The 576,716-nt window shown below is 45.2% G+C and overlaps 3 protein-coding genes across 7 annotated transcripts; all 3 read right to left on the bottom strand.

Annotated features, from left to right (window-relative positions):
* Nucleotides 1-16,667: 16,667 nt before the first annotated feature.
* PLVAP (plasmalemma vesicle associated protein) lies at nt 16,668-48,141 on the bottom strand. Of its 5 annotated transcripts, none has more exons than XR_008843558.1 (6): nt 47,519-48,141; nt 37,061-37,127; nt 32,150-32,733; nt 23,508-23,555; nt 21,133-21,234; nt 16,668-16,685 (listed from the first exon to the last, which is right to left on the bottom strand). XR_008843558.1 is itself a non-coding variant. In XM_056518220.1 (5 exons), the coding sequence occupies exons 1-4, from the start codon at nt 47,888-47,890 to the stop codon at nt 23,514-23,516; spliced, it is 1,065 nt and encodes a 354-aa protein (XP_056374195.1). In that variant the 5' UTR covers nt 47,891-48,141; the 3' UTR covers nt 20,925-21,234; nt 23,508-23,513. The 5 variants fall into 5 exon arrangements, 1 of the variants encoding a protein (XP_056374195.1); XR_008843557.1 differs by lacking the exon at nt 16,668-16,685 and adding an exon at nt 16,933-17,064; XR_008843555.1 differs by lacking the exon at nt 16,668-16,685 and adding an exon at nt 16,936-17,064 and having other exon boundaries at nt 21,122-21,234.
* A 140,422-nt stretch (nt 48,142-188,563) lies between these two features.
* CILP2 (cartilage intermediate layer protein 2) lies at nt 188,564-213,856 on the bottom strand. Its single transcript, XM_056518219.1, has 8 exons — nt 212,893-213,856; nt 205,726-205,995; nt 204,731-204,916; nt 201,273-201,425; nt 193,686-193,958; nt 192,511-192,619; nt 191,107-191,264; nt 188,564-191,013 (listed from the first exon to the last, which is right to left on the bottom strand). Exons 1-8 carry the CDS (start codon nt 212,951-212,953, stop codon nt 188,624-188,626), a joined length of 3,600 nt encoding a protein of 1,199 aa, XP_056374194.1. The 5' UTR covers nt 212,954-213,856; the 3' UTR covers nt 188,564-188,623.
* Nucleotides 213,857-214,883: 1,027 nt separating this feature from the next.
* Nucleotides 214,884-573,357, bottom strand: YJEFN3 (YjeF N-terminal domain containing 3). Its single transcript, XM_056518218.1, has 6 exons — nt 573,201-573,357; nt 468,502-468,610; nt 447,583-447,693; nt 283,293-283,406; nt 278,736-278,886; nt 214,884-218,321 (listed from the first exon to the last, which is right to left on the bottom strand). Exons 1-6 carry the CDS (start codon nt 573,254-573,256, stop codon nt 218,122-218,124), a joined length of 741 nt encoding a protein of 246 aa, XP_056374193.1. The 5' UTR covers nt 573,257-573,357; the 3' UTR covers nt 214,884-218,121.
* Nucleotides 573,358-576,716: the final 3,359 nt, after the last annotated feature.

The raw sequence follows: 576,716 nt of genomic DNA, 5'->3' as shown, positions 1-576,716 counted from the left end.
AATGGATAGGAGTGAGGTGGCAGGGTGCCACCCCTCCTATCCCTGCTATTGGTCATATAGATGCTACGACCAATAGCAGATCGGGGACGGGGGGGGTTAACTTTCGCTGCCCACCCACAATAGGCGGGGCAGAACGGCAAAACCGAAGGGGGACCGGCGACTAAGTCCACTTACCCATCTGTGGCAGCGGAGCGACGATCGGGGACGGAGATCAGTGACAGAAGAGGAATGTGATGCGGCTCCCTGAATCCTACGGAAGCCGGTGAGTTGCCTTGCAACATCTGGAGGGCTACAGTCTGAGACCACTATACAGTGGTCTCTAAACTGTAGACATCCAGATGTTGCAAAACTGCAACTCCCAGAATGCTCAGACAGCTGTTTGGGCATGCTGGGACCTGTAGTTTTGCAACAGCTGGAGAGCTACAGTTTGAAACCACTGCACAGTGATCTCCCAACTGTGGCCCTCCAGATCTTGCAAAACTACAACTCCTAGCATGCCCACACAGCTTTTTGCTGTCTGGGCATGCTGGGTTTTGTAGTTTTGCAACATCTGGAGAGCCACAGTTTGGAGATCACTGTGCAGTGGTCTATAAACTGTAGCTCTCCAGATGTTACAAAACTGCAAATCCTAGCATGCCCAGACAGCAAACAGCTGTCTCGGCATGCTGGGAGTTGTAGTTGTGTATCTCCAGCTGTTGCATAACTACATCTCCCAGCATGGCCTTCGACGGTAAGTACATGCTGGGAGTTGTAGTTTTGTAACAGCTGGAGGCACACTGGTTGGAAAACCTTCAGTTAGGTTCTGTTACCTAGCTCAGTATTTTCCAAACTGAAGGTTTTCCAACCAGTGTGCCTTCAGACCGTGCATGCTGGGAGTTGTATTTTTGAAACAGCTGGAGGTTTGCCCCCATGTGAATTGTACAGGGTACATTCACACGGGCGAGTTTACAGTGAGTTTCTTGAAGTTTGAGCTGTAGCAAATGTTTCACCGAAGCGCAAACTCCTAGCGGGAAACTCACTGTAACCTGCCAGTGCGAATGTACCCTAAAAACACTACACTACACTAACACATAATAAAGGGTAAAACACTACATATACACCCCTTACACTGTCCCCCCCCCCCCCAATAAAAATGAAAAACGTACTGCAGTGTTTCCAAAACGGAGCCTCCAGCTGTTGCAAAACAACAACTCCCAGCATTTCCGGACAGCCACTGACTGTCCCGGCATGCTGGGAGTTTAGCAACAGCTGGAGGCACCCTGTTTGGAATCACTGGTATAGAATACCCCTATGTCCACCCCTATGCAATCCCTAATTTAGTCCTCAAATGCGCATGGCGCTCTCACTTCAGAGCCCTGTCGTATTTCAAGGAAACAGTTTAGGGCCACATATGGGGTATTTACTTACTCGGGAGAAATTGCACTACAAATTTTCTCCTTTTACCCCTTATGAAAAGGAAAAGTTGGGAGCTACACCAGCCTGTTAGTGTAAAAAAAAACAAAAAAATGTACACTAACATGCTGGTGTTGCCCCATATTTTTTCTTTTCACAAGCAGTAAAAGGAAAAAAAAAGACCCCCAAAATTTGTAACGCAATTTCTCCTGAGTACGGAAATACCCCAATGTCTGTGTAAAATGCTCTGCGGGCGCACAACAAGGCTCAGGAGTGAGAGCGTACTATGTACATATGAGGCCTAAATTTGTGATTTGCACAGGGGTGGCTGATTTTACAGCGGCTCTGACATAAACACTAAAAAATACACACATATGACCCCATTTTGGAAACTACACCCCTCACGGAACGAAACAAGGGGTATAGTGAGCCTTAACACCCCACAGGTGTTTGACGAATTTTCGTTAAAGTTGGATGGGAAAATGAAAAAAAAAATTTCACTAAAATGCTGGTGCTACCCTAAATTTTTCATTTTCACAAGGGAAAATAGGAAAAAAGCCCCCCAAAATTTGTAACCTCATTTCTTCTGAGTAAGAAAATACCCCATATGTGGATGTAAAGTTCTTTGCTGGCGCACTACAATGCTCAGAAGAGAAGGAGCGCCATTGGGATTTTGAAGAGAAAATGTATCCGGAGTTGAAGGCCACATGTGTTTACAAAGCCCCCATAGTGCCAGAACAATGGACCACATGTGATCCCTTTTTGGAAACTACACCCCTCATGTAATGTAATAAGTAGTGTTGAGCGGCATAGGCCATATTCGAATTCGCGAATATATGGACGAATATTCGTCATATATTCGCGAATATTCGCATAGTCGTTATATTCTCGTTTTATTTTCGCATATGCGAATATTCGTGTATGCGGAAATTAACATATGTGAAATTAGCATATACAAAATTAACATACGCGAAAATTCGCATATGCGAAAATTAGCATATGCTAATTTTCGCATATGAGAATTTTTGCACGCCAGTCTCACACAGTAGTATTACAGTCTTCTTTACACCACACAAGCTGGAAGCAGAGAGGGGTGATCACTGTGATGTGTACTGTGAAGAAAAAAAAACAAAAACGAAGATTCGCAATTACAAATATATGGCGCTATATTCGCGAATTCGCGAATATGCGATATTCGCGAATAATATTCGAATTGCGAATATTCGCGAGCAACACTAGTAATAAGGGGTACAGTGAGCATTTACACCCCACAGGTGTCTGAAAGATTTTTGGAACAGTGGTCGGTGAAAATGAAAAATTTAATTTTTCTTTTGCACAGCCCACTGTTCCAAAGATCTGTCAAACACCAGTGGGGTGTAAATACTCACTGCACCCCTTATTAAATTCTGTGAGGGGTGTAGTTTCCAACATGGGGTTACATGTGGGGGGTCCACTGTCCTGGCACCACGGGGAGCTTTGTAAACGCACATGGCCCCTGACCAAACAAATTCACTCTTCAAAACCTCATTGGCGCTCCTTCTCTTCTGAGCATTTTAGTGCGCCAGCAGAGCACTTGACGTCCACACATGGGGTATTTCCATACTCATAAGAAATGGGGTTACAAAGTTTGGGGGTCACTTTCTCCTATTACCCCTTGTAAAAATGTAAAATTTGGGGGAAAAACTGCATTTTAGTGAAAACACTTTTTTGTTTCATTTACACATCCAACTTTAACAAAAAGTCGTAAAACACCTGTGAGGTGTTAAGGCTCACTGTACTGGGCTTCCAAAATGCGACATGCCCCCCAAAAACCATTTCAGCAAAATTTACTCTCTAAAATACCATTGTCGCTCCTTACCTTCTGAGCCCTGTACTGCGCCCACCGAACACTTGACATACACATATGAGGTATTTCCTTTCTTGAGAGAAATTGGGTTACACATTTTGTGGGGCTTTTTCTCCTATTACCTCTTGCAAAAATTCAAAAACTGGGTCTACAAGAACATACCAGTGTAAAAAATGAAGATTTTGAATTTTCTCCTTCAATTTGCTGCTATTCCTGTGAAACACCTAAAGGGTTAACGAATCTTTTGAATGTCATTTTGAATACTTTGAGGGGTGCAGTTTTTATAATGGGGTCATTTATGGGGTATTTCTAATAAGAAGGCCCTTCAAATCCACTTCAAAACTGAACTGGTCCCTGAAAAATTTAGATTTTGAAAATTTTGTGAAAAATTGGAAAATTGCTGCTATACTTTGAAGCCCTCTGATTTCTTCCAAAAGTAAAAACATGTCAACTTTATTATGCAAACCTAAAGTAGACATATTTTATATGTGAATCAAAATATAATTTATTTGGAGTATCCATTTTTCCTCTAAGCAGAGAGGTTCAAAGTTTTAAAAAAAATCCAACATTTTCAATTTTTTCATAAAATTTTGGAATTTTTCACCAAGAAATTATGCAAGTATCGACAAAATGTTACCACTAATATAAAGTAGAATATGTCAGGAAAAACAATCTCTGAATCATAATGAAAGATATAAGCATCCCAGAGTTATTAATGTTTAAAGTGACAGTGGTCAGATGTGCAAAAAATGGATGGGTCCTAAAGTGAAAATTGGCTGGGTCCCTAAGGGGTTAAGCACTGGGATGCAAGGGAGTTCAAGTTTTTCAATTTTTTTTACCTTTTAATTTTATTTATTTTTTTACCTTTAAAATGAAACAAAAATTACTCAAGTTGGTATTATTGAAATTGTACTGACCAAAAGAATAAAGAGAGATGTTATATTTACCATATTGTGAACCCTGAAAAAATGATTGCCACACAAAATTGCGCAATTCCATATTTTTTCACTTTTGCCTTACATATATTTTTTATGGCTCTTTAATATATTATATGATAAAGTGTGTCAATGAAATGTAAAACTTGTCTTGCAAGTAAGAAGCCCTAATACAACTTTTTCAGTGATAAAATAAAAAAGTTATGGATCTTCGAATGAGAGGAGCAAAAAAACGTGAGCAAAAAAAAATCGCTGGGTCATGAAAGGGTAAAATCATCCTATCCTTTTTAAATTATGTTTTGTCTACTCTGCATTGTTGCCTCTGACTTGTCTCCTGACTGTTCTCAAGTATTTCCTTGACATTCTTTTGCTTACCTACTACTCCATTACAGGATAGCAGAATTGCAAAATTACAGAAATTTACTATGTTGCATTATGTTTAATGGCAAGTCACAAACATCATACTTACTGACACTAATAATCAAGTTTTAGTTTATGCCTTGCATTACATGTACAAACTTTATTTAAAAAAAAACAGCAGTAATATACTGTGTATTCACCATTCACATTACTTCTGATAATAGAGGTAATGTGAATGTACAATCTGCTAAATCCCTTGTAAGGAGGGTAAAACAATGTAAACAATGGACTATTCTAGGACCCCTTGGCACTGATAAACAGAGGTGTAACTAGGCTTTCCTCCGGATAGGGCAAAAATTATATTTGTGCTGATTATGTGTATTACTTTGGTCATATTAACTGTTCTTGCTTTTCAAGATGCGATAAAAAACTACTAAATAATACAAAACTATTGAAGATATAACCATAAGGACAGACATTTATCAAGGGGTTTAGTCAGGTTTTCTTTACTATAATTGTCGCAAAATTGTTGCAACTGCGACTACGTGTGTTTTCGTGCGACAATTTGCGTGAAGAACAAGAAAAGCAAGAAAATTCAAACTTGCTTACGTAGTTAATTTTTCAAAATGGATTTGCTTTAGTCAGGTATTTATTTACTGCGACAGTCGCAGCTGCGCAATAAAATGTCGCAACGGCTGTAAAAATTTACTAAATTTACTCCAGCTCCAACATGGAGCAGGAAAAGCTACTGCTGTCCGGGCTCTGACATACTTTCTCCCTACTACCCTCACTTCGCTACAGGGACACTGCAGTGATTTACATCCCTCCCCTCTCACCTGCCAGCGCCACACAACTCCCATCTGTCTGCTAACTGTTGCAAGACTACAAGTCCCAGCATGCCCTTACAGTGAGGACACGCTGGGAGTTGTAGTCTTGTAGCAGCGGGAGCTGAGCGGCGCGGGCGGGAGACAAGGGGGGGATGTATATCAGTGTCCCCATCATTATTATGTGAGGGTAGCGGGGAGGCAGTATGAGGAGCCCAGGCGGCTGCACTGTAATGTCAGCCCGGGCTCCTTATAACATATACCGGCGCCGCAGACTCCAAAATCCCCTGCTGTCATTTCACATTTCCCGCTGGGTCCTGTGATTGGCCAGGACCAGCAGCCAATCACAGGACCCGACTGGAACATTGACATAACATTAGGGGATATAGGAGTCTGTCGGGGGGGGGGTCCGTCAGCACCCCCCCACCCCACCCCCCCCACCACGGCGTTCACCTGCGCTGTGCCCGTCCTTAACCCCCCCCCGGCCTTCACCTGCACAGTTCCCGGCCTCCACCCCCACCAGCACCCCTCTACTCCCCCAGCCCCCCGGCCTTCACCTGCACTGTGCCCGGCCTCCGCTCCCACGTCTTCGGTTGCGCCGGCCTCTGCTCCCACGTCTTTGGTTGCCCCGGCCTGACGTCCCTCCGTCAGTGACGTCACTCGCAGGGCGCCCGGAGAGAAGGATCGCTGCGCTGGATGGGTGTGTGTCTGTCTCTCTGTCTGTCTCTATCTCTGTCTGTGTGTCTCTGTCTGTTTGTGACTGAGTTTGTGTGTGTGTGACTGTCTGTGCGTGACTCTGTGTGTGTGTGTGTGTGTGTGACTCTCTGTGTGTGTGTGCCCAGGCTCCCTTTGCAGGACTACAACTCCCAGCATGCCCTTATTGTAAGGACATGCTCTGAGTTGTAGTTGTGCAGTGCAGACGAATGACAAGCTTGTCCCCTGCCCCCAGCTGCAGGACTACAACTCCCAGCATGTCCTTACTGTAAGGGCATGCTGGGAGTTGTAGTCCTGCAGCTGGGGGCAGGGGACAAGCTTGTCACTTGCCCACACATCTCCTGCACCACACAACTACAACTCCCAGCATGTCCTTACGGCGGGAGATGTGCGAGCAGGTGATAATAAATGTAGTAACCCATTTTTTTTTCTTCTCATTTCAGATCCGTGTATCATGTGGACTCCTTCGGATTCGATGGACTACTTCAATGACCAGCGTTTTTCTTTGTTTGATTTTAATAAAATGGTTAACGAGGGCTGTGGGGGAGTGTTTTTTGTAATAAAATGTTTTATGAACCTGTTGTGTTTTTTCCTTACTTTACTTGACAGGCTTAGTAGTGGAAGCTGTCTTATAGACGGAGTCCATTACTAAGTTGGGTTTAGCATTAGCCACAAAAACAGCTAGCGCTAACCCCCAATTATTACCCCGGTACCCAACGCCACAGGGGTGTCGGGAAGAGCCGGTACCAACAGGCCCGGAGCGACAAAAATGGCGCTCCTGGGTCTAAGCGGTAACAGGCTGGCGTTATTTAGGCTGGGGAGGGCCAGTAACAATGGTCCTCACCCACCCTGGTAACGTCAGGCTGTTACTGTTTGGTTGGTATTTGGCTGAGAATAAAAATAAAAAAAACACATAGGGTCCCCCCTATTTTTAGTCTCAGCCAAATACCAACCAAACAGTAACAGCCTGACGTTACCAGGGTGGGCGAGGACCATTGTTACTGGCCCTCCCCAGCCTAAATAACTCCAGCTTGTTACCGCCTAGGCCCAGGAGCGCCATTTTTAACGCTCCGTAGCTGTTGGTGCCGGCTCTTCCCGACACCCCTGTGGTGTTGGGTACCGGGGTAATAATTGGGGGTTAGCGCTAGCTGTTTTTGTGGCTAACACTAAGCCCGGCTTAGTAATGGACTCCGTCTGTAAGACAGCTTCCACTACTAAGCCTGTCTAGTAAGTAAAAAAAAAAAAAAAAAAAACACAACAGGTTTAAAAAAAAATGTATTACAAAAAAACATTCCCCCACAGCCCTCGTTAACCATTTTATTAACATCAAGCAAAGAAAAATGCTGGTCGTCGAAGTAGTCCACCGAATCCGAAGGAGTCCACAGGTTACACGGATCTGTAGAAGTAACAAAAAAAAAAAAGATGAGTACATTTGAGGAGAAAAAACTGTGTTAAAAAAATGTAATAAACACGCACACACATTATATATATATATATATATATATATATGCATACACATTTTTTTTTCAAAGCTGCATAGTGGTGTTCTGTAGTCATTATTTGTTTTTTTGCTTATGTGTGCTAAAAAATGGTATTTAAAAGTGATTTCTTGGTTTTTGCTCATGTAAGCCAAATTTATCAACCCCCTGTGATAGTATGATAAATATGTCATACATAAGCAACAAAATAGCAAGAAAAAAATGACTACAGAACTTGCTTACCAAAGCAACGATGATAAATGTCCCCCAAGGTGATTTTAGTACGTACCTGGCAGGCAGTAATGGACATGCTTAGGAAGGATCTGCACTTGTCTTGGGGCTAAATGGCTATGTTGTGAGATTTCCATAACACTGTGGCTAGCTTTTTGTGAACTGGTATTTCCTGTTTGGCTTTTCTTTTTTTGACTACAAATCCCACAATTCTATTTTCCGCCATCCCACACATCAGCCACCCGATCCATTGAAACATAAATGAGCTGCATCCATCAAAAGACCTGTGGTTTTCAATCAGGGTGCCCACAGCTGTTGCATTAGCTGAAGATTGATCTCTCTCCCACCAAGCGATTTTTCCACCCATTGAAGCAGATAGGCTCCCTGTCATTAGCTGACTAGTGAGTCAGGTCTAGTCCGCATTGAAAGCTGGGAAAATCTGAGACAACAGTCATTTTGTATGCTGATAAAAATAAATATTGGAGTGAAAATCACAGAATTGTGAGAAAACTGTCACACACAGGTACAGACACTATATTATGAACTACACTAAGTTTACAGCCCCTGTAGCATAGTAAAAAAAAAAACAAATCCTGGAATACCCCTTTAAAGAGGCAGCTGTATATAAATGTGGCCATAGCTGATGGACATATTCTGGAAATGTTCCTCATCTGGTTAAACAAAGGAGGATAAGAAACCTTCAAGACCAGGCTGATTTTGGCCTTAGATGTCCAAGACCGATTTCACAAATCTGCCTTGTCATTTTATGTGCAAATCAAATAACTTTGGGGTAGTTTTACTTAGCCAAGTGATTCAGAGATTTTACTTTGTTAGTGGTAAATGTTGGTCAATACATTTAGGCCCAGATTTAACTGTGTGAGAGAAAAAATAAAGACATTTTCCCACAGCAGCCAATCACAGCTCAGCTTTCACTTTACCAGAGCTCATTAGCTGAGCTGTGATTGGTTGCTGGGGGAGGGGGGAATCACTCTATTTTTTTCTCTCACACAGTTTGATACATCTGGGACACAGAGTGTATGGAAGAAGAAAAAAACACAGAATTTGCATTATCTTCAAGAAGGAAACTCATGTCACAATATTCTATTTAAGGGTCTTAGTGGGTTTAGAAGTTTAGCATCAGCTTTTCAATTTTTCAAGAAAAGTTTTTTTATTAAAAAAAAAAAATGTAAATTAGGAAATTTCACGGAAATTAAAAATATAATGGAAGTGAAATTTAAGATAAGTACAGCTCGCTATTTATTCCCCAAATTCTGAAGAGTTTAGAAATATCCTATAGGTGGCCCTAGAGAGCTACCAGACTTACACACAGGCCTCAGACATGGAACCTAGTGAATTTTGGGGCTACCTATTATGTCGGATATTTTTCTGGCACCATTTCATGATTGCAGAGATTATAGGGGCCATTCATACTACAGATTTGAACTTAGTTTAGTATTCGGCAGTCTGTTGGGATTTGAAAAATTATATTGTTATGTATATACATGATGATGTTACTAACGCCTGCTCCCAGTCTAGTTGGAAAGCATTTAAAACACATACCAAAACTTCTGGTTACGTTTTGAAGCTTCAACGGCCACTTCAGAAACTTAAGAGCTGGTATGAGTATGGTAAAAGCATTAAGATGTCTTTAAGTATTTACAGTTCCATGCACTGGCACTACTAATAGTATGGCAAGTAAACCTTAAAGGGGTATTCCAGGATTTTTTATCTGACTATGCTACAGGGGCTGTAAAGTTAGTGTAGTTAATAGTATTGTGTCTGTGCCTATGTTTCATGGTGTTTTTTTAAACAGTGTACAAAATGACGCCTAAGGTATTCCCAGGTTGCACTGCGGCTTGAGACATTGAAATACTAGTCAGGTGATCAGCAGGACCCTATCTTTGCTTCAATGGGAGATCATTCTGTTTTTCAACTGCTGGAGGCACCCTGGTAAGAAAATACTGGTATATTGCATTGACAAGATCACAGTTGTGTTTCAATGGGTTAAGTGGCTGATGTGTGGGAGGGAGAAAAATGACCTCACACTTACAAACAATGAATGATGGGATTTGTGGTTTAAAGGGGTACTCCGGTGGAAAACTATTGTTTTCAAATCAGCTGGTACCATAAAGTTAAACAGATTTGTAAAATACTAATCTTAATCCTTCCAGTACTTCTCAGCTGCTGTATGCTCCACAAGAAGTTCTTTTCTTTTTGAATTTTCTGTCTGACCACAGTGTTCTCTGCTGACACCTCTGTCCATGTCAGGAACTGTCCAGAGCAGAAGCAAATCCCCATAGCAAACCTATCCTGCTCTGGAAAGTTCCTGACATGGACAGAGGTGTCAGCAGAGAGCACTGTGGTCAGAGAGAGAAGAAATTCAAAAAGAAAAGAACTTCCTCTGTAGTATATAGCAGCTGAGAAGTACTGGAAGGATTAAGATTTTTTAACAGAAGTAATTTACAAATCTGTCTAATTTCATGGCACCAGTTGATTTAAAAAATTTTTTTTCCATCAGAGTACCCTTTTAAGGGAACAAACTCCAACAGGAAATAGCCAGTTCACAAAAAGATAGCCTCAGCTTTATGGTAATCTTACAACATAGCCATTTAGCCCAAGACAAGCGCAGATCCTTCCTAAGCATGGCTATTACTGTCTGGCAGGTACATACTAAAATAACCTTATGGTGGATAACTCCTTTAACCCCTTAAGGACCAGGCCATTTTACACCTTAGGACCAGAGCGTTTTTTGCACATCTGACCACTGTCACTTTAAACATTAATAACTCTGGAATGCTTTTAGTTATCATTCTGATTCCGAGATAGTTTTTTCGTGACATATTCTACTTTAACATAATGGTAAAATTTTATGGTAACTTGCATCCTTTCTTGGTGAAAAATCCCCAAATTTGATGAAAAATTTTAAAATTTTGCATTTTTCTAACTTTGAAGGAAAAAGCTTGTAAGGAAAATGGATATTCCAAATAAAAAAATTTTTTGATTCACATATACAATATGTCTACTTTATGTTTGCATCATAAATGCACATTTTTCACAAAATTTTCAAACTCACTATTTTTCAGGGACCAGTTCAGGTTTGAAGTGGATTTGAAGGGTCTTCATCTTAGAAATACCCCACAAATGACCCCATTATAAAAACTGCACCCCCCAAAGTATTCAAAATGACATTCAGTCAGCGTTTTAACCCTTTTGGTGTTTCACAGGAATAGCAGCAAAGTGAAGGAGAAAATTCACAATCTTAATTTTTTACACTCGCATGTTCTTGTAGACCCAATTTTTTTATTTTTACAAGGGGTAAAATGAGAAAATTTATACTTATATTTGTAGCCCAATTTCTCTCGAGTAAGCACATACCTCATATGTCTATGTAAATTGTTCGGCGGGCACAGTAGAGGGCTCAGAAGCGAAGGAGCGACAAGGGGATTTTGGAGAGTATGTTTTTCTGAAATGGTTTTTGGGGGGCATGTTGCATTTAGGAAGCCCCTATGGTGCCAGAACAGCAAAAAAAAACACATGCCATACCATTTTGGAAACTAGGCCCCTTGAGGAACGTAACAAGGAATTAAGTGAGCCTTAATACCCCACAGGTGTTTCACGACTTTTGCATATGTAAAAAAAAATTTTTTTTCACTAAAATGTGTGTTTCCCCCCAAATTTCACATTTTTGCAAGGGTTAATAGCAGAAAAGACCCCCCCAAAATTTGTAACCCCATCTCTTCTGAGTGTGGAAATATGCCATGTGTGGACGTAAAGTGCTCTGCTAGCGCACTACAATGCTCAGAAGAGAAGGAGCGCCATTGAACTTTTGGGAAAAAATTTTTTGGAATGGAAGTCAGGGGCCATGTGCGTTTACAAAGCCCCCCCGTGGTGCCAGAACAGTGGACCCCCCCACATGTGACCCTATTTTGGAAACTACACCCCTCACAGAATTTAATAAGTGGTGCAGTGAGTATTTACACCCCACTGGCGTTTGATAGATCTTTGGAACAGTGGGCTGTGCAAATGAAAAATAAAATTTTTCATTTTCACGGACCACTGTTCCAAAAAATCTGTCAGACACCTGTGGGGCGTAAATGCTCACTGTACCCCTTATTACATTACGTGAGGGGTGTAGTTTCCAAAATGGGATCACATGTGGGTATTTATTTTTTTTGCGTTTATGTCAGAACCGCTGTAAAATCAGTCACCAATTCACAAATCACCAATTTAGACCTCAAATGTACATGGTGCGCTCTCACTCCTGAGCCTTGTTGTGCGCCCGCAGAGCATTTTACGCCCACATACGGGGTATCTCTGTACTCAGGAGAAATTGCGTTACAAATTTTGGGGGTCTTTTTTTCTTTTTAACGCTTGTGAAAATAAAAAGTAAAGGGCAACACCAGCATGTTAATGTACATTTTTTTTTATTTTTTTACACTAACAAGCTGGTGTAGCCCCAACTTTTCCTTTTCATAAGGGGTAAAAAGAGAAAAAGCCCCCCAAAATTTGTAGTGCAATTTCTCCCGAGTACAGAGATACCCCATATGTGGCCCTAAACTGTTTCCTTGAAATACGACAGGGCTCCGAAGTGAGAGAGCGCCATGCGCATTTGAGGACTAAATTAGGAATTGCACAGGGGTGGACATAGGGGTATTCTATGCCAGTGATTCCCAAACAGGGGGCCTCCAGCTGTTGCTAAATTCCCAGCATGCCTGGACAGTCAGTGACTGTCCGGAAATGCTGGGAGTTGTTGTTTTGCAACAGCTGGAGGCTCCGTTTTGGAAACACTGCCATACAATACGTTTTTCATTTTTATTGGGGGGGGGGGCAGTGTAAGGGGGTGTATATGTAGTGTTTTACTCTTTATTATGTGTTAGTGTAGTGTTTTTAGGGTACATTCACACTGACGGGTTACGGTGAGTTTCTCGCTAGAAGTTTGAGCTGCGGCGAAAAATTTGCCGCAGCCCAAACTTGAAGCAGGAAACTTACTGTAAGCCTGCCCGTGTGAATGTACCCTGTACGTTCACATGGGTGGGCAAACCTCCAGCTGTTTCAAAACTACAACTCCCAGCATGTACTGACAGACCGTGCATGCTGGGAGTTGTACTTTTGCAACAGCTGGAAACACACTGGTTGGAAAACCTTCAGTTAGGTTCTGTTACCTAACAGTATTTTCCAACCAGTGTGCCTCCAGCTGTTGCAAAACTACAAATCCCAGCATGTACTGATCGCCGAAGGGCATGCTGGGAGATGTAGTTATGCAATAGCTGGATGTACGCAACAACAACTCCCAGCATGCCGAGACAGCTGATTGCTGTTTGGACATGCTTCGATTTGCAGTTTTGCAACATCTGGAGGGCTACAGTTTTAGAGAACACTGCAAAGTGATCTCCAAACTGTGGTCCTCCAGCTGTTGCAAAACTACAATTCCCAGCATGCCCTGACAGCAAACAGTTGTTTGAGCATGCTAGGAGTTGTAGTTTTGCAAGATCTGGAGGGCTACAGTTTAGGGACCACTATATAGTGGTCTCAAACTGTAGCCCTCCAGCTGTTGCAAAACTACATATTCCAGCATGCCCAAACAGCTGTCTGGGCATGCTGGGAGTTGTAGTTTTGCAACATCTGGAGGGCTACAGTTAGAGACCACTGTATAATGGTCTCAAACTGTACCCTCCAGATGTTGCTAGGCAACTCACCGGCTTCCGTCGGATCCAGCCGCACGTCATCGCCGCCCGCCGATCTGTCGTCCGCAGCCTCCGTCGCCCACCTGGATCGGTAAGTGGATCTTCGGCGCCGGTCCCCGTCGTTTCCCTGTCCTGCCCCACCTATTGTGGGAGGGCAGGACGGGGAAAACGAAAGTAACCCCCCCGCCCCGATCTGCTATTGGTGGTCGCGTCTAGACCACCAATAGCAGGGATAGGAGGGGTGGCAACCCTGCCACCTCACTCCTATGGATTCAGCGGGATGCATGGTGTCTTAGACACCCACGATCCCCCTTCTATTCCGGGTCACTATAGACCCGTAATGACCTGGAATCGCGCAAATCGCAAGTGTGAATTCACTTTCGATTTGCCGCGATCGCCGACATGGGGGGCCTAATGACCCCCGTGGGCATTTGCACGGGATGCCTGCTGAATGATTTCAGCAGGCATCCCGCTCCGATCCCCGCACGGCGGGGACTAGAACTGCCCATGACGTAAATGTACGTCCCTGGTCCTTAAGACCCAGGGTGTCGGGGCGTACCGTTACATCATGGGTCCTGTAGGGGTTAAGTAGGCTGCGGTGCTCACACAAGCCCTGTAGCTTTTTCAAAGAGCTGATCAGCAGGGATGGCAGGAGTCGTACCCTCACTCATCTAAAAGTAGTAATTTTTATTTAACCCTTAAGTGACTTATTATTAGGCTTTAACAACTTGTCAACCACCACTTAAATGTAAAGGTCCGTGTGGTTGGCAATTTTCTCTGCAAAAACATTTCTAATTATCTTTGCACAGTTTTGCAGTAGCATGGAAATTGTGTCAGTGCAAGAGTATAGAGCTGGCTGTCAGTCACAGCTGTGCTTTCTGAAGACATGTCAGGGATGGTTTATTACCATCCCTGCCTTCACGGGCTATGTACACACAGTACTCAATGAGCTTAGTTATATGGGGACCTGCTTTTCAGTCTGGTGTTAAAGGGGTACTCCGGTGCTTAAACATCTTATGCCCTATCCAAAGGATAGGGGATAAGATGCCTGATCGCGGGAGTCCCGCAGCTGGGGACCCCCGGGATCATGCACGCGGCACCCCGTTTGTAATCAGTGCCCGGAGCGTGTTCGCTCCGGGTCTGATTATGGTTGACCGCAGGGCGGGCGGCGTGTGACGTCACGCTCCGCCCCTCAATGCAAGCCTACGGGAGGGGGTGTGATAGCTATAACGTCCCCTCCCGTCGTCTTGCATTGAGGGGCGGAGCGTGACGTCACACGGGGCGGAGGCGTGACTTCACACACCGCCGGCCCTGCAGTCACCGGTAATCAGTCCAGGAGCGAACACTCTCCGGGGACTGATTACAAACGGGGTGCCGCGTGCATGATCCCCATGATCCCGCGATCAGGCATCTTATCCCCTATCCTTTGGATAGGGGATAAGATGTTTAAGCACCGGAGTACCCCTTTAATGTGATTGCTGGGTTTCTGCAATGAACTGCTAGGTCTTAGCAGACCCAGAATAGCTCTGCAGGGATTTGTAACTTGTCCCCTCCCACGTTATGGGCAAAATCATAAAAAATTTATTAGTTGTCAGGAAGGGGGATAATGTGGCCAGTCTGAAAGCTGTTAATGACAAAGCAGTGTTCTCAGTTAGTTCATATTTGTATGCCAGGAGCCATAAAACGTATTTTTTCCAATGTCATAGCTAAATGAAGTCATATTTTTAAGGGATTTTTATTTTTATTTTTAGCATCACTGTTTCTTAGAACGTGTATTGTATTTTGATTTTTTATTTTCTTTTTATTAAAATGGAAGAGAAATAGCTATCCTTTTTTGTTTACAATGTGTAAAATTCTCCACCATATTTTATTTTACTTGTGCATTTTAATCAGTAATCGTCACTGTTGGGGCCACTATTTTTGCAGATTCTGAACAAAAATGCATACATAAAATAAAATACACCTGGATATTTTGCGCAGTGTGAACTTTTCCTTTACCGTATGGATTAAATACTTTTGCATTATAAAATAACTTTAAGAAAAAAAAACTGTTATTCTTTCCCCCCACCCATAACATTATTTTTTCTTCATTGTCTGAGGTGTATGAGGGCATGTTCTTCATTAAGCTTGTTCTTCATTGGTGTAATTTTGTAAGTGTGGTTTACTAGGGAAACCATTTTGAAGTTCATAGACATTTTTTTAACGCTTTTTATTTGTCCCACAAGGAGATCTTGACATGTGGTTGCCTACATAATACACTGCTTAGCTCATGTAGTGCTGTTTATTAGGCCTTTCAGAGTAAAAGTGCTAAAATCAAAGAACAACCAAGTCAGGTGTCAGAACCCATAGGTTTCATCTGTACTAGAGTCTTTTGTTTATCTGGTTTCTGTGCCTACTTCTAGCTTCTGGGCGGGTAAGTTCACCTGTGTAGCTGGCTATATAAACCTGCAGTCTGCTTTCGGGCCTTGCCTGTGAAAGTGCTTGCTCAAGTAACTAGCGTTTATTATCTGTATTCCTGATCTTCTGGTATTTCTGACTTTGGCTTGGCATTCTGACCTTTTTCCTGTTTTTGCGAATTGACACTTGTGATAAATCCTGGTATTGACTCGGCTATTGTGTGTGTTTGTTTAGATATTATTTCTGTTAGTCTGTGTGCTCCCTTACTGAAATCTGACCTGTGTCTGTATTGTAGTTTATTTTGTTGACAGTGACTTCCTTCACTTATTTAGGAAGGGACTGTCACTGTGGTTGCCGATCCACTGTTTAGGGCGGATAGGCAAGTAGGCATGGTCAGAGGGAGTGGGTGAGAAGAGGGCTGCACTCCTTCCCTGGCCAGACGTGACATCAGGGCTTAATAAGAGTACAAATATAGCTGACCTAAGTTTTTTTTTTTCTAATAAGCTTCACCAAGGATATTGGGTTGGGTAGAGTGACAGAATGATTTGCCTCCCTTTGAAACCACATAGAGAACTTGAACGGTAACATTTGTGAAATCCAAGGGTTAGAATGGCCAGGATAACAGGAGACCAGTCTTGTTCCTCTTGTTACTTAGTCAAGTCAGTGGAATCACCTCTGCTTCTAGTTGAGCAGACTGTGTCAGAATGCTTATGCACTAGGAAATTCTAGTAATCTCAAAAATGTCATAAACCAAAATGCTGTGTGATATAGATTTTTATATTTTTCAATAGACTTTTAACTAATATCTAGCTGCAGTGTTCAGCCTGAAAAAAAAAAGAAAACAAGAAAAAAATCAACACAAAAAAAGTTTTTACATTCTATGTGTGAAGCTGACCTTAAATAAATGAGTGTCTTGCTAACATTTTTGTGTATGGAATTTACTTCTGTAGTTTGGTATATTGTCCACAGCTTTCACAGTACATAATCACCTTTTCTCGTGTGACTTTGTACCCACCCTTTTTGGCTGCCTCTACAGGCCTTTCCCAAGACATTAATTCATGACAGCAATAACTTGAACACTTGAACATTTATTCTCCATATCCGCAAAAGCAAAGAAATATTTACAAAAGAACAATGGACGTGTGTTGGTGTCGCCTGTTAAGAAAACAGCAGTAGCACACGAAGGCCAACATCAGGGGTTTCCTGTAAAAAGGAGTGTATTAATCACAGCACAAAGTTTCTAAGAAATATCTAGGAACATTCTTGGCAGCTGAGAGGGAAAGCAATGTCACAGAAAGCAGTAATCTTAAATAGATGTTTTAATATGCTCCGTCAAGCAGCTTTCTTCACAGTAGGCTAATACTTTTCCAGTAAAATATCATATGTTAAAACTGCCATCAGTTAATCTGTTTCTGCATTTTTCAAAACTTCTCACGTCAATTACTGGCTGCTATTTCCTATATAGTAGGGAATGTTTCCATGGGATTTCCATGATTCCTCACTGGCAATTCTGCTTAGTTGTTCAACAAAATTGATGAAGTATTGGTGGAATGGGTCTGTATCACTTTTCATAGCAGCACTTGTGAAAAGACATGAAGAATTTTATGACATGCAGGATATAAATACAGTTAGTCTCTATATTCCATACAGGTGTAAAAGTTCTTTATTTAATTTAAAGAAAATCAGGGTCAGGAGCATTGTAGGTTACATCTTTATGTCTATGTGTATATTTGTATATGGGATCAAAAGTATATTTTTCATAGTTTAAAGTAAGCATTTCCTAGTTTGTCTCCTGTTGTTGCACAGTATGGCATTGGGGATTTACCATCCCTTGGTACCATGCTGCTGGGTTCTTTGTGGCAGGGTCTAAGTTAGAGACCCAGCATTAAAAGGGTTGTCCCACAATCAAAGCTTACCCACCCCCACCTCATCCATAGTATAAATCATAGCTAGCTGAGTGGTAGGGGCCCTACTGCTAAAAAACCCCATCAATCACAAGAATGGAGGTGAAATGTCCCCTAGAATGAATGGAGCACATTGTGCATGCACAGGCAGCACCCTGTATATTCTCAATGGACTTTTCTAAGTGCTGTGGATAGATACATTTCATTTTAGGATAACCTTTTAAGCAAAGGTAGGAGGAGCTAACACATTCCCATTTGCTATGGAGAGGAGGTATTTTGTGATTAAACAGACAAGTATACCACCCAGTTGTTGCTGTAAGGGCCAACTAGACAGAGTGGCTTTGTGCAGGTTTTCTACTGCTGAGGCTTTTAACGTAAAATGGGCGTCACTTGCCTGCAGGCGAGAGAGAGGAATGGAGCCTATGAGCCGCCATAGTTGTGAGAGAGGCTACATGTATAAATAACAATCAGCTCATCGTTCATGTGACTGACAGTTATCTCTTCTGACCTCTCCATGCATGTGAACATTTGACATGGCCAAACACTCCTATATGGGGACGGGAGGGATAAGCTACATCCAGACAGCTATAAGGTTGGCTTATCTCTTCCAGAAGTTGGGCAGTGAAAATACAACTTAACTAAACCTTCTCTCCACTGATATTTTATCTGTTGGTGTCGAGAGGCCACCATACACCTTAAACAGTCGGCCAAACCCACCAGGCAAATCTAATTTGTCAATATTTTAGATGGAGATCCTCCATAATAAAATCTATACATAATCTAGTATTTTATTTTCCTCAGGCTGAATCGCATCATCTTATAACAATACAATAAGACATCAGATTATGTTTCTACATCTTCCAGCAAAAAAAGAGCATTGCTACTGATGCACTTAGAACTTTATTATCAATACAATACCATCAACATACAGGAAACATCAAGACATTAAAAACACAATTATTGGCAATACTATGTGGTGTCTCACAATAGTATTACATTAAACAGTCAAAGAAATGGTAGTAATAAATGGTGTTTTGGAGTTTTGTTCTATGCCCAATATTGCACTCTTAAAATGGTGGAGTATAAGGCACTATATATAAGGGACCAACGTCCTCCCTAAATCACCTACTCCATTAACAGTATGGCCCAGTTAGTATTACTCCAGCAAGTAAAGTCACTCACCTAGTCTCCACCCATTTCAACGTACGATTCGTAAGAATTACTTTATCAAGGAACATGATAATGTGGCTACCCTCTCTTCCTTATATGTGCCACTAACTATCAACATTGGCGTCACCTATAGCAGGGCCTGCGCATAGCGGCGCATGCGCCGGGTCCAGGTACAGAAACACGCATCAGCCTCCGCTTCACGGATCCACGCTTCACCCAGGACACTGATACAGGGCAGCCACATTATCATGTTCCTTGATAAAGTCATTCTGACGAAACGTACGTTGGAACGGGTGGAGACTAGGTGCAAAATGGGTAAGTGACACGTTTACTATGCTGGGCCAATACTAACTGGGCCATACTGTTAATGGAGTAGGTGATTTACAGAGGACGTTGCTCCCTTATATAGAGTGCAATATTGGGCTAGAACAAAACTCCCCCCACTGTTTTTACCACTTATTACTACCATTTCTTTGACTGTTTAATGTAATACTATTGTGAGACACCACATAGTCTTGCCAATAATTGTGTTTGTGTTTAATGTCTTGATGTTTTGTGTATATTGATGGTATTGTATTGATAATAAAATTCTAAGTGCATCAGTAGCAATGTTCTTTTTAGCTGGAAGTGTTAAATAGTTGTATCTGAGCTATACCGAGTGGTAGATAATTTTGAGATCCTAGGCATTAATTATAATGATGGAATTTTTGGAGTAATAATGGAAATGATGTTCCGTATGGGTTTTTATGTTTGTTTCTACATCTACAGCACTAAGGTCATAGTGTAATACAGACAAGTCATCTTATTATGTTAATACTATATACAACATAATATGCACAATACAATCATCTTCTAAAATGAATAAGGAAAGTATATTTGGTATAAATGTTTTCAGAACATTTTATAATTAGACAATAAAAAAAAAATGAAATAATAAAGGGGATAAATCAAATGAAATCCCAGGGGAGGTGCATATAATACTTAACTTTTAATTTTACAAAGTTAAAATCGTCACCAAAAGAATGCATAAGGTTTCTCCGTAGTAATGTTCCTTAAATATATATTCATGGATAGTTTTAGGCTACATACTCACCCTCGATTCCGCTAGTGCCACTTTAATTTGCTTCAATCATCTAGCTATTATGAATATACCAGGATATAAGAGTGTTTACCATAGCCGTAATCACATGACTCTTTTGTTTTCATTGCAGCCGTCACCTGACCGCGCGCTGCACGATAATCGCCGGCCCCTATGACGTCAATCAGGGGTGCGGTGGAAGTGACGCGCGGCTCGGCCAGCGCATAAGACGTCACACGCCGTGATCCCAGGTACGGAAGCGCATTAGCAGCCGGCATCTATTGCAAGGCTCCCCGCCATTGCGGGTTATAGCGCACCGTCCTGGGATCACGGATATCGGCAGACTGTAACTGTGAGTAGCCGCATACTGCGGAAGAGTGTTTCTTCTTTACAGGTACCAGCTGGACAGTTACTGATAGGGGCTTTTCTTTATGTGCTTTCCTCTTTAGGTTTTCTGGAAAATATCCACGGCACAGTGAGTCCATGCTCCGCATGAATTGTTCATGTACTTTATTATGCTTGGAGCGTATAAATGATACCGGTACCTTTCTGTTGTGCTTTCTTTGCAGGTGGCCTGATACAGACAGTCCTTGCCATGATCTCTTAGTCACATTGGTTTATTTATAGGGTGCTCTTAGTACCACAATTTTATTAAGGTATTTCAAGATTTGTCCTTTGTCTCTCCTGATGACGCCATATCATTATTGGCAGAAACGCGTTGAGAGCGACACCTTGTATGCTTGATATTGTCTCTGGAGTAAGATCCATATCATAACCAGAACATTTATATTTATTCGTTTGGGTTATTTGAGCACTATTCTTTTGGTGACGATTTTAACTTTGTAAAATTAAAAGTTAAGTATTATATGCACCTCCCCTGGGATTTCATTTGATTTATCCCCTTTATTATTTCATATTTAGCTGGGAGTCCATTCTTGCCCCTTGCAGGCATTGCATTCTAATAGCAAGCTCTATGGTAATTATAATTAGACAATAAACATAATCATGAAAAGATATTTCTTATGTTGTTTTAATCTAAACACATGGCAACGCAGCTTTAGTTTATATAAGTGATTTAATCAATTATATGATAAATGATTAAGATTACTCTGTGATTACTGGTGTATGAAGCTGGATTAGCGCGCGTATTCTGCGATTTCAAAAACTTCTAGCTTGGGTTGCAAGCATCTTCATTTTTTTCAAGTAACCTCATGCCAAAATCTGCAGAAAAAAAACAGGCAACTATGATATGTTAGTTGATTTATCTACGATTGCTAAACATAAAATAATTTCCATATTGGATTTATATGTATTAAGAGATATCTTCTAAAGAAACCAATTGCTGTATTAGGTATTGAGATACATTCATGGCCGTAAATGTTGGCACCCCTAAATTTTTTAAAGAAAATTAAGTATTTCTCACAATTGCAGTAACACATGTTTTGCTTTACACATGTTTATTCCCTTTGTGCGTATTGGAACTAAACCAAAAAAAGGGAGGAAAAAAAAGCAAATTGGACATAATGTCACACCAAACTCAAAAATGGTCTGGACAAAATTATTGGCACCCTTTTAAAATGGTGGAAAACTAAGATTGTTTCAAGCATGTGATGTTCCTTTCAACTCACCTGGGGCAAGTAACAGGTGTGAGCAATATAAAAATCACACCTGAAAGCAGATAAAAAGGAGAGAAGTTCACTTAGTGTGGCACACACTGACACACAATGTGAAGACTAAGCATGGACAACAGAAAGAGGAGAAGAGAAGTGTCTGAGGACTTGAGAACCAAAATTGTGGAAAAATATCAACAATCTCAAGGTTACAAGTCCATCTCCAGTGAAATATGGTGGAGGTTTAATGATGTTTTGGGGTTGTTATGCTGCCTCTGGCACTGGGTGCCTTGAATGTGTGCAAGGCATCATGAAATCTGAGGATTACCAACGGATTTTGGGTTGCACTGTACAGCCCAGTGTCAGAAAGCTGGGTTTGTGTCCGAAATCTTGGGTCTTCCAGCAGGATAGTCAATGACCCCAAACATACGTAAAAAAGCCCCAGAAATTGGATGGCAACAAAGAGTTCTGAAGTGGCCAGCAATGAGTCCAGATCTAAATCCCATTAAACATCGTTGGAGAGAACTTAAAATTGCTGTTGGGAAAAGGCGCCCTTCCAATAAGAGAGACCTGGAGCAGTTTGCAAAGGAAGAGTGGTCCAACATTCTGGCTGAGAGGTGTAAGAAGCTTGTTGATTGTTATAGGAAGCCACTGATTTTAGTTTTTCCATAGGGTGTGCAACCAAATATAAGGGTGCCAATAATTTTATCCAGCCCATTTTTGGAGTTTGGTGTGACATTATGTCCAATTTGCTTTTTTCCTCCCTTTTTGGTTTAGTTCCAATACACACAAAGGGAATAAACATGTGTATAGCAAAACATGTATTACTGCAATCCTTTCATTGAAAAATTTCAGGGGTGCCAACATTTACGGCCATGACTGTATATGCTGGGTCCTGGAGGCCCAACTTTGTTAAAAGAGCACCATACACACACTCACTGTGTTTTACCCAAAAAATACCATGCAATAGGGGGCCAGATGTGAGTTGGGAGTTAGTAGTGAAAATGAAATGCTACATACATGGCGATTTTGGCTGTGGTGTATTTCTCCCTTTAGTGTTGTTGTTTTGATTTTCAGCATGCTCTGACTTTAGAGTATGGTGTTTTTTCAACCAGTTTATGGCTTTTTTCCTCCCATAGAAATTATGGAACATAGAACTATAGGATGGAAAAAAAAAAACGCATGTGTAAATGTGTGTGGGCACTTTGTCATTTTTCCCCCCTTATGTTTTTCAATAGAAATCAGATAAAAAAAGAATCACATGACTTATAAAAAAAAATAAAAAAAGGAAGACACCACACAAAAAATAACACATATACTAATACACACCATTCAGGATATAATGGCATAAAAATGCATGGAGAATAGGCAGTTTTTGTGGCATGTCTGAAGGGAGCCTTAACCAAGCTTTTGTCTGGCATGTGAACAGTTCAAGTGTCCCCACTGAATTCAAAAACTAATTCTGGCCCTTAAAGGGGCATTCCGTGCAAAAACATTTTATCCCCTCATTCATGTCTATGGGAGGGGGCATGGGGGGGCCTGCCCTCCTTTGGATAGGTGATAAAATGTTTTTGCCCGGAATACCCCTTTAAATATTTTTAGAATATAATACATTTAGATTTGTTCTCCTATTTATTTCCAATTTCTTTTGGTTATTTAAAAAAATATATATTTCTTTAAAAAAAACACTTAACGATAGGAAGCTGATTTAGCAAAACTGTCTCAGAAATAGAATAAGATTATATTCACATTGCTGAAAAAATTTGGACATACACACATTTTTCTTTTAAGCAAACTGTGATTTGTCTACTCTTTTAATACACAGAAAAAGCATTACCCACTAAATAGTTCCTCTTCGATCATGTGATTTTTACATTTTCTTACCTGTTTTTAAATCCGTGGAAATGCCCCACCAGACATGCGTCCCCCAGTCTAAACAAAAGTAAAGAAGTAAAAAAAATGTTGTTATTCGGCAATGACATGTTCATTAGGGTGTCAGAACCTATAGGGTTAAAAGGTTCTGACAGCTTCTTTGTTGTTTTTTGTTGCTGGGTTACGCCCAGCTGTCTGGACTGGTCAGCTGACCTTCATTGCAGCACCTGTTCTGGCTACCTGTCTTCTGAATTTGTTATATCTGGCTTTTTGTCCCTTTGGCGCCTCTCTCTTACTATTCTCTCTGGTATTAGCGACATTGTACTGTGACATCTTCTGGCTTCAGACGTGTATAGTTGACATTTAACTTATTGGGGGAGATTCATCAAAACCTGTGCAGAGGAAAAATTGCCCAGTTGCCCATAGCAACCAATCAGATTGCTTCTTTCATTTTGCACAGGCCTTGTTAAAAATGAAAGAAGCAATCTGATTGGTTGCTATGGGCAACTGGGCAACTTTTCCTCTGCACAGGTTTAGATAAATCTCCCCCATTGTGTGTGTTTAGTCTTCCTTTGTTAGTCTGTCTGTTACTACTGTCCCCAGAGCAAGTCTGTGTCATTGTAGTTTATTATTTTGACAATTACGCCCCTCACGTATATAGGAAGGGACTGTCTTCGTGGTTACGTACCTGTCGTTTAGGGCAGGCACGTAAGTAGGCAGGGACAGGAGAGCGGGCAAGAATAGAGTGCACTCCTTCCCTGCCCATTCCTGACATAGGGGATGTGAACTTGGACATATTATAACCATTTGTTCCAGGTTTGTTTGGGCAGAAATATTAAAGGGCAAATAATGTGCAAATAACCCTATTCGTGGAAGCAAGATGCTTCTTATTTGCAACAAGGTTACATGCCCAAAGCAATATTACTGATCAGAGTTGTAAGGATTCACAATACAATATGAGTTTTTTTTCATACAGATTTGATATGACATATAATGTAGAGAACTGGAGCTCATGGAAGTTAAACTAGTAAATACAGAGTTTTTTCAATGACCAATCCTTTTTATTAAAACTGTTCCTTAAATAAGCTCTTCCTGAAGAAAAGTTTGAAATGCATAGAAACATTTTATCAGTTTGGACATTTCCAAAGTGGTAAAACCAGTTATATTGGGGGTGTTATTAGAAATGGGGAATGATTGACACACAGGTCCCCAGCGCAAGCGACCCAATGTTCATTATGTGCGGGGCTTGACTCCACTGAGCTCTTACATAATGTGCACCATGATATACAGTGCCAGTTCTCCTCTTCTTTCTTCTCCTGGTGCCAGAGATCCGTTGCTTCTGCTTTCACTAGAGGCAGAGAGCTTGCTTGCGCCCAGCCTCTTGCACTGAAGAAGCGCACTGCACTGGTGGCAGACAACTGGAGTGAGGACTTTCTCTCTGTCAGAGAGAAAACGCTCACTCCCGTCTCTGCCAGAGAGAAAACGCTCACTCCCGTCTCTGCCAGAGACAAAACGCTCACTCCCGTCTCTGCCAGAGACAAAACGCTCACTCCCGTCTCTGGCAGAGAGAAAACGCTCACTCCCGTCTCTGGCAGAGAGAAAGCACTCACTCCCATCTCTGGCAGAGAGAAAGCGCTCACTACCATCTCTGGCAGAGAGAAAGCGCTCACTCCCGTCTCTGGCAGAGAGAAAGCGCTCACTCCCGTCTCTGGCAGAGAGAAAGCGCTCACTCCCGTCTCTGGCAGAGAGAAAGCTCTCACTCCCGTCTCTGGCAGAGAGAAAGCGCTCACTCCCGTCTCTGGCAGGTAGAAAGCGCTCACTCCCGTCTCTGGCAGGGAGAAAGCGCTCACTCCCGTCTCTGGCAGGGAGAAAGCGCTCACTCCCGTCTCTGGCAGGTAGAAAGCGCTCACTCCCGTCTCTGGCAGGGAGAAAGCGCTCACTCCCGTCTCTGGCAGGGAGAAAGCGCTCACTCCCGTCTCTGGCAGAGAGAAAGCGCTCACTCCCGTTGTCTGCCACCAGCGCCGTGCACCTGTGCAGTGCAAGAGGCAGGGAGCGAGCAAGCTCTCTGCCTCTAGTGAAAGCAGAAGCAGCATGTCTCCGGCACCAGGAGAAGAAAGAATAGGAGAACTGGATATCATAAAGGTGCACATAATATGTAAGGGCTTAGTGGAGTCACGGCCCACACATCAAAAACATCGGGTGCTTACGCAGGGGACCTGTCAATCACACATCGGTTGTAGCGCTCACTTACAGGCGGATAGGCTGGTGGAGGTGGGGCACTGCGAACCCAGGCCACGCCTCTCAGACTGTTGCTGACGCACGATAAAACTATTTTCTGGCTGATAAAGTGTGATAAAGAGCAGCCAAAGGTATAGCTGCATTACAAGTTTTATTATCTATACTATCATGGTATTAGTTTGGGGGGTATAAATATCCATGACAGTTGCGCTTTAACCCTTTAAGGACTCAAGGTTTTTCCATTTTTGCACTTTAGTTTTTTCCTCCTCACCTTTTAAAAATCCTAACCCTTTCAATTTTGCACCCACAGACCCATATGATGCCTGTTTTTTGCACCACCAAAAAATATACGATGAAACAAAAAAAATTATATTTGTGGGACAAAATTGAGAAAAAAAAACCGCCATTTTGTAACACTTGGGAGCTTCCGTTTTTTCCGTGAAAATGAAACCTGATATTTATTCTGTAGGTCCATATGATTAAAATGATACCAGACTTATATAGGTTTAGTTTTGTGTTACTTCTGGTGAAAATTATAACTGTTCGCAAAAAAATTAGTATGTTTTAAAAATGTCTCCTTCTGACCCCTATAGCTTTTTTTTATTTTTCTGCATACAGGGCATTGTGAGGTTCATTTTTTTGTGCTGTAATCTGAAGTTTTTATTGGTACCATTTTTGTTTTGATTGGACTCTTTGATCGCTTTTTATAAAAAAAAAATTTATAGTATATAAAGTGACCAAAAATACGCAATTCTGGAATTTTTTTTACGAGTATGCCATTGACCGTGTGGTTTAAATAGCATTATATTTTTATAGTTTTGACATTTAGGTACGCGGCGATACCACATATGTCTGTTTATTTTTATGGGAAAATGGGGTTGATTCAAACTTTTATTAGGGAAGGGGTTAAATCACTTTTATTAACTTTTTTTCCCCACACATTTACAGCCCCCAGATGGGAATATAACATGCAATCTTCTGATTGCAGACACTTATCAATGCTATGCCATAGCATAGCATTGATCAGTGTTGTTGGCGCTCCATTGCTCCAGCCTGGATCTCAGGCATGGAGCAATGGATCGCCGATCAGACAATGAGGAGGAAGGCAGGGACCCTCCTTGTGTCCTCTCAGCTGATCGGGACACCGCGGTTTAACCGCAGTGATCCTGATCAGCCAGACTGAGCTGCCGGGAAGAATTTTCTTAGATTGTAGACACGGCGATTAACTTTGATCGTCACGTCTAAGGGGTTAATACCGGGCATCACTGCGATCGGTGATGTCCGGTATTAGCCACAGATTCCGGCCGTTGCTAGGTGCTGGGACTGACCTGATATGGTGTGGGGTCAGCATGTGACCCCGCGCTATAGCATGGGAGCGGGCACAGGGTATACAGGTACGCCCTGCATCCCCAAGAGGTTAAAGTAAATGGGGATAAATAAAAATGAGAAACGTCTGGTACGGCATGGTTTCTAAAACGGAGCCTCCAGCTGTTGCAAAACAACAACTTCCAGTGTTGCCGGACAGCCCTTGACTGTCCAGGCATGCTGGGAGTTTTGCAACAGCTGGAGGCACCCTGTTTGGGAAACACTGCCGTATTGTAATTTTGGTATCAAAGACAAGTCTAATTCTTGTATCCGGGTCTGTCCCTATGAAAATCCAAAATTTAGGCCTCAAATGCGCATGGTGCTCTCTCTCTTCGGAGCCTTGTCATATTTCAAGGCAACAGTTTAAGGCCACATATGGGGTATTTCCGTACTCGGGAGAAATAGCCTAACAAAGTTTGGGGGGCTTTTTCTCCTGTTACCCTTTATGAAAAGGTAAAGTTAAGGGCCAACATCAGCATGTTATTGTAAAAATTTTAAATTTTTTTACACTAACATGCTGGTGTTGCCCTATACTTTTCATTTTCACAAGAAGTAAAAGGAAAAAAAGCCCCCCAAAATTTGTAACACAATTTCTTCTGAGTACGGAAATACCCCATATGTGGAAATACCCCATATGTGGACGTAAAATGCTCTGCGGGCGCACAAGGCTCAAGAGTGAGAGAGCGCCATGTACTCTTGAGGTGATTTGCACAGGGGTGGCTGATCGTTTCAGCGGTTCTGACATAAACGCAAGAAAAAAAACACCCACATGTGACCCCATTTTGGAAACTACACCCCTCATGGAACATAACAAGGGGTATAGTGAGCCTTAATACCCCACAGGTGTTTGAAGAAATTTTTGTTAAAGTTTGATATGAAAATGAAATTTTTTTATTATGAAATTTGTTATCCCAAATTTTTCGTTTTCAAAAGGGGTAATAGGAAAAAAGCCTCCCTAAATTTGTAAGTGGATGTAAAGTGCTCTGCGGGCGAACTACGATGCTCAGAAGAGAAGGAGCGCCATTGGGCTTATGGAGAGAGAATGTGTCTGGAATTGAAGGCCACGTGTGTTTACAAAGCCCCTCGTGGTGCCAGAACAGTGGACCCCCCCCCCCACATGTGACCCCATTTTGGAAACAACACCCCTCACGGAATGACATAAGGGGTGCAGTGAGCATTTACATCCCACAGGTGTCTGACAGATTTTTGGAACAATTGTATTTTTCATTTGCACAGCCCACTGTTCCAAAGATATGTCAAATGCCAGTGGGATGTAAATGCTCACTGCACCCCTTATTAAATTCTGTAATGGGTGTAGTGTCCAAAATGGTGTCACATGTGGGGGGTTTCTGCAGTTCTGGCACTATGGCAGGTTTTTAAATGCACGAGGCCAATTTAATCAAAATTCTCTCTACAAAAGACCAATCGTGCTCCTTCTGTTCTGAGACCTATAGTGCGCCAAAAGAGGACTTAAATTCCACATATGGGGCATTTTCTTAATGGGGAGAAATTGGGCTTCAAATTTTGTGGTCCATTTTCACCTATTAACCCTTGTCAAAAGGAAAAATTGGGGTAACACCATCATTTTAGTGTTAAAAATTACATTTTCCATTTTCACATCCAACTTCAACGCAAAGTCGTCAAACACCTCTGAGGTGTAAGGCTCACTGGACCCCTTGTTACGTTCCTTGAGGGGCGTAGTTTCCAAAATAGTATGCCATGTGGTTTTTTTTTTTTTTATTTATTTTTTTTTTTGCTGTTCTGGCACCCTGGGGACTTTCTAAATGCAACATGGCCCCTAAAAACCATTTCAGCAAAATTCTCTTTCAAAAAGCCAAATTTTACTCCTTCTATTCTGAGCATTGTAGTGCACCAGCAGAACAATTCATGTCCACATATGGGGCGTTTTCTTTATCGTGAGAAATTGGGCTTCAAATTTTGGGGTCAATTTTCACCTATTACCCCTTGTGAAAAAGAAAAATTTGGGGTAACACCATCATTTTAGTGTTAAAAATCTAATTTTCCATTTTCAAGTCCAACTTCAATGCACAGTTGTCAAACACCTGTGAGGTGTTAAGGTTGTTATGTTCCTTGAGGGATGAAGTTTCCAAAATAGTATGCCATGTGGGGGTTATTATGCTGTTCTGGCACCATGTGGGCTTCCTAAATGCAACATGGCCCCTAAAAACCATGACAGCAAAATTTGATTTAAAAAGAATCCCACAGTTTCTCTTTCCCTCTTGAGACATGTTGTGAGCCCACAGAGCACTTTATGTCAACATATTTTTCCCCTAATACCACTTTTAAAAATGAAAAAAAATGGGGCTAAAAGAACAGGTTAGTGTAAAAAATGCTGATTTTGATTTTTCTCTTCCACTTTGCTGCTATTCTTGTGAAACACCTAAAGGGTTAACAAACTTTCTGAATGTCATTCTGAATACTTTGAGGGTTGTAGTTTCTATAATGGGGTCATTTATGGGGTATTTCTCACAGAAAGGCCCCTCAAATCCACTTCAAACTTAACTGGTCCCTGAAAAATTCAGATTTTGAAATTTTCATGAAAATTCAGAAAATTGCTGCTATACTTTGAAGCCCTCTAATGTCTTCAAAAAGTTAAAACATGTCAACTTTATGATGTCAACATAAAGTAGACATATTGTATTTGTGAATCAATATATAATTTATTTGGAATGTCCATTTTCCTTACAAACAGAGAGCTTCAAAGTTAGAAAATGCTAAATTTTCATGAAATATGGGGATTTTTCACCAACAAAGGATGCAAGTAACGACAAAAATTTACCACTATGTTAAAGTAGAATATGTCATGAAAAAACATTCTCGGAATCAGAATAATCGGTAAAAGCATCTCAGAGTTATTAATGCATAAAGTGACAGTGGTCAGAATTGCAAAAAAGGTCTCAGTCCTTAAGGGGTTAAAGGGGTACTCCGGTGGAAAACCTTTTTTTTTTTTTTTTAAATCAACTGATGCCAGAAAGTTAAACAGATTTGTAAATTACTTCTATAAAAAAAATTCTTAATCCTTCCAGTAATTATTAGCGGCTGTATACTACAGAGGAAATTCTTTTCTTTTGGGATTTCTTTTCTGTCATGACCACAGTGCTCTTTGCTGACACCTCTGTCCATTTTAGGAACTCTTCAGAGCAGCATATGTTTGCTATGGGGATTTTCTTCTGCTCTAGACAGTTCCTGACATGGACAGAGGTGTCAGTAGATGTGACACCTGTGGTCGTGACAGAAAAGAAATCCAAAAAGAAAAGAATTTCCTCTGTAGTATACAGCTGCTAATAAATACTGGAAGGATTAAGAGTTTTAATAGAAGTCATTTACAAATCTGTTTAACTTTCTGGCATCAGTTGATTTAAAAAAACAAACAAAAAACTTTTCCACCGGAGTACCCCTTTAACCTCTTAAGGACCAGGCCCATTTTGGACTTAAGGACTAGACCCAATTTTATTTTAGCATTTCCGTTTTTTTCCTCCTTGCCTTCTAAACATCATAACTCTTTTATATTTCCATCCACAGACCCATATGAGAGCTTGTTTTTTGCTGCACCAATTGTACTTTGTAATTACATCACTTATTTTACCATAAAATGTATGGCGCAACCAAACAAATATTATTTATGTGGGAAAATTGAAAAGAAAACCGCAATTTAGGAAATTTTGGAAGGTTTTCTTTTCACGCTGTACACTTTCCATGAAAATGACATGTTTTCTTTATTCTGTGGGCTTTTCTATAATTGTACTGCTTAAAAAAAATCTCAAACCATTTTAACAAAATTAGTATGTTTGAACTTGCCCTATTTTAACCACCTATAACTTTCTAATTTTTGCGTATATGGGGCGGTATGAGGGCTCATTTTTTGCGCCATCTTCTGTACCACATTTGCTTAGGTTTTACTTTTTATAAATTTTTTATAAAATTTTTTTGAAATAAAATGTGACAAAAAAGCAGCAATTTTGGACTTAAAAAAAAAATATTACGTTTGCGCCGTTCACCGTACAGAATAAGTTTCAATATATTTTAATAGTTCAGACTTTTATGCATGCGGCAATACCAAATATGTGTATACATTTATTTTTTTTGGGGGGGGGGGTAAAATGGGAAAACTGACGTTTTACCTTTTTATTGGGGGAGGGGATTTTTCAAATGTTTTTATTTTTTTATTTAAAATTTTTTTACTTTTTTTTTTTTTTTTTTTACACTTTAATAGTCCCCATAGGGAACTATTTATAGCAATCATTTGATTGCTAATACTGTTCAGTGCTATGCATAGGAAATAGCACTGATCAGTACTATCGGTGATCTTCTGGTCTGGTCTGCTCAATCTCAGACCAGAGCAGGAGACCCCGGGAGACAGCCGGAACAAGGTGAGGGGACCTCCGGCCACCATGCTGTATGATCAGATCCCCGTGTCAGCGCAGCGGGCGATCCGATCATCCATTTAAAGTACCGCACTGCCGCAGATGCCGTGATCTGTATTGATCACGGCATCTGAGGGGTTAATGGCGGACATCCGCACGATCGCGAATGTCCACCTTTACCGGCAGGTCCCTGGCTGCTGATAGCATCCGGGACCTGCAGCACATGACTCGAGCACCGTTCCGGTGCTCGCGGTCATGGCGGAGCGTAAATGTACGTCATGGTGCGTTAAGTACCACGGCACCATGACGTACATTTACGTCCATTGTCGTTAAGGGGTTAATGATAAATCTCCCCATCATGTATCTGCTTATCTTATTAGAATATTTATTGCCAACATGTGCCTTTTCTACTAGCTTCAATGCTGGTACTATTCTGTTCCATAAACTATACACTGGTACATATATGTATATGTATATATATATATATGTATATATATATATATATATATATATATATATATATATATATATACACACACACACACAAAAAGGAAGATAGAGATGTAAGTTTCAGCACCAGTGACATACTGGAGATAAATACTACTACTGCAACAGTTGCAGGCAAAAAGTAACAACTACCACCACTAGTTATTAAGCGCCACCCACCTGCATCTTTCGACAATTCTCCAGTTCTTCTTCCTTTTTCATATACTTTGAGAAAGACTTGGCAATTTCTTCCTTTTTTTCAGACAACTGTTTTTCCAGTCCTAGCTTCTCTATGGACAGATTAGTCTTCTCTGAAATAATATCCTTCTTTTCTTGGTTGCATTTCTGAAAATCATTATTCACTCGACCATTTTCTGTCTTCATCTGGCTGTTCTCATACATGACATTGTTCACATCTTGTTTCAACCTATTTATTGCTTGGTCTATGTTTCTTTTAATTTCATTACTTATGGGCCAGCAATTTGAATAACGGTGATGGTCACCGCTGCCCACAAGGCTGTCAAAGTTTCTTTTCATCACGTCCAACTCTGCGTCAAACCTCTTGTTGATATCATTACAAACAGTCTGTAAATTGTTAATATGAGCTTCCAAGTCTTCTTTCTCCCTCCGAAGCTTTGCTATTTCAGAAACTGTTTGGTTGCCTTTGGTAGTAAGAGCCAAAATGTTCTGGTCACAGCTCTCTTTATACCTGTCATGATTGCTCTGATGAAGTAATAGTGCATGCTTTAACTGAAGTATGTCAACTGCCCACAAACAAAACAAAAAAAAGACAGTTAGATAAGATCACATGATTATTAGTGTTGCTCGCGAATATTCGCAATTCGAATATTATTCGCGAATATCGCATATTCGCGAATTCGCGAATTTCGCGAATATAGCGCTATATATTCGTAATTACGAATATTCGTTTTTTTTTGTTTGTTTTTTTTCTTCACAGTACACATCACAGTGATCATCCCTCTCTGCTTCCAGCTTGTGTGGTGTAAAGAAGGCTGTAATACTACTGTGTGAGACTGGCGTGCGAAAATTCGCATATGCGAAAATTAGCATATGCTAATTTTAATTTACGCGCGCGTTAACTTTGTATATGTCAATATTCATTTATGTTAATTTTCGCATACGCGAATATTCGCATATGCGAAAATAAAACGAGAATATAACGAATATGCGAATATTCGCGAATATATGACGAATATTCGTCCATATATTCGCGAATATTCGTCCATATATTCGCGAATATTCGCGAATTCGAATATGGCCTATGCCGCTCAACACTAATGATTATATGTGACTGTAACAAATAATATGCAAACAAATAAACATAATACTATTACTATACTATTCATACTGTGTGCCAGGTTTAATATGCTCTATTAGTATTTTTTTTTAATAAGTTTCTGATGTAACAACTTAATGTAATGTAACAAAAGGCGTGTTCCAGACAAAACTTTTTATCAACTGACTCCAGAAGGTTAAACAGATTTGCAAATTACTTCTATTAATTAAAAAATCTTAATCCTTCCAATAATCAGCTGCTGAAGTTGAGTTGTTATTTTCTGTCTGGCAACAGTGCTCTCTGCTGACACCTCTGCTTGTCTCGGGAACTGCAGTGTAGAAGAGGTTTGCTATGGGGATTTGCTTCTACTCTGGACAGTCATCAGAAAGCACTTAGATAGAAAAAAACAATTCAACTTCAGCAGCTCATAAGTACTGAAAGGATTAAGATTTTTTTTAATAGAAGTAATACTCTGGCGCTGAGACATCTTATCCACTATCCAAACGATAGCGGATAAGATGCCTGATCGCAGGGGTCCCGCAGCTGGAGACCCCTGTGATCTTGCACGCAGCACCCTTATTAGAATCAGTCCCTGGATCGTGTTCGCTCCAGGTCTGATTACTGGCGATCACAGGGACGGAGCTGTGTGACATCACGGCTCCGCCCCCGTGTGACTTCACACTCTGCCCCCTCAATGCAAGCCTATGGGAGGGAGTGTGACAGCTGTCACGCTCCCTCCCATAGGCTTGCATTGAGGGGGCGTGACGTGAAACCTCTGTACTGATATTTTAACATTCTTGCCTCTAAGACAACTAGTGAACATTTTTTTCAACAAAAATATAATAATTTTGCTGATGAGGATAATAGCTCTTAATTTCCCAATCTCCTCATATGTTGCAGCTAGGCTGCTAGATAATACAACCACAAGCTCAACAGTGTCCCAACATCATTACATCAACAGGTATCACTCCGGTTCACCCCATATGCATGATTGTTTGGCTTGAAAGAGAAGCCACTGTCAGAAAAAAAAGGGGTAGCTGAAATCCATCTTGCCCATCCCTATTCTTCCTTGACTTCATCTGCTGGGGGAGAGTCGGGAGGCTCTTATCTGGTCCCTGGATGGGTTGGTCAACTTTTCATGAAGGTGTGTGGGGACCGTTAGCCCTTTGCAATGTTTTATTTTATTCTGTATTAGATCCAGATTGATTTTTAAAATGCTAATGAGGACTACCCATAGGGGTGCATTGTTTAATAAATATAGTAACTGTGCATTAAAAGGGTTATCTAGGAAAAGAAAAACAACTTTCTTCCAAAAACAGCACCAACAACTCAGGTTGTGTGGGGTATCACAATTTGGCTCCATTCACTTTAATGGAACTGAGTTGCAAAACCACACACAACCCGAGGACTGGTGTGGTTGGAGAAGTGATGTGGAGTGGCAACCTAATTTTTCACTTTAAAATATATTATTTACTCATAGTAAGGTCGTATAGTTATGTAAGTGTTAGCGATACTGGCCCAGCACATGGTGCTTTGCCCAGCAAGGCCTTACAGTAAAGCAGCCATCTATACAGATCTCTGCTTTACTGTATGTTGTTGCTGGGCTGGAGATATACATTGTATACATCCTGCCCAGCTAGAGCTGCTCAGTCCCAATAGCGGCAGGGACAGTATACATCAGTGCGCTATGTGAAGTAGTCTGTATTGTGTTCCCTATATTATCTGCTATTTATACTTGTACTTTGTTCACACTATGTGTATATATCCTTCCATTTTTCTGGGGTGATTACTTTGGGGACGTATTTCTTTTTCCCTTTACCCGTAGGACTTTTAGTTACATAGACTACTAACAGTGTCTACATGTATACTTACCACGTAGCTGTGGGGGGTGCAGAGGTAGCAGTCGCAACGGGGCCCTGGTGCCTAAGGGGGCCCCAAAGCACATCTGTCCCATTAAAGACCTGTGATATAATTGGCATATGGGATTTCACAGATTTTGCATCTGGGCCCTGAAGCTACAACCTACGCCTCTGCCTATACTACAAAGACCACACCATTCATTTCTATTATATATCATCATTTCTTACCCTCATTATTTGTAATATTTTATGTATATGTTTTATCATTTTTGAAATGTAAAAAATCATGCTTGATATGCTATTTTGTATGTGTGATTACATTTTTGGTATTATAAATTTAAGTAAATTGTGGTTATATACCGATTTTAATAGATAGTTAATAGGTTATTTAGATTTCATGGATGTCTATTGTGGTACAAAATTCCTTCTGCTATAGAAAGGACATCGTTGGTCAGAAATTTCTGTTAACTGGTCAGGCATGTAGCACAGCTTCAGTATGTATGTAAGTATGATCTTTAAGAAGCTTGCCCCAGTCTCTGTTTGATATCCTAGTGTTTGGGATATGTTCATAGAATGGAATTTCTGTGCGGAATTCCACATTAGAGATTTTGCAGCAGTCCCATTGATTTAACTGCAGATGATTACGGAGTCCGTCTGGAAATGCATTGCCATCTATTAGACAGCACATTTCCGAGTGGTCCCTCCGCTGTCAGGACAATGTCCACACGGATATTTTCCATGCAGACAATGCCCATGTGAACATAGCCTCACTATCATAGCAAGAAGTAGAAAAATAAAAATTACTATTACAGGTAATAGCATTTCCTTTCAACCTGCATGATGGTAAATGTTTCCAATATATTTGAATATGGATTACCCATCTCTCATGCTAAACACTTTTACTCCTATCAAGGCAAAAAAGTGAAAATAATTTTGAGTTGAAGTTGAATAAAATCTACAGATCTGGAGGAATTTTTAAAAACAGCACCTCATCTGTCCTCAGGTTGTGTGTAGTATTACAACTTGACTCCATTCGCTTTAAAGGAACTGAGATTTAATACTACACACAACCTGAGGACAGGTGTGGTGCGGTTTTTGGAAGTAATTAGCTCTGATTTTTCAATCCGGGATAACCCCTTTAGGGTGCATTCCCACTTGGCTTATATGCAGCGTATTTCACGCTGCGCAAAATTAGCGACAGCAGCGGGAAATACGCTGCGTATCCCTCGTTCACCATACACACAAGGCTTTCCGGCGGCAGCCCTATGTGTGCAGTGAGTTTTGGAGGCGGGGCCGTGTGCCAGCGTGACTGTGACGCGCGGCTCCGCCTCCAAAACTCACTGCACACATAGGGCTGCTGCCGGAAAGCCCTGTATGTATAGTGAGCGAGAAATATGCAGCGTATTTCCAGCTGCTGCCGCAAATTTTGCACAGCGTCAAATACGCTGCGTATACGCCAGGTGGGAACGCATCCTTAAACTGATAGGAAAGAGACACAATGGCCCTCATTTACTATTGCAAACCTGACCTGTTTTGTCGGGTTGTGCACCAAAATAAGGCACAGTTCGCCACAAATTGTGTCTGTGGCACTGTGCCACATTTTTTGGTGCATAATAAACCTACAAACCCAAAAAAGGGGGGTGGCCACCCGTAAGAGGGCATGGTCGGTCGTAAAAGGGGTGTGGTTTCACAACCTGACTGAATTACTATTGAATTCACAGAAAATCCTGTGATAAAGTGGCTGGAAATTTCCACCAAGAAAAAGCTGCTCAGAAAACGTTTCCCGAATTGTAAATCTGTAAATCCCATAGTAAATGAGTCTAAAAACTGTGAAATAAAACATATTAAATTTCCAGGTATTAAAAAATGTCTCCTTAATCTAAATGAATACTTATTTAAAAATATATAAAGTGTGTTAAGTGTCACGATACTTACTTATATAGGTCGTGTTAAGACGATCTAGAGCAAATTGGTACGGTTTACATATTTCAAGAGGTGGGGGCTAAAAAAGAAAACATGCAGGAAACATTAATTTTTATGGATAAACATTACTAAATGTTTGTTCTAAAAAAACAAAACAGAAGGCTAGTCGCAATAGACAACCATATATTTAAACGCTGCTCAAAAAAAAAATGAAGGGAACACTTGAAGGGTTACACTGCTCCCCAGCGTCCGGAACATTGTGTTCCGAACGCTGGGTGCGGTCTTCCGTGTTCACGCCCGCCCCCTCAATGCAAGTCTATGGGAGGGGGCGTGACATCACGAGAGGACAGGCATGAACACAGAAGCCCGCACCCAGCACCCAGCTTTCGGAACTCAATGTTCCGGATGCTGGGGAGCGAAGTAACCCTTTAAACAACACAATGTAACTTCAATCACACTTTTGTGAAATCACACTGTCCACTCAGGAAGCAACACTGATTGACAATCAATTTCACATGCTGTTGTGCAAATGGAACAGACAACAGGTGGAAATTATAGGCAAATAGCAAGACGCCCCCAAATAAAGGAGTCGTTCTGCAGGTGGTGACCACATACCACTTTTCAGTTCCTATGCTTCCTGGCTGATGTTTTGGTCACTTTTGAATGCTGGCAATGCTTTCACTCTAGTGGTAGTATGAGACTGAGTCTACAAACCCACACAAATGGCTCAGGTAGTGCAGCTCATCCAGGATGGCACATCAATGCGAGCTGTGGTAAGAAGGTTTGCTGTGTATGTCAGCATAGTGTCCAGAGCATGGAGGCGCTACCAGGAGACTGGCCAGTACATCAGGAGACTTGGAGGAGGCCATAGGAGGGCAACAACCCAGCAGCAGGACCACTAACACTGCCTTTGGGCAAGGAGGAGCACTGCCAGAGCCCTGCAAAATGACCTCCAGCAGGCCACAAATGTGCATGTGTCCACTCAAACGATCAGAAACAGACTCCATGAGGGTGGTATGAGGGCCCAACATCCACAGGTGGGGGTTAGGCTTACAGCCCAACACCGTGCAGGACGTTTGGCATTTGCCAGAGAACACCAAGATTGGCAAATTCGCCACTGGAGCCCTGTACTCTTAACAGATGAAAGCAGGTTCACACTGAGCACATGTGACAGACGTGAAAGAGTGTGGAGACGCCGTGGAGAAAATTCTGCTGCCTGAAACATCCTCCAGCATGACCGGTTTGCCAGTGGGTCAGTAATGGTGTGGGGTGGCATTTCTTAGGGGGGCCGCACAGCCCTCCATGTGCTTGCCAAAGGTAGCCTGACTGCCATTAGGTACTGAGATAAGAGACCATATGCTGGTGCGGTTGGCCCTTGGTGCTTCCTAATGAAAGACAATGATAGACCTCATGTGGCTGGAGTGTGTCAGCAGTTCCTGCAAGAGGAAGGCATTGATGCTATGGACTGGCACGTCCGTTCCCCAGACCTGAATCCGATTGAGCACATCTGGGACATCATGTCTCGTTCCATCCACCAATGCCACGTTGCACCACAGACAGTCCAGGAGTTGGCGGATGCTTCAGTCCAGGTCTGGGAGGACAACCCTCAGGAGACAATCTGCCACCTCATCAGGAGCATGCCCAGGCATTGTAGGGAGGTCATACGGGCACGTGGAGGCCACACACACTACTGAGCCTCATTTTGACTTGTTTTAAGGACATTACATCAAAGTTTGATCAGCCTGTAGTGTGGTTTTCCACTTTGATTTTGAGTGTGACTCCATATCAAGACCTCCATGAGTTGATAAATTTGATTTCCATTGATAATTTTTGTGTGATTTTGTTGTCAGCACATTCAACTATATAAAGACGAAAGTATTTCATACGATTAGTTAATTCATTCAGATCTAGGATGTGTTATCTTAGTGTTCCCTTTATTTTTTTGAGCAGTGTATATTGGCGTATTGCAAAATTATGTACCTGTTATCACAATGATTTAAATTACAAACATAAGCAATTCCAAAACGGATCAGAGCCTATGCTATGTATTTGGTTTCAAAAGATGATGGTTAGAAAAGAACTGTCAGCTAAACAATGCTCACAATTGCCATACAAACATGCACATTTAACAGTTTTTATTGGAACAGAACAAGATATCTGTGGTGCCGCTGCTTATCTGGGGGATAGTTAAACAAAGCGTTAATTTTTAACGTAAATTTGTTTTCCCTTAGTCCTAACAGCAGCACAAGTGGGGGGTGTTCTGCCCCTGTGAAGCTGGCAGGACGGTGGAATTTTTAATTCCGCCCAAGCAATTTAAATTAATTAGCCCCCCCATAAAAGGCCTCCTCCCCTAGGCCATCTCGCTTAATAACAAGTAACAAAAAAGTTTAGGGCGGGAAATTTGTGTGCTGCTGTTAGGACTAAGGGAAAACAAATTTACGTTAAAAATTAACGCTTCCCTTACGTCCTAACCAGCAGCACAAGTGGGGACTTAGCGAGTAACAACACAAATAGGGAGGGACTACGGCAGAGTGGCACTTAGGATTGACTGCCCAAAGGCCAACTCTTCCGATCGTTTGGCATTAACCCTGTAATGACTCAAAAAAGTATTGTGGGTGCTCCAAGAAGCAGCAGCACAAATCTGTTCCAGAGGAACAGACCTTTTCTCAGCAAAGGAAGTAGAGACTGCCCTAGTGGAATGGGCAGTGACAAAGGCAGGAGGAGTTAGCTCCTGGACTATGAAGGTCTCTCGGATTGCCTCCTTAATCCACCTACTTAGGGTAGGTTTAGAGGCTTTCAAGCCCTTGTTCTTTCCAGAAAAAGAGACAAGGAGGTGTTCCGACTTCCTGAATTCTCCAGTTCTTGAGATATAGACTCTGAGAGCTCTAGAGATGTCCAGAGTGTGGTCAACCGCTTCTTCAGGAGAGGATGGATTAGGCAGTAGAACTGGAAGAGAAATGACCTGGTTGGTATTGGAGAAAGTCGGAACCTTAGGAAGGAAGGTAGGTAAAAACCTCAACAGGACTCTGTCCTGTAGAAAAACAGTGTAAGGCTCGAAAGCCGAAAGGGCCTGAAGCTCACCCACTCTCTTGGCTGAGGTTATGGCCAATAAAAAAGTGACTTTAAGGGATAAATACCTAAAGTCTACTTCTTCCAGAGGTTCAAAGGGGGGAGCGCATAACCCCCTGAGAACAGTGGTTAAATCCCAACTGGGAATAGGTCTGAGAACTGTAGGTTTAAGTCTTTCAGCCCCTTTGAGGAATCTTCTAACCAGGGATTCTTGTGATAGAGACCTGCCTAGGAAGGCAGAGAGTGCTGCGACCTGAACCTTTAAGGTGGATGGGCTAAGACCCTTGTCAAGGCCATCCTGGAGAAAACGCAGTACTGCAGAAAGAGGAGGATCTGAGGTAACTACCTCTTTCGTTGCACACCATTGAAGGAAAATCTTCTTTATCCTGGAGTAAACCTTGTTTGTAGACTCTGCTCTCGAGTGTGCAATAGTTCTCAAGACCTCCGCAGGAAGCCCACTCCTTAGTAGGGTCCTGTCAATCTCCAGGCTGTCAGATTGAGTCTCCTCAGATCTAGGCAGGATCCTGTGTTGTGAGACACAAGGTTCTGCACGTGGGGAAGCCTCCAATAACACCCCTGACTCATCCTCATGAGTTGGGTGAACCAAGACCTCTTCGGCCAGAATGGGATGATGGCAATCACTGAGGTCTGGTCTTGCCTGACTTTCATCAATACCCTGGGTATCATGGAAAGTGGAGGGAATATGTAGGCCAGCCTGAACCTCCATGCGATGGACAGAGCGTCTATCGCCACCGGATTGTCCTCCTTGTAAAGGGAACAAAACTTGCTCACTTTGGCATTCAGCCGGGTTGCCATGAGGTCTATTTCTGGTGTACCCCACTTCAGGGTTATCCTCCTGAAGATCTTCTCGTTGAGAGACCATTCTCCCTGGACTGCAAGCCCGCGACTTAGACGATCTGCCACTACGTTGAGATCCCCCTTGATGTGGACTGCAACAAGGTGGGATAGGTTGAGCTCTGCCCATGATAGAATAAGTCCGGTCTCCCTGAGGAGCACTTGGGACTTTGTGCCACCCTGTCTGTTGATATAAGCCACTACAGTGGTGTTGTCTGACCGGACTCTTATTGCTTTCCCTAAGATATGGGGAGCAAAGTGGAGGAGCGCAAGACGAACTGCTCTCAGTTCTCTCATGTTGGATGAGAGTAACCTTTCCTGAGGGGTCCAGGTACCCTGGACCGGATGGTCGTCCAGATGGGCTCCCCACCCTAGAAGGGAGGCGTCCGTGGTCAGAGTGATCCACAGAGGTTGAATCAAGGACTTCCCATCTGTCAGGTTCGTCCACCACCTGAGAGAGGCACGGACTTCGGACGACAGGGTGCATTTTTTGTCCAACCCACTGGGGTTGCGATTCCAGGCAGTCAAGACCTGATCTTGGAGAGGTCGGAGGTGCCACAGGGCCCAGGGGACTGCTTCTGCAGACGCTGACATGTGGCCCAACATCTTCATTAGAGTTCTGATGGGCACTCTGCGTGGTACCGACAAAAACTCTGCGGCTCTTATGACGCGCTCTCTCCTTTCTGGGGTGAGAGACAGCGTCATCCGAGAGGAGTCTAGGACAAACCCCAGAAACCTTCTTGAGGTAGATGGGATGATCTCGGATTTTTCCCAATTTATGAGCCACCCTAGGTGTTGAAGAAAATCCAGGGTCAGTTGAAGATGAGCTTGAAGAATGTCTAGAGTCGCGGCTTTTAAAAACCAGTCGTCTAGATAAGGAACAATCTCTAGGCCTTTTAGTCTTAGAGCAGAGACAACTGGAGCCACCACCTTTGTGAAGGTGTGGGGAGCGGAGGTAATGCCGAACGGTAGAACAGCAAATTGGAAATGCCTTACCATACCTTTTATGGTGACGGCGATTCTTAAGAACTTCCTGTGGGCAGGAAATATAGGGACATGAAGGTATGCATCCTTCAAGTCTATAGTGACCATGAGATCTTGTGGGTTCAGGATACTGACCACCGAGCGAATGGTTTCCATTCTGAACCGCCTTTTCCTTATAAATCGGTTTAGGTAGCGCAGGTCTATTATCATGCGCCAGTCGCCATTTGGTTTGGGAACCAAAAATATCGGGGAGTAGACGCCAGATCCTCTTTGATCTGGGGGAACTTCTTCCAAAGCTTGCTTTCCCAAGTATTGGAGAACTGAGGTTTCTATGACAGCCTGTTTTGGCTGAGGAAGTAACTTTGTTAAGACAAACTTCCTTGGGGGAGGGGAGGTAAATTCTATCCTGTACCCCGACTGAATAACCTTCAGAACCCAGGGATCCTGGATTTCTTGCATCCAGGTTGTAAGGAATAAACTTAAACGTCCTCCTACTGGAGGAGGATGGGCAGATAGATTCTCTGCAACAAACACTTGAGGGGAAGGGAGAGGGAAAACGTTGGTGGATGTCAGTGGAGAGTCATAGCTCGGCCTTCCGGTCTTTACCGCGGCCGCGACCTCCACCACGTTTTTGAAAGGACTGACGTCTCTGGGATCTAGGAGGGCCCTGGGACTTCCCCCCTCTTGCTCTACCTTTACCCCGAAAGGCCTGAACAGGAAGGCACCTGCCTTTCTTGTCAGCATAACCTTCCATTATGCGATCCAGCTCAGAACCAAATAGCCAAGTAGGCTCGAAAGGCATCCCACACAAGTTAAACTTGGAGGTGTTGTCCGCTACCCAAGGGCGTAACCACAAGGGACGTCTGCTAGCAGAAGCGAGTGCCATGGACTTGGCAGCTAGCTTAAGGTGTTGCTGGGAGGCCTCGCAGAGGAAGTCTATACCAAGGAGGAGTGTCTTGAAGCTGTCCAAGATGTCTTCCCTGGGGACATTGTTGTCAATCTCAGTCTGTATGCGCTCCACACGCTCCTTCACGAAGTCAGACACTTCTCCCGAGGCAATAGCCACAGAGGCAGACGCTGATGCTGCTGAATATGTGCGTCTGAGAAGGGAATCCACCTTCCTATCAAGCGGGTCCTGGAGGTTGCTTCCATCATCCGCGGGAACCAAGACTCTCTTGGACAGTTTATTTACTGCCATATCAACCTTAGGAGGTGGCATCCAGGAATCAGATTCCGCGTCCGAGAGAGGGTACATCAATTTGAAGGTACGAGTGACAAGCGCAGGTTTATCTGGGTGCTTCCACTCAGCCTTCATCATCTTTTTGCGTGCATCATTCACCTTGAAAACCCAAGGTTCTCTAGAGGTGGATGCAGAGGCTTCCCCTTGGTCAACATCCTGGTCCCTTGACCGGATGGACCTAAGTAATCTCTGCGTCTTTTCCGCAGGGAAAAGAGGCGGACACATCTTCACCTCAACAGGCTGTTCAGACTGTACAGATGACCTCTGGTCCAATACATCGATCGACATAACGGATTCTTCCGCCACAGAAGGAGGAGTGGATTCAGTTCTAGCTCTTTTGGGAACAAGAGCACTCTTAATTTCAGATATGGAATTTCCCATAAATTCCTTCATCCAGATGAACATGTCCTGTACAGTAGGTTCAGCTGGATTAGGGGGTGGACGGCAACCGGGACACCTGTTATATTCGTAAGCGTCCGGAAGCGGAGTGCCGCAATTGGCGCAAGCTAGATGGCGTTTTTTGGCGCTAGCCTTACGACCACCAGAGTGTGGGTCACTAGAGGAAGGAGTAGACATGACTCTGGAAAGAAAGAAAATAAGTTAGGGATAATAAACAAAATTATTATCGCCCTAACGCCAAATAGAGAGGGAGAGATACCTATAATGCAGATAGGAGCTCTAACCACTAATGCTAGGCTTGTAAATAGGACTAGCTATGATGGCAGCAGAGACTGAATGAAGGTCTCAGCTGTCTTTATATGGGAAGGGGCCCGGAAGCCCCGCCCCCTTCAGAAAAGACCAGCCTGCAATAGGCTGAAACACCCGGAGGGAAATTTTAATAAAAATTATCCACTGAGCCCTTCCCTAACTAGGAAAGGGCTCACGCCTAAATTTTCACCTAAGTATAAACTTAAAAGGCAGCGCAAAGCGCTGAAGAAAGTGAGGCCGGGACCGGAAGTCGTCAGATGACGTACTTCCGGTCCACGGCTCGCACAGTGTAATGGAGGCGAGCGTGCGCCGGGACACGTGGGACGCCAGGCGGGTAAGAAAAAAACCCGCAGCGGCATCCCTAATGCTATGAGGGATCACCGGATCCTTGAGCAAATAAAATAGTCAAAAACAAATAGTTTTAAGATAAACCAGGCCGGAGGCCCAGCTAATATAAAGAGAAAAAAACAGGGGGCAGTTGAAAAAGGTACTGCGCCCCAAAAATATCTCCCCAATACAGGGGAGACATCCAGGCAGGCTCCAAAGGAGCCTGCACCGTCCTGCTGTCCTTACACAGGACAGAAAAAAAGCGAGATGGCCTAGGGGAGGAGGCCTTTTATGGGGGGGCTAATTAATTTAAATTGCTTGGGCGGAATTAAAAATTCCACCGTCCTGCCAGCTTCACAGGGGCAGAACACCCCCCACTTGTGCTGCTGGTTAGGACGTAAGGGAATACACATTTTAACCTACTAAAGTGACAACATTCTAATGTCTCTGGACAGCAATTCTATGAGATGCAGTTTTACACATCTCTCCTGCTTGTTACATCTGACAGGAAGAGATTTATCCGGGGAGACTGGCGTAGCCTACATCCTTTAGAATACATTGACACTTTGCAGTGTGATTTATCTGAAAGAAGCAAAGCAAGAATAAGAAATACACCAAATATGGCGCACACCTATATGTTGATAAATCCATTACCACTGCATTTGTTACTACAAATCAGTGTGTATCTACCCACTTTGATTTCTTGTGTAAATAAAAAGTTGCAAATGTTACACTGCGACAAATTCTGCAACAATTATATAAAAAAAAACAGGTAAATCCAATGATAAATTCCTGCCAGTATCTCTTGCTTGGATAGCAGCTAATGTGTCATCCTCATGCTCCTCTTTGACACATTCTTCACCTCCTTTACTCTCCTTGTTAGTTGGTTCTGAGCTGGTGGTGGGTTAGTATATTTGGGTCAGATATTCTCAGACTCTGCTACCTTTTACTATATTTACTATATTACTTACAGACATCTGTTCTCTTGATATATTTCTACTATATTTCGAGACTTACTGATGTGGCTTGGTGAAACCCTTGATCCATATAGTTATTGCATTCTAGTGTATCTAAGCCATTTGATAATGCTACAATCAAGTGGAGCATATACATGTCTGGATTAGGGGATTGGGACTGGAAAAAAGTGGTGGGTTCTTTTAGTTCTACTGTAGTGAGTTCAAGGGACATTCCTACACATTACAGTTTTCTCCACAGGGTCTATTATACTGTACTCTTCTTAGCCTCTATCATTGCTCAGTCAGATATTTGCTTTCAATGTGGTATTTCTATGAGACTTTTCTATATGAATGATGGTCTTGTCTCAGACTGACCCTTTTCTGGTCCAAAAAGTTATAATTTTGTCTTTGCATACGCCTTTTTAATTTCCACTCCCTTTTAAATATGTCTCACAGGAAATATATAGAGCTGTACAGGGGGCATATAAGAAATTATTCTTTTATACTAGAAAAAAAAATATGGCATGCAAATCCACTACTTTACCTTCATTATGTCACTAGACTGGGCTGGAAAAAACATATTTTATTTTTTGTATAAAATACCCTGTGTGTCCAGAATATGGCCACATAAATCTGAAAAATATGGTCCATTAGATAACTCAGAAACCTCCGTTTATTAAAGGGGTTGTCCAAGATTAGAAATGTGCTGCTTCCTTTTTTTTTTTTATTTTTATTTTTTTTTTTTGCAAAAACAGCACCACTCCTGTGTACTGCAGCTCAGTACCATTCACTTCAGTGGAGCTGAGCTACAATATCAGACACAACCTGTGGACAGAAGTGATGCTGTTTTTGCAAAAAAAAGCAGTGTTTTTCTAATCCTGTACAACCCCTTTAAGTGGTTAGTTATTCCTATTTGTCCAGTGGCTGTTGCATTTTATTTCTGAGTTGAACCGATGATGAATAGGGAATGTGACACACATTTTCTTTGTCTGCATGTTGTATGGGGACATGCAATGAGTTCCCTAAGGATTGTGTTAAGAGGCTATGTACAGATATCCTTAACCTCTGACAATCTGATGTTATACGGTACATATGTACTCCTACTGCTTTGTTAGTTTATTCTTCATTTAGTTAAAAGCAACACCTGCATTAGCATTGCAGTGCAGTTGACCATATACCGTAAAACATTTTGGTGCTTGGTTTTCAACTTTCCATTATGTCAATCAGAACAGAGGGATGGGATGGGATAAAGAGTGGAATCTGGCTATATATGCAGACTGAACTTTAAAAATACTAGTTCTATGGAAATACGGGTTTTCATGCATTTTGTATATTGTCCCTTTTACTTAAAACCGACGAAGAAAATTCAGTACAATTTACAATTATGGGTAAACATGAAAGGAAGGCATTGTACATTTTTGTCTTTTTAATTTATACATTAGACTCTGTTCATACTACCATCATTCTCCATATGGTTTGCTTTTGTTTTTTCAGTGCCAAGAACAATGTAGTTTGCAGATAAAAAAAAAAAAAAAAAAATAGAAAGTAGCATATGTTTATAACCCTACAAACAGTAATTTGTCCAATTTTGTAAATTATATAGTAAAACAGTTATAATGCAAATGGTCATGTCAACAAGGCTGCATTTTTACTTCACTTTGAAGCTGCTGTCAGTAGTACCAATGCATAAAACCAGACCTACTACCAACTGTACATCCAATAAAGTCATAGACTTTTCTAAAGTCTATTATAACTTTAGAAAAAGTGATAACATTTTTGCATGAAAAGATGCTACAGGCAGGGCCGGCCTGATGCAGGACTGGCCGTACCATAGGTCCCGGTGGGAGTCGTGGGACCCGTTTTTTCCCCCTTATTATTATATGGTAATACAAAAAAAATCTCGGGCAGCAAAGTGCCGCCCCTGAAAAGTGCTGCCTGGGACCAATGGTCCCACGTGTCAATGGTAGGGCCGGACCCGGCGACAAAACATAGTTATCTCCGAGACCATTCCTATGTGTTTGTGAATCTGCAGAAGCACTCCAGCTTCTGTAAAATCCTGGACATCTGGACACCACCTACAGTATAGACAGCATTGTATGCAGCATTTGTGAATTTACATATAGATTTATTATATAAAAAGTGCATTAGTGATTACAATGCTTGCCAGGGTACAGCAGGCATGCCTGGTCATCTGTTACACTCCTCTAATATTTCATTCATTCCTGAAAACAATTGTTAAACACGACAGATATGTAACTAGCTTTATGGCTAAAATGCTGGTTCTTATCATATATAAATCAGCTCAAACAGATATAAAGTTTTGGTACTCACCAGCATTATAGGTGGTTTCGCTGTTCTGTTTCCCAGTTGTTTTATGGCTGAATCTAATATTTTTGTGCAGTTTTGATTCTCCTTTTCTACGCTGGAAAGCTTACTTTTCAACAGAGAATAATTGCCATTGAGCCAGGTGTAATCGAGTGTCAGGTTCTTGTAGCGATTCTCGACACTCATCAGCCGAAGTTCTGTGTTTACATGGGCATTTCCATATAACATGAACAGAACCAGACCGAGGATAATGAGGAACTGGATTATAGATAAGAAAAAGAAGAAATATTTGGTATAATACCAACAGCCTCTGTGCTTAGTTTTGAGAATATTCTTGGACTCCAATCCAAACTTTGCCATTGCATAGTTTGGGTCCATGGCTGGTTCTCAGCTAACGTCTCTGGCCCCTGATAGCAATCTGTAAACTGCAATCCTTCCTCACTGGAGACTTGTTACATGTGGCAGTACATTCTATCTAGAGAAAGGTTGTAGGACAGGGCGGGGTCAGTCACATAAAGTGTTCGGACTTACTGTTTATATTATTTTTTATTTTTTTAGTTCCAATGTCTGGCTCCTTCCTGCTGCCCAGGATGCTTTCAACTTCCTCAAATTTGTCATAACAGTCAGGCCTGTGAAAAAACAAATATTTAAGTGTAATGGAACAAATATTTTACTAAAGAGTTATTAAATATTCTGTAAACTTTCAAATGAGTTTATACTTTTCTATGAGTATCTGATACTCCAAAAAATCAAATAACTTGGCACCTGCTGATGCTATTTCATGCATTTTATTCTTTGGACAATATCCCATTCCTGATATAAATTCGACATATCATGACATAGTTATAAAACATAAACAACAACTGTGTATTAATCTAGTGTATTACTATAGTGTAATAAAGTATATTTTTAAGTGGTTTGTGTAATTTGTCGGCTTGTTAAGATTATACTTAGGATAACAAATAAAGATATAAAGGATCCATTATACCTAATCAATTTAATATATTTTTTAACAGATCTGTAATGTTTTGCTCTTAGTAAATTGTCTTTTCCTGTCTTTTTATTGAGCTACAATGAATGTATTAGAAAACGAAGCATCATCTATATGCACCAAAGAATGTGTCCAAAGTTGTCATAATTCTGCTTTGAAGTAAGTCAAATCAAAGTTGGTATGAACTTAAATCAGATCAATGTGAGACACTTTGATAAATATAACACATTTGAAGTCAGGTTTGCACTATGAAAAAGAATGAAATAGTTTTAGTAAATCTGGGCCTATACGTTTCAAAGTTTCTACACTGTATGGTGCTGTATATAATAAACCAACAAAAACTGTTTCCTAACATATAGACCAGTGGTCTCCAAAATGAGGCCCTCCAGCTATTGCTAAACTACAACAGCCAAAGGATGTCTGGGCATGCTGGAAGTTGTAGTTTTGCAGCAGCTGGAGGGCCACAGTTTGGAGACCACTGCCATAGACCATTAAAACAACATAAAGACAAACCTCCAAATCCTACATTAGGCTGGGTTCACATCACTATTTGACAGTATGTTGGTGTGCTATTTTTCTGTAAAATACATATATACATATGGGAAATAGTCTGACTCTAGTCTAGTTGACTATGTTAAGGCCATTAAGGTTATACGGCTCAAGCTAGGACATGGATGTTTATGTTGGCATCCTGACATATGTGTGCAACGTATTGCAGAATTGTAATGTGAACCCAGCAATATACAGTGGGGCAAAAAGTATTTAGTCAGCCCCCACTTAAAAAGATGAGAGAGGCCTGTAATTTTCATCATAGGCCTACCTCAACTATGAGAGACGTAGGGGGAGATTTATCAAAACCTGTCCAGAGGAAAAGTTGCCCCGTTGCCCATAGCAACCAATCAGATTGCTTCTTTCATTTTTAACCACATAAGGACCAAGGATGTACGCATATGTCCTAGCTCCCTGGTACTTAAGGACCAAGGACGTACGCGTACGTCATGGGGAATTTCGGTCCCTGCCCCGCGCCGGGCGGGGACCGGACCGGGGTGACTGCAGATATCGATCAGCAGGCACCCGGCGCAAATGCCCAGGGGGTCATCAGACACCCCCCATGTCGGCGATCGGCGCAAATCGCAGGTGAATTCACACTTGTGATTTGCGCCGATTCCGGGTCATACGGGTCTATGGTGACCCGATGACCCAGAATATAAGGGGGATCACGGTTGTCTAAGACAGTACTCCCAAACCTTTTTATCGCCGCGGACCGGTAAACGTTTGATCATTTTTCCATGGCCCGCTTGTTAATTAAGTAGGTCTCCTTTGTTAAATAGTTAAACATGTCACCTCATTAGCTAAATAGGGCCCCTAAAAAGTAAGTTCCCATATTAAGTCGGTAGCCCCCCACTTCAGGAAGGTATGTCCCTTTATCAGGTAGGCAGGTAGGGTTCCCCTAGTAAATAATGTCCCAGATAGATATGTGCCCCCAGTTAATAGAAAGGGTTGGCTCCCCCAGTAGTCGGACAAAGCCCCAGATAGATATGACCCCCATAAGGTAGGGCTCCCCCATATGAAGACAGGCCCCCAGATAGATATGACCCCCATCAGGTAGGGCTCCCCATATGAGGACAGGCCCCCAGATAGATATGACCCCCATCGGGTAGGGCTCCCCAGTAGGTAAACATGCCCCCAGATAAATATGATCCCCATCACTGATGTCTACCTAATGGGGAGCCCTACCTGATGATCAGGTAGCGTTTCCCAATAGGTTTATACAGGCCCTCAGATAGATATTACCCCCGGTATTTAAACAATTATGCCCCCTAAGAATATAGTTTTGCCCCTGGTGATCGGGCAGGTCCTCATATTAGGCAAGTTTATCTCACTCACTCAGAATTCACACAGGTCCGCTCACACTGTTACTGTACTTACATCTACCTGCAGCAGTCTATAATGAGACTTCCTTGCTGGGATGCGCGTGATAGGTGATGTCATCACAGGCGCCGCACGGGACGTCAGCGTCCCAACGTCCTGAGCTGCGTATGCGATGATGTCACGAATCGCGTGCATCCCCACAAGGAAGTCTCGTTATAGACTGCTGCAGGTAGATGTAAGTACAGTAACAGTGTGAGCGGACCTGTGTGAATTCTTCAGGCACTTAGCGCTGCACTTCAGGCACTTAGGTTTGCCTTTCGGCCAATCAGGAAGCGGGAGGACCCACTCCCTGATTGGCCAGGAGGAGGATCAGTGTAACAATAGTGAATTTTCATTCGCTATTGTCACACAAATGGGCGGGCTCGGCAGGGCGAAATGCTCTGCTCCTCGGCCGCCACAGTAAAATTATTCAAAGTTCCTCGGGCGGCCCGGTAGCATTTGATCCACGGACTGGTACCGGTTCACGGCCCGGGGGTTGGGGAACACTGGTCTAAGACACCCACGATCCACCCCTCCTACGCCCTGCTATTGGTCGTCAAGACGCAATGACCAATAGCAGATCGGGGGCGGGGGGGGGGGGGTTAACTTTTGGTTTCCCTGTCCTGCCCACCCACAATAGGCGGGGCAGAACAGGGAAACCGAAGGAGACCGGGGACGAAGTGATCGGCTGTGGCAGCAGGTGGCAGAAGAGGACGGCTATGCGGCTCCCTGGATCCTACGAAAGCCGGTGAGTTGCCTAGCAACATCTAGTGGGCTAAAGTCTGAGACCACTATACAGTGGTCTCTAAACTGTAGCCCTCCCGATGTTGCAACATTACTTTTTATTTCCACAAGCGGTAAAAGCAAAAAAAAGACTCCCAAAATTTGTACGGAAATACCCAATATGTGGGCGTAAAATGCTCTGCGGACACACAACAAGGCTCAGGAGTGAGAGCGCACCAGGTACAGGCCTAAATTGGTGATTTGCACAGGTGTGGCTGATTTTACAGCAGTTCTGACATAAACGCAAAAAATTAAATACCCACATGTGACCCCATTTTGGAAACTACACCCCTCACGGAGTGTAACAAGGGGTATAGTGAGCCTGAACACCCCACAGGTGTTTAAAGAATTTTCGTTAAAGTTGGATGGGAAAATGAAAAAAAAAAATTTTTCACTAAAATGCTGGTGTTACCTTTAATTTTTCATTTTCACAAAGGAAAATAGGAAAAAAGCCCCCCAAAATTTGTAACCGAAATGTGTCCGAAGTTGAAGGCCATGTGTGTTTACAAAGCCCCCATAGTGCCAGAACAATGGACCCCCCCCCCCACATGTGACCCCATTTTGGAAACTAAACCCCTCACGTAATGTAATAAGGGGTACAGTGAGCATTTACGCCCCACAGGTGTCTGACAGATTTTTGGAACATTCGTCCGTGAAAATGAAAAATAAAATTTTCGTTAAATTTTCATTTGCACAGCCAGTTTCCAAAAGGGAGTCACATGTGGGGGGGGGGGGGGGGGGGGGTCCACTGTTCTGGCACCACGGGGGGGGGGGGGGCTTTGTAAATGCACATGGCCCTTGACTTCCATTCCAAACAAATTCACTCTCCGAAGGCTCAATGGCACTCCTTCTCTTCTGAGCATTGTAGTGCGCCAGCAGAGCACTTGATGTCCACACATGGGGTATTTCCATACTCAGAATAAATGGGGTTACAAATTTTGAGGGTCATTTTCTCCTATTACCCCTTGTAAAAATGTAAAAGCAGCATTTTAGTGAACAAAAAAAATAAAATTATAATTTACACATCCAAATTTTACGAAAAGTCGTCAAACACCTGTGGGGTGTTAAGGCTCACTGTACCCCTTGTTACATTCCTTGAGGGGTGCAGTTTCCAAAATAGTATGCCATGTGAGTTTTTTTTTGCTGACCTGGCACCATAGGGGCTTCTTAAATGGGACATGGCCCCCAAAAACCATTTCAGCAAAATTTGCTTTCCAAAAGCCAAATGTGACTCCTTCTCTTCTGAGCATTGCAGTGCGCCTGCAGTGCACTTGACGTTCACACATGGGGTATTTCTATACTCAGAAGAGATGGGGTTACAAATTTTGGGGGGCATTTTCTACTATTACCCCTTGTAAAAATGTAAAATTTGGGGGAAAAGCAGCATTTTAGTGAAAAAAAAATTCATTTACACATCCAACTTTAACGAAAAGTCGTCAAACACCTGTGGCGTGTAATTGTTACGTTCCTTGAGGGGTGTAATTTCCAAAATAGTATGCCATGTGTTTTTTTTTCTATTTTGTTTTTTTTTGCTGTCCTGGCACCATAGGGGCTTCCTAAATGTAACATGCCTCCCAAAAACCATTTCAGAAAAACTCACTCTCCAAAATCCTAGTGTCATTCCTTCCCTTCTGAGCCCTCTACTGCACCCGCCGAACACTTTACATACACATATGAGGTATTTCCTTACTCGAGAGAAATTGGGTTACAAATTTTAGGAAGATTTCTCTCCTGGGTTTACAAGAACATGCGAGTGTAAAAAATGAAGATTTTGAATTTTCTCCTTCACTTTGCTGCTATTCCTGTGAAACACCTAAAGGGTTAACACACTTACTGAATGCCATTTTGAATACTTTGAGGGGTGCAGTTTTTATAATGGGGTAATTTATTGGGTATTTCTAATATGAAGGCCCTTCAACCCCACTTCAAAACTGAACTGGTCCCTGAAAAATTCTGTTTTTGAAAATTTTGTGAAAATTTGGAAAATTGCTGCTGTACTTCGAAGCCCTCTGATGTCTTCCAAAAGTGAAAACATGTCAACTTTATGATATAATCATAAAGTAGGCATATTGTAGATGTGAATCTATAGATAATTTATTTGGAATGTTTATTTTCCTAATAAGCAGAGAGCTTCAAAATAATAAAAATGCAACATTTTACATTTTTTCATCAAATTTTGGAATTTTTCACCAAGAAATGATGCAAGTATCGATTAAATTTTACCACTAACATAAAGTAGAATATGTCACGAAAAAACAATCTCGGAATCAGAATGAAAGGTAAAAGCATCCCAGAGTTATTAATACTTAAAGTGACAATGGTCAGATGTCCTTTAGGCCAAAATGGGCCTGGTCCTTAAGGGGTTAACAAGGCCCCTGCAAAATGAAAGAAGCAATCTGATTGGTTACTATGAGCAGCTGGGCAACTTTTTCTCTGGACAGGTTTTGATAAGTCTCCCCCTATATAGGCTCAGATTTATCAAGCTGTGTGGGAGAAAAAATTGAGTGACTTTCCCATAGCAACCAATCACAGTTCAGTTAACCCCTTCCCGACCTATGACGTACCTGTACGTCATGGGTGGCAAGGTGTTCCCGACCCATGACATACAGGTACGTCATGAACATTACTGCCGCTACTCGCGGCACCCCGCAGCGCCCGGAAAGATGGTGGCTATCACTGATAGCCAGCCATCTTACCGTGCGACCACGGGGGGTTTCATCCCCCACCCCCCCAGCGATCGCTGCTATCAGCTGGTCAAATCTGACTAGCTGATAGCAGCGTTTCGCTATGAAAATACTTAGCAGCGCGGTGTGTGAGTCCCGATCACGGGGATCGGGACACACACCGCTCTATAAGTGTCCCTGACCCGTCCCCCGGCATCACTTACCCGTCCGAGCGGTGTCCCGAGCGGTCCCGAGCGGTCCCGGCGTCCTCCATGCGGTCCTGGAGGTGAGTTTCGGCAGCAGGGCGGCATCTTCATTGGCAGTAGTGAGATCGTCGTAAAGCGATCTCACTGCTTCCTCTGAGAGGTTCAAAACTGCAACTCCCAGCATGCCCAGACAGCCTTTGGCTTTCTGGGCATGCTGGGAGTTGTAGTTTTGCAACATCTGGAGGTCCACAGTTTGGAGACCACTGTATAATGGTCTCCAATCTGTGCTCTTCCAGATGTTGCAAAACTACAAATCTCAGCATGCTCAGTCTGTCCAGGCATGCTGGGAGTTGTAGTTCTCTAACATCTGGAAGAGCACAGATTGGAGACCATTATACAGTGGTCTCCAAACTGTGGACCTCCAGATGTTGCAAAACTACAACTCCCAGCATGCCCAGACTGCCCAAGCATGCTGGAAGTTGTAGTTCGGCAACATCTGATCCTTCAGATATTGCCGAACTACAACTTCCAGCATGCCTGGGCAGTCTGGGCATGCTGGGAGTTGTAGTTTTGCAACAACTGGAGGCACACTAGTTGGGAAACATTGTCCGTTTCCTACCTCAGTGCCTCCAGCTGTTGCAATTGTTGCAAAACTATAACTCCCAGCATGCACTGACAGACCATGCATGCTGGGAGTTGTAGTTTTGCAACAGCTGGAGGCACACTGGTTTGGAAAAACTAAGTTTGGTTGCAAAACACTTGAAAGTTTATTACTTAACTTAGTGTTTCCAAACCAGCGTTCCTCCAGCTGTTGCAAAACTACAACTCCCAGCATGCACGGACAGCCAAAGGGCATGCTCGGAGTTTGCAACAGCTGGATGTTTGCCCCCCAATGTGAATGTACAGGGTACACTCACATGGGCGGAGGTTTACAGTGAGTGCTGCAAGTTTGAGATGGCGCAAATTTTGCGCTGCAGCTCAAACTTCCAGCGGCAAACTTGCTGTGAACCTCTGCCCATGTGACTGTACCCTAAAAACACTACACTACACTAACACTAACCTAAAATAAAAAGTGAAAAACACTACATATACACATACCCCTACACAGCCTCCCTCCCCCCAAAAAATGAAAAACGTCTGGTACGCTACTGTTTCCAAAATGGAGCCTCCAGCTGTTGCAAAATAATAACTCCCAGTATTGCCAGACAGCCATTGACTGTCCAGGCATGCTGGGAGTTTTGCAACAGCTGGAGGCACCCTGTTTGGGAATCATTGGCATAGAATACCCCTATGCAAATCCCTAATTCAGGCCTCAAATGCGCATGGCGCTCTCTCACTTTGGAGCCCTGTCGTATTTCAGGGCAACAGTTTTGGGACACATATGGGGTATCGCCGTACTCGAGAGAAATTGCCTTACAAATTTTGGGGGGCTTTTTCTTCTTTAACCCCTTATGAAAAGGTGAATTTGGGGTCTACACCAGCATGTTAGTGTAAAAAAATAAATTTTTTACACTGACATGCTGGTGTTGCCCTATACTTTTCATTTTCACAAGAGGTAAAAGGGAAAAAAGACCCCCAAAATTTGTAACGCAATTTCTCCCGACTACGGAGATACCCCATATGTGGGCGCAAAGTGCTCTGGGGGCGCACAACAAGGCCCAGAAGGGAGAGTGCGCCATGTACATTTGAGGCGATTTGCACAGGGGTGGCTGATTGTTACAGCAGTTCTGACAAACGCAAAACAATAAATATCCATATGTGACCCCATTTTGGAAACTAAACCCCTCACGGAATTTAATAAGGGGTGCAGTGAGCATTTACACCCCACTGGTGTATAACAGATTTTTGGAACAGTGGTCTGTATAAATGAAAAATAAAATTTTTGATTTGCACAGTCCACTGTTTCAAATATCTGTCAATGCTCACTGCACCCCTTATTAAATTCCATGAGGGGTATAGTTTCCAAAATGGGGTCACATGTGGGGGGGGTCCACTGTTCTGGCACCATAGGGGCTTCCTAAATGGGACATGCCCCCCAAAAACCCTTTCAGAAAAACTCACTCTCCAAAATCCCATTGTCGCTCCTTCCCTTCTGAGCCCTCTACTGCGCCCGCCGAACACTTTACATACGCATATGAGGTATTTCCTTACTCGAGAGAAATTGGGTTACAAATTTTAGGGTGATTTCTCTCCTTTTACCCCTTGTAAAAATTCAAAAATTGGGTCTACAAGAAAATGCGAGTGTAAAAAATGAAGATTTAGAATTTTCTCCTTCACTTTGCTGCTATTCCTGTGAAACACCTAAAGGGTTAAAACACTTACTGAATGTCATTTTGAATACTTTGGGGGGTGCAGTTTTTATAATGGGGTCATTTATGGGGTATTTCTAATATGAAGACCCTTAAAATCCACTTCCAACCTGAACTGGGCCCTGAAAAATTACGATTTTGAAAATCTTGAGAAAAATTGGAAAATTGCTGCGGAACTTTGAAGCCCTCTGGTGTCTTCCAAAAGTAAAAACTTGTCAATTTTTTAATGCAAACACAAAGTAGACATATTGTATATGTGAATCAATATGTAATTTATTTGGAATATCCATTTTCCTTTCAAGCAGAGACTTTCAAAGTTAGAAAAATGCTCAATTTTCAAAATTTTCATGAAATTTTTAGATTTTTTACCAAGAAAGGATACAAATATCAGTGAAATTTTACCAATAACATAAAGTAGAATATGTCACGAAAAAACAATCTCGGAATCAGAATGATAAGTAAAAGCATTCCAAAGTTATTAATGTTTAAAGTGACAGTGGTCAGATTTTCAAAAAATGCCCAGGTCATGAAGGTGAAAATGGGCTGGGTCATGAAGGGGTTAACAAGCTCTGGTAAAGTGAAAGCTGAGCTGTGATTGGTTGCTTTTTGAAAATCACTCAATTTTTTCTCTCACACAGTTTGATAAATCTGGACCATAATGAGAGAAAAAAAATCCATAAAATCACATTTGTCTGATTTTTAAAGAATTTATTTACAAATTATGGTGAACTTTTGTTATTGACCAAATACTTATTTTCCATCTCAATACTTTGTTACATACCCTTTGTTGGCAATGACAGAGGTCAAATGTTTTCTGTAAGTCTTCACAAGGTTTTCACACATTGTTGTTGGATTTTGTTTTGGGGCTGTCGCTGGGCAACACAGACTTTCAACTCCCTTAAAGGTTTTCTATGGGGTTGAGATCTGGAGACTGGCTAGGCTACTCCAGGGTCTTGAAATGCTTCTTACGAAGCCACTCCTTCGTTGCCTGGGTGGTGTGTTTGGGATCATTGTCATGCTGAAAGACCCAGCCATGTTTCATCTTCAATGCCCTTGCTGATGGAAGATGGTTTTCACTCAAAATCTCAATATACATGACCCCATTCATTATTTCCTTTACACGGATCACTCGTCCTGGTCCCTTAGCAGAAAAACAGCCCCAAAGCATGATGTTTCCATCCCCATGCTTCACAGTAGGTATGGTGTTCTTTAGATGCATTTCAGCATTCTTTCTCCTCCAAACATTTCTAGTTCTACTTTGGTTTCATGTGACCATATAACATTCTCCCAATCCGCTTCTGGATCATCCCAATGCTCTCTAGGAAACTTCAGATGGGCCCAGACATGTACTGGCTTAAACGGGCACTGTCAGATACAAAAACTTCTGATATGTTGTAAAGCATGCAAAACCAATAGGTTTTGCAATAGCTTTCATTAGAAAATTTTCAGTGTTTCATACTGAAAAAGCCAGTCAAACAACTGCCCCCTGCCTGCTTGGACACATACTAGTCCTACTGTGTCCACGCATCATCACCTTCGTCATGGACCCACTTCCTTGATTGACAGCTGTGAGTGCAGGGCTCACAGCTGGAGGAAAAATCCTCCCACTGTCAGCTTGTGTCCCGCTACTGTCAGTGAGGACAAGCTGGGAGTTGTAGTTTTGCTTATACTAGGGGAGATGTGAGCAGACAGCATACTGAGGGAGGGGGTGGAGACCTGCACAGTGAGGCCACGTCCTCTCCCTTTGAGAGGAATTCAGACTAGTGAGCTAAATTAAAAGTATAATAAAAAAAATAAATAAAAGTGCTAGACACATAAAAATTAGATGTACATGGTCAGCATTAGGTACTGAGGGATATATAAACAAAATGTTCTTTTGTTGGATCTGACGGGTATGTTTTAATCTGGCACTGCATAATTTGAGTCCCTGGCGGCGTAGTGTGTTACTACTGATGGTAGCCTTTGTTACTTTGGTCCCAGCTCTCTGCAGGATATTCACTAGTGAGATATTGCATGGAGCCCCGGATTGAGGGAGATTATCAGTGGTCTTGTATGTATTCTCACAGTTGATCTCTTCACACCAAGCTGCTGTTTGCTGGAGGATAAAAGGAAACCAGGGGTAGACAGACAGGCTAAGGGAGTCTACAGTGCCATAAGGTAGTCAAAAAAGGGTCCTGAAAACCCCATGGTCTGGGGCACCCTCCACAGCCCGCTCCATCGGACATTATTGAAGGCTTTTTCTGCATCGACCGATAAGATGGCTGGGGAGGGATGCAAAGACGGCCTAAGCTGGATCTCATCCAGCACCGTGATCTGCCAAAATCTTGGAGACCAATATAAGGTCTAAATGAATCAGTGATATGGGATGATATCCATCCAGACTAAGGAGATCCTTCCCGGGTTTAGGCAGAACCTTGATGTAAGCCATATTCATGGATGCCAGAATGGGGCTCCCCTTCAGGTAGGAATTGATTAGGCCCAGCAAGGTCAGGGAAATCACTTTCCACAAGATCTTATAAAAAACCCCAAAACACCATCCAGCCCCGGCACCTTATTGGCTGCCAACCCTTAGAACACCCTGTCGAGCTCCATTCCAGTAACTGGGGCATTCAAAGCTGTCCTCTCATCCTCAGTGAGAGAGGGAAGGTTAGCCGACGCCAACCAGTCCCTGGACAGGGAGCCCACCACGGGTGTATTCGAGTAAAGGGACTGAAGATAAGACTTTAAGACATCATTTATCTTCTTAGGGTCCCTATGCAACGTACTGGAGCTATCTCTAAGCACTGGAATGTGCGCCGGAGGAGTAAAGCCTCGTGCTAAAAGGCGAACTGGTTTGCCGCCATGATGGAACAGAGTAGCCCCAAACTGAGAGGAACTGAGATTATCCTTCCTTTCCATGCAGGATTCATAATCTGCTTTAGCTACAGAACAGGCCTCCTTAATGACCTCCGTTGGAGAGACTTGAAAGGTAGTGTAGGCTTGACGTAAAGCCTGACCTAGAGAGAGGCCAATTGTAAGGTCAACTTCCTCTTTTGCAAGAGAATTTCACATGAAAAAATGAAATCTTGATTCCGGCACTTCCCCTCGGTGTATGAAAGATGGAGTACAAGTTCTTGAGAACAGGGTTTCTTTAATGCAACATTCAGTTTCGAGTCCAAGCCGGACTCTTCATCAGGCATAAAACATGAATAAAACAACAGGCTTAAAAAGCCTGGGGAGGACAATACCACCGGGTCAAGGGGTCACCTGAGTGACGTAAAAAGCATAATAGCATAACTAACTAAAAGCATGTAAAAATCACAAGATATAACAATAAATATAGCAAAAAAAAGGAGGTGAAGAAGACCAATGTGTTCCGAAAAGATGACAAATGCCGGATACCTAAAAACAAACATAATGGCCCTCATTTACTATTATCAACCCGACTTGTTTTGTCGGGTTTTCTGCACCTGTCGCAATGTGTCTGCGACCTGTCACAGACACATTGCGACCGTGTGCGCCTGTTATTTCCGATCTACCCGAGTCAGCTTTTCAAAAACCCGAAAAAGGGGCGTTACCCAACAGAAACGCCTTTTTTCCAAGGTATTTCTGAAGAATCCTAACCGATTTGTCGGGTTTTGGGCTAGATACTTACCGACACCTCCTAGCAGTAGGGAAATTTGTGTAGTATGTGATCTGAAGCTGCCCTTACCCCCCCCCCCCTTTTTTTTTTTTTTTACTTCATACAATAGTTTGGCCTTAATTTTGACGTGTTCTGTTTCATTTTGTTTTTGGTTTGTTTATGTAGTATTACTGTGTATGTATTGTTTAAAATTGGGTTTTATTGAAATTATTTATATGTTATGTTGTCGTGTTATGTTTGACAACTTATTTATTTTTTTCATTTTTTTTATAATTTTTTTTAACTTGATTAGCATCCTTTGATTCTTTGCACTTGTTTTTTTTTATTTTACATAAATTGTGGATATCTAAGCATGAACAATCTTTAATTAACCATTCTTACGAAACCTTGTTGAAGTCAATACATTTTAAAACCAATAAGTCATCCAACATTACCACAACCATGCCAAAATCAATAAGTAATGGGACACTTTTCCTTTACCACACAAATTTATTGCACAGGAAGAGCGCAAAAAACACTAGAAGTGTTTCGAGAAAGGGAGGAACACTCTGCTATCTCATCATCCTCCTGAGGGAAATTCTCGTTTATAAACGCGCGGAAAGCCTCCGAAAGCTCCTCTTTGTTGCGAGCCTTCCGTGCAGCCTGACGACCACTCATTCTCCACTGCCGTCACTTTCCGCGCTTTAACAATGTAAAGAACATTGATGGAGTGAACTGACAAAACTTGTCGCAACACGAAACCCGCGTGCGACAAACAAAAAACCCGTGCAACACAAGTGTGCGCCACAATAGTAACTATGTTGGGGGAAAAAAAAAACGACAGGAAAAACCACAAAACCAACAGGGAAATCATAGTAAATGAGGGCCCATAAGTGTTAGTATTATTTAATGTAAGATGAAAAAAGGAAAAATGAAAAAAGGAATAAAAATGGTTAGATAATAAAGACAGTGTAAAAACAATTAAATGAATACTGCATAAAAAAAGCGTATAAAAAATAATGGTATATAAGACAAATAATAGAATTGTGTACATACGTAGTGGAAAAAAGAATGGAAATATATAGATAACATATAAGTGGGGACAAAAAGGATGTAGTAGGGTCAAGAATAGTGTGAAGTGTGGGGAAAATATATATATATATTAAAAATATATAAAACTAGGGGAAGGGAAATAGGTGTCTAAAAAGACATATCTAGAAAGACGAAGTGTGTGGGGTATGTTGTGAAAGAGGTGTAAAATAAAACCAGAAACTGGTGCAAGAGGGTGATGATGAGCCGAGGCAATAAGCATGAATGACATGGGAAGAAGATAGAGAAAAAAAAGGTATAGAATGAATGAGGATGTAAAAGTAACAAGTAGAACCATGTAGTATCAGAATATGTAAACATATATATAAATATGCATTATAATATCAGTAGAGAGCATGTGTCAAAGAAAAGGGAGGACATTTGCCAATGAGTGGCAAAAAAAATGTGCATATATATATATATATGACAAAAAAGAGGTATTATACTATGTAAAAATGGACTGAAGAGCAAAAATGTATGGAATGAAAATAGTTTAAAACAATATATGTAAGAAATATATGTATAAAAGATATATATGTATAGAATTGGACTAAAAATAATAAATTCTCACAGGAAAGGCACAAAACTGTTAACTTCATTTTGTTCCAAGGACTTAGATCCACCTGCTCTCTTTCTGTGCTAGGAGTTTCTTCCAATTCCCACCATGAGTGCCAATGTATACACGATCGATTCCCCTGACCTGTAAAAGTTATGAGTCACAATTGTGGTACTCTCTGAAGTTCCCAGCCAGGGTTTTTTGGCTAGATAACTCAGTGCCCTGTTGTGCAGATTTAATGTCAAAAACATGTTCGCGAACCCGTCTCCGTAATTCACGTGTCGTGAGCCCCACGTATATTTTTTTTACATGGGCATTTAGCATAGTATACCTCCCCTTTTGTAGTTCAATCAATGTGGTGTGTAATTTTATATGTCTTAGTACCGCCAGCATTGTCAAATGTACTTTTTTCAATATTTACACAAGCCACACATTGACCGCATTTAAAAGTACCCCATTGAGGTCCTTTCGAACTAAAGGAGTGGGCTGGATTGGGGCCACAGTGATAACTATGTACCAGAGTGTCCCTCAGATTTTTTGATCTGCGATAGGTAACTGAAGGTTTTCTTGGTAGGCATTTCGGGAGTACCCTGTCAGTTGTTAGCTGCGGCCAGTACTTCTCCATCGCTTTCGTCATTTCTTGGGTTCTCGAGTGGAAATTTGGGATATATCTGACAGTAGTGTCCTTATTGTTGATTTTCCTTCTCTCCTGTAAAAGATTGGTACGATCACTTTCTTTGGCCCTCTTATATGCCTTATCAATTGATCTACTATTGTCATAAACTCTTTCTTGGAAACATACCTTGAGGTCCTTTGCTTGTTTCTCAAAATTGGTGTTTTCGGAGCAAATGCGTCTAGCTTTCAAGTACTGGCCCGTGGGGATATTGTTGATAAGGTGGCGTGGATGTCTGGATTTTGCATGTAAAATAGTGTTCGCTGACGCCCTTTTCCGAAAGAAATCTGTGGATAAAAAGCCATTATCATTCTTAGTGATCCTGATGTCCAGAAAGTACGTAGTGGGTCCTCCTATTGTACTGGTAAGTCTTATATTTCTATTGTTCTTATTGAGTTTGTATATCAGTTCCTCCAGTTCTTTTTCTGGTCCCTGCCAAATAGGAAGAATATCGTCCATATATCTGCCCCAGTAATTGAGCTTTTCAATGCCAGGGACCGGGTCTGACAGAAAAATGTCTCTCTCCCAAAGCCCCAGGAATAGGTTGGCGTACGAGGGCGCACCGGCCACCCCCATCACCGTTCCCTGGAGCTGAAGGTAGAGACAATCTTTGAATATGAAGTAGTTGTAAGAGAGGACAAATTCTAATGCCTCTATTAAAAAATTACACAATGCAGGGTCTAGGGAACTAGAGGATAAGAAATACCTTACCGCTTGCAGACCATCACAGTGTTGAATTGAGGTATACAGAGCTTCTACATCGCATGTTGCTATTATCATGTCATCTTCTAGCTGTAAATGATTCAGTTTTCTCAAAATGTCATTTGTGTCCTTTAGGTATGAGGGTAGTATCTCTATGAGAGAAGAAAGGTGATGGTCAATGAATCGACATAGTGGTTCACATATATTACCACAACCGGACACTATCGGCCCTCCAGGGGGGCAGCACGCGTTTTTATGTACTTTTGGCAATATATAGATGGAAGATACAGTGGGATCCGTCGGCAATAATGTCTCCATTTGTTAAGTTGTTAAAATGCCTTGCTCAGTGGCCGTATATAAGATTTTTTCGAGTTCTATTCTGAATATATTAGTCGGGTTAAATGTTAGTTTTTTGTAACATCCCCCTGTTTTAATTGCCAGTACATTTCTTTCTCATATAATTTAGTAGGCCAGAGTACGACGTTTCCTCCCTTATCGGCAGGGCTGGATCATCATTGGCGCTCATAGAGCACCTGCTCCGGGACCCGTGCCCGTAGGGGGCCCCGTCACATTCGGGACATCCCTGCGGGCTGCTCAGTAGTGGATCGGGGCCCCCCGATAGCTCGGCCGCGGCCACTTTAAAACAGTGACCAGCGGCGGGTCCTGTGGGCTCGCCCCGGACTCCTACTGCTTTTCCTATATTTCATATTTCCTTACCTGGCCGCGCTCGGCAGGCTCAGGTGATGCGTCGGGTCATGTGGGCTGTGACGAGTGACGTCTCCTGCGGCTCCTCTGCACAGCGTCAGTCACTCATCATTTCCTGCAGGGCACAGTTTTCTTCATTACACCCCAGCGCTGCAGGAAATGCTGAGTGATGTCCCTGACGCTGTGCAGAGGAGCCGCAGGAGACGTCACTCTCACAGCCCACAAGACCCGACGCATCACCTGAGCCTGCCGAGCACGGCCTGGTAAGGAAATATGAAAAATAGAAAAAGGATTAAGAGGGGGGAGCAATGATGGGGGGAATGATTGGCAGGGGGGAATGATGAGCGGGGGGGGGGGGTTGGAGGGGGGAATGATGAGCAGGGGGGGTTAATGGTGAGCAGGGGGGGTTAATGATGAGCAGGGGGGGTTAATGATGTGCAGGGGGGTTAATGATGAGCAGGGGGGTTAATGATGAGCAGGGGTGGTTAATGATGAGCAGGGGGGGTTAATGATGAGCAGGGGGGTAATAATGAGCAGGGGGGGGAATAATGAGCAGGGGGGAATGATGAGCGGGGGGGGGGGAGCAGGGGGGGGAATGATGAGCAGGGGGGTTATGATGAGCGGGGGGTAATAATGAGCAGGGGGGAATGATGAGCAGGGGGTTAATGATGTGCAGAAAAGTGGAATAGTGGAGAAGGACCAGGAGTGTTGAAGGGGGGGGGGGGGACTTAAAGGGGTACTCCACCCCTAGACATCTTATCCCCTATCCTTTGGATAGGGGATAAGATGTCTAGGGGTGGAGTACCCCTTTAAGAACCAGGGGAGGACTAAGGCTAAGTTTCCAGAGAAGGCAAAAGCACAAGAAAAAAAATTCCAGAAAATGACCATAACACAGGAAAAAGCAGTTTTTCTGTTTTTTTGCAGGTAAAAAAAAGGGGAAAACCTAGCCTTAGGGGTCTCTGTGAGCAGGAGTCTGGAGGAGGACAGTGTGTGCTAATATTATTTTTAGAGGGCATGATGTATGGCAGTATTATATACAGAGTACACAGGGTTTGGCAGTATTATATTTAGGAAGAAATCCCGCACTCACTAGATATGCTGAATCATAATGGTTTATTTATCCATATGCAAGATAATGTAGATTATGTCTCCTTATTTTTTAGAGACCACATTGATATTCCTTCTTCTTGTCACTCATCACTGCAAGCATAGAGCACGGTCAGAATGATTCCAAATGAATCTCTATATAGTCTAAGAACAGATATTTAGCTTTTTCTTGATGACTACTGTATATAATGAAATTCATGCTGCTCCCTTACTATTATTGGTATATATTTTTCTTTTTATATTTTCCTTTTTGTATATTTTCCCTTTGCCTATGTATTTATTTTTTGTAAGATGCAGTCTCCTCCCGACTCAGCCGTCAGGTGTTTACACCTATGAGCCGGAAGGGGAGGGCTTCCTCTCCCTATATATGTACACCTGTGATCTCTATTTGGTAGATCAGTTGACAAAGGCCACCTGGCCGAAACGCGTCCTGCGAGACGCTACATTATCTTGCATATGGATAAATAAACCATTATGATTCAGCATATCTAGTGAGTGCCGGGATTTCTTCTACCTACTATTTGTACCTTTGGTCCACGCGCACCACCACCTATACGAGTGCCGACTCTCTACTACTTCTGTTTATATTTAGGAAGCACTGTCTCTTGAAGGGTCATTATGAGTGTTGTCTTTATACAGAGGATGAGGATCGGCTGGCAAAGTGAGGAACCAATGATGTCCAGGCGTTGAACTTTACAGAGGAAGATGGAGCTGGAAGAAGACCTGCCGTCTGGACAAGATGAAGAAGAAAAGGAAAGACAACAGAGAAGACGTCTCCTGTGAGTCATTTTATGTTTATGTATTCTCCTGACTGTCCCATTAGATCTCTCCTCACTTCTAAGTTTTGCAGTAATAATGGATGAAACTGTACCCCAATTTGAGGCTCCAGATGTTACAAAACTACAACTCCTATAACGCCTGAAGCTCTCCAGACAAAATGGGTGTTGTAGCTTTGCAACAGCTGGAAAAAGTGACTTGAACTGAAGAGATTTTAGACCATGCAGCCATTTTATTTTAACGGGGGCCTGACTCCTGTGGCACCCACCAAAAAAAAAAAGGGGACATAGTCTAATATATCCAGGCCTATTTTTGGTCTCAGTCTGTTCCTTACTTGACAGGCCCGCAACAGGTCTCAGTGGAAAGGAGGGGGGACTATCGGGGGGGGGGGGGGGGGGGCCATCATAATGAATTGCACCGTCTTCCAGGAAGTCTTAATCTGGCCCTGCTTATCGGAAGGTTTAACAACCACATCCTTTAAGGACTGTACTTCTTGTAGGGCTTTACGTTGACTTGTCATTCGGTTGTCCCTTTGTCTTGTCTCAGGAATGTTGTTAAATTCCTAGGACACCAACCTAACGAACAAGTCAATCTCCGGGAGCTGGGATAATTGGGGAAAATTTTTTGATTTGGGGAGGAGAGATTTAGGGAACTTACATAAGTCTTGGGATTGTTGGTTGTGGTTCTTGTTCTTCCAGTAGTTCCACCAGTGAATTAACAGCATTTTGTTCAGTCCGGGTGGGAAAGTAGTTTTTTTAGGTATCCGGCATCTTTTTGGAACGCATCGGTTTTCTTCCCTTCTTTCCCCCGCCCCCTCCCCCACTTTCTGCTACTTTTGTAGGGAGGTCATACAGGCACGTGGAGGCCACATTTTGACTTGATTTAAGGACATTACATCAAAGTTGTATCAGCCTGTAGTGTGGTTTTCCACTTTGATTTTGAGTGTGACTCCATATCCAGACCTCCATGGGTTGATAAATTTGATTTCCATTGATCATTTTTGAGTGATTTTGTTGTCGGCACATTCAACTATGTAAAGATGAAAGTATTTCATACCATTAGTTCATTCAGATCTAGGATGTGTTATCTTAGTGTTCCCTTTTTTTTTGAGCAGTATATATATATATATATATATATATATATATATATACATATATATCTAAACAAAGAAGAGAGGAAGATACATAAAACTATGGTATAGTTACATGGTGTCATGGATAGAGTATCTATCCATGACGCACAGCAGCACCTGGGACGGTCTCTCAGGGCCTTCATCTTGGCATGCTCCCCCCCCCTTGGGGCAGGTGGAGAGGTCTTACTACCTCATGAAATCGTCTGGTGTCCTCTGTTCCCATCAACCACCCTTACTTCCTGTCCCCAGGTGCTTTTATTGTCTCTTGCTGTCAATCAAGTAGACCCCGTGGTACAGACTTCTTAACCAAATGGGAATAAATGGCCTCCCCAGGACAGAGGAAGACCTCCCCTTGACAGCACTGTGCAAATTCCCCTGCAAATGGTGCTATGCAGTACCCATCTACAGGAAAATTACCAGTGACCACACAGATATAATGAGACATGTGACCTCCACCAGTATGTCAGCAACAGTCATATATTTTGGCTTTGTTAGACGATAGCGGACACCTGGTCTCATTTACCGTGAGATTTGGCTGTAACCTTTAGATTGTTTTGGAACTTTCTTATTATCAGCCTTTTGTTATTGTAGAATTGGGAACATGTATTTTAAAGCTGATCTTTGAATGAAGCAGTTTACACTTCACACAAAGATGGCTTGTTGGAGGTAAAATGGAGCCTTACATGCTGGATTTAGCCAAATATGTCTGACAGAGCGGAGATCGTGGTGTGACTTAAGATAAAGGATCATTATTATTTCGGGACACACATAGTATGGAATGTAACATATAAATTGAGAACTTTGCGCATGTTTGAACAGCAAGGTTGCATATGATTATATAAGCAATAATATGTATAGGTATATAAATAAAAGAGCAATAATATTTGCGACTATTGAATTGAGCATTAAAATGGCATGTACGGTGTCATAGCGACATGCAGTGCCTATAGTAAGGATGTATATAAATATATATATATAAGCACCAAATTATTAGTGTATGTAAACAATGTAATATTGCATGGGATATAGTATAAAAACCATATAATATTGCATGGAATAATTGGGTACATCAAATTGTGCAATTAAATCAAATTATGCAGTAAAATGGTAAAGGAGCATAAAATTAAATACATTTTGGTAATTATGTATAAAAGGGATAAAATGTACAATTAATTCTGCATGAAAAAAAATGTGTGTAAAAAAATTATGTAATAAAATGAGAATAATAGGAACTTTTTAGGAGAGAGCCCTACATGTATGCTATTTATGATGATGGAATAATAGGAAGTCTTTAGTACAGAGCCATACAAGTATGTTATTTTAAAGATGGAAAATACTGAATATGATATGTAACAAGGTGATCTATCATATGGTTTCAACAATCTCATTCAGGCCTTTCGGGGAGATGGTTGATAACTTATACATCCAAAACACTTCCTTTGGATTGTACATTTTATCCCTTTTATACACAATTACCAAACTGTATTTAATTTTATGCTCCTTTACCATTTTACTGCATAATTTGATGTAATTGCACGATTTTATGTGCCCAATTATTCCATGAAATATTATATGGCTTATAAACTCTATCCCATGCAATATTATATTATTTACATACACTAATAATTTTGGGGCTTATATACATATATTTATATACATCCTTACTATAGGCACTGCATGTTGCTATGACACCGCACATGCCATTTTAATTCTCAATTCAATAGTCGCAAATATTATTGCTCATTTATTTACATACCTATACATATTTTTTGCTTATATAATCATATGCAACCTTGCTGTCCAAACATGCACAAAGTTCTCAATTTATATCTTACATTCCATACTATCTGTGTCCCGAAATAACAATGATCCTTTATCTTAAGTCACACCACGATCTCCGCTCCTCTCCACCCAATACATGGAATATGCAGTTCACCCCAATACATACTCACCTCCTCATCCTTTTGGCAAATAATAAGTCCCGTGATGGGTTCGGGGGCTTCAGTTCGGGCTACTCCAGCAATAGCAACTGACATAGAAATACGTCAGGACAGCTGCCTCCGCTCAACACATCCCGGTGAGAACATATGACACAGAAACACGTAAGCACGTTCACTCCCCACAATGATATAGGAATGCTACTGTTTACCTGCCTCATTCTCATTTCATTCATTCAAAGCCGCACTGTAAGGTCTGGCAATAGCGCTTCACTGTATCATACTTGAATTGTTAAACGAACATGTCTTTTTCCTCACCTGTGTTTACAGAACTGCTCTATTTATTGTTATATCTTGTGATTTTTACATGCTTTTAGTTAGTTATGCTATTATGCTTTTACGTCACTCAGGTGACCCCTTGGCCCGGTGGTATTGTCCTTCCTGGGCTTTTTAAACCTGTTGTTTTATTCATGTTTTATGCCTGATGAAGAGTCCGGCACAGACTCGAAACTGAATGTTGCATTACAGAAACCCCATTCTAAAGAACTTGGACTCCATCTATCATTTACACCAAGGGGAAGCGCCGGAATCAAGGTTCCATTTTTTCACGTGAAATTCTCTTGCGTAATCATCTGAGCGATCTCGGGTCTCCCAGAAGGAACCTGTACCCCCTGGACCTCTTAAAAACCTGTTGAATGTGTAGCCCAACAGAATTGTATCAAACAGGGACTCAGTAACACGTCGCAGGGCTACACCGTAGGAAGTCCTGCAACATATTGAGAGGACAGAATCCTCAGAATAAGTGCATAAAATCCCCTCTCAGAGGCATTGCTGAAAAGGGCACAAAAAGTCACCCATTTCTCCAATTCTTGGGTGGAGAATGCCACGGTTCTGCTTCAGGGGGCTGCTGTGAGGATACAGGGTACTCCTGTCCCTGAGAAGAAGCCTATGCTGGCAGATGACCCCTGCCATCATCCCGTGGCGCCGGTTTCGTATCAAGAAAGACCGGAGTTCCTCAGAAGCCACATAAGAAGACGGGTAATTAGCGATTGATCTGTCAGGATAGAAGACACATAGGTTCCCTGGATACATAAGGGCAAAGCATATTCCTTGTTTATGAAGCGTTGTATAGAGTAGCTCAAAAAGCTTCCTCTTGCGGGTCCCCTCCGCCGGAAAATCACCAAACAGCAGCCTGTTGTCCTCAAAAAGCCTGTTGCCGAAATGCACAAAGTTCTGCCACTTTGTCGGTAAAGTCAAGGTACTTTACGATGACTTGACGATGCCTATTGCGATGTTCGAGGCCTGGGGGCACACCTTTGTCCACAGTGGATTGCAGATCAAGGCCTAATCTGTGCACCCGCTCTACTTTACAGTAGTGGGGGAGACCCAGCTCTTTGGGAAGCAGGACCTCACAGACATGGGGAAGATCCCTGCCCGGGACCGACTCAGTTAAGCCCATGATCCGTAAATTACTACGTCAGGGCCTATTTTATGGGTCCTCGACTTTGTCCCATAAACGGCGGCATTCAGCTTCCAAGGAGGTCACTCTTGGGGCCGTGCCATCCACCCTCTCCTCCGTAGTGCAGACTCTATCCTCTACCTCAGGCAGTGGGGTACCATGCAGGGCCGCGGTCTGTTGTAACTGGTTCAGGGTCTCTTGTATCGTGGTTATCACCACCTTTTGCACCCTATGAACAATATATTTTTCGCCACTTTAGCCGCCAAATGCACATAATCAATGCCGGCAGAATCGTGAAACTCCGAGCCCGTCGCCGAGCCATGATCTGACAGCGCCGGAGAGGTAGCTCTACTTGAAGTCGGGGACTCATGATGGATTTGGTGCCCTGGTGGATCGAGGTTTGTCCTGCTTTCCTCCAACTAGATTTCCGGCCCATACAAAGAAGGTACCGGCCCATACAGGTTTTTCCCTCCACTCCGGCAGTTTGGGGCCCTATAGACCAGATAATGCGGGTAAAATTCAACCGGTATGCGCTAACAGGCAGGGAGCTCAGCCTTCACGCATCTCTACAGAATGGCGCCGGAACGGGAAGTCTGATATAGCTTTTGATTTCAGTAAATATGCTGCAAACACAACAAATAACAATTTTAGTTCTTTACAACCTATGAAGTGTTTTGAAACTTACTGTGCGTAATAATTTGGAACATTGTACGTTTTTTATGTTTTAAAAAAAATACTGTTATCATTAGGAGGTTTGTTCAGTAAAATTTGAATTGTACTCTTAATAGTTGATAACATGAGAATTCTGCTGACTGTTATTTACATTAATTATTTAGGTAAATGAGAAAAATATAATTTGCATAATAATTTGGAACAGGGTGTAGTTCTGATACCAACCTCTATTACTACATTATTGACTGTTTCCTCATCATATTCTCTTTGAACCAACTTATTAACCAGTTTGTCAGCATTTATTGAATATGCCTCAATATTACTACAAAGCTTCTTTTCCTCTGAAACTGACTTTTGGAAATGCCCCTAAATGTCTGTGGTGCATGATGACTAGTGTGCAAAAGTTAACTATTATGGTTAGTTTCCTTGTAGAATAAAGTAGTAACTACTTCCCAATTTTCCCCAAATATAATCTTGACATCCATTAAAGTACACAATATACTCACATAGTTGTTTTTCTTCATCTCCCCACAACATGAAAACATTATCCACAAACCTTAAAGGGATTATCCACCATAAGGTGATTTTAGTATGTACCTACCAGACAGTAATAGCCATGCTTAGTAAGGATCCCTGCATGTCTTGTGGCTAAATGGTCATGTTGTGAGATTACAATAAAGCTGAGGCTATCTTTTTGTGAACTGGCTATTTCCTGTTCGAGTTTGTTCCCTTAAACTACAAATTCCATCATTCCTTGTTTGTAAGTGTGAGGTCACATTTCTCCCTCCCACACATCAGCTACCCCACCCATTAAAACACACCTGTGATCCCTTGAATGCAATAGATCAGTGTTTTCTGACCAGGGTGCCTGCAGCTGTTGCAAAAACAGAATGATCTTCCTTCCATCTAGTGGTTGCTCCACCCGCTGAAGCAAAAACAGGCTCCCTCTGATCACCTGACTAGTGATGTAATGTCTCCTTGGACATTGCAACCTGGGACAACCTGAGACGACATTTTGCATGCTGTTAAAAATAAACCTTGGCGCAAAAATCACAGAAGAATTGCGAGACCACCATTAAGCATAGTTACAGACACTATATTATGAACTACACTAACTTTACAGCCCCTGCAGCATAGTCAAATAGAAAAAATCCCAGAATACCCCTTTAACCAGCAAATGATGTTCTCACTTAAATGGACACTGTCAGATCCAAAATCTTTTAATAAGTTTTTATTAGTGAAAAAGAAAAAAACGTTGTAATATAGTTGTTTAAAATGTTTTAAATATTTAATAAAGAAAAAGGCCCCTGAAAATCCCTCCACCAGGGGTCCCCATACCTACTGGGATGCAAACCAGTCCTGCAGCAGCATCAGGCTTGTCCATGGGTCATGGACAAGAGATGACTCATGGACAAGGCTGCATGAGCAGACCCACCAATCTCCTCCCACCACCACAAGGGAGGGACACGCCACCTCCTCCTGAGAGGAATTCTAACACTGTGAGCTAATGAAGAGAGGGATTTTTATAATAAATATAGGTGATAGGGGCATGAAAATGATTATGGTCAGGATTAGGTACTGAGTAACATATTAATTTATTTATTTTGTGGGATGCAACAGGTACACTTTAAAGGATGTTCCTATTTAAAACTTTTCTCATAAAATGTTGTAAAATATTGACCACACTTTGAGCTACTGGAAATGCCATGGACATTCCTTGTAATTGTAAAAAGAAATCTTCACCCAGTTTAAAATAATTTCTAATTAGAATTACCTCCTACAAAGACATTACAAAATGTACCATGGCTTTACTCATGGTAGGATCCTCACATAACCTAATTGCCTCAATGCTCTGTGTAGGGATATTGGTGTAAAAACTTTTAATTAGTGTTGAGTGCCAATATTCGAGTGCCAATATTTTATTCACGAATACTGGCACTTCGCGATTTCGCGAATATTTAGAATATCGCGAATTATATTCGTTATGAAGAATAATCTCTTTTTTTGTTAGTTTTTTTCTCTTTTTTTTCACAGAACACATCACATTGATGTGTACTGTGTAAATAAAAAGTGATCACCCCTCCCTTCTTTCAGCTTGGTCCAAAGAAGGCGAATATGCGAGTGTGAATTTTATGCAAACATTATGCAAATATTGGCGTTTCCAGAGGACACTGATCCCTCCCTTCTTTTAGCTTGTGGGCCCATGAGAAGGATGCAAATACAGTTGTCATAGCTTAGCAATATCCCTAGCAACCAATAAGAAAGTAGTTGGTTGACAGATATAATCGCGCATGCACATTTTGTGAATTTTATTACAAATTTCGCATGGAAAAAAAAGTGAACAAATATGCGAAATTTGCGAATATAGGATGAATATTCATCCAAATATTCACTAAATATCGCAAAATTCGAATATGGCCTATGCCACTCATCACTACTTTTAATATCCAACTTGCACAGTAATTTGACTTTTGTCCAGTCAATGCTATATATATATTCTCTGTAAAAAATCCACTGGCATGTCCTTCATACAACTAGGGTGCCTCTTGACTACTTTCTGCAAGAATTAGTCCACAAGTGAGGCAAATGGAAGGAAAATGGGCTTAACCCCCAAAATAATAGGAAGTGCCATTTTCAGTCTCATAGCATGACAAACGTATAAAAATCCACTGCAAAATCAAAATTTTGAAATATCCTGGGTTGGAACAAAACTCAGTCCTTTATTTCTCCAACCTTCTAGAGGGGATATGGATCACTACCTCTCTCTCTTTTTTGATCTCTTGTTCTTCTTTTTCTGGCACATGCTGAAGAATTAGTTTCCTCCTTTAATTCTCTGGGATTCTGGTCTCCTTATAAAGAAGAGATGGCAAAGTAATCTGCTTTGTATCTTTTTTATGTTCAACAACATTAGATAAAGAACCTTACGTGCTGGAGATATTTTAAAAGTCGTTCTTCCTACGTTGGGCTTCTTTTCTCTCCTTTGCGCATGTGTAAACCCTATCAGACAGATAAGCTTGGGTTGACAAATTTTTACTTGGTTTTTGGGCTACAGAAAAAAACTATAGCCCAAAAAATGTGTGTATAAAGAGCAGTTTTTTACAGTTGAGTTACACACATTATTTTTTGGCTAATCTTTGAGCCATAAAATGCTGAAAAAAACCTACCAAAAATGAAAAAAAAAAAAAGAAAAGAAAATGAACTGTGTGAGAATATAGCCTCGTGCAAAAAAAATAAAATATGGTAAGATTAGGGCTGAAAATATGAACCAAACATGGCATAAACAAAGGTAGAGCCATCAAGATGACAAAAGTAAAGAAGTAAAATAGTATATTCAAATGGACACAATGATATGTGTGTGTCCTGTCATCCTAAATGTTACATTTGATAAGTTAAGTGTTATATTGCTATAAATGTTATCCCATGATTCACTGGATAATTCTCTTACATAGAAAATACAACAAATACTCAGATGACATTACACTGATTTCAAATGCTAAATATGGTAAATTGCCTGAAATGGGAATTCACACAACACTAATTCGGTTGCTAGAACCCAGTAGTAATGTGATACTTCCACCTAGTGAAACATTCTGTAACTACATGTTCAGCTGTCGCTAATGTGGACCTGGTATGATTTTTAAATGCAGTTAATACAATCTTCCAGCATAAAAACAGGCAATATTTTTTTTTATTCTTATTTTGTTATCAAAGAAACTTTATCGAGAAAAAAAGCAGGCATGAGTGGCCAGAACAAAGTTTGTGTTAGAGCCTAAGGCTGGGGTTACATATGTCTGGCTTAGCCTAAACTCGCTGCAACTGTTGCCATAACTGATGACTAAAGTCAATTTTTTGGAGTTTGAAGACCGTAATTTTGACCGGTAATGACGGGTTCCGATGGACCCCATTATAGTCAATGGGGTCCGTCGGGCGCCGCTATTTTCAGAGAGAGAATAGTGGAAGAAAAAGCCTTACTTGTGAATTTTACAATACTTTTTTTCAGGGCAGCCAAGTGTGGAATGGTTAATTTTCTGGGGGTACGAAGTTTGGTACTGTGTTTTTTTTAAGGGTACTGTATCACATGATATATGGGAGCATTGTGTAGCACTGGTATATCTTAGAGGAATGTGTTCCGTTCTTGTGTAGCAGTGTAATTTTCAAGGGGCTCAATGTATGGCAGTATTATTTTCAGGGGGCACAATGTGTAGCAGTATTATTTTCAGGAGGCACAATGTGTAGCAGTGTTATTTTAAGGGGCACAATGTTTGGCATTGCTATTTTCAGAGTGCACAGAGTAGTGCATTGTTATTTTCAGGTGGCACAGAGTGTGGCACTTTTATTTGTAGAGGGTCAGTTTGTAAAATCATTATATTCAGGGGCATAGAGGGACATTTTTCATTGTGTGTCTTCAGAAAGTGTTTTTTGAAGTCATTTGGTTTTGCCTACATGTGCCATATTTATCATACTATCGCACAGGGGTTGATTAATTTGGTGCACGTAAGCAAGAAACAATAACTTACTTCAGAACTCCACTCTATAATTCCTACTCCGCGACTTTTCTGCAACTTTTAACCTGGTTGCACGAAAACATTTACAGCGGTTTTTAAAATGCTGTCCACAGCTAGTTTTTTAAGCCAGGTCTGGGATGGTGGAGATTTGCATTGTTTTTGAGGGGTTTGCCACATTTCATGCAACATTCGCATTTCATAAATCTGTTACCACTGCAAAGCAAAAGAACATGAGTAATTTTGTTTGAACAATATTGCACCGGGTGGATCACAGACCAAACGTCGCTTGAAAAAATCACCTAGGCACAAATGTGACAAAAAAAAGGACAAAAGTAAGCACAAAAAAGCTCTAAATACAATGACAAATCTCCCTTCTATGTTTAGAACTATTATAGAAACATGGAAACTAGAAAGTGTTACAATATTCAAATAGCACTTGTATGATCTGCAGCAATGATCTACTTTGTGGAACAATTCTCAACATACCATTGCTATTTTGGTTATGCTGGGAGCTGTAGTTTGCCCTGGTAGAAACTTATAAGGTAGAAGTTAACCTGACTTTGCAATTGATCTTTGTACTGATCTTGATGCCATATATGAAGAGAAAACTCTGGATTAATAAAGGGGTGGGGGTTTAAATGTTTCTGCAATGATGATGTGTCATTTCATGGACACATAACATCTGCAGCAATGAAAATAAAACCGAGCAATGGAGGAGTCAGCCAGACAGGTCTTGCATTACCTTATGACTCCAAGAACTAAAGGGCAGGGAAAATCAAGCACAATTGACTTCCTCAGGCGTGCTAAGGAAGTCACACCCCTGAGGAAGTCACTAGAGATGAGCGAATCGAACGGACAAATCCGAGTTCGTTACGAATTTCCTCAAAAATTTGATTCGTAACGAATCCGAAAATTGCTGCGATTCGATAAAATGAATCGCTTTATTAAACTCCATTTAGTGCGGTCCGGGGGATCTAAAATGTTGGCTACACGTGTGAGGACATGGGGCAAGGAATCTGGGAAGGCGGGTAGGAAGGATCACCCATAATCACAAGCGGCATGCAGCCTATCAGCAGCCAGCAAGCCTTATGATGTCACTGCCCTATATATTCGGCAGTCATTGCTGAAGACAGAGAGCAGACACTGTGTGTTTCAATACAGAACAGATCTTTACAGCGAATCCATTCACCTGAAGCCCACATCATGGCAGGCAGATAAACTGGGACAGTAGAGGGAGAAAGAGAGTACACTTTATGTTGCAACTGTACTGGGATGTATTACTCTAAAGCTAATAGGGGCCAGTTGGTGTGAGCACTAAAAGACCTAGTCACCTGTTTTCAATGCCTAATTCAGGTGTAACAGTACTGGGGCGTATTTTCCTATCATAAGTGTAATATATACGCACTCAGCGCTTTTACGCTTTTTCCTGTTAAACTCATAGGGGCCAGTTATTGTTAAAGGCCAGAACTACCTACACAACTGCTTTTAAGGCCTAATTCAGGTTTAACCGTACTGGGGCATATTTTCCTATCATAAGTGTAATTTATACGCACTCAGCACTTTTACGTTTTTTCCTGTTAAACTCATAGGGGCCAGTTATTGTTGAAGGCCAGAAATACCAACACACCTGCTTTTAACGCCTAATTCAGGTGTTGACAAATTGATTAAAATGATTCTGACTGCTGATCAATAATTAATACTTATATGCCATTGCTAATGCTGCAAAAAGATATTTGTTACCACACTTAACCTATAAATCAGCTTGCTATCTGCTCGTGACTAAGATGGAGACCTTGGGATGACGCCAGAAGGACCAACATGAGAAGTCAAAAGGCAAAATATTTGAGGAAGATATAGACTGTTTAGAAGGGCAGAGAAGTCTGGAGAGGGCAGCATAAGTGAACTTTGGCCAAGAGAGAGATGTCGATGTTAAAATATGCTAATATATACACAGACACAAAACTCAAATAACCAATCAAAATATAACATGATGCTTTTGATGTGATAACTAACCTCCCCTTCTTGTCAAATGTAAAAACCAATGTACTTCCGTGTAATAAACAGAATTCTCTGAGAACTCTTGGGAACAGTTTCTGGGTTTCTTGCTGAGAAAGAGTTTTATACCAACTTTTTTGTCTGGTGTGTATTTCTTGGGTTGACACTCAGCAGTATACAGCAGCAGTCACGCACATTTTAAGGCCTCATCCGCACCCATTCTTGACAGTTGGTGTCAGAAGTGGGATTCTGTTCCCTGGACCACACTCGAGGGAAGAGCCAAATCTGGTGGACCGACACCTTCGTGGCAGTTCAGGGCGACCCAAAGCTGTCCAAACTAGGAGTCTAATATCCACAAGAACACGGTAAGTCTGCTGATTTCTTTATGAAAGTGTAGCTTATCTGTGTCCTTTGGGCAGTGCTGGGAGCCTGAGAGATGGCTTTTGTCAACCCTCTAGAACTAGCCCGAGCGACAGGTAATATCCCCCTTGTGTGGTCTCAATTTTATAGAGGAGTTCTAGTCACAGGTGACTGACTGCTGCTTCTTAAATCTAAGTCTGCAGTTTAGCAAATCGGGAGAAGTTGTGAGAGAACCAGTAAAATGTTCTTTTAAACAACCGAAATGCACTGCTTAACCCCTTAAGGACATAGGGCGTATGGATATGCCCTGGCTCCCTGGTACTTAAGGACCCAGGATGTATCCATTCGCCCGTGGGAATTTCGGTCCCCCCCGTGCGCCGGGTGGGGACCGGACCAGGGTGACTGCTGATATCGATCAGCAGGCACCCTGCACAAATGCCCAGGGGGGTCATCAGAACCCCCACCCCCCCCGTGTCGGCGATCAGCGCAAATCGCCGGTGAATTCACACCGGCGATTTGCACCGATTCCGGGTCATACCGGTCTATGGTGACCCAGAATATAAGGGGGACCGAGGTTGTCCAAGACACCCACGATCCCCCTGAAGGGATAGGAGTGAGGTGACAGGAGTGCCACTCCTCCTATCCCTGCTATTGATCGTCTAGAGCGACGACCAATAGCAGATCGGGGGCAGAAGGGGGTTAACTTTCGGTTTCCCCATTCTGCCCACCCACAATAGGCGGAGCAGATCGGGGTAACCGACAGATGACTGGCGCCGAATATCCACTTACCCATCCGGTGGCAGTGGGCAACGGTGATTGTCGGGCGGCAGGCTTCCTGGATCCTAGGGAAACCGGTGAGTTGCCTAGCAACATCTGGAGGGCTACAGTCTTAGACCACTGTAGAACACTGCACAGTGATCTCAAAACTGCAGCCCTCCAGATGTTGCAAACATGTTTGCTGTTTGGGCATGCTGGGATTTGTAGATTTGCAACAGCATGAGGGCTGCAGTTTGGAGATCAATTTGCAGTGATCTCTAAACTGTGGCACTCTAGATCTTGCAAAACTACAACTCCTAGCATGCCCACACAGCAGTTTGCTGTCTGGGCATGCTGGGATTTGCAGTTTTGCAACATCTGGAGGGCCAAAGTTTGGAGATCACTGTGCAGTGATCACTGTGCAGTCTCGGCATGCCGGGAGTTGTAGTTGCGTATCTCCAGCTGTTGCATAACTACATCTCCCAGCATGCCGTTCAGCGATCAGTACATGCTGGGAGTTGTAGTTTTTCAACAGCTGGAGACACACTGGTTGGAAAATACTGAGTTAGGTAACAGAACCTAACTGAAGGTTTTCCAACCAGTGTTCCTCCAGCTGTTGCAAAAGTACAACTCCCAGCATACACGGTCTGTCAGTACATGCTGAGAGTTGTAGTTTTGAAACAGCTGGAGGTTTGCCCCCCATGTGAATGTACAGGGTACATTCACACAGGCAGGTTTACAGTAAGTTTCCTGCTTCAAGTTTGGGCTGCGGCGAATTTTTCGCCGTAGCGCAAACTCCTAGCGGGAAACTCAGTGTAAACCACCAGTGCGAATGTACCCTAAAAACACTACACTACACTACACATAATAAATAGTAAAACACGACATATACAACTCCTTACATTGTCCCCCCCCCCCCAATAAAAATGAAAAAGGGTATTGTACGGCAGTGTTTCCAAAACGGAGCCTCCAGCTGCTGCAAAACAACAACTCCCAGCATTTCCAGACAGCCACTGACTTTCCAGGCATGCTGGGAGTTTAGCAACAGCTGGAGGCACCCTGTTTGGGAATCACTGGCGTAGAATACCCCTATGTCCACCCCTATACAATCCCTAATTTAGTCCTCAAATGCTCATGGCGCTCTCTCACTTTGGAGCCCTGTCGTATTTCAAGGAAACAGTTTAGGGCCACATATGGGGTATTTCCGTACTCGGGAGAAATTGCACAAAGAATTTTGGGGGTCTTTTTCTCCTTTTACCCCTTATGAAAAGAAAAAGTTGGGGGCTACACCAGCCTGTTAGTGTAAAAATTTTTAATTTTTACATTAACATGCTGGTGTCGCCCCATACTTTTTATTTTCACAAGCAGTAAAAGCAAAAAAAGACCCTTAAAATTTGTCCTGAGTACAGAAATACCCCATATGTGGGCATAAAATGCTCTGCTGACGCACAACAAGGCTCAGGAGTGAGAGCGCACCATGTACATTTGAGGCCTAAATTGGTGCACAGGGGTGGCTGATTTTACAGCTGTTTTGACATAAATGCAAAAAAAAATACCCACATGTGACCCCATTTTGGAAACTACACCCCTCACGGAATGTGACAAGGGGTATAGTGAGCCTTAACACCCCACAGGTGTTTAATGAATTTTCATAAAATTTGGATGGGAAAAGGAAAAAATAAAAATGTCACTAAAATGCTGGTGTTACCCTAAAATTTTCATTTTCACAAGGGAAAATAGGAAAAAGCCCCCCAAAATTTGTAACCCTATTTCTTCTGAGTAAGAAAATATTCCATATGTGGATGTAAAGTGCTCTGCGGGTGCATTACAATGCTCAGAAGAGAAGGAGCGCCATTGGGATTTTGAAGAGAAAATTTGGCCGGAATTGAAGGCCACGTGTGTTTACAAAGCCCCCATAGTGCCAGAACAATGGACGCCCACCACATGTGACCCCATTTTGGAAACTAAACCCCTCACGTAAATTTGGGAAAACAACTGCACTTTAGTGAAATTTTTTTTTTCATTTACACATCCGACTTTAACGAAAAGTCATCAAACACCTGTGGGGTGTTAAGGCTCACTGGACCCCTTGTTATGTGCCTTGAGGGGGAAAGTTTCCAAAATGGTATGCCATGTGGGGTTTTCTGCTGTTCTGGCACCATAGGGGCTTCCTAAATGTGATATGCCCCCCAAAAACCATTTCAGCAAAATTCGCTCTCCAAAATCCCATTGTTGCTCCTTCCCTTCTGAGCCCTCTACTGCGCCTTCTGGACACTTGACATACACATGAGGTATTTCCTTACTCGAGAGAAATTGGGTTACAAATTTTGGGGGGCTTTTTCTCCTATTACCACTTGTAAAAATTCAAAAACTGGGTCTACAAGAACATGCAAGTGTAAAAAATGAAGATTTTGAATTTTCTTCTTAACTTTGCTGCTATTCCAGTGAAACACCTAAACGGTTAACACACATACTGAATGTCATTTTGGATACTTTGAGGGGTGCAGTTTTTATAATGGGGTCATTTGTGGGGTATTTATAATATGAAGGCCCTTCAAATCCACTTCAAAACTGAACTGGTCCCTGAAAAATTCTGATTTAGAAAATTTTGTTAAAATTGGAAAATTGCTGCTGAACTTTGAAGCCCTCTGATATCTTCCAAAAGTAAAAACATGTCAACTTTATGATGAAAACATTAAGTAGACATATTGTATATGTGAATCAAAATATAATTTATTTGCAATATCCATTTTCCTTAAAAGCAGAAAGCTTCAAAGTTTAAAAAATGCTAAATTTTTTATTTTTTTATCAAATTTTGGAATTTGTCACCAAGAAATTATGCAAGTATCGACAAAAACTTACCACTGACATAATGTAGAATATGTCACAAAAAAGCCGTATCGGAATCAGAATGAAAAGTAAAAGCATGCCAGAGTTATTAATGTTTAAAGTGACAGTTGTCAGATGTTCAAAAAATGGTCGAGGCCTTAAAAGGGTACTCCGGTGAAAAACTTTTTTTTTTTTTTTTTAAATCAACTGGTGCCAGAAAGTAAAACAGATTTGTAGATTACTTCTATTAAACAATCTTAATCCATCCTGTACTTATTAGCTGCTGAAGACTACAGTGGAAATTCTTTTCTGTTTGAAACACAGAGCTGTCTGCTGACATCATGAGCACAGTGCTCCCTGCTGACATCTCTGTCCATTTTTAGGAACTGTCCAGGGTAAAAGGAAATCCCCATAGCAAACATATGCTGTTCTAGATAGTTCATAAAATGGACAGAGGTGTCAGTAGAGAGCACTGTGCTCGTGATGTCAGCAGACAGTTCTGTGTTTCAAAAAGAAAAGAATTTCCGCTGTAGTATTCAGCAGCAAATAAGTACAGGAAGGATTAAGATTTTTTTAATAGAAGTAATTTACAAATCATGGCCTGAGGAAGTGCTGTGAGCACGCAACGGTCTGTTGCCACCCCCCCACTTGTTTGCTAACCCGCTCTCCCGCTGTACCTGCTAGCGTGTTTTATCTTTGATGAATAAAGAATAAAGAAGACACTACTGTTGGAAACTTGGTGAGTGCAGCGTATTTTCTCTTTATGATTCAGTGTGGATATTCTCTTTTGATCGCTTGACTCTTGCACCGCGAGTACTGAAAGCCGCAGGAACACACCTGATCACTCCCCATCAATAACGCTCTCACAAAGCAGACCTCTGAATAAGCTTTTGGTGCCGGTACTCATTTCTTCTATGCAAGAAGTATAATTTACAAATCTGTTTAACTTTCTGGCACCAGTTGATTTAAAAAAAAAAAAAAAGGTTTTCACCGGAGTACCCCTTTAAGGTATAAATGGGCTGGGTCCTTAAGGGGTTAATAAGATTTTTTTTTCTTTTTGGGGGATTTTTGAGCTTTAGGAAATCTAACAGATATTTTAGATTTGAAGAATAATTTGCTTGGATTATGATTTTTTTTTATATTTCTAGATCTACTCAGTGGATACGTTCAAGGGAATTAAAAGTGCCGTAGATTTTTTTTTTTTTTTTTAAATATCTGGTAAATATGAAATATCTGATATGTTTTTTGTTATGTACTTCTGATATATTTTTGTATTGTATCAGTCAAGTAACTTTTGTGTAATGTACTTCTGATATTTTTGTATTGTATCAGTCAACTAAATTTTGTGTGAAAACATACTGCTGAGGTGTGATTCCAGTTCAGTACATGTATCAAGTGATACATTTTGTGTATTGTACTGCTGAGGTGTGATTCCAGTCCAGTATATTTTTACTGTATCCTTGATAAATTTTTAGTGTACTGCTGATATCTATCTATATATATATATATATATTTATTTTTGTGTATCAGTCAGTATCTTTTTGTACCAGAAGATTAGTATCAGGAGACAAATTTTGGTTGTACCTATACGCACCCTTTTTTGATTGTGCTGAGTACCAATCTTTGTACGGCCAATCTATCCTCTGAGAGATCTTGTTGAATAGGGTAATTATACAGTCCTCCCTACTCCCCCTATTGATAGATGTGAACAGTCTGCAGCCAGACTTAGATGAAAAGGTAGAACTGTATTTAAATGTGTCCGTTAATTGAGCCCTAATGTTTTATCTGAAGAAATGATTGTCTGAGCTGTGCTAAGGGAAGGATGTATGAATGTGCAGAGTGTGCAAAGAAGTTTCAAAACTGTGTCTGTGTTGTAAATTAAGTTGTTAAGTAGGATTGGTTGTCTCATTATCTCCTAAAAGAATGTTCCTTGGTTGCTTTGGATATGGTATTTTGAGGGGACAAATGGAAGTGTGCATTGTGATGGTGATTTTGGTCTGGGAGTTGATGGTGTGTGCAAGTGGTGAGGCAGGTGAGGTAGGAGCGGATTGTTGTAAGTAGCTTGATAGGATTAGAGAGAGAAACAAAATAGAGACTCAACGTTTTGATGGAAAAGCATGTGATAAGTGAAGGAAAATCATGTGGAGAAGGAAAAGCATGTGGATATTAAAGGGGTTATCCAGGAAAAAACTTTTTGTTATATATCAACTGGCTGCAGAAAGTTACAGATTTGTAAATTACTTCTATTAAAAAATCTTAATCCTTTCAGTACTTATGAGCTTCTGAAGTTAAGGTTGTTCTTTTCTGTGTAAGTGCTCTCTGATGACACGTGTCTCAGGAAACACCCAGTTTTGAAGCAAATCCCCATAGCAAACCTCTTCTAAACTGGGCGTTTCCCGAGACACGTGTCATCAGAGAGCACTGAGACAGAAAAGAACAACCTTAACTTCAGAAGCTCATAAGTACTGAAAGGATTAAGATTTTTTAATAGAAGTAATTTACAAATCTCTTTCCTTTCACTTGCCTATTTTACTAATTTACAAATCTGTTTAACTTTCTGGAGCCAGTTGATATATAAAAAAAACTTTTTTCCTGGATAACCCCTTTAAGGCAGTTGAAAGTTTGGAACATACTGATGGTTAATGGACAGAGGTATTCATATACAGCAGTGTTAAAGGTGTCAGTTAAGAGGATGGGAAACAGTATGTTGCAGAAGGCATAGAGGGAGGTAGGATTAGAAAAGGTGATTTGGTTTATGTAAGTGATATTATGGTACAAGAATGTAGAAGAGTCCAAAAAAGTCTTGTTGAAACTGTAAAAAAGTTTTAATACTTTGTTCAGGAGTGTACTGAAGGTGTGTGTGTGTGTGTGTGTGGGGGGGGGGGGGGGGTCAGGGGTCCCCTGGATCAATGAATGGAGATGAATGAATGGAGTGTTTTTTTCCCAATGGTAGAGGTAAAGTGAAGATGATGATGATGAGAAGTGTTTGGTGCTATGGAATGCAGATGGCGTGCTAGGTCTATGGGAAAGCTGTGTATATGTAATCATGTGATGATGTTCATAGGATGGTTCTTATGATATAAAGTATGTTGTGTATGTGTGATGTGTATTAATGAATCAGGAATATATGGAATATAACCAGTGAATGTTTTCTCTGTGAAGCTGTTGTAATCCATGTGGTATTAATTGAACCTTTTTGATGATATTTCATAAATTTCCTAATAAATTTTGTTTTCACAGAATGGATGCTTAAAAAAAATGAAGTGTATGCGATTAATTGTCTGATTATATTACAGGAGTAACAAGAGAAGTTTGGCCAAGAAAAATAAAATAAGATATATATAAAGAGTAATCACTATTTAGTTTATAAATATTATCTAAGTAGTTAAAATCGACTGATGGTTTATAGAATTATAAACTATGCACATTGAAGGTGATTTTTCCCAATTTTTTTCCCTTTTCTTTCGTTTTTTTGAAAGAGCTCTATATATTTTTATTCTTTTACATTTTTTGTGAGAATGTTGGCCCTGTGTGTTGTATGTTTGGAATTTATAAATGTCAGTATTGTTTAATTTTACATTTGTCTTATGTTACATGTCTCTTGTATGTCACTTGATGTAAAGTAACACAGAAACTCAGTCAGATACTAGACGTTCAAGTGGTGTTGAAGACTGACCAAACCTGAGCAAGGACAAAATGCCAGAGTCAAAGGGGCGGTGACTGGTGACAGAGAGGAGTGGGAGGAGAAAGGTGTGGCTTATAGGGAGAATGACAGCCTCCTCTCCTGAAACACAAAATTAGACTTGAAGGAAATATACATATATACATAATTACTGCTTAAAATTAAGTATGTTTATGGTACCTGCATAAACAATGTGATATACCTACACGCGCTCCCTTTGTAACAAATAAAAGAACTGTGGGTCCCTCCACCACACCTAGGTGATATTACTCACCCGTTAGTGCAATTCTCTGTGGAGGATGGTTGGGTAAAGGTATTAGGAAGCTGCTGCACTCAGACCGGGACTGGATTCTTAGCAAGAAGAGCCAGTTTAACGATACGGATAACTCAAATAGAGGCAAAAAATGGTTTAATGAGCCGCTGCTTAGGTGGTCACAAAACGGAGAGACTCAAACCAGAACAGGACAAGTGATTTTTATTTACAAAAGGGACAGACCACGCCAGCGCCGCATCACACAGGAATCCCTAGAAGCATCTCTTGCACCCACCAGCATTTGAAGAGTGCTGTTGTACGTTTGGACCTGAGGAAGGCACTTTGTATGTGCCGAAACGCATTGTCCTTTTTGCAAATAAAAATCACTTGTCCTGTGCTGAGTCTCTCCGTTTTGTGACCTCCTAAGCAGCGCCTCATTAGACCGTTTTTTGCCTCTATTTGAGTTATCCGTAATGATAAAATATCAGAGAATCCATGGTTAATTCTGAGTTATAAATGAAAGCTTGTTCCAAATGACGCAAAGATGTAATACATAAGACAGGATATATGGTGACCACATGCAGAATGAAGTTCTATTTCAATAAACCACTCGATCTGAGCTGGTGGTTAAGAAAGTAGAGTTGAAGGTATTCACTGAGATGTGCAAAATATCTGAAAGTATGACACAATGAGTATGGGTACACTTTTATTACCGCCCACAAGTATGGGCCTATTGGCATAAAGGTTTTCTTGAATCCTTGGGCAAACTAAACTGTAGTTTGTAACTCGGGTGTTCAAATTGCTAGAGCTGCCAGAGAAGATGGCCATCATGAAGATCAAACCAACATGAAGGAAACAGCCCCAAGGGGACTGAATGGTTAAGGAGGCTGCCAAGGCTGCAGTGCTCCTGTCCCCCCAAAATTATAGTGCAAAGTGTAAAGGTGGATGGGGAGTGTGGATTTTTCTGGTCAAGTCTCTTACAGGAACAGGCAATGCATGCTGAGAGAGACCAATGGAAGAAGAGAGAGGTGGTACAGGGCAAAGACGTAATCTGACGAGTTGGTAAGAAACTGTGTGTGCCAGCAGTCTTGTACCCCATGGTAACATACGTTGCCTCATACGCTAAACAGTAGGGAGCTATGTGTGTAGTAATGTCCGTATATTGGGTGGCCTCAAGATTCACAAATAAAAAAAGAGGATTTGTGCATACTTCATTATTAGAGATGAGCGAACTTTTCAAAAATTCGATTCGGCCGATTCGCCGAATTTTCCCGAAAAGTTCGTTTCGATCCGAATTTATTTGCGGTGAATCAATGTTAAAAAAGGCTATTTCTAGCCTACATACAGCTTCTATAGGGGTTAGAACACTTTGCTGTGTCGTAAAACGCATATGGAGTGTGCTGGGGTAGTGAAATAATACTGTTATTCAGAATAGCATGCAGATTACCGGCATCGCTCTTAGAATCACTGCCGCACAGCAGCACAATGACAGAGCCTGGTGGTGGCATCAGTGTCAGGAGACCATATAGTGACTGAATGACATAGCGTGGACATAGCGTGGCAAGAGGAGACCATTTAGTGGCTGAATAGCACAGCGTGGAGTTGGCTGATGCACTAGTATACTACACACCAGGGCTTCACAATCCCCCCCCCAAAAAAAAACCAACACAATATATGACATTTTTGACAAAGATTTCTCATTGGTAGCACCCGCTATCCAAAAGTTAGAAATTTCCAGACCCAGGCCCCACCTCTGCAGCATCAGTAACCCATATATTGCCTGTAGGACACAGACTGGAGTTGGCTGATGCACCAGTACACACCAGGGCTTCACAATCCCCCCTCCAAAATTAACACAATGAGAAATTTTTGTCAAAGATTTCTCATTGGTAGCACCCGCTATCCAAAAAATTGAAATTTCCAGAACCAGGCCCCACCCCTGTGGCATCAGTAACCCATATATTGCCTGCATGACACAGCCTGGAGTTGGCTGATGCAAGAGCACACACCAGGGCTTCACAATCCCCCCCCCAAAAAAACAACACAATATATGACATTTTTGTCAAAGATTTCTCATTGGTAGCACCCGCTATCCCAAAATTTTGAAATTTCCAGAACCAGGCCCCAACCCTGCAGCATCAGTAACCCATATATTACCTGCATGACACAGCCTGGAGTTGGCTGATGCAAGAGCACACACCAGGGCTTCACAATACCCCCCCAAAAACCAACACAATATATGACATTTTTGTCAAAGATTTCTCATTGGTAGCACCAGCTATCCAAAAATTTGAAATTTCAAGACCCAGGCCCCACCTCTGCGGCATCAGGAACCCATATATTGCCTGTAGGACACAGACTGGAGTTGGCTGATGCACCAGTACACACCAGGGCTTCACAATCCCCCCTCCAAAATCAACACAATGAGAAATTTTTGTCAAAGATTTCTCATTGGTAGCACCCGCTATCCAAAAATTTGAAATTTCCAGAACCAGGCCCCACCCCTGTGGCATCAGTAACCCATATATATTGCATGCATGACACAGCCTGGAGTTGGCTGATGCAAGAGTACACACCAGGGCTTCACAATCCCCCCCAAAAACCAACACAATATATGACATTTTTGTCAAAGATTTCTCATTGGTAGCACCCGCTATCCAAAAATTTGAAATTTCAAGACCCAGGCCCCACCTCTGCGGCATCAGGAACCCATATATTGACTGAAGGACACAGCCTGGAGTTGGCTGATGCACCAGTACACACCCGGGCTTCACAATCCCCTCCAAAAAACAACAACATTTTAGAATTTTTTTTAAGAAATACCTTTGTGTAAGAACAAGCACATATCCAACAGTTCACAAGACTCTATAATGCAGGACGGTGGACCACCCAAAGACATTCTTCTCAAAAATAATAAACCACACAATGTTTGAATTTTTTTTACAAAAACTAATTCAATATGTGTGTAAGCGCATCTGTCTCCAAAAGATCAGATCACCAAAGGACTTTTTTTGCCCAAATTGATGAAGCAGAGTTAATCCCTGTCCGTATTTATTTATTTATTTTTTCATTAAAAAAATCACACGCAACAAGCGTTCCGTTGTGTAACGATTAGCATTCTGGAAAATTCAATTTTATTACTGATAAAATTATCAGTAAATAAAAAAAAAAAAAACACTACCCAAGAGTGTTTAATTACCCCATACATTGCACCAGGAGCAGTCAAGAGTAGGCCTCAGCAGTACCCAAGAGGCTTTAATAACCCCCTACCTTTGCACGATCAATTGCGAGATCAAGCAATACCAGGTGTGTTATGCCCTCTGATTTCCGGGGCCGCAGGCACGCTCCACTGAACGGATTAGCGTGTCTCTATCTTTCATCGACCGGTGCTGGTAACCCGCTAACTCCCGGAAAGGTAAGCTGCCGCGAAGCAGGTGGTCTCCCCTGGGCATGTTTGGCTCCAGAATTTCCACTACTGCCACACCACGCTGACTGCCAACCGTGCTACCACCTTGCTGACTCAAGGGCAACCTGTAACTCTCTTCTCCCGATGATGAACCCCCTTCTGCTGAGATCGAGCAATAACAGGTGTGTTATGCCCTCAGATGTCCGGGGCCGCAGGCGCGCTCCACTGAACGGATTAGGGTGTGTCCATCTTTTTTTGTAGCATCCACAATCCAAAAATTTTAAATTCCCAGACCCAGGCCCCACCTCTGCGGCATCAGGAACCCATTTATTGCCTGAAGGACAAAGCCTGGAGTTGGCTGATGCACCAGTACACACAGGGCTTCACAATCCGCCCCAAAATCAACAAAATTGTATAATTTTTTTTTTTAATTTACAACTTTGTGTAAGCACAAGTGCATATCCAACATTTCAGAAGACTCTATAAGGCAGGACGGTGGACCACCCAAAGACTTTCTTCTCAAAAATAATGAACCACATAATTGTTGAATTTTTTTTTTTAAAATTGAAATTCCTAGACCCAGGCCCCACCTCAGCTGCATCAGTAACCCATAGATTGCCTGAAAGACACAGCCTGGAGTTGGCTGATGCACGAGTACACACCCGGGCTTCACAATCCACCCCAAAAAAACGCAAATTGTTTTGAAATTGTCTGACAAAATACCTTTTTGTTAAAACAAGCGCATATACAGCAGTTCAGAAGACTCTATAATGCAGGACGGTGGACCACCCAAAGACATTCTTCTACAATATAATAAACCACACAATATGTTCAATTTTTTTAAATAATTGAAATTCCAAGACCAAGGCCCCACCTCTGCTGCATCAGTAAGCCACATATTGCCTAACGGACACAGACTGGAGTTGACTGATGCACGAGTACACACTACACACCCGTCACCCGGGCTTCACAATCCACCCCAAAAAAACGCAAAATTTTATCGAAATTGTCTGACAAAATACTTTTTTTTTGAAAAAACAAGCGCATATACAGCAGTTCAGAAGACTCTATAATGCAGGACAGTGGATCACCCAAAGACATTCTTCTATAATATAATAAACCACACAATATGTTAAATGTTTTTAAATAATTGAAATTCCAAGACCAAGGCCCCACCTCTGCTGCATCAGTAACCCATATATTGCCTAACGGACACAGACTGGAGTTGACTGATGCACGAATACACACTACACACCCGTCACCCGGGCTTCACAATCCACCCCAAAAAAACGGAAAGTTTTATCGAAATTGTCGGACAAAATACCTTTTTTTTTTTTTTTTTAAAACAAGCGCATATACAGCAGTTCAGAAGACTCTATAATGCAGGATGGTGGACCACCCAAAGACATTGTTCTCAAAAGTAATAAACCACAATGTTTGAAATTTGGTTAAAAAAATTATTACATGTGTGTAAGTGCATCTGTCTCCAAAAAATCAGATGGCAAAAGGATTCTATTCGCCAAAAATGATTAAGCAGAGTTAATCCCTCTCTATCAATTTTTTTTAAATTAAAAAATCACACGCAAGGCGCCTTCTTCTAGGCCGCACTGGAAGGACCCTGGAGCTGTCTGCGCCGCGCCTGCCGCGCGCACGCCCCGGACCACGCCGCTTCAGTCCACCGAAGGCGGCGAAGAGACCGTGGCCGCACCATCAGCTGCCGGACAGGTGAGACAGTGCCCCACTCCCCCAACTGACCCCGGGGACCCCCTGTCCGGCCACCAAACAGCTGAATCCCTGCTGGTGACTGCCGGTTATCAGCTCCCCCCTGCGGTCTCTCCTCCCCTGCAGCAAACTCCTGTCCCGTCAGGGTCTCCATCTTGGGCACAGCAGCCCCCTGCCTCATTGGTGGTGGGCCCTCCTGCACCCTCAGTGGGGGGACTGATTTTGGGACCACCCCACCTGCCAACAGACTGGCCTCCACACCCTGGCTCCTGCTCCTCTCCCTTGGTGGCCTTCTATGCGGTGCCTCAGTCGGGCCCCTCTTCCCTACCAGGGTCCACCTCCTCATCACCACAGTGGTCCTCGGGATCTTCCTGGGGTCTCCCGGCTCACCGCTCCCCAGCCACCATCCGTGAGACTGATATGACACTCCTCTGTGGCCAGCCACTGTCTGTAGGGACTGCACCTATGGCCTCCATGCTTCCCGCTGACCTATCCCTGAGCCTACGGGGTACGCCACCTGAGTTCCGGACCCCCTCCCTGGGTCCCACGGATCTGCCACCTGTCCTGGAACTGTCTGATTCCTGTGTCCCCCCCACTCCAGCCTCGGAGACTGACCGACCACTGACACTGGCCGACCTGCACTCTCTGATTTCTTCCTTACCTACCAGGGAAGATTTTTCCTCTATGGCTAAACAAATGGTGGCGGAATGCAAGCAGGAGTTTGCACAACTCCGTTCTACAGTTACCACTTTATTGGCCAGAATGGACACTATCTCCTCTGCTCAGGACTCCTCTTCGGCCGCCATTCAATCTCTCAAGGTGACGGTCCAACAGCGATCAACTTTTCCATTTGCAGCAGCACCTGGACGACGTTGAAAACCGCAACAGGCGGAATAACATTCGCATACGGGGCTTGCCTGAGGCGGTCGGCCCTGATGAATTGCATTCTACTCTGCTCACAATTTTCAATGACCTACTAGGCCGGCCCGCGGACACCCATATTGAGCTCAACAGAGCCCATAGGGCCCTGCGGCCCCCCCTCACCGGATGATCATCGTCCCAGAGACGTTATTTGTCGGGTACATTTCTATAACATCAAAGAGGACATCATGAAGCAATCACGCTCCCGCCGCCGGATCTACTATAAAGATGTGGAGATTCAATTGTTTCCCGATTTATCCCGCCACACTCTGGCGCAACGTGCTACACTTCGTCCCCTGCTGGAGGAGCTCCGAGGAAGGGGCCTGTTATACCGTTGGGGCTTCCCCTTTGCCCTCACGGTTCGTAAAGATGGCAAGGCCTACACCCTACGTTCCCCGGCTGATCTCCCGAGTTTTCTTAAGGACTTGGACGTTCCCCCCCTCTCCTTGGCTGACTGGCCCACACTAGCTCCTCAGGCCCCCAAGCGCCCCATCCACAGGTCACCACAGTCATCTTCCAAACTGGCCCGGCCGGGTCTCCCGCCTCGGGACTCCAGATGTCAACGCCTGGTCACCAGATGGGAATCTGTCCATGCCTCCTCCCGAGCGGGCCCAGCCCCCTTCCCCACCACCTGAGGCTTATTTCCCGAGGGGTTGACTCCACCCCCCACCCCCCCCCTTTTTTTTTTTTTTTTTGGTTGCTCTGCCTTTGGGCCTTGATCACAAAATGCTTGTATGCCTTTCCGGATAGTTTTTGATGTTGTTAACGTGATGTTTTCTCATTCCATAGGACCGTGCCATTTGCAGCCTCTTCCTTCTACTGTCCCCCCTGCTGTTAACTGTGTCTTTGTTTTGGTACTCTCTCCCTACGCTATCATTTGTGTGTACTGTTTCCCCATTCTCCATCTGCCCTGGATCATAGTCCCTACTCTTTGATAGAGGTTTTCTTGTCATTTTGTACTCATTATGTGCGTCTAGGGGGGTGCCGGCTCCGGCCTCCTCTCCTGTCTGTTTGCATTCCACGCTACCCCAGTAGGTTGAAACTGTCAGGGGATATCTCCCCGACGTAGGTTTCCTTGGTCTGGGACCGTCTTCTCTGTAGACTCTGCTGCAGCGGATTATATTCTGCTGCTACGTGCCTTTTTAGTGTTCCTCTCTGACTTCCCCCCCCTCACTTTCTCCCTCTCTGTCTCTCAGTTCGTCCCCTACTCTTGCTCATCTCTGTGTTTCTCTCTTGTCTTTTTGGAGGAAGGAGCCAGCGGGTGAGCGCCCCCCCATCCTTCGTGCCTACCCATGGCGGATCTCAATCTAGCTTCTTTCAACGCGAAGGGTCTCAACACGCCGGCGAAACGCACGCAGATCCTACATCATCTTCATAAACGTAAGGTACATATCGCTTGCTTTCAGGAAACCCATTTTAAGACGGCCCACGCTCCCACATTTAAAAACAGGCATTTCCCGCTATGGATCTGCGCCAACAACCCGGAGGCCCGTACTAAAGGGGTCGCGATTGCCATCCATCGATCCCTTGCCCATCAGGTCCTTAACGTTGTGCTTGATCCGCATGCCAGGTATCTCATCCAGACCCTATCGGTTGGGGGCGCCCTGTCAATGTGTACGCCCCTAACCAGGGCTAGGTCGGTTTCTTGGTGGAGCTTATTGACCGGCTGTTGCCTATGGTCTCGGGGACTGTGGTCCTGTGCGGGGACCTGAACATGACTCTGGATCCCACTCTGGATAATTCCCTGGGACGCTCTAGCCTGTCTTATAGCGCCATTAAGCGTGTGAAGCGTGCTTTTGGTCTCTTACAACTGCATGATATCTGGCGTTTGCACCATCCTACTGACAGGGATTATAGTTTTTTCTCCTCCCCGCACGGGTCCTATAGTCGCATTGACCATATCCTAGTTCCGCATAGCGCACTGCCCTGGGCGAGCTCCTCCTCCATTGGAAGCATATTGTGGTCGGATCATGCTCCAGTGTTTTGCTCCTTACGCTTGCCCACCCTGACCCGGTCCACCTGGTCCTGGAAATTGAATGAGTCTCTATAAAAAATCACACGCAACAAGCGTTCCGTAAATTTAACAATAACACTACCCAAGAGTGTTTAATTACCCCATACATTGCACCAGGAGCAGTCAGGAGTAGGCCTCAGCAGTACCCAAGAGGCTTTAATAACCCCTTACCTTGCCTGATCAATTGCGAGATCGAGCAATAACAGGTGTGTTATGGCCTCAGATGTCCTGGGCCGCACTAGCGCTCCACTGAACGGATTAGCATCTCTCTATCTTTCAAGGACAGGTGCGTGTTTCACGCTGAAACCAGTTCGTGATAGGGATCTGTGATTGCAATTATTTAATCTTAAAACGAGGAATTACCAGTAAGTGAGGGTCATAAGCTGGCGTTTATTAAGTCCCTGCCCTTTGTACACACCGCCCGTCGCTATAAGCGATTGGATTAGTTAGTGAGTTGGTTAGTGAGGTCCTCGGATCGGCCCAGGCGGGGTAGGAGAAGGCCCTGGCAGAGCGCCGAGAATTTAACGATCATTGTTGAAATTTGCATTAACATTAACATTTTAGCTACTGCTAAACATCCAAAAATTTAAGGCCCAAGGCCAGAGGCACCAGGGAGGCAAGTAGTTCCTGAAAGACACAGAATGAGTCTGGAGCATGCATTTGCAGTACCCAAGAGGTTTTCATAACCCCTTACATTTAAAGATCAATGTTTACATTTGCATTAAGCATGTATTTAGCAACTGCTAAACTTCAAAAAATTTTAGGCCCAGGGCCTGAGGCACCAGGGAGACAAGCAGTTTGTGAAAGACACAGAATGAGTCTGGAGCAGTCATTCACAGTACCCAAGAGGGTTTCATAACCCCTAACATTTAAAGATCAATGTTGACATTTGCATTAAGCATGTATTTAGCTACTGCTAAACTTCAAAAAATTATAGGCCCAAAGCCAGAAGCTTCAGTTTTTCCCATATTAGGAGCATAGTTGTCCCCCAGATTAGACAGCATAGATGTCCCCCAGATTAGGACCATAGTTGTCCCCCAGATTAGGCAGCATAGATGTCACCCAGATTAGGAGCATACTTGTCCCTCAGATTAGGCAGCATAGATGTCCCCAAGATTAGGCAGCATAGTTTTCCCCCAATCAGCGCGGGCCGGTCAGAGCCAATCAAAGGGCCGTATGTGTCAAGCGGGCCGTACAATCCCCAGGTCTGCCCCAGAGGGTTTCATAACCAACCACAATAGAGAAAATGTTGTTGTAGGAGCATGGTCAATCTACTCAGACCCATCTGTCATTGGTGGCTGGAAATCCTGGCTGATCCATCCCTGATTCATCTTGACAAACGTTAGTCTCTCCACATTTTTAGTGGACAGACGAGTTCGCCTTGGGGTGACTATGGCCCCGGCCGCACTAAACACCCGCTCTGATGGCACACTACTGGCCGGGCAGGACAGCTTTTCCAGGGCAAACTCCGCTAGTTGCGGCCATAAATCGAGTTTGGCTGCCCAGAAGTCCAGCGGATCTTCAACGGTTTCATGTCGAGGTAAGCCATCACCTGCTGGTTCAGTTCCTGCTCCATGTCCACCTGCTGCTGATGAGTAGCTTCACTATGCGGCTGAAGGAAGCTACTCATCAGCGACTGTAGACTCAGGCTGCTGCTGATTGAGCCAGTACTGCTCCTGCCACCCCTCCCCTCCCCAGCAGGTCTGACTCGGGGGGAGTCAGACCTGCGAGTGGATGGACCATGTGGCCGAAAGGCATAGGCCAACCGACTACGTATAAGCTCCCTGAAGTAGGTCAGTTTGTCCTCCCTCTCAGTGGGTGTAAAAAAGGCCCCCATTCTGGGCCGGTAGCGAGGGTCTAATAAGGTGGAGATCCAGAAGTCATCGCGCTGACAAATTTTGACAATTCGGGGGTCACTACGCAAGCAACTCAGCATGCATCGTGGCATTTGTGACAGTGACTCACTGGGACTACCTGCCTCCATCTCCACTGCATACTGTCATGGTGTGTCTGGGTCCTCTGTCTCGCCTCCCTCGTAATAACCCTCCAGCTCCTCTGGCTGCTCCTGCTCCTCCCCTCCTGTCCAATGACCAGAAACACCGGCCATCTCATCCACCGTAAACTGTGCTCCGCTCTGCCCCTCATCATCCTCCTCCAGTTCATCCCTCACAGGACTCATGTAGCCTTCTGATGTAGGCGCAACATCTCCATTGCCGTGACTAGCCATGTTTTCAATCATTTTTTGGAGTAAATGTAGGAGTGGAAATCTGACGCTGCAGCTCAAGCAAAGTGTGCTTGGCGGTGTACGAGTGGCTGAAGTGCATGCACAGTTTCCTTGCCATTGTCAGGACGTCTTGCAAATGGAGTGAAGACTTGATGAACTTCTTGACAACCAGATTCACCACGTGTGCCATGCATGGCGAATGGTTGACACTTCCTTGTTGCAGCGCGGCCACAATGTTCTTCCCAATGTCGGTCACCATGGTTCCCATTTCCAGATTTCGTGGAGTAAGCCATACTCGGATTTCTACCCTAATGAACTTCAGCAGTTCCTCCCCTGTGTGACTCCGTTCGCCAAGGCAAACCATGTGAAGGACGGCTTGACACCGCTGTGCCCTACACACGTGGTACGATGAAGGGCCACCGAGATTTGGATGTGCAGTGGAGGCCGAGGACACGGGGGAGGAGGAGGAGGCGCACACTGTAAAAGGACCAACTGCCTGGGAGCGAGAGCGTGGAGGAGGAAGCGGTGTTACCTGTCCAAGTTGCTGCTGTCGCTGTGCAGGAACAACATTTACCCAGTGGGCCGTAAAAGACATGTATTGTCCCTGCCCGTAGTTACAGCTCCACACATCGGCGCTGCCGTGCACTTTTGAACACACCGACAGGCTCAAGGACTGGCTCACCTTCTCTTGTACAAACTTATGCAGGGCTGGTACTGCCTTCTTCGCAAAGAAATGACGGCTTGGGACTCTCCACCTCGGCTCGGCACAAGCCATCAATTCCCTGAAAGCTGCAGAGTCCACCAGTTGGAAAGGGAGGGACTGCAACACCAGCAACTTGGACAGGAGCACATTCAACTTCTGCGCCGTTGGATGAGTGGGCGCATACTGTTGTCTCTTGGACATGGCTTCACCGATCGATTGTTGGCGGAATGGCTGACTACGAGCGGAGGAAGCAGGAGCGCAAGAAGGATGGTTTGACACAATGCTCCCTTCGGCTGAGGTGGTGGAGCCTTGGCTGGATGACGGAGGGAGCGGATGGCCACTGGGTGATGCGGCAGGATGGACCACTACCTCGGAGCCAAGGTTATCCCAGGCCGCTTTATGGTGGCGAATCATGTGTTGATGCAGGGCCGTGGTGCCGAGATTGGGACCCTGGCCACACTTTCTGCCCACAGATTTTGCATGTGACTATGCTAAGGTCCTCCGGATTCTTTAAGAAGAACAACCACACCGCAGAGTAACTGATTTTCCCACCCGTAGTTCGCACTATTTCACCGCTATTGGAGCCGTCTAAAGGAACCCCTGTTCCCCTACCTCCCTGAATGGTAGCTTGCTGCGAAGCAGGTGGTCTCTCCCTTGCACGTTTGGCTCCTGAATTTCCACTACTGCCACCACCACGCTGATTGCCAACCGTGCTACTGCCTTGCTGCCTCATAGACAAAGAGCAAATCTCTTCTCCTGATGATGATGAAGCCCCGGCTTCTGCACCCGGCTCCCAATTGCGATCGGCTTCATCATCATCAAAAGAAGTGTGCACGTCACTGATGTCCTCCTCGTGTTCCACAACAGTGTCTGCCTCAGGACCCTGAGCAATTGAAACACCGCCTCCCACGTCACTCTGCGTATCACTACTTGGCCGCCTTGGGGAGCAAGGGACGCATGTCTCCTCACATTCTTGGCTGCCCATTAGATGTTGACTGTCCTCTATTACATTGTCCTCGCTAAATAGTGGAGCTGAACCCAAAGCATGCGATACTTCTTTGGGAGAGGGAACAGCATAGGACAAAGGCAATGGGATTACAGGGACTGCTCCCAGGCCATGCCAACTGAGGGTTGTGTCTGAGGAACCCACCGACTCTTGACTGGGGTTGTCAGATGTCGCTTGTGATGATGGGGATGAGTGTGCAAACCAATTGACGAGGAGAGATGGGTCGACGACACGACCGCTGGGTGTTAACAGGAGCTCAGGCCTATTGCTGCGACTCCTGCTGCCACTCGCCCCAAGTCTGCTGCCAACTCTGCCTGACATATGTAGGCCTCTGCCCCTTCTCTGTGCACGTCCTGGCACTTCCCTGCCTGACATACTTAGTGCGTTTATGAGGGTATAGAACAGCAGCAGGCGATTACTTACTTACGTCCTTTCAAAGTATATAGGCCCTAGACAGAATAACAGTTACTAAATAGTACACTCCTTTGTTGTATGTATGCCCTTTGCAATGATGAGCGCACTGTTAAGCGTATTTATACGCAGAAAATTTTTTTTTTGTTGTATACACCAGCCAGTGTATACTAATGTGTGTAATAGCACTGAATTTAGCACCGAGACAGAAATGCAGGTACTAAATAGTACACTACTTAGTTGTATGTATGCCCTTTGCAATGATGAGCGCACTGTTACGCCTATTTGTACGTAGGAAAAACTTTTTTTTTCTTTAATACACCGGCAGGTGTATAACGTGTGGTTTAACACTTAATTTAGCACAGAGACAGAAAAAAAGGTGGTATATGGTACACTATTTGCTTGAATTTAGGCCCTTTGCAATGATAATGCCACCGAAAAAGCGTATTTGTACTCAGGAAAAATGTTTTTTTCCTTAATACACCAGCAGGTGTATAACGTGTGGTATAACACTTAATTTAGCACAGAGACAGAAAAAAAGGTAGTATATGGTACACTATTTGCTTGTATGTAGGCCCTTTGCAATGATAAGGCCACTGTTAAGCGTGTTTTTACTCAGGAAAAAAACATTTTCTTTAATACACCGGCAGGTGTATAACGTGTGGTATAACACTGAATTTTGCACAGAGACAGAAAAAAAGGTGGTATATGGTACGCTATTTGCTTGTATGTAGGCCCTTTGCAATGATAATGCCACAGAAAAAGCGTATTTGTACTCAGGAAAAATGTTTTTTTCTTTAATACAGCGGCAGGTGTATAACGTGCGGTGTAACACTGAATTTAGCACAGAGACAGAAAAAAAGGTAGTATATGGTACGCTATTTGCTTGTATTTAGGCCCTTTGCAATGATAAGGCCACTGTTAAGCGTATTTGTACTCAGGAAAAAAATTATTTTCTTTAATACATTGGCAGGTGTATAACGTGTGGTATAACACTGAATTTAGCACAGAGACAGAGTAACAGGTGAAAAATGGTAAAAAGGCACTAAAGTCCACACTAATATGACTTATTTCTGAACAGCAGCAGGACCCAACAGTGCAGCACCACCAAAAAAAAAACGCAGGGATTAAACCCTAAATTGCACTCTGTCACACAATTCTGAGCAGCAGAACATTTGTGGAGAAAAAAAAAACTCAATAGAGCTGAAAAATTAGGAGATGAGATGCTTCAGAAAGTTCAGGCAGCTTGGAGATCTGTATGAGGCAGCTGACAGCTATCTGCCCTCTCTGCTGCAATGCTCAATAATGTGAATAGGAGGTTTATCAATCAATGATCCTTCTCAGAGTAACAGCACAGCACTCTGCACTCCTGCCTTTCCCTAATGCTGATGTGACTAGCAGTTGCAGTGTAACACTGTGGTATGAGCTATTCACACACACACACACACACACACACAAAGTCCCGTCCTCTCCATCAAAGTGCATAGATGAAATGAAGTGAGGCAAGATGGCCGACCGATTATATAGGGGCTGTGACATCACAGGGGTCAGTGAACACTGATAGGCTGCATCTCACGTGGTTCTGGGTCAGCCCGCCTACCTTCATTCCCGCCGCTGTTTCCCGCCCTCCCATAATCCCCTGCCCCATGTACTCACATGTGGATCCGCCATCTTAGCTCTACAATAGCCTGGAACGCTGAAAAAAGGAGTTTAATGAAGCGATTTGTGCGATAGAATCGCGGCGATATTCATATTCGTTGCAAATCAAATTTTTCATGAAATTCGTAACGAATTCGGGTTCGTCAAGTTCGATTCGCTCATCTCTATTCATTATCTGCATCTGTTATGATGTTGATAAAACAATAAAGGTAACTGACTAACACACACTAGAATCATCTTACCTGTTTCAGAGACTGAGTAGACTTCATCTAACTGCCTAAGGTGGGCCAATATAAGTATGTCCTTGTCTAACTGTACTGATTCCGTGACCATAGATACAATGAAAATGAGAGTGTGAGGCAAAAATAGAGGTACATTTCAATATATATATATTCTTTCTAAATAATTCCTGTTAGAGAAAAAAAATCTCCAAAAGTGGCATAGCTTTATTCTTTAACACTTGACAGCCCTCTATAATCTAAGTAGCAGAGGAGGAGGGGGGCATAGCAAAGGGAGAACTTGCCTGCCACATATTTGCAGCTTTTCTTTTTCAGCTCACTGTGAACGTCTCTATTCAGCATCACATAGCAGTTTGTACCAAATCAAGGACAAATGTAATTCTTAATAATAATAATAATAATAATAATAACTGAATTGTAACTAAAGTGAAAAATAGAAGCTTAGTACATTACACCTGAGGTGTCAGGTGCCGGACTAGCAACCGAGAGCCTTCACAGACACACATTTCTTAAAAATCAATAATCGAGACATTTTTCCTACCGTGATTACCTAAATAATTGTTACTATCTTTAGTACACATATTCACCAATGGTCTACAAATAATAACCACATTAATGCACTGAAAGTGAAGTTGCATAATTATATTTGCACAATGGGTATGTTTCATAAAAGTACACACAATTTGTGGTCCATTTATTTTAAATTAAATTAGCATGTGATAATGGGGAACACTTTACCTTTCCTTCATTTCAGTTGAGTCAATTTCTTGTTGACTCACGGAAACGAGGGGGGGGGGGGGGGTAAATATGTTGTGTATTTTGATTTGATCAGAATGAAGTGGAGAGACATAAGTCTCCATTTTGATCCTGGCAGCCATGTTTAAGCAGATGCATTCAAAACTTAACCCTAAGTACCAAAATGATAAATGTTGTTAGATTGAATATGAAATGGTGCATTACATAAGCATATATTTTATATTTACAGGCTGTATATAAGCTGTACACTGTATCACCCATAACACATGTGATTCTAACATTCCCATAGTTTATTCTATCGTTCATAAATATTCCACTTTTTCAGGCCTAACATGGCATGTTCTTAAGTTATCATAATAGACCTGCGATATTGCACACATTAACCTCTGTTCTCATGGACATTTCTTCACAACAACAGAATGTTCTCAAACACCATTATCAGCTTTGTTTGGGTTATCTCTTAAAGGGGTATTCCGCCCCTGGCAATTTATCCCCTATCCAAAGGATAGGGGATAAGGTGTTAGATCGTGGCGGTCCCGCTGCTGGGGACCCCGGGGATCGCTGCTGCGGCACCCCGCCATCATTACTGCACAGAGCGAGTTCGCTCTGTGCACAATGACGGGCGATACAGGGGCCGGAGCAGCGTGACGTCATGGATCCGCCCCTCATGACATCACGGCCTGTCCCCTTAATGCTAGTCTATGGCAGGGGGCGCCACGCCCCTTCCCATAGACTTGTATTGACGGGGGCGGGCCGTGACGTCACGAGGGGCGGAGCCGTGACGTAACGATGCTCCGGCCCCTGTATCGCCCGTCATTACGTGCAGAGCGATCTCGCTCTGCGCAGTAATGATAGCGGGGCACCGCAGCGGCGATCCCCGGGGTCCCCAGCAGCGGGACCCCGGCGATCTGACATCTTATCCCCTATCCTTTGGATAGAGGATAAGATGTCTAGGGGCGGAATACCCCTTTAAGGTCCTAGCTACAATGTCCTTCATAGTCAGATGTTAGCTATAAACAATATGGTGTTGTAAGCTGTTACAAGGTCAAATTATCCTTTTATTTTTCTTTATATTTTGCTAAAACAAAATGTAATCACTTGATGTCCATGTTGGTTGGTAGTCTTCACATATATCACATTCATCTTTTTCCCATTACTTAAAGTAAGAGGCCTCACATATATCTGGTAATGTGCTAATTCTTAATCGATTGTGATCATTTTACAATGTGGATGAAAATTATGTCAATTAGTACATATGGTGAAAGATCCTTTCTAAAACACTTAATAGAAATAAAAAATCATTGGGCATACCACCCCAGTCAGCAGGGTTTGCATGTTACACCCACATCGGTGAAGCTGGAAGAAAAATCAACATGGACACTTGCCTGCACTGCAGGAGGTTTCGCACGCCATGTTCCTGATGAATATCCTTTTTTAAATAAATCAAGAAAGTGACAAAATATATAATTTCATGGTAATCAAAATTTGCAGTAATATATTCAGTAAATGTAAAAAATTGCTGGATTAATGGAAATTCTGGAGTACGTAAACCTGCTTATGTTATTTTCAAGGATATGTAACAGGGGGGGGGAGAATAGCAGCCCACATACACAGCTGCAGCACTGAACTCTTTATTTTTCTTCTGTTTGTTTTTTTTCTTTCTTCTCTTTCCTCAGTATAGCTTATCTCTTTGAGTCACAAATACTGTTAAGTCACTTTCCTGTTTTGGATAATTTTGCTATAACTACTTTTCAGGTCCGGTAGAACATACTTTACTGTTTAGTTTTTTTCAGTTTAGATGTGCTGTTTTTAAACCATTGTTGTCTCATTGGGTTAAAAATAAATTGCATTCACTGACATATAGTAGTGTTGGTGCTTATTAGTAGCTCCAGTAGAGTAGGGCTAATATATGAGTCCCAGGTGAAGGATCAGTCTGGGTACAATAGGGGGTGGTTCATAAGGGGCCACTCGTCTCAAACCAGTGAAGCATCCTAAACCCATTTTTTTCTTTATCCCCCCTGAACCTGAGACTGTTATGCGAGTATATTGTAGGAAAAGATGTCGTGTACGTTTAACAAATATCTTTTTAGGGGGGAATTGACAAATTGATAAAAATTATTCTGACTGCTGATCAATAATTAATACTTATATGCAATTGTTAATGCTGCAAAAAGATATTTGTTACCCACCCTTAACCTATAAATCAGCTTGCTATCTGCTTTTGACTAAGATGGAAACCTTGGGATGACACCAGAAGGACCAAGATAAGAAGTCAAAAGACTAAATATTTGAGGAAGATATAGATTGTATAGAAGGGCAGAGAAATCTGGAATTTTCCAGTATGAGAGTGAGAGGGCAGCATAAGTGAACTTTGCCCAAGAGAGAGATGTGGATGTTTAAATATGCTAATATATACACAGACACAATACTCAAATAACCAATCAAAATATAACATGATGATTTTGACATGATAACTAACCTCCCCTTTTTGTTAAGTGTAAAAACCAATGTACTTCCATGTAATAAACATAATTCTCTAAGAACTCTTGGGAACAGTTCCTGGGTTTCTTGCTGAGAAAGAGTTTTATACCAACTTTTTTGTCTAGTGTGTATTTCTTGTGTCAACACTCAGCAGTATAAAGCAGCAGTCATGCACATTTTAAGGCCTTATCCGCACCCATTCTTGACAGTGTAACTGTAGTTTACGTATATATTTTCCTATCATAAGTGATATATATATACGCACTCAGCTATTGTACAAGTATGGCAGGCAGAGAAGTGCCAGGACATGCACAGATGAGTGGGCAGAGGCCTAAATTTATCAGGCGCTGGCAGAGGTCGCAGCAGAGTAGGGGCGCATGGCAGCAGGAGTTGCAACGAGAGGTCTGAGCTCCCGGTGTCAGCTAGCGGTCGTGTTTTGACCAGCAACCCAGCAGCCATGATTGATTGGTTCACTCGGTCCATCCACTTCATCCCAAGTGACATCCAACACCACAAGTCAACAGTCGGTGGGTTCCTCAGACTCAACCCTCAGTTGGCATGGCCCTCATGCTGCTGCTGCAACCTTCAGGCTCTCATTGTGCCACCATAAGGTCTCCTCATGCTGATGCTGCCACCTCCAGGCTCTGTCATTATGCCGCCATATGGTCTCCTCATGCTGATGCTGCTAACTCCAGGCTCTGTCATTGTGCCACCATATGGTCTCCTCATGCTGATGCTGCTACCTCCAGGCTCTGTCATTGTGCCGCTCTGCAACCTAGATAAGCTTCTGCCACCTCCAGGCTGTGTAATTCTGCCGCCATGTGATCTCCTCATGCTACTGGCACATTAAACTTATCCAATTGGTCAATCTCTAAAAAGGAATTCAATTGGGCTATCACTTGAATACGGTGGAATACATTTTTTTTAAACGTCTTTTTAAGTCAACTGGTGCCAGAAAGTTAAACAGATTTGTAAATTACTTCTATTAAAAAATCTTAATCCTTCCAGTACTTATCAGCTGCTGTGTACTACAGAGGAAATTATTTTCTTTTTGGATTTCTTTTCAGACTGTCCACACTGCTCTCTGCTGACACCTCTGTCCATGTCAGGAACTGTCCAGAGCAGGAGAAAATCCCCATAGCAAACCTATGTTGCTCTGGACAGTTATTGACAAGGACACAGGTGTCAGCAGAGATCACTGTGGACAGACAGAAAAAAAATAAAAAATAAAAATAAAAATTTCTTCTGTTGTACACAGCTTCTAATAATTACTGGAAGGATTAAAGGGGTACTCCACTTGACCCCAAGCCCATGTTTCATACATGGGAGCGGTGGACTGGAGTTTCTGACATCACAAACATAATTCTATGTGGGTGGACAGCTGTGCGAAAGAATGTTATCAATGAGAGTCGGAGGGAGACTTATTTCAAGGTAGCCCATGCAGCCTTATATGGCTTTAACATCTTGCCCTCTCCTTTCTTCTAGGATAGGATCGTCCAATGCCCCAAATGCAAGGCACCGCTTACTAATATGTGTCATGGAGTCTGGGGATGCCCCTACACAGCCGAATACTGGCGCCTCATACAGTCGTAAATACGGGACCATTGGAGAGTGCGAGCCCTGTTTACAAAACAATCATTATTATTTCACCAGTTATGCCCACAGGAGATAGGAGGGGAGGGGTAGGAGAGAATCCTGCTGTTTCTTCATGTAATGCTTTTAGTAGCACTACATTTCCTTTTGGCCAAATGGTTGGACCCTGTCACTCCAGATTTCCCACTGCTGATAGCCCAATTGAAATTCTTTTTAGAGATTGACTGATTGGATGCTTAGAGACACACTGACTCAGGCACAAAAGTTTTTTTTCCAGAAATGGAAATCCTTTATTGTTACTCACTTTGACTCTCAGGGGATCGCTGCGATTGTACGACCATTTATATACACTTCTTGGTATGGAGTGGAATTTCTGAGAGGTTCCCTAGGGGCTTTGAGGTTACCGGATATTTAATATAGTCTACGTATTCTCACTTGAATACTATTGTTTTTCCTTTAGATCCCCTGGGAGCCAGAGGAGCAGTTGCTGAGGCTGACTGCGGCTACCTATGTGAGGAGCTGTGATCGGTACTAACTAGTATAGTTTGCGACCCAGGAGGCAATCTTATTATGTTTCCTTCTCTTCCTGAGATGTACTTACTTTTTTCCGAATTATCGCACTGTGGCGATCGAGGACGTTTACTTCTAGGAACACAGTCTGGTTCTTCAGGAGCGATAAGTGATTACTTCCTTTTTGAGGGGGGATTTTATTTTATGTTATGGTATTGAGTTCCTTGACTCCTATGGATAGAGATGCCTCTTGCACTTTATACATTGCCGTAGTTTGTACTTGTGTCCTTACGGATATTGCACTTTTCTATTTTTCTATTTTCTGTTTATTGAAAAATGTTTAATAAAACTATTGTTACGCCGAGCGCTCCGGGTCCCCGCTCCTCCCCGGAGCGCTCGCTTCACTCTCCCCGCGGCAGCGCTCCGGTCACGTCCTCTGACCCGGGGCGCTGCGATTCCGCTGCCAGCCGGGATGCGATTCGCGATGCGGGTAGCGCCCGCTCGCGATGCGCACCCCGGCTCCCCTACCTGACTCGCTCTCCGTCTGTTCTGTCCCGGCGCGCGCGGCCCCGCTCCCTAGGGCGCGCGCGCGCCGGGTCTCTGCGATTTAAAGGGCCACTGCGCCGCTGATTGGCGCAGTGGTTCCAATTAGTGTGTTCACCTGTGCACTTCCCTATATCACCTCACTTCCCCTGCACTCCCTTGCCGGATCTTGTTGCCTTAGTGCCAGTGAAAGCGTTCCTTGTGTGTTCCTTGCCTGTGTTTCCAGACCTTCTGCCGTTGCCCCTGACTACGATCCTTGCTGCCTGCCCCGACCTTCTGCTACGTCCGACCTTGCTTTTGCCTACTCCCTTGTACCGCGCCTATCTTCAGCAGCCAGAGAGGTGAGCCGTTGCTAGTGGATACGACCTGGTCACTACCGCCGCAGCAAGACCATCCCGCTTTGCGGCGGGCTCTGGTGAAAACCAGTAGTGGCTTAGAACCGGTCCACTAGCACGGTCCACGCCAATCCCTCTCTGGCACAGAGGATCCACTACCTGCCAGCCGGCATCGTGACAGTAGATCCGGCCATGGATCCCGCTGAAGTTCCTCTGCCAGTTGTCGCTGACCTCACCACGGTGGTCGCCCAGCAGTCACAACAGATAGCGCAACAAGGCCAACAGCTGTCTCAACTGACCGTTATGCTACAACAGTTACTACCACAGCTTCAGCAGTCATCTCCTCCGCCAGCTCCTGCACCTCCTCCGCAGCGAGTGGCCGCTCCTGGGATACGCTTATCCTTGCCGGATAAATTTGATGGGGACTCTAAGTTTTGCCGTGGCTTTCTTTCCCAATGTTCCCTGCATCTGGAGATGATGTCGGACCTGTTTCCCACTGAAAGGTCTAAGGTGGCTTTCGTAGTCAGCCTTCTGTCCGGAAAAGCCCTGTCATGGGCCACACCGCTCTGGGACCGCAATGACCCCGTCACTGCCTCTGTACACTCCTTCTTCTCGGAAATCCGAAGTGTCTTTGAGGAACCTGCCCGAGCCTCTTCTGCTGAGACTGCCCTGTTGAACCTGGTCCAGGGTAATTCTTCCGTTGGCGAGTATGCCGTACAATTCCGTACTCTTGCTTCAGAATTGTCCTGGAATAATGAGGCCCTCTGCGCGACCTTCAAAAAAGGCCTATCCAGCAACATTAAAGATGTTCTGGCCGCACGAGAAATTCCTGCTAATCTACATGAACTTATTCACCTAGCCACTCGCATTGACATGCGTTTTTCCGAAAGGCGTCAGGAACTCCGCCAAGATATGGACTCTGTTCGCACGAGGCGTTTCTTCTCCTCGGCTCCTCTCTCCTCTGGTCCCCTGCAATCTGTTCCTGTGCCTCCCGCCGTGGAGGCTATGCAGGTCGACCGGTCTCGCCTGACACCTCAAGAGAGGACACGACGCCGTATGGAGAACCTCTGCCTGTACTGTGCTAGTACCGAACACTTCCTGAGAGATTGTCCTATCCGTCCTCCCCGCCTGGAAAGACGTACGCTGACTCCGCACAAAGGTGAGACAGTCCTTGATGTCTACTCTGCTTCTCCACGTCTTACTGTGCCTGTGCGGATGTCTGCCTCTGCCTTCTCCTTCTCTACAGTGGCCTTCTTGGACTCTGGATCTGCAGGAAATTTTATTTTGGCCTCTCTCGTCAACAGGTTCAACATCCCGGTGACCAGTCTCGCCAGACCCCTCTACATCAATTGTGTAAATAATGAAAGATTGGACTGTACCATACGTTTCCGCACGGAGCCCCTTCTTATGAGCATCGGATCTCATCATGAGAGGATTGAACTTTTGGTCCTCCCCAATTGCACCTCGGAAATTCTCCTTGGACTTCCCTGGCTTCAACTTCATTCCCCTACCCTGGATTGGTCCACTGGGGAGATCAAGAGTTGGGGGTCCTCTTGTTCCAAGAACTGTCTAAAACCGGTTCCCAGTAACCCTTGCCGTAACTCTGTGGTTCCTCCAGTAACCGGTCTCCCTAAGGCCTATATGGACTTCGCGGATGTTTTCTGCAAAAAACAAGCTGAGACTCTACCTCCTCACAGGCCTTATGATTGCCCTATCGACCTCCTCCCGGGCACTACTCCACCCCGGGGCAGAATTTATCCTCTCTCTGCCCCAGAGACTCTTGCCATGTCCGAATACGTCCAGGAGAATCTAAAAAAGGGCTTTATCCGTAAATCCTCCTCTCCTGCCGGAGCCGGATTTTTCTTTGTGTCCAAAAAAGATGGCTCCCTACGTCCTTGCATTGACTACCGCGGTCTTAATAAAATCACGGTTAAGAACCGCTACCCCTTACCCCTCATCTCTGAACTCTTTGATCGCCTCCAAGGTGCCCACATCTTCACTAAATTGGACTTAAGAGGCGCCTATAACCTCATCCGCATCAGAGAGGGGGACGAGTGGAAAACGGCATTTAACACCAGAGATGGACACTTTGAGTATCTGGTCATGCCCTTTGGACTGTGCAACGCCCCTGCCGTCTTCCAAGACTTTGTCAATGAAATTTTTCGTGATCTGTTATACTCCTGTGTTGTTGTATATCTGGACGATATCCTAATTTTTTCTGCCAATCTAGAAGAACACCGCCAGCATGTCCGTATGGTTCTTCAGAGACTTCGTAACAACCAACTCTATGCCAAAATTGAGAAATGTCTGTTTGAATGCCAATCTCTTCCTTTTCTAGGATATTTGGTCTCTGGCCAGGGACTACAGATGGATCCAGACAAACTCTCTGCCGTCTTAGATTGGCCACGCCCCTCCGGACTCCGTGCTATCCAACGCTTTTTGGGGTTCGCCAATTATTACAGGCAATTTATTCCACATTTTTCTACCATTGTGGCTCCTATCGTGGCTTTAACCAAAAAAAATGCTGATCCCAAGTCCTGGCCTCCTCAAGCAGAAGACGCCTTTAAACGACTCAAGTCTGCCTTTTCTTCGGCTCCCGTCCTCTCCAGACCTGACCCTTCCAAACCCTTCCTATTGGAGGTTGATGCCTCCTCAGTGGGAGCTGGAGCTGTTCTTCTACAAAAAAATTCTTCCGGGCATGCTGTCACTTGTGGTTTTTTCTCTAGGACCTTCTCTCCAGCGGAGAGGAACTACTCCATCGGGGATCGAGAGCTTCTAGCCATTAAATTAGCACTTGAGGAATGGAGGCATCTGCTGGAGGGATCAAGTTCTCCTGTTATTATCTACACCGACCACAAGAACCTCTCCTACCTCCAGTCTGCCCAACGGCTGAATCCTCGCCAGGCCCGGTGGTCTCTGTTCTTTGCCCGATTTAATTTTGAGATTCACTTTCGTCCTGCCGATAAGAACATTAGGGCCGATGCTCTCTCTCGTTCCTCGGATGCCTCAGAAGTTGAACTCTCTCCGCAACACATCATTCCACCTGACTGCCTGATCTCCACTTCTCCTGCCTCCATCAGGCAGACTCCTCCAGGAAAGACCTTTGTTTCTCCTCGCCAACGCCTCGGAATCCTCAAATGGGGTCACTCCTCCCATCTCGCAGGTCATGCGGGTATCAAGAAATCTGTGCAACTCATCTCCCGCTTCTATTGGTGGCCGACTCTGGAGACGGATGTTGTGGACTTTGTGCGAGCCTGCACTATCTGTGCCCGGGATAAGACTCCTCGCCAGAAGCCCGCTGGTTTTCTTCATCCTCTGCCTGTCCCCGAACAGCCTTGGTCTCTGATTGGTATGGATTTTATTACTGATTTACCCCCTTCCCGTGGCAACACTGTTATTTGGGTGGTCGTTGATCGATTCTCCAAAATGGCACATTTCATCCCTCTTCCTGGTCTTCCTTCTGCGCCTCAGTTGGCTAAACAATTTTTTGTACACATTTTTCGTCTTCACGGGTTGCCTACGCAGATTGTCTCGGATAGAGGCGTCCAATTCGTGTCTAAATTCTGGAGGGCTCTCTGTAAACAACTCAAGATTAAATTAAATTTTTCTTCTGCATATCATCCCCAGTCCAATGGACAAGTAGAAAGGATTAACCAGATCTTGGGTGATTATTTGCGACATTTTGTTTCCTCCCGCCAGGATGACTGGGCAGATCTCCTCCCATGGGCCGAATTCTCGTATAACTTCAGGGTCTCTGAGTCTTCCTCCAAATCCCCATTTTTCGTGGTGTACGGCCGTCACCCTCTTCCCCCCCTCCCTACTCCCTTGCCCTCTGGTCTGCCCGCTGTGGATGAAATTTCTCGTGACCTTTCCATCATATGGAGAGAGACCCAAAATTCTCTCTTACAGGCTTCATCACGCATGAAGAAGTTCGCGGATAAGAAAAGAAGAGCTCCCCCCGTTTTTTCCCCTGGAGACAAGGTATGGCTCTCCGCTAAATATGTCCGCTTCCGTGTCCCTAGCTACAAGTTGGGACCACGCTATCTTGGTCCTTTCAAAATTTTGTGTCAAATTAATCCTGTCTCTTATAAACTTCTTCTTCCTCCCTCTCTTCGTATCCCTAATGCCTTTCACGTCTCTCTTCTCAAACCACTCATCCTCAACCGTTTTTCTCCCAAATCTGTTCCTCCCACTCCTGTTTCCGGCTCCTCGGACATCTTCTCGGTCAAAGAAATTTTAGCTGCCAAAAAGGTCAGAGGGAAAAATTTTTTTTTAGTGGACTGGGAGGGTTGTGGTCCTGAAGAGAGATCCTGGGAACCTGAGGACAACATCCTAGACAAAAGTCTGCTCCTCAGGTTCTCAGGCTCTAAGAAGAGGGGGAGACCCAAGGGGGGGGTACTGTTACGCCGAGCGCTCCGGGTCCCCGCTCCTCCCCGGAGCGCTCGCTTCACTCTCCCCGCGGCAGCGCTCCGGTCACGTCCTCTGACCCGGGGCGCTGCGATTCCGCTGCCAGCCGGGATGCGATTCGCGATGCGGGTAGCGCCCGCTCGCGATGCGCACCCCGGCTCCCCTACCTGACTCGCTCTCCGTCTGTTCTGTCCCGGCGCGCGCGGCCCCGCTCCCTAGGGCGCGCGCGCGCCGGGTCTCTGCGATTTAAAGGGCCACTGCGCCGCTGATTGGCGCAGTGGTTCCAATTAGTGTGTTCACCTGTGCACTTCCCTATATCACCTCACTTCCCCTGCACTCCCTTGCCGGATCTTGTTGCCTTAGTGCCAGTGAAAGCGTTCCTTGTGTGTTCCTTGCCTGTGTTTCCAGACCTTCTGCCGTTGCCCCTGACTACGATCCTTGCTGCCTGCCCCGACCTTCTGCTACGTCCGACCTTGCTTTTGCCTACTCCCTTGTACCGCGCCTATCTTCAGCAGCCAGAGAGGTGAGCCGTTGCTAGTGGATACGACCTGGTCACTACCGCCGCAGCAAGACCATCCCGCTTTGCGGCGGGCTCTGGTGAAAACCAGTAGTGGCTTTTATATTTTGTATATTTTTATATTATAATGATATATAATGATTTATAATGATATATTTTTATATTTTGTATATTTTTATATTATAATGATATATAATGATTTATAATGATATATTTTTATATTTTGGACATTTACACATGTGGCGATACCATTTAATTTAATTTTATTGCCATTTTTTTTTTATGGGAAAATGGGGGTGATTCAAACTTTTATTAAGGGAGGGGTGAAATCACATTTATGAACAGTTTTTTACACTTTTTTTATGCAATGTTATAGCCCCATAGGAGGTTATAACCTTCAGTGCATTGATTGCCAGCACTGTTCAATGCTATGCCATAGCATTGCATTGATCAGTGTTATCGGTGGTCGATTGCTCAAGCCTGGATCTCAGGCTTGGAGCAATCAATCGCTGATCGGATGCGCTGGAGGCAGGTAAGGGACCCTCCGAATTTTTCAAAAATACGCTCAGCTCTAGAAGTCACCAACTGGGTGACGGAATGCAAGGGGCTTCTGAGTGTGTACCCACAAATGATGAGTATTCTATTGTGATTTTTGTCCTTCCATCTGTGTCCGGCCTGTCTCTTGGTATTTTTGGTAGCCTTTACATAGTGACTTTTTTTGTTTGGTAACTTATTTAGTATTTTTTCCTATTTTCACCTGAGATAGGAATTGTGCATTGTACCTGATCCTTGGAAGGGATCATCTGCTGTTTCTCATATTACTGTTGTTTATTATATCATTGTGACATCATATCAGGTATTTATATCAGAGACACTGCACATTTTAACCTTGGAATTGGACCAGTGGGAGTGTTACATTATATACATTCATATATATCTGGCATAGGGTCGGTGTCTGCTGGAGGGTGTGTCGTCCCGGTCCCCTCCATTTGTCTTGGGTTACCCACTATGACTGGGTTTTTAAGTGTTTTTATTTATATGTCCGCACTATTTTGTGATGTTTAATATATCTAATACAAATGAATGTATTTTTGTGAACAGGAAATTTCTTCATTACTTTGGCGTGCTGTTAATCAGAGGCGTGTTTTCTCCTTCTCTTTTTGTGGTTTATTAGGCATTTCTTACACCTCCAGCACCCACATATCTTACATGTATATATATTTATTGTAGTTAAGCCCCTTGGTTTTTCTAATTGTATCATTCAGCTGACTTTAGTTAAAAGTGTGGGCACCTTTAAAGAGAACCTGTCAGCATTTTTTATCCCCTGTAACCACCAGCAACCTGTATTACAGCCCAAGATTATGGGCAATTAGCCAGAACATGAACATATGCTAGGAACCATAATCTTTGAGTGTGGGTTGCCAGTGATTACAGGGGATAAAAATACTGACTGGTTTCCTTTAAGGTGCAATGTTTGGGCAATTCTATTTTGACTTACTGTTTGTGACAGGAATTTTCCACCTCATTAACGTCCTACCGTAGACAGCCAGGGAATGCTATTACATATCCTAGAAGCTAATCCTTTGGCAAATGTGCTGTATGTCCAGGACAAGTAATTAACCTCTTTGTCCAAAAATAAGTATCAAAGAAACTTTGTTTTTATGTGATGCTCACCTTGAAGGTAAAATAGTATTGCGTGTTGTGTGCATATACTAACCTTATATTTAGACATGACATAGGGAACCTTCATTTATTCCAAGGTTTCTGAAATGCCTAATGGAGGATCTGCCTTCTTCATTAATATAAACATCCATATGGAGTAGACATATGGACCATTCATCTGTCTACACTGTAAAATATATAAAACAATAGGGACTTTATTAAAGAAATTTGGCACTGACCATGCCAACCTTTGAATCCGACATTGTTCCCATGTCAATGCCACATGTTTTGTGTTATATAAAAATCTGAAATTTCTAGTACTAAATTAAGTTTTATTACAGTGGAGATATTTAAACAATCTGTTAAGAATCAACTACCACATCAAAACTAAATTAACTTAAGTTCTATTCATTGCTCTTCCTTTAAATAGTGCAGCTGGTGGAATAATAATATTTTATTGAGGGTTAATTTGTTTTTGTAAATATAAATAAAGCATGTGTCGCCTAGATATTTTTCACTTCTCAGAGTGAAGTTCCTTTTTCCTAATCTGTTTTATTTTCTGATTGAATTTTTTTTGTTTTGTTTTCTTTTTCGTTTTTACATTATTATTTGGGCAGCCTTTTTGCTTTATTTTTCTGCACTGCAATTTAAGATATACCTAAATTACAGCCCATTGACATAGGAAACAATTGACTGAAGATGACCCACTAAATGACATTTTTCGTGGCATGCTCTGTGACCTGTACAGAGGTCAATGTTCCAAGAGAGTGGAATCACCAGTTGTACATAGCCTGATCCCCTCTGTTCTGTGTCTCCAGTCAAAGCATTGAAAGTGTGATCTCTGGAACTTAAAGTTGTGAAGAAATAGCAGTAAACTCCATTAGTTGAATTGGCTGACATGACTCGATCCAAAAGATACCTTGTAGATTGTGATTAGTGTTGAGCGTGAATATTCGAAATGCGAATTTTTACCATGAATATCGGCACTTCACAATTTCGTGAATATTTAGAATATAGCGATATATATCCATAATGCCAAATATTTTTTTTTTTGCAAATATGCGAATATGCGTATATATATGCGAATATTGGCACTTCCAGCCAGAGGACACTGATCCCTCCCTTCTTTTAGGTGAAAGATATAATCGCGCATATGCACTATGCGAATTTCATTACAAATTTTCGCATGAAAAAAAAAGAGAACAAACATAGCGGATATGCGAATTTCATGAACATAGGATGAATATTCGTCCATATACTCGCAAAATATAGCAAATTTGAATATGGCCCCTGCCGCTCATCACTAATTGTGATGAGGTTTATTCCAAATTGTGCAGATCATACACCGATGAACAAATGGATAGATCAAAAGATCATGCTGTAAGCAGTTAACAGGCACATGTGGATGAGATGAAGGATGAAGCAAAAAGACAAGAGAGAAGAGAGGGGAGGAGTCAATACTGAGAACAGAATGAAGGGCAGAGAGAAGGGACAAACTGGATAAAAAGGCAAACCATGCATGTGTAACATGACACACCCTTTCAAAATCTATGATTTCTGATAACAATAAGAAACTTTAATAAAGTCCATTTATAATAGGTGTTTCTTCTTCTGTAACATCTCTCTTTGCATCAGGTCGGTTTGAGGGGTTCATCTTCCTGTTTAGGCAGAAGCAGTACCATCAGTCTAGCAGAACCTTTCATTACTTTAACTTCTACTTTCTGCACCTTGCCGTCATTACTTGGAATAGTCTTTGTAATAAGACCCATAGGCCAATTGTTACAATGAGCATCCCTTTCTTTCAGGAGAACTATGTCCCCGGCTTGCAGGTCGGGTTTGCTGACTTGCCATTTTCTTCGACTTTGAAGATTGCAAAGGTACTCCATCTTCCAACGGCTCCAAAACGCATGAGCAAGATGTTGGACCCGTTTCCATTGGTATTTGTAAACATTTGGACCATCAAAGTCCTGAGGAGGAATAGTGGGTACTCCGATTTTTGAGTTAGAAGAGTGGCTGGAGTTACTGGAGACTTTGGGTCTGAGGAAACAGGAACAAGTGGTCTCACATTGATTATTGCTCACACCTCTGCAAGGAAGGTGACCAAGACTTCATGTGTGAGCTGGGAAGACTTGTGGTCCAGCAGCATAGAATCCAGGATTATCTAGAAATCCCAATCATGCATTCCCAAGAGCCTCTCATATGTAAGGAATGTGGCGGGTTGAATTCCCATTTACACTTGTTGTCATTGAAGAAGTATCTTCTCTGCTCCTGTAAAATTTGTCCCGCAGTCGGATCTAAGGAACTTTACAGGTCCAAGTATGGAGACAAATCTTCTGAAGACGTTAATGAAGCAAGAAGAGTACATTGATTCTATAACTTTGATATGCACTGCACGAATGCTTAAACAAGTAAATAGCACGGCCCAACGCTTGTTGTTGATGACTCCGCCATGAGTCTTATGTGTAACAATGGTCCAGAGGATATACATCTCTTCATCCTGATTATCCAGAAACCTGCCGACCTTACTGCTCCCTCTGTGAAGTAACGGCCTTGGTGTTGCACTTTCTCATGATAATGTCTGACTAGCAGAGCAGTAATGTGGTGACGTCGTGAAATGATGAGGGGATTTTGCTCATCACTCATCACATTGGACATGGAGTATTGGACATTGTACAGTTTGTTCTGCTCAATTATTGGATTCAACTGGTATAGAGAACTATCTTTAGATGGGTTGAGTCCCTTTGACATGTTGTTAATCGTTTGTGAATATACTTCACGTTGGACACATTGGATGATGAGTCTTTTGGCTTTAGCAACCTCTGCAATTGTGGGGGGCCCTTTACAGGTGTGCCACTTACAACACTCTTGATCATTGTCACCGCTGTTTGCAAAGTGATGAGCAACGTGAACAAGACAGGCAATGGCTCGTATGGCAGAAGACCACTTGGAAAAACATTCAAAATGGTGAGATTGTAATTTTACCTTTGCCTCTACGGAGGTATAAAGTGTAACTGCAGCAATCTTGATTTCGTTATCGGACTCCAGATAGATAAGTTCGAAGGTAGATTTTACTGTGCTTGAGAAGAATTTCTCATTCAAGATTACTGGTGGAGATATCCACAATGTATTCAGAAAAGCGGCAGCAGGTACTGCACGACTGCCTAGGTCAGCAGGGTTAAGATCAATGGGCACATAGTGCCATTGCGCTGTAATGGTGAATTTCCTAATGCGTTCCACTCGATTGCTGACATACACATGGAACTGTCTTGTTTGATTGTGTATGTATCCTAACACAATTTGGCTGTCTGTGTAAAAGTCAAAGGAGTCAATATGGAAGTCTATTTTGTGCTTTATAAGTTCAGCAATTTCAACAGCTAACGTGGCTGCACAGACCCGAACTCTTGTTCGCCTTCTTGGGCTGTTTTCCTCAGTCCATAAATGGCAACAGCAGGGGAGGTAATATTACCAAAAATGTGTACTTTCATCTGATAGTGTACAACCTCGTCATTGACATTATTATTGTGGTGCCATCGGAACCTGAGGAAGTTTCTATTTTCTTCACGGACGATGAAACAATGAAAAATTTGTTGGATGTCGTCCATAATGCCAATTGGTTCGTGTCTAAAGCAGAGTAAGATTCCTAGGAGGTTGTTGTTCAGGTTAGGCCCAATGAGAAGATTGTCATTGAGAGAAATGCCTTCGTATCGAGCACTTGAGTCAAAGAACACCCTAATCTGGTCAGGCTTGTGAGGATGGTAGAAACCAAAACCCGGTAGGTACCAGCATTCCTCTCCTTGTGTAAGAGGGGGTGCAGGCTTGGCATGATCTCTCTCAAATATCTTCTGCATAAAGTCGACAAAATGCTTCTTCATCTCCGGTTTCTGGTTCAGGTTGCGCTCTAAAGAGATAAACCGTGAATCTGCATATTGTCTATTGTTTGGAATCCTCTTCCTTGGGGTGCGAAACAGTAGCGGTGCCACACACCTATTGGAATCATCTTGGTAGAACTCTCTGCTCATGGTTCTCAAGAATTCCTTGTCTTCCATCGTGGCTGCTAACTCATTTCTATTGTGGTCACTTCAAACACTGTGTTACCAATGTTGTCATCCCGGAAGACAAATGCTTTCTTATCATCTAGTATGATGCGCTCTTGCGTACCTTTGTCACACAGCTTTTCTTTCACACTCTAGTGATGTTGTCATTGCGGGAAACAAGTAATATGTCCATTTGGCAGAACGTGTGTTTTATAGGAAGAAACTGAGAACGGTTTCCTGACTTTGCTAAGGCAGACATTGCCTATGATGACCCAGTCTAGATCCAGACACTGGGCGTAAGATGCATCATGTGGGCCGTTGATTTGATGGCGAACCTTGTGCACTCTTAGAATGTCTCTCCCGAGTAACAGCAGAATATCAGCATTTTCATCAAAGGCTGGTATTTGGTTAGCTATGTCCTTTAAGTGAGAATGGTGCAGGGCAGCTTCAGGAGTTGGGATCTCATCCTTGTTAGTTGGGGTCTGATTACACTCGATGATAGTGGGCAAGGATATTTCTATGTTGCTATTGAGAGGAGCAACTATGAGGCCACTGGCTCATCTATCCAAGACTTCTGTAATGCCTGCACAAGTACCCAGGGTATAAGGTAGAGCATATCCTGCTATGCCGAACAGATCAAAGAACCTTGTGCTTGCAAGAGATCGGTTACTCTGACAGTTGAGAATGGTATACAGTCTTGTGGCCCTTTCAGGTTGGCCCTTTGAGTATACACGAACCAAGCATACATTTGCACAGGATTTCTCACAAAGTCCTTCCCCTCAGACTTCAGTGCATGTAGAGAATACTAGGGTGGAGGCAGCTGTTCGTTCAGTGTGCTCCCCACCATGCTTTGCCTCGGGAGGGATGTCTGTGGATGGAGTAGAACTGTGTTGGTACAGATGAAGGACTTGTACGTGGTTGTCACTACCACATTCCATGCAGTTAATGATGGCCTTACAGTCTTTTTTAAAATGTTCTGTGGAGGCACAGCATCTGAAACAAATTCCAAATTCCTTTAAAAGTTCCTTACGTTCTTGTAGAGGTTTCTTTCTGAAGCCGATGCATTTCTTGAGTGGATGTGGCTTGTTATGTATGGGACATTGGTGATTTGGATCCTCAAGTTTCTTGTTTTGCCTGGTCTTTTGAAGAACTGTAGCAGGTGTGGGTTGAACATCAGTCCTCTTGTGCGTCTCTGTGCATTATATGTGTGTTCGCAAGTCCTGGAGAAGGTGGACAAAGAGGGTTACAGTCGCCGTAGAAGAAACTTGGGTCATTCTTAGAGTCCACAATTTCCCTCAGGAAGTGATAGAAATAGGAAAAGGGAGGAAAGGCAACTCTGCATATTTTCTTGTAAGTTCATCCCCCATTTTTCTTGAATGCCAAATGGTAGCTTAAGGACAATAGAATTAATGCCACAAGGGGTGTCGAGGTAACTGAGCCCCGGTAGGTGGGTATCAGCTTTAGCAAGTTGAAGTTCTAGTAGAAGATCACTGAGTTCTTGAAGCTTTAGATTGTCTTTGGCGGTAATCTTTGGGAAGCCTTGCAAACTTTTGAATAAGGCATCTTCGATGGCCTCAGCGCTGCCGAAGCTATGTTCAAGTCTACCCCAAGCAGCGTCGAGATCGGCAGCAGGATTGGAAGTGTAAACAGTTTTCAGTCTTTTGATGCATTCAGCAGACTGGGGAGCTAGCCACCTGATGAGTAGATCCAGTTCTTCTGCAGCAGTGATGTCTAGCTCGCTAATGGTGGCTTTAAAGGTGAATTTCCAGCCTCAGTAATTTTCAGGTTTGTCATCAAACTTGGTGAGACCCGTCCTAGTGAGTTCTCTGCAAAGCATATATTTAGCAAAGTGGTCTGTGTTTTCAGACTTTGGGTATATGGTTACAGGTGGGACAGAGTTAGTTGCAGTGGCCGGTACACTGATGTTGAGTAGTGTTGAGCGGCATAGGCCATATTCGAATTCGCGAATATTCGCGAATATATGGACGAATATTCGTCATATATTCGCGAATATTCGCATATTCGTTATATTCTCGTTTTATTTTCGCATATGCGAATATTCGCGTATGCGAAAATTAGCATAAGTGAATATTGGCATATACAAAATTAACACGCGCGTAAATTCGCATATGCGAAAATTAGCATATGCTAATGTTCGCATATGCGAATTTACGTATATGCGAATTTTCGCACGCCAGTCTCACACAGTAGTATTACAGCCTTCTTTACACCACACAAGCTGGAAGCAGAGAGGGATGATCACTGTGATGTGTACTGTGAAGAAAAAAAAAAAAAAAAAAAAAACGAATATTCGTAATTACGAATATATAGCGCTATATTCGCGAAATTCGCGAATATGCGATATTCGCGAATAATATTCGAATTGCGAATATTCGCGAGCAACACTAATGTTGAGTGACTTGGGAACATAAGATGGTGCTAAGACGTTCAACACTAGATCTGGCGTACAGTCCAAGGGTGTGTTGGTTTGTGCTGTATAGTAGTGGGTTTGTTAGGAGGTAACTGCCAGGGATGGCTCGAGATGAGGATTTCAAATGTGATCGAATGTGCTGCTATATACTGCTAAGTGTCGACATAAGAAAATATACACCAGACAGGTTATTGGTATGAACTCTCTCTTAGCCGGAAATTCAGCTGTTCCCCCAGGAAGTTCTCCGAGCAGTAACTTTAATACAGGAAGTACATTTGGTTTTTACATCTGACAGAAAAAGGAGGGTAGTTATGATGTCAAAATCAGCATTTTACATTTTGATTGGATGTTTGATTATTGCGTCCATATATATTAGCATATCTACCGTCCATTAATTTCTTGGCAGAAGTTCCTCTACTGGGAAAGTTCTCTGTTCATCAGATATTTAGTCTTTTACTCCTTATCTCGGTTGTATTGGCGTCATGGCAAGGCCTCCATCGTAGTCACCAGCATGTTGCAAGCTGACGTCACGAGGGGGCGGGCGAGACGTCACGAAGGGGCCGGGCGTGACGTCACGCCCGGCATCCGCGAACAAGGAAGCCCGCACACAGCGTTCGGAGTAATGAACTTCCGGACGCTGTGAGCGGAGCTCCGAACTGTAGGGCAGCGCACAACCCCTTTAAGGGGTAGGTAACAGATATATTTTTCCAGCAGCAATGGCATATTAGTATTAATATATTGATCATTCATTAGAAACATAAGGGTCATCCCTATCTGCTACAGGTGGGACAGAGTCAGTTGCAGTGGCCGGTACACTGATGTTGAGTGATTTGGGAAAATAAGATGGTGCTAAGGCGTTCAACACTAGATCTGGCGTACAATCCAAGGGTGTGTTGATTTGTAGCTGTATAGTAGTGGGTTTGTTAAGAGGTAACTGGTTAGTGCCATAGTAAGGTAGAAAGACTTTTCTGTCCATAACAGTTTCCGCTGCTTGTGAAAGTGTAGTAGGTGCAGAGAAAACGCCTTGGTTGAGTTCTTTGGCTGTTATGACAAAGTGATGGAGTTCTGATGTGTAAAATATAACAGAGTGACTGCTACTGATTTCATTGTCACTAGCGGTCTGCTCTAAGACTCTTAGTCTTGCCATGTCTTTGGCATGCTGACATTGTTTCTCCAAAACTTCCATCAGTGCTTTCTTCTGTCCAGCTTCCATCGCTGCTTTCTCTTGGGGCGAAGGATGCCTAGATTTTAGACGCTTCTGCATCAGCGCAGGCTTTCATGAGTTGTTCGCAGAGTGTAGAAGATGTTGATCATAAGGATCTGGAAGATCTTGTGGAGCGCCTAGAAATTGTGGACCCATGGGATCTGGATTCATGGAGATGTGCGATTTTTACTTCTATTTTTGCCTTTGTTTGTATTACTAAATCGTCTCTTGCAAGATTGAGCTCATTCCATTCCTTTTATTTTTGTATGGAATCTTCTGTGTTGGACCGCTTTAAGAAATCTGCTTATTTGGTAGACAGTCTTTGATAGTTCTCATAAGTAGCATTCAATTGCTTAACAGCGCCCCCTCTAGGTGCAGTACCTCATGAGCTGGTTGAGACAGAGCTGACATGCATTCAATAGTCTTAGACCATAAGTGGTTGATGATACTCAGCAGTTCCTCTTTGTCAGCTTCATAGTTCTTTTGAACTTTCCAAGTTGGTTTTGCTAAACGTTTTTGTTTTATGGGGCTCATAGGATTTGACTGCTCTGAAAGAAGTTTAGGTTCTTCAGATTGTATATTGCCTTGCTGGTGCATTGTGATGATTAGCAGAGGGTTAAATCACAAGGTATTGGCCCTTATTTACTAAGAGTGTTGTGTAGGCTTCTTTGAGGGTTTTATTTCCCTACAATTTATTATCCATGGTATTTACTAAGCTTTCCCTACAGTTTCCACTTTCCTTACACTTTGCTTCTTTTACACATGTTCTGATCTGTAGGGTTTTCCTCAGCTGAAATCCACCACATTTTCTGTAGAAACTTTAGTAAATATGTTGGTATTTTGTGAAAATGTCGGGAATACGCCCCTTTTCTGTGACCACACCCCCTTCCCCCAACTGTCATGCCCCTTTTTCGGGTTTTCTTAGCAAAATGGAGAGTTAGTTGGGGGTTTTTCAATTCAGGCGCAATTTCAGGCCCAAAATTCAGGCGCAGAGAGAATTTCACGCGCAATGCGCCCGAAACTGGCGCACAGGCCGCCAAAACATGTCGGGTTTGCAATAGTAAATGAGGGCCATTGTGTTTGCATTGAAATGTATCAATGTTTTGGCCAGGTGATCAGGTTTCCTAGGCAACCAGTGAGAAGAGGAGCAAGAGAGGTTCACACACAGAGCTTAGATTCACTTGCAGGTAGAAATGCATGTGGTAATACACAGACTGTGTAGAAGCTGATTAAATAACTGTTGTATAAACAGTTCTTTTCAATCAATCTGTGCTGAAACTGATGAATCTTATGCATTGTGTGTGTTTGCTGCTATATTCCTGTGTCCATATACAATGTGGGCCATTTATATGGATACACCTTAATAAAATGGGAATGGTTGGTGATATTAACTTCCTGTTTGTGGCACATTAGTATATGTGAGGGGGAAAACTTTTCAAGATGGGTGGTGACCATGGTGGACATTTTGAAGTTGGACATTTTGAATCCAACTTTTGTTTTTTCAATAGGAAGAGGGTCATGTGACACATCAAACTTATTGGGAATTTCACAAGAAAAACAATGATGTGCTTGGTTTTAACGTAACTTTATTCTTTCATGAGTTATTTACAAGTTTCTGACCCCTTCAAAATGTGCTCAATGTGCTGCCCATTGTGTTGGATTGTCAATGCAACCCTCTTCTCCCACTCTTCACACACTGATAAGCAACACCACAGGAGAAATGCTAGCACAGGCTTCTAGTATCCGTAGTTTCAGGTGCTGCACATCTCGTATCTTCACAGCATAGACAATTGGCTTCAGATAACCCCAAAGAGAAAAGTCTAAGGGGGTCAGATCGGGAGACTTTGGGGCCATTCAACTGGCCCACAATGACCAATACCCTTTCCAGGAAACTTTTCATCTAGGAATGCTCGGACCTGACACCCATTATGTGGTGGTGCACCATCTTGCTGGCAAAACTCAGGGAGCGTGCCAGCTTCAGTGCATAAAGAGGGAAACACATCATCATGTAGCAATTTTGCATATCCAGTGGCCTTGAGGTTTCCATTGATGAAGAAAGGCCCCACTATCTTTGTACCCCATATACCACACCATACCATACCATAAATTTTTGTTTTCCAACAGTCTAGGAGGGATCTATCCAATGTGGGTTAGTGTCAGACCAATAGCAGTGGTTTTGTTTGTTAACTTCACCATTCACATAAAAGTTTCCTCATCACTGAACAAAATATTCTGCGTAAACTGAGGGTCCTGTTCCAATTTTTGTTTTGCCCATTCTGCAAATTCAGTGCGCCGATCTGGGTCATCCTCGTTGAGATGCTGCAGTAGCTGGAGTTTGTAAGGGTGCCATTTGTGAGTAGCTAATATCCGCCGAAGGGATGTTCGACTAATGCCCCTCTCCAGTGACATGCGGCGAGTGCTAAGCTGTGGGCTCTTATTGAATGAAACTTAGCAAGCAGTTTGTTAAATGTAGCATGGGAGATGGGTGGTCTCGTAGGGTGTCTTTGCATTGAAATCTGCTGCAATGACCCGATTACTGCGTTCACCAGACAACAACACAATATTTATCCGCTCCTCACGTGTTAACCTCGACGACTAGTCAATGACTGTAAACAAAGAGAAACTTGTAAATAACTCATGAAAGAATAAATTTACGTTAAAACCAAGCACACCAGTGTTTTTCTTGTGAAATTCACAATAAGTTTGATGTGTCACATGACCCTCTTCCTATTGAAAAAACTAAAGTTGGATTCAAAACGGCCAACTTCAAAATGGCCGCCATGGTCACCACCCATCTTGAAAAGTTTCCCCCCTCACATATACTAATGTGCCACAAACAGGAAGTTAATATCACCAACCATTCCCATTTTATTAAGGTGTATCCATATAAATGGCCAACCCTGTACATATCGCTCGCTATACATACATAGCTAGCAAGGATCCTTTGAAATATATTTGGCGGATCTTCTAAGATCCCTTCACTGATCTTTTGACTGTTCTGACTCTCCAGTCTAAGCATTGGAAGTGTGATCTCTGGAACTTACAGTTGTGAAGAGATAGCAGTAACCTCCAATCTTAGTTGAATTGGCTGACAGTGACTCGATCCAAAAGACACCTTGTAGATTGTGATGAAGTTTATTCCAAACTGTGCAGATCATACACCAATGAACAAATGGATAGGCCAAAAGATCATGCTGTGAGCAGCTAACGGGTACATGTGGATGAAATGAAGGATGAAGCAAAAAGACAAGAGAGAAGGGAGGGGAGGAGTCAATACTGAGAACAAAATGAAGGGGAGAGAGAAGGGACATACAGGATAAAAAGGCAAACCATGCATTTGTAACATGACACCCTCTTACACTATATACTCTGTATACTGGTATGACCTTTCACTGTAATCCTGCCTATGATGATAGGTCTATGAGTAGGCAAGACTGAAAATTGCAAGGTTGCAGGATTAGTTTAAAATATAGATAGTAAAATTAAATTGAAAAACAAATTTAACATAAATACTTGATCCAAAGGGAACCTCTCATCAGTTCTATGCTGCTCTTTCAAATCACGGGCAGCATAAAATTGGTGCAGACAGCAGTATGCTGGGACACTATAAATTACTCTGAAAGGCTTTAGAGTTTCAGACTAATTGTAGTTTAAAAATGCTGACTGGACCTGGTTAACTAGTCATGGAGAGTGGGTCCTGGAGGCCTGTGATTTGAGAAGCATAAAACGGCTGACATTATTTTTGAAGGCCATCGCACAATCTACAGTTGATATGCCTAGTTATTTCATTCAGTGGGGCTTGGAATAGAACATACAGTACCTTGCAAAAGTATTCATTCCCCTTGGACTTTTTGCCCATTTTGCTACTGTTACAAGCTGGAATCCAAATAGATCAACACAACATGCATAGTGACACAAACAATAATGAGATAAAATAAGTTGATATCGGTAAGTGTTCACACCATTCCTGTTTGGCTGAGAACTTTGTGGCATAGCACATGGAACTGAAAACAATTATGGTAGGCAATGGGGTGGCGTGTTTAGTGTATTAACAGGGTGTTGTAACTAAAATAGAGTTTGTGATGCAAGCGTTGTGTTAACCTCCGCACTGCAAGAATAGCAGCTTCCTGGGCCAAGTACTGGGGCAATAAATACCACAGATGCAGGGTTACTACTTTTATTGAAAAGGTCTTGCAGACAGATGTTACAGTTCATGCAGTCTAACAAAAAACTTTTGGTAGTGCAATTATTTGGGTAAAGTATCATATGATATCACTTTACATCACTGTCCATTCTGGGATATATAGTTATGGTGCAGCTGTGACGACTTGACTTGGCTTAGCTAAACTTTAGACTTACTTTTGAGACTACTAGCACAGACTCTAGGGTACTCCACGGCACATCCATGAAATTGCTTACCGCCCGGGATGAACTTTTGGACCAGAGCTCCCGGAGGCTCTTGTACTCTTGTCCCTTAACTTGCGCTAGGGGTCCTTTCTCCCTGCAACTTTGATTGACTTGACCTGGATGGCGGGACACTAGCGGTAGCTAGTGTAGTTGCTCAGCCCTTAGCTTTTCCACAGACTTCTCTGACTTGTATGCTTCACTGTAAAGAAAAGGAAAGAAAGAGGCGCGCTCCTAGTGTAATACTGTTGATAATTATGATGAGCAAGTGCTGGTTAGTGCACCTTACCGTGTCCTGTTGTGCTGAGGGCACAACACCTCGATGTGCGTGCAGGCTCACATGGAACCATACTCCGAGCGGTGTCACTGGTGCTGGTAGGTAAGTGGCTGCCTCTGCATCCTTGACCGTGACTGGCAGGTCCGGTAAAACGTGAATGAACTTTGAAGAAAATTTGGACGAGATACGGCGCCTTCTTGGAGTGGATGGGTGGAAATAAAGGATGAAAACTAGCCCAGGTGTATACCAAAGAGGCTACTTTTATTCAGGGTGCAACTTAAAAGTTTCAAACCCGGGCCGGGTTCTTCGTCAGGCAAGTGGATTACAAACAGAGGTGGCGGCAAATTAAAATACCCAGTCCAGCTGACTGCTACCGGCTCAAAGGGTCATGGTCAGCTGGAGGTTACAACTTAAAATTAGCATGCAACAATTAAAATTGGCATAAAGTAACAATAATCGCAGTGGTAAAAAAGAACAAAACATTAAAGCTAGAAATATTAAGTTTTAAGTTTTTAAGTGCAGTGTTGATCTCTGGTTCACTGTTTGATGCTGTTGGGTCGGGTGGGTATCGCAAGCAGTTCCAGGTGTGTATATTTGGAACGTTAGTTAGTTTAATTAAGGGATGCAGTTTTGTTACCTAGTACATGTGTAGCTTGTTGGAATCGCATGATTGCACATTGGGAGATATAGATCGCATGGTTATACAATTATGCGCACTTCTGATTGTATATTTTTTCTCTGATATGGTTAGGCTTTTCTTTGGTTTGTGGTTGAAAAGTAATTTATAGTTCGTGGGTGGCTTGATAATTTCTTGGCAACGCTGGAGATACATGGGTTCATAAACATCCATAGCACAGGTAACCCATAGCATGGGGTAGCTTGTTCATTTTTGGCAGCGCTGGAGACACATAGATTCTGTCCCGCTAGTACAAGCTACACATGTACTAGGTAACAAAACTGCATCCCTTAATTAAACTAACTAACGTTCCAAGTATACACACCTGGAACTGCTTGCGATACCCACCTGACCCAACAGCATCAAACAGTGAACCCGAGATCAACACTGCACTTAAAAACTCAAAACTTAATATTTCTAGCTTTAATGTTTTGTTCGTTTTTACCACCGCGATTATTGCTATTTTATGACAATTTTAATTGTTGTATGCTAATTTTAAGTTGTAACCTCCAGCTGACCGTGACCCCTTGACCCGGTAGCAGTCAGCTAGACTGGATATTTTAATTTGCCGCCACCTCTGTTTGTAATCCACTTGCCTGACGAAGAACCCGGCCCGGATTCGAAACTTTTAAGTTGCACCCTACATAAACGTAGCCGCTTTGGTATACACCTGGGCTAGTTTTCATCCTTTATTTCTACCCATCCACTCCAAGAAGGCACCGTATCTCGTCCAAATTTTCTTGTATGCTTCACTGACTTTCCTCGGACTTGAACACATAACTGACTTTCTCCTCCTTGCCCAGGACAGTCTTTGTTTCCTCTCCTCCTCACATGCCACTTCTCTGAACATGTCCCCTGTTAGAGGTATGGGGCAGGTATGCTGCAGGGATGCTTACATTGTCCTGACTGAACTCACACTAACTGACTCCACCCCCGTCTAGTCAGACCAAGGGGATTAGGGCTGGACTCTGGCCACATTGATCACATGACTCCTATGCAACATTTCCCTTAAAGGCGCAGTACACTTTATACAGGGAAAAAAAACATAAATTGGTATAAAAAACTGAATAATGAAGACAAAATTACATGACAAGTTCCCTGGAGCTGTGGGCCGAAACAAACACCTGAGGCTACATCTACCTGAGAGGACAGGCAGAATAACATTTTCTGTACTGGGTTACCACACAATGGCCACATGAAAATTAGGTTTTCAAATATTTCTGCCCAATTTTGCAGGTGAGGGTGCATTTGCAGAGCAATTGTGCCATCCTGTTGTATATGTTGGGGTACCAACATATACTAACACAGACAGGCATGTGCTCGATAGATAAAAACTAAGCTACTTACTACGTCCGGGTCATTTCTTGAACAAATATGTGTTCTTGGACTCTATATTGCAGTAGACCACACTTTAGGGGCCAAGTCAAAACAGGAGTACATTCCAAAAAGGACCTGTATGTAGTCACTAACTGATTACACCTGGGTGATTACAGTCTATGGGGCCCTAGCCTATCCATGCTGATATACTTTGGCAGGAAGTGGACATTTACATGCTATGGATGGCACAATTGCTGTGTGAAGGCACCCTCACCTGTAAAATTGTGCAGTAATAATCAGCCTCATGGTATTTAAACTCCACAAACAGCAGTTTTACCTATAAAATCACACCGCTAGTTTCAATAGATTGCCTGAAGAAAACAATTACATTTCCCCACCTAATATGAGGTCACATGTCAGGTAAAGGATTAGGGATGATAGCAATTATTAGCTTAACTGTCATAGCATTTTGTCACAGAGCATAGTGGATTGATGCTATTAAAGAAAGGCACATTAAGCCAATTACTTGTTTTGTGCCCCATCTGTGATTTGTGTCACTGCTATATGGTGAAAAATAACGGGCAAACATCAGCCACGTAGAGCAGGGAATAGTGCTGTCCTGAGCTTACCCAGAACCACTTTCCCTGCCTACTTTAATATCCTACTTTACTGCTACTTTGCTTTCCATTTAAGCCAATACAAGCATTTTTCCACAATGACATTTACTATTTTCCATCAAATCATTTGGTATCAGAGAAGTAAACACACAGAGAACCACAAAGCAATGAAGTGTGAAGTATTTCCGTGGCAAAGCTTCTAGTGTTAGCCAGTTAACTCTTCTAAAACATTTGTACAAATTGAGTGATTTGACAGAGCACAAAGGAATACAATCCTGCTTTCTTCTGTATACCTAATCAAATGACAAAAACATATGGAAAAATATAAATATATTACAGGAGTTATCCAATATATATATATATATATATATATATATATATATATATTTTATATATATATATATTTTATATATATATATATATATTAAAAAGTACAACCTGCTAACCTGCTAGGGTTAACAATAAAATATAGCATACTCATCTGTCTTTTAGCAACTTCACACTGGTTCCCACAGCTGCCATATGTCGATATAAATAAAAACATATCACAGCCTTTCTAGGGAGGTATAATAATAATATACACTGTACTTACCTTTCCAAGTCCAGCAACAGTGCTCCAGTGTGCCCGATGCCTCTGTTGTTTACATCTCTTTATGGCACATTCTCTCTGATTTTCTGATGATGTCCCCAGAGTATCCTGCCGGCAATCACTGGCCTCTACGGTACTTAGTACAAGACCAGTGACTGGCTGCAGTGTTTTCAGGATGTTATTGCTGTGGGAAAATAAACAGAAGCAATAAGACCGGAGTAACATCACTGGACTTGACAAGCAGAAAACAGGTGAACATGGTGTTTTCTAACCCTAGAAGGCTAGACTTTTTATTTATATCTTGGCAAACCCTTTATATTAAAGGAGTATTCCAATTTTCATATTCAGTTATTTAATTGTGTGGTACCCCGGTACAGGACCTTGTCCTGTCCCTGTCTAAAGTCCCCTCAGCTAGAGTATCTCCATTTCCACAGGGCTCTCCTGCAGGGCTTGCCCCTTGGTCGCCTCATAGAAATGTATTTATGTATAGTGTGTAAATGTATAGGACCTACCTAGGTCACGTGATTTTATAATAATTGTACAGATATTTAGGACCTTGGGTCATGTGGTAATGTCATGTGATGTAACCACCTCTGGGTTCAGGACCTACAGGCTTTGCCCCAATGGGCTTTAGTCCAGCCCCCTATTATATCAAGGGCTGCAGTCTGTAAATTCTCTCTCTTAGTTCCGGACACTAAAGAAGCATAATCAGCATGTCTTCATTCATCTCAACTAGGCCGAAGCCTAAAGGACCAGCAGCCACTAAAACCGTGAGCTATAAAGCTCAACTTACAAATCCTGTGTGACTACTATTCCACTCAAATCTTATAATTAGTAGCACAGTGGCCTGCTTAAAGCTAAAGACCATGAGTCCCAGCAAAGCCTGTGAGGAACCTGCATCCCGGTTACCTCAAGAGAAACTTTTCAATTGTAAAGACCGTTGCATAAAACTTCAAGTAAAAGTTTCCAGTTATCTCATAAAATCTGCTGTGGAAATTCAGTTTATTATTCCTGCCGGCAGGACCTCCAATACTAAGAAAACTGCACCCTGTCGTCACGACAAGTAAGGGTAATACCACCAGACCCTGCATCACCATCGCAACACCCCAGACATCACAATTGTATGGCATGTAAATATATATAATTTTGAAACTTGCCTCCTTTTCATGTCACAGCTGCTTTTCTCTGTCCCTTGTTTACTGCTCATTGTGTAGGTTACAGACAGGGCTGCAGTCAGGGGGGGTACAGCAAGTACCCCAGTAACGGTCCCAGGCATCTGCTCCATCCCCATGCGGCAGCCCCAGCACAGAAGCAGAGGACTGCTGTTTAAAGAGCATTCTCCTGCTTCTGTGCATACAATACGCAAATAGTGTTCTTAATGTACATACAGGCTACAGCAGTCTCCTGTTCCTGTACGCACATTACACAAATAGCGTACGCAATGTACATAACGGAACATAGATTGCGCTGGAGGGCACTACCTACATGGGGGGCACTACATACTGGGGGCACTACCTACATGGGGACACTATCTACTGGGGGCACAACCTACCAGGGGATCACTACCTACCTAAGGGACGCTACCTACCTTGGGGCATGACCTATCAGGGGCAACTACCTACTGAGGGCACTACCTACCTGGGAGACACTACCTACTAGGGGCATTACCTTCCTGGGGGCACTATGTACTCGGGGCATTACCTATCTGGGGCGCTATCTACTGGGGGAACTACCTACCTGAAGGGCATTACCTTCCTTGGGCCACAACCTACCAGGGGCCACTACCTACTTGGGGTGTAACTACCTACTGGGGGCACTACCTACCTGGGAGACACAACCTACTAGGGGCATTACCTTCCTGGGTGCACTATGTACTCGGGACATTACCTATTATCTACCTCCTGTAGGCATGACCTTGTACCTACCGGTGACATTACCTACTGCTTACCTACTGGGAGCATTACCTACTACCTAACTATTGTAAGCATTACTGACCTAATGGGGGCCTCTACCATATAGAGGCATCCCTCCCTACTGGAGGCTTTACCTAATAGGGAAGGGGAAATTACCTCCCCACCACCACCCAATCCCCTATCCTTTGTCCCCACCACACCTACTCCTTCATACGATGCAGGGCATCAGGAGGGCATTATTTGGGGCACTGAGGGTAGGGAACAGGTGAGGAATGTGGAGCTTAGATGTTTGTTGTCTGGCAGATTCTGTGGAGATGGTTGAAAGAAGTCTTCATGAGGGTTTGAGCATAACAGAGAAGAAAAGGAAAGAGAACGACTCCAGGATTTGGTCAGTAGCACTATGGATATTTTTTTCAAAGACAATGAGGAAGATAGTGGGCGGGCACTGGGTCCATAATTGAGATGTGAAGGGGCCCCAAAACTTCTGATGGCAGCCCTAGTTACAGACTACCCCTTTACTCTGGAAGTAGTGTACACATTGCTGCTGAAGTACTCTCTCTCTGAACATAACAAACATAGCAGAGGAGGGTCAGGATCCTACACATATACCCTGACTACCATGCTGGGAACCCTATCCTTATTTTTATGTAAGCATAATCAGTGACACGTCTGTGTGACGCAAGCTCTGTGTGCAAGCTGTACTGTCAGTAAGACGTGCACTGACAGTGGCTTGTCGACCTGAAAAAAGAGAGATGAGAAAATCCCTTTCATGGAAGTTATAGAACCATTTTTCTAGTATCAGCTAAAGAAAAAAAATGCGTAACTGTTTGGGGCCTGTGTAGCCACTGACAGGTAAAGTGAATATAGTGACAATGGCACTTGTCAAGGTTTGAAATATATAATAAGGCAAGTGAACAATCAGTTCTTGAAGTCAGCATGTTGGAAGAAGGAAAAATTAGCAAGTGTAAGGCTGCATTCACTTCACGATTGCAGCATACGGCTGCTGGATCCAGCTGGGGGACAGGAAAACTGGGCGCTCTCGTACCCCAGCCGGACCCGGCCCCCTTCTCATTCATTTGAATGAGCCGACCGGAGTCAAACATTGACTCCGGTCGGCTCATTTTTGCCCCTTATCCGGTTTTGTGACCAGACCTAAAACCGTAGTATACTACGGTTTTAGGTCTGGTCATAAAACCAGATACGGGCAAAAATCTGCCGACTGGAGTCACTGTTTGACTCCTGTTGGCTCATTAAAGTGGATGGGTTTCAGCTGGATCCGGCAGCCGTAGGCTGCAATCATGTTGTGAATGCAGCCTAAGGATCTCAGCGACTAGAGGACTTAGAGGAACTCCAAAATAAAACGTCTTGTTAGATGTTCCTTGTTTGCGGTGTTTAGTATCTACCAAGTGTGGTCCAAGGAAGAACAAACACTGAACTGGCTACAGGGTCCCAGACACCAAAGATTTATTGCTATATATAGAAAGAAAATAGTAGCTGATTTGGGTTCACAAGGGAGATACTGTAGTTAAAAAAGTTAATGCTGACTACAGATGTTAGAACACAGAGTGTATTGCAGCTTGCTACAAATGGGGCTTTGTAGCTGAAGACCAGTCAGAGTCCACTTGCTGACCCCTGTTCACTGCCAAAGCACCTACAAAAGCTGCACTATGGAAAGAAGACAAAGCACCTACAAAGGCCTTTGGAAATACATGTAGCCATAGACATGAATGGATGGGACGTGGCATGACGTCAGAAAGGGGTGTGGTGTGACGTCACGACTCACGACCATGGCCTCCCAAACCCAGCGTTCTGAACATAATGTTCCCCTATGGACAGAGGATAATATGTCTAGCAAGGAGTACCCCTTTAAGGCTTACTGTGATGTAATTCACCCAAATTTGATCTACCAGAAGCTTAGTGATGCCCTGATTTGTGTTAGAAGTTGTTGTAGAAGATCCTTTCACACACTACCCATCATCTTATTAGGAACATGCCCAGAGGTTTTCTTGAGTACAAACAGGCAAATAGGGTCAAGAGAGTTACGTTAAGGCTTACTGTGATGACATTCACACAAACCTACCAGTGATCTACCAGTGACTTCATTTTTTACTTTGATTTTCTGGAATCCAATTCTCAATGAATAAATAACTTTATTACTACTGATTGTTGATTTGCCATTTTGCTCTCCACAAAGAACACAATTTATATGAGTAATGATTTCTTAACTAGAATCAATCGTTCATCAAGACACATGTGTGAGTTAAGCGTACCCTTAAATTTTCGAGAAGTGCATATTAAAACCACCAAGTCTACTAATAGGCTAACACTTCCTGTTGTGTAGAGATCACGTCTCAGTACTCATCTCATCATCATCATCATCAAAGGCAGAATTATTAAGAAAGGTAACATCTATATATAAAAAATACAATCGTCTCCTGACAAGTCTTCATAATTATGCACAGAAAATATAATAAAAAGAAAACTAAAAGAAATTGTATTACTATCTGGTTTTGTTTAGTAATAAATAAATAAACAAACAAATCAATCAATAAGTAAATATGTTTCCTTTGAGACAGATTTGAACAGTTTCTAGCACCCAGACAGGAATTTCTCAGTTCTTAGTAGTTGACAGATATATTCGGGTGTGTGGGGCAGACTCTGTATGGTCTGTCACATAAAAGTAGAAGGTAATAAACTGCAGTATTGTCGATCTGGTACACTCATCTAACTTTTATTGTGTATCCTCTTCACCATCCCCTCAAAAAAAAAACTGATGAACACATCTCACATCTCACCTGTAATTGCTCTCTCTTCCCTCCGGCCTTGCTGCGGTCACGTGGCTCCCAACATAACACGCCGGGGGTCACGTGATCGCACCGCTGAGCCCGGGAAGATGTCGGGGTTGAAGCGCGAGTTGCTGCAGGATCAACCAGGTACACAGCTGCTTTCATTATATGTATAGATGGGATTGGTTGACTATTTTCATAAATATCTACCCTCATTATGAGAGAGCCACTCCTGGAAGAAGGACTTTTTCCAAAACGGTCATAGGGGTGGACGTCTCCTGGCTGCATACATGCTCTGGACATGTGGGTATTTTTCAGCTTGCACTATTGTACTTTGGTAGGGTCTATACAGCCTGCGGTTACTTATTCATGTACTCGTTTTACTTGCACCTTAGTGTGCCGGTGTATAGCCACTTTACATGCCTTGTTCAGAAGCTACTGCAACAAGCAGAGTCATGACCCTGGACACAAACTCATTGTGTAACTTGATCAAAGAAGAGGAATGTCCAGCTCTCAACAAAAATAGTGGCAGCTAAAACTTCACTTTTAAAGGGGTATTCCAGGAAAAAAAACTTTATATATATATATATATATATATATATATATATATATATATATATATCAACTAGCTCCAGAAAGTTAAACAGATTTGTAAATTACTTCTATTAAAAAATCTTAATCCTTTCAGTACTTATGACCTTCTGAAGTTAAGGTTGCTCTTTTCTGTCTAAGTCCTCTCTGATGACACCTGTCTCGGGAAACGCCCAGTTTAAAAGAGGTTTTCTATGGGGATTTGCTTCTAAACTGGGCATTTCCCGAGACAGGTGTCATCAGAGAGGACTTAGACAGAAAAGAACAACTTTGACTTCAGAAGGTCATAAGTACTGAAAGGATTAAGATTTTTTAATAGAAGTAATTTACAAATCTCTATTAATATATATTCTTTTTAATAAATTAAATTCATCACTATATAATATTGCATCCTACAATACATTTTGTACTTACATTCATTCTATATCTCTATTTATATCTTACCTATATAGGTATTTATATACACTCACAAATTCATACATTGTTCATTTTCACCCTCTTTTCTCTCTTTATTTCTCTTTTATTTTTTCCTTTCACTTACTCTATTGGATCCATCTCTGATTTTACATCCAACCTGAACTAGTCAGGCTCCATGTTTTAGTAGCCACCCTCATTTAACATGACATCATTAATTGTAGACCTTATAAATACAGACCCTACCACTGGGCCTACATACCTTACTGTCACTGAAGAAAAGGCCCGCAGGCCTTGAAACGCGTCTGACTTGCAAAAGCACCTTATACCACTTCTAAAGAGACTATATCCACACATTTTGGCTAGCAACTGCTGGATGATCACAGAACTGGGACCACTGCAACACACGCGCAGCTAGCGCATCATTCAGACACGCAGCTGCTCCCAGATCTCCATTCACAGCCCCGGACGGCAGAGTTCCTGGACACGTTCTCCCTAGGCCGTACGCCTCCCCGTGCCAGCCCAGGATACTTACAGCCTACCGGAGAACCACTCACCTAGGCTACGATCCAGACCGGCAATACAAACAGCTTTTATCACCTACAGGACATCGCGGTCTGCCGAAATCGCTACCTGTGAACATCATTGCTTGCCGGGATCGCTAACAGCCGAGAAGAAGGGTGAGTGGTGCTGTGCACCGATACTCTACAAACTACTGCCATAATTGCTACAACGGTTGCTATTATCGCCACTATTGCTATATTTGGCTACAGTATCATAGGAGTTGATTACTGAACTGTGACTCTTTTAATTGGATATGCTTGGACTTAACTGTGACCAAGAGTGACTACTAACCAAAAGAGACACGTTGCTAACCACCGTAGTGGACATTGGTGCATTTCTGCTATATTATTTTTATCTGCATTTTTATCTGCATTTTCATTTGCATTTTTATTTATATATTGATTATTTACCAATTCATTCCTGCAAGGGCCCTGCAGAGTGATTGGTGATTTATTTGCATTTACTTACTTATATACATATATTAATAAATCTTTATTAGATCCACTATTTTCTTTCCTCTTTATTCTACACATCCCCAGTGTTCTTGAGGACTGGTATATACATATAATTTACAAATCTGTTTAACTTTCTGGAGCCAGTTGATATACAAAAAAAAGTTTTTTTCCTGGAATACCCCTTTAATACACATCGATTAAAAATATGGACCCTAGCTCTTAGTCATGGCATGTCATTTAATGTAGTTGATAAGACTCCCTTTGGGCAAGGTGCTTGCTAATCTTTTCATTAAGTATGCAGTTCAACACCATGGTATTCCTGTAAACATCTGATGGGGGGTACAATTTGTCTCAAGAGTTTGGCAGGCTTTCTGCACATGCTTGTGGGTCCTTCTGTCTTTCTGCTTTGGTTCTCCACAGCATTGAGGTTGGAGGACAAAACAAGTGTAAAGTACACTCATGGTGGAACAGGACTACAGTAAGTTAATCTTCTAACATTCTAAAGTATTCTGTAGAATTCACCAGAACTTTCCAGAAAAAGATGATTTTATTATAATTATGCTATAATTATATGACTCTAGCTTTTCTAGGTCACATTTACTCCAGATTGACTTAAAGAGAATCTGTCATCAGTTTTAACAACCGTGAGCAGCATAAAATTGATTTGCACATCATGATTCTGGCACATGATGAATTACTTGCTGTGGTGTATCAAAGTAATCATGGTTAGAAAATACCACGTCCTGGTGGCTGTTCCCTGCCCCATCGGCTTGAGTGGGCCATTTTTCCCTGTACACTGCTAGGGGGAGATACGTAACCAATCCCGGTCTGGCTGTGAGTAGCCACTGGGACCCAGCCCGAAGACAAGTCACACAGGTACTGGCAGAATTTTTAAGATATGATTACACTTTAATGCCTGAGTGTATCAGAGTAATTTGTAGTGTGCCAGAATGGCAGTGCATGCACCAGTTTTATGCTTCCCATGGTTTGGGCAGGTGACAGACTTGGTCTGTAAATAGAGTTTTACAAGTTGGGGTTAGAGCAAAGTTACTATTGCTGACCAGTGTGCCTTTGGACCATAGCATTAGGTCCCTGTGCCAGAGAAGCAGTGATCGGAGCACCAAAGGGGATGTGCTGGTTGCTTACCATCCCAGGTCAGGCTGCGCGTACTCCTGCTCGGCTGCTCTGCTCCTCTAGACTGGGTGCACAGCATCTCAGTCATGTGCCTGTACAAGGTACTTCTCTGCAGCCTCTGCGTATTTAAAGTTGCTGTGGGAAAATTTGGGCCAGTGGTCCCAAAAACAGGACGATCCCCCTAAAACTGGGATGACTCGTCACCCTGCCTTTATGGGAACACATTAGTGAGCCATCCTTTCTATCCTCCACCCCCACCCTACCTTCATTTTGTGCCAAAATGAACTGTGTTTTCCTCTCTAATCCACATTCAATCTACCCAAACTAGTGACAAGTCACTTTTGGTTGATGACACATTTAAAATCATCAATGCATAACAAAAAGTACCCTATGTACGTTATCTGTATAAAATGTGTTTCTTTGTGTAAGATAAATATGTTCAGATGTAAATAATGTGAACATATGTAATTGTGTGTGAAATGTGTAAATGTATGTGAAAATGTACATGTATGTTTGCAAAATATTTATGCATGCATATGCATGTGCATATTTTATATATGCGTATGTTTATATGTGTAGCAAAATTATATTTGTGTGTGGGATATGTATATGCATGAAGGGAGTGGCGGTCCAAGCAGACACAATTCTTGCACAGTAGTTCTTTGCTGTTAAATCTCTGCTATGAATTTATGGTTATGCTTTATATTCATGGGGGACATTATATATATACACACACAAACCATTTATTAGAATATCATTCTTTTAGGATTGCAAAAACTGTTAAAATGGCAAGCCACAGGAGAGATCTTAAATGTCTGCTTGGCTCTTGTATTCTGTTGGGAGGTAATGTTTCATAGCTCGGCCTTTAAATACATCCAAACTGATTTTCTGATGTCTATTGCAGACAAGTAAAAGACTGTTGTCATTTATCTCAGAGGAAATGTGTTACTACAGCCAGATGACTTAGCAGGGGAGATTACACAAGTGAAAAGAATGTCTGTAGGTGTAGTGACTGCAAGACCAGTGCTCATCGTGTTGTATAAATGGAAACATAATATTCTCATGTGAATATATCCATATTTATACTTCAGTTTCACCTTATGCTCTTTTCACATTTTTGGGGCAAATTTATAAAGATTTTTGTTTCATAATAACTAACTTTTATTCTTTAAAGCTTTACTGTCTTTAAAAACGTGGCTCAGATACGCTAATAGTTGTTGATCCAATCAGTTTTCACTCCTGAGACCCTCTGTGATCATGAGTTATTAGCCAGGGAAGTGGGCAGCATTGTGCTCCATTCCCTGGCCAGCCAAGAGATATAACCTTTTCTCTGCATAGACTTCTATTCACAAAAAAGGATGGATCTCTCTGCCAGCTGGGGAGCGAAGTGCAAAGCTACCCCGGCTAATAACTGACGATCACAGAGGGTCAGAGCGATATGTGAAAATCTATTTTTCATGACAGTAACGCTTCAAAGATAAATAAACCATTCCACTCAAAGACATTTCTAGGAAATTTAGCTAACAGCTTGATTACAGTTGTTGTTTAATTCAGGAGATTCCCTTAGTCCAGCATCAGGTTCTTATAGTATTCAGGCTGCTAAGGTTTGAAACATGTCAGGAGGTTTCAGTTTTTAAATAAACTACTTTTGTACAAATTGAACTCTTTTAAAGGATTGAATACAATATATATGTTTTAATCCACTCACTGGTTGGTGGGCTAAAGGAATCTTTTTAGCTTCATAAATATACCAAGAGTTAGCAGTTTTGCATATCCATCCATCAGATTTCACACCTACCGTAATCCGATGGAGGGATAAGGGTAAGATGATCTTTAAAGTGGTGTTTTTTGCACAATATTTAGGAGTACAGTTCCTTTGTGCAGGGATCCATACCTACTTTTTATTAAAATAGAAGTACAGAAGGTTATCTACAATACATGCTGTTCTAGGAAAATGGAAAGTTGAGGCTTCTTTTCAGCTAATGGCTGCTTCCAAGTTGGTCAGGTTAGACCAGTGCCCCTCTTCCCTCCCCTCCCCCCCCCCCAAGTTACATAACATAATTAGTAAGGTTGAAAAAAAGACAATCCCCATCTGTGATGATGGTGAAAACTTCTTTTCTCTAGAGGATGTCCCCTTGTCATGGTTATCGGGCTAGGTATACAAAAATCACTAGAAAGATCTCTGTATTGTCCATTTATATATTTGTACATTGTACATCAGATCACCCCTAAGACGTCTTTTCTCTAAACTAAATAATAGAGATCGATGAATTGAAGTTGACGAAGTAGAATTCGTACCGAATTTCATGACAAATTCGATTCGGAACAAGTTAGAATTTCCTCACGTTTCGTGGTAACGGATGGCTTCATTTACTACATTTTGTGCGGGCCGGGGGGGCTAAAGTGGTGGCCACACGAGGGAGGACATGGGGCAAGGAACTCTGGGAAGGTGGTAGGCGGGATCACCCTGAATAACATTGAAACATGCCTGTGATGTAACAACCCTATATATTAGGCAGCCACAGCAGGCACTGTGTAATCAGCGTTACTGTTACAAACAATACAGAGAGATCAGCACAGGGGAAATCCATTGACCTTAAGTCCGTAAAGCCTAGTAAAGCACTAAAAGACTTCTGCACTAGATTGTTACGCTTATTTCTGGTGCAACCGTACTAGGGCGGAAAAAAGGGAAATATATACGCACACCACTGTTCTACAAGTATGTCAGGCCAAGTGCCAGGATGAGCACAGTGGAGTGGCAGAGGCCTAAATTCCTCAGGCACAGGCTGAGGTCGCAGCAGAGTAGGGCCAAGTGGCAGCAGGAGTTGCAGCGAGAAGTCTGAGCTACTGGTATCAGCTAGCGATTGTGTCTCGACCAGTAACCTAGCAGCCGTAATTGATTAGTTAACCCGGTCATCCACTTCATCCCAAGTGACATCCGACACCCCCAGTCAACAGTCGGTGGGTTCCTCAGACTCAACCCTCAGTTGACATGGCCCTCATGCTGCTGCCACCTCTAGGCTCTCTCATTGTACTGCAATATGGTCTCCTCATGCTGATGCTGCCACCTCCAGGCTCTCTCATTGTGCTGCAATATGGTCTCCTTATGCTAATGCTGCCACCTCCAGGCTCTCTCATTGTGCTGCCATATGGTCTCCTCATCTTAATGCTACCACCTCCACGCTCTGTCATTGTTCCACCATATGGTCTCCTCATGCTGATGCTGCCACCTCCAGGCTCTGTCATTGTGCCGCCATATGGTCTCCTCATCCTGATGCTGCCACCACCAGGCTCTGTCATTGTGTCGCCATATAGTCTCCTCATGCTGATTCTGCCACCTACATGCTCTCTTATTGTTCTGCCATATGGTCTCCTCATGCTGATGCTGCCACCTCCAGGCTCTGTCATTGTGCCACCATGTGGTCTCCTCATGCTGCTGCCACCTCCAGGATCTGCCATTGTGCTGCTCTGCGGCCTACATAGTCTGCCGCCACCTCCAGGCTGTGTCATTGTGCCGCCATGTGATATCCTCATGCTGCTGGCATTTTTTTTAGGTATTTTTAAGTCAACTGGTGCCAGAAAGTTAAACAGATTTGTAAATTACTTCTATTAAAAAATCTTAATCCTTCCAGTACTTATCAGCTGCATAATACTACAGAGGAAATTCTTTTCTTTTTGGGTTTATTTTCTGTCTGTCCACAGTGCTCTCTGCTGACAACTCTGTCCATGTCAGGAACTGTCCAGAGCATCAGAAAATCCCCATAGCAAACCCAAGTTTCTCTGGACAGTTCCTGACATGGACAGAGGTTTCAGCAGAAAGCACTGTGGACAGACAGAAAATAAATGTAAAAATAAAACATAGGTAAAGCACAAATTGGCTTATCAAAATATAAACATAAAATTTTGCACTGCCCGGCTACTACTCAAACCATCCAAACTTGGAGAAAACACAACAAAAAAAAACAAAACAGAAACATTACAAGCACACCATTAATATATACATATCTACACATACACACATGCATGTATTATTTTTTTTTAAATAATCATAATAGTAACATAATCATAATAATAACATACAACATCACACACACATCAAAAGTACCAACGAAAACATAACAGATACTCCTCTACCTCTTACCAAAAGTTTTTTTTTTAAACAAACACACATCATAAACATCACACATGCAAACATCATACCTACAAACAAGACCAAATAAACTAAAACCTCATCCAGGAATAAAAATAATTGTGACACCGCACACACACACATATCGACATAACTTCTGGCCCAACTGCCTTATCTCCTATAATAATGTATGACATACGAAACATAATATACATATAAAACACAATATATATACTAAATAACATAAATATAATATAAATGTAAATATAAATATGATATAATATGTACTGCAGAAACACCTACAAAACAATAGAAAACCATAGAAAAACTCCACACTAAAACCGTCCCCTCACCCACACTTCCCCTCCTGTACATGGGTCAGAGTCCATACCGTCCATACAGTTCACAAAGTCCAGTCCTTAACTGACCCATGTCAGGTCCCCCAAAGAAGCAAAACACCACCACCCACAAATACACCCTCCCCACCTAGCACTCTTCCCAACCAACTTATACACAAACTTATACACACAAAAACTCAACCTGTAAGCCTGTAAGCCCTTCATACCATATTGCCTGTAAGCCCTTCATAACATATCAACCTAAAACAAAACAAAAAGCTGGCGTGTGCATGCATTAGCCCACTACCAGGAAGAACGATGGCGGACTTGATAAATCAAATTTAAACTCTTCCCCTAAACTCTTCGCCCTACAATTATCCCAAATTCTAGCCCTAAATTGAAACTGACACTGCTCTCACCCTATAACACTGTCTCTAACAAAAATAAAGGTACTCTACCCAAAAGGTCTAGTACCTAAGGAACATCAAAAGAAAATCCTCTCCATTAGAGTATGGCAGTCTTGGTACCAGTAGGGCATCTCACCTAAGACCTGATCTTCCCAAGGTCACCAGTGATGTTCCTACATACCTCAACCTCGTAGAGGACTTTCTACTGAGTAGACACTAGACAACGTGCATTCCACGTGTAGTACCTAACCACTAAACTGACAAAAAGAAAAAAGTGCCCCGATCTCGGCAAGCCAGGTTATTGAATGCCCCATAAGCCCACTTGGAATAAACTAGGCCGGCAAGTTGACTCCAGACGATGGAAACACCCACCCATTTGTAAACCCCTATATTAAAGGGACAATGAAGCAGAAAGTGTTCCATGCTCTCCAGCGTGTCCCCACACTCTTCTCGTGGACATCCCCGGTCATCAGAGTTCCTGTACTTCAAGTTGTCCCTCACATATAGTTTCCTCTGAAAACAGCGCCAGGCCAAGTCCCAAAACTTCTGGGGGATCGTTTTCATGTTTAAAAGATACAACTCCACCTCTAGATCTTGACCTGAGTGCCAGAGGCTTCTGGAAGTGGGTCAACAGAACCTGTTTGTCAAGGAACTGCCTTGACTGGGGCCTGACCTCCCACACTCCCAGACCCCACTGACGTAGGCATACAGAGGTCCTTCACTCGCCCTCCTGTCTCCCATTCCTGGAAAAAAGGCCAAAACCATTCCCTGCAGGAGAGTACCCATGGAGGAGCCCTCTCTTTCCAGAGGTTTGTGATGTTAACTTTCAAGAAGGTGTTTGTTAAGAACACCACAGGGTTCACCATAGATAAACACCCTAGTCTCCTTGTGCCGTACGTAACCTCCCTCTTGACTAGGCTCAACCTGTTCCCCCATGACAGTTGGAAAAACAGGCTGTAGATCCTTGTGTAGTAAGCCACTGGCAAAATACATACGCTGCCCAGATAGATAAACAAAGGGAGCAGGTACGATTTGATCAGGTGTATCCTTTCCCTGAGGGTCAAAGACCAGCCCTTCCACTAGTCCACCCACTGAGCGGTTTTCTTAAGCATACCATCCCAGTTTTTGGTGGGATAATCATCCTGGCCGAATTTGATGCCCAGAATTTTTGCTGAGTCCTGGGGCACTGGAAGGGTGTCCGGGAAATCAAACGTGGGATCTCCCCCTCCCAGCCAGAGACTTTCATACTTATTCCGCTTGATCTTAGACCCAGAAGCCTCCGAGTAGCGCTCCTGCCAACGGACTCGGACATCACGACTCCTGCCAACGGACCGCGATCTACCCTCCGGACGACGAAGGGATCAATCGCGAACACGTATAAAAGCGGGCTCAAAGGACAATTCTGATGAACTTTGGACCCCACCTCAAAAAAGCGGCCAGACAACCCGTTCACAAGCGGGAAACTCTCTGCCCCTGCATAGAAAGTTACAAGCCAATTCACAAAGGTACCCGGTAGGCCATATCTCAGAAGGACGGACCAGAGGTAGTTGTGGTTCACCTGATCAAATGTTTTGCCTGATCCAAGGACAGCATGTACCCCTTCCAAAGGCCCGCCCTACCCTGCTCCAATGCCTCCCGAACACCGAGAACAACACTTAAGGGGCTACGGCCTGGAATGGAGCAGTGCTGAGCCCCAGAAAGGAGCCGGGGTGCAAACTTCACCAACTGATTAAACAGTATTTTGGCCAGAAGCTTCCTATCCGTATTGAGAAGAGCTATGGGCCTCCAGTTCTCAATCCAGCTAGGATCCTTACCCTTTGACAGAAGAATCAGGGCTGACCTCCTCATTGACTCTGGCAAAGTTCCCGAGGAAAGATACTCATTAAAGACCTCAGTCAAGAGGGGAGCTAAAGACTCCTGGACCAAGCCCATTTTCACCTTAAGGACCAGGCCTATTTAATTTTTGCGTTTTCGTTTTTCCTCCTCGCCTTCTAAAATCCATAACTCTTTTATATTTCCCTCTACAGACCCATATAAGGGCTTGTTTTTTGCGTGACCAATTGTACTTTGTAATGAAACCTCTCATTTTACCCTAAAATGTACGGCGCTTCCAAAAAATATTTTTTTAGGGAGGAAATTTACATGAAAACCACAATTTTGCACATTTTGGAGTGGTTCGTTTTCACACTGTACAATTTATGGTAAAAACGACATGTGTTCTTTATTCTGTGGGTCAATACAATTAAAATGATACCTATGGCTAGATACTTTTATATTTTTGTAACGCTTAAAAAATTAAAAATTTTTGTACAAATTCAGTAATCTAAAATCGCTCTATTTTGACCACCTATAACTTTTTCATTTTTCAGTTTATAGAGCGGTATGAGGGCTCATTTTTTGTGCCGTTATCTTTACTTTTTATCCATTCCACAATTCTACATTTGCATTTATAAAACTTTTATAGAATTTTTTTATAAACTTTTTTTTGAATAAAATGTGACAAAAAAGCAGCATTTTTGGACTGGTTTTTTTTTTACGTTAACGCCGTTCACTGTACGGGATCATTAACATTATATTTTGATAGTTCGGACATTTACACTCGTGGCGATACCAATAATTTTCATTTTTATTGGGGGGGAGGGGATTTTTCCCTTTTTTTTAATTCTCAACTTTTTTTTTTAACCCTTTTTATGTCTCTATAGGGGACTATCTATAGCAATCATTTGATTGCTAATACTGTTCAGTGCTATGCATAGGACATAGCACTGATCAGTATTATCGGCTATCTCCTGCTCTGGTCTGCTCGATCTCAGACCAGAGCAGGAGATGCCGGGAGACGGATGGAGGCAGGTGAGGGGACCTCCGTTCACCATTACAGATGATTGGATCGCCACGGCAGCGCTGCGGGTGATCCGATCATCCGTGTACTGATCACGGCATCTGAGGGGTTAATGGCGGACATCCGCGCAATCACAGATGTTGGCCATTACCGGTGGGTCCCCGGCTGCTGATAGCAGCTGGAACCTGCCATGTATGACGCGAGCACTGCTCCGATGCTCGCGGTCATACACAGGACATATATGTACGTCCTGGTGCACGAAGTACCGCCAAACGTACATTTTCATCCATGATCGTTAAAGGATTAAAGGTCCTGTACCAATCAGATGTTAAGCCATCCTTACCATGCGACTTCTTAGGGGCGAGCCCCCTCGATCGCCAGTCTCACTTCCTCTTCTCTGATTTCCTCGGCCAAAACATCAGGAGAGGGATCTACCCCTGGCTCAGGAACAGTTTCAGCCAGGTAAGCCGACATCCTGTTTCGATCTAGATCCTTCCTTCCCAAGAGGTGTGAGTAGAAGGATCTGACGACCTCCAAGATCCCTGATCTGGACCAATTCATGGATCCCGTACTCTCAACCAGTCCCAGAATGAACTTACTACTCACTGACATCTTGCAGTTTCTGTAAGGGTCGGGCAAGCGGAACCTCCCAAAGTCCCTCTCAAAAACCAAATATGTGTGCCTGTTGTACTGACACTTCATCAGCAAGGATTTCACTCTGGAGATATCCTCTTGGCTACCTCCAGTCAAGACAAGGAGCTCGAGTTTACTCCTCAGACCCCAATACAGGCGGTACCTGTTCAGGGACCTGAGGCTGGAGAGCTGGTGGAAGAACCCTGCAACCCGCGTCTTGAACATGTCCCACCACTCCAGCTTATTACTACAAATGCCCAGCAAAGGTACCTGACTCTGAAGAAAATCCTCAAAGGACTGTCTAATCTCCACTTCCTCCAAGAGAGACGAATTAAGCTTCCAGTAACCTTTGCCAATCTGTGGAGTTTCTGAAACACTCAAAGAAAAATATATCAAACACTGGTCGGAGAACTCTACCTCAACAGCGAACACTGCAGAAGAGATAGCTTCCTCCTTTTAATAAAACCTGTCTAGTCTAGACCTACAGCTACCTCAATGATAGGTGAAACCCGCGTGGCCTGAGGGACTCCGGATGTTGGTATCCTCTAGGCGAGCTTCCCTAACTATGCTATTGAGGGCTATGCTATCATAAGCCAACCAATCATTGGAGCCTCTCCTATCTTGGGATCTCATGACATTATTGAAATCCCGTCACCTGCCGGCTTATAAAAAGGAAGGTCTTAATCCTCATAAAGAGATCCTTTCGCCCCCACTTTGTCTGTGGGGCGTAGATGTTAATGAGCTGAAGCTCTTGTCCCTTCATGAGGATATCCAAGATCAGGCACCTTCCCATTTCTAACTCAATAACCCGTCGGCATTCAACCGCTGCAGAAAAAAAACGCCACCCCACTATACGGCTCATCCGCAAGAGACCAGTGGGAGGGCCTGCGTCTCCACTGTCTCCTAATCCAAAAAGAGATGTACAGCACAAGCCGGAGACTCCAATAACAAAGGAAAGTGACTTTTATTGGTTGCTACCCAGATGCAACGTTTCGGCAAACAAACTGCCTTTTTCAAGCATAACAAAGTGACTAAGTGCATATTTATAGGAGAGCAAGAAGCATACAGATTGGTTAACACACAAGTGTAACATATCATACATTAATTAGTGATACAGCACCCCTTGGTCAAATCATGTTGTCATGGTAACTGTTATATATGCAAAGCTGTTACACAGTGAAATCATATTTCCAATGTGTTGTATATAAAACCATACAGAAGATGGGCCTCCTTATATTTCACTTACATTTCTCCATGCTTCCGATCCAGGCCATCCTGTACCGATTGTACATAATTCTAATATTAACTTGCGCCGTCCGGTTTGTAAACAAACCTACTGCGCATGTCTCAATCACACGTCACTTCCGCTGGGAATAACCAATCAGCGGTAAGCCCATAACCAGTATAGCTAAGATGGTGTGCGCGAGCGCTGGCAACCGACGCCTACGCAGTACCCGCGCGTCAAAAAGTTGGCGCACGCGCACTGACGCCTCAAAGCGCCCAAAGCCGGCGCACGCGCACTTATATCAAGAATACCATTCAGCGCTCCCGCGGTCCGGCCAACGGGCAAATACATGCCCAATGTCAGGACAGCACATGCGCAGATGTATAATCTCATGAGTCTATATGAGACTTCTATATGAAATACAAAAACAAACTGGTATGGACTTATATGCAAACAAAGTGGGAATTTTATTATGTAATAATGACAATCAAAAACAAAACTTTTTAAGAATGAAACAGAGGCCTAGATACATAGATGGACTCATGTATTACAATACTCCATAGGGATATGATACAAGTACATATTTCTTTGTGTGAAGTTCGGCCCATCTTCTGTTCCAACCCAGGATAATTCATAGAAAGTGATGTGCCATTTAATATAAAGTGCCTAAAAGGATAAAAACAATATTTAAAATCACATATAAAATATGATGTATCCGATTTTGCCTACTATTGCAAACCTAGACTAAGCGTGTATCATAACATTGACCAAGAAAGAAAAAAAGAGAGAATAAAAAGATAATAATTAAAGAAAAAAAGAAAAAATTGAAAAAAATGATAAAAATAAAGATAAGAAAATAAATAAAGAAAAAAAGAAAAATGATTATGAAAAATATATATATTTTTGATATAGGGCTACAAAAACATGTAAGTGTAAAAAATTTAGATTTTGACTTTTCTCCTCCATTTTGCTGCTATTCCTGTGAAACGCCTAAAGGGTTAACAAACTTTTTTAATGTAATTTTGAATACTTTTAGGGGTGCAGTTTTCATAATGGGGTCCATTATAGGGGATTTCAAACATAATGACCCATATTCACTTCAAAACTTAACTGGTCCCTGAAAAATTCTGACTTTGACATTTTGGTGAAAAATTGGAAAATTGCTGCTATACTTTGAAGCCCTCTGAAAACATGTCAACTTAATGATGCCAACATAAAGTAGACATATTGTATATGTGAATCAATATCGTCCCTTTTCCTTACAAGCAGTGTGCTTCAAAGTTAGAAAAATACAAAATGTTCAAATTTTTCCTGAAATTTTGGAATTTTTCACCAAAGTGAAATATGTAGAATATGTCACGAAAAAAAGAATCAAATTTATAAGTAAAAGCATCCAACAGTTATTAATGCATAAAGTGATAGAGGTCAGATTTGAAAAAAATGCTCCCGTCCTTAGGGTCATAATAGGATCTGTCCCCCAAGGGATTAAAGGGGTATTCCAGGAAAAAACTTTATTTTTACATATATATATATATATATATATATATATATATATAAACCTGGCTTGCAGGTGCAGGCTGCTGGGCTAAATATACAGCAACAGGAGAATACAGCAGCACACTGCTAGCACAAAGATATAGATGAAACATGAGTATATAGATAAAACATGAGTATATAGATAGAACATGTAAAGCTATACAGCTGTAATGCAATAAATGAAGATATGAAACTATGAAATTATGAGGTACTTAGCTTGCAAATTTGGTGCCAAATAGCGTGGACCGTCCCACCACGGTAAGGTGACCTCATTCTGGGACGGACCCTACACTATGAATATGCCTCTGTGTGAACAGTACAGCAGGCATTGCAAGGTCTGAAACATCCAAGGCACCAAATTTACACCTAATAGAGGTGGGTGGGGTGCAGGAGCCAACATGGAGGTAGCCACTCCCCCATATGTGTAATACAACCAAAGAATAAGTTGGTCAGCACAATTAATTCCAAACTATTGTAAAAACCTGGCTTGCAGGTGCAGGCTGCTGGGCTAAATATACAGCAACAGGAGAATACAGCAGCACACTGCTAGCACAAAGATATAGATGAAACATGAGTATATAGATAAAACATGAGTATATAGATAGAACATGAAAAGCTATACAGCTGTATAGCTGTATAACAATAGTTTGGAATTAATAGTGCTGGCCAATTTATTCTTTGGTTGTATTACACATACAATTTGCAAGCTAAATACCTCATAATTTCATAGTTTCATATATTCATTTATTGCATTACAGCTGCATAGCTTTTCATGTTCTATCTATATACTCATGTTTCATCTATATCTTTGTGCTAGCAGTGTGCTGCTGTATTCTCCTGTTGATGTATATTTAGCCCAGCAGCCTGCACCTGCAAGCCTGGTTTTTACAATAGTTTGGAATTCATAGTGCTGGCCAACTTATTCTTTGGTTGTATTACACATACGGGGGATTGGCTACCTCCATGTTGGCTCCTGCACCCCACCCATCTCTATTAGGTATATATAAGGTGCCTTGGATGTTTCAGACCTTGCAATGCCTGCTGTACTGTTCACACAGAGGCATATTCATAGTGTAGGGTCCATCCCAGAATGAGGTCACCTTACCGTGGTGGGACGGTCCACGCTATTTTGCGCCAAATTTGCAAGCTAAGTATCTCATAATTTCATAGTTTCATATCTTCATTTATTGCATTACAGCTGTATAGCTTTACATGTTCTATCTATATACTCATGTTTTATCTATATACTCATGTTTCATCTATATACTCATGTTTCATCTATATCTTTGTACTAGCAGTGTGCTGCTGTATTCTCCTGTTGCTATATATATATATATATATCAACTGGCTCCAGAAAGTTAAACGGATTTGTAAATTAGAAAAAAGAAGAAAAATGTGTGCAGCTCACAACCAAGTCACCGAGGCTTAATGCGATTAAAGGATCGATCCCCACCGATCGAAAATTTAATAACTAATAAATACAAATTAACCGCACCTCAAGGATATTGCCCTACTGGGCACACAATGAAAAATAAATGGAGACAGTTGGTATGAAAAAATGTAAAACATTAATAAAAAAAATGTAATAAAAAATTACCTGAAATGAACATTAGTTATAACATAGTTAGAGCGAATAATTTAAATGACATTACAATTCTTGTGCCATTGGGCCCTAATGGCAAGGAAATGTATAAATAGAGGGTGCAATTCCATTTGGTGCAAGAAGCCAATAATCCGGAGGAAGCTGATAATCCGGCAATTTGAATGTTAAATGCAGGATTTGCCAACATCGGCCCGTCGCAGAACGGGACCAGCTGCTCTGGATACGGTGAGCAATCCATTCATTCACATAAAGACTATTGTCAGCATATTTTACCCTCTGCAGAGACTTAAAAACATTTAACATTCAAATTGCCGGATTATCAGCTTCCTCCGGATTATCGGCTTCTTGCACCAAATAGAATTGCAGACTTTTATATTTTCGGCAGTACTACACCCACTATTTATACATTTCCTTGCCATTAGGGTCCAATGGCACAAGAATTGTAATGTACGGTAATTTATGTTATTCGCTCTAACTATGTTATAACTAATGTTCATTTCAGGTAATTTTTAATTACATTTTTGTTTTAATAAATGTTTCACATTTTTTCATACGAACTGTCTCCATTTATTTTTCATTGTGGGGCCAATAGGGCAGTATCCTTGAGGTGCGGTTAATTTGTATTTATTAGATTTGTAAATTACTTCTATTAAAAAAATTTAATCCTTCCAGTACTTATCAGCTGCTGATGTTGAGTTGTTCTTTTCTGTCTAACTGCTCTCTGATTACACCTGTCTCAGGAGCTGTGCAGAGAAGAAGCGAATCCCCATAGCAAACCTCTTATGCTCCTGACAGTTCCTGTGTTACAGAGGTGTCAGCAGAGAGCACTGTTGTCAGACAGAAAAGAACAACTCAACTTCAGCAGCTGATGACTATTGGAAGGATTGAGATTTTTTCAATAGAAGAGATTTACAAATCCGTTTAACTTTCTGGAGCCAGTTGATCTAAAAAAAAGTTTCTTCCTGGAATACCCCTTTAAACTTTTTAATCTCTTCAAAATCTTCAATTGACATTTAAAAATCTCTTTAACCCCTTAAGGACGCAGCCCATTTGGGCAGACAATTAAATTTTTACGTTTTCATTTTTTCCTCCTCGCCTTAAAAAATCATAACTTTTTTATATTTTCATCCACAGACTAGTATGAGGGCTTGTTTTTTGCGTGACCAGTTGTCCATTGTAATGCCGTCACTCACTTTACCATAAAATATATGGCGCAACCGAAAAAATACTATTTGTTTGGGGAAATGAAAAAGAAAACCGCAATTTTGCAAATTTTTGAAGGTTTTGTTTTCACGCCGTACAATTTACGGTAAAAATGACATGTGTTCTTTATTCTTTGGGTCAATACAATTAAAATGATACCCATGATAACATACTTTTCTATTACTGTTGTGCTTAAAAAAAAATCGCAAACCTTTTAACCAAATTAGTACGTTTAAAATCCCCCTATTTTGAACACCTATAACTTTTTCATTTTTCCATATAAGCGGCAGTATGAGGGCTCATTTTTTGCGCCATGATCTGTACTTTTTATTGATACAATATTTGCTTATATAGAACTTTTAATCAATTTTTTATAAATTTTTTGGGGAATAAAATTTTATAAAAAAGCATCTATTTTGGAATTTTTTTTATTTTTACATTCACCCCGTTCACCGTACGGTATCATTAACATTTTATTTTAATATTTCAGATATTTATGCACGCGGCGATACCAAATATGTATATAAAATATATTTTTTTAACACTGTTTGGGAGTGAAATAGGGAAAATGGGACAATTTACGTTTTTATTGGGAGAGGGGGTTTTTCAAATTTTTTTTACTTAAATTTTTTTTACTTTTTTTACTTTTATTTTTACACTTTAATAGTCCCCATAGGGACTATTTATAGCACTCAATCGATTACTAATAATGTTTAGTGCTATATATAGGACACAGCACTGATCAGCATTATCGGTCATCTTCTGCTCTGGTCTGCGGGAAGGCAGCGGAGGCAGGTGAGGGGACCTCCGTCTGCTGTGCTGGATGATCGGATCGCCGCGGCAGCGCTGCGGTCGATCCGATTATCCACTTTAGTGACCGCGATGCTGCAGATGCCGTGTTCTGTATTGATCACGGCATCTGAGGGGTTAATGGCGGACATCCGCGGGATCGCGGATGTCCATAATTATGGGTGGGTCCCTGGCTGTGATGCTCGTGGTTATACTTAGGACGTAAATGTACGTAATGGTGCGTTAAGTACCACCTCACCAGGACGTTTATTTACGTCCTGCGTCATTAAGGGGTTAATCTCTTCAATTGTGATGCCATATCGTCTACGGACCCTGCTGCCACTTCCATGCTCTGTCATTGTGCCGCTCTGCGGCAGTGATTCTAATAGCGACGCCTGTAATCTGCATGTCATACTGAATAACAGTATTATTTCACTACCCCAGCAAACTCCCTACGGCAAGGCAAAGTGTTCTACAGCCCTACTGAGGCTCTCTGTAGCCCAGAAATAGCCATTTTTAATAAATATTCACTGCAAATAAATTTGGATTGAACCAAATTTTTCCGGAAAATTTGGCGAATCGGCCAAATTGAGTTTTTGAAAAATGTGCCTATCTCTACTAAATAACCCCAAGCTTGTTAACCTGTCTTGGTCCTGTAATCCTCCCATACCATTAATTATCTTTGTCACTCTCCTCTGCGCCCTCTCCAGTTCAGCCATGTCCTTTTTATATACAGGTCCCCATATGTGGTCTGACTAATGATTTCTACAGAGGCAAAACTATGTCCCTGTCATGAGCCTTTATCCCTTTCTTGATACATCCCATGTGTTCTGCCGAGCGCTCCGGGTCCCCGCTCCTCCCCGGAGCGCTCGCTACACTCTCCTCACTGCAGCGCTCCGGTCGGTTCCACGGACCCGGGGCGCTGCGATACCGCCTCCGGCCGGGATGCGATTCGCGATGCGGGTAGCGCCCGCTCGCGATGCGCACCCCGGCTCCCGTACCTGACTCGCTCTCCGTCAGTTCTGTCCCGGCGCGCGCGGCCCCGCTCCCTAGGGCGCGCGCGCGCCGGGTCTTTGCGATTTAAAGGGCCACTGCGCCGCTGATTGGCGCAGTGGTTCCAATTAGTGTTTACACCTGTGCACTTCCCTATATCACCTCACTTCCCCTTCACTCCCTCGCCGGATCTTGTTGCCATCGTGCCAGTGAAAGCGTTTCCTTGTGTGTTCCTAGCCTGTGTTCCAGACCTCCTGCCGTTGCCCCTGACTACGATCCTTGCTGCCTGCCCCGACCTTCTGCTACGTCCGACCTTGCTTCTGTCTACTCCCTTGTACCGCGCCTATCTTCAGCAGCCAGAGAGGTTGAGCCGTTGCTAGGGGATACGACCTGGTCACTACCGCCGCAGCAAGACCATCCCGCTTTGCGGCGGGCTCTGGTGAAAACCAGTAGTGACTTAGAACCGATCCTCTAGCACGGTCCACGCCAATCCCTCTCTGGCACAGAGGATCCACTACCTGCCAGCCGGCATCGTGACAGTAGATCCGGCCATGGATCCCGCTGAAGTTCCTCTGCCAGTTGTCGCTGACCTCACCACGGTGGTCGCCCAGCAGTCACAGCAGATAGCGCAACAAGGCCAACAGCTGTCTCAACTGACTGTTATGCTACAACAGTTACTACCACAGCTCCAGCAATCATCTCCTCCGCCAGCTCCTGCACCTCCTCCGCAGCGAGTGGCCGCTTCTGGACTACGACTATCCTTGCCGGATAAATTTGATGGGGACTCAAAGTTTTGCCGTGGCTTTCTTTCCCAATGTTCTTTACACTTGGAGATGATGTCGGACCAGTTCCCCACTGAAAGGTCTAAGGTGGCTTTCGTAGTCAGCCTGCTGTCTGGAAAAGCCCTGGCTTGGGCCACACCGCTCTGGGACCGCAATGACCCCGTCACTGCCTCTGTACACTCCTTCTTCTCGGAAATTCGAAGTGTCTTTGAGGAACCTGCCCGAGCCTCTTCTGCTGAGACTGCCCTGTTGAACCTGGTCCAGGGTAATTCTTCCGTTGGCGAGTATGCCGTACAATTCCGTACTCTTGCTTCTGAATTATCCTGGAATAATGAGGCACTCTGCGCGACCTTTAAAAAAGGCCTATCCAGCAACATTAAAGATGTTCTGGCCGCACGAGAAATCCCTGCTAATCTACATGAACTCATTCACCTTGCCACTCGCATTGACATGCGTTTTTCCGAAAGGCGTCAGGAGCTCCGCCAGGATATGGACTCTGTTCGCACGAGGCGTTTCTTCTCCCCGGCTCCTCTCTCCTCTGGTCCCCTGCAATCTGTTCCTGTGCCTCCCGCCGTGGAGGCTATGCAGGTCGACCGGTCTCGCCTGACACCTCAAGAGAGGACACGACGCCGCATGGAGAATCTCTGCCTGTACTGTGCTAGTACCGAACACTTCCTGAAGGATTGTCCTATCCGTCCTCCCCGCCTGGAAAGACGTACGCTGACTCCGCACAAAGGTGAGACAGTCCTTGATGTCTACTCTGCTTCTCCACGTCTTACTGTGCCTGTGCGGATGTCTGCCTCTGCCTTCTCCTTCTCTGCTGTGGCCTTCTTGGACTCTGGATCTGCAGGAAATTTTATTTTGGCCTCTCTCGTCAACAGGTTCAACATCCCGGTGACCAGTCTCGCCAGACCCCTCTACATCAATTGTGTAAACAATGAAAGATTGGACTGTACTATACGTTTCCGCACGGAGCCCCTTCTAATGTGCATCGGATCTCATCACGAGAGGATTGAACTTTTGGTCCTCCCCAATTGCACTTCTGAAATTCTCCTTGGACTTCCCTGGCTTCAACTCCATTCCCCAACCCTGGATTGGTCCACTGGGGAGATCAAGAGTTGGGGGCCCTCTTGTTCCAAGGACTGCCTAAAACCGGTTCCCAGTAACCCTTGCCGTGACTCTGTAGTTCCTCCTGTAACCGGTCTCCCTAAGGCCTATATGGACTTTGCGGACGTTTTTTGCAAAAAACAAGCTGAGACTCTACCTCCTCACAGGCCTTATGATTGTCCCATTGACCTCCTCCCGGGCACTGCTCCACCCCGGGGCAGAATCTATCCTCTGTCCGTCCCAGAGACTCTTGCCATGTCTGAATACGTCCAGGAAAATTTAAAAAAGGGCTTTATCCGTAAATCCTCCTCTCCTGCCGGAGCCGGATTTTTCTTTGTGTCCAAAAAAGATGGCTCTCTACGTCCTTGCATTGACTACCGCGGTCTTAATAAAATCACGGTTAAGAACCGCTACCCCCTACCCCTCATCTCTGAACTCTTTGATCGTCTCCAAGGTGCCCATATTTTTACCAAACTGGACTTAAGAGGTGCTTATAATCTCATCCGCATCAGAGAGGGGGATGAATGGAAAACGGCATTTAACACCAGAGATGGACACTTTGAGTATCTGGTCATGCCCTTTGGCCTGTGCAACGCCCCTGCCGTCTTCCAAGACTTTGTTAATGAAATTTTTCGTGATCTCCTATACTCCTGTGTTGTTGTATATCTGGACGATATCCTGATTTTTTCTGCCAATCTAGAAGAACACCGCCAGCATGTCCGTATGGTTCTTCAGAGACTTCGTGACAATCAACTCTATGCCAAAATAGAGAAATGTCTGTTTGAATGCCAATCTCTTCCTTTTCTAGGATACTTGGTCTCTGGCCAGGGACTACAAATGGACCCAGATAAACTCTCTGCCGTCTTAGATTGGCCACGCCCCTCCGGACTCCGTGCCATCCAACGTTTTTTGGGATTCGCCAATTATTACAGGCAGTTTATTCCACATTTTTCTACCATTGTGGCTCCTATTGTGGCTTTAACCAAAAAAAATGCCGATCCCAAGTCTTGGCCTCCTCAAGCGGAAGACGCCTTTAAACGACTCAAGTCTGCCTTTTCTTCGGCTCCCGTGCTCTCCAGACCTGACCCATCTAAACCCTTCCTATTGGAGGTTGATGCCTCCTCAGTGGGAGCTGGAGCTGTCCTTCTACAAAAAAACTCTTCCGGGCATGCTGTTACTTGTGGTTTTTTTTCTAGGACCTTCTCTCCGGCGGAGAGGAACTACTCCATCGGGGATCGAGAGCTTCTAGCCATTAAATTAGCACTTGAGGAATGGAGGCATCTGCTGGAGGGATCAAGATTTCCAGTTATTATTTACACCGATCACAAGAACCTCTCCTACCTCCAGTCTGCCCAACGGCTGAATCCTCGTCAGGCCAGGTGGTCTCTGTTCTTTGCCCGATTTAATTTTGAAATTCACTTTCGGCCTGCTGATAAGAACATTAGGGCCGATGCTCTCTCTCGTTCCTCAGATGCTTCTGAAATTGAACCCTCTCCTCAACACATCATTCCTCCTGACTGCCTGATGTCCACTTCTCCAGCCTCCATCAGGCAAACTCCTCCGGGAAAGACCTTTGTTTCTCCACGCCAACGCCTTGGAATCCTCAAATGGGGACACTCCTCCCATCTCGCAGGTCATGCGGGCATCAAGAAATCTGTGCAACTCATCTCTCGCTTCTATTGGTGGCCGACTCTAGAGACTGATGTGGTGGACTTTGTGCGAGCCTGCACTATCTGTGCCCGGGATAAGACTCCTCGCCAGAAGCCCGCTGGTTTTCTTCATCCTCTACCTGTCCCCGAACAACCTTGGTCTCTGATTGGTATGGATTTTATTACTGACTTACCCCCATCCCATGGCAACACTGTTATTTGGGTGGTCGTTGATCGATTCTCCAAAATGGCACATTTCATCCCTCTTCCTGGTCTTCCTTCAGCGCCTCAGTTGGCTAAACAATTTTTTGTACACATTTTTCGTCTTCACGGGTTGCCTACACAGATCGTCTCGGATAGAGGCGTCCAATTTGTGTCTAAATTCTGGAGGGCTCTCTGTAAACAACTCAAGATTAAATTAAATTTTTCTTCTGCATACCATCCTCAATCCAATGGACAAGTAGAGAGAATTAACCAGATCTTGGGTGACTATTTACGACATTTTGTTTCCTCCCGCCAGGATGACTGGGCAGATCTTCTACCTTGGGCCGAATTCTCGTATAATTTCAGAATCTCTGAATCTTCCTCCAAATCTCCGTTTTTCGTGGTGTACGGCCGTCACCCTCTTCCCCCCCTCCCTACCCCCTTGCCCTCTGGTCTGCCCGCTGTGGATGAAATTTCTCGTGATCTTTCCATCATATGGAGAGAGACCCAAAATTCTCTCTTACAGGCTTCTTCACGCATGAAGAGATTCGCGGATAAGAAAAGAAGAGCTCCTCCCATTTTTTCCCCTGGAGACAAGGTATGGCTCTCCGCTAAATATGTCCGCTTCCGTGTCCCTAGCTATAAGTTGGGACCACGCTATCTTGGTCCTTTCAAGATTTTGCGCCAGATTAATCCTGTCTCTTACAAACTTCTTCTTCCTCCTTCTCTTCGTATTCCTAATGCCTTTCACGTTTCTCTTCTTAAACCACTTATTATTAACCGTTTCTCTCCCAAATCTGTTCCCCCCACTCCTGTCTCCGGCTCCTCGGACATCTTCTCCGTCAAAGAGGTTTTGGCTTCTAAGAAGGTCAGAGGGAAAACTTTCTTTTTGGTGGATTGGGAGGGTTGTGGTCCAGAAGAGAGGTCCTGGGAACCTGAGGACAATATCCTGGACAAAAGTCTGATCCTCAGGTTCTCAGGCCCCAAGAAGAGGGGGAGACCCAAGGGGGGGGGTACTGTTACGCCGAGCGCTCCGGGTCCCCGCTCCTCCCCGGAGCGCTCGCTACACTCTCCTCACTGCAGCGCTCCGGTCGGTTCCACGGACCCGGGGCGCTGCGATACCGCCTCCGGCCGGGATGCGATTCGCGATGCGGGTAGCGCCCGCTCGCGATGCGCACCCCGGCTCCCGTACCTGACTCGCTCTCCGTCAGTTCTGTCCCGGCGCGCGCGGCCCCGCTCCCTAGGGCGCGCGCGCGCCGGGTCTTTGCGATTTAAAGGGCCACTGCGCCGCTGATTGGCGCAGTGGTTCCAATTAGTGTTTACACCTGTGCACTTCCCTATATCACCTCACTTCCCCTTCACTCCCTCGCCGGATCTTGTTGCCATCGTGCCAGTGAAAGCGTTTCCTTGTGTGTTCCTAGCCTGTGTTCCAGACCTCCTGCCGTTGCCCCTGACTACGATCCTTGCTGCCTGCCCCGACCTTCTGCTACGTCCGACCTTGCTTCTGTCTACTCCCTTGTACCGCGCCTATCTTCAGCAGCCAGAGAGGTTGAGCCGTTGCTAGGGGATACGACCTGGTCACTACCGCCGCAGCAAGACCATCCCGCTTTGCGGCGGGCTCTGGTGAAAACCAGTAGTGACTTAGAACCGATCCTCTAGCACGGTCCACGCCAATCCCTCTCTGGCACAGAGGATCCACTACCTGCCAGCCGGCATCGTGACACCATGACTTTGTTAGCTTTGGCAGCCGCTGCCTGGCATTAATCACTAAAGTTGAGTTTACTCTCCACCAGTGCCCCAAAGTCTTTTTCAGTATAAGTTTTTCCTAATGTTTTATTATTTAGCACATTATTGTACATTTAGTTTTTATGGCCCAAGAATAGAGATGATTGAACTTTTGAAAAATTGATTTGACTGATTTGACTAATTATCCCCCAAAATTTGGTTCGGTACGAATTTATTTGCGGCGAATCTGTATTAAAAATGGCTATATCTGGCCTACAGAGAGCCTCAATAGGGGTGTAGAACACTTTGATTTGTTCTAAAACGCATAGGGAGTGTGCTGTGTTAGTGAAATAATACTGTTATTCAGTATGACATGCAGATTACAGGCATCGCTATTAGAATCACTGCCGCAGAGAGTCTGGATGTGGCAGATTTTTTAATGCAATTTTTATTTAATTTAGTTAGAATTTATTGAAATTTTTTGATTACCCATTCTGGTGAGCATCGAGCTGGCGGTCCGCCCCGAGGCGAGCTACCATCGGTTCGAGCCCCTGCCTCTCAGCACAACCCCGTACTCTGAGTGTCCACTTGAAAAGGGAGGGACTGCAGTACCAGCAACTTGGATCGGAGCACATTCAGCTTCAGTGCCATTGGATAAGTGGGCGCATAAAGCTAGAAGTGGCTGCAGTGAAAAAACTCTTACTTGCATCTTAAAATCAAGCTGTCGGTCCTCCGCCAGGTGAGATACTGCCTGTTCCAGCCCCTGCCTCAGCGCCTCCTGACTGTGAAAGTGCAAATGTTTCATTTAATCAGTTATGGTTCATTGTTATCGCTCCAAGCTGTTTCATTGGATTCTTGTGATAATTCCACAGGTAATATGACGTTGATGACCATAGGGCCTCAGTCTTGAAAAGATTACATAATTTTTTTTTTATTTAAATTTCAGATTTATATTAGATTCCCAAGTTTAATGTCCTGGTGATCTTTGAACTAACACTGTATGACCAAAAAACCCAATCTAACAAGGAGTCACATGGCGGCACAATGACAGAGCCTAGAGGGGGCAGCAGCATGATGAGACCATAATCTGGCAGAATGACACAGCCTGGAATTGGCGGCAGCAAGAGGAGAACATAGGACCTCACAATAGCTAAGATCAATAGATGAATTTAAAAAAATTAATTGAAGATTTATGGTAGCTAGTGCTTCCATTACATTTTTTAGGTAATGTCCCAGGCCCAGCAGCATAAGGAAACCATGTAGTACATAAATGGCACAGCATGGAGCTGGCGGCAGCATGAGAAGACAATAGGGCTTCACAAACCCTAAGATTAAAAGATGAATTTCAAAATTTAAATCAAAGATTTATGTTAACTAGTGCTACCATAACATTTTTTAGGTAATGTCCCAGGACCAGCAGCATCAGTAAACCATATATTGGCTGAATGACACAGCCTGGAGGTGGCAGAAGCATGAGAAGACAATAGGGCTTCACAATCCCTAAGATTAAAAGATTAATTTTAAAATTTAAATTGAAGATTTATGGTAGCTAGTGCTACCATACAATATTTTTAGGTAATGTGCCAGGCCCAGCAGCATCACTAAACCCTATAGTGGCTGAATGACACAGCCTGCAGCTGGCAGCAGAAAGAGTAGACAGTAGGGCTTCACAATGCCTGAGATTAAAAGATGAATTTAAAAATGTTAATTGAAGATTCATGGTAGCTAGTACTACTATAAAATATTTTAAGGTAATGGCCCAGGCCCTGCAACATCATTAAACAATATATTGTCTGAATGACACAGCCTGGAGGTGACTGAAGCATGATGAGACCATATAGTGGCTGAATGGCACAGCCTGGAGTTGGCTGAAGTATGAGGAGATCATACAGTTGCTGAATGGCACAGCCTGGAGTTGGCTGAAGCATGAGGAAACCATATAGTGGTTGAATGGCAAAGCCTGGGGTTGGTTGAAGCATGAGGACACCATATAGTGGCTGAATGGCACAGCCCAGAGTTGGCTGAATGGCACAGCCTGGAGGTGGCAGCAGCATGAGTAGACAATAGGGCTTCACAATCCCTATGATTAAAAGGTGAATTTTAAAATTTTAATTGAAGATGTATGGTAGCTAGTGCTACCATAAAATATTTTTAGGTAATGGCCCAGGCCCAGCAGCATCAGTAAACCACATAGTGGCTGAATTGCACAGCCTGGAAGTGGTGAAGCATGAAGAGACCATATGGAGGCTGAATTGCACAGCCTGGAGTTGGCGGCAGCATGGGGAGACAATAGGGCTTCACAAACCCTAAGATTAAAAGATGAATTTCAAAATTTAAATCCAAGATTTATGTTAGCTAGTGCTACCATAAATGTTTTTAGGAAATTTCCCAGGACCGGCTGCATCAGTAAACCATATAGTGGCTGAATGGCACAGCCTGAAGTTGGCTGAAGCATGAGGAGACCATATAGTGGCTGAGCAGCAAAGCCTGGAGTTGGCTGAAGTACGAAGAGACCATATAGTGGCTGAATGGCACAGCCTGGAGTGGGCCGAAGCATGAGGAGACCATATAGTGGCTGAATGGCACAGCCTGGAGTATGCTAAAGCATGAGGAGACCATATAGTGGCTGAACGGCAAAGCCTGGAGCTAGTGGCAGTATGAGTAGACAATAGGGCTTCACAATGCCTAAGATTAAAAGATGCATTTTGAAATTTAAATTGAAGATTTATGGTAGCTAGTGCTACCATTAAATATTTTTAAGTAATGGCCCAGGCCCTTTAGCATCAGTAAACCATATATTGTCTGAATAACACAGCCTGGAGGTGGCTGAAACATGAGGAGACCATATAGTGGCTGAATGGCACAGCCTGGAGTTGGTTGAAGCATGAGGAGACCATATAGTGGCTGAATAGAACAGCCTTGAGTTGGTTGAAGCATAAGGAGACCATAGAGTGGCTGATTGGCACAGCCTGGAGCTGGCGGTAGTATGAGTAGACAATAGGGCTTCACAATCTCTAAGATTAAAAGGTGAATTTAAAAATTTAAGATTGATGGTAGCTAGTGCTCCCATTAAATATTTTTAAGTAATAGCCCAGGCCCTGTAGCATCAGTAAACCCTATATTGTCTGAATGAAACAGCCTGGAGGTGGCTGAAACATGAGGAGACCATATAGTGGCTGAATGGCACAACCTTGAGGTGGCTGAAGCATCAGTACACCATATAGTGGCTGAATGGCACAGCCTGGAGGTGGTGAAGCATGAGGAGACCATATAGTGGCTGAATGGCAAAGCCTGGAGGTGGCTGAATCATGAGGCGACCATATAGTGGCTTAATGGCACAGCCTGGAGGAGGCAGAAGCATGAGAAGACAATATAGTGGCTGAATGAGACAGCCTGGAGGTGGCAGCAGCAGCATCAGAAGTCCTGAAAGTGACCCGGTGACAGTGTGGTGTGGTGGGGGGCAATACCAGTACCCAGTGACGAAGGTGGCTGAAAAAAGGTCTGATGCGGAGGAATGTTTGTAACTGGGGAGCAGCACCTTTAATTTGTTTGGCACTATCCATATTTGTTAAGTGTTGGTGTGGCCCCATGGTCAATCTACTCTGACGCATCAGGCATTGGTGGGTGGAAATCCTGGCTGATCCATGCCTGATTCATCTTCACAAAGGTCAGTCTCTTTACATTTTTTGTAGACAGACGAGTTCTTCTTGGGGTGACTATGGCCTCTGCCGCACTAAACAACCGCTCTGATGGCTCACTACTGACCAGGCAGGACAGCTTTTCCAGGGCAAACTCTGCTAGTTGCGACCACAAATCAAGTTTGGCTGCCCAGAAGTCCAGCGGATCTTCAAGGTGTGTTGGCATGGTCATGTCAAGGAATGCCACATCCCGGCTGGTTCAGGTCCTCTTCCAGGTCTACCTGTTGCTGATGAGTTGCTTCACTATGCGGATGAAGAAAGGTAATCATCAGTGACTGTAGACTCAGGGTGCTGCTTATGGAGCTGTTACTGCTCCTGTCACCCGACCCCTCCCCAGCAGCCATGGCAGTGAAAGGTGAGCGCAGAGGGCTCCCCCGAGTCAGACCTGCGAGAGGATGGACTATTATACCGATAGGCATCGGCCAACTGACTATGTAGGATGTCTCTGTAGTAGGTCGGTTTGTCCTCCCTCTCAGTAGGTGTTAAAAAGGCCCCATTTTGTGGCGATAGTGAGGGTCCAATAAGGTGGAGAGCCAGAAGTCATCCCACTGCCGAATGGTGACAATTAGGTGGTCACTACGCAAGCAAGTGAGCATGCATCGTGCAATTTGTGCAAGTGACTCGTAGGGACTTCCTGCCTCCATCTCCACTGCATACTGCCACGGGGTGTCTGGGTCCTCTGTCTCGCATTCCTCATAAACCCTCTAGCTCCTCTGGCTGCTCCTGCTCCTCCTCTCCTGTCATATGACTAGAAAAACTGTCCATTTGGCAAAACCCAAACTGTGCTCCACTGTGCTCCTCTACCTCCTCCTCCAGTTCAGTCCCCACAGGGCTCAAGTGGCCGTGAGGTGTAGGCGCCACGTTTCCATTGCCCTGACCAGCCATCGTTTCCAACACGTGTTCTAGGAAATGAAGCAGTGGAATGACATTGTTCATCCCGTAAACCTGGCAACTTACTAATAATGTGGCTTGATCAAAGGGCCTGAGCAAATGGCTGGTGTCACGTTTGAGCTGCCACTGGTTGACATTAAAGTTATACAGGGGAGTACCCCTATCCGCTTGGATCATCAAGAAATCGGTGATGGCTTTTCTTTGTTCATATAGTCGGTATAACATATGCAGGGTGGAATTCCAACGTGTGGCAGTCGTAAATCAGACTGTGTTGGGGGATACCTTTCTGACGCGGCAGCTAATGGAGGGTGTGCTTTGCGGTGTACGAGTGGCTGAAATGCATGCAAAGTTTCCTTCCCATTGTTAGGATGTCTTGCAAATGGGGGGAACACTTCAGGAACCGCTTGACAACCAGATTGAACACGTGTGCTATGCAGGGTGCATGGCTCAGCCTTCCCTGTCGCAACGCAGTCAAGATGTTTTTCCCGTTGTCAGTCACCATGGTTCCCATTACCAGTTTTTGTGGAGTAAGCCTTGCTATGACTTCTTTATGAATGACTTTTAGCAGTTCCTCCTGTGTGACTCCGTTCGCCAAGGCAAACCATGTGAAGAACAGCATGACACCACCGTGCCCTGCACACATGGTATACTGAAGGGCCACTGAGACTTGTCTGTGCAGTGGAGGCTGAGGACACGGTGGAGGATGAGGAGGTGGAGTAGCACACTGTCACAGGACCAACGGCCTGAGAGCATGGAAGAGGAAGCGGCGTGACCTGTCCAAGTTGGTGTTGTGGCTGTGCAGGAACCACATTCGCCCAGTGAGCTGTAAAAGACATGTATTGTCCCTGACCAAAGTTACAGCTCCCGACGTCGGTGCTGCTGGGCACTTTGGTACACACCGAAAGGCTCAAGGACTGGCCCATCTTCTCTTCCACAAAATTGTGCAGGGCTGATACTACCTTCTTTGCAAAGAAATGACGGCTTGGTACTCTCCACCATGGCTCGGCACAAGCCATCAGTTCTCTGAAAGGTGCAGAGTCCGTGCAGAGTCCACCACTTGAAAAGGGAGGGACTGCAGCACCAGCAACTTGGAAAGGAGCACATTCAGCTTCTGTGCCATTGGATGAGTGGGCACATACTGTTGTCTCTTGGACATGGCTTTGCTGATGCATTGTTGACGAAATGAATGACTAAAAGTAGGAGGAGCAGGAGCATCTGGAGCAACAGAAGGAGGGTGTGAACCCCAGCTCCCTTCGGCTGAGGTTGTGGAGCCTTGGCTAGCTGAACGAGGGAGCGGCATGCCACTGGGTGATGCAGCAGGCTGAACCACTACATTGGAGCCAAGGATCTCCCAGGCCGCTTTATGGTGGCACAGCATATGTTGATGCAGGGCCGTGGTGCCAACATTGGGACCCTGGCCACGCTTCACCTTCTGCCAACACATCTTGGATGTGGCTATGTTAACCTCCTCTGGATGCTTGATGAGAAACTGCCACACTGCCGAGTAGCTGATTTTCCAACCAACAGACTGCACTAATTGACTGCTACTGCCGCTGTCTCCAGGAAGGTGGTGCAGGTGGTCTCCCTCAGGCACGTTTGGCTCCAGAATTTCCACTTTTGCCACCATGCTGACTGCCAACCATGCTACCACCTTGCTGGCTCAGCTGGTGCCTCACGGGCAACCTGCAACCCTCTTCTCCTGATGATGATGATGATGATGAAGCCCCTTTTGCACCCGGTTCCCAATTGCGATCGGCTTCATCATCATCAACAAGTGTCTGCACGTCACTGATGTCCTCGTCAGGTTCCTGAACAGTGTATGCTTCAGGACCATGAATGCTGGCAACACCGCCTCCCATCGTCCTCAGTGAATAGGGGAACTGAACCCACAGCATAAGATACTTCTGTAGGGGAGGGAACAGCATAGGACAGAGGCAATGGGAGGACAGGGACTGCTCCCGAGCCAGGCCAACTGAGTGTTGTGTCTGGGAACCCACCGACTGTTGACTGGGGGTATCAGATGTCACTTGTGATGAAGTTTTAACCAATCGATGACGGCAGGTCAAGGTTGCTGGTCGAGACACGACCGCTAGCTGATACCGGGAGCTCAGGCCTCTTGCTGCGACTCCTGCTGCAACTCGCCCCTAGTCTGCTGCGACCTCTGCCTGCACCTGATGAATTTAGGCCTCTGCCACTCCTCCTGAGGGGAGTACAATATGCTTAACTACGCTTAAAACAGCATTTGTCTAGAACAGCAGCAGGAGTTAACTTTTGGCTGTCCTTTCACAGTGTCTAGGCCCTTGACAGATTAACAGGTACAAAATAGTACACTACTTAGATGTAGGTATGTGGTATGCACTTATGAGGGCAGAAAAATTCTCTACAATACACTTAAAAAGTATTTCAGTACAACACCAGCCAGTGAGTACTTTTGCCTGGACTTTCACAGTATCTTGGCCCTTGACAGATTAACAGGTACAAAGTAGTACACTACTTAGATGCAGGTATGTACTTTTGAGGGCAGAAAAATGCGCCACAGTACGCTTAAAAAACATATTTTTGCACAACACCAGCAGTACACAATTGGGCTGCCGCACACAGTCACTGTGTACTAAACCCAAAATTGCACTCTCTTACGGACTATTAGGAATGGACTGCTGCGTGTGTATTGTACCATCTACAAACTAGAATAATCAGCAGACCATTTGTTGCTGAACAAAGAGGGCAGAAAAATGCACTAGAGTACGCTTAAAAAAACATATTGGAGTAAAACACCAGCCAGTGATTACTTTTGCCTGGACTTTCACAGTATCTAGGCCCTTGACAGATTAACAGGTACAAAATAGTACACTACTTAGATGTACATATGTGGTATGCACCTATGAGGGCAGAAAAATGCGCTGCAGTACTCTTACAAAAACGTATTGGAGTATACAAAAAAAGATTGTAGCAGCACACATGGTCAAAAAATGGAGGCTCTTTGCACACTTTTTGATCAAAACGTGTCCCCACATCCATCATGTGGAGGTGGCCTTATTTAGGATGGGACCCTAACACAAATTCTGAGCCTACCACTCATAACCACTCACCTCTGTTGGGCATATAGCCTCTGACTGGGTGACATGCAGGATCCATTATCAATTTAAAACACCTCCTGTGAAAAAGGGGGATGGGTGCACAGCTAAAGAGGGTGCCATTACCCCCTAAGTTGTGTCAAAACGGATGTTGGAGTGTGGGTGCCCCCCGCTGTTTTCCTATTGTAGGTAACCTGTATTGATTGGTGTGCCACATCATGTTGCCAAACTGTCCTATTATGGACATATACTGTATAATGTAGGCTTTATGGTGACACTTTGCTCTGTTACTAGTACTATACATGTAATATAATAATTATTTACTGCTATTAGCTACTAGGCACCATCATATATGTTACCAGTATTACCAATACTATATGTGCAATATGTAGACAGAGAGAAAGCTTCAGCTCACCTAGCCCGGACACTCGGAGCAGCAGATCCACGACACCGGACTGTGTCGGCCACAAGCGAATATGAAAAAGAAGAGATGATCTGGCTCTGCAGGTAAAAACTCGAATTTATTGGCACCCACCACAGGAAAACATGGATAAAAGTAACGCGTTTCAAGCACCAAACACTGCGCTCTTAGTCATACCATGTATGACTATGACGGTATGACTAAGAGCGCAGTGTTTGGCGCTTGAAACGCGTTACTTTTATCCATGTTTTCCTGTGGTGGGTGCCAATAAATTTGAGTTTTTACCTGCAGAGCCGGATCACCTCTTCTTTTTCATTTATGTGCAATATGCTTTTGCTGCTATCATTGATTATATACCATTACAATTGCTTTCAGGGGCTTAACCTACCTGTTTATCTTGCTACTAGATTCCTCTATGTACATAATTTACCTTCATTTTAGTCTATCTAGACATGTGATTTTCTAAAAGTATAATTTTTAATTTTCTGTAAATGACTCCAGTGGTTCTTATTTTTCATGATATTTATTGGGAGATCATTTAAGTGCATGTATTACCAATGGGATTACAGTTTGTTATACTCACTGTGGTAGTACCATAGGTTACCTACATATATCCCTATTTTTGCTTGTGGTTTTGTTTTTAACTCCACATGTCCTTGTGCAGAATTGGCCTAAGACAGGATTTTATGTATAAGCAAACACCTCCCCCTTTCTTACTTGCACGGTGATTCCTGAACAGAATGTAGCCCTGTACATTAACTGCCCAGTCATAGCTCGCATCCAGCTATGTCATACTTTTCCCCACTATATCATAGTCTTCCTCCAACATTAATAGTTCCAGTGCCTCCATCTTATTATTCTAACATCAGTATACATGCACTTAATGTTTTGTTTCCCATTTCCTTTTATCTTATCACTTATGACTGCTCTAACCCCTCTGTCCGCTCCACCCCCAGTTTTATTACCTATCCCAGATCTCTATCTACACTATCTTCCCCCTCTATGTTGTAGATTCCCTCTGTGGTGACTGGGGTGTTGCAAAGGTGTTGCAGGGTCTGGTGGTATTAACCCTGTGGGGTAAGGTGTTATTAACCCCTGATGTGTCGTGACGCCAGGATGTGGTTGTTTTCTGTAGAAGGCCCTGCCGACAACCAACCCAAAAACGACAGGCAATAAAGGACTGTCCACAGCAAGAATTGTGCAAGTAACTGGAACTTTTACTTAAACTTCTTATGAAACAGTCTTTACAGTTATGCAGTTTCTCTTAGAGGCAATCGGGATGCAGGATACCTCACATGCTTGCTGGGACTTGTAGTATTGAGATTTATGCAGGCCACTGTGCTATTAATTGTATACTTGAGTTGACTAGTAGTCACTAGAATTGTAGATAGAGCTTGATAACTTGATAACGTTTTGAAGTGGCTGCAGGTTCCTTAGACTTTGGCCTAGAAGAGATGAATTTAGTATATGCTGAGATTGTTCTTGCTTTGTAGCCAGGAACTAAGAGAGGGAATTCAGAGACTACAGCCCCTTATATACTAGGGGGGCTGGACTAAAGCCCATTGGTTGCAAAGCCTGTAGGTCCTGTACCCAGGGAACTCTGGGTACATTACATGACAGTGGATCACATAGGTCCTGTACATTTTATACATTTGTACAACCTTTATATACAATGAACAATATGCACAATACATTTACAATGCATTAATAGGAAGCAGTAACTGATGAGCAAGGGGGAAAGCCCTGCAGGAGAGCCCTATGGACAGCAGGGACTCTACCTGAGGGGATTTAGGAAGGGTACAGTACCATGTCCTGTACCGGGACACCACAAACCCCCTTACTTAAGAAGAGTCATCCTCAACGTATGTCCCCTTAGGGAGAGGAATGAAATGGCCAGAGTGCCGGATGCAGTCCTGAAGCAGTAATCCAAATGTCCCATTTCAGGCTGATGATAACAAAAATGATGAGAACAATATAAAGAGTCTCTGTGCATTTAAATAATGTCCATACATGCTCTGGAACTTATTCATGAACAGGATGGCTGGCACTTATTCGCAAACAGGATGGGATAAATATTTTTTTTTTCTTTTTAGAACTCACCAAATAATGCTAGCAATAACACCAATAACGTGAATAACACCAATACCATGACAATCATGTTATAGTACATTTGCATACCTTTGGTATCTCCATTTTACCTTAGTTTATTAGATTATGCATCTCTAATGACTATGCATGAGATATAATTAGTTATATCCTAGCTATAACATCCGTCTATAGCTGAAAACTTTATCAACACATGACATTGGATATTCGATTTACATCTGACATTTGACATTTGACTGACATGTAGATATTTGATTATGAAATCTCTGACTGACACTTGACATGAAGTATGTATAATAACTGTAATGCTTCTACATACTGAAATAAATCTCACTTTTACCTTTCTATTGACATGTATTTGATATAATACCACATATTATTTCTATTAGTTATGCACTGGTTGCGGATTGGGTTGCCTGAGGCTTTCTGCCCAATGCCTTAGCTATAGGGTCTATCAGTACTACACACTTACCCCTAGAACTCTGGATCTAGATAACAATTAAGCATACTGTTACCTTACTGGATACGTGTATTTTTGAGTTAGCTACAGGAATACCTTCTGGCCAGTAAAAGCATCCTGACACGTATGACATACATAAGAAAGAACATATTAGTGCATGACATTTGTGCCTAATAGTGTTATTAACTGATAGTGTTGCTCACGAATATTCGCAATTCGAATATTATTCGCGAATATCGCATATTCGCGAATTCGCGAATTTCGCGCTATATATTCGTAATTACGAATATTCATTTATTTTTATTTTTTTTCACAGTACACATCACAGTGATCACCCCTCTCTGCTTCCAGCTTGTGTGGTGTAAAGAAGGCTGTAATACTACTGTGTGAGACTGGCGTGCGAAAATTCGCATATGCGAAAATTAAACGAGAATATAACGAATATGCGAATATTCGCGAATATATGACGAATATTCGTCCATATATTCGTGAATATTCACGAATTCGAATATGGCCTATGCCGCTCAACACTATTAACTGATAATAAACAGGTTACAGTCCCTAAGACTCATTCTTTTGTTTGTTTGTGAGATATATTCATATACCTATCTTTTCTTATGAGTATATGTTAAAAGTTATGTGTACTGTACTTTGTGAATGTACACTACTAAAGTTTATGTACTGAATTATGTGTACATTGAATTTTATGAATATATGTGAAGTCAGTCTTGATATCTGATGGGTATCTGTCCCTGTGTCCACCTTTGAGACCGACGCAACACCACCTCTTGGGTTTCAGGAGTGCCTTCTTCTTCTGGAAATCTTGTTGCTTCAGTCGCCGAGGGACCAGCTTGAGGGCTGGAGTCAGGAGCTGCACTTGGTCCTGGACTGAGGGGATCCATGGGGATCAGTGAGGTCAGATCTTGGCTCACAGAAGTTGCCACGGGAGACTGGTTTACAGCAGGAAACCAGAGACGGCTGTGCTGAAGCTGGATAGGGCATTGCACAGAACACTGAAGGCTGATTGGATGAGAACATCGGTATGTCCATTGATGGATGGATCCCTTCTCCTGGATAGTGTTGCTCGCGAATATTTGCAATTCGAATATTATTCGCGAATATCGCATATTCGCGAATTCGCGAATTTCGCGAATATAGCGCTATATATTCGTAATTACGAATATTGGTTTTTTTTTTTTTTTTTTTTTTTTTTTTTTTCACAGTACACATCACAGTGATCATCCCTCTCTGCTTCCAGCTTGTGTGGTGTAAAGAAGGCTGTAATACTACCGTGTGAGACTGGCGTGCGGAAATTCGCATATACGAAAATTAGCATATGCTAATGTTCGCATATGCGAATATATGCATGTGCTAATTTTGCATAGGTCAATATTCACATCTGTTAATTTTCGTATATGCGAATATATGCATGTGCTAATTTTGCATATGTCAATATTCACATCTGTTAATTTTCGCATATGCGAATATATGCATGTGTTAATTTTGCATATGTCAATATTCACATCTGTTAATTTTCGCATATGCGAATATTCGCATATGCGAAAATAAAACGAGACTATAACGAATATGCGAATATTCGCGAATATATGACGAATATTCGTCCATATATTCGCGAATATTCGCGAATTCGAATATGGCCTATGCCGCTCAACACTACTCCTGGAACATATTCCTTCATGGGTCTAGCAGCTGTGGGAGCAGGAGGTGGTTCAGGTAGGTCCTCTCAGAGGCACCGATTGATTCTGTTTCGATGAACCACCTGGGGTTCAAATCCAGTCTTCTGGAAACTGGAATCATCTGAGTCCGGGTATGGCATGGCAGTTATAGTATAAGGTTCCAGATGGAATCCAATTCATGCATTCTGGGGAACTTCCTTAGCAAGACCCTGTCTCCCAGTTGTAACGGCTTAGCAGATGCGTGGCGGTTGTAATCTCTCTGCTGATGTTCTTGAGTCTTGCCCATTTTCTTCCCAACAATCTCCTTAGCTTCCTGAATTCTCCTTTGATGATCAGAGACCCAATCTTGCGAGGCTTGTGGAGAGTTGTTGAAGGGTGCTTGTAACCCAAACGCTCGATCCTTAGGAAATTGCCCATGCCGTCCCATCATCAAGAAGAAGAGAGTGTACCCTGTGGAGCATTGGATGGTATTGTTGTATATCTCTAACAGTTCAGGCAATAGCCGGGGCCACTCGTCTAGCTTGGATACTGCTCGCAGCATGTGTATGAAGACCTGATTGATGCGTTCACACTATCCATTCCCCTGGGGGCGGTAGGCTGTAGTCTGGAGCTTCTTGCAGTCATGAAACTGGCACAATTCTTGGAACAGTTGGGCTTCAAAGGCTGTTCCCTGGTCTGTGAGGACCGACTCCAGGCATCCCAGGGTCTTGACCCAGTTGGAATAGAACATCTGGGCAGCAGTCTTCACCGTGAGGTCCTTGACAGGCACTACCACTACCCACTTGGAGTAGTGGTCTACCATGGTAAGAGTGTAGGTGTATCCAGACCGAGTAGAGTACAACTTCACATGATCCAAGGAGACCAGCTGGTTGGGCCTTTCAGTTTGGATAGGATGAAGGGGTGTTCTCGCATCCTTGCGGAGATTCTTGGTGACGTTGCAGACAGTACATTCACCGCACCACTTTTCAATGTCTCCTCGCATCCCTATCCAATAGAACCTCTGTCTGATGGTGGCTTTGGTTTTTTGGATTCCAAAGTGTCCCGACTGATCATGATTTAGGACCATTGCAGCATCCCTTCTGGGAATCAGGATCTGATGAAGTTGTTCACCAGAGACTGGATCCAACGAGTTCCTGTACAGCAGTCCTTTATTGATAAACAGTTGATACCTTCTTAATGAGTAGGTAGTCCAACAGATCCCCCATGATTCGACTTTCATCCTGTAGAGTCTTCCATGTATAGAGGTCCTCGGGAACATTTGTAGATCCAGGTTCACCGTCTTCCTGTGTAATCAGGACATTCTGACTCACGAACCTCTGATAGAATGGGGGCATCTCCACGTCTTCCCACTTGTCCTCGACAGGTGGTTCTTCGCCAGGGGCCATACGGGATAGCACATCAGCGTTCACATTAGACTTGCCACTTCAGTATTTAATGTTTAAGTCGTAGTTGGCCAGTCTGGAGGCCCAATGCTGCTCAATGGCTCCCAATTTAGCTGTGTTCATATGTGCCAGTGGGTTATTGTCAGTGTACACGGTGAAAGGGGTGGCAGCTAGATAGTCCTTAAACTTTTCGGTCACTGCCCAGACCAAGGCGCGGAGCTCTAGCTTGAAGGAACTGTAATTGGAGTCGTTCTTCTCCGCTCCTCGCAGATGTCTGCTGGCACCTGGGATAGAACAGCACCCAGGCCTTCGAAGCTGGCATCTGTGTTCAACCTGAAGGGTTGACCATAATCAGGATACACCAGAATAGGCGGCTTGGTGGGCAGGTACTTCAAAGCCTGGAACGCTGTTTCTTTTTTCTAGGCCCACTGGATCGGGAGTCTTCTGTTATAGTTTTCCTTCGTGGTACCCCGGAGAAGAGCTGTAAAGGGTCCAGCAAGCTGTGTGAAGTAAGGGATGAAGCGGCAGTAGTAGCCAGCGAATCCCAGGAATCTCCTGATGTCCTTCACCATGCGTGAGGTAGGCCAGTCCTTGACAACACTCACTATTCCTGGGTCAGGCTGGACGCCCTCGGCGCTGACAACATGGTCGAGATAATGGATCAGTAGATGACACTTAGAGGGTTTAATCTTCAGTCCATGTTGGATCAGGACTTGAAACACCTCCTTCAAGGGATCCAGATGCTCTTGATGATTCTTGGAGTAGACAATGACATCATGAAAGTTGAGATGTCCTAGGCATCGCTCCAATAGGCATTGAAAGGTGGCAGGGGCGTTGCATAGCCCATAGGGCATACTTTAAAATTCGTAAAGCCCCATCACTGTCACAAACGCCGTCTTCTCTTGTTTTTCTTCTGCCATTGGCACTTGCCCATTTCAACTGGTCAAGTCTAGAGTAGAGAAGTAGGCAGCTGATCCCAGGGCAGTCAGGGATTCTTCAATACGAGGTAACGGGTAGGCACCTTTGTTAGTGATGTTATTCAGCTTCCGGTAATCCACGCAGAAGCGTATGGTCCCATCTTTTTTCTTGACAAGGACCAAAAGAGCAGCCCTTTGGCTCTCTCGGATGATGTCAGCCTCCTTAATCTCAGTCAGAAATTTTTTCACTGTCTGGAAGATACCAGGGGCCACTGGGCGATGCCTTTCCTTGATTGGAGGACTATCACCTGTTAGGATCCGATGCTGGATCATCATGGTCCAGCCAAAATTGGTGAGGTGCTTGCTGAAGGCCTCCTGATATTGTTTGGCCACTTGGATGACTCTGCCCACCTGATATCTGGGGGTATTCTCATCCCCTATCTGCAGCTGAGTCCACCATGGTTCTGGATAGCTGTTGTCGGCTCCGTGGGTAGTCTGGGCGGTCCACTGTTGGACTACTTGTTAGTTAGTCAATACGTCCTTGGGCCCAAGAAGGTATAGCTGAGCGACAGGAGTATACTTTGGTAGCCTGGTGGCGACATCAGACAAGTTGACTACTCGGACCGGGACCCTTCCTTTAGACGCAGTAACTAGGCTCCTCGCTGCATGGACCAAGGGGTAGTCTTCTAGCTGTATAAGCTCCAGCAAGGCCTGATAATCCTGGTTCTACACCCCTGGTCGGGCACGGCACCAGATTATCATCTCTGTCTGTGGCTTTAGGGTCACAGACCATATATCATGAATCCTCACTCAGCAGATCTCCAATTGGCGTTTGACAAATTTCTGTTCAACTTGCAGAGTCTTCAGATGGTGTTGCGCAGCTCGCTGGCCTGAGGGTGACATGTGAGGGAGAGATGCATGCAAGGACCCTACTATCTCCTCAAAACAATGCCTCATAATGTTCATTCCTAGGATGAACTCTGCTGCCCCTTTATCAATCACATTGGTTACAATGACACATTGGTTACTCCCCCATTGAACTGGTTTCCCATTCCCTGCCATCACTTTAAAGTCCACATCATCCGGTTCACACAATAATTTGGGGCCCCAATATCTATAAAAACATCTTTAGGAATAGTCGACACTTGGGAACCTGTATCAATGAGGGCCTCTAACTGCACCCCCTCCACAATAATCTTCACATAAGGGCATTGTCACGATTCGGCTGGCTGGAGGTGGATCCTCTGTGCCAGAGAGGGATTGGCGTGGACCGTGTTGGTGGACCGGTTCTAAGTTGCTACTGGTATTCACCAGAGCCCGCCGCAAAGCGGGATGGTCTTGCAGCGGCGGTAGCAACCAGGTCGTATCCACCAGCAACGGCTCAACCTCTCTGACTGCTGAAGAGAAGCGCGGTACAAGGGAGTAGACAAGAGCAAGGTCGGACGTAGCAGAAGGTCAGGGCAGGCAGCAAGGATCGTAGTCAGGGGCAACGGCAGGAGGTCTGGAACACAGGCTAGGAACACACAAGGGAACGCTTTCACTGGCACAATGGCAACAAGATCCGGCGAGGGAGTGCAGGGGAAGTGAGGTATAAGTAGGGAGTGCACAGGTGATAACACAGATTAGGCCTGCTGCGCCAATCAGTGGCGCAGTGGCCCTTTAAATTGCAGAGATCCGGCGCACGCGCGCCCTAAGGAGCGGGGCCGCACACGCCGGGACAAGACAGACGGGGAACGGGTCAGGTACGGGAGCCGGGATGCGCATCGCGAGCGGGCGCCTCCCGCGTCGCGAATCGCATCCCGGCTGGGAGTGATATTGCAGCGCACCCGGTCAGCAGGTCTGACCGGGGCGCTGCGAATGAGAGGATGCTGCGAGCACTCCGGGGAGGAGCGGGGACCCGGAGCGCTCGGCGTAACAGGCATGGGGCAACATAAAGGGAAAGTCCTGACTTGGTGCATGTTGCACCTGGACCTAGTGACGATGCCCCTGAGGGGCGGTGCTCGACCTCAGGGCATTCCCGTTTAAAGCCCAACACTGACTTTTCCAATGCCCAGCTTTATTGCAATGGTTACAGAAGGGTCTCTGAGTCCCTGTTGGCCCACCGGGGGGGGGGGGGGGGTGGTTAGAAAGGCAGGGAAAATGTTGCCCTCAGTTACAACGCTACAGCATAGGCCCGAAGGGTCTCTCCTGGTTTCTGCCATCTTTCGTACAGGCGTAGACTTACCTCAGATGGGGAGTGAGACTCGAACACTTGGTATAGGCCCTCAAAAATCTGCTCCACTGTGGCCTTGTCGGAGGCTGGCCAAGTGCGGACCTCTTCCAATACTGATCCCTGTAGCTGCCCCGTAAGTAACTTCACCTGCTGGTTAGGGGGAAAAGAATATAAAAACAAAGAGACTCTGTATCTTCTCCTTGAAGTCTCGCAGGGTGAAAGGATCCCCATTATAGGTAGGGAGCATGGTAATCCCCAAGAAGACAAGTGTGGCTACAGGAGCTCCCATGCTGTAACATTGAGCTGGAGGTGAAGAGGGCAACATTCTCTTTGCAGACTGTGGTGACCCCTCTGGCGGGGTCACAGGAGCACCTCCATCTTGTGGGTCAGGTGGTGGTGGTGGAATAGGTGCTGACATCTTGTCGACTTGATTGGTTGCGCTGGCCCTTTAAGAGAAGCTTAAGTGCGCTGACCTGTAGTCTTGATTGGGTGCACTGGCCCTTTAAGAGAAGCTTGGGTGTGCTGACCTGTAGACTTGATAGTGTGCGCTGTCGCTGCTGGGAAATCAGGGTATGCTGGCCCTTTAAAATGAGTTGCGGCGATCTGTGTGGCCTGCTTCTGAGGCTTCTGCTGACCTGCTGTGCTGTCCAGACCCTTGTCCCGATGTCTGCAGAGTCTATGCAGCGGAGGTGCACTATAGTAATTCGGGCACCGGAGCTTTTGATTTTTGTTGCGCCCGTAGGACTTCCGGTTTGGTCCAGGCAAGAAATCTTTCCCCTCGGCAACACAGGGGGGAACTTTTCGTTCCTTCCGGCTGGCACTGGAGGCGTGACTGCGGAGGATCAGCAGGGAGGAGCTGCAGCTGTTCGCGCGTATGGGAAGGCCCGGCACTAACTTTAACTATTTCAGGTATGGCAGCAATCACACAGAATTCTTCACCTCCCCCTTACTTTTTTTCTAGCGCCCCGGCAAAGCACAATTTCAGCAACAATGTCCTTTACAATTTTGGGCACAATTTCAGTCGCGGCATGCGACAATCCTGCACAGTTTTGGATACACAGTTCTGAATAGGGGGAGGACTATGGCACTTGCAGTGTACACACATTTTTTTGTTGCGGGTGGTCAGGGTACCAAAGTTATTAAAGGTACACACCCGTATCCTGTTCATAGGACGCCAAAAGCTATGTGGTGACTGGGGTGTTGCAACGGTGTAGCAGGGTCTGGTGGTATTAACCCTGTGGAGTAAGGTGTTATTAACCCCTGATGTGTCTTGACGCAAGGATGTGGTTGTTTTCTGCAGAAGGCCCTGCCGACAACCAACCCAAAAACGACAGGCAATAAAGGAATGTCCACAGCAGGAATTGTGCAAGTAACTGGAATTTCTACTTAAACTTCTCATGGAACAGTCTTTACAGTTATGCAGTTTCTATGGAGGCAACCAGGATGCAGGATACCTCACAGGCTTTGCTGGGATTTGTAGTATTGAGATGAATGCAGGCCACTGTGCTACTATTTGTATACTTGAGTTGAGTAGTAGTCACTAGAATTGTAGATAGAGCTTGATAACTCACGTTTTGATGTGGCTGAGGGTTCCTTAGGCTTTGGCCTAGATGAGATGCATTTGGCATATGCTGAGATTGTGCTTGCTTTGTAGCCAGGGACTAAAAGAGTGAATTTAGAGGCTACAGACCCTTATATACTAGGGGGGCTGGACTAAAGCCCGTTGGTTGCAAAGCCTGTAGGTCCTATACCCGGGGAACTCTGAGTATATCACATGACAGCCCAGGAAGGTCCTGTACATTTTATAAATTTGTAGAACCTTTATATACAATGAACAATATGCACAATACATTTACAATGCATTTATAGGAAGCAGCAACTGATGAGCAAGGGGGAAAGCCCGGCAGGAGAGCCCTATGGACTGCAGGGACTCTTCCTGAGGGGACTTAGGAAGGGTACAGGACCATGTCCTGTACCGGGACATCACAGCTCCCTCCCCCAGGCCCTAGTTTAAACACTCCTCCACCCTTCTGGCCATCTTCTCCACAAGCACAACTGCACCCTCCCCATTAAGGTGCCGCTCGTCCCTACAGTAGAGTCTGCATCCAACAGCAAAGTCGGCCCAATTCTCCCTGAACCCAAACCCCTCCTTCCTACACCAGCTTCTGAGCTACTTGTTTACCTCCCTAATCTTCCGCTGCCTCTCTGGTGTGGCACATAATATAAATAATATTTCAGAAAATACTACCTTGGAGGTCCTTGCCTTGAGCCTGTTGCCTAAATCCCTGAAATCATTTTTAAGGGCACTCCATGTACCTCTTACCTTGTCATTGGTGCCAATGTGTACCTTGACTGCTGGGTCATCTCCAGCCCAACCCAGTAAACTATCCACCCGAGCCGCAATGTGCCGAACTCAAGCGCCAGGAAGACAACACACTGTTCGGCGATTCCGGACTTTGTGACAAATCGTCTTGTCTGTCCCCTTAGTAATAGAGTCCCCCACTACAGTACCTGTGTGGCCTGCCCTGCACTACTCCTTCCTGCCTTACAGGAGCAGACACCCCGCAGGCTGTCAGAGGCAGTGACTTGCTGCAGTATCGAACTAACATCCCTCTTATCTTTCAACTGGGCAAACTTGTTGGGGTGTGCTAGATCAGGACTAGCCTAGTTGGTGGTGCGAATAAATATATAAGAAAGTATTATATGCTGATCTATCCTGCAGTAAAGTTCTTTTCTTTGCTTTAACAATAACTATATCAGTTACTGGCTCCTTTTGTATTTATTTCAATGACAAGAGGGAAAAATACTGTACAAATTAAGCACTGTTTGTAATTTTGTTACAGACTAACCATTTTGCTAGGCCCATGTATCATCATGCTCTTGCTTGTAGTAAATAGGTTAATGTTAATATTAATAGCTATATAGTATATAAAGAAGAGAAACATTTATGAATATTAATAATGAGACAAAAACTTAAATTATGATAACACTTGAATTAGCGAGACAAACTTTTGCAAATGCAAAAAGATGCAAACAATTTTGATTTGAATGATGCTAACTTTTTCTCTACTATTTTCTACTGACTTCTGTAGGACGTTTCCGTTGCTACACTCTTGTATCTTGATGCAGTCCATTGCCATTTTGCATATACATTAATGTTCTTATTCACTTCGGAGAAGTAGGTGTCCAGTTCCAGTCTAAAACTTGTCCACATCTAGATGTCTGTCATTTTTAGTGGACACATTAAAACTCAACTGAGTTTTTTTTAACCTCTTCAGCCCTGCATTCCGAGTCCTTAAGGATGCAGGGCGTATCCATACGCCCGTGGGAATTCCGGTCCCCACCGCTAGCCGGTTGGGGACCGGAGCCGGATGCCTGCTGAAATCGTTCAGCAGACCTCCCGGCATATCGCCCAGGGGGGTCATTATGCCCCCCCATGTCGGCGATGGCCGCAGATTGCTGGACAATTCAGTCCAGCGATCTGTGGCGATTCCGGGTCAATCGGTTCTCCAGTGACCCGGAATTACTGGCTGATCGGGGCCGTCTCTGACGGCCCCGAACAGCCAGAGCCAGCAGGGGTGAGGTGGCACTGGTGCCACCTCACGATCGCCCTGATTCGTCGGCCGGTTTACCGGTTGACCAATCAGGGCACCTGCTGCGGGTGTCACTCCCGCAACCCGCTCCGCCCTCTTCCGGAGGACGTGAGCGGGTGCGGGAAGAAGACCCCGGGTGCTGGGGACCCCGATCCCCGGCAACCCTGTTGGGATCGGGGCCCCAGGAGCGATGGCCGCGAAGAGGGACTGACCTGCAGCAGAGCAGCAGCAGGAGGTGAGTGACAGCCTCCTGCTGTTGCTTAGCAACAGCTCCCAGCATGCAAAAAGGGCATGCTGGGAGCTGTAGTTATGCAACAGCAGGAGGCAGACCACCACAACTCCCAGCATGCCCTTATGGGCATGCTGGGACTTATAGTTTTGCAACAGCTGGAGGCACATTTTTTCTATGGAAAAGTGTACCTTCAGCTGTCGTATAACTACAACTCCCAGCTTGCACAAACAGCTAAAGTGCATGCTGGGAGTTGTAGTGGTGCATCTGCTGGTTGCATAACTACAACTCCCAGCATGCCCATTGGCTGTCGGTGACTGCTGAGAGTTGTAGTTTTGCAACAGCTGAAGGCACACTGGTTGTGAAACTCAGAGTTTTTTTTTTACCTAACTCAGTGTTTCACGACCGGTGTGCCTTCAGCTGTTGCAAACTACAACTCCCAGCATGCACCGTATATGATGGGAGTTGTAGTTTTGCAACAGCTGGAGGCACACTGGTTGTGAAACACTGAGTAAGGTCACAAACTCAGTGATACATAACCAGTGTGCCTACAGCTGTTGCAAAACTAAAACTCTCAGCATGTACAGTCTGTCAGCGCATGCTGGGAATTGTAGTTTTGCAACAGCTGGATGTCCCCCCGCCCCAATGTGAACGTACAGGGTACACTCACATGGGCGGAGGTTTACAGTAAGTATCCGGCTGCAAGTTTAAGCTGTGGCAAATTTTCTGCCGCAGCTCAAACTGCCAGCGAGAAACTACTGTGAACCCCAGCCCGTGCGACTGTACCCTAAAAACACTACACTACACTAACACAAAATAAAATAAAAAGTAAAAATCACTACATATACACATACGTCTGGTACGCCACTGTTTCCAAAACGGAGCCTCCAGCTGTTGCAAAACAACTACTCCCAATATTGCCGGACAGCCGTTGACTGTCCAAGCATGCTGGGAGTTTTACAACAGCTGGAGGCACCCTGTTTGGGAATCACTGGCATAGAATACCCCTATGTCCACCCCTATGCAATCCCTAATTTAGGCCTGGCGCTCTCACTTTGGAGCCCTGTCGTATTTCAAGGCAACAGTTTAGGGTCACATATGGGGTATCGCCGTACTCGGGAGAAATTGTGTTACAAATTTTGGGGGGTATTTTCTGCTTTTACCCTTTTTAAAAAATGTAATTTTTGGGGGAAAACAAGCATTTTAGGTAAAAAATAATACATTTTTTTTTTACATATGCAAAAGTCGTGAAACACCTGTGGGGTATAAAGGATCACTTAACCCCTTGTTACCTTCACCGAGGGGTCTAGTTTCCAAAATGGTATGCCATGTGTTTTTTTTTTTGCTGTCCTGGAACCATAGGGGCTTCCTAAATGCGACATGCCCCCCGAGCAAAATTTGGTCTCAAAAGGCCAAATATGACTCCTTCTTTTCTGAGCATTGTAGTTCGCCCTTGGTGCACTTCAAGCAAACTTATGGGGTACCTCCATAGTCAGAAGAGATGGGGTTACAGATTTTGGGGGGTATTTTCTGCTATTAACCCTTACAAAAATGTGAAATTTGGGGGGAAACACATTTTTGTGAAATTTTTTTATTAATTTTTTTACGTATGCAAAAGTCGTGAAACACCTGTGGGGTATTAAGGCTCACTTTATTCCTTGTTACGTTCCTCAAGGGGTCTAGTTTCCAAAATGGTATGCCATGTGGGATTTCTTGCTGTTCTGGCACCATAGGGGCTTCCTAAATGCAACATGCCCCCCAAAAACCATTTCAGAAAAACGTACTCTCCAAAATCCCCTTGTCGCTCCTTCGCTTCTGAGCCCTCTACTGCGCCCGCCGAACACTTTACATAGACATATGAGGTATGTCCTTACTCGAGAGAAATTGGGCTACAAATATAAGTATACATTTTCTCCTTTTACCCCTTGTAAAAATTAAAAAATTGGGTCTACAAGAACATGCGAGTGTAAAAAATGAAGATTGTGAATTTTCTCCTTTACTTTTCTGCTATTCCTGTGAAACACCTAAAGGGTTAAAACGCTGACTGAATGTCATTTTGAATACTTTGGGGGGTGTAGTTTTTATAATGGGGTAATTTGTGGGGTATTTCTAATATGAAGACCCTTCAAATCCACTTCAAACCTGAACTGGTCCCTGAAAAAAAGCGAGTTTCAAAATTTTGTGAAAAATTGGAAAATTGCTGCTGAACTTTGAAGCCCTCTGGTGTCTTCCAAAAGTAAAAAAACGTCAATTTTATTATGCAAACATAAAGAAGACATATTGGAAATGTGAATAAAAAAAATATTTGGAATATCCATTTTCCTTACAAGCAGAGAGCTTCAAAGTTAGAAAAATGCTAAATTTTCAAATTTTTCATAAAATTTTGGGATTTTTCACCAAGAAAGGATGCAAGTTACCATAAAATGTTACCACTATGTTAAAGTAGAATATGTCACGAAAATTAATCTTGGAATCAGAATGATAACTAAAAGCATTCCAGGGTTATTAATGTTTAAAGTGACAGTGGTCAGAATTGCAAAAAACGTCCGAGTCCTTAAGGTGAAAAAGGGCTAAGTCCTTAAGGGGTTAAGTAATATTATCATCTTCTTAGAAGCACGCCATTTAGCTGCATAAATGGAAAAATGGTTTCTAACAAATTTCAGTAGGGCAGCATGCTGGAGTAACAACTCTAATACATGTGAATTTGCCATAAACATCAATAGGTTATAATTTTTTCAGTCTTTATTCACTGTTTTCTATCATACATATAACAGAAAATGTACTTGTTAACATATGTATATGTACTGCAATTGAAACAAATAACTTCACATTTTATCATCGTGATTTTTTCATAGCTTATCTGTCTATTTTGTTTTTGCAGTCTTTATTTATAGACACTGAAAGATCAGGGGTTACTGGGATATTTAAACTCAAATGCTGGCAAAAATTTAAAAACACCTGTGACTTGTAATTTACTAGTGTATATCCTGGTCATTTAACCCCTTAAGGCAATGGACATAAATGTATGTCATAGTGCCGTGGTACTTAACGCACCATGACATACATTTACTCTCCACCATGACCCCGAGCACCAGCATCAGCAGCCAGGGACCCGCCGATAATGGTGGACATCCGCGATCGCATAGCACTGAACAGTATTAGCAATCAAATGATTGCTATAAATAGTGCCCTATGGAGACTATTAAAGTGTAAAAAAAAAAAAAAAAAAGTGAATAAAAAAAAAAGTAAAAAAATTAGAAAAATCCCCTCCCCCAATAAAAACGTAAATCATCCGTTTTTCCCATTTTACCCCCAAAAAAGCATTAAAAAATAATTAATAAAATAAACATATTTGGTATTGTCGCATTCGTAAAAGTCTGCACTTTCAAATTATATTGTTAATTATCCCGTACGGTGAATGGTGTAAATGTAAAAAAAATAAAAAATATAAAAAATTGCAGCATTTTTGCACATTTCATCCCCCCCCCAAAAAAAAATAATAAAACATTTCTAAAAAGTAAAACTTAAGCAAAAGTGGTACCAAAATTTGTCCACATACCACCCCATATACAGAAAAATTAGAAAGTTATAGGTGGTCAAAATAGGGCAATTTCAAACATACAAATTTTGTGAAAAGAGTTTGACATTTCTTTTCAAGCGGTACAATTATAGAAAAGCATATAACATGGGCACCATTTTAATAGTATTAACCCACAGAATAAAGAAAACATGTCATTTTTACCATAAAGTGTACACCGTGAAAACAAAACCTCCCAAAATTTGCTAAATTGCGGTTTTCTTTTTTCCCACATAAATAATATTTTTTGGGTTGCGCCGCACCATTTTATGGTAAAATAAGTGGTCAGTGCAAATTATGTGACGCAAAAATTAAGCCATCATATGGGTCTGTGGATGGAAATATAAAAGAGTTAGGATTTTTAGAAGGCGAGGAGGAAAAAAACGAAAATGCAAAAATAAAATTGGCCTGGTCCTTAAGGGGTTAACCTGCTAGATGCCATGATCAATAGCAAGTACATGTCAGACCATGGCATCTAAGTGGTCAGACATAAGAAAATGGCCTTCCTCTATCACTCCATCTATGCCCACATTCACAGGGAGCCGCTGGAATTCCATAGCGGCCAGGGGCCTTATAAAGGCTCCCAACCCTGCCGCGCCCATATAATACTCAGGCGAGGAAAAAAAAAGTATTACTTAATAAATTGCATGTCAGATTATTATTGTTGATAATTCTGTGATATTCTGGGTATACCAAAGCATTATAAGGCAGATCAGAAGTTCACATTTTAGAGTCCCTTAGTTGCAATAAACGTTATAAATAAAGTTTAATAAATCTATTAAAAGTACTGACAGGTTGAGTGAATTAAATGTATTATCTTCCTAAATAGCCACCTGTTAAAATATAGGATATATTAGGCAGTAAGTGAAAAGTCAGTTCCAAAAGATGATGTGTTTGAAACAGGAAAAAATATGGGTAAGGATATGAGTGACAAAGGCCAGTAGTGCAGACCTATGTAATCCATACAGATAAGTTTACAGAACTTTCTTTTTTTTTTTTTAAATACAGTGGCACAGCAATCTTAACCCCTTAAGGATGCAGGGTTTTTCCGTTTTTGCATTTTCATATATTCCTCATCACCTTCTAAAAATCATAACGCTTTTTGCACATAAAATTCCATATGATGGCTTATTTTTTGCGCCACCAATTCTACTTTGCAGTGACATTAGTCATTTTACCCAAAAATCCACGGCAAAACGGAAAAAAATTCATTGTGCGACAAAAATAATTTTTGGTAAAAATAACACCTTATCTTTATTCTGTAGGTCCATATGGTTAAAATGATACCCTACTTATATAGGTTGGATATTGTCGTACTTCGGAAAAAAATCAGAACCACATGCAGGAAAATTTATATGTAAAAAATTCTCATCTTCCAACCCCTATAACTTTTTAATTTTTCCGTGTACGGACCAGTATGAGAACTAATTTTTTGCGCCATGTTCTGAAGTTTTTATCGGTACCATTTTGTATTGATCAGACTTTTTGATCGCTTTATATTTATTTTTTCATGATATAAAAAGTGACCAAAAATATGCTACTTTGGACGTTGGAATTTTTCTGCACGTACGCCATTGACCGTGCAATTTAATTAACGATATATTTGTATAGTTTGGACATTTCCACACACGGCAATACCATATATGTTTATTTTTATTTACACAGTTTTTTTTTTATGGGAAAAGGGGGGTGATTCAAACTTTTATTAGGGAAGGGGTTAAATGACCTTTGTTAACTTTTTTTTTCACTTTTTTTTTTGCAGTGCTTTAGCTCCCATAGGGGGCTATAGCACTGCACACACTGATCTCTCATGCTGATCCCTGCAAAGCCATAGCTTTGCATGGATCAGTGAGATAGGGGCTCGATTGCTCAAGCCTGTAGCTCAGGTTTGGAGCAATCAAACCCAGATCGGACGTGATGGAGCAAGGTAAGGGGGTCTCCGCTCATGTCCTAGCTGATCGGAACCTTGCGATTTTATCGCGATGTCCCGATCAGCCCGACTGAGCTGCCGGGAAGCGTTTACTTTCACTTTCAGACTCGGCGGTCAACTTTGATCGCCGCGTCTGAAGGGTTAAAAGCGCGCGGCACAACGATCGGTTTTAAACACCGGGACTGGGCGTAGGCCGTACAGGTACACCCTATGTCCATAACAGGTTAAAGGGGTTTTCCAGTTAAAAACATTTTTTTTTCATATCAACTGGCTCCAAAAAGTTAAACAGATTTGTAAATGACTTCTATCAAAAAAATCTTAATCCTTCCAGTACTTATCAGCTGCTGAAGTTGAGTTGTTTTTTCTGTTTGACAACAGTGCTCTCTGCTGACACGTCTGTCTCAGGAACTTTCCAGAGTAGGAGCAAATCCTCAGCAAACCTCTCCTGCTCTGGACAGTTCCTGAGACAGGCAGAGGTGTCAGCAGGGAGCACAGAAAAGAAACACTCAACTTCAGCAGCTGAAGCCAGTTGATATAGTGGATGCATGTAATAGCCTTCCTGCAAAAGTGGTAGCTGCCAATACAGTGAAGGAGCTTGAGCATGCATGGGATAGGCATAAGGCTATCCTTCATATAAGGTAGAAAGGTATAAGGCTATCCTTCATATAAGATAGAGCCAGGGACTATTGATAGAATTCAGTTTATTGGGCAGACTAGATGGGCCAAATGACCAAATCTGCCGACACATTCTATGTTTCTATATGAATTTTTTTTTTCTGGAATACCCCTTTAAAAGTTTTATATTTCAAATGAGGCACAAAAGTTAAGTGGTAATGTGGTAGCTTGAGGGGTGTAGGGTATGGGGAGTGTAGCCGTGCAGGAAATAAAGGGTGCTCATTAACCCTTGCTATTCGTGACGCCAGGGTGCGGGCTCCTCAATAAAGTTTTTCCTACCACCGCCCTTCCCAGGAATGATAGGGAGGTAGATGATACTGAGTTTAAGTGGTGTGTAATAATGGATTGTCCACAACCGGAAAGCTTGTGTAAACAGCGTTAAATTTACTGAAGATTTTCTGTACACTTCAACAACATAACAGTCTCTCATCAATACAACTTCCTTTTGGAGATTGACAATGGTTGGGACTTTAGCTTTAAGAGTCTCTAGACTATTGCGCTGCTCCACTGGATTTGGAGAATTAGTTGTGGTCCAGTAGTCAGGCTAGTATTAGCAGGAATTAGTATAAGACTCACTGTTAGTCCGGCATCCACGAGAGCGGCAACCCAAGAGAGCGATAATTGGACGCAGCTCCCTTATATGGGCAGGGGCTGGACTAAAGCTAATTGGTCCATACGGATGTCAATCACCATTACAGAGAATGCTGGGTAACACGTGACCCAAGGACCTCCTAAGGGCCTGCAACATACCATAGAGGTTACTAACTAGGTCACATGACCGAAGGTCCTGCGACGCTGAACACGGTAAGTACTATACATTCCTATATAATATAGATAGAATTACTAATATATACATTTATTACTATACAAGTTAAACTTAAGGAGAGGCGACTAGGGGCTGTCCCTCCTGAGGAACCCTACCTGAACGTAGTTATTCTGAATTTGGGGACCTCTGCACTAGGTACTGGATGCAATATTGTACCGGGACACCACAGTAACATTCACGCTATTGGCACTTACATAATTCTGGTAAGGCAACATTAGCAAACATTTAACAATATTCAACAGTTCAAAATTAAAAAGGGTTACTCAGGGTTTATTAACTTTTGTGCCTGTGATGCCAAGGTATGTATTAAGTGCTTCACTTGCCTTACATGTGGGGGGGGGGGGGGGGGTGGATCGACCCCTTTTTTGTGATTTTCCCCCAGGTAAAGCCTTTCCCAAAATCCTGTTTGGCTCAAAACAACAGGGGGCTTGGCTTCTTCTTCTTGCCTTCCCTGACGAGCCAGCCCTGAAGATGTGTGTGGTCCAGCTGTACATGCCGAAGAAATACTGAACCTATGGGGGACCATGAAATCACAAAAAAGGCATTGATCCACCCCACACAGGTAAGGCAAGTAAAGCACTTAAGACATAACTTGGCATCACAAACACAATAGTGAAAAGTTAATAAAACCTGGATAACCCCCTTAACTCAGATTCCCATTATTACATATTTATTTCATAGGTGTTTCTCACTAGTCTGTGATACTTCACATATGCTCACACCCATTTCATAGTTTTCATCTATCCAGTGTCTACTTGGCTTTATCATGTCCTTTTTCACAAAACCATTTCCCAGTAAATTATTGCCCATTGTTACCTCCTTCTAGCGTTCTCTAAGACCTGCCCGCAGTATTCCTCACAACACTATTTGGAGATAGTATTGTGTATATACTGACCCCTCCTTCAAGGACACCACTGTACCACCAATTTTAGTATCTACTGGTCCCAGCCCACAGCTTTCATGACTGTCCCATCACTCTACAGCTTGTTTTTGTAGACCACCCTTAGTTTACTGACTTTATACTAGCCAGAAAGCACCTGTCCCTATGCTATGCTAGGAACCAAAACTGATGGCCACTTTATTTTAAGTAGCTGAGTCTGTGGTTCTGATAAAATGCAAATAGATAAATGTAAACAACACACAAGGTATAGTCTCAAATGTTCATGTTTTAATAGGAGTCTTTTTTTAACAGACCATACATATAAAAAAATAAATAACAAGTTCTGAAAACCAATATTATCGTCCCTTTATACAATCATCCACTTGTCTTCATAGTTATAGTAAAAGCACCAGGAAACATTATAAAGTGCTCTAAAGATCAAAAAAAAATTTGTGTTACGTCAAAAAAAAAAAAAGACACATTTTATCATACGTTCTGACAGTGCTTTTGCTATCGACTTTACAGTTTTACAGTTTATTCTTATATTTAGTTATTTACATTTATGAAAATCCCACAGATAAGGAGACTTGGGCTGTGTTCACACTGTGCCAGAACTTTACACTTGGCATACTTAGCAAAGTGTTCTCCATATTCTGTAGATGCCAACATGTCTATAGACTTAGTATTTAATTCATTTCTGAATCATGCAAAAAATGTATACTGTGTGGTATTTCTTATAAATACCAGAAATGTTAAAAAAAAAATATGGTTAAAGGGTACCTCTCATCAAATAAACTTTTGATATATTTTAGATTAATGAATGTTGAATAACTTTCCAATAACATGTTAATGAAAAATATGCTTCTTTCTATTGTATTTTTCCCGATCAGTCCTAGTGGTCATTTCTTCAAAGTGGAAAATTAATTAGAAAGAAGCATATTTTTTAATAACATGCTATTGGAAAGTTATTCTGCATACATTAATCTATAATATATCAAAAGTTTATTTGATGAGAGGTACCCTTTAAAGGCCATGAACACCTTTAAAATGTGTATTGCATTGCATGTATGTCTGGAAATAAATCAGATTTGCAGTAGGTTAGTATTTTGCTGCAGGTTTCTACCAATCCCCCCCCCCCCCCCCAATTTAAACTTTGACATGTCCTTATGACATTGAAGAGAAACCAGAGTGTACAGTTAGTACACTCATGTCTTTATGACATGTCAAGCGTTTTCCAAATTGACAGTTACACTTTAAACAGTAAGAACTTAATTTAAATAATATGTCATTTTCTAACCAATGATTTCCTTTAAATATTCACTAGCCAGCTCTGCAGTATATCTCCTACATCTTTGCCAGTGGTTCTCAACCTTTTCAGCGACCGTACCCCCAAGGCCTGAAAGTATGTCCATGGGTACCCCCTCATGCGGAACTTGTGTGCGAGGGGTACCCACGGACAAAAGGCGTGTTCTTACCTTTGTACTAATCCTCCCTCCATCTTAATCCCCTTGTGCTATTATTCCCCCCTTCATCTTAATCCCCTTGTGCCATTATTCCCCCTCCGTCTTAATCCCCCTGTCCCACTATTCTCCCCTCCCTCTGATCCCCTTTTGCCATTATTCCCCCTCCATCTTAACCCCTTGTGCCATTATTATGCCATTATTATGGCAAAAGGGGATTAAATTGGAGGGGGAATAATGGCACAAGGGGATTAAAATGGAGGAGGAATAATAGCACAAGGGGATTAAGATGGAGGGGGGGGGGGATAATCAACCCCCCTCCCTTCATCTTAATCTCTTGTGCCATATTCCTCCCTCCCTCTGATCCTCTTGTGCCATTTTCCCACCTCCATCTTAATCCCCTTGTGCCATTATTCCCCCTCCATTTTACGGTAATCCCCTTGCACCATCCCCCTTCCTCTGATAACCCTTTTGCCTTATCTGATAATAATGGCACAAGGGGGTTAAGATGGAGGGGGGGAAAATGGCAAAAGGGAATCAGAGGGAGGGAGGAAAAATCACACAAGGGGATTAATATGGAGGAGGGGGGAATAATGACACAAGGGGATTAATATGGAGGGGGGTTGATAATTTCCCCCTCCCTCTGATCCCCTTTTGCCATTATTCTTGCCATTATTCCCCCCTCCATCTTAATCCCCTTGTGCCATTATTCCCCCTTTTGCCATATCGGATAATTATAGCACAAGGGAATTAAGTTGGAGGGGGGAAAAATGGCAAAAGGGGATCAGAGGTAGGGGGGAATAATAGCACAAGGGGATTACGATGGAGGGGGACCAGCGACCATGAATATTCAAATTCAGTCAGTGGGCTTTCCTCCAGCGCACAATTCAGTGAAGATAGAAGCTGATCTTTAGAGGGACCAGGCACCGGACTGAAGGTATGTAAATTAGTCAGAGACCCCGCATTGGTCTCTTGTTCACCCGCACTATAACCCAGTGTATTGGGTTTAGTGTGGGTGAACAGGATGACCGTTTTCCTTTAAGTATTGCCCTTGTATTTTTATTAACAGGTATTAGTTGTTATCAAAATAACTGGTATTATAGGTATTATTAGACTATTAAGAAAAGTTATTTTTGATGTAGTCTTCTCTTTTTTATTCATTTTTTTCTATGAGCTGTTGGTAATTTGGAATATGAACTTACATCTACCTTTATATTATTAGAGAAATTAATTGTCAAATTTAAACAAATAGAGGTGATTTTATAATTTGCTATTTAGGGCTCACGCGCAGGAGCAATACAGATACAAGGAGCCTAACAGGCTAAGTTTGGATATATTTAACCCTGTTGTGTGTGTCAAAATAATCTTCCCTAGAAGCAAGAACTATACATATGGAGTCCAATCTAGAAGTCTGTAACAGTTTTTTTTTCTGTCAAATTCATATGGGATTAGACAGAAAACAATCTCCTTGAGATTTTATATAAAACTAGAGGCATTCTATGTAAGACTTTAGGGCTTATTTATCCTTTAGGCAGTTGTATTGTGGCTGTGTGCAAAACAGATCCATAATATGGTATTGTGTGTGAGTGCCGTAATCAGGGTACATTTGTTGAATTTTTTTGCAGCAACAAACCAGTATGTGCAAACTATCCCTACGCATAAATAATTTGTCTTATTTCTTAGTTTAGAAGCCAGCAATGAATCAGATTTTGCCTTTGGTGAATAAATCAGCCATTCCTCCACATTGAATTTGTCATTGTTTCTGTGGCTGACGAGATTGTCTTTGGTTGCCATAAGGTTGCCCACTACGTCTAGAAGATAAAGAACTAGATGCTGGATAAGGTACAATACGTGAAGGTCTCTCTCTTTGTTCATTTTCCTGCATGCTACGTCTAATCTCACTGAGAGTTTCACCTGGGTTATTAAGTAGACGTTGGAAGAAGTTTTCTCTTGTAACTGGTTTCTCTTGGCAACGGAATGTCAATGCAACACCCACGTGGGATTTCATTTCTCTAGAAAACCCATCAGAAGTACCATCAAAACATCTACCAATAGCTATTTCTTTTGCTACCTTTGGATTTTGGTCAGTGACTGTGTAAATTCCATAGTTATGTCCAAGGGGATCAACTGGAGCCAACATATTAAATGCTCCAGTATCATTTCCAAAAGCCAGTGGTGGATGGCGTTTGAGGTAGTCTTCCAAAAGCCTGTTTACCTCAACAACACGACAACTACCTTGAGGAATCACTGTCACTAAAGTGCGATCTAGTAAATCTTGGTCATAAAGCTTTCCACTACACTTGAATTCTACGCAGGCTGCAGAATTGCCTTCCACTGACATATCCCTAACACTTCGGATGTCCCTCAGTCCATAGAGCTGACCTATAGTGTTTATATGCATTCCTCCGATATTTCGTGACCGGACCATATAATCCTGTTGACCCTGTATCCGAACCTTTAAATAGCAGGCTCGAAACTCTTGTGGATTCGGCCACCATGACAGATAACCACCAATCCATGAGGTCAAGTCTGTTTCAACAAAAGGGACAACATTGTACTCATACTTGTCTTCCTCTACCCTAAAAAATCGAAAATGATTGTCAGAGAATGGTGCTTCTTCACAGGCTTGCACGTTTCTGTAAGCATATATTGGGCCGCTTGTCTCTTCAAAATTATTTGGATTTGGCTTGGCAATATTGAACCTGAAAGCTGTCTTTTTGCCAGAAGAGTCTTCATGGTCAGTTCGTTGATAGTTAAGCTTTGATAAATAAGGCTGGGACACTCCTATTACATTCGGGTTTAATTTAGGGTAAGAAGGAACAGCTTCCAGCTCTTCACCTCCCATTGTGGCAGTGACATATGCAGTGTAGGCATCTGGCTGCTGAGCATCACAAAAAGCAGGAAGGCAAGCTCCATTCCTTCCAGTTATTACACTATCAAATCTACCCCATGCTCTAGGGTTAGAGGAGAATCCTGGCATAGGTTCTAGATTTATAAGAGTCACCACAACTCCTTCTACCTGTTCACTTGGTAAAAACTTCTCGCTCATGTAGGCACGGACCTTAACAAAACATCTCCTAAACTCTGGCACATCTAAGTTAAAAAGTCTTCTCTCTCTTATTTCTAACTGTCCTATTAGAAATGATCTTTCCTCTCTCTTTCTCCTCTTACCTTCTCCTGCCATATGGAACATACTTTCTTCCTCCCATAGTCCAGTGTGTGGGTTTAAAGACCAGAGTTTAATTTCCTTCAGATGCTGTGGAATCTTTATTTGTTCTGTATCCAGCCGCACCTCCACTTTTCCGGTTTGAAGCACTGAATTAGTATCTTTCTCCCGGAAGTCCACAGCAAACATTCCATAAGTCCGAAGTGGAGAGAGATCTCCATTTCTGTTGACAAAATTAAGATCACTAGATGCAGCAGATGCTGTGCTGATGTTTCTAGGGTCCAAAAAAGTTAAACTGGCCTTGACCGTACCACTATATGATTCTCCAGTGATCCTGGTGAAAGAGTTTGGTGGTATTACTAACTCTCCAACTGGATCTTCACCAAGCACTTCTCCAAGAGGAATTATATTTGTCACCGAAGGTTCAAGATTAACTGGATCTTTCTTTCTCATAATTTTTATATCCTGAAAAATGGTGTTTCCTTTTGGATCAAATGGAATGATTTTTATAGCATCCACAAATTTCTCTTGAGGATCTACAAATGTAACTACCAACCTCTTTGTTCCAACTGGCACTTCCAAAGTAAACTCACCTTTGTAACCTGTGAAGCCCATTTTTTCTCCATTCATAAAAATCTGGCCGAATGGAAGAGGTTCCCCAGTGTCATATGCAGTCACCCGTCCACGCACCAAAACCTTATGCTGTCTGCACTGGGCACATCCACACTCTACAACAACCATAACTGGAAGAGCATACCCTGGACACTTAATTTCTTTTAGTTTCATTCGCTTTACTCCACAGCAGTAATCTATTTTATCTTTGCACTGAAGGTCAGAGCTTAGAGGGCCAGCACATTGGGAATTTGGACACTTGCCTACATTGTAGGAATTAGAGTTAGTTGTAGATTGGAAACAGTCAGTTGGTAGCTTGATTAAATGTTCACGAGGAGACTTGTCACAGTAAGATTCACCTTTCCCTTAAATAAAAACAGATAAAAAAATGTTTTTTAAAGTAAAAAAATAATAATAATTAAAAGAAAAACAAAGATCTTATAGTACTGGTTTATTACCTATGACTGTTATATAGGCTATGGAAGACTTGATTACCCCAAGTCCATTACTTGCTTTGCATTGGTATGTACCAGCCTGTCTTTTTTTAATATTTTGCAAAATTAGGCTTTTGCCATATTTATTTTTGGTTTTGTCCACTAATGTACCGTTGTGATACCTGTAAAATTACATAAATCAAGTCAAATAAGACACATTTGCAGTACAGAAAATAGACACAATTTTAAGCAGTATAAGTAGACAATAGAGGGGAGATTTATCAAAATATGTGCAGAGAAAAAGTTGACCAGTTGCCCACAGCAACCAATCAGATTGGTTCTATAATTTTATAGAATACATTTAAATAAATATAAGCAGCAATCTGATTGGTTGCTATTTGCAATTAGTTAAGTTTTCATCTGCACAGGTTTTGATTAAATCTCCACCTAGTTCACTTAATCGTTCAATATGCCTTATCCATACCCACTTAGCCCACCAGTATGTGTCTTCCCAAATCTGCAAACCCACCTTACTAAGGGTGCGTCTTCCTACAGTTCAGCTTACTATGTGCTACTGTATATGCAGATGCACCCTCTTCATATTTTTACAAAATGGTTTCTGTTTGGTTATGTTATGTAATACTTTTTGCTAAGGCTGCTTTCACACTATAAAATTCATCCGTTTTAAAGATCTGTTTGATGTTCCGTTATGAAAACCCAGAAAATCGGCCATTAAACGTCCGTTAGAAAATCCCATTATAGTCTATGGGATTTTTACATTATCCGTTTTAATCCGTTATAGTCCGTTATTAATAATGGACGCTATTTTGTGATGGAAGATAGCAACGGGAGAAATAGTGCATGCACTATTTCTTCCATTCATTCTCCCATCACAAAATAATGTCCGTTATTAATAACGGACTATAACGGATTAAAACGTATAATGTAAAAATCCCATAGACTATAATGGGATTTTGTAACGGATGTACGGGATTTTCTAACGGACGTTTAATGGCCGTTTTTCAGGGTTTCATAACGGAACATCAAACAGATCTTTAAAACGGATGAATTTTATAGTGTGAAAGCAGCCTAACATGTATGGCATTTATTCTTGCTGTTCATTTTTGTTTGAGTGTTTTACATTATATTAGCTCTTCATTCACTATAATGGACAAAACTTAGTCTACTAGTAAATATGTTTGGTCTATTAACTGAATGTACACTTTTAGACTGTGAGACTCAAAAGTATCATCTACTGTACTTTTGGGACATGCAAAATACAGTAACTTAGGAGTTACAAATAGCTAGGAAATCGTGCAGGGCTTTTACTGCACATAACATAAAAATTACAAACTTAGCATTGGTTTGATTAACAGTTACAGTCAGTATTATATGTGTCTTATTTGTGCGATTCCCAACATAACTTACCAGTAATATTTAGAGGGTACTGGATTTCCAATAGCTTCACAGCATAATGTCATCTTGTGTCCTTCTCTACGAATTTTGGAGTATGGATGTACTACAATATATGGTTTTTCTGAAAATGTATTAAAAAAAAGTGTATAGCAAAAGAAGCATCAGATTTTGCCTAGCTATAAATGCTCTCAGTTTTTACCCATGAATCACTGCATAAAAAGGTAAAGCAACAGACTCATGGTAGATGCATTATGAAACAGGAGTAAGGCCTTGTTGTATTATAATTCTCAGAAAGGATTTTGGTGTGAAATATTTATGATCATATTACTTGCTTTCAAAGAAGAAAGAAAACATGACAACTATATGAAAATGCACACCCAAAAATCATGTCGAAAAATAATGATAATAATTTAATTGGACATACACAAGTACAACAACATTTAGAACATGCAAAAACAAAATGGAGGAATGTAATCCTTCTTACACTTAACCCTATGCTGTGACGTGAGTTGCCAAATGGGAGGGTTCCATGCAAATATGACAAAAGGCAACAGCTACATACTGTATAGAAAACAACTAATGCCTCCAATATACAAAGAAATACACATATATACCAATGTCTGTTATATTTGTAGCACCATGGCCATAACAAAGTTATTGTTTTTAACCCGGGGGGGAAGGAGCGGGGTAGCGCAGCGGCCATGGCCATAACAAAGTTATTGTTCTCAACACAGGGTGCCTCCAGTTGTTTCACCACTACAACTCCCAGCATGACCTGACAGCCAACAGATGTCAGGGCAAGCTGGGAGTTGTAGTCGTGAAACAGCTGGAGGTACCCTGTATAGATGAGCTAAGGGCGGAAGTCAGCCCCCCCAGCAGGCATCAGTGACGTCGCACCTGCTGGGGAAGTTGCCTGGTGAGTGAGCACTCTACCAGGCAGACAAAAAGCCATTTCTCAGATAGTTTAAAAAAAATTAAAGGCAGGGAGGGAGTTAGGTATAGATGGGCAATAGGCAGGGACAGAAACAGAAAAAAAAAAGGATGGAGATACTCTTTTAAGGCCAATTTCAGTTTCAGTTTCATGACTATAAATATACTTGTAGCCCAGTTTGCTATTGCATAAACAGTGTTATAGCCCACCATAGTATTTAAAAACAAAACATAATCCACCTTCATCCATATCTTACCTAATCTTTTTAAAACAGCCTTATAATAAGACATATTAGGCTTAATCTTCCAGCTTTGTAAAGTTCCAGTAGAGAATCCATCCATTATCACTGTGATATTTCTGTATACATCTTTGCAGACACCTTTTAATGTGAACCAGCCATGCTGATCAGTTGTACCCCGGATCGTGCCATTAATAAAAACACTGGCATTGCGCTGGACAGTCCCATGTGTACTTTGGACTTTACCCACCAAAGTGTAATTGGCACAAATGCATTCATGGCATGATGATTCTGTGTTTTAAAAAGAGGCAAAAATCATCAGTTTCCATTTTTATAGAATTCATATTTGTAATGCAGCCACATTACAACATTATAAAACACTACATAGAATGTCTATGTCTCCATGATATATGTCATCATTCTAGGGCACAATGTGAAAACTCACTGGCATCTTTTACGTGGCTGTCAGGGCCTCTAAAGCTCCCAATGTAAAGGGGTATTCCAGGCCAAAACTTTTTTATATATATCAACTGGCTCTGGAAAGTTAAACAGATTTGTAAATTACTTCTATCAAAAAATCTTAATCCTTCCAATAGTTATTAGCTTCTGAAGTTGAGTTGTTGTTTTCTGTCTAACTGCTCTCTGATGACTCACGTCCCGGGAGCTGTGCAGTTCCTATGGGGATATTCTCCCATCATGCACAGCTCCCGGGACGTGACATCATCATTGAGCAGTTAGACAGAAAACTTCAGAAGCTAATAACTATTGGAAGGATTAAGATTTTTTAATAGAAGTAATTTACAAATCTGTTTAACTTTCCGGAGCCAGTTGAGATATATATATATATATATATATATATATATATATATATATATATATATATAAAAAGGTTTTGCCTGGAATACCCCTTTAATGATGCCATGTTGCCTATGAAATAGTTAAAGGGGTACTCTGGTGGAAAACAATTTTTTTCAAATCAACTGGTGCCAGAAAGTTAAACAGATTTGTAAATTACTTCTATTAAAAAATCTTAGCTTGTCAGCTGCTGTGTGCTCCACAGGAAGTTTAGTTGTTCTTTTCTGTCTGACCACAGTGCTCTCTGCTGACACCTCTGTCCGTGTCAAGAACTGTCCAGAGCAGGATAGGTTTGTTATGGGGATTTGCTCCTGCTCTGGACAGTTCCTGTACAGACAGAGGTGTCAGCAGAGAGCACTGAGGTCAGATTGTAAGAGTACCCCTTTAAATTTGATTCATGGGACATTTCATAAAGATCACTTGCTATCTAGTAACCAATGACTGAAATGGAATGCATTACAGACGTTAATTGCTTATTCAGGACTTTGAGATCTATTTGTGGGCACTGGAACCCCTGTTGTCTGATGATTGTACCTCCATGGCACGGTAAATGAGATCCTAATAAGGCTGACATCAGTGAAGCAGGCAGTGTGTGCCAATTATGCAATTATTAATATTTTATTTAATGAAAGGATGATTATTTAATTAAAGGGCCTTATACTCTTGTATGGCACTCTAGAGTAGCAGTCACATGAAAAGAAAGATTGGGTACCATATCTGCCTTCCCTATTGCACCATACACAGTGCTCATATGAGGCTGCCTCATTGGTCCTAGGGGTGACTGCTCACATAAGTAGGCTGCTTATTCTTACAGCACATCTCTGACAGTAACAGTTGTCACATGTTTTCTGGGGCTGCTCCACTAATAGGGAAATATGGAAAACAAATTATTTATTTTTTAAATAACTGTTTATTTATGTAAAGAAGTTTTCTAAACAAAGTAACCAAAGTACAGCGGGTATGATCATTACAATATTATTCTTCTGTAGTATAAACATATATTTTTAAAATAAATATACATAAATATACCCCTGTCAGTCATACATAAAGCCCTGCCCCTACTTACCTATTCTAGGACATATATCATATGGAACATATATCTAGTGCCATATGTAAAGTAAATAATTTTTTGGTCAGTAAATATGGGCATACATGTATAAGAATTAGAATAAATATGGGCATACATGTATAAGAATTAGAATAAATATGGGCATACATGTATAAGAATTAGAATAAATATGGGCATACATGTATAAGAATAAATATGGGCATACATGTATAAGAATAAATATGGGCATACATGTATAAGAATAAATATGGGCATACATGTATAAGAATAAATATGGGCATACATGTATAAGAATAAATATGGGCATACATGTATAAGAATAAATATGGGCGTACATGTATAAGAATAAATATGGGCATACATGTATAAGAATAAGAATAAATATGGGCATACATGTATAAGAATAAATATGGGCATACATGTAGAAGAATAAATATGGGCATACATGTATAAGAATAAATATGGGCATACATGTAGAAGAATAAATATGGGCATACATGTAGAAGAATAAATATGGGCATACATGTATAAGAATAAATATGGGCATACATGTATAAGAATTAGAATAAATATGGGCATACATGAATAAGAATAAATATGGGCATACATGTATAAGAATAAATATGGGCATACATGTATAAGAATAAATATGGGCATACATGTATAAGAATAAATATGGGCATACATGTATAAGAATAAATATGGGCATACATGTATAAGAATAAGAATAAATATGGGCATACATGTATAAGAATAAATATGGGCATACATGTATAAGAATTAGAATAAATATGGGCATACATGTATAAGAATTAGAATAAATATGGGCATACATGAATAAGAATAAATATGGGCATACATGTATAAGAATAAATATGGGCATACATGTATAAGAATAAATATGGGCATACATGTATAAGAATAAATATGGGCATACATGTATAAGAATAAATATGGGCATACATGTATAAGAATAAATATGGGCGTACATGTATAAGAATGAATATGGGCATACATGTATAAGAATAAGAATAAATATGGGCATACAGGTATAAGAATAAATATGGGCATACATGTAGAAGAATAAATATGGGCATACATGTATAAGAATAAATATGGGCATACATGTAGAAGAATAAATATGGGCATACATGTAGAAGAATAAATATGGGCATACATGTATAAGAATAAATATGGGCATACATGTATAAGAATAAATATGGGCATACATGTATAAGAATTAGAATAAATATGGGCATACATGAATAAGAATAAATATGGGCATACATGTATAAGAATAAATATGGGCATACATGTATAAGAATAAATATGGGAATACATGTATAAGAATAAATATGGGCATACATGTATAAGAATAAATATGGGCATACATGTATAAGAATAAATATGGGCGTACATGTATAAGAATAAATATGGGCATACATGTATAAGAATTAGAATAAATATGGGCATACATGTATAAGAATAAATATGGGCATACATGTATAAGAATAAATATGGGCATACATGTATAAGAATAAATATGGGCATACATGTATAAGAATAAATATGGGCATACATGTATAAGAATAAATATGGGCATACATGTATAAGAATAAATATGGGCATACATGTATAAGAATAAATATGGGCATACATGTAGAAGAATAAATATGGGCATACATGTATAAGAATAAATATGGGCATACATGTAGAAGAATAAATATGGGCATACATGTAGAAGAATAAATATGGGCATACATGTAGAAGAATAAATATGGGCATACATGTATAAGAATTAGAATAAATATGGGCATACATGAATAAGAATAAATATGGGCATACATGTATAAGAATAAATATAGGCATACATGTATAAGAATAAATATGGGCGTACATGTATAAGAATAAATATGGGCATACATGTATAAGAATAAATATAGGCATACATGTATAAGAATAAATATGGGCATACATGTATAAGAATAAATATAGGCATACATGTATAAGAATAAATATGGGCATACATGTATAAGAATTAGAATAAATATGGGAATACATGAATAAGAATAAATATGGGCATACATGAATAAGAATAAATATGGGCATACATGTAGAAGAATAAATATGGGAATACATGTATAAGAATAAATATGGGCATACATGTATAAGAATAAATATGGGCATACATGTATAAGAATAAATATGGGCGTACATGTATAAGAATAAATATGGGCATACATGTATAAGAATTAGAATAAATATGGGCATACATGTATAAGAATTAGAATAAATATGGGCATACATGAATAAGAATAAATATGGGCATACATGTATAAGAATAAATATGGGCATACATGTAGAAGAATAAATATGGGCATACATGTATAAGAATAAATATGGGCATACATGAATAAGAATAAATATGGGCATACATGTATAAGAATAAATATGGGCATACATGTAGAAGAATAAATATGGGCATACATGTATAAGAATAAATATGGGCATACATGTAGAAGAATAAATATGGGCATACATGTAGAAGAATAAATATGGGCATACATGTAGAAGAATAAATATGGGCATACATGTATACGAATTAGAATAAATATGGGCATACATGTATACGAATTAGAATAAATATGGGCATACATGTATAAGAATAAATATGGGCATACATGTATAAGAATAAATATGGGCATACATGAATAAGAATAAATATGGGCATACATGAATAAGAATAAATATGGGCATACATGAATAAGAATAAATATGGGCATACATGTATAAGAATAAATATGGGCATACATGTATAAGAATAAATATGGGCATACATGTATAAGAATAAATATGGGCATACATGTATAAGAATAAGAATAAATATGGGCATACATGTATAAGAATAAGAATAAATATGGGCATACATGAATAAGAATAAATATGGGCATACATGTATAAGAATAAGAATAAATATGGGCATACATGAATAAGAATAAATATGGGCATACATGAATAAGAATAAATATGGGCATACATGTATAAGAATAAATATGGGCATACATGTATAAGAATAAATATGGGCATACATGAATAAGAATAAATATGGGCATACATGTATAAGAATAAATATGGGCATACATGTATAAGAATAAATATGGGCATACATGAATAAGAATAAATATGGGCATACATGTATAAGAATAAATATGGGCATACATGTAGAAGAATAAATATGGGCATACATGTAGAAGAATAAATATGGGCATACATGTAGAAGAATAAATATGGGCATACATGTATACGAATTAGAATAAATATGGGCATACATGTATACGAATTAGAATAAATATGGGCATACATGTATAAGAATAAATATGGGCATACATGTATAAGAATAAATATGGGCATACATGAATAAGAATAAATATGGGCATACATGAATAAGAATAAATATGGGCATACATGAATAAGAATAAATATGGGCATACATGTATAAGAATAAATATGGGCATACATGTATAAGAATAAATATGGGCATACATGTATAAGAATAAATATGGGCATACATGTATAAGAATAAGAATAAATATGGGCATACATGTATAAGAATAAGAATAAATATGGGCATACATGAATAAGAATAAATATGGGCATACATGTATAAGAATAAGAATAAATATGGGCATACATGAATAAGAATAAATATGGGCATACATGAATAAGAATAAATATGGGCATACATGTATAAGAATAAATATGGGCATACATGTATAAGAATAAATATGGGCATACATGAATAAGAATAAATATGGGCATACATGTATAAGAATAAATATGGGCATACATGTATAAGAATAAATATGGGCATACATGAATAAGAATAAATATGGGCATACATGTATAAGAATAAGAATAAATATGGGCATACATGAATAAGAATAAATATGGGCATACATGTATAAGAATAAGAATAAATATGGGCATACATGTATAAGAATAAGAATAAATATGGGCATACATGAATAAGAATAAATATGGGCATACATGTATAAGAATAAGAATAAATATGGGCATACATGTATAAGAATACTAGAGATGAGCGAACTTACAGTAAATTCGATTCGTCACGAACTTCTCGGCTCGGCAGTTGATGACTTATCCTGCAGAAATTAGTTCAGCTTTCAGGTGCTCCGGTGGGCTGGAAAAGGTGGATACAGTCCTAGGAAAGAGTCTCCTAGGACTGTATCCACCTTTTCCAGCCCACGGGAGCACCGGAAAGCTGAACTCATTTATGCAGGATAAGCCATCAACTGCCGAGCCGAGAAGTTTGTGACGAATCAAATTTACTGTAAGTTCGCTCATCTCTAAAGAATACATATGGGCATACATGTATAAGAATAAGAATACATATGGGCATACATGTATAAGAATAAGAATACATATGGGCATACATGAATCATACATGGGATAGCATAAGAAACAGGTTATTGTTTTAAAGGGAACCTGTCATGACTTTCATGGCGGCTTCTTTATCCCTCACCAGCCTTAATTGATTGTTCTTTCCCTAAACCCGAACCTATTTTGTGACTTGTCTCGTGGATGTCTACAGTGGATTTTATAGATGATTTTAAATAAAAATGTGCTGGATCACAATTTTATTTCAAAAAATGTTTTTATCTTGACAGTCAGCAAGGTTTTGCCTGTAATGTTTGTTATGGAAGAATACTGTGCTTATTTTGCTTACAGTAGATATCTACACATAACAAACATTAAGGCAAAGAGACATGCAGCTCAAATAAAACAGACTTATGAGCAAAAGGTACTGAGGTTAGCTGAGGGCACTATGCACAAAGGGCCCAATAAGTAAACAAATAGAACTTAAAGGGGAACTCCGGTGGAAAACAAGTGGAAAACAAATGTTTTTAAACCAACGTCTGAAAGTTAAACAGATAAGTAAATTACTTCTATGTAAAAATCTTCATCCTTCCATCCTTCAGCTGCTGTATACTAAAGAGGAAGTTGTACAGTTCTTCTCTGTCTGACCACAGTGCTCTCTGCTGACACCTCTGTCCGTGTCAGGAACTGTTCAGAGTAGAAGCAAATGCCCATAGTAAACCTATCCTGCTCTGGGCAGTTCCTGGCATGGACAGAGGTGTCAGCAGAAATCACTGTGGTCAGAATGAAAAAAGCTACACAACTTCCTCTGGAGCATACAGCAGCTGATAAGTACTGGAAGGCTTAAGATTTTTAAATAGAAGTAATTTATGAATCTGTTTGACTTTCTGGCACCAGTTAAGTCTCGGTGGGATATGTCTGGAAGGAGTGAAGATAGGAACAGAGAGATTAAAAGAGAGGAGGGGGGGTGAGAAGAAGACAAGGAAAGTGGAGAAATGAGTGGTTAATTAGATCATTTAGATAACCAAGCATATTTATTAATGAATTGATATTAAAACAGTTCTAAAAAATGGTTGTAAAATAAATTAGACTCTATGTTGAATGGTGACCACTCATTTCCCCACTTTCCTTGTCTTCTTCCTTTTCCCCCTCTTTTGATCCTTCTGTTCCCATCTTCACTCTTTCAAGACACATGATAAACATAATTTCTTTTACTTACTTATAGTTGTTGTGGATCCTCCAGTATTCTTGTTTTTTTTTTAAATATGAAATATATTAAATACCTCTACATGGAGATGTCCCGCACTTCTGGATATGGAAAGAACGTCCAGAGCATGGTGGAATTGCCTTACTGGGACATGTCCGACGTCGGACACTATTCCCTCCCCCACAGGTTTTTGTGCAGGGTGTCCAAGTGCTCCAAGGAGACCATTTTCCTGTAAAACATATTGAGCAGTGAAATAATCTTCATTTAGTAACCTATTAGAAATTCTGAACAACATGCTCATTAGTACAGTAGCTGAAGTATTACATATCATAAACATCTCAGAGTTAGACTAGGTTCACACATTGTAAAATCAAGACAAAAAAACGGCAGTTATAGTATAAAAAGCGGAAGTATTTTTAATACTTTAGTGTGTTAAAGGGGTATTCCAGGATCTTTTTTAATTTGACTATGCTACCGGGCTGTATAGTTAGTGTAGTTCATAATATAGTGTCTTCTTTACCTGTGTGTGACGGTTTTCTCACAATTTTTCTGTGATTATCACCCCAATATTTATTTTTAACAGCATACAAAAGTATTCATGTCTCGGGATTTCCCAGGTTGCGGTGCATTGAGACCTGACATCACAAGTCAGGTGATCAGAGGGAGTCTGTCCTGCTTCAATGGGTGTTCTTTTTTGCTTCAATGGGAGTTCATTTTGCAACAGCTGTAGGCACCCTGATCAGGAAACACTGATGTATTGCATTGAAGGGATCACAGGTGTGTTTCAATGGGTGGGATGGCTGATGTGTGGGAGGGAGGAAAGTGAACTCATACTTTCATGCATGGAACTATGGGATGTGTAGTTTAGAGAACGAAATTCAACAGGAAATACCCAGTTCTGGCAGGTACGTACTATTAAAATCACCTTAAGGTGGATAACCCCTTTAAAGCCTATGATATAGGGGCATTGGAATTACTGCCATATTTTAAAAGGATGTGTGCACTGATGGACGTTTCCCCATAAACTTTCTTAGATTACACTATTAGATAAAACAAAGACTGTCACTTTTATATACCTATTTTAATGCAGTTTTTTGTTTTCTTTTTACACTGTGTAAACCCAGTTTAGACCTAAACTATACAATGTCATGGCAGATCAAGTCACAAATAAATCAAGACATGAGTCAAGAGATGAATGTGAAAGCAAGAACTTTGCAAGGGGCAAATCATAAAAACAATAGAAAGGAAAAAAGGGGGAGAAGAGAAAAAAAAGGCAAGATAGAGAAAAGAATCCCAACAATGTATCAACAGATCGTACAACATAATTCAGCCAAGGCCACCAAACTTTATTGAACAGTTCCTCCTTGTCCATGACCATACCATGAATCCAGGCATTGACAATGACCCAATACAGTTTGGATGTAACCAGCTCCAATGGAATAGAAGATTTCTTCCTCAAGTCACAATGGCTATTTTCGCAGCCAGCAGCAAGAAGTAAATAAGTATATTTACATACCCCAAGGGACATTAATTCTACAGAGTCTGAGAGGGGGCAATTGTCAATTAACCTGTGTAATAGAATACAGCATATTAAAGATCCTCCTCCAAAACCTCCTCATATTGGCACAACCTCACCATATATAAATGGGGGGGGGGGGGGGGGGGGGGTGAATTTACCGCAGTTACGAACATAGAAAGGTAAGAAAGAGGGGAAAATCTTAATTAACTGGGAAAAGACTGTATACCAGCTTAAGAAGACTTTTTAGTGTATTTTTAAAGATCTTTACTATATGGACCACCATATATTGCCATTTCCATTTAAAAAATGATATTAGACACACCAAATTTCTCATATACAAGAATTTGGTTTGAGAAGAAACCAGATTGGCGTAGATCTGAGAAATAACATGTCCGCCCTTGGGAGAATGTAAGCAAAGCCCTTCAAAAAGAAGCAGATCATAACATTTGGGGAAGGGGGTCTTCAGAATAAGGCATTTTATGAATATTACAGAAAAAATGCTGTTTGTGAAAGTCCAAACAATAGGAAGAGTATCCTATCCTATGTAAGCCTGTCCACTATTTAAATGCTAAAGACCAGGGACAAAATAAGGATTATGATTTATTTTTTTAACTGTTAGAATTGTTTGTTAACATTTTCAGCAAGTCTTTATATCTGTTACATAACTACAAATGATCTGCATATAAAGGGAATGTGTCATCAGAAAATGCCTTGATTAAATTAGGTTAACTATACTTTTTAAGAATGTTGATGCAATTTTTTCTAATTATCCATATTTCCATCTAATTGCTATAATAATCAGGAAATCTTGCAGTTTCTATTCTGGCCACTAGCCCTAAAACTAAGATGAAACGTCTTGTTCTGTCCAGATAATTTCCCGATAATACCTTTCTTCACAGCATGGACAAGGAATACAATTAAAGGTTACATGAGTAGAGAGATAACAGTGGATCTGCCACCATTCACAGCAGTGCTCAGCATCCTCCTCTCTGTAGAATGACCTTTAAAAAGGTCACAGAGAATGCCCAGTAATGTCTGCAATTCATCTGAATGAGACAGGTCCTGTCCATTGTCATCTGTGTCCATGGGTCCTGTCATAAAACATATCACTAAATTCTGTTAAAACAGCTCAGGCACGGTGGCAGCCCTCATTATTGGCCATGATTAAGCGCATGTGAGCAAGAAACGGCCCGTCAGCCAGTGTTTGTATCTGTGACCTGAGGAATAAATTTCAAGTAACTGCAAGCCTCCTCTACTTCTTCTCCAAGTGGGACAGCCCTCATAATAATGCACAAAAAATAAAAACATTACAATCAGAAAATAGGAACATATACACTCGGAAAATTTGCAGTTTGATACACTCTGAAAATTACCCGAACATAGTCCCTGACCAACTACGATTGGGTCTGTGTGGGTCATAGGAGTGAATGGCATCAGTGCCTGTCTGTGCATGGAAACGATTGCAGACTATTTGAGCTTTAGAAATCATATCTGTGCCACGGAGGCACAAATCATGATGTGAATTGGGCCTAAGCTTTGTTAAAGGGGTTGTTTCACTAAAATAGTTGCTGTGCATATTGCAGCTGTTCCCACATCACAGTTAAAGCATTACTGTCATAAAAACAACTTTTTGCCATGTCACTCTTCAATGACTTCTATGCAGAGAAAAGATCAGGTCTGCTGGCTGGCCAGGAAGTTGGGCACAATGCGGCCCACTTCCCCGGCTTATGTCTCGTGATCACATAGCAGTTAAGGCGTGAGACCTGGTGTGATCAACAACTTTCGACATGTCTGTACTATCATGATAAACAACATGTCAAAAGTTGTTTATCATGATAGTAACGCTTTAAAAAGCTGAATTTGCCAAGTAAAACTTGCTTTGGCTAGACATATTCCCTGCTTTGGCACATACACAGCCGCTATATGTTTTAACTCATAGATAAGAATGCCAGGGGCTTCTGTACAGGGGTTGTCTTCTATCTTCTACTTCTTTAACCCCATTGCTTCCTGATTACCTGGAATGCATAACCGATTGATGCACACTCTTCGCTCGGTGGCTTTTCCTTTACACTTTTCTAGGCTTAGTGACATTGCAGGCTGCACATTGATGCAGGTACGTTGTCTGATCTGGATGCCTTTTGCTCCACATGCTGTCTGAGAGCAGGCACTCCATGGAGACCAATGGGACCAAAAGAGGGAATCTGCAAGAGTAAAAAGTCATATAAAGCTGATTATATTTACTAAGTATAAGTTATAACACTGGTTTTGATATTACAGAAGCTTCATTTGCATTTTCATTTAGATGTCTAAAACATTTGTTAAAGATTAAACTTGAATCACATATCAGAACCCCTTAACAATTGATTCAAGTTAAAACTCTATACTAAAATGAATTGTGTATTTTGTTAAGAACAAAATGACGTATTAATAGTTAAAAATAAAGTCCCAGTCTTTCTTTAATATGTGTCCTGTTCCTGGTTTTGTATTAAAAAATTGCAAAACCTGAACATATAAACGCACCCTTAATGTCAGTGAGTAAGAGTGTGTATTGACTCTGGGCATTCTCCTATTGAGATAGCAGATGGTGACCTGGGAGATCTCATCCTAAACTTTGATCAGGGCATCAATGAGCTCAGTGACACTATTTGACCCTTAAACATCATGCCCCAGAGGTTCACACTAGGATTCAGGTCTGGGGAACGTGAGGGCCATACAATGATATCAATGCCTTCATCACCCATTAAAGTGCAATTGTCAGGAAGGATAGACTTGTAAAGCTGCACAAACAGTGCCTTAGGGCTTATCAAATGTTCATGAAAAGGGCTTTTATATCCCAGCTAGGACTTGTCCTAACAGTCAGAGAGGCGTTCCTGGGGTATGCTATGCTCTGTGGCTGCACTGCTTCTCTCTGCTTACGTCAGGCTAATGATATGCCATCACTTACTATAGTAACAAAAAACAAAAAAAAAAACTTTAACAATTTATTTCACTCCTTACTCTCTTTACTCACCAAGTGGACACTGAAACCTAACATGGTAGTTGGAACAATTATGTCCTCTTTGCTGCTCCTTGTTAATGCACCAGAAGCCCTTCTCTGGATTGGAATGCACAACTTCCATTGTGTCCTTTGGACTGGCCCATTCTGTGGTTCTAGCTTCAAGAGCAATAGGTCGAAAGCATAAACGCTGTGGATAATAAAAGCGAATGGCCTCTACGGTTTCATAATCTCCATCACCTTCTGGGTGATCTACATTAAACCAAGATGTCCACTCTGTAGCACCTGATAAAAGAAGATATCAGAATTATGGGACATTATGTGAAAATCAGAGTAAGGTAATGCTCAATACTGTGTGTCTATATGTGTATATATATATATATATATATATATATATATATGTGTGTGTGTGTGTGTACTTACATATACCGTAAATGTTATTTAAACCAATGCATGTCAGGAAAGTAGTTCTGCCCAGCCGAAGTGGTGAGTGGATAGATCAGAGAGGATTGAGTCAGGGTTATGCCTACAATTTGGGGCACTGTAACTGGTAATTTGTTAGTACCAGTGCTGAGGGCACTATGGCTGGCCTTTCATTTTAGGCTGCTATATTTCTGAGCAGTATGAGAACTGGGTACTGTGATTGACAAAATATGATTCGTATATCTTGATACTAATTGCAGTCCTACCATCTACTAGATTGCATGTAAAAGAATGTGCTGATGATTCTCTTGGATCAGGAGTTCTGATGGACATGAGGAAACAGGTAGTGTCATGTGATGCATTTCAGGTGTTGTGCACACCCTTAATTGTACACCCTTGTCACATGACACTACTTGTTTCCTCATGTCAATTTTTATACAATGAAATTTTAGAATCACACTTTCTGCATTGGACATTTCTATCCTTTGTGCATTGCTACGGGTGTTGTCTTACACCATCTGAGGCGCAACAGGGAGAATAGGGTGAGACGGATTGTGTGTTTTTTTTGTGGGTTGTGACAGATGTTCTTTGAAATCAAAACAAGCGAAAGGGAAAGTTCTTATAGGTATATCTATTCTAAACCTGATTGTTAGCAGGTACATTGTTCTATAATTGGTAAAGAATAGGGTATGATGGCTAGAGATATAGGGTATGTTCACACTACGGATAATGAACGGAATCTCCGCTCACAGAATTCAGCGAGCGGAGATTCCATTCTGGTGGCTGCCGCAACACTTCGGCGGTAGAACTGCGCGGCACTGCGCCGTCACCATTGACGGCTATGCAGTGTTCGCAGACTTCCGCGCAAAGTTTGAACATGTTCTTTCTTTGCGCTGAACAATTTCAGCGGCGGAATTATCCACAGTGTGAACAGGTCTTGTGGAAACCCATTCACACTGATGTTTATGTTCACAACGCGGAATTACGTAGTGTGAACATACCCATATAGGGAAATGGTGAATGCCCAATAAAAATGAATGAATGTACAATAAAATCTCTCTTAGTGGACACCTCCCAGTAGGGGATACCTCCCAATAGCGGACAGTTTTTTAATTCCCCGGCAGAGTCCCATAAGACTTAATGTATTTCACTCCCTGAATCGGGGACACTCCCAATAAGACACAGGACACTCCCAATAGGGGGCAAAACACTCCCAATAGGGGACAACCAGGCCCTACCATGTACACAGGGCTACCATCAGGGGCTGATTACAGCCAATATCCCAGTAAGGGGCCTGGGCTCCCAGGGGGTGATTAAACAGTGGTCTCCTGCGTCTGTATGTCCGCCTGCCACATCATTCGCCCCTTCTGATCCCTGTGCCACTTTATTCCCCCTGTGCCAAATCCCCTCCCCCTTCATTACCTCCTGTGCCACATAATTTCCCTTTAACCCCCCCTGTGCCATTTCATTCTCCTTTTATTGCCCTCTTTGCAAATTTATCAACCCCTCTTTACCACCCCCTGTGCTGTTTCTTTCCCTCCTTTATCCCACCTGTGCCATTTCATTCCCCACTGTGCAATTTCATTACCACTTAATCCCCCAGAGTCACTTTATTCCCCCTGTGCCAAATCTTACCCATTGTGCCACATCACTTTCCCCCTTCCCTCCTCCTGTTGTTCTTCTTACCTGGCCAGCAGCTCATGTGCAGGGGCTCTCGTGACATCAGGAGCATCACTTGTCACTGCTAGCAGCTGCCTCTGGTCACAGCCTTTCAGTGATTGCAGCACAAAGGACGTCAGGAAAATTTCAAACCTACTAAGAGCCCCTGCACATGTGTCTGTTGGCCAGGTAAGAAGAACAACAGGGGGAGGAGGGAAGGCAAAAAGGGGATATGGCACAAGGGATAAGGGGGGATTATTTGACTCAGGGCACAGGGGGAATAAAGTATAACAGCAGGATAAAGGGGGAATATAATGGCACAGGGAGGAAGAAATTGCACAGGAGATAAAGTGGGGGAATGAATTTGCACTGGAGAGATCGAGAGGAAATTATGTGGCACAGGGGGTTAGGGGGGAGGATTTGGCACAGGGGCAATAAAGTGGCACAGGGTGTTTAAGGGGGGAGGAATGAAGTGGCATTGGAGGAATCAAGAGGGGGAATAAAATGGCAGGAAAGGGAATGAAATGGCACAGGGGGTAACAGCCACATTTGTAATGTTGATACATACTGGTACAGTACAATAATACTATATTGCTTTTTATCATGTTTATAGGTTATTTCACTCTGGAGCGAGTACAGTACAGTATTCGATCATTTTGAAAGATTTGTAAGCTTTTTTTCCCAACAGGGGACATCTCCTAATAGTGGACACTTTTTTTCTACATAGGAGTCATTTGCATTTTCTGCACCATATTAAAAGTTTTATTTTGGGTGTTTATAAGCTCACAGCTCATTGCCTGAGCCCCTCTCTCCACCCGTGGCCCACCCCAGAGCCCGCCCCAAGGGCCTGCAAACCATCTTTTTCATCGTAAAAAAAAAAAAGATTTTAAAAACACAGGACAAGAAAAACAAGAGCCATTTAGTTCAATGAGGAAGAAAGGAGAAAATATTACCACCATACATACACTGCTCAAAAAAATTAAGGGAACACTTAAATAACACAATGTAACTCCAAGTCAATCACACTTCTGTGAAATCACACTGTCCACTCAGGAAGCAACACTGATTGACAATTTCCTATGCTGTTGTGCAAATGGAACAGACAACAGGTGGAAATTATAGGCAATTAGCAAGACACCCCCAATCAAGGAGTGGTTCTGCAGGTGGTGACCACAGACCACTTCTTAGTTCCTATGCTTCCTGGCTGATGTTTTGGTCACTTTTGAATGCAGGCAGTGCTTTAACTCTAGTGGTAGCATGAGACAGAGTTTACAACCCACACAAGTGGCTCAGGTAGTGCTGCTCATCCAGGATGGCAAATCAATGCGAGCTGGGGCAAGAAGGTTTGCTGTGTCTGTCAGCGTAGTGTCCAGAGCATGGAGGCGTTACCAGGAGACAGGCCAGTACATCAGGAAAAGTAGAGGAGGCCGTAGGAGGGCAACAAGCCAGCAGCAGGATCGCTACCTCTGCCTTTGTGCAAGGAGGAGCAGAAGGAGCACTGCCAGAGCCCTGCAAAATGATCTCCAGCAGGCCACAAATGTGCATGTGTCCACTCAAACGGTCAGAAACAGACTCTATGAGGGCCTGACGTCCACAGGTGGGGGTTGTGCTTACAGCCCAACACCGTGCAGGACATTTGGCATTTGTCAGAGAAAACCAAGATTGGCAAATTTGCCACTGGCGCCCTGTGCTCTTCACAGATTAAAGCAGGTTCACACTGAGCACATGTGACAGACATGACAGAGTCTAGAGACGCAATAGAGAACGTTCTGCTGCCTGCAACATCCTCCAGCATGACTGGTTTGGCGGTGGGTCAGTAATGGTGTGGGGTGGCATTTCTTTGGGGGGGCCGCACAGCCCTTCATGTGCTTGCCAGAGGTAGCCTGACTGCCATTAGGTACCAAGATGAGATCCTCAGACCTCTTGTGAGACCATATGCTGGTGCGGTTGGCCCTGGGTTCCTCCTAATGCAACACAGTGCTAGACCTCATGTGGCTGGAGTGTGTCAGCAGTTCCTGCAAGAGGAAGGCATTGATGCTATGGACTGGCCTGCCCGTTCCCCAAACCTGAATCTGATTGAGCACATCTGGGACATTATGTCTCGCTCCATCCACCAACGCCACATTGCACCACAGACTGTCCAGGATGCTTTAGTCCAGGTCTGGGAGCACATTCCTCAGGAGACCATCCACCACCTCATCATGATCATGCTCAGACATTGTTGGGAGGTAATTTGGGCACGTGGAGTTCACACACACTACTGAGCCTCATTTTGACTTGTTTTAAGGACATTCCATCAAAGTTGGATCAGCCTGTAGTGTGGTTTTCCACTTTGATTTTGAGTGTGACTCCATATCCAGACCTCCATGGGTTGATAAATTTGATTTCCATTGATAATTTTTGTGTTATTTTGTTGTCAGCACATTCATCTATGTAAAGGCTGAAAGTATTTCATACGATTAGTTCATTCATTCAGATCTAGGATGTGTTATCTTAGTGTTTCCTTAATTTTTTTGACCAGTGTATTACCATCATACTGTAACTGACAAAATCCTGTATACTGATACCAAATATGCAAATTGTATACAAGGAGAAATATTATCACCATACAAACTACCATAATACTGCTATTGACCAAAGCCTATATACTGAGACTAATATTACCAATAATAATACCTCTACACAAGGAACGATAATACCACCACATCATCACCACTACCATTACCACAACATCATGACTATATAAAAAAAACACTTAACATAGACCAAAATCCCCCCATACAAAGCTCATATAGTGGTGACCCCAGGTAGGTAGTAGGTAATGCCCCCAGTAGGTAGGTGATGCCGCAAAGTATGTCGTAGGTAATGCCCCCAGTAGGTAGTGCTCCCAGTTGGTTGATAGAAAGTAAATCCCCCAGTAGATAGTGCCCTCTGTACGCAGGTAGTGCTCCAGTAGGTAGGTAATATGTAATGCCCCAAGATAGGTAATACCCCCAGAATGGTCCTTTAAAAAATAAAATAAAAAAATCCCAGGATCCTACGGAGCGGTGTGGGACTTCTCTGGCAAACCGCATGATGAAATCCCATCATCAAGCAGCCTGCAGCGTAAGGTTTAAGATCCAAACATGAAAGTTAGAAGTGTTAAGATTAAAAGATGAAATATAGAATAATAATAATAATAATAACAGAAAGAAAGAATACAAGAAAATTGTATGATTTCAGTAAACTTTGTATATTTGTAAATGCATTATGCAAAGATTCATTTTTTCTCTTTGTTGTCCTCACTATGAGACATTGGAGCTCACTGAGGATATCAGAGGTTAAATGCAGAACATGCAATGAATGGATTCCCTCATGCCACTTATGTGGCACCTCTAACATCCTCAGTGTGCTCCAACTGTCTGTTAAGCCGCAGGTATAAAGCAGTCTATGGCATATGACAGTGGCTCTCTGCCTTGCTGTAGCTTTCAACTGTATCTGAAATCAGAAGTCTTCCTGGGCCACTGGGCAAAATATCTGGGTGTGTGCCAGGGGTGACCTGTAGGGTTCGAGTTTTCCTGAGGCCACAGGCCCTGTAGCAACCACTATAGGTGCTCTGGTGGTAGTTACATCTCCGTTTCATTGCCAGCTGATCCTTAATAAATAAATACTGCTTCATAATTTTTTATTTTTTTTTGCAATAATTACACCATTCCTGTCTACAGGTGTGCAGTACTGCAATGTAGTCCCATTCACTTCAATCGAGCTAACCTGCAATACCAGACACAACCTGTGGACAGGAGTGGTGCTGTTTTTGAAAAAAAGAAATAAATAAAAAGCAGTGTTTTTCTAATACTTGACAACCCCTTTAAGTGAATCACTTTAATCAAGTAAGTGTATTGCTTCTGTTATTCATTGCTTAGTAAATCTACTAGTCCCACAATAATGAAATATGAGGAATCCATGTGTCAATTTTATAAGGCTCAGTGTTACAGGATTATGTAAGCACTATATAAGTGTGGAAATACTGACAAGGACTTCATTTTTTGTAATTCATTTTTCCACATGCAACCAAATTATTTTCTTTTCAAGTTCTAAAAATACACACAATGCCAACTTACTAAAAGGTCAAAAAATATTGTTCCAGAATCTTTTCTCCTCCTGGTGTGCAGGCTGCCGACAGTAATGGAAAAAGGAAAATGTCCTGACAAAATGAGTGGGTTTGGAATATGTTTTATTCTTAACATATCCACATTCCATTTTATTACTATTATTATACAATCCAACTCCCCTGTCTCTGTGCATGTGTGTGTATTATTGTCTACTCCTGAGGAAGTATTAGTCTTCAAGACCTTTATCTATTTACTTACAAGGCAGATTGCTAACATGAAATAACAATTTTAGTTATTGTCTACATTTTGCATGGAAAAACAAGGAGACACATCAAATTATTAGAGTTAAATAGAAGACCATAGACATAAGCAATAGACATAAGACATAAGGTATGTTCACAAATTATCGCAACCTTCTTCATCTGACAACATCAAGTAGGTATATGTGAATGTGCATAGGTTTGTGCCAGTCCTATTCAGATGAATGGGCAGTTGCAGTCATTTCTTCAATAAATCTGTCACATGTGAATACACACGAGTGCCTTACTGCCTTACCACAGATACAAGTGCAAAAAGTTATGTAGCAAGCACCTATACTGAATACTTGATGATCAGGTCCTGTGTAAGCATAATAGTTCTTTGCTGTTGATTCATTTAAATATTAAAAAACCCCTTCCCTTTCAGACAGTATTCCCTGGTATACAAGGTCCTCTGTGTAACCTGTAGTTTATGTTTATTGTACTTGTTTTTGTCTTAAACCCTTTTCACATGTACAGTGCTTGAAATCATTGATGCTTAAAATAAATAAATAAATAATAATAATAATCTTATTTATTATATTTGACATTAATACCTGTCCCTTTACTTGTCAAATCTGTAGAGCAAGGCAACCCTAAAGCATGTGATATATAGCAGATGTTTCAGAGGCTGAGGTGGTGTGAGAATAGTAAAAAAAAAAAAAAAAAAAAAAAAAGAATTGGGTAAAAATAAAATGTTTTAGTTTACTTACCAAAAGTGACATAGATCTTCATAAGTACAAGGAGTAGCAGGGCAGGGTGGCAGGCTGGCATGTCTGCCCCTGATAAAACACATGGACCTAGATCTACTTCTCTCTGGTGCAGAACAGGTAGTGATCTCAGAGCATGCTGAATATATAAAGCCCCTTCCAGTCCCAAGAAGAGGGCTCTACTTGCGAAATAAGAACCCAACTAGGGAATGAGAGGAACTGGAGGATACTTAAAATGTAAAACAACACTAACAGTTTATGTGTGTGACCTTTTTTTTTTTTTCTTGCTGTCCACAGTTTTTCTTTTTTTTAAGACTTTTTATGCTTTTGCTTCTCTGCCACGTTTTGTGTGCCATTCTAGTTTTCTTATTCCTGTATGAGAGCTCTTAGTTTACATCTGTGCTACTAACTTTTTTGTACACAAATTCCCCATTCTTTTTAATGTAATCCATTTTATATGAATTTATATATTTTATAGGTAGGTTCCCAACCCATAGGTATCACTGAATAACTTAAAGGCTATGGGCATCTTCAAAAGCCTTTTTATTTTTGCATTGTACTTATTTTGCTGCAAATAAAAATATTTTTTTTTCTCTATTTTTGTTTGCTCAGTGTGAAAGCCATTAGAGAAGCTGTCTTATGGTTTGGTCTCCAGCTCCTCTATTTCCCCTTCTGAATGAACTTGCAGCTTACATATGATGAAATAAAAATTCAGCTTTGATTTAGTCATAGATCAGCTTAGAAGATGTTTGGAAAAGGTAAGATAAGGACTGGAGACTAAAGCTATGTTCACACAGTGTTTTTTCAGGCATAGTTCATTTGTAAAAATTCTGCAAAATCAAGTCACCATTTTTAACATTGTGCTTTATGTAAGCCTATATGAAAGTGGTTGTACATATTTTTATAGCCCCGTAAATAAGTGACATGCGCCTGTACATATGTAATTTCATAGTGCATATTTATGTGGTAGAGGGTAGATTCCTAGGGGCAGATGGCATTAACGCCTTGTATTCGTGATGCCAGGGTGTGGTTTATCCTCAATACCACCCGATGGTATACAGCTGGATCCTGAGCTAGGCAGGGGGGCAATAATGACTCCGACGCAAAGTTATGGACAATGGTAGCTTTACTGAGTGACTGATGGAACAGTCTATACAGCTTAGCCAGGCCCACGGAACTGACCAGTGACTTCAGGGACCTCAGGGCTTGCTGGGATTCGTAGTGGACTGGGACAATATTGATGCAGGCCATGCTAACTGAAGACAGATGATTTTGACTTGACTGACTTGAATGGGACTGACTATACCCAATTGTAGCTTACTTGAAGACTTGTGGCTGCTGGAAAGGCTTGAGGTCTCCTATGGACTCCAGACACACTCTTGGACTTGACCTTGCTGCAACTCCGCATAAGCAGGAAGAGAGCGAGCAGTGGCTCCACTCAGGGCTTATATGGGGGAGACTCTGAGGAGTCCCATAGGTCACCCTAAGGTCACATGGTCACTGACACCTTACTGGGTTACACTCACATGACAACTGGTAATCACATGTTAACAATTCTTAAAGCTATAACACCTTTTATAAACATTATACAATATAATACAGGCAATAGATTTATACACAAGGGGACAGGTGTAGAGGGGGCTTAGGGGTTACTGTAGGAAGGCTGCCGGACAGGGCAGCAGGGGTTCGGGGGTACAACTCCCATACTGGGCCACCACATTTATGTTAAAAATGCAGACACAATATGTCCGCGACTTTGCAGCTGCATTTTTACAAATGAAATATGCTTGAATAAACACTGTGTGAACCTAGCCTTAGCAGTAAGACAAGTTTATTGTTTCTGTTGTTTAAAGCAAAAAAGGAAAATGTAATATTTTAAAATGTGCATTCAAAGGTGCCAACAGTGTTTTGCACATTACACTTGCCAACAATGGCCTGGTTCCGAGATAACCATAAGGTCATGTTATTTTACATGCACGGTGAACAGTGTAGAAAAAAGTCAGCATTGCTGTTCTTTTGTCTCATTGCCTCCCCAAAAAATGGAATTAGAAGTAATAAAAAATTCACATCTACCTTTATAAAGTTCAGCTTATTCCACAAAAAAACAGTCATACAAATCTATAGATGCAAAAGTAATAAAGTGATAGGCGCCAGATTGTGGTAATACGTTTTTTATTTTTTAAAAGTAGTTAACCATAACAAAAACTATATACATTTTATATCACTGTAATTGTATTGACAAGTAGAATAAAGTTAAGATGTCATTTATACAGCATAATGAAACCCAAATAATGGTGACAGACAATTTCATCCACCCCAGGAAAGAGCTTAAAATATGTCAGTAAATTTAATACGGTCATATTTTTTTTTGTGTGTGAACATACTCTCATTTTCCAAAGAAGTCTGTGGTCAGAATGGTTAAATAGGACTTCCCCAATATAGTGTAATAATTGGAAACACTTTTGCTTACCTGCAGGACATTTTCTTCCCATACAGGAAATATGCACGTCTGCTTGTATAAGATATACATACCATATCAGCACTAAAATGGGGATTGTTCTCACTCAAACTTTTTGCACTGTTGTCATGTATCAATATACACACCATGGGCGAGATTTATCAAAACCTGTGCAGAGGAAACCTTGACCATTTGCCCATAGCAACCAACCAGATCGCTACTTTCATTTCTGAAAAGGCCTCTGCAAAATGAAAGAAGCGATCTGATTGGTTGCTTTGGACAACTGGTCAAGTTTTCCTCTGCACAGGATTTGATAAGTCTCCTCTTAAGAGTAATAGTGGGTGATTTCCATTTGTCCTCATCAGGTTATATCAATAGGGTCTTGTTGCTATCAATTGCTTGCATATATTTGGGCTGCAAATTAGCAAACACTAGTCCAAAGGACTCTAATGAATAATTACAATGGAAACACCTTTTTTTGTCGAGTTGTTCTTCAATGTGGTCGCCCAGTATGGGAAGTAAGCCACAGTCACAGTCTTGTCAGTCACAAGTCAGTCAAGAGAAAGACATCTGTCTTGTCAATGTGGCCTGCACTAAATTGTCCACCTCTACTACAAGTCCCAGAAAGCCCTTAAGGTCTCTGAAGTCACTGGTCACTTCCATGGGCCTGGCTGAACTGTATAGACTTTTCCACCAGTCTAACCTCAGGAAGGCTATTGTGTCCGTAACTTGGCATCAGAGTCATTATTGCCCCCGTGGATCCATCGGTATACCTTCTGGTGGTATTGAGGATAAATCATGCCCTGGTGTCAGGAAAACAAGGGGCTAATGCCATCTGCCCCTAGGGTAATTCCATCTGACCTTTGCATCACACCCTCTACCACATTAATATCAAAATATACAGTAGAAACATTTATCACTATATTTGGTAATGATTTAGAAAGGCTAACTGAGTTTAGAGATATGGTGGTCAACCAGATTGGAGGCCTAACAAAGTATCTACATCCTTCCAATTTTTTTAATAGACTTTCTACCTTAAAAAGTACCTGTCACCAAATAAGCTGTTCTCAATTACCTCAGGCTATGTTCCCTAACTACTCCTAACACCCCTCCTGCCCTTAAAAACAATTTCACAGCTTTAAAAAGCTTGCTCTAATAGTGCAATTCCACAGCAGGAGAAAGTGGGAGTTTCCCAGTAGGCATAACATCACTGAAGCCTGCTGGGGGATCACTTCCACCATCACATAATTGCAGTGCTGTGATGAATAGTAGACCTCAGGCTCTGTGTATGTTTCAGTCTGTGTTGCTATCGGTGAGGCTGTCCAGCAGCTTTTAGTCTGTGCAGCTTTCTGTGAGAATCTGTGAAGCTTTTACTTTCTGTTCAGCTGTCAATAAAGCTCAGTGCAGAGAAGCATTTCCTGAGTTTGGACTCCTGCCAGGCTGAAAGGAGACCGAACTCACTGTATTAATTGTGTCAGGGAACAGAACAGAGCCACCTAGTGGCTGTTTTTTTATTTAACATTTTAAACATATTAATGTTGATCATTTTAAAAGCAAGTGAATGGGAATGTGTCTGCTTATTACACAAGGAACACTATATTAAAAATGTTATTTGGTGACAGGTACTCTTTAAGGGATCATTCCATGATAATGTTTGTGTATATTTCCACAATGGTAAGAAAATAAGCATGAAGCTTCTTGCCTCAGTGACATAACATTGAATTTGGGCCCAGGTTCTGGGAGTGACTGAAGGTTCTGCAGATAAAGACACTTACATACTTAAGTTTTGGTGTGTGTTTTAGTCCTGAACCTGATCTCACAGCTGTGTGAGCACTGCTAGAGAACAGCAGAGAGGAGTTTCTCTGAAACGGATCAGCTTGTCTGTGGTATGTTGGATATTGATGAACTACACCAAAAAGACTGACTTTGGGACTGAATGTGCCCAGTTTGGGGTATGAAACTCATAAGTTTATGTTTATGTTAAGAACCTGATGTCAGGGACGTTTAAGTTTCTTTTATACTGCAAGCATGATTTATTGCTGTATGGGAATTGTTGCAATAAACCCAAGACTACTGAACTTTGCCTGTTTGGGTCTGTTTGCTTGCTGACAATACTGTTTGAAGGGTCCCCTTCTACAAGGCTTATAGATAAAGCACAAATAATAAGGATGAATTGGTGGGCCAGTGGAGAAAAAAATGCAGGGAAATAAGTTTACATAGTTCGATGTATTAGTGAGATCTTGAAGCTGTGTGTAAGTGAATACTTTTATACAGGTCAGTTGAGGAAGGCAGCAGTTACCAAGGCATTGCAATGTACTCCTGGGAAGTACAGCTGCTTCCTTGTCACAGGATCACACTAGTGCCTGCCCACAGAACGTGAAGAAATCAGAGCTGCAGAGGGGTAAAGAAACATACAAAAAATTTTTAAATGACACCAGCTATAATTGAACACTTGAATTTCTGACATTTTGTACTGTAGTTGTATTTTCCTATTTCTCTAGCTGTTTATACTGTTATTTCATTGTTAAGGCTCATGACCACTTGTAAGGGACAGGATGGCGCTGTGTGACCCATGGACAGCAGGTTGGTCATTTATTAGCTGTGACCTAGTGACATTTAAACTTGCATTTCTCTGCACATTTCCTTGTAATTGTATATATTCCAGCAAAAAGCCTAATGTCTCCTTTCTATTAAAAACACACATATACAGAAAAATACACACATTTGTATTACATTTATTCCCAGGTCAAAGTTTTGAAAGCTGGTAGTTTGTTCTAAAGCTCCATCACACATTCTGTCCCTGGAAACTTTGGTAGGTTCAAATCAAATTTCTTCTGTATATCGTAAGGTAAAAATCTCCCAGCAATAAAGTGGTGTTTTCCAGCAAAATGAATGGCACATGTTTTGGGAGCAGAAAATGAAATGAGCACTTCAGGAATAATGCCTTCAGAATTTCCAGCCTCTACATCCCAGCCTGCCAAGTAGACAGATAAGTGTTAGTAATCAAATAGTGTATAGCACAAATGAGATATAGCATATGAACAAATTGGTATGAATATAAATACAAACATACATGTACAGTGGTTTGCATAAATATTAACCCATTTTTTAACAATTTTGCTACTGTTACACACTGGAATTCAAGAAGACTTAAGAGAGACCTCCGGGATAGAACAATCATTGTTATTTCTCTCCCTATCACAAAGTTAGATAACATTGCAATGCACTTACGTTGTCCCTATTGTAGCACTCGTCTGTTCTCCTGCAGCTTTTCATCTCACCAAATGTTTAGTAGCTCTTTTTTAACTCTCACTTTTTAGCACCGTTATTTCCTATGGTGGAGGCCATCTTGTGGTTGAGCTTACCTGGCTTGCTCCGGGACTTTTCTCTCCCTGACTTTTCTCTCCCTGACGTCAGGAACTCCAACCTCTTACATATTCATTAGGGATCAGCCGTGATTGGTTGAACACACCATCTAAGGGTGCATTCACACCACGTTTTTGCAATACAGTTCCCACGTATGGAACCGTATTGGAAAACGTATGCATTGACTCTCCATTGAAAACCGTATGCCAAAAGATGCATCAGGTTGTGTCCGTTTTGCATCCTGTACGGTTTTGTCAGTTTTTTTTCCTGTACCCAAAACCGTAGTCTACCACGGTTTTAGGTCCGGTGGAAAAACTGTATTAAACCGTATACGTTTTTTTTTTTTACATGGGAGTCAATGGGAACCGTACAGAACTGTATGTGCATACAGTTCCATCCGGTTTTCACCATACGGTTTTTGACTTTGCACAGTTTTTTTTTACTTGGAATTTCAATCAAACAAGTAAAACTTTATTCAAAATGGAGTAAAAAGTTAAAAACGTATACGTTTTTTTCTTAAAAAACGGATGCACCGGATGTCATTTTTCAAACCGTATACGGTAACTTTATACGGGTTTAAATTTGTACACGCGTTTTGATACAGTTAAGTCAGGTTTTCAGGAATCCGTTTTTCCTCAAAAACCTGATACGGGAACTGTATTGCAAAAATGTGGTGTGAACCCAGCCTAACATGCAATTAAGCAGTATTCTTGTCACTCGCCAATAATGCTTAATCGATAGGGTTTATTTATACATATGTATGTACAGGTAATGGTACAGGACATGCTTTGACATGTCTGCCTTCCTTAGCTGTCTAGATATACAGCTGAGAAAGGCAAACATGATGCAAGATGTATAAATAAATTCTAATGATCAAGAATTATTGGTGAATTCCAGAAATGTTCTGTCTGTTTTATTATGTGGTGGTGGGGTGTGAGATGTAGGGCAGATGTTGTTACCCTAGGGGCAGATGGCCTTAACCCCTTGTATTCGTGACGCCAGGGCGTGGTTTAGCCTATAACTACCCAAAGGTATGCCGCTGGATCCTGGACTAGGCAGGGGGGGGGGCAATAAAGACTCAGACGCCAAGTTACGGACAGCAGTAGCCTTCCTGAGGGTAGACAGTTGGTAAAGTCTATATAGTTCAGCCAGGCCCAAGGAGGGGACCAGTGACTTCAGAGACCTTAAGGGCTTGCTGGGACTTGTAGTAGGACTGGACAATAGAATGCAGACCACGCTGACTTGACAGATGACAGGGACTGAATTGACTTGACTCATAAAGTTGTGACTTTAGCTTACTTGACTTGATGGTGGCTGCAGGACTTGACTTTGAGGTCTCCAACACTCTGGACACACACACTAGGCACAACTGCACTGGACCTCAGCTTAGCAGAAGAGCAGAGGTCAAAGAGAGCGAAGCTAGCTCCACCCAGGGCTTATATGGGGGAGACTAGCAGGGAGCCCATAGGTCACTCTTGGGATAACCTGGTCACTGGTACCTCCTGGGTAACAATCACATGACATATCACATGGTATAACTCTTAAAGTTATATATTAACTGGCTCCAGACAGTTAAACAAATTTGCAAATTACTTCTGTTATAAAATCTTAATCCTTTCAGTACTTATGAGCTTCTGAAGTTAAGGTTGTTCTTTTCTGTCTAAGTGCTCTCTGATGACACATGTCTCGGGAACCGCCCAGTTTAGAAGCAAATCCCCATAGCAAACCTCCTCTAAACTGGGCGGGTCCCAAGGCACGTGTCATCAGAGAGCACTTAGACAGAAAAGAGCAACCTTAACTTCAGAAGCTCATAAGTATTGAAAGGATTAAGATTTTTTAATAGGAGTAATTTACAAATCTGTTTAACTTACTGGAGCCAGTTGATATATATATGAAAAAAAAGGTTTTACCTGGATATTTACAATGGGGAAACAAGTGCAGGGGACCTTGGGGACACAGAAGGAGGCTGCCTGACAGGACAGCAGGAGCACAGGGTAACACCTCCCATGCTGGGCCACCACAAACTCCCCCTCTTAATTAAAGTCGTCCTCGATGCCCAGTCCTGGAGGGTGGAGGACTGAAGTGGCCACTGAGGCCTAGTGACAGTTCCTGGGGCATTTATACACAATGTCCTTCTCAAGTCTGGATTACAAAACAAGATAAGAATGAATCCATGTGGCATGGTGAATGTCCATACATGCTCTTTAAAAATAAGGGGATCTTTTGATTTTGTAAGTGCTTTCTGATGACACTCAAGACAACAATATACATATCAATATACATAGATTCACGGATCTATCCAATACCATGGCTGCTGGGACCCCTCGGTTCTCAACTCCCCAGAACTCAATATATGTTGTTACACTATACAAATGTGTTACCTTTACATTTATCAATTCTGTCGCTTTACGTGCATTATCTAGATATCAGGTGAACCCTCTGGCCAGTAGAGTACCCTGTACACGTGGACAGGAGAGAAAACATTAGACACATAACTGTATGTATTTAGAACTTGTGGACTGGGACGACAAATAATGTTACAGTCCTATCTTAACTATTTGCATATGTGTGGACTACTTTTACCATATGTGAACTGACTAGGTGTGGTACGTAACTTTACATTATGAGTCAATCTTTGTACCTGGCAGGAATTTGTCCTGGTGTCAACCGTTGGGACCTACGCAACACCACTTTGGGGGAACTGGAACTCTTGCGTCTTCGGGAGCCCTTGAGCCCTTCCTCAACGAATTCAAGAGCGGGCATTGGTCCAGGGCTGGCAGGACCCAGAGTTGCTGGCATCTGCACTGGAGAGGCTGGAGACTGAGTTGGTACTCTAGAGACAGGCATATAGGCTGGAGCCAATGGTGACAAGACTGGGACTGGTGTGGAGACTAGTGTTGGTTAAACCGGCCCCGGGGTTAGTGATACACAGAAGATTTCAGGCTGAGTTGGAGAAAACATGGGGAAATCCATGGAGGGGTGGATTCCCTCACCTGGGACATATTCTTTCACAGGTCTGACATCTGGAGGAGGTGGTGCTGGGAGCACTGGTAGATCTTCTTTCAGACACAACTTGATTCAGTTTCTGTGAACAACTTGTGGCTCATACCCAGACTTTTGTACTTCATATGCATCAGAGTCTGGATAGGGTATGGCAGTCACCGTGTACGGTTCTGTCTCCCAGATAGAGTCTAACTTGTAGATCCTTGGAAACTTCCGCATCCAGACTTTATCGCCCAACTGAAGTGGTTTGGCAGAAGCATTAAGGTTATAACCCTCCTGTTGTCTCTGCTGGGCCTCACCCTTCTTCTTGCTGACAATTTCTTTGGCCTCTTGGATTCTTCTCTGGTGGTAAAAGACCCACTCCAGGGAGGCTTGCAGAGAGTTGTTGAACGGGCCTTGGAGCCCAAATGCTCGGTCTTTGGGCAGCTGTCCATGGGGCCATATCATCAAGTAGAAAGGGGTGTACCCCGTAGAACAGTGGACTGTGTTATTATAGATCTCCAATAGTTCGGGCAGCAGTCGGGGCCACTCTTCTTGTCTTGACATAGAGGCGGCTCACAACATGTGGATAAAGACTTGGTTGATGCGCTCACTGAGCCCGTTCCCCTGGGGATGATAAGCAGTAGTCCGGAGTTTCCTGCAGGCATGGAATTGATACAGCTCTTGGAAGAGTTGGGCCTCAAAGGCCGTTCCCCTGTCTCTTAGGACAGACTCTTGACACCTAAGGGTTTGCACCCAATTGGAGTAGAACATCTGGGCCGCTGTCTTGGCTGTAAGATCTTTGATGGGGGCAACGATAACCCATTTAGAGTAGTGATCCATGGTGAGAGCATACGTGTATCCGGATCGGGTAGGAGACAACTTGACATGGTCTAGCACGACCAACTGGTTAGGCCTTTCACTTTTGTTGGTACCTTTTTCGCCAGAAGGTAGTCCAACAGATCCCCCATGACTCGACCTTCATCTTTAAGAGTCTTCCAGGTGTACAGGTCTTCTTTAACCTTTTTGGACCTGGGTTCACCCTCCATCAGGGCGGTCACAACATTCTGGTTTACAAACTGTTGATAAAATGGGGGCATCTCCACGTCCTCCCACACATCTTCGACAGGTGGTTCTTCGCCGGGGATCATCCGAGACAGTACATCGGCATTGACATTCGGCTTTTCGCTTGTGTACTTGATGGTGAAACTGTAATTGGCTAATCTTGAAGCCCAATGTTGCTCAATGGCACCCAACTTGGCTGTGTTCAGGTGGGCCAACATGTTATCATCTGTGTAGACAGTAAATGGGGTGGCAGCCAAGTAGTCTTTTAACTTTTCGGTCACGGCCCATACCAGGGCAAGCAGTTCTACGTTAAATGAGCTGTAGTTTGCATCGTTCTTCTCTGCTCCTCGCAGGTTACGACTGGCATAGGCAAATACTTGCTCTTGCCCTTCCTGGACTTGGGACAGGACGGCTCCCAGACCTTCGAAACTGGCATCGGTATATAACCGGAACAGCTGACTGTAGTCTGGGTACACCAGGATGGGTAGTACTGTCAGCAGACGTTTAAGAGCTTGGAACGCTGTCTCTTGCTATTCAGCCCATTCAACAGGTATTCCCATTGTAGTTCTCCTTCGCCGTACCCCGTAAGAAAGCTGTCAGGGTTTCTGCAATCCGGGTGAAGTGGGGAATGAAGCGGCAGTAGTAGCAGGCAAATCCCAGAAAGCTTCTGACATCTTTCACCGTGCGCAGGGTAGGCCAGTTCTTGACAACTTCCACTTTTTCAGGATTGGGCTGGACTCCCTCGGCTCTGACAACATGACCCAGGTAGTGTACCTGAGGTTTGAGCAAGTGACACTTTGACGGCATGATCATCAGCCCATGCTTGACCAGGTGTTCCTGGTAGGACTTGGAATACACAATGACATTGTCCAGGTTCAATAGGACACTTTGAAAATTTAGATGGCCCAGGCACCTTTCCATCAAACGCTGAAATGTAGCAGGGGCATTACATAGCCCAAATGCCATACTTTTTAACTCGAACAGTCCCATGGGTGTCACGAAGGCTGTCTTCTCCCGGTCTTCCACAGCCATGGGCACTTGCCAATATCCGCTGGTTAAGTCCAGGGTGGAGAAGTAAGCAGCAGACCCAAGGGCTGTAAGTGACTCCTCGATCCTTAGCAGAGGATAAGCGTCCTTATGTGTGACATTGTTCAGTTTCCTGAACAGAAGCGGATGGTTCCGTCTTTTTTCTTGACCAGGACAAGTGGCGCCGCCCAGGGACTCTGACTCTCTTGGATGACGTCTGCCTCTTTCATGTCAGCCAGCATCTTCTTGACAGTCTGATACATGCCTGGGGAGACAGGGCAGTGTCTTTCCTTGATAGGTGGGTTGTGGTCTGTGAGGATTTGGTGTTGGATCATGGACGTATGCCCAAAATCTGTGGGGTGTTTGCTAAAAGCTTCATGGTACCTTTTGGTGACATTGAGGACTCTCTTGACTTGGTCCCTTGGGGTAGTGTCGTCTCCAACTTGGAGTTGTGCCCACCAGGGCTCGGGTGGACTCGGACTGGATCCTTCAGCCACTTGGGCTGCACGCTGTCTGGCCACCATATGTTCTGTTAAGATGTCCTTTAACTCTATGAGATACAACTGGGCTACTGAGGTATATTAGGGTGAAACAGTAGCAGCATCAGACAGGTTGACTAACTGGACTGGAACTCTCCCGTTGGTAATGGTACAAGGCTTCTTGCAGCTTGGACAAGAGGGTGGTCTTCGAGTTGCAGAGGCTCCAGCAGGGCTTGATAGTCTCTATTCTTGACTCCGGGACCAGATGATAGTCTCTGTGTTGGGTTACACAGACCAAATGTCTTGTACTCGAATTCTGCAGATTTCACCTTGTTGTTGGCAAACTCCGCTTGTAGAACTTTCAAGTGGTTCTGAGCAGTCCGCTGGCCTGAAGGGGACATATGGGGAAGAGAGGCATGCAAGGCATCTACTATTTCAACAAAACAGTTTTTCATAATGTTCATCCCCATTATAAATTTAGCAGACCCTTATCTGTCACATTAGTTACAATCACTCCCTGCCCGCTAAGTACCATGCTCTCCTAACTGAACGGTTGGCTCCCAGTATCCATGTCTGGGGACTGGTTGCCCATTACCCGCAACTACTCTGAAGTTAACATCCTCCAGTTCACACAATAAACTAGCATCCCAATACTTATAGAATATTTTTAGGTATAGTAGACACTTGTGACCCTATATCTATCAACGCCTCCAACGGTACACCTTCTACAATAATTTTTACATAGGGGCAGGAGGTGACATAAAGTGAGAGTCCTGACTGAGGTCGTTCAGGCATTGGACCTGAGGACTGTTTTCCCGGTCCACGACCTCAGGGGTAATCCATTTAAAACCCAACACTGCATTTTCCAATGTCCTGGTTTATTACAATAGATACAAAAGGGTCTTTGAGTCCCTAAGGGTCTATTAGGCGGAGGGTTGTGGGGGTTGAAATTGGGGGGAGCAGGAACAGGGGAAGGTTTTCTGGGTAGGGGCAGTTCACGGTCAGCTGGGGCAGACCGGGTGGCAAGCTCCTTCACATCCTTAGTCAGTTGCTCAATGTCCTGCCTAACACTCTGTAAATCTGAGACTGCAGTGACTGGCAAAGCAGGTGACACTGGGGTGGGGGCTGGTGATGGTGGCGGTATAGGTCTGGCTACTGCCCCTAATGGCTCTTGGACAGGTGGACAAGCTTCCTCTAACTCAGTCCCAGACTCTCTTGGATAGCAAGTCTCTTGAAAGTGGGGAATGACAAGTTGGGGTTTTGGACCGCTAACATTCGCAGCTGGGCTTTGTCCCACTTATTATGAGCCCCGTCAATAAATCTGTCCATTAACACCTTGTTGCCCTACTCGGGAGTTATATCATTTAATTTTTTAACAGTCTATAGGGTATTCTGTAGGGCTACAGCATATGCTCTCAAGGTCTCCCCTGACTTCTGTCGCCTTTCATATAGCTAGAGCCGTACCTCTGATGGAGAATGGGACTCAAATACCTGGTAAAGTCCTTCAAAGATCTGCTCTACAGTTGCCTTCTTGGAGGCGGGCAAGGTGTGGACTTCCTCTAACGCTGGTCCCTGTAGTTGTCCTGTGAGAAATTGCACCTGTTGATTAGGAGGGAAAGAGTAAAAGACAAACAAACTCTGGATCCTTTCTTTGAAATCCCTTAGGGTGAAGGGGTCTCCATTGTAGGTAAGGAGGACAGGGTTCCCCATGAATACCGGTGCAGACGCTGGAACACTAGGGTTGTTGATGTGGACTGCAGGAAAGACTGGCAACATTCCGGCCGCTGGGGCAGGTGATGATGCCGTTACTGGAGATGGAGGGGCACTGTCACCTGGTTGATCTGGAGAGCCGGGTTCTGACATCTTGTTGAATTTTGAGTGTGCTGTCGCTTTAAGAAGAATAAGGTGCTTTCCCCTTTAAGATAATTGCAGAAGTGCTGCAGCGGCTTAGACTCAGCTAGTGGGAGTACTATTATGAATGCTCCCCCTCTATTTTGCAGGTACCCAGTAGATATTTTGTCTTACGACCAGACTTGCGGACACTAGTGGGTTAATGCTCATAGTTAATGGCACCGGAGACTTGATACTGGTAATTGTTGGCGTTTACAGAGTCTGCGCTGCAGCAGGTGCTTGATAGAAGACAGCGTAGCCGGACGCAGCTGCCGGAGCTTCCAATATGGCTGCGTCCAGGGAACTTCCTGTTTTTGTCTGGTCGGCAAAGTCTTCCCCTGTGCAACACAGGGCAGCTCTTTGGTTCCTCCTCACTGTGCTGGAAAAGCGTCCCCGCTGGGGACGGATGGGGCGGAGCTGTGACTGCACTGGAAACACCGGACCCAATTAACCCTTTCTGGTACCGACTCTCTACAATCCATGAGGGCAAATAACGGTCCTTTCTTCACCTCTCCCATGAGTAAAACACTTTTCACTTGCAAAATCACACACACTTTTTGGTGCAGACTTAAACTGCATCGGCATGCAGTTTTTATAGACAATATTGGACACAGTTCAGACTAGGGGGAATGACTTTTGGCATAAGGCACACACCCGTATCCTGTTTGTGAAGCTAAAAGTTGTGGTGGCGGGGTGTGTGGTGCAGGGCAGATGGCCTTAACCCCTTGTATTCGTGATGCCAGGGTGTGGTTTAGCCTATAACCACCCGAAGGCATACCGCTGGATCCTGGGCTAGGCACAGGGGCAATAAAGACTTCGATGCCAAGTTAGCTTTACTGAGGGTAGACAGTTGGTGAAGTCTATACAGTTCAGCCAGGGTCCAAGGAGGTGACCAGTGATGCAGAGACCTTAAGAGCTTGCTGGGACCTGTAGTAGGACTGGACAATTGAATGCAGACCACGCTGATTTGACAGAGGACAGGGACTGACTTGACTTGACTCATAAAGCTGTGACTTTAGCTTACTTTACTTGATGGTGGCTGCAGGACTTGACTTTGAGGTCTCCAACACTGTGGACACACAAACTAGGCACGACTGCACTGGACCTCAGCTTAGCAGAAGAGCAGAGGTCAAAGAGAGAGAGAGGCTAGCTCAGCCCAGGGCTTATATGGGGGAGACTAGCAGGGAGCCCATAGGTCACTCTTGGGATCACCTGGTCACCGGTACCTCCTGGGTAACAATCACATGACATATCACATGGTATAATTCTTAAATCAACATTAAATTTGATAACACTTTACAAGGTAAACATATTTACAATGGGGAAACAAGTGCAGGTGGCCTTGGGGACACTAAAGGAGGCTGCCTGACAGGACAGCAGGAGCACGGGTAACAGCTCCTGTACTGGGCCACCACAATTACATGTTGGATTGCCTCCACCATGTGCTCCACTGCCCACCAACTATTAACTTGCTTAAACAGCACCAGAAACTTGCGGCAGAAATTTGGTGTATATTAATAATAAAAGTTTTGCAAACTCCCTTCAGATAAACAGGTTGACACAGTGTAGGTTGCAGAGGTTGGGCAGCAATAGAATTGGACAAGGATTTGGGTTAGGTCCAATTCTGAGTTAGGCTCAGAGTTCTGATTTCATGAGTGTTTCAGAATACTGTATGGGTTAGCATTTTTCATTTTGGTTGTTTTATGCTTGGAAAGGAATGGAGTTGGCAAATGTCAGAGATGGCAGAAAGTAAATTGTTATAGTACACAGCTCAGAGGTAAACTAATCACCAATCTTAGGGACTGTTCACATCAGTTTGATGTAAATGCTGGGAAAAGCTCCCAATTTATACTTTTACTAGAATTCTCTTTTGTAACACGTTACATAGGTATACAGTGTGATACATTGGTCATAGGCTCCTATTAAATTACATTGGGGGGTATTTATCAAAGGATTTATGTGTTTTTTTCACGTAACTTTGGCGCAATGCTTTGGCACAGTGTCTTTTTGCGCCAAAGTTTGGCGCATTCTCTCCATTGTCATTTTTACAACTTTCTTAAAATCACACGGTCGTGTCTGTGATTTTAACTTTAGTCAGTAATTCATCATTTGCGCCAATCGATCTTTGGCGCAATTTTGCGCCTTTAGGATTTTTTTGGTGCAATTCACCGCCAAGAAATTTTACACATGGAAAAAACACTCAGCAATGTCAGAAAATGTAAACAAAGGCAAATTCCAATTTTTAAACAGGGATCAATTTATGTGGGCGGGTAAAGCACTAAAAATGTAGCCGACAATAATAAAAATGTAGTGTGTGTGTTTTTCACTTTTTTAAAAACATTTTTTAGGTAGTACTACTACTCCCAGCATGGAACACACTGTTCCATGATGGGAATAATAGTACCTGTACTGATAGACAGATCACCCGCTGCTATCTTTCTGTATAATGTATAGATGCGGCTGGCGCTCTTCTATGATCCCCTGCCCTGACGTATATATACACATATTCATATTTCCCGCAGAGCTTTGATTGGCCAGATGGTTCCAGCTAATCACAACTCTCTTTGGGAAATAGGAATATGTGTATATATACGGCCGTGCATGGGACCATAGGAGAGCGGCCGCTGCATCTATACATTATACAGGAGGATCACAGCGGGTGTCAGGAGTGATACCCGCTGTGATCTTTCCATAACTGCAGGTAATACTACTCCCAACATGGAGCACACTCTGCCTCATGCTGGGAGCTGTAGTACCTGCATTAATAGACAGATCGCAGCAGGTGTTAGAAGTTACACTCGCTGCGATCTGTCTATGAATGCAGATACTACAGCTCCCAGCATGGAGCAGAGTGTGCTCCATGTTGGGAGTAGTAGTGCCTGAAGTTAAGGACACATCACTGTGGATGTCACTACTGACACCCGCTGTGATCGTCCTGTCTATAGCAGAGATGGAGCGACTGTATACATCGCTCACATCCCTGCTCTGCACTATACTCCGGGCCGGCCGCTCATTCATTGATAATTTCCTCAGAGCTGTGATTGGCTGCAACCATCCGGCCAATCACAGCTCTGGGTAGGAAATATGAATGAATTATGTTCTATTCACATCACTGGCCGGAGTATAGTGCAGAGATGTGAGCGTTGTATACAGCGCCATCTGTGCTATACAATGGACGATCGCATCGGGTGTCAGGACTGAGACCCGGGGCGGTCTGTCTATTACTACAGGTACTACTACTCCCAGCATGGAACAGTCTGTTCCATGCTGGGAGTAGTAGTACTACCTAAAAAATTTAAAAAATAGAGAAAAAAGTGAAACACACACACTTTATTAAAAAATACTTAAAAGTTGGTTATAAAATATATACATTTCGTTTAATAAAATGTTTTCCATCACTGCAGCATCCTTTTTTTTTTTTTTTTTTTGGTACCCAACAAATTTTGGGTACCAAAAAAAAACGCCAAAAGGTGACAAAAATGCAATTTCCACACAAATGGAAAAAAAAAAACGCCAGAAAAAACGCCAGATGCAGGACATTGCACTGGCGATTTTTCAGGCATTTTTTTCATGCGTTTTTTTAATCCCTAGAAACACAGGACAAAAAACCAAGTGGAAACTTAGCCAAAGGCAAATTCCACACAAAGGTAAAAATGCAAGAAAAAACTCCAGAAAAAACGCCAAAATGCAGGGAAACTGTGGCAGTTTTTCTGGCGTTTTTTCTGGCATTTTTATGCCCCAAAAATCACAGGGCAAAAATCTCAGTGGAGCCCTAACCTCAAGTTGAAAATAAAATCCATTTCACATGGTGGCTATAAACCCCACAAAATAAAATAACATCATGTCGCTTGCTGATATACTGCTGGAGGGACTCCGAAATGGCTGCTCTACAGGGTAAAATACGCGTCCTCTGTGGTGGTAAGTTCTGTGTAAAAGGCGATGTGAACAGATGATTTCAACATTTGCGCCAAAATTACTAACAACTTGCACAAAATGATAAATTTGGTGCATGTCCACAAAAACCAAAGTGAAAAAAAGGGTAAAAAGAAACTGTCAACAGGCAAAATTTATAAATACCCCCATTGTCCATAAGCTCCTATTAAAAAGCAACATCAAATACTGCACACTATCTGATAGCATAGACTTTCTTGGCCTTTGTCATAATAAATCTAGCAGGAAAATAAACCATTTTTAAAATGTATCATTATAATTGATAATAATATTACTAATAACTGAGAAGAAAAAAACTAAACACCAACTAAAAGCTGTCATACAGCTTGTACAGTTAATCGAGCAAGAGGATATCACCCAGTACAGTGAGAAGGACCTACCACTCCCCTCCCCAATACATACAAACCACCCAATTCCCTTCCACAAGGATGAACCTATAGCTGCCACTACATGAGCATCATCCCAGGTTCTCAATAATAGAAGCAGATAAACTTTCTGAACTTTTACAACAATTATTTCATTCCTTTGTATCTATTTATGCAATGGGGATGCACAGATACATACTTCTTTATGGGATGTAGCATGAAAGTGTTTGTCAGCTGGTACAATATAGACCGGTACAAAAGATATTAAACATCTTCTTTTTCCCTGAGATTCTGAGGACCCATCCTCTCAATTCACCCTTTCTTCCTGCTATTAAATGGATTTCCAGATGCAGCCTGGCAGACAGTTAATGTTTTCGCATGACATCATGTCTGCTGCCTCTCGACTCCGCAGAGTGCCATGAAAGCCATGAGAAGGATAGATCCCATGCTACGACCTGTGCTCTCCTAAATCAGTAAACTTGTGAACAACATTTTTTACTAGTTATGTCATACAATAAACCATTTAGCTAAGATACAGAGGAAGACATATTGGACCTTACATACATCTTTCACCAACTGAACTGTCAGTATATGGATAGTTGCTACTGCCCCAATTGTTTCCCTAAAACTGAGCCTACATAAACAACAGACTAAGGCTAGCTTTCCACATGGTGTTTTCTGGAAATCTGCCACAGCAGTTTTTGAGCCAAAGCCAGAGGTGGAACCAACAGGAAGAAGTGTAAGTCCTTCCTTTATATTTCCCATTCCTTTTAAATACACTTCTGACTTTAGCTCAGAAACTGCAGTGGCAGACTTAAAAAATAAATAAATAAAGAGGAAAAAAACCTGTGTGGAAACCTAGCCTTAGACTCATCCCACTTATCGGCCCTGATTTGCTATTATAAATTCGACATGTTTTGTCGGGTTGTGCACCAGATTCTGTTGCATTGCACCAGAAATTCTGTGTGTGCCAGAATTTGCACCAGAATTGAAAAAACCCGACCAACTCTCCAAAAGGGGCGTGGTCATCAGGAAAAAGTGGGTCGCCGAAATGGAGGCGTGTCCCTGACATTTTCACAAAAACTCAACAGATTTACTAAGGTTTCCACAGAAAATTTAGTGGATTTGAGCTGAGGAAAACCTGACAAACGTGTAAAAAAGCAAAATGTAGAGAAAAGTGAAAAATGTAGGGAAACCTTAGCGAATACCATGGAAAAAAATTTGTAGGGAATTAAAACCCTCAAAGAAACCTACACAACATTAAAATTATAACCAATCTTTCCCAGAGTCTTCATCCCTTACCTCCTCAAATCACCCCAAATCTCCTTATTCTTCTTGTGTGCACCTTAGGGTCTATTTACATGGCAGAATTTCCACATATCCGCACCAATTCCGCTTCCACATTCATTTGGGGGTTTCAGGCTTGTGCGGAATTGGTGCGGAATTGATGCAAAATCTGTGCTGAATCCATAAGCGGAAATTCAGAAGTGTGAATGGGAGTGGGAAATTCCATAGAAGTCTATTGGGCTCTAATTTGAGGTGGAATCCGCATGTGGAAATTCTGATGTGTGAATAGACCCTTACTGTGATTCTAGGAGTTTCTCCAGCCTCCTGCTATCAGACTGCTGCTGCAGCCTATAACATCTCAGGATGCCGACTACATTGTGGTCACTGGAGATTAGTAAAGAACCATGGTTTTGAAAGGGCACTGCTGACCTTGGTTGGAGTGGGGCTCATACCCAATATATGTGCTCAACAGGATCATTCATCTGAACTTTCCAACAGCAGCCCCAAAAAGGATCAGTTACAAACTGTTGGGCAGCAGGACTCCTCTGAATTATACTTACCGACTACACTCCTGTTCTTAGTGGGAATTCCCAGTTCATGTGCTCAACCAAATCATCCATCTAAACCAGTGTTTCCCAGGCGCAGTCTTCAAGTACCCTAAACAAGTCATGATTTGAGGATATCCTATACAGACAACACTTGTGGTGATTCCTGATTAGTGTTGAGCGGCATAGGCCATATTCGAATTCGCGAATATTCGCGAATATATGTACGAATGTTCGTCATATTCGCGAATATTCGCATATTCGTAATATTCTCGTTTTATTTTCGCATATGCGAATATTCGCGTGTGCGAAAATTACCATATCCGAAAATTTGCATATGCAGAAATTAGCATATGCAAATTTTCGTATATGCGAAAATTCGCACACCGGTCTCACACAGTAGTATTAGAGCCTTCTTACACCACATAAGCTGGAAGCAGAGAGGGATGATCACTGTGATGTGTACTGTGAAAAAAAATAAAATAAAAAAAAACAAAAAAACGAATATTCGTAATTACGAATATATAGCGCTATATTCACGAATATTCGCGAATTCGCGAATATGCGATATTCGCAAATAAAATTCGAATTGCGAATATTCGCGAGCAACACTATTCCTGATGCACTGTCCATAATTATATCACCAGGGAAAGACTAAGGAAATCCTGAAAACATGGCCTGTTGGGATATATATGAGGACTGGCTTACTGAAGCAGACACTGTATTGAACATCACACACTATTGGTCCTTTAAAGGGGTACTCCGGTGGAAAACTTTTATTTTTTATTTTTTTTACATCAACTGATGCCAGAAAGTAAAACAGATTTTTAAACTACTTCTCTTAAAAAATCTTAATCCTTTCAGGACTTATTAGCGGCTGTATACTACAAAGGAAATTCTTTTCTTTTTGGATTTCTTTTCTGTCACAACCACAGTGCTCTCTGCTGACACCTCTGTCCATGTCAGGAACTGTCCAGAGCAGGAGAAAATGCCCATAGAAAACCTCTCCTGCTCTGGACAGTTCCTAAAATGGACAGAGGTGTCAGCAGAGAGCACTGTGGTCATGACGGAAAAGAAATCCCAAAAGAAAATAATTTCCTTTGTAGTATACAGCCGCTAATAAGTACTGGAAGGATTAAGAATTTTTAATAGAAGTAATTTACAAATCTGTTTAACTTTCTGGCACCAGTTTTCCACCGGAGTACCCCTTTAAGCAAAGCTGACATACTGTGGGCCCAAGCAGATGACAGCTGCTCTGCACTGTAGTGCATTCTACCATCAAGTGCTTATACCTACTCATACTCCTGGGCTTAATCACTGGCTGCAGCACTATTTTTTTTTAGCCTTTTATCCCATGATTCCAAGTTATATTACTGTATAATGTTCTTCTATTACCTCTGTGTGCCACTGTGTCCCGTTTTTATTCATAGGACTCACACCTGTAAGTGCTGTGGTGCAAGTCTTTTTATTTCAAAGTTATCTCTGACCTTTCCAAGCATTCCATCTGGCCAGAGAGAATGGGGGGAATTCATCAAGCTGTGCTTACGTACACGACTTACATACACTGTTTTCCATGGTGTAAGCATTTCTTACGTGTGACACATTTATCATACTATCACAAGGGGGGTTGATAAATTTGGCTCACATAAGCAAAAACACTTTTTTACCATACATAAGCAAAATCCAAGAAATGACTTCAGAATACCACTTTGTAACACCACCTCTTCTCATCTGTGACTTTTTCTGTTCTAAAGCCGCATTTGTGACAAAAATGTGCGATATATATGTATTTATGTCATTTTTTAACACTCTTTTCTCCTAAATGTACTAACCTATTTTTGTATGTTTTTATTCTTCTCATTTCAGCTCTGTGTATGCATAGGACTACTTTGGACTACAGTGACCAGCATTTTTTTTTTTTGTTTAATATTAATAAAATGGTTAAGGAGGCCTTGTGGGGGAGTGTTTTTTGGAATACATTTTTTTTTAAATGTGTTTTTTTTCTCTTAGTATTCTTAACAGGATAAGTAGGGGAAGCTGTCTAAAAGATTAAATCCATTACTAAGCTGGGCTTAGCCACAAAAACAGCTAGCGCTAACCCCCAATTATTACCCCGATACCCACTGCCACAGGGTTGCAGGGAAGAGCCTGTACCAACAGGCCCAGAGCATCAAAAATGGTGCTCTGGGCCTAGGCTTTAACAGGCTGGCGTTATTTAGGCTGGGGAGGGCAAATAACAATGGTCCTAGCCCAGCCTGGTAACATCAGGCTGTTGCTGCTTGGTTTGTATTGTGCTGAGAATGAAAATACAGGGAACCACACAATGCATAGGGTTCCCTGTGTTTTTATTCCCAGCACAATACAAACCAAGCAACAACAGCCTGATGTTACAAAAAAAAAAAAAAAACACCACGTTTAAAAAAAATTTATTACAAAAAACATTCCCCCACAAGCCCTCATTAACCATTTTATTAATATTAAACAAAAAAAAAAAACGTTGATCATCGTTGTAATCCACCCAATCCGTAGAAGTCCTCTGCATATACCAATCTGAAATGAGAAGAAAAAAAAACACGCAAAATATGTTAATACATTTATGGTGCCTCCAGCAGTTGCTAAACTACAACCCCCATCCCATGACGGAAGTTGTAATTTAGCAACAGCAAGCCTTCACTTTAGCAACAGCTGGAGGCACCCTGTTCCTAAACTGCAGCTCCCATAAGCCAGGGAAACCCACTTATTTACCACCGCCTGCGCTGCATGACTACAGCTCCCAGAATGTCCTCACTGTAAAGGCATGCTGGGAGTTGTATTTGTGAGGTGCGGGCAGGTGACAAACGCTCCGCTCCGCTCCCTGGCCAGGAACCATGAATATAATACCTCGGCACTGTAATTTCATATTCCCCTCCCGGAGCTGTGATTGGCCTAGGGGTCTCAGCCAATCACAGCTTCAGGAGGGAAATATGAAATTACAGTGCCGTAGTTTCATATTCTTGGGAGCCAGCTGGGGAGTGGAGTGGAGCGCTTGTCACATGCCCACACCGCACAAATACAACTCCCATCATGTCCTGACTCCTTAATGTAAGGTCATGCTGGGATTTGTAGTCATGTGGCGCAGGTGACAAGCGCTCCGCTCCCCGGCCGGCTACCATGAATATGAAACTACAGCACTGCAGTTTCAAATTTCACTCCTGGAGCTGTGATTGGCTGAGACCCCTCGGCCAATCACAGCTCCAGCCAGGGAATATTAAATGGCAATGCTGTAGTATTATATTCAAGATTCCAGGCCAGCCGGCTCCACTTCCCACCACCCGCCCGCATCTAACACCCGCTGCCCGCCGCATCTATCACCCACTGCCCCCCACCGCCTGCAGTATGTCACCACGTCACCCCCCCCCCCCATATACCACCATCTGCCAGGCTGCACTTAACACCCGCCAGCTAGCTACTGTAAGACTACAACTCCCGGCATGTCCTCACTGTAAGGGGATGCTGGGAGTTGTATTCTTACAACAGCGGGTAGTACATGTGGGCAGCCAGTGATAGATGTGGGCGGTGGGTGATAGATGCGGGCGGCCAGCGGGTGTAAGGACTTTATGCTATAATGTCCCAGTACAGGACATGGTCCTGTCAGGTTGAGGCCCTCAGTAACCTGGGGGCTCCCCTGCAAGGTCTCCCCCTGTTTCCAGAATGTTGTGTATATCACTTTATTGCCTAGACAATATCCTTATGTATAGGTAGTACAAAGGACCTGTGGAAGTCTGTCACATGTTATGTTATGCAGTCACATGATTTGTTGTCTCAAATATCTCCCAGAGAGCACCAGATTAGCCTATGACCCGCAGCTTGAACAATTGGCTTTAGTCCAGCCCCCCACTATATAAAGGGGCTGCCATTACAATTCATGCTCTTCTCTTAGCTCTTATGCTACCTTACTGAGCACAGCAAACACCAGAGATCTCAGTGCAAGTGATCAGTGTCTGGAAGATCCCAAAAGCTACAGTCATTCCAGTAAGTCTCAAGTCTACCAGTCCAACATAGAAAGCACTCGTACAACACTTATGTTCCAAGACTTTAACACTTTACTTCCAATGCTTCTTCATACAAGAATACTTTTCATACAGGAATAGTGTACTTGAACATAATGCAAAATCACCCAGTGCATACTCGCCAGTATGCACTGGGTGATTTTGCATTATGTTCAAGTACCACTTTTTTTAACTTTGAAACTCTCTGCTTGTAAGGAAAATGGATATTCCAAATAAATTATATATTAATTCACATATAAAATATGTCTAATTTATATTTGCATCATGAAGTTGACATGTTTATACTTTTGGAAGACATCAGAGGGCTTCAAAGTTCAGCTGCAATTTTCAAATTTTTCACAAAATTCTCAAAATCTGAATTTTTCAGGGACCAGTTCAGTTTTGAAGTGGATTTGAGGGGTGTTCATATTAGAAATGCCCCATAAATGACCCCATTATAAAAACTGCACCCCCCCCAAAGTATTCAAAATTACATTCAGAAAGTGTGTTAACCCTTTAGGTGTTTCACAGGAATAGCAGAAAAGTGAAGGAGAAAATTCAAAATCTTCATTTTGTACACTTGCATGTTCTTGTAGACCCAGTTTTTGAAAATTTTCAAGGGGTAAAAGGAGAAAAAGCCCCCCAAAATCTGTGGGTGCACTACAAGGCTCAGAAGGGAAGGAGCGCCAATGAGATTTTGGAGAGTGAGTTTTTCTGAAATGGCTTTTGGGGGGGCATGTCAAATTTAGGAAGCCCTTATGGTGCCAGAACAGCAAAAAAAAAAAAAACAACAACATGGCTTACTATTTTGGAAACTACACCCCTTAAGGAACGTAACAAGGGGTCCACTGAGCCTTAGCACCCCACAGGTGTTTGACAACTTTTCGTTAAAGTCAGATGTGTAAATGGATTTTTTCCCTCTAAAATGCTGGTTTTCCCCCAAATTTAACATTTTTACAAGTTTTTTTTACAAGGGGTTATAAGAGAAAATGCCCCCCAAAATTTTTAGCCCCATCTCTTCTGAGTATGGAAATACTCCATATGTGGACATCAAGTGCACTGCGGGAGCACTACAATGCTCAGAAGAGAAGAAGTCACATTTGGCCATTGGAAAACAAATTTTGCTGAAATGGTTTTTGGGGGACAGGTTGCATTTAGGAAGCCCCTATGGTGCCAGAGCAGCAATAAAACAAACAAAAAAACACATGACATACCATTCTGGAAACTACACCCCTCATGGAACGTAACAAGGGGTATAGTGAGCCTAAACACCCCACAGGTGCTTGACAAATTTCTGCTAAAGTTGGACATAAAAATGAAAAATTAGATTTTTTTACAAAAATGCCAGAGCTGCCCCAAATTTTTCATTTTCACAAGGGGTAATTGGAGAAAAAGCCTCCCAAAATTTGTAACCCCATTTTTTCTGAGTTTGGAAATACCCCATATGTGGATGTAAAGTGCTCTGTGGGCAAACTACAATGCTCACAAGTGAAAGAGCGCCATTGAGCTTTTGGTGAGAAAATTTGGTTGGAATAGAAGGGGGAGACCATGTGTGTTTACAAATCCCCCCGTGATGCCAGAACAGTGGACCCCCCACATGTGCCCCCATTTTGGAAACTACACCCCTCACAGAATTTAATAAAGGGTGCAGTGAACATTTACACCCCACTGGCGTTTGACAGATCTTTGGAACAGTGTGTTGTGCAAATGAAAAACTAAATTTTTTATTTTCACGTACCACTGTTCCAAAAATCTGTCAGACACCTGTGGGGTGTAAATGCTCACTGTACCCCTTATTACATTACGTGAGGTGTTTAGTTTCCAAAATGGGATCACATGTGGGGGGGTCCATTGTTCTGGCACTATGGGGGCTTTGTAAACACACATGGCCTTCAATATCGGACACTTTCTCTTGCCAAAAGTCCAGTGGCGTTCCTTCTCTTTAGAGCATTGTAGTTCACCCGCAGAGCACTTAACATCCACATAAGGGGTATGTTCTTACTAATTTTGGGGGGCTCTTTTCCTATTCTCCCTTATGAAAACACTAACACACTAACATGTGTCACGAACCGGCAGGACGGGTAGTGGATCCTCTGGACCAGAGAGGCAATGACGCGGTTTGTACTGGAGGACCAGTTCTAAGCAGTTACTGGTCTTCACCAGAGCCCGCCGCAAAGCGGGATGGATTTGCTGCGGCGGTAACTACCAGGTCGTATCCCCCAGTAACAACTTGACCTCTCTGGCAGCTGATATGGTGTGGTACACAGGGAATAGGCAGGAGCGTAGTCGGACATAGCAAAGGTCAGGGCAGGCAGCAAAGGTTCGAGGGCGAGTAGTGGGTAGCAACGGGTTCGGCAACAGGCGAGGCAATGTAACACTGTAGGGGATGCTTTCTCAGAGTCACAAGGGCACAAAGATCCGGCAAGGGCAGGAAGGGGCAGGTAACATTTATTAGGAAGTGGCCAGAGGTCAGGGACCAGCGCACCAATAAAAGGCAGCACGCGCATGCGCCCTAGAGAGCGGGGCCGCGCTCGCCGGGAGACAGGGACAGACGGCGCAGGGAGCCAGGTAGGACAGACAGGGACACGGCGCGTGAGCGGGGTCCAGCCGCCACGGCAGCCGCGTCCCCGACACAAGGGAACCCGTGCCCCCGGTCAGCGCGTCTGGGATCCTGAACAGGGAGGTCGGGGAAGCGGGTGCTCCGGTCCGGGAGAGGGGACTGGAGCGCACGCTGTGACAACATGCTGGTGTAGACCCCAACTTTACCTTTTCATATTTGTGATAGGAGGTCATAGAGAGCAGTATATATGTGACAGGAGTTCATAGAGAGCAGTATATATGTGATAGGGGGTCATAGGGAGCAGTATATATGTGATAGGAGGTCATAGGGAGCAGTATATATGTGATAGAAGGTGTTACGCTGAGCGCTGCGGGTCCCTGCTCCTCCCCGGAGCGCTCACATCGTTCTCTTATTCGCAGCGCCCCGGTCAGACCTGCCGACCGGGTGCGCTGCGATAATGCTCCCAGCCGGGATGCGATTCGCGATGCGGGACGCGCCCGCTCGCGAAGCGCATCCCGACTCGCTTACCAGACCGTTCCCCGTCTGTGCTGACCCGGCGCGCGCGGCATCGCACCTTAGGGCGCGCGCGCGCCGGGTCCTTGCGATTTAAAGGGCCAGTGCGCCACTGATTGGCGCATGAGGTTTTAATCAGTACTTTCACCTGTGCACTTCCCTACTTATACCTCACTTCCCCTGCACTCCCTCGCCGGATCTTGTTGCCATTGTGCCAGTGAAAGCGTTTCCTTGTGTGTTCCTAGCCTGTGTTCCAGACCTCCTGCCGTTGCCCCTGACCTTCTGCTACGTCCGACCTTGCTCTTGTCTACTCCCTTGTACCGCGCTTATCTCAGCAGTCAGAGAGGTTGATCCTTGCTGCCTGCCCTGACCTTCTGCTACGTCCGACCTTGCTCTTGTCTACTCCCTTGTACCGCGCTTATCTCAGCAGTCAGAGAGGTTGAGCCGTTGCCGGTGGATACGACCTGGTTGCTACCGCCGCTGCAAGACCATCCCGCTTTGCGGCGGGCTCTGGTGAATACCAGTAGCAACTTAGCACCAGTCCACCGACACGGTCCACGCCAATCCCTCTCTGGCACAGAGGATCCACTTCCAGCCAGCCGAATCGTGACAGTAGATCCGGCCATGGATCCCGCTGAGGTCCCGCTGCCAGTTGTCGCTGACCTCACCACGGTGGTCGCCCAGCAGTCGCAACAGATAGCGCAACAAGGCCACCAGCTGTCTCAATTGACCGTGATGCTACAGCAGCTACTACCACAGCTTCAACAATAATCTCCTCCGCCAGCTCCTGCACCTCCTCCGCAGCGAATGGCCGCATCCAGCCTCCGATTGTCTTTGCCGGACAAATTTGATGGGGACTCTAAATTTTGACGTGGTTTTCTTTCACAATGTTCCCTGCATTTGGAGATGATGTCGGACCAGTTTCGAACTGAAAGGTCAAAGGTGGCTTTCGTAGTCAGCCTTCTGTCTGGGAAAGCCCTGTCATGGGCCACACCGCTCTGGGACCGCAATGATCTTGTCACTGCCTCTGTACACTCTTTCTTCACGGAGATTCGAAGTGTCTTCGAGGAACCTGCCCGAGCCTCTTCTGCCGAGACTGCCCTGCTGAACCTGGTCCAGGGTAATTCTTCTGTCGGCGAGTATGCCATCCAATTCCGTACTCTCGCCTCCAAATTGTCCTGGAATAACGAGGCCCTCTGCGCGACTTTTAAAAAAGGCCTATCCAGTAACATCAAAGATGTGCTGGCCGCACGAGAAATCCCTACTAACCTGCATGAACTTATTCATCTTGCCACCCGCATTGACATGCGTTTTTACGAAAGGCATCAGGAGCTCCGCCAGGATATGGACTTTGTTCGCACGAGGCAGTTTCTCTCCCCGGCTCCTCTCTCCACTGGTCCACTGCAATCCGTTCCTGTGCCTTCCGCCGTGGAGGCTATGCAAGTTGACCGGTCTCGCTTGACATCTCAAGAGAGGACACGACGCCGCATGGAGAACCTTTGCCTGTACTGTGCCAGTACCGAACATTTCTTGAAGGATTGTCCTATCCGACCTCCACGCCAGGAAAGACGCACGCTGACTCCGCACAAAGGTGAGACAGCTCTTGATGTGAACTCTGCTTCTCCACGTCTTACTGTGCCTGTGCGGATTTCTTCTGCTACCTTCTCCTTCTCAGCTATGGCCTTCTTGGATTCCGGATCTGCAGGAAATTTTATTTTGGCCTCTTTCATCAACAGGTTCAACATCCCGGTGACCAGTCTCGCCAGACCCCTCTACATCGCCTCTGTTAATAATGAAAGTTTGGACTGTACTGTGCGTTACCGCACGGAACCCCTCTTAATGTGCATCGGACCCCATCACGAAAAAATTGAATTTCTGGTCCTCTCTAACTGCACTTCGGAAATTCTTCTTGGATTACCGTGTCTTCAACGCCATTCCCCAACCCTCGATTGGACCACCGGGGAGATCAAGAACTGGGGTACTTCTTGCCACAAGGACTGTCTTAAGCCTGCTTCCTGTACTGTCAGTCAAGACCCTGTGGTTCCTCCGTTATCTGGTCTCCCCAAGGCCTATCTGGATTATGCTGATGTTTTTTGCAAAAAAACAAGCAGAGACTTTGCCTCCTCACAGGCTTTATGACTGTCCTATTGACCTCCTCCCTGGTACTTCTCCACCCCAGGGCAGAATCTATCCTCTGTCTGCTCCGGAAACACAAGCCATGTCGGAGTACATCCAAGAGAATTTAAAAAAGGGGTTTATCCGCAAATCTTCCTCCCCTGCCGGAGCTGGATTTTTTTTTGTTTCCAAAAAGACGTCTCCCTACGCCCTTGCATTGATTACCGCGGACTTAATAAAATCACTGTAAAAAAATGCTATCCCCTACCTCTTATCTCGGAATTCTTTGACCGCCTACGAGGCGCCCACATCTTTACCAAGCTGGACTTAAGAGGTGCATATAATCTCATCCGCATCAGGGAGGGGGACGAGTGGAAGACAGCATTTAACACCAGAGATGGACACTTTGAATATCTGGTTATGCCCTTTGGGCTTTGCAACGCCCCTGCCGTCTTCCAAGACTTTGTAAATGAAATTTTTCGGGATCTTCTATATACCTGTGTTGTGGTTTACCTAGACGATATTCAGATTTTTTCTGCTAACCTAGAAGAACATCGCCAGCATGTCCGCATGGTTCTTCAGAGACTTCAGGACAATCAATTATATGCCAAAGTGGAAAAATGTCTCTTTGAATGTCAATCTCTTCCCTTACTAGGATACTTAGTCTCTGGCCAAGGACTACAAATGGACCCAGAAAAACTATCAGCCGTATTGGATCGGCCACGCCCCTCCGGACTCCGTGCTATCCAACGTTTTTTGGGGTTTGCCAATTATTACAGACAATTTATTCCGCACTTTTCCACTATTGTGGCACCTATCGTGGCCCTAACCAAGAAAAACGCCAACCCTAAGTCCTGGCCTCCTGAAGCGGAAGACGCATTCAATCATCTCAAGACTGCCTTTTCTTCTGCTCCCGTACTCTCCAGACCTGATCCATCTAAGCCCTTCTCGCTGGAGGTAGACGCCTCCTCGGTGGGAGCTGGAGCAGTACTCCTACAAAAAAATTCTTCCGGACATGCTGTTACTTGTGGTTTCTTTTCTAGGACCTTCTCTCCGGCGGAGAAAAACTACTCCATTGGTGATCGAGAACTACTGGCCATAAAATTGTCGCTTGAGGAATGGAGGCACCTGCTGGAAGGATCCAAATATCCAGTTATTATATACACTGATCACAAAAATCTCTCTTATTTTCAGTCTGCCCAATGGCTGAACCCTCGCCAGGCTAGGTGGTCGTTGTTCTTTGCCCGATTTAACTTTGAAATTCATTTTCGCCCTGCTGACAAGAACATTAGGGCTGATGCCCTCTCTCGTTCATCGGATGCCTCTGAAGTGGAAGCTTCCCCGCAACACATTATTCCTCCGGACTGTCTGATCTCCACTTCTCCAGCTTCCATCAGACAAACTCCTCCAGGGAAGACCTTCGTCTCTCCACGCCATCGCCTCAGGATTCTCAAGTGGGGACACTCCTCACACCTCGCAGGCCATACTGGCATCAAAAAATCCATCCAACTCATCTCTCGATTTTATTGGTGGCCTACCCTGGAGGCTGATGTTGTTGATTTCGTGCGGGCTTGCACAGTCTGTGCCCGGGACAAGACCCCTCGCCAGAAACCTGCTGGTCTCCTCCACCCTCTGCCTTTTCCTGAACGACCATGGTCTCAGATTTGTATGGACTTTATTACTGACTTACCTTTATCCCATGGCAACACAGTTATTTGGGTGGTTGTTGATCGATTCTCCAAGATGGCACACTTTATCCCTCTTCCAGGTCTTCCTTTTGCTCCTCAGTTGGCGAAACAATTTTTTATACACATTTTTCGCCTTCACGGGCTGCCCACGCATATCGTCTCGGATAGAGGCGTTCAATTTGTGTCTAAATTCTGGAGGGCCCTCTGTAATCAGCTCAAAATCAAATTAAATTTCTCATCTTCTTATCATCCCCAATCCAATTGGCAAGTAGAAAGAATTAATCAGGTTCTGGGTGATTATTTGCGACATTTTGTTTCCTCCCGCCAGGATGACTGGGCAGATCTTCTACCATGGGCCGAATACTCGTACAATTTCAGAGTCTCCGAATCTTCTGCTAAATTCCCATTCTTCGTGGCGTACGGCCGTTACCCTCTTCCCCCCCCTTCCCACTCCCATGCCCTCTGGTCTGCCCGTTATTGATGAGGTGACTCGGGACCTCTCCACCATATGGAAAGAGACTCAAAATTCTCTCTTACAGGCTTCATCCCGGATGAAAAAACATGCCGATAGCAAAAGAAGAATTCCCCCCATTTTTTCTCCCGGAGACAAAGTATGGCTCTCCGCCAAGTATGTCCTCTTTCGTGTCCCCAGTTATAAACTGGGACCACGTTATCTTGGTCCTTTCAAAATCAAGTGCCAGATCAACCCTGTCTCTTACAAACTCCTTCTTCCTCCTTCTCTCCGTATTCCCAATGCTTTCCATAACTCTCTCCTTAAACCACTCATCCTTAACCGTTTCTCCCACTCCAGTTTCCGGGTCCTCTGATGTTTTTTCAGTGAAAGAAATCCTGTCATCCAAGACGGTCAGAGGTAAAAAAAATTTTGGGTGGATTGGGAGAATTGCGGCCCAGAGGAGAGATCATGGGAACCTGAGGACAACATCCTGGACAAAAATCTTATCCTCAAATTCTCAGGTTCCAAAAAGAGGGGGAGACCCAAGGGGGGGGGGTACTGTTACGCTGAGCGCTCCGGGTCCCTGCTCCTCCCCGGAGCGCTCACAGCGTTCTCTTATTCACAGCGCCCCGGTCAGACCTGCCGACCGGGTGCACTGCGATAATGCTCCCAGCCGGGATGCGATTCGCGATGCGGGACGCGCCCGCTCGCGATGCGCATCCCGACTCGCTTACCAGACCCGTTCCCCATCTGTGCTGACCCGGCGCGCGCGGCCCCGCTCCTTAGGGCGCGCGCGCGTCAGGTCCTTGCGATTTAAAGGGCCGGTGCGCCACTGATTAGCGCATGAGGTTTTAATCAGTATTTTCACCTGTGCACTTCCCTACTTATACCTCACTTCCCCTGCACTCCCTCGCCGGATCTTGTTGCCATTGTGCCAGTGAAAGCGTTTCCTTGTGTGTTCCTAGCCTGTGTTCCAGACCTCCTGCCGTTGCCCCTGACTACGATCCTTGCTGCCTGCCCTGACCTTCTGCTACGTCCGACCTTGCTCTTGTCTACTTCCCTGTACCGCGCTTATCTCAGCAGTCAGAGAGGTTGAGCCGTTGCCGGTGGATACGACCTGGTTGCTACCGCCGCTGCAAGACCATTCCGCTTTGCGGCGGGCTCTGGGGAATACCAGTAGCAACTTAGAACTGGTCCACCGACACGGTCCACGCCAATCCCTCTCTGGCACAGAGGATCCACTTCCAGCCAGCCGAATCGTGACAATAGGGAGCAGTATATATGCGATAGAAGGTCATAGGGAGCAGTATATATGTAATAGGTTGTCATAGAGAGCAGTATATATGTGAAAGGAGGTCATAGGGAGCAGTATATACATGATGAAAGGTCATATGGAGCAGTATTTGTGTAGTAACAAAGACTGACATGATGCATAAAAAAAAAATTATTGGGTGGGTATTGTGCTGCCTCGGGACTCGAGTAAAGTAGAATTACGGTAAGTAAAATACCCACTTTCCTCATCGTCCCTCTGGCAGCACAGAAGGGATCTAACAAAGACCACAAAGGGGGGGGGTTATTCTTTACCGACTGCACACAACACTCCGGTACTGAAGGCAGGGTTTGAGGTCTGAATCTGCAGCCTGTAATGCCTGGCAATAGTGGAGGACGACGTCCAGGAGGCCAAATTGCAGATATAGATTAATTAGACCTGTTCTCTTTCTGCCTATGAAGTAAAAGTGGATCTGGTGGAATGCGCTTTTAATGGTGTTGGTGGCTCTTTACCTTCACTAGTGTAGGCTTCCACAATAGTAGAGCGGATCCACCTCGCTAACGTATCTTTAGAGGCTTTTCTCCCTCTGTTAAATCCAGCTGGTAAGACCAAAAGATTTTCATCTTGGCAAAATTCTTGTACCATGTTCAGGTAACAGCATAAGGAGAGTTTTACATCCAACTGATGAAACCTTCTTTGCTCTTCATCGGTGGGATTTGGAAAGAAAACTGGTAAAAACATCTCCTTGTTGATATTAACAGTGGAAGGAACTTTGGGACGGAAAGTAGGCATAGTTCTCAGCTTCACACCCTCCGGTAAGATGTTCAGATATGGTTCCCTGGAAGAAAGAGCCTGCAATTCCACGACTCTTTTGGCTGAGGTGATGGCAATCAGGAACAGAAGCTTCATGGATAGCCACTTCAGCTCTATCTCTTCAATAGGCTGGAAGGGGGTTTAGTAAGAGCGTTTAGCACAAGAGCCAAGTCCCAAGTAATAACTGGAGGACGCACCGGAGTCCCTTAAAAAACCTTGCAATTACAGGGTCATTTGATGGCTGTCATGTGAACTTTTATGGTATTGGGTTTTAACCCTTTGTCATAGCCATCTTGGAGAAATTGCAGAATAGATGTTACTGACATCTGAAGATGAGTCTGGCTTAACCAACCCAGAAATCTCTTCCAGAGTCCAAAATATACGAAATTAGTAGAAGATCTTCTGGAGGACATAAGTGTGTTTACCACCTCGGCAGAAAACCCCTGCTAGATAAGTCTGTCCCTTTCAGTAACCAGCCCGTCAAGTGCAACTTCTCCAGATGCGGATGTAGAAACCCCTTCTGGAGCAACAAATCTGGAACAATTGAAAATTTGAAGATTTCTCCCACTGGCAACTGGAGCAGGACAGGAAACCAGGCTCTGCGAGGCCAAAACAGAGTCACCAGGATCATTGTTGGACAGTCTCTCAGAATCTTGCTGATCACCCTGGGTAGGACTGGGATGGGAGGAAACATGTAAAAAAAAACTTCCCTTTCCAGTTTCCGGTTTTCCCGAGTCGCCAACAGGCGACAGGATTCTGAAGTAATCTGGTTTCAGAGCACACTCTGTTGGAAGTAGTGATTCCCGGCTCAGGAGATCCACCTGTTGATTGAGCACACCTTTGATGTGGATTGCTCTGAGGTTCGTTACTAGTGTTGCTCGCGAATATTCGCAATTCGAATTTTATTCGCGAATATCGCATATTCGCGAATTCGCGAATATAGCACTATATATTCGTAATTACGAATATTTATTATTTTTTTTTTCCACAGTACACATCACAGTGATCATCCCTCTCTGCTTCCAGCTTATGTGGTGTAAGAAGGCTCTAATACTACTGTGTGAGACTGGTGTGCGAATGTTCGCATATGCGAAAATTTGCATATGATAATTTTCGCATGGCTTTTAACTCCCGGTAGTTGGAGGATTCCAATCTCATTGCTGCCGACCAGGTACCTTGTACCCACTTGTCCTCTAAATGGTCACCCCACCCTGTGGCAGCGGCATCTTGTTTATATGGTTACCTGGGGGTTGTTGAGAAATCCTTTCCCCTGTAATAGATTTGGCCGAGTGGTCCACCACAGTAGGTCTATCCGAACCTTCGGGGACAGGGATATGAGAGAATGCAATGCAGTCCATTTCTTGTTCCAGCCTCAGAGAATTTTGTATTGAAATTCCCTGAAATGAGCTTTCGCCCATGGTACTGCCTCTATGGTGGATGTTAGCATACCCAATACGCTCATAGCCTTCTTGACCGTTATCTATGGGGAAAGGCAAATTTTTAGCACTTCCCTCTTTATCAGCAGAACCTTCTCTGGCATAAAAATCTTTTGTTGGAGATCCACAATGAGCCCTAAAAATTGAATGCGTGAGGTAGGAACAAGTTGACTTTTGGAAATTCACCAGAAACCCAACATATGCCAACATATAGTAATTGAAGACAAGAAAGAACATGATGCCGTAAGATTTCTGAATTGTTGGCGATGATCAGCCAATCGTCGAGATACGGTACTCGGAGCTGGCGATTGTCCAAAGAGCTCGGAATTGGAAGTGTAGGGTCTTTTGATGGACACTAACCGCAATCCGTAAATACTTCCTGTCCTCCTTCCGAATGGGCACATGCGGGTACGCATCCTTCAGGTCGAGGCATACCATCACTTCTCCCCTTTGCACGATACCATAGAGGGATCTTATGGTGTCCATCTTGAATCTTTCTTTTGTTAGGTGCTTGTTCAAGAAATGCAGGTCTATTATTAATCACCACTTGCCATCTGGTTTGGGGACAGGGAACACGCAAGAATAAACTCCTAGAAATTCTTCTTCTGGGGGAACCGTTTCCAGAGCCCCCTCGTCCAGAAACTCTTTCAGAAGAGAGAGGACTCTGAGATCTTGGTCGTGGTTCAGAAGAAATCTGTTCCTTGGTGCATGTAGAAACTCCAAGGCATAACCCTGGCGGATGATATGAAGAACCCTAGGATCTGAAGTCACCAATTCCCATTCTCTGAAAAACATTAGAAGTCTTACCCCAACCAAACTTATGGCTCTGGCGTCAGAACTCTGACTTGCCGGATGCACCTCCGGACTGTTTTTTCTTACTCTTGTCCTGAAATCTATTCTGGAATTTTCTTCCCCTGTTTTGGTATTGCCTTTTCCGGAAACCAGATTTGGAACCTTGTCCTTGGAATTTCCTAAAAGGTTTACGAAAGGACTGAGGCAATGCTAGTTCTTTGTCCTTTTTATTCTGCTTTAGGACTTTGTCCAATTGCCTTCCAATAAATCTTCCCAGTTCGAAAGGGAGAGAGCAAAAATGTGACTTGGAAGTTATGTCACCAGACCACGGTTTTAGTCAGATGGCTCTTCGAGTGGAATTAGCAACCGCCATGGTTTTTGACACAATTTTTAACACATCAAGTGAAAAATCACCAAGATATTCCGCCGCAGACTTCAGGAACGAGAGTTGTTGACCTAACTCATGTCTGGGTACACCTGACTGGATGTCTTGCCATAACTGACTCAACCATAACCTCAATGCTCTGGATATGGGTACTGAAGAGAGCGCCGCCTTATTAAGAGAGGCTAGGTTGATATGAGATCTCTTCAGCAAGGTGTCAGCTTTCCTATCCATTGCATCTTTAAACTGTATCGATTCATCTGCTGGAAAGAAAGCTTTTTTTAGATACTTTTGCAATAGCGGGATCCACCCCACCAGGTTGATCCCAGTCTTCTGACACCACAGGATCCAATCGGTACACCATCTTGAATCTGGAACCGAGGTCAAGACGTTTATCCAGTTTCCTCCATTCTTTACTCATAATGCTTTCTAACACTTGGTGACCTGGAAGCACTGTGGCTTTCTATTTAGGGAAGTAAAATAATGCTTTCTTGTCCTGACTTGAATTCTCATGCCGCCCTGTTTCAATACAGTGCTTTACTTTTTTAATCAGCCCTTCAGCATTCTCTTTTCTAAACAGGTAAAAATCTTCAGCAATTGGTTCAGAATCTTCAGAAGATGATGTTGAAGAATCAGATATAGACGAGGAAGAAGAAGAGGTTTCACTTTTCTGATTAAATCTTTTTCTCTTCCTAGAAGGACCCGCCACCGACGCACAGTCAGAGGAAGAGCTTGCATACTTCTTATGACCTCTCTTCCTTTTCCCCTTACTCCTGTGAGCAGAACGATTCCTCAAAGATGCTGAGGATGAAGAAGTGGTGGAGGGTTCTTTCTATACTGTTTCCGCTTTATAGAACACTTGTCACATAAATTAGATGGACAGTTTTCATGTAATGGTTGTAGACAACTGATACATCTCTTTACTTTAGAAACGGCAGATAGTTTTAACTTGGAAGCACAACCTCCGCAATCCTCATGGGGACAATCATCCGGAAGGGGTGGTTCACAAGAAAGACACAGTCTGTGCTTAGACTTGGATTTCCTCTTCTTAGATTCCACCTCAGAAGGCATCTGAGGAAGAAACAAGAAGATACTAAGCCCCAACACTTATCCCAGAGGATGAACTGCTATAAACTGTAAAATAGCATATAAATACCTTGTCGGACCAAGAACCCGGCTGCCCAGCTAAGAGAGACTGGGCACGCCAAGTTCCTGGTCTGATATAGCCTACTCACTGGCTCCCTGCAGTGAGGGGACCGCTGCTGACATCACCAGTGCGCGCCCAGCCTGCACACAAAGGAAAACAGCTGGAGTCGCGCTCACAGGCAGAGGACCAGAGGATGTGCACGGAGCAAGCAGAAGACGGCCCAGAACAGATTAACCTATGCCAGGGGAACTTTATCCCCTGCACCGAAAAGCAGAGAGGCAGAACAAACAGTCAACTTGCTCGGGACCCCGCTCCGGCAACTCACAGTATCTGCGTGCAGCACCGCACTATGCTGCGCTCTACAGAACTGTTCTGGCTGACAAGGTAAGAAAATTCACCCTGGGCCTGCGCTCCGGATTATACCACAAGAAGGGGTAATATACTTAGCAGCAGGTATAATATAGAGGTAATATAGGCCCTCGGGACCCCACTCCGACATGAGCCAAATCCAGCACTTCGGGACACCGCTCCAGAAGGGGGAATACATATAGCAGGAGTTTTTGAATAACGCCGGGACCCGCACTGGCCTAGTAATATAGCATACAAACAAACACAATAGCAGGTAATGCAAGTACAAGGACCCTGCATCGGTCTAAATATATAGTATATACATAAGCATATACCGCCTGTAATGACAGTACCGGGACCCCGCACCGGTCTAATATATATACAGATACATAAGTATATCTGGAGGTAACTTAATACAATACCGGGACCCCACACCGGTGAGAACTGCACAGTACCTGATACTTTTGATTATCCACTGGGACCCCGCACCAGTGGAAAAACCAGGCCCAAGACCCCGCACAGGCCAACGATGCAGTCAAGACCCCGCAGGACTGATCACTTGTCAAGGATGATCCACACCTGGTAAGGACTGAAAAAAACACAGTGTTCTTGGGTACTGGGACCCTTTTATGGAGCCTCTGGCCCATCCCAGTCGTAGGATGTAGGATGTAGGATGGTTCTGATTTGGCATAAGGAACTGGTATATTCCTTCTGTGCTGCCAGAGGGACAATGAGGAAATATGTGATAGGGTCTCATAGAGCAGTATATATGTGATAGGAAGTCATAGGGAGCAGTATATATGTGATAGGGAGTCATATGGAGCAGTATATATGTGATAGGGGTTCATAGAGAGCAGTATATATGTGATAGGGGGTCATAGGGAGCAGTATATATGTGATAGGGGGTCATAGGGAGCAGCATATGTGATAGGAGGTCAGAGGGAGCAGTATATATGTGATAGGAGGTCATAGGGAGCAGTATATATGTGAAATACGGGGTCATACAGAACAGTATATGTGAGATAGGGGGACATACGGAGCAATATATGTGAGATATGGGGTCATACAGAAAAGTATATATGAGAGTGGGCCATGGGGAGAAATGTGGGGAGGTTCTTTTGGTCCAGTCTGGGGTCTGTACACCAAAGGTCATCCCCAACACTCAGAATATCTGATCGATGAGACCTGACCCCTAGGACCACCACCGATCATGAGAAGAGAGGTCCCTTGTCCCCCAAATGAATGGAGCAGCAGAACATGATCATTTGCAGCTGCATTTGTTCTCTATGGGACTTATAAACATTGCTGATCGCTGCACTCACATGTACGGAGACCCCATATAGAATGAATGGAGTGACATGGAATCATGTGCTGTTGCTCCAATCCTGTATTGCTATGACTGCTTCTGATCAGGTGAGAGCTGCTCTAACATGGCCACAATACAGGAGTGTTTTAGGGTCTGATTTATTTTAATGGTTAAAGCGCAACTGTCGCATAAAAATAAGTCAATAACCATCAGCACAGCCTAAGAGCTGAGCTGATCATTGGTATACTGCAGCCTACGAGCTGATCACTGGTATACTGCAGCCTACGAGCTGATCACTGGTATACTGCAGCCTACGAGCTGATCACTGGTATACTGCGGCCTACGAGCTGATCACTGGTATACTGCAGCCTACGAGCTGATCACTGGTGTACTGCGGCCTACCAGCTGATCACTGGTATACTGCAGCCTACGAGCTGATCACTGAAATGCTGCAGCCTACTGGCTGATCATCGATATACTGCAGCCTACGAGCTGATCACTGGTATACTGCGGCCTACGAGCTGATCACTGGTATATGGCAGCCTACGAGCTGATCACTGGTATACTGTGGCCTACCAGCTGATCACTGGTATACTGCAGCCTACGAGCTGATCACTGATATGCTGCAGCCTACTAGCTGATCATCGATATACTGCAGCCTACGAGCTGATCACTGGTATACTGCAGCGTACGAGCTGATCACTGCTATACTGCAACCTACGAGCTAATCACTGGTATACTGCGGCCTACGAGCTGATCACTGGTATACTGCGGCCTACTAGCTGATCACTGGTATCCTGCGGCCTACGAGCTGATCACTGGTATACTGCAGCCTACGAGCTGATCACTGGTATGCTGCAGCCTACGAGCTGATCACTGGTATACTGCAGCCTACGAGCTGATCACTGATATACGGCAGCCTAGGAGCTGATCACTGGTATACGGCAGCCTACGAGCTGATCACTGGTATACTGCAGCCTACGAGCTGATCACTGGTGTGCTGCAGCCTACAAGCTGATCACTGGTATGCTGAAGCCTACGAGCTGATCACTGGTATACTGCGGCCTATGAGCTTATCACTGGTATACTGTGGCCTACGAGCTGATCACTGGTATACTGCAGCTTACGAGCTGATCACTGGTATACTGCGGCTTATGTGCTGATCATTGGTATACTGAAGCCTACGAGCTGATCACTCATATACTGCAGCCTACGAGCTGATCACTGGTATACTGCAGCCATCTCTCTGTTTTGGTACTTTGTGCTGTAAAAATTACTTTTACCCACAGTTGCCAAAAGTCAGAGAGGAGTGGCCAGGGATCTACAATGCCCCGGGGCTGTCAAGCCTCTCTTCTCTGGCATCACAGCACTGCCTCAGTCTGACTGGAACGCAGCTCTGTTTCTTTCTCAGTCAGTGAGCGGTGTCGGGGCGATGCTGTGATGTCAGAAAAGAGATTGTAGATCCATGACTACGCCTCTCTGACTTTTGGCAACTGTAGATAAAAGTCATTTTTACAGCATAGAAGACAAGGAGTGCCAAAACAAATGTATGGCTTCAGTATACCAGTGATTGGCTTGTGCTGTGCTGACAGGTTACTTACCTATTTTTATGTGACAGTTGCGCTTTAAACTAAAAGTATTCACTATGGGAGAGATTTACGAAAGCCTATGTAGAGGATGCTTTTTTTTTTTTTAAAAAGGCCTCTGATCGGTTGCTAAGGGCAACTGCACCAATGATCCTCTGCACAGGTTTTCATAAATCTCCCCCTATATAACTTAGATTTGGACCCTATAATGCATTTGTGTTATGGTCCTCAGCTTAGATGCAGCACAATTCAACATGGTGATCTTTGGTCATGTGACCCATGGGCCCCATTTTTATTTTTTCCCAGGGCCATACTTTGTCTAAAACCGTCCCTGATGGTACCTAGTGCTACCATAAACATATATATTTAATGTCCCAGGCCCAGCAGCATCACTAAACCAGTGGCGGATCCAGGTCGGGGGGCAACGGGGCAATTGCCCCCCCCCCCCCCCCCGAGATTGCTGCCCTCCGCCCCCTAGAATGGTGGAGCCGAAGCTGTAAGCTTCCGCTTCACCATTCACTAACCCTGGCTGTCACACGCTGTGAGTACACAGCGTGTGAGCTGCGGGGACGCGATCCTCTGCAGGCCGGCGCGATGACGTCAGATCCTGGAAATCCCGTCCCCGCGGCCAGCATACTGTAAGTACTCAGGGCCCAGGGGATTTGGGGGACCGAATATGTGCCACTGTTAAGGGCACTGTATTGGAGGGGGAGGGGGATTTAAAAACTTAGGAGGGGGGGAAGAGAAAAAGGAATTCTTAATGTGAGGTGCTGTAGGGCAAAGCACTGGGGGCACTATATGTTAAGAGCACATGACAGGGGGGCCCCCTGTGCTGTGCCCCTCACATATAATGCCCCCTGTGCTGTGCCCACACATATAAATTATATGTGTGGGGCACAGGACAGGGGGCATTATATGTGTGGGGCACAGCACAGGGGGAATTATGTGTGGGGCACAGCACAGGGGGCATTATATCATATAATGCCCCCTGTGCGGTGCCCCACACATAATTCCCCTTGTGCTGTGCCCCACACATATAATGCCCCCTGTGCTGTGCCCCACACATATAATGCCCCCTGTGCTGTGCCCCACACATATAATGCCCCCTGTGCTGTGCCCACACATATAAATTATATGTGTGGGGGGCACAGCACAGGGGATATTATATGTGTGGGGCACAGCACAGGGGGTATTATATGTGTGGGGCACAGCACAGGGGGCATTATATGATATAATGCCCCCTGTGCCCCACACATAATTCCCCCTGTGCTGTGCCCCACACATATAATGCCCCCTGTGCTGTGCCCCACACATATAATGCCCCCTGTGCTGTGCCCACACATATAAATTATATGTGTGGGGGGCACAACACAGGGGGTATTATATGTGTGGGGCACAGCACAGGGGGTATTATATGTGTGGGGCACAGCACAGGGGGCATTATATGATATAATGCCCCCTGTGCTGTGCCCCACACATAATTCCCCCTGTGCTGTGCCCCACACATATAATACCCCCTGTGCTGTGCCCCACACATATAATGCCCCCTGTGCTGTGCCCCACACATAATGTCCGCTGTGCTGTTCCCCTCACATATAATGCCCTTGTTCTGTGCCCCACACATATAATGCCCCTTGTTCTGTGCCCATCACATATAATGCCCCCTGTGCTGTGCCCCACACATATAATGCCCCCTGTGCTCCTCACAAATAATGCCCCCATCATGCGCCCCTCATATATAATTCCCCCATCCTGTACCCCTCATATATAATGCGCCATCATGCGCCCCTCACATATAATGCTCCTGTCATGTGCCCCAAACATATAATGCCCCCTGTCCTGTGCCCCTCACATATAATTCCCCCTGACTGGACAGGACAGGGGGCATTATATGTGAGGGGCGCATGATGGGGGCATTATATGTGAGGGGCAAAGAACGGGGACATTATATGTGAGGGGCACAGCACGGGGCATTATATGTGAGGGGTGCATGATGGGGGCATTATATGTGAGGGGCAAAGAACGGGGGCATTATATGTGAAGGGCACAGCACAGGGGGCATTATATGTGTGGGGCATATGACAGGAGCATCATATGTGAGGGGCACAGCATGGGGGGCATTATATGTGAGGGGCACAGCACAGGGGGCATTATATGTGAGGGTAACAGCACAGGGGACATTATATGTGAGGGGCACAGCACGGGGGGCATTATATGTGAGGGACGCATGATGGGGGCATTATATGTGAGGGGCAAAGAACGGGGAATTATATGTGAAGGGCACAGCACAGGGGGCAATATATGTTAGGGGCACAGGGCATTATTATGTGGGGGGAACAGGACGGGTCATAATTATTACATGTAGGGGCACAAGATGGGGCATTATGACTATATGTGAAGGCACAGAGTGTTCTGCATTTCAGAAGTATATTGTAGATTATGAGGAATTTCTGGGGTGGTACGTTTTTTTTATGGGCCACAATACATTTGGGTATTTTATTCAGAGGGTGCACTGCACAGCAAGTTATATTCAGAGAGTGCAGTGTGTGGTAGTATTAAATTTAGAGGGTACAGTGTGTGGTAGTATTATATTCAGAGAGTGCAGTGTGTGGTAGTATTATATACAGAGGGTACAGTGTGTGGTAGTATTCTATTCAGAGAGTGCAGTGTGTGGTAGTATTAAATTTAGAGGGCACAGCGTGTGGTAGTATTATATTCAGAGAGTGCAGTGTGTGGTAGTATTATATTCAGAGAGTGCAGTGTTTGGTAGTATTATATACAGAGGGTACAGTGTGTGGTAGTATTCTATTCAGAGAGTGCAGTGTGTGGTAGTATTACATTTAGAGGGCACAGTGTGTGGTAGTATTATATTCAGAGAGTGCAGTGTTTGGTAGTATTATATACAGAGGGTACAGTGTGTGGTAGTATTCTATTCAGAGAGTGCAGTGTGTGGTAGTATTAAATTTAGAGGGCACAGTGTGTGGTAGTATTATATTCAGAGAGTGCAGTGTGTGGTAGTATTCTATTCAGAGAGTGCAGTGTGTGGTAGTATTAAATTTAGAGGGCACAGTGTGGTAGTATTATATTTAGAGAGTGCAGCGTGTGGTAGTATTATATTCAGAGAGTGCAGTGTGTGGTAGTATTATATTCAGAGAGTGCAGTGTTTGGTAGTATTATATACAGAGGGTACAGTGTGTGGTAGTATTCTATTCAGAGAGTGCAGTGTGTGGTAGTATTACATTTAGAGGGCACAGTGTGTGGTAGTATTATATTCAGAGAGTGCAGTGTGTGGTAGTATTATATTCAGAGAGTGCAGTGTTTGGTAGTATTATATACAGAGGGTACAGTGTGTGGTAGTATTCTATTCAGAGAGTGCAGTGTGTGGTAGTATTAAATTTAGAGGGCACAGTTTATGGTAGTGTTATATTCAGAGGGCACAGTGTGTGGTAGTATTATATTTAGATGGCGCAGTGTGTGGTAGTATTATATTCAGAGGGTACGGTGTGTGATAGTATTATATTCAGAGGGTACGGTGTGTGGCGGTATTATATTCAGAGGGTACAGTGTGTTGTATATTCAGGAGGTACAGTGTGTCAGAATTATATTCAGAAGGTATGTGCCAGTATTATATTCGAAGAATACAGTGTTTGGCAGTATTATAATAATTATTGTTTTCATGTAGAGGATCAGAATCCGCTGACATAGTGAGGAGACGTCTGGGCATCAAGTTCTGCAGAGAGAGCATTTAGCTGGAACAAGTCCCGTGGTAAGTACATCTGAATTAGATAAGGAAAGACTATAGAGAAGACATCACCTGAAGTCACTGATATCATTCTGTATCCTCCTGTGTGTGTCTCATCAGAGCAGTAGTCACTGAAGAAGTTCTGCAGTAATGATGGGTGAAACAACAACTCCCAGCATCCCCTTACCACTACTTAGGTCATACTGGGAGCTGTAGTTTTAAATGGTAAAAACTTCTTTAGCACTTTCCCATTCTGTGGCAATTGGTATATTTGATAATTATTCTGACATGTGAACATGGCCTAAGAGTCTTAAACAAGGTTAGGACTGTATGATACATTTAATAATATTGTAGGTTCCGTAAGCAACACCTTGTTTTCTGTCCGCCAACACAAAATACTCTAATAGTGCCCCTCCCGAGACTGGACTCTGGATCCGCCCCTGCACTAAACCATGTAGTTGCTGAATGACACAGACTGGAGCGCACAGCCTGGAGGTGGCTGAAGCATCAGTAAAACATATATTGGATGAATGGCACATCCTGGAGGTGGCTGAAGCATCTGCAAACCATATAATGGATGAATGGCACAGCCTGGAGGTGGCTGAAGCATCTGTAATCCATATATTGGATGCATGGCACAGCCTGGAGGTGGCTGAAGCATCAGTAAATCAAATATTGGATGAATGGCACAGCCTGGAGGTGTCTGAAGCATCTGTAAACCATATATTGGAGGAATGGGACAGCCTGGAGGTGGCTGAAGCATCAGTATATGATATATTGGAGGAATGACATAGCCTGGAGGTGTTGGCAGCATGAGGAGACCATATAGTTGTTGAATGACACAGCCTGGAGCTGGCAACAGCATGAGCAGACACTAGGGCTTCATAATCCCTAAGATTAAAAGACGATTTTTTTTAATTTAAATTGAAGATTTATGGTAGCTAGTGCTACCATAAAAATATTTAGGCCAAGGCCCAGCAGCATCATTAAACCATATAGTGGCTGAATGACACAGCCTGGAGTTGGCTGAAGCATGAGGAGACCATATAGTGGCTGAATGAGACAGCCTGGAGGTGGCAGCAGCAGCATCAGGAGTCCTGAAAGTGACCCGTTGACAGAGTGGTGCGGTGGGTGGCAATACCAGTACCCGGTGACGAAGGTGGGAGAAAAAAGATCTAATGCGGAGGAATGTTTCTAACTGGTGAGAAGCGCCTTAAATCTGTTTGGCGCTATCCATATTTGTGAAGTGTTGGTCTGGCAACATGGGCAATCTACTCTGATGCATTAGGCATTGGTGGTTGGAAATCCTGGCTGATCCATGCCTGATTCATCTTCATAAAGGTCAGTCTCTCCACATTTTTCGTGGACACACGAGTTCTCTTTGGGGTGACTATGGCCCCCGCCGCACTTAACACCCGCTCTGATGGCACACTACTGGCTGGGAAGGACAGCTTTTGCAGGGCAAACTCTGCTAGTTGCGACCACAAATCAAGTTTGACTGCCCAGATGTCCAGCGGATCTTCAAGGTGTGTTGGCATGGGCATGTCAAGGTATGCCACGACCTGCTGGTTCAGGCCCTGCTCCAGGTGTACCTGCTGCTGATTACTTTGCTATGCGGGTGAAGAAAGGTACTCATCAGCGACTTTAGACTCAGGCTGCTGCTGATGGAGCTGGTACTGCTCCTGACACCCCACCCCTCCCCAGCAGCCATGGCAGTGGAAGGTGAGCACAGGGGGCCCCCCGATTCAGACCTGCAAAAGGATGGACGATGGTGCCGATCGGCCAATTGGCATCGGCCAATTGACTACATAGGATGCCTCTGTAGTGGGTCACTTTGTCCTCCTCTAACTGGGTGTAAAAAAGGCCCCTATCTTGTGGCGGTAGAGAGGGTCCAATAAGGTGGCGATCCAGAAGTCATCCCGCTGCCAAATGGTGACAATTTGGCTGTCACTACGCAAGGAAGTGAGCATGCATTGTGCCATTTGTGCATGGGACTTGGAGGGACTCCCTGCCTTCATCTCCACTACATACTGCCACGGGGTGTCTGGGTCCTCTGTCACGCCTTCCTCATAACCCTCTAGCTCCTCTGGCTGCTCCTGCTCCTCCTCTCCTGTCAGATTAATAGAAAAACTGGCCATTTGGTGAAACAAACTGTGCTCCACTCTGCTCCTCCTCCTTCAGTTCAGCCCCCACAGGGCTCATGTGGCCGTGAGATGTAGGTGCCACGTCTCCAGCCATCGTTTCCATCACATGTTGTAAGAAATTCAGCAGTGGAATTATGTCGTTCATCCCATAATCCTGGCAACTTACTAATAATGTGGCTTCCTCAAAGGGCCTGAGCAAACGGCAGGTGTCACGTATGAGCTTCCACTGGTTCCCATTGAAGTTACACAGGGGAGTACCCCAATCCGCTTGGATCATCAAGAAATCGATGATGGCTTTTCTCTGTTCGTATAGTCGGTCCAACATAAAGAGGGTGGAATTCCAACATGTGGCAACGTCACAAATCAGACTATGTTGGGGGATACCGTTCTGACGCTGCAGCTCAAGGAGGGTGTGCTTTGTGGTGTACAAGTGGCTGAAGTGCATGCAAAGTTTCCTTCCCATTCTTAGGATGTCTAGCAAATGGGGGGAACAGGAACTGCTTCACAACCAAATTTATGTGCCATGCAGGGCGCATGGATCAGCCTTCCCAGTCGCAACGGATGCAAGATGTTCTTCCCGTTGTCAGTCACCATGGTTCCCATTTCCAGATTTCGTGGATTAAGCCATGCTCTGATTTCTTTACGAATTACTTCTAGCAATCCCTCCCTTGTGTGACTCTTTTTGCCAAGGCAAATCATGTGAAGAATACTGTGACACCGCCATGCCCTGCACACATGGTATGCTAAAGGGCCACAGAGATGTGTCTGGGCAGTGGAGGCTGAGGACATGGTGGAGGATGAGGAGGCGGAGTCGCACACTGCCACAGGACCTATGGCCTGAGAGCGTGGAGGAGGAAGTGATGTGACCTGTCCAAGTTGGTGTTGTGGCTGTGCAGGAACCACATTCACCCAGTGAGCCGTAAGGGACATGTATAGTCCCTGACCGTAGTTACAGCTCCAGACGTCAGCGCTGCCGTGCACTTTGGTACACAGGCTCAAGGACTGGACTACCTTCTCTTCCACAAAATTGTGCAGGGCTGGTACTGCCTTCTTCGCAAAGAAATGACAACTTGGCACTCTCCACCTCGGCTCGGCACAAGCCATCAGTTCTCTGAAAGGTGCAGAGTCCACAACTTGAAAAGGGAGGAGCACATTCAGCTTCTGTGCTATTGGATGAGTGGGCGCATACTGTTGTTTCTTGAACATGGCTTAGCCGAGGGATTGTTGGCGGAATGGCTGACTAAAAGTAGGAGGAGCAGGAGCATCTGGGGCGACAGAAGGAGGGTATGACACACAGCTCCCTTCGCTGATGTGGTGAAGCCTTGGCTGGCTGAAAGAGGGAGCGGCGTGCCACTAGGTGATACAGCAGGCTGGACCACTTCAATGTAGCCACGGTTCTCCCAGGCTGCTTTATGGTGGTGAAGCATATGTTGACACAGAGCCATGGTGCCAACATTGGGACCCTGGCCACGCTTCACCTTCTGCCGACATATCTTGCATGTGGCTATGTGATGTTTGAACAAAAACTGCCACACCGCCGAGTAGCTGATTTTCCCACCAACAGTCCACACTGATTGACTGCTACTGCCGCCGCCTCCAGGAACCCCTGTTCCACTACCTCCCGGGAAGGAAGGCTGCCACAAAGCAGGTGGTCTCCCCCTGGCACGTTTGGCTCCGGAATTTCCACTTCTGCCACCATGCTGACTCTCAACCATGCTACCACCTTGCTGGCTCAGCTGCTGCCTCACGGGCAACCTGCAACTCTCTTCTCCTGATGATGATGAAGCCCTTCTGCACCCGGCTCCCAATTGCTATCGGCTTCATCGTCATCAACAAGTGTCTGCACGTCACTGATGTTCTCTTCAGGTTCCTCAACAGTGTCTGCTTCGGGACCCTGAACCCTGGCAACACCGCCTCCCACGCCACTCTCCTCATCACTACTTGCCCGCCTAGCGAAGAATGTCTCCTTCACTTCTTGGCTGGGCAGTAGCTGCTGACTGAACCCACAGCATAAGATACTTCTGTTGGGGAGGGAACAGCATAGGACACAGGCAATGGGAGGACAGGGACTGCTCCCAGGTCATGCCAACTGAGGGTTGTGTCAGAGGAACCCACCGACTGTTGACTGGGGGTATCAGATGTCACTTGTGGTGAAGTGGATGACTGTATTAACCAATCGATGACGGCAGATGGGTTGCAGGTGGAGACATGACCGCTAGCTGATACCGGGAAATCAGGCCTCTTGCTGCGACTCCTTCTGCCACTCGCCCCTAGTCTGCTGCGACCTCTGCCTGATGAATTTAGGCCTTTAGGCCTCTGCCACTCCTCTGTGCATGTCCTAGCACTTCTCTGCCTGACATACTCAGTGCGTATATGAGGGGAGTACAATACGCTTCACTATGCTTAAAACAGTATTTGTCTAGAAAAGTAGCAGGTGTGTATTTTTGACTGTCCTTTCACACTATCTAGGCCCTTGACAGATTAACAGGTACAAAATAGTACACTACTTAGATGTAGGTATGTGGTGTTCACTTATGAGGGTAGAAAAATGCAGTACAGTACGCTTACAAAAACGTATTTTAGTAAAACACCAGCCGGTGGTTACTTTTGCCTCGACTTTCACAGTGTCTAGGCCCTTGGCAGATTAACAGGTTCAAAATAGTACACTACTTAAATGTACGTATGTGGTATGCAGTTATGCACTTATGAGGGCAGAAAAATGTGATACAGTACGTTTAAAAAAACTTATTTTTGCACCACACCAGCAGTACACAACAGTGCTGCAGCACAAAAAGCTGTGTACTAAACACAAAATTGCACTCTGTCAAAGACTATTAGGAATGGACAGCTGTGTATAGACCGTCTACAGACTAGTATAACCAGCAGATGATTTGTTGTGAAACAAAGACACAGAATTGCACTGAAAAATTATTCCTGCCTTCTCTGCTAAGGTTTGTGATGTTGAGGCAGCTTGTGGAAATGTTTGAGGCAATACACAGCTATCTGCCCCTCTCTGTAATACAATGCTGTAGAAAGTGATTGGGAGGTTAATGGCTGCAGTAAAAATCCTTTTCAATGAAACACTGATGTGACTAGGATGAGCTGGAATGAACTTTTCTGTGTAACACACACACAGTTATGTTCGTCCTATCTATATGCAGTGTAACGTGTGATATAACGAGCCCCAAAATGGCTGCCGAATATATAGGGCTGTGACATCACAGGGATGACTGGCTGCTGATAGGCTGCATCCTGCATGTGATTCAGGGTCATCTCGCCTACTTCCCTTCCCGCCTTGCCTTCCCAGCTTTCCTTGCTCCATGAACTGACATGTGGATCCACCATTTTAGATGCCCTGGAGCCTGCACCGCAGTAAATGGAGTTTAATGAAGAGATTTGCGTGATAGAATAGTGGCGATATTAGCATTTGTTGGGAATCGAATATTTCATCAAATTTGTAATGAATTCGGGTTCCTCAGCCTCGATTCGCTCATCTCTAGTATTTGGCACCATTCATTTGATGTTTACAAAAAAGGAGGGGGAAAGGTTTGGGCCCTATTCACATAATGTTTTTGTCTACTATCAGAGGCACACATCAGATACACCCCAGTAATACCTGTAATAACGGGCTGCAGTGTATCCTAATGCAAAGAATGCAGTAGGATATGCCACCTTCTCCTAGCCAGAGCAGAAGGTACTGGGGAAGCTCTGAAGATCAAATTATATATATTCTTTGAAATTACAAATCTTGACAGCATTTTATTAGAAGTGCTGGATCAGTTTTTTTTAAAGTTTTTTTTTTATATCTGTTAACTGTTCATATATGTAATAACATACTTTGCTATGCTGAGCTATACATTCTTTTTTGCACTGAAATTACATCAGTGAAACCCTATGGATGTGTATAGCATGTATTTAAGATGTTACTGTAATTAATTAATTCATGTTTGACATACGGATATGTCAAAACTTTATGTTGGTCAAGGTCTCAATGCAGAGACACCCTCCAGTCATTAGATATTGCCGGGTGAAGAGCCCAGCTGCGTGCTTCACTCTCCTGCTTGGCACTCAGTCTTTCTCATTGCATGACATGAGCTAAATAGACTTATAGTGGAGACCATCTGCTGCAGTCAGTTGGACTGAGCATTTAGCCATGGTGTGAAGCACACAGGGCCTGGAGTGAAGCACACAGGGGCCTATAGTGCACTTTTAATGGGGCGAACTTCCATGAGGTTTTTTACAGTGTGTCACCCCAGTAGTAATGTAATTACATGAGGAGGAGGTTTGTTACAATGTGTCATCCCATTAGTAATGAGATTACATGAGGAGGAGATTTGTTACAATGAGTCACCCCAGTAGTAAGAAGATTACATGAGGAGGAGGTTTGCTACAGTGTGTCATCCCAGTAGTTAAGTGATTGAATTAGGAGGTGATTACAGTGTGTCACCCCAGTAGTAAAGAGATTAGATGAGGAGTGGGTTTGTTACAGTGTGTCATCCCATTAGTAATGAGACTACATGAGGAGGAGGTTTGTTACAGTGTGTCACCCCAGTGGTAAGGAGATTATATGAGGAGATTTGTTACAGTGTGTCATCCCAGTAGTAATGAGATTACATGGGGAGGAGGTTCGTTACAATGTGTCACCCCATTAGTAAGGCAATTACATGAGGAGGTTTGTTACAGTGTGTCACCCTAGTAGTAAGAAGATTACATGAGGAGGAGGTTTGTTACATTGTGTCACCCAAGTAGTAAGGTAATTACATGAGGAGAAGGTTTTTCGCGTGTCACCCCAGTAGTAAGGTAATTACACGAGGAGGTTTGTTACAGTGTGTCATCCAAATAGTAAGGTGATTACATGAGGAGGAGGTTTGTTACAATGTGTCACCCCAGTAGTAAGGCGATTATATGAGGAGGTTTGTTACAGTGTGTCACCCCAGTAGTCAAGAGATTACATGAGGAGGTTTTTTACTGTGTGTCACCTCAGTAGTAACAAGATTACATGAGAAGAAGGTTTGTTACAGTGTGTCACCCCAGTAGTAAGGAGATTACACAAGGAGGGGGTTTGCTACAATGTGTTATCCCAGTAGTAATGAGATAATATGAGGAGGAGGTTTGTTACAATGCGTCACCCCAGTAGTAAGGCGATTGCATGAGGAGGTTTGTTACAGTGTGTCACCCAAGTAGTAAGGAGATTACATGAGGAGGAGGTTTGTTACAGTGTGTCACCCCAGTAGTAAGAAGATTACATGAGGAGGAGGTTTTCTACAGTGTGTCACCCCTGTAGTAATGAGATTACATGAGGAGGAGGTTTGTTACAGTGTGTCATCCCAGTAGTAAAGAGGTTACTTGAGGAAGAGCCCGGTTTGTTACAGTGTGTCACCCCAGTAGTAAGAAGATTACATGAGGAGGAGGTTTGCTACATTGTGTCACCCCAGTAGTAATTAGATTACATGAGAAGGAGGTTTGTCACAGCGTGTCACCCCAGTAGTAATGAGATTACATGAGGAGTGAGTTTGTTACAGTGTGTCACCCCAGTAAAAAGGAGATTACATGAGGAGGAGGTTTGTTACAGTGTGTCACCCCAGTAGTAAGAAGATTACATGAGGAGGAAATTTGTTACAGAGTGTCACCCTGTAAAAAGGAGATTACATGAGGATGAGGTTTGTTACAGTGTGTCACCTCAGTAGTAATGTAATTACATGAGGAGGAGGTTTGTTACAGTGTGTCACCCCAGTAGTAAGGAGATTTCATGAAGAGTAGGTTTGTTACAGTGTGTCATCCCAGTAGTAAGGTGTGGCATGTCAAAGGGTGGAGCCAATGGGCAGCGTCAAGGGCGGCAAATTAGCTTTTGCCTAGGGTGGCAAAAATCCTTGTACCAGCCCTGGAAGCACACTGGTGCTCACTTTACCTATCTGTATCTAGAGGTCTAGAGACCCCAACTGGTCTAAACTTTGTACATGTCTGTTCAACATGTCAAAAGTTTATACACTGCTCAAAAAAATAAAGAACAACACAATGTAACTCCAAGTCAATCACACTTCTGTGAAATTACACTGTCCACTCAGAAACCAACACTGACTATCAATTTCACATGTTGTTGTGCAAATGGAACAGACAACAGGTGGAAATTATAGGCAATTAGCAAAACACCCCCAATAAAGGAGTGGTTCTGCTGGTGGTGACCACAGATCACTTCTCAGTTCCTATGCTTCCTGACTGATGTTTTGTCACTTTTGAATGCTGGCGGTGCTTTCACTCTAGTGGTAGCATGAAACGGAGTTTACAACCCACATAAGTGGCTCAGGTAGTGCAGCTCATCCAGGATAGCACATCAATGCGAGCTGTGGCAAGGTTTGCTGTGTCTGTCTGCATAGTGACCAGAGCATGGAGGTGCTACCAGGAGACAGGCCAGTACATCAGGAGTCGTGGAGGAGGCCGTAGGAGGGCAAAAACCCAGCAGGACTGCTAACTCCACCTTTGTGCAAGGAGGAGCACTGCTAGAGCCCTGCAAAATGACCTTCAGCAGGCCAAAAATGTGCATGTATCCACTCAAACGGTCAGAAACAGGCTCCATGAGGGTGGTATGAGGGCCCGATGTCCACAGGTGGCATTTGCCAGAGAACACCAAAATTGGCAAATTCGCAACTGGTTCCCTGTGCTCTTCACAGAAGAAAGCAGGTTCACACTGAGCATATGTGACAGACGTGACAGAGTCTGGAGAACGTTCTGCTGCCTGCAACATCCTCCAGCATGACCGGTTTGGTGGTGGGTCAGTAATGGTGTGGGATTGCATTTCTTTGGGGGCCACACAGCCCTCCCTGTGCTTTCCAGAGGTAGCGTGACTGCCATTAGGTACCGAGATGAGATCCTCAGACCCCTTGTGAGACCATATGCTGGTGTGGTTGGCCCTGGGTTCCTTCTAATGTAATAATCAACCTTTAAGGGGTTGCCCCCTCTCGGGGATAAGCCCTTACTAGATACCCTCCCCTAAAAATCAACTTTTATTGAATTTGTATAAAATCTCATAACCCCTTCACACGTTTTAAAATTATCAGCAATGCAGTGCTGTACTTCAAGGGGGTATTGTTTTGACCCCCTACTGTGTCCGGTATCACTGGAGCTATGGTACTTGATTATTGTATATGATTGGTGTGCTGTAGTGTCTGCATCACCTAACCATGAACTACCAGTCCTCTTATAATTCCACCTGCCGCTGGTTAAAACTCATTCAGAACCTCCCCGACGTTTCGCGGAAGAATCCGCTTTGTCAAGGGTTGCGAGGCTACTAATGTAAGACAATGTAATGACAATGCTAGACCTCATGTGGCTGGAGTGTGTTAGCAGTTCCTGCAAGAGAAAAGCATTAATGCTATGGACTGGCCCGCCCTTTCCCCAGACCTAAATACGATTGAGCACATCTGGGACATCATGTGTCGCTCCATCCACCAACTCCACGTTGCACCACAGACTGTCCAGGAGTTGACCTCATCAGGAGCATGCCCAGGCATTGTAGGGAGATCATACGGGCACGCGGAGGCCACACACTACTGAGAATCATTTTTGCTTGTTTTAAGGACATTACAAAAAAGTTGGATCAGCCTGTAGTGTGGTCTTCCACTTTGATTTTGAGTCTGACTCCATATCCAGACCTCCATGGGTTGATAAATTTGATTTCCATTGATAATTTTTGTGTGATTTTGTTGTCAGCTCATTCAACTATGTAAAGACAAAAGTATTTCATAAGATTAGTTCATTCATTCAGATCTAGGATGTGTTATCTTAGTGGCCTCTTTATTTTTTTGAGCAGTGTATATTTATATTAACCCCTTAAGGACCACGGACGTATGAGTACGTCCCTGTGCCCTGGGTCTTAAGTACCAGGGACGTACTCATAGGTCCCAGAGAATTTTGCATCCCGCCGCGCCGGGCGGGTTGCGAAAATGGACGCCTGCTGAAATCATTCAGCAGGCGTCCCAGGCAAACGCCGAAGGGGGTCCCGGGACCCCCACATGTCGACGATCGCCGTAGATCGTCCACGAAATCGCACGGGCGATCTTTGGTGATTCCGGTCATTCGGGTCAGTGATGACCCGATGACCTGGAAATAAATGGTGATCGGCGGTATACAATACACTGCCAATCACCTACCGTTGCTGGGGAGCGGTCACAATATTGTCACCGCCCCAGCAACGCTGCTATTGGCCGGCGATCGTCCAGCCAATAGCAGAGCGGCAGAGGAGGGGTTAACGGCTCCTTCCCGCTGCTGTACCCGCTCTCTGCATTCAGTCAGCGGGTGCAGCAGTGAGGAGAAGACCGTGGATCCCCCCATCGGAGCCGGAGCCCCTCAGGAGCCGTTACAATAGGGAGAGCAGTGTATAGGGACATGTAGGACTAATAAAGTGAAAAAAGTGAAAAAAAAAGTTGGAAAAAAAAGTACCCCTCCCCCGACCCCCTAATAGGTCCCCAAGGGTCCTATTAGGGTCTGATCCCTGACCCCGGGTCCTATTAGGGAATCAGGGAGCTGGGTGCGCCATCCTTTTTTTTTTTTTGGCCGCAACGTTTCCCCCCCCAATTATAACACACCGATATATATAAAGTAGTACACCACATACACACTTCCCTGCCCCCCGCCTGCACACACACCATCAGCCCCTGCCGCCCCCCCCCCCCCCCCCCGCCAACGTAGAAAAAAGGCGATGGCCCGCCGGGCATTTTCGGTAGCCAGTGAGGACGATGAAGATCCTACATTTTTGTGTTCTTCATCGTCCTCCTCCTCATCTAGCAGTGATGATGAGTCCCCCGTACAGCGGCAGAGACGCCGCCAGGCGAGGCCACCCACCCCCCATGAGAGTGACCCAGTGGCCGACACTAGTACGAGTGGCAATGCCGCTCATGATAGGAGTCCGGCCCCCCAGACAAGTGCACCGGAGCCCCCTTCCGATGACCCTGTCTGGAGCCCCCCAGAGGATTATCAGCCACGGATTCCTGAGTTTGTTGGCGGCTCAGGAATCCGGATTAACACGAACGGCTTCACTGATCTGGACTTTTTAAAGTTTTTTTTCAGTGACAGCCTGGTCAATCTAATGGTGGAGCAAACGAACTTGTACGCCCATTAGTTCATTGCCCACCATCCAGATTCCTTTTTGGCCAGGTCCAATGAATGGCGCGCCATTGATGCAGCGGAAATGAGGACATTTTGGGGCCTCTCGCTGCTTATGGGCCTGGACAAAAAAATAAGTGCTCGTCATTACTGGAGCGGGGACGTCCTCTACCAGACCCCGCTTTACAGTATGGCGATGACACGGAGGCGGTTCAAGGCTATTCAGAAATGCCTGCATTATGCAGATAATGCGGCATGTCCGCCCCGAGGTGATCCCGCCTATGACCGGCTTTACAAAGTGAGGCCGGTCATCGATCACTTTGGGGCCAAATTTTTGAAGGCCTACATACCGCTCAGGGACCTCTTGGTAGATGAGTCTCTCATCAGTTTTAAGGGGAGACTCATCTTCCGCCAGTATATTCCCTTGAAGCGGGCGCGGTATGGCGTGAAGCTTTATAAACTCTGCGAGAGTACCTCCGGGTACACTTGCAGGTTTAGAGTATATGAGGGACGAGATTCCCGTATTGAACCCCCAGATTGTTCCCCCACTCTGGGTGTTAGCGGGAAAATCGTTTGGGACCTTATGCACCCATTTCTGGATAAGGGTTGATCCCGCCTATGACCGGCTTTACAAAGTGAGGCCGGTCATCGATCACTTTGGGGCCAAATTTTTGGAGACCTACGTACCGCTCAGGGACCTCTCGGTAGATGAGTCTCTCATCAGTTTTAAGGGGAGACTCCTCTTCCGCCAGTATATTCCCTCGAAGCGGGCACGGTATGGCGTGAAGCTCTATAAACTCTGCGAGAGTACCTCCGGGTACACGCAGGTTTAGAGTATATGAGGGACGAGATTCCCGTATTGAACCCCCAGATTGTTCCCCCACTCTGGGTGTTAGCGGGAAAATCGTTTGGTACCTTATGCACCCATTGCTGGATAAGGGTTACCACGTGTACGTGGACAACTTTTATAGCAGCATCCCTCTCTTCACATCCCTTGCCGCCAGATCCACATCCGCTTGTGGGACCATGCGGAAAAACCAGAGAGGCCTCCCTCTAAATTTGGTCAAGACGCCTATTCCCAAGGGTGAGTCCCGTACCCTGACCCATGATAACCTGTTGTTGGTGAAGTATAAGGATAAGAGGGATGTCCTTATGCTCACCACTATTCATGGGAATGGCAGAACCCCTGTCCCTGTGCGAGGTACCGTGGGAGTGGTCCTCAAGCCCGATTGTATTCTGGACTACAATCGGTATATGGGGGGAGTTGATCTCTCAGATCAAGTCCTCAAGCCATACAACGCCATGCGAAAAACACGGGCATGGTACAAAAAAGTTGCGGTCTACTTGGTACAGGTTGCCATGTACAACGCTTTTGTACTATCCTAGTATGCTGGCAACACAGGGACATTCCTCCAGTACCAAGAAGAAGTCCTAAGGTTCCTGATCTTTGGCGAACGGGAAAGATCAGGCCGGACTTCCCAAGAGTCTGGAGTTATAGGCGCCAGGATCGCCCTGGCCAGCACTTTCCAGGTGTGATCCCCCCACTGGAAAGAAGGGATGAACCCAGAAAAAATGCAGAGTGTGTTTCAGGAAGGGGATGCGCAAGGACACCACATATCAATATCAATGCGACACTTGCCCAGATTATTCGGGCCTCTGCATAGGCTGCTTCAGGGAGTATCACACTTTTCATGGAGCCCTAAATTTTCCCTTTTCATTTGAATTTTCCATAATTTGACCAATGTACCAAGTCCAGAGTACATTCCAAAATTTAATCCCCATAAATCACTAAATTGCCCAAAAAAAAACAGAAAAAAAATCCAAAACCTGATAAGACCTCTGGGGATGTTTTTTCAAAAATGGGTCATAGGTCACTGAGTCACTATCATCGGGGACTTTTCATGTTGCCTCAAATGCGCAGCAGTCTCTCTCCACCTGAGCGGGTGCGCATTTGAGGCAACAGGTTAGGGACGGCCACACACATCACATTCCCAGAATGATGAATCAGAGCACAGGGTTTGGGGCGGGCATATTTTTTTTAGTTTTGGGTATGCTCTGGGTCATCATTCTGGGAACATATCCTGTTTTATTATGTTTTATAATTTTCTGGCCCACTGTACCCCATATTACGGGCTTCTGTACCCCACTTGTCTACCCCAGTTACGGCCCGTTGTCCCCCATAGTGTTCCCCTATTTTAGGGCTCAGTGCTCTCCCCATTAGCGCTCCTTGAGGGGGGGTCCCATATCCTGGCTCCATATCAAGCTAAAGGTCCCTGACTGCGCTCCCACTAAAGCAAGACCTGCTGTGCACCCGCCAAGCCTAAATCATCAAAAAATGAGGTATGTCCTTACTCCAATGAAATGCATTTACAAATTGTGGGGTGTCTTTTCTGCTATTAACCCTTGTAAATATGTAAAATTTTGGGGGAAACACACATTTTAGTGAAATTTTTTTTTTTTACATATGCAAAAGTGGTGAAACCCCTGTGGGGTATTAAGGCTTACTTTACCCCTTGTTACATTCCTCAAGGGGTCTAGTTTCCAAAATGGTATGACATATGGGGGGTATTTTGCTGTCCTGGCACCATAGGGGCTTCCTAAATGTGACATGTCCCCCCCATTTCAGCAAAGTTTGCAAATGTGACTCCTTCTCTTCTGAGCATTGTAGTTCGTCCGTAGTGCACTTGACGTCCACTTATGGGGTACCTCCATACTCAGAAGAGATGGGGTTACAAATTTTGGGTGGTCTTTTCTACTATTAACCCTTGCAACAATGTGAAATTTGTGGGGGAAACCCCATTTTAGTGAAAAAAATAATATTTTTTTTTTACATATGCAAAAGTTGTGAAATCCCTGTGGGGTATTAAGGTTCAATTTACCCCTTGTTACGTTCCCCAAGGGGTCTAGTTTCCAAAATATAATGCCATGTGTGGTTTTTTTTTTTGCTGTCCTGGCACCATAGGGGCTTCCTAAATGCGGCATGCCCCCAGAGCAAAATTTGCTTCCAAAAAGCCAAATGTGACTACTCCTCTTCTGAGACCTATAGTACGCCAGCAGAACACTTTTCACCCACATATGGAGTGTTTTCTGAATCGGGAGAAATTGGGCTTCAAATTTTGGGGGGTATTTTCTACTTTAACCCTTTGTAAAAATGTAACATTTTTGGGAAACCAAGCATTTTCAGTAAAATTTTGTATTTTTTTTTTACATATGCAAAAGTTGTGAAACCCCTGTGGGGTATTACGGTTCACTTTACCCCTTGTTACATTCCCCAAGGGGTCTAGTTTCCAAAATATAATGCCATGTGTTTTTTTTTTGCTGTCCTGGCACCATAGGGGCTTCCTAAATGCGGCATGCCCCCAGAGCAAAATTTGCTTCCAAAAAGCCAAATGTGACTACTCCTCTTCTGAGACCTGTAGTGTGCCAGCAGAGCACTTTTCGTTTTCTGAATCGGGAGAAATTTGGCTTCAAATTTTGGGGGGTATTTTCTGCTTTAACCCTTTGTAAAAATGTAAAATTTTTGGGAAAACAAGCATTTTATGTAAACATTTTTTTTTTTTTTTTTTACATTTGCTAAAGTCATGAAACACCTGTGGGGTATTAAGGCTCACTTTATTCCTTGTTATGTTCCCCGAGGGGTCTAGTTTCCAAAATGGTATGCCATGCGTTTTTTTTGTTGTTTTTTTTTTGCTGTTTTGGCACCCTAGGGGCTTCCTAAGGGTGACATGCCCCCCAAAAACCATTTCAGAAAAATGTTCTCTCCAAAATCCCCTTGTCGCTCCTTCCCTTCTGAGCCCTCTACTGCACCCACTGAACACTTTACATAGACATATGAGGTATGTGCTTACTCGAGAGAAATTGGGCTACAAATACAAGTAAAAATTTTCTCCTTTTACCCCTTGCAAAAATTATAAAATTGGGTCTACAAGAACATGCGAGTGTAAAAAATGAAGATTTGGAATTTTCTCCTTCACTTTGCTGCTATTCCTGTGAAACACCTAAAGGGTTAAAATACTTACAGAATGTCATTTTGAATACTTTGGGGGGTGCAGTTTTTATAATGGGGTCATTTATGGGGTATTTCTAATATGAAGACCCTTCAAATCCACTTCAAAACTGAACTGGTCACTGAAAAATAGTGAGTTTGAAAATTTTGTGAAAAATTTGAAAATTGCTGCTGAACTTTGAAGCCCTCTGGTGTCTTCCAAATGTAAAAACACGTAAATTTTATGATGCAAACATAAAGTAGACATATGGTATATGTGATCCAAATTTTTTTTATTGGGAATATCCATTTTCCTTACAAGCAGAGAGCTTCAAAGTTAGAAAAATGCAAAATTTTCATTTTTTTCATTAAATTTGGGGATTTTTCACCATGAAAGGATGCAAGTTGCCACAACATTTTACCACTGTGTTAAAGTAGAATATGTCACGAAAAAACAATCTCGGAATCAGAAAGATAACTAAAAGCATTCCAGAGTTATTAATGTTTGAAGTGACAGTGGTCAGATGTGCAAAAAACGCTCTGGTCCTAAGGTGTAAAATGGCCTGTTCCTTAAGGGGTTAAATTACACTAACACTTTTTACAAAAGTAAGGGAAAAACACAATATGAATAGGGCCTTTAAAACAATTGTAGGAATGCAATTAGTTTGCTATTAGGAAGCTACACTTTTTTTTCCTGACACAAACAGAAAATGTCATCAGGAAAAGTGTCAGCAAGGAGTCATAAAATTGGCTTAAAACATTTTTTCTCAATGAAGTGACGCAATTGCATTGATAAATTTCCTCAAATGGATTAAGGCAATTACACAAACATTGTTTGGATTTACATGAAAGGATGGTGAGACATTGACCATTGTTTATAGCTTGGAAAGTCCCTATCATTTTATTACTTTGCTGTTATTCTGCAAAACAGGAAACCAGGACAAAAAACTCATGGATATGATTCATTATAGGCAGTCTGAAGATGTATGATAGAAATAATCTCTATATTACAGAAGGTACATGTACGGAAAAATAAGACATTTACCCTTCGGTGACACCTGACATACAGTTAAGACAAGTGCGCTCTTGGGGACTATGAAGTGAGCTCAGGGGCTAAGCTCACTTCCTAAATGGTGAGTTCCAGCTGTCTTCAGCACCTGACACTCATTGTTAATAACTGACATCAGTGATCACACTGATGTTAGTTATTTAACCCCTTAAATGCTGAAATCAATAGCAATTGCAGCAAATGAATGGCTAAATAACAGTTATTTTGCCTCTCACATGTCTGATCAGCACCCCTGCAGCAGCATTGCATTAATCAATGTAAGCAATTTAAAAGGACATTTGCACTTAAATCTCTTATATGGTCTGTTGTAGTAATGATTGCGGTTGCTGTCAGTCTGTAGAGAGCCTGTCTGTAGAGAGCCTCTTAAACTCAGGTGACAGGCTGACAACATAATTGCTGTTAAAGAGGTATTCCTGTAATTTAAAATGATCCCCCTAGGGGATAACTAGGTGATCAGTGGAGGTCTGGCCGTTGGGAATCCCGCTGATCTTCAGAATGGAGGAGAAATGTCCCTCAAAATAAAGGGAGTGGACCAATGCTCCATTTATTCTCTATAGAGAGGCACTGCTCCATAAGCAATAAATGAAGTGTTGGCCGCACATGTGCGATGTGTTATGGAAAACAGTAGAAGAATATTAAATATGTGAATGAGGCTGGGTGTGCTTGGGTGTGGCTGAGTGTCTAGTAAGGGTCATGAATAGGGTATGGTTAGCAGTGTGGCTAGAAATCTTGGGTTAGTTTCCACACTTTTTCCCCCAGAACTTGACCCCTGCATGGAACTAAACTTTACATTTCGCAAGGTAGGAAATGACAAAGCCAGACAACAAAGGTATAAAGTGACTGGTGGGATGAATCTAGGTAGCTGTAGATAAAAGACTGAGGAAAATGTGAGTAAAGGTACCAAAAAAATGACCAGAGATCAGGGCGGGTGCAAGAATTTTTGCCAATTTAGGCAAAAGCTAATTTTGCTGCCCCCTTTACTCAGCCCATTGCCTTCACCCTTTGACACGCCCCACCTTACTACTGGGGTGACACACTGTAACAAACCTCCTCCTCAGGTAATTACCTTACTACTGGGGTAGCATACTGTAACAAACCTCCTCCTTATGTAATCACCTTACTACTGGGGTGTACCAGGAGCACCATCACTGACAGTAGTAGATTGTGGGTGCGCTCGCTATCAGGAAGCAGGATCTGATTGATCGCCCCTGTATCTGTTGTCGAGGAGTGCTGCACTCCTCTACCAGGCTGGGGGAGGAAACTAAGTTTGCTAGTTTCCGGGGAAGGGGGTTGCGGGGGCTGGTCAATAAGTGGTTGCTGTCAGGACCTTGAGTGTTCAATACGTTTTTTGGGGTGACGCCGCTATCAAGAGGGTGCCCTAGGCGGTTGCCTATTTTGCCTATAGGTGGAGCCGGCCCTGCCCAAGAGGTTAAATGTGGGGAAAGAAGTATGTCTGTGTGTGTAACTATAACCACAGCAGCCTTAGCAGGTAAGAAATGGAAATTAGAAGAAGATAAATTTGAATTTAGCAGTACATAAAGATGGACCAGTCCAGGACCGCGGAGAGCTTAGCCGGTTCCATCTGTAAGCCCTGGGCGGAGATGATGTACCCTAGGAAGGGCAGACTGGACTGCTCGAAGAGGCACTTCTCGATCTTAGCGTAGAGGTGTTTGTTTCTGAGGCGAGACAGAACTTGGCGTACATGTACCCGGTGTAGATCAAGGTTTGGGGAGAAAATTAGAATGTCGTCAAGGTCTACGACCACGCTAGTGTAAAGCAAATCTCTAAAAATGTAATTGACGAATTCTTGAAATACGGCAGGTGCATTGTAGGGACCGAAGGGCATCACCAGATATTCGAAATGGCCATCCCTTGTGTTGAAGGCGGTCTTCCACTCGTCACCCTCTCTAATTCGGATCAAGTTGTAGGCTCCTCTCAGATCCGATTTGGTGAAAATCTTGGCACCTCGAAGTCGATCGAAGAGCTCAGAAATGAGTGGAAGAGGATACCGGTTCTTAACGGTGATCTTGTTTAGGCCTCTGTAATCGATGCTCGGACGGAGCGAACCATCCTTTTTAGCCACAAAGAAAAAACCGGCTCCAGCGGGAGAGGAGGATTTCCTAATGAATCCTCTCTGCAAGTTTTCATGAATGTAGTCTGACATGGCAAGAGTCTCTGGTTGAGAGTGTGGGTAGATTCTACCCCTTGGGGGTGTAGTACCCAGCAACAAGTCGATTGGGCAATCATAGGGTCTATGGGGTAGAAGAACATCGGCTTGTTTCTTGCAAAAGATGTCCGCGTAGCTGTGGTAGGACTCAGGAAGACCAGGTGGCGGAGGGTCATGCTTAACAGGAGCAGACCGGAGACAGCGGCCAGAGCAAGAGGGACCCCAACTCTGGATCTTTCCGGAGGACCAATCCAGGATGGGACAATGGCGTTGTAGCCAGGGCAGACCCAGGAGGAGTTCAGAGAAGCAAAAAGGAAGGACCAGGAACTCCACTCTCTCGGTATGCAGGATACCAATGTCCATCTGTAAAGGTGAAATGCGGTACTACACTGTAGTGGTAAGTCTCTCACCATTAACTGTAGAGATGAAGAAAGGCTTGGGCAGACGGTGAACAGGAATCTGATACTTGTCAACCAGAGAGAAGTGGATGAAATTGCCGGCAGATCCTGAATCCAAGAAGGCGGTAGCAGTGAAGGTAGACTTGGGAGGCACGGTGAGCTGTACTGATAATGTAAGACGTGGAGAGGAGGAATCCACACCTAGCAACGTCTCTCCCACGTTCACTAGGTGCGTGCGTTTCCCGAACGCGGAGGACGGAGAGGACAGTCTCTAAGGAAGTGCTCGGTACTGGCGCAGTACAGACACAGATTCTCCTTTCTACGACGACTCTGTTCTTGAGTGGTCAAGCTAGACCGATCTACCTGCATGGCCTCCACGGCGGGAGGCCCAGAGAAGGGTTGCGGTGGACACTGAAAAACCGGAGCCAGCTGAGGATAGCGTCTTGGACGAGCTTTCTCCTTTTCTTGCTGCAGTTCCTCTTTTCTCTCCAGGAAATGTTTGTCAATACTAGTGGCCAGCAGTATAAGCTCACTAAGTGTAGATGGCATCTCATGTGCCACCAGGACGTCCTTGATTTCACTGCATAGTCCCTTCTTAAACGTGGCACAAAGAGCATCATCATTCCAATTCAACTTGGAGGCAAGAGTGCGGAATTGGATGGCGTAATCACTCACGGTAGAACCTCCTTGGGTCAGGTTCAGCAAAGCAGTCTCTGCAGAGGACACCCGGGCAGGTTCCTCAAATACACTGCGGAACTCTTGGCAAAAATTCTGGACGGAGGTAGTGGCTGGATCAGAGCGGTCCCACAAAGGTGTAGCCCAGGCCAGGGCCTTCCCAGTTAACAGACTGAGAATGAAGGCCACCATGGCACGTTCAGACGGAAACTGGTCGGCCATTAATTTAAGGTGGAGTGAGCACTGCGACAGGAACCCCGCCATACTTGTCAGGCAAGGAAGAGGAGACGGCTGCTGGCTGAGGCGGAGCAGTCGGCATAGGTGGAGGAGACGGCTGTTGCTGGACAGGCAGGAGCTGCTGCACCATGGCGGTCAACTGGGCCAACTGTTGACTTTGCTGGGCGATCTGCTGCGTCTGCTGAGCCACTACGGTAGTGAGATCCGCAAGGCTAGGAAGAGGTACCTCAGCGGGATCCATGGCCGGATCTTACGGTAACGGTCTGGACAGGTGACTGGAGGTGGATCCACGGGATCAGAGGAGTGATGGCGTGGGCCGTACCCAGGGAACGGAATCTAAGGAGCTACTGGTCTGCACCAGAGCCCGCCACAAAGCGGGATGGTCTTGCTGCGGCAGGTAGCCCCCAGGTCGTTCCACCAGATAGCAACTCAACCCCTTTGGTTGCTGAGATAGGCGCGGTACAGGAGGAACAGACAGAAGTGTAGTCAGATGTAGCAAAGGTCAGGAGAGGCGGCACAGGATCAGAAGCGGTAGTCACTAGCAACAGGTCTAGGCAGGCAGCACGGGTTCAGAGGCGGTGGTCACGGGCAAGGGTCGGCAACAGGCAGGGAACACTTTAATAATATGGAACACTTTCTCTTGGCACGAGGCACAAAGATTCGGCAAGGACAGGAAGGGGCAGGAAACATTTATAGGAGACTTTGGGCCAGGCACCAATTAATGGTGCGCTGGCTCTTTAAATTTCATGAAGGCGGTGCGCGCGCGCACCCTAGAGAGCGGGGCCGCACACGCCGGGACACAGAGGACCGACGTGGACCCGCAGAAGGTAGGGGACAGTGTCGGGATGCGGCGCGGGAACCTCCCACCACGCTAACCGCATCCCAGTCGGGGATAACTCTGCGTTACCGGTCAGCATGTCTGACTGGGATGTGCAGGGACGCTGCGTACAGGGACATGGCCAGTGAGCGCTCCGGTCCAGGAGTGGGGACTGGAGCGCACACTGTAACACTTGTATGCCATCGACCGTGCAATTTGATTAACATTATTTTTTAATAGTTCAGACATTTACGCATGCAGCGATACCATATCATAATTTTTTTTTACACTATCTTGGTTAAAAAACGGGAAAGACGGGAGATTCAAGCTTTTATTAGGGAAGGGGTTAATGGGAAGGGGTAATTTTTTTTTTCTTTGTTATAGTTCCCATAGGGAGCTCCCATTGGGTATGTACAGACTGCAGAGCATTGCACCCTAGGGTCTGTAGAAGACACTAGGGTGCAATGTTCTACAGTCTGCACATACCCCCCATGTGTATAGCAGTTTGTGTGTGCATATGTTCATTCCTATACAGGTGGGGGTATGTGCAGACTGCAGAGCATTGCACCCTAAGGTCTGTAGAAGACACTAGAGTGCAATGCTCTGTCAGCAGTCTGCACATACCCCCCTACCCCCCATTTGTATAGCAGTGATGCAGAGCAGTGAGTTTGTGTTGTAACATTGGACTCATTCTGACCTACCGTACCGGGTCCGGGCCGCCTGGCGGCGGCAGAAGAAGGTGATTGGTTCCTCCAGGGCAGGCTGAGCGGGAATCCAAATACATAAAATGGCAGCCCGGCGGGGGGGGGCGGGGGGATGGGGGGGAGTAGACAAGTTGGGAGGAGCAGCAGCCCCACCCTGCTGCACTGCTGGTGAGTCTGGACCTAAGGCTTAGCTGGTGACTGTAAGCAGAGGGTGGGGCTGAGTCACTGAGGCTGAGGACTTTGCGGGACACACAGGCACAGCGCCTGACCACCCGCAGCAGCCTCCTAACCGCCCGCACGTTTTGGGTTGGGCCCGGCTGCAGGCCTCTAATCACAATGCAGGCCTCTAATAGGGGGGCTGAAAGCAGACAAAATGGGAGTTGCAGTGGGACCTGCGGGGGACTGGGGGTAGGTAAGTATTTTTTTTTTCCTTTTCTCTACAGCCCCAGCAATATAGCAATTTTAAAAAGCTGATATACTGTTTTAATAAAAATCTAATGCATTTAAATTCTGGATATAAGGATAGGATAAATAATAGTAAGGTTGTTGGCACCAGTGGCGTAGCTAGGAGGCAGGTTGATCTAGCAGACCTTGTGCCCAGTGTGCTCGGGCATGGAATGTGCCAACCAGCCAATCTGCCTTCACAAGGGTATTTAAAAACAATTCTAGAGTCACACGAAGCAAAAGCCCTAAAGGAAAACTTAGGCAAGTCATTATATTATCTCTGTGCAAGAGGGGAATGATACAAATCCTACAGGTTATTATCATATAATGTTAATGGGGTCTTCTTTACTTCAATGTCATGTACATGCCCCTGACCTACTGTATGATAAATGCTTACAGATAGCATGCAGCTGCTGTAGCCATAACTAAAAGAACCTACATGAGAGACCAACCTACCCCAAAATAGCAACAACCGCAAGGGTAAGTCGAGCATGGGAAATTTCAGCTTCTCACCTGATGGAATGTCCAAGCTAATGATTGGGATCTTTATCTGCTTAATTGTTGTCAGAATTGTTGTCCATGGTTCTTTTAATTCCACAGTGTCTTCTTCAACACCCAGTACTGCATCTACCACTAAATTGTATGCATCATTGATTAGCTGCACCTGGAATATAGAATATAAGTGCCTTTACTACACCAGAACCACGAGGGTGGTGGTGCATGTAGATCACAGTGATGCTCTTATTTTTATAAATAAGGTTTAATAAAATAAACAGGACGATATCTATTATTTATAAAGCAAACAGTAAACTAGATCACATCACCCTCTATATCTCTTTTTCTGCATATACAGTGTCTGATTGTTTTTGGCAAGCTCAACCCTATTCAATGAAATCTATGTCTTGTAGCATTTGACTTATTTCTTTTAGTCTTACAGTCTAATTTTTAAGGCAGCCATTTTAAGAGAGAAGGTTCTGACAGGCTGAATTTCGATATTTCTTTGTTCTCCAAGGAAATAAGCCACTTCCAATGATGTCTTGCAGTTGCTTATTTCTCTTTTTTATTTAATTAAGCATGTGCTGTCAGCCAAGTTGATGGCACATGTTTATGGTTTGGTAAGCAGTGGCGTAGTCAGCGTAGAGGAGGGCCAGACAGGCCAGTGGCACATTTGCTCCAAGCCCCTGAGGTGTCCCTGTCTCCGGCAATGCTACATTCATCCCGGGACCCTGGCAGTTCATAGAAGCAGCATCCTCCGCAGCCTCACAGAAAACCAGCGATCTCCACTGCCACCAACACTCGGCTGATAAGCGGCAATGATCTCCTGTGGATGTGGAGACCAAGGGGAGGGTGGGGGGATGTGGTGTGTGTCTGATATATAGAGATATATGTATACACAATATATATGTGTGTGTGGTATGTATGATAGATGTGTATGTATGATAGATGTGTGTATGATTGATTTGTGCAGGATAGATGCTGGAATGTATGATAAATCATACATCTATCATATGCACATACATCTATTATATGCACACACATCTATCATACATACACACATCTATCATACATAAGCATATATATATATCATATGCACATCTATCATACGCACATCTATCATACATACACACATGTATCATACATACACACATCTATAAAACATACACACATCTATCATACATACACACATCTATCCTACATAAGCACATCTATCATACGCACAGCTATCATACATACACACATCTATTCTACACACTTTTATCATACATACACACATCTTGTGTACTATTTATGAATGGTCATAGCTATAAGTGGACTGTAGATCGGATGCAATGAATACAAAAAACAAGACAATACATAAAGAAAAAAAGCAAGCAGTCATGGAATATCGCACACCAACTAGATTACAAAAATAAATAAAAACTAGAGATGTATGAGCCTCCACTCCGTACATTATATTTTAAATGTCAGTGCTTTTCCTGTGCAAAATAATGATTTTTAATTTTTTTATAACTTAGTTGCTGTGCGATATTCCATGACTATTTGCTTTTTTTCTTTAAGTACATACACATATCTATCATACATACACATATCATACACACACATCTATCATACATATAGTCATGACTGTAAATGTTGGCACCCCTGAAATTTTTCTAGAAAATGAAGCATTTCTCTCATAAAAGGATTGCAGTAACACATGTTTTGCTATACACATGTTTATTCCATTTGTGTGTATTGGAACTAAACCAAAAAAGGGAGGAAAAAAAGCAAATTGGACATAATGTCAGACCCAACTCCAAAAATGGTCTGGGCACATTTATTGGCCCCCTTTCAAAATTGTGGAAAAATAAGATTGTTTCAAGCATGTGATGCTCCTTTAAACTTGCCTGGGGCAAGTAACAGGTGTGGGCAATATGAAAATCACACCTGAAAGCAGATAAAAAGGAGAGAAGTTCACTTAGTTTTTGCATTGTGTGTCTATGTGTGCCACACTAAGCATGGACAACAGAAATATGAGAAGAGAACTGTCTGAGGACTTGAGAACCAAAATTGTGGAAAAATATCAACATTCTCCAGAGAGCTAGATTTGCCTTTGTCCACAGAGCGCAACATTATCAAGAAGTTTGCAACCCATGGTACTGTAGCTAATCTCGCTGGGCATGGACGAAAGAGAAAAATTGATGAAAGGTTTGTCTGGATGGTGGATAAGCAGCCCAAAACAAGTTACAAAGATATTCAAGCTATCCTGCAGGCTCAGGGAGCATCAGTGTCCATCGACATTTAAATAAAATGAAACACTATGGCAGGAGACCCACTGCTGACACAGAGACATAAAAAAGCAAGACTACATTTTTTCAAAATGAGCTTGAGTCAGCCAAAATCTTTCTGGAAAATGTCTTGTGGACAGACAAGAACAAGATATAGCTTTTTTGTAAAGCACATCATTCTACTGTTTACTGAAAAAGGAATGAGGCCTACAAAGAAAAGAACACAGTACCTACAGTCAAATATGGTGGAGGTTCAATGATGTTTTGGGGTTGTTTTTCTGCCTCTGGCACTGGGTGCCTTGAATGTGTGCAAGGCATCATGAAATCTGAGGATTACCAACGGATTTTAGGTCACACTGTACAGCCCAGTGTCAGAAAGCTGGGTTTGTGTCCGAGATCTTGGGCCTTCCAGCAATACAATGACCCAAACATACATCAAAAAGCATCCAGAAATGGATGGCAACAAAGTGCTGGAGAGTTCTGAAGTGGCCAGCAATGAGTTCAGATCTAAATCCCATTGAACACCTGTGGAGAGATCCTAAAATTGCTGTTGGGAAAAGGTGCCCTTCCAATAAGAGAGACCTGGAGCAGTTTGCAAAGGAAGAGTGGTCCAACATTCCGGCTGTGAGGTGTAAGAAGCTGATTGATGCTTATAGGAAGCGACTAGTTTCAGTTTTTCCAAAGGGTGTGCAATTAAATATAACATTTTGTCCAGACCATTTTTGGAGTTTGGTGTTACATTATGTCCAATCTGCTTTTTTCTCCCCCTTTTTTTTTTTGTTTAGTTCCAATACACTCAAAGGGAATAAACATGTAAAGCAAAACATATGTTACTGCAATCCCTTTTTGTGAGAAATACTTCATTTTCTATGAAAATTTCAGGGGTGCCAACATTTACGGACATGGCTGTACATACATCTTTCATATGTACACGTCTATTATACATACATTCATACAAACATACATCTATCATACATACACACATCTATCATACAAACACTTATCATACATACAAGCACACATCTTTCATATATACATCTATCATACATACACACGTCTATCATACACACATATATCATATCAGGGGAGCCTGGAAAGGACTTAGGGGTCCGGGGAAGTGGGCAGAAGAGCATGGAGAGGACTTAGGGGTGGGGGGGGTGGAACAGAGGGGCTGAGAGGAAGATTTAGGAGTCTGGTGGGGATAGAGGAGCCTGTAAAAGTAGGGCAGAAGGGTCTGGAGGAGGACAGTGCAGGAGTTGGATGGGTGTGTAGCAGTATTATATCCAAACGGTAGAGTGTGTGGCAAGGTTATTTTCAGCGACACATTGTGTGGGAGGGTTATATTTGGAGGTGGGGCACAGTGTGTGGCAGGGTTATAATGATTATTGTCTTCATACAGAGAATGGGTATCTACTGACAAAGTGAGGAACCAATGATGTGCAGGCATCAGACTTTGCAGAGAAAGATGAAGCTGGCTCTCCAGCTGTTACAAAACTACAACTCCCATAATGCCTGAGGCTCTCAAGACATGATGGTAGTTGTAGATTTGCAACAGCTAAAGGGCCATTTGTAACGCGATGATCATTGGGGATCCCAGCAGTGCTCGACCGAAAAAATTTGCAATTTTTTGTCCCAGTCTGGCCCCGATGCAGGAGGGCCCAGAGCAATTGTTTGCACCAGGCCCTGTGGTTTCTAGCTACTCCTATTTGAATGATCCGACAGGAGTCAGATAGTGACACCGGTCGGCTCATTTTTGCCCTGTATCCGGTTTGTGGCCGGACTGAAAACTGTATCATATTGCGGTTTCAATCCAGCCACAAAAAATATGGGGCAAAAATTTGCTGACCGGAGTCAATATCTGATGACAGCTTCAATGTTGTAAACACTTCTCATATTAAGATAATTTCTTAAGTGCACCTAAACTTTTTTTTAAACTTCTCTCTTGTCATTATGACATGTCAGAAACTTTGATCATTGGGGGTCTGGCTGCTGAGACTTTAATGAAGTCTGTAAAACTGTACAGTTGGTTTTGTAAGAAGAGATGAGCAGAAAAAAAAGGGTACAGTGCACTATGATATAACAGAAGTTTTTGAAAAGTTTAGATACACTTTAAAGACAACATGACAACTCAAAAACAATGACTGAAAATTTTTTTATTTAATGAAATTGAAAAAAAAAGATGTAAGTTGAATTAGACTTGAAAAAAGATTTTTAATTATTTAATATTCTGATTATTATTATTTACTATAAATAAATAAATGAATTAATTATATTAGTAGTAGTATTTTATCTAATTTCTTACTTCTGTTGGAAGGTAAGACAAGAAAGGAATATCCATCTTCTCACACTGAATTGTCAAGTCCTTATAGATATTGTCTAGAGATCTCTTAGGGTAAAATATTGTTGGTTCATAGTCCTAGAAAAAAAGATCTTTAGATGTTTACTACAGGTAAAACCTAATAAGAAAAAAAAAACACACAGCATACATTTTATTGTACCCGCACATCCTTCTCATAGTATTGCCTGTACAAAGAGTTTCCATCTCTGCTTGTGTCCAATTACAAAATATAATTCTTCAATTAGATTAATAAAAGACAAAAATAGTTCTATGCAAATATAGAGCCATGTTATCTGCCTGAAAGGGGTTCTTCGGTGCTTACACATCTTATCCCCTATTCAAAGGATAGGGGATAAGATGCCTGGTAGTGGGAGTCCCGCCGCTGGGGACCCCCATGATAATGCACGCGGCACTCCGTTTGTAATCAGTCCCCGGAGCGTGTTTGCTCCGGGTCTGATTACGGGCGACCACCGGGCCGGCGGCGTGTGACGTCACGCCTCCGCCCCCGTGTGACGTCATGCCCCCTCCCGTAGGCTTGCATTGAGGGACGGAGCGTGATGTCACACGGGTCGGAGGCGTGACCAGTGGAGATGTAAAATGCATCCAGAAAGTCTTCAAACCCTTTTACTTTTCCACATGTTGTAATGTTGAATCCTTGTGGTAAAATGTAATAAACGTTTTTTTTCCCCATTAATCTGTGCATTTCTGGTCAGGGTATAACATAGGGGGAAGCATAAGGCTTTGTTCACACTATAAAAAGTCTGCACAAAGAATCTCTGTGCGGACATTCCGCAAACTGCACTAGGACCACACAGGAATGCGCCGTCTCATAGACTGCTATGCATTCCGTGCGGTGTCCACAGAAAGAATGAATGTGTTCACTCTTTCAGTGAACACTAGTGTTGAGCGGCATAGGCCATATTCGAATTCGCGAATATATGGACGAATATTCGTCATATATTCGCTAAATTCGCATATTCGTAATATTCTCATTTTATTTTCGCATATGCGAAAAGTTTGCGTATGCAAAAATTTACATATGCGAAAATTAGCATAACACCTTGATATGTAGAACTCAGAGACAGGATTGTGTAAAGTCACAGATATTGAGAAGGGTACAAAGAATTTCTGCTGCACTGAAAGTTACCAAGAGCATAGTGGCATGCATAATTCTTAAAAAGGGAAAAAGTCTGGAACAACACGGACTCTTCCTAGAGCTGACAATGCCAGCAAACTATTCAGGAGAGAAAAGCCTTAGAGAGATGACTAAGAACCCAATGGTCACTCTGGCTAAACTCTAAATATCCTGTGTGCAGATGAGAAGGTCAACCATCACAGCAGCACTCCACCAATCTGAGCTTTGTGGCAGATTGTCCCGAAAGAAGACTCTTCTCAGTAATAGACACATAAAAGTTCACCATATGAAAAAAAAAGCATCTAAAGAACTCTTGCTGTGAGAAAAAGGATTCTCTCTCCTGATGAAACCAATATTGAATTCTAAGCACCATGGGGGGCATTTACTAAGGGGTTTAGTCATTTTTTTCTGACTATTTTTGGCGCAAAATTGTCGCAATTGCACCTACCCTATAAATTGTGCGACTTTCCCTAGCAAGAGCTAGAAAGTCAAAAAAAAAATTCCCGCTTAATTTACGCAAGTTTTCAGTTTTTACTTGCAGTGGTCAGGAATTTATTAACTGAGACAGTCGCAGTTGCGCAATAAACTGTCGCAACGGCCATAAAAATTGACTAAATTTACTCCAGCTCCAACATGGAGCAGGAAAAGCTACTGCCGCCCGGGCTCCGACATACTTTCTCCCCGCTACCCTCACTGCGCTACCGGGACACTGCAGTGATTTATATCCCCCCCTCTCACCTGCCAGCGCCACACAACTCCCATCTGTCTGCTGTTGCAAGACTACAAGTCCCAGCATGGCCTTACAGTGAGGACACGCTGGGAGTTGTAGTCTTGTAGCAGCGGGAGCTGAGCGGCGCGGGCGGGAGACAAGGGGGGGGGGGTAGCGGGGAGGCCGTATGAGGAGCCCGGGCGGGAGACAAGGGGGGTAGCGGGGAGACCGTATGAGGAGCCCGGGCGGGAGACAAGGGGGGGGGGGGGGTGTAGCGGGGAGACCGTATGAGGAGCCCGGGCGGCTGCACTGTAATGTCAGCCCGGGCTCCTGCCCTGAGAGCCATAGGCTTTGGCTGTCAGGGCTTGCTGGGTGTTGTAGTTTTGCAACAGCTGGAGGGCCACAGTTTGCAGACCACTGGTGTGTGGTCTGTAAACCGTAGTCCTCCAGCTGTTGCAAAACTAAACAGCTGAAGGGGACCGGCGAAGAAGTTCACTTACCCTTCCGAGGCTCCAGCGACGATCGCTGACGGAGATCGTCGCGCGGCACTGTCGCGCGGCAGTGTCGCGCGGCAGTGTCGTGCAGCGCTGGATCCTACGGAAGCCGGTAAGTTGCGCAAGCTTCCCAACCAGGGTGCCTCCAAATGTTGCAAGACTACAACTCCCAGCATACCCTTTGGCTGTCCGGGCATGCTGGGAGTTGTAGTTTTGCAACAGCTGGAGGCACCCTTGCTGGGAAACACTGGCCTAAAACAGTGTTTCCCAACCAGGGTGCCTCCAGATGTTGCAAGACTACAACTCCCAGCATGCCTGGACAGCCATTGGCTGTCCGGGCATGCTGGGAGTTGTAGTTTTGCAACAGCTGGAGGCACCCTTGTTGGGAAACACTGGCCTAAAACAGTGTTTCCCAACCAGGGTGCCTCCAGGTGTTGCAAGACTACAACTCCCAGCATGCCTGGACAGCCATTGGCTGTCCGGGCATGCTGGGAGTTGTAGTTTTGCAACAGCTGGAGGCACCCTTGTTGGGAAACACTGGCCTAAAACAGTGTTTCCCAACCAGGGTGCCTCCAGATGTTGCAAGACTACAACTCCCAGCATGCCTGGACAGCCATTGGCTGTCCAGGCATGCTGGGAGTTGTAGTTTTGCAACAGCTGGAGGGCCACAGTTTGCAGACCCCTGGTTTGTGGTCTGTAAACTGTAGTCCTCCAGCTGTTGCAAAACTAAACAGCTGAAGGGGACCGGCGAAGAGGTTCACTTACCCTTCCGAGGCTCCAGCGACGATCGCTGTCGGAGATCGTCGCGCGGCAGTGTCGCGCGGCAGTGTCGTGCAGCGCTGGATCCTACGGAAGCCGGTAAGTTGCGCAGGCTTCCCAACCAGGGTGCCTCCAGTTGTTGCAAGACTACAACTCCCAGCATGCCTGGACAGCCTTTGACTGTCCAGGCATGCTGGGGCTTGTAGTTTTGCAACATCTGGAGGCACCCTGGTTGGGAAACACTGTTTTAGGCCAGTGTTTCCCAGCCAGGTTGCCTCCAGATGTTGCAAAACTACAACTCCCAGCATGCCTAGACAGCCTTTGACTGTCCAGGCATGCTGGGACTTGTAGTTTTGCAACATCTGGAGGCACCTTGGTTGGGAAACACTGTTTTATTCCAGTGTTTCCCAGCCAGGTTGCCTCCAGATGTTGCAAAACTACAACTCCCAGCATGCCTAGACAGCCTTTGAATGTCCAGGCATGCTGGGACTTGTAGTTTTGCAACATCTGGAGGCACCCTGGTTGGGAAACACTGTTTTAGGCCAGTGTTTCCCAGCCAGGTTGCCTCCAGATGTTGCAAAACTACAACTCCCAGCATGCCTAGACAGCCTTTGACTGTCCAGGCATGCTGGGGCTTGTAGTTTTGCAACATCTGGAGGCACCCTGGTTGGGAAACACTGGCCTAAAACAGTGTTTCCCAACCAGGGTGCCTCCAGATGTTGGGAAACACTGGCCTAAAACAGTCACCCTGGTTGGGAAACACTGTTTTAGGCCAGTGTTTCCCAGCCAGGGTGCCTCCAGATGTTGCAAGACTACAACTCCCAGCATGCCTGGACAGCCTTTGACTGTCCAGGCATGCTGGGGCTTGTAGTTTTGCAACATCTGGAGGCACCCTGGTTGGGAAACACTGTTTTAGGCCAGTGTTTCCCAGCCAGGTTGCCTCCAGATGTTGCAAAACTACAACTCCCAGCATGCCTAGACAGCCTTTGACTGTCCAGGCATGCTGGGGCTTGTAGTTTTGCAACATCTGGAGGCACCCTGGTTGGGAAACACTGGCCTAAAACAGTGTTTCCCAACCAGGGTGCCTCCAGATGTTGCAAAACTACAAGTCCCAGGTTGGGAAACACTGTGCCTGGCCTCCGCCCCACCTTACTGTAAGGGCATGCTGGGAGTTGTAGTCCTGCAGCTGGGGGCAGGGGACAAGCTTGTCACATTTATTATCACCTGCTCACACATCTCCTGCACCACACAACTACAACTCCCAGCATGTCCTTACTGTAAGGGCATGCTGGCAGTTGTAGTCGTGCGGGGCGGGAGATGTGTGAGCAGGTGATAATAAATGTACTAACCCATTTTTTTGTTTTCTTCTCATTTCAGATCCGTTTATCCTGTGGACTCCTTCGGATTCGGTGGACTACTTCGATGACCAGCGTTTTTCTTTGTTTGATTTTAATAAAATGGTTAACGAGGGCTTGTGGGGGAGTGTTTTTTGTAATAAAAATTTTTTAAAACCTGTTGTGTTTTTTTCTTACTTTACTAGACAGGCTTAGTAGTGGAAGCTGTCTTATAGACAGAGTCCATTACTAACCTGGGCTTAGCGCTAGCCACAAAAACAGCTAGTGCTAACCCCCTATTATTACCCCGGTACCCAACGCCACAGGGGTGCCGGGAAGAGCCGGTACCAACAGGCCTGGAGGGTCAAAAATGGCGCTCCTGGGCCTAGGCGGTAACAGGCTGGTGTTATTTAGGCTGGGGAGGGCCAGTAACAATGGTCCTCGCCCACCCTGGGAACGTCAGGCTGTTACTGTTTGGTTGGTATTTGGCTGAGAATGAAAATAGGGGGGACCCTATGCGTTTTTTGTTTTTTTTAAATAAATAATTAAATATATTAAAAAAACGCATAGGGTCCCCCTATTTTTATTCTCAACCAAATACCAACCAAACAGTAACAGCCTGACGTTACCAGGGTGGGCGAGGACCATTGTTACTGGCCCTCCCCAACCTAAATAACGCCAGCCTGTTACCGCCTAGGCCCAGGAGCGCCATTTTTGACGCTCCGGGCCTGTTGGTACCGGCTCTTCCCGGCACCCCTGTGGTGTTGGGTACCGGGGTAATAATTGGGGGTTAGCGCTAGCTGTTTTTGTGGCTAACGCTAAGCCCGGCTTAGTAATGGACTCAGTCTATAAGACAGCTTCCACTACTAAGCCTGTCTAGTAAAGTAAAATAAAAATAACACAACAGGTTTTAAAAAAAATTTATTACAAAAAACACTCCCCCACAAGCCCTCGTTAACCATTTTATTAATATCAAGCAAAGAAAAACGCTGGTCATCGAAGTAGTCCACCGAATCCCAAGGAGTCCACAGGATACACAGATCTGTAGAAGAAGTAACCAAAAAAAAAAAAGTGTAAGTACATTTAGGGAGAAAAAAACTGTGTTAAAAAAATGTAATAAACACACACACACACTAAACGCCGTTTACCACTTCTGAGCCATGACTACAATTTACAGTGATCCCTCAACTTACAATGGCCTCAACATACAATAGTTTCAACATACAATGGTCTTTTCTGGACCATCGTAAGTTGAAACCAGACTCAACATACAATGCTACAGACAGTCCAGATCTGTAAAACGTGTCAATGGCTGGAAGAACCAACCAATCAAAATGGGCATTCACTGGTAAAACCCCTGTATTACTGAAGTGTATGCACTGACTGGTATTACATGTTCTGTACACTTTACCTGTATCAGGGTTAGCTGCTCTTTTGGACACCAGGTGAGGGCAACTCCATTACTTGTTTTGGACATTGCCTGTACTGTACAGGACCCCTGAAGAAGCTCCTGTCCTCTACATAGACCAGTGTTTGCCAAGCAGGGTGGCCCCATTTTTTGCAAAACTACAACTCCCAGCATGCCCGGACAGCCTTTGGCTGTCCAGGCATGCTGGGAGTTATAGTTTTGCAACAGCTGGAGGCTCCCTGCTTGGGAAACACTGACATAGACAGTGATTACAGCTCCCAGCAGGGTGTGTGCGGGTGTGTCTCCTGAGACTTCCAGCAGAGCAGAAGCAAGCAGAGATTTCCAACAAGCCTTCCCCAGGTTTGTGGCAGATTCCTGGGGAAGAAGCTCCTGCAATGGAGCCTCGTGGCTCCACTCCCCGTTCCAGGCTGGCGGGAAGTGGAGTGAAAACTTCGACAGCCATTGTTCCGGCCGGGAGAAGATCGGGCAGAGTCTGCAGCAATGCAGGCTCTGCTACCCAGGCTACGGGTGCCAGCCAGAGATCCACTGGTGGAAGAAGGGCACGGAAGGGCAGTGTGGAGATGTGGTCGGAGAGTGGGCCCGGCGAGTCCAGTTCCACGTACTGCTCCCGCATGGCCGCAAGGTTTGCAGAGTACGAGCAGCGCGGCAAGGAGCTGAGGATGGCCAGAGAGGATCTGCGTGCGACCCAGAGTCTGATGAGTACAGGATCCAGAAAGAGCAGGCCAGAACTGAAGAAGAGGATAGCATCGCTGAAGGGCGAGATTGTGAAGCTGGAGGCGAGGAGAGCGGAGATACTGGAGGGGAGCGGTCTCTTCAAGGAGAAGCTGATCAACAGCGATCGGTTTGCCGCCACGAAATCCCCAGGTAAGGTGGAGGTGGATGATGGGGAGAGTAGTGGCGGTGAAGATAGTGAGGATGGTGGTGAAGAGGAGAAGATGGAGGAAAGTGTGGGAGTTGTAGCTACTCCAGGTGACACCCAGACCCAGGACAGCTACATTGAGGCTGGACAGGTGGCACTTCCGCCAAGCGAGAGTGAGGAGGATGACGTGGAGGGTGAGGCTGGGGGTCTGCTGAGGGCAATTGTGATGCAGGAGTCCCCAGCCCACCTCCAGAATTTCACCTTTGGGGACGAGGAGTGTGAAGATGTGGTGGTAAAGCAGAGGTCCAAGAAAAGGAAGACAAAGGAGACGGTACAATATGTATTTGTCCCCTTCCAGCAGTCTGGGCCAGCTGCAAAGCTGGTTCAGGCTGCGGGCTCCCCCAAACTGCCAGACCCCGTTCCTGAGGTGGAGCGGGGCCAGCACGGGGAGTACAGTAAGGCGTCAGCAACGGCTAAGGGCGCAATAGTTGTGAAGCCCACCCATCCTGTCGGTAGGGAAGGGCAGGATGGGCTCATGCCGGGCAGCTCTGGCACTGCAGGACCGCCCCAGGGTGGCAGGGGGCGTGTCCAAGTGCCAGAGGCAAGTTATGCTGCCGTGTGCTCGGGGGGCGGTTCCCCGAGTACTGTGGGCACTACTGGCGCCGCGGGGCACTCCCCTGTGAGGGGGGGGAGTGTCCGGGCGCCAGAGAGCGTTGTGTCTGTGTGCTCGGGGGGCGGTCCCCCGAGTACAGTGTGTTCTGCGGGCACTGCAGGGCACTCCCCTGTGAGGGGGGGGAGTGTCCCGGTGTCGGGATCAGTGTCCGGCAATGGCGCCGTGGGAGGAGCTGGGGTGCGCTCGGTGGGGCAGCCCCAGACTCAGGAGGCACCATTGATCATTCAGAAGGAGGAGCCATCATCATCATCAGCAGCAGCAGCAGCCAAGCCGGAATTTAAGCCAGCGGTACTACAAATCCCAGCCAGCCCAGAATCAGTTAGGCAGGGTATGAGTGAGAATGCTGAGTGTAGTAGTGTTGTGGATGAGAGGAGTGTCAGTGGAGTGAATGTTGGTGGGAGTAGTGGTATGAATGGGAAAAAGGATGATGTGAGTGGTGGTGTGAGTGGTGGTGTGAATGGTGGTTCTGGGTCTGGGTCTGGCCCGGCTGCCCCCCCGGCGGTGACTGCTCTTAGGAGCTATGCTAATGTCGCTGCCGGGGGTCCAGGGGGGTCCCCGTCTCCGTCCGTCCCCGGGGGTTACTTGCAACAGCGCCTCCTGGAGGCTCTGCGTAGGGGAGACAGGTCGATCCAGGTAGAGGGAAGGGGTGAGGTCGACCTGTCTTTCTGGATAGAGAGGCACGGTTTGGGGGCTTTCCGAGAGCAGAATGGGGAGGTGGTCTGGTCCCTCCCGACAACCGGGCAGGACAATAACCGCAGGAATGTGGTCCGTCTGATTTGGAGGGGTGAGGATGCATGCCCACCTCGCGCTAAAGTGGTTGAGCTCCTCCTCCAGATGGAATTCAGGGCGAGTGACATCTTTGCCCTGATCCACCCCTACGGTACGTCCGAGTTTGACGTCAGCTTCGTTCGGCCAGAGGGTCTCGAACTCTTCTGGTCAAACTACGAGGTGGCGAAGAACGAGCCCGGCTGGCGGGATTTTGCCGTAAAGGCAATTTCCCGTCAGAACTCGGTCAAGAAGGTGACCGTTTTGACCCGTAACGAGTCACTTTCTTGTTACGACATCATGACCTGGCTCGGTCGGTATGGGGATGTGACGGACATGCCCAAGAAAAACATTGATGAGCACGGGATCTGGTCCGGGGCCTGGACGTTTTCCGTCAAACTCAGGCGTTCAGGGAGTACGGTTGCCCACATTCCGTCAGCCGCCTTCCTTGGACGTGACAGGATCCAGGTCTTCTACCAGGGGCAGCCTAAGGTCTGTCACAGGTGCGGTAGCCCCACCCATTTTAGCGCAGCCTGTACTGTACAGGTCTGTGCTTTGTGTGGTGGGGTGGGTCATCTGGCCGCATCCTGTAGGCAGATCCGCTGCCATCTGTGTGGTGTCCTCGGGCACCCTTTCAGCCGTTGTCCTAGCGCCTTCGCCCGTGCGGCGGCCGCTCCGGCTGGGGAGAGCTGTGAGGTTGCCTCGGCTGGAGAGGGTACGAGCAGGGATGGGGGCGCACCAGGGCTAGTGAGGAAGAAGGGCCCCGCCAAACTAAGGCGGGAGGAAAATCGGAGGAGGAGTAGGGAGCAGGAGAGTGCCCAAGTGACGGGGGTAGCTCCGGCCCCTGCTCCTGAAGCTGGCCCTGAAATGACTGAAGCCCTGGAGGAGGATGTGCTGGATGAGGAGGTCAGGAGACTGGGCGAAGAGGAAGGCAATATGGCCGACTCTTCCGATTCCTCCCACTATGAAAGTGTGGATGAGGAGAGTGTAGAGAAGGCCAAAAAGAAAGACAAGGGCAAAAGGAAAGGGAGAAAGAAGAGGTCCAAGCCCTCTCTCCCTCGTACTGCGGGCCGGGTCCAAAGCGGAAGCCTGACTGCCCCCCCTCTGGTTGACCTGTCAAACCGGTACCTCGTCCTTGATAACATCTCCTCCCCCTCCTTGGAGGGGGAGGGTGAGGGCGGGGTGCCTAGGGAGAGAGAGCCTCTGGGGGGAACTGGGCCCTGTCCTGTTGAGGCACCTTCCTCGGAGGGCAGGGCTAGACCGGGGTCGGACGGAGACGGGGACCATATGGATCAGAGCGAATCCAAAAAAAGGGTTAAAAGTGGTCCTGCCCTTTCTTCTTCTTCTGGGGATGAGGGCACGAAGAAGAAGGGGAAGAAGAAATAAAGGTGAGGCCGTCTAACTTAATCACCCATGATGGCGGCACTCACCCCATTGACGCTGGCATCCATTAACTGTGCCAGCATAAAGTCGGATACGGCTAGATTCGCAGCCTTTGATTTTCTCGGCCGTGTTGAAGCCGACATTTTGTATCTGCAAGAGACCAGGTTGTCAGATCTAGCCTCCCTGGTAAAAGCCAGAAGAGAGTGGAAGCGCGGGCCCTCCCACTGGTCTCTTGCGGCTGAGCCGTATAGTGGGGTGGCGGTCCTTTTTACCGCTCCGGTTGAATGCCGACGGGTTATTGAGTTAGAAATGGGGAGGTGCCTGATCTTAGATGTCCTCATGAAGGGGCAAGAGCTCCGGCTCATTAACATCTACGCCCCACAAACCAAGTGGGGCCGCAAAGATCTCTTTATGAGGATTAAGCCCTTCCTTTTTACTAGCCGGCAAGTGATTTTTGGAGGGGACTTCAATAATGTCACGAGGTCCCAAGATAGGAGAGGTTCCAATGGTCCGCTGGCTTACGATAGCGTGGCCCTCAATAATATAGTTAGGGAAGCTCGCCTAGAGGATGCCCACATCCGGAGCCCCTCAGGCCACGTGGGTTTCACCTATCATCGAGGTAGCTGCAGGTCTAGGATAGACAGGTTTTATTTAAAGGAGGAAGCCGTCTCTTCCGCAGTGTCCGTAGTTGAGGTGGAGTTCTCCGATCACTGTATGATTTTGTTTTCCTTGAATGTTTCAGAGACCCCCCGGATGGGTAAAGGTTATTGGAAGCTGAATTCGTCCCTCCTGGAGGAAGCGGAGATAAGACAGTCCTTTGAGGACTTTCTTCAGAGTCAGGTACCTTTACTGGACTTTTGTAGTAGTAAGTCAGAGTGGTGGGAGATATTCAAGAAGCGGGTTGCGGGGTTCTTCCGCCAGCTCTCGAGCCTCAGGTCCCTGAATAGGTACCGCCTGTATCGGGGTCTGAGGAGGAAACTCGAGCTCCTTGTCTCGACTGGAGGTAGCCGGGAGGATATCTCCAGAGTGAAATCCTTGCTGATGAGGTGTCAGTACGATAGGCACGCATCTTTGGTTTTTGAGAGGGATTACGGGAGGTACCGCTCGCCCGACCCTTACAAGAACTGTAAGATGTCAGTGAGTAGTAAAGTGGTCTCAGGACTGATTGATAGTACGGGATCTCTGAATCGGTCCAGATCAGGGATCCTGGAGGTCGTCAGATCCTTCTACTCGCACCTCTTGGGAAGGAAGGATCTAAATCGAGACGGGATGTCGGCTTTCCTGGCTGAAACTATTCCTGAGCCAGGGGTAGACCCCTCTCTTGATGTTTTGGCAGAAGAAATCAGGGAAGAGGAAGTGAGACTGGCGATCGAGGGGCTCGCCCCCAAGAAGTCGCCAGGCCCGGATGGCTTAACATCCGAGTGGTACAGGACCTTTAAGGAGTCTTTAGCTCCCCTCTTGACTGAGGTATTCAATGAGTGTCTCTCCTCGGGCACTCTACAAAAGTCAATGAGGAGGTCAGCCCTGATTCTTCTGTCAAAGGGTAAAGATCCTAGCCGGATTGAGAATTGGAGGCCCATAGCTCTTCTCAATACGGACAGGAAGCTTCTGGCCAAGATACTGTTTAATCGGTTGGTGAAGTTTGCACCCCGGCTCCTTTCGGGGGCCCAGCACTGCTCTGTTCCGGGCCGAAGCACCTTAAGTGCTGTCCTCAGTGTCAGGGAGGCAGTGGAGCGGAGTAGTGCGGGTCTCTGGAAGGGGTACATGCTGTCCTTGGATCAGGCCAAAGCATTTGATCGGGTGAACCACGAGTACCTCTGGTCCGTCCTCCTGAGATATGGCTTACCGAGTACTTTTGTGAATTGGCTTGTCACCTTATATGCAGGGGCAGAGAGTTTCCCGCTGGTGAACGGTTGGTCTGGCCGCTCTTTTGAGGTGGGGTCCGGAGTCCGTCAGGGTTGTCCTTTGAGCCCGCTGTTATACGTGTTCGCAATCGATCCCTTCGTCCGGAGGGTAGATTGTGGGCCGTTGGCGGGAGTCGGGATGACTCTGGCGGAGCCGGATGTCGCCCAGAGAGTGGTGGCGTACGCTGATGATGTCACTATTTTCGTCTCCTCACGGGAGGAGGTCGATGTGGTGATGTCAGAGGTGGACCGCTACTCGGAGGCATCCGGGTCCAAGATCAACCGGGATAAGTGTGAAAGTCTCTGGCTGGGAGGGGGAGATCCCACGTTTGATCTCCCTGACACCCTTCCAGGGCTCCAAGAGTCAGCAAAAATTCTGGGCATCACATTCGGCCAGGATGATTATCCCACCAAAAACTGGGATGGTAAGCTCCAGGATGCCACTCAGAGGGTGAACCAGTGGAAGGGTTGGTCTATGACCCTCAGGGAAAGGGTACACCTGATCAAATCGTACCTGCTCCCCTTGTTTATCTATCTGGGCAGTGTATGTATCTTACCAGAGGCTTACTACACTAGGGTCTACAGCCTGTTTTTCCAACTGTTATGGGGGAACAGGTTGAACCTAGTCAAGAGGGAGGTTACGTACCGCACGAGGAGACTAGGGGGTTTATCTATGGTAAACCCCGTGGTGTTCTTAACGAACACCTTCTTGAAAGCCAACATTGCAAACCTCTGGAAAGAGAGGGCTCCTCCGTGGGTACTCTCCTGCAAGGAGTGGTTTCGGCCTTTCTTCCAGGAATGGGAGACAGGAGGGCAAGTGAAGGACCTCCGTACACCACATGGATATCTTCCGGCTTACGCTACCCCGACTCTGAAGGCGATACGTCGGTGGGGTCTGGGAGTGTGGGAGATCAGGACCCAGTCAAGGCAGTTCCTTGACAAACGGGTTCTGTTGACCCACTTCCAGAAGCCTCTGGCGCTCAGGGACTGCCCAGGTCGGGATCTGAGGGTGGGGTTGTATCTTTTAAACATGAAAAGGATCCCCCAGAAGTTTTGGGACTTGGCCTGGCGCTGCTTTCAGGGGAAGCTATGTGTAAAGGACAACCTGAAGTACAGGAACTCTGATGACCGGGGATGTCCCCGAGAAGAGTGCGGGGACACGCTGGAAAGCATGGACCACTTCCTGCTTCATTGTCCCTTTAACATAGGGGTCTATAACAGGGTGGGCGCTTCCATCGGCTGGAGTCAACTTGCCGGCCTTGCCTATCCGGAGTGGGCTTATGGGGCATTCAGGAACCTGGGTGGCCGAGATCGGGGCACTTTATTCTTAGTCAGTTTAGTGGTTAGGTACTACACGTGGAACGCACGGTGCTTAGTGTCGACCCAACAGAAAATCCTCTCCGAGGTGGAGGTATGTAGGAACATCACTGGTGACCTCGGGAAGATCAGGTCTTTGGAGTATGGCAGTCTTGGTACCAGTAGGGCTTCTCTCCTGTGGAGAGGTTTCTCATTTCATGTGCCCTAGGTACTAAACCTTTTGGGTAGAGTACCTTTTATTTTTGGTTAGGGGTTGTTATAGGGGTAGAGATAGGGTGAGGGCAGGGTCAGATTTCTTGTAGGGATAGAATTAGGGAGAATTGTAGGGGGAGTTAGGGAAAGAGTATAAAATGATTTATGTATCAGGTCTGCCATCCTTCTCCCTGGTGGTGGGCTGATGCATGTACACATTAGCTTTTTGTTTTGTGTTTAGTAGACATGGTATGAAGGGCTTACAGGCAACCAAACTTGGGCCTAAAAGGGGTTGTGGTTAAGAGTGTATAAGTTTGTATATAAGTTGGTTGGGAGGAGTGTTAGGTGGGGAGGGTGTATTTGTGGGTGGTGGTTTTGTGGTGTTTTGGGGTCCTGACATGGGTCAGTGAAGGACTGGACTTTGAGAACGGTATGGACGGTATGGACTCTGACCCATGTACAGGAGGGGTGGTGTGGGTGAGGGGACAGTTTTAGTGTAGGTGCTTTCCGTTATTTTCTGTAGTATATTTTTGTGTATTTTCAGTGATTTTTGTATATATTGTGTTTTGTATTTATATTGTTTTATATTATTTTATATTATATAGTGTATAGTGGCAGTCGGGTCAGTAGTTAAGTGGTGTCATATGTGTTTATGTGTATATATATGTGTGCGTTTATGTGTATATACATGTGTATGTATATATATATATATATATATATATATATGTGTGTATGTGTATGCTTGCGTATATGCATGTTAAATACATGTTTGTGTATAAAATTTTATATTTAATTTTTTCCTCCTTGGGGGGGCTGCTCCCCTCTGGTGTCTCTGCTCTCCTCGCCTCCGGCTTCGCGGTCTCGCTTTTCGGCGGTGTTGTCCTCTTCTTTGCTTCTGGCTTGCTCTTTTTGGGTCCGGCGCTCGCCGGTTTCTGGGCCGTGCGCGGGTCCTCTCTGGCCGTCCTCGGCTTCTTGCCGTGCTGGGCGTGCTTCGCGGGCCTTGCGGCCGTGCGGGGGCGGTGCGTGGGGCTGGGCTCTTTGGGCCCTCTCTCCGGCCGCGTCTCCGCGCTGTTTTTCCCTGCCCTTCTTTCACCGGTGGATCTCTGGCTGGGAGGCAGAGTGTTATTTAGTAGCAAGTTGTGCCGAAATATTATAAAATAATTTTTTTTTTTTTTTTTTTTTTTCCCTGGGTAAGGGTAATTTTTGAGTTACAGCCAAGTTGTGCTACTTTTATGTTCCTTTTCTTTTGTTTTATAGCCAAGTCGTGCTTTATTTTATGTTTTATAAAAAAAAAAATTTTAAGCCAAGTTGGGCTATTTTTATGTTCTTTTTTTTTTTGGAATGAGTGTTTGTGTGTGTTTTTTGTCTTTTGGTATGAGGAAAAAAGTAAAAGTATATTTTAGTAAATTTGGGCTGGCCGGTTAGGCAGATTTTGTTTTTGTAATTTTATTTATGTTATGTTTGTTATAGCTGGTTGAGCTTGTTTTTGTTTTATGTTTTGTATCAGATTTGTTTTTCATTTTTATAATAAAAAGAGTTACAGCTCCCAGCAGGGTGTGTGCGGGTGTGTCTCCTGAGACTTCCAGCAGAGCAGAAGCAAGCAGAGATTTCCAACAAGCCTTCCCCAGGTTTGTGGCAGATTCCTGGGGAAGAAGCTCCTGCAATGGAGCCTCGTGGCTCCACTCCCCGTTCCAGGCTGGCGGGAAGTGGAGTGAAAACTTCGACAGCCATTATTCCGGCCGGGAGAAGATCGGGCAGAGTCTGCAGCAATGCAGGCTCTGCTACCCAGGCTACGGGTGCCAGCCAGAGATCCACTGGTGGAAGAAAGGCACGGAAAAGCAGTGTGGAGATGTGGTCGGAGAGTGGGCCCGGCGAGTCCAGTTCCACGTACTGCTCCCGCATGGCCGCAAGGTTAGCGGAGTACGAGCAGCGCGGCAGGGAGCTGAGGATGGCCAGAGAGGATCTGCGTGCGACCCAGAGTCTGATGAGTACCGGATCCAGAAAGAGCAAGCCAGAACTGAAGAAGAGGATAACATCGCTGAGGGGCGAGATTGTGAAGCTGGAGGCGAGGAGAGCGGAGATAGTGGAGGGGAGCGGTCTCTTCAAGGAGAAGCTGATCAACAGCGATCGGTTTGCCGCCACGAAATCCCCAGGTAAGGTGGAGGTGGATGATGGGGAGAGTAGTGGCGGCGAAGATAGTGAGGATGGTGGTGAAGAGGAGAAGATGGAGGAAAGTGTGGGAGTTGTAGCTACTCCAGGTGACACCCAGACCCAGGACAGCTACATTGAGGCTGGACAGGTGGCACTTCCGCCAAGCGAGAGTGAGGAGGATGACGTGGAGGGTGAGGCTGGGGGTCTGCTGAGGGCAATTGTGATGCAGGAGTCCCCAGCCCACCTCCAAAATTTCACCTTTGGGGACGAGGAGTGTGAAGATGTGGTGGTCAAGCAGAGGTCCAAGAAAAGGAAGACAAAGGAGACGGTACAATATGTATTTGTCCCCTTCCAGCAGTCTGGGCCAGCTGCAAAGCTGGTTCAGGCTGCGGGCTCCCCCAAACTGCCAGACCCCGTTCCTGTGGTGGAGCGGGGCCAGCACGGGGAGTACAGTAAGGCGTCAGCAACGGCTAAGGGCGCAATAGTTGTGAAGCCCACCCATCCTGTCGGTAGGGAAGGGCAGGATGGGCTCATGCCGGGCAGCTCTGGCACTGCAGGACCGCCCCAGGGTGGCAGGGGGCGTGTCCAAGTGCCAGAGGCAAGTTATGCTGCCGTGTGCTCGGGGAGCGGTTCCCCGAGTACTGTGGGCACTACTGGCGCCGCGGGGCACTCCCCTGTGAGGGGGGGGAGTGTCCGGGCGCCAGAGAGCGTTGTGTCTGTGTGCTCGGGGGGCGGTCCCCCGAGTACAGTGTGTTCTGCGGGCACTGCAGGGCACTCCCCTGTGAGGGGGGGGAGTGTCCCGGTGTCGGGATCAGTGTCCGGCAATGGCACCGTGGGAGGAGTTGGGGTGCGCTCGGTGGGGCAGCCCCAGACTCAGGAGGCACCATTGATCATTCAGAAGGAGGAGCCATCATCATCAGCAGCAGCAGCCAAGCCGGAAAAAAAGACTGCAATTAAGCCAGCGGTACTACAAATCCCAGCCAGCCCAGAATCAGTTAGGCAGGGTATGAGTGAGAATGCTGAGTGTAGTAGTGTTGTGGATGAGAGGAGTGTCAGTGGAGTGAATGTTGGTGGGAGTAGTGGTATGAATGGAAAAAAGGATGATGTGAGTGGTGGTGTGAGTGGTGGTGTGAATGGTGGTTCTGGGTCTGGGTCTGGCCCGGCTGCCCCCCCGGCAGTGACTGCTCCTAGGAGCTATGCTAATGTCGCTGCCGGGGGTCCAGGGGGGTCCCCGTCTCCGTCCGTCCCCGGGGGTTACTTGCAACAGCGCCTCCTGGAGGCTCTGCGTAGGGGAGACAGGTCGATCCAGGTAGAGGGAAGGGGTGAGGTCGACCTGTCTTTCTGGATAGAGAGGCACGGTTTGGGGGCTTTCCGAGAGCAGAATGGGGAGGTGGTCTGGTCCCTCCCGACAACCGGGCAGGACAATAACCGCAGGAATGTGGTCCGTCTGATTTGGAGGGGTGAGGATGCGTGCCCACCTCGCGCTAAAGTGGTTGAGCTCCTCCTCCAGATGGAATTCAGGGCGAGTGACATCTTTGCCCTGATCCACCCCTACGGTACGTCCGAGTTTGACGTCAGTTTCGTTCGGCCAGAGGGTCTCGAACTCTTCTGGTCAAACTACGAGGTGGCGAAGAACGAGCCCGGCTGGCGGGATTTTGCCGTAAAGGCAATTTCCCGTCAGAACTCGGTCAAGAAGGTGACCGTTTTGACCCGTAACGAGTCACTTTCTTGTTACGACATCATGACCTGGCTCGGTCGGTATGGGGATGTGACGGACATGCCCAAGAAAAACATTGATGAGCACGGGATCTGGTCCGGGGCCTGGACGTTTTCCGTCAAACTCAGGCGTTCAGGGAGTACGGTTGCCCACATTCCGTCAGCCGCCTTCCTTGGACGTGACAGGATCCAGGTCTTCTACCAGGGGCAGCCTAAGGTCTGTCACAGGTGCGGTAGCCCCACCCATTTTAGCGCAGCCTGTACTGTACAGGTCTGTGCTTTGTGTGGTGGGGTGGGTCATCTGGCCGCATCCTGTAGGCAGATCCGCTGCCATCTGTGTGGTGTCCTCGGGCACCCTTTCAGCCGTTGTCCTAGCGCCTTCGCCCGTGCGGCGGCCGCTCCGGCTGGGGAGAGCTGTGAGGTTGCCTCGGCTGGAGAGGGTACGAGCAGGGATGGGGGCGCACCAGGGCTAGTGAGGAAGAAGGGCCCCGCCAAACTAAGGCGGGAGGAAAATCGGAGGAGGAGTAGGGAGCAGGAGAGTGCCCAAGTGACGGGGGTAGCTCCGGCCCCTGCTCCTGAAGCTGGCCCTGAAATGACTGAAGCCCTGGAGGAGGACGTGCTGGATGAGGAGGTCAGGAGACTGGGCGAAGAGGAAGGCAATATGGCCGACTCTTCCGATTCCTCCCACTATGAAAGTGTGGATGAGGAGAGTGTAGAGAAGGCCAAAAAGAAAGACAAGGGCAAAAGGAAAGGGAGAAAGAAGAGGTCCAAGCCCTCTCTCCCTCGTACTGCGGGCCGGGTCCAAAGCGGAAGCCTGACTGCCCCCCCTCTGGTTGACCTGTCAAACCGGTACCTCGTCCTTGATAACATCTCCTCCCCCTCCTTGGAGGGGGAAGGTGAGGGCGAGGTGCCTAGGGAGAGAGAGCCTCTGGGGGGAACTGGGCCCTGTCCTGTTGAGGCACCTTCCTCGGAGGGCAGGGCTAGACCGGGGTCGGACGGAGACGGGGACCATATGGATCAGAGCGAATCCAAAAAAAGGGTTAAAAGTGGTCCTGCCCTTTCTTCTTCTTCTGGGGATGAGGGCACGAAGAAGAAGGGGAAGAAGAAATAGAGGTGAGGCCGTCTAACTTAATCACCCATGATGGCGGCACTCACCCCATTGACGCTGGCATCCATTAACTGTGCCAGCATAAAGTCGGATACGGCTAGATTCGCAGCCTTTGATTTTCTCGGCCGTGTTGAAGCCGACATTTTGTATCTGCAAGAGACCAGGTTGTCAGATCTAGCCTCCCTGGTAAAAGCCAGAAGAGAGTGGAGGCGCGGGCCCTCCCACTGGTCTCTTGCGGCTGAGCCGTATAGTGGGGTGGCGGTCCTTTTTACCGCTCCGGTTGAATGCCGACGGGTTATTGAGTTAGAAATGGGGAGGTGCCTGATCTTAGATGTCCTCATGAAGGGGCAAGAGCTCCGGCTCATTAACATCTACGCCCCACAAACCAAGTGGGGCCGCAAAGATCTCTTTATGAGGATTAAGCCCTTCCTTTTTACTAGCCGGCAAGTGATTTTTGGAGGGGACTTCAATAATGTCACGAGGTCCCAAGATAGGAGAGGTTCCAATGGTCCGCTGGCTTACGATAGCGTGGCCCTCAATAATATAGTTAGGGAAGCTCGCCTAGAGGACGCCCACATCCGGAGTCCCTCAGGCCACGTGGGTTTCACCTATCATCGAGGTAGCTGCAGGTCTAGGATAGACAGGTTTTATTTAAAGGAGGAAGCCGTCTCTTCCGCAGTGTCCGTGGTTGAGGTGGAATTCTCCGATCACTGTATGATTTTGTTTTCCTTGAATGTTTCAGAGACCCCCCGGATGGGTAAAGGTTATTGGAAGCTGAATTCGTCCCTCCTGGAGGAAGCGGAGATAAGACAGTCCTTTGAGGACTTTCTTCAGAGTCAGGTACCTTTACTGGACTTTTGTAGTAGTAAGTCAGAGTGGTGGGAGATATTCAAGAAGCGGGTTGCGGGGTTCTTCCGCCAGCTCTCGAGCCTCAGGTCCCTGAATAGGTACCGCCTGTATCGGGGTCTGAGGAGGAAACTCGAGCTCCTTGTCTCGACTGGAGGTAGCCGGGAGGATATCTCCAGAGTGAAATCCTTGCTGATGAGGTGTCAGTACGATAGGCACGCATCTTTGGTTTTTGAGAGGGATTACGGGAGGTACCGCTCACCCGACCCTTACAAGAACTGTAAGATGTCAGTGAGTAGTAAAGTGGTCTCAGGACTGATTGATAGTACGGGATCTCTGAATCGGTCCAGATCAGGGATCCTGGAGGTCGTCAGATCCTTCTACTCGCACCTCTTGGGAAGGAAGGATCTAAATCGAGACGGGATGTCGGCTTTCCTGGCTGAAACTATTCCTGAGCCAGGGGTGGACCCCTCTCTTGATGTTTTGGCAGAAGAAATCAGGGAAGAGGAAGTGAGACTGGCGATCGAGGGGCTCGCCCCCAAGAAGTCGCCAGGCCCGGATGGCTTAACATCCGAGTGGTACAGGACCTTTAAGGAGTCTTTAGCTCCCCTCTTGACTGAGGTATTCAATGAGTGTCTCTCCTCGGGCACTCTACCAAAGTCAATGAGGAGGTCAGCCCTGATTCTTCTGTCAAAGGGTAAAGATCCTAGCCGGATTGAGAATTGGAGGCCCATAGCTCTTCTCAATACGGACAGGAAGCTTCTGGCCAAGATACTGTTTAATCGGTTGGTGAAGTTTGCACCCCGGCTCCTTTCGGGGGCCCAGCACTGCTCTGTTCCAGGCCGAAGCACCTTAAGTGCTGTCCTCAGTGTCAGGGAGGCAGTGGAGCGGAGTAGTGCGGGTCTCTGGAAGGGGTACATGCTGTCCTTGGATCAGGCCAAAGCATTTGATCGGGTGAACCACGAGTACCTCTGGTCCGTCCTCCTGAGATATGGCTTACCGAGTACTTTTGTGAATTGGCTTGTCACCTTATATGCAGGGGCAGAGAGTTTCCCGCTGGTGAACGGTTGGTCTGGCTGCTCTTTTGAGGTGGGGTCCGGAGTCCGTCAGGGTTGTCCTTTGAGCCCGCTGTTATACGTGTTCGCAATCGATCCCTTCGTCCGGAGGGTAGATTGTGGGCCGTTGGCGGGAGTCGGGATGACTCTGGCGGAGCCGGATGTCGCCCAGAGAGTGGTGGCGTACGCTGATGATGTCACTATTTTCGTCTCCTCACGGGAGGAGGTCGATGTGGTGATGTCAGAGGTGGACCGCTACTCGGAGGCATCCGGGTCCAAGATCAACCGGGATAAGTGTGAAAGTCTCTGGCTGGGAGGGGGAGATCCCACGTTTGATCTCCCGGACACCCTTCCAGGGCTCCAAGATTCAGCAAAAATTCTGGGCATCACATTCGGCCAGGATGATTATCCCACCAAAAACTGGGACGGTAAGCTCCAGGATGCCACTCAGAGGGTGAACCAGTGGAAGGGTTGGTCTATGACCCTCAGGGAAAGGGTGCACCTGATCAAATCGTACCTGCTCCCCTTGTTTATCTATCTGGGCAGTGTATGTATCTTACCAGAGGCTTACTACACTAGGGTCTACAGCCTGTTTTTCCAACTGTTATGGGGGAGCAGGTTGAACCTAGTCAAGAGGGAGGTTACGTACCGCACGAGGAGACTAGGGGGCTTATCTATGGTAAACCCCGTGGTGTTCTTAACGAACACCTTCTTGAAAGCCAACATTGCAAACCTCTGGAAAGAGAGGGCTCCTCCGTGGGTACTCTCCTGCAGGGAGTGGTTTCGGCCTTTCTTCCAGGAATGGGAGACAGGAGGGCAAGTGAAGGACCTCCGTACGCCCCATGGATATCTTCCGGCTTACGCTACCCCGACTCTGAAGGCGATACGTCGGTGGGGTCTGGGAGTGTGGGAGATCAGGACCCAGTCAAGGCAGTTCCTTGACAAACGGGTTCTGTTGACCCGCTTCCAGAAGCCTCTGGCGCTCAGGGACTGCCCAGGTCGGGATCTGAGGGTGGGGTTGTATCTTTTAAACATGAAAAGGATCCCCCAGAAGTTTTGGGACTTGGCCTGGCGCTGCTTTCAGGGGAAGCTATATGTAAGGGACAACCTGAAGTGCAGGAACTCTGATGACCGGGGATGTCCCCGAGAAGAGTGCGGGGACACGCTGGAAAGCATGGACCACTTCCTGCTTCATTGTCCCTTTAATATAGGGGTCTACAACAGGGTGGGCGCTTCCATCGGCTGGAGTCAACTTGCCGGCCTTGCCTATCCGGAGTGGGCTTATGGGGCATTCAGGAACCTGGGTGGCCGAGATCGGGGCACTTTATTCTTAGTCAGTTTAGTGGTTAGGTACTACACGTGGAACGCACGGTGCTTAGTGTCGACCCAACAGAAAATCCTCTCCGAGGTGGAGGTCTGTAGGAACATCACCGGTGACCTCGGGAAGATCAGGTCTTTGGAGTATGGCAGTCTTGGTACCAGTAGGGCATCTCTCCTGTGGAGAGGTTTCTCATTTCATGTGCCCTAGGTACTAAACCTTTTGGGTAGAGTACCTTTTATTTTTGGTTAGGGGCAGTGTTATAGGGGTAGAGATAGGGTGAGGGCAGGGTCAGATTTATTGTAGGGATAGAATTAGGGAGAATTGTAGGGGGAGTTAGGGAAAGAGTATAAAATGTTTTATGTATCAGGTCTGCCATCCTTCTCCCTGGTGGTGGGCTGATGCATGTGCACATTAGCTTTTTGTTTTGTTTTTAGTAGACATGGTATGAAGGGCTTACAGGCAACCAAACTTGGGCCTAAAAGGGGTTGTGGTTAAGAGTGTATAAGTTTGCATACAAGTTGGTTGGGAGGAGTGTTAGGTGGGGAGGGTGTATTTGTGGGTGGTGGTTTTGTGGTGTTTTGGGGACCTGACATGGGTCAGTTAAGGACTGGACTTTGAGAACTGCATGGACGGTATGGACTCTGACCCATGTACAGGAGGGGTGGTGTGGGTGAGGGGACAGTTTTAGTGTAGGTGTTTTTCTGTTGGTTTTTGTAGTGTATTTACTATATTTTTGTACATTTTCTGTGATTTTGTATATATTGTGTTTTGTATATATTGTGTTTTGTATTTATATTGTTTTATATTATATAGTGTATAGTGGCAGTCGGGCCAGTAAAAAGGAAAAAAAAAGCGGTGTCATATGTGTATGTATATATATATGTATATATATGTATATATATATGTGTGTGTGTTTGATTGTGTATATGCATGTACACATGTTTGTGTATTTTTATTTTTTTTCCCTCCTTCGGGGAGCTGCTCCCCTCCGGTGTCTCTGCTCTCCTCGCCTCCGGCGTCGCGGTTTTGCTTTTCGGCGGTGTTGTCCTTTTCTTCAGTTCTGGCTTGCTCTTTTTGGGTCCGGCGCTCGCCGGTTTCTGGGTTGCGCGCGGATCCTCTCTGGCCGTCCTCGGCTCTTTGCCGTGCTGGGCGTGCTTTGCGGGCCTTGCGGCTGTGCGGGGGCAGTGCGTGGGACTGGGCTCTTTGGGCCCTCTCTCCGGCCGCGTCTCCCTGCTGCTTTTCCTTGCCCTTCTTTCACCGGTGGATCTCTGGCTGGGAGGCAGAGCGTAGTTTTTTTTTTTTTTTTTTTTTTTTTTTTTTTTCACAAGTTGTGCTGAGCAATTTATTTATATATAATTTTTTTTTTTTTTTTTTTTTTTTTTTTTTTTTTTTTTTTTTTTCCCCCCCGTGGTAAGGGTAATTTTTATGTTATAGCCAAGTTGTGCTACTTTTATGTTCCTTTTCATTTGGTTTGTTTTTATAGCCAAGTTGTGCTGAATTTTATGTTTATATATATATATATATATTTTTTTTTTTTTTTTTTTTTTTTTTTTTTATAAGCCAAGTTGAGCTCTTTTTTTTGCATGTTTTTTTATGAATGCGTGTTTGTGTGTGTTATTTTGGTATGGGGGAAAAGTAAAAGTGTATTTTAGTAAATTTGGGCTGGCCGGTTAGGCAGAATTTGTTTTTGCAATTTTATTTATGTTATGTTTGTTATAGCTGGTTAAGCTTGTTTTTGTTTAATGTTTTGTATCAGATTTGTTTTGCATTTTTATAATAAAAAGAGTTACAGCTCCCAGCAGGGTGTGTGCGGGTGTGTCTCCTGAGACTTCCAGCAGAGCAGAAGCAAGCAGAGATTTCCAACAAGCCTTCCCCAGGTTTGTGGCAGATTCCTGGGGAAGAAGCTCCTGCAATGGAGCCTCGTGGCTCCACTCCCCGTTCCAGGCTGGCGGGAAGTGGAGTGAAAACTTCGACAGCCATTGTTCCGGCCGGGAGAAGATCGGGCAGAGTCTGCAGCAATGCAGGCTCTGCTACCCAGGCTACGGGTGCCAGCCAGAGATCCACTGGTGGAAGAAAGGCACGGAAAAGCAGTGTGGAGATGTGGTCGGAGAGTGGGCCCGGCGAGTCCAGTTCCACATACTGCTCCCGCATGGCCGCAAGGTTTGCGGAGTACGAGCAGCGCGGCAAGGAGCTGAGGATGGCCAGAGAGGATCTGCGTGCGACCCAGAGTCTGATGAGTACCGGATCCAGAAAGAGCAAGCCAGAACTGAAGAAGAGGATAACATCGCTGAGGGGCGAGATTGTGAAGCTGGAGGCGAGGAGAGCGGAGATACTGGAGGGGAGCGGTCTCTTCAAGGAGAAGCTGATCAACAGCAATCGGTTTGCCGCCACGAAATCCCCAGGTAAGGTGGAGGTGGATGATGGGGAGAGTAGTGGCGGCGAAGATAGTGAGGATGGTGGTGAAGAGGAGAAGATGGAGGAGAGTGTGGGAGTTGTAGCTACTCCAGGTGACACCCAGACCCAGGACAGCTACATTGAGGCTGGACAGGTGGCACTTCCGCCAAGCGAGAGTGAGGAGGATGACGTGGAGGGTGAGGCTGGGGGTCTGCTGAGGGCAATTGTGATGCAGGAGTCCCCAGCCCACCTCCAGAATTTCACCTTTGGGGACGAGGAGTGTGAAGATGTGGTGGTCAAGCAGAGGTCCAAGAAAAGGAAGACAAAGGAGACGGTACAATATGTATTTGTCCCCTTCCAGCAGTCTGGGCCAGCTGCAAAGCTGGTTCAGGCTGCGGGCTCCCCCAAACTGCCAGACCCCGTTCCTGTGGTGGAGCGGGGCCAGCACGGGGAGTACAGTAAGGCGTCAGCAACGGCTAAGGGCGCAATAGTTGTGAAGCCCACCCATCCTGTCGGTAGGGAAGGGCAGGATGGGCACATGCCGGGCAGCTCTGGCACTGCAGGACCGCCCCAGGGTGGCAGGGGGCGTGTCCAAGTGCCAGAGGCAAGTTATGCTGCCGTGTGCTCGGGGGGCGGTTCCCCGAGTACAGTGGGCACTACTGGCGCCGCGGGGCACTCCCCTGTGAGGGGGGGGAGTGTCCGGGCGCCAGAGAGCGTTGTGTCTGTGTGCTCGGGGGGCGGTCCCCCGAGTACAGTGTGTTCTGTGGGCACTGCAGGGCACTCCCCTGTGAGGGGGGGGAGTGTCCCGGTGTCGGGATCAGTGTCCGGCAATGGTGCCGTGGGAGGAGCTGGGGTGCGCTCGGTGGGGCAGCCCCAGACTCAGGAGGCACCATTGATCATTCAGAAGGAGGAGCCATCATCATCAGCAGCAGCAGCCAAGCCGGAAATTAAGCCAGCGGTACTACAAATCCCAGCCAGCCCAGAATCAGTTAGGCAGGGTATGAGTGAGAATGCTGAGTGTAGTAGTGTTGTGGATGAGAGGAGTGTCAGTGGAGTGAATGTTGGTGGGAGTAGTGGTATGAATGGGAAAAAGGATGATGTGAGTGGTGGTGTGAGTGGTGGTGTGAATGGTGGTTCTGGGTCTGGGTCTGGGTCTGGCCCGGCTGCCCCCCCGGCAGTGACTGCTCCTAGGAGCTATGCTAATGTCGCTGCCGGGGGTCCAGGGGGGTCCCCGTCTCCGTCCGTCCCCGGGGGTTACTTGCAACAGCGCCTCCTGGAGGCTCTGCGTAGGGGAGACAGGTCGATCCAGGTAGAGGGAAGGGGTGAGGTCGACCTGTCTTTCTGGATAGAGAGGCACGGTTTGGGGGCTTTCCGAGAGCAGAATGGGGAGGTGGTCTGGTCCCTCCCGACAACCGGGCAGGACAATAACCGCAGGAATGTGGTCCGTCTGATTTGGAGGGGTGAGGATGCGTGCCCACCTCGCGCTAAAGTGGTTGAGCTCCTCCTCCAGATGGAATTCAGGGCGAGTGACATCTTTGCCCTGATCCACCCCTACGGTACGTCCGAGTTTGACGTCAGTTTCGTTCGGCCAGAGGGTCTCGAACTCTTCTGGTCAAACTACGAGGTGGCGAAGAACGAGCCCGGATGGCGGGATTTTGCCGTAAAGGCAATTTCCCGTCAGAACTCGGTCAAGAAGGTGACCGTTTTGACCCGTAACGAGTCACTTTCTTGTTACGACATCATGACCTGGCTCGGTCGGTATGGGGATGTGACGGACATGCCCAAGAAAAACATTGATGAGCACGGGATCTGGTCCGGGGCCTGGACGTTTTCCGTCAAACTCAGGCGTTCAGGGAGTACGGTTGCCCACATTCCGTCAGCCGCCTTCCTTGGACGTGACAGGATCCAGGTCTTCTACCAGGGGCAGCCTAAGGTCTGTCACAGGTGCGGTAGCCCCACCCATTTTAGCGCAGCCTGTACTGTACAGGTCTGTGCTTTGTGTGGTGGGGTGGGTCATCTGGCCGCATCCTGTAGGCAGATCCGCTGCCATCTGTGTGGTGTCCTCGGGCACCCTTTCAGCCGTTGTCCTAGCGCCTTCGCCCGTGCGGCGGCCGCTCCGGCTGGGGAGAGCTGTGAGGTTGCCTCGGCTGGAGAGGGTACGAGCAGGGATGGGGGCGCACCAGGGCTAGTGAGGAAGAAGGGCCCCGCCAAACTAAGGCGGGAGGAAAATCGGAGGAGGAGTAGGGAGCAGGAGAGTGCCCAAGTGACGGGGGTAGCTCCGGCCCCTGCTCCTGAAGCTGGCCCTGAAATGACTGAAGCCCTGGAGGAGGACGTGCTGGATGAGGAGGTCAGGAGACTGGGCGAAGAGGAAGGCAATATGGCCGACTCTTCCGATTCCTCCCACTATGAAAGTGTGGATGAGGAGAGTGTAGAGAAGGCCAAAAAGAAAGACAAGGGCAAAAGGAAAGGGAGAAAGAAGAGGTCCAAGCCCTCTCTCCCTCGTACTGCGGGCCGGGTCCAAAGCGGAAGCCTGACTGCCCCCCCTCTGGTTGACCTGTCAAACCGGTACCTCGTCCTTGATAACATCTCCTCCCCCTCCTTGGAGGGGGAGGGTGAGGGCGAGGTGCCTAGGGAGAGAGAGCCTCTGGGGGGAACTGGGCCCTGTCCTGTTGAGGCACCTTCCTCAGAGGGCAGGGCTAGACCGGGGTCGGACGGAGACGGGGACCATATGGACCAGAGTGAGTCCAAAAAAAGGGGTAAAAGCGGTCCTGCCCTTTCTTCTTCTTCTGGGGATGAGGGCACGAAGAAGAAGGGGAAGAAGAAATAAAGGTGAGGCCATCTAACTTAATCACCCATGATGGCGGCACTCACCCCATTGACGCTGGCATCCATTAACTGTGCCAGCATAAAGTCTGATACGGCTAGATTCGCAGCCTTTGATTTTCTCGGCCGTGTTGAAGCCGACATTTTGTATCTGCAAGAGACCAGGTTGTCAGATCTAGCCTCCCTGGTAAAAGCCAGAAGAGAGTGGAGGCGCGGGCCCTCCCACTGGTCTCTTGCGGCTGAGCCGTATTGTGGGGTGGCGGTCCTTTTTACCGCTCCGGTTGAATGCCGACGGGTTATTGAGTTAGAAATGGGGAGGTGCCTGATCTTAGATGTCCTCATGAAGGGGCAAGAGCTCCGGCTCGTTAACATCTACGCCCCACAAACCAAGTGGGGCCGCAAAGATCTCTTTATGAGGATTAAGCCCTTCCTTTTTACTAGCCGGCAAGTGATTTTTGGAGGGGACTTCAATAATGTCACGAGGTCCCAAGATAGGAGAGGTTCCAATGGTCCGCTGGCTTACGATAGCGTGGCCCTCAATAATATAGTTAGGGAAGCTCGCCTAGAGGACGCCCACATCCGGAGCCCCTCAGGCCACGTGGGTTTCACCTATCATCGAGGTAGCTGCAGGTCTAGGATAGACAGGTTTTATTTAAAGGAGGAAGCCGTCTCTTCCGCAGTGTCCGTGGTTGAGGTGGAGTTCTCCGATCACTGTATGATTTTGTTTTCCTTGAATGTTTCAGAAACCCCTCGGATGGGTAAAGGTTATTGGAAGCTGAATTCGTCCCTCCTGGAGGAAGCGGAGATAAGACAGTCCTTTGAGGATTTTCTTCAGAGTCAGGTACCTTTACTGGGCCTTTGTAGTAGTAAGTCAGAGTGGTGGGAGATATTCAAGAAGCGGGTTGCGGGGTTCTTCCGCCAGCTCTCGAGCCTCAGGTCCCTGAATAGGTACCGCCTGTATCAGGGTCTGAGGAGGAAACTCGAGCTCCTTGTCTCGACTGGAGGTAGCCGGGAGGATATCTCCAGAGTGAAATCCTTGCTGATGGGGTGTCAGTACGATAGGCACGCATCTTTGGTTTTTGAGAGGGATTACGGGAGGTACCGCTCGCCCGACCCTTACAAGAACTGTAAGATGTCAGTGAGTAGTAAAGTGGTCTCAGGACTGATTGATAGTACGGGATCTCTGAATCGGTCCAGATCAGGGATCCTGGAGGTCGTCAGATCCTTCTACTCGCACCTCTTGGGAAGGAAGGATCTAGATCGAGACGGGATGTCGGCTTTCCTGGCTGAAACTATTCCTGAGCCAGGGGTAGACCCCTCTCTTGATGTTTTGGCAGAAGAAATCAGGGAAGAGGAAGTGAGACTGGCGATCGAGGGGCTCGCCCCCAAGAAGTCGCCAGGTCCGGATGGCTTAACATCCGAGTGGTACAGGACCTTTAAGGAGTTTTTAGCTCCCCTCTTGACTGAGGTATTCAATGAGTGTCTCTCCTCGGGCACTCTGCCGAAGTCAATGAGGAGGTCAGCCCTGATTCTTCTGTCAAAGGGTAAAGATCCTAGCCGGATTGAGAATTGGAGGCCCATAGCTCTTCTCAATACGGACAGGAAGCTTCTGGCCAAGATACTGTTTAATCGGTTGGTGAAGTTTGCACCCCGGCTCCTTTCGGGGGCCCAGCACTGCTCTGTTCCGGGCCGAAGCACCTTAAGTGCTGTCCTCAGTGTCAGGGAGGCAGTGGAGCGGAGTAGTGCAGGTCTCTGGAAGGGGTACATGCTGTCCTTGGATCAGGCCAAAGCATTTGATCGGGTGAACCACGAGTACCTCTGGTCCGTCCTCCTGAGATATGGCTTACCGAGTACTTTTGTGAATTGGCTTGTCACCTTATATGCAGGGGCAGAGAGTTTCCCGCTGGTGAACGGTTGGTCTGGCCGCTCTTTTGAGGTGGGGTCCGGAGTCCGTCAGGGTTGTCCTTTGAGCCCGCTGTTATACGTGTTCGCAATCGATCCCTTCGTCCGGAGGGTAGATTGTGGGCCGTTGGCGGGAGTCGGGATGACTCTGGCGGAGCCGGATGTCGCCCAGAGAGTGGTGGCGTACGCTGATGATGTCACTATTTTCGTCTCCTCACGGGAGGAGGTCGATGTGGTGATGTCAGAGGTGGACCGCTACTCGGAGGCATCCGGGTCCAAGATCAACCGGGATAAGTGTGAAAGTCTCTGGCTGGGAGGGGGAGATCCCACGTTTGATCTCCCGGACACCCTTCCAGGGCTCCAAGATTCAGCAAAAATTCTGGGCATCACATTCGGCCAGGATGATTATCCCACCAAAAACTGGGACGGTAAGCTCCAGGATGCCACTCAGAGGGTGAACCAGTGGAAGGGTTGGTCTATGACCCTCAGGGAAAGGGTACACCTGACCAAATCGTACCTGCTCCCCTTGTTTATCTATCTGGGCAGTGTATGTATCTTACCAGAGGCTTACTACACTAGGGTCTACAGCCTGTTTTTCCAACTGTTATGGGGGAACAGGTTGAACCTAGTCAAGAGGGAGGTTACGTACCGCACGAGGAGACTAGGGGGTTTATCTATGGTAAACCCCGTGGTGTTCTTAACGAACACCTTCTTGAAAGCCAACATTGCAAACCTCTGGAAAGAGAGGGCTCCTCCGTGGGTACTCTCCTGCAAGGAGTGGTTTCGGCCTTTCTTCCAGGAATGGGAGACAGGAGGGCAAGTGAAGGACCTCCGTACGCCCCATGGATATCTTCCGGCTTACGCTACCCCGACTCTGAAGGCGATACGTCGGTGGGGTCTGGGAGTGTGGGAGATCAGGACCCAGTCAAGGCAGTTCCTTGACAAACGGGTTCTGTTGACCCACTTCCAGAAGCCTCTGGCGCTCAGGGACTGCCCAGGTCGGGATCTGAGGGAGGGGTTGTATCTTTTAAACATGAAAAGGATCCCCCAGAAGTTTTGGGACTTGGCCTGGCGCTGCTTTCAGGGGAAGCTATGTGTAAAGGACAACCTGAAGTACAGGAACTCTGATGACCGGGGATGTCCCCGAGAAGAGTGCGGGGACACGCTGGAAAGCATGGACCACTTCCTGCTTCATTGTCCCTTTAACATAGGGGTCTACAACAGGGTGGGCGCTTCCATAGGCTGGAGTCAACTTGCCGGCCTTGCCTATCCGGAGTGGGCTTATGGGGCATTCAGGAACCTGGGTGGCCGAGATCGGGGCACTTTATTTTTAGTCAGTTTAGTGGTTAGGTACTACACGTGGAACGCACGGTGCTTAGTGTCGACCCAACAGAAAATCCTCTCCGAGGTGGAGGTCTGTAGGAACATCACTGGTGACCTCGGGAAGATCAGGTCTTTGGAGAATGGCAGTCTTGGTACCAGTAGGGCTTCTCTCCTGTGGAGAGGTTTCTCATTTCATGTGCCCTAGGTACTAAACCTTTTGGGTAGAGTACCTTTTATTTTTGGTTAGGGGCAGTGTTATAGGGGTAGAGATAGGGTGAGGGTAGGGTCAGATTTATTGTAGGGATAGAATTAGGGAGAATTGTAGGGGGAGTTAGGGAAAGAGTATAAAATGATTTATGTATCAGGTCTGCCATCCTTCTCCCTGGTGGTGGGCTGATGCATGTGCACATTAGCTTTTTGTTTTGTTTTCAATTTACATGGTATGAAGGGCTTACAGGCAACCAAACTTGGGCCTAAAGGGGGTGGTGGTTCAGAATGTATAAGTTTGTATATAAGTTGGTTGGGAGGAGTGTTAGGTGGGGAGGGTGTATTTGTGGGTGGTGGTTTTGTGGTGTTTTGGGGTCCTAACATGGGTCAGTTAAGGACTGGACTTTGAGAACTGTATGGACGGTATGGACTCTGACCCATGTACAGGAGTGGTGGTGTGGGTGAGGGGACAGTTTTAGTGTAGGTGTTTTCCGTTGTTTTCTGTAGTATATTTTTGTGTATTTTCAGTAAGTTTTGTATATATTGTGTTTTGTATATATTGGGTTTTGTATTTATATTGTTTTATATTATATAGTGTATAGTGCAGTCGGGCCAGTAGTTAAGTAGTGTCATATGTGTTTATGTGTATGTATATGTGTGCGTTTATGTGTATATACATGTGTATGTATATATATATATATATGTGTATGTATATGTATGTGTATGCTTGCGTGTATGCATGTATACATGTTTGTGTATAAAATTTTATATTTTATATTTTATTTTTCCCTCCTTGGGGGGGCCGCTCCCCTCCGGTGTCTCTGTTCTCCTCGCCTCCGGCTTCGCGGTCTCGCTTTTCGGCGGTGTTGTCCTTTTCTTCGGTTGTGGCTTGATCTTTTTGGGTCCGGCTCTCGCCGGTTTCTGGGCCGCGCGCAGATCCTCTCTGGCCGTCCTCGGCTCCTTGCCGTGCTGGGCGTGCTTCGCGGGCCTTGCGGCCGTGCGGGGCCGGTGCGTGGGGCTGGGCTCTTTGGGCCCTCTCTCCGGCCGCGTCTCCGCGCTGCTTTTCCCTGCCCTTCTTTCACCGGTGGATCTCTGGCTGTGAGGCAGAGTGTTATTTATTAGCAAGTTGTGCTGAAATATTTTTTTTACTTTTTTTTTTTTTTTTTTTTTTTCCCCTGGGTAAGGGTCATTTTTGAGTTACAGCCAAGTTGTGCTACCTTTATGTTCCTTTTCTTTTGTTTTATAGCCAAGTCGTGCTTATTTTATGTTTTATATATTTTTATAAGCCAAGTTGGGCTATTTTTATGTTCTTTTTGGAATGCGTGTTTGAGTGTGATATTTAGTTTTTTGGTATGTAAAAAAAGTAAAAGTATATTTTAGTAAATTTGGGCTGGCCGGTTAGGCAGATTTTGTTTTTGTAATTTTATTTATGTTATGTTTGTTATAGCTGGTTAAGCTTGTTTTTGTTTTATGTTTAGTATCAGATTTGTTTTTCATTTTTATAATAAAAAGAGTTACAGCTCCCAGCAGGGTGTGTGCGGGTGTGTCTCCTGAGACTTCCAGCAGAGCAGAAGCAAGCAGAGATTTCCAACAAGCCTTCCCCAGGTTTGTGGCAGATTCCTGGGGAAGAAGCTCCTGCAATGGAGCCTCGTGGCTCCACTCCCCGTTCCAGGCTGGCGGGAAGTGGAGTGAAAACTTCGACAGCCATTGTTCCGGCCGGGAGAAGATCGGGCAGAGTCTGCAGCAATGCAGGCTCTGCTACCCAGGCTATGGATGCCAGCCAGAGATCCACTGGTGGAAGAAAGGCAAGGAAAGGCAGTGTGGAGATGTGGTCGGAGAGTGGGCCCGGCGAGTCCAGTTCCACGTACTGCTCCCACATGGCCGCAAGGTTTGCGGAGTACGAGCAGCGCGGCAAGGAGCTGAGGATGGCCAGAGAGGATCTGCGTGCGACCCAGAGTCTGATGAGTACCGGATCCAGAAAGAGCAAGCCAGAACTGAAGAAGAGGATAACATCGCTGAAAGGCGAGATTGTGAAGCTGGAGGCGAGGAGAGCGGAGATACTGGAGGGGAGCGGACTCTTCAAGGAGAAGCTGATCAACAGCGATCGGTTTGCCGCCACGAAATCCCCAGGTAAGGTGGAGGTGGATGATGGGGAGAGTAGTGGCGGCGAAGATAGTGAGGATGGTGGTGAAGAGGAGAAGATGGAGGAAAGTGTGGGAGTTGTAGCTACTCCAGGTGACACCCAGACCCAGGACAGCTACATTGAGGCTGGACAGGTGGCACTTCCGCCAAGCGAGAGTGAGGAGGATGACGTGGAGGGTGAGGCTGGGGGTCTGCTGAGGGCAATTGTGATGCAGGAGTCCCCAGCCCACCTCCAGAATTTCACCTTTGGGGACGAGGAGTGTGAAGATGTGGTGGTCAAGCAGAGGTCCAAGAAAAGGAAGACAAAGGAGACGGTACAATATGTATTTGTCCCCTTCCAGCAGTCTGGGCCAGCTGCAAAGCTGGTTCAGGCTGCGGGCTCCCCCAAACTGCCAGACCCCGTTCCTGTGGTGGAGCGGGGCCAGCACGGGGAGTACAGTAAGGCGTCAGCAACGGCTAAGGGCGCAATAGTTGTGAAGCCCACCCATCCTGTCGGTAGGGAAGGGCAGGATGGGCTCATGCCGGGCAGCTCTGGCACTGCAGGACCGCCCCAGGGTGGCAGGGGGCGTGTCCAAGTGCCAGAGACAAGTTACGCTGCCGTGTGCTCGGGGGGCGGTTCCCCGAGTACTGTGGGCACTACTGGCGTCGCGGGGCACTCCCCTGTGAGGGGGGGGAGTGTCCGGGCGCCAGAGAGCGTTGAGTCCGTGTGCTCGGGGGGCGGTCCCCCGAGTTCAGTTTGTTCTGCGGGCACTGCGGGGAACTCCCCTGTGAGGGGGGGGAGTGTCCCGGTGCCGGGATCATTGCCCAGTCAGGAGAAGCCATCGTCAGCAGCAGCAGCAGCCAAGCCGGAAAAAAAGACTGTAATTAAGCCAGCGGTACTACAAATCCCAGCCAGCCCAGAATCAGTTAGGCAGGGTATGAGTGAGAATGCTGAGTGTAGTAGTGTTGTGGATGAGAGGAGTGTCAGTGGAGTGAATGTTGGTGGGAGTAGTGGTATGAATGGGAAAAAGGATGATGTGAGTGGTGGTGTGAGTGGTGGTGTGAATGGTGGTTCTGGGTCTGGGTCTGGGTCTGGCCCGGCTGCCCCCCCGGCAGTGACTGCTCCTAGGAGCTATGCTAATGTCGCTGCCGGGGGTCCAGGGGGGTCCCCGTCTCCGTCCGTCCCCGGGGGTTACTTGCAACAGCGCCTCCTGGAGGCTCTGCGTAGGGGAGACAGGTCGATCCAGGTAGAGGGAAGGGGTGAGGTCGACCTGTCTTTCTGGATAGAGAGGCACGGTTTGGGGGCTTTCCGAGAGCAGAATGGGGAGGTGGTCTGGTCCCTCCCGACAACCGGGCAGGACAATAACCGCAGGAATGTGGTCCGTCTGATTTGGAGGGGTGAGGATGCGTGCCCACCTCGCGCTAAAGTGGTTGAGCTCCTCCTCCAGATGGAATTCAGGGCGAGTGACATCTTTGCCCTGATCCACCCCTACGGTACGTCCGAGTTTGACGTCAGTTTCGTTCGGCCAGAGGGTCTCGAACTCTTCTGGTCAAACTACGAGGTGGCGAAGAACGAGCCCGGCTGGCGGGATTTTGCCGTAAAGGCAATTTCCCGTCAGAACTCGGTCAAGAAGGTGACCGTTTTGACCCGTAACGAGTCACTTTCTTGTTACGACATCATGACCTGGCTCGGTCGGTATGGGGATGTGACGGACATGCCCAAGAAAAACATTGATGAGCACGGGATCTGGTCCGGGGCCTGGACGTTTTCCGTCAAACTCAGGCGTTCAGGGAGTACGGTTGCCCACATTCCGTCAGCCGCCTTCCTTGGACGTGACAGGATCCAGGTCTTCTACCAGGGGCAGCCTAAGGTCTGTCACAGGTGCGGTAGCCCCACCCATTTTAGCGCAGCTTGTACTGTACAGGTCTGTGCTTTGTGTGGTGGGGTGGGTCATCTGGCCGCATCCTGTAGGCAGATCCGCTGCCATCTGTGTGGTGTCCTCGGGCACCCTTTCAGCCGTTGTCCTAGCGCCTTCGCCCGTGCGGCGGCTGCTCCGGCTGGGGAGAGCTGTGAAGTTGCCTCGGCTGGAGAGGGTACGAGCAGGGATGGGGGCGCACCAGGGCTAGTGAGGAAGAAGGGCCCCGCCAAACTAAGGCGGGAGGAAAATCGGAGGAGGAGTAGGGAGCAGGAGAGTGCCCAAGTGACGGGGGTAGCTCCTGCCCCTGCTCCTGAAGCTGGCCCTGAAATGACTGAAGCCCTGGAGGAGGACGTGCTGGATGAGGAGGTCAGGAGACTGGGCGAAGAGGAAGGCAATATGGCCGACTCTTCCGATTCCTCCCACTATGAAAGTGTGGATGAGGAGAGTGTAGAGAAGGCCAAAAAGAAAGACAAGGGCAAAAGGAAAGGGAGAAAGAAGAGGTCCAAGCCCTCTCTCCCTCGTACTGCGGGCCGGGTCCAAAGCGGAAGCCTGACTGCCCCCCCTCTGGTTGACCTGTCAAACCGGTACCTCGTCCTTGATAACATCTCCTCCCCCTCCTTGGAGGGGGAAGGTGAGGGTGAGGTGCCTAGGGAGAGAGAGCCTCTGGGGGGAACTGGGCCCTGTCCTGTTGAGGCACCTTCCTCGGAGGGCAAGGCTAGACCGGGGTCGGACGGAGACGGGGACCATATGGACCAGAGTGAGTCCAAAAAAAGGGGTAAAAGTGGTCCTGCCCTTTTTTCTTCTTCTGGGGATGAGGGCACGAAGAAGAAGGGGAAGAAGAAATAAAGGTGAGGCCATCTAACTTAATCACCCATGATGGCGGCACTCACCCCATTGACGCTGGCATCCATTAACTGTGCCAGCATAAAGTCTGATACGGCTAGATTCGCAGCCTTTGATTTTCTCGGCCGTGTTGAAGCCGACATTTTGTATCTGCAAGAGACCAGGTTGTCAGATCTAGCCTCCCTGGTAAAAGCCAGAAGAGAGTGGAGGCGCGGGCCCTCCCACTGGTCTCTTGCGGCTGAGCCGTATAGTGGGGTGGCGGTCCTTTTTACCGCTCCGGTTGAATGCCGACGGGTTATTGAGTTAGAAATGGGGAGGTGCCTGATCTTAGATGTCCTCATGAAGGGGCAAGAGCTCCGGCTCATTAACATCTACGCCCCACAAACCAAGTGGGGCCGCAAAGATCTCTTTATGAGGATTAAGCCCTTCCTTTTTACTAGCCGGCAAGTGATTTTTGGAGGGGACTTCAATAATGTCACGAGGTCCCAAGATAGGAGAGGTTCCAATGGTCCGCTGGCTTACGATAGCGTGGCCCTCAATAATATAGTTAGGGAAGCTCGCCTAGAGGACGCCCACATCCGGAGCCCCTCAGGCCACGTGGGTTTCACCTATCATCGAGGTAGCTGCAGGTCTAGGATAGACAGGTTTTATTTAAAGGAGGAAGCCGTCTCTTCCGCAGTGTCCGTGGTTGAGGTGGAATTCTCCGATCACTGTATGATTTTGTTTTCCTTGAATGTTTCAGAGACCCCCCGGATGGGTAAAGGTTATTGGAAGCTGAATTCGTCCCTCCTGGAGGAAGCGGAGATAAGACAGTCCTTTGAGGATTTTCTTCAGAGTCAGGTACCTTTACTGGACTTTTGTAGTAGTAAGTCAGAGTGGTGGGAGATATTCAAGAAGCGGGTTGCGGGGTTCTTCCGCCAGCTCTCGAGCCTCAGGTCCCTGAATAGGTACCGCCTGTATCAGGGTCTGAGGAGGAAACTCGAGCTCCTTGTCTCGACTGGAGGTAGCCGGGAGGATATCTCCAGGGTGAAATCCTTGCTGATTGGGTGTCAGTACGATAGGCACGCATCTTTGGTTTTTGAGAGGGATTACGGGAGGTACCGCTCGCCCGACCCTTACAAGAACTGTAAGATGTCAGTGAGTAGTAAAGTGGTCTCAGGACTGATTGATAGTACGGGATCTCTGAATCGGTCCAGATCAGGGATCCTGGAGGTCGTCAGATCCTTCTACTCGCACCTCTTGGGAAGGAAGGATCTAGATCGAGACGGGATGTCGGCTTTCCTGGCTGAAACTATTCCTGAGCCAGGGGTAGACCCCTCTCTTGATGTTTTGGCAGAAGAAATCAGGGAAGAGGAAGTGAGACTGGCGATCGAGGGGCTCGCCCCCAAGAAGTCGCCAGGTCCGGATGGCTTAACATCCGAGTGGTACAGGACCTTTAAGGAGTCTTTAGCTCCCCTCTTGACTGAGGTATTCAATGAGTGTCTCTCCTCGGGCACTCTACCAAAGTCAATGAGGAGGTCAGCCCTGATTCTTCTGTCAAAGGGTAAAGATCCTAGCCGGATTGAGAATTGGAGGCCCATAGCTCTTCTCAATACGGACAGGAAGCTTCTGGCCAAGATACTGTTTAATCGGTTGGTGAAATTTGCACCCCGGCTCCTTTCGGGGGCCCAGCACTGCTCTGTTCCGGGCCGAAGCACCTTAAGTGCTGTCCTCAGTGTCAGGGAGGCAGTGGAGCGGAGTAGTGCGGGTCTCTGGAAGGGGTACATGCTGTCCTTGGATCAGGCCAAAGCATTTGATCGGGTGAACCACGAGTACCTCTGGTCCGTCCTCCTGAGATATGGCTTACCGAGTACTTTTGTGAATTGGCTTGTCACCTTATATGCAGGGGCAGAGAGTTTCCCGCTGGTGAACGGTTGGTCTGGCCGCTCTTTTGAGGTGGGGTCCGGGGTCCGTCAGGGTTGTCCTTTGAGCCCGCTGTTATACGTGTTCGCAATCGATCCCTTCGTCCGGAGGGTAGATTGTGGGCCGTTGGCGGGAGTCGGGATGACTCTGGCGGAGCCGGATGTCGCCCAGAGAGTGGTGGCGTACGCTGATGATGTCACTATTTTCGTCTCCTCACGGGAGGAGGTCGATGTGGTGATGTCAGAGGTGGACCGCTACTCGGAGGCATCCGGGTCCAAGATCAACCGGGATAAGTGTGAAAGTCTCTGGCTGGGAGGGGGAGATCCCACGTTTGATCTCCCGGACACCCTTCCAGAGCTCCAAGAGTCAGCAAAAATTCTGGGCATCACATTCGGCCAGGATGATTATCCCACCAAAAACTGGGACGGTAAGCTCCAGGATGCCACTCAGAGGGTGAACCAGTGGAAGGGTTGGTCTATGACCCTCAGGGAAAGGGTACACCTGACCAAATCGTACCTGCTCCCCTTGTTTATCTATCTGGGCAGTGTATGTATCTTACCAGAGGCTTACTACACTAGGGTCTACAGCCTGTTTTTCCAACTGTTATGGGGGAACAGGTTGAACCTAGTCAAGAGGGAGGTTACGTACCGCACGAGGAGACTAGGGGGTTTATCTATGGTAAACCCTGTGGTGTTCTTAACGAACACCTTCTTGAAAGCTAACATCTCGAACCTCTGGTCAGAGAGGGCTCCTCCGTGGGTACTCTCCTGCAGGGAGTGGTTTCGGCCTTTCTTCCAGGAATGGGAGACAGGAGGGCAAGTGAAGGACCTCCGTACGCCCCATGGATATCTTCCGGCTTACGCTACCCCGACTCTGAAGGCGATACGTCGGTGGGGTCTGGGAGTGTGGGAGATCAGGACCCAGTCAAGGCAGTTCCTTGACAAACGGGTTCTGTTGACCCACTTCCAGAAGCCTCTGGCGCTCAGGGACTGCCCAGGTCGGGATCTGAGGGTGGGGTTGTATCTTTTAAACATGAAAAGGATCCCCCAGAAGTTTTGGGACTTGGCCTGGCGCTGCTTTCAGGGGAAGCTATGTGTAAAGGACAACCTGAAGTACAGGAACTCTGATGACCGGGGATGTCCCCGAGAAGAGTGCGGGGACACGCTGGAAAGCATGGACCACTTTCTGCTTCATTGTCCCTTTAACATAGGGGTCTATAACAGGGTGGGCGCTTCCATCGGCTGGAATCAACTTGCCGGCCTTGCCTATCCGGAGTGGGCTTATGGGGCATTCAGGAACCTGGGTGGCCGAGATCGGGGCACTTTATTTTTAGTCAGTTTAGTGGTTAGGTACTACACGTGGAACGCACGGTGCTTAGTGTCGACCCAACAGAAAATCCTCTCCGAGGTGGAGGTCTGTAGGAACATCACCGGTGACCTCGGGAAGATCAGGTCTTTGGAGTATGGCAGTCTTGGTACCAGTAGGGCATCTCTCCTGTGGAGAGGTTTCTCATTTCATGTGCCCTAGGTACTAAACCTTTTGGGTAGAGTACCTTTTATTTTTGGTTAGGGGCAGTGTTATAGGGGTAGAGATAGGGTGAGGGCAGGGTCAGATTTATTGTAGGGATAGAATTAGGGAGAATTGTAGGGGGAGTTAGGGAAAGAGTATAAAATGATTTATGTATCAGGTCTGCCATCCTTCTCCCTGGTGGTGGGCTGATGCATGTACACATTAGCTTTTTGTTTTGTTTTTAGTGGACATGGTATGAAGGGCTTACAGGCAACCAAACTTGGGCCAAAAAGGGGTTGTGGTTAAGAGTGTATAAGTTTGTATATAAGTTGGTTGGGAGGAGTGTTAGGTGGGGAGGGTGTATTTGTGGGTGGTGGTTTTATGGTGTTTTGGGGACCTGACATGGGTCAGTTAAGGACTGGACTTTGAGAACTGTATGGACGGTATGGACTCTGACCCACGTACAGGAGGGGTGGTGTGGGTGAGGGGACAGTTTTAGTGTAGGTGTTTTTCTGTTTTTTTTTTTTTTTTTTTGTAGTGTATTTACTATATTTTTGTACATTTTCTGTGATTTTGTATATATTGTGTTTTGTATTTATATTGTTTTATATTATATAGTGGCAGTCGGGCCAGTAAAAAGGGAAAAAAGCAGTGTCATGTGTATGTATATGTATATGTATATATATATATATATATATATATATATATCTATGTGTGTGTGTTTGATTGTGTATATGCATGTACACATGTTTGTGTATTTTTATTTTTTTTTCCCTCCTTCGGGGAGCTGCTCCCCTCCGGTGTCTCTGCTCTCCTCGCCTCTGGCGTCGCGGTTTCGCTTTTCGGCGGTGTTGTCCTTTTCTTCAGTTCTGGCTTGCTCTTTTTGGGTCCGGCGCTCGCCGGTTTCTGGGTTGCGCGCGGATCCTCTCTGGCCGTCCTCGGCTCTGTGCCGTGCTGGGCGTGCTTTGCGGGCCTTGCGGCTGTGCGGGGGCAGTGCGTGGGACTGGGCTCTTTGGGCCCTCTCTCCGGCCGCGTCTCCGTGCTGCTTTTCCTTGCCCTTCTTTCACCGGTGGATCTCTGGCTGGGAGGCAGAGCGTAGTTTTTTGCGCAAGTTGTGCTGAGCTATTTATTTATATATTAAATTTTTTTTTTTTTTTCTTTTCTTCCCCCCCGTGGTAAGGGTAATTTTTATGTTATAGCCAAGTTGTGCTACTTTTATGTTCCTTTTCATTTGGTTTGTTTTTATAGCCAAGTTGTGCTGAATTTTATGTTTATATATATATATATTTTTTTTTTTTTTTTTTTTATAAGCCAAGTTGGGCTCTTTTTTTTTTTTGAATGCTTTTTTTTTTTTTGAATGCGTGTTTGTGTGTGTTATTTTGGTATGGGGGAAAAGTAAAAGTGTATTTTAGTAAATTTGGGCTGGCCGGTTAGGCAGAATTTGTTTTTGCAATTTTATTTATGTTATGTTTGTTATAGCTGGTTAAGCTTGTTTTTGTTTAATGTTTTGTATCAGTTTTGTTTTGCATTTTTATAATAAAAAGAGTTACAGCTCCCAGCAGGGTGTGTGCGGGTGTGTCTCCTGAGACTTCCAGCAGAGCAGAAGCAAGCAGAGATTTCCAACAAGCCTTCCCCAGGTTTGTGGCAGATTCCTGGGGAAGAAGCTCCTGCAATGGAGCCTCGTGGCTCCACTCCCCGTTCCAGGCTGGCGGGAAGTGGAGTGAAAACTTCGACAGCCATTGTTCCGGCCGGGAGAAGATCGGGCAGAGTCTGCAGCAATGCAGGCTCTGCTACCCAGGCTATGGATGCCAGCCAGAGATCCACTGGTGGAAGAAAGGCAAGGAAAGGCAGTGTGGAGATGTGGTCGGAGAGTGGGCCCGGCGAGTCCAGTTCCACGTACTGCTCCCGCATGGCCGCAAGGTTTGCGGAGTACGAGCAGCGCGGCAAGGAGCTGAGGATGGCCAGAGAGGATCTGCGTGCGACCCAGAGTCTGATGAGTACCGGATCCAGAAAGAGCAAGCCAGAACTGAAGAAGAGGATAACATCGCTGAAAGGCGAGATTGTGAAGCTGGAGGCGAGGAGAGCGGAGATACTGGAGGGGAGCGGACTCTTCAAGGAGAAGCTGATCAACAGCGATCGGTTTGCCGCCACGAAATCCCCAGGTAAGGTGGAGGTGGATGATGGGGAGAGTAGTGGCGGCGAAGATAGTGAGGATGGTGGTGAAGAGGAGAAGATGGAGGAAAGTGTGGGAGTTGTAGCTACTCCAGGTGACACCCAGACCCAGGACAGCTACATTGAGGCTGGACAGGTGGCACTTCCGCCAAGCGAGAGTGAGGAGGATGACGTGGAGGGTGAGGCTGGGGGTCTGCTGAGGGCAATTGTGATGCAGGAGTCCCCAGCCCACCTCCAGAATTTCACCTTTGGGGACGAGGAGTGTGAAGATGTGGTGGTCAAGCAGAGGTCCAAGAAAAGGAAGACAAAGGAGACGGTACAATATGTATTTGTCCCCTTCCAGCAGTCTGGGCCAGCTGCAAAGCTGGTTCAGGCTGCGGGCTCCCCCAAACTGCCAGACCCCGTTCCTGTGGTGGAGCGGGGCCAGCACGGGGAGTACAGTAAGGCGTCAGCAACGGCTAAGGGCGCAATAGTTGTGAAGCCCACCCATCCTGTCGGTAGGGAAGGGCAGGATGGGCTCATGCCGGGCAGCTCTGGCACTGCAGGACCGCCCCAGGGTGGCAGGGGGCGTGTCCAAGTGCCAGAGACAAGTTACGCTGCCGTGTGCTCGGGGGGCGGTTCCCCGAGTACTGTGGGCACTACTGGCGTCGCGGGGCACTCCCCTGTGAGGGGGGGGAGTGTCCGGGCGCCAGAGAGCGTTGAGTCCGTGTGCTCGGGGGGCGGTCCCCCGAGTTCAGTTTGTTCTGCGGGCACTGCGGGGAACTCCCCTGTGAGGGGGGGGAGTGTCCCGGTGCCGGGATCATTGCCCAGTCAGGAGAAGCCATCGTCAGCAGCAGCAGCAGCCAAGCCGGAAAAAAAGACTGTAATTAAGCCAGCGGTACTACAAATCCCAGCCAGCCCAGAATCAGTTAGGCAGGGTATGAGTGAGAATGCTGAGTGTAGTAGTGTTGTGGATGAGAGGAGTGTCAGTGGAGTGAATGTTGGTGGGAGTAGTGGTATGAATGGGAAAAAGGATGATGTGAGTGGTGGTGTGAGTGGTGGTGTGAATGGTGGTTCTGGGTCTGGGTCTGGGTCTGGCCCGGCTGCCCCCCCGGCAGTGACTGCTCCTAGGAGCTATGCTAATGTCGCTGCCGGGGGTCCAGGGGGGTCCCCGTCTCCGTCCGTCCCCGGGGGTTACTTGCAACAGCGCCTCCTGGAGGCTCTGCGTAGGGGAGACAGGTCGATCCAGGTAGAGGGAAGGGGTGAGGTCGACCTGTCTTTCTGGATAGAGAGGCACGGTTTGGGGGCTTTCCGAGAGCAGAATGGGGAGGTGGTCTGGTCCCTCCCGACAACCGGGCAGGACAATAACCGCAGGAATGTGGTCCGTCTGATTTGGAGGGGTGAGGATGCGTGCCCACCTCGCGCTAAAGTGGTTGAGCTCCTCCTCCAGATGGAATTCAGGGCGAGTGACATCTTTGCCCTGATCCACCCCTACGGTACGTCCGAGTTTGACGTCAGTTTCGTTCGGCCAGAGGGTCTCGAACTCTTCTGGTCAAACTACGAGGTGGCGAAGAACGAGCCCGGCTGGCGGGATTTTGCCGTAAAGGCAATTTCCCGTCAGAACTCGGTCAAGAAGGTGACCGTTTTGACCCGTAACGAGTCACTTTCTTGTTACGACATCATGACCTGGCTCGGTCGGTATGGGGATGTGACGGACATGCCCAAGAAAAACATTGATGAGCACGGGATCTGGTCCGGGGCCTGGACGTTTTCCGTCAAACTCAGGCGTTCAGGGAGTACGGTTGCCCACATTCCGTCAGCCGCCTTCCTTGGACGTGACAGGATCCAGGTCTTCTACCAGGGGCAGCCTAAGGTCTGTCACAGGTGCGGTAGCCCCACCCATTTTAGCGCAGCTTGTACTGTACAGGTCTGTGCTTTGTGTGGTGGGGTGGGTCATCTGGCCGCATCCTGTAGGCAGATCCGCTGCCATCTGTGTGGTGTCCTCGGGCACCCTTTCAGCCGTTGTCCTAGCGCCTTCGCCCGTGCGGCGGCTGCTCCGGCTGGGGAGAGCTGTGAAGTTGCCTCGGCTGGAGAGGGTACGAGCAGGGATGGGGGCGCACCAGGGCTAGTGAGGAAGAAGGGCCCCGCCAAACTAAGGCGGGAGGAAAATCGGAGGAGGAGTAGGGAGCAGGAGAGTGCCCAAGTGACGGGGGTAGCTCCTGCCCCTGCTCCTGAAGCTGGCCCTGAAATGACTGAAGCCCTGGAGGAGGACGTGCTGGATGAGGAGGTCAGGAGACTGGGCGAAGAGGAAGGCAATATGGCCGACTCTTCCGATTCCTCCCACTATGAAAGTGTGGATGAGGAGAGTGTAGAGAAGGCCAAAAAGAAAGACAAGGGCAAAAGGAAAGGGAGAAAGAAGAGGTCCAAGCCCTCTCTCCCTCGTACTGCGGGCCGGGTCCAAAGCGGAAGCCTGACTGCCCCCCCTCTGGTTGACCTGTCAAACCGGTACCTCGTCCTTGATAACATCTCCTCCCCCTCCTTGGAGGGGGAAGGTGAGGGTGAGGTGCCTAGGGAGAGAGAGCCTCTGGGGGGAACTGGGCCCTGTCCTGTTGAGGCACCTTCCTCAGAGGGCAGGGCTAGACCGGGGTCGGACGGAGACGGGGACCATATGGACCAGAGTGAGTCCAAAAAAAGGGGTAAAAGCGGTCCTGCCCTTTCTTCTTCTTCTGGGGATGAGGGCACGAAGAAGAAGGGGAAGAAGAAATAAAGGTGAGGCCATCTAACTTAATCACCCATGATGGCGGCACTCACCCCATTGACGCTGGCATCCATTAACTGTGCCAGCATAAAGTCTGATACGGCTAGATTCGCAGCCTTTGATTTTCTCGGCCGTGTTGAAGCCGACATTTTGTATCTGCAAGAGACCAGGTTGTCAGATCTAGCCTCCCTGGTAAAAGCCAGAAGAGAGTGGAGGCGCGGTCCCTCCCACTGGTCTCTTGCGGCTGAGCCGTATAGTGGGGTGGCGGTCCTTTTTACCGCTCCGGTTGAATGCCGACGGGTTATTGAGTTAGAAATGGGGAGGTGCCTGATCTTAGATGTCCTCATGAAGGGGCAAGAGCTCCGGCTCATTAACATCTACGCCCCACAAACCAAGTGGGGCCGCAAAGATCTCTTTATGAGGATTAAGCCTTTCCTTTTTACTAGCCGGCAAGTGATTTTTGGAGGGGACTTCAATAATGTCACGAGGTCCCAAGATAGGAGAGGTTCCAATGGTCCGCTGGCTTACGATAGCGTGGCCCTCAATAATATAGTTAGGGAAGCTCGCCTAGAGGACGCCCACATCCGGAGCCCCTCAGGCCACGTGGGTTTCACCTATCATCGAGGTAGCTGCAGGTCTAGGATAGACAGGTTTTATTTAAAGGAGGAAGCCGTCTCTTCCGCAGTGTCCGTGGTTGAGGTGGAATTCTCCGATCACTGTATGATTTTGTTTTCCTTGAATGTTTCAGAGACCCCCCGGATGGGTAAAGGTTATTGGAAGCTGAATTCGTCCCTCCTGGAGGAAGCGGAAATAAGACAGTCCTTTGAGGACTTTCTTCAGAGTCAGGTACCTTTACTGGACTTTTGTAGTAGTAAGTCAGAGTGGTGGGAGATATTCAAGAAGCGGGTTGCGGGGTTCTTCCGCCAGCTCTCGAGCCTCAGGTCCCTGAATAGGTACCGCCTGTATCGGGGTCTGAGGAGGAAACTCGAGCTCCTTGTCTCGACTGGAGGTAGCCGGGAGGATATCTCCAGAGTGAAATCCTTGCTGATGGGGTGTCAGTACGATAGGCACGCATCTTTGGTTTTTGAGAGGGATTACGGGAGGTACCGCTCGCCCGACCCTTACAAGAACTGTAAGATGTCAGTGAGTAGTAAAGTGGTCTCAGGACTGATTGATAGTACGGGATCTCTGAATCGGTCCAGATCAGGGATCCTGGAGGTCGTCAGATCCTTCTACTCGCACCTCTTGGGAAGGAAGGATCTAAATCGAGACGGGATGTCGGCTTTCCTGGCTGAAACTATTCCTGAGCCAGGGGTAGACCCCTCTCTTGATGTTTTGGCAGAAGAAATCAGGGAAGAGGAAGTGAGACTGGCGATCGAGGGGCTCGCCCCCAAGAAGTCGCCAGGCCCGGATGGCTTAACATCCGAGTGGTACAGGACCTTTAAGGAGTCTTTAGCTCCCCTCTTGACTGAGGTATTCAATGAGTGTCTCTCCTCGGGCACTCTACCAAAGTCAATGAGGAGGTCAGCCCTGATTCTTCTGTCAAAGGGTAAAGATCCTAGCCGGATTGAGAATTGGAGGCCCATAGCTCTTCTCAATACGGACAGGAAGCTTCTGGCCAAGATACTGTTTAATCGGTTGGTGAAGTTTGCACCCCGGCTCCTTTCGGGGGCCCAGCACTGCTCTGTTCCGGGCCGAAGCACCTTAAGTGCGGTCCTCAGTGTCAGGGAGGCAGTGGAGCGGAGTAGTGCGGGTCTCTGGAAGGGGTACATGCTGTCCTTGGATCAGGCCAAAGCATTTGATCGGGTGAACCACGAGTACCTCTGGTCCGTCCTCCTGAGATATGGCTTACCGAGTACTTTTGTGAATTGGCTTGTCACCTTATATGCAGGGGCAGAGAGTTTCCCGCTGGTGAACGGTTGGTCTGGCCGCTCTTTTGAGGTGGGGTCCGGAGTCCGTCAGGGTTGTCCTTTGAGCCCGCTGTTATACGTGTTCGCAATCGATCCCTTCGTCCGGAGGGTAGATTGTGGGCCGTTGGCGGGAGTCGGGATGACTCTGGCGGAGCCGGATGTCGCCCAGAGAGTGGTGGCGTACGCTGATGATGTCACTATTTTCGTCTCCTCACGGGAGGAGGTCGATGTGGTGATGTCAGAGGTGGACCGCTACTCGGAGGCATCCGGGTCCAAGATCAACCGGGATAAGTGTGAAAGTCTCTGGCTGGGAGGGGGAGATCCCACGTTTGATCTCCCGGACACCCTTCCAGGGCTCCAAGATTCAGCAAAAATTCTGGGCATCACATTCGGCCAGGATGATTATCCCACCAAAAACTGGGACGGTAAGCTCCAGGATGCCACTCAGAGGGTGAACCAGTGGAAGGGTTGGTCTATGACCCTCAGGGAAAGGGTACACCTGACCAAATCGTACCTGCTCCCCTTGTTTATCTATCTAGGCAGTGTATGTATCTTACCAGAGGCTTACTACACTAGGGTCTACAGCCTGTTTTTCCAACTGTTATGGGGGAACAGGTTGAACCTAGTCAAGAGGGAGGTTACGTACCGCACGAGGAGACTAGGGGGTTTATCTATGGTAAACCCTGTGGTGTTCTTAACCAACACCTTCTTGAAAGCTAACATCTCGAACCTCTGGTCAGAGAGGGCTCCTCCGTGGGTACTCTCCTGCAGGGAGTGGTTTCGGCCTTTCTTCCAGGAATGGGAGACAGGAGGGCAAGTGAAGGACCTCCGTACGCCCCATGGATATCTTCCGGCTTACGCTACCCCGACTCTGAAGGCGATACGTCGGTGGGGTCTGGGAGTGTGGGAGATCAGGACCCAGTCAAGGCAGTTCCTTGACAAACGGGTTCTGTTGACCCACTTCCAGAAGCCTCTGGCGCTCAGGGACTGCCCAGGTCGGGATCTGAGGGTGGGGTTGTATCTTTTAAACATGAAAAGGATCCCCCAGAAGTTTTGGGACTTGGCCTGGCGCTGCTTTCAGGGGAAGCTATGTGTAAAGGACAACCTGAAGTACAGGAACTCTGATGACCGGGGATGTCCCCGAGAAGAGTGCGGGGACACGCTGGAAAGCATGGACCACTTTCTGCTTCATTGTCCCTTTAACATAGGGGTCTATAACAGGGTGGGCGCTTCCATCGGCTGGAGTCAACTTGCCGGCCTTGCCTATCCGGAGTGGGCTTATGGGGCATTCAGGAACCTGGGTGGCCGAGATCGGGGCACTTTATTTTTAGTCAGTTTAGTGGTGAGGTACTACACGTGGAACGCACGGTGCTTAGTGTCGACCCAACAGAAAATCCTCTCCGAGGTGGAGGTCTGTAGGAACATCACCGGTGACCTCGGGAAGATCAGGTCTTTGGAGTATGGCAGTCTTGGTACCAGTAGGGCATCTCTCCTGTGGAGAGGTTTCTCATTTCATGTGCCCTAGGTACTAAACCTTTTGGGTAGAGTACCTTTTATTTTTGGTTAGGGGCAGTGTTATAGGGGTAGAGATAGGGTGAGGGCAGGGTCAGATTTATTGTAGGGATAGAATTAGGGAGAATTGTAGGGGGAGTTAGGGAAAGAGTATAAAATGATTTATGTATCAGGTCTGCCATCCTTCTCCCTGGTGGTGGGCTGATGCATGTACACATTAGCTTTTTGTTTTGTGTTTAGTAGACATGGTATGAAGGGCTTACAGGCAACCAAACTTGGGCCTAAAGGGGGTGGTGGTTCAGAATGTATAAGTTTGTATATAAGTTGGTTGGGAGGAGTGTTAGGTGGGGAGGGTGTATTTGTGGGTGGTGGTTTTGTGGTGTTTTGGGGTCCTGACATGGGTCAGTTAAGGACTGGACTTTGTGAACTGTATGGACGGTAGTGGACTCTGACCCATGTACAGGAGGGGTGGTGTGGGTGAGGGGACAGTTTTAGTGTAGGTGTTTTCCGTTGTTTTCTGTAGTATATTTTTGTGTATTTTCAGTAAGTTTTGTATTGTGTTTTGTATATATTGGGTTTTGTATTTATATTGTTTTATATTATATAGTGTATAGTGCAGTCGGGCCAGTAGTTAAGTAGTGTCATATGTGTTTATGTGTATGTATATGTGTGCGTTTATGTGTATATACATGTGTATGTATATATATATATATGTATGTATGTGTATGCTTGCGTATATGCATGTATACATGTTTGTGTATAAAATTTTATATTTTATTTTTTCCTCCTTGGGGGGGCTGCTCCCCTCCGGTGTCTCTGTTCTCCTCGCCTCCGGCTTCGCGGTCTCGCTTTTCGGCGGTGTTGTCCTTTTCTTCGGTTGTGGCTTGCTCTTTTTGGGTCCGGCTCTCGCCGGTTTCTGGGCCGCGCGCAGATCCTCTCTGGCCGTCCTCGGCTCCTTGCCGTGCTGGGCGTGCTTCGCGGGCCTTGCGGCCGTGCGGGGGCGGTGCGTGGGGCTGGGCTCTTTGGGCCCTCTCTCCGGCCGCGTCTCCGCGCTGCTTTTCCCTGCCCTTCTTTCACCGGTAGATCTCTGGCTGTGAGGCAGAGTGTTATTTATTAGCAAGTTGTGCTCTTATATTTTTTTTTTTTTTTTTTTTTTTTTTTTTTCCCCTGGGTAAGGGTCATTTTTGAGTTACAGCCAAGTTGTGCTACCTTTATGTTCCTTTTCTTTTGTTTTATAGCCAAGTCGTGCTTATTTTATGTTTTATATATTTTTATAAGCCAAGTTGGGCTATTTTTATGTTCTTTTTGGAATGCGTGTTTGAGTGTGATATTTAGTTTTTTGGTATGTGAAAAAAGTAAAAGTGTATTTTAGTAAATTTGGGCTGGCCGGTTAGGCAGAATTTGTTTTTGCAATTTTATTTATGTTATGTTTGTTATAGCTGGTTAAGCTTGTTTTTGTTTAATGTTTTGTATCTGATTTGTTTTGCATTTTTATAATAAAAGAGTTACAGCTCCCAGCAGGGTGTGTGCGGGTGTGTCTCCTGAGACTTCCAGCAGAGCAGAAGCAAGCAGAGATTTCCAACAAGCCTTCCCCAGGTTTGTGGCAGATTCCTGGGGAAGAAGCTCCTGCAATGGAGCCTCGTGGCTCCACTCCCCGTTCCAGGCTGGCGGGAAGTGGAGTGAAAACTTCGACAGCCATTGTTCCGGCCGGGAGAAGATCGGGCAGAGTCTGCAGCAATGCAGGCTCTGCTACCCAGGCTATGGATGCCAGCCAGAGATCCACTGGTGGAAGAAAGGCAAGGAAAGGCAGTGTGGAGATGTGGTCGGAGAGTGGGCCCGGCGAGTCCAGTTCCACGTACTGCTCCCGCATGGCCGCAAGGTTTGCGGAGTACGAGCAGCGCGGCAAGGAGCTGAGGATGGCCAGAGAGGATCTGCGTGCGACCCAGAGTCTGATGAGTACCGGATCCAGAAAGAGCAAGCCAGAACTGAAGAAGAGGATAACATCGCTGAAAGGCGAGATTGTGAAGCTGGAGGCGAGGAGAGCGGAGATACTGGAGGGGAGCGGACTCTTCAAGGAGAAGCTGATCAACAGCAATCGGTTTGCCGCCACGAAATCCCCAGGTAAGGTGGAGGTGGATGATGGGGAGAGTAGTGGCGGCGAAGATAGTGAGGATGGTGGTGAAGAGGAGAAGATGGAGGAAAGTGTGGGAGTTGTAGCTACTCCAGGTGACACCCAGACCCAGGACAGCTACATTGAGGCTGGACAGGTGGCACTTCCGCCAAGCGAGAGTGAGGAGGATGACGTGGAGGGTGAGGCTGGGGGTCTGCTGAGGGCAATTGTGATGCAGGAGTCCCCAGCCCACCTCCAGAATTTCACCTTTGGGGACGAGGAGTGTGAAGATGTGGTGGTCAAGCAGAGGTCCAAAAAAAGGAAGACCAAGGAGACAGTACAATATGTATTTGTCCCTTTCCAGCAGTCTGGGCCAGCTGCAAAGCTGGTTCAGGCTGCGGGCTCCCCCAAACTGCCAGACCCCGTTCCTGTGGTGGAGCGGGGCCAGCACGGGGAGTACAGTAAGGCGTCAGGAAAGGTTAAGGGCGCAATAGTTGTGAAGCCCACCCATCCTGTCGGTAGGGAAGGGCAGGATGGGCTCATGCCGGGCAGCTCTGGCACTGCAGGACCGCCCCAGGGTGGCAGGGGGCGTGTCCAAGTGCCAGAGGCAAGTTATGCTGCCGTGTGCTCGGGGGGCGGTTCCCCGAGTACTGTGGGCACTACTGGCGCCGCGGGGCACTCCCCTGTGAGGGGGGGGAGTGTCCGGGCGCCAGAGAGCGTTGTGTCTGTGTGCTCGGGGGGCGGTCCCCCGAGTACAGTGTGTTCTGCGGGCACTGCAGGGCACTCCCCTGTGAGGGGGGGGAGTGTCCCGGTGTTGGGATCAGTGTCCGGCAATGGCGCCGTGGGAGGAGCTGGGGTGCGCTCGGTGGGGCAGCCCCAGACTCAGGAGGCACCATTGATCATTCAGAAGGAGGAGCCATCATCATCATCAGCAGCAGCAGCAGCCAAGCCGGAAATTAAGCCAGCGGTACTACAAATCCCAGCCAGCCCAGAATCAGTTAGGCAGGGTATGAGTGAGAATGCTGAGTGTAGTAGTGTTGTGGATGAGAGGAGTGTCAGTGGAGTGAATGTTGGTGGGAGTAGTGGTATGAATGGGAAAAAGGATGATGTGAGTGGTGGTGTGAGTGGTGGTGTGAATGGTGGTTCTGGGTCTGGGTCTGGGTCTGGCCCGGCTGCCCCCCCGGCAGTGACTGCTCCTAGGAGCTATGCTAATGTCGCTGCCGGGGGTCCAGGGGGGTCCCCGTCTCCGTCCGTCCCCGGGGGTTACTTGCAACAGCGCCTCCTGGAGGCTCTGCGTAGGGGAGACAGGTCGATCCAGGTAGAGGGAAGGGGTGAGGTCGACCTGTCTTTCTGGATAGAGAGGCACGGTTTGGGGGCTTTCCGAGAGCAGAATGGGGAGGTGGTCTGGTCCCTCCCGACAACCGGGCAGGACAATAACCGCAGGAATGTGGTCCGTCTGATTTGGAGGGGTGAGGATGCGTGCCCACCTCGCGCTAAAGTGGTTGAGCTCCTCCTCCAGATGGAATTCAGGGCGAGTGACATCTTTGCCCTGATCCACCCCTACGGTACGTCCGAGTTTGACGTCAGTTTCGTTCGGCCAGAGGGTCTCGAACTCTTCTGGTCAAACTACGAGGTGGCGAAGAACGAGCCCGGCTGGCGGGATTTTGCCGTAAAGGCAATTTCCCGTCAGAACTCGGTCAAGAAGGTGACCGTTTTGACCCGTAACGAGTCACTTTCTTGTTACGACATCATGACCTGGCTCGGTCGGTATGGGGATGTGACGGACATGCCCAAGAAAAACATTGATGAGCACGGGATCTGGTCCGGGGCCTGGACGTTTTCCGTCAAACTCAGGCATTCAGGGAGTACGGTTGCCCACATTCCGTCAGCCGCCTTCCTTGGACGTGACAGGATCCAGGTCTTCTACCAGGGGCAGCCTAAGGTCTGTCACAGGTGCGGTAGCCCCACCCATTTTAGCGCAGCTTGTACTGTACAGGTCTGTGCTTTGTGTGGTGGGGTGGGTCATCTGGCAGCATCCTGTAGGCAGATCCGCTGCCATCTGTGTGGTGTCCTCGGGCACCCTTTCAGCCGTTGTCCTAGCGCCTTCGCCCGTGCGGCGGCCGCTCCGGCTGGGGAGAGCTGTGAAGTTGCCTCGGCTGGAGAGGGTACGAGCAGGGATGGGGGCGCACCAGGGCTAGTGAGGAAGAAGGGCCCCGCCAAACTAAGGCGGGAGGAAAATCGGAGGAGGAGTAGGGAGCAGGAGAGTGCCCAAGTGACGGGGGTAGCTCCTGCCCCTGCTCCTGAAGCTGGCCCTGAAATGACTGAAGCCCTGGAGGAGGACGTGCTGGATGAGGAGGTCAGGAGACTGGGCGAAGAGGAAGGCAATATGGCCGACTCTTCCGATTCCTCCCACTATGAAAGTGTGGATGAGGAGAGTGTAGAGAAGGCCAAAAAGAAAGACAAGGGCAAAAGGAAAGGGAGAAAGAAGAGGTCCAAGCCCTCTCTCCCTCGTACTGCGGGCCGGGTCCAAAGCGGAAGCCTGACTGCCCCCCCTCTGGTTGACCTGTCAAACCGGTACCTCGTCCTTGATAACATCTCCTCCCCCTCCTTGGAGGGGGAAGGTGAGGGCGAGGTGCCTAGGGAGAGAGAGCCTCTGGGGGGAACTGGGCCCTGTCCTGTTGAGGCACCTTCCTCAGAGGGCAGGGCTAGACCGGGGTCGGACGGAGACGGGGACCATATGGACCAGAGTGAGTCCAAAAAAAGGGGTAAAAGCGGTCCTGCCCTTTCTTCTTCTTCTGGGGATGAGGGCACGAAGAAGAAGGGGAAGAAGAAATAAAGGTGAGGCCATCTAACTTAATCACCCATGATGGCGGCACTCACCCCATTGACGCTGGCATCCATTAACTGTGCCAGCATAAAGTCTGATACGGCTAGATTCGCAGCCTTTGATTTTCTCGGCCGTGTTGAAGCCGACATTTTGTATCTGCAAGAGACCAGGTTGTCAGATCTAGCCTCCCTGGTAAAAGCCAGAAGAGAGTGGAGGCGCGGTCCCTCCCACTGGTCTCTTGCGGCTGAGCCGTATAGTGGGGTGGCGGTCCTTTTTACCGCTCCGGTTGAATGCCGACGGGTTATTGAGTTAGAAATGGGGAGGTGCCTGATCTTAGATGTCCTCATGAAGGGGCAAGAGCTCCGGCTCATTAACATCTACGCCCCACAAACCAAGTGGGGCCGCAAAGATCTCTTTATGAGGATTAAGCCCTTCCTTTTTACTAGCCGGCAAGTGATTTTTGGAGGGGACTTCAATAATGTCACGAGGTCCCAAGATAGGAGAGGTTCCAATGGTCCGCTGGCTTACGATAGCGTGGCCCTCAATAATATAGTTAGGGAAGCTCGCCTAGAGGACGCCCACATCCGGAGCCCCTCAGGCCACGTGGGTTTCACCTATCATCGAGGTAGCTGCAGGTCTAGGATAGACAGGTTTTATTTAAAGGAGGAAGCCGTCTCTTCCGCAGTGTCCGTGGTTGAGGTGGAATTCTCCGATCACTGTATGATTTTGTTTTCCTTGAATGTTTCAGAGACCCCCCGGATGGGTAAAGGTTATTGGAAGCTGAATTCGTCCCTCCTGGAGGAAGCGGAAATAAGACAGTCCTTTGAGGACTTTCTTCAGAGTCAGGTACCTTTACTGGACTTTTGTAGTAGTAAGTCAGAGTGGTGGGAGATATTCAAGAAGCGGGTTGCGGGGTTCTTCCGCCAGCTCTCGAGCCTCAGGTCCCTGAATAGGTACCGCCTGTATCGGGGTCTGAGGAGGAAACTCGAACTCCTTGTCTCGACTGGAGGTAGCCGGGAGGATATCTCCAGAGTGAAATCCTTGTTGATGGGGTGTCAGTACGATAGGCACGCATCTTTGGTTTTTGAGAGGGATTACGGGAGGTACCGCTCGCCCGACCCTTACAAGAACTGTAAGATGTCAGTGAGTAGTAAAGTGGTCTCAGGACTGATTGATAGTACGGGATCTCTGAATCGGTCCAGATCAGGGATCCTGGAGGTCGTCAGATCCTTCTACTCGCACCTCTTGGGAAGGAAGGATCTAAATCGAGACGGGATGTCGGCTTTCCTGGCTGAAACTATTCCTGAGCCAGGGGTAGACCCCTCTCTTGATGTTTTGGCAGAAGAAATCAGGGAAGAGGAAGTGAGACTGGCGATCGAGGGGCTCGCCCCCAAGAAGTCGCCAGGCCCGGATGGCTTAACATCCGAGTGGTACAGGACCTTTAAGGAGTCTTTAGCTCCCCTCTTGACTGAGGTATTCAATGAGTGTCTCTCCTCGGGCACTCTACCAAAGTCAATGAGGAGGTCAGCCCTGATTCTTCTGTCAAAGGGTAAAGATCCTAGCCGGATTGAGAATTGGAGGCCCATAGCTCTTCTCAATACGGACAGGAAGCTTCTGGCCAAGATACTGTTTAATCGGTTGGTGAAGTTTGCACCCCGGCTCCTTTCGGGGGCCCAGCACTGCTCTGTTCCGGGCCGAAGCACCTTAAGTGCGGTCCTCAGTGTCAGGGAGGCAGTGGAGCGGAGTAGTGCGGGTCTCTGGAAGGGGTACATGCTGTCCTTGGATCAGGCCAAAGCATTTGATCGGGTGAACCACGAGTACCTCTGGTCCGTCCTCCTGAGATATGGCTTACCGAGTACTTTTGTGAATTGGCTTGTCACCTTATATGCAGGGGCAGAGAGTTTCCCGCTGGTGAACGGTTGGTCTGGCCGCTCTTTTGAGGTGGGGTCCGGAGTCCGTCAGGGTTGTCCTTTGAGCCCGCTGTTATACGTGTTCGCAATCGATCCCTTCGTCCGGAGGGTAGATTGTGGGCCGTTGGCGGGAGTCGGGATGACTCTGGCGGAGCCGGATGTCGCCCAGAGAGTGGTGGCGTACGCTGATGATGTCACTATTTTCGTCTCCTCACGGGAGGAGGTCGATGTGGTGATGTCAGAGGTGGACCGCTACTCGGAGGCATCCGGGTCCAAGATCAACCGGGATAAGTGTGAAAGTCTCTGGCTGGGAGGGGGAGATCCCACGTTTGATCTCCCGGACACCCTTCCAGGGCTCCAAGATTCAGCAAAAATTCTGGGCATCACATTCGGCCAGGATGATTATCCCACCAAAAACTGGGACGGTAAGCTCCAGGATGCCACTCAGAGGGTGAACCAGTGGAAGGGTTGGTCTATGACCCTCAGGGAAAGGGTACACCTGACCAAATCGTACCTGCTCCCCTTGTTTATCTATCTAGGCAGTGTATGTATCTTACCAGAGGCTTACTACACTAGGGTCTACAGCCTGTTTTTTCAACTGTTATGGGGGAACAGGTTGAACCTAGTCAAGAGGGAGGTTACGTACCGCACGAGGAGACTAGGGGGTTTATCTATGGTAAACCCTGTGGTGTTCTTAACGAACACCTTCTTGAAAGCTAACATCTCGAACCTCTGGTCAGAGAGGGCTCCTCCGTGGGTACTCTCCTGCAGGGAGTGGTTTCGGCCTTTCTTCCAGGAATGGGAGACAGGAGGGCAAGTGAAGGACCTCCGTACGCCCCATGGATATCTTCCGGCTTACGCTACCCCGACTCTGAAGGCGATACGTCGGTGGGGTCTGGGAGTGTGGGAGATCAGGACCCAGTCAAGGCAGTTCCTTGACAAACGGGTTCTGTTGACCCACTTCCAGAAGCCTCTGGCGCTCAGGGACTGCCCAGGTCGGGATCTGACGGTGGGGTTGTACCTTTTAAACATGAAAAGGATCCCCCAGAAGTTTTGGGACTTGGCCTGGCGCTGCTTTCAGGGGAAGCTATGTGTAAAGGACAACCTGAAGTACAGGAACTCTGATGACCGGGGATGTCCCCGAGAAGAGTGCGGGGACACGCTGGAAAGCATGGACCACTTTCTGCTTCATTGTCCCTTTAACATAGGGGTCTATAACAGGGTGGGCGCTTCCATCGGCTGGAGTCAACTTGCCGGCCTTGCCTATCCGGAGTGGGCTTATGGGGCATTCAGGAACCTGGGTGGCCGAGATCGGGGCACTTTATTTTTAGTCAGTTTAGTGGTGAGGTACTACACGTGGAACGCACGGTGCTTAGTGTCGACCCAACAGAAAATCCTCTCCGAGGTGGAGGTCTGTAGGAACATCACCGGTGACCTCGGGAAGATCAGGTCTTTGGAGTATGGCAGTCTTGGTACCAGTAGGGCATCTCTCCTGTGGAGAGGTTTCTCATTTCATGTGCCCTAGGTACTAAACCTTTTGGGTAGAGTACCTTTTATTTTTGGTTAGGGGCAGTGTTATAGGGGTAGAGATAGGGTGAGGGCAGGGTCAGATTTATTGTAGGGATAGAATTAGGGAGAATTGTAGGGGGAGTTAGGGAAAGAGTATAAAATGATTTATGTATCAGGTCTGCCATCCTTCTCCCTGGTGGTGGGCTGATGCATGTACACATTAGCTTTTTGTTTTGTGTTTAGTAGACATGGTATGAAGGGCTTACAGGCAACCAAACTTGGGCCTAAAGGGGGTGGTGGTTCAGAATGTATAAGTTTGTATATAAGTTGGTTGGGAGGAGTGTTAGGTGGGGAGGGTGTATTTGTGGGTGGTGGTTTTGTGGTGTTTTGGGGTCCTGACATGGGTCAGTTAAGGACTGGACTTTGTGAACTGTATGGACGGTAGTGGACTCTGACCCATGTACAGGAGGGGTGGTGTGGGTGAGGGGACAGTTTTAGTGTAGGTGTTTTTCTGTTTTTTTTTTTTTTTTTTTTTTTTTTTGTAGTGTATTTACTATATTTTTGTACATTTTCTGTGATTTTGTATATATTGTGTTTTGTATATATTGTGTTTTGTATTTATATTGTTTTATATTATATAGTGGCAGTCGGGCCAGTAAAAAGGGAAAAAAAGCGGTGTCATGTGTATGTATATGTATATGTATATATATATATATATATATATGTGTGTGTGTGTTTGATTGTGTATATGCATGTACACATGTTTTTAATTTTCCCTCCTTCGGGGAGCTGCTCCCCTCCGGTGTCTCTGCTCTCCTCGCCTCTGGCGTCGCGGTTTCGCTTTTCGGCGGTGTTGTCCTTTTCTTCAGTTCTGGCTTGCTCTTTTTGGGTCCGGCGCTCGCCGGTTTCTGGGTTGCGCGCGGATCCTCTCTGGCCGTCCTCGGCTCCGTGCCGTGCTGGGCGTGCTTTGCGGGCCTTGCGGCTGTGCGGGGGCAGTGCGTGGGACTGGGCTCTTTGGGCCCTCTCTCCGGCCGCGTCTCCGTGCTGCTTTTCCTTGCCCTTCTTTCACCGGTGGATCTCTGGCTGGGAGGCAGAGCGTAGTTTTTATTTATTTATTTATTTTTTTTTTTTTTTTTTTTTTTTTTGCGCAAGTTGTGCTGAGCAATTTTTTATTTATATATTAATTTTTTTTTTTTTTTTTTTTTCTTTCCCCCCGTGGTAAGGGTAATTTTTATGTTATAGCCAAGTTGTGCTACTTTTATGTTCCTTTTCATTTGGTTTGTTTTTATAGCAAAGTTGTGCTGAATTTTATGTTTATATATATATATATTTTTTTATTTTAATTTTTATAAGCCAAGTTGGGCTCTTTTTTTTTTTTTTTGAATGTTTTTTTTGAATGCGTGTTTGTGTGTGTTATTCTGGTATGGGGGAAAAGTAAAAGTGTATTTTAGTAAATTTGGGCTGGCCGGTTAGGCAGAATTTGTTTTTGCAATTTTATTTATGTTATGTTTGTTATAGCTGGTTAAGCTTGTTTTTGTTTAATGTTTTGTATCAGATTTGTTTTGCATTTTTATAATAAAAAGAGTTACAGCTCCCAGCAGGGTGTGTGCGGGTGTGTCTCCTGAGACTTCCAGCAGAGCAGAAGCAAGCAGAGATTTCCAACAAGCCTTCCCCAGGTTTGTGGCAGATTCCTGGGGAAGAAGCTCCTGCAATGGAGCCTCGTGGCTCCACTCCCCGTTCCAGGCTGGCGGGAAGTGGAGTGAAAACTTCGACAGCCATTGTTCCGGCCGGGAGAAGATCGGGCAGAGTCTGCAGCAATGCAGGCTCTGCTACCCAGGCTATGGATGCCAGCCAGAGATCCACTGGTGGAAGAAAGGCAAGGAAAGGCAGTGTGGAGATGTGGTCGGAGAGTGGGCCCGGCGAGTCCAGTTCCACGTACTGCTCCCGCATGGCCGCAAGGTTTGCGGAGTACGAGCAGCGCGGCAAGGAGCTGAGGATGGCCAGAGAGGATCTGCGTGCGACCCAGAGTCTGATGAGTACCGGATCCAGAAAGAGCAAGCCAGAACTGAAGAAGAGGATAACATCGCTGAAAGGCGAGATTGTGAAGCTGGAGGCGAGGAGAGCGGAGATACTGGAGGGGAGCGGACTCTTCAAGGAGAAGCTGATCAACAGCAATCGGTTTGCCGCCACGAAATCCCCAGGTAAGGTGGAGGTGGATGATGGGGAGAGTAGTGGCGGCGAAGATAGTGAGGATGGTGGTGAAGAGGAGAAGATGGAGGAAAGTGTGGGAGTTGTAGCTACTCCAGGTGACACCCAGACCCAGGACAGCTACATTGAGGCTGGACAGGTGGCACTTCCGCCAAGCGAGAGTGAGGAGGATGACGTGGAGGGTGAGGCTGGGGGTCTGCTGAGGGCAATTGTGATGCAGGAGTCCCCAGCCCACCTCCAGAATTTCACCTTTGGGGACGAGGAGTGTGAAGATGTGGTGGTCAAGCAGAGGTCCAAAAAAAGGAAGACCAAGGAGACAGTACAATATGTATTTGTCCCTTTCCAGCAGTCTGGGCCAGCTGCAAAGCTGGTTCAGGCTGCGGGCTCCCCCAAACTGCCAGACCCCGTTCCTGTGGTGGAGCGGGGCCAGCACGGGGAGTACAGTAAGGCGTCAGGAAAGGTTAAGGGCGCAATAGTTGTGAAGCCCACCCATCCTGTCGGTAGGGAAGGGCAGGATGGGCTCATGCCGGGCAGCTCTGGCACTGCAGGACCGCCCCAGGGTGGCAGGGGGCGTGTCCAAGTGCCAGAGGCAAGTTATGCTGCCGTGTGCTCGGGGGGCGGTTCCCCGAGTACTGTGGGCACTACTGGCGCCGCGGGGCACTCCCCTGTGAGGGGGGGGAGTGTCCGGGCGCCAGAGAGCGTTGTGTCTGTGTGCTCGGGGGGCGGTCCCCCGAGTACAGTGTGTTCTGCGGGCACTGCAGGGCACTCCCCTGTGAGGGGGGGGAGTGTCCCGGTGTCGGGATCAGTGTCCGGCAATGGCGCCGTGGGAGGAGCTGGGGTGCGCTCGGTGGGGCAGCCCCAGACTCAGGAGGCACCATTGATCATTCAGAAGGAGGAGCCATCATCATCATCAGCAGCAGCAGCAGCAGCCAAGCCGGAAATTAAGCCAGCGGTACTACAAATCCCAGCCAGCCCAGAATCAGTTAGGCAGGGTATGAGTGAGAATGCTGAGTGTAGTAGTGTTGTGGATGAGAGGAGTGTCAGTGGAGTGAATGTTGGTGGGAGTAGTGGTATGAATGGGAAAAAGGATGATGTGAGTGGTGGTGTGAGTGGTGGTGTGAATGGTGGTTCTGGGTCTGGGTCTGGGTCTGGCCCGGCTGCCCCCCCGGCAGTGACTGCTCCTAGGAGCTATGCTAATGTCGCTGCCGGGGGTCCAGGGGGGTCCCCGTCTCCGTCCGTCCCCGGGGGTTACTTGCAACAGCGCCTCCTGGAGGCTCTGCGTAGGGGAGACAGGTCGATCCAGGTAGAGGGAAGGGGTGAGGTCGACCTGTCTTTCTGGATAGAGAGGCACGGTTTGGGGGCTTTCCGAGAGCAGAATGGGGAGGTGGTCTGGTCCCTCCCGACAACCGGGCAGGACAATAACCGCAGGAATGTGGTCCGTCTGATTTGGAGGGGTGAGGATGCGTGCCCACCTCGCGCTAAAGTGGTTGAGCTCCTCCTCCAGATGGAATTCAGGGCGAGTGACATCTTTGCCCTGATCCACCCCTACGGTACGTCCGAGTTTGACGTCAGTTTCGTTCGGCCAGAGGGTCTCGAACTCTTCTGGTCAAACTACGAGGTGGCGAAGAACGAGCCCGGCTGGCGGGATTTTGCCGTAAAGGCAATTTCCCGTCAGAACTCGGTCAAGAAGGTGACCGTTTTGACCCGTAACGAGTCACTTTCTTGTTACGACATCATGACCTGGCTCGGTCGGTATGGGGATGTGACGGACATGCCCAAGAAAAACATTGATGAGCACGGGATCTGGTCCGGGGCCTGGACGTTTTCCGTCAAACTCAGGCGTTCAGGGAGTACGGTTGCCCACATTCCGTCAGCCGCCTTCCTTGGACGTGACAGGATCCAGGTCTTCTACCAGGGGCAGCCTAAGGTCTGTCACAGGTGCGGTAGCCCCACCCATTTTAGCGCAGCTTGTACTGTACAGGTCTGTGCTTTGTGTGGTGGGGTGGGTCATCTGGCCGCATCCTGTAGGCAGATCCGCTGCCATCTGTGTGGTGTCCTCGGGCACCCTTTCAGCCGTTGTCCTAGCGCCTTCGCCCGTGCGGCGGCCGCTCCGGCTGGGGAGAGCTGTGAAGTTGCCTCGGCTGGAGAGGGTACGAGCAGGGATGGGGGCGCACCAGGGCTAGTGAGGAAGAAGGGCCCCGCCAAACTAAGGCGGGAGGAAAATCGGAGGAGGAGTAGGGAGCAGGAGAGTGCCCAAGTGACGGGGGTAAATCCTGCCCCTGCTCCTGAAGCTGGCCCTGAAATGACTGAAGCCCTGGAGGAGGACGTGCTGGATGAGGAGGTCAGGAGACTGGGCGAAGAGGAAGGCAATATGGCCGACTCTTCCGATTCCTCCCACTATGAAAGTGTGGATGAGGAGAGTGTAGAGAAGGCCAAAAAGAAAGACAAGGGCAAAAGGAAAGGGAGAAAGAAGAGGTCCAAGCCCTCTCTCCCTCGTACTGCGGGCCGGGTCCAAAGCGGAAGCCTGACTGCCCCCCCTCTGGTTGACCTGTCAAACCGGTACCTCGTCCTTGATAACATCTCCTCCCCCTCCTTGGAGGGGGAAGGTGAGGGCGAGGTGCCTAGGGAGAGAGAGCCTCTGGGGGGAACTGGGCCCTGTCCTGTTGAGGCACCTTCCTCAGAGGGCAGGGCTAGACCGGGGTCGGACGGAGACGGGGACCATATGGACCAGAGTGAGTCCAAAAAAAGGGGTAAAAGCGGTCCTGCCCTTTCTTCTTCTTCTGGGGATGAGGGCACGAAGAAGAAGGGGAAGAAGAAATAAAGGTGAGGCCATCTAACTTAATCACCCATGATGGCGGCACTCACCCCATTGACGCTGGCATCCATTAACTGTGCCAGCATAAAGTCTGATACGGCTAGATTCGCAGCCTTTGATTTTCTCGGCCGTGTTGAAGCCGACATTTTGTATCTGCAAGAGACCAGGTTGTCAGATCTAGCCTCCCTGGTAAAAGCCAGAAGAGAGTGGAGGTGCGGTCCCTCCCACTGGTCTCTTGCGGCTGAGCCGTATAGTGGGGTGGCGGTCCTTTTTACCGCTCCGGTTGAATGCCGACGGGTTATTGAGTTAGAAATGGGGAGGTGCCTGATCTTAGATGTCCTCATGAAGGGGCAAGAGCTCCGGCTCATTAACATCTACGCCCCACAAACCAAGTGGGGCCGCAAAGATCTCTTTATGAGGATTAAGCCCTTCCTTTTTACTAGCCGGCAAGTGATTTTTGGAGGGGACTTCAATAATGTCACGAGGTCCCAAGATAGGAGAGGTTCCAATGGTCCGCTGGCTTACGATAGCGTGGCCCTCAATAATATAGTTAGGGAAGCTCGCCTAGAGGACGCCCACATCCGGAGCCCCTCAGGCCACGTGGGTTTCACCTATCATCGAGGTAGCTGCAGGTCTAGGATAGACAGGTTTTATTTAAAGGAGGAAGCCGTCTCTTCCGCAGTGTCCGTGGTTGAGGTGGAATTCTCCGATCACTGTATGATTTTGTTTTCCTTGAATGTTTCAGAGACCCCCCGGATGGGTAAAGGTTATTGGAAGCTGAATTCGTCCCTCCTGGAGGAAGCGGAGATAAGACAGTCCTTTGAGGACTTTCTTCAGAGTCAGGTACCTTTACTGGACTTTTGTAGTAGTAAGTCAGAGTGGTGGGAGATATTCAAGAAGCGGGTTGCGGGGTTCTTCCGCCAGCTCTCGAGCCTCAGGTCCCTGAATAGGTACCGCCTGTATCGGGGTCTGAGGAGGAAACTCGAGCTCCTTGTCTCGACTGGAGGTAGCCGGGAGGATATCTCCAGAGTGAAATCCTTGCTGATGAGGTGTCAGTACGATAGGCACGCATCTTTGGTTTTTGAGAGGGATTACGGGAGGTACCGCTCGCCCGACCCTTACAAGAACTGTAAGATGTCAGTGAGTAGTAAAGTGGTCTCAGGACTGATTGATAGTACGGGATCTCTGAATCGGTCCAGATCAGGGATCCTGGAGGTCGTCAGATCCTTCTACTCGCACCTCTTGGGAAGGAAGGATCTAAATCGAGACGGGATGTCGGCTTTCCTGGCTGAAACTATTCCTGAGCCAGGGGTAGACCCCTCTCTTGATGTTTTGGCAGAAGAAATCAGGGAAGAGGAAGTGAGACTGGCGATCGAGGGGCTCGCCCCCAAGAAGTCGCCAGGCCCGGATGGCTTAACATCCGAGTGGTACAGGACCTTTAAGGAGTCTTTAGCTCCCCTCTTGACTGAGGTATTCAATGAGTGTCTCTCCTCGGGCACTCTACCAAAGTCAATGAGGAGGTCAGCCCTGATTCTTCTGTCAAAGGGTAAAGATCCTAGCCGGATTGAGAATTGGAGGCCCATAGCTCTTCTCAATACGGACAGGAAGCTTCTGGCCAAGATACTGTTTAATCGGTTGGTGAAGTTTGCACCCCGGCTCCTTTCGGGGGCCCAGCACTGCTCTGTTCCAGGCCGAAGCACCTTAAGTGCTGTCCTCAGTGTCAGGGAGGCAGTGGAGCGGAGTAGTGCGGGTCTCTGGAAGGGGTACATGCTGTCCTTGGATCAGGCCAAAGCATTTGATCGGGTGAACCACGAGTACCTCTGGTCCGTCCTCCTGAGATATGGCTTACCGAGTACTTTTGTGAATTGGCTTGTCACCTTATATGCAGGGGCAGAGAGTTTCCCGCTGGTGAACGGTTGGTCTGGCCGCTCTTTTGAGGTGGGGTCCGGAGTCCGTCAGGGTTGTCCTTTGAGCCCGCTGTTATACGTGTTCGCAATCGATCCCTTCGTCCGGAGGGTAGATTGTGGGCCGTTGGCGGGAGTCGGGATGACTCTGGCGGAGCCGGATGTCGCCCAGAGAGTGGTGGCGTACGCTGATGATGTCACTATTTTCGTCTCCTCACGGGAGGAGGTCGATGTGGTGATGTCAGAGGTGGACCGCTACTCGGAGGCATCCGGGTCCAAGATCAACCGGGATAAGTGTGAAAGTCTCTGGCTGGGAGGGGGAGATCCCACGTTTGATCTCCCGGACACCCTTCCAGGGCTCCAAGATTCAGCAAAAATTCTGGGCATCACATTCGGCCAGGATGATTATCCCACCAAAAACTGGGACGGTAAGCTCCAGGATGCCACTCAGAGGGTGAACCAGTGGAAGGGTTGGTCTATGACCCTCAGGGAAAGGGTACACCTGATCAAATCGTACCTGCTCCCCTTGTTTATCTATCTGGGCAGTGTATGTATCTTACCAGAGGCTTACTACACTAGGGTCTACAGCCTGTTTTTCCAACTGTTATGGGGGAGCAGGTTGAACCTAGTCAAGAGGGAGGTTACGTACCGCACGAGGAGACTAGGGGGCTTATCTATGGTAAACCCCGTGGTGTTCTTAACGAACACCTTCTTGAAAGCCAACATTGCAAACCTCTGGAAGGAGAGGGCTCCTCCGTGGGTACTCTCCTGCAGGGAGTGGTTTCGGCCTTTCTTCCAGGAATGGGAGACAGGAGGGCAAGTGAAGGACCTCCGTACGCCCCATGGATATCTTCCGGCTTACGCTACCCCGACTCTGAAGGCGATACGTCGGTGGGGTCTGGGAGTGTGGGAGATCAGGACCCAGTCAAGGCAGTTCCTTGACAAACGGGTTCTGTTGACCCGCTTCCAGAAGCCTCTGGCGCTCAGGGACTGCCCAGGTCGGGATCTGAGGGTGGGGTTGTATCTTTTAAACATGAAAAGGATCCCCCAGAAGTTTTGGGACTTGGCCTGGCGCTGCTTTCAGGGGAAGCTATATGTAAGGGACAACCTGAAGTGCAGGAACTCTGATGACCGGGGATGTCCCCGAGAAGAGTGCGGGGACACGCTGGAAAGCATGGACCACTTCCTGCTTCATTGTCCCTTTAATATAGGGGTCTACAACAGGGTGGGCGCTTCCATCGGCTGGAGTCAACTTGCCGGCCTTGCCTATCCGGAGTGGGCTTATGGGGCATTCAGGAACCTGGGTGGCCGAGATCGGGGCACTTTATTCTTAGTCAGTTTAGTGGTTAGGTACTACACGTGGAACGCACGGTGCTTAGTGTCGACCCAACAGAAAATCCTCTCCGAGGTGGAGGTCTGTAGGAACATCACCGGTGACCTCGGGAAGATCAGGTCTTTGGAGTATGGCAGTCTTGGTACCAGTAGGGCATCTCTCCTGTGGAGAGGTTTCTCATTTCATGTGCCCTAGGTACTAAACCTTTTGGGTAGAGTACCTTTTATTTTTGGTTAGGGGCAGTGTTATAGGGGTAGAGATAGGGTGAGGGCAGGGTCAGATTTATTGTAGGGATAGAATTAGGGAGAATTGTAGGGGGAGTTAGGGAAAGAGTATAAAATGATTTATGTATCAGGTCTGCCATCCTTCTCCCTGGTGGTGGGCTGATGCATGTGCACATTAGCTTTTTGTTTTGTTTTTAGTAGACATGGTATGAAGGGCTTACAGGCAACCAAACTTGGGCCTAAAAGGGGTTGTGGTTAAGAGTGTATAAGTTTGCATTTAAGTTGGTTGGGAGGAGTGTTAGGTGGGGAGGGTGTATTTGTGGGTGGTGGTTTTGTGGTGTTTTGGGGACCTGATATGGGTCAGTTAAGGACTGGACTTTGAGAACTGTATGGACGGTATGGACTCTGACCCATGTACAGGAGGGGTGGTGTGGGTGAGGGGACAGTTTTAGTGTAGGTGTTTTTCTGTTGTTTTTTTGTAGTGTATTTACTATATTTTTGTACATTTTCTGTGATTTTGTATATATTGTGTTTTGTATATATTGTGTTTTGTATTTATATTGTTTTATATTATATAGTGTATAGTGGCAGTCGGGCCAGTAAAAAGGAAAAAAAAAAGCGGTGTCATATGTGTATGTATATATATATGTATATATATGTATATATATATGTGTGTGTGTTTGATTGTGTATATGCATGTACACGTTTGTGTATTTTTATTTTTTTTCCCTCCTTCGGGGAGCTGCTCCCCTCCGGTGTCTCTGCTTTCCTCGCCTCCGGCGTCGCGGTTTTGCTTTTCGGCGGTGTTGTCCTTTTCTTCAGTTCTGGCTTGCTCTTTTTGGGTCCGGCGCTCGCCGGTTTCTGGGTTGCGCGCGGATCCTCTCTGGCCGTCCTCGGCTCCTTGCCGTGTTGGGCGTGCTTTGCGGGCCTTGCGGCTGTGCGGGGGCAGTGCGTGGGACTGGGCTCTTTGGGCCCTCTCTCCGGCCACGTCTCCCTGCTGCTTTTCCTTGCCCTTTTTTCACCGGTGGATCTCTGGCTGGGAGGCAGAGCGTAGTTTTTTCACAAGTTGTGCTGAGCAATTTATTTATATATAAAATGTTTTTTTTTTTTTTTTTTTTTTTTTTTTTTTTTTTTTTTTTTTTTTTCTTCTCCCCCGTGGTAAGGGTAATTTTTATGTTATAGCCAAGTTGTGCTACTTTTATGTTCCTTTTCATTTGGTTTGTTTTTATAGCCAAGTTGTGCTGAATTTTATGTTTATATATATATTTTATTTTTTTTTTTTTTTTTATAAGCCAAGTTGGGCTCTTTTTTTTGCATGTTTTTTATGAATGCGTGTTTGTGTGTGTTATTTTGGTATGGGGGAAAAGTAAAAGTGTATTTTAGTAAATTTGGGCTGGCCGGTTAGGCAGAATTTGTTTTTGCAATTTTATTTATGTTATGTTTGTTATAGCTGGTTAAGCTTGTTTTTGTTTAATGTTTTGTATCAGATTTGTTTTGCATTTTTATAATAAAAAGAGTTACAGCTCCCAGCAGGGTGTGTGCGGGTGTGTCTCCTGAGACTTCCAGCAGAGCAGAAGCAAGCAGAGATTTCCAACAAGCCTTCCCCAGGTTTGTGGCAGATTCCTGGGGAAGAAGCTCCTGCAATGGAGCCTCGTGGCTCCACTCCCCGTTCCAGGCTGGCGGGAAGTGGAGTGAAAACTTCGACAGCCATTGTTCCGGCCGGGAGAAGATCGGGCAGAGTCTGCAGCAATGCAGGCTCTGCTACCCAGGCTATGGATGCCAGCCAGAGATCCACTGGTGGAAGAAAGGCAAGGAAAGGCAGTGTGGAGATGTGGTCGGAGAGTGGGCCCGGCGAGTCCAGTTCCACGTACTGCTCCCGCATGGCCGCAAGGTTTGCGGAGTACGAGCAGCGCGGCAAGGAGCTGAGGATGGCCAGAGAGGATCTGCGTGCGACCCAGAGTCTGATGAGTACCGGATCCAGAAAGAGCAAGCCAGAACTGAAGAAGAGGATAACATCGCTGAAAGGCGAGATTGTGAAGCTGGAGGCGAGGAGAGCGGAGATACTGGAGGGGAGCGGACTCTTCAAGGAGAAGCTGATCAACAGCAATCGGTTTGCCGCCACGAAATCCCCAGGTAAGGTGGAGGTGGATGATGGGGAGAGTAGTGGCGGCGAAGATAGTGAGGATGGTGGTGAAGAGGAGAAGATGGAGGAAAGTGTGGGAGTTGTAGCTACTCCAGGTGACACCCAGACCCAGGACAGCTACATTGAGGCTGGACAGGTGGCACTTCCGCCAAGCGAGAGTGAGGAGGATGACGTGGAGGGTGAGGCTGGGGGTCTGCTGAGGGCAATTGTGATGCAGGAGTCCCCAGCCCACCTCCAGAATTTCACCTTTGGGGACGAGGAGTGTGAAGATGTGGTGGTCAAGCAGAGGTCCAAAAAAAGGAAGACCAAGGAGACAGTACAATATGTATTTGTCCCTTTCCAGCAGTCTGGGCCAGCTGCAAAGCTGGTTCAGGCTGCGGGCTCCCCCAAACTGCCAGACCCCGTTCCTGTGGTGGAGCGGGGCCAGCACGGGGAGTACAGTAAGGCGTCAGGAAAGGTTAAGGGCGCAATAGTTGTGAAGCCCACCCATCCTGTCGGTAGGGAAGGGCAGGATGGGCTCATGCCGGGCAGCTCTGGCACTGCAGGACCGCCCCAGGGTGGCAGGGGGCGTGTCCAAGTGCCAGAGGCAAGTTATGCTGCCGTGTGCTCGGGGGGCGGTTCCCCGAGTACTGTGGGCACTACTGGCGCCGCGGGGCACTCCCCTGTGAGGGGGGGGAGTGTCCGGGCGCCAGAGAGCGTTGTGTCTGTGTGCTCGGGGGGCGGTCCCCCGAGTACAGTGTGTTCTGCGGGCACTGCAGGGCACTCCCCTGTGAGGGGGGGGAGTGTCCCGGTGTCGGGATCAGTGTCCGGCAATGGCGCCGTGGGAGGAGCTGGGGTGCGCTCGGTGGGGCAGCCCCAGACTCAGGAGGCACCATTGATCATTCAGAAGGAGGAGCCATCATCATCATCAGCAGCAGCAGCAGCAGCCAAGCCGGAAATTAAGCCAGCGGTACTACAAATCCCAGCCAGCCCAGAATCAGTTAGGCAGGGTATGAGTGAGAATGCTGAGTGTAGTAGTGTTGTGGATGAGAGGAGTGTCAGTGGAGTGAATGTTGGTGGGAGTAGTGGTATGAATGGGAAAAAGGATGATGTGAGTGGTGGTGTGAGTGGTGGTGTGAATGGTGGTTCTGGGTCTGGGTCTGGGTCTGGCCCGGCTGCCCCCCCGGCAGTGACTGCTCCTAGGAGCTATGCTAATGTCGCTGCCGGGGGTCCAGGGGGGTCCCCGTCTCCGTCCGTCCCCGGGGGTTACTTGCAACAGCGCCTCCTGGAGGCTCTGCGTAGGGGAGACAGGTCGATCCAGGTAGAGGGAAGGGGTGAGGTCGACCTGTCTTTCTGGATAGAGAGGCACGGTTTGGGGGCTTTCCGAGAGCAGAATGGGGAGGTGGTCTGGTCCCTCCCGACAACCGGGCAGGACAATAACCGCAGGAATGTGGTCCGTCTGATTTGGAGGGGTGAGGATGCGTGCCCACCTCGCGCTAAAGTGGTTGAGCTCCTCCTCCAGATGGAATTCAGGGCGAGTGACATCTTTGCCCTGATCCACCCCTACGGTACGTCCGAGTTTGACGTCAGTTTCGTTCGGCCAGAGGGTCTCGAACTCTTCTGGTCAAACTACGAGGTGGCGAAGAACGAGCCCGGCTGGCGGGATTTTGCCGTAAAGGCAATTTCCCGTCAGAACTCGGTCAAGAAGGTGACCGTTTTGACCCGTAACGAGTCACTTTCTTGTTACGACATCATGACCTGGCTCGGTCGGTATGGGGATGTGACGGACATGCCCAAGAAAAACATTGATGAGCACGGGATCTGGTCCGGGGCCTGGACGTTTTCCGTCAAACTCAGGCGTTCAGGGAGTACGGTTGCCCACATTCCGTCAGCCGCCTTCCTTGGACGTGACAGGATCCAGGTCTTCTACCAGGGGCAGCCTAAGGTCTGTCACAGGTGCGGTAGCCCCACCCATTTTAGCGCAGCTTGTACTGTACAGGTCTGTGCTTTGTGTGGTGGGGTGGGTCATCTGGCCGCATCCTGTAGGCAGATCCGCTGCCATCTGTGTGGTGTCCTCGGGCACCCTTTCAGCCGTTGTCCTAGCGCCTTCGCCCGTGCGGCGGCCGCTCCGGCTGGGGAGAGCTGTGAAGTTGCCTCGGCTGGAGAGGGTACGAGCAGGGATGGGGGCGCACCAGGGCTAGTGAGGAAGAAGGGCCCCGCCAAACTAAGGCGGGAGGAAAATCGGAGGAGGAGTAGGGAGCAGGAGAGTGCCCAAGTGACGGGGGTAGCTCCTGCCCCTGCTCCTGAAGCTGGCCCTGAAATGACTGAAGCCCTGGAGGAGGACGTGCTGGATGAGGAGGTCAGGAGACTGGGCGAAGAGGAAGGCAATATGGCCGACTCTTCCGATTCCTCCCACTATGAAAGTGTGGATGAGGAGAGTGTAGAGAAGGCCAAAAAGAAAGACAAGGGCAAAAGGAAAGGGAGAAAGAAGAGGTCCAAGCCCTCTCTCCCTCGTACTGCGGGCCGGGTCCAAAGCGGAAGCCTGACTGCCCCCCCTCTGGTTGACCTGTCAAACCGGTACCTCGTCCTTGATAACATCTCCTCCCCCTCCTTGGAGGGGGAAGGTGAGGGCGAGGTGCCTAGGGAGAGAGAGCCTCTGGGGGGAACTGGGCCCTGTCCTGTTGAGGCACCTTCCTCAGAGGGCAGGGCTAGACCGGGGTCGGACGGAGACGGGGACCATATGGACCAGAGTGAGTCCAAAAAAAGGGGTAAAAGCGGTCCTGCCCTTTCTTCTTCTTCTGGGGATGAGGGCACGAAGAAGAAGGGGAAGAAGAAATAAAGGTGAGGCCATCTAACTTAATCACCCATGATGGCGGCACTCACCCCATTGACGCTGGCATCCATTAACTGTGCCAGCATAAAGTCTGATACGGCTAGATTCGCAGCCTTTGATTTTCTCGGCCGTGTTGAAGCCGACATTTTGTATCTGCAAGAGACCAGGTTGTCAGATCTAGCCTCCCTGGTAAAAGCCAGAAGAGAGTGGAGGTGCGGTCCCTCCCACTGGTCTCTTGCGGCTGAGCCGTATAGTGGGGTGGCGGTCCTTTTTACCGCTCCGGTTGAATGCCGACGGGTTATTGAGTTAGAAATGGGGAGGTGCCTGATCTTAGATGTCCTCATGAAGGGGCAAGAGCTCCGGCTCATTAACATCTACGCCCCACAAACCAAGTGGGGCCGCAAAGATCTCTTTATGAGGATTAAGCCCTTCCTTTTTACTAGCCGGCAAGTGATTTTTGGAGGGGACTTCAATAATGTCACGAGGTCCCAAGATAGGAGAGGTTCCAATGGTCCGCTGGCTTACGATAGCGTGGCCCTCAATAATATAGTTAGGGAAGCTCGCCTAGAGGACGCCCACATCCGGAGCCCCTCAGGCCACGTGGGTTTCACCTATCATCGAGGTAGCTGCAGGTCTAGGATAGACAGGTTTTATTTAAAGGAGGAAGCCGTCTCTTCCGCAGTGTCCGTGGTTGAGGTGGAATTCTCCGATCACTGTATGATTTTGTTTTCCTTGAATGTTTCAGAGACCCCCCGGATGGGTAAAGGTTATTGGAAGCTGAATTCGTCCCTCCTGGAGGAAGCGGAGATAAGACAGTCCTTTGAGGACTTTCTTCAGAGTCAGGTACCTTTACTGGACTTTTGTAGTAGTAAGTCAGAGTGGTGGGAGATATTCAAGAAGCGGGTTGCGGGGTTCTTCCGCCAGCTCTCGAGCCTCAGGTCCCTGAATAGGTACCGCCTGTATCGGGGTCTGAGGAGGAAACTCGAGCTCCTTGTCTCGACTGGAGGTAGCCGGGAGGATATCTCCAGAGTGAAATCCTTGCTGATGGGGTGTCAGTACGATAGGCACGCATCTTTGGTTTTTGAGAGGGATTACGGGAGGTACCGCTCGCCCGACCCTTACAAGAACTGTAAGATGTCAGTGAGTAGTAAAGTGGTCTCAGGACTGATTGATAGTACGGGATCTCTGAATCGGTCCAGATCAGGGATCCTGGAGGTCGTCAGATCCTTCTACTCGCACCTCTTGGGAAGGAAGGATCTAAATCGAGACGGGATGTCGGCTTTCCTGGCTGAAACTATTCCTGAGCCAGGGGTAGACCCCTCTCTTGATGTTTTGGCAGAAGAAATCAGGGAAGAGGAAGTGAGACTGGCGATCGAGGGGCTCGCCCCCAAGAAGTCGCCAGGCCCGGATGGCTTAACATCCGAGTGGTACAGGACCTTTAAGGAGTCTTTAGCTCCCCTCTTGACTGAGGTATTCAATGAGTGTCTCTCCTCGGGCACTCTACCAAAGTCAATGAGGAGGTCAGCCCTGATTCTTCTGTCAAAGGGTAAAGATCCTAGCCGGATTGAGAATTGGAGGCCCATAGCTCTTCTCAATACGGACAGGAAGCTTCTGGCCAAGATACTGTTTAATCGGTTGGTGAAGTTTGCACCCCGGCTCCTTTCGGGGGCCCAGCACTGCTCTGTTCCGGGCCGAAGCACCTTAAGTGCTGTCCTCAGTGTCAGGGAGGCAGTGGAGCGGAGTAGTGCGGGTCTCTGGAAGGGGTACATGCTGTCCTTGGATCAGGCCAAAGCATTTGATCGGGTGAACCACGAATACCTCTGGTCCGTCCTCCTGAGATATGGCTTACCGAGTACTTTTGTGAATTGGCTTGTCACCTTATATGCAGGGGCAGAGAGTTTCCCGCTGGTGAACGGTTGGTCTGGCCGCTCTTTTGAGGTGGGGTCCGGAGTCCGTCAGGGTTGTCCTTTGAGCCCGCTGTTATACGTGTTCGCAATCGATCCCTTCGTCCGGAGGGTAGATTGTGGGCCGTTGGCGGGAGTCGGGATGACTCTGGCGGAGCCGGATGTCGCCCAGAGAGTGGTGGCGTACGCTGATGATGTCACTATTTTCGTCTCCTCACGGGAGGAGGTCGATGTGGTGATGTCAGAGGTGGACCGCTACTCGGAGGCATCCGGGTCCAAGATCAACCGGGATAAGTGTGAAAGTCTCTGGCTGGGAGGGGGAGATCCCACGTTTGATCTCCCTGACACCCTTCCAGGGCTCCAAGAGTCAGCAAAAATTCTGGGCATCACATTCGGCCAGGATGATTATCCCACCAAAAACTGGGATGGTAAGCTCCAGGATGCCACTCAGAGGGTGAACCAGTGGAAGGGTTGGTCTATGACCCTCAGGGAAAGGGTACACCTGATCAAATCGTACCTGCTCCCCTTGTTTATCTATCTGGGCAGTGTATGTATCTTACCAGAGGCTTACTACACTAGGGTCTACAGCCTGTTTTTCCAACTGTTATGGGGGAACAGGTTGAACCTAGTCAAGAGGGAGGTTACGTACCGCACGAGGAGACTAGGGGGTTTATCTATGGTAAACCCCGTGGTGTTCTTAACGAACACCTTCTTGAAAGCCAACATTGCAAACCTCTGGAAAGAGAGGGCTCCTCCGTGGGTACTCTCCTGCAAGGAGTGGTTTCGGCCTTTCTTCCAGGAATGGGAGACAGGAGGGCAAGTGAAGGACCTCCGTACACCACATGGATATCTTCCGGCTTACGCTACCCCGACTCTGAAGGCGATACGTCGGTGGGGTCTGGGAGTGTGGGAGATCAGGACCCAGTCAAGGCAGTTCCTTGACAAACGGGTTCTGTTGACCCACTTCCAGAAGCCTCTGGCGCTCAGGGACTGCCCAGGTCGGGATCTGAGGGTGGGGTTGTATCTTTTAAACATGAAAAGGATCCCCCAGAAGTTTTGGGACTTGGCCTGGCGCTGCTTTCAGGGGAAGCTATGTGTAAAGGACAACCTGAAGTACAGGAACTCTGATGACCGGGGATGTCCCCGAGAAGAGTGCGGGGACACGCTGGAAAGCATGGACCACTTCCTGCTTCATTGTCCCTTTAACATAGGGGTCTATAACAGGGTGGGCGCTTCCATCGGCTGGAGTCAACTTGCCGGCCTTGCCTATCCGGAGTGGGCTTATGGGGCATTCAGGAACCTGGGTGGCCGAGATCGGGGCACTTTATTCTTAGTCAGTTTAGTGGTTAGGTACTACACGTGGAACGCACGGTGCTTAGTGTCGACCCAACAGAAAATCCTCTCCGAGGTGGAGGTATGTAGGAACATCACTGGTGACCTCGGGAAGATCAGGTCTTTGGAGTATGGCAGTCTTGGTACCAGTAGGGCTTCTCTCCTGTGGAGAGGTTTCTCATTTCATGTGCCCTAGGTACTAAACCTTTTGGGTAGAGTACCTTTTATTTTTGGTTAGGGGTTGTTATAGGGGTAGAGATAGGGTGAGGGCAGGGTCAGATTTCTTGTAGGGATAGAATTAGGGAGAATTGTAGGGGGAGTTAGGGAAAGAGTATAAAATGATTTATGTATCAGGTCTGCCATCCTTCTCCCTGGTGGTGGGCTGATGCATGTACACATTAGCTTTTTGTTTTGTGTTTAGTAGACATGGTATGAAGGGCTTACAGGCAACCAAACTTGGGCCTAAAAGGGGTTGTGGTTAAGAGTGTATAAGTTTGTATATAAGTTGGTTGGGAGGAGTGTTAGGTGGGGAGGGTGTATTTGTGGGTGGTGGTTTTGTGGTGTTTTGGGGTCCTGACATGGGTCAGTGAAGGACTGGACTTTGAGAACGGTATGGACGGTATGGACTCTGACCCATGTACAGGAGGGGTGGTGTGGGTGAGGGGACAGTTTTAGTGTAGGTGCTTTCCGTTATTTTCTGTAGTATATTTTTGTGTATTTTCAGTGATTTTTGTATATATTGTGTTTTGTATTTATATTGTTTTATATTATTTTATATTATATAGTGTATAGTGGCAGTCGGGTCAGTAGTTAAGTGGTGTCATATGTGTTTATGTGTATATATATGTGTGCGTTTATGTGTATATACATGTGTATGTATATATATATATATATATGTGTGTATGTGTATGCTTGCGTATATGCATGTTAAATACATGTTTGTGTATAAAATTTTATATTTAATTTTTTCCTCCTTGGGGGGGCTGCTCCCCTCTGGTGTCTCTGCTCTCCTCGCCTCCGGCTTCGCGGTCTCGCTTTTCGGCGGTGTTGTCCTCTTCTTTGCTTCTGGCTTGCTCTTTTTGGGTCCGGCGCTCGCCGGTTTCTGGGCCGTGCGCGGGTCCTCTCTGGCCGTCCTCGGCTTCTTGCCGTGCTGGGCGTGCTTCGCGGGCCTTGCGGCCGTGCGGGGGCGGTGCGTGGGGCTGGGCTCTTTGGGCCCTCTCTCCGGCCGCGTCTCCGCGCTGTTTTTCCCTGCCCTTCTTTCACCGGTGGATCTCTGGCTGGGAGGCAGAGTGTTATTTAGTAGCAAGTTGTGCCGAAATATTATAAAATAATTTTTTTTTTTTTTTTTTTTTTTCCCCTGGGTAAGGGTAATTTTTGAGTTACAGCCAAGTTGTGCTACTTTTATGTTCCTTTTCTTTTGTTTTATAGCCAAGTCGTGCTTTATTTTATGTTTTATAAAAAAAAAAAATTTTTAAGCCAAGTTGGGCTATTTTTATGTTCTTTTTTTTTTTTTGGAATGAGTGTTTGTGTGTGTTTTTTGTCTTTTGGTATGAGGAAAAAAGTAAAAGTATATTTTAGTAAATTTGGGCTGGCCGGTTAGGCAGATTTTGTTTTTGTAATTTTATTTATGTTATGTTTGTTATAGCTGGTTGAGCTTGTTTTTGTTTTATGTTTTGTATCAGATTTGTTTTTCATTTTTATAATAAAAAGAGTTACAGCTCCCAGCAGGGTGTGTGCGGGTGTGTCTCCTGAGACTTCCAGCAGAGCAGAAGCAAGCAGAGATTTCCAACAAGCCTTCCCCAGGTTTGTGGCAGATTCCTGGGGAAGAAGCTCCTGCAATGGAGCCTCGTGGCTCCACTCCCCGTTCCAGGCTGGCGGGAAGTGGAGTGAAAACTTCGACAGCCATTGTTCCGGCCGGGAGAAGATCGGGCAGAGTCTGCAGCAATGCAGGCTCTGCTACCCAGGCTATGGATGCCAGCCAGAGATCCACTGGTGGAAGAAAGGCAAGGAAAGGCAGTGTGGAGATGTGGTCGGAGAGTGGGCCCGGCGAGTCCAGTTCCACGTACTGCTCCCGCATGGCCGCAAGGTTTGCGGAGTACGAGCAGCGCGGCAAGGAGCTGAGGATGGCCAGAGAGGATCTGCGTGCGACCCAGAGTCTGATGAGTACCGGATCCAGAAAGAGCAAGCCAGAACTGAAGAAGAGGATAACATCGCTGAAAGGCGAGATTGTGAAGCTGGAGGCGAGGAGAGCGGAGATACTGGAGGGGAGCGGACTCTTCAAGGAGAAGCTGATCAACAGCAATCGGTTTGCCGCCACGAAATCCCCAGGTAAGGTGGAGGTGGATGATGGGGAGAGTAGTGGCGGCGAAGATAGTGAGGATGGTGGTGAAGAGGAGAAGATGGAGGAAAGTGTGGGAGTTGTAGCTACTCCAGGTGACACCCAGACCCAGGACAGCTACATTGAGGCTGGACAGGTGGCACTTCCGCCAAGCGAGAGTGAGGAGGATGACGTGGAGGGTGAGGCTGGGGGTCTGCTGAGGGCAATTGTGATGCAGGAGTCCCCAGCCCACCTCCAGAATTTCACCTTTGGGGACGAGGAGTGTGAAGATGTGGTGGTCAAGCAGAGGTCCAAAAAAAGGAAGACCAAGGAGACAGTACAATATGTATTTGTCCCTTTCCAGCAGTCTGGGCCAGCTGCAAAGCTGGTTCAGGCTGCGGGCTCCCCCAAACTGCCAGACCCCGTTCCTGTGGTGGAGCGGGGCCAGCACGGGGAGTACAGTAAGGCGTCAGGAAAGGTTAAGGGCGCAATAGTTGTGAAGCCCACCCATCCTGTCGGTAGGGAAGGGCAGGATGGGCTCATGCCGGGCAGCTCTGGCACTGCAGGACCGCCCCAGGGTGGCAGGGGGCGTGTCCAAGTGCCAGAGGCAAGTTATGCTGCCGTGTGCTCGGGGGGCGGTTCCCCGAGTACTGTGGGCACTACTGGCGCCGCGGGGCACTCCCCTGTGAGGGGGGGGAGTGTCCGGGCGCCAGAGAGCGTTGTGTCTGTGTGCTCGGGGGGCGGTCCCCCGAGTACAGTGTGTTCTGCGGGCACTGCAGGGCACTCCCCTGTGAGGGGGGGAGTGTCCCGGTGTCGGGATCAGTGTCCGGCAATGGCGCCGTGGGAGGAGCTGGGGTGCGCTCGGTGGGGCAGCCCCAGACTCAGGAGGCACCATTGATCATTCAGAAGGAGGAGCCATCATCATCATCAGCAGCAGCAGCAGCAGCCAAGCCGGAAATTAAGCCAGCGGTACTACAAATCCCAGCCAGCCCAGAATCAGTTAGGCAGGGTATGAGTGAGAATGCTGAGTGTAGTAGTGTTGTGGATGAGAGGAGTGTCAGTGGAGTGAATGTTGGTGGGAGTAGTGGTATGAATGGGAAAAAGGATGATGTGAGTGGTGGTGTGAGTGGTGGTGTGAATGGTGGTTCTGGGTCTGGGTCTGGGTCTGGCCCGGCTGCCCCCCCGGCAGTGACTGCTCCTAGGAGCTATGCTAATGTCGCTGCCGGGGGTCCAGGGGGGTCCCCGTCTCCGTCCGTCCCCGGGGGTTACTTGCAACAGCGCCTCCTGGAGGCTCTGCGTAGGGGAGACAGGTCGATCCAGGTAGAGGGAAGGGGTGAGGTCGACCTGTCTTTCTGGATAGAGAGGCACGGTTTGGGGGCTTTCCGAGAGCAGAATGGGGAGGTGGTCTGGTCCCTCCCGACAACCGGGCAGGACAATAACCGCAGGAATGTGGTCCGTCTGATTTGGAGGGGTGAGGATGCGTGCCCACCTCGCGCTAAAGTGGTTGAGCTCCTCCTCCAGATGGAATTCAGGGCGAGTGACATCTTTGCCCTGATCCACCCCTACGGTACGTCCGAGTTTGACGTCAGTTTCGTTCGGCCAGAGGGTCTCGAACTCTTCTGGTCAAACTACGAGGTGGCGAAGAACGAGCCCGGCTGGCGGGATTTTGCCGTAAAGGCAATTTCCCGTCAGAACTCGGTCAAGAAGGTGACCGTTTTGACCCGTAACGAGTCACTTTCTTGTTACGACATCATGACCTGGCTCGGTCGGTATGGGGATGTGACGGACATGCCCAAGAAAAACATTGATGAGCACGGGATCTGGTCCGGGGCCTGGACGTTTTCCGTCAAACTCAGGCGTTCAGGGAGTACGGTTGCCCACATTCCGTCAGCCGCCTTCCTTGGACGTGACAGGATCCAGGTCTTCTACCAGGGGCAGCCTAAGGTCTGTCACAGGTGCGGTAGCCCCACCCATTTTAGCGCAGCTTGTACTGTACAGGTCTGTGCTTTGTGTGGTGGGGTGGGTCATCTGGCCGCATCCTGTAGGCAGATCCGCTGCCATCTGTGTGGTGTCCTCGGGCACCCTTTCAGCCGTTGTCCTAGCGCCTTCGCCCGTGCGGCGGCCGCTCCGGCTGGGGAGAGCTGTGAAGTTGCCTCGGCTGGAGAGGGTACGAGCAGGGATGGGGGCGCACCAGGGCTAGTGAGGAAGAAGGGCCCCGCCAAACTAAGGCGGGAGGAAAATCGGAGGAGGAGTAGGGAGCAGGAGAGTGCCCAAGTGACGGGGGTAGCTCCTGCCCCTGCTCCTGAAGCTGGCCCTGAAATGACTGAAGCCCTGGAGGAGGACGTGCTGGATGAGGAGGTCAGGAGACTGGGCGAAGAGGAAGGCAATATGGCCGACTCTTCCGATTCCTCCCACTATGAAAGTGTGGATGAGGAGAGTGTAGAGAAGGCCAAAAAGAAAGACAAGGGCAAAAGGAAAGGGAGAAAGAAGAGGTCCAAGCCCTCTCTCCCTCGTACTGCGGGCCGGGTCCAAAGCGGAAGCCTGACTGCCCCCCCTCTGGTTGACCTGTCAAACCGGTACCTCGTCCTTGATAACATCTCCTCCCCCTCCTTGGAGGGGGAAGGTGAGGGCGAGGTGCCTAGGGAGAGAGAGCCTCTGGGGGGAACTGGGCCCTGTCCTGTTGAGGCACCTTCCTCAGAGGGCAGGGCTAGACCGGGGTCGGACGGAGACGGGGACCATATGGACCAGAGTGAGTCCAAAAAAAGGGGTAAAAGCGGTCCTGCCCTTTCTTCTTCTTCTGGGGATGAGGGCACGAAGAAGAAGGGGAAGAAGAAATAAAGGTGAGGCCATCTAACTTAATCACCCATGATGGCGGCACTCACCCCATTGACGCTGGCATCCATTAACTGTGCCAGCATAAAGTCTGATACGGCTAGATTCGCAGCCTTTGATTTTCTCGGCCGTGTTGAAGCCGACATTTTGTATCTGCAAGAGACCAGGTTGTCAGATCTAGCCTCCCTGGTAAAAGCCAGAAGAGAGTGGAGGCGCGGGCCCTCCCACTGGTCTCTTGCGGCTGAGCCGTATAGTGGGGTGGCGGTCCTTTTTACCGCTCCGGTTGAATGCCGACGGGTTATTGAGTTAGAAATGGGGAGGTGCCTGATCTTAGATGTCCTCATGAAGGGGCAAGAGCTCCGGCTCATTAACATCTACGCCCCACAAACCAAGTGGGGCCGCAAAGATCTCTTTATGAGGATTAAGCCCTTCCTTTTTACTAGCCGGCAAGTGATTTTTGGAGGGGACTTCAATAATGTCACGAGGTCCCAAGATAGGAGAGGTTCCAATGGTCCGCTGGCTTACGATAGCGTGGCCCTCAATAATATAGTTAGGGAAGCTCGCCTAGAGGACGCCCACATCCGGAGCCCCTCAGGCCACGTGGGTTTCACCTATCATCGAGGTAGCTGCAGGTCTAGGATAGACAGGTTTTATTTAAAGGAGGAAGCCGTCTCTTCCGCAGTGTCCGTGGTTGAGGTGGAATTCTCCGATCACTGTATGATTTTGTTTTCCTTGAATGTTTCAGAGACCCCCCGGATGGGTAAAGGTTATTGGAAGCTGAATTCGTCCCTCCTGGAGGAAGCGGAAATAAGACAGTCCTTTGAGGACTTTCTTCAGAGTCAGGTACCTTTACTGGACTTTTGTAGTAGTAAGTCAGAGTGGTGGGAGATATTCAAGAAGCGGGTTGCGGGGTTCTTCCGCCAGCTCTCGAGCCTCAGGTCCCTGAATAGGTACCGCCTGTATCGGGGTCTGAGGAGGAGACTCGAGCTCCTTGTCTCGACTGGAGGTAGCCGGGAGGATATCTCCAGAGTGAAATCCTTGCTGATGGGGTGTCAGTACGATAGGCACGCATCTTTGGTTTTTGAGAGGGATTACGGGAGGTACCGCTCGCCCGACCCTTACAAGAACTGTAAGATGTCAGTGAGTAGTAAAGTGGTCTCAGGACTGATTGATAGTACGGGATCTCTGAATCGGTCCAGATCAGGGATCCTGGAGGTCGTCAGATCCTTCTACTCGCACCTCTTGGGAAGGAAGGATCTAAATCGAGACGGGATGTCGGCTTTCCTGGCTGAAACTATTCCTGAGCCAGGGGTAGACCCCTCTCTTGATGTTTTGGCAGAAGAAATCAGGGAAGAGGAAGTGAGACTGGCGATCGAGGGGCTCGCCCCCAAGAAGTCGCCAGGCCCGGATGGCTTAACATCCGAGTGGTACAGGACCTTTAAGGAGTCTTTAGCTCCCCTCTTGACTGAGGTATTCAATGAGTGTCTCTCCTCGGGCACTCTACCAAAGTCAATGAGGAGGTCAGCCCTGATTCTTCTGTCAAAGGGTAAAGATCCTAGCCGGATTGAGAATTGGAGGCCCATAGCTCTTCTCAATACGGACAGGAAGCTTCTGGCCAAGATACTGTTTAATCGGTTGGTGAAGTTTGCACCCCGGCTCCTTTCGGGGGCCCAGCACTGCTCTGTTCCGGGCCGAAGCACCTTAAGTGCGGTCCTCAGTGTCAGGGAGGCAGTGGAGCGGAGTAGTGCGGGTCTCTGGAAGGGGTACATGCTGTCCTTGGATCAGGCCAAAGCATTTGATCGGGTGAACCACGAGTACCTCTGGTCCGTCCTCCTGAGATATGGCTTACCGAGTACTTTTGTGAATTGGCTTGTCACCTTATATGCAGGGGCAGAGAGTTTCCCGCTGGTGAACGGTTGGTCTGGCCGCTCTTTTGAGGTGGGGTCCGGAGTCCGTCAGGGTTGTCCTTTGAGCCCGCTGTTATACGTGTTCGCAATCGATCCCTTCGTCCGGAGGGTAGATTGTGGGCCGTTGGCGGGAGTCGGGATGACTCTGGCGGAGCCGGATGTCGCCCAGAGAGTGGTGGCGTACGCTGATGATGTCACTATTTTCGTCTCCTCACGGGAGGAGGTCGATGTGGTGGTGTCAGAGGTGGACCGCTACTCGGAGGCATCCGGGTCCAAGATCAACCGGGATAAGTGTGAAAGTCTCTGGCTGGGAGGGGGAGATCCCACGTTTGATCTCCCGGACACCCTTCCAGGGCTCCAAGATTCAGCAAAAATTCTGGGTATCACATTCGGCCAGGATGATTATCCCACCAAAAACTGGGACGGTAAGCTCCAGGATGCCACTCAGAGGGTGAACCAGTGGAAGGGTTGGTCTATGACCCTCAGGGAAAGGGTACACCTGACCAAATCGTACCTGCTCCCCTTGTTTATCTATCTAGGCAGTGTATGTATCTTACCAGAGGCTTACTACACTAGGGTCTACAGCCTGTTTTTCCAACTGTTATGGGGGAACAGGTTGAACCTAGTCAAGAGGGAGGTTACGTATCGCACGAGGAGACTAGGGGGTTTATCTATGGTAAACCCTGTGGTGTTCTTAACGAACACCTTCTTGAAAGCTAACATCTCGAACCTCTGGTCAGAGAGGGCTCCTCCGTGGGTACTCTCCTGCAGGGAGTGGTTTCGGCCTTTCTTCCAGGAATGGGAGACAGGAGGGCAAGTGAAGGACCTCCGTACGCCCCATGGATATCTTCCGGCTTACGCTACCCCGACTCTGAAGGCGATACGTCGGTGGGGTCTGGGAGTGTGGGAGATCAGGACCCAGTCAAGGCAGTTCCTTGACAAACGGGTTCTGTTGACCCACTTCCAGAAGCCTCTGGCGCTCAGGGACTGCCCAGGTCGGGATCTGAGGGTGGGGTTGTATCTTTTAAACATGAAAAGGATCCCCCAGAAGTTTTGGGACTTGGCCTGGCGCTGCTTTCAGGGGAAGCTATGTGTAAAGGACAACCTGAAGTACAGGAACTCTGATGACCGGGGATGTCCCCGAGAAGAGTGCGGGGACACGCTGGAAAGCATGGACCACTTTCTGCTTCATTGTCCCTTTAACATAGGGGTCTATAACAGGGTGGGCGCTTCCATCGGCTGGAGTCAACTTGCCGGCCTTGCCTATCCGGAGTGGGCTTATGGGGCATTCAGGAACCTGGGTGGCCGAGATCGGGGCACTTTATTTTTAGTCAGTTTAGTGGTGAGGTACTACACGTGGAACGCACGGTGCTTAGTGTCGACCCAACAGAAAATCCTCTCCGAGGTGGAGGTCTGTAGGAACATCACCGGTGACCTCGGGAAGATCAGGTCTTTGGAGTATGGCAGTCTTGGTACCAGTAGGGCATCTCTCCTGTGGAGAGGTTTCTCATTTCATGTGCCCTAGGTACTAAACCTTTTGGGTAGAGTACCTTTTATTTTTGGTTAGGGGCAGTGTTATAGGGGTAGAGATAGGGTGAGGGCAGGGTCAGATTTATTGTAGGGATAGAATTAGGGAGAATTGTAGGGGGAGTTAGGGAAAGAGTATAAAATGATTTATGTATCAGGTCTGCCATCCTTCTCCCTGGTGGTGGGCTGATGCATGTACACATTAGCTTTTTGTTTTGTGTTTAGTAGACATGGTATGAAGGGCTTACAGGCAACCAAACTTGGGCCTAAAGGGGGTGGTGGTTCAGAATGTATAAGTTTGTATATAAGTTGGTTGGGAGGAGTGTTAGGTGGGGAGGGTGTATTTGTGGGTGGTGGTTTTGTGGTGTTTTGGGGTCCTGACATGGGTCAGTTAAGGACTGGACTTTGTGAACTGTATGGACGGTAGTGGACTCTGACCCATGTACAGGAGGGGTGGTGTGGGTGAGGGGACAGTTTTAGTGTAGGTGTTTTCCGTTGTTTTCTGTAGTATATTTTTGTGTATTTTCAGTAAGTTTTGTATTGTGTTTTGTATATATTGGGTTTTGTATTTATATTGTTTTATATTATATAGTGTATAGTGCAGTCGGGCCAGTAGTTAAGTAGTGTCATATGTGTTTATGTGTATGTATATGTGTGCGTTTATGTGTATATACATGTGTATGTATATATATATATATATGTATGTATGTGTATGCTTGCGTATATGCATGTATACATGTTTGTGTATAAAATTTTATATTTTATTTTTTCCTCCTTGGGGGGGCTGCTCCCCTCCGGTGTCTCTGTTCTCCTCGCCTCCGGCTTCGCGGTCTCGCTTTTCGGCGGTGTTGTCCTTTTCTTCGGTTGTGGCTTGCTCTTTTTGGGTCCGGCTCTCGCCGGTTTCTGGGCCGCGCGCAGATCCTCTCTGGCCGTCCTCGGCTCCTTGCCGTGCTGGGCGTGCTTCGCGGGCCTTGCGGCCGTGCGGGGGCGGTGCGTGGGGCTGGGCTCTTTGGGCCCTCTCTCCGGCCGCGTCTCCGCGCTGCTTTTCCCTGCCCTTCTTTCACCGGTGGATCTCTGGCTGTGAGGCAGAGTGTTTTTTATTAGCAAGTTGTGCTGAAATATTTTTTTTTTTTTTTTTTTTTATTTATTTTTTTTTTTTTTTCCCCTGGGTAAGGGTCATTTTTGAGTTACAGCCAAGTTGTGCTACCTTTATGTTCCTTTTCTTTTGTTTTATAGCCAAGTCGTGCTTATTTTATGTTTTATATATTTTTATAAGCCAAGTTGGGCTATTTTTATGTTCTTTTTGGAATGCGTGTTTGAGTGTGATATTTAGTTTTTTGGTATGTGAAAAAAGTAAAAGTGTATTTTAGTAAATTTGGGCTGGCCGGTTAGGCAGAATTTGTTTTTGCAATTTTATTTATGTTATGTTTGTTATAGCTGGTTAAGCTTGTTTTTGTTTAATGTTTTGTATCTGATTTGTTTTGCATTTTTATAATAAAAGAGTTACAGCTCCCAGCAGGGTGTGTGCGGGTGTGTCTCCTGAGACTTCCAGCAGAGCAGAAGCAAGCAGAGATTTCCAACAAGCCTTCCCCAGGTTTGTGGCAGATTCCTGGGGAAGAAGCTCCTGCAATGGAGCCTCGTGGCTCCACTCCCCGTTCCAGGCTGGCGGGAAGTGGAGTGAAAACTTCGACAGCCATTGTTCCGGCCGGGAGAAGATCGGGCAGAGTCTGCAGCAATGCAGGCTCTGCTACCCAGGCTATGGATGCCAGCCAGAGATCCACTGGTGGAAGAAAGGCAAGGAAAGGCAGTGTGGAGATGTGGTCGGAGAGTGGGCCCGGCGAGTCCAGTTCCACGTACTGCTCCCGCATGGCCGCAAGGTTTGCGGAGTACGAGCAGCGCGGCAAGGAGCTGAGGATGGCCAGAGAGGATCTGCGTGCGACCCAGAGTCTGATGAGTACCGGATCCAGAAAGAGCAAGCCAGAACTGAAGAAGAGGATAACATCGCTGAAAGGCGAGATTGTGAAGCTGGAGGCGAGGAGAGCGGAGATACTGGAGGGGAGCGGACTCTTCAAGGAGAAGCTGATCAACAGCAATCGGTTTGCCGCCACGAAATCCCCAGGTAAGGTGGAGGTGGATGATGGGGAGAGTAGTGGCGGCGAAGATAGTGAGGATGGTGGTGAAGAGGAGAAGATGGAGGAAAGTGTGGGAGTTGTAGCTACTCCAGGTGACACCCAGACCCAGGACAGCTACATTGAGGCTGGACAGGTGGCACTTCCGCCAAGCGAGAGTGAGGAGGATGACGTGGAGGGTGAGGCTGGGGGTCTGCTGAGGGCAATTGTGATGCAGGAGTCCCCAGCCCACCTCCAGAATTTCACCTTTGGGGACGAGGAGTGTGAAGATGTGGTGGTCAAGCAGAGGTCCAAAAAAAGGAAGACCAAGGAGACAGTACAATATGTATTTGTCCCTTTCCAGCAGTCTGGGCCAGCTGCAAAGCTGGTTCAGGCTGCGGGCTCCCCCAAACTGCCAGACCCCGTTCCTGTGGTGGAGCGGGGCCAGCACGGGGAGTACAGTAAGGCGTCAGGAAAGGTTAAGGGCGCAATAGTTGTGAAGCCCACCCATCCTGTCGGTAGGGAAGGGCAGGATGGGCTCATGCCGGGCAGCTCTGGCACTGCAGGACCGCCCCAGGGTGGCAGGGGGCGTGTCCAAGTGCCAGAGGCAAGTTATGCTGCCGTGTGCTCGGGGGGCGGTTCCCCGAGTACTGTGGGCACTACTGGCGCCGCGGGGCACTCCCCTGTGAGGGGGGGGAGTGTCCGGGCGCCAGAGAGCGTTGTGTCTGTGTGCTCGGGGGGCGGTCCCCCGAGTACAGTGTGTTCTGCGGGCACTGCAGGGCACTCCCCTGTGAGGGGGGGGAGTGTCCCGGTGTCGGGATCAGTGTCCGGCAATGGCGCCGTGGGAGGAGCTGGGGTGCGCTCGGTGGGGCAGCCCCAGACTCAGGAGGCACCATTGATCATTCAGAAGGAGGAGCCATCATCATCATCAGCAGCAGCAGCAGCAGCCAAGCCGGAAATTAAGCCAGCGGTACTACAAATCCCAGCCAGCCCAGAATCAGTTAGGCAGGGTATGAGTGAGAATGCTGAGTGTAGTAGTGTTGTGGATGAGAGGAGTGTCAGTGGAGTGAATGTTGGTGGGAGTAGTGGTATGAATGGGAAAAAGGATGATGTGAGTGGTGGTGTGAGTGGTGGTGTGAATGGTGGTTCTGGGTCTGGGTCTGGGTCTGGCCCGGCTGCCCCCCCGGCAGTGACTGCTCCTAGGAGCTATGCTAATGTCGCTGCCGGGGGTCCAGGGGGGTCCCCGTCTCCGTCCGTCCCCGGGGGTTACTTGCAACAGCGCCTCCTGGAGGCTCTGCGTAGGGGAGACAGGTCGATCCAGGTAGAGGGAAGGGGTGAGGTCGACCTGTCTTTCTGGATAGAGAGGCACGGTTTGGGGGCTTTCCGAGAGCAGAATGGGGAGGTGGTCTGGTCCCTCCCGACAACCGGGCAGGACAATAACCGCAGGAATGTGGTCCGTCTGATTTGGAGGGGTGAGGATGCGTGCCCACCTCGCGCTAAAGTGGTTGAGCTCCTCCTCCAGATGGAATTCAGGGCGAGTGACATCTTTGCCCTGATCCACCCCTACGGTACGTCCGAGTTTGACGTCAGTTTCGTTCGGCCAGAGGGTCTCGAACTCTTCTGGTCAAACTACGAGGTGGCGAAGAACGAGCCCGGCTGGCGGGATTTTGCCGTAAAGGCAATTTCCCGTCAGAACTCGGTCAAGAAGGTGACCGTTTTGACCCGTAACGAGTCACTTTCTTGTTACGACATCATGACCTGGCTCGGTCGGTATGGGGATGTGACGGACATGCCCAAGAAAAACATTGATGAGCACGGGATCTGGTCCGGGGCCTGGACGTTTTCCGTCAAACTCAGGCGTTCAGGGAGTACGGTTGCCCACATTCCGTCAGCCGCCTTCCTTGGACGTGACAGGATCCAGGTCTTCTACCAGGGGCAGCCTAAGGTCTGTCACAGGTGCGGTAGCCCCACCCATTTTAGCGCAGCTTGTACTGTACAGGTCTGTGCTTTGTGTGGTGGGGTGGGTCATCTGGCCGCATCCTGTAGGCAGATCCGCTGCCATCTGTGTGGTGTCCTCGGGCACCCTTTCAGCCGTTGTCCTAGCGCCTTCGCCCGTGCGGCGGCCGCTCCGGCTGGGGAGAGCTGTGAAGTTGCCTCGGCTGGAGAGGGTACGAGCAGGGATGGGGGCGCACCAGGGCTAGTGAGGAAGAAGGGCCCCGCCAAACTAAGGCGGGAGGAAAATCGGAGGAGGAGTAGGGAGCAGGAGAGTGCCCAAGTGACGGGGGTAGCTCCTGCCCCTGCTCCTGAAGCTGGCCCTGAAATGACTGAAGCCCTGGAGGAGGACGTGCTGGATGAGGAGGTCAGGAGACTGGGCGAAGAGGAAGGCAATATGGCCGACTCTTCCGATTCCTCCCACTATGAAAGTGTGGATGAGGAGAGTGTAGAGAAGGCCAAAAAGAAAGACAAGGGCAAAAGGAAAGGGAGAAAGAAGAGGTCCAAGCCCTCTCTCCCTCGTACTGCGGGCCGGGTCCAAAGCGGAAGCCTGACTGCCCCCCCTCTGGTTGACCTGTCAAATCGGTACCTCGTCCTTGATAACATCTCCTCCCCCTCCTTGGAGGGGGAAGGTGAGGGCGAGGTGCCTAGGGAGAGAGAGCCTCTGGGGGGAACTGGGCCCTGTCCTGTTGAGGCACCTTCCTCAGAGGGCAGGGCTAGACCGGGGTCGGACGGAGACGGGGACCATATGGACCAGAGTGAGTCCAAAAAAAGGGGTAAAAGCGGTCCTGCCCTTTCTTCTTCTTCTGGGGATGAGGGCACGAAGAAGAAGGGGAAGAAGAAATAAAGGTGAGGCCATCTAACTTAATCACCCATGATGGCGGCACTCACCCCATTGACGCTGGCATCCATTAACTGTGCCAGCATAAAGTCTGATACGGCTAGATTCGCAGCCTTTGATTTTCTCGGCCGTGTTGAAGCCGACATTTTGTATCTGCAAGAGACCAGGTTGTCAGATCTAGCCTCCCTGGTAAAAGCCAGAAGAGAGTGGAGGCACGGTCCCTCCCACTGGTCTCTTGCGGCTGAGCCGTATAGTGGGGTGGCGGTCCTTTTTACCGCTCCGGTTGAATGCCGACGGGTTATTGAGTTAGAAATGGGGAGGTGCCTGATCTTAGATGTCCTCATGAAGGGGCAAGAGCTCCGGCTCATTAACATCTACGCCCCACAAACCAAGTGGGGCCGCAAAGATCTCTTTATGAGGATTAAGCCCTTCCTTTTTACTAGCCGGCAAGTGATTTTTGGAGGGGACTTCAATAATGTCACGAGGTCCCAAGATAGGAGAGGTTCCAATGGTCCGCTGGCTTACGATAGCGTGGCCCTCAATAATATAGTTAGGGAAGCTCGCCTAGAGGACGCCCACATCCGGAGCCCCTCAGGCCACGTGGGTTTCACCTATCATCGAGGTAGCTGCAGGTCTAGGATAGACAGGTTTTATTTAAAGGAGGAAGCCGTCTCTTCCGCAGTGTCCGTGGTTGAGGTGGAATTCTCCGATCACTGTATGATTTTGTTTTCCTTGAATGTTTCAGAGACCCCCCGGATGGGTAAAGGTTATTGGAAGCTGAATTCGTCCCTCCTGGAGGAAGCGGAAATAAGACAGTCCTTTGAGGACTTTCTTCAGAGTCAGGTACCTTTACTGGACTTTTGTAGTAGTAAGTCAGAGTGGTGGGAGATATTCAAGAAGCGGGTTGCGGGGTTCTTCCGCCAGCTCTCGAGCCTCAGGTCCCTGAATAGGTACCGCCTGTATCGGGGTCTGAGGAGGAAACTCGAGCTCCTTGTCTCGACTGGAGGTAGCCGGGAGGATATCTCCAGAGTGAAATCCTTGCTGATGGGGTGTCAGTACGATAGGCACGCATCTTTGGTTTTTGAGAGGGATTACGGGAGGTACCGCTCGCCCGACCCTTACAAGAACTGTAAGATGTCAGTGAGTAGTAAAGTGGTCTCAGGACTGATTGATAGTACGGGATCTCTGAATCGGTCCAGATCAGGGATCCTGGAGGTCGTCAGATCCTTCTACTCGCACCTCTTGGGAAGGAAGGATCTAAATCGAGACGGGATGTCGGCTTTCCTGGCTGAAACTATTCCTGAGCCAGGGGTAGACCCCTCTCTTGATGTTTTGGCAGAAGAAATCAGGGAAGAGGAAGTGAGACTGGCGATCGAGGGGCTCGCCCCCAAGAAGTCGCCAGGCCCGGATGGCTTAACATCCGAGTGGTACAGGACCTTTAAGGAGTCTTTAGCTCCCCTCTTGACTGAGGTATTCAATGAGTGTCTCTCCTCGGGCACTCTACCAAAGTCAATGAGGAGGTCAGCCCTGATTCTTCTGTCAAAGGGTAAAGATCCTAGCCGGATTGAGAATTGGAGGCCCATAGCTCTTCTCAATACGGACAGGAAGCTTCTGGCCAAGATACTGTTTAATCGGTTGGTGAAGTTTGCACCCCGGCTCCTTTCGGGGGCCCAGCACTGCTCTGTTCCGGGCCGAAGCACCTTAAGTGCGGTCCTCAGTGTCAGGGAGGCAGTGGAGCGGAGTAGTGCGGGTCTCTGGAAGGGGTACATGCTGTCCTTGGATCAGGCCAAAGCATTTGATCGGGTGAACCACGAGTACCTCTGGTCCGTCCTCCTGAGATATGGCTTACCGAGTACTTTTGTGAATTGGCTTGTCACCTTATATGCAGGGGCAGAGAGTTTCCCGCTGGTGAACGGTTGGTCTGGCCGCTCTTTTGAGGTGGGGTCCGGAGTCCGTCAGGGTTGTCCTTTGAGCCCGCTGTTATACGTGTTCGCAATCGATCCCTTCGTCCGGAGGGTAGATTGTGGGCCGTTGGCGGGAGTCGGGATGACTCTGGCGGAGCCGGATGTCGCCCAGAGAGTGGTGGCGTACGCTGATGATGTCACTATTTTCGTCTCCTCACGGGAGGAGGTCGATGTGGTGATGTCAGAGGTGGACCGCTACTCGGAGGCATCCGGGTCCAAGATCAACCGGGATAAGTGTGAAAGTCTCTGGCTGGGAGGGGGAGATCCCACGTTTGATCTCCCGGACACCCTTCCAGGGCTCCAAGATTCAGCAAAAATTCTGGGCATCACATTCGGCCAGGATGATTATCCCACCAAAAACTGGGACGGTAAGCTCCAGGATGCCACTCAGAGGGTGAACCAGTGGAAGGGTTGGTCTATGACCCTCAGGGAAAGGGTACACCTGACCAAATCGTACCTGCTCCCCTTGTTTATCTATCTAGGCAGTGTATGTATCTTACCAGAGGCTTACTACACTAGGGTCTACAGCCTGTTTTTCCAACTGTTATGGGGGAACAGGTTGAACCTAGTCAAGAGGGAGGTTACGTACCGCACGAGGAGACTAGGGGGTTTATCTATGGTAAACCCTGTGGTGTTCTTAACGAACACCTTCTTGAAAGCTAACATCTCGAACCTCTGGTCAGAGAGGGCTCCTCCGTGGGTACTCTCCTGCAGGGAGTGGTTTCGGCCTTTCTTCCAGGAATGGGAGACAGGAGGGCAAGTGAAGGACCTCCGTACGCCCCATGGATATCTTCCGGCTTACGCTACCCCGACTCTGAAGGCGATACGTCGGTGGGGTCTGGGAGTGTGGGAGATCAGGACCCAGTCAAGGCAGTTCCTTGACAAACGGGTTCTGTTGACCCACTTCCAGAAGCCTCTGGCGCTCAGGGACTGCCCAGGTCGGGATCTGAGGGTGGGGTTGTATCTTTTAAACATGAAAAGGATCCCCCAGAAGTTTTGGGACTTGGCCTGGCGCTGCTTTCAGGGGAAGCTATGTGTAAAGGACAACCTGAAGTACAGGAACTCTGATGACCGGGGATGTCCCCGAGAAGAGTGCGGGGACACGCTGGAAAGCATGGACCACTTTCTGCTTCATTGTCCCTTTAACATAGGGGTCTATAACAGGGTGGGCGCTTCCATCGGCTGGAGTCAACTTGCCGGCCTTGCCTATCCGGAGTGGGCTTATGGGGCATTCAGGAACCTGGGTGGCCGAGATCGGGGCACTTTATTTTTAGTCAGTTTAGTGGTGAGGTACTACACGTGGAACGCACGGTGCTTAGTGTCGACCCAACAGAAAATCCTCTCCGAGGTGGAGGTCTGTAGGAACATCACCGGTGACCTCGGGAAGATCAGGTCTTTGGAGTATGGCAGTCTTGGTACCAGTAGGGCATCTCTCCTGTGGAGAGGTTTCTCATTTCATGTGCCCTAGGTACTAAACCTTTTGGGTAGAGTACCTTTTATTTTTGGTTAGGGGCAGTGTTATAGGGGTAGAGATAGGGTGAGGGCAGGGTCAGATTTATTGTAGGGATAGAATTAGGGAGAATTGTAGGGGGAGTTAGGGAAAGAGTATAAAATGATTTATGTATCAGGTCTGCCATCCTTCTCCCTGGTGGTGGGCTGATGCATGTACACATTAGCTTTTTGTTTTGTGTTTAGTAGACATGGTATGAAGGGCTTACAGGCAACCAAACTTGGGCCTAAAGGGGGTGGTGGTTCAGAATGTATAAGTTTGTATATAAGTTGGTTGGGAGGAGTGTTAGGTGGGGAGGGTGTATTTGTGGGTGGTGGTTTTGTGGTGTTTTGGGGTCCTGACATGGGTCAGTTAAGGACTGGACTTTGTGAACTGTATGGACGGTAGTGGACTCTGACCCATGTACAGGAGGGGTGGTGTGGGTGAGGGGACAGTTTTAGTGTAGGTGTTTTCCGTTGTTTTCTGTAGTATATTTTTGTGTATTTTCAGTAAGTTTTGTATTGTGTTTTGTATATATTGGGTTTTGTATTTATATTGTTTTATATTATATAGTGTATAGTGCAGTCGGGCCAGTAGTTAAGTAGTGTCATATGTGTTTATGTGTATGTATATGTGTGCGTTTATGTGTATATACATGTGTATGTGTATATATATATATGTATGTGTATGCTTGCGTATATGCATGTATACATGTTTGTGTATAAAATTTTATATTTTATTTTTTCCTCCTTGGGGGGGCTGCTCCCCTCCGGTGTCTCTGTTCTCCTCGCCTCCGGCTTCGCGGTCTCGCTTTTCGGCGGTGTTGTCCTTTTCTTCGGTTGTGGCTTGCTCTTTTTGGGTCCGGCTCTCGCCGGTTTCTGGGCCGCGCGCAGATCCTCTCTGGCCGTCCTCGGCTCCTTGCCGTGCTGGGCGTGCTTCGCGGGCCTTGCGGCCGTGCGGGGGCGGTGCGTGGGGCTGGGCTCTTTGGGCCCTCTCTCCGGCCGCGTCTCCGCGCTGCTTTTCCCTGCCCTTCTTTCACCGGTGGATCTCTGGCTGTGAGGCAGAGTGTTTTTTATTAGCAAGTTGTGCTGAAATATATTTTTTTTTTTTTTTTTTTTTTTTTTTTTTTTTTTTTTTTTCCCCTGGGTAAGGGTCATTTTTGAGTTACAGCCAAGTTGTGCTACCTTTATGTTCCTTTTCTTTTGTTTTATAGCCAAGTCGTGCTTATTTTATGTTTTATATATTTTTATAAGCCAAGTTGGGCTATTTTTATGTTCTTTTTGGAATGCGTGTTTGAGTGTGATATTTAGTTTTTTGGTATGTGAAAAAAGTAAAAGTGTATTTTAGTAAATTTGGGCTGGCCGGTTAGGCAGAATTTGTTTTTGCAATTTTATTTATGTTATGTTTGTTATAGCTGGTTAAGCTTGTTTTTGTTTAATGTTTTGTATCTGATTTGTTTTGCATTTTTATAATAAAAGAGTTACAGCTCCCAGCAGGGTGTGTGCGGGTGTGTCTCCTGAGACTTCCAGCAGAGCAGAAGCAAGCAGAGATTTCCAACAAGCCTTCCCCAGGTTTGTGGCAGATTCCTGGGGAAGAAGCTCCTGCAATGGAGCCTCGTGGCTCCACTCCCCGTTCCAGGCTGGCGGGAAGTGGAGTGAAAACTTCGACAGCCATTGTTCCGGCCGGGAGAAGATCGGGCAGAGTCTGCAGCAATGCAGGCTCTGCTACCCAGGCTATGGATGCCAGCCAGAGATCCACTGGTGGAAGAAAGGCAAGGAAAGGCAGTGTGGAGATGTGGTCGGAGAGTGGGCCCGGCGAGTCCAGTTCCACGTACTGCTCCCGCATGGCCGCAAGGTTTGCGGAGTACGAGCAGCGCGGCAAGGAGCTGAGGATGGCCAGAGAGGATCTGCGTGCGACCCAGAGTCTGATGAGTACCGGATCCAGAAAGAGCAAGCCAGAACTGAAGAGGAGGATAACATCGCTGAAAGGCGAGATTGTGAAGCTGGAGGCGAGGAGAGCGGAGATACTGGAGGGGAGCGGTCTCTTCAAGGAGAAGCTGATCAACAGCAATCGGTTTGCCGCCACGAAATCCCCAGGTAAGGTGGAGGTGGATGATGGGGAGAGTAGTGGCGGCGAAGATAGTGAGGATGGTGGTGAAGAGGAGAAGATGGAGGAAAGTGTGGGAGTTGTAGCTACTCCAGGTGACACCCAGACCCAGGACAGCTACATTGAGGCTGGACAGGTGGCACTTCCGCCAAGCGAGAGTGAGGAGGATGACGTGGAGGGTGAGGCTGGGGGTCTGCTGAGGGCAATTGTGATGCAGGAGTCCCCAGCCCACCTCCAGAATTTCACCTTTGGGGACGAGGAGTGTGAAGATGTGGTGGTCAAGCAGAGGTCCAAAAAAAGGAAGACCAAGGAGACAGTACAATATGTATTTGTCCCTTTCCAGCAGTCTGGGCCAGCTGCAAAGCTGGTTCAGGCTGCGGGCTCCCCCAAACTGCCAGACCCCGTTCCTGTGGTGGAGCGGGGCCAGCACGGGGAGTACAGTAAGGAGTCAGGAAAGGTTAAGGGCGCAATAGTTGTGAAGCCCACCCATCCTGTCGGTAGGGAAGGGCAGGATGGGCTCATGCCGGGCAGCTCTGGCACTGCAGGACCGCCCCAGGGTGGCAGGGGGCGTGTCCAAGTGCCAGAGGCAAGTTATGCTGCCGTGTGCTCGGGGGGCGGTTCCCCGAGTACTGTGGGCACTACTGGCGCCGCGGGGCACTCCCCTGTGAGGGGGGGGAGTGTCCGGGCGCCAGAGAGCGTTGTGTCTGTGTGCTCGGGGGGCGGTCCCCCGAGTACAGTGTGTTCTGCGGGCACTGCAGGGCACTCCCCTGTGAGGGGGGGGAGTGTCCCGGTGTCGGGATCAGTGTCCGGCAATGGCGCCGTGGGAGGAGCTGGGGTGCGCTCGGTGGGGCAGCCCCAGACTCAGGAGGCACCATTGATCATTCAGAAGGAGGAGCCATCATCATCATCAGCAGCAGCAGCAGCCAAGCCGGAAATTAAGCCAGCGGTACTACAAATCCCAGCCAGCCCAGAATCAGTTAGGCAGGGTATGAGTGAGAATGCTGAGTGTAGTAGTGTTGTGGATGAGAGGAGTGTCAGTGGAGTGAATGTTGGTGGGAGTAGTGGTATGAATGGGAAAAAGGATGATGTGAGTGGTGGTGTGAGTGGTGGTGTGAATGGTGGTTCTGGGTCTGGGTCTGGGTCTGGCCCGGCTGCCCCCCCGGCAGTGACTGCTCCTAGGAGCTATGCTAATGTCGCTGCCGGGGGTCCAGGGGGGTCCCCGTCTCCGTCCGTCCCCGGGGGTTACTTGCAACAGCGCCTCCTGGAGGCTCTGCGTAGGGGAGACAGGTCGATCCAGGTAGAGGGAAGGGGTGAGGTCGACCTGTCTTTCTGGATAGAGAGGCACGGTTTGGGGGCTTTCCGAGAGCAGAATGGGGAGGTGGTCTGGTCCCTCCCGACAACTGGGCAGGACAATAACCGCAGGAATGTGGTCCGTCTGATTTGGAGGGGTGAGGATGCGTGCCCACCTCGCGCTAAAGTGGTTGAGCTCCTCCTCCAGATGGAATTCAGGGCGAGTGACATCTTTGCCCTGATCCACCCCTACGGTACGTCCGAGTTTGACGTCAGTTTCGTTCGGCCAGAGGGTCTCGAACTCTTCTGGTCAAACTACGAGGTGGCGAAGAACGAGCCCGGATGGCGGGATTTTGCCGTAAAGGCAATTTCCCGTCAGAACTCGGTCAAGAAGGTGACCGTTTTGACCCGTAATGAGTCACTTTCTTGTTACGACATCATGACCTGGCTCGGTCGGTATGGGGATGTGACGGACATGCCCAAGAAAAACATTGATGAGCACGGGATCTGGTCCGGGGCCTGGACGTTTTCCGTCAAACTCAGGCGTTCAGGGAGTACGGTTGCCCACATTCCGTCAGCCGCCTTCCTTGGACGTGACAGGATCCAGGTCTTCTACCAGGGGCAGCCTAAGGTCTGTCACAGGTGCGGTAGCCCCACCCATTTTAGCGCAGCCTGTACTGTACAGGTCTGTGCTTTGTGTGGTGGGGTGGGTCATCTGGCCGCATCCTGTAGGCAGATCCGCTGCCATCTGTGTGGTGTCCTCGGGCACCCTTTCAGCCGTTGTCCTAGCGCCTTCGCCCGTGCGGCGGCCGCTCCGGCTGGGGAGAGCTGTGAGGTTGCCTCGGCTGGAGAGGGTACGAGCAGGGATGGGGGCGCACCAGGGCTAGTGAGGAAGAAGGGCCCCGCCAAACTAAGGCGGGAGGAAAATCGGAGGAGGAGTAGGGAGCAGGAGAGTGCCCAAGTGACGGGGGTAGCTCCGGCCCCTGCTCCTGAAGCTGGCCCTGAAATGACTGAAGCCCTGGAGGAGGACGTGCTGGATGAGGAGGTCAGGAGACTGGGCGAAGAGGAAGGCAATATGGCCGACTCTTCCGATTCCTCCCACTATGAAAGTGTGGATGAGGAGAGTGTAGAGAAGGCCAAAAAGAAAGACAAGGGCAAAAGGAAAGGGAGAAAGAAGAGGTCCAAGCCCTCTCTCCCTCGTACTGCGGGCCGGGTCCAAAGCGGAAGCCTGACTGCCCCCCCTCTGGTTGACCTGTCAAACCGGTACCTCGTCCTTGATAACATCTCCTCCCCCTCCTTGGAGGGGGAGGGTGAGGGCGAGGTGCCTAGGGAGAGAGAGCCTCTGGGGGGAACTGGGCCCTGTCCTGTTGAGGCACCTTCCTCAGAGGGCAGGGCTAGACCGGGGTCGGACGGAGACGGGGACCATATGGACCAGAGTGAGTCCAAAAAAAGGGGTAAAAGCGGTCCTGCCCTTTCTTCTTCTTCTGGGGATGAGGGCACGAAGAAGAAGGGGAAGAAGAAATAAAGGTGAGGCCATCTAACTTAATCACCCATGATGGCGGCACTCACCCCATTGACGCTGGCATCCATTAACTGTGCCAGCATAAAGTCTGATACGGCTAGATTCGCAGCCTTTGATTTTCTCGGCCGTGTTGAAGCCGACATTTTGTATCTGCAAGAGACCAGGTTGTCAGATCTAGCCTCCCTGGTAAAAGCCAGAAGAGAGTGGAGGCGCGGGCCCTCCCACTGGTCTCTTGCGGCTGAGCCGTATAGTGGGGTGGCGGTCCTTTTTACCGCTCCGGTTGAATGCCGACGGGTTATTGAGTTAGAAATGGGGAGGTGCCTGATCTTAGATGTCCTCATGAAGGGGCAAGAGCTCCGGCTCGTTAACATCTACGCCCCACAAACCAAGTGGGGCCGCAAAGATCTCTTTATGAGGATTAAGCCCTTCCTTTTTACTAGCCGGCAAGTGATTTTTGGAGGGGACTTCAATAATGTCACGAGGTCCCAAGATAGGAGAGGTTCCAATGGTCCGCTGGCTTACGATAGCGTGGCCCTCAATAATATAGTTAGGGAAGCTCGCCTAGAGGACGCCCACATCCGGAGCCCCTCAGGCCACGTGGGTTTCACCTATCATCGAGGTAGCTGCAGGTCTAGGATAGACAGGTTTTATTTAAAGGAGGAAGCCGTCTCTTCCGCAGTGTCCGTGGTTGAGGTGGAGTTCTCCGATCACTGTATGATTTTGTTTTCCTTGAATGTTTCAGAAACCCCTCGGATGGGTAAAGGTTATTGGAAGCTGAATTCGTCCCTCCTGGAGGAAGCGGAGATAAGACAGTCCTTTGAGGATTTTCTTCAGAGTCAGGTACCTTTACTGGGCCTTTGTAGTAGTAAGTCAGAGTGGTGGGAGATATTCAAGAAGCGGGTTGCGGGGTTCTTCCGCCAGCTCTCGAGCCTCAGGTCCCTGAATAGGTACCGCCTGTATCAGGGTCTGAGGAGGAAACTCGAGCTCCTTGTCTCGACTGGAGGTAGCCGGGAGGATATCTCCAGAGTGAAATCCTTGCTGATGGGGTGTCAGTACGATAGGCACGCATCTTTGGTTTTTGAGAGGGATTACGGGAGGTACCGCTCGCCCGACCCTTACAAGAACTGTAAGATGTCAGTGAGTAGTAAAGTGGTCTCAGGACTGATTGATAGTACGGGATCTCTGAATCGGTCCAGATCAGGGATCCTGGAGGTCGTCAGATCCTTCTACTCGCACCTCTTGGGAAGGAAGGATCTAGATCGAGACGGGATGTCGGCTTTCCTGGCTGAAACTATTCCTGAGCCAGGGGTAGACCCCTCTCTTGATGTTTTGGCAGAAGAAATCAGGGAAGAGGAAGTGAGACTGGCGATCGAGGGGCTCGCCCCCAAGAAGTCGCCAGGTCCGGATGGCTTAACATCCGAGTGGTACAGGACCTTTAAGGAGTCTTTAGCTCCCCTCTTGACTGAGGTATTCAATGAGTGTCTCTCCTCGGGCACTCTGCCGAAGTCAATGAGGAGGTCAGCCCTGATTCTTCTGTCAAAGGGTAAAGATCCTAGCCGGATTGAGAATTGGAGGCCCATAGCTCTTCTCAATACGGACAGGAAGCTTCTGGCCAAGATACTGTTTAATCGGTTGGTGAAGTTTGCAACCCGGCTCCTTTCGGGGGCCCAGCACTGCTCTGTTCCGGGCCGAAGCACCTTAAGTGCTGTCCTCAGTGTCAGGGAGGCAGTGGAGCGGAGTAGTGCAGGTCTCTGGAAGGGGTACATGCTGTCCTTGGATCAGGCCAAAGCATTTGATCGGGTGAACCACGAGTACCTCTGGTCCGTCCTCCTGAGATATGGCTTACCGAGTACTTTTGTGAATTGGCTTGTCACCTTATATGCAGGGGCAGAGAGTTTCCCGCTGGTGAACGGTTGGTCTGGCCGCTCTTTTGAGGTGGGGTCCGGAGTCCGTCAGGGTTGTCCTTTGAGCCCGCTGTTATACGTGTTCGCAATCGATCCCTTCGTCCGGAGGGTAGATTGTGGGCCGTTGGCGGGAGTCGGGATGACTCTGGCGGAGCCGGATGTCGCCCAGAGAGTGGTGGCGTACGCTGATGATGTCACTATTTTCGTCTCCTCACGGGAGGAGGTCGATGTGGTGATGTCAGAGGTGGACCGCTACTCGGAGGCATCCGGGTCCAAGATCAACCGGGATAAGTGTGAAAGTCTCTGGCTGGGAGGGGGAGATCCCACGTTTGATCTCCCGGACACCCTTCCAGGGCTCCAAGATTCAGCAAAAATTCTGGGCATCACATTCGGCCAGGATGATTATCCCACCAAAAACTGGGACGGTAAGCTCCAGGATGCCACTCAGAGGGTGAACCAGTGGAAGGGTTGGTCTATGACCCTCAGGGAAAGGGTACACCTGACCAAATCGTACCTGCTCCCCTTGTTTATCTATCTGGGCAGTGTATGTATCTTACCAGAGGCTTACTACACTAGGGTCTACAGCCTGTTTTTCCAACTGTTATGGGGGAACAGGTTGAACCTAGTCAAGAGGGAGGTTACGTACCGCACGAGGAGACTAGGGGGTTTATCTATGGTAAACCCCGTGGTGTTCTTAACGAACACCTTCTTGAAAGCCAACATTGCAAACCTCTGGAAAGAGAGGGCTCCTCCGTGGGTACTCTCCTGCAAGGAGTGGTTTCGGCCTTTCTTCCAGGAATGGGAGACAGGAGGGCAAGTGAAGGACCTCCATACATCACATGGATATCTTCCGGCTTACGCTACCCCGACTCTGAAGGCGATACGTCGGTGGGGTCTGGGAGTGTGGGAGATCAGGACCCAGTCAAGGCAGTTCCTTGACAAACGGGTTCTGTTGACCCACTTCCAGAAGCCTCTGGCGCTCAGGGACTGCCCAGGTCGGGATCTGAGGGAGGGGTTGTATCTTTTAAACATGAAAAGGATCCCCCAGAAGTTTTGGGACTTGGCCTGGCGCTGCTTTCAGGGGAAGCTATGTGTGAAGGACAACCTGAAGTACAGGAACTCTGATGACCGGGGATGTCCCCGAGAAGAGTGCGGGGACACGCTGGAAAGCATGGACCACTTCCTGCTTCATTGTCCCTTTAACATAGGGGTCTACAACAGGGTGGGCGCTTCCATCGGCTGGAGTCAACTTGCCGGCCTTGCCTATCCGGAGTGGGCTTATGGGGCATTCAGGAACCTGGGTGGCCGAGATCGGGGCACTTTATTTTTAGTCAGTTTAGTGGTTAGGTACTACACGTGGAACGCACGGTGCTTAGTGTCGACCCAACAGAAAATCCTCTCCGAGGTGGAGGTCTGTAGGAACATCACTGGTGACCTCGGGAAGATCAGGTCTTTGGAGTATGGCAGTCTTGGTACCAGTAGGGCTTCTCTCCTGTGGAGAGGTTTCTCATTTCATGTGCCCTAGGTACTAAACCTTTTGGGTAGAGTACCTTTTATTTTTGGTTAGGGGCAGTGTTATAGGGGTAGAGATAGGGTGAGGGTAGGGTCAGATTTATTGTAGGGATAGAATTAGGGAGAATTGTAGGGGGAGTTAGGGAAAGAGTATAAAATGATTTATGTATCAGGTCTGCCATCCTTCTCCCTGGTGGTGGGCTGATGCATGTGCACATTAGCTTTTTGTTTTGTTTTCAATTTACATGGTATGAAGGGCTTACAGGCAACCAAACTTGGGCCTAAAGGGGGTGGTGGTTCAGAATGTATAAGTTTGTATATAAGTTGGTTGGGAGGAGTGTTAGGTGGGGAGGGTGTATTTGTGGGTGGTGGTTTTGTGGTGTTTTGGGGTCCTGACATGGGTCAGTTAAGGACTGGACTTTGTGAACTGTATGGACGGTATGGACTCTGACCCATGTACAGGAGGGGTGGTGTGGGTGAGGGGACAGTTTTAGTGTAGGTGTTTTCCGTTGTTTTCTGTAGTATATTTTTGTGTATTTTCAGTAATTTTTCTATTGTGTTTTGTATATATTGGGTTTTGTATTCATATTGTTTTATATTATATAGTGTATAGTGCAGTCGGGCCAGTAGTTAAGTAGTGTCATATGTGTTTATGTGTATGTATATGTGTGCGTTTATGTGTATATACATGTGTATGTATATATATATATATATATATGTATGTATGTGTATGCTTGTGTATATGCATGTATACATGTTTGTGTATAAAATTTTATATTTTATTTTTTCCTCCTTGGGGGGGCTGCTCCCCTCCGGTGTCTCTGTTCTCCTCGCTTCCGGCTTCGCGGTCTCGCTTTTCGGCGGTGTTGTCCTTTTCTTCGGTTGTGGCTTGCTCTTTTTGGGTCCGGCTCTCGCCGGTTTCTGGGCCGCGCGCAGATCCTCTCTGGCCGTCCTCGGCTCCTTGTCGTGCTGGGCGTGCTTCGCGGGCCTTGCGGCCGTGCGGGGGCGGTGCGTGGGGCTGGGCTCTTTGGGCCCTCTCTCCGGCCGCGTCTCCGCGCTGCTTTTCCCTGCCCTTCTTTCACCGGTGGATCTCTGGCTGTGAGGCAGAGTGTTATTTATTAGCAAGTTGTGCTGAAATATTTTTTTTTTTTTTTTTTTTTTTTTTTTTTACTTTTTTTATTTATTTTTATTTTTTTTCCCCTGGGTAAGGGTCATTTTTGAGTTACAGCCAAGTTGTGCTACCTTTATGTTCCTTTTCTTTTGTTTTATAGCCAAGTGTTGCTTATTTTATGTTTTATATATTTTTATAAGCCAAGTTGGGCTATTTTTATGTTCTTTTTGGAATGCGTGTTTGAGTGTGATATTTAGTTTTTTGGTATGTGAAAAAAGTAAAAGTGTATTTTAGTAAATTTGGGCTGGCCGGTTAGGCAGAATTTGTTTTTGCAATTTTATTTATGTTATGTTTGTTATAGCTGGTTAAGCTTGTTTTTGTTTAATGTTTTGTATCTGATTTGTTTTGCATTTTTATAATAAAAAGAGTTACAGCTCCCAGCAGGGTGTGTGCGGGTGTGTCTCCTGAGACTTCCAGCAGAGCAGAAGCAAGCAGAGATTTCCAACAAGCCTTCCCCAGGTTTGTGGCAGATTCCTGGGGAAGAAGCTCCTGCAATGGAGCCTCGTGGCTCCACTCCCCGTTCCAGGCTGGCGGGAAGTGGAGTGAAAACTTCGACAGCCATTGTTCCGGCCGGGAGAAGATCGGGCAGAGTCTGCAGCAATGCAGGCTCTGCTACCCAGGCTATGGATGCCAGCCAGAGATCTACTGGTGGAAGAAAGGCAAGGAAAAGCAGTGTGGAGATGTGGTCGGAGAGTGGGCCCGGCGAGTCCAGTTCCACGTACTGCTCCCGCATGGCCGCAAGGTTTGCGGAGTACGAGCAGCGCGGCAAGGAGCTGAGGATGGCCAGAGAGGATCTGCGTGCGACCCAGAGTCTGATGAGTACCGGATCCAGAAAGAGCAAGCCAGAACTGAAGAAGAGGATAACATCGCTGAAAGGCGAGATTGTGAAGCTGGAGGCGAGGAGAGCGGAGATACTGGAGGGGAGCGGTCTCTTCAAGGAGAAGCTGATCAACAGCAATCGGTTTGCCGCCACGAAATCCCCAGGTAAGGTGGAGGTGGATGATGGGGAGAGTAGTGGCGGCGAAGATAGTGAGGATGGTGGTGAAGAGGAGAAGATGGAGGAAAGTGTGGGAGTTGTAGCTACTCCAGGTGACACCCAGACCCAGGACAGCTACATTGAGGCTGGACAGGTGGCACTTCCGCCAAGCGAGAGTGAGGAGGATGACGTGGAGGGTGAGGCTGGGGGTCTGCTGAGGGCAATTGTGATGCAGGAGTCCCCAGCCCACCTCCAGAATTTCACCTTTGGGGACGAGGAGTGTGAAGATGTGGTGGTCAAGCAGAGGTCCAAAAAAAGGAAGACCAAGGAGACAGTACAATATGTATTTGTCCCTTTCCAGCAGTCTGGGCCAGCTGCAAAGCTGGTTCAGGCTGCGGGCTCCCCCAAACTGCCAGACCCCGTTCCTGTGGTGGAGCGGGGCCAGCACGGGGAGTACAGTAAGGCGTCAGGAAAGGTTAAGGGCGCAATAGTTGTGAAGCCCACCCATCCTGTCGGTAGGGAAGGGCAGGATGGGCTCATGCCGGGCAGCTCTGGCACTGCAGGACCGCCCCAGGGTGGCAGGGGGCGTGTCCAAGTGCCAGAGGCAAGTTATGCTGCCGTGTGCTCGGGGGGCGGTTCCCCGAGTACTGTGGGCACTACTGGCGCCGCGGGGCACTCCCCTGTGAGGGGGGGGAGTGTCCGGGCGCCAGAGAGCGTTGTGTCTGTGTGCTCGGGGGGCGGTCCCCCGAGTACAGTGTGTTCTGCGGGCACTGCAGGGCACTCCCCTGTGAGGGGGGGGAGTGTCCCGGTGTCGGGATCAGTGTCCGGCAATGGCGCCGTGGGAGGAGCTGGGGTGCGCTCGGTGGGGCAGCCCCAGACTCAGGAGGCACCATTGATCATTCAGAAGGAGGAGCCATCATCATCAGCAGCAGCAGCCAAGCCGGAAATTAAGCCAGCGGTACTACAAATCCCAGCCAGCCCAGAATCAGTTAGGCAGGGTATGAGTGAGAATGCTGAGTGTAGTAGTGTTGTGGATGAGAGGAGTGTCAGTGGAGTGAATGTTGGTGGGAGTAGTGGTATGAATGGGAAAAAGGATGATGTGAGTGGTGGTGTGAGTGGTGGTGTGAATGGTGGTTCTGGGTCTGGGTCTGGGTCTGGCCCGGCTGCCCCCCCGGCAGTGACTGCTCCTAGGAGCTATGCTAATGTCGCTGCCGGGGGTCCAGGGGGGTCCCCGTCTCCGTCCGTCCCCGGGGGTTACTTGCAACAGCGCCTCCTGGAGGCTCTGCGTAGGGGAGACAGGTCGATCCAGGTAGAGGGAAGGGGTGAGGTCGACCTGTCTTTCTGGATAGAGAGGCACGGTTTGGGGGCTTTCCGAGAGCAGAATGGGGAGGTGGTCTGGTCCCTCCCGACAACCGGGCAGGACAATAACCGCAGGAATGTGGTCCGTCTGATTTGGAGGGGTGAGGATGCGTGCCCACCTCGCGCTAAAGTGGTTGAGCTCCTCCTCCAGATGGAATTCAGGGCGAGTGACATCTTTGCCCTGATCCACCCCTACGGTACGTCCGAGTTTGACGTCAGTTTCGTTCGGCCAGAGGGTCTCGAACTCTTCTGGTCAAACTACGAGGTGGCGAAGAACGAGCCCGGCTGGCGGGATTTTGCCGTAAAGGCAATTTCCCGTCAGAACTCGGTCAAGAAGGTGACCGTTTTGACCCGTAACGAGTCACTTTCTTGTTACGACATCATGACCTGGCTCGGTCGGTATGGGGATGTGACGGACATGCCCAAGAAAAACATTGATGAGCACGGGATCTGGTCCGGGGCCTGGACGTTTTCCGTCAAACTCAGGCGTTCAGGGAGTACGGTTGCCCACATTCCGTCAGCCGCCTTCCTTGGACGTGACAGGATCCAGGTCTTCTACCAGGGGCAGCCTAAGGTCTGTCACAGGTGCGGTAGCCCCACCCATTTTAGCGCAGCTTGTACTGTACAGGTCTGTGCTTTGTGTGGTGGGGTGGGTCATCTGGCCGCATCCTGTAGGCAGATCCGCTGCCATCTGTGTGGTGTCCTCGGGCACCCTTTCAGCCGTTGTCCTAGCGCCTTCGCCCGTGCGGCGGCCGCTCCGGCTGGGGAGAGCTGTGAAGTTGCCTCGGCTGGAGAGGGTACGAGCAGGGATGGGGGCGCACCAGGGCTAGTGAGGAAGAAGGGCCCCGCCAAACTAAGGCGGGAGGAAAATCGGAGGAGGAGTAGGGAGCAGGAGAGTGCCCAAGTGACGGGGGTAGCTCCTGCCCCTGCTCCTGAAGCTGGCCCTGAAATGACTGAAGCCCTGGAGGAGGACGTGCTGGATGAGGAGGTCAGGAGACTGGGCGAAGAGGAAGGCAATATGGCCGACTCTTCCGATTCCTCCCACTATGAAAGTGTGGATGAGGAGAGTGTAGAGAAGGCCAAAAAGAAAGACAAGGGCAAAAGGAAAGGGAGAAAGAAGAGGTCCAAGCCCTCTCTCCCTCGTACTGCGGGCCGGGTCCAAAGCGGAAGCCTGACTGCCCCCCCTCTGGTTGACCTGTCAAACCGGTACCTCGTCCTTGATAACATCTCCTCCCCCTCCTTGGAGGGGGAAGGTGAGGGCGAGGTGCCTAGGGAGAGAGAGCCTCTGGGGGGAACTGGGCCCTGTCCTGTTGAGGCACCTTCCTCAGAGGGCAGGGCTAGACCGGGGTCGGACGGAGACGGGGACCATATGGACCAGAGTGAGTCCAAAAAAAGGGGTAAAAGCGGTCCTGCCCTTTCTTCTTCTTCTGGGGATGAGGGCACAAAGAAGAAGGGGAAGAAGAAATAAAGGTGAGGCCATCTAACTTAATCACCCATGATGGCGGCACTCACCCCATTGACGCTGGCATCCATTAACTGTGCCAGCATAAAGTCTGATACGGCTAGATTCGCAGCCTTTGATTTTCTCGGCCGTGTTGAAGCCGACATTTTGTATCTGCAAGAGACCAGGTTGTCAGATCTAGCCTCCCTGGTAAAAGCCAGAAGAGAGTGGAGGCACGGTCCCTCCCACTGGTCTCTTGCGGCTGAGCCGTATAGTGGGGTGGCGGTCCTTTTTACCGCTCCGGTTGAATGCCGACGGGTTATTGAGTTAGAAATGGGGAGGTGCCTGATCTTAGATGTCCTCATGAAGGGGCAAGAGCTCCGGCTCATTAACATCTACGCCCCACAAACCAAGTGGGGCCGCAAAGATCTCTTTATGAGGATTAAGCCCTTCCTTTTTACTAGCCGGCAAGTGATTTTTGGAGGGGACTTCAATAATGTCACGAGGTCCCAAGATAGGAGAGGTTCCAATGGTCCGCTGGCTTACGATAGCGTGGCCCTCAATAATATAGTTAGGGAAGCTCGCCTAGAGGACGCCCACATCCGGAGCCCCTCAGGCCACGTGGGTTTCACCTATCATCGAGGTAGCTGCAGGTCTAGGATAGACAGGTTTTATTTAAAGGAGGAAGCCGTCTCTTCCGCAGTGTCCGTGGTTGAGGTGGAATTCTCCGATCACTGTATGATTTTGTTTTCCTTGAATGTTTCAGAGACCCCCCGGATGGGTAAAGGTTATTGGAAGCTGAATTCGTCCCTCCTGGAGGAAGCGGAAATAAGACAGTCCTTTGAGGACTTTCTTCAGAGTCAGGTACCTTTACTGGACTTTTGTAGTAGTAAGTCAGAGTGGTGGGAGATATTCAAGAAGCGGGTTGCGGGGTTCTTCCGCCAGCTCTCGAGCCTCAGGTCCCTGAATAGGTACCGCCTGTATCGGGGTCTGAGGAGGAAACTCGAGCTCCTTGTCTCGACTGGAGGTAGCCGGGAGGATATCTCCAGAGTGAAATCCTTGCTGATGGGGTGTCAGTACGATAGGCACGCATCTTTGGTTTTTGAGAGGGATTACGGGAGGTACCGCTCGCCCGACCCTTACAAGAACTGTAAGATGTCAGTGAGTAGTAAAGTGGTCTCAGGACTGATTGATAGTACGGGATCTCTGAATCGGTCCAGATCAGGGATCCTGGAGGTCGTCAGATCCTTCTACTCGCACCTCTTGGGAAGGAAGGATCTAAATCGAGACGGGATGTCGGCTTTCCTGGCTGAAACTATTCCTGAGCCAGGGGTAGACCCCTCTCTTGATGTTTTGGCAGAAGAAATCAGGGAAGAGGAAGTGAGACTGGCGATCGAGGGGCTCGCCCCCAAGAAGTCGCCAGGCCCGGATGGCTTAACATCCGAGTGGTACAGGACCTTTAAGGAGTCTTTAGCTCCCCTCTTGACTGAGGTATTCAATGAGTGTCTCTCCTCGGGCACTCTACCAAAGTCAATGAGGAGGTCAGCCCTGATTCTTCTGTCAAAGGGTAAAGATCCTAGCCGGATTGAGAATTGGAGGCCCATAGCTCTTCTCAATACGGACAGGAAGCTTCTGGCCAAGATACTGTTTAATCGGTTGGTGAAGTTTGCACCCCGGCTCCTTTCGGGGGCCCAGCACTGCTCTGTTCCGGGCCGAAGCACCTTAAGTGCGGTCCTCAGTGTCAGGGAGGCAGTGGAGCGGAGTAGTGCGGGTCTCTGGAAGGGGTACATGCTGTCCTTGGATCAGGCCAAAGCATTTGATCGGGTGAACCACGAGTACCTCTGGTCCGTCCTCCTGAGATATGGCTTACCGAGTACTTTTGTGAATTGGCTTGTCACCTTATATGCAGGGGCAGAGAGTTTCCCGCTGGTGAACGGTTGGTCTGGCCGCTCTTTTGAGGTGGGGTCCGGAGTCCGTCAGGGTTGTCCTTTGAGCCCGCTGTTATACGTGTTCGCAATCGATCCCTTCGTCCGGAGGGTAGATTGTGGGCCGTTGGCGGGAGTCGGGATGACTCTGGCGGAGCCGGATGTCGCCCAGAGAGTGGTGGCGTACGCTGATGATGTCACTATTTTCGTCTCCTCACGGGAGGAGGTCGATGTGGTGATGTCAGAGGTGGACCGCTACTCGGAGGCATCCGGGTCCAAGATCAACCGGGATAAGTGTGAAAGTCTCTGGCTGGGAGGGGGAGATCCCACGTTTGATCTCCCGGACACCCTTCCAGGGCTCCAAGATTCAGCAAAAATTCTGGGCATCACATTCGGCCAGGATGATTATCCCACCAAAAACTGGGACGGTAAGCTCCAGGATGCCACTCAGAGGGTGAACCAGTGGAAGGGTTGGTCTATGACCCTCAGGGAAAGGGTACACCTGACCAAATCGTACCTGCTCCCCTTGTTTATCTATCTAGGCAGTGTATGTATCTTACCAGAGGCTTACTACACTAGGGTCTACAGCCTGTTTTTCCAACTGTTATGGGGGAACAGGTTGAACCTAGTCAAGAGGGAGGTTACGTACCGCACGAGGAGACTAGGGGGTTTATCTATGGTAAACCCTGTGGTGTTCTTAACGAACACCTTCTTGAAAGCTAACATCTTGAACCTCTGGTCAGAGAGGGCTCCTCCGTGGGTACTCTCCTGCAGGGAGTGGTTTCGGCCTTTCTTCCAGGAATGGGAGACAGGAGGGCAAGTGAAGGACCTCCGTACGCCCCATGGATATCTTCCGGCTTACGCTACCCCGACTCTGAAGGCGATACGTCGGTGGGGTCTGGGAGTGTGGGAGATCAGGACCCAGTCAAGGCAGTTCCTTGACAAACGGGTTCTGTTGACCCACTTCCAGAAGCCTCTGGCGCTCAGGGACTGCCCAGGTCGGGATCTGAGGGTGGGGTTGTATCTTTTAAACATGAAAAGGATCCCCCAGAAGTTTTGGGACTTGGCCTGGCGCTGCTTTCAGGGGAAGCTATGTGTAAAGGACAACCTGAAGTACAGGAACTCTGATGACCGGGGATGTCCCCGAGAAGAGTGCGGGGACACGCTGGAAAGCATGGACCACTTTCTGCTTCATTGTCCCTTTAACATAGGGGTCTATAACAGGGTGGGCGCTTCCATCGGCTGGAGTCAACTTGCCGGCCTTGCCTATCCGGAGTGGGCTTATGGGGCATTCAGGAACCTGGGTGGCCGAGATCGGGGCACTTTATTTTTAGTCAGTTTAGTGGTGAGGTACTACACGTGGAACGCACGGTGCTTAGTGTCGACCCAACAGAAAATCCTCTCCGAGGTGGAGGTCTGTAGGAACATCACCGGTGACCTCGGGAAGATCAGGTCTTTGGAGTATGGCAGTCTTGGTACCAGTAGGGCATCTCTCCTGTGGAGAGGTTTCTCATTTCATGTGCCCTAGGTACTAAACCTTTTGGGTAGAGTACCTTTTATTTTTGGTTAGGGGCAGTGTTATAGGGGTAGAGATAGGGTGAGGGCAGGGTCAGATTTATTGTAGGGATAGAATTAGGGAGAATTGTAGGGGGAGTTAGGGAAAGAGTATAAAATGATTTATGTATCAGGTCTGCCATCCTTCTCCCTGGTGGTGGGCTGATGCATGTACACATTAGCTTTTTGTTTTGTGTTTAGTAGACATGGTATGAAGGGCTTACAGGCAACCAAACTTGGGCCTAAAGGGGGTGGTGGTTCAGAATGTATAAGTTTGTATATAAGTTGGTTGGGAGGAGTGTTAGGTGGGGAGGGTGTATTTGTGGGTGGTGGTTTTGTGGTGTTTTGGGGTCCTGACATGGGTCAGTTAAGGACTGGACTTTGTGAACTGTATGGACGGTAGTGGACTCTGACCCATGTACAGGAGGGGTGGTGTGGGTGAGGGGACAGTTTTAGTGTAGGTGTTTTCCGTTGTTTTCTGTAGTATATTTTTGTGTATTTTCAGTAAGTTTTGTATTGTGTTTTGTATATATTGGGTTTTGTATTTATATTGTTTTATATTATATAGTGTATAGTGCAGTCGGGCCAGTAGTTAAGTAGTGTCATATGTGTTTATGTGTATGTATATGTGTGCGTTTATGTGTATATACATGTGTATGTGTATATATATATATGTATGTGTATGCTTGCGTATATGCATGTATACATGTTTGTGTATAAAATTTTATATTTTATTTTTTCCTCCTTGGGGGGGCTGCTCCCCTCCGGTGTCTCTGTTCTCCTCGCCTCCGGCTTCGCGGTCTCGCTTTTCGGCGGTGTTGTCCTTTTCTTCGGTTGTGGCTTGCTCTTTTTGGGTCCGGCTCTCGCCGGTTTCTGGGCCGCGCGCAGATCCTCTCTGGCCGTCCTCGGCTCCTTGCCGTGCTGGGCGTGCTTCGCGGGCCTTGCGGCCGTGCGGGGGCGGTGCGTGGGGCTGGGCTCTTTGGGCCCTCTCTCCGGCCGCGTCTCCGCGCTGCTTTTCCCTGCCCTTCTTTCACCGGTGGATCTCTGGCTGTGAGGCAGAGTGTTTTTTATTAGCAAGTTGTGCTGAAATATATTTTTTTTTATTTTTTTTTTTTTTTTTTTTTTTTTTTTTTTCCCCCTGGGTAAGGGTCATTTTTGAGTTACAGCCAAGTTGTGCTACCTTTATGTTCCTTTTCTTTTGTTTTATAGCCAAGTCGTGCTTATTTTATGTTTTATATATTTTTATAAGCCAAGTTGGGCTATTTTTATGTTCTTTTTGGAATGCGTGTTTGAGTGTGATATTTAGTTTTTTGGTATGTGAAAAAAGTAAAAGTGTATTTTAGTAAATTTGGGCTGGCCGGTTAGGCAGAATTTGTTTTTGCAATTTTATTTATGTTATGTTTGTTATAGCTGGTTAAGCTTGTTTTTGTTTAATGTTTTGTATCTGATTTGTTTTGCATTTTTATAATAAAAGAGTTACAGCTCCCAGCAGGGTGTGTGCGGGTGTGTCTCCTGAGACTTCCAGCAGAGCAGAAGCAAGCAGAGATTTCCAACAAGCCTTCCCCAGGTTTGTGGCAGATTCCTGGGGAAGAAGCTCCTGCAATGGAGCCTCGTGGCTCCACTCCCCGTTCCAGGCTGGCGGGAAGTGGAGTGAAAACTTCGACAGCCATTGTTCCGGCCGGGAGAAGATCGGGCAGAGTCTGCAGCAATGCAGGCTCTGCTACCCAGGCTATGGATGCCAGCCAGAGATCTACTGGTGGAAGAAAGGCAAGGAAAAGCAGTGTGGAGATGTGGTCGGAGAGTGGGCCCGGCGAGTCCAGTTCCACGTACTGCTCCCGCATGGCCGCAAGGTTTGCGGAGTACGAGCAGCGCGGCAAGGAGCTGAGGATGGCCAGAGAGGATCTGCGTGCGACCCAGAGTCTGATGAGTACCGGATCCAGAAAGAGCAAGCCAGAACTGAAGAAGAGGATAACATCGCTGAAAGGCGAGATTGTGAAGCTGGAGGCGAGGAGAGCGGAGATACTGGAGGGGAGCGGTCTCTTCAAGGAGAAGCTGATCAACAGCAATCGGTTTGCCGCCACGAAATCCCCAGGTAAGGTGGAGGTGGATGATGGGGAGAGTAGTGGCGGCGAAGATAGTGAGGATGGTGGTGAAGAGGAGAAGATGGAGGAAAGTGTGGGAGTTGTAGCTACTCCAGGTGACACCCAGACCCAGGACAGCTACATTGAGGCTGGACAGGTGGCACTTCCGCCAAGCGAGAGTGAGGAGGATGACGTGGAGGGTGAGGCTGGGGGTCTGCTGAGGGCAATTGTGATGCAGGAGTCCCCAGCCCACCTCCAGAATTTCACCTTTGGGGACGAGGAGTGTGAAGATGTGGTGGTCAAGCAGAGGTCCAAAAAAAGGAAGACCAAGGAGACAGTACAATATGTATTTGTCCCTTTCCAGCAGTCTGGGCCAGCTGCAAAGCTGGTTCAGGCTGCGGGCTCCCCCAAACTGCCAGACCCCGTTCCTGTGGTGGAGCGGGGCCAGCACGGGGAGTACAGTAAGGCGTCAGGAAAGGTTAAGGGCGCAATAGTTGTGAAGCCCACCCATCCTGTCGGTAGGGAAGGGCAGGATGGGCTCATGCCGGGCAGCTCTGGCACTGCAGGACCGCCCCAGGGTGGCAGGGGGCGTGTCCAAGTGCCAGAGGCAAGTTATGCTGCCGTGTGCTCGGGGGGCGGTTCCCCGAGTACTGTGGGCACTACTGGCGCCGCGGGGCACTCCCCTGTGAGGGGGGGGAGTGTCCGGGCGCCAGAGAGCGTTGTGTCTGTGTGCTCGGGGGGCGGTCCCCCGAGTACAGTGTGTTCTGCGGGCACTGCAGGGCACTCCCCTGTGAGGGGGGGGAGTGTCCCGGTGTCGGGATCAGTGTCCGGCAATGGCGCCGTGGGAGGAGCTGGGGTGCGCTCGGTGGGGCAGCCCCAGACTCAGGAGGCACCATTGATCATTCAGAAGGAGGAGCCATCATCATCAGCAGCAGCAGCCAAGCCGGAAATTAAGCCAGCGGTACTACAAATCCCAGCCAGCCCAGAATCAGTTAGGCAGGGTATGAGTGAGAATGCTGAGTGTAGTAGTGTTGTGGATGAGAGGAGTGTCAGTGGAGTGAATGTTGGTGGGAGTAGTGGTATGAATGGGAAAAAGGATGATGTGAGTGGTGGTGTGAGTGGTGGTGTGAATGGTGGTTCTGGGTCTGGGTCTGGGTCTGGCCCGGCTGCCCCCCCGGCAGTGACTGCTCCTAGGAGCTATGCTAATGTCGCTGCCGGGGGTCCAGTGGGGTCCCCGTCTCCGTCCGTCCCCGGGGGTTACTTGCAACAGCGCCTCCTGGAGGCTCTGCGTAGGGGAGACAGGTCGATCCAGGTAGAGGGAAGGGGTGAGGTCGACCTGTCTTTCTGGATAGAGAGGCACGGTTTGGGGGCTTTCCGAGAGCAGAATGGGGAGGTGGTCTGGTCCCTCCCGACAACCGGGCAGGACAATAACCGCAGGAATGTGGTCCGTCTGATTTGGAGGGGTGAGGATGCGTGCCCACCTCGCGCTAAAGTGGTTGAGCTCCTCCTCCAGATGGAATTCAGGGCGAGTGACATCTTTGCCCTGATCCACCCCTACGGTACGTCCGAGTTTGACGTCAGTTTCGTTCGGCCAGAGGGTCTCGAACTCTTCTGGTCAAACTACGAGGTGGCGAAGAACGAGCCCGGCTGGCGGGATTTTGCCGTAAAGGCAATTTCCCGTCAGAACTCGGTCAAGAAGGTGACCGTTTTGACCCGTAACGAGTCACTTTCTTGTTACGACATCATGACCTGGCTCGGTCGGTATGGGGATGTGACGGACATGCCCAAGAAAAACATTGATGAGCACGGGATCTGGTCCGGGGCCTGGACGTTTTCCGTCAAACTCAGGCGTTCAGGGAGTACGGTTGCCCACATTCCGTCAGCCGCCTTCCTTGGACGTGACAGGATCCAGGTCTTCTACCAGGGGCAGCCTAAGGTCTGTCACAGGTGCGGTAGCCCCACCCATTTTAGCGCAGCTTGTACTGTACAGGTCTGTGCTTTGTGTGGTGGGGTGGGTCATCTGGCCGCATCCTGTAGGCAGATCCGCTGCCATCTGTGTGGTGTCCTCGGGCACCCTTTCAGCCGTTGTCCTAGCGCCTTCGCCCGTGCGGCGGCCGCTCCGGCTGGGGAGAGCTGTGAAGTTGCCTCGGCTGGAGAGGGTACGAGCAGGGATGGGGGCGCACCAGGGCTAGTGAGGAAGAAGGGCCCCGCCAAACTAAGGCGGGAGGAAAATCGGAGGAGGAGTAGGGAGCAGGAGAGTGCCCAAGTGACGGGGGTAGCTCCTGCCCCTGCTCCTGAAGCTGGCCCTGAAATGACTGAAGCCCTGGAGGAGGACGTGCTGGATGAGGAGGTCAGGAGACTGGGCGAAGAGGAAGGCAATATGGCCGACTCTTCCGATTCCTCCCACTATGAAAGTGTGGATGAGGAGAGTGTAGAGAAGGCCAAAAAGAAAGACAAGGGCAAAAGGAAAGGGAGAAAGAAGAGGTCCAAGCCCTCTCTCCCTCGTACTGCGGGCCGGGTCCAAAGCGGAAGCCTGACTGCCCCCCCTCTGGTTGACCTGTCAAACCGGTACCTCGTCCTTGATAACATCTCCTCCCCCTCCTTGGAGGGGGAAGGTGAGGGCGAGGTGCCTAGGGAGAGAGAGCCTCTGGGGGGAACTGGGCCCTGTCCTGTTGAGGCACCTTCCTCAGAGGGCAGGGCTAGACCGGGGTCGGACGGAGACGGGGACCATATGGACCAGAGTGAGTCCAAAAAAAGGGGTAAAAGCGGTCCTGCCCTTTCTTCTTCTTCTGGGGATGAGGGCACGAAGAAGAAGGGGAAGAAGAAATAAAGGTGAGGCCATCTAACTTAATCACCCATGATGGCGGCACTCACCCCATTGACGCTGGCATCCATTAACTGTGCCAGCATAAAGTCTGATACGGCTAGATTCGCAGCCTTTGATTTTCTCGGCCGTGTTGAAGCCGACATTTTGTATCTGCAAGAGACCAGGTTGTCAGATCTAGCCTCCCTGGTAAAAGCCAGAAGAGAGTGGAGGCGCGGTCCCTCCCACTGGTCTCTTGCGGCTGAGCCGTATAGTGGGGTGGCGGTCCTTTTTACCGCTCCGGTTGAATGCCGACGGGTTATTGAGTTAGAAATGGGGAGGTGCCTGATCTTAGATGTCCTCATGAAGGGGCAAGAGCTCCGGCTCATTAACATCTACGCCCCACAAACCAAGTGGGGCCGCAAAGATCTCTTTATGAGGATTAAGCCCTTCCTTTTTACTAGCCGGCAAGTGATTTTTGGAGGGGACTTCAATAATGTCACGAGGTCCCAAGATAGGAGAGGTTCCAATGGTCCGCTGGCTTACGATAGCGTGGCCCTCAATAATATAGTTAGGGAAGCTCGCCTAGAGGACGCCCACATCCGGAGCCCCTCAGGCCACGTGGGTTTCACCTATCATCGAGGTAGCTGCAGGTCTAGGATAGACAGGTTTTATTTAAAGGAGGAAGCCGTCTCTTCCGCAGTGTCCGTGGTTGAGGTGGAATTCTCCGATCACTGTATGATTTTGTTTTCCTTGAATGTTTCAGAGACCCCCCGGATGGGTAAAGGTTATTGGAAGCTGAATTCGTCCCTCCTGGAGGAAGCGGAAATAAGACAGTCCTTTGAGGACTTTCTTCAGAGTCAGGTACCTTTACTGGACTTTTGTAGTAGTAAGTCAGAGTGGTGGGAGATATTCAAGAAGCGGGTTGCGGGGTTCTTCCGCCAGCTCTCGAGCCTCAGGTCCCTGAATAGGTACCGCCTGTATCGGGGTCTGAGGAGGAAACTCGAGCTCCTTGTCTCGACTGGAGGTAGCCGGGAGGATATCTCCAGAGTGAAATCCTTGCTGATGGGGTGTCAGTACGATAGGCACGCATCTTTGGTTTTTGAGAGGGATTACGGGAGGTACCGCTCGCCCGACCCTTACAAGAACTGTAAGATGTCAGTGAGTAGTAAAGTGGTCTCAGGACTGATTGATAGTACGGGATCTCTGAATCGGTCCAGATCAGGGATCCTGGAGGTCGTCAGATCCTTCTACTCGCACCTCTTGGGAAGGAAGGATCTAAATCGAGACGGGATGTCGGCTTTCCTGGCTGAAACTATTCCTGAGCCAGGGGTAGACCCCTCTCTTGATGTTTTGGCAGAAGAAATCAGGGAAGAGGAAGTGAGACTGGCGATCGAGGGGCTCGCCCCCAAGAAGTCGCCAGGCCCGGATGGCTTAACATCCGAGTGGTACAGGACCTTTAAGGAGTCTTTAGCTCCCCTCTTGACTGAGGTATTCAATGAGTGTCTCTCCTCGGGCACTCTACCAAAGTCAATGAGGAGGTCAGCCCTGATTCTTCTGTCAAAGGGTAAAGATCCTAGCCGGATTGAGAATTGGAGGCCCATAGCTCTTCTCAATACGGACAGGAAGCTTCTGGCCAAGATACTGTTTAATCGGTTGGTGAAGTTTGCACCCCGGCTCCTTTCGGGGGCCCAGCACTGCTCTGTTCCGGGCCGAAGCACCTTAAGTGCGGTCCTCAGTGTCAGGGAGGCAGTGGAGCGGAGTAGTGCGGGTCTCTGGAAGGGGTACATGCTGTCCTTGGATCAGGCCAAAGCATTTGATCGGGTGAACCACGAGTATCTCTGGTCCGTCCTCCTGAGATATGGCTTACCGAGTACTTTTGTGAATTGGCTTGTCACCTTATATGCAGGGGCAGAGAGTTTCCCGCTGGTGAACGGTTGGTCTGGCCGCTCTTTTGAGGTGGGGTCCGGAGTCCGTCAGGGTTGTCCTTTGAGCCCGCTGTTATACGTGTTCGCAATCGATCCCTTCGTCCGGAGGGTAGATTGTGGGCCGTTGGCGGGAGTCGGGATGACTCTGGCGGAGCCGGATGTCGCCCAGAGAGTGGTGGCGTACGCTGATGATGTCACTATTTTCGTCTCCTCACGGGAGGAGGTCGATGTGGTGATGTCAGAGGTGGACCGCTACTCGGAGGCATCCGGGTCCAAGATCAACCGGGATAAGTGTGAAAGTCTCTGGCTGGGAGGGGGAGATCCCACGTTTGATCTCCCGGACACCCTTCCAGGGCTCCAAGATTCAGCAAAAATTCTGGGCATCACATTCGGCCAGGATGATTATCCCACCAAAAACTGGGACGGTAAGCTCCAGGATGCCACTCAGAGGGTGAACCAGTGGAAGGGTTGGTCTATGACCCTCAGGGAAAGGGTACACCTGACCAAATCGTACCTGCTCCCCTTGTTTATCTATCTAGGCAGTGTATGTATCTTACCAGAGGCTTACTACACTAGGGTCTACAGCCTGTTTTTTCAACTGTTATGGGGGAACAGGTTGAACCTAGTCAAGAGGGAGGTTACGTACCGCACGAGGAGACTAGGGGGTTTATCTATGGTAAACCCTGTGGTGTTCTTAACGAACACCTTCTTGAAAGCTAACATCTCGAACCTCTGGTCAGAGAGGGCTCCTCCGTGGGTACTCTCCTGCAGGGAGTGGTTTCGGCCTTTCTTCCAGGAATGGGAGACAGGAGGGCAAGTGAAGGACCTCCATACATCACATGGATATCTTCCGGCTTACGCTACCCCGACTCTGAAGGCGATACGTCGGTGGGGTCTGGGAGTGTGGGAGATCAGGACCCAGTCAAGGCAGTTCCTTGACAAACGGGTTCTGTTGACCCACTTCCAGAAGCCTCTGGCGCTCAGGGACTGCCCAGGTCGGGATCTGAGGGTGGGGTTGTATCTTTTAAACATGAAAAGGATCCCCCAGAAGTTTTGGGACTTGGCCTGGCGCTGCTTTCAGGGGAAGCTATGTGTAAAGGACAACCTGAAGTACAGGAACTCTGATGACCGGGGATGTCCCCGAGAAGAGTGCGGGGACACGCTGGAAAGCATGGACCACTTTCTGCTTCATTGTCCCTTTAACATAGGGGTCTATAACAGGGTGGGCGCTTCCATCGGCTGGAGTCAACTTGCCGGCCTTGCCTATCCGGAGTGGGCTTATGGGGCATTCAGGAACCTGGGTGGCCGAGATCGGGGCACTTTATTTTTAGTCAGTTTAGTGGTGAGGTACTACACGTGGAACGCACGGTGCTTAGTGTCGACCCAACAGAAAATCCTCTCCGAGGTGGAGGTCTGTAGGAACATCACCGGTGACCTCGGGAAGATCAGGTCTTTGGAGTATGGCAGTCTTGGTACCAGTAGGGCATCTCTCCTGTGGAGAGGTTTCTCATTTCATGTGCCCTAGGTACTAAACCTTTTGGGTAGAGTACCTTTTATTTTTGGTTAGGGGCAGTGTTATAGGGGTAGAGATAGGGTGAGGGCAGGGTCAGATTTATTGTAGGGATAGAATAAGGGAGAATTGTAGGGGGAGTTAGGGAAAGAGTATAAAATGATTTATGTATCAGGTCTGCCATCCTTCTCCCTGGTGGTGGGCTGATGCATGTACACATTAGCTTTTTGTTTTGTGTTTAGTAGACATGGTATGAAGGGCTTACAGGCAACCAAACTTGGGCCTAAAGGGGGTGGTGGTTCAGAATGTATAAGTTTGTATATAAGTTGGTTGGGAGGAGTGTTAGGTGGGGAGGGTGTATTTGTGGGTGGTGGTTTTGTGGTGTTTTGGGGTCCTGACATGGGTCAGTTAAGGACTGGACTTTGTGAACTGTATGGACGGTAGTGGACTCTGACCCATGTACAGGAGGGGTGGTGTGGGTGAGGGGACAGTTTTAGTGTAGGTGTTTTCCGTTGTTTTCTGTAGTATATTTTTGTGTATTTTCAGTAAGTTTTGTATTGTGTTTTGTATATATTGGGTTTTGTATTTATATTGTTTTATATTATATAGTGTATAGTGCAGTCGGGCCAGTAGTTAAGTAGTGTCATATGTGTTTATGTGTATGTATATGTGTGCGTTTATGTGTATATACATGTGTATGTATATATATATATATGTATGTATGTGTATGCTTGCGTATATGCATGTATACATGTTTGTGTATAAAATTTTATATTTTATTTTTTCCTCCTTGGGGGGGCTGCTCCCCTCCGGTGTCTCTGTTCTCCTCGCCTCCGGCTTCGCGGTCTCGCTTTTCGGCGGTGTTGTCCTTTTCTTCGGTTGTGGCTTGCTCTTTTTGGGTCCGGCTCTCGCCGGTTTCTGGGCCGCGCGCAGATCCTCTCTGGCCGTCCTCGGCTCCTTGCCGTGCTGGGCGTGCTTCGCGGGCCTTGCGGCCGTGCGGGGGCGGTGCGTGGGGCTGGGCTCTTTGGGCCCTCTCTCCGGCCGCGTCTCCGCGCTGCTTTTCCCTGCCCTTCTTTCACCGGTGGATCTCTGGCTGTGAGGCAGAGTGTTATTTATTAGCAAGTTGTGCTGAAATATTTTTTTTTTTTTTTTTTTTTTTTTTCTTTTTTTTTTTTTTTTTTTTTTTTTTTTTTCCCTGGGTAAGGGTCATTTTTGAGTTACAGCCAAGTTGTGCTACCTTTATGTTCCTTTTCTTTTGTTTTATAGCCAAGTCGTGCTTATTTTATGTTTTATATATTTTTATAAGCCAAGTTGGGCTATTTTTATGTTCTTTTTGGAATGCGTGTTTGAGTGTGATATTTAGTTTTTTGGTATGTGAAAAAAGTAAAAGTGTATTTTAGTAAATTTGGGCTGGCCGGTTAGGCAGAATTTGTTTTTGCAATTTTATTTATGTTATGTTTGTTATAGCTGGTTAAGCTTGTTTTTGTTTAATGTTTTGTATCTGATTTGTTTTGCATTTTTATAATAAAAGAGTTACAGCTCCCAGCAGATCTTTATTACTTTTATATGTAAGGATTTGCTTTATCTATATCAGTTATCTACTTATTTTTCTTTGTCACTTTTTCCTATTTTTGGATGACATTTTGGTGCCTTTAGAACCAATTACCCTGTTTCCATAGAGTTATGGTCTCAACATACAATGGTTTCAACTTACAATGGTTTTCCTGGAACCAATTAATATTGTAACTTGAGGGACCACTGTAGTTATTGAATTATTTAGATGTGGTGAAAAAGCTAAAAAAAAACTCAAAAACAAAAGATCCAGAAGGAAACCAGCAGCCAAACCTATTCAGACAGCAGGAAAAAGGAACAGACTATTTTTTCTACTACATGAAGTAAATTTCCCACTTTTGCCTATGTGTGCCAAATTTATTAATGCCGTGCAACAATTTAGTAAATTTGTCGCACATAGTCAAAAATGAAGTAGAAAAAAACAGGGTAAAAACCAGACTACATAGTAAAAGATTAGTAAATGCCCCTCCATGTCTGGAGGAAACTGTTCATTACTTGCCCAATACCATCCCTACAGTGAAGCATGGTGGTGGACAGGGAGATGGGACAAGGAGACTGGTCAGGGACAGAGCCCTTGCTTGAACATCTCTAGAGAGACCTGAAAATGGCTTTACACCAACATCCCCCATCCAACCTTACAGAGCTTGAGATTATCTGCAGAATAGAATGACAGAAAATTCCCAAATCCAGGTTAGCAAACCTTGTTGCATCACATTCACGAAGACTGGAGACAGTAATTGCTTCCAAAGGGGCTTCAACTAAGTACTGAGTAAAAGGTTTGAGTAGTTATGTAAATGTAATGTTTTAGTTTCTACATTTAAATATTCTAGCAAAGATGTCTTACTTTCTGCTTTCACTTTGTCGTTATGGAGTATTAAGTGCGGAATGGTGGGGGATGCATAATGTGAAAAAATGTAAAGGGTCTGAAGACTTTCCAAATGTATTGTATATGAGCTTATGTAGATTTGGACATTTGTCCTATGGCATGTTGCTTAAAACTCTGCCAACACTGCTCATTGTTGAAATAAGAATAAGGGTGCATGCACACCACGTTTTTGCTATACAGTTCCTGTATATGGTTTCAAGTTAAAAACCGTATGGAACCGTATAGCAAAACAGAAGCATTGCCTTAACATTAAAAACTGTATGTCAAAGGCATCATCCGGTTTAGTCAGCTATGCGTCTTATGCGGTTTTGTCCGTTTTTTTACCCGTACAAAAAACCATAGACTACCATATACAATTTTTTTTAACATGGGAGTCAATGGGAACCTTACAGCGTACGATTTCATCCGGTTTGCACCATACGGTTTTTTCTTGGAATTTCAATAAAACAAGTGAAACTTTATTCAAAATGGAGTGAAAAGTTAAAAACGTATTAAAAAACTGATGCAACCAGAAATCATTTTTAACCCCTTAAGGACCAGGCCATTTTACACCATAGGACCGGAGCGTTTTTTGAACATCTGACCACTGTCACCTTAAACATTAATAACTCTGGGATGCTTTTACCTATCATTCTGATTCCGAGACTGTTTTTTCGTGACATACTCTACTTTATGTTATTGGTAAAATGTTGTCGATACTTGCATCGTTTCTAAGTGAAAAATTCTAAAATTTTATGAAAAAATTGAAAATTTAGCATTTTTCTAACTTTGAAGCTCTCTGCTTGAAAGGAAAATGGATATTCCAAATAAAAAAAATTTTATTCACAAATACAATATGGCTACTTTATGTTTGCATCATAAAATTGACGTGATTTTACTTTTGGAAGACACCAGAGGGCTTCAAAGTTCAGCAGCAATTTTCAAATTTTTCACGAAATTTTCAAACTCACTATTTTTCAGGGACCAGTTCAGGTTTGAAGTGGATTTGAAGGGTCTTCATATTAGAAATACCCCACAAATGACCCCATTATAAAAACTGCACACCCCAAAGTATTCAAAATGACATTCAGTCAGCGTTTTAACCCTTTAGGTGTTTCACAGGAATAGCAGCAAAGTGAAGGAGAAAATTCTTCACTTTGCATTTTTTACACTCGCATGTTCTTGTAGACCCAATTTTTTTAGTTTTACAAGGGGTAGAAGGAGAAAATTTATACTGATATTTGTAGCCCAATTTCTCTCGAGTAAGCACATACCTCATATGTCTATGTAAAGTATTCGGCGGGCACAGTAGAGGGCTCAGAAGCGACAAGGGGATTTTGGAGAGTACGTTATTCTGAAATGGTTTTTGGGGGCTTGTTGCAATGGCATACCATTTTGGAAACTAGACCCCTTGGGGAACGTAACAAGGGGTAAAGTGAACCTTAATACCCCACAGGTGTTTCACGACTTTTGCATATGTAAAAAAATATATATTTTTTTTCACTAAAATGTGAGTTTGCCCCCAAATTTCACATTTTTGCAAGGGTTAATGGCAGAAAATACCCCCCAAAATTTGTAACCCCATCTCTTCTGAGTATGAAGGTACCCCATAAGTGGACCTGAAGTGCAATACGGGCGAACTACAATGCTCAGAAGAGAAGGAGTCATATTTGGCTTTTGGAGAGCAAATTTTGGTCGAGGGGCATGTCACATTTAGGAAGCCCCTATGGTGCCAGAACAGCAAAAAAAAAACAAACACATGGCATACCATTTTGGAAACTAGACCCCTTGAGGAACGTAACAAGGAATAAAGTGAGCCTTAATACCCCACAGGGGTTTCACGACTTTTGCATATGTAAAAAAATATATATATTTTTTCACTAAAACTAGACCCCTTGAGGAACATAACAAGGGGTACAGTGAGCATTTACCCCCCCCCCCCCCCCCCCACTGGTGTCTGTCAGATCTTTGGAACAGTGGGCTGTACAAAATGTTTAATTTGCACAGCCCACTGTTCCAAAGATCCGTCAAGACACCTGTGGGGTGTAAATTCTCACTTCACCCTCATTACATTCCGTGAGGGGTGTAGTTTCCAAAATGGGGTCACATGTGTTTTTTTTTCTTTTTTGCATTTGTCAAAACCGCTGTAACAATCAGCCACCCCTGTGCAAATCACCTCAAATGTACATGGTGCACTCTCCCTTCTGGGCCTTGTTGTGCGCCCCCAGAGCACTTTGCGCCCACATATGGGGTATCTCCGTAGTCGGGAGAAGTTGCATTACAAATTGGGGGGCTTTTTTCCCTTTTACCTCTTGTCAAAATGAACAGTATAGGGCAACACCAGCGTGTTATTGTAAAAAATTTATTTTTTTACACTAACATGCTGTTGTCGACCCCAACTTCACCTTTTCATAAGGGGTTAAAGGAGAAAAAGCCCCCCAAAATTTGTTAGGCAATTTCTCCCGAGTACGGATATACCCCATATGTGACCCTAAACTGTTGCCTTGAAATACGACAGGGCTCCGAAGTGAGAGCGCCATGTGCATTTGAGGCCTGAATTAGGGATTTGCATAGGGGTGTATATAGGGGTATTCTACGCCAGTGATTCCCAAACAGGGTGCCTCCAGCTGTTGCAAAACTCCCAGTATGCTTGGACAGTCAACGGCTGTCTGGCAATACTGGGAGTTGTTGTTTTGCAACAGCTGGAGGCTCCATTTTGGAAACAGTAGTTTTTCATTTTTATTGGGAGGGGAGGGGGGCTATGTAGGGGTATGTGTATATGTAGTGTTTTTTTACTTTTTATTTTATTTTGTGTTAGTGTAGTGTAGTGTAGTGTTTTTAGGGTACAGTCACACGGGTGGGGGATTACAGCGAGTTTCCCGCTGCGAGTTTGAGCTGCCGCGCAAAATTTGCTGCATCGCAAACTTGCAGCCTGATACTCACTGTAAGCCCCCTGCCCATGTGAATGTACCCTGTACATTCACAGGGGGGGGGGGGGGAACCTCCAGCTGTTGCAAAACTACAACTCCCAGCATGCACAGTTTATCAGTGCATGCTGGTAGTTATAGTTTTGCAACAGCTGGAGGCACACGGGTTGGGAAACGCTGAGTTAGGAAACAGACAATGTTTCCCAACCAGTGTGCCTCCAGTTGTTGCAAAACCACAACTCCCAAACATTCTCAGGCATGCTGGGAGTAGTAGTTCGGCAACATCTTTAGAGGCAGATGATGCCGAACTACAACTCCCAGCATGCCTGGAGTTGTAGTTTTGCAACATCTGGAGGACTACACTAATACAGTGGTTCCCAATCTGTGCCCTTCCAGATGTTGCAAAACTACAACTCCCAGTATGCCAAAACTGTCCAGGCATGCTGGGAGTTGTAGTTCTGCAACATCTGAAGGGCCAGATGTTACAGAACTACAACTCCCAGCATGCCTGGACAGTAAGGGCATGCTGAGGATGTGTAGTTTTGCAACATCTGGAAGGGCACAGTGGTCTCCAAACTGTGGACCTCCAGATGTTGCAAAGCTGCAACTCCCAGCATGCCCAGACGCCAAGGGCTGACTGGGCATGCTGGGAGTTGTAGTATACAGGGTCCCATTACAGCAATGCATGTCGCTTCACGGCGACGTGCATTGCTGTAAAGGGCCCGACCGCAGCTGAAGAGGAACTCAACTGTCGCCGCCGCCGCCGTCTTCATCGCCGGGATCCGGGACTTCAGGGACGAGGTAAGTACCGGGGCCGGGCCCCAGCACTCCCCCGTCCCCCGCCGCGTCCTCCGGTCTTCCTCCCGTCCTCTCCGGACTTCAAGGGGCCGGGCAGGGCGGGAGGAAGTAACTGCCCCCCCCTTGCGATTGGTCGGTTAGTCAACCGACGGATCGCAGGGGATTGGAGGAGGTGGCAGGCTTGCCACCTCGCTCCTAGTCTTCAGCATGGTCCTGGCTGTCTGTGACAGCCGGGATCATGCAAAATTACCGGGCGGTCGGGTCCCAGAGACCCGATCAGCCGGGTATCGCCGCAGATTGCAAGGGCGATTTCTCTTGCGATTTGCGGTCATCGCCGACATGGGGGGCCTACATGGACCCCCTCGGCATTTGCCCTGGATGCCTGCTGAAGGATTTCAGCAGGCATCCGGTTCCGATCTCTGCCCAGCGAGCGGCAGAGACCGGAAATACAACAGGACGTTCTCTAACGTCCTTGGGCAATAAAGCCCAGGTAGCGGGGACGTTAGAGATCGTCCTATGTCCTTAAGAGGTTAAAACCGTATACAGTTTTTAACAGTATATGGGTTGAAATTTGTACACACGTTTTGATACAGTTTAGTCAAGTTTTGAGGAATCCGCTTTTCATCAAAAAGTGATACGGGAACTGTATTGCAAAAACTTGGTGTGCATGCACCCTAAGCAATAATCAGAAAAAAATGTTGTTATATTTTTTAGTACTGTGAACTACTTGAGGTAAAAAAAAAAAAATGAATTGGTGTGCAGTACAGTATGTTGCCTCTCAATATATACAAATTTACACCCAATGCTGTATAATGTTGAAAATGTACATAAATTATCAGGTCAAAATTTTAAGAACTTTTGTAACAAGACAGAGACAAGGGCATTTTTAAGATGCCTATCAAGGGAGAAACTAATGGATGCTACGTACTTCCAATATAAACTTCTATAACAAGAGTTAAAGGGGTTATCCACTATAAGGTGATTTTAGATGTACCTGGCAGACAGTAATGGACTGGCTTGCTCTTTCTGAGTGTTGCTGTGTAAGAGTGTTGCTGTGTAAGAGGGGGCGTGAAAGAGGAGTTTCAAAAACTGTGATTATCTGTTGTGCGGAGTGAATCTGTGGAGTGGGTGCGACTGCCTATAGCCCACATTCATATTTTGGGGGGAGGAGGAGTAGATTGGGCACAGGTGTATAAATCTTAGCTTGGGACTCTTATTGAGAGCTTGCTCTTTCTGAGTGTTGCTGTGTAAGAGGGGGCGTGAAAGAGGAGTTTCAAAAACTGGAGTTTGAAAGCAGGAGGTTGAGATCGCTGTGAGTTTTAATTTTTGAACCCCCAAGGTCTACAAAAAAATTTAAGTGCAATTTTGACTGTCTGTTTTTTCCTATACATTTGTGAAATCCCCATAATTAGATGGCCTCCATGTTGGAAAATGCAGTCCAATGTACATCCTGTTCAATGTATGCAATCCTTGAACAACAGTTTGAGGGTGCATATTGTTGTGCGAGATGTGTGCTAGTTGTCCGTTTGGAAGCCCAGATCCTGCATCTAGAGGGGCGACTGGCAACAATGAGAAGCATTAACAACATGGAGAGGAGTCTCCTGCTCACTGAGCAGGCACTCTCGGGAATAGAGGTGGGGGAGGACAGTGGGACGGAGTTGCAGGACAGTCAGGCAGTTAGTTGGGTTACAGTTAGAAAGAGGGGTAGGGGAAAAAGTGTCAGGGAGGCTAGTCCTGAACTGGCACACCCCAACAAGTTTGCCCGCTTGGCAGATGAGGGGGATGCCATTACAGAGCTAGCAGAACTGCAGCAGGATACCGCCTCTGACCGCCAGGGTGGTGTCTGCTCCAGTAAGGAGGGAGGGAGGAGTACAGGGCAGGCCAGACAGGTACTAGTGGTGGGGGACTCAATTATTAGGGGGACAGACAGGGCAATCTGTCACAAAGACCGGGATCGCCGAACAGTGTGTTGTCTGCCTGGCGCACGAGTTCGGCACATCGCGGATCGGGTTGACAGGTTGTTGGGCGGGGCTGGAGAGGACCCAGCAGTCATGGTACATATTGGCACCAATGACAAAGTAAGAGGTAGGTGGAGTGTCCTTAAAAATGATTTCAGGGACTTAGTCCGCAAGCTTAAGGCAAGGACCTCCAAGGTAGTCTTTTCTGAAATACTACCAGTACCACGAGCCGCACCAGAGAGGCAGCGGGAGATCAGGGAGGTAAACAAGTGGCTCAGAAGCTGGTGTAGGAAGGAAGGGTTTGGGTTCATGGAGAACTGGGCTGACTTCGCTGTCGGTTACCGGCTCTACCGTAGGGACGGGCTGCACCTCAATGGGGAGGGTGCAGCTTTGCTTGGGGAGAAGATGGCTAGAAGGGTGGAGGAGTGTTTAAACTAGGGACTTGGGGGGAGGGAACCTACAGCAAAGAGGGGGAAGATAGTGTAGATAGAGAGGTGGGAATTATAAATGTACCTGGGGGTGGAGCGGAGGGAGGGGTTAGAATAGTTAATAGGAATAGGCTTCATAGGAAAATAAAACTGACACCCTTGAATCCCATTAACCCCAATAACAGAAAGGATGGAAATGTAAAGTGTATGTTCACAAATGCCAGAAGCCTAGCAAATAAAATGGGGGAGCTTGAGGCCTTGATACTGGAGGAACATATTGATATAGTTGGGGTCACTGAGACATGGCTGGACTCCTCGCATGACTGGGCTGTCAATCTGCAGGGGTTTATATTGTTTCGCAAGGATAGAATGAACAGAAAAGGTGGTGGAGTCTGTCTGTATGTAAGAAGTGGTATGAAAGTCAGTGTGAACGATGCCATAGTGTGTGATGATTCTGAGGATGTGGAATCATTGTGGGTAGAATTACAAAAGGAGGGAAATACTGAAAAAATAGTATTTGGTGTAATCTACAGACCCCCTAATATCACTGAAGAGATAGAAGTTCGGCTTCATAAACAAATAGAGAGGACCGCCCGGGCAGGTACAGTGGTAATAATGGGAGATTTTAACTATCCAGATATAGATTGGGGTCCGGGGTTGGCTAAAACTACAAAGGGGCGACAATTCCTAAATTTATTGCAGGATAATTTTATGGGTTTGTGGAGGACCCAACAAGAAGTGATGCCTTGTTGGATCTAATCATTTCCAACAACGCAAAGCTGGTTGGTAATGTAACTGTGCGGGAAAACCTTGGTAATAGCGACCACAATATAGTTACTTTTGACTTAAAATGTAGAAAACAAAGACAGGCGGGGAAGGCAAAAACATATAACTTTAAAAAGGCAAATTTCCCTGGGCTGAGGGCTGCACTACAGGACATAGACTGGGGGGAGGTGTTGTCAAATACTGATACAGAAGGTAAATGGGACATCTTTAAATCAACTCTAAATAACTATACAGCTAAATATATACCAAAGGGGAACAAATATAAACGATTAAAACTTAATCCTACATGGCTGACACATGATGTTAAAAGAGCAATAAACAACAAAAAAATAGCCTTCAAAAAATACAAATCTGATGGGTCAGCTATAACATTTAAACAGTACAAGGAGCTTAATAAAATCTGTAAAAATGTAATAAAAACAGCAAAAATTCAAAATGAGAGACAGGTGGCCAAAGAAAGCAAAACTAATCCTAAATATTTTTTTAGATATATAAATGCAAAAAAACCAAGGACAGAGCATGTAGGACCCCTTAATAATGATAATGGGGAGGTTGTCACAGGCGATCAAGAGAAGGCGGAGCTACTGAATGGGTTCTTTAGTTCTGTATATACTAGGGAAGAAGGAGGAGCTGACATAGGACAGGTCAGTGCTGGTAACACATCATGTAATGTACTGAACTGGCTTAATGTAGAGATGGTACAAGGTAAGTTAAGTGATATAAATGTAAGCAAATCCCCAGGACCGGATGGACTACACCCAAGAGTTCTTAGAGGTAAGTTCAGTAATATCTGTACCCCTGTTCATGATATTTAGAGATTCTCTGGTGTCTGGTATTGTGCCAAGGGACTGGCGCAAGGCAAATGTGGTGCCAATCTTCAAAAAGGGCTCTAGGTCTTCCCCAGGAAACTATAGACCGGTAAGTTTAACGTGCATTGTGGGTAAATTGTTTGAAGGACTTATAAGGGATTACATACAGGAATACATAAGGGATAATAGTATTATAAGTGATAGCCAGCATGGGTTTACTAAGGATAGAAGTTGTCAAACCAATCTAATTTGCTTTTATGAAGAGGTGAGTAGAAGCCTTGACAGAGGAATGGCTGTGGATATAGTGTTTCTGGATTTTGCTAAAGCGTTTGATACTGTCCCTCATGGACGTCTGACAGGTAAGTTAAGGTCTTTGGGCTTGGAAATTTTAGTTTGTAACTGGATTGAACACTGGCTCGTGGATCGTACCCAGAGAGTGGTGGTCAATGATTCGTACTCTGATTGGTCCCCGGTTATTAGTGGTGTACCCCAAGGTTCAGTACTGGGCCCGCTGTTGTTTAATTTATTTATCAATGATATAGAGGATGGCATTAATAGCTCTGTTTCTATCTTTGCAGATGACACCAAGCTTTGTAGCACAGTACAGTCTATAGAGGATGTGCATAAGTTACAAGATGACTTGGATAGACTAAGTGTCTGGGCATCCACTTGGCAAATGAGGTTCAATGTGGATAAATGTAAAGTTATGCATCTGGGTACTAATAACCTGCATGCATCGCATGTCTTAGGGGGGATTAAACTGGCAGAGTCACTGGTAGAGAAGGATCTGGGTGTACTTGTAGATCACAGACTACAGAATAGCATGCAATGTCAGGCTGCTGCTTCCAAAGCCGGCAGGATATTGTCATGTATCAAAAGAGGCATGGACTCAAGGGACAGGGACATAATACTCCCCCTTTATAAAGCATTGGTACGGCCTCACCTGGAATATGCTGTTCAGTTTTGGTCACCTGTCCATAAAAGGGACACTGCGGAGTTGGAAAGGGTGCAGAGACGCGCGACTAAACTAATATGGGGCATGGAACATCTTAGCTATGAGGAGCGATTAAAGGAGTTACAATTGTTTAGTCTTGAGAAGAGACGTTTAAGGGGGGATATGATAAACGTATATAAGTATATTAATGTCCCATACAAAAAATATGGAGAAAAACTGTTCCAGGTTAAACCCCCCCAAAGGACGAGGGGGCACTGCCTCCGTCTGGAGAAGAAAAAGTTTAGTCTCAAGGGGCGACACGCCTTCTTTACCGTGAGGACTGTGAATTTATGGAACGGTCTACCTCAGGAACTGGTCACAGCAGGAACAATTAACAGCTTTAAAACAGGATTAGATACATTCCTGGAACAAAATAAGATTAATGCTTATGAAGAAATATAAAATCTCATCCCTTCCCCAATATCGCGCCACACCCCTACCCCTTAATTCCCTGGTTGAACTTGATGGACATATGTCTTTTTTCGACCGTACTAACTATGTAACTATGTAACTATGTAACTATGTAACATGCTTAGGAAGGATCTGCGCTTGTCTTGGGGATAAATGGCTATGTCATGAGATTACCACCACACACTGGCTAGCTATTTGTGAACTGGTATTTCCTGTTTGAGTTTTCTTCTTTAGCCTACAAATCCCATAATTCCCTTTTTCTCCCTCCCACACATCAGCCACCTCACCCATTGAAACATAAATGAGCTGCATCCATTCAAAAGAACTGTGGTTTTCAATCAGGGTGCCTACACTGTTGCATTAGTTGCAGATTGACCTCTCTCCCACCAAGTGATCGCTCCCCTCATTGAAGCAGACAGACTCCCTGTCATCAGCTGACTAGTTAGTCAGGTCTCGGTCGCATTGCAAGCTGAGAAAAATCTGATGTATGCTGATAAAAATAAATATTGGGGTAAAAATCACAGAAGAATTGTGAGAAAGCCGTCACACACAGGTACAGACACTATATTATGAACTACACTAACTGTACAGCCCCTGAAGCATAGTCAAATAAATAAAAATTCCTGGAATAACCCTTTAAAGGAGGAAGGTTGTATAGATTGTCTAGTGTAAAGATAAAAAGTGAAGTGCTATTCTGAGCTGCTTTTTGCCAGTCAGTTACAATTCATGTTCCACCTTCTGACATTTTTATATAACCGTCAGGACAAGGAGACCTTTCATATATCTGTCTAAAAGTATAGAAAAAAGATATTATTCTTTGGTGCCGAATGTCAAAGACGTGTTCCCAAGCCCCTCAAGTGCTAAAGGCCGGAATGCCTCCTCACTCCTCTGACATGCCTGTCCCTGCTTGACTGACCGTCAGGACTCGGCCTCCAGCATCAATGCCTGTTTCCAAATCTCATTTCTGCGCTATGTAAACTGATACGAGACAGGTGAAAAGGCCATAAAGAAACAGCATTCAGCACTGCAAATTAACTCTGGCTTCTTTTGCAATAAACCCTGCACAGACCAATGCACACTACTCCGCAACCTTCTATCTCTGGGGTGCTCAATCCACAAGGAAGCATTTTCAATAGTATACGGTATACGAAAGAACATGAATGGCACTCACCAGATTCCAGACATGAAGGTTGGTTTATTCACAGAAAGTGAAAAGATACATTAATGGCATAGTGAGAGCAAGGATGCCATCCATGCCGGCGGCGATAGCTATTTTGTGCGCTGGGCACACTTCCTCGGACCACTCCCCCACTGATGTCGGAGTGGGTGTTAAAGTACCTGTACTCCGGTGTGAGTGGGCGTATGTTTTAACTCACAAATGTGCATAGTGCAAAGTAAAAACAGAATAAAAAAACAAGTTAAAAACAATGACTATTATGTGAATGTAGTATGGGATTAAAAGAGATTGACTGTGATTTAAATAAAAAAAATCCATTTCGCTTCACTTTGAAGCAATGCTTTTCTCCTGTTACAGCAGTCTCTTGCTGTAACTCTTTATATTCCAAAAAATTCTAATACGGTGGGGTCACCATTATGTTCTTCTACTACATGTTTTATTAACCGAGTGGAGGCCTTATGTGTTTTTAATGAATAAAAGTTTTCACAGAATTGTATGTGCATGGGTCGTACCGTGCAGCATGTAAAATCTCCCACATGCACACACAACCCCATAGACTAAATAGTAGGTACGACAGCAAATGAAATCCTTCACATAAATATCGTAACCTCCTAGAAAATGATTTCTACCTTTTTTCAAGTGACTAAACCAGTTGCAACCTCCACATTTATGGTTTCCTGCCATTGTAGATTTATTGAGCCAGTTCTGGTCCCGCAATTTAAACCTACTATGTGTAAGGACGTCTCCTAAATTTTGGGCTTTCTTAAAAGTGACAAACATTTTTCCGTTGCCATCTCTGCCAATAAGGGATCCCTTTGAACAAGTGGCCAATGTCGGAGGATAGCACTCTTAATGATGTTAGCTAACAGGCTTAATTTAAATGCAAAGGAAATACTTTAGGGCTTTTTTTGGTCACTGGGTTTAAACTTCTCTCGTTTAGTTGTTCTTCTCAGCAATGCTATTCTATACTGTTTAAATGCTTTTTGTAAAACAGTGTCCAAAACCTTCAATGGGTATCCTCTCTGTTGCAATCTTCCAGATAATTCAAAGGCTTATTTTAGAAAAGATTCATCTGTACTGTTAATGTGTCATAACCTCAGGTATTGCCCATAGGGCACGACAGTTTTGACATGTTGAGGATGATTACTCTCAAAATGCAGCAGAGAGTTACCCACTGTTGGCTTTCTATACCCTTCTGTGTGGAGAATATTTCTCTTGGGTTTCACCAAGACATCTAGGAATTCTAATTCTACCTCACTCATCTTCAGGGTGAATTTCAAATTAATATTGTTAGTGATATTCAAATCATTGACTAAGTCTGCAAACTCTTCAATTGTACCAGCCCAGACCATAACGATGTCATCGACAAATCGGCTATTACTTTTAATCCACCTGATGTACTTGTTGGCTGAGGAAAAAAATAAATCTAATTTTTCTCAAAAATTACAACAAACAGATTAGTCAGAGTGCAGGCAACAGGAGTGGACATAGCCACTCCGCTAATCTGTTTGTACCAGGTAAATTGAAGCACCTTGTTTGTCAAAATAAAAGTGAGAGAGTTGCAGTCAAAGTCAATAAAATCCTGACTCTTATTAGATCTGACTAAAAGGTCACGGATGCATTGGACGCTTAATGACTAGGGAATACTGGTATAGAGGCTCTCTACATCTATAGAGGCCATCAAGAACCCCTCTTCCCAGGTCATGTCTTCCAAGCTAAGTAAAAACTTGTTGGTATCCTTCACCAAGGCTGGTATTTCTTTTAAAAATGGATGTAAGAGCCAGTCGATGTATTTTGATAATGGCTCTGTCAAATATCCCCTCCCGGAGACTATAGGCTGTCCGGGAGGGGCAATTAAGGTTTTATGGACCTTGGGAAGGAAATACCAACAAGGGTACTTGACATTCTGTGGTAAAAGTTTTGTAGCAATTTTTTGGTATAAAACTCCTTTTTCAACGTAATTCCTGAGCAATGACTGGAGTTTAGAGGTGTACCTTTGTGTTGGATTGGTAGAAAGGCGTTCATACTGAGATGTGTTATGTAATTGGCGTGTTGCTTTCTCTATGTAGTATTTTTCTGTGAAGAGAACAATATTCCCCCCTTAGTCAGACTTTTTTTTAAATAATCCCTTTCATAGAACTTAACCCCTTAACGACCACGGACGTAAATGTATGTCCTGGTTTGGCGGGACTTCCCACACCAGGACGTACATTTACGTCCTGTGTATGACCACGAGCATCAGAAGGGTGCTCGCGTCATACACGGCAGGTTCCGGCTGCTAGCGATCGCGCGGATGTCCGCCATTAACCCCTCCGATGCCGTGATCAATACAGATCACGGCATCTGCGGCATTGCGGCACTTTGATTGGATGATCGGATCGCCCGCAGCGCTGCCGCGGGGATCCGATCATCCAGCATGACAGCCGGAGGTCCCCTTACCTAGCTCCGGCCGTCTCCCGGGGTCTTCTGCTCTGGTCTGCGATCGAGCAGACCAGAGCAGAAGATCACCGATAATACTGAGCAGTGCTGTGTCCTATGCATAGCACTGCACAGTATTAGCAATCAAATGATTGCTATAGATAGTCCCCTATGGAGACATAAAAAGTGTTAAAAAAAAAGTTGAAAAATTTAAAAATAAAAAGTAAAAAAAAAGTGAAAAATCCCCTCCCCCAATAAAAATGAAAATTGTCAGTTTTTTCCATTTTACCCCCAAAAAGCGTAAACAATTTTTTTTAACCCCTTAAGGACCGTTTTTTTCTCCTTTTTTCGCATTTTCGCTTTTTGCTCCTTGCCTTTAAAAAATCATAACTCTTTCAATTTTGCACCTAAAAATCCATATGATGGCTTATTTTTTGCGCCACCAATTCTACTTTGTACTGACGTCAGTCATTTTGCCCAAAAATCTATGGTGAAACGGAAAAAAAAATCATTGTGCTACAAAATTGAAAAAAAAAACGCCGTTTTGTAACTTTTGGGGACTTCCGTTTCTACGTAGTACATTTTTCAGTAAAAATAACACCTTATCTTTATTCTGTAGGTCTATACAATTAAAATGGTACCCTACTTATATAGGTTTGATTTTGTCGGACTTCTGGAAAAAATCATGACTACATGCAGGAAAATTTATACGTTTAAATTTGTCATCTTCTGACCCCTATAACTTTTTTATTTTTCCGTGTATGGGGCGGTTTGAGGGCTTATTTTTTGCGCCGTGATCTGAAGTTTTTAATGGTACAATTTTTGCATTGATAGGACTTATTGATCATGCAAATATGATATGTAAAAAAAAGTACAGATGACGGTGCAAAAAATGAGCCCTCACACTGCCCTATATAGGGAAAAATGAAAAAGTTATAGGTGGTCAAAATAGGGCGATTTTAGATTGCTGATTTTGTACAAAAAGTTTTAGATTTTTTTTAAGCGGTACAAAAATATAAAAGTATCTAGCCATGGGTATCATTTTAATCGTATTGACCCACAAAATAAAGTACACATGTAATTTTTACCGTAAAGTGTACAGTGGGAAAACAAAACCCTCCAAAATGTGCAAAATTTTGGTTTTCATTAAAATTTCCTCCCTAAAAATTTTTTTTTGGGTTCGCCGTACATTTTATGGTAAAATGAGAGGTTTCATTACAAAGTACAATTGGTCACGCAAAAAACAAGCCCTTATATGGGTCTGTAGATGGAAATATAAAGGAGTTATGGATTTTAGAAGGCGAGGAGGAAAAAACAAAAACGCAAAAATAAAATTGGCCTGGTCCTTGAGGTGAAAATGGGCTTGGTCATTAAGGGGTTAATGTTGTTAGGGCTTTACTTTCTTCTCGGGACAGATTTGGAGGATCCTCTGGGTATCTTAAAGCTTTGACCTCTCTCAGTACTTCGTGCTGAAAGAGGTCCAAGCTGCCGCCTAGGACCAATGGGGGGCAGAAAGAAGATTTAGCTCCTCTTGAAAAGACTGTATCTGGGATGGCCTCAGAAACAGACGACTCAATACTCCCTCCTAATAACTCTGTCAATGTAATGAGACATTCAGTATCTTCTTTACTAGTGTCACTAAAGGGACTAACTTCCCAGGGGGCCTTTGGAAACTTGCACATCTCCGTCAACCTTGACGTCACACACCATTTTATTCTGAGAAAAAAAACTTTTTTTTAGGTTTAAATTGCGAAAATCTCTAAATAAATTAAGTTCAAACTCCACTTCATCAAACTTCTCAGAAAAGCAAAAGTTCAGACCTCTTGAGAGTACCGATCTCATTGCTCCATCCAGCACCACATTTGTCAAATTAATTATCACTGTGTCTTGAATTGGTGCTAACCCTGCGTCTTCTCTTATTGTCACCAGGAGACTTTTTTCCTCTTCTAACCTCCTAGCTTGTTGTTTCCTTTTCCTTGAGTGTACCCTCTGGGTTCTTTGCCTAAAGGGATGTTCACATGTACTGCTTCTGCATCTCCTGAAGTTGATTTAGAAGAAGTTCCTTTGTGCTGTTCCTCTGACCCACTGGAGTCAGACTCCGTTGTCCAGAAGTCTTTACGTGCTTGGTGGTATTCTCATTGGTTGCGTTATGTTTCAGGTTTTTGGGATTTTCATGTGTTCTTCTTTTTCCATAATTTCTGTTGCTTGTGCAAGCCGCAAATGCTTTCCCCTTCTCAAAGTAAATTTTATCTCTGAGATATTTATCTCTTTTTTGCTCCTTGATGGTAGTTTGTAGTTTTAACATGTTGAGGGAATAATGTAAATGTATTTTTTCCCATTCTTTGAGAACTACTTGATCATCAAGGAACTGGGAGGGTTCCTTGTAGTTTCTTAACCCTCTAAGTGCTCTACCATATTCCTCATTTGATTTTAGAGACCACACGGTCCAGAAAAATTGCATTTCTTTTTCGGCTAATTGGCACACTTTATGTTTCAGGTTCTTTGTACTTAACCCCTTAAGGACCAAGCCCATTTTAACCTTAAGGACCAGGCCAATTTTATTTTAGCATTTTAATTTTTTCATCCTCGCCTTCTAAAATCCATAACTCTTTTATATTTCCATCTACAGACCCATATAAGGGCTTGTTTTTTGCGTAATCAATTGTACTTTGTAATTAAACCTCTCATTTTACCCTAAAATGTACGGCGAACCCCAAATTATTTTTTTTAGGCATGAAATGTAAGTGAAAACCACAATTTTGCACATTTTGGAGCGTTTTGTTTTCACACTATACCCTTTACGGTAAAAATTACATGTGTTCTTTATTCTGTGGGTTAATACTATTAAAATGATACCCATGGCTAGATACTTTTATATTTTTGTACCGCTTAAAGAAAATCTAAAACTTTTTGTACAAAATCAGTGATCTGAAATCGCCCTATTTTGACCACCTATAACTTTTTCATTTTTCCATATATAGGGCGGTATATTGCGCCGTCATCTGCAATTTTTATTGATACCACATTTGCATATATAAAACTTTGAGATCATTTTTTGTAAATTTTTTAATAAAATGTGACAAAAAAAGCAGCGTTTTTGGACTTTTTTTTATTTTTTACGTTTACGCTATTCACCGTATGGGATCATTAACATTATATTTTGATAGTTCGGACATTTACACACACGGTGATACCAAATATGTTTATAAAAAAAATTATGCTTTTTGGGGGTAAAATGGGAAAAACTGACAATTTTCATTTTTATTGGGGGAGGGGATATTTCCCTTTTTTCTCCTTTTTATTTTTTTTTACATTTTTCAACTTTTATTTTACACTTTTTATGTCCCCATAGGAGACTATCTATAGCAATAATTTGATTGCTAATACTGTTCAGTGCTATGCATAGGAAATAGCACCGATCAGTATTATCGGTGATCTTCTGCTCTGGTCTGCTCAATCTCAGAACCAGTGATGTTCTACAGACATTAAAGTACAAAGAATCTGGAACATAAAGCACCTAGTGGGTTAAGAAACTACAAGGAACACTCTCAGTTCCTCGGTGATCAAGTATTTCTCAAAGAATGGTAAAAAATACATTTAAATTATTCCCTCAACGTGTTAAAACTAATATGAGAACGTATTGAATTGAAGTATGCACGGGTGACCGAAGGTCTGGGTCGCGCCAAAGTGGAGCTCCGAACCAAAATGCCAGAAACGCATAGGCAAATTTTCCTGCAGAAGTTGAAACAGAAACTGTTAAAACTACAAACTACCATCAAGGAGCAAAAAAGAGACAAATATTTCAGAGATAAAATCAGCTTTACGACGGGGAAAGCATTTGCGGCTGGCACAAGCAATAGAAATTATGGAAAAAGAAGAAAAACCTGAAACATAACGCAACCAATGAGAATACCACCAAGCATGTAACAGACTTCTGGACAATGGAGTCTGACTTCAGTGGGTCAAAGGAACAGCACAAATTGACTTCTTCTAAATCAACTTCAGGAGATGCAGCAGCAGTACTTGGGAACATCCCTTTAGGCGGAGAACCCGGAAGGGACACTCAAGGAAAAGGAAACAACAAGCAAGGAGGGTGGAAGGGAAAAAAAAATTTCCTGGTGACAAGAGAAGATGCAGGGTTACCACCAATTCAAGACACCATGATAATTAATTTGACAAATGTGGTGCTGGATGGAGCAATGAGATTGGTTTCCTCAAGAGGACTGAACATTTGCTTTCCTGAGAAGTTTGATGAAGTAGAGTTTGAACTTGATTTATTTAGAGGTATTTGCAATTTAAAACCCAAATTTTTTTTTTCTCAGAATAAAATGGTGTGTGACAGCAAGGTTGAAGGAGATGTGCCAGTTTCCATAGGCCCCCTGGTATTTAGTCCATTTAGTGACACTAGTAAAGAAGATGCTGAATGTCTCATTATGTTGACAGGAGTTGTTAGGAGGGAGTGTTGAGTCCCCTGTCTCTGAGGCCGTCCCAGATACGGTCTTTTTGGGAGGAGTTAAATCTTCTTTCTGCCCCCCATTGGTCCCAGGCGGCAGCTTGGACCTCTTTCAGCACGAAGTGCTGAGAGAGGTCAAAGCTTTAAGATACCCAGAGGATCCTCCAAATCTGTACCCAGAAGAAAGTAAAGCCCTAACAACATTAAGATCTATGAAAGGGATTATTTTAAAAAAGTCTGACAAAGGGGGGGAATATTGTTCTCCTCACAGAAAAATACTTCATAGAGGAAGCAACACGCCAATTACAAAACACATCTCAGTATGAACGCCTTTCTACCAATCCAACACAAAGGTACACCTCTAAACTCCAGTCACTGCTCAGGAATTACATTGAAAAAGGAGTTATCCCAAAAAATTGCTACAAAACTATTACCACAGAATGTCAAGTACCCTTGTTGGTATTTCCTTCCCAAGGTCTACAAAACCTTAATTGCCCCTCCCGGACGGCCTATAGTCTCCGGGAGGGGATCTTTGCATCCAATGCATCCGTGACCTTTTAGTCAGCGCTAATAAGAGTCAGGATTTTATTGACCTTGTGTATGACTCTCACATTTTTATTTTGACAAACAACGCATTTCAATTTAATGAGACCTGGTACAAACAGATTAGCGGAGTGGCTATGGGCACTCCTGTCGCCTGCACTCTGGATAATCTGTTTGTTGCCGTTTTTGAGAAAAATTTAATTTTTTCCGCAACCAACAAGTACATCGGGTGGATTAAAAGTTATAGCTGATTTGTCGATAACATCTTTATGGCGTGGGCTGGTACAGTTGAAGAGTTTGCAGACTTAGTCAATTATTTAGATATCACTAACAATATTAATTTGAAATTCACCCTGAAGATGAGTGAGGTAGAATTAGAATTCCTAGATGTTTTGGTGAAACCCAAGGGGAATATTCTCCACACAGAAGGGTATAGAAAGCCAACAGTGGGTAACTCTCTGCTGCATTTTGAGAGTAACCATCCTCAACATGTCAAAACTGCCGTGCCCTATGGGCAATACCTGAGGTTATGACGCATTAACAGTACAGATTAATCTTTTCCAAAACAAGCCTCTGAATTATCTGGAAGATTGCAGCAGAGAGGTTACTGTTGAAGGTTTTGGACACTGTTTTACAAAAAGCATTTAAACAGTATAGAATAGCATTGCTGAGAAGAACAACTAAACGAGAGCAGTTGAAACCCAGTGACCAAAAGAAGCCCTAAAGTTTTTCCTTTGCATTTAAATTAAGCCTGTTAGCTAACCTCATTAAGAGCGCTATCCTCCGACATTGGCCACTTGTTCAAAATGGATCACTTATTGGTGGAGATGGCAACGGAAAAACAGTTTGTCACTTTTAAGAAAGCCAAAAATTTAGGAGACGTCCTTACACATAGTAGGTTTAAATTGCGGAACCAGAACTGGCTCAATAAATCTACAATGGCAGGAAACCATAAATGTAGAGGTTGCAACTGGTTTAGTCACTTGAAAAAAGGTTGAAATTATGTTCTAGGAGGTTGGGATATTTATGTGAAGGATTTCATTTGCTGCCGTACAAACTAAGAAGTCTATGGGGTCGTGTGTGCATGTGGGAGATTTTACATAGGCTGCACGGTACAACACACAATTCCGTGAACACTTTTATTCATTAAAAGCACATAAGGCCTCCACTCGGTTAATAAAACATGTAATAGAAGAACATAATGGTGAACCTACCGTATTAGAATTCTTTGGAATAGAAAGAGTTACAGCAAGAGACTGCTGTAACAGGAGAAAAGCATTGCTTCAAAGTGAAGCGAAAAAATGTTTGCTCACCAGAGCGCAAGGCACAATAGGATTGAATGATAAAATAGACTTAGCGATTTTTATTGAAATCACAGTTAATCTCCTTTAATCCCCTGGTGTAGGTACATTCGCATAGTAGTCATTGTTTTTAACTTGTTTTTTGCACTCTGTTTTACTTTGCACTATGCACATTTGTGAGTGAAAACATACACCCACTCACACCGGAGTACAGGTAATTAACATCTACTCCGACGTCAGTGGAGGAGTGGTCCAAGGAAGTGTGCCCAGCGCAAAAATAGCTATCACCGCCATTGTGGACGGTGTCCTTGCTCTCCCTATGCCATGTATGTATCTTTGCACTTTCTGAGAATAAACCAACCTTCACGTCTTGAATCTGGGGAGTTCCATTCATGTTATTTGGTATACTGATGTGAGACAGATGTTTGCACAGGTGTGAGATTTGGCAGCAGGGCTCCGCATCCAGTTGACTGTCAATGAAGCTAGGACAGGGATCGGAGCCAGGAGTCATTCCATTCCAGTTCCACTTCAGGTATTCTTTAATATGTAGCACCAGAGAATAATAGCATTTTTCTACATTACAGAAAACACAGACAGATATGTATAAAATGTAACATGTCTCTCCTTGTTTCCTCAGCTACCTAACAGTGTAAGCGGTTCTAACCGTAAAATTCCACTGGCAGATTCACCTTTTCCAAAAATCATAGCTAAAAGCAGCAGTCAGCTCAAAGTCATGCTCCTCCTAAATGTCCTTTTTACAGGCAACGAAAATAGAAATCCAAGCCAGAATCTCTACCAAAAGAGAAACGTTTCCCATCTGTTGGTGAGCTTCTGAAAGGGCTATTAAAATCCCTAGTCATGATTTAAATCTTCTTAAAGGAGTCAAACATTGACTTGTTGTAGGAATGCCACCTACAAAAGATGGCACTAGAGAGTAAGGGCCCATCACACAAGGTGAATATCAGGCAGACACTGTTGTTTGTATCAGGGCAAAAGATCAGCCGGCCAATGAGCAAATTCACGTTTTTCAGCCGATTTGGTTGTTCTGAGTGGCTATATAGTCATCAGCTGTCGATCGCATATCCCCCATGCAATAGGGAATGTGCAGTGATGGCTGATTTCTGCAAAGGGACACATGAACAACCCATTGATCATGCCCCCCCCCATACAACGGTTGAGTCATCTGATAGACTCTTACAACGAGCACCGACCTATGAGATTGGCGAGAGAGCTACTTTGCATATCTTTCTCATATCCATATCCTTACCTATAAGTTTCCACATGCATTCTGATGCTTTCTTTAAGGAGAAGTATTACTGCTCCAATTCTTAGTAAATGTTGTAATTAGGGATGAGCGAATCAAATCTGATGAATTTCAGGGAAAATTTGATTTGTAATGAATGCGAATATCGCCGTGATCCGATCGCATGAATTGCTTCATTAAACTCCATTTAATGCAGTCCAGGCTCCAGGGGCCGGGCATCTAAAATGGTGGATCCACATGTGAGGACATGGGGCAAGGAATCATGGGAAGGCGGGAAGGCAAGGCGGGTAGGCGGGATTACCCTGAATCACATGCAGCATGCAGCCTATCAGCACCCAGCCACCCCTGTGATGTCACAGCACTATATAATCAGCAGCCATCTTGTGGCCAGTCACATCAGCATTCTATTACAGAGAGAGAGGGACAGACAGCAGTGTGTGTTGCACAGAAAAGCATTTTGTAGAGCAGCGATTCACCTCCCAGTCACATCAGCGTTATGGTGCAGAGAGAGAGGGACAGATAGCAGTATGTGTTGCACAGAAAAGCTTTTTTACAGCAGCGATTCACCTCAAGCCCAAATCCAGCCTAGAAGCACTGATAGGGAAGGGAGTGAGATTGAGAGAGAAAGTGCAATTTTGGGTGTAGTACACAGCGACTGTGTGCTGCAGCACTGGTGTGTACAACAACTGAAAAGCTAATAGTAGCCAGCCAGTCAGGGTGAGCAGAGCACTAAAAGCGTATTGTCCTCCACTATTGAGTGTAACCTGTGCGTACACCTAAGTGGTGTACCATTTTGTTCCTGTTAAAATCTTAAAGGGGTACTCCGGCGCTAAGACATCTTATCCCCTATCCAAAGGATGCCTGATCGTGGGGGTCCCGCCGCTGGGGACCCTCGTGATCTTGCATGCAGCACCCAGTTACAATCAGTCCCTGGAGCACATTCGCTCTGGGTCTAATTACTGGCGATCGTATGGTCTCCTTATGCTTCCGCCACCTCCAGGCTCTGTCATTCAGCCACTATATGGTCTTCTTATGCTGCCGGCAACTCCAGGCTGTGTCATTCAGCTACTATATGGTCTGCTCTTGCTGCCGCCAACTCCAGGTTGTGTCATTCAGGAACTATATGGTCTCCTCATGCTGCCGCCAACTCCAGGCTGTGTCATTCCACCATTATCTGGTCTGTTCTTGCAGCCGCCAACTTCAGGCTGTCCTTTTACCGCCATGTGGTCTCTCCATGCTGCTGGCACATTAAATAAAACTTTTTAGGTTCTTCAGTTTAAATGTTAAAAAATATCTTTAATCTTTTCAATTGTGAGGCCCTATGGTCTCGTCAGGCTGTTGCCACCTCCAGGTTGGGTCATTCAGCCACTATATGGTCTCCTCATGCTGCCGCCACCTCCACGCTGTGTCGTTCAGCCAGTAAATGGTCTCCTCATGCTGCAGCCAACTCCACGCTGTGTCATTCAGCCACTATATGGTCTCCTCATTCTGCCGCCAACTCCAGGCTGTGTCATTCAGCCACTATATGGTCTGCTCTTGCTGCTGCCAACTCCAGGCTGTGTCATTCAGCCACTATATGGTCTCCACAAGCTTCCACCACCTCCAGGCTGTGTCATTGTACCGCCATGTGGTCTGCTCATGCTGCTGGCACATTAAATAAAACTTTTTAGGTTCATATATTTGAAATCTTCAATTTAAATGTTAAAAAATATCTTTAATCTTTTTAATTGTGAGGCCCTATGGTCTCGTCAGGCTGTTGCCACCTCCAGGCCGTGTCGTTCAGCCACTATATGGTCTCCTCATGCTGCCAATACCTCCACATTGTGTTATTCAGGCGCTATATGGTGTCCTCATGCTGCAGCCACCTCCACGCTGTTTCATTTAGGCACTATCTTTTCTCCTCATTCAGCCACTATATGGTCTCCTCATACCGATGCCACCTCCAGGCTCTGTCATTGTGCCGCTCTGCGACAGTGATTCTAATAGCGAAGCCTCTAATCTGCATGAATAACAGTATTATTTCACTACCCCAGCACACTCCATATGCGTGTTACAGCAAGGCAAAGTGTTCTACACCCCTACTGAGGTTCTCTGTGGGGCAGAAATAGCAGTTTTTTAATACAGATTTGCAGCGAATGAATTCGTACCGAACCAAAACATTTTTGGAAAATTTGGTGAATTGGCCAAATCAAATTTTTCAACAATTCGCTCATCTCTGGCTGTAACATATTGTTTTAGGTGTTCACCTATTGTTTCTCAAAGAGGTATGGTAAAATATAAAGGAAATCTTGGGCATTTTTCTCCTAACGCTGTAGTTTTAATACATGAGAATTTTTGACTCACGATCAAATAAAACCTTTTTTTTTTAAGTTTTGAAAATCTCTTCCCCATAGATGGCTATGAATTTGAAGCAGAGTTTGTACCAGAGCACATTTTCTCAGATTGTGGCTTCAATGGAGGAGAATCTGGAACTTTAACTGATCCAAACCTGTATAATCTATCTTGGATATGCTTTCATTGGTTTTACTTATAGCTATGCATACAGTATATGTACTTGCTCTAAGAAAGCCTATGCTCCAGTGTCCATGTTGGTCCTAAAGATCCCCCATACCGAGTAAATTCACCTTTTTTTCCTTTTAATTATTACCTCAGCCATTTCAGGTCTGGCATGTTTGTTGTTAATTCTGCTTGTTATTTATTTATTTACCGTATTTATCGGGGTATACCACGCACCGGCCTATAACACGCACCCTCATTTTACCAAGGATATTTGGGTAAAAAAAAGTTTTTTACCCAAATATCCATGGTAAAATGAGGGTGCGTGTGTGCGCGTGTATACCCCGATATACCCCCAGGAAAGGCAGGGGGAGAGAGGCCGTCGCTGCCCGCTTCTCTCCCCCTGCCTTTCCTGGGGTCTAGAGCGCTGCTGCCGGCCCTTCTCTCCCCCTGGCTATCGGCGCCGCTGCCCGTTCTGTCCCCCTGACTATCGGTGCCGGCGCCGATAGCCAGGGGGACAGAAGCGGCGCCGACAGCCAGGGGGAGAGAAGGGGCAGCGGCACCCATTGCCGGCGCCGCTGCCCCGTTGCCTCCCCCCATCACCGGTGGCATAATTACCTGAGTCGGGTCCGCGCTGCTCCAGGCCTCCGTCGTGCGTCCCCAGCATCGTTGCTATGCACGGCGCGGCGCTCTGACGTCATGCGCCGCGCCGTTCAGCGCATAGCAATGACGCCGGGGACGCACGACGGAGGCCTGGAGCAGCGCGGACCCGACTCAGGTAATTATGCCACCGGGGATGGGGGGAGGCAACGGGGCAGCGGCGCCGGCAATGGGTGCCGCTGCCCCTTCTCTCCCCCTGGCTGTCGGCGCCGCTTCTCTCTCCCTGGCTATCGGCGCCGGCACCCATAGTCAGGGGTACAGAACGGGCAGCGGCGCCGATAACCAGGGGGTGAAAAGGGCCGACAGCAGCGCTCTAGACCCCAGGAAAGGCAGGGGGAGAGAAGCGGGCAGCGACGGCCTCTCTCCCCCTGCCTTTCTTGGGGGTGTATCGGCGTATAACACGCACACAGAGTTTAGGCTAAAAATTTTAGCCTACGCCGATAAATACGGTAGCTTATTGTACTTTATATTTTCTGAGTACTTCCAAACCATCTGAAGAGTGTGTTTACATAACTTCTTTGTCATATTGCTAATACTTTTTAAGTTTCATATGCATTAGAGACTCTGTTATTACTTAACTTGTATTATGTTAAAATTTTATAATATCATATAAAAAAAAAAAGACAGAAATCTAAATATTGCCAAGACCATTTGGTAACTGGGGGGAGTTTACAAGTCAAAACAAATATTGACTTGGAGGTTTTTCCATTGTGTAACACTGACAAGAATTTAGAGGCAGAATAGGACAATAAAATAATGTTCCTTCATAAACAGAGTCAAAATAATTGTGATTGCCAATGAGAGACTGGTAAAAGAAAAACAAAAATGTTAATAGAAAGAATGATCATACTTATGAGGCATAGTTTGGTGACACACCTTTTGCCGAGTCGGGTTGCATGCTGATGACGCATGGCGTGATACTTGTATCTAGTATCAGAATTACAAATGCGGCTGCATCCCCCACCCCCATTCACCCATACCCAGCAGGAGTGAGGTGGCATGGGTGCCGCCTCACGAATGCGTGACTGATCGGTCAGAACGACCAGTCAATCACGAACCTGCTGGGCGGTGATCGGGACGGCAATCAGAGCGGAGATCGGCGCCGGCGGGGGTCTACTACCTTGCCCTGGTCCGGCGGGGGTCCCATGAGGATCGGTGGCGACAACCGGAGCAGCAGGATCGGTCCCTGTGGCAGGATACAGCGGCGGCAAGATACAGCAGGAGGTGAATCCTGTTCACCTCCTACTGTTGCTTAGCAACAACACGCGGCATGCAAAGCCTAAGGGCATGCTGGGAGTTGTAGTTTGGCAACAGCTGGCATTACAACTACAACTCCCAGCATGCCCTTTGGTAGTCTCTGCATGCTGGGGGTTGTAGTTTTGCAACAGCTGGAGGCACATTTTTTCTATGAAAAAGTGTGCATTCACTGTTGCATAACTACAACTCCAGGCATGCACAGACTACCAAAGGGCATGCTGGGAGTTGTAGCAGTGTGCCTCCAGCTGTTGCAAAACTACAACTCTCAGCATGCCCTTCGACTGTCAATGCATGCTGATTGTTGCAGTTTTGCAACAGCTGGAGACATATTGGTTGTGAAACAGAGTTTGTTACCTAACTCAGTGTTTTGCAACCAGTGTGCCTCCAGCTGTTGCAAAGATACAAATCCCAGCATGCACTGAGAGACTGTACATGCTGGGAGCTGTAGTTTTACAACAGCTGGAGGCACACTGGTTGCGAAACACTGAGTTAAGTAACAAACACTCAGTGCTTCACAACCAATGTGCCTCCAGCTGTTGCATAACTACAACTCCCAGCATGTATGGTCTCTCAGTGCATGCTGGGAGTTGTAGTTTTGCAACCGCTGGAGGTTTGCCCCCCCCCCCCCCCCCCATGTGAACAGTGTGTACAGGGTACATTCACACGGGCGGGTTTACAGCGAGTTCTGCTGCAAGTTTGAGATGCAGCAAATTTTCCACCACAGCTCAAACTCCCAGCTCAAACTCACTGTAAACCCGACCGTGTGAATGTATCCTAAAAACACTACACTCTACTACACCTACACAAAATAAAAAAGTAAAACACTACATATACACATACCCCTACACAGTCGTCGTCATCCCCCCCCCCCAATAAAAATACAGTCTTGTACGGCACTGTTTCCAAAACAGAGCCTCCAGCTGTTGAAAAACAACAACTCCCAGTATTGCCTGACAGCCACTGACTGTCCAGGCATGCTGGGAGTTTTGCAACAGATGGAGACACCCTGTTTGGGAAACACTGCCGTAGGGTATTTTTGTGGCGGATTCAAATCCCCAATCTAGGCCTCAAATGCGCATGGCGCTCTCTCACTTCGGAGCCCTATCGTATTTCAAGGAAACTGTTTAGGGCCACATATGGAGTATCACCGTTCTAGGGAGAAATTGCAGTACAAATTTTGGGGGGCTTTTTCTCCTTTTACCCCTTATGAAAAGGTAAAGTTGGGGTCTACACCAGCATGTTAGTGTAAAAAAAATAATTTTTACACTAACATGCTGGTGTTGCCCCATACTTTTAATTTTCACAAGCGGTAAAAAATTGTAACGCAATTTCTCCTGAATACATAAATACCCCATATGTGGGCGTAAAATATTCTGCGGACGCACAACAAGGCTCAGGAGTGAGAGCGCACTATGGACATTTGAGGTCTAAACTGGTGATTTGCACAGGGGAGGCTGATTTTACAGCGGTTCTGACATAAACGCAAAACAATAAATACCCAAATGTGACCACATTTTGGAAACTACACCCCTCACGGAATGTAACAAGGGGTATAGTGAGCCTTAACACCCCACATTTTTCATATTCACAAGGGAGAATAGGAAAAAAGACCCCCCAAATTTGTAGCCCCATTTCTTCTGAGTAAGAACATACCCCATATTTGGATGTAAAGTGCTCTGCCAAACTACAATGCTCAGAAGAGAAGGAATGCCCTTGGGATTTTAGAGAGAGAATGGGGGAGATTTATCAAAACCTGTGCAAAGGAAAAGTTCTCCAGTTGCCCATAGCATCTAATCAGATCGCTTCTTTCATTATGCAGAGGCCTTGTTAAAAATGAAACCAGTGATCTGATTGGTTGCTATGGGCAACTTGGCAACTTTTCCTCTGGACAGATTTTGATAAATCTCCCCCAATGTGTCTGAAATTGAAGGCCATGTGTATTTACAAAGCCCCCTTATTGCCAGAACAGTGGACCCCCCCACATGTGACCCCATTTTGGAAACTACACCCTCATCTCATATAATGTAATGAGGGGTACAGTGAGTATTTACACCCCACAGGTGTCTGACAGATTTTTGGAACAGTGGTCCGTGAAAATGAAAAATTTATTTTTTCATTTGCACAGCCCACTGTTCCAAAGATCTGTCAAATGCCAGTGGGGTGTAAATGTTCACTGCACCCCTTATTAAATTCTGTGAGGGGTGTAGTTTCCAAAATGGGGTCACATGTGGGGGGGTCCACTGTTCAGGCACCACGGGGGGCATTGTAAACGCACATGGCACCCGACTTCTATTCCAACAAAATTCTCTCACCTAACACCCAATTTCGCTCCTTCTCTTCTGAGCATTGTAGTTCACCCGCAGAGCACTTTAGATCCACATATGGGGTATTTTCATATTCAGAAGAAATGGGGTTACACATTTTGGGAGGCTTTTTCTCCAATTACCCCTTGTGAAAATGAAAAATTTGGGGTAACATCAGCATTTTAGTGAAAAAAACAAAAAATTTTATTTTCCTGTCCAAATTTAGCGGAAATTTGTCAAACACCTGTGAGGTGTTGAGGCTCATTGTACCCCTTGTTACATTCCTTGAGGGGTATAGTTTCCAAAATAGTATGACATGTTGTTGTTTTTTTTGCTGTTCTGGCACCATAGGGGCTTCCTAAATGTGACATGCCCCCCAAAAACCATTTCAGAAAAACTTACTCTCCAAAATGTCATTGTCGCTCCTTCCCTTCTGAGCCTTGTAGTGCACCCACAGAGCACTTGACATCCACCTATGAGGTATTTCCTTACTCGGGAGAAATCGGGTTACAAATTTTAATTTTGTGGGGCTTTTTCTCCTTTTACCCCTTGTAAAATTTCAAAAACTGGGTCTACAAGAACATGAGAGTGTAAAAAATGAAGATTTTGAATTTTCTCCTTCATTTTGCTGCTATTCCTTTGAAACACCTAAAGGGTTAACACACTTTCTGAATGTCATTTTGAAAACTTTGGGGGGTGCAGTTTTTATAATGGGATAATTTATGGGGTATTTCTAATATGAAGACCCCTCAAATCCACTTCAAAACTGAACTGGTCCCTGAAAAAATTCAGATTTAGAAAATTTTTGGAAAAATTGGAAAATTGCTGCTGAACTTTGAAGCCCTCTGATGTCTTCCAAAACATGTCAACTTTATGATGCAAAAATAAAGTAGACATATTGTATTTGTGAATCAATATATAATTTATTTGGAATATCCATTTTCCGTACAAGCAGAGAGTTTCAAAGTTAGAAAAATGCAAAATGTTCAAAATTTTTATGAAATTTGGGGATTTTTAACCAAGAAAGGATGCTAGTAACGACGAAAATTTACCACTGTGTTAAAGTAGAATATGTCACGAAAAAACTATCTTGGTATCAGAACAATCGGTAAAAGCATCCCAGAGTTATTATTGCATAAAGTGATAGTGGTCAGTATTGCAAAAAAAAGGCTGCGTCCTTGAGGTGAAAAAGGGCTCAGTCCTTAAGGGGTTAAAGGAAAACTGTCAGCCTGTTCAACCACACTATACACAATACACTGGGTTATAGTGTGGGTGAACAGGAGCCCAAAGAGGGGTCACTTACTCAAATATGTCCAGTAGGTCCTGAGATGTCTCCCAGAAGATCCTCTGCTGAATTCAGTGAATCGCGCACAGGGGGTGGGGCTCCGCCCACTCAATTTATATATTCATTGTCTGTGACTCCAGTCACAGACAATGAATATGTAAATTGAGCCAGAAAAGCCCCCTGTGTACAATTCACTGAATTCAGCAGAGAATCTTTTGGGGGACATATCTTAGGACCTGCTGGATATATTTAAGTAAGTGACCCCTCTTTGGACTTGTTCACCCACACCATTGTATTGGGATTTAGTGTGAGTGAACCGGCTGACAGTTTTCCTTTAACCTCTTCAGGACATAGGGCGTATGGATACGCCCTGCATCCCGAGTCCTTAAGGACCGAGGGCGTATCCATACGCCCGTGGGAATTCCGGCCCCCACCGCTAGCCGGTTGGGGACCGGAGCCGGATGCCTGCTGAAATCGTTCAGCAGGCATCCCGGCATATCGCCCAGGGGGGTCATTATGCCCCCCCCCCCCATGTCGGCGATCGCCGCAGATCGCTGGACAATTCAGTCCAGCGATCTGCGGCGATTCCGGGTCAATCGGGTCTCCAGTGACCCGATGACCCGGAATTACTGGCTGTTCGGGGCCGTCTCTCACGGCCCCAAACAGCCAGAGCCTGTGCCACCTCACGATCGCCCTGATTCGTCGGCCGGATTACCGGCCGACCAATCAGGGCGCCTGCTGCGGGTGTCACTCCCGCACCCGCTCCGCCCCTCTTCTGGAGGACGTGAGCGGGTGCGGGACGTGCACCCCGGGTGCTGGGGACCCCGATCCCCGGCGTTAATGTTGGGATCGGGGCCCCAGGAGCAGCGGCGGCGGGACTGACCTGCAGCGTCTGGATCGTTGGAGGTGAGTGACAGCCTCCTGCTGTTGCTTAGCAACAGCTCCCAGCATGCAAAAAGGGCATGCTGGGAGCTGTAGTTATGCAACAGCAGGAGGCAGACCACCACAACTCCCAGCATTCCCTTATGGGCATGCTGGGATTTATGGTTTTGCAACAGCTGGAGGCACATTCTTTCTATGGAAAAGTGTACCTTCAGCTGTTGTATAACTACAACTCCCAGCTTGCACAAACAGCTAAAGTGCATTCTGGGAGTTGTAGTGGTGCATCTGCTGGTTGCATAACTACAACTCCCAGCATGCCCGTTGGCTGTCGGTGACTGCTGAGAGTTATAGTTTTGCAACAGCTGAAGGCACACTGGTTGTGAAACTCAGAGTTTTTTTTTTACCTAACTCAGTGTTTCACGACCGGTGTGCCTCCAGCTGTTGCAAACTACAACTCTCAGCAGTCACCGTACACCATGCACCGTACATGCTGGGAGTTGTAGTTTTGCAACAGCTGGAGGCACACTGGTTAGGTCACAAACTCAGTGATACATAACCAGTGTGCCTACAGTTGTTGCAAAACTGCAACTCTCAGCAGTCACCGACAGCCAACGGGCATGCTGGGAGTTGTAGTTATGCAACAGCTGGATGTCCCCCCCAATGTGAACGTACAGGGTACACTCACATGGGCGGAGGATTACAGTAAGTATCTGGCTGCAAATTTGAGCTGCCGCAAACTTTCTGCTGCAGCTCAAATTGCCAGCGAGAAGCTACTGTGAACCCCCGCCCGTGCGACTGTACCCTAAAAAAACTACACTACACTAACACAAAAAATAAAATAAAAAGTAAAAAAAACACTACGTATACACATACCCCTACACAGCCCCCCTCCCCTCCCCAATAAAAATGAAAAACAGCTGGTACGCCACTGTTTCCAGAACGGAGCCTCCAGCTGTTGCAAAACAACTCCCAGTATTGTCGGACAGCCATTGACTGTCCAGGCATGCTGGGAGTTTTGCAATAGCTGGAGGCACCCTGTTTGGGAATCACTGGCGTAGAATACCCCTATGTCCACCCCTATGCAAGTCCCTAATTTAGGCCTCAAATGCGCATGGCGCTCTCACTTTGGAGCCCTGTCGTATTTCAAGGCAACAGTTTAGGGTCACATATGGGGTATCGCCGTACTCGGGAGAAATTGTGTTACAAATTTTGGGGGGTATTTTCTGCTTTTACCCTTTTTAAAAATGTAAAATTTTGGGGAAAACAAGCATTTTAGGTAAAAAATATATATTTTTTTTACATATGCAAAAGTCGTGAAACACCTGTGAGGTATAAAGGTTCACTTAACCCCTTGTTAAGTTCCCCGAGGGGTCTAGTTTCCAAAATGGTATGCCATGTGGGTTTTTTTTTGCTGTCCTGGCACCATAGGGGCTTCCTAAATGCGGCATGCCCCCAGAGCAAAATTTGCTTTCAAAAAGCCAAATGTGACTCGTTCTCTTCCGAGACCTGTAGTGCGCCAGCAGAGCACTTTTCACCCCCATATGGGGTGTTTTCTGAATTGGGAGAAATTGGGCTTCAAATTTTTAGGGGTATTTTCTGCTATTACCCTTTTTAAAAATAAAAAATTTTTGGGAAAACAAGCATTTTAGGTAAAATTTTTTTTTTTTTTTACATTTGCAAAAGTCGTGAAACACCTGTGGGGTATTAAGGTTCACTTTATCCCTTGTTACATTCCCCGAGGGGTCTAGTTTCCAAAATGGTATGCCATGTGGTTTTTTTTTGCTGTTCTGGCACCATAAGGGCTTCCTAAATGTAACATGCCCCCCAAAAACCATTTCAGAAAAACGTACTCTCCAAAATCCCCTTGTCGCTCCTTCGCTTCTGAGCCCTCTACTGTGCCCGCCGAACACTTTACATAGACATATGAGGTATGTGCTTACTCGAGAGAAATTGGGCTACAAAAACAAGTAAAAATTTTGTCCTTTTACCCCTTGTAAAAATTAAAAAATTTGGTCTACAAGAACATGTAAGTGTAAAAAATTAAGATTGTGAATTTTCTCCTTCACTTTGCTGCTATTCCTGTGAAACACCTAAAGGGTTAAAACGCTGACTGAATGTCATTTTGAATACTTTGGGGGGTGTAGTTTTTATAATGGGGTCATTTATGGGGTATTTCTAATATGAAGACCCTTCAAATCCACTTCAAACCTGAACTGGTCCCTGAAAAATACTGAGTTTGAAAATTTTGTGAAAAATCGGAAAATTGCTGCTGACCGTTGAAGCCCTCTGGTGTCTTCCAAAAGTAAAAACACGTCAATTTTATGATGCAAACATAAAGTAGACATATTGTGACAGCCTCCTGCTGTTGCTTAGCAACAGCTCCCAGCATGCAAAAAGGGCATGCTGGAAGCTGTAGTTATGCAACAGCAGAAGGCAGACCACCACAACTCCCAGCATTCCCTTATGGGCATGCTGGGACTTATGGTTTTGCAACAGCTGGAGGCACATTTTTTCTATGGAAAAGTGTACCTTCAGCTGTTGTATAACTACAACTCCCAGCTTGCACAAACAGCTAAAGTGCATGCTGGGAGTTGTAGTGGTGCATCTGCTGGTTGCATAACTACAACTCCCAGCATGCCCATTGGCTGTCGGTGACTGCTGAGAGTGGTAGTTTTGCAACAGCTGAAGGCACACTGGTTGTGAAACTCAGTTTTTTTTTACCTAACTCAGTGTTTCACGACCGGTGTGCCTCCAGCTGTTGCAAACTACAACTCCCATTAGTCACCTTACACCATGCACCGTACATTCTGGGAGTTGTAGTTTTGCAACAGCTGAAGGCACACTGGTTTTTAAACACTGAGTAAGGTCACAAACTCAGTGATACATAACCAGTGTGCCTACAGCTGTTGCAAAACTAAAACTCTCAGCATGTACAGTCTGTCAGCGCATACTGGGAGTTGAATTTTTGCAACAGCTGGATGTTCCCCCCCATGTGAATGTACAGGGTACACTCACATGGGCGGAGGTTTACAGTAAGTATCGGGCTGCAAGTTTGAGCTGCGGCAAATTTTCTGCCGCAGCTCAAACTGCCAGCGAGAAACTACTGTGAACCCCCGCCCGTGCGACTGTACCCTAAAAACACTACACTACACTAACACAAAAATAAAATAAAAAGTAAAAAACACCACTACATATACACATACCCCTACACAGCCCCCCTCCCCTCCCCAATAAAAATGAAAAACGTCTGGTACGCCACTGTTTCTAAAACGGAGCCTCCAGCTGTTGCAAAACAACTACTCCCAGTATTACCAGAGAGCCACTGACTGTCCAGGCATGCTGGGTGTTTTACAACAGCTGGAGGCACCCTGTTTGGGAGTCACTGGCGTAGAATTCCCCTATGTCCACCCCTATGCAATCTCTAATTTAGGCCTCAAATGCGCATGGCGCTCTCACTTTGGAGCCCTGTCGTATTTCAAGGCAACAGTTTAGGGACACATATGGGGTATCGCCGTACTCAGGAGAAATTGTGTTACATATTTTGGGGGGTATTTTCTGCTTTTACCCTTTTTAAAAATGTAAAATTTTTGGGAAAAGAAGAAAAAAAAAATGTTTTTTAATTTTGCAAAAGTCGTGAAACGCCTATGGGTTATTAAGGTTCACTTAACCCCTTGTTAAGTTCCCCGAGGGGTCTAGTTTCCAAAATAGTATGCCATGTGATTTTTTTTTTTTTGCTGTTTTGGCACCATAGGGGCTTCCTAAATGCGGCATGCCCCCAAAGCAAAATTTGCTTTCAAAAAGCCAAATGTGACTCCTTCTCTTCTGAGACCTGTAGTGCGCCAGCAGAGCACTTTTCACCCCTATATGGGGTGCTTTCTGAATCGGGAGAAATTGGGCTTCAAATTCTGGAGGGTATTTTCTGCTTTAACCCTTTGTAAAAATGTAAATTTTTTGGGAAACCAAGCACTTTAGGTAAAAAAAAATTTTTTTTTACATATGCAAAACTTGTGAAACCCCTGTGGGGTATTAAGGTTCACTTTACCCCTTGTTACGTTCCCCGAAGGGTCTAGTTTCCAAAATGGTTGCCATGTGGTTTTTTTTTTTTTGCTGTCCTGGCACCATAGGGGCTTCCTAAATGCGGCATGCCCCCAGAGCAAAATTTCCTTAAAAAAAGCCAAATGTGACTCCTTCTCTTCTGAGACCTGTAGTGCGCCAGCAGAGCACTTTTCACCCCCATATGGGGTGTTTTCTGAATCAGGAGAAATTGGGCTTCAAATTTTGGGGGGTATTTTCTGCTATTACCCTTTTTAAAAATATAAAACTTTTGGGAAACCAAGCATTTTAGGTAAAAATTTTATTATTTTACATAATTTTTTTTTTACATATGCAAAAGTCGTGAATCATCTGTGGGGTATTAAGGTTTACTTTACCCCTTATTATGTTCCCTGAGGGGTCTAGTTTCCAAAATGGTATGCCATGTTTTTTTTTTGCTGTTCTGGCACTATAGGGGCTTCCTAAAGGTGACATGCCCCCCAAAAACCATTTGTCGCTCCTTCCCTTCTGAGCCCTCTACTGCGCCCGCCGAACAATTAACATAGACATATGAGGTATGTGCTTACTCGAAAGAAATTTGGTTTCAAATACAAATAAAAATTTTCTCCTTTTTACCCCTTGCAAAAATTAAAAAATTGGGTCTACAAGAACATGCGAGTGTAAAAAATGAAGATTGTGAATTTTCTCATTCACTTTGCTGCTATTCCTGTTAAACCCCTAAAGGGTTAAAACGCTTACTGAATGTCATTTTGAATACTTTGGGGGGTGCAGTTTTTATAATGGGGTCATTTGTGGGGTATTTCTAATATGAAGACCTTTCAAAACCTGAACTGGTCCCTGAAAAAAAGCGAGTTTCAAAATGTTGTGAAAAATTGGAAAATTGCTGCGGAACTTTGAAGCCCTCTGGTGTCTTCCAAAAGTAAAAACACATCAATTTTATGATGCAAACATAAAGTAGACATATTGGAAATGTGAATAAAAAAATTATTTGGAATATCCATTTTCCTTACAAGCAGAGAGCTTCTAAGTTAGAAAAATGCAAAATTTTCAAATTTTTCATCAAATTTGGGGATTTTTCACCAAGAACGGATGCAAGTTACCACAAAATGTTACCACTATGTTAAAGTAGAATATGTCACAAAAAAACAATCTCGGAATCAGAATGATAACTAAAAGCATTCCAGAGTTATTAATGTTTAAAGTGACAGTGGTCAGATTTGCAAAAAATGGCCTTAAAGGGGAACTCCGGTGAAAATCTTTTTTCTTTTAAATCAACTGATGGCAGAAAGTTAAACATATTTGTAAATTACTTCTATTAAAAAATCTTTATCCTTCCTGTACTTATTAGCTGCTGAATACTACAGAGGAAATACTTTTCCTTTTGGAATGCTCTCTGATGACATCACGAGCACAGTTCTCTCTGCTGATGTTATTATAATAATAACAACGCTTTATTTATTGTTGTCCTTAGTGGGATTTGAACCCAAGTCCCCAGCACTGCAAGGCAGCAGTGCTAACCACTGAGCCCCCATGGTGCCCTTAGCATACATCTGCTATGCATGGTTGCTAAAATGGACATAGATGTCAGCAGAGAGCCCTGTGCTCGTGATGTCATCAGTGTTCCAAAAAGAAAGGAATTTCCTCTGTAGTATTCAGCAGCTAATAAGTACTAATAAGATTTTTTTAATAGAAGTAATTTACAAATATGTTTAACTTTCTGCCACCAGTTGATTTAAAAGAAAAAAGATTAAGTTGATTAAGGTGAAAAAGGGCTCAGTCCTTAAGGGGTTAAAGATACAGAATAAAAGATGAGGTCACAATATTACTGCACAGTTTTTTTTGCAGTTTTCTGAAAACTGTGGCAAACTCATAATAAAACTATTACAAGTGGATTCACAATACTTTATCAGATACAGTATTAGGGTTTTACTTTGCCTGCCACTGATTGCCTTATTTGTTTTCAAACATTTTCTTGAATGCATTTGATCTCCATTTACCTATTTGTGTTATTTACATTATTAGTTATGACACATATTACACTCTACATTTTCATCATAACATAATACTGGAATAACATCCAGCAATATAGCATTTCCAGACCACTGACAGGTTAGACAGGAATGTTGTGTCTACAGAGACATTTGCCAGTTAGTGCGTCTGCTTTTTCAGTTATTTTTCAACAGAGAAAATTTTAAATAACTTTTGAATATGGTAACAAAACCTTAAGGATATAACAGTAAACAGATGAAAATATGGATATGTTTTGGTATGCCTTTTTGACTGATGCTTTATTGTAGCTGCCAATGGTGTCTTGTTTCCTGTCCTCCTAAAAAGTTAACAAAGTATTTTTTCAGGCAGAGTTAGATAAAAGGTCACTGTGAGTCACAGAGGTACAAAATTGCTATGTACATAGCTATTATTGGTATAGGAATATTATTTATTATATATATATGCTAATCATCTTTTTTTTTTTTTTTTTTTTTTTTAGATAAAATGTTACAGTAGATAAAATGCTACAGTATAACCAATCTGTGCAGCAAATAAAAATAGAAATTGTTCAGAAATTGTTGTAATTTGGTTCTACAGTATCATTGATCACGATCAGAGTTCTCTGGCTGCAAGCCGAGACACACTATTGAAGGGAACGTTGCATCACATGATCACGTGTCACTTAAGTTACTTAGTAGAGATGAGCGAACTTACAGTAAATTCGATTCCTCACAAACTTCTCAGCTCGGCAGTTGATGACTTTTCCTGCATAAATTAGTTCAGCTTTCGGGTGCTCCGGTGGGCTGGAAAAGGTGGATACAGTTCTAGGAGACTCTTTCCTAGGAATGTATCCACCTTTTCCAGCCCACCGGAGCACCTGAAGGCTGAACTAATTTACGCAGGAAAAGTCATCAACTGCTGAGCCGAGAAGTTTGTGACGAATCGAATTTACTGTAAGTTCGCTCATCTCTATTACTTAGTATTATGACTTTTCTCCACCCCATCAGCAACTGTTAATGGATCACACAAAGTGTTCTAGATTTCCTATTGCAAATGCAACAGAATTATGGCACAACTTGTGCAAACAACTCTTACATGGCTTGAGCCATGTAACTATGCAATTTAGACACTTTGTAGGCACTTTTTTGACATTCTCAAAAAGCAGTGTGGCTTAAGATAAGAAAGAGAGTGTTGTTTAAGAAATGACAATGTAAACTCAAAATGCTCAAAAATTCAGGGATTAAAATCCTGCCACAGTTCAATTCCAATTTCTTTGGTCTAGCCAGCACCTTCAAAGGAGATCCAGTGATTTTACATGACATAGTGTGGGATTAGAATGAAATAAAATATAGAATAAATAAGTAAATATAAAAGGAAGCACTATATTTTTATAACATACTTTGGTGGACTATATTCTGAAGCTGTCAATTCTCTAAAGTTTGCATTCTCTAAAGTTTTTACAAGCAGGAGCAGTTCCAGTAAAGACATCACCTGTGGACTGCCATAAAGCACACTACTATTTTACTGAGGAACGTCTCATCAGAAGAATAAAATAATAGGTGATTGCTAGAGATGTGATTTATTATTTTCCTATTTTCGCTTTGTATTGTTTTAGTGAACATTGCATTGTCAGTTTTCTCTATATGGTTTATAATTCCACAATGCTTTACAATATATTGCATTGTGCTTTAATTACTCAATACATTGTATCTGTTGATAAGGCTATTAAAGTTTTGTTACCACTAGTGTTGTAGATTCCATTATTACGGGAGCTAGCACAGTTATGATGAATCCATTGTGTAATGGGAGCTAAAAGATCCTAATAACTCCCATCGACTTATAATGAGTAAATAAGAACAAGGAACGGACTTTACAGTAGTGTGAACAGTCTTATTATTGTTTAATGTTTACTAGAATTTTAACTTTTTGTATTAAACTTTTCTTTTTAACAAAGCCTCTCAATTGTAATTCTATGGATTCATCTGAATCAACTCAATCTAACAAAATAAAAATTAAAATTTAGAACATATTTGCCCACAGGACACAATTACTATTAATTCCTTACTATGTGGAAAAAAAACCAGGTGCTGAATAAGCACATACATTTTCTCCATTTGTATACATTTACCATGTATCTTGCTACTGGATAAACTAGACATGAGTCAGAATCATGTGATGGGAAGGAATTTTCTTTTTCTGAGCTACAGCTCAGATGCCAAATGCTCGAATCACAAATTCCAGTACCATTCATTCTTAGTTAAGCAAAGTAAAAAACAACATGATCTGTGACACTGTAATGTCTACAGCAGGCATAACAGTTCAACAAGTCGTAACTATTAAGGTCAAGTGTAATATGAGGAGAAAATTCCACACAATCTGCAGAGGCAATGACTATGTGACTAGGTTTTAAACATGAACCTTAATGCCCCTTTAGAAGTAAATTATTTAGTGGGAAAAAAATGAATTCCTCAGGGTATGGTAGAGTGCAATACTGGACTAGATGCACAATACAAAATCTCCCAGCTGGCATCCCGTGATGACTGCATCTGCTCCCTGAAACCTCAGGTGTGTGGAGAGTTTCATATCACTCATATTGTGCCAAGAATGGTTGCTTCACTATTTCAGTAAACAGAGTGACTTATATTATTGAATTCTTTAGGTAAGTGATATAGTCAGAATAAAAAAGTAGAGCTGTAAAAATTAGAATGAGATGTCATACAGAACATATTCTTCCTACAAGGGATGTAAAAGGCCTTAAAACAAAATGGCCGACATTTATCAATGAGTTTACACCTTTTTTTCTCAGTACAAAAGGCGCTATTTTGGTGCACTGTATCTTATTTTGCGCCTTTTGGTGGTAGAATATTTTAGTCATTCCAGATGTTTTGGAGTAGCAGTACACGCTTTTCAATTCAGCGTATGCCGTGGACTGATATTTATGTCTTAAACTACACCATCCCAGACCTGGCATAACTTTTTGGTGTATGTGAAGAGAGAAATTTCAGAAAATGTGACCTGCACAAAATTTATCAAATGCTCTGTGACCATTTAATAAATTTGGTTCTCCTACAGCACACAAACAAAAGGTGTAAAAAAATACTTACACCTACAATGATAAATGTGGGCCAGTATGTTTGCAGTAAGCCAGTCCAATAGGAAACTAGTGGGTTTCTTGTCTGGAAATTAGTGATAAGCGACAGGGGCCATATTCGAATTTGCAATATTTTGCGAATATGTTGACAAATATTCATCCTATGTTCCAAAAATTCGCATATGCGCTGTTTTTTTTCCACATGCGAAAAGTCGTAATAAAATTCACATAGTGCACATGCACGATTATATCTTTCACTTAAAAGAAGGGAGGGATCAGTGTCCTCTGACTGGAAGTGCCGATATTTGTGAACATTTGCATATTCACATATATATTCGCATATTCGGAAAAAGAATACAAATATTCGTCATTACGAATATATATCATTATATTTTAAATGTTCGCGAAGTTGCGTAGTGCAGATATTCACGGTAAAAATTAGCATTTCGATTATTCACGCTCAACACTACTGGAAATGTTTGGTAGAGGCTGCCAGTATATCCATGTAACTGATCTTTGTGCTCCTTCTACTGCATTCTTATATAGTCTGTCTGTGCTGGATACATACTGAGATCTCCATGTCACTTTGAATGTCTAACATTTTTATAGCTGCATCATTTCATTTACTGACAGCTCAGAATTCCCAACAGTTCCTACTGGTTCAGTGTCTGTCAATCATTACTTGGATAAAGCTAAATTTGTAATAGGCTTTCTTAAAGGAAAACAGTCACCCGTTCACCCGCACTATAACCTGATACATCGAGTTATAGTGCGGGTGAAGAGGAGACTGATGCGGGGTGTCAGACTGCTATACCTACCTGCAGTCCAGAGCCTCAATCCCCCCGAAGGTCCCCCTCTTCCAGTGCTGACTTGCGCTTTGAGGCAGGCCCGCCAGCTGGAGGAGCGCTCGTGCCTACTGAGCACTCAGGTGACCTGCGTCCAAGACCTCGCATCAGTCTCTTTGTTCACCCGTACTATAACCCGGTGTATCGGGTTGATTCACTAATCACTGTTAATAACCACAGTGAGGTCATAACTAGGGATGAGCGAATCGAATCTGACAAATCCTAATTCATTACGAATTTCAGGAAAAATTAGCTTCGCAACTTATACGAATATCACCGCGATTCCATCGCACAAATCACTTCATTAAACTCCATTTATTGCGGTACAGGCTCCAGGCCATATAGGATGGCGGCTCCACATGTCAGGACATGGGGCAAGGAAATCTGGGAAGGCGGCAAGCTGGGTAGGCGGGATGACCCGGAATCACATGCAGCATGCAGCCTATCAGCGTCCAGCAACCCCTGTGATGTCACAGCCCTATATAATCGGCAGCCATCTTGAGGCATTGGAGAGAGAGGGACAGAGAGCAGTTTGTGTTGCACAGAAAAGCATTTCTAATGCAGCGATTCACCTCAAGCCCAAATCCAGCCTAAAAGCACTGATAGGGAAGGGTGAGAGATTGAGAGAGAAATTGCAATTTTGGGTGTACTACACAGCAAATGTGTGCTGCAGCGCTGATGTGTACAACAACTGAAAAGCTAATAGTAGCCAGACAGTTAGGGTGAGCAGAGCACTAAAACCCATAATCACCTACTATTAGTGCCCAATACTGGTTGAGTAGTGAAGCGTATTGTCCTCTATTAAGTGTAACCTGTGCGTACATAGCTGATGTTTGATTTTGTTCCTGTTAAATTCTTAAAGGGGGTTCTCCGGTGGTCAACGTGTTTTTCCATTTTTGACTTACCCTATTTGTTTTGTTTCATTTCTATTCTTGTTGTTTAGGCAACTCTATTTCCGTTCTTTGTTGTCTTTTTATCCCCCACTTTGTTTTCCTATCTTTGCTTCCATTTCCTGTTTCTTGCTGTGCTGAAAACTACAAATCCCAGCATGCCACATGCCTTGCTGGTTTGGGGCGGCTCCTTTTTTTTGTTCCGCCCTTTACCCACCCTACTATTTTTCCGGGTCAGCTCCCTTATACACAGCACACTAATATTATCAGCCTTGGTTGGGATACACTGTCATACACACACAAAAGGGACTACAACTCCCAGCATGTGTCATTCAGGAGTCTTCAGCCTGTGGTACAACACCAGAATGCTGCCTCTGTAGTCTCCTGGGGGTTGTAGTTCACCACACCTCTATAGGGCGTACACCAGTGTTTCCCAACCAGGGTGCCTCCAGGTGTTGCAAAACTACTACTACCAGCATGCCCAGACAGCCAAAAGCTGTCTGGGCATGCTGGAAGTTGTAGTTTTGATACAGCTGAAGACACCCTGGTTAGGAAACAATGCACTTTGTTTGTAATATACTGAATAGGCTAGGCCAGTGTTTCCCAATCAGTGTACCTCCAGCTGTTGCAAAACTACAACTCCCAGCATGCTCAAATGCTGTCAGGGAATGCTGGGAGTTGTAGTTTTACAACAGCTGGAGGCACACTGGTTTGGAAACACTGGTGTAACATGATGTGTATGCTGAATAGGCTAGGACAGTGTTTCCCAACCAGTGTGCCTCCAGCTGTTGCAAAACTACAACTCCCAGCATGCCCAAAGTCTGTCCAGGCATGCTGGGAGTTGTAGTTTTAAGACAGCTGGAGATCTATTTCCCTGCAGTCTATACATCCCCAGCCCATGCACATTGTTATCCTCCCCTTCACATAACACTTCCTCCCCTTCACACACATCTTCTCTGTCTTCTTTCAGTGCAGACCTGCGTCCTCACAAGACAGAGCAGGGGGAAGGGAGATGAGGAGCTGTGTAGGAGCTTCTTGCTCTCATGCACACCTGTGACCACCTGGAGGGGGAGATGAGGGGGCGTGGCCTATCTCTGTCATGCAGTTTTGAAAGAACAGAGAAAACAAAAAACATGACATCTTGTCTACAGCCTACTCCTAACCTGTGGACAACAGTCAGAGATCCAACACAGAACTACAGAACTTCCTGGCCCACAAACAGATAAGAAAAAAAGACACATGCTACACAAATATATAATACATGTCAATTGCAAAAAACATGAACATTAAAAGAAGATGCAATATAGGCAAAAATCTTAACCACAGGAGTACCCCTTTAAGGGCCTAGTTACTGTGAAAGGCCAGCCAAAAGTACACACCTGCTGGTGTTTTAGACAAATACTGTTTTAAGTGTAGTGGAGCGTATTGTATTCCCCTCATAAGTGCATACCACGTACTTACATCTACGTGGTGTACAATTTTGTTCCTGTTATAGTCCTAAGAGCCTAGTTACTGTGAAAGGCCAGCCAAAAGTACACACCTGCTGGTGTTGTAGACAGCATAGTGGAGCGTATTGTCCTCCCCTCATATACGCACTAATTATGTCAGGCAGAGAAGTGTCAGGACATGCACAGAAGAATGGCAGAGGCCTAAATTCATCAGGTGCAGGCAGAGGTCGCAGCAGACTAGGGGAGAGTGGCAGCAGGAGTCGCAGCGAGAGGCCTGAGCTCCTGATATCAGCTAGCGGTCGTCTCTCGACCAGCAACCCATCTGCCGTCATCGATTGGTTAACTCGGTCATCCACTTCATCACAAGTGACATCTGATACCCCCAGTCAACAGTCGGTGGGTTCCTCAGACACAACCCTCAGTTGTCATGGCCCGGGAACAATCCCTGTCCTCCCATTGCCTCTGTCCTATGCTGTTCCCTCCCCCACAGAAGTATCGTATGCTGTGGGTCCAGCTCCACTATTTAGTGAGGATGATCTAGTAGAGGACAGTCAGAAGCTACTGCCCAGTCAAGAAGTGAAGGAGACATCTGCCGCTTCCTCCGCTCGGCGGGCAAGTAGTGATGAGGAGAGTGGTGTGGGAGGTGGTGTTGTGAGCATTCAGGATCCTGAAGCAGACACTGTTGAGGAACATGAGGAGGACATCAGTGACGTGCAGACACAAATGGAAGATGATGAAGCCGATCGCACTTGCGAGACGGGTGCAGAAGGGGCTTCATCATCATCAGAATAAGAGGGTTGCAGGTTGCCAGTGAGACAGCAGCTGAGCCAGCAGGGTGGTAGCATGGTTGGCAGTCAGCATGGTGGCAGAAGTGGAAAGTCTGGAGCCAAACATGCCCGGGGTAGACCATATGCTTCGCAGCTGCCTATCTTCCCGGGAGGTAGTGGAACAGGAGTTTCTGGAGACAGAGGCAATAGCAGTCAATCAGTGTGGACTGTTGGTGGGAAAATTAGCTACTCTGCATAGTGGCATAGTGGTTTTTCATCAAGCATCCGGCACCACGGCCCTGCTTCAACATATGCAGCGTCACCATAAAGCGGCCTGGGAGAACCGTGGCTCCGATGTTGTGGTCCAGCCTGCTGCATCACCTAGTGGTGTCGAAATTGATTAAAATGATTCTGATGACTGATCAATATAGTAATACTTATATGCCATTGCTAATGCTGCAGAAATATATTTGCTACCTACCCTTAACCTATATATCAGCTTGCTATTTTCTTGTAACTAAGATGAAGACCTTGAGATGAGGCCAAGAGAAGCAAGATAAAGAAGGAGTTAGAAGTTTAGAGACAAATTATCTGAAGAAAGAGACTATGCAGAAGGATGAATACACACAGAATTTTCTGGTAGAATAGGGAGAGGGCAACAATAAGTGAAATAAATGAATGCTTAATATGCTAATATATACAGATACAATACTCAAATAACCAATCAAAATATAGCATGATGATTTTGACATGATAACAAACCTCCCCTTTTGTCAAATGTAAAAACCAATGTACTTCAGGACAGCTCCTTACCTTCCTGCTGAGAAGCAGCGCCGATGTGTGGAGCTGTTACTTCGGTCAGAAACAATACATGTCTTCTACGGCCCATTGGGTAAATGTAGTTCCTTCACAGCCCCAACAGTAACTTGGACAGGTCACGCCGCTTCCATCTCCACGCTCTCAGGCCATTAGTCCTGTGACAGTGTGTGACTCTGCCTCCTCATCCTCCACCGTGTCCTCAGCCTCCACTGCACAGACAAGTCTCAGTGCCCCTCCAGCATACCATTTGTGCAGGGCAAGGCGGTGTAATGCTGTTCTTCACATGATTTGCCTTGGCAAAGGGATTCACACAGGGGAGGAACTGTTAAAAGTCATTCATCAAAAAATCGAATCATGGCTTACTCCACGAAAACTGGAAATGGGTACCATGGTGACAGACAGCGCTGCAACAAGGAAGGCTGAGCCATGCACCCTGCATGGCCCATGTGTTCAATCTGGTTGTCAAGCGGTTCCTGAAGTGTTTGCCCCATCTGCAAGATATCCTAACAATGGGAAGGAAACTTTGCATGCACTTCAGCCACTCTCGTACACCGCAAAGCACACCCTCCTTGAGCTGCAGCGTCAGAACGGTATCCCCCAACATAGTCTGATTTGCGACGTTTCCACACAATGGAATTCCACCCTCCATATGTTGGACCGACTATACGAACAGAGAAAAGCCATCACCGATTTCTTGATAGGGGAACTCCCCTTGTGGAACTTCAATGTCAATCAGTGGCAGCTCATACGTGACACCTGCCATTTGCTAGGGCCCTTTGAGGAAGCCACATTATTAGTCAGTTTCCAGGATTACAGGAACGACGATGCCTACATCTCACGGTCACATAAGCCCTGTGGGGGCTGAACTGGAAGAGGAGGGGAAGAGGGACACTGGAGCACAGTTTAGGTTTCGCGAAATGGCAAGTTTTTATAGTCATTTGACAGGAGAGGAAGAGGAGCTAGAGTGTTATGAGGAAGATGAGACGGAGGACCAAGACACACACTGGCAGTATGCAGTGGAGATGGAGGCAGGGAGTCCCTTTGAGTCACTTGTACAAATGGCACGATGCATGCTCACTTGCTTGCGTAGTGACTGCTGAATTGTCACCATTCGGCAACAGGATGACTTCTGGCTCTCCACCTTATTGGACCCTCGCTACCGGCACAAAATGGGGGCCTTTTGTTACACCCACTGAGAGGGAGGGCAAACTGACCTACTACAGAGACATCCTATGCAGTCAGTTGGCCGATGCCTATCTGTGCCATCATCCATCCTCTCGCAGGTCTGGCTCGGGTGGGGGGCCCTCTGCTTCCACTACCATGGTTGCTTGGGGGGGGGGGGGGTAGGTGACAGGAGCATTACCAGCTCCATCAGCAGCAGCCTGAGTCTACAGTTGCTGATGAGTAGCTTTCTTAACCCGCATAGTGAAGCAACTCATCAGCAGCAGATAGACCTGGAGCAGGACTACCACATGTGGTGGCATAACTTGACATGACCCTGCCAACACACTCTGAATATCCGCTGGACTTCTGGGCAGCCAAACTTGATTTGTGGCTGCAACTAGCACAGTTTCCCCTGAAAAGCTGTCCTGCCCGGCCAGTAGTGTGCCATCATAGCAGGTGTTTAGTGCGGCGGGGCCATAGTAACCGCAAAGAGAACTTGTCTCACCACGAAAAATGTGGAGAGACTGACCTTTGTGAAGATGAATCAGGCATGGATCAGCCAGAATTTCCACCCACCAATGCCTGATGCATCAGAGTAGATTGACTATGGTGCCACACCAACATTTCACAAATATGGATAGTGCAAAACATATTTAAAGTGCTGCTCTCCAGTTACAGAAATTCCTCCGCATCAGACCACAAGTAAGTATTGAGGACATGCATTAGCTAAAACGTAACTTTTCTTAGGATAAAAAATATGAACCCTAATTTTTTTTATATCTAAGAAAAGGAAAAGTGTGCAAAAAACTCCACGTGCCACCTACACCACCAAGTATTGATGTGATGCAAAGACCTCTAAAAGGTGGAAGGGAACAAAGTATGGTCGATTGTATCCGGTGGGGGTAAAAACTTCCCCTGTAAGGCCCTTCTCTCGCATTATTAATTCCCTTCTTGGCAAGTGTTACTAGCCCTAAAAAGGGCGGCCCCACCCAGGTACCTCTCCCTCTTTCCACCTACAAACACTGCAATTTCCCAGGGTTTTTAGGTGGAAATAGGGAGAGTTTCCTGTGTGGGGCCACTCTTCCTTTTCAAGGAAAGTGTTACTCGCCTTAAGAAGGGTGGCCCCACACGGGATCCTCTCCCTTTTTCCACCTAAAAACCCTGGGAAATTGCAGTGTTGGTAGGTGGGAAGAGGGAGAGGTTCCTGTGTGGGGCTGCCCTTTTTAGGGCAAGAAACACTTGCTAAGAAAGGAATTAATAGTGCGAGAGTGGGGCCTTACAAGTTTTTACCACCACTGGTTAAAATGGACCATACATTGCTCCCTTCCACCTTTTAGAGGTCTTTGCATCACATTAATACTTGATAGTGTAGGTGGAACATGGTGTTTTTTTGCACACCTTTCCTTTTGTTAAATAAAAAAAAATGTGCACATATATTTTATCCTAAGAATATTCAAAGTTAAGTTTTACGTAATGCATATCCCCAATACTTACTTGTGCACACTAACACTTTTACAAAAGAGACTGTTTCTTATGCCTACCTGCCTCAGCTACTATTCTAAACCTGCCACCTGCCTGATGCCACACATCTGATGCCAAGTTTTCCTTTTTTTCCCCCCACCTTCATCACTGGGTAGAGGTATTTCCACCCACCGCCCCACTCTGTCACAGGGTCTCTTCCAGGACTCCTAATGTTGCTGCTGCCACCTCCAGATTGTCTCATACTGCCACCATATGTTCTCCTCCTGCTGATGCCAGCTCCAGGCTGTCTCATTCTGCCACCATATGTTCTCATCATGCTTATGCCAGCTCCAGGCTGTCTCATTCTGCCACCATATGTTCTCCTCATGCTGATGCCAGCTCAAGGCTGTCTCATACTGCCACCATATGTTCTCCTCATACTGATGCCAGCTCCAGGCACTCTCATTCTGCCACCATATGTTCTCCTCATGCTGATGCCAGCTCCAAGCTGTCTCATTCTGCCACCATATGTTCCCCTCATGCTGATGCCAGCTCCAGGCTGTCTCATTCTGCCACCTTATGGTCTACTCATGCTGCTGCCAACTCCAAGCTGTGTCAGTCAGCCTCTAAATGGTCTCCTCCTGCTGCCACCTCCAGGCTGTGTCACTGTGCCTTCATGTGGTCTCCTCATGCTGCTGGCACATTAAATAAAACTTTTTACGTTCATCTATTTGAAATCTTCAATTTAAATGAGAAAAAATATTTTTAATCTTTTCAATTGTGAGGACCTATGGTCTTGTCAGGCTGTTGCCACCTCCAGGCTGGGTCATTCAGCCACTATATGGTCTCCTCATGCTGCCGCCAACTCCAGGTTGTGTCATTCAGCCACTATATGGTCTCCTCATGCTGCCACCACCTCCAGGCTCTGTCATTCAGCCACTATATGGTCTCCTCATATTGATGCCACCTCCAGGCTCTGTCATTGTGCCACTCTGCGACAGTGATTCTAATAGCGAGGCCTCAAATCTGCACGTCAATAGCAGTATTATTTCACTAACACAGAACACTCCCTATGCGTGTTAGGGCAAGGCAAAGTGTTCTACACCCCTATTGAGGCTCTCTGTGGGCCAGAATTAGCCATTTTTAATAGTGATTCCCCACAAAGAAATTTGGACCGAACCAGATTTTTTCAGAGAATTGGGCAGATCGGCCGAATCAAATTTTTAAAAAATTTGCTCACCTCTAGTTAGAACCCTGTATTATAATACAAGTAGAATTCACACAACAATGCATCAGTCCACAGACAATAAACACACAGTGATATCATATGACAGAGTTAATAAGCATTATGATATATTTAATGGATAATAATATAGTAAAACATTAATGCACACAGTGATGTCACAGGGACTCTGAAACTCCCAGAGGTATGTGGAAGAGTGAAAGTTGGGCATCCTCAGGTAACTGCAGTCTGCTTATGCTCTTATATAAACCCCTTTTCAATCCTAGTTCATAGGGAAGATAACTACTCTTTGTTAGAACATTCCATAATGGATCAACATGTTTCTATGCTTTGGAAAATGGGGTAAGAGTTCCCTATTGATAAATGTGTTGGTAATTTCAAGATTAAACTTTTATAAAAAAATAAATACTTAAAGAAGCACTCTGACATTTTCTTCGCATTTAGTGTAACAGGCACTTAATATAGCCTAATGTTGAGTCTCTTCTGTATGCATTGTATATACCTGTTTCAATTGAAGTGTCCTTTAGGGGTTGTCTGCCATCTACATTCCTTACTTCTGTCAGATACTACTGTCCTAATACAGCAACATTTCCGTGATGCCTCTGGCTTAGCAAAAGAGGAAGGGTCTTGTGGCACTGCACTTTACACAGGAAAACATTCACTGGAGAAGTGGTTACATGACATGGCTCTCTATGTATGGGTGCAACTGAGCTGGCATGAACCAAGTTACACTGTAAGCATATTGCTGGTGATTTTTTTGCCAGAATGCTTCTTTGAGTGAAGCCAAAGCGTTTCTAGGTTTGTGTCATTTTGCTGTTATTGCTGTTATTTTTGCACCTGCATATGCCCCATGATTAGGTATACTAAGGGCATACATTAGCCTTAGAATATAATTTTATTATAAAGTTATCACCAATAGTTTCATAAAACTCTGTTGAGCTCCATTAGTTTTTCAGATGATACATAATGTACAGCAACTATAAATATATCCTATAGGTCTTTTCTACATTGTCTCTATGGGGGAGATTTATCAAAGCCTGTCCACAGCAACCAATCAGATCACTTCTTTCATTTTGCAGAGGTCTAGAAAGGAAAGAAGCAATCTGATTGGTTGCTATGGGCAACTCAGCAACTTTTCCTCCTGACAGGTTTTGATAAATCTCCCCCTATGAATGGATACATTACATCCCAATCTTGGAACTAGAATCTGATTGTGAGTACACACCATTTTCTTCCCTACATGATACATCAATGAAAAAATATTGCCATGAAAACATATTAGTTTAAAAAAGGAACTGGTTGATAACCTTTTTCACCACTACCTTACTGAATGGGTGGATAAATGTAAATAATATGCGTTTACTGATTTGGAAGATCACTTACAAATGCACGCAGATTTCGAGCACAAACCAGGCCAATAGCACCATTCTGCTCTGAACCACAAACGATCAAAACAGTCGGCTGCTTTTTAGAAAGTGTTTTCAAGGGATATGCCTGTCAAAAAAAGATATATCTTAAATTGTGTTTCATCCGATATATTTACATAAATCCTAGCAATAGAAAATCAGAGCAATATAGCGTTAGAATACAAAACAGTGAGTTAACACTTTAGGGCTCGTTTACATTGCTTTCAGGCTCTGTTCTGTTGTCCACGTTAGTGAGATCCGTTGTTGACTTTTTCTAACAGATTCAAAAAGATCCTGTTGATGTCAATGGGATTGTTTTACAGTTCTTTATCATATGTTTGCACCAGTTATGTTTCTATTCTGTTGTTATTTTGACGGAAAGAAAGATGGTGCAGGCAGTAACAGATATAATAAATTTAACATTAAAGTCTATGGATGATGGATGCACATTTATGTTATCCATTTGTGTCCGTTGTCTGTTGTAATTTGTGATTTTCCTATCCTTGGTGACGGAAAATATTGATATTATAAAGATGGGAGGTGAGTATCATTGCATTAATCTCTCTTTAAAGGGGTACTCCAGTGGAAAGTTTTTTTTTTTAAACAACTGGTGCCAGAAAGTTAAACAGATTTGTAAATTACTTCTATTAAAAAATCCTAATCCTTCCATTACTTATTAGTTGCTGAATACTACAGAGAAAATTATTTTCTTTTTGGAACACAGAGCTCTCTGCTGACATCATGACCACAGTGCTCTCTGCTGACACCTCTGTCCATTTTACGAACTGTCCAGAGTAGGAAAAAATCCCCATAGAAAACACATGCTGCACTGGACAGTTCCTAAAATGGACAGAGATGTCAGGTGAAAGCACTGTGGTCATGATGTCAGCAGAGAGCACTGTGTTCCAAAAAGAAAAGAATTTCCTCTGTAGTATTCAGCAGCTAATAAGTACTGGAAGGATTAAGATTTTTTTAATAGAAGTAATTTACAAACCTGTTTAACTTTCTGGCACCAGTTGATAAAAAAAAAAAAAAAAAAGTTTTCAACCGGAGTACCCCTATAATGCTCAAATAGCAATAACATTTAATATATATCAGTGAAGACATATAGAGGAAAAAAAACTGAAATCTGCATGGTAACAGTATGCAAATAAGTAACTGGTGTATCCAATCAGGAACAAGCATAGTCTATATAAACTGCCAACTTGAGTGACTCCTCCTTTTTCGAAATGCAAATCAGGAACATGAATACAATAATCCAAACCTTCAGAAATTAATCAGGATCGTAGACTTAGAGAGTTGAATAGATGATCTCAGGAACAAGGTAATAAAATATCTTTCTCGAAGTTAGCATCCACAGGATCTGTATCTAGAATTCTGAAAAAGAAAATGAATAGAAATAGTATAGGGATGGGTTAAAGGGAGGGATGATACTCACCTTCCGTTTTCATAAAATCAATATTTTCCATCGCCAATGGTAGGAAAATCACCAATTTTATATCAGACGGGAGGCTCCTATCATTGCAAGTTCAAAGCTGATACAATATATGCTATAAAATGAAACATTACACATTAGAAGGTAATATAGACATGAAAATGTGAGATTGAGGTCTGAAGTAGAAAGTTCTAAAGGTAGAAACGGAAGACCAATCTGCCACTTTAAGAATATCTGATAAGGAACCTCTTGACGGAATGGCTTTACTCGACATGGCACTTCGAGTGGAGTGTGCACCAAATACAGATACATCTATGCCAGCTTTTGACATGGTCTGTTTGACCCAACGAGCTAACGTCTTAGTACGACGAGAAATGTTAAAGTGAACTCCATGAAGAGAGTATTGTCTGTTTGATATGTCTAGGGCTTGTACATCAGAAATCCGTTTAATGGAAATAAGACATAGTAAAACGGTTAGTTTAAGAGATAGAAACTTAAGAGTTAGGTCATCATTGTCTTCCAAGAATTGAAAAGATTTAGCAAAAGAGATACATCCCAAGTGGGTTTATACTTAGGTAAAGGAGGGCGTCTAAAGCTAATGTCTTTCATAAGACGAGAAACTAAGAGGATGTTTGCCAACTGGAATAGACTCAATAGGATCATGAGCTGAAGATATAGCTGATCTATAAACATTAATCGTTCTATAAACTTTACCTTAATTAAAAGCATCCGAAAGAAAGTTTAGGATGTGGGGTAAAGGTGCGTATACGGGATCCAGATCCCGTTGTGAGCACCAATTAGCCCAAAGTTTCCAGGATGATCTGGTTGATTGTGGAAATTTTAGATCAGCTGTTGTTGACCCAAAATCAGCCATGCCACTAGAGAGAGGTAATCCGAAAGAAGAAGAGGGTGGTAATCCTCTTCTGGATCGAGAAGAAGACTCCAATAAGATGGAATGATTCTCGGAATATCTAAAGACATTCCCAAAATTTTAGGGAATCAAGTCTGGGTCAGCCAACATGAAGTGATCAGCACTATCGTCAATTCCTGAGACTAAGTCTGAAGAAGAACTCTTGGAATGAGGGAAAAAGGAGGAAACGTGTAAAGAGTCTCTTGAGGCCAGATATGGCGAAACGCGTCTGCAACTGAAAGATATTGGTAATTGACGATTGAGGCGGGAGGCAAAAAGATCTATCTGTAAAGGACCCCAAAGAGAACAGATCTTCTGAAAAATGATCGGATCTAGCTTCCAATCGCTGGAGTCTGATAGGTAACGCGAATTCCAATCTGACACTGAATTGGAAATTCCCGGAATGTATTCTGTCTTCAGGATAATATTTTTGTCTAAACAGAAATGCCAAAAATCTCTAGCAATCTCTGCCAATTTCTTTGATTTGGGACCTCCCAGACGGTTGATGTATTGAACCGCTGAGATATTGTCTAAACGAAGTAGAATACAACAGTTGGATCTGATTTTTGCAAAACTCTTGAGAGCGAAAAAACTGGCCAGCAATTTTAAGCAGTTGATATGAAGGGAGGATTCGGTCTCTGACCATCTCCCTCCTGTGGACAGATGGCCGCATCTGGCACCCCAGCTTGAGAGACTTGCATCTGATTCTATCACTAAGTCTGGTTTGGAGTTGAAAATGGTCTTTCCAATCCAGTCCTGGACATGGTGAAGCCACTAATTCAGTCTTTGTATGGCTCTGTAATGTAGGAGTGCTGAGAAAATTGCTTGAATCGAAGAAGAAAGTTACCCTACAATTCGAGCCAGTCTTCTTAAGTATATTACTTGTTTTGGAAGAGCAGAGCGTATTTCCTTGATAATCTTATGCAATTTTCTGGTGGGAAGGCTCAGTAGAGCTGATTGAGTATTTATTAGGAATCCTAAGAATTCCATTTCTTTGGGAGGGATTAATACTGACTTTTTGAAATTGATCAGAAAACCCAATTCTGATAGCAGATATAGAGCCCATTCTAAATGGCGATGGATTAGAGGGAGGGAAGAAGCCATGATCAATTTGTCATCTAGATATATGATCAGACTAACACCTCGACTTCTGAGAATGGCTACAACCGGCTTCATTAATTTCGTGAAGCACCATGGGGCCGATGATAGGCCGAATGGAAGGCATGTAAACTGCCATTTCTGAATCCTCCAAATAAATTGCAGATAATGATGGAAAGAAGGGTGAATTGGGACTGTAAGGTATGCGTCCTTTAGGTCAATTTTCACCAACCAATCATTTTGTTGTAAAAGGTCCCTCAGGATATGGATAATTTCCATCTTGAAATGTTGATATCTGAGGAGATCGTTGAATACTCTCAAATTTATGACTAGTCTGTGACCACCATGTTTCTTTTTGACCAAGAATATATTGCTTTGGAAGACTGAAACTAAAGATCTAAAAAATATATTGCTTGCTGAATTCCCAAAAAATCCCTCAGCCGAAGGACCTGGTTCATTAGGAGCTAAATGAGTAAGCAGAGAGTCAAGTCGCATAAGTATTGATCTGCGACATTCTGTGCAAATTGCAGCATTTGCATTACCTAGCATACACATGGTGCTCTGAGCCCAACCACGTAAAATTTCTGTCTACAGTTTCACCAGATGTAGCTGCCTGTTCTGAAATATTTATAATCTTGGTAAGAGGACCGAGGAGGTCAAACATTTTGTCTTGAACAGATTTAAATGATCTGTCAATACACTTTTTTGGGTGCTTTCCTGATTTAAGAAGGTATTTGATCACGACCGGATCAATGTCCGGAGTAAATGCAGCCTTGTGAGGAAGAATAGGCCGAGGGCATTCAGCCCGTAATTTATTTCTGTTAACCTTGTCTAGAGGTTTTTTAATTAAAGAGGCCACATATTTAGCCACCTGGGGTAGTGGTGTCTAGAGATGAGAATATCGCCACGATTCTATAGCGTGAATCGCTTCATTAAACTCCATTTGGTCCGGTCAAGGCTCCAGGGCATCTAAAATGGCGGATCTACATTTGAGGACATGGGCCAAGGAACTCTGGGAAGGCAAGGCAGGATGACCCTGAATCACATACAGGATGCAGCCTATCAGCAGCAAGTCACCCCTGTATAATTGGCAGCCATATTGCGGCCAGTCACTTCATGCATTACACTGCAGAGTGAGAGGATGGACAGCCTGTATGTGTGTTACACCTAAAAGGTTTTTCCAGCAGCGTTTCACCTCCTCACATCAGCATTCTGGTGGACAGAGACAAGTGCTTTTTTCCACTGAAAAGGATTTTTACTGCAGCCAATAACCTCCCAGTCACTTTCTACAGCATTGTATTACAGAGAGGGGTAGAAAGCTGTGTGTTGCCTCATACATTTCAACAAACTGCCTCAGCTTCATAAACCTTAGCAGGGGAGGCAGGAATAATTTTTCAGTGCAATTCTGTGTCTTTGTTCAATAACAAATCATCTGCTGGTTATAATAGTCTGTAGACGGTATAATACCCAGCAATCCATTCCTAATAGTCTTTGACAAAGTGCAATTTTGGGTCAGTACACAGCTTTTGTGCTCCAGCACAGTTGTGTACTGCTGGTGTTGTGTAAAAAAAATGTTTTTTTTAAGCACACTGTAGCGCATTTTTCTGCCCTCATCAGTGCATACCATATATGTACATCTAAGTAGTGTACTGTTTTGTAACTGTTAATCTGTCAAAGGCCTAGATACTGTGAAAGTCCAGACAAAAGTAATCACCGGCTAGTGTTTTACTCCAATACTTTTTTAAGCCTAGTGTAGCACATTTTTCTGCCCCCATAAGTGCATACCTCATACGTTAATCTATGTCTTGTGGCGTAGGACCTACTGTGTGGGAATTTTTTCTTTTGGTATCGTACATCTAAGTAGTTTACTATTTTGTACCTGTCAATCTGTCAAGGGCCTAGATAATGTGAAAGTGCAAGCAAAAGTAATCACCTGCTGGTGTTTTTTTAAGCGTACTGTAGCGCATTTTTCTGCCCTCTTTGTTCCACAACAAAAGGTCTGCTGGTTATACTAGTCTGTAGATGGTATAATACATACCCAACAGTCCATTCCTAATAGTCTGTGAGAGAGTGTAATTTTGGGTTAAGTACACAGCGACTGTGTGCTGCAGCACTGTTGTGTACTGCTGGTGTTGTGCAAAATATGTATTTTTAAGCGTACTGAATCGCATAAGTGCATAACACATAACTACATATATGTAGTGTACTATTTTGTACCTGTTCATCTGTCAAGGGCCTAGATACTGTGAAAGGACAGCCAACAGTACACACATGCTGCTTTTCTAGACAAATACTGTTTTTAACGTAGTGAAGCATATTGTACTCCCCTCATATATGCACTAAGTATGTCAGGCAATGAAGTGGCAGGAAGTGCACAGAGGAGGGGCAGAGGACTAAATTCATCAGGCGCAGGCCGAGGTCGCAGCAGACTAGGGGTGAATGGCAGCAGGAGTCGCAGCAAGAGGCCTTAGCTCCCAGTATCAGCTAGCGGTCAAGTCCCGACCAGCAACCCATCTGCTGTCATCGACTGGTTAAGACGATCATCCACTTCATCACAAATAACTTCTGGTACCCCCAGTCAACAGTCGGTGGGTTCCTCAGACACAACCCTCAGTTGGCATGGCCTGGGAGCAGTCCCTGTCCTCCCATTGCTGTTCCCTTCCATACAGAAGAATCTTATGCTGTTGGTTCAGCTCCACTATTCACTGAAGATGATCTAATAGAGGACAGTCAGCAGCTTCTGTCCGGCCAACAAATGGAGGTGACATCCGCCGCTTCCTCCACCAGGCGGGCAAGTAGTGATGAGGAGAGTGACGTGAGAGGTGGTGTTGCCAGCATTCAGGGTCCTGAAGCAGACATTGTTGAGAAACCTGAGGAGGACATCAGTGACGTGCAGACACTTGATGATGATGAAGACGATCGCAGTTGGGAGCCTGGTGCAGAAGGGGCTTCATCATCATCAGGAGAAGAGGATTGCAGGTTGCTGCTTTGCGGCATCCTACCTTCCCGGGAGGTAGTGGAACAGGGGTTCCTGGAGACGGCGGCAGTAGCAGTCAATTAGTGCGGACTGTTGATGGGAAAATCAGTTACTCGGCAGTGTGGCAGTTTTTCCTCAAGCATCCGGAGGAGGTTAACATAGCCACATGCAAGATGTGTTGGCAGAAGGGGAAGCATGGCCAGGATCCCAATGTTGGCACCATGGCCCTGCATCAACATATGCTGCACCACCATAAAGTGGTCAGGGAGAACCGTGGCTCCGATGTAGTGGTCCAGCCTGCTGCATCACCCAGTGGCACGCCTCTCCCTCTTTCAGCCAGCCAAGGCTCCACCACTACAGCCGAAGGGAGCTGTGTGTCTTACCCTCCTTCTGTCGCTCCAGATGCTCCTGCTCCTTCTACATTTAGTCAGTCATTTTGCCTACAATTCATCGGCGAAGCCATGTCCAAGAGACAACAGTATGCGCCCACTCATTCAACTGCGCAGAAGCTGAATGTGCTCCTGTCCAAGTTGCTGGTGCTGCAGTCCCTCCCTTTTCAAGTGGTGGACTCTGCACCTTTCAGAGAACTGATGGCTTGTGCCGAGCCGAGGTGGAGAGTCCCAAGCCGTCATTTCTTTGCAAAGAAGGCTGTGCCAGCCCTGCACAATTTTGTGGAAGAGAAGGTGGGCCAGTCCTTGAGCCTGTCCGTGTGTACCAAAGTGCACAGCAGTGCCGACATCTGGAGCTGTAACTATGGTCATGGACAATACATGTCCTTTACGGCTCACTGGGTAAATGTGGTTCCTGCACAGCCACAACACCAATTTGGACAGGTAGCACCGCTTCCTCCTCCTCGCTCTCCGGCCATTGGTCCTAAGACATTGTGCAACTCCACCTCCTCATCCTCCACCGTGTCCTTAGCCTCCACTGCCCAGACAAGTCTCAGTGCCCCTTCAGCATACCATGTGTGCAGGGCACGACGGTTTCACACTGTTCTTCACATGGTTTGCCTTGGCAAACGGAGTCACACAGGGGAGGAACTGCTAAAAGTCGTTCATAAAGAAATCGGAGCATGGCTTACTCCACAAAAACTGGAAATGGGAACCATGGTGACTGACAACGGGAAGAACATCTTGCATGCGTTGCGACTGGGAAGGCTGAGCCATGCACCCTGCATGGCATACGTGTTCAATCTGGTTGTCAAGCGGTTCCTGAAGTGTTCCCCTCATTTGCAAGACATCCTAACAATGGGAAGGAAACTTTGCAAGCACTTCAGCCACTCGTACACCGCAAAGCACACCCTCCTTGAGCTGCAGCGTCAGAACGGTATTCCCCAACATAGTCTGATTTGCGACGTTGCCACACGATGGAATTCCACCCTCCATATGTTGGACCGACTATATGAACAGAGAAAAGCCATCTCAGGTTTCTTGATGATCCAAGCAGATAGGGGGACTCCCCTGTGTAACTTTAATGTGAACCAGTGGCAGCTCATACGTGATATCTGCCGTTTGATCAGGCCCTTTGAGGAAGCCACATTATAAGTAAGTCACCAGGATTATGGGATGAACGATGGCTGGTCAGGGCAATGGAGGTGACTGGGGAGCAGTCTGCAAGTTGGACCTTAGGCTGCTGTATATCTGGTTCCTGGTTCTATGCATCTGGCCAGGCAAAAAAGGTTAGTGGTTAGGTCCCGCATCACATGAGAAACCTTGACGTGGTGTGCGGGCTCAGGTATGTCCTTCATATAAGGATATACTGGCTAATGTCTCATTTTTACATCAGTTTTGAGGATTAGCTAATATCATTGTATATATTTACCACAGGATTGAAACCCCACTCTTGTCCATAGGTGCGGGTCCTCTACCCCATTGTATGTGTGCACAATTGCACTTGGGGTTGAGCACCTGTTATCACCTTGAGACTACGTTTTTTTGTTTTTCTGTTTAAAGTTAGTCATGTTGTACGCATCCATATACACGTTTATCAGGTGTCAGGATGTGATTGTGGTACTTGTGACCGTCTGCAGGCATTCTCCATTGTATGCAATTTTTGCTGGGGACATCGCCCTTAGCAACGGTTGACAAGTGCAGGACCTCCACCCCAGCGAAGGTGGACAATTGCATTTGGGGTTGAGTTCCCTGCTATAGCCATGTCCATGCAAATATAAACCGGCAAGTGTCTTTTAAGGCTTATACCAATGTGCCCTTTTATCTTATTGGGTAGCGTTGGGGGTTTCACCTGTGAGGCCTGCTATATATAGACCAGCAAGGGTGGGGCTTGTAACCTGTCTCCCCCCTCCCATTGTATGTGTGCTGAGTTCACACTGGAGGCGACTGGTTAGCAGTCTGCAAGATGGACCTTAGGCTGCTGTATATCTGGTTCCTGGTTCTATGCATCTGGCCAGGCAAAAAAGGTTAGTGGTTAGGTCCCGCATCACATGAGAAACCTTGGCGTGGTGTGCGGGCTCAGGTATGTCCTTCATATAAGGATATACTGGCTAATGTCTCATTTTTACATCAGTTTTGAGGATTAGCTAATATCATTGTATATATTTACCACAGGATTGAAACCCAACTCTTGTCCATAGGTGCGGGTCCTCTACCCCATTGTATGTGTGCACAATTGCACTTGGGGTTGAGCACCTGTTATCACCTTGAGACTACTTTGTTTTGTTTTTCCAATGGAGACGTGGCGCCTACATCTCACAGCCACATGAGCCCTTTGGGGACTGAACTTGAGGAGGAGGGGGAGGGGCACAGTGGAGCAAAGTTTAGGTTTCCCCAAATGGGTGGTTTTTGCCCTGGAAAAGCTGTCCTGCCTGGCCAGTAGTGTGCCATCAGAGCGAGTGTTTAGTGCGTCGGGGGCCATAGTCCCCCCCAAGGAGAACTCGTCTGTCCCACGAAAAATGTGGAGAGACTGATCTTTGTGGAGATGAATCAGGCATGGATCAGCCAGGATTTCCACCCACCAATGCCAGAGAATAGATTGACCATGGTACCACACCAACACTTCACAAATATGGATAGTGCCAAACAGATTTAAGGCGCTTCTTCCCAGTTACAGACATTCCTCCGCATCAGACCTTTTTTCACCCACCTTCGTCACCGGGTACTGGTATTGCCACCCACCATACCACTCTGTCACCGGGTCACTTTCAGGACTCCTGATGCTGCTGCTGCCACCTCCAGACTGTCTCATTCAGCCACTATATTGTCTCCTCATGCTTCAGCCAACTCCAGGCTGTTCCATTCGGCTACTATATGGCCTCACGCTGCCATAAACTCCAGGAGGTCATTCAGCCACTCATACTGATGCCACCCCCAGGCTCTGTCATTTTGCCGCCATGTGACATGTGACTCCTTGTTAGATTTGGTCCTTTGTAACCACATGCTGAGGCCAGGGATTAAAACTTGTGAGTGTAATCTTTAATTTCAAATTCAAAATCTTCAATTTCAATTTTAAAATTCATCTTTTAATCTTAGGGATTGTGACGCTCTATTGTCTACTCATGCTGCCGCCAGCTCCAGGCTGTGTCATTGTGCCCCCATATGGTCTCCTTTTGCATTTGGCACCTTAAATTAAGCTTTAAAAATTTTAATATATGTAAAATCTTCCATTTAAATTTCTAAAATATCTTTAATCTTCTCTGTTGTGAGGCCCTATGGTCTTGTCCACCTGCAGACTGGGTCGTTCTGCCAATATATGGTCTCTTCGTGCTGCCGCCAATTCCAGGCTGTGTCATTCTGCCAGATTATGGTCTCCTCATGCTGCTGCCACCTCTAGGCTCTGTCATTGTGCCGCCATTTGACTCCTTGTTAGATTGGGTTTTGTGGTCATACAGTATTAGTTCAAAGTACACACCAGGACATTAAACTTGGGAATCTAATATAAATCTTAACTAAAAAAATTTAAAAAATGATGTAATATTTTCAAGACAGAGGCCCTATGGTTGTCTACGTCATATTACCTGTGGAATTATCACAAGAATCCAATGAAACAGCTTGGAGCAATAACAATGAACCATAACTGATTAAATGAAACATTTTCAGGGGCTGGAACAGGTGGTATCTCGCCTGGCAGAGGACCGCCAGCTCGATTCTCACCAGAATGGGTACCGTATATATCCCGGCGTATAAGACGACTTTTTAACCCCAAATTTTCTTCTGAAAAGTCGGAGGTCGTCTTATACGCCGGGTATTGGGGTCCGGCATAGGAATACTTGTGATTATCTTCCCGGCTCCTGTGTGCGGCTGCAGGCGGGGGCCGGCCAGAGCATGTACAAACTAATAACTGTACAGTATACTTAAAAACCAGGGTGCCTCCAGCTGTTGTGAAACTACAACTCCCAGCATGCCTGGACCGGCAAAGGCTGTCCGGGTATGCTGGTAGTTGTAGTTTCACAACAGCTGGAGGCACCCTGGTTTTTGGTATACATGAATTCATTTTTACATGCTCTGGCCGGCCCCCGCCTGCAGCCGCACACAGGAGCCGGGAAGATAATCATAAGTATTCCTATGCCAGACATCCCTGTGTCCCGAAATCTCCGGTCCTCCTGCGGTCTTCCTCCGGTCCTTCTGCGCTTCTCCACCTCTCTATGGTTGTACTCACATGACGTCAGTGACGTCCCGTGCGTACAACCATAGAGGCGCAGGAGGACAAGAGCTGCCCGGGGCCTGGTGAGTGACCGGCGGCGCATTATCTACAGTGTTTTCCGATCACCGCTCCTCCGGTCCCGGGAATGCTGCTATGGTCCATAGGCCATAGCAGTAGATTGTGACCCTGGGCCGGAGGAGCAGTGACCGGAACACTGTGGGGGGCAGTACACAGACACACAGCCTCCAGCCATACACTCTACATGGCTGGAAGTTGTATGTCTGTGGGGGGAGCTGCCTACTATTGTGGGGGGGGGGAGCTGCCTACTATTGTGGGGGGGGAGCTGCCTACTATTTTGTGGGGGGGAGCTGCCTACTATTGTGGGGGGAGCTGTCTACTATTGTGGCGGGGAGCTGCCTACTATTGTAGGGGGGAGCTGCCTACTATTGTGGGGGGGGGGTGCTGCCTACTATTGTGGGGGGAAGCTGCCTACTATTGTGGGGGGGAGCTGCCGACTATTGTGGGAGGGGAGCTGCTGACCTAATGTGGGGGAGCTGCCTACTATTGTGGGGGAACTGCTGACCTAATATGTGGGAGCTGCTGACCTAATGTGGGGGAACTGCTGACCTAATGTGGGAGAGCTGCCTACTATTGTGGGGGAACATGCTGCCTACCTAATGAGGGGGAACTATACTGCCTACTTAATATGGGGGGGAACTACAAGGTACTGTACATCGCGGTAGGAGGGGTAGTCTTATACGGCAAGTATATCCCAAACTCTATATTTTAACTGTAAAAGTTGGGGGTCGTCTTATACGCCCAGTCGTCTTATACGCCGGCATATACGGTACTCAAAAAATTTAAATAAATTTTAATAAATTAAAATTAAATTAAAATTACATGAAAAATCTCTGTATTCTCTTAAATTTTTACACCAAATGGTCTCCCTGCTGCCACATCGATGCCAACAGTGCAGCAGCAGTGCACTGCAGCAGTGATTCTAATAGCAATGCCTGTAATCTGCATGTCATACTGAATAACGGTGTTATTTCACTAACACAGCACACTTCCTATGCGTGTTAGGACAAGGCAAAGTGCACTACACCCCTATTGAGGCTCCCTGTAGGCCAGAAATAGCCATTTTTTAAGGGATTTGCCGCAAATAAATTGAGCTGAATCAAATTTTTCAAAAGTTCGCTCATCTCTAGTGGTTTCCAATCACCCGATCTGGGGTGTCTTATTTGTTCAGGAGAGAAAAATGGAACTCCTTGGGTATCTAGAATAGTAGATCCAGAATCCTCTGGAAAAGGTGATATATTCCCATGGCTATCCTCTTGATCCTCACTTTCATAACAATCCTCCATATCAGAGGTATCTGAGTCTGAAGACGAAGATTCGTTGCTAAAATCTACAAAGAATCCGGCTTGTTCCTCTTTGAGGATTTAGGAGGTTGCTTGGTAATCACTTCCTCTGGGGCAGAGGGTCCCATGTGTGAGGTAAGGGATTGAGTAGCCTGACCATCAGGTTGAGAAGGGGGTCTAAGGAATATTTATACTTTCTCCTGTTTTATTAGAAGACTCCAATATAGGGTGTTTAACTGGAGAGTCATGTGTATCCACACAATGATGCCTCTTCCAGGTGGATTTTCCAGGTCTCTTACAGCGTACCTGTCATAGTGCAAAAAAAAAAAAAAGTGATATGTTACTCAGTACCTATTCCTGATTATGTGCATAATGTGTCTAGGACCTATATATCCAGAGAAAAAAGCATTTATTTGCTGCTGACTTACTTTTTCATCTTGCTGGCTGTGGGGGGAGTGTCAGTCTGTCTCCCTCACAGTGATGGCTCATCTGATCTGAGTCTCGGAGCGAGCCTGCTCAACCAGCCAATCACTCCACTCTACTCTGTAATCCTTTGTGTCTGTGCGTATATACATTCCTATAGAGGTTGGGGTATGTGCAGAGCATTGCACCCTTGTCTGTAGTACAGACTAGGGTGCAATGCTCTGCACATACCCCTCCATGTGTATAGCAGTGTGTGTATATACATTCTTATACAGGTGGAGGTATGTGCAGACTGCAGAGCTTTGCACCCTAGGGTCTGTGCCCCATGTGCTGAGGCCCTGGCTGGGAGGATTTCTGAGATGCAGTCACTTACAGACCCAGCCAGGGCAGGGACCGCAATAGAAGCAGTACAGGTACAGTCACGATCCTCCAGGGCCAGCTACATGTGTAAAATATGGTGATCGCAGAGTGAGGAGACATAGGAGGGGCACAGTTATGAGTTCAGACAGTTGAGGCTGCTGTGGGATTTTGCGGCTCTCGTGGGACCCGCAGGCATAGCGCCTGACCGCCCACAGCAGTCTTCTGACCGCCCGCATATTTTGGATTGACTCTTCCGCACCTCAGCAAGCGAGGTAAGGCCCCGCTCAATGCTCTACAGGGGCTAAATTACTAACTCACCTTGGTGCGTGTCCCGGAGGCAGCGGGGGAGGGGAGGGGGAGCCGTGAGTGTTTTCCACACTGCCTGTGTGTGCAGGCTCCCTTTGCTCGTTCACAGGCAGTGCGTGCCCGTGCATACACTCTACCTGATACTGCAGGGATCACCTATACTGGTTATCGGCCCGCTTTACGGCCGGTATCCAGTATGTTTCAAAATCTAGACTAGTCTGTCTGGCTAAAAGACAGGCGACCCCAAGTGGCGGCTATTTTGAGCTCTAATTTCGTGTGAAAAAAAATTAAATTTAACAGTTGCATATTACATAGTTACATAGTTAGTACGGTCGAAAAAAGACATATGTCCATCAAGTTCAACCAGGGAATTGAAGGGTAGGGGTGTGGCGCGATATTGGGGAAGGGATGGGATTTTATATTTCTTCATAAGCATTAATGTTATTTTGTTCAAGGAATGTATCTAATCCTGTTTTAAAGCTGTTAATTTTTCCTGCTGTGACCAGTTCCTGAGGTAGATTGTTCCATAAGTTCACAGTTCTCATGGTAAAGCCCCTTGAGACTAAACTTTTTCTTCTCCAGACGGAGGGAGTACCCCCCTCGTCCTTTGGGGGGGTTTAACCTGGAACAGTTTTTCTCCATATTTTTTGTATGGACCATTAATATACTTATATTATATATTGTGAAATGGCATATTATAATGAGTCCTGCAATATATGAAAAGTTTTCAACAATAACAGTGCCTCTTTAAGGCGTTTGTCCGTATGGGTAACTGAGTCATCTGCTGACCAAAATTGGTCAGAGGGTGTCGACGAATGAGGATGAGGAGTAATTATAAGACCAGAATGATTTTGAGACATAGTAATGGCTATTGTTCTGGAAAAATTATCCTGCATTGAAGACATTGCTCGTCTAGATTGCAAGTTGAATGGACCTGGACACTGACCTGTCCAACAACAAAGACGTGGTCTCAAATGGCTGGAGGTGCTCAACCCCAAATGCGGTTGTGCATTTATGCTGGGGGAGCAGATCCTCCCCTTGTGGTCTGTTGCTAGGGGTAATGCCCTGCATAAAAATGCATACAATGGGGGGATGCCTGCAGCAGACTACAAGTGCCACAAGAGGATCCTACACCAGATAGATGGTTTGGATATGTAACAACTAGAATAATACAGGAATTTAGGTGCAGTACTGTGGTAGATGTAAACAATGACATTGGCTAACCCTCAACATTGATGTTAAAATTGAGACATTAGAGCGTATATCCTTGTATGAAGGACAAACCTGAGCCCGCACACCAACTCCAAGGTTTCTCAAGTGGCACGGGACCTAACACTAACCTACCTGTGCGTGATAAGCAAAACCAGGGGCCAGTGGGCAATTGTGGCAGCGTAAGGCCGACTCACAGCCTCCTCCCAGGTTACCTCCAGTGTGGCTGGGCACACATACAATGGGAGGAGGGAGGCAGACTATAAGCCCCACCCAAGTTGGCTGATATGGTTGCTGGCCTCACAGGTGAACCTTAATGCTGCCTAGACAGTGTTCAAGGTGCATTAAATAAGGAGTTTACACACCTCCAAGTATAACATTTAAACACTGACCTGTCCACCAATTTTTGTATTGGAATAGAAGAGGCCCTGTCACCTGAGTGATATATAGCTATATAACCAATATGAATAATTAATTAATTTGACTGGAATAGGAATGGGAGAAATTGCTCCTATCTGGGAGGAAGTAACAGAAGAGAAGATAGGGACTGTGGTTATATTCAATCTGTGCTCTGTCCAGCGTCTGTGACAGGAAGGAGAGCCCGCGCTGAATAGCAATAGCTTCTATTGCACACAAAGTCTCGCAAGAGTTCGGGTAAAACTCCCGAACAAAATTGGGATAGATGGCAGAAGTCTGTATACTGTAAGAAACACTTCTAACATAAATACGGAATCAGTATAGGAAAAAACTATACGAGAAAGAATATGTAAGAGTGATGTAAGTGATTACAGGAATAGCAGAAATAAGAAAAATGGGAACAATAAATAAATATGATAAATAAAGTGTTATATTTTGAGGTAAATAAAGCAGTAATATGTATCTTTCTGATGAGCAATAAAAAAAGAGGAGGAGTCACTCAAGTTGGCAGTTTATATAGACTATGCTCGTTCCTGATTGGATACATCAGTTACTTATTTGCATACTGTTACCATGCAGATTTCAGTTTTTTTTTCTCTATATGTGTTCAATGATATACAGTCACGGCCGTAAATGCTAGCACGCCTAAAATTTTTCTAGAAAGTGAAGTTTTTCTCACAGAAAAGGATTGCAGTAACACATGTTTTTGCTATACACATGTTTATTCCCTTTGTGTGTATTGGAACTAACCCAAAAAAGGGAGGAAAAAAAGCTAATTGGACATAATGTTACACCAAGCTACAAAAATTGGCTGGACAAAATTATTGGCACTCTTAATTTGATATTTAGTTGCACACCCTTTGGAAAAAAAATAACTGAAATCAGTCGCTTCCTATAACCATCAATAAGCTTCTTGCACCTCTCAGCCGGATTTTGGACCACTCTTCCTTTGCAAATGCTCCAGGTCTCTCTTATTGGAAGGGCACCTTTTCCCAACAGCTATTTTAAGATCCCTCCACAGGTGTTCAATGTGATTTAGATCTGGACTCATTGCTGGCCACTTCAGAACTCTCCAGCGCTGTGTTGCCATCCATTTCTGGGTGCTTTTTGACGTATGTTTGAGCAAACTCAGCTTTCTGACACTGGGCTGTACAGTGCAACCCAAAATCCATTGGTAATCCTCAGATTTCATGATGCCTTGCACACATTCAAGGCACCCAGTTCCAGAGGCAGCAAAACAACCCCAAAACATCATTGAACCTCCACCATATAACAGTAGAATGATGTGCTTTACCAAAAAGTTCTATCTTGGTCTCATCTGTCCACAAGACGTTTTCCCAGAAGGATTTTGGCTTACTCAAGTTCATTTAGGCAAAATGTAGTCTTGCTTTTTTTATGTCTCTGTGTCAGCAGTGGAGTCCTCCTGGGTCTCCTGCCGTAGCGTTTCATTTCATTTAAATGTCGACAAATAGTTCGCACTGACACTGATGCTCCCTGAGCCTGCAGGACAGCTTGAATATCTTTGGAACTTGTTTGGGGCTGCTTATACAACATCCGGACTATCCTGCATTGACACCTTTCAGCAATTTTTCTCTTCCGTCCACGTCCAGGGAGATTAGCTACAGTGCCATGGGTTGCAAACTTCTTAATAATGTTGCGCTCTGTGGACAAAGGCAAATCTAGATCTCTGGAGAAGGACTTGTAACCTTGAGATTGTTGATATTTTTCCCAATTTTGGTTCTCAAGTCCTCAAACAGTTCTCTTCTCCTCCTTCTGTTGTCCATGCTTAGTGTGGCACACACAGATGCACACAGCAAAGACTAAGTTAATTTCTCTCCTTTTTATCTGCTTTCAGGTGTGATTTTTATATTGCCCACATCTGTTACTTGCCCCAGTTGAGTTTAAAGGAGCATCACATGCTTGAAACAATCTTATTTTTCCACAATTTTGAAAGGGTGCCAATAATTTTGTCCAGCCCATTTTTGGAGTTTGGTGTGACATTGCTTTTTTTCCTCCCTTTTTTGGTTTAGTTCCAATACACATGAAATAAGCATGTGTATAGCAAAACATGTGTTACTGCAATCCTTTTCTGTGAGAAATACTTCATTTTCCAGAAGAATTTCAGAGGTGCCAACATGTACGGCCATGACTGTATATTTAATGTTATTGCTATTTGAGCATTAAATAGAGATTAATGCAATGATAGGAGCCTCCCGTCTGATATAAAATTCATTATTATATCTGAGCATGCTCAAAAGAGGATCTTAACCAGGAAATTGCATTGCATGCAGGGGAAGAGTCTTTTCAAGCACATGTGCAGCCAGAATCTTTGAAGAGCACTGAAATTCTTGCATCTGCAGCTGCGCATCAGCCCGCTAGTGGACTAAAACATCATTTTAAAAAGTAGGTGCAAGGATTGATGAGATTCAGCAGCAAGACCCAGCGAAGAAGCAGCGGGAGTGACATCAGGTTTCTCCTGAAGCTCTGCCCGTGCACCAAGCCTGCTGCCCAAACCAGGAAGATAACAGGCCAACAGGACTTAGGAATGGGGACAGGTAAGAATGGTTGTGCACAGGTAACAGGTAACGGGGACAGGTAAGTATGGGCATGCACCCATGTATTAGGTAGTTGTGCTGGTTATTTTTTTTTTCCTGTGCATGGTTATCATGAGTGTCACTCTCACTACCTGCCTGTACCAACAGGTTAGTGCGGGTGAAACTGATGACAGTTTCTTTCAAAGGTTTGTCTTGTGACCACAGGCTGGATTCCTTGCTCCCCAACTGTGAAAATCCCACTTGGCAGAGCAGAGAATCTAGCCGGTGTACAGGAGACAATACAACCAGAAAAAAAATAGAAAAAGAGATTACAAAGTGGATAAAAAAAACTGAAAAAACAGACAGAAAAGGAAGAAAAAGGATGAAATAACTGAAGCAAACAGATGCAGAAGTATGTAAGTTGTCCGTTATAATAACCGACAACCTGCATCCATTAACAGTAGTAATATACGAAACATATCATATGGAGCACTCACCCAGTCACTTCTTTACTGGCAGTCACCGAATGCTGTCATCTTCGGATAGGAGCGGGGAGGCGATCGATGTTACCGGGGGGAGTTCTGACGATGGCCACAGACCGTATCACGCCACTTGGAGCTACGTCAGGCCGCTCTGATGTCATCACGTGATAACGATAGAGCGGCCTGACGAAGCTCCAAGTGGCATGATACAGTCTGTGGCCAGCGTCAGAACTCCTCCCGGTAACATAGATCACCTCCCCGCTCCTATCCGAAGATGACAGCATTCGGTGACTGCCAGTAAAGAAGTGACTGGGTGAGTGCTCCATATGATATGTTTCTTATATTACTACTGGCAATGGACTATATTTTCCACGCAGAGCACCACTGATAGTCCTTAAGAATGAAGTGATTAATGCATCCTATGTGTTTGGAAGCTCAGCATTAAAGGGGTACTCCGGTGGAAAAACAATTTTTTTTTCTTTTTAAATCAACTGGTGCCAGAAAGTTAAACATATTTGTAAATTACTTCTATTAAAAAATCTTAATACTTCCAGTACCTATTAGCTGCTGAATGCTACAGAGGAAATTCCTTTCTTTTTGGAACACTGATGACATCACAACCACAGTGCTCTCTGCTGACATCTCTGTCCATTTTAGCAACCGTGCATAGCAGATGTATGCTGAGGGCAGCATGGTGGCTTAGTGGTTAGCACTGCTGCCTAGCAGTGCTGGGGACTTGGGTTCAAATCCCACTAAGGACAACAACAAATAAAGACTTATTATCATTATTATAATAACATCAGCAGAGAGCAGTGTGTTCATGATGTCATCAGAGAGCATTCCAAAAAGAAAATAATTTCCTCTGTAGTATTCAGCAGCTAATAAATATAGGAAGGATTAAGATTTTTTAATAGAAGTAATTTACAAATATGTTTAACTTTCTGGCACCAGTTGATTTAAAAAAAGAAAGAAGAAAATTCGTTTTTCCACCGGAGTAGTGCCGGTGTGTGTTTTTCTCTTGACTACATCCATTTTATTCAGATATTTCACCCATTTAATGTATGCTGCATTAATCAACATGAACAGACCCAAAACGAGATGGAAGACAATGTATTTGGGAACCTAAAAGTATCAAAATGGATCCTGTTTACTTTTGTGGGACTTACAATGATGAAATAGTGCAAGATAAACTATGGCCCCATGAATTTTGTTTTTTGTTTTTTATCATTAAAGGGGTACTCCACTGGAAAATATATATAATTTTTTTTTATTTAAATCAACTGGTGCCAGAAAGTTAAACAGATTTGTAAATCTCTTCTTTTAAAAAATCTTAACCCTTCCAGTACTTATCAGCTGCTATATACTCACACAGGAAGTTCTTTTCTTTTTTAATTTCCTTTCTGTCTGACCACAGTGCTCTCTGCTGACACCTCTGTCCATTTTAGGAACTGGCCAGAGTAAGTGCAAATCCCCATAGGAAATTGCTGGAAGGGGTAAGATTTTAGATAGAAGTCATTTTCAAATCTGTTTAACTTTCCCTTAAAAAAAAAGTTTTCCAGTGGATTACCCCTTTAAGGTCAAATGGGAAATTAATGATGAAAATTGACTTAAAACAAATGAATTTGAATTAAACTGAGTTAAGAAATTACAACCTGGTGTGAACTTGTTACAAGTTTGTTTTTTATTTTTTAAATAAAATTAGATAATTTTCACAAAATAAACTGAAGACAGCATAGCTATAAGAAATGCTTTTAGAAGAATAGGCTTAGATGTATACCCTCATCAGTATACTGTGCCTGGATATTATCATGAAAGCTGTACCCCTAGATCATCCTTGCCCTTAAATTTTCCTAGCTACAAGAATTGATTCTTATACACATGGTAGCAAATGTCATGTTCTTACTAAATAATAACACTATACAAATGTCAAATAATACCTCCATGACATGACTACATATATCTACCACAAAGACCAATATAATGAATGAGATAACGCCATTAAGGCCATGGCACACTAGGAGGCTCAAAGTGAATTCAAGCTGTGTTTGTTTTAATTTACCAATGCAGAATGTTGGCAAACAAGTAGCCTTTGTCAAGCATAATCTAAGGGAACAGTGAACTTCCATATATATGCAACAAATACAATTCATGGGACAATACACAAGTGCACAGCATCTGAGATAATTAGAATTACACACATATAAGCATCTTATTTGATGGTTTAAGACAAACCCCACATAGTTTCATATCTTTGAAAAGGTCATTTATACATAATTGTACAAGATCTCTAAAGTGCCTTATGCCTATATAAATATGTGTTGTTAGATTCAGACTATCATATGTGATGGTAATGGCCCTGTTGATGGACCCTTAGGGTGCGTTCACACTACGGAATGGATCTCCGCGAGACCTGTTCACACTGTGGAATTTCAGCGGCGGAACATGTTCATTCTTTGCGCGGATTTCGCAAGCACTGCATAGCCGTCAATGGTGACGGCTCAGTGCCCCGCGGCCCTAGTGCCGAAGCAACACCGGCGGCGGCCGCCAGGCGGAATCTCCGCTCGCAGGAATTTAGCGAGCGGAGATTCCACAGTGTGAACGCATCCTTAGTGTCCTTGCCTACACAAGGATTACATAGATGGCCATTCATTCAGCCTAGGTTTCCTTTGGTATCTAAAGGTTATTATTAGTACATAAAGAAATTGTGTCTTTGTGCCCCCTTGCTATTCTAATATACTGTATACAGGGCACTAACTATATATGATAAAATCACTCTCACAATACAGACCTTGGTTACTGCCACTGCACAGCTGTGTCCTAATATCTCAATAAGTTGTTGCTTCCCGAAGCGGTAATCTTCCAGTAATTCTGTTTCTAAGGCTTCAGCTTCCTGTTTACTGAAGAGAAAAGACATAATAATTGAGATTCTAAATGCAGAAGCTATTTTTGGTTTCCGTCATTAAAACAACACCCAAAGTAGATCAGGCCATAAAACTTTAGATTTTCTTCCCTTTGGCTATCCCATAAAACCTCTACATTTTACTACAAAGGAGCATTATACATCCATATCTATGTAAACCAGTTTGTTGCAAACCAGTTAGACAAAGGAAGGAAGAAGTAAAGCGTTCTTTGCTGCCTGCTTCTATAAACACAGGAATCCTTGAAATTATATATAGATGGATATAAATAGTAGGGCCGTAATGTATTTCATAGAAATACATTGTATCATCTGTTTTTCCATTTTCTAGCCAGTGGTGGGGGAAAAAAAACATTGTTTAGGTATTAAAACAATTATTTGCATTGCTAAATTTACAGTATTGTTATATAAAAGTCTTCAGAGTAAAATACATGCTCAAAACCCATCTGGCCTAGTTGCGACAGTCAAAGGTTGCTGGATTCTGAAAATAGCTAATCTGGCTGTTTTGTATTGTTTGAGAAAATCCCATAGAAGTAATTGGGAATTGTGGAAACTTGCAAATTGCAGTGTTCTTGTCACATATGGGCAGGGAACAGTGAAACCCTAACTCATCCACAGCCACTGTCCCACCTATTGCCTATCCGCCCTAAGTGATAGATCGACAATCACAATGACAACCCCTCCCTGCTAAGTGCCGGGGCAGCATTGTCAAAATAATAAAATACAAAAACAGTAGTTGGGAAACAGCTGGAGGCACACAAACTAACAGAGATACACTAAGACACACACACACACGGTAAAATCAATGTCAGTCTAGCCGAGGTTGGTACCAGGAAATAGTGGAGTACAGGAATGCAGAACAAGAGTAGAGTAATGGGAAAAGCCAAATATCAATTAACAAGCAGGTATCCACTAAGCAGGAGATGTCAGCTAAGGTATGACCTTTCACAGACAATGAACTGATCACTGCTCCTAGCCTATATAGGCAGGTGATCAGGGATACACCTTCCTGATAGGTAGTAGAGTTGAGAACTACACCCAGATGACACAGTTGAGCTCCAAGCAGTTCCAGCCAAACTAGAGTAATTTAACTCTTCGTGTTCAGCCAGAGCCAGACGTTACAGCTCATATATAAGAACATTACACAAACAACCATCTTATTTCAACAGAAAGTGTGTTATGCATAATTTTACCAGCGACGGCACTCTGGTGGAATTCAACAGTTATTGACAAGTTTTCCCACAGATTACAGTTCATCACTAAGGCATGAACAACCTGTAAACAGTTTATCATCATAGGGCTCTTCTAACAAAATGAGAGTGTCCTGAGAAGAGAATTTCTGGTGTTTTTTTCCAATATTTCTTTTTACCATCTATTTAAAAATGTTCCAGAAATCTTGCAGTCTCCATTCTGGCCACTAGGCCTAAAATTAAGCAGAGAATTCCTGTTATGTACAGATTACTTTTTTAGCAATACTTTTTTTTAACAGAACAGGCAGAAGTATGGTTAAAAGTAACACCCGTAGACAGGTAATACCGGATCCACCACTATTAACAACAGAGCTAAGCCTCCCCTCCCTGTATAATGACCTCAGAAAAGGTGAAAGAGAATGGCCAATAATGTTTCCAGTTCATATGAATGGGACAGCTGTTTATTTTTGTCTGTGTCCATGGATCCTGCTGTAAAACATATCTCTAAATGCAAACAACTCAAGCAAGATGGCAGCCCGCATAATAATGTACAAAATAGAAGAAAATACCAACATAAAATAGAAACAGAGGAAAAAAAATTATGTTTCAGTATCTGTCTCAAATCAGTAAATAACATTTAGGTGATACATTCTCTTTAACAAAATAATACTACAGAAACCTGTGTGTCCTATTCTAGCTAGAAATGGGAACAATTGATAAAATAAAACACCCATTACAATAACCAGTGAGGAAATGTATTCACGATGTTAAGTGCATGGGATGTGTGTGTATACCGTGTATATATATATGTATATATATATATATATATATACATATATATATATATACAATCCAAATTAAAGCAGCACCTCCCGAAAACAATGTGGTCGGGTGCACGCCCTAGAACCTCGGTGCTCCGGTCCGTAATAGGTATAGATCAATGCAGGCAGCACACAGGTGTGCTGCCTGCATTGAGATATATATATATATATATATATATATATATATATATATATATACTCTGGTATAATAGTTCCTTTGACTGAGATCTGTTTCTTTTCTTTTACCAAACATATAAAGAGACACAGATTTCATACACTTTGTTAAGGGATCCTACAAATAAAAACTCAACAAGCAGATCCTCGCTGGTGATTGGCAGAAGAATTAGATATATGAGACCACACACCATATGCCTCAACTTTACCTTGTTGACCATTGTAACTGGGCATCAGAATAGTTTTTAATTTATTTTTGTTTTGCCTGAAAATTTGCCATTGCCATCGAAAAGTTTTGTTTGAGCTAGTTACAATTATTCGTTTCAAATGAAACATCCCCCTCCAGTGGCAAGGAAGAGAAACAGCATACAAAATCCCAAACCACATTTTATTAGGAGGGAAATGATTAAAAACATATAAGGATAATAATGATAATAATTGCACAGATGTATGAGCTGATCTCCTAAAAGACCTTAACCCTTACACATAATTCTGAGCTAGGATTGCCCTATCTAGCACAAATAGTTTGGCACTATCCCTACTACCTACCATTAACTATCCAAGGCTGTGACCTTCCTCCTAAATGGCTGTACAGCAGTGGTCGGGCCATATGTTGTGCTCTGGAAAATATATCTGGGTAATGAGATACTGTTCTGCATTGTGGCACTAGGTCTTGCTAACTGTGAACAGTGAGGATAGTGCCCCCTAAGTGTCTAATGTGGCACTAGATGGCTAACGCAGACCATGCATGCGATGGTTCACAGCTTGAACTAATTGTCCATTCCCATTTTGCTTGCTGGAGCAATGAGAGAATTGCTGACATTGCCAATAACTATCACCAGTTATAGAATTGTGTCAGTAGTACTGACCAAGGCCTGGAGAACAACAAATATATTTTACCCATTATATGGTGGGGTATTGCCTTATATTCCTGAATGTTACCGTCCCATGTGTGGAGGAACTGTGTTTAGAGGAGATGCCATGTTTGGTGTATAAAGGGCACCCTGCAGCCTATATATTTTGCTTATAGGAACCTGTCATCATATTTCAACCTATATAACTGGTGGCAACACATTATAAAGGATAATTTAAGGTTTCTGGCTGCAGGCAAATTATTTTAAATTTTCTACCTCTTTCCACAGAATATCAACTGCAAACATATCTATTTTAACTCCAGAGCTCGGCTACTGTTTCATTCACTCTCTATGAGAATTCCAAACATAGCCAAGTACCTCTCCTTCTTGCCTGATCCACTTCTAACGTTAGTTGAAAAAAATTATATAGCTTCTTTCTAATCCCGGAATGTTGTCACATGGTTGCTGTGGCATGTAAATAAAACGCTGCGTCATATGCTGTGTCCAGTGGCCACATGATTTTGCCAGTAAATTGCGGGTAAATTGAGCAGTCATTGGTGATCACTAAAGATGAGCAAATGAAAGCTGACGAACCCGAATTCATTACGAATTTCATGATATATTCGATTCGCAACTAATGCAAATATCGCTGCGATTTTATCGCGCAAACAACTTCATTAAACTCCATTTACTGCAGTCCTGGCTAAAATGGGGGATCCACATGTCAGAACATGGGGCAAGGAACGCTGGGAAGGAGGGAAGGAAAGTAGGCGGGATGGCCCTGAAACACATGCAGGATGCAGCCTATCAGCAGCCAGTCACCCCTGTGATGTTACAGCCCTATATATTCGCAGCAATTTTGCGGCTCGTCATATCATTCGTTACACTGCATACAGATAGGATTGAAATAGCTGTGTGTGTGTTACACAGAAAAGCTAATTCCAGCAGCGTTCTGGTGGACAGAGAGTAGTGTATTTTTTTCACTGAAAAGGATTTTTACTGCAGCCATTAACCTCCCAGTCACTTTCTTCAGCATTGTGTTACAGAGAGGGGCAGATAGCTGTGTTTTGCCTCATACATTTCAACAAGCTGCCTCAACTTCATAAACCTTAGCAGAGGAGGCAGGAATAATTTTTCAGCGCAATTCTGTGTCTTTGTTCCACAACAAATCATCTGCTGGTTATACTAGTCTGTAGATGGTATAATACCCAGCAGTCCATTCCTAATAGTCTTTGACAGAGTGCAATTTTGTGTTTAGTACACAGCTTTTTTGTGCTGCAGCACTGTTGTGTTCTGCTGGTGTTGTGCAAAAAGACGTGTTTTTTTAAGCGTACTGTACCGCATTTTTCTGCCCTCGTCAGTGCATACCGCATACCTACATCTAAGTAGTGTACTATTTTGTACCTGTTAATCTGTCAAGGATCTAAATACTGTGAAAGTCCAGGCAAAAGTAATCACTGGCTATTGTTTTACTAAAATTAGTTTTTTTAAGCGTACTGTAACACATTTTTCTGCCCTCATAAGGGCATACCACATACCTACATCTAAGTGGTGTACTATCTTGTACCTGTTAATCTGTCAAGGGCCTAGATACTGTGAAAGTCCAGGCAAAAGTACTCACCATCTGGTGGTGTGCTCAAATACTTTTTTAAAGTGTACTGTAGTGCATTTTTCTGCCCTCATAAGTGCATACCACATACATACATCTAAGTATTGTACTATTTTGTACCTGTTAATCTGTCAAGGGCCTAGATACTGTGAAAGGACAGCCAAAACTATACACCTGCTGCTGTTCTAGACAAATACTGTTTTATGCATAGTGAAGCGTATTGTACTCCCCTCATATATGCACTAAGTATGTCACATAGAAAAGTGCCAGGACGTGCACAGAGGAGTGGCAAAGGCCTAAATTCATCAGGAAGAGGTCACAATAGACTAGGAGCGAGTGGCAGCAGGAGTCCCGGTATCAGCTAGTGGTCGTGTCTCGACCAGCAACCCATCTGCCATCATCGATTGGTTAACACGGTCATCCACTTCATCAAAAGTGACATCTGATACCCCTAGTCAACAGTCGGTGGGTACCTCAGACACAACCCTCAGTTGGCATGGCCCGGCAGTAGTCCCTGTCCTCCCATTGCCTTTGTCCTATGCTGTTCCCTCTCCTAGAGAAGTATCTTATGCTGTGGGTTCAGCTCCACAATTCACTGAGGACGATCTAATAGAGGACAGTCAGCAGCTACTGCCCAGCCAACAAGTGGAGGAGACATCCGTTGCTTCCTCCCCTAGGCGGGCAAGTAGTGATGAGGAGAGTGACGTGGGAGACGGTGTTTCCAGGGTTCAGGGTCCTGAAGCAGACACTGTTGAGGAACCTGAGGAGGACATCAGTGACGTGCAGACACTTGTTAATGATGATAAAGCCGATCGCTATTGGGAGCCGGGTGCAGAAGAGGCTTCCTCATCATCAGGAGAAGAGAGTCGCAGGTTTCCGGTGAGGCAGCAGCTGAGCCAGCAAGGTGGTAACATGGTTGGCAGTCAGCATGGTGGCAGAAGGGGAAATTCTGGAGCCAAACGTGCCCGTAGGAGACCACCTGCTTCATGGCAGCCTACCTTCCCAGGAGGTAGTGCAACAGGGGTTCCAAGAGATGGGAAAATCAGCTACTTGGCGGTGTGACAGTTTTTCATCAAGCATCCGGAGGAGGCCACGTGCAAAATATGTCGGTAGAAGGTGAAGCGTGGCCAGGGTCCCAATGTTGGCACCACGGCCCTGCGTCAACATATGCTTTGCAATTATAAAGCTGCCTGGGAGAACTGTGGCTCCGATGTAGTGGTCCAGCCTGCTGCATCACCCAGTGGCTTTCCGCTCCCTCTTTCAGCCAGCCAACACTCCACTACCTCAGCCGAAGGGAGCTGTGTGTCATACCCTCCTTCTGTCGCTCCAGATGCTCCTGCTTCTCCTACTTTGAATCATTAAGCCAAAAATCCATCACCGAAGTCATGTCCAAGAGACAACAGTATGCACCCACTCATGCAATGGCACAGAAGCTGAATGTGCTCCTGTTCAAGTTGCTGGTGCTGCAATCCTCCCTTTTCAAGTGGTGGACTCTGCACCTTTCAGAGAACTGATGGCTTGTGCCGAGCCAAGGTGGAGAGTGCCAAGCCGTCATTTCTTTGCGAAGAAGGCAGTACCAGCCCTGCAAAATTTTGTGGAACAGAAGGTAGTCCAGTCCTTGAGCCTGTCGGTGTGTACCAAAGTGCCCTGTAGTGCCAAAGTCTGGAGCTGTAACTATGGTCAGGGACAATACATGTCCTTTACGGCTCACTCAGTGAATGTGGTTCCTGCACAGCCACAAAACCTACTTGGACAGGTCCCGCCGCTTCCTCCTCAATGCTCTCAGGCCGTTGGTCCTGTGACAGTGTGCGACTCCGCCTCCTCATCCTCCACCATGTCCTTAGCCTCCACTACCCAAACAAGTCTTAGTGGCCCTTCAGCATATCATGTGTGCAGGGCACGGCGATGTCATGCTGTTCTTCACATGGTTTGCCTTGGCGAACGGAGTCACACATGGGAGGAACTGTCAAAAGTCATTCGTAAAGATATGGAAGCGTGGCTTACTCCATGAAAACTGGAAATGGGGACCATGGTGACTGACAACGGGAAGAGCATCTTGCATGCGCTGCGACTGGGAAGACTGAGCCATGCGCCCTGCATAGCACATGTGTTCAATCTGGTTGTGAAGCAGTTCCTGAAATGTTCCCCCCATTTGCAAGACATCCTAACAATGGGAAGGAAACTTTGCATGCACTTCAGCCACTTGTACACCGCAAAGCACACCCCCCTTGAGCTGCAGCGTCCTAACGGTATCCCCCAACACAGTCTGATTTGTGACTTCCCACACATTGGAATTCCACCCTCCATATGTTGGACCGACTGTACGAACAGAGAAAAGCCATCATCCATTTCTTGATGATCCAAGAGGATAGGGATACTCCCCTGTGTAATTTCAAAATGAACCAGTGACAGCTCATACGTGACACCTGCCGTTTGCTCAGGCCCTTTGAGGAAGCCACATTATTAGTAAGTCGCCAGGATTACGGGATGAATGACATCATTCCACTGCTTTATTTCTTACAACAAGTGTTGGAAACGATGGCACTGGAGACTTGTCGCCTACATCTCACTGCCACATGAGCCCTGTGGGGGCTGAACTGGAGAAGGAGGAGAAGGGGAGGGGCACAGTGGAGCACAGTTTAGGTTTCGCCAAATGGGCGTTTTTTCTAGTAATCTGACAGGAGAGAAGGAGCAGGAGCAACCAGAGGAGCGAGAGCAGGGGTCGGCAACCCCTGGCAGACATTCCACTCATGGCACGCAGGGTGCTTTTGAGTGGCACGCGGGACTGGCTCCGGTCGGAGAGGCGCTCGCTCTACAAATGGAGATCCAGGACACTTGTCCTGGATCCCCAGGTGAGCGAGCACCACTTTAAGCTGTGTGCGCACACGCACAGTTAAAGCTTCCTCACAGTGTGAGCTGCAGGACCAGTGACCTCTGCCCGCACACAGCGCAGGCGCAGATGACGTCACTCATCGGCGCCTGCACTGTAGTTGAAGAAGAACACAGCTAGCTTGTGCTGCCCAGGAGATCCCTGCCTGCGATATGGGTAAAAAAAAATGTTTTCCGTTAAATCGTCCTGGAATCTGCAGAGCAGGGGAGGGAAGGTGACTGGAGTGGGGAGGGGGGGGTGCAAGTGATGATGGGGGGTGCAAGTGATGATGGGGGTTGAAATTGAAGATGGGTGGGTTGCAAGTGATGATGGGGGTTGCAAGTGATGATGGGGGTGCAAGTGATGATGGGAGGTGCAAGTGATCATGGGTGGGTGCAAGTGAAGATGGGGATGCAAGTGATGATGGGAGGTGCAAGTGATAATGGGGGGATGCAAGTGATGATGGGAGGTGCAAGTGATGATGGGGAGTGCAAGTGATGATGGGAGGTGCAAGTGATGATGGGGGGTGCAAGTGATAATGGGGGGTGCAAGAGATGATGGGAGGTGCAAGTGATGATGGGGTGCAAGTGACGGGGTGAAGGGGGTGCAAGTGACAGGAGGGGGAGGGGGTGCTGGTGACGGGGAGGGAGGGTGCAGGGGAGGGGGTGACGGGGAGGGGGATGCAGGTGACGGGGAGGGGGATGATTTTGGATGTGAAGGAGCTCTGGCTACTTCCCTACCTGGCTACCTACACAATTACCTGCCTGGCTACCTACCGTACTAATTTCCTGGCTACATACCCACCTACTTAGCCACCTGGCTACCTACCTACATAGTTACCTACCTACATAGCTACTTACCTACTGTTACGCCGAGCGCTCCGGGTCCCTGCTCCTCCCCGGAGCGCTCGCGGCGTCTCTCTCTCTGCAGCGCCCCGGTCAGACCCGCTGACCGGGAGCGCTGCACTGACATTGCCGGCGGGGATGCGATTCACATAGCGGGACGCGCCCGCTCGCGAATCGCATCCCAAGTCACTTACCCGTCCCGGTCCCCGGCTGTCATGTTCTGGCGCGCGCGGCTCCGCTCTCATCAGAGAGCACTTAGACAGAAAAGAACAACTCAACTTCAGCAGCTCATAAGTACTAAAAGGATTAAAAAAAAATTATAGAAGTAATTTACAAATCTGTTTAACCCCTTAAGGACGCAGCCCTTTTTCACCTTAAGGACTGAGCCCTTTTTCGCAATTATGACCACCGTCACTTTACAAATTAATAACGCGAAAACACTTTTACCGAATATTCTGATTCTGAGATAGTTTTTTCGTGACATATTCTACTTTATTTTGGTGGTAAATTTTCGGCGTTAATTGCATCCTTTTTTGGTGAAAAATCCCAAAATTTCATGAAAATGTAGAAAATTTTGCATTTTTCTAACTTTGAAGCTCTCTAATTGTAAGGAAAATGGATATTCCAAATACATTTTATTTTTCTTCACAAACACAATATGTCCACTTTATGTTGGCATCATAAAATGGACATACTTTTGCTTTTTGAAAAAATTAGAGGGCTTCAAAATAGAGCAGCAATTTTCAAAAATTTCATGAAAATTTATAAATCTGAAGGGACAGATGTTACAGAACTACAACTCCCAGCATGCCTGGGCAGTCGAGGAATGCTGAGAGTTGTAGTTTGGCAACATCTGGAGGGCTACTGTTTGGGCACCACTGTAACAGTGGTAGATGTTGCAAAACTACAACTCCCAGCACGCCCAGACAGCCTTTGGCTCTCTGGGCATGCTGGGAGTTGCAGTTTGGCCCCCCTAGTGGTTGCCACAGTAAAGATCGATTTACTTTCACTTTTGATTCCCCCCCCCCCCCCCACTGTCGATTCCCCACCTGATCAGGATCCTGCAGGCTCCAACGAAGATCCCAGGTCCCCAGGCATCTTCTCCTGCAGGTACGGCATCCATCTTCTTTCCAGAGCCCCTCGACATCCAGGGGCGGGCAGTACGGGGGGTTGCCATGGCAACCCCCTGTCCTGCGCTGCCATTGGTCAGAACTCCGTTCTGAGTAATGGCAGGGGATAGGAGTAGATCGCAGCTTTGCGACCTCACTCCTATCCTTTAGGCTGATCGGGGCTGTTGCTGACAACTCCGATCAGCCCTATTTTCCGGGTGATCGGGTCACCAGAGACCCGATCAGCCCGGAATTGGAGAAAATCGCATGTCTGAATTGACATGCGATTTTCTCCGATCGCCGACATGGGGGGATCTCAGGACCCCCCTGGGCGATGTGCCAGGGTGCCTGCTGAATGATTTCAGCAGGCATCCGGCTCTGGTCCCCAACCGGCTAGCGGTGGGGACCGGATTTCCCACGGGCGTATGGATACGCCCTCGGTCCTTAAGGACTCCGAATGCAGGGCGTATCCATACGCCCTGTGTCCTGAAGAGGTTAACTTTCTGGAGCCAGTTGATATATATAAAAAAAAAAACTTTAATGCTAAACCTGAAGCTTCCTTACATACTATCTTAATTTTTTTGTATTTATTTATGGTTATTCATACAACCAGACATAGAGTGTGTTTGCACAATATGCCAAGCCAAGACAATGAATACATTTATTGGTTGGTTCATTGGTTTACATTTGGAATAAACAGATTAAATACTGATCCAATGCAAAAGACATTACCAGGCATTAGCAGCTGTAAACATATCTTAATAATGTAATTACTATTGCATGCAATTTTCTTCTGCTTCACAGTCGTGGCTCTTCAATGTATTACTACTGATCTTATAGAAAATACCCTCAGCATATAGTTACTGAACAACCATGTAATTCCTAGCTGCTATGGCAAAATTTTGTTTGACTGGCAACAACAGGTTTTATCTCCATGGTGAGAATACTGAGAAGCAAGGGTTATTGCAGAATTATTGAAAGTCAGTTGTTATTCTAATTATATTATCTGGCATCCCCGAGAAGGATTGTCTTCATTTTATACAAATCAATGAACAGAGGCCATGCTGCCTTATTGGGTAATTTTTACCAAATGACTGTGATTTGCTATGTAAGGTTAACATTATGCCAGCTGTCAGTACTTTGGCATTGGTTCATGTTATTTTCCAACAGATATATATATATGCATGAGAACACATGCCACATACACATCCTCACACACCATGCACACTGTGAGGGAAATGTATCAATGTTGGTGTGGGTAGAAGTTTTTTGTAGATCGTTTTGGTTGGTCTAAATTTGGTGCAATTGCACCAAATTTACCATACTCGTGCAAGGCACATGATACATTTTGTGCAAAGTTCTAAATCTCCACACAGTTCTATTTGTACACCAGAGCTGCACCTCACAGAAAAAGTAGACACAGGGATTTTGTTCTATTGTTTTGAGGCCAGGATTCCATTGAGGTTTTTTGTCCACCAGCAAAAAAGCCAGAAAAAACTGTTTCAGCTTTTTCCTGCATTTTGTCAGTTTTTTTTGCATTTTTTTTCTTGCGTTTTTGCTAATGTGTGTCATTTTTGTACCCTGTGGCAATTTTTTACTGCCTTCAGGGTACCACTCCATGGGTTGGATGCGGAGCGCCCAGTCCACAGATTGTAAGGAGGTGAGGAGTGATGTATAGCATATACAGGGTGCAGAGCATCACTACTTACCTCCTCCAGCTGTATAGTATACAGGCATGCATAGTGTACCCATGTATACTATACAGGAGCCCAGCAAGGAAAGAGTTAACCCACGCTGCTGCTGAGTAGTCCTGGGTTAAGTCTTTGTGCAATATCCTGTATATACAGCTGTCTATAGATGACTGTATATACAGGATACAGTAGGCAGACATCAACAATTGTAGGCTCCCTGTTTAGGAACACCCAAGGGGAGAGCGCAAAAATTTACTAACCTTTTTTGTTTTTATTTCTTCTCATTTTAGATACGTGAATGCGGAGGACTATGTCAGATTCGGTGGATTGCGACGATGAAAGTTTTTTAAATGTCAATAAAAGGGTTAACGAGGGCTGTGGGGGAGTGTTTTTTTAAATAAAATTTTTCTTTCAATGTATTGTGTTTTTTATAATAGAATTTTCAGGCTTAGTAGTGGAAGCCGTCTTGTAGACAGCATCCATTACTAAGCCGGGGCTTAGCCTTTGCCCCAAAATCAGTTAGCGCTAACCCCCAATTATTACCCGGTACACACCACCCCAGGGGTTCCGGGAAGAGCAAGTACCAACAGGCCTGAAGCATCAAAAGTGACGCTCCTGGGGCTAAGCGGTAACAGGCTGCCATTATTTAGGCTGGGGAGGGCCAGTAACAATGGTCTTTGCCCACCCTGGTAACGTCAGGCTGTTGTTGCTTGGTTGGTATCTGGCTGATATAGAAAAAATGGGGGAGCCACATTATTTATATTTAAAAAATGCATAGGGTTCCCCCTAATTTCAGTATCAGCCAGATACCAACCAACCAACAGCCTGCACTATACTCCGGCCGGCCTCTCACTCATTCATGTTTCCCTCTGAGAGCGGAGATTGGCTGCAACCATCCTGCCAATCCCCAATATACGAATGAGTGATGTGAATTTCTATTCACATCACTGGCCAGCCTAGAGTATAGTGCAGAGATGCGAGCACTGTATAGAGCCGCTCCGCATCTCTGCTATATTATGGACGATCGCATCGGGTGTCAGAAGTGACACCCAGGGCAATCTGTCTATTAGTACAGGTACTACTACTCCCATCATGGAACAGTCTGTTCCATGATGGGAGTAGTAGTACTACCTAAAAAATTAAAAAAAATAGAGGAAAAAAAGTTAAACACACACACACTTTATTAAAAATTAATAAAAATTTTGTTATAAAAAATAAAAATGTTGATAAATACATTTTTCCCATCCCTACTGCATACTTTTTTTTTTTTTTGGTACGCAACAAATTTGGAAAAAAAACACCAAAACGCCAAAGGGGCCAAAAATGCAATTTCCACTCAAATGCAAAAAAATGCTGCAAAAAGGGAAGTCACTTCCTCCCAGTACTTTATGGTACAGTGCAGCCGCATGGGAGGGAGCAGCGAAACAACACCAGAGTGTGTGCAGACTATACCAGGCACATGAAATTTGGAGGAGGCGTTAAGATAATTTCTCCCCATTTCATATTCATATCCATATTTAATGTTTTTTCATTTTATATATAGTGAGTTGCAGTGCTGTGGCATCAAGCCCGGGCAGTACTTTCTATAGCCACCCCGCATTTGTTCTGGAGTCCCCTTCAAGTACATCAGTAAATAAAAAAAATCTAAAACTATATTGAAATAAGTGGGCAGGGCAATGCATTTTCGATTTTTGGCCAAGAACAGCCTAAATGTTTGGTTTTGGACCAAAATTTCCCTTTCTGTGCATCCCCATAATTATTAAAATTATATATGTACGGTCCTACTCCTATATGTATTGTTACTGCTTAGTGTCCCTCACAGAGATCTTCACTTAAAAGGGTACTCTGCTACTAGACATCTTATCCCCTATCCAAGGATAGGGGATAAGATGTCTAATCGCGGGGGTCCTGCTGCTAGGGTCCCCCAAGATCTCTCCTGCAGCCGCTCGAGTCATTCACAGTACGGAGCTAAGTTTGCTCCATGGCTGATGATTCACGATACAGGGGCTGGAGTATCGTGATGTCATGGCTCTGTCCCTCATGATGCCACGCCCTGTCCCCTTGATATGCAAGTCTATGATGTGAGGGGGCGTGGTCATCATCCTGCCCCTCCCATATACTTGCATTAAGGGGGTGTGGCATGATGTCATGAGGGGCGGGGCCATGATGTCACAAACCGACGGCCCCTGTATCGTGAGTCATCAGCCATGAAGCAAACTTAGCTCCATACAGCTGATGACTCGGGGGCTGCAGGAGAGATCTTGGGGGTCCCCAGCAGCAGGACCCCCGCAATCAGATATCTTAACCCCTATCCTTGGATGTCTAGGGGAACATCTTTAACATCTGCTATCTCTAAAGTGGCTGCTGAAGCTATGTGCATAGGCTTTTATAGTGGTTTTGACATCACCTCTATACTGCCTCCTAATGAGAGAACTGTTGAAAAACATAATGGGATTCCCTTCATGTGGTCCTTCCTCCTTTCCCTTTCTGCCATGTGGCTGATGTTATTTTAGTGGCAAACCAAACCACTAAAAGTTTGTGTGGCAGTGTAATGTAACAAGCCAGGGCACCAGGAAGAAGGCCAGGCCCAAAGTGGGACATTGCTGCGGCCGGCAATAAGCTCAGCGCAGTGTAACGTATCAGGCCCCAGAAATCAAAAGAAGACTGGGGCCAAATGATATCGGCAGCACCAGGGAAGCAGCAGGAGGTAAGTTAAAGTTTATTATTTTTATTGTTGCAGGCCAGGCAGAATGAAGAAATAAAGTAGCTGGATAACCCATTTAAGCCATTTAAGTCTGGAGACTTTAAAAAGTAATAAACACCTTTGTAGTAGAGCTACTAATTATTACAGCATTACACCAACAGATATGGAGACTCAAAAAAATTAATAAAAATCTAAGCAAGCTAGAGGGATCTATAACAGCACTTAAGAAGTAAAAATTCACAAGAGACGTTAAAAGGGGTTGTCCAGTGGTGAAAAACTTATCCCCTATCCTAAGAATAGGGGATAAGTTTCAGATCGGGGGGTCCAACCGGTGGGGCCTCTGTATGGGGCCCCGACTCGCTAGCCAGATAGCACGTGTTGACCACCGCACGAAGCAGCGGCCGACATGCCCCCTCAATACAACTCCATGGCAGAGCCGGAGATTGCCGAAGGAAGCACTCCGGTTCTGCCATAGAGTTGTATTGAGGGGGCGTGTCAGCCGCCGCTTCGTGCGGTGGTCAACACGCCCCCTTCCCGCGGGCTTCCAAGTCCCTGTACAGTAGATCGCGGGGGGCCTCAGCGTCAGACCCCCGCGATCTGAAACTTATCCCCTATCCTTAGGATAGGGGATAAGTTTTTCACCACTTGATATCTCCTTTAAGGATTATTCTAACAACGAGGTGTTCACCTGGTATGCAGGTGCAGATTCTTTCAATGGGACTCAATTTTGTCCCAACACGGAGATTTTATTTGTACCAAACAATCAGGGATGTTAACAAATTTTTGGGAGCAATTACTGTTAAAAAAAAACATTTCTATTCCCCTGACAGTCCACCAGAAGAACCTCAACCTATCACAGTCAACTCCAATAAACTATATCTGAATGGTACGGCCATGAGCTCCTTACCACTACATGCATCTTTCCAGGACCAAAGTACATTATTAAATCTTATTGATCTTCAGAACATGATACAGGAAGACACACAAGTAGAACGGGAGAACATCGTGGACAATTTTTCAACACCTAATCCGTCTTTCTACCCTATACACTCTAGATGTGACACAATGGATACTAAGACTGGAGCACAATTTAAGAGTGAAGCAAGAACTAACAAACACGCAAGTTCCCCTTAAACATAATCTGAATCGGGTCCAACGGAAGGCAACACCTATAAAGAGATACGCTAGGCGGATAAGAGGGGTGTCAGTTGTAGCATTGGATAAAAAAATTATATGAAAAACTTATAATAGAGCAATTAAGTGATACCTCCACCTACAAACCGCTACCGAGCAATCCTGCGAAGCAGATTACCAACAAGCTAAGCTGCCTGCTAGACGAAGGTTTGGCCCTAGGAGTGATTAATCAAAAACAAAGAGATTATCTAATGCCACAGTCCCCCAAGTGCCCAGTATTCCATGGCTTCCCTAAAAAGCACAGATATGTGGCTAGGAGGGCAAGGTCCCTCAGCGATTGACTATCCCCCAGCAAGTATCATGACATGTCTAAAACAGACACTTGGCTCTCCACAACTGGATTTAACAAGTGTGATCAATCACGATGTCCAATGTGCAAATATGGTACCACAACCCAACGTTTCACATCTACAGTAACCAAACAGAATTTTCCTATAAAAAGGGCTAATAAATTGCAACACCAGTCATGTTATATACTTGCCACGTGTCAATCATGTCATCTTCAATACATGGGATGCACTATAAGGAAGCTTAAAATATGCATAGCTGAGCATTTAAGGGGGAGCATACCAACACATACCTTAACAAACACCAGGGTAACATCTGGTCTCAGTAAGCATATCCGAGACATACATGGTGGTGATAGCTCTAGTATTCAAATAATTGCCATTGAAAAAGTGCAACAACTCTGCCACGGAGGGGACTGGGCATGCCTGGTATATACACGGAGGCGTTCTGATTTTGTCCTTGGACTCCCGTGTACCAAGCGGTCTCAACTACAGAAATGACCTGATGTATATATACTAGTGTCCTCTGTTACTGCGGTTTTTATATGCAGGAGTATCTTATGTCTCATTCCACTGTATGTATTTACAACAACAATAACAGTGTCTGTCAGTATTGGCGTATATGTAGAGTATGGATATTTATCCACTATTATAAACTCTAGGAATGCATTCTATTCTATTCTTTGGTATCATTACCCGTTCTTGCACAATAGCTTTTTCCTGTCATACATAGTTTGTTTAATATTATGTTCTCTGGCCCAGTTAGCGCTTGAATTTGCCATACTTATGAGTGCATGTTGTCTTATTGCTACACCATTATGCAGACGTTGCTGTTTTACAGCCTATCCATAGGCTACATGTGCTGGGTCATGAGCTGAGCCGCAATACAGATGCTATCAATGCACATTGAGTCCAGACCGCCTTTTAATCTTGTAGGCTATCCCCTACACACTCCTCACACTGTTAATGACAAGTGATGTATGCAACTAAAAGCTATGCATTTTAAATAACCTCAGTTCGGGACTTGCATATGTCTGTGTTCTGTGCACACGATGCGAATCAGTAATTCTTAAATTTTTAAACTTTTTGCCACTACTCAACCTATGCTTTAACTATCATTCTATATCAAGCATAAGCGTTCTGCTTCATACTAGTCTAGAGAATGTTAATGGTTCCTCTGTAATATAAGCATCGTCTGCCACACTGTAATATATACACTGCTTATTTTGCTTACTGTACAGATGATGCATTTGTTTCTTAGCCTCAATGCATGCAGGTATATGAGCTTATATCCATGGCATGTTTTGGGTGGTGCTCGTGTATCCTTGCAGCCGGAACTGTCATCACACGCCAGGAACGACTGGGAAGCATTGCTCTGGTAATCACTTCATTTGTATTTTATGTATATAAGCGAGCACTGTCTATTGAATTATTGCAATGACTAAGGGCTTGTCTTAAGCCCGAAACTCGTCGGCATGTATGTTTTTATGCACCTATCACTTTTCATTTTTGCACCATGTTTTAATTGGATTTATTAAAGCTCAAGTTTTAACAGAAACCTACTACACTTGAGAGCTGGACTTCCATTTTCCTTTTCTACTACTTATTACAGCATTACACCAACAGATATGGAGACTCATAACACTATTTACTTGTTGAGTGAATTAAACTAAAATTATATTCAATCAATAAAGATATTTCTAAAACAATATTAAAATAGTATTTAATGCATGTATTGACGTTTACTAATAAGGTCATGATATATAGCAACAAATGAATTCTACAGGTCAAAGACACACGTTACTTTTTAGAAGCTAAAAGTAATGTAGATGTTACTCCAGAGTCTTCCTGTTGTGTTTCATGGCAGCAGGAGGCATACAGCTGCTCAAAAAGAGAGGAGAGTAAGTTCTAATAGTTTTCTAACTGCTGGCACATCTTCACTATGGGCCCCTGTACAACTAAACCATCAGCACAGGCCATATACTGTATTTGCCCCTGTGCTAGGCACCATATCTGTGGTCAATTAAAGTCCCTTTAAATACTTTCTATGATGTATAACACCAACGGAAAGAGTTGTGTTATGGCACAGATGTAAGTACAGATACATTTTTTACAAGTAGAACTAAACAGATATAGCAGAGTTGATTAGTATATTTGGATGATAGTAGTATTAAAGGGGTTATCCAGGAAAAAAACATTTTTTTTATATATCAACTGGCTCCAGAAAGTTAAACAGATTTATAAATTACTTCTATTAAAAAAATCTTAACCCTTTCAGTACTTATGAGCTTCTGAAGTTAAGGTTGTTCTTTTCTGTCTAAGTGCTCTCTGATGACACGTGTCTCGGGAACCGCCCAGTTTAGAAGCAAATCCCCATAGCAAACCTCTTCTAAACTGGGCGGTTCCCGAGACAAGTGTCATCAGAGACAGAAAACAACAACCTTAACTTCAGAAGCTCATAAGTACTGAAAGGATTAAGATTTTTTAATAGAAATTATTTACAAATCTGTTTAACTTTCTGGAGCCAGTTGATATATAAAAAAAAGGTTTTTCCTGGATAACCCCTTTAATGGGTGAAAAAGGTGGTGACAAAAACACGGTCTACTCTGGGTCAAATGAATCCATAGCCCAAGAGGGGAAATTCTGGAAGAGAAAAAACAATGCCAGGCTACGATGACCACTTCTTGTGTATTGGTGAGGAGATGCCCTTGTTACATGTGAGTAGACTTTTCATTTAAATGAACCTAATGTCATTAATTTGCAGTTTCTTGTAGAGTGAAAGGTCCCAGACACCGTAGACTAAAGTTGACCAACCCACCGATTCAGCCAACTCTAAAGTATATGGTGTCCTCCCAACTAAGGTGGGAAAAAAAACCAACAGGCCTTACTTGATGGATATTTTCCAACAGAAACTATTGTTCTGTGAGGAATAAGCCAGCAACAGAGATGTCACATACCCCTCTCCTCCCCATAGAAGACACATGAACATTAAGCAGTGACGGACATTCATGTGTATGGGAAGGTGGGGAAAGATAACTGTTGGCTGAACTAAAATTTATCCAACCCTTATTGTAAGTGTATGGCTAGCTTTCTGAGGCAGTGTGCGTATGTATGTATGGTAGGGTGGCCCGCAAGCCTGCACTGAGAACTGTACATAGCAAGGGTGTTAAAGGATCAAAAGGTAGTCTCCTACCTTTTGCACCAAGAACACTTTTCCCGCCTCTGATTATATCATATTTTAGGAAATTATAAGTAACCATCTAAATGTATATTTTACCAAGAAAGTCCATGGGGAACAAAACAAAATTAATATAAATTACTAAATCCCCAAGGGTAAAAACAAACCTTACCATATATCTGTATAAGTGTCACAATGTTTGCAAAATGAGCTTTTAATGGCATTACTACCCACACACATTAACAAGATTTCAGCTGATTCCACAACCCTTGGTAAGCCCCTCAGGAGAGAAAGCAATATTATTTTTATTTATCTGTCTTCATCTCCCTGAAGCTCACTAACAGTAGAAAGGGCTTGCACTAGAGCACGTAGATGTTGAGTAGATTAGAGTATGTTATTAAAAAGATCATTTCAACACTACCATACACAGTGCAAGCCCAAGCTGTACACAGTATAATAAAGGATGTATTTCTAATTCCAGCATATGAGCAAAGTATTCTCTGTGGTTTATTGTCAGAATCAGTATTACATGAATTGATTTAATGAATGTGTATCCTCTTCTGAATTTACTCAACTGTATTTGTACTTTACGGATGGGTTACAGGGGAGCCAAAGGAGAACATTTATTAATAGCATCATCTGCTGCGTGCGTAGGTGTAGTAATAAAATAAATAATATTCATGGTATAAACTTAAACTGATTTATTCAAGCAATAAAAACACTACCTAAAGAGACAACTGTGCTTCTACTTATAACAAATGACCTCAAATTGTTGTGGCTACTTCAAATACAATGAAGCATAACAGGAAATCTAGCCAAACGTGATCATCATGGATATACGGTACATCAATTGACCAAATCTAATAACCAAATTTTGAATATTAATATTTAACCCAGAAATCTGAGGGCCTCATGTACCAACCATTGAAGCTCCAAGGAAATTCAGTTGAAAAAAGGTAAAGGGAAATGCATTTCACTTTATTTATTACTGTTTTTCCCTGTCATTTTACCTGCCTTTTCACTCTGTAAATTTCCCCAAAAGTCGGGGGGGTTATATTTTTTGAGTGACTTATGACATTGTTTAAAAATTAAATAAAAATTCACTATGAAAAGGGGGAAAAAGAGGAAACACAAATTTCGTGTGAGGACCTAAATCTCTGGCCCAAACAGTGGAGCTTTTTCCAAGGATCCCATACAACTCTAATAGCTGTAAGCCAACAGCAATTTTTTTCGTTTACCCCATACAGATGAACATTTGACTCAATGGAACGTTCATGTGTTGAAATTCAACATGCCCAATTCTTCTCTCCCTCCACATCATCAGTTGGGATCAACAAGTCTTGCCGGTATCAGCAGGGTTGGCTAACTTTTCACTAAAGTGTATGTGGGCCTTCATAAGTCGGACATTATGTGGTGACCACCGGTTTAAATGGGGGGACCACAGGTGTTGCGGTGTAGGTTGGTGGGATCAGATGTTATTAACCCCGGGGGTCGGATGGTATTAACCCCTTTGTGTTCGTGACACCAGTGGGGTTTTTGGGTTCTGGAACACCACACGCCAGGATTCTCCACTATCCCATGGACTAGTAGTGAATAAAGAGTCCACAACCAGTTCGGGCCAAACGGAGGCTTTACTGAGTAGAAGACAGTTGTAATTATCTTCACAGCTAAGGCCAGATATCCCAGAGAGGTGGCCAGGACCCAGAGGTTTTCGCAGCTCTACTGGACCAATACTTGTAATAAACTTGACTGACTTGTAATTAGACTCAACTTGACTATGTGTAGGGCTTGACTTGACTATGTGCAGGACTTGACTTGACTATGTGCAGGACTTGACTAGTTCAGTGACAGCAGACACAGGCTTGAGACTTACTGGAGAGACGGTAGCTTTGTGGCCTTCCAGATGCTGATCACTGGTTCTGAGATCTCTGGTGATCGCTGTGCTCAGCAAAGACTTAGGTGGTAATCTCAGAAGAGTCTGAGGGAAGACAGTGAATTGTACTGGCCACCCCTTTATATAGTGGGGGCTGGACTAAAGCCCATTGGTCAAGCTGTGGGTCATAGGTTAAGTTGGTGCTTTCTGTGAGTACATGTGACAACAAATCATGTGACTACATAACATAACATGTGACAGGCTTACTCACAGGTCCTTGTTACCTCCCACAGGTCCTGTATACTATCTCCACACAGGGATCCTGTCTATGCATTAAAGTGACATACATAACATATAAAATAACAGGGAGACAAGAGGGGGAGACCCTGCATGGGAGCCCCCAGGTCACTGAGGGACTCAACCTGACAGGGCTTACAGGTAGTACAGGACCGTGTACTGGGACATCACAAACCCCCTTGCTTAACATTAGTCGTCCTCGATGTAAGGTTCTGTCAGGCTTGAGGAACGAAGTGGCCTTGGGGCCAGATGCAGTCCTGAGCCATTTCAGGTTGGTGAAATAACGGATAACATTAGAGTCTTTGTATAATAGTCTATACACACTCTGACTTGTAGTTGAACAGGATTGTGAACAGGATTTGTGGTTATATATAACTTGTACATATACATTTACTTGACTTGTAAGGACCTCTGACTATGCACATAACTACTGGACTATGCATTTACTGACTTGCATAACTGTTTACTAAACATAACATGACATTTTTGACTATGCATATAATACACAATGCATGTGATATACTGTACACGAATTGACTATAAACTAGACATTATTTACTAGACATTGTATACACAACTAGACTATTGACTTTAGACTTATAGTTGCGGATTGGGTTGCCGGAGGCTCTCTGCCCAATGCCTTGGCTACTGGGATCCCTTGGCATAAAACACATCTCCTCAGAACACTATTATTACTGGTTACTCTAGACATTTTTATGCTAGATATCTGACACAGATAACATTTTGACATTCATGTTACCTTTTACTGACTACGTGCTTTAGGTTCGTTTCAGGAATAGTTACTGACCAGGAAAGTATCCTGTGCAGAAACATAATGATACATGACATTACATACATTTGACATGCTACTTGAAGTAGTCTGTTGAATGTGAGTGATACAGTACTACTTTATGTGACTGAGGTATAATTGACTTATGTATACTGAACTATGTGTACATTAACCCCTTAAGGATGCCGGGCTTATCCATACATCCCCGTTTTAAAGTCCTTAAGGACTGAGGGCATATGTATACGCCCCTGGGAATTCCGGTCCCCGGCGCTCGCCGAGCGGAGACCGGACCAGGGTGACTGCTGATATCTATCAGCAGGCACCCCGTGCAAACCCCTCGGGGGTCCTGAGACCCCCCCATGTCGGCGATCGCCGCAAATCGTCGGTCAATTCAGACCAATGATTTGCAGCTTTTTCGGGTCAATCGGGTCTCTGGTGACCCGGTGACCCGGAAAAGAAGGGTGAATGGGGCTGTCCGAGACAGCCCCATTCACACTTACCCAGCAGGAGGAAGGTAGCATGGGTGCCACCTCACGATCATGTGATTGATCGGTCGGAAAGACTGATCAATCACGACCCTGCTGGGCGGCAATCGGGGCGGCGGAGATTGGCGTCGGCGGGGGTCCCCTACCTTGCCCTGGTCCGGCGGGGGTCCCCTCGGGATTGGTGGCCGTGACAGGAGCAGCAGGATCGGCAGCGGTCCCGGCGGCAGGATACAGCAGGAGATGAGGCCTGTTGCGTAGCAACAACTCGCAGCATACACAGCCAAAAGGCGTGCTGGGAGTTGTAGTTTTGCAACAGCTGGAGTTCCAACTACAACTTTCAGCATGCCCTTTGGTAGTCTGTGCATGCTGAGGGTTGAAGTTAAGCAACAGCTGGAGACACTTTTTTCTATGAAAAAGTGTGCAGCCAGCTGTTGCATAACTACAACTCCCAGTATCCAGAGACTACCAAAGGGCATGCTGGGAGTTGTAGCAGTGTGCCTCCAGCTGTTGCAAAACTACAACTCCCAGCATGCCCTTCGACTGTCAATGCATGCTGATTGTTGCAGTTTTGCAACAGCAGGACACACATTGGTTGTGAAACCGAGTTTGTTATCTAACTCAGGGTTTTGCAACCAGTGTGCCTCCAGCTGTTGCAAAAATACAACTCCCAGCATGCACTGAGAGATTGTACGTGCTGGGAGTTCTAGTTTTGCAACAACTGGAGGCACACTGGTTGTGAAACACTGAGTTAAGTAACAAACTCTGTGTTTCGCAACCAATGTGCCTCCAGCTGTTACATAACTACAACTCCCAGCATGTAAGGTCTGTCAGTGCATGCTGGGAGTTGTAGTTTTTCAACAGCTGGAGGTTTGCCCCCCCCCCCCCCCCCCCCCATGTGAATGTACAGGGTACATTTACATGGGCGGGTTTACAGCGAGTTCTGCTGCAAGTTTGAGTTGCGGCAAATTTTCAGCCGCAGCTCAAACTCCAAACGAGAAACTCATTGTAAACCTCTGCTCGTGTGAATGTACCCTAAAAACACTACACTACACTACACTTACACATAATAAAGGGTAAAACACTACATATGCACCACATACCCCTACACAGTCCCACCCCAATAAAAAAAAAAAACACGTATTGTACGGAGAGGTTTTTTTTAAACGGAGCCTCCAGCTGTTGAGAAACAACAACTCACAGTATTGCCGGACAGCCACTGACTGTCAAGGCATGCTGGGAGTTTTGCAACAGCTGGAGACACTCTGTTTGGGAAACACTGCCATAGGGTATTTTTGCGGCGAATTCAAATCCCCAATTTAGTCCTCAAATGCCCATGGTGCTCTGTCACTTCGGAGCCCTGTCGTATTTCAAGGAAACAGTTTAGAGCCACATATGGGATATCTCCGTACTCGGGAGAAATTGTGTTACAAATTTTGGGGGGCTTTTTCTCCTTTTACCCCTTATGAAAAGGTAAAGTTGAGGTCTACACCAGCATGTTAGTGTAAAAAATATATATATTTTTACACTAACATGCTGGTGTTGCCCCATACTTTTAATTTTCACAAGGGGTAAAAGGAAAAAAGAGAACCCCAAAATTTGTAACGCAATTTCTCCTGAGTACAGAACTACCCCATATGTGGGCGTAAAGTGCTCTGCGGGCCCACAACAAGGCTCAGAAGTGAGAGCGTGCCATGTACATTTGAGGTCAAAATTGGTGATTTGCACATGGGTGGCTGATTTTACAGCGGTTCTGACATAAACACAAAACAATAAATACCCACATGTGACCCCATTTTGGAAACTGCACCCCTCACGGAATGTAACAAGGGGTATTTTGAGCCTCAACACCCCACAGGTGTTTGACAAATTTCCGTTAAAGTTGGATGAGAAAATGAAAAAAAAAAAAATTCACTAAAATGCTGGTGTTACCCTACATTTTTCATTTTCACAAGGGAGAATAGGAAAAAAGCTCCACAAAATGTGTAGCCCCATTTCCTCCGAGTAAAAACATACCCAATATGTGGATGTAAAGTGCTCTGCGGGCAAACTACAATGCTCAAAAGAGAAGGAGCGCCATTGGGCTTCTGGAGAGAGAATGTGTCCGAAATTGAAGGCCATGTGTGTTGACAAAGCCCCAATAGTGCCAGAACAGTGGACCCCATTTTGGAAACTACACCCCTAATGTATTGTAATAAGGGGTACAGTGAGCATATACACCCCACAGGTGTCTGACAGATTTTTGGAAAATTTTATTTTTCATTAAACTGTTCCAAAGGTCTGTCAAACGCCAGTGGGGTGTAAATGTTCACTGCTCCCCTTATTAAATTCTGTGAGGGGTATAGTTTCCAAAATAGGGTCACATGTGGGGGGGGGGGCACTGTTCTGGCACCACGGGGGGCTTTGTAAACGCACATGGCCTCCCACTTCTATTCCAACCAAATTCTCTCACCGAAAGCTCACTTTACATCCATATATGGGGGATTTCCCATAAGAAATGGGGTTACAAATTTTGGAAGGCTTTTTCCCCAATTACCCCATGTGAAAATGAAAAATTTGGGGTAAAATTAGCACTTTAGTGGGAAAAAAAAATTTCATTTTCACGTCCAACTTTAGCGGAAATTTGTCAAGCACCTGTACACCTTGTTACGTTCCTTAAGGGGTTTAGTTTCCAAAATTGCATGCCATGTGCCATGTGTTTTTTTTTTTTTTTGCTGTTCTGGCACCATAGGAGCTTCCTAAATGCGACATGCCCCCCAAAAACCATTTCAGCTAAATTTGCTTTCCAGAAGCCAAATGTGACTTCTTCTCTTCTGAGCATTGTAGTGCGCCTGCAGTGCACTTGACGTCCACACATGGGGTATTTCCATACTCAGAAGAGATGGGGTTACAAATTTTGGGGGGGCATTTTCTCCTATAACCCCTTGTAAAAATGTAAAAGTTGGGGGAAAACCAGCATTTTAGTGAAAAAAAAATTAATTTACACATCCAACTTTAACGAAAAGTCGTCAAACACCTGTAGGGTGTTAAGGACCCCTTGTTACGTTCCTTGAGGGGTGTAGTTTCCAAAATGGTATGCCATGTTGTTGTTTCTTTGCTGTTCTGGCACCATAGGGGCTTCCTAAATGGGACATGCCCCCAAAAAGCCATTTCAGAGAAACTCACTCTCCAAAATCCCATTGTCGCTCCTTCCCTTCTGAGGCCTCTAGTGCACCCACAGAGCACTTGACATACACATATGAGGTATTTCCTTACTCAAGAGAAATTGGGTTACAAATTTTGGGGGGCATTTTCTCCTTTTACCCCTTGTAAATTTTCAAAAACTGGGTCTACAAGAACATGCGAGTGTAAAGAATGAAGATTTAGAATTTTCTCCTTTACCTTGCTGCTTTCCTGTGAAACACCTGAAGGGTTAACACACTTTATGAATTTCATTTTGAATACTTGGGGGGGGGGGTGCAGTTTTTATAATGGGGTCATTTATGGGGTATTTCTAATATGAAGACCCCTCAAATCCACTTCAAAACTGAAAATTTTGTGAAAAATTGGAAAATTGCTGCTTAACTTTGAAGCCCTCTGATGTCTTCCAAAAGTAAAAACATGTCAACTTTATGATGCAAAAAAAGTAGACATATTGTATATGTGAATCAATATATAATTTATTTGTAATATCCATTTTCCTTACCAGCAGAGAGTTACAAAGTTAGAAAAATGCAAAATTTTCAAAATTTCATGAAATTTGGGGATTTTTTTTTACCAAGAAAGGATGCAAATAACGATGAAAATTTACCACTGTGTTAAAGTAGAATGTGTCACGAAAAAAACAATCTCAGAATCAGAAAAATTGGTAAAAACATCCCAGAGTTATTCATGCATAAAGTGACAGTGGTCAGAAATGCAAAAAAGGGTTCAGTCCTTAAGGTAAAAAAGGGCTCAGTCCTTAAAGGGTTAATTGTGTGCTTTAGTCTTTGTATCTAGCGGGCATCTGCCCTTGTGTTGGCTGTTGGAACCTACGCAGCACCATTTCTTGAGACTCAGGAACAGCAATCTCTTCAGTAGCTCTTGACTCAGCTGGGCAGGTGGCAGGTTCTTCCCTTTTGGCCAGCTGGAATAGGTGACGATACTGGACTGACACTTGAAATTTGGGGTTCTGACATGGGTGAGGTATGTGATCTGGAGATTGGAGTATACTCCTGTGCCAATGGTGACAGAACTAGTGTTGGTTGCTCAGGCACACAGGCTGGTATGAACCCAATGACTGCAGTTCGGTCCGGAGGGAACAGGGGATCATCCATTAATGGTTGAATTTCTCCTCTGGGCACATAATCTCTCACAGTTTTGACTGGGAGTGAAGGAGGCTGCGGTGGCACTGGCAAATCTTCTTTGTGACACAACTTGACTCGGTTGCCCTGACTTTTGGCTTGTATACACATCTGCGTCGGGATAGGGTACCGCAATCACCATATATGGCTCCGTTTCCCAGATGGAGTCCAGTCTGTGGGTTCTAGGGAATTTCTTCAACCAAACCTTGTCACCTATCTGGAGAGGTTTGGCGGAGGCATGATGGTTGTAAACTTGCTGCTGCCTCTGAGCTTCACCCATCTTTCTGTTGACAATTTCCTTTGCTTCCTGGATCCTTTTCTGGTGATCTGAGATCCACTCCATTGAAGCTTGAGGAGAATTATTGAAAGGAGCTTGGAGTCCAAACGTCCTGTCTTCAATAGAATGGAGTGTACCCGGTGGAACAGTGTACGGTATTAATATAGATCTCCAACAGTTCTGGTAACAATCAGGCCATTCTTCATGCCTGGACACAGACGCTGCTCACAGTATGTTATGAAGACTTGGTTGATTCTTTCACAGAGCCCATTCCCTTGTGGGTGATAAGCAGTTGTCCTGAACTTTTTGCAGGCATGAAATTGACATAACTCTTGGAAGAGTTGGGCCTCAAAGGTGAGGACAGACTCTGGACATCCGAGAATTTGTACCCAATGGGAGTAGAACATCTGGGCTGTGGTTCTGGCTGTAAGATCTTTGACTGGTACGACTATAACCCACTTGGAGTAGTGATCCACCATGGTGAGAGCATAAAAATACTTGGACCGGGTAGGAGACAACTTGGCATGGTCTAAGGCGACCAACTGGTAAGGCCTTTCACTCTGGCATCCTTGCAACTGTTCTTGGTGACGTTGCAGACAGCACAATCGCTGCACCATATTTCAATGTCACTTCGCATCCCAATCCAATAGAACCGTCATCTGACAGTAGCTTCGGTTTTGTGGACCCCAAAGTGCCCCGACTGATCATGGTAGGCATTGAGGACCAGCGCCGCGTCCCTTCGGGGAACCAAGATCTGATAAAGTCTTTCACCCAACACCGGATCCAAAGAGTTTCAGTACAAATGTCCTTTGTGCACAAACAACCGTTTCCTTTGTTGCCAAAGACGCTTCAATTCGTAGTTGCTCTGAGCCCGGTGTAGACAGCTTGGCACCTTTTTCATTAGCAGGTAGTCCAACAGATCCCCCATGACTCGACTTACGTCTTGCAGAGTCCTCCAGGTATATAAGTCTTCCTGGAATGTCTTGGACCTAGATTCTCCCTCTTCGAGGGTGATCGCAGCATTCTGACTCACGAATCTCTGGTAGAATGGGGTCATCTCCACGTCTTCCCACTCACCTTCGACAGGTGGTTCTTTGCCGGGGGTCATCAGAGACAGTACATTGGCATTGACATTTGACTTGCCACTTCTGTACTTCATGGTGAAATCATAATTGGCTTGCCTCGAGGCCCATCGCTATTCAATGGCACCCAGTTTGGCAGTGTTCAGGTGGGCCAGTGGATTATTACCCTTATAGACAGTGGACAGTGTAGCAGCCAAGTAATCTTTAAACTTCTCAGTCACAGCTCATACAAGAGCTAGGATATCCAACTTGAAGGAGCTGTAATTGGCATCATTCTTCTCAGCTCCTTTAATACTTGGAGGGAGGAAACCAGGTCCTGTTAACTTGGACAAGCAGGGTGGGGCCATAATTGGCCCCTTGGATATGCCTCTGGAGGCCTGTAGATTTGGCCTCATCTCTGTGGCTGCTAGAGTGGGCAGGGTCAGGCCCCCAGGCAATTGAGTCATTAGTCTTATCCTCTTGAAGTGCGCAGTCTGTAGGGGGCAAATGTATTGGCAGGCCTTTTTAATATTTTGGCCTATGGTGCCTGGAATCAGTTTGTTAACAAATTCTTTAAGGGCCTGTGTTTGGACCTCTCGCGTCATAGTTTCCATCATTTTTTTTGCGAATCTGCTGGACTTGTTGATAGGGGGCGGGAGAAGTTTTTTTGCCCTGGTGATTGCGCTTTTTTTAAAGATGCGGCACAACTGAGACAGAGGAAGTACAGCGGCATACGCTTAGATTTTTTCCCACCGTTTTCTTCGTATGGCTGGGACCCTTGATAACTTGTGAGCTACTGGCCCTTTAAGAGGCCTAGCATAGGGATGCAGCGGCCGGGATCATCGAGGCTGCAGTGGCCTGGGCTGTACCTGGTGGGACCCCTTAGCTAATGTCTCCCCTTCGGGTTGGAAATTTCTTGGGGCAACATTAATCACTAACAGGTATACCTAGGGGCCCCCCACTACCAGCAACTTACTTGATAGAAGAATCGGTAGAGTCTGCGCAGCAACAGGTACTTGACCGGAACCTCCGGAGCTGCGCGCCGTACCCGGAACTCGTGGCACAGCTTCTCCCGGGGATCTTCCTGCTTTAGTCTCCTCGGGGGCTGGCTTCAGTTCCATCTTGGGACTCCGGTCACACATGGATTGCTGGGTCTCCGCCATCTTGCTGCTCTCTGCCAGTACTTCCGGTAGACTGAAGAGGTCAGACTCCGCTTTGCCTTTTATAATGGTCTCCAATAAGATGGCCGCCAGTCGGAAGGACGTCATCAGCGGGGCCTGGGACCGGAAGCAGCGCAGTGGTGCATCCTCTTCATCCACCTCCCTGGCAACAAGGGGCGAACCTTTCAAGTTCCACTTCGGACTGGACACCAAGACATTGTTTCCACGCCCGGGGGCGGGATGCTGGCTCTGGCGGGAACTTTTGACATGCTTTTCCAGCAGATCTTTAACCCTTTCTGGTACAACAGACATTTTGGTGTGCAACATTACTTCCATTCTAATCTTGCACATTGTGAATCCAACTTTTGCAGACTTCTTTTCCACAGACAACACTGTAGTTTTCACCTCCCCCACTATTTCTTCAGCACCAGCACATAAACTTATTTCAATGACAGTCCCGTACACTTTTCTGGTGCACACCTTCTTGCAAAGACAGGAAATCTTCAATTACACACAGTTCAGACTTGGGGGGTAGGACTTGCAGCAACTTGTATATGGCACACACTTGCATACTGTCAATGGTTCGCCTGATTTGAATGGGTGGCTGAGTGATTAAGTGTCACGATCACACCCTATCGGTCCAGCCAAGACATTAGAGAGAGTGTGATGGTGCAAGGGTTAAAGCCGCCAGACCTCTGGGTATCCACTACTAGTCCCAGCAAGTCACCAAATTAACCCTTAGATAAACGTGTTTTACCAGAGCCTCCTTCAGAAAGGTGAGCTCATATATTTAGAGATCAAAGACCAGAGCTGATTAATTAAACATTTAATCTGATAAAAGGTATCACAGTGCTAAATATATAAAAATACAGGAACAAATGACATACAGGTACAAAAATATATAAAAGAGTTTTGCAAGACAAGTTCAGAAAACAAAAATGAAGTTCTTACAGCATGATGGTATAGCCGTCCTTTGTGAGTGAGAGTCCAGCTCTTGTCAGCCTTGGGCACAGCCTTCAACCCCCCCGAGTCTAGCATTGTTAAGTATTATATATCTGCCTTTTTGGAGGGAGACTTCATTCCCCCCTCCCCTCGGATCCCACCAGGGGGGCATCTCTGTTCCTGGCCCTCTTATCTGGTTGATTATATGATGGGACCAGAGTGCCCTTACATCCTGCTGTTTCAAAGGGCCTCTGACTTCAAAGGAGATACAAACAAACAGCCGGACCCCCAATAAAATGCAATACACAAAAAGGATACACCGTCTGAATGACCCCTCACCCATGTCTTGGATAAGACATTACACAGTTACAGTTACAATACACATATAGGATTTTAATAATCAGGCCTTGGGCCTGACATTAAGGCACACACATGTATCCTGTTAATGGGTGGCCTGACTTCATTTGACTAGGTGGCTGAGTGATTAAGGCACACACCTGTATCCTGTTCATGACGCCAAGGAAGATGTGGTGACCACCTGTGTAAATGGCGGGACCACTGGTGTTGTGGTGTAGGTTGATGGGATCAGATGTTAATAACCCCGGGGGTCGGATGGTATTAACCCCTATGTGTTCATGACGCCAGTGTGGTTTTCGGGTTCCGGAACACCACACGCCTGGATTCTCCACTATCCCACGGGCTAGTAGTGAATAAAGAGTCCACAACCAGTTCGGGTCAAACGGAGGCTTTACTGAGTAGAAGACAGGTGTAATTATCTTCACAGCTAAGGCCAGATTTCCCAGAGAGGTGACCAGGACCCAGAGGTCCTCGCAGCTCTACTGGACCAATACTTTTAATAAACTTGACTTTGACTTGTAATTAGACTACACTATGTGAAGAACTTGACTTTACTATGTGCAGGACTTGACTAGTTCAGTGGCAGCAGACACAGACTTGAGACTTACTGGAGAGACGGTAGCTTTGTGGCCTTCCAGATGCTGATCACTGGTCCTGAGATCTCTGGTGGCCACTGTGCTCAGCAAAAAATTAGGTGGTAATCTCAAAAACAGTCTGAGGGAAGAGAGTGAATTGTAATGGCCGCCCCTTTATATAGTGGGGGGCTGGACTAAAGCCCATTGGTCAAGCTGTGGGTCATAGGTTAAGCTGGTGCTCTCTGGGAGTACATGTGACATCAAATCATGTGACTACATACCATAACATGTGAAAGGCTTACTCACAGGTCCTTGAGAGCTCCTACAGGTCCCACTCCCACTATCTCCACACAGGGATCCTGTCTATGCATTAAAATTACATACACACCATATAAAACAACAGGGGGAGACCCTGCAGGGGAGCCCCCAGGTCACTGAGGGAACTCAACCTGACAGGGCCTACAGGTAGTACAGGACTGTGTATCTGTACTGGGACATCACAGTTGTATCACAGATAATGAAGTCTCAGAGCAGAGCAGTAGAAACACTAAGGCTCTTAAAAGAGCAGCACCACTTTAATCCAAGAAATCACAGGTCTAGTCTGCGTTTACAGATTCCACCAAGGTGATAAACTTTTAAGTTGCTTACCACTAGTTGGGTGCTCAATAACTGTTGACAGTAGACAACAAATATTCCAGTCCAGTGCATATAGATAAAGATTTTATGCTTTCAGTCCAACCAGAGGTGAAACTTGAAACTGCTGGGCCTCAGTGCAATTCTGTAATCGGACCCCCTTAACATTAAAGTTTCATTTGAAGCACTGGTCTCATAAGGGTAAAAGAGACCTTGTGGGCCCATAATTTAACTGTGATATGGTAATATATAAATATTATATGGTATGTAGATGGTTAAACATAGTTTCATTCCTGTGTCTATTTGTCTTTTTTCCCTCCAAGTCCTTAGTATAAATTTGCTTGCAGGAATCATATAGTAAATATATATATATATATATATATATATATATATATATATATATATATATATATATCTATCTATATATAGTCCTGATTCAAATCAATGCTCTGAATCCTAAATAATGGTTATATGGGTCTTTCTAAAAATGGCTAAGCCTCAACAATGGTACTCTTTAGAGTGTGGTTCCCGAGACACATGTCATCAGAGAGCACTTAGACAGAAAAGAACAACCTTAACTTCTGAAGCTCATAAGTACTGAAAGGATTAAGATTTTTTAATAGAAGTCATTTACAAATCTGTTTAACTTTCTGGAGCCAGTTGATATATAAAAAAAAGTTTTTCCTGGATAACCCTTTCATTTATCAAAAGTCACACTGCTCTTGATAAATTCTGCGCACAGACTTCGGGATCTACGGTTTAGACTGTATTTAAACTTGCTTCAGTATGGTCTGGCATTTCAGCGTACTTTCGGCCAATGCGACTTTTCGCCGAAAAGTCGCTATTGATATATTCAGCACCAATGCATTTTTCCATCTAAAATAGACTAGAATGCATCATGTGCTAAAAATCCTCTAAAGCAAAAGTTGCAAAAAGAGGCACATATTTAGACTTCTGTGCGACAATTTTAGATGGGAAAAACCAGTCTAAATCCTTTGATAAATCTCCCTCAATGTTTGTATGTATGTTCCAGCATCACATCCAAACCGATATTAACATGAAACTTGGAAAACATGTTAATTATATGTCAACAACAAACATAGGATAGGTACTTTAAACCTTACTCAGCCCCATTTGCCGGGGTCAGGGTTTTTGTTTAACGTCCCATACAAGTCTATGGGAAATATATGTTACTGCATAACTTCCAAACGGCTGGAGATATTTTGATAATATTTGGTCACATGTTACTTGTATGTCCACTTAAAAAATAGGATAGTTAATTTATCCCTTAACAACCCCTATTTGTGAGGGTTGGGGTTTTTATTTAAAGTCCCATGCAAATCTACGGGAAATGTATGTTCCTGCATATCTTCCATAGGGCTGGAGATATTTCAATAATACCTGGCACACATATTACTTATATGTCAAATAAAAATATATGATAGTTAAATTAACCCTTAGCTACACCCTTATTCTCTAACCTTTTTGTGCATTGGTCTGGCTTGCAAATCACGCCCAGTCCCAGAAAGACACGTCCCCTTCTATTTTCAGCTTACATTATCTTCATCACAAATCAGTCCCACCTGAGGACAGGATATGAGGATGGGACATAAGGACGGGGATATGAGGTTGAGATAGGAGGTCGGATAGGAGGATGGGATTTGAGGACAGGATAAGAGGTCGGGATATGAGGACAGGATATGAGGTTGAAATATGAGGACGGGATATGAGGATGGTATATGGGGACGGGATATGAGGTCGGAATTGGAGGTCGAGGTAGGAGGACAGGATAGGAGGATGGGAAATGAGGTTGAGATATAAGGACGGGATATGTTGTCGGGCTATGAGGATGGGAAATGAAGATGGGATATGAGGTCGAGATAGGAGGAACGGATAGGAGGACGGGATATGGGGTCGAGATATGAGGACGGGATAGGAGGTCGAGATATGAGAATGGGATATGAGGATGGGATATGAGGACGGGATATGAGGTTGGAATGTGAGGACGGGATATGGAGAAGGGATATGGGGTTGGGAAATGACAACAATATATGAGTATGGGATATGAAGTCAAAAGTTTCCTCCTTTGTTGATTTTCCTCCCCAACAAGGATTAGGAAGGAAAAACCGGGAAACGCTGGGTACTCAGCTAGTAATGCTATAAAATAATAAAATAACTAATACTGATTTTACTATTCCTTTGAAGCTTACCTGGTATCCCAAAAGTTACTGTTAATCAGGCCAATTACTGACTGTAGCAGTGACATGTCAACAAAACTGAGGTCACTGCTGCAGCGCTGCCTGCAATGGTCAAGGCGATACAACATGACTTTGATCTGGATAAACAGAAACCAGTAGGACACCAGGAAAATATTGGTACAGGAACAGCAGGGCATAGGTAATGTGAGTATTATTCCTTTATTATGTTAGGCCATTATCAGCTGTTTGTAAGAAAAATTATGGAGTTAGAAAATATCTCTTTAAATTACAAGGGCTAGAAAACAAACAAAGAAGGTCGACAGGCTTCAGAACACAAAAGAGATAAATATTAGCTAAGATTAGGCTTCTGCCATTCCTATTTGGACTCTTTACAGAGACGCTGATGGCGAGAACAAGCATTTTAACAGAAGAAAGAAGTGCTAAATGCAATATAAATACTTTTAGCACTTTATATTTTATGGGAAATTCACTAAGACTGGGGTCTCACTCACTGGTCTGTAGTATAATCCTGCAGCTATAGAATTTGGGCCACTTATTAAAAGGCTCATGGGTCCTAATGAATAAGGAACTAAAGCATCTTCACCATGCACCATGCTTTGAAATTTATGTTAGGTCAGAGCTAGCGTAGATTTCAATAACAGTATACAAGAATGAAGAAATGAAAACACATAAAGGAAAATAAGCTGTATCCTCAAGGGGTTAAATTGTCACCATGTCTTGGATGTCAGTCTCTTTTGCAACTCAACATAAAAGACAGAGTGGAAGACAAAGTTTAATATTGAACCATTAAGCCTCTCCCTCATAGAAGGAAGAAAGGAGGATTGGTTTATATAGATACCCTTTGCAAACATCAGCCCTATTGCCATGTGGGGCCTGGCACTGGAGTGGGGACTTCTGGTTATACAGCTTTTAAGCTTTAATCACAAAATGCTGAATTGCATTGCAGCTCTCTACATGTCAGTGATTTGGAAATGCAATCTGGGACATATAAACAGATATTGTCATTTAGGCAGTCTATCATAGTAAATGAATTTCTTGGATTTCGACCCATTACTAATTCTCCATGCAATCTGAACTCATTATTAGGCTTAAATCCCAAAATCAAACATAAGAACGTATCAGTATTATACCAGAACTGACTTGTAAATATGGAAATTAAAGAAGCTTTATGAAATACTCAAGTATCTGGACTAAGGTACTATATTCATTTTGCATTTTTGGTATATCCAATTGGGATAGTGGATGAAGTAGCAAATATTTCTATAAAAGTTAAGAAGGTTAGAGATCTTTTAATTAAATCTTGAAAGTAGCAATATGCCATTTCCATTAACCTACAGCTCCATTGGCTTAGTGTCATATATCGCTCAGAGAACATAGGATAAATATAGAAACACTTTCTGCCTAAAGATTAGTGTTTGAGAAGAGGGTAAATCTTGAACTGTTCCAGAACCCCAGTTTTGTCAGTTGTCATCCTCTTTAGAATAAAGTTTTGCCAAGTTTTTGGCAAATATTATATTGTGTTTCTTGCTGTATTACTGTTGACTGTTGCCTTTCCTTTCTGATGAATCACTCTGCAGGGGACACTGCAGAACATTTTATTTTGCTTTTATTCTTTATACTAATGTTATTGTATTTTCTGAGGTTGTTGTGCTGTTTGTCAATATGACAAAAGGGCAGTCTGCCCTGGTTGCTGTGTGGCTGTAAGGTCTGAGAACAGGAGCTAGAATTGGAACCCCTAAGCTACACTTGTGTCTGGAGACAGGTGACCTTTCCATGGGCGGGTTCCCATGCCTGCATAAAATATGCGGTTTTTCCCCAACTAGTGATTGCTAGCATTGTGAAGTGAAGACTGCAGTTCGAGACAGTCAGCATTTTCTGGCCTGTGTGAGGTGCTGCCACTGTCCCAGTAGTGATTGTTACAGACTATCTGGGTGTAGCTGAGCTCTCAATTGCAAGCAAATCTGTGGATAAGAATGCCAGAAGACTGCATCTGCTGATTTAGCAGAGACCCCTGTGGTGTCCCGGTACCATATTGCATACCGTACATAGTGTAGAGGTCCCAAAAGTCAGAGTAACTGCGTTCAGGTAGGGACAGGTGGGACAGCCCCTAGTCGCCTCTCCTCAAGTCTATCTCTAGTGATAATATATATATGTATATATTTAATAATTATATATATTTTATAGTAATGTATAGTGCTTACCTTGTTCAGCGTCGCAGGACCTTTGGTCCTGTGACCATGCTAATAACCTCTATGGTATGTTGGAGGACCTTTGGAGGTCCTTGGGTCACGTGTTACCCACAAATCTTTGTAATGGTGATTGACATCAGTATGGACCAATTAGCATTAGTCCAGCCCCTGCCCATATAAGGGAGCTGCGTCCAATTATCGCTCTCTTGGGTTGCTGCTCTCGTGGATGCCGGACCAACAGGACGGCGGTGCAACGCTTATGCCTAGAGACTGTTATGTTATTGAAGCTTGCAGAAAACCTTCAGTAAAAAGTTAATACTGTTTCACAAAACTCTTCAGTTGTGGACAATCTATTATTATCTACCTCCCTATCGCTCTTGGGAAGGGTGGCGGTAGGACAAGAATTACTGAGGAGCCCTCACCCTGGCGTCATGAATAGCAAGGGTTAATGAGCACCCTTTAATAACCGCACAGCTACACTAACCATACCCTACATCCCCCAGGCTATCACATTTTTTATCACGCTTTTTGGCATCATGAACAGGATACAGGTGTGTGCCCCCAGCTGTTGCCACCAAGTAAAGTGTACTCCCCCTGTATAAAAGACTCTACCAATGTGTTACGGAGCACCATATAATTTTACGGAAGATTGCGTATGGTGCTGCGTGTAGAGAGCACACGCGAAAAGTAAGGGGGGAGGCGAAAATTTTATTGCTGCAGGAATGTGTAAAGTAAGGAGTGAATGTATGCTACGATCCTCTGGTCTGGTCAGCAGTGCAAGAGTTAACCGGCTACCGGAAAAGCACACAAAGAAAGCCCGCGCTGCGCCACGACCCGCCCCTGGGCGTGGCTATCAAGTGAGTGTATCACAGCCAAAAGATAACTTAAAATCACAGTTGTTATTTCCGGGGGGACAGGAAGTGGGGGCTGCACCGATGACGTTCTTCCGGCCGGTAGCCATTTTGGTGAAGCCCAGTATAAAGGGAACCCTGCACAGCGACCTCTTCAGTCTGCACAAAGGAGAGCCGGAAGGTACAGACATGGCGGAGAGCAGGGTTCCACGTGGCATGCGCACTAAGATGGTACCGGAACAAAGGAAAGTTGCGGCGGTCGCAGCCCAACTGTTCCACGATCTTGCCGACAGTTTGCAGCGGTTGTCATTGGATAAAGAGTGGGCCTGCAATCTTCCCCCACTGCCCGATGATGGCGATGACTGGCAGGATACCCCTCCAGGGCACACTGCAGGGACACCTGTGAGACTGTCCCCTCATCGCCGGACTTGGGGTTCATGGGCTGAGATCCCGACGGAGGAATCCTCTGTAAGCAGCCCATCAGGGGCAGCTTTCTCTTCCTTCACCAGCCCTGAGCCAGAGATACCCCTGTCCGCCCTGCAGAATGCACGAGCGTGCTCACCAAAATTGCCCCAATGGGTCTTTGGGTATGAACCTGACTTCATTCAATACATGCATGATGTGCTTCAACCCCTTTCTGGGAAGCCCCTTCCATTGGTTCCTAAGGCACAGCAAGAAAGGGCCAGTCAGGAGGCCCGAAAAAGCCGACTTGATGGACAAGCTAAAGGCCCGATACCGAGAACTTCATGCCCCCAAGCATGTACATCTGCCTCTTGAGGAAAGGATCCGCTACCAAATGAACAACAAAGAGATGGAGGCACTCTTCATTCACAAGTGGGATCATCCCCGAGAAGGGGAAAAGCCCTTGGAATGTCGCAGAGCAACAATGGCCAAGTTCAACAAGGTCAGAGGTTATGGTACCCTTATTGATTGCCACACCGGCTATACCATCCTCGTAAACGGCGAGCTGTACAGAGGTCATATCTTCACAAAAAGTTCCATTCCCTGGAGGTGGGTGAGATAGTGGAAAACACCCCCGTCTGGGGCTTGCGAGGAGAGTGGGCTGCCGCAGTCACCAGGCCAGCCGCTCCACCCCAGTTGCGCTTCAAGTATTTTCCCTCTGATGATTGGGAAGCGGACCCCTTCCAGCTGCGGCCAAAATGGCCTTCTCCTGATGCCTCCACCAATGTACCCAAGGAGGAGGTGTCTCTATAGCAGCTGCCACTTCCTTCTGCCTTCAACAAAGTACCCTTGCCCACTCCTATCAAGGAGGTTTGGCCTCGACCGCGGGTACCAACTGAAGTCCAGCCCCTGCCCATGTAAGGGAGCTGCGTCCAATTATCGCTCTCTTGGGTTGCTGCTCTCGTGGATGCCGGACCAACAGGATGGTGCTACGCAACTTTCAAAGACACGCTAGGCCTCAAAAACCTGCCGGCCTCAGCTGAACCAAAACCGTGAGTTCAAATCTAAATCCCCGCTAATGCTAGCGTGACTACTGGACCTCAACTAAACCCCTAAATCCAGTGGAACAACGCACAGTACTAAAAGACTCTAAATGCTAAAGTCCCAACCTTTGTAAATCTCCAAGGAAAGCTGTCGTTATGCCTAGAGACTGTTATGTTATTGAAGCTTGCAGAAAACCGTCAGTAAAAAGTTAATACTGTTTCATAAAACTCTCCGGTTGTGGACAATCTATTATTATCTACCTCCCTATCGCTCTTGGGAAGCGTGGTGGTAGGACAAGCATTACTGAGGAGCCCTCACCCTGGCGTCACGAATAGCAAGGGTTAACAAGCAACCTTTAATAACCGCACAGCTACACTCCCCATACCCTACATCCCTCAGGCTATCACACCCCCACTCATCTGTAAAATATGAGCAGCAGCGCTTAGTGTTCATTTCTGCTCATCACCACTTGGCTCAGCTCTGAGAGCAGTGCAACCTTTGTATGGACTATATATGTTGATGTAACCAGTAAGCTTAAAGCGCATACCTACTTAGTATCTCTACTAAGTACTGTTTGCATAAGTTATTTGCATGGACTTTTTCTGTCAAGTTATTGTTGTTCCATCTCTTACATCAACAGCTTGCATCAAATCATTACACATGACACCTCTACATGCACATGACACCATGTTGGGTTAAAAAGCATTGCCCTAATTTATTTAACTGTTACAGTATTTCACATAAGTACGTCCTCCACTCACATTTTTGTAAATATTTTATTATATCTTTTCATGTGACAATGCTGAAGAAATGACACTCTGCTACAATGAAGACATGGCAGGGAGACATCACAGAGGAATGGGGAAGGTGGTAAAGATATTAATCGGACCACCTTTGTAGCTATGTTTTTATTATTACTATTTTTTGTTACACTGGGTGTTACTGTTTTACTGTTTGGTGTGGTGATGCCTCCCCCCCCCCCCCCCCCCCCCATTCCTGCTAGTTAAATTTCAACCGAGATAAAACTTAAGTGAGTGAGTCATGGAGAAGTGGAAGAGGACTCCAGTGGCAACATAGCTCTGGTGAACTTCATACCCAAGAAGCTTAAAAGTAGTTGTCACTAAATAAACTTTTCTAAACTAACTCAGGCTATGTTTCCTAACTACTCCTATCACTCCTCTAACCCTTAAAGAGTACCTATCCTCAACTAAACTTTCCCTAATCCCCCCCTCATCTGTCCCTGACACTCACTAATGCTATCCCTGTCTTCATTTCTACTTAAAAATGCTCATAAATACCTTTTCCCCCCTCACTAAGGCTGCTCATTTCTTCTGCTGTGAGCGAGGGAGGAAGGGGGAGTGGCCCAGCAGGCGCGATGTCATCTGAAGCCTGGCCGGGCTCACTTCCGCCCTTCTTCCTCTCTCTCTCTCTCTCTCTCTCTCTCTCTCTCTCTATATATATATATATATATATATATGTGTGTGTGTATATATGTGTGTTTCACAACCATGGTGCCACCAGCTGTTGCAAAACTACTACTAGCAGCTGGAGGCACCCTATTTGTGAAACACTAATGTCCAAACGTATGCTCCTGTGAACATTGGTTATCGTTTGCTTGGCTATAGAAGACCTTGATCAGAGATAAGGAAGGCAGACCTGATCCTAATTTAGAGCAGAGCTGCACTGACATATGGCCAGCACACATCGGCTCTCCTTCTCAGGCAGTAGGAGCCAGATGAAGCAGCCGGCCATGTCAGGTGCACAGCGTGAGCTCCAGCCTGTCTGATTGATGTTGTGGCCCGGCTGCAGTCTTAGATTTCGGACTCATACCAGGCTAGCATGAGTCCGAAATCTATAAAAGACTAGCAACCAGTCTATCTAGGGAGACCCCTAGTGGTAGATTTTTCAAACATAAATTTCCCAATAAAACATATCAAAAGTTTTTTCTTGATAGGTACTCTTTAAAAAAAAGAAGGTCAATTCGAATCACGGATTTTCTGGGCTGATCGGGTCTCTGGTGAGATCACCCGGAAAATAAGGATGATTGGGCTTGTCAGAGACAGCTCTGACCATCCTGAAGGATAGGAGTGAGGTGGCAGGGGTGCCACCTTCTTCTATCCCCTGCGATTGGCCAGTCAGGACTGACCGGCAATCGCAGGGTGGGGGGTTAAAGTTGAGCCGGGGGAAGATGGAGGTGGGGACCAGAGTTCCCAGGGACCGGTGATCGTGGCAGGCAGCGGCAGGACTTGCAGCAGTTAGGAGATAGTTAGGAGGCATCGCAGAGGCAGCAGTGAAGATCAGTGGTAAGTGATCTTCTTCACTGCTGCCTTCTAGGAGTTGCCAAACTTCAACTACCAGCACTTAACATCCACATATGGGGTATTTCCATACTCAGAAGAAATGGGGTTACAAATTTTGGGGGGCTTTTTTCTCCTATTATCCCTTGTGAAAATGAAAAATTTGGGGTAACACCAGCATTTTAGTGAAAAAAATCTAATTTTTCATTTTCATGTTCAACTTTAGCGAAAACTTGTCAATCTCCTGTGGGATGTTTGGGCTCACTATAACACCATGGGGGATTCCTAAATGTGACATGCCCCCCAAAAACCATTTCTGCAAAATTCACTCTCCAAAATCCCAATGTCGCTCCTTCCATTCCGAGCCCTGTAGAGCACTTTACATACACATATGAGGTGTTTCCTTACTTGAGAGAAATTAGCTTACACATTTTGGGGCTTTTTCTCCATTTACCCCTTGTAAAAATGAACAAAAATAGGTCTACAAGAAAAATGTTAGTGTAAAAAATTAAGATCTTGAATTTTCTCCTCCACCTTGCTGCTATTTCTGTGAAACACCTAAAGGGGTAACAAACTTTTTGAATGTCATTTTGAATACTTTGAGGTGTGAAGTTTTTATTTTTTATATATATTTTTTATTTTCATATTTGTTTTAATACAGATTAACCAAAAATCTTCCTGATTTTTTCTTCCTCAATTTACAAATGGTTCCAAATAATTCAACCCTTAGATACCATTTTATGGCCTCTCACACAATCCCATGTGATGCTGAACCCCAGTTGACTTCAGTCATATTTTTCAAAACCTCCCTCCAAGATCTCCATTGCTTCCTAACAAATTAAGCCAATGGGCGTTTATTTTTTTTATTTCTGCCCTTCTATTGCTTTCCCTTTTAATTTTCAACAAAAGGGGGTTATGGTCGGATATACTTTGGTTCAGATATTTAACCCCTTAAGGACTCAGCCCATTTTGGCCTTAAGGACTCGGTTATGTACAGGACGTAAATGTACGTCCTGGTGCGTTAAGTACCACCGCACCAGGACGAACATTTACGTCCTGCATCCTTAAGGGGTTAATTTCCACTATTCTTTGATTCTTGAGAATATCTGATGGCTTTTGTTCCAACAGGAGAATACTTGATCGTCAGGGTTACGCACCCTCCATAGATCTATTAATTCCCAATTCCTGACTAATAATCGCCAATGGGGTTGGACCCATTTTTGGGTTAGGTCTCCCTATCCTAAATCTATCAACATTTTTATCTGTCACCCCATTAAAGTCTACTATTACCAAGGCAAATTCTACAATAATTTTAGTGGAGAACGGAGAAGGATTATACAGAAATGCCATCAAGTATTCAACTCCATCCCATTTTACCGGAATAAAAATAAATCTAGCCTCCTTATCAATTCTATCTTCCCTCTCTTCCCATTTAATCCCCTTGTGTACAAGCAGTGATACCCCCCCTTGAATACGACGAATATGTTGCATGATATTGATACTCCCACCTATTATTATTCGCTATTCTTATTGTGTCCTTCGTAAAATGGGTCTCAGTCAAACATATTATCCCAGGCATGTATTTCTTAATATAGCTCATTACCGCTACTCTTTTAGCCCTCTCCCCTAATCCCCATACATCCCATGTTATTATTCTGTTAACCATTCCCTTTTGTGTATTTTATTAGTTTCTTCTCACAACTTGTGTCACATATTTATAATGCGTCAAACCAATTCTCAGTGTCTCTAAATACTATGTTAACTGCCCCAAAAGTAACTAATGTGTAAAAAAAAGAGAAAAATAAATAAATAAACATCAAAAATGAGGGAAGGGAGAGAAAGAAAAAGAAAGAAGGAAGAAAAAACCGCACAAATATATATTTTGCCCATAATACCCTCCCTACTGCATTTTCCCTTGTTTTGACCCCCGTTAGTATATCACATGCCACAGGTGTGTCTCTTACTACTTGGCGACTTCTCAAGCTCTATCTTTTCAAATTTATATGCTATACAGGTGTTGAATCCAAACACTCTTTAGCATAAGATGTCGCTACCCAGACACTCCTCGTGTCACATTAAGGGATTTTCCCCAAAATTTTTTGTTTACAGACTCTCCAGTAGGTAGTATATCACAAACCACCAATGTATCAGCTGCTGTTGAATAATTCATCAGACTCTGCCCATTCGAATTCCAGTGCGGCACGTCTGGGCTACACAGTGTATTTCATATGCTCCTATAGAGCTATATATCCAGTAAGCTGGTCAACAAATGAGAAGGCAGTTTAACTTGTTTAGGGATATACTGTGCACACATTCAATTCTGACTCTTTTAACCTTAAGAACGCAGGGTTTTTCTGTTTTTGCACTTTCATTTTTTACTCCTTACCTTTTAAAAATCATAACCCTTTCAATTTTCCACCTAAAAATCCATATGAGGGCTTATTTTTTTGCGCCACCAATTGTACTTTGTAATGACATCAGTCATTTTACCCAAAAATCTATGGAGAAACAGGAATAAAAATTTTTGGGGCTTCCGTTTTTACGCAGTACATTTTTCGGTAAAGATGACACTTTATCTTTATTCTGTAGGTCCATACAATTAAAATGATACCCTACTTATATAGTGAAAATCAAAAGTAGATCAGCTCACCCACTCTTCATAGATAGCACACCTCCAAAATATACGTCCTGGAGCAAGGATGCAGGGAGCCGCCACTCCCTGTAGACAATGAAGAAAAAATCAAGGGAAAAAAATCCAGCTCTTGGTGAATAGCATAAATCCTAAAACTTAACTTTTAATCATGCACATTAAAAAAGGGGCATGCCACGGCAGGTGGTAAGGGACATGTCACTCTAAAATCAGGAGTAAGCGCCGACGCGTTTCGAGCTGTGGCTCTTGGTCATGGCACTGACACCATGTCCCACGGGGGTTTAAATACCTACTGAGACAATCCTAGAACCCAACATGGGTCACACCCTCCGCGCCTGTCAGACAGGAACTGACATATGGATCAAGGGAGAGCCAGGCGAGGTCAACCAGGTGAGGCATAATTACTAGTGTTGCTCGCGAATATTCGCAATTCGAATTTTATTCGCGAATATCGCATATTCGCGAATTCGCGAATATTCTCGAATATAGCGCTATATATTCGTAATTACGAATATTCGTTTTTTTTTTTTTGTTTGTTTTTCACAGTACACATCACAGTGATCTCCCCTATCTGCTTCCAGCTTATGTGGTGTAAGAAGGCTCTAATACTACTGTGTGAGACTGGTGTGCGAATTTTCGCATATGCGAAAATGTGCATATGCGAATTTTCGCTTATACTATTTTTTGTATATGCTAATTTTCGCATATGTTAATTTTCGCACACGCGAATATTCGCATATGCGAAAATAAAACGAGAATATTACGAATATGCGAATATTCGCGAATATGACGAATATTCGTCCATATATTCGCGAATATTCGCGAATTCGAATATGGCCTATGCCGCTCAACACTAATAATTACACCTAGCAGGGATGAAGCCACATTAACCTCTTCCTGGCCTAAGTATAAAAGTTAAAACACACAAGTATGCTAGTGAAGATATATTGAACTATATTATTGTGTAACTCATTGTGTTCCTATGTAAGTACTGCTGGCATACGCAAGATCTGGTCTCACCACTTAAAGTGACAAGAATGAGAAATAGGTGTGTACCAGGTGCTCAATAACAGCAGTGAGAGCACTAACACCACCATCTCACCACTCTGAAGGGTTAATGTAACATCATCATGCAGGGTTCTAGACATTTTTTGAAAGTAGAGATATAAATCATAATTAAAGAACATTGTTATGTGTTTACTAGACTAATTCATGTTTAAGAATTTAAGCAATTCTTTTCACATCATTGTATAAAAATACAGTAGTCTGAACTCTTTGCACTAGCATTTCTCCCTCTGAATTCATCAAATAGCATTACACAAGATCTCTTTCAACTGACAGGTAATTATAAGGACAGGGATGCTGGATTACCGTATGTGCGGTCATAATACATGTGTAGAAAAACCTTGCTCTCACTTTCTCACATTCTCATTATTTCCTAACCTTATATAGTTCATTGGCAACAATTAAAGGGGTACTCCGGTGAAAAACATTCTTTTTTTTTCATATCAACTGGTGTCAGAAAGTTTAACAGATTTGTAAATAACTTCTATTAAACATTCTTAATCCTTCCAGTACTTATCGGCTGCTGTATACTACAGAGGAAGTAGAGTTGTTATTTTCTGTCTGACCACAGTGCTCTCTGCTGACTCTTCTGTCCATGTCAGGAACTGTCCGGAGCAGGAGAGGTTTGCTGTGGGGATGTGCTCCTGCTTTGGACAGTTCCTGACATGGACAGAGGTGCCATCAAAGAGCACTGTGGTCAGACAGAAAAGAACAACTCTACTTCTTCTGTAGTATACAACAGCTGATAAGTACTGGAAGGGTTAATATTTTTTAATAGAAGAAATTTACAAATCTGTTTAACTTTCTGCCACCAGTTGATTTGAAAAAAATTGTTTTCCACCTGAGTACCTCTTTAAGTCCAGAGTTTAATGCAAAATGAACTTATTGTGTGTCACTGCTTTGGATGTTACACTTACTGCTAGTACAGTATATGTAATTTCCCTGGAGAACTTCACATGTATGTGTTCTGGCTGAGTGTTTTTGGGGTGCCCTTGATTGTAATGTGTAATGCCCAAAATGAAGGCATTCCTTATACATCAAGGTTCAGTGCAAAAAAGAAAGCTTAACAGACCTAAAAATGGTCTGGAGCACAACTGTAACTGGGTCCAGACGGATCCCATTGACTTGAATGGCTTCCTTTGGGAATCCGGTATTCTACTGGAGTTGACTGGGAAAAAACAATAGGACATGCACTTTTTTTTTCTCCACTTAACTCCCATCATTTCGATGAACTACCCCACAGAGCCCCATTTATTGGAGTAAAACGGCCATGTGAATGAGCTCTTAGCTGTCGCTGGGGCAAGGTTACCCAATGTGCTAGTGTTTTTTCAGGGTCCCTGGAGCTCTTAATTTACTCTAGTCTATGTCACTTGTCTTTGGCTTTCTCTTAAAGCAAGCTGTAACTAGATTTTGTACAGCTTAGAGATGGAAAAAAAATTCACCTATCTCCTCAATGCGGCAATTATACAGCATATCCCTAGGACTGAACAGGGTCACTTCTGACATTGTTATCTTTAATAATGTAGTTGTTTCAATGAAGATATCCTTTCTTTTTATAGCAAATTGGAAAACAGGGTTTAGTGACCACCTTGGTGGTTTTGGTTGTTGTTGACAGTTGTTGCCTTGAACAACATGCTTCACAGGAACAGGCATTTCCCCAAGACTGGAATCTTAAGAGGAGTTTGTGTTGTCCCCAGCTGTCCTGGACTACTCTCCTCTGACAATCTTTCACACGGAAGGAGACTAGGACTAAGGTAAGTCTCTTTCATGTATCTATCTCAAGAAATCACCGTACTCAGATCAAAATAGTGTATCAAATTGAAATAATAAATGATATCACTGAAAAAACACTAAGACTTAACTTTTAATATATATATTGCTAAAAAGGGGGATCCTAAAAATAGGTCTCAAACCATCAATCATAGAAGGATAAAGAAATATCAACTTAACAATAATCAAAACTTGTCCCTGTGGTCATGTTACTTGCCCCCAGTCGGGGTCTGAGCCACAGACAAGTACTCAAGATGCTGTATCTCTTTTGCTGTATCACTGTATGCTGTATCACTGTATCTCTTTTGTGCATATATGCATATACGGCTATCTTCAGCTCTCCCATACAGAAATATGGAGGGGTGTGGCTGCCACCTCTTCGAGCGGGGGTCGTGATACGCCACTCCAGGATAGAGTTTGGGCTCCATGTAGGAGGTCATGGGGACCCCAGCGCTTGGACCACCCGCAATCTAAAACTTATCCCCTATCCTGCAGATGGTGGATACGTTTTTATCCATGAGATATCTCCTTTAAGCAAAACCACGCTTTTTTTGTACTCCAAGGTAAATCTAACCAGTTGAATATTCTTATCAAGTCACCAAACCAAAATTACAATCATCTCCAACTGTAGAAGCAGTAGGTAGCCACAGATTGAATTGGATGACTTAGTTAAATTATCTAAATCCAGACACTTTATAGGGTCAGCGCCCGTCGTGCCCCATGAAACGGTAACGTGCGTGTCGGCAGTAAGAGGATGCAGAGGAGCCAGGAGCGCAGAGAGGTAAGTAAGCGCCGGCTGACTGAGTGCGACCGCAGCCGGACACACTGGCAGCGGCGCTGCCTGTCCCTGAAGCTGTACAGGGAGACAGGCTGGGAGCATGACTGGCCGAGGCGCGACGCATGACAGTACCCCCCCCCCTTAGGTCTCCCCCTCTTTTTAGGTTGTAAGAACCTCAGCACGAGATCCCGTTCTAGAATGTTCTCTTCTGGCTCCCACAACCTTTCCTCAGGACCAAACCCTTTCCAATCCACCAGGAAGAATCGTTTCCCCCTGACAGTTCAAAAACGTCAGGAGCACCAGACACAGGAGTGGGAGAGACATCCCCCTGGGAGAAGCAGTTGAGGACCAGTGGCTTAAGGAGGGAGAAGTGGAAGGAGTTCGGGATGCGAAGAGATGGTGGCAGGTGGAGCTTGTATGACACTGGGTTAATACGGTGCAAGATCTTAAAAGGACCCAGGAACCGAGGACCCAGTTTGTAACTGGGGATCCTCAGACGTACATATTTGGCAGACAGCCAGACCCTGTCCCCAGGAGAGAAGACCAGGGATGACCTTCTCTTCTTTTCGGCCTGAGACTTCATGCATCTCGAACCTGATCATCAACAGTAGGAACCCCAGAAGCCTTGGGCAGCGGAAGAGGTGGGAGAGGGTGGCAACTGTAGACAATGAAGAATTGAGAAGTTCTTGTAGCCACAGAGTCCCGGAGCTTATAGGAAAATTCCGCCCAAGGTAACAGATTGGCCCAATCGTCCTGTCATGCAGAAACAAAATGGCAGAGATAATCCCCAAAAATTTGGTTCAGCCTCTCTACCTGGCCGTTGGTCTGTGGGTGATATGCCGAAGAGAAGTCCAACTTGACCTTGAGGCAAGAGCAGAGAGCTCGCCAAAATTTGGACGAACTGGACCCCTCGATCAGAGACAATGTGTAACAGCAATCCATGAAGGCGATAAATATGCCGGAAGACTTGATCCGCCAGCTGTGGGGCAGTAGGAAGTCCAGGCAGAGATACATTTTGGAGAAACGATCCGTGACCACACAAATGACCGTGTTGTTGGAGGAGGACGGCAGATCCATGATGAAGTCCATAGCAATATGTTTCCATGGACACTCCAGAATAGGCAAAGGTTTTAAAAGACCCGCAGGCTTGAGACGAGGAATCTTGTCACAGGCACAGGTAGTGCATGAACGAACAAATTCGGTAACATCGCGTTCCAGGTTCGGCCACCAGTAATGATGGGAGATGAGCAGAAAGGACTTCCGTACTCGAGGATGCCCGTTTAGCAAAGAAGGATGTCCCCAGTTACACCTTAAGTCTTAGGCGGGCAGGCGTAAAAAACTTCCATGAGGGTACTTGCTGAAGATTGACTGGAAAACAAGAGAGACCATCTGGCAGGTCGGGGATTCAGTCGTTGAGCGGACTGTAAATACAGGAGATTTTTATGATCCGAGTGAATATTGACGGGATGAGAAGATCCCTAAAAAAGGTGACGCCCTTCTTCCAGGGCAAGCTTAACCCCTTAAGGACCCAGCCCAAATATACCTTAAGGACCCGGCCATTTTTTTAACATCTGACCACTGTCACTTCAAGCATTAATAACTCTGGGATGCTTTTACCTTTCATTCTGATTCTGAGATTGTTTTTTCGTGACATATTCTACTTTATGTTAGCGGTAAAATTTTGTCGATACTTGTATCATTTCTTGGTGAAAAATTCCAAAATTTGATGAAAAAATTTAAAATTTTGCATTTTTTTTTACTTTGAAGCTCTCTGCTTATAAGGAAAATGAATATTCCAAATAAATTATATATCGATTCACATATACCATATGTTTACTTTATGTTTGCATCATAAAGTTGACATGTTTTTACTTTTGAAAGACATCAGAGGGCTTCAAAGTTCAGCAGCCATTTTCCAATTTTTCACAAAATTTTCAAAATCAGATTTTTTCAGGGACCAGTTCTGTTTAGAAGTGAATTTGAGGGGCCTTCTTATTAGAAATACCCCATAAATGACACCATTATAAAAACTGCACACCTCAAAGTATTCAAAATTACATTCAAAAGGTTTGTTAACCCTTTTGGTGTTTCACAGGAATAGCCACAAGTTGAAGGAGAAAATTCAAAATCTTCATTTTTTACACTCGCATGTTCTTGTAAACCCAGTTTTTGCATTTTTAAAAGGGGTAAAAAGAAAGAAATTTTCCTAAAATGTGTAACCCAATTTCTCTCGAGTAAGTAAATACCTCATATGTGTATTTCAAGTGTTCGGCGGGCGCAGTAGAGGGCTTCTAAGGGAAGGAGCGACAAGGGGATTTTGGAGAGTGAGTTTTTCTGAAATGGTTTTTGGGGGGCATGTCGCATTTAGGAAGCCCCTATGGTGCCAGGACAGCAAGAAAAACCCACATGGCATACCATTTTGGAAATTAGACCCCTTGAGGAATGTAACAAGGAATTACGACTTTTGCATATGTAAAAAAAATATATATTTTTTTCACTAAAATGTGTGTTTCCCCCCAAATTTCACATTTTTGCAGGGGTTAATAGCAGAAAATACCCCCCAAAATTTGTAACCCCATCTCTTCTGAGTATGGAGGTACCCCATAAGTTGACCTGAAGTGCACTACGGGCGAACTACAATGCTCAGAAGAGAAGGAGTCATATTTGGCTTTTTGAGAGAAAATTTTGCTCGGGGAGCATGTCGCATGTCGCAAAAAAACACATGGCATACTATTTTGGAAACTAGACCCCTTGAGGAACGTAACAAGGAATAAAGTGAGCCTTAATACCACACTGGGGTTTCACAACTTTTGCATATGTAAAAAATATATATTTTTTTCACTAAAATGTGTGTTTCCCCCCAAATTTCACATTTTTGCAAGGGTTAATAGCAGAAAATACCCCCAAAAATTTGCAACCCCATCTCTTCTGAGTATGGAGGTACCCCATAAGTGGACGTCAAATGCACTGCAGGAGCGCTACAATGCTCAGAAGAGAAGGAGTCACATTTGCTAATTTTGCTGAAATGGGGGGGGGGGCATGTCGCATTTACTGCCAGAAAAGCAAAAAAAAAATTTTTGTAAATACATTTCTTTGGAACAAGGACATACCTCATATCTGGGAGTAAAACGGATCTCCGGGTGCACACTGGTCACGGAGGAACAGGAGGGCAGTCAGGGGCCTTGAGCTTCTGCCTATGGAGCCAGAACAGTGGGACCCCCCCCCTCAAGGGGCATTATATGGGGTACACTAATAACTAACATGGGGTACAGTGGGACATAAAAGGATAAAACAGGTTATGTTCCCAGAATGATGACTCAGAGAATAGCCAAAACTAAAAAATATGCCCACCCCAAACCCTATGCTCTGAATCATCATTCTGGGAATGTGATGTGTGTGGCCATCCCTAACCTGTTGCCTCAAATGCGCACCCCGCTCAGGTGGAGAGAGAGCGCTGCGCATTTGAGGCAACATAAAAAGTCCCCGATGATAGTGACTCAGTGACCCATGACCCAGAGAAAAAAAATACCCCCAGAGGTCTTATCAGTTTTTTTTTTTTATGAGAGTTTTTTGGGCAATTTAGTGGTTTTATGGGGTTAAAACTTGGAATGTACTCTGGACTTGGTACATTGGGGTCAAATTATGGAAAATTAAAATGAAAAGGGAAAATTTAGTACTGCATGGAAGTGTGATACTCCCTGAAGCAGTTTTTAATGCAGAGGCCCGGATGATCAGGGCAAGTGTCACATTGATAGGTGGTGTCCTTCCCAATCCCCCTCCTGTTACACACTCTGCATTTTTTCTGGGATCGTCCCTTCTTTCCAGTGTGGGGGACCTCACCTGGAAAGTGTTGGCCTGGGACGATCCTGGCACCTATAACTTCAGTTCCTTGGGAAGTCCAGCCTGCTCTTTCCCGGTCAGCAAAGATCAGGACCTTTAGGACTTCTTCTTGGAACTGAAGGTATGTCCCTGTGTTGCCAGCGTTCTGGTACAGTACAAAAGAGTTGTGCATGGCAACCTGTATCAAGTAGACTGCAACTTTCTTGTACCATACACGTGTTTTCATACACGTCGTTACCATGAATAGTGGTCAGCATAAGGACATCCCTCTTATCCTTATACTTGACCAGCAACAGGTTTTCATGGGTAAGGGCATGGGACTCACCCTTGGGCATAGGTGTCTGAACAAAATTTAGAGGGAGGCCTCTCTGATTCTTCCGCACGGTCCCACAAGCGGACGTCGATCTGGCGGCAAGGGATTTGAAGAGAGGGATGCTGGTATAAAAGTTGTCCACGTACACGTGGTAACCCTTATCCAGCAATGGGTACATAAGGTCCCAAACAATTTTCCCGCTAACATCCAGAGTGGGGGAACAATCTGGGGGTTCAATACGGGAATTTCGTCCCTCATAATCCCTAAACTTGAGAGTGTACCAGGAGGTACTCTCACTAAGTTTATATAGCTTCACGCCATATCGCGCCCGCCTCGAGGGAATATACTGGCGGAAGATGAGTCTCCCCTTAAAACTGATGAGAGACTCATCTACAGAGAGCTCCCTAAGCGGTACATAGGCCTCCAAAAATTTGGCCCCAAAGTGATCGATGACCGGCCTCACTTTGTAAAGCCAGTCATAGGTGGGATCACTTCAGGGTGGACATGCCGCATTATCTGCATAATGCAGGCATTTCCGAATGGCCTCGGACCGCTTCCGTGCCATGGCCATACTGTACAGCGGGGTCTGGTATAGGACATCCCCGCTCCAATACTGCCTGACACTTGGCTTTTTGACCAGGCCCATGTGCAGCACGAGGCCCCAAAATGTCCTCATTTCGGCTGCACTGACGAAGTACCATTCATTGGACCTGGCCAAAAAAGAATCAGGGTGGTGGGCGATGAACTGCCTGGCGTACAGATTCGTCTGCTCCACCATGTGATTGACCAGGCTTGTCAATCCGAATTCCGGAGTCGCCAACAAACTCCGGAATCCGTGGCTGATAACCCTCTGGGGGTCTCCAGACAGGTTCACCGGAAGGGAGCTCTGGTAAAATCGCCTGGGGGTCGGACTCCTAGTACGAGCGGCATCACCACTCGCACTAGTGCCAGCCACTGGGGCACTTTCATGGGGGGTGCGTAGCCTCGCCTGGCGGCGTCTCCGCCGCCATGCAGGGGCTCATCATCAGTTCTAGATGATGAGGAGGACGATAAAGAACACAGGAATGTTGGATCTTCATCATCCTCACTGACAGATTTGGAGTCGGAGGCAAGAAAAGCGTATATGCCTCCGCTACCGAAAATGCCTGGTGAGCCACCGCCTTTTTCTACGGTGGCGGGGGGCGGTGGCGGAGGGGGTGTGTGGGGGGGTGGCGGGGATGTATGTAGTGTGTGTGCTTGGTGTATACTATATATAACGGTGTGTGATTAGAAATCACACACCGTTATTTGAACAAAAATTAAAAGCTGTGGCCCAAAAAAATGGGGGGCCAAATGCAGCGCCCTGAACCCCTAATAGGGGCCGGGTCAAGCTAAAAAATCTCAGGCAGACCCTTGGGGACCTATTAGGGGGTCAGGGGGGGGGAATTTTTTTTTTACTTTTATTTTACTGTTTTACACTATTTTTTCCTACCTTTCCCTGGGGGGTTTTCTGTCCCTGCTCTATGGGGGATCGTCGGTCCTGAGGGGGCTCCAATCCTCACAGGGGGGGTCCCTGGCACCTTCGAGCAGCTTTGCCCGCTGACTGAACTCAGCTAACGGGCAGAGCTGCAAGAAGATGCAGTTAACCCCTCCCCCGCCAGCTGCTATTGGCTGGACGATCGTCCAGCCAATAGCAGCACTCCTGGGGGGGTGACGAAATCGCCACCTCCCCATAGATACAGTGGGTGATTGTACACCCCCGATCACCTTGTATCTTCGGGTCAGCGAGTCCCACGTGACCCGTATGACCCGAATCGCGGCAGATCGTTAGTGTGAATTCACCAACGATCTGCCGCGATCGCCGACATGAGGGGGGTCTAATGACCCCCCCTGGGCATTTGCGTGGGATGCCTGCTGAACGATATCAGCAGGCATCCCGGTCCGGTCCCCGCCCGGCGCGCGGTGGGGACCGAAATTCCCACGGGCATATGGATACGCCCTGGGTCCTTAAGTACCAGGACGTCAAGGCGTATCCATACGCCCTAGGTCCTTAAGTGGTTAATGGCCAAGAGTTCCCGATCTCCAATGGTGTGATTCCTCTCAGCTGGCAAAAATGTCTTGTAGAAGAACCCGCATGTCACCGTTTTACCCCTGGAATTCTTCTGGGTCAGAACCGCACCGGCACATACAGAGGAGGCATCCACTTTGAGAAAGAACAGTTTTTCTGGTTCGGGTCTTGTCAGAATAGGTGCGGAAGCAAAAGCTGAGTGAGCCCCCGGTAATCATGGGCAAAGAGACTCATTCTTCTTCTCCACAAAGAAAAATCCAGCACCAGCAGGGGAAGAAGATTTCCAGATGAATCCCTTCTGGAGATTCTCCTTGATATACTCTGCCATGGCTTTAGTTTCAGGAGCCGACAAAGGGTAAATTCTCCCTCGCAGAGGAGGTAGAACCAGGCTGAAGGTCAATCGGAAAGTCATAGGGGCGATGTGGAGGAAGACTGTCAGCCTGTCTCTTGCAGAATACATCTGCAAAGTCCTGATATGGAAGAGGCAGACCGGCAGAGGAGGAGGAGGCATGGAACACTTCAGTTGTGGAGTCACCAGTCAGCGAGTCAGACAGTCTTGTCCCCAGCGAGAGACTTCGCCGGAATGCCAGTCAAGAACCAGGGAGTAACGTTGCAGCCGAGGGAGACGGAGAAGAACCCAGCAGAACCCAAATCCAAAAAGGCCGAAGCGTGGAACGAGAATCCGGAAGAGGAGGAAAGTTGAACTGGCATGGTCAACAGAGGAGAGGGAGCATTCACACCATGAGACACCTCTCCCACGTGCCCTAGGTGCATGTGTTTCCCGGACGTTGAGGCCGTAGAGGGCAATTACTGTGGAAATGCTCTCGACTGGCACAATAAAAACACAAATTTTCTTTGCGGCGGCGAGACCTCTCCTGTTAGGTCAAGTGGGCTCAATCCACCTGCATAGGTTCCTCGGCCGCTAGCGGCATAGAAGGTTGAGGTGGCCGCGGGAACATCAGGGCCAGGCGGTGAAGACGACGCCTTCGGGCTGGTTCGTGTTCTAGGCAGAGTTCTTCCTGCCTTCCGGTGAAGCCCACATCGATACATACAGCCACCACCTGCAATTGAGAAAGGGAGCTGTGACTCCCAAAATGCGTCTTGCATTAAGCTTTTTTATTTTCTTTGATTTGATTTCTTTATGCTGTAAAAAATAAATCAATTACTCTATACCCTATACCCACGACTTCAGGTTACTTCCTTGGGAGCGCCACCGCACATATTTTTCTTGCTCTTCTGTATGGTATAGACAGGACACTGCAATATACGCTTTCTCAATGGCTACTAGGCACAAAGATCCGGCAGGGGTCAAGAGGAAGTCCAGACACTTTATAGGGTCAGCGCCCGGCAAGGACCAATTACCGGTGCGCTGCCCCTTTAAACTTCAGAGAGTCGGCGCGCGCGCACCCTAGGAAACGGGTGGGTGCAAGCCAGCAGTCAGAAGAAGCAGAGGAGTTAGGAGCGCAGAGAGGTAAGTAAGCGCCGGCTGACTGAGTGCGACCGCAGCCGGACATGCTGGCCGTGGCGCTGCCCGTCCCTTAAGCTGTATACGGAGACGGGCTGTGAGTACACGACTCATGACAGACATCTGTGGATGTTTGTGCTTGTGTTGGTGGTTAACGTACTTTCTGTTTCTGTGGCCTTCCTCAGACTGCAATGGTGGGAGGTGACTTATTTCCTTCACACACAATGACACTGTAAGCTGTACACTTGCACCTTCAATAGCTGTTACTAACCCTACTTTTATTCAATATAATCTGTCAGTCCATAGTCACAAGGTTCCCTATACACATTAAATAGTTGGCAAGTTCTGCTGAAATTGGCATGGCCAACTCTTTTTCTCCAGTGGCCGTACATCAACCAGAGAATACGCTGGGTGTCCTGCCATTGCTCTGTGATGCTAACTGGTCATCGTGACATGCACACATCAGCTGGTATGGGCACATCTACACATATTTTAATGGCTACTTCCTTCAGGATAACACTTAATTACATACAGCAGACATCAATTCTGTGATAGTTCCCCAAACAATACATTGAGTCCAGTCTACTGCTATGGCCTCAGATAATAATCCAGTAACACACCTTTAGGATATGGTGAAACATTAACAAGGATTGACAGCATGGATGTCCAGCTGACAAATATGTAGCCATTGTTTAATGCTATCAAGTCAACACAGAAAAGAATCTCTGAGGATTATTTCCAGTGAGTACTTGAATCCACGCCACAGGAAATTTTGACTTCTGCCGAATATACATTGCATATGCTCCTGTGTAAAACAACATACAGTGTCTTTATTAATATGAAGCGGATGGTATGTCATTACAATTGTCATGTAATATGCTTCTGATCTGCTGCTTTAAGACAGATGCGCACAGCAGTGATGCCTGACATGAATGAATTACACCACCGCTTCTGCTAAACATATACTGTTTTGCTGCCGGTTTTATTAAACCTCTGCCTCTGGTTTTCTGAATCATCTCAGTTGCAATGCTCTGACCCAGAGGAGCAATGTAGATATTGCAGCCTTTAAGGTGAATAAATATAGGTCGATTAGCCTCTATGTGTCAAACAACATGCTAAAGCTTGTGGTCTACTGTTGCCTAGACAATAACAACTTGCACGTAAACCTACTCTGAAAGGAGATGAAGAATTATTCAGATCCAAAACTCTTCCCACTAGTGAATAAATGTATACAGGTACATGGAAATCCAGTGATTTTGGTGCAAAATTTGCACAATACAAATCGAATGTTAAAAAAATATGCAAAAATGTATAATTATGTGAGCTATAGAGGACTTAATGGAGTGTTGAATAACATTAAAAAAAACACATACCTTCCTCCTTTATAAGTATGTCTGAAACACCTATTGCAGAAGTGTAACTTGTAGCTTTGGGGCCCCAGTGCAAAATCTGTAACAGGGCGGCATGCCTACTGTGCGCCATTAATAAAACTGGTGTTTTATTAAAAAAAAGCCTTTGGGCCGCCTTAGGCACCAGGGCCGTGGTGCGACTGCTACCTCTGCACTACTCATAGTTACGCCCCTGCCTTAAAGGGGTATTCCAGGAAAAAAAATTTTTTTATATATCAACTGGTTCCAGAAAGTTAAACAGATTTGTAAATTACTTCTATTATAAAATCTTAATCCTTTCAGTACTTATGAGCTTCTGAAATTAAGGTTGTTCTTTTCTGTCTAAGTAATCTCTGATGACACGTGTCTCGGGAAACGCCCAGTTTAGAAGCAAATTCCCATAGCAAACCTCTTCTAAACTGGGCGGTTCCCGAGACACGTGTCATCAGAGATTACTTAGACAGAAAAGAACAACCTAAACTTCAGAAGCTCATAAGTACTGAAAGGATTAAGATTTTTTAATAGAAGTAATTTACAAATCTGTTTAACTTTCTGGAGCCAGTTGATATATAAAAAAAAGTTTTTTTACTGGATAACCCCTTTAAGTCAGTTATACAGCAGAAAAAAATAACTAAGGAGGAAAGCTTGCACTGCTAAAAGATTAAGGGAAACAGATTAACTACTTAAATCTTAATGTTCTGCAGCACAATGATAAGTAGTACCCCCAAGGGAGGGCCTTACTGCTTTACTGTATTTAAGATTGACCTAGCGAAGGCCATCTTTGGGTCAGACATCTCCCAATAGCGGACAGTTTTTTATTGCCCTGCTGAGTCCCATTAGACTTAATGTATTTGCATCCTCCGAATAGAGAACACTCCCAACAGCGGTTGCTGACACACCTAAGAGGGGACAAAACACTCCCAATGGGTGAAAAACACACTGAATATGTGGCGGCCCTACCCTGTACACAGGACTGCTGTCAGGGGGGGTAAGCCAACACCCCAGTAAGGGACCCAAGCTCCCAGGGGACCCTGACCCCCGCTTCACCCCCCTGCACCATCCCCAACACAGAAGCAGAAGACTGCTGATTAAAGAGTGGTCTCCTGCTTCTGTACATCTGCCAACCACATCATTCACCCCCCCTCCCCCACCCCCGATCTCCCAGTGCCACTTTATTCCCCCTGTGGCAAATCATCAACCCTTAATTATTCCCTCTGCCACATAATTTCTCCTTGATCCCCCTGTGCCATTTCATTCCCCCTTTATTGCAGATTCATCGCCCCCACTTTACCTTCCCCTGTGCCAACCCCCCCTTTATCCCACCTTGCCACTTTATTCCCCCTGTGCCAAATCACCCCACCCCTTACCTACTGAAAGCAGCAGAGGCGGATGCAGGCACCGATGAGTGACACTCCTGATGTTACTCGTCAGTGTCCACAGCCACCGCCGCTGTAAGTGTAGTGCAGAGGACGTCAGGAGAATGTCAAAACTGCTTAGAGCCATTGCACTTGAGCCTGTTGGACAGGTAAGAAGAACAACAGGGGGAGGAGGGAAGAGGAAAAATGATGTAGCACAAGGGGTGAGGGGGGGATGATTTGGCCAACTCCAGGCTGTGCCTTTCAGACACTATTTGGTCTCCTCATGCTTCAGTCAACTTAAGGCTGTGTCATTCAGTCACTATTTGGTCTCCTCATGCTTCAGCCTCCTCCAGGCTGTGTCAATCAGTCAATATATGGTTTACTGATGATGCTGGGCCTGGGCTTAAAAAAATGTATGGTAGCACTAGCTACCATAAATCTTCAATTTAAATTTCAAAATTAATCTTTTAATCTTAGGGATTGTGAAGCCCTAGAGTCTACTCATGCTGCTGCCAGCTCCAGGCTGTGTCATTCAGAAACTATATGGTCTCCTCATGCTTCAGCCACATCCAAGCTGTGTCATTCAGCCACTATATGGTCTCCTCATGCTGCCAACACCTCCATGCTGTGTTATTCAGTCACTATATGGTCTCCTCATGCTGCCAACACCTCCACGCTGTGTCATTCAGCCACTATATGGTCTCCTCATGCTGCCAATACCCCCACGCTGTGTCATTCATCCACTATATGGTCTCCTCATGCTGCCACCACCTCCACACTGTGTCATTCAGCCACTATATGATCTCCTCATGCTTCAGCAACACCCAAGCTGTGTCATTCAGCCAGTATATGGTCTCCTCATGCTGCCAACACCTCCACGCTGTGTCATTCAGCCACTATATGGTCTCCTCATACTGATGCCACCTCCAGGCTGTGTCATTTGTGCCGCTCTGCGGCAGTGATTCTAAAAGCGATGCCGGTAATCTGCATGTTATTCTGAATAACAGTATTATTTCACTACCCCAGCACACTCCATATGCGTGTTACAACAAAGCAAAGTGCCCTATTGAGGCTCTCTGTAATAAATTGCCATTTTTTTAATATAGATTCACCGCAATAAAAAAAAAATTGAAAAATTCGGCGAATGGGCCAAATCGAATTTTTCTAAAGTTCGCTCATCTCTAGTGTCATAGCCTTTAAATCACTTTATATACAAACTTTCACCTCTGTTTCACTGCTCCTCCTGATTAATTCAATAAAATGTAATTTTCCAGCAAAGTTTATCAAGAAAAAAAGCTTCCTGGCTCTCCTGAGCACAACTGTTTTATATGAATGTGTTATTAAAATATATGTATTTTTTTTTTCATCCAAAACCCAGCTGCCAATATTTACTTCGGCAGCATAAAATGTATGGGATTGCAAAAATAGACAAATTCATTCAAGCTATGCAAATGCATGCTAGATTGCAGAATAACAATGAAGCAGTTAAATCTCAACATGGAAATCTGGGACTGCGTGAATTCCCATGGGTAATATATGTACACTATATTCCATGGTCTGAGTGCTTGCTCTCTTCACTACATTGCATCTGCATAGTAACCTAGTTCATAAGGTTAAAAAAGGCAACAGTCAATCTACATCAATGCTGGGTTGATCCAGAGGAAGGCAAAAAGATAAATCATAATGAGGCTGATGCCAATTGCCCCATACCAGGGAAAAAATTCCTTTCCGACTCCAATATGGCAGAATAATATAAGATATATCAGAATAAATCCCTGGATCAACGTTCTATCCCCATAAATCTAGTGTCCATAACCTGTAATATTATATTTTTCAAGAAAAACATCCAGACCACCCTTGAACTTATTTAATGAGTCAGACATCACATCATCATGTGGCAGGAAGCTCCATAGTCTCACTGCTTTTACAGTAAAGAATCCCTTCTGTGATAATGGTAAAACCTTCTTTTCTCTAGACGTAGAGGATGCCCTCTTGTCATGGTTACCGGCTTAGGTATATAAAGATCACTAGAAATACCTCTGTATTATCCATTCACATATTTATACAATGTGATCACCACCTAAGACGTCTTTTCTGCACACCAAATAACCCTAAGCTTGATAACCTGTCTTAGTAATGGAATCCTTCCATACTATTTACTCCTTAAAGGGGTACTCCGATGGAAAAAAAATTTTTTCCAATCAATTGGTGCCAGAAAGTTAAACAGATCTGAAATTACTTCTATTAAAAAAATCTTAATCCTTCCAGTACTTATCAGCTGCTGTATACTCCAGAAGAAGAAGAGTTGTTCTTTTCTGTCTGAGTATAGTGCATTCTGCTGACACCTCTGTTTATGTCAGGAACTGTCTGGAGCAGAAGAGGGTTTGCTATGGGGATTTTCTCCTACTCTTGAAAAATTGGGCTTGGTCATTTAGGTAAAAACAGGCAGCGTCCTTACAGGGGTACTCTGATGGAAAACAATCTTTTTCATATCAACTTGCTCCAAAAAGTTAAACAGATTTGTAAATTACTTCTATAAAAATAAAATCTTAATCCTTTCAGTACTTATCAGCTTCTTTATGCTACAGAAGAAGTTGAGTTGTTCCTTTCAGTCTGACCACAGTGCTCTCTGCTGACAACTCTGTGTATGTCAGGAACTGTCCGGAGCAGAAGAGGTTTGCTATGGGGATTTGCTCCTACTCTTGATATTTCCTGACATGGACAGAGGTGTCAGCAGAGAGCACTGTGGTCAGAATGAAAGGAACAACTCAACTTCCTCTGCAGTATACAGCAGCTGATTTTTTTAATAGAAGTAATTTACAACCGTGACCCGGCTACCCGACACCGGATACCCAGATGTGACAGTCTCAACTTTGCGGTGACTGCACCTATGTTTCTTTTTGATGTTCTACTTGATACTTCATACCTGTGTACGTGCACCCCGCAGGAGACTTGTCGGAGGTCACCGTGGATCCTGCTGTAGACGTCACTAGGTGATATAGTTCTCCATGTGTGCTCTCCCTATATTTCTACCTTAGTATTTCATTTACAAATCTGTTTAACTTTTTGGAGCCAGTTGATATGAAAAAAAATGTTTTCCACCTGAGTATCCCTTTAACCCCTTAAGGACCAAGGACGTACCGGTACGTCCTTGGTCCTGCTCTTCTGATATAACGCGGGGTTACACAGTAACCCCGCGTCATATCACGGCGGGCCCGGCGTCATAGTGAAGCCGGGACCCGCCTCTAATAGCGCGCAGGGCCGATCACGGCGCAGCGCGCTATTAACCCTTTAGCGGCTAAAAGTGAAAGTGAAAGTTCCCGGCTAGCTCAGTCGGGCTGTTCGGGATAGCCGCGGCTAATCGCGGCATCCCGAACAGCTGACAGGACAGCGGGAGGGCCCCTTCCTGCCTCCTCGCTGTCCGATCGCCGAATGACTGCTCAGTGCCTGAGATCCAGGCCTGAGCAGTCATGCGGCAGAATCGTTGATCACTGGTTTCTTATGAGAAACCAGTGGTCAATGATGAAGATCAGTGTGTGCAGTGTTATAGGTCCATATGGGACCTATAACACTGCAAAAAAAATTGAAAAAAAGTGAATAAAGATCATTTAACTCCTCCCCTATTAAAAGTTTGAATCACCCCCCTTTTCCAATAAAAAAAAAACACAGTGTAAATAAAAATAAAAATAAACATATATGGTATCACCGCGTGCGGAAATGTCCGAATTATAAAAATATATCATTAATTAAACCGCTCGGTCAATGGCGTGCGCGCAAAAAAATTCCAAAGTCCAAAATAGTGCATTTTTGGTCACTTTTTATATTATTTAAAAATGAATATGTCAATAGGTCCTATCAATGCAAAAATGGTACCGTTAAAAACTTCAGATCACGACGCAAAAAATGAGCCCTCATATTGCCCCATACACGGAAAAATAAAAAAGTTATAGGGGTCAGAAGATGACAATTTTAAACGTATTAATTTTCCTGCATGTAGTTATGATTTTTTCCAGAAGTCCGACAAAATCAAACCTATATAAGTAGGGTATCATTTTAATCTTATGGACCTACAGAATAAATATCAGGTGTCAACTTTACCGAAAAATGTACTACGTAGAAACGGAAGCCCCCAAAAGTTACAAAACAGCGCTTTTTTTCAATTTTGTCGCACAATGATTTTTTTTTCCGTTTCACCGTAGATTTTTGGGCAAAATGACTGACGTTATTACAAAGTAGAATTGGTGGTGCAAAAAATAAGCCATCATATGGATTTTTAGGTGCAAAATTGAAAGAGTTATGATTTTTTAAAGGCAAGGAGCAAAAAACGAAAATGCAAAAACGGAAAAACCCCCGGTCCTTAAGGGGTTAAGGAAGCTGCCTGTTTTTACGTAAATGACCAAGCCGAATTTTTCAAATCTAGCATGTGTCTCTGTAAGTTGTAATAACTTTGATATGCTTCTGAGATAGTTTTTTCGTGACATATTGTACGTTATATTAATGGTAAAAATAATCGTTTTTTGTGAAAAACTCCAAAATATTGTGAAAAATTTCTGCCGTTTTTTTATTGCATTGACTGTGCAGAATGTCTTTTACATATAAATTATGACCTAAAATCCTATCCTTTATCCCCCAATTTACTCTCCTCCTTTTGAGCACAAAAACAGGGCAAAAAAAACACCACCTTGAAATACTAATATAAATTATAATCAATAACCCATATTTTTTCCCTCCTAGCATATATGCCTCTCATAAAACATGCCATGGATTTATTACCCATGGCATTGTCATTTACATATGTATAAATTTTACCCCACATACCCACTTGTAATTGTTACCCGACCAAAACAAAAATAGTGTCAATAAAAACTATAGACCACATTGCAAAAAAGATTAGCCCTCACACATCCCAGTATATGGAAACATAAAATATTTGTAGAGGTCAGAAGATGACAATTTTAAGCATACAAATTTTTAGGCAAGAAAGTAAAAGTAGTGAAATAAAACAAAACCTATATAATTTGGGTATTCTTGTAATCATATGGATCTACAAATTAACCCCTTAAGGACCACAGGTTTTTCCGTTTTTGCACTTTCATTTTTTCCTCCTCACCTTTTAAAAATCATAACCCTTTCAATTTTGCACCTAAAAATCCATATGAGGGCTTATTTTTTGCGCCACCAATTCTACTTTGCAGTGAGATCACTCATTTTACCCAACAATCTACGGCAAAACGGGAAAAAAAATCATTGTGCGACAAAATTTAAGAAAAAATGCCATTTTGTAACTTCTGGGGGCTTCCGTTTCTACGCAGTAAATTTTTCGGTAAAAATTACACCTTCTCTTTATTCTGTAGGTCCATAAGGTTAAAATGATACCCTACTTATATAGGTTTGATTTTGTTGTACTTCTGGAAAAAATCATAACTACATGCAGGAAAATGTATACGTTTAAAATTGTCATTTTCTGACCCCTATAACTTTTTTATTTTTCTGCATATAAAGCGGTATGAGGGCTCATTTTTTGCGATGTGATCTGAAGTTTTTATCGGTACCCTTTTTGTATTGATCAGACCTTTTGATCGCTTTTTATTCACTTTTTCATGATATAAAAAGTGACCAAAAATACCCTATTTTGGACTTTGGAATTTTTTTGCGCGTACACCATTGACCGTGCGGTTTAATTAATGATATATTTTTATGTTTCGGACATTTACGCATGCGGAGATACCACATATGTTTATTTTTATTATGTTTATATATTATTTATATGGAATTTGGTAAAAGGGGGGTGATTTAAACTTTCAATAAGGAAAGGGTTAATGTGTGTGTGTTAAACTTTTTTTTAACTTTTTTTTCTTTTACACTTTTAGTCTCCTTAGGGGACTTTTAGGAGGAATCATTTGATTCCTCATACAGATGAATGGGATTACATACAATCCCATTCATCTGTGTGCTCTGCGCTCGATTGATAAAGCCTGGTCCTGCCAAGCTGTATCATTCAGAGAGCCGGAGCTGACACAGGAGGAGAGGTAAGCCCTCAGGCAACCTCAGTAGTGGATCGCTCCCCCGCGATCGCGCTGCGGGGGAGCGATCCACCCCACTGGACCACCAGGGACTGGATACAGGCACCTTTAGACGCCGCTGTCAGATTTGACAGCGGCGATCTAAAGGGTTAATAGCCGGCCCCGGTGATCGCAGCATGTCGGCTATTAACGCCGGCCCCCAGCTGCAAGAATCAGCTGGGGGCCGGCCGATATGACGCGGGCTCGAGTCGGGAGCCCGCGTCATACCTCGGTAACGGCCATTGGAAGTGTATACACGTCCATGGTCGTTAAGGGGTTAAAGATAAAGTGTAATTTTTACCTAAATATGCACTTTGTAGAAACGGAAGCCCCCCAAAAAATTTTTATTTTGCCCTACCAATAGTTTTTTCTTGATTTTGCCATAGATGTTGTGGTGAAATGATTGATGTCATTACAAAGTACAATTTGTAACACAAAACACAACCCCTCATTTGGGTCTGAAGGTGAAAAATTAAGTGTTATGACTATTATAAGGGGAGGAGGAAAAAATGAAAGTGCAAAAATGAAAAATGGCCTGATCTTTAAGGGGTTATAAACTGTAAATAAAACAATTTAAATATTGTCAACATTATTTCAATAAATATAAATAGAAGTAATATGAATCCAAAAGGGTAAATGAGCTCATGAGTTTTATTTAAAAAAAAAAAAATGGAGGCCTAGGGGGAAAAATAACCAAAGATTTCTGGCACCCATTTAACCTCTTGTACACCCTGGTCCTGCTCCCCTCCTATGACGCCGGCTGAAGGGACAGAGCACCGATAACACTGATCAATGTATTGCTATGACATAGCATTGAACAGTGTATGCAATCAGAAGATTGCATGTAATAGTCCTCTATGGGGACTAAAAAATGGTGTAAAAAAGTTTTGAAAAAGTTAATAAATGGGATTTAACCCCTTCCCTAATAAGAGTTTGAATCCTTTCCCATTTAAAAAAAATTTAAACAAACATAAACATATGTGGTATCACCACATGCGTAAATGTCCAAACTATAAAAATATAATGTTAATTAAACCACACGGTCAATGGCGTATATGTAAAAAAAATTGCGTATTTTTGGTCATTTTGTATACACTAAAAAATTAATACAAAGTGATCAAAAAGTCCCATAAAAAACAACATTGTGCTGATAAAAACTTCAGATCACAGCGCAAAAAATGAGCCCTCATACGTATGCAGAAAAAGAAAAAAGTTATTGGGGTCAGAAGATGACCATTTTAAACATACAAATTTTGGTGCATGTGGTTATAATGTTTTTAAGTAGTAACATAAAGCAAAACGTATATAAATTAGGTATCATTGTGATCGTATGGACCTACAGAATAAACATAAGTTGTAATTTTTTCTGAAAAAGTACACTGTGTAGAAACGGAAGCCCCCAAAAGTTACAAAATGGCATGTTTTTTTTTTTTAAATTTTGCCCCACAAATAGTTTTTTTCTGGTTTCGCCATAGATTTTGTGGTGAAATTACTTGATGGCATTACAAATTAAAATTGGCGGTGTGAAAAACCAACCCTTATATGGGTCTGTAGGTGGAACATTGGAAGTGTTAGGATTTTTAGAAGGTTAGGAGGGGAAAAAAATTAGAAAACCCGTGGTCCTTAAGGGGTTAAGGGTAGCTTCACTCACATTTTTTTATGTAGTTTTTAAGGTACAGCCATGAATGGATTTGAAAGGAATGGGAAGAAATAAGGGAAGAAATAAAGGAAGAAAAATTTGCAATGGCACATGTTGCGCTCTGGCATTGTTCTGCCCCCCACCTTATGCTTCGATCCTCATTACACCACTCTATGCTGTAATACTCTAAATTATAAGCACGAGTAAAAACATGAAATTCTTCTATATCAGCTTGGAAGTCTAAATAAAGCCCATTGCCTTAGGCGTGCCTCAGACATATCAGATCAGAGAGCAGGTGCCAAGAAGCCGGAATTCTTTTAATAAGATCCTTGTACATGAAGAGGGGGAGATGTGCATTCATTATATATTCAATTTCCAGACATCACATAGCGATGGATGGGGAGAGGAAGCAACTTCCTTTCTGCCACCTCTGAGTGAGAGACAAAGCTCTGCGTGTAAGCAGTTAAGGAGGGGTCCAGCCTCCCAAGTGTATTTATAGGGAGAAAATCCTGTTTAATATGCATGCTCTGTGACACCTGGTGAATAAGTGTATGGGAATCAGAACAAGCATTGCGGCAACACTATTTATACAAGTCTCACATCCGTCCAAAAGAAGAGTATAACCAACTAGAGGTGCCTGGTTCAATAGGTTTACACTGTTCTTAAAGAGTACTCATCAGATCCAACAAAAAAACATGTTTTTTAATATATCACTCAGTACCTAATCCTGACCATGTACATCAATTTTTTATTACACTTTTCATTTAGCTCACTAGTCTGAATTCTTCTCAAAGGTAGGGGGCGTGGCCTCACTGTGCAGGTCTCCGCCCCCTCCCTCAGTATGCTGTCTGCTCACATCTCCCCTAGCATTAGCAAAACTACAACTCCCAGCTTGTCCTCACTGACAGTAGCGGGACACAAGCGGACAGTGGGAGGATTTTTCCTCCAGCTGTGAGCACCTCACTCACAGCTGTCAATCAAGGAAGTGTGTCCATGACATGGGGGATGATGCATGGACACAGCAGGACTAGTATGTGTACCAAGCAGGGAGCGGGGGGGGGGGGCAGTTTTTTGACTGGCTTTTTCAGTATGAAATACGGAAAATTTTCTAATGAAAGCAATTGCAAAACCTATTAGTTTTGAATGCTTTACAACATATCAAAAGTTTTTGTATCTGACAGGGCCCATTTAAGCTTCTGGAAAATCTTCCTTTGCACTTTACGCAATCAGTAAATTATGCTGCTCTATGTAAAATCCTTGCATTAACTCCGTATCTGCTGTGACATTATTAAACATTTCTTTCTGAGCTCCTTATGGACGTATTACCTTTTATTGGCTTTACGCAGGATAAATCGCTTTCTGTATTCAGATGTGTCTATTAAGATTAAACAGTGCAGTGGAATAATAACTCGCTATACGACTGCCAAGTCATATTATTCCACTGTACTGTTGGATGTAAGGTACTCACTTCATATAGCCCTAACACACTCTTTACAGTCACAGGAAACAGTGGGCATACATAAACTGACCGATGTCATATGTGACAAATACTTATCAGCCTCCCATGAAACCCTCTAGGTGGACTGAGAGCTGTACAGTATCTTAGTGAATCCAAGTGTGATCATGTGACCCCCAGCAACACACAATTTATCATCCCCACACAGCCTTTGTATTGTAGGAGACGCTCCCTCTAACTCTGGGTACCACTCAGGCGGTTTCCATGGTAACACATGTAATTATTGCACGCATTCAATCTGGCGGAGGTAGAAGCAATAGGAGGAGAAAGCTCCCTGAGGTGTCTCACACTAACTGAATGGGTCATCCCCACCAACCCTAAAGCTATTTTTGATTTTGTTCTTTATGATTTACAATTTTTCTTACTTCTAAAACACATGACTGGGAGAGCAGTATTGCAGCAAGTATAAGAGGGGGTAGGAAAAGGAGGTTTATATGTATTTTTAGTAAGTACAAAAACACTGAGCCCTAGCTGTGCATCCCTGAAATGACAGCTGATCATACAGTGTTAGAGATGCAAGACCTCAGTAAGCAAGAAGGGCACAGACAAATCCAGGCCAAGCCATGAATAATTGTGGTGGCCCAGTACAGGAGTTTCACCCCTGTACCCTAGCTGCCCTGTCAGGCAGTCTCCATACAGTCCCCTAGGCCCACTGCACCTGTTCACCTTGTTCCTGTGGTTGTATACAAACACAAAAATTGCAGCGGCACATTTTATCAAAACTTTTTTATATTTTTTTAAAGGCTCTCAGCGCACTTTTTGATCAAAACGTGTCCCCCATCCGCCACGTGGAGGCGGCCATTTTCGGATGGTCCCTAACATACATTATGAGTCTAATACTCACAACTCTCACCTCTGCTGTGCATATAGCCTCTTGACTGGGTGACATGCTAGATCAACCATCAATTTAAACATTTAAACTCCCTCCTGGGAAAAGGGGGAGGGGTGCTTGGCTGGAGAGGGTGCCATTCCCTTAAAGGAGCATACAACAAAAAACACAAATTTTTGTGTTTGTATACTTTGCATTTTCCACAGCAGCATGCACTCGTATATCATGTAGTTGTGCTGGCTATTTGTGTTTTTTATTATATGCTACTTTGAGGGAATGGCACCCTCTCCAGCCATGCACCCCTCCCCCTTTTCCCAGGAGGGAGTTTAAATGTTTAAATTGATGGTTGATCTAGCATGTCACCCAGTCAAGAGGCTATGTGCACAGCAGAGGTGAGAGTTGTGAGTATTAGACTCATAATGTAGGTTAGGGACCATCCGAAAATGGCCGCCTCCACGTGGCGGATGGGGGACACGTTTTGATCAAAAAGTGCGCTGAGAGCCTTTAAAAAAAAAAAATTATAAAAAATTTTGATAAAATGTGCCGCTAGAATTTTTGTGTTTGTATACTTTGCATTTGTCACAGCAGCATGCACTCGTATATCATGTAGTTGTGCTGGCTATTTGTGTTTTTTGTTGTATGCTACTTTGAGGGAATGGCCCCCTCTCCAGCCATGCACCCCTCCCCCTTTTCTCAGGAGGGAGTTTAAATGTTTAAATTGATGGTTGATCTAGCATGTCACCCAGTCAAGAGGCTATATGTACAGCAGAGGTGAGAGTTGTGAGTATTAGACTCATAATGTATGTTTTCAAGGGGCGGACTCTGCACCTTTCAGAGAATTGATGGCTTGTGCCGAGCTGAGGTGGAGAGTCCCAAGCCGTCATTTCTTTGCAAAGAAGGCAGTACCAGCCCTGCATAAGTTTGTACAGGAGAAGATGGGCCAGTCCTTGAGCCTGTCGGTGTGTTCAAAAGTGCACGGCAGCGCCGACGTGTGGAGCTGTAACTACGGTCAGGGACAATACTTGTCTTTTACGGCCCACTGGGTAAATGTGGTTCCTGCACAGCCACAACAGCAACTTGGACAGGTCACACCACTTCCTCTTCCACGCTCTTGCTCCCAGGCAGTTGGTCCTGTTACAGTGTGCGACGCCGCCTTCTCATCCTCCACCGTGTCCTCGGCCTCCACTGCACGTCCAAATCTCGGTGGCCCTTCATCGTACCATGTGTGTAGGGCAAGGCGGTGTCAAGCTGTTCTTCACATGGTTTGCCTTGGCGAACGGAGTCACACAGGGGAGGAACTGCTAAGGTTCATTCGTAAAGAAATCTGAGTATGTCTTACTCCATGAAATCTGGAAAGGGGAACCATGGTGACCGACAACGGGAAGAACATTGTGTCCGCGCTGCGACAAGGAAGTGTGAAACATGCGCCCTGCATGGCACACGCGTTGAATCTGGTTGTCAAGCACTTCCTCAAGTCTTCACCCCATTTGCAAAGCATCCTGAAAATGGCAAGGAAACTGTGCATGCACTTCAGCCACTCATACACCGCCAAGCACACCTTCCTTGAGCTGCAGTGTCAGAACCGTATCCCACAACATAGTCTTATTTGTGACGTTGCCACAAGTTGGAATTCCACCCTCCATATGTTGGACAGATTATATGAACAAAGAAAAACCATCACCAATTTCTTGATGATCCAAGGAGATAGGACTACTCCCCTGTGTAACTTCAATGTGAACCAGTGGCAGCTCATACGTGACACCTGCCGTTTGCTGAGGCCCTTTGAGGAAGCCACATTATTTGTGAGTCACCTGGATTACGCCATGAACGACGTAATTCCACTCCTACATTTCCTACATCAAATGATTGAAAGCATGGCTGGTCACGGCAATGGAGTCGTTGCGCCTACATCTCAAGGCTACATGAGCCCTGTGGGGGCTGAACTGGAGGAGGAGGATGATGAGGGGCAGAGCGGAGCACAGTTTAGGTTTGATGAGATGGCCGGTGTTTCTAGTCATCGGACAGGAGAGGAGGAGCAGGAGCAGCCAGAGGAGCTGGAGGGTTATTACGAGGGAGGCAAGACAGAGGACCCAGACACACCGTGGCAGTATGCAGTGTAGATGGAGGCAGGTAGTCCCTCCAAGTCACTGGCACAAATGGCACGATGCATGCTCAGTTGCTTGCGTAGTGACCCCCGAATTGTCAAAATTAGTCAGCGGGATGACTTCTGGATCTCCACCTTATTATACCCTCGCTACTGTCCCAAAATGGGGGCCTTTTTTACACCCACTAAGAGGGAGGACAAACTGACCTACTACAGAGAGATTCTACGTAGTCAGTTGGCTGATGCCTATCGGCCACATGGTCCATCCACTCGCAGGTCTGACTCGGGGGGGCCCTCTGCGCTCACCTTCCACTGCCATGGCTGCTGGGGAGGGGAAGGGGTGGCAGGAGCAGTACCAGCTCAATCAGCAGCAGCCTGAGTCTACAGTCGCTGATGAGTAGCTTTCTTCACCCGCATAGTGAAGCAACTCATCAGCAGCAGGTAGACATGGAGCAGGACCTGAACCAGCAGGTGGTGGCATACCTTGATATGGCCATGCCAACAACCGTTGAAGATCCGATGGACTTCTGGAAGGCCAAACTTGATTTATGGCAACAACTAGCAGAGTTTGCCCTGGAAAAGCTGTCCTGCCCGGCCAGTAGTGTGCCATCAGAGCAGGTGTTTAGTGCGGCCGGGGACATAGTCACCCCAAGGCGAACTCGTCTGTCCACTAAAAATGTGGATAGACTGACGTTTGTCAAGATGAATCAGGGATGGATCAGCCAGGATTTCCAGCCACCAATGCCAGATGCCTCAGAGTAGATTGAACATGCTGCTACACCAACATTTCCCAATTATGGTTGGTTATGAAACCCTCTTGGGTTATCAATTAGGGTTATGAAACCCTCTTAGGTACTGTGAATGCCTGCTCCTGACTCATTCTGTGTCTTTCAGGAACTACTTGCCTCCCTGCCCTAAGGCCTTGGGCCTTCAATTTTTGGATGTTTAGCAGTAGCTAAATACATGCTTAATGCAAATTTCAACATTGATCTTTAAATGTAAGGGGTTGGTTATGAAACCCTCTTGGGTACTGCGAATGACTGCTCCTGACTCATTCTGTGTCTTTCAGGAAATAATTGCCTCCCTGATGCCTCAGGCCTTGGGCCTTCAATTTTTGGAAGTTTAGCAGTAACTAATTCATGCTTAATGCAAATTTCAACAATGATCTTTAAATGCTCGGCGCTCTGCTAGGGCCTTCTCCTACCCTGCCGGGGCCGATCCGAGGACCTCACTAAAACATCCAATCGGTAGTAGGGACATGCAGTATGTACAAAGGGCAGGGACTTAATGAACCCGAGCTTATGACCCGCGCTTAGTTGTGATTCTTCTTTCCTGGCAAATAATTGCAATCCCTGATCCCTATCGCGAAGGGGGTTCAGTGGGTTACCCGCACCTGTCGGTGAAGGATAGACACACGCTGGTCCATTCAGTGTAGCGCGCTTGCAGCCCCGGACATCTGAGGGCATAACACACCTGTTATTGCTTGATCTCGCAAGTGATCGTGCAATGTAAGGGGTTATTAAAACCTCTTAGGTACTGCTGATGCCTACTCCTGACTGCTCCTGTGTCTTTCAGAAACTACTTGACTTCATGATGCTTCTGGGCTTGGGCCTCTAATTTTAGGATTTTTGAAATACATACATACATGCTTAATTTAAATTTCAACATTTATGGTGCAATGTATGGGGTTATTAAACACTTTTGGGTAGTGATTTTTTCAAATTTTCTGATAATTATTACATTAATAAACTTGAATTTTCCACATTAATAACCATTACACCATTGAACGAATGTTGCGTGTGATTTTTTAAGTAAAATTTTCAAAAAAATACACAGAGGGATGAACTCTTCTTCTTTATTTCAGAAAAAATTATTTTATAGAAGAATGTCCTTTGGTGGTCCACCGTCCTTCATTATAGAGTCTTCTGGACCCTTGGATATGCGCTTGTTCTTAAACAAAGGTAGAAAAATAAAAATGGCCGGTCAGGGCTATGGAGAAGTTGCGCCTACATCTTACGGCCACATGAGCCCTGTGGGTGCTTGTAAGATTAGCTCCTTTGTACCCACATGGCGTGGTCCGGGACACAAATTTTGAATTAAATTTCAAATAAAAAAATCACATTTCAATGGTCTCCTCATGCTGCAGCCAACTCCAGGCTGCGTCAATTCTGGTAATATATAGAGAGCACTCGCTGTCCTAAATTTTCGTTAAAAGTTTTTTGTCAAAAATGTTTGTCTTTTTTATTAGGGATTGTGAAGCTTTGGTGCGTACTCATGCATCAGACAACTCCAGCCTGTGTCATTCAGGCAATATATGGTTTACTGATGGCGCTGCTGGGCCTGGGTCTGGTAATTTCAAATTTTCTCATAGGTAGCTATCCAAAAGTCTTCTTCATAAATTTCTAAAATGTTTGTGTTTTTTTGGAGGGATTGTGAAGCCCTAGTGTGTACTCATACATCAGCCAACTCCAGGCTGTTTCATTCAGGCAATATATAGGTAGCACCCGCTGTCCTAAATATTCTTAAAATTATTTTAAAAATGGTTGTTTTTTCTTTGGGATTCTGAAGCCCTGGTGTGTACTCAACGCTGCTTCCTGCTACACTCTGTCAGCGCGTTGGTCCTGCGACAGTGTGCTACTCCGCCTCCACATCCTACACTGTGTCTTAAGCCTCCACTGCCCGGACAAGTCTCAGTGGCCCTTCAGCATACCATGTGTGCAGGTCACGGCGGTGTCACGGTTCTTCACATGGTTTGCCTTGGCGAGAAGTCTTGGAAACAATGGCCGGTCAAGGCAATGGAGACGTTGCGCCTAAATCTCACGGCCACATGAGCCCTGTGGGGGCTTGTTGGATTTGGTCCTTCGTACCCACACGCTGGGGTCCGGGACACGCAAAGGTTGTTTTAAATTTAAAATCAAAAAATGATGGCGTTGCTGGGCCTGGGTCTGGGAATTTCAAATTTTCTCATAGGTAGCACCCGATATCCAAAATCTTTTTTTAAAATTTCTAAAATTGTGGTGTTTTTTGGGGGGGATTGTGAAGCCCTGGTGTGTACTCGTGCATCAGCCAACTCCAGGCTGTGTCATTCAGGCAATATATGGGTTACTGAGGCCGCTGTGGGGCCTGGGTCTGGGAATTTCAAATTTTCTCATAGGTAGCACCCGCTATCCAAAATCTTCGGTTTAAATTTCTTAATTCATCTTTTAATCTTAGGGATTGTGAAGGCCTAGTGCCTACTCTGGGCAACTCTGGGCTGTGCCATTCATCCACTATATGGTCTCCTCATGCTGCCAACACCTCCATGCTGTGTCATTCAGCCACTATATGGTCTCCTCATGCTGACAACATGTCCATGCTGTGTCATTCAGTCACTATATGGTGTCCTCATGCTGCCAACACCTCTATGCTGTGCCATTCAGCCACTATATGGTCTCCTCATGCTGCCAACACCTCCACGCTGTCTCATTCAGCCACTATATGGTGTCCTCATGCTTCAACCACTATATGGTGTCCTCATGCTGCATCACCTCAACACTGTGCCATTCAGCCACTATATGGTGTCCTCATGCTGCCAACACCTCCACGCTGTGCCATTCAGCCACTATATGGTCTCCTCATGCTGCCAACACCTCCACACTGTGCCATTCAGCCTCTATATGGTCTCCTCATGCTGCCAACACCTCCACGCTGTGTCATTCAGCCACTATATGGTGTCCTCATGCTGCCAACACCTCCACGCTGTGCCATTCAGCCACTATATGGTCTCCTCATGCTGCCAACACCTCCACGCTGTGTCATTCAGCCACTATATGGTGTCCTCATGCTGCCAACACCTCCACGCTGTGCCATTCAGCCACTATATGGTCTCCTCATGCTGTCAACACCTCCACGCTGTGTCATTCAGCCACTATATGGTTTCCTCGTGCTTCAGCCTCATCCAAGCTGTGTCATGCTGCCAACACCTTCACGCTGTGCCATTCAGCCACTATATGGTCTCCTCATGCTGCCAACACCTCCACGCTATGTCATTCAGTCACTATATGGTCTCCTGACACTGATGCCACCACCAGTCTCTGTCATTGTGCTGCTGTGTGGCAGTGATTCTAAAAGCAATGCTGGTTATCTGCATGTTATTCTGAATAACAGTATTATTTCACTACCCCAGCACACTCCAAAGTGTTCTATACCCCTATAGAGGCTGTATGTAGGCTAGAAATAGCCTTTTTTAATATAGATTTGCCACAAAGAAATTCGGATCAAAACTACTTTATCGGAAAATTCGGCGAATTGGCCGAATCGAATTTTTGAAAAGTTCGCTCATCTCTAATTAGCAATATAGGTTATGTGACTGAGAGAAAAAGAGGATGTTACCAGTAATTGAAAATGTGTTAAGAAAAACTTGGTAAAACATTTGAATGTTTTAGTTATTTTGTCTAATCCCTGTACCTGTGATGCCATTGTAAAACCCAGAATAATTAAAACCCAGTATATTAGAATACGACATTTGCCTGGAACCCCTCTTAAAGCCAATGTAAACAATTTATTTTGTGGTCTCTTAACCCCTTAAGGACCCAGGGCATATGGTACGCCCTGGCTCCTTGGTACTTAAGGACCTAGGGCATACCTGTACGCCCGTGGGAATTCCGGTCCCCGCCGCGCACCGGGTGGGGACCGGACTGGGATGCCTGCTGAAATCATTCAGCAGGAATCCCGTGACAATGCCCAGGGGGGTCTGGAGCAGGGACGTCCTCTACCAAACCCCGCTTTTCAGTAATGGCGATGACACGGAAGCGGTTCTAGGTCATTTGGAATGCCTTCATTACGCTGATAATGCGGCAAGCTTTTTTCTGTGCAGGACACCAAGGAGGGCATTATAACAGTTGTGGCCTGTAGATGGGAAGATTGTGAAGAAGCGTGGATGGCACTGGAAAAATGCAGGGTCTAACGTGTCTCAAGAGATGAGTTTTGGATAGAAGAAGTCGTCATGGTGGTCTGTTCCGGACGAAGATGCCGCCAATCAGAAAAGATGTCTGTGAGTTTCCTAGATTTAACTATAATCATTTATATGGTGTATTTATCCTGTGCACAGATGGTATCTTCCTATATATGGTCCTGTATATAATCAGTTAAATGATATGCTTTTCCTTTGGACAGTTGGTATCTACCTCTACATGGTCTTGTAAATAATCACTTATATGGTATACAGATCTGTGTACAGCTGATATCTACTTCCAAAGGGCCCTTTATATAATCACTTATATGGTATACTGATCCTGTATACAGCTGGTATCTACTGCCATATGGTCCTGTATATAAAATCACTTATATGGTATACAGATTCTGTGTACAGCTGGTATCTATCACTATATGGCCACTGTATGGGGGGAATACTGGTCTGTGTTTGGTGGTTTTATTCAGTACAGTATGATGGTATTATCCAGTTATTGTGTGGTGGTATTTATTTCCTCCTTGTTTACTGGTATTATTGGTCATTGAAAATGATCTTTCCTAAAGTGTCTTATATATATATAACTTTATTTTATTTTGTGTGTAGGGGTGGAGCTTGAGGAGGGATTTGGGTGGGATAGGGGTATGACAGAGGTGTGATCAGGGGCGGAGTCTCACAGGGGGCCCTTGGTTTATTTGGTCCAGGGGCCCTGAGTGTTGTCAGTCCGCCCCTGACTACTGCCCATATCCCATGACTATTTGGATGACCATAACTATGAATCTTACTGCAAGAAAAATGACACCTCCTAGCAAGATTTAACAGTGAAAGCTAGAAAATTCCATAGACTTCACATCCTAATTGAGCCTACAGTTAATGTAAAATATTGCACTACAGTGCATGACTGTAACACTTTGAACTGTACAATGGTTGGCTATATTACACCGGTAAGGGAGTATTCAGACTCTTCGTCTTGCGGTAGGACCACGCGGACCTGCGGCTTCACCATTGATGGCAATGCAATTCCGCAAAAAGAATGAACATGTTTATTCTTTTGGCAGATTAATTCCAACAGCAGAATTCTCCACCATGGAAATTCTGTAGTGTAAATGGGGTCTGCAGAAGGCCCATTCACACCAATGTTAAGGTTCACATAGCAAAATTCCCGGGCCCAATCCCATGTATAGAAATTTCATATTGTGATTATACCCTTATTGTGTAGGTCCAAAACAGCCATGACTGACTGAGGCATGGACCCTCCTCTAAAAATGTCCTGTGGTATTTGGCAACAAGACATTAGCAGCAGATCATTCAAGTCCTGTAATTCACAAGTTAAGGCCAAAACCTACACACCTATAAAAAAAAAACATGATTTATTGGGATTTATACCTTCTTGCATTGCTCCATGGTCCAGTTCTGATGCTCATGTGTCCATTGTTGGTGCTGTCAGTGATGGACATTGGGCACCATAGGCACTCTAGATGGGTGTACAATCCAAAACACAGCAATGGGATTTTCACTGCGTGTTCTGACAACTTTCTGTCATAGTGTGTGAAAAATAGTTATTAGCTATTTTTAACAATTTGTGCTACAGTAGCTTTTCCATGGAATCAGTCTAGATAAACTTGCCTTTGTTCCCCATGTATATCATTGAGTCTTTGGGTGTCCACAGCTATGGCGTTGGCTTATTGGTTGCCCTTCCCTGGGCAATTTTGGTATGTACTAATTGATGCACTACATCTCGGACCCAGTCATCTAGCCATCACAATTTTACCTGTTCATACACATCACATTCAGAAACTTACCCTAACCACATGCTGCTTAATTTATACCACCCTCTCGAAAGATGCCATCATAAAAAAAACAACATTATTCCCTTCATCTATTAGTGGAAGACTGTATACTGTAATGCCCTTCATCCGCCTGATAAACATAATCTTATAGGACTAAATCTATTTTTTTCCTGAGGAGGAGATCCTATTTCCAATAAAATATTAATGCAGTCTGAGGCTCATGATGCTAATATTGTTTGCTGCACTATTCCTCCAGCCTAGAAATATACACTGGTAACAAACTGTTATCTTTCCAATTAAAATGTCACTGCCTGAAAGCTCCATATGACTAAAATAAGGTGTGTGTAGAAACAACAGAGAAATGAAAAGTTAGGTACCATTTTTAGTTAAATAGTATAACTAGTTATCAGTATTAGAGCAGAGATCCTTAAAGGGAATATGTTATCAGAAAATAGCCTATTGTTTAAAAGTTCATATAAATAAACATTTTTTTTTTTATTATGCTACCAATGTTGTAGAATGTAAGCCCTCACGGACAGGACCCTCTCTCGCCTTATATAACTGCATTATATAATGTTTTACGTTCATTGTCCTTGCGATTGTGTTAAGTGTATGTTAACCCCTTAAGGACACAGCTCATTTTCATTAAGGACACAGGCCTTTTTTGCAAATCTGACCACTGTCACTTTAAACATTAATAACTCTGGAATGCTTTTACTTATAATTCTGATTCCGAGATTGTTTTTTCGTGACATATTCTACTTTAACATAGTGGTAAAATTTTGTGGTAACTTGCATCCTTTCTTGGTGAAAAATCCCAAAATTTGATGAAAAAAATGAAAATGTAGCATTTTTCTAACTTTGAAGCTCTCTGCTTGTAAGGAAAATGGATATTCAAAATAATTTTTTGGTTCACATATACAATATGTCTACTTTAAGTTTGCAGCATAAAATGTATGAGTTTTTACTTTTGGAAGACACCAGAGGGCTTCAAAGTTCAGCAGCAAGTTTTCAATTTTTCACAAAATTTTCAAACTCGATATTTTCAGGGACCAGTTCAGTTTTGAAGTGGATTTGAAGGGTCTTCATATTAGAAATACCCCATAAATGACCCCATTATAAAAACTACACCCCCCAAAGTATTCAAAATTACATTCAGTCAGCGTTTTAACCCTTTAGGCATTTCACAGGAATAGCAGCAAAGTGAAGGAGAAAATTCAAAATCTTTATTTTTTACACTCGCATGTTCTTGTATACCCAATTTTTGAATTTTTGCAAGTGGTAAAAGGAGAAAATTTTTACTTGTATTTGTAGCCCAATTTCTCTCGAGTAAGCACATACCTCATATGTCTATGTAAAGTGTTCGGCAAGCGCAGTAGAGGGCTCAGAAGGGAAGGAGCGACAAGGGGATTTTGGAGAGAAAATTTTTCTGAAATGGTTTTTGGGGGGCATGTCACCTTTAGGAAGGCCCTAGGGTGTCAAAACAGCAAAAAAAAAAAAACGCATGGCATACCATTTTGGAAACTAGACCCCTCGGGGAATGTAACATGGGATAAAGTGAGCCTTAATACCCCACAGGTGTTTAATGACTTTTGCAAATGTAAAAAAGAAATTTTTTGTTACCTAAAATGCTTGGTTTCCCAAAAATTTTACATTTTTAAAAAGGGTAATAGCAGAAAATACCCCCCCCCAAAATTTGAAGCACAATTTCTTCCGATTCAGAAAACACCCCATATGGGGGTGAAAAGTGCTATGCTGGCGCACTACAGGTCTCAGAAGAGGAGTAGTCACATTTGGCTTTTTGGAAGCTAATTTTGCTCTGGGGGCATGCCGCATTTAGGAAGCCCCTATGGTGCCAGGACAGCAAAAAAAAAACACATGGCATACCATTTTGGAAACTAGACCCTTTGGGGAACGTAACAAGGGGTAAAGTGAACCTTAATAACCCATAGGGGTTTCAAGACTTTTGCATATGTAAAAAAAAAAAAAAAAAATTACCTAAAATGCTTGGTTTCCCAAAAATTTTACATTTTTACAAAGGGTTAAAGAAGAAAATACTCCCCAAAATTTGAAGCCCAATTTCTCTCGATTCAGAAAACACCCCATATGGGGGTGAAAAGTGCTCTGCTGGCGCACTACAGGTCTCAGAAGAGAAGGAGTCACATTTGGCTTTTTGGAAACAAATTTTGCTCTGGGGCATGCCACATTTAGGAAGCCCCTATGGTACCAGGACAGCAAAAAATAACCACACGGCATCACATTTTGGAATCTAGACCCCTTGGGGAACGTAACAAGGGGTAAAGTGAACCCTAATACCCCACAGGGGTTTCACGACTTTTGCATATGTAAAAAATAAATACAAATGTTTACCTAAAATGCTTGGTTTCCCAAAAATTTGACATTTTTACAAAGGGTTAAAGCAGAAAATACCACCGAAAATTTGAAGCCCAATTTCTCCCGATTCAGAAAACACCCCATATGGGGGTGAAAAGTGCTCTGCTGGTGCACTACAGGTCTCAGAAGAGAAGGTGCAAAATTTGGCTTTTTGAAATTGTTTTGGGGGGCATGTTGCATTTAGCATGACCCCAGGGTGCCAGAACAGCAAAAAAAACACATGGCATAATATTTTGGAAACTAGACCCCTCAAGGAACGTAACAAGGGGTATAGTGAGACTTAACTCCTCACAGGTGTTTTACGACTTTGTGTTGAAGTTGGAAATGAAAATGGAAAATTAGATTTTTAAAACTAAAATGATGGTGTTACCCCCAATTTTACTTTTATACAAGAGGTAATAGGTGGAAATGGACCCCAAAATTTGAAGCCCAATTTCTCCTGATTAAGAAAACACCCCATAGGTGGACATTTAGTGCTTTGCTGGCGCACTTCAGGTCTCCGAACAAAATGATATATAGAAAATAATTTGTGGCACACTACCAAATAAATGGTTTTGCGGTACAATGAAAAAAATTTGCGGCACACTGTACCACATATTTTGCTGGATTGGTTTTGGGGTACAATGAAAATAATTTGCGGCACACTGTACCACATATTTTGCTGGAATGGCTTTGGGGTAAAAAGAAAAATAATAGATGGCAAACTTGGCCACAGATTCTAATAAAATGGGGGCGGGGGTAAAATTAACTAAGAAAAAACAGTGGCATGTGATGTGATACACGGGGGCTAAGATGGATCAAATTAAAATTGCAGGGATGTGTGATACATTTTAAAACATGGGATGCACAGTCCCGGCTGAGTGGGGCAGGTCTCGCACTGGTACGTAGTGTCCCGGCGGATCCCTCTTTTATAGCAGACCCTGCACTTCTTTTGGGTCCTACCCTTCTTCACAGTGTGGGGGATTTCACTGGGGAAATGCTGCCCTGGCACAATCCGTGAGGACTCGGAAGTGCTGGGGCCTGCACCTTCCTGGTCCCCAAATATCAGGTTCCTCATGACCACCTCCTGAAACTCCAAGAACGTCCCACTCTGGCTGGCATGTCGGTACAGGACAAAGGCGTTATATAAGGCCATCTGTACCATATGCACAGCCAGTTTCTTATACCACGCCCTTGTCTTTCTCATGGCGCTGTATGGCTTTAGCACCTGGTCAGACAAGTCCACCCCTCCCATGAACTTATTGTAAGCCAGGATGCAGTCTGGCTTATGGATTTCTGTAGGGGCCCCACGTACAGAAACCGGGGTGGTGGCGTGGCCATGTATTGTGGTGAGTACAAGGACCTCTCTCTTGTCCTTTTATCTGACATACAATATGCCATCGCTGCACAGTGCCCTGCTCTCATGCTTTCGCATGGGGTGTGCCAGCAGAGGTTTGGGGAGGCCTCTCTGGTTTGTACAGACAGTGCCGCATGCTACTGTCCCACGTGCAGTGAGGCACTTTAATAGGGGGACGCTGGTGTAGAAATTGTCCAGGTAGAGGTGGTATCCCTGGTCTAGTATGGGGTGCACCAAATCCCATACTATCTTGCCTGTAATTCCCACTCTGGGGGTTCAATCGACGAGTCTTTCCCCTCATATGCACGAAACCGGTACGTGTATCCTGATGCACTTTCACAGAGCTTGTACATCTTTACCCCATACCGTGCCCTTTTGCTGGGTAGGTACTGCTGGAATTGTAGCCTGCCCTTGAAGTGCACCAGGGACTCGTCAATTGATATTTCCCTTTCTGGGACATATGCTGCCTGGAACACGGCATTTAGGTGGTCTATAAGCGGCCGAATTTTATATAGCCGGTCATAGCTAGGGTGGTCTCTAGGTGGACAAGTGGCATTATCATTATAATGCAGAAACCTCATTATCTGCTCAAAATGTGTCCTGCTCATCGCCATGCGGTACATGTGGGTGTTATACAGCAGGTCGTGGCTCCAGTATGAGCGGATACTGGGTTTCTTCAGAAGCCCCATGCTGAGCATTATACCCCAAAGTTTTGTCATCTCTGATGGGGTTACAGGGGTCCACCTATTCGGATGAGCGTAACTAGAGAGGTGCAGTAATATATTGGTTGGCGTAGATGTTTGTTTGCGCAACCAAATGCTCTAGTAGCTCATCGGTGAAAAAGAACTTAAAAAAGTATTTTTCTGCCAACCCAGCAAATGGGAATTGCATCCCTGCATTCCCTGTAAACCCAGGAATTTGGGGTGTAAAATGGTCTGGGTCTACCCATGTGGAGTCAGAGGGCTCCGAGGGCTCAGAAAGCCTTGATGGGCCTGGTAACGCAGCGGCTGCTGCAGTGGCCTGCCTGCGTCGCCTCCTTGGGGGTGGCACGTCCGAGTCGGATGAGGATGAAGATGAGATTAGGAATGTAGGGTCCCCATCATCGCTCACAGACTCCATATCTGAGGCCAAAATCATAGGCCTCCTCCAGCGAATATGTCCGCTGTGATGTGCCTGACATGTTGTGCACTTAGGTGTACACAACACAAAAAACAGGGGGTGACTACAAAGGGGTGACAGGAAAGGGTTTACTTTTTTTTTTTTTTTTTACTTTTTATAACAAGGGGATGACAACAGGATCAGTGACAAGGGGCGACGATCACAGGTGACACAGGGGCGACGATCACAGGTGACACAGGGGCGACGGTCTCAGATGACAGCAGACAGAAAACTCAGGTTACACAGGGGTGACGGACGGTGATAGTGGACGGCTGATTTATATTGAAAAATACTAATCAGCATGCCACAGCTACCACCGGGGACAGGGGGCGACGGTCTCAGGGGGTGATCACTGGAGGGTGATCAAAGGATAGGTGAATGGGTGGTTTCAAGCTCTTTTTTTTACTTTTTAATTTTTTTTACTTTTTGGAACAGTGACAAGGGGAGACGATCACAGGTGACACAGGGGCGACGGTCTCAGATGACAGCAAACTCAGGTGACACAGGGGTGACGGACGGTGATAGCGGACGGCTGATTTATATTGAAAAATACTAGTCAGCATGCCACAGCTACCACAGGGGACAGGGGGCGACGGTCTCTGGTGACACAGGGGCGACAGTCACAGGTGACAGGGGGCAACGATCACACTGGTGCACGTCGCAGCTATCACAGGGGGACAAGGGGCGAAGATCTCAGGTGGTGATAAGGGGCGAAGATCTCAGGGGGTGATGAGGGGTGATGAGGGGGGTGATCAAAGGTGGGGGGGTAATATATGGTGATGGCAGGGGAGGTGGGGATGAGGGGGATAATGTGTGTGGGTTTTACTGTTTTTTTTTTACTATGTGGCTGATCTGCTGTGAAAACGGCAGATCAGACCGCAGCACGTCCTGACTCCTCGCTCTTCTCTGACAGACTGACTGTCAGAAGGGCGATCACGGAGCCAGAAACAGTCCGGTCGCGTGATCTACGCTCTGATTGGCCAGTCTGTCAGAGAACAGCCAATCAGAGCGATCACACAGCGGGACCGCTCTGATTGGTCCCTGTATATGTCATAGTGATCTCCGCTGCTGATAACACCGGAGATCACCGGCGGCTTCACTATGCAGAGCCGCACAGTGAAGCCAGGCTCTGATCGCAGAGCCTGTCAGGGAAAAAGCCAGTCAGAGCGATCGCACAGCGGGATCGCTCTGACTGGTCCCTGAACATGTAACGGCGATCCCCTGCTGCTGATAACACCGGAGATTGCCGGCAGCTTCACTGTGCAGAGCCACACAGTGAAGCCAGGCTCTGATCACAGAGCCTGTCAGGGAAAAAGCCTGTCAGAGCGATCGCACAGCGGGATCGCTCTGACAAGTCCCTGGACATCTAACAGCGATCCCCTGCTGCCGATAGCAGCGGAGATCGCCGGCAGCTTCACTGTGCAGAGCCGCACAGTGAAGCCAGGCTCTGATCGCAGAGCCTGTCAGGGAAAAAGCCTGTCAGAGCGATCGCACAGCGGGATCGCTCTGACAGGTCCCTGAACATGTAACAGCGATCCCCTGCTGCCGACAGCAGCGGAGATCGCCGCGGCTTCACTGTGCAGAGCCGCACACTGAAGCTATTAATACAGGACGTATGCATACATCCAGTTGCAAGAACCTGTCAGCAGCTGGGACGTATGCATACGTCCTGTAGCAGGAAGGGGTTAAGCAGAAGTATGTAGTAGGAAAACAGGGCACTCATGTATTGCTGCCAAACTAGTGCTTGTTTATTCCATGAGCAGGTACCTACAGCCGATCACATAGAGGGAGCGGAGCAGAAATGGACAATGTCCGTTTTGCCAGCCCTGGCAGTGTCCTTAAATCCAAACGAACTTTATTGCTCCATGCGCATGTTCGCGAGACATACTCCATTAACCCACCAGGTTGATCAATTGTCGTTCAATCACCGAACAGGTATCACAGTACCTTGATTGGATGCTTCGCCCCCTTCTTAAAAATGTCCCCTCATACTTGCAGGACACAAGAGACCTGTTGAGAGATTTGGAGATTTTGTGTGGGAAGATACCTTCAGCCTTGCCAGCATAGATGTGAAGAGCCTGTACACCCGCGTCCCTCAGGATGCGGGTGTAAAGGTGATCTGTAACCAACTTCGGTATGCTGTTGGTATGGGGGAACAGACCAAGGAGTTTCTGTGTGAATTGTTAATTATGGAATTTAACACCTTTCAGTTCAACCAGAGATGGTTTAAACAGTTGGCGGTAACGGCGATGGGGACACCCGTCATCCCAACTTTTGCCAATCTGTATCTCGCGGAATTTGAGGTGCACACAGTGTATACTTTGACAAACCCCTTTACCCCTTTCATCAAATTGTACCTTAGGTACATTGATCATATTATTATCGTATGGGCAGGGAATGAACAACAGTTTGGTGAATTTGTCAGTTATCTTAACCACAATCTGGCAGATTTATCAAGGGATTTAAACAGATTTTTTTGCTTACAAAAGTCGCAAAAAAAGTTGCATGTGTGCCTAACCAATTTTTTGTGCAACTTTTGTGGGTAAGCAAAAAAAGACCAATCTGCCCTACCTAAGCAATTTTCAGTTTTTACTTTGCAGTGGTCCAGGATTTATCATTGGGAAAGTCGCACATAAGCAAATAAAAGTCGCAAACCCTTTTCAAAAAGTCGCAAGTGTAAGCAAGGTCAAGCCTGGCTTACAAACTTGCCTATGTAAAAAAGTGGTTAAAAAAATGTAATAAACACACTTACTTTTTTTTTGCTTATGTGTGCTAAGAAAATGGTATCTCAAAGTTATTTTATTGGTTTTTGCCTATGTGAGCCAAATTTATCAACCCCCTGTGATAGTATGATAAATATGTCACACATAAGCAAACCCAAAGCAAAAAAAAAAATGCCTACAAAACTCGCTCACCGAAGCAACCATGATAAATGTCCCCATGGAGTTCACTCGTTTATATGGGGGTCAGAAATAAAATTTCTTAGATACCAGCTAAGGTAAAATTAAAATGAGGGGGTATCGAAAACCCACAGCTGTCAACTCCCTGTTAGACCACAACAGTTATTATCCGGAGTTAAGAACTCTTTACCATATGGACGGCTGGTCAGATTATGCCACATTAATGATACTATTTCATCCTTTGATCAACAGGCCATTGAATTAATGACACGGCTAGAAGAAAGAAATTACCCAAAATTATTGTTAGAAAAAGCTTACCATCGGGCTAGGGCTCTAGATAGAAGTATCCTATTTAAGAAGAAGAAAAAATGTAATACCCCCTTCTAGTGATAGACATTTGGTATTTTCTTTCCAGCATAGCCCCATGGGACAGACAATTAAGAACTCTATTTACAAAAATTGGTACGTTTTGGCCCAGGATGACATATTGAAAAAAGTAGTTCACAACAAACCCCTGATTACTTTAAAAAAAAACAAAGAGTCTCCGTGATGTGCTTGTAAAAGGTTGACTGCCCAATTTGAATGACAACTCGTTACAGAAAAAATTACCCAAAGGGAACTTCAGGTGTGGTTCATGCCACTGGTGCCAGTATTTGTGCCCAGGTCAGGGCATTCAATTGGGGTCTGAATTTCTCTGCGTGGTGTATGCCATCAGATGTTAGTGCGCCATGTTCTATAGTGGCAAAACAATCCATTTATTAAATGTGTGTTTTTCTGAACATGTGAGATCGCTGAGTACTGGAAAGGGCTCTCCACGCTTTATTAAACATGTACGGTAGGTGCATGACGGCAGGATCACTGATATACAATTTATGGGTCTTGTCCACATAGATAATATCCCAGGGGGAGGTGATCGTAACAAACTGTTATTACAAAAAGAAACAGCCCTGATTATTAAAAATGATAATATTAGTATTAGAATAATTTTGGTTGTGCACTATACTCACTTCACACAGTTTTTCAATTTACGTGATTGAAATGTGTGTTCTTCTATGAAATCATTGTAAACGATTACCTGCACTAGCCGCGCCAAACTTATGACAAGTAATGCATGGGTTAATGGAGTGTGTCTCGCTACCATGCGCATGGAACAATTAAGTTCGTTTGGATTTAAGGATACTGCCAGGGCTGATGACGTAGATCCAGCTGAAGCAGCTGATCCCGCGAAATGGACATTGTCCATTTCTGCTCCGCTCCCTCTATGTGATCGGCTGTAGGTACCTGCTCATGAAATAAACAAGCACTAGTTTGGCAGCGATACGTGAGTACCGTGTTTTCCTACTACATACTGCTGTTTATCAGAGGATCTGGCGAGTCTGCACTGAGCTCCACGGAAGGCTCTTTAGCTGAGAATCGTATGTATGTGAATTGCTTTTGTTATGGGCAGTGTGGGACTTGTAGTGCCGAACCACCATAATCTTGTTATTACCTGTCTTATGTGTATGTTATCTGTATTTCAATCCCTAATATGTACAGCGCCCTGGAACCAAGGATACAAAAAAAATATATATATATATATATTAATATTTCAAAATAATTCTGACCACTAGAGGTGACTATACACTTTTGATAGCAGTCAGCCAAACAATTTCACTCACTCCCAGTAAATTTTATGAAGTAGTGTAGTGAAACAAAACTTATCCCCCATCCAAAGGATAGGGGAAAAGTTATAGATCACGGGGCGAGGGGGGGGGGAGGGGTTCGGACTACTAGGACCCCCCCCCCCCCCCCCCACGATCTCCTGAAAAGGGCCCTGACAGTCTGCCGGAAGCAGCTGTTCTGACCTCCACAGGAAGCCATGGTCGACACGCCCCCTTCCAGCAGACTGCCGGGCCCCGTTGGATAGTGGCTAAGTTATGTTTCACTACAGAACTCCTTTAATGGGTTTTGCTGTGAACACTTTACATTGCAGAATTTTAGTGATAGAACTGCTAAGTAGAAATTGCATGAGCACCCATTTCAATAATTTCTGCTAGAGCAGGAAGATCACAGATCCACAGAAGATTTCAAGTAGGAAATTTTCCTTGATGAATTTCCTTGGTGTGGACTTACCCTTATTGTTACAGTGAAGGGTGAAACCAAAGTATTGCATAGTACAATGCATTTGGAGAGTATTTACACTCTATTCTTTTTTCACATTTTCTTTTGCTGTGGTTACTGTACTCAATACATAATAATATAAATGTTAAAACAGAATTTTAGAAAGTTTTTTCAAATTTAGTGAAAAAAGGAAAAACTATAATTTCACATTGGACGTAAGTATTCAGACTAGAGATGCACCGAAATGGAAATTTCAGAACCGAAACAAAACCGAAATAAAATAAAAAATGTCCGACCGAAACCGATACCGAAACCGAAAATGACTTCTCCCCGTCTTCTGGTAAAATGCAGCGCTCCGTTCATTAGATTAGATTCCCCCACATTAGATTGCCAGCTCCCCCACATTAGGTCGGGAGTTCCCCCACATTAATAGGCAGCTCCCCCACAATAGTAGGCAGTTCCCCACATTAATAAGCAGCTCCCCAACAATAGTAGGCAGCTCCCCCACAATAGTAGGCAGCTCCCCCACAATAGTAGGCAGCTCCCCCACATTAATAGGCAGCTCCCCAACAATAGTAGGCAGCTCCCCCACAATAGTAGCAGTTCCCCCACAATAGTAGGCAGCTCCCCCACATTAGGTCAGCATTTCCCCCACAATAGTAGGCAGGTTCCCCACAATAGTAGGCAGTTCCCCCACAATATTAGGCAGCTCCCCCCCACATTTGTAGGCAGCTCCCCCCCCCCATTAGGTCAGCAGTTCCCCCACATTAGTAGGCAGTTCCCCCACAATATTAGGCAGCTCCCCCCAACAATATTAGGCATCTCCCCCCACATTTGTAGGCAGCTCCCCCCCACATTAGGTCTGCAGTCCCCCCACAATAGTAGGCAGGTTCCCCACAATAGTAGGCAGTTCCCCCACAATATTAGGCAGCTACCCCCAACAATATTAGGCAGCTCCCCCCCCCCACATTTGTAGGCAGCTCCCCCCCACATTAGGTCAGCAGTTCCCCCACAATAGTAGGCAGCTTCCCCCCACCTCACAGACATACAGTTTCCAGCCATATACAGTGTATGGCTGGAGGCTGTATGTCTGTACTGCTGCCCCCACAGTGATCCGGTCACCGCTCCTCCGGCCCTGGGTCACATCTACTGCTATGGCCTATGGACCATAGCAGTAGGTGGCGGGACCAGAGGAGCGGTGACTGGAACACTGAAGAAGATGACGCGCCGCCGGTCACTTACCAGGCCCCGGCCAGCGCGCGTTCTCCTGTGACGATCCTGCGGTCCTCCTGCGTCTCTATGGTTGTACGCACGGGACGTCCAGTGCCGTGTGTACAACCATAGAGGCGGAGAAGCGAAGGACCGAAGGAGAACGCGCGCTAGCCGGGGAATGGTGAGTGACCGGCGGACATCCTTATGTCCCGAAAATATTTTTCGGGACACAGGGATGTCCGGGATAGGAATACTTCTTTTTATGTGCCCGGGCCAGCTCCCGTGTGTGGCTGCAGGCGGGGGCTGACCAGAGCATATAAAAACTAATACTGTATACTAAAAACCAGGGTGTCTCCAGCTGTTGTGAAACTACAACTCCCAGCATGCCCGGACAGCCTTTGCCGGTCCGGGAATGCTGGGAGTTGTAGTTTCACAACAGCTGGAGGCCCCTGGTTTTTAGTATACAGTATTAGTTTTTATATGCTCTGGTCGGCCCCCACCTGCAGCCACACACGGGAGCCGGCCCGGACACATAAAAAGAAGTATTCCTAACCCGGAGAGCGCGCCCCCCCCAGATGTTGCGCCCGGTGCGGCCGGCCCCCCCTGCACCCCCCACGCTACGCCTCTGGCACTGGCAGTGTTTGTAACTTGTGCTGTGGGCGGGCAGGAGAGGTGGGTCATTATCGGCAAATTTTTTGTTGTTTCGGCATTTCCCCAAAATAGCTATTTCCGGCCGCCGATATATCGGTGCATCCCTAATTCAGACCCTTTGCTATGACACTTTAAGTTTAGCTCTGGATTCTTTATTTTCCTTCGATCTTTACGATGTTTCTACTCATTGATTGGTGTCACCTATGGTAAATTTTGTTTATCGGACAGGATTTTGAAAGACACACCTCTGTGTATATAATAGCTGACAATGCATATCAGAGCAAAAACCAAGCCATGAGGAAGAAATAACTGCCTGTAGAGCTCAGAGACAAGATCATGTGAAGGCACATACTTTGTAAATGGAAGACATTTAAGAAGTAGTTCCAAGAAGTAGTTCTCCCTTTTGTAATAAGAAATGAAATGAAGAATGTCACAATTCTCACACTCTTTTTGGATTCTTACAGGATTTTTGAGAAAAGAAACTACCTTGGGGTACTCCAGGAGATGACATTTTTTTCTCTTATCAACTGGTGTCAGAAAGCAAAACAGCTTTATAAATTACTTCTATTAAAAAATCTTAATCCTTCCAGTACTTATCAGCTGTTGTATACTGGAGAGGAAGTTGAGTTGTTTTTTTCAGTCTGTCCACAGTGCTCTCTACTGCCACATCTGACCATGTCAGGAACTGTCCAGAGAAGGAGAGGTTTGCTATGGGGATTTGCTTCTTCTCTGGACAGTTCCTGACACAAACAGAGGTGTCGGCAGAGAGCACTGTGGTCAGACAGAAAAGAACAACTCAACTTCCTCTGTAGTATACAGCAGCTGATAAGTACTGGAAGGACTAAGATTTTTTAATAGAAGTAATTTACAAATCTGGTTAACGTTCTGGAGCCAGTTGATATGAAAAAAATGTTTTCCACTGGAATACGCCTTTAACTGTTATGGAACTACAGCTCCCATCTTTCTCATGCAACCACACGCTAGGAGTTTTGCAACAGCTGGAGAGCCAAGATGGAGGCTGCTGCTCAGGCAATCCCCCCAAATTCTATAATGTTCTTATAAAGGTCCAGAATGCACATCCACTTAGGAATATGTTACTGAGAGAACACTGAAATGCAAGGAATATGTAAAAAATATAAGAAAGACTCCTAAATAGTCACCTGCAGCAATAAAATGGGAGAAGACTCAAGCACTTTAAATGTAGAATTAACAATATAGTTCTAAAACTCCATGAAGGTCACACACTTGTTCGTGAGGATTAAATGAAGCGAGTTATCATCTTACCCACGTCAAATGCCACATTCTCTATACTCCATAAGAAGATTTTATCTTCCAAAGCACTTGGAAACTTTTTCTAGATTGTGCTCAAATGAAAGACCCGATGATGCCAGCTGGAAGTAGTTTCCCGTTTTGGAGCTGGAATATGGGCAATTATTATGTTTATTTATAACTATATTAAGATCAAAGAGAGAGCCAGGGCATGGAGTGAAAGTATGTGTTCACTTCAGTGCAAACAAAAGCATTTCAGTCCTTTTATCTTTTTTTTATAGCTTGCTTCGCTTGTTTCATTTTGCCAACCTGGTTCCATTCTTTTGAACACATTCAAAATTTAGTAGTTTAAAAAAAATGATAATAATAAAGTGGTGCAGATTTCACCCATTTTTTTTTTCATTTCATACAAATTCTGCATACTGCATAATGTAAAATAAAAAATCCTTTTGCTACTAGGATATCATCCTCAGGCCGCTGTTGGCCATAATTCTAACTCAAATTGCCCCATAAAACTGGCATACATGCTTTGCACCCGATTTATTTTAGTGCCTCACTAGACAGTTTTGAAAAGTCTATGGGAAAAGAACATGGCTCACAGGAGTCTACAAATGTGCCAGATTTATTAATGGTGTGTGTTTGGCATTTTGGTGCAAAATATTGTGTGCCTACCAAGATGTGGCATAAGGAGGAGAACATTTTTTAACATTACATGTCTAGTTAGAAGCGACAAATCTATTAAATAGCGTGTGGTACATTCAGGGTCATCAGGGCAGTCCCTAGTAACTTCTCCCCACCCCAACAACTTCGATTGATAGATCTTTCATATGCACAAACAGGGAGATATCTATCAATCAAGGCTCGTGGAATGGACCAGCCCACTGACTTGGGCTTTGGGAAGCCTATAAGTGATGGCAGATTCTCTTTAAATTATTACTGTAATTTGAACAAACTTTGCAAAAATCATTAGTGCACACTAATAATAAACTGGAATATATCTTATCAGAGAAAAATGCCCCTTTCTTTACTTCTTAGGGTCCTTTAATTATCCCTCTCTCACTCCTAAACCCATCATTCACACTGCAAAAACTGCACTTCTCCAAGTCCTGTCACTAAGGTATCAGGTACAACTGCAAAAAGAAGTCAATGAAGAAGGAAAAAGGGAGAGTAACTGGAGAGAGATATAGAGGCAGACAAAGAGACTGCAAAAATAGGCAGTCAAACTTACTGCAGTGCTTGATTCACAGTTTACACTGGTTAGTACTGCTGCGTGTCTTCCACACTACTGCTTCTGATGATGTGCTATAGGGACACAGAGGAGCATGATCCCCTCTTCTGTGTGTATAGTGTACGTGAAACATCATAGCAGCTAGACTCCTTTCACTAGCTCAGGGAGAATTGAACTATTGAATATCTGCTTAACATGACAGCATATCCTGAAAATGTACCTGAAATAACAGGTACTCTCTAATACAGTATTAATAAATCTCCCCATCTTTCTAAAAATACTGACATACAAAAGGTGTATGCAGTTTGGACTTCCCATAAGTGGTCCTCCATTGATCATGAGACATAAGGAACTAGCCCAACGATAACATGTATTGCTGGAAAAGTAACTATCAAGAAGTCAATTAGTTATTGCAGGACATACAACACCAATTCAAGTCAATGGACCCTCTGTGAATTGCATGAGTGAGCCAGATGCTTTAGAAGTGAAGCCAGTCTTTGTTACATCATTCTACCAAGGTTAATAAAGTGAGTGCAGAGTATGGACCTCCATTACATTCATTTAACCTAAAAGCAAACAAAAAAAGTTAAAATCACTGCAGCCTATTTAGTGCATTTGGTGTAATAGTATAAAAGCAGGTAGCGATCAGGCACTGCACCTGGGGCACACACAAGACCACAATTTCCCAGCAAAATGATTACTCCAATATTATTGGTAGTGCCAGTAACCAATAACCTGCCAAGGGCAATCATCCTGACGCTGTTTCTTGCTGTACATTCAAGGAATAATAAAGATTCAACAGCTGAAGATACATTTGGGTGAGTGCAGCGACGTTCTTTTTTTCTAATACATATATCCTATTTGTTAGTGCTCCAATGCCCAGTACAAGCTTTAGGTAGATGGTCAACTGTTGTGCAGTAGGGTTTAATCACATCTATAAGTAGAAGAAAAATAAATCTCACTTCACACATTATATAGTAATAATATAGGGACTATATTTGTGCTAACAAGATATATGTATATAGTTCAGATCAGATGTGCAGGAATTAGCTTTGATTAAAAAAAATAATAATAATGGGAAAATAGTGACCTTCAGGTATAAAAAAAAATTATTAACTTCTGCCAAGAAGAACATTAAAAAAAAAATAGTTCCATATGGCCAGTTTGTCAATTTATGAACAATAAAAATGAAATGTCATATGTCAAAATTACAGAACTAAAAGTGCTTCTCATACAAAAAGGCTATCCCCTTAGCAGTAGTTCATGGTACAAAGTAAATTCAATAGCGCTGGTAATACCTGGCTATATTGCATGGTTCACAAGGGCAATATGTAATATTCTGCTCATGTGGCCTTTTTTTAAATAAAAAATATTAGGTTTAAGGGACCGAAACATATAAAGCTGCAGCAAGAGATCACCACGACATTTTGAACAAATGAGGGACAAAATGGATTCCTTCGTACCAATTCATTGGGTTTTCATTCTAAGTTGTTCATAAAATTTGAATAAAATACATTCAAACTATTGATGTGGTATTCCAGGATTTTTTTTTATATGACTATGCTACAGGGGCCGTAAAGTTGGTGTCTATACCTGTGTTTGATTGCTAATCTCACATTTCTAATGTGATCTTTGCCCCGATGTTTATTTTTAACAGCATACAAAATGTCTTGTAGTGTGGTCTGAGACATTACATCACTAGTCAGGTGTTCAAAGGGAGCCTGTCTGCTTCAATGGGTGGAGAGATCATTCGGCAGGGAATTGTAGTTTTGCAACAACTGGAGGCACCCTGGTTAGGAAACACTGGTCTATTGTTTACAGCACAGCATGGAAGGCAGCTCAGGTGTGCTGGGTGGAGTGGCTAATGTGTGGAAGGTAGAAAACTGACCTCACATTTACAAACAAGGGATCCTGGGACTTGTAGATGGAGACAGGAAACTCCAACAGAAAATAGTGATTTCACAAAAAGAAAGCCACAGCCTTATAGTGGACTCACAGCACAGCCATTTAGCTTCAAGACAAGCATGGATCTTTCCTAAGCATGTCCATTACTGTCTAGCAGGTAAGCACAAAAATCAACTTATGGTGAATAACCCCTTTAGTCTAATAATGTGCACAATGAAAGTCAATGGAAAAGTGGTTATCAGTACACACTGTCCACAAAAAAGTCTGTAACGACAACATTGTAATTACTGAAGCTTTTTTTTAAACAGTGTGAGCACTGACAACTACTTCTCCATTGACTTTCATTGTGCACGTAATTTGATTAAAAATTTGAACAAATTTTATTATGAATTATGAACTTATTTTATGGACCTATTTTGCTAATCATATTACAATGTGTGAACACAGAGATATTATGTTATTACATTTGCATGTCAGAAAAAGCATTAGAGAAGGCAAAATGGCTGGCGTCTGTGTGACTGCTTATTCACTATGTACGGCTGAATTGCAGAGCTTCAAACAGTGAATACTAAAAAATCCTCCAAAATCCTTTTATATCATGCTTTTTGCTAAAACCTGAATTAATTTTGACGCTCAACAGGGGGCAGGCTTTCACTGTATTTGTTTCTTACCTACAGTTACTGGGTCCTTGCTGCCCTCAAGTTACCTTGGCACCCCCTTCACCTGTCTACACCTGAACCCTCCCATGTAATGATTGACCCCCCCCCCCCCCATAATACAACTAAAAGGACAGGTCTCTTATTGATCATAGCGATTTTATGCATCGCTAATAACTTTACTACAGAGTAAACTGTCAGAACATGTGATCTCTCCAGATGCTAGAAAGAAAGAAATCGCAACTAAATTTTGAACGTAATTAGATAAATAAAAAATTGCAAAATGATAGGTCACTTAGACTAAAATAACCTATCTAGAAACTTTTTTGTCCACTTTCCATTTACACAAAAAAGGCTTTCCATATTATACATTTAATAGTTCTTCTTTGAACATGACAGATCTGAATAGTTTGTTCCATGGCTGGTATTACAAAACATGTCCTGAGCCCATCTGTCATGCCTGAAGACATGGTTCAAAGCTCAAAAAATTGTATTTGATAAATGCCTACATGGAAATAGAAGTCTACAAACTAAGATTTAAGTTCTAACCCCTTGTTTTGTTACACATTCTTTGAAATTAATCTTACAGGGTATTCCAAGAGTATAATAAATACTGAAAAGAATTTAAAAAAGTAAAAATAGTAAAAAATAAAAATAAATAAAAAGACATATTATAATATTCATCCCCTTGCTGCTCCTACCTCAGTGCTCTTGTGGGACCCCGCCAGTCTTATGGGACCCCAACAGTTTTTGTTTGAATGCCAACAGTAAATGGCTCAGAATCGGCTCAGAATCGGCAGACCACGGCGGCCAGCCATTGAAACACTTTGGCCGGAGTAGATCTCCTGGCGTTCGGCCCCTGGTCGCTATCTAGGATCTTATCAAGTATAGGACTACAAACCTACCCCCGGAGGGACGAGGGAAGAATGGAGTACAACACAGTAACAACTAAAGGTACTAAAGTGGAAGCGTCTGTTTGTTGCGCCACTATTGTTGTGGAGATACGGGGTGGCAACGTGCAGTCACTCGTTTGGACTATTCTAATAACAATAGCCGTACTAAACTCAGGACGGACATATGACTATGAGAAATATCTGGATGGATGAAAATTGATCCTATAGCATAACGTACATTGGATAAGACTGTTGTGTATATTGTCCGCATAACTTGTACTTGTGTGATGGTTACTTGGATGGTTGTTGCTCAGGAGTAACTCATCAGCATTAACATCAATCACGGCATATGTTTTTCTTTTAGTGAACGCCGCTTAGAGCGTGCCGCATATGAATTGTTCTACAATAATCAAGTAAGCCTTATTTGAAGTACTTACCCATAATAGCGCTGATACACAATTTTCATAATTACTATTAGCTCTTAACTTTGGAACGGCAAGTCAGGGACCCGCTCAGTTGTATCATAGCTGCTTATATACCATCAGTGCACCGGGGCTATAAATTTTATTTGTCAGGTGTTAGATCTTAAAGGGGTTGTCATATCTTATTCTGGAGGACGAGTGCTGTCCTCCATTACAGAGACAGCCTACTTATTTTAATGGACACCATTAGGAAAGCATAAGCAAGCTTTTATAACCAAACCCAATAGACAATTTATAAAGAGTATACAAGTATAAGATGTGAGACCACTTGCATAGCAAACTTTTTTTAAATACTGTTGTGAAAAATAATGTTGAGAAAATAATATCTATTTTAACTTTTTCCAAAGCATTTTATCGTTTATGATTATAAGTTGTCAATATCAGATTAGTCATAAAAGTGGATGTTGGGTAAACACCCAGTAAAAGGTAACATTTATTTTATCTTTCCTTCCTCTCTTCAGATGGGTTAGCTAGGTTTTGGATCTGGAAGTTGCTGTGTTAGACTGTTCACATCAGCGTTTGGAGCTCCATTTGCTGATTCTGCTTAAATAAGGGGACTTTAGTAGAGAAAATAAAACCCTGTATGTCAGGTTTTTTTCTTTGCTAAAACTTGCAAAATAATGGACATCTAACAGAAACCATGACGGACCCCATTCAAAGTTAATGGGACCTTTTCAGGTTCAGTTGATGTCAGTTATGAGTGACACCCTTCGTCCAAGCCCCGTTATTCAGCTGTTGTAACGGAGCTCCACAACATTGATGAGAACTCAGCCTTAAAGGGCATGTTTACATAGACTTCTAGGTGCCTAGTGGTTAATAGTGGTCCTGTAGTAAGGAACCAGTGACCATCTACTCCTCAGTGTGTTAAATAGGGAGGGGGGGGGGGGGGAACAAGATATTACTTTACAAAAGGAGTTGTGTTTATTACTTAACAAAAATAAATTGTGTGCATATTACTTTACATGGAGACAGTGTATGCAATACATTTTATGAAAAAACAAAGAAATCAGAAAACACAGAGGCCATGTGGGCAGCAATTGTAGGTATACAAGTCAATGTTTAAAACACCACTGAAATTTGCCATTTCAATTTGTCATCACTTAATCCAAACTCAGGGGTTGGTAAAGGATGGTAAAGCCCACCACCTAGTAGCTCTGTCATGTAATTTGACTCTCCCCACTAGGATCAATTGTAATATTTCCAATACTTTTCTAAATCATTAGGATGGTGTCTTTTTCAACAAACACCAGTGTTACCATTATAGACATCCAGATGGACAGTGGGATAAAATACAAGAAAGTATAAATGTATTATGAATGTATGTTCACATCTGTGTCTCAGGTTTTTCCATATTTGCACACAGTGTGTTTTACCATTCAAAATGAATGGCACCTTGGCAAAACCAGATGGACCCAGCAGAGAATTGTTATAGACAAAAGCCACAATGCAGACTTGAACAGTGTCATAATATGGGGTGAAATCTTGGTAAAATATATCAAATATGAACTATGCTAAGAGATTATTTGTAGTACATTCTTAAAGGGGTACTTCGGCGCTATGACATCTTATCCCCTATCCAAAGCATAGGGGATAAGATGCTTGATCGCAGGGGTCCCGCCACTGGGGACCCCCGTGATCTTGCACACAGCACCCTGTTATAATCAGTCCCCGGAGCATGTTCGCTCCGGGTCTGATTACTGGCGATCACGGGGGCTGGAGCATTGTGACGTCACGGCCCGACCTTGTGTGATGTCATGCTCCGCCCCCTCAATGCAAGCCTATGGGAGGGGGCGTGACAGCTAGAAATGGTGAACCAACCTGCAGAAAGGAAGTGTCTGGTTAAACCCTACTAGCTACTAAGGCTAATAAGTATTACAGGTGAGTATAATTTTTTTTTTGTAAACAGGTGCATTCTAGTTCTATTAATTTCCAAGTTGTGTATATAGTACATATCAGTGTAACAGTGTTGATGTTCCTGGAGGGATCTGCCAAATGGAAAAGGATTTAGGAAAACTAGAAGAATGGTCAGAACTCTAGCAACTGAAATTTAATGTGGATAAGTGCAAGATAATTCAGCTGGGGCGTAAAAACCCTTGGCCGAATATAGAATATTTGACACAGCCCTGACCTCAGTATCTGAGGAAAGGGATTTAGGAGAAATAATTTCAGAAGACTTAAAGGTAATGTAATTAACCCCTTAAGGACGCAGGACGTAAATGTACGTCCTGGTGCGGTGGTACTTAACGCACCAGGACGTACATTTACGTCCTAAGCATAACCGCGGGCATCGGAGCGATGCCCGTGTTATGCGCGGCTGATCCCGGCTGCTGATCGCAGCCAGGGACCCGCCGCCAATGGCCGACGCCCGCGATCTCGCGGGCGTCCGCCATTAACCCCTCAGGTGCCGGGATCAATACAGATCCCGGTATCTGCGGCAGTTCGCGATTTAAATGAACGATCGGATCACCCGCAGCGCTGCTGCGGGGATCCGATCATTCATAACGCCGCACGGAGGTCCCCTCTCCTTCCTCCGTGCGGCTCCCGGCATCTCCTGCTCTGGTCTGTGATCGAGCAGACCAGAACAGGAGATGACCGATAATACTGATCTGTTCTATGTCCTATACATAGAACAGATCAGTATTAGCAATCATGGTATTGCTATGAATAGTCCCCTATGGGGACTATTCAAGTGTAAAAAAAAATGTAAAAAAATGTAAAAGTAAAAGTAAAAAAAAAAGGGAAAAATCCCCTCCCCCAATAAAAAAGTAAAACGTCCGTTTTTTCCTATTTTACCCCCAAAAAGCTTAAATTTTTTTTTATAGACATATTTGGTATCGCCGCGTGCATAAAGTTCCGCACTATTAAAATAAAATGTTAATGATCCCGTACGGTTAACGGCGTGAACGAAAAAAAATAAAGTCCAAAATTCCTACTTTTTTAATACATTTTATAAAAAAAAATATAAAAAATGTATTAAAAGTTTTTTATATGCAAATGTGGTATCAAAAAAAAGTACAGATCATGGTGCAAAAATTGAGCCCCCATACCGCCGCTTATACGGAAAAATAAAAAAGTTATAGGTCATCAAAATAAAGGGATTATAAACGTACTAATTTGGTTAAAAAGTTTGTGATTTTTTTTAAGCACAACAATAATATAAAAGTATATAATAATGGGTATCATTTTAATCGTATTGACCCTCAGAATAAAGAACACATGTCATTTTTACCATAAATTGTACGGCGTGAAAACGAAACCTTCCAAAATTAGCAAAATTGCGTTTTTCGTTTTAATTTCCCCACAAAAATAGTGTTTTTTGGTTGCGCCATACATTTTATGATATAATGAGTGATGTCATTACAAAGGACAACTGGTCGCGCAAAAAACAAGCCCTCATACTAGTCTGTGGATGAAAATATAAAAGAGTTATGATTTTTAGAAGGCGAGGAGGAAAAAATGAAAACGTAAAAATTAAATTGTCTGAGTCCTTAAGGCCAAAATGGGCTGAGTCCTTAAGGGGTTAAAGACAATATAATAGAGCATCAGGAAACACTAGCAGAATGCTTGGATGTATAGGGAGAGGTATAAGCAGTAGAAAGAGAGAAGTGCTCATGCCACTGTACAGAACACTGGTGAGACCTCACTTTGAGTTTTGGGCGCAGTACTGGAGGCCGTATCTCCAAAAGGATATAGATACTCTAAATAGAGTTCAGAGAAGAGCTACTAAACTAGTACATGGATTGCAGGATAAAATGTACCAGGAAAGGTTAAAGGACCTTAACATGTATAGCTTGGAAGAAAGAAGAGACAGAGGGGATATGATAGAGACTTTTAAATACATAAAGGGAATCGACACGGTAAAGGAGAAGAGCATATTTATATAGAAGAAAAACTACCACAAGTGGACATAGTTTTAAATTAGAGGGGCAAAGGTTTAAAAGTAACATCAGGAAGTATTACTTTACTGTAGTGGATGCATGGAATAGCCTTCCTGCAGAAGTGGTTGCTGCAAATACAGTGAAGGAGTTTAAGCATGCATGGGATAGGCATAAGGCGATAGATATGATAGATCCTTCATATAAGATAGGGCCAGGGACTATTGATAGGATTCAAATTATTGGTCAGACTAGATGGGCCAAATGGTTCTTATCTGCCGACACATTCTTTGTTTCTATGTAATAAATAAGAACTTAACAATCCACTATACAGCACTGTGTATAAGCTACCATCTTCTTCCACTTCTTCCACTAGATATAGAGCAGCCATGAATCTGCAACCTCTTATTTATAAAGGAATGCTCACATATTACCATGCGGACCAGGTGTTGTACCCAAATGACCACTTCCGCTGTTACTAATATGTGGGGGTTTTTTACCGTGGTTTCTCCATAAATATATTGACTCATAAATAAATTACCTCTTTGAGAAGGTCACCCAAAGTTACATTGAAAAGTGGCCTTCCATGGTAGTTTTTTCATGGTGGGCTGAAAATCTGTCACATGAAACATGGTTTTAATAAAGGGCTGGTCTTCTCAGAGAGGTGCTCTTCTGGGGAGGCTTCAGTGCACTTATTTATGATCGCTTGTTACATAAGGAATTTCTAATAAAAAGCTGAATTTGACCATTTAGATTAACTCCCTGTTCAGCTTTTACAGCCTTAAAATGAATAATAAATAATTGAAGTCAATATAAATATTGTATAGTATTTGCCAGAGAAATTATAACCAGTAATTATAAATCCTAAAGTGATATACAACTCCATCTTCATGGCCACCAAGGATATCATGTACATCCCTCTCCTATGATATCTATAATGATCACAAATTAGTGGATTTCTTATTTCTCCATTCCAACATCTGCCTTTTTGGAAAATAAGCTATTATTTAGAAATACCTACAGTGGTGCAAAAAAGTATTTAGTCAGCAACCAATTGTGCTAGTTCTCCCACTTAATCTGTAATTTTCATCATAGGTATACCTCATCTATGAGAGACATAATGAGAAAAAACATCCATAAAATCAAATGTTCTGATTTTTTAAGAATTTATTTGCAAATTATGGTGGAAAATAAGTATTTGGTCAATAATAATAATTAATCTCAATACTTTGTTACATACCCTTTGTTGGTAATGACAGAGGTCAAACGTTTTTCTGTGTGTCTTCACAAGGTTTTCACACATTGTTGTTGGTATTTTGGCACATTCCTCGATCCAAATCTCCTCTAGAGCAGTGATGTTTTGGGGCTGTCACTGGGCAACACAGACTTTCAACTCCCTCCAAAGGTTTTCTATGGGTTTGAAATTTAGAGACTGGCTAGGCCACTCCAGGACCTTGAAATGCTTCTTATGAAGCCACTCCTTCATTGCCCGGGTGGTGTGTTGGGAATCACTGTCTTGCTGAAAGACCCAGCCATGTTTCATCTTCAATACCCTTGCTGATGGAAGGAGGTTTTCAATCAAAATATCACGATACATGACCCCATTTATTCTTTCCTTTAAACTCCTCCAAACACGATGAGTTAAGTTTTTACCAAAAAGTTCTACCTTAGTTTTGTCTGACCATATGCCATTTTCCCAATACTCTTCTGGATCATCAAAATGCTCTCTAGCAAGCTTCAGATGGGCACCAGTCATGTACTGGCTTAAGCAGAGGGGACACGTCTGGCACTGCATGATTTGAGTCCCTGGTGGCATAGTGTGTTATTGATGGAAGCCTTTGTTACTTTGGTCTCAGCTCTCTGCAGGTCATTCACTAGGTCCCCCCGCGTGGTTCTGGGATTATTCCTCACGGTTCTTGTGATCATTTTGACACCATGGAGTGTGATCTTGTGTGGAGCCCCAAATCGAGGGAGATTATCAGTGGTCTTGTATGTCTTCCATTTTCTAATAATTACTCCCACAGTTGATTTCTTCACACCAAGCTGCTTGCCTATTGCAGATTTAGTCATCCCAGCCTGCTGCAGGTCTACAATTTTATTTCTGCTGTCCTTCGACAGCTCTTTGGTCTTAGCCATAGTGGAATTTGGAGTGTGATTGTTTGAGGTTGTGGACAGTTGTATTTTATACTGATAACAAGTTCAAACAGGGGCCATTAATACAGGTAACGAGTGGAGGACAGAGGAGACCTCTTAAAGAAGTTACAGGTCTGTGAGAGCCAGAAATTCTTTGTAGGTGACCAAATACTTATTTTCCACCATAATTTGCAAATAAACTCTTGAAAAATCAGACAATTTTTAACTACTTAAGGACTCAGGGCGTACAGGTGCGCCCTGTATTTCTCTGGTCCTCGCCGGGCGTGGACCGGACCCCAGATGCCTGCTGAAATCATTCAGCAGGCATCCCATGCCAAAGCCTGGGGGGTCCTGAGACTGTCTTGGAGAGCCCCGATCCCCCTGAAAGGATAGGAGTGAGGTGGCCGGGGTGCCACCCCTCCTATCCCTGCTATTGGTCGGTCAGAAGCGACCGGCCAATAGCAGATCGGGGGCAGGGGGGGTGTTTAAAGTTCGGTCCGGTAGGAGCAGCGGGTGGCGGCAGTTACCGGGTGCAGGCACAGCGGCGATCCACTCCAGGCAGCTGCGATCCAGGCGGGTAACATCAGTAAACTACAGCAGAAGAGTAATCTGGGCAGAGGCGGTGATCCGGTGAGTGGCCTCAAATAACAGGAGGACCACAGTTTGGAGAGCACTGTACAGTGGTCTCTAAACTGTGGCCCTCCAGATCTTGGAAAACTACAACTCCCAGCATGTCCAGACATTCTTTTGCTGTCTGGGCATGCTGGGATTTGTAGTTTTGCAAGACTTGGAGGGCTACAGTTTCAAGATCACTGTGCAGTAGTGTCTAAACTGTGGCCCTCCAGATCTTGCAAAACTACAACTCCCAGCATGCCCACACAGCAGTTTGTTGTAAAGGCATGCTAGGATTCGTAGTTTTGCAACATCTGGAGGGCTACAGTTTGGAGATCACTGTGCAGTGGTCTCTAAACCATTGCCCTCTAAATCTTGCAAACTACACCTCCCAGCATGCCCAAACAGCAAACTGCTGTCTCGGCATGCTGGGAGTTGTAGTTGCGTGCCTCCAGCTTTTTCATAATTGCAACTCCCAGCATGCCCTTTAGCATTCAGTACATCCTGGGAGTTGCAGTTTTGCAACAGCTGGAGGGAAACTGGTTGGAAAAAAAAACAGTGTGCCTTCAGCTATTGCAAAACCACAACTCCCAGCATGCACGGTCTGTAAGTGCATGCTGGGAGTTGTAGTTTTGCAACTCCGAGCAGAAAACTCATCATGAACCCCCGCCAGTGCGAAGTGCGAATGTACCCTGGAAACACTACACTACACAAAATAAAAAGTAAATCACTACATATACACACCCTCACACTGCCTTCCGCCCCCCCCCCCCCCCCCAATAAAAATGAAAAACGTCTCGTGTACGGCAGTGTTTCCAAAATGGAGCCTCCAGCTGTTGCAAAACAACTCCCAGCATTGCCGAATGGTGGGAGTTTAGCAACAGCTGGAGGAACCCTGTTTGGGAATCACTGGCGTAGAATATTTTTTGTAGCTGCGGCAATTGTAAGGCCCTATTCACATGGCAGAATTTCTGCTCATCCGCCCCATTTCGGCTTTTGAGCATTTTGTGCTGAATTGTGCATATGGGGTAGTTCCGTATTCGGTAGCAATTGCGTTGCAAATTTTGGGGGGCTTTTGCTCATTTTACCCCATATGAAAAGGAAAAGTTGGGGTCTACACCAGCCTGTTAGTGTAAAAAAATTAAAATCTTTACACTAACATGCTGATGTTGCCCCCATACTTTTCATTTTCACAAGAGGTAAAAGGAAGAAAAGACCCCCAAAATTTGTAACGCAAATTCTACTGAGTACGGAAATACCCCATATGTGGACGTAAAATTCTCTGCGGGCGCACAACATGGCTAAATTGGTGATTTGCACAGGGGTGGCTGATTTTACAGTTCTGACATAAACACTAAATAATAAATACCCACGTGTGAACCTATTTTGAAAACGATACCCCTTACAGAACATAACCAGGGGTATAGTGAGCCTTAACACCACACAGGTGTTTGACGTATTTTCATTACATTTGAATGGGAAAATGAAAAAAAAAATTTTTTCACAAAAATGATGTTGTTACCCAAAATTTTTCATTTTCACAAGGCAATATAGGAAAAAAAAAACGCAAAATTTGCAACCCCATTTCTTCTGAGTAAGAACTTACCCCATGTGTGGATGTTAAGTGCTCTGTGGGCACACAATGGAGCGCCATTGGGCTCTTGAAGAGACAATTTTTCCGGAATTGTAGGCCACCTGTGTTTACAAAGCCCCCATGTTGCCAGAACAGTGGACCTTCCCCCCACATGGGCCCCCATTTTGGAAACTACACTCCTCACGGAATGTAATAAGGGGTTCAGTGAGCATTTACACCCCACAGGTGTCTGACAGATATTTGGAACAGTGGTCCGTGAAAATGAAAAATTTTATTTTTCATTTGCACAGCCCACTGTTCCAAAGATCTGTCAAATGCCAGTGGGGTGTAAATGCTCACTGCACCCCTTATTAAATTCCATGAGGGGTGTAGTTTCCAAAATGGGGTCACATGTGGGGGGGGGGTCCACTGTTCTGGCACCACGGGGGCTTTGTAAATGCACATAGCTCCCGACTTCCATTCCAAACAAATTCTTTCTCCAAAAGCTCAATGGCGCTCCTTCTCTTCTGAGCATTGTAGTTCGCCCGCAGAGCACTTTACATACACATATGGGGCATTTCCATACGCAGAAGAAATAGGGTTACAATTTTGCACCTCAAACTCCGAGCAGAAAACTCAAACTTAAATAGTATACCATGTGTTTTTTTTTTTTTTTTTTTTGCTTTTTTTTTATTTATTTTTTTTTGCTTTTGCTTTTTATTTTTCTTTTATTTTTTTTTGCGGTTCCGGCACCATAGGGGCTTCCTAAATGCGACATGCCCCCCAAAAACCATTTCAGCAAAATTTGCTTTCCAAAAGCCAAATGTGACGACTCCTCATCTGAGCATTGCAGTGCACCAGCAGAGCACTTGATGTCCACACATGGGGTATTTCCATACTGGGGTTACAAATTTTGGGGGCAATATCTCCTATTACACCATGTAAAAATGTAAAATTTAGGGAAAATTCAGATTTAGAATTTTTCATGAAAATTTTAAAAAATCCTGCTTTACTTTGAAACCCTCTAATGTCCTCCAGAAGTAAAAACATGTCAACTTTCTGATGCCAACATAAAGGAGACCTATTGTTTTTGTGAATCAATATATAATTTATTTGAAATGTCCATTTTCCTTACAAGCAAAAAGTTTCAAAGTAAGAAAAATGCTAAATTTTCATGAAATTTCAAGATTTTTCACCAAGAAAGGATGCAAGTAACGATGAAAATTTACCACTATGTTAAAGTAGAATGTCACGAAAAAACTATCTCAGAATCAGAATAAAAGGTAAAAGCATCTCAGAGTTATTAATGCTTACTTTCACAATTGGCGGCGGACTAAATACTTTTTTGCCCCACTGTAAAGGGAACATGTTATACCAAAATATGTAGGGATGTTTTGATGCTAAATAATATTGCTTACCTAGGGTTGTGATCAGGAGGCTATATGGGCATCATGTATGAGTCCTATTTTTATCAAACAGAAGGGGGTCCCATGACCCGCTGAAAGTTCCACTAGCCACATATATCAAACAGATCTGTTTTTGGCATACTGATGGCAACTTAATTTTACAAAAGAGGTGTGATGTGCGTGCCCTGCCATTAGTTACATCATGTATAACAATGTACAAAGATGGATTTTTTTTCAGCCTAGATCAGGTTTAAAATAGTGAAGCAGGTATTGAGATATTGGAACGATTATGTTGCATGCAATGCTAAAACTAATGACAGCTTTATATCATCCTAAACCCTATGACAGTGACAGTTTTGAAACATGAACCTCAGGGAATTCTGACACTTCTTGTAGTCATGCTTGAGACAAGAAACTGCCCAACTGGATAACATTTTCGCAGTTGTGCAAGACATATCTATAAATGACTTTAAATAGTAAAATCTTATGTTTCACACAAAACCTGGTATATCATGTAGAAATGACTGCCAAGTATAGGGAAAGCTGTTCAGTCATTCTCCAAGTGCTCAGCTCATTTCTTTATTTCCAAGACACTTGTAGAGTGATTGTCTTATTGTTTATTTCGCTACGACAGCTTAAAGCGAGGATGACACTTATGGCTGTAAGTCCCAGCAGGAGAAAAACAATATTATACATAACACACGGAGGGATTGTTTTCGATACCGGCACAATCTATGTACAGCACACTGCTATACAATATATGCGATTATTATTTACTGACTGATTTACATCGGTTGACTAATCCTTTTGAAAAGATATTGTACATTGGCTAATATAAACCCACACCCTCCGAAGAAGCTCCTAGCAGCTGAATCTCTACAAATTCACGCACAAGGCTTCCCACAGATGGCAGCTGATAAACATCTTACCTGATATACTTTAAAGGTTCTTGCCCATCCTTGTTTTCAAACCCTGAGTTGCTCATTTTCCTGTATTGTAGCTACCTCGATGTATCTTTTGGTGTCTAGATGCACACAGCTGAGTGTGTCTGTGTGGCTGTGTGTAGAGATACAGGGAGACAAACCAGCCAGTGAGCAGCTAGCATCTCAGTCTGAATTCCACCGGATTGGATCCTTCTTGCAGGTACCCACTGCTCATGATCATTTAACCCTTCGGAAGACACGTAGCTAGTCTTTGGTTCATTCAGATAGTCAACTGTATAGCAGCAACATGAGCTGGAGAGAACATGAATTAATATACCTGCTGAAATCATTCATTTCAGGGGCATTATAAAAGAAAAGATGATGCTACATTTATTCCATTCATGATGGTCAGAGAATACAGGCGCAGAAGAAAACATAACAGGAAGGTAGCTCAGGTGCATATATAATCTAAATAGTATGATGGTTCCCACTATTAAGTTCCATTTCGTATCAGCATAACCTGTTTCTAAGAGGATATAACAATTCATTGGATCTTGGACAAATATCTTTTTAAAGAACAAAGACAGTACAATGTATAGCTTTTTAGTACTTCATCCTACAGTTACATGAACAAAGATATCCAACATTTATATTATCAAAGTATTATTATGTTAACTGCCCTTCAATAGCAATAGTAACTTACATGTTACAGCTACATTTCTACGATGACATGAAATCTATAATCTACTGTATTACTGTACTCCTCTGTATCGTGGGTATTTGTCGAGAGCTCACAGAGTACGAATTTCTTCCCCAACAGCCAAAGCAGGAAACATTATGCAGATTTAGGTTATTTTTCTGCATGTATTCACATGAATGCTACACACGCATATTCAGAATATGGTTTCTGACACCTGGAGTCCAGCATAATAGCTTTTCACATGGGAGTGAGCAGCTGTTCGCTTAGTGTTATCATGACAGAAGGCCAAAAAAAAAAAAAGGAAAAGGAAAAAAAATTCACATTTATTAAACAAGTAATTTGTGTACAAAAGTCGCATGCATATATTTTGTGCTTAGATTTTGGGACCGATACACAAAAGTTAATTTTGTTTGGAAAGTTGATCATTTAAATCCCAGTAACCAATACACCCTTAAAGCAGCACTCCGGAATTACATGTCCTTATATAGTGAAGCATAGGCAATCATTAGAGAATAATGTAGAGACTCCCATGAAGAAAGGGGGTGGTGCAATGCACCTAATGAGACCAACCTGATCACCTGGTTAAACTCCAACAACCAAAAGCATAAACTACTGAGAGTCATAAGTAGGTTGGTGTCAGTTCACACTACATGCATTTTTGATTTGTTTTCTTATTCAGAGTTAGTTTTTTAGAGAACTATTGCCATAAGTTGAAAGTGATTTGCACTATACAGTGGTCCCTCAAGTTACAATATTAATCGGTTCCAGGACCTTTTGTATGTTGAAACCATTGTATGTTGAGACCATAACTCTATGGAAACCTGGTAATTGGTTCTGAAACCACCAAAATGTCATCCAAAAATGGGACAAAGTGAGGATTAACCCCTTAACGACCATGGACGTATATACCTGAGTGTGGGAGAGAAAAAAGGAGAGACCGACACAGGTGCCTTGTGCGTTACCACTAAACAGGGATAACAGATTAAAACAATCACAGTGAGTGGGCAGGAATTGCCCCTTAGGTAGTGGGCGCTCACCTTGAGCGAATAAGGTATTCGCATATAACCCACACCGTGGGTGACAGAATGATAGGAACTGCTGATGAGCCTGGGTCCCAGGAAAGGAAGAGATCCGATCCTGATGGAAGTGGAGGCGGAGAAGGAAAATATGACCCTTACAGAGGCGCTGCTAGTTCCAGAGTAATGTAGAAGCCAACCAGAGGTATTGGTAAAACCCGGAGTGGTTTATTAGAGCATAAGAGGACAATGAAGTACACAGATGACGCGTTTCGGGGGAGCAACCCCCTTCCTCAGATCACTGATCTGAGGAAGGGGGTTGCTCCCCCGAAACGCGTCATCTGTGTACTTCATTGTCCTCTTATGCTCTAATAAACCACTCCGGTGTTTTACCAATACCTCTGGTTGGCTTCTACATTACTCTGGAACTAGCAGCGCCTCTGTAAGGGTCATATTTTCCTTCTCCGCCTCCATGGACGTATATACACGTCCAGGCAGGATGAACGTTCCCGCACCAGGACGTGTATACTCGTCCATGGTTCTCATGGGTGCTGCCCAGTGCACCCATGAGATCGCGGAAGGTCCTCGGCTGTAACACACAGCCAGGACCCTGCCGCAATGCCGGGACCAAAGTAAACTTCGGTCCCGGCAGTTTAACCCTTACAGCCGCGGTCGTAAGCGACCACAAGCTGTAAGGAGTTTTGACAGAGGGAGGGGGCTCCCTCTGTCTCTCTCCTGTAACACCCCGCAAGGATCGCGGGGTGCTGCTGCTTACCTGGGCAGCCGGGGGTCTTTACTAGGACCCCCAGGTCTGCCCTGGTTATTGCCTGACAGGACGTGCCAGAGGCACATCCTGATATGCTGCCTGCTAGTGTAAAACTAGCAGGCAGCATATATCTGCAATACTTTGGAATACTAAGTATTCCAAAGTATTAAAAAAAAGTGAAAAAAATATAAAATAAATAAAAGTCTATAAAAACATATAGAAAAGGGTTAAAAAAAAAAGTAAAAAAGTGTAAAAAAAATTATAAAAACACATTTATTAAATAAATAATAATAAAAAATAAAAATGTATAATGTGTAGTATCACACGGCGCACATCCGCAGCATATTACATGCTGCGGATGCCCCCACAGTCACAATAATGAACTCTCTGCTGCGGCTGGGTAGCTTTGTGTGTCCACTAATAGCGGCGGATTTCCCGCCAGCAGTCATGAGCAGACACACTGAGCTACCCAGCCACAGCAGTGATCTCGCCCTTGTGACTGCTGGGGGGAATCCGCAGTGTGAAATATGCTGCAGATGCGCTCTATGTGACCCTACACTGCGTACCATTCATACTGCATTTCAGCAGTGTTAGAGGTATCCGTCAGCATCACGTCAAAAAGAGTGATGCTGACGTATACTGTAGCAGCTCCATTAATTTCTGAATGAGACTTCTACAGTATACATTGGCATCCTTTTTTGACATGACAATGGACACTATACTGCAGAAATTCAGTATGAATGGGGACTATTCATATAAGGATGCCCTGAAAGCCAAAGAGGGCTCCTCTCCTTCTTGGTCCTACCAGGCGGTCAGGCAACCAGATATGGCCTAAGTAGGGGTACTGCCCAGCCCAGGATGAACAGGGTGAGAAAATATGGGGCGCATTTCGTCCATTTCAAAAGCGACTTATCAAAATGATGTCCCACAAATAAAGAATTTGTGGGGAAAAAAGCTAATTTCTATTTTTTCCACTGACTTTGAAATTATTCTAGCCACACAATAAGTGCTTAACGTACTTTTGCCCTAGGTGAATACTT

Source organism: Hyla sarda, chromosome 1 (genome assembly GCF_029499605.1).
Source record: "Hyla sarda isolate aHylSar1 chromosome 1, aHylSar1.hap1, whole genome shotgun sequence".
Classification (NCBI taxonomy): domain Eukaryota; kingdom Metazoa; phylum Chordata; class Amphibia; order Anura; family Hylidae; genus Hyla; species Hyla sarda.
The sequence above is the reverse complement of the archived record's forward strand: the minus strand, read 5'-3'. Positions and strand labels throughout refer to the sequence as shown.

Coding starts and splice junctions, on each gene's coding strand:
- PLVAP (XM_056518220.1), bottom strand. CDS start 47,890: ATGGACCCAAACTATGCAATGGCAAAGTTTGGATTGGAGTCCAAGAAT. Junction 32,734..37,060: donor TCTTAACACGACCTATATAA/GTAAGTATCGTG, acceptor GTTTGTGGGCAG/TTGACATACTTCAGTTAAAG. Junction 23,556..32,149: donor AGAATTGTCGAAAGATGCAG/GTGGGTGGCGCT, acceptor ACTTTTGTTTAG/ACTGGGGGACGCATGTCTGG.
- CILP2 (XM_056518219.1), bottom strand. CDS start 212,953: ATGCCAGCCTGCCACCCTGCCCTGCTACTCCTTGTACTTATGAAGATC. Junction 204,917..205,725: donor TAGGTTTCAGTGTCCACTTG/GTGAGTAAAGAG, acceptor TTACTCTTGCAG/ATTCCCTCTTTTGGTCCCAT. Junction 191,265..192,510: donor GTACCCTCTAAATATTACTG/GTAAGTTATGTT, acceptor GTAATTTTACAG/GTATCACAACGGTACATTAG.
- YJEFN3 (XM_056518218.1), bottom strand. CDS start 573,256: ATGAGCAACTCAGGGTTTGAAAACAAGGATGGGCAAGAACCTTTAAAG. Junction 468,611..573,200: donor GAACCTTTAAAGTATATCAG/GTAAGATGTTTA, acceptor TTTTCTCTTCAG/TAAACAGGAAGCTGAAGCCT. Junction 278,887..283,292: donor TGTCTTACCTTCCAACAGAA/GTAAGAAATTAG, acceptor TCTATATTCCAG/GTGCAGCTAATCAATGATGC.